Source organism: Scyliorhinus canicula, chromosome 18, assembly GCF_902713615.1.
Source record: "Scyliorhinus canicula chromosome 18, sScyCan1.1, whole genome shotgun sequence".
Lineage (NCBI taxonomy): Eukaryota > Metazoa > Chordata > Chondrichthyes > Carcharhiniformes > Scyliorhinidae > Scyliorhinus > Scyliorhinus canicula.
This window is the reverse complement of record NC_052163.1, coordinates 118512878-119034165: the sequence shown is the minus strand read 5'-3', so window position 1 is coordinate 119034165 and position 521288 is coordinate 118512878. Positions and strand designations below refer to the sequence as shown.

General features: G+C 46.2%; 4 protein-coding genes and 1 long non-coding RNA gene across 31 annotated transcripts; 4 read left to right on the top strand and 1 right to left on the bottom strand.

Moving 5' to 3' along the window:
• The first annotated feature begins 6988 nt into the window (after positions 1–6988).
• On the top strand, positions 6989–52993 carry LOC119952833 (small glutamine-rich tetratricopeptide repeat-containing protein alpha-like). 2 transcript variants are annotated; one of them, XM_038776347.1, is made up of 12 exons: positions 6989–7099; positions 27614–27753; positions 28387–28490; positions 30990–31074; positions 32386–32485; positions 34657–34761; positions 39699–39837; positions 43255–43317; positions 44132–44169; positions 44265–44363; positions 45840–45962; positions 47487–52993. In XM_038776347.1, exons 2-11 carry the CDS (start codon positions 27654–27656, stop codon positions 45949–45951), a joined length of 945 nt encoding a protein of 314 aa, XP_038632275.1. In that variant the 5' UTR covers positions 6989–7099; positions 27614–27653; the 3' UTR covers positions 45952–45962; positions 47487–52993. The 2 variants fall into 2 exon arrangements, with proteins under 2 accessions (XP_038632275.1, XP_038632276.1); XM_038776348.1 differs by lacking the exon at positions 43255–43317.
• Positions 52994–60743: 7750 nt separating this feature from the next.
• Positions 60744–76342, top strand: LOC119953759 (zinc transporter ZIP3-like). Of its 5 annotated transcripts, none has more exons than XM_038778348.1 (3): positions 60744–60816; positions 65768–66162; positions 75014–75754. In XM_038778348.1, exons 2-3 carry the CDS (start codon positions 65956–65958, stop codon positions 75752–75754), a joined length of 948 nt encoding a protein of 315 aa, XP_038634276.1. In that variant the 5' UTR covers positions 60744–60816; positions 65768–65955. The 5 variants fall into 5 exon arrangements, with proteins under 5 accessions (XP_038634276.1, XP_038634277.1, XP_038634278.1 ...); XM_038778349.1 differs by lacking the exon at positions 60744–60816 and adding an exon at positions 60954–61041; XM_038778350.1 differs by lacking the exon at positions 60744–60816 and adding an exon at positions 61130–61178.
• Positions 76343–104892: 28550 nt separating this feature from the next.
• Positions 104893–117909, top strand: LOC119953760 (GTP-binding protein Di-Ras2-like). Of its 8 annotated transcripts, XM_038778356.1 has the most exons (5): positions 104893–105310; positions 106322–106506; positions 106633–106685; positions 107513–107587; positions 114698–117909. In XM_038778356.1, exon 5 carries the CDS (start codon positions 114717–114719, stop codon positions 115311–115313), a length of 597 nt encoding a protein of 198 aa, XP_038634284.1. In that variant the 5' UTR covers positions 104893–105310; positions 106322–106506; positions 106633–106685; positions 107513–107587; positions 114698–114716; the 3' UTR covers positions 115314–117909. The 8 variants fall into 8 exon arrangements, with proteins under 8 accessions (XP_038634284.1, XP_038634287.1, XP_038634285.1 ...); XM_038778352.1 differs by lacking the exon at positions 107513–107587 and having other exon boundaries at positions 104900–105310; XM_038778354.1 differs by lacking the exons at positions 104893–105310; positions 107513–107587 and adding an exon at positions 105796–105994.
• Positions 117910–134465: 16556 nt separating this feature from the next.
• LOC119953764 lies at positions 134466–281525 on the bottom strand. The gene is made up of 3 exons (XR_005458095.1): positions 281443–281525; positions 164337–164480; positions 134466–134689 (listed from the first exon to the last, which is right to left on the bottom strand). It is a non-coding gene; the product is annotated as an uncharacterized LOC119953764 (long non-coding RNA).
• LOC119953761 (guanine nucleotide-binding protein G(I)/G(S)/G(O) subunit gamma-7-like) lies at positions 226963–483685 on the top strand. 15 transcript variants are annotated; one of them, XM_038778362.1, is made up of 7 exons: positions 226963–227049; positions 227880–227938; positions 271066–271129; positions 394477–394630; positions 418356–418482; positions 455177–455297; positions 480080–483685. In XM_038778362.1, the coding sequence occupies exons 6-7, from the start codon at positions 455217–455219 to the stop codon at positions 480203–480205; spliced, it is 207 nt and encodes a 68-aa protein (XP_038634290.1). In that variant the 5' UTR covers positions 226963–227049; positions 227880–227938; positions 271066–271129; positions 394477–394630; positions 418356–418482; positions 455177–455216; the 3' UTR covers positions 480206–483685. The 15 variants fall into 15 exon arrangements, with proteins under 15 accessions (XP_038634290.1, XP_038634289.1, XP_038634299.1 ...); XM_038778361.1 differs by having other exon boundaries at positions 394474–394630; XM_038778369.1 differs by lacking the exon at positions 226963–227049 and adding an exon at positions 227306–227497.
• Positions 483686–521288: the final 37603 nt, after the last annotated feature.

The window sequence follows — 521288 nt, the reverse complement described above, 5'->3', positions numbered from 1 at the left end:
GGAGAGAAACAGAGATGGAGCAGTTTTGGGAAGGAGTTCAACAACTTAAGGTTGAAACGGTTCAAGTAAGGACCGCCAAGGATGGAGTCATTAAAAACGGGGAGGTGCAAGAAATGAAATGAAAATCGCTTATTATCACAAGTAGGCTTCAAATGAAGTTACTGTGAAAAGACCCTAGTCGCCACATTCCGGCGCCTGTTCAGGGAGGCTGGTACGGGAACATTGAGGCCAGAATTAGAGGAATGTGGAATAATTCTGGCCAAAGAGGCCAGAACGAGGGGAATGTGGAGACCTCAGAGGGTTGTAGTGCTGGAGGAGGTTTCAGAGGTGAGGAGGAATGAGGGTCAAGGAGGGATTTCAAAATAAGGATGAAAGTTTTAAATTGAAGGACATTTCTTAACTGGGGCAGTGAGCATACAGGCAATGGATAACAGGACTTGCTGCAAGTAGAACACGGGAAGCAGAGTTTATAATATTAATCTTTATTAGTGTCACAAGTAGGCTTACATTAACACTGCAATGAAGTTACTGTGAAAATCCCTAGTCGCCACACTCTGGCGCCAGTTCGGGTACAGTGAGGGAGAATTCAGAATGTCCAATTCACTTAACAAGCATGTCTTTCGGGACTTGAGGGAGGAAACTGGAGCAGCCAGAGGAAATACTTGCAGACACGAGGAGAACGTGCAGACTCCGCACAGACAGTGACCCAAGCCGGCAATTGAACCCAGGTCACTGACGCTGTAAAACAACAATGCTAACCACTGTGCTGCCGTGCCGCTGGTCTCAAGTTTGTGGAGGGTAGAACATGGGACAACAGCCAAAGATGCATCACAAAGTCAAGTCACAGATAATTAAGACACCTGTGAAAGTTTGAGCAGTTGATGAGTTGAGAAAGGGGCAGAGAATTTCCATCAACATCTGTAACCTTTCTTATGCCCTCCGTCACTTTAACAGTATCCAATTCTCAGGTCCTAACTTTCTCCTAGTCACTCTGGACGTCCAATCTCGCTACACCTCTATCTCGAATGACGCGTCTTCGCTGAACAGAGGCCCAACCAGTATCTATCCACCACCAGCCACCTCTGTCTGGCTGAATTTGTTTTCACATTGAACAACTTATCCTTTAAATCCACTCATCTCTTCCAAATAACAGGTGTTACTATTGGCCGGGGGGGGGGGGGGGGGGGGGGGGCGTCCTAGTTAAGTCTCCCTTTCTGTGGGAAATGTGGAACATTTTTGTTCAGATCCTACCAGGCCCCCCTGCCTCACCTTTTGTTCTGGTATATTGGTGACTATGTCTGGATCATTCATATTACCCTTTCATTTGCTCCCATTTCTAACTTTTCCCAGTTCTGATTAAAGGTCATCAACCATTGGATCTAGACAGGCGAAGACACAACCAGTATTAGGAAAGGATAGGAAATAGAGGTTAGAATGAGAGGAAGGCAGAGTTTTTGTGGAAGGTTATGAAGGTAGGAAGGGCATGAATTTGCAAATTGAAACGTTGCTGGACTAATAAATGTACAGAGAAATGAAGAGTGTATGTTTCCCTCTCTACAACTGCTGCCTGACCGATTGAGCATTCCCTACATTTTCTGTTTTGAGTATTACACCTATTAGGACTGCGGACTCTTATGTCTCGAAAGGCAATGAAAGACTGAAGGGTGACCTGATAATGTCTTTAAGATTGTGAAATGTCTTTAAGATTGTGAAAGGGGTTGACAGAGTACACATAAAGACATTTCCACTTGTGGGACAGACCAGAACTCATGGCCATAAATATAAGATAGGCACTATTAAATCCCGAAGAAACCTCTTTACACAGACCACCTTTAGAAAGTGGAACTTACTTCTATAGGAGTAGCTGGAGCGAATAGTTTGGATGCTTTTAAGGGTAAATTAGAGAAATATATGAGGGCAAAAGGAATAAAATAATCTGTTGATGGGGTTATTTGAAGAAGTGTGGGAGGAGAGTTGGATGCAGCAGAAATACTACACCCCTTCCAGATGAAACAGCAATTTACATGTACTTCTTTCAATTTAGTATACTGTATCCGCTGCTCACAATGCGGACTGCTCGACACTGGGGAGGCCAAACGCTGATTAGGTGATCACTTTACGGAACTCAGTCCACAGGTGTCTCCACCATGTAGCTCAACATATACTTGCCAAGGGCAGCACAGTGGCACAGTGGTTAGCATTTCTGCCTATGGCGCTGAGGACCCGGGTTCGAATCCCGATCCTGGATCACTGTCCGTGTGGAGTTTGCACATTCTCCCCATGTTTGCGAGGGTTTCACCCCCACAACCCAAAAGATGTGCAGGGTAGGTGGATTGGCCATGCTGAATTGCCCCTTAATTGGAAAAAATAATTGGGTACTCTAAATTTATTTTTTTAATAACATATACTTGCCAAATATCACCTCATCTTTCGATTGGGCACTTTGCAGCCTTCTGGACTCACATTTGAGTTAAACAACTTAATCTCTGCTTCTGTTTAATTTTCTTCCTCTTTTGCAGGTTTTGATTTTACTCTTATTTTTGCTTTTGGATGATAGCACTTCTTCAATCACTGCTTGACCTCCAGACAGATCTTTGTTTTCATTGCTTGACCCATTGCCACTCTCTTTGGCTCTGCACTACCTACCCTTGTCATTTCATCTCACCTGTCTTCCACCCTATCACACACCTTTTCTTGTGCTCCTCCCCCCCTCCCCCGCAACCTTTCTCTTGCTCCTGTTTCTAACTTTTCCCGGTTCTGAGAAAGGTTGTTGACCTTTGGGTCCGGACAGCTGAAGACACAGTCACCAATATTAAGATGAAGGATTTAGGTGATGCACAAATTAAGGAGGTCAGGATTAGAGGAAATCAGAATTTTTGTAGGATCATAGAATCATTGAATCCCTACAGGGCAGAAGGAGGCCACTCAACCCATCTAGTCTGCACCGAAACTCCGAAAGAGTGCTCTACCCAAGTCCACTCCCTTGACAACACCACTGTATCCCTGTAACTCTACCTGCACATGCTTGGACTCTAAGCGGCAATTTAGCATGGCCAATCCACCTACCACAAGGTTACAAGGTATGTGGCAACAATTTGAAAATTGCCGCGATGGTGGACGAATAAAATTCAGAGAAATAAAGGTCACAGACCTGATACAGTAATTTGGTTTCTCTCTCCACAGATACTGCCTGACCTAGTCTGCCCTACAGGTGACTCCATATCCACAGTAACATGGTTGTCTCTTAACTGCCCCGTCAAAAGCAATTAGGGATGGGCAATAAATGCTGGCCCAGCCTGCAATGCCCACGCCTCACGAACGAATTTTTTAAAAAATCACACATCCTCCCTTTTATACAAATGTCACTAACCAATTTACTCAGTCCTAAATTCCAACGATACAATACGCACATAAGTTGAGCAAACAGAAATCAAGTTTTTGAGGGTTTCTTGTGGAGTGGTGTAATTCTGTAGACTGAGATGCTGCCACAGGATCAAGGTTAATAGGAACTACGATACCTCTTCTGGCACAGGCAGTCCATTACCACTTGCTTCCACAGAAACTTTAGTTATGTCAAATAACATATCAGGTATTTTGGCGGGTACGGGTTTGAAAATATTTCTTGATGGCAACACTGATTTCTAGAGCCTCTCACTACTCCTCAAGTGGTCCACCCTCCACTTGGTATGAAAGGGGTCCGGTCTAAGACAATAATTCCTGGGGTTCAACTTGGTCCACTACCGAAGTTTCTCACATGTAGGGCATGATCCAATGGCCACACTGCGTCGGAAAAGCAGCTCGTCGCAACACAGCATGGCCAGTAAAAGCCGGGACACCCTGCTCCCAGGAACTACTTGATTCACCAGGCCTCACGAGATCCAATGTGATCACGCAAGACTTTGAGATGTAAATCCCGGGATCACGTATTGGCAAATCTGCATAACAGAGCAAGGCCTCACTCCAAAATGCAGATTCCCGAGGCACCTGAGGCTTTGGGATTCAAGCCCTTTGCCTCAGAGACTTCTGGCACGCACCGTTCAGCACTGGTCCCCACAAACAGGGACCAGATGGAACGGTACTCGTGGGGGTGTACCAGGGGATTGGAGGCCTCAGCTGCATGCCCTTTGGGCAGGGTGATGCCCTGGCACTGCTAGTGCCACCTGGGCACCCTGGCAGTGCCACCTATGTACCAGCCTGGCACTGACCAGGTGGCACAGCCAGCTGGAAGGGGCACTGCCAGGGTGCCAGGTTGGCACTGCCAAGGTGCCAAGGTGTCATTTTTTGTGTGCCTGATTGGGCCTGGGGTGCCCAGTGTGAGAGGTGCGGGTATGCCAGGGGGGACCCTGACCCTCCCATAGTGCATTCGGACTGGGGGAGGGGGGGGGAGGTCACGGATCATTTTGGGGATCATTTCGGGGCCTGGGAGATCAGGACGCCATTTAAAAATGGTGTCCCAACCTTTAGCTACACTGGTGGATGGAATGGTGGATTTGTTTATTGTCACGTGTACCGAGGTACAGTGAAAAGTATTTTTCTGCAAGCAGCTCAACAGATCATTCAGTACACGGGAAGAAAAGGGAATTAAACAAAATTCAAGAAAATACATAATAGGGCAACACAAGATATACAATGTAACTACATAAGCATTGGCATCGGGTGAAGCATACAGGGTGTAGTGTTAATGAGGTCAGTCAATAAGAGGGTCATTTAGGAGTCTGGTAACAGCGGGGAAGAAGCTGTTTTTGAGTCTGTTCGTGCGTGTTCTCAGACTTCTGTATCTCCTGCCCGATGGAAGAAGTTGGAAAAGTGAGTAAGCCGGGTGGGAGGGATCCTTGATTATGCTGCCCGCTTTCTCCAGGCAGCGGGAGGTGTAGATGGAGTCAATGGACTGGGCAGTATTCATGACTCTCTGAAGTTCCTTGCGGTCCTGGGCTGAGCAGTTGCCATACCAGGCTGTCCAGGTCTTGCTGCGTTTGGACATGGACAGCTTCATTATCTGAGGAATCGCCAATGGTGCTGAACATTGTGCAGTCATCCAGAAACATCCCAACTTCTGACCTTATGATGGAAGGACATCATTGATGAAGCAGCTGAAGATGGTTGTGCCTAGGACATTCCCCTGAGGAACTCCTGGAGTGATGTCCTGGAGCTGCGATGATTGACCTCCAACCACTACAACCATCTTCCTTTGTGCCAGGTATGGATCCAACCAGCGGAGAGTTTTCCACGATTCCCATTGACTCCAGTTTAGCTAGGGCTTCCTGATGCTATACTTGGTCAAGTGCTGCCTTGATGTCAAGGGCAGTCACTCTCACCTCACCTCTGGTATTCATCTATTTTGTCCATGTTTGAACCAAGGCTGCAATGAGGTTAGGAACTGATGACTCTAGCAGAACCCAAGCTGTGCGCCCGTGAGCAGGTTATTGCTGAGTAACTGCCGCTTGATAGCACTGTTGGTGATTCATTCCATCACTTTACTAATGATGGAGAGTATACTGATAGGGTGGTAATTGCCTGGTTTGGATTTGTCCTCTTTCTTGTGTACAGGACACACCTGGGCAAATTTCCACATTGCCGGGTAGATGCAAGCACTGTAGCTGTACTGGAACAGCTTGGATAGGGTGCGGCCAGTTCTGAAGCACAAGTCTTCGTGCTATTGGCAGGGCCCATAGCCTTTGTGGTATCCAGTGCCTTCAGCCGTTTCTTGATATCACGTGGAGTGAATCATAGGCATTGGGCCAGAGACAAGCCAGGATCATTTATCCTTGTCACTAGATGTAATTATATACTTTCAGAGGTTCTTTAGTAGAACAGAAAGAGATTTGTTTACAAGACAGTTACATGAGCTGCACGCTGGCAGTGATTCCAAAATATGTCTACCCAGGAGAACTTCTCTCTCTCTCTCTCGAGATTCCCGTGCTGGTCTTGATTGGTTGTTCAGACCACATGATCTTTACTCGTTGCTCTTAAAGGGACAATCACCGCAGTTAGATAAACAATTAAGGTCAAAAGGAAAAAAGAATATGTTGATGGGGTTAGATGAAAAATGAGGAGGCTCAGGTGGAGCATTAAGGGTGGCACGGTGACACAGTGGTTAGCACTGCTGCCTCACAGCGCCAGGGACCCAGGTTTAATTCCGACTTTAGGTGACTGTCTGTGTGGGGTTTGCACTTTCTCCCAGTGTCTGCGTGGGTTTCCTCCGAGTGCTCCAGTTTCCTCCCACAGTCCAAAGATGTGCAGGTTAGGTGGATTGGCTCAGGTTAGGTGGGGTTACTGGGTTACAGGGATAAATTGCCCTTAGGTTAGGTGGGGTTACGAGGTGTGGGCTTGGGTAGGGTGCTCTTTCCATGAGCTGGTGCAGACTCAATGGGCTGAATGGCCTCCTTTTGCACTGTAGATTCTATGATTCTATGTTGGATAGAATGATCTGTTTCTGTGTTTTATCTCTGATCTCAGAAGTTGACTCTTAAATAGAATTATTAAACCTAACAAGATGTATCTATAATAAATTGTGCATCTTTGTGATGGTTGTCAGTTTTACAAGTTAACGCATTCAACTAATTTATAAACAGTAAGCATGACAATGTTTTTTAACATCAAACTAGCTCCCGATCTTTAAACAACGGCGGGGGGGGGGGGCAACAGTGGCGCAGTGGTTAGCACTGGTGCCTCATGGCGCTGAGGACCCGGGTTCAATCCTGGCCCCGGATTACTGTCCGTGTGGAGTTTGCATATTCTCCCTGAACGTCTGCGTGAGCCTCACCCCCCAGAACCCAGAGACGTGCAGGGTAGGTGGATTGCCCCTTAACTGGGAAAAGAATTGGGGACTCTAAGGTCATTTATAAAAAAGCAACATGACTCCCATGTGACAGCAAAAAGTAACACGTGGAGAAACGCATGCGCAGTGCAATACGATCCGGCCGTGGCCCCCGGCAGGCGCACGCGCAGCTCCGGGCCCCTGGCTGCAGGACGGCGCATGCGCTCTGTGAGTCATTCCGGGAGGGCGCATGCGCAGTGCGAGCCGGCCGTGACCACCTGGACAGCGCGCGTGCGCGCGGCGAAGTACCCGAGTTGTGGTGTAGGTGACCGTATTTTACCGGTGAGTTTAAAGGGAATATTTCCTCATGGCGGGTGGGGGGGGGCGTTGTGTGGAGGGAGGCCAGGGAATCGGCAGGCACTTCCCCGGTTACTGACAAGGGGCCGTTTCAGTTGAGGCCCTGTAAGTTGGCTGATTTGCCTGACGGCTAAGTGTGAGTGAGGAGGCGCTGAGGGATGCTAGGCCCGAGCTGGAATGTTCCGTCCTTGGCTTGTGTTTCCTCTGTGTGACTGCTTCAGCTGGTGGCACATTCCTTGCAGCGATCATTGCACAACTCTGCTGCTGCACACTGACGTGTCTCCCGAGAATAGTGGAAAAAAAGTGATAGTTCAGTCGGTTTAATGGTGTACTGGGACCAATATGGTATGAGGACACTTAATCCTCAACGAGTTAACAGCTCTTTCTTCGCTCTTCTACTGTTCCTTCAAGTTACATTTGCTGGCCAGAATAGATTATCAATACTTCCGCATGAAATGTTCCCTTCAAGTCCAATCCAACTTTGAAGGGACTGAATTGGCCTGCTAGTCCTTCATAATTCAACTGGTCATGGTATCAACACTTACTGATGGCACGTTTTTTTGTTAATTGGCATATTAAAGGTATGTGTGTGTTGGGGACATGTCCTCCTTCCCTAGCCTAAGGTTTCTACAGTCATTTGAAACAGACAAAATAGCACAGTGTCTTCCTTTAAACAAACTTGTTAGAGATCAATATTCCAAAATTTATTTTTGCAATTGTACAGGATTTTTTCATTAGGGTGGCTTGTTAGCACAGTGGTTAGCACTTGCTTCACTGCTCCAAGGTCCCTGCTTCTATTCCTGGCTTGGATCACTGTCTGTGTGGAGTCTGCATGTTCTCCCTGTGTCTGCATGGGTTTCCTCCAGGTGCTCTGGTTTCCTCCCACAGTCCAAAGATGTGCAGGTTGGCCATGTTAAATTGCCTTTAGTGTCCATAAAAGCTTAGGTGGGGCTACTGGGATAGGTTGGAGGTGTGGGCTTAAGTGGGGTGCTCATTCTAAGGGCTGGTGCAGTTTCGATGGGCCGAATGACCTCCTGCACTGTAAATTCTATGTTCTATGTACAAGATATACATTTATTGTGCATAACTTCTTAGCTGTTTGTGATTTTTCTTAATTTTCTCTTTTCCAAACCCTTTTATTTCCCTTATTCCACAAATTGATTTTTATTTTCTGCTGCCTCCTTTGTTAAAACCTGGTTTGTCTATTGTTTAAATAATGCTTACTGGCTTCTCTTGAATTTGTCAATAGACTTGCTGAGAAGCAGAGCTGACTCTTGTCTCATTTTTTTTACCCCTTCTCCCCAATCTTAATTCTACCCCTAGTCAGGGAAATTAACTGTTATTGCAGTAGTGGAGGAAGGGATAATCTTATCTCACAGCACACTCCTGATTTTTCATTGCAGGGACTGAGAAAACAGTGGGAGATAGATAAGGAAATTTGGGTGGGCATCACTATTTCATGCTCATGTATGGTCCAGATGCAAACTGATTCCAAACTCAACAGATCTTTGGCATTTGGTAGCTCTATACTCACTTCCCACACTTGTACAGTTAGTGTAGTTGCTGTAATAATTCAAGCTTTATACATTTACATAACCATTTATGAAATCCATTTTAAAAAATTATTTTTATCCAGTTATGGGGCGATTTAGTGTGACCAATCCACTTAACCTGCACAGCTTTGGGTTCTCTGGGGGTGAAACCCACCCAGACACTGGGAGATGTGCAAACTCCACACAGACGTTACCCAGGGCCGGGATCGAACCTGTGCTGTAGGCAGCAGCGCTAACCACTGCACCACCGACTCCCAATGAAATCCATTATAATTATGCTTTTCTCTGATTAAAAAGCTCTCATCTTTATATATTTCGTGATGCATTTTCATATTTGATTTTGGTGATGTTTCTGAATCAGAGTACTGTGTAGTATTGATAAGAAATTTAGAATATCAAACCAGCAATTGCTGTATTTATCCTTTGTGATATCCAACTTATTTTAAGTTGTTAAACACACCTCATCAAACAGTTATAAAATGTTAGGTACTTTTGAGATGATAAACTAGCAGATACATTGCAGCTTGCAATGTTCCCCATCCAAGTCACCATTAAATTCACCACAGGTTCTGTTGACTTATAGAAATTAGACTTTTAAGATTTTTTTGGATGACCTGCCAGTTTAAACATGGCTTCAGCTTAGAAGAACAATATACTGTGCATTGCGCATATTTTGCTCTTGTTGTGAAAGCACATATTAACTTTTTTTTCAGCAAAACTGGAGGAGATCTGATGCATAGTAAAACATGGAGACCAGTTCCACTAATGAAAGAAACTAATACAGATCACTGGTTTGATTAGTTAATTAATCTTTGCAAAATTAGTGGAGAAAGTGTAAAAGTGTAAATTTTGGATGAGGAAAGGATCCATCTAAGATGTGATGTCCTCAAAAGTCAAATAGCCTGCAGCACTCAGTTCCTCTGTGCATATGTAAAGAATGATTTCTTGAAAAGATACGCAGGATGAATGCAGCATCACAAGAAATAGGAGCAGGTGTATACCATTCACTATCCAGCCTTCTCTGTCATTCAATAAGATCATGGCTGATTTCATTGTGGCCCTTGCTCCATTTTTCTGCAAGATCTTCACAACCCTCAATTCCCTTGTCAGTCAAACACTTGTATATCTCAACCTTGAATCTATCCAATGATCCAGTCTCCGCTGCTCTCAGTGGAAGAGAATTCCAAAGATTAATTAATGACCCTCTGAGGGAAGGAATTCCTGAGGGAACAATTGTTCCAATAATTAATACTACTACTGAGCAGAACTTCCCATTGCCAGTATTTGCTGTGGCTCAGTTGGTAGCAATCTCACCTCTGGAGTCAGAAGATTATGGGTTGAAATCCATTCCATCACAGAAATCAAAGTTGACATTCCAGTGGAGTACTTAGTGCTGTACTGTTGGAGACTCCATCCACCTAACCTGCACATCTTTGGGTTCTGGGGATGAGACCCACGCAGACTTGTGGAGAATGTGCAATCTCCACATGGACAGTGGCCCGGGAAACGGGGTCGAACTCGGGTCCTTGGCGCCGTGAGGCAGCAGTGCTAACCACCATGCCACCCTGTTGTCACAATTATTGGTACAGAATTGTATTGAGCCTCAAAATATCTTTTATATTGCTCAATAGAACAGCCTTCCTGACTGTTGATCACATTTTGTTCACATTTACTCTGTCCATTGTTAATTTATCCCAGTATTTGTTTCAATCCATCTTTATCTCTCGGTCTTTCTGGACTAGCTCAGCAGAGAGATGTAAGATGGATAGAGGGAAAGACCTGGAGCCATTGATGCAGAGCAATGAGAAGTGGATTCCTTGGCATGAAGATGCATTCCTCATGTTGCCTTTGGTTGCAAAATATCTGCTTTAATTTTTTTTGGACTGGGCAACCTTTCCATAGACAGTTCATCTACTGCAGATCTTCGCCCATGTTACTGTGACTAGTTTCAAGAAGTTGCAAACTCTGCTTACCTGCCTGCAAGTGTGCTGCTCTTCTTCCCCAAACCTTCCGATGTGGAAAAATATTGCTGTGTGCCTGTCCTACCACTCTATACCAAACACAGCTTCAGTGTGTTTCAATATTGTCACTGATCTTCCTCATATCCTTTTTATCAATGTAGTCATACAGTGATTTAAGATTGTTGCTATGGCAATGAATGGCGCTTACAAAATCAGGGAAAAAAACTTTCATAATTCATCCATGCATGTAGTTGGATGGCAGGTAATGGGATCAAATTGAATTGCATCCTCTGGAGAAGTCCTCAGCCTCAGGGAGGGAATGCAATGGGAATAGTGATCTGAATCTCAATCCCAATATTAGATCAGAATAGCGAGACTGCTCAGATTTCAAAGGTTTTTAGTTAACAACAAAAATCTTTCAAATCTAATAAAAAATAATATTTCAAAATTTAGAGTACTCAATTTTTTTTCAATTAAGGGGCTATTTAGCGTGGTCAGTCCACGTACCCTGCATATCTTTGGATTGTGGGGGTGAAATCCATGCAGACACGGGGAGAATGTGCAAACTCCACACTGACAGTGACCCAGGGCTGGGATCGAACCCGGGTCCTCAGTGCCATGATGCAGCAGTGCTAGCCACTGTGCCACACCCCCCCCAAAATCTAATAAATAACTCCATCACTGTGTGAAATTCATGTGTGCCACCTCGTATATCTGTCAATTGTTAACAGACATTGGTGAAGGCAATTTCTTGCACAAATCTAATGGAGAAAATAAAATATGAATTGACTGTTTGGCTTGTACTGCAAAACTGCATCAGCCCAACTCCTTTCCCATGAATCAACAGAAAATACCTGTAATAAAAATAAGAAAATATCAAGAGGTAATAAGCATGTCAATCAACATCTCTTTGGAAAACAAAGTTTAGAATATTTTGGATATGTGTCCCTTCTCTAGGTAGGGCAAGGTTACAGGTCTCACAGTTTATTCTTCTTTGCTTCTTTTTTTTTCTTTAAAAAAAAATTTAGAGTACCCAATTCATTTTTTCTAATTAAGGGGCAATTTAGCGTGTTTAATCCACCTACTTTGCACATCTTTGGGTTGTGGGGGTGAAACCCACGCAAACACGGGGCGAATGTGCAAACTCCACACGGACAGTGACCCAGAGCCAGGATCGAACCTGGCACCTCGGCTCTGTGAGACTGCAGTGCTACCACTGCGCCACCGTGCTGCCCTTCTTCTTTGCTTCTAACGATGGACCTTGTGGGATGGCACAGTGGTGCAGTGATTAGCACTGTTGCCTCACAGCGCCAGGTTCAATTCTTGGATGACTGTCTGTGTGGAGTTTGCACTTTCTCCCCGTGTCTGCATGGGTTTCCTCCGGTTTCCTGCCACAACGATGTGTAGTTTAGGTGGGGTTATGGGGATAGTGTGGGGAAGCCGGCCTGGGTAGGGTGCAATTCAGAGGGTCGATGCAGACTCAATGGGCTGAATGGCCTCTGCACTGTAGGAATTCTATGATTCTATATAAAACAGTCATGTTGGTAAAGGGCTTATCTTGTACTTAAAGCTTTAGTGGTCAATATGGCAATAAACGTATCTTTTTAGAGCCAACTTATTTTAAAATGAAACTGCCTCAGTCTCTCTAGATGTGTCCTAGACATTTAATTATTTTAAATCCTAGTGGGGAAGCAAATTAATCTGAGTTCTACTGATATTTGTAGACCAGCCGAACTTTAAACCTACTGTTCAATTAAAGGGAAATGTGGAGCTTGCTGCCAAAAGGAGGGGTTGGGGTGAATAGCATAATACATTTAAGGTAAAGCTAGGGAAACACATGAAGGTGAAAACAATAGATGGTTATGAGGATAAAGCTTGATGAATAAGGGTATGAAGAGGTTCACATGGAAGTTAACACTGGCATGAACCAGTTGGGTCGAATGGCCTGTTTCTTTAATGTAACCGTCTGAACCTCTTCATTTAAATTACTTGCTAGTCTCATTCTGTAGTATCTAACTACAGGGTAAGGTTACAGTTTATTCTTCTTTGCTTCTAATCATTGGATCTTGTGGGATGACACGGCAGTGCAGTGGTTAGCATTGCTGCCTCATGGCACCGAGGACCCAGGTTTGATCCCGGCCCTGGGTCACTGTCTGTGTGAAGTTTGCACATTCTCCCCATGTCTGCATGGGTCTTACCCCCACAACACAAGCGATGTGCAGGGTAGGTGGATTGGCCGTGCTAAATTGCCCCTTAATTGGAAAAGTAAAACAAATAGAAACAGAACATTCTGGAAATACTCAGCAGGCCAGAAAGCATAAGTGGAGAGAGAAAGCTTACATTGCACTAACCTGAAATATTAACTCTGTTTCTCTCTCCACAGATCCAGCTGGCCTTCTGAGTATTTCCAGCATTTTCTGTTTAATATTTCAAGTTTCTAGCACCCATGTTATTTTGCCTTTATACATTTTTGTATGAGTACAGCTTACAATTCATTGATGTGATGCCCATTACCACAGTAAGTGGATATTTTAGTAGCTGAAAATAAAAACAGGATTTTAATTGTTAAACTGAGCAGTTGGCAGAAGTATGAAGCTTTCCTTGCAATAAATTTGTAACGACAGGCTCCATTTATTGGCATATTCCTTTGCTAAGAAAGGCATTGGAAATTTATAACACAGTTGGAGGCCTTTCAGCCCACTGTCACTTTTTTAACTAGAACGATTCGCAACTAATCCTACTGTTCTTTCTTCAAATAGCGGAGGTTTTAAAACCAGCATTTGCCAGGGATCAAATGTGCATAATGTGTAGGAAGGTGGACTATTTTCCCCCACTTTTCCCAAAGGCCCTGAGCATTCCATTTCTAAAGTAGTGTGAACATGATGGATTTGACGAGAGACCCACATATGTTTCCTTGTCAACATCCCTAAATCCCTTACCCGATGGATCACCAAACAAATGTTACGCTACCTACTGTTATGAGTCATCTAGCTAGTGTAAGTCTTCTACATGTATTTATATATGTAAAACTTTGAGCAAAATTTCTGATGTGTCTTGGAGAGATGTTTTCCAAGTGAGCAGAGTGAAGTGAGCGCTTATTGCTATGCAATCTGTCAGTCACACTCCCACATACTTCTGTGTGACTAAATATAATGGTTTAATCTATGACTTCATGTTAGAATTTAAGCTCTAGCCTTCCCTAAAATTTTGAATAAGCAAAAGACAGAAATTGAAATCAAAATGTCATCAGGTTTCACTAGGCAAGAAACAAGACATTTTAATCCTCGAGTGCTTTGGAAATGTATTTATTTAGCGAATGCTGGATCCCTAAGCCAAGCAATTTCTTCCGGTCCAGCTGTGTTGAGTGCAGATAGGCCTCAGCTGAGTCTGTGAATTGGATATTCTGGGGTTTGCTCTCTCCCACTGGCACATAGGGGGCTGGCACTAATGTCTCAACTGTGGAGGTTGGACAAGCAGGGTCTGTGGTCAGTTGAGGATGGACCACTCTTTCCTTGGAAGGTTGAAACTTGAAACCAGGCAGCTGTTGCCTTGGTTTTGAGATCAGGTTCTTGTTTGTCATGTCCAATGATTCCCATACATCTGTCCAGGCAGAATTTGCGTTGAAGTCCTGTGTGGGAGGGTTTTTCCAGATCTGCCTCCTTGATGGGAAATACCTTGGGAAATATCTGGAAATAATCTAATAGCAGTGCTTTGAATTCAAAGGACTAAAGCCGGGGCTGAGCTTCCAATTAATTTTTAGTAACAACAACTTATGACCGTGACCGTAAAACAACCCAAGAGTTTTCACAGGGAGTGTTATAAAGAGACAAATAGCGAGAAATATAGGGGCGGCATGGTGGTGCAGTGGTTAGCTGAGGACCCGGGTTCGATCCCGGCTCTGGGCCACTGTCCGTGTGGAGTTTGCACATTCTCCCCGTGTCTGTGAGGGTCTCGCCCACAACCCACAGATGTGCAAGCTAGGTGGATTGGCCACGCTAAATTGCCCCTTAATTGGGGAAAAAAAAATTGGATACTCTAAATTTATTTTCAAAAAGCAAGAAATATTTTTAAATTATATTTCAATCAATTAATTTTCATTTCATCCATTAATCTGGTTTTCCCGAACCATCTTTCTCCCTTTCCCCAGTCCACTTGAGCCATCTGTTTCTGTTCCCAGTTGCCTTTGACACACCGCTCACCTTTGTTATGCTATTCACAGATTCTAATCTCTTTTTAAAAAATAAATTTAGATTATCCAATTCATTTTTTCCAATTAAGGGCAATTTAGCGTGGTCAATCCACCGAGCCTGCACATCTTTGGGTTGTGAGGGCGAAACACAGGGAAAATGTGCAAACTCCACACGGACAGTGACCCAGAGCCGGGATCGAACCTGAGACCTCAGCACCGTGAGGCAGCAGTGCTACTCACTGCGCGACCGTGCTGCCCATATTTTTAAATTATAAACCAACACAGTGGTTAGCACTGCTGCATCACAGCGCCATGGCCCCGGGTTCAAAGTGGAACTTTCACTTTCTCCCTGTGTCTGCGTGGTGCATGGGGGCCATTCACCCGATTGTTCCGGGACTTGTTTGTGGCCAACAAACAAGGAGAAGAATAGCCAGGTAGTCAGGAACCAGGTGAAAGCAGCCAAAGCATGAGAGGGTGAGATCGAATGGGAGGGGGGGTACGACGACACCTCATTCTAAGGGGAAGGAAAGGCAAACCACGGGGGGGGGGGGGGGGGGGGGGGGGGATCCAACCGGGAAAAGCGAGGGGTAACACCGACATCAGACCCACTCAAGGATTGCCCTATGGAAGTGCCTCGTCGGCACAAACAGATGCCTACTTACGTGTATATAGATATATCATATCCTGTGCACATAACGGTGAAATATACTCCTTAATAAACATATGCTTTGAGAATAACATTCCATAGACTACCTACTGAGCAGAAGGGGGCCATTCACCTTGCACCAACCCAGGCCCCTATTCAAGTAACCCTGCACATTGATCATTGCCAATCCAACTAACATGTCGAGTGAAAGGTAACATCAGGAGACGTTAAACGGTGAGGAAAATTAAACGGTGAAGATGTCTGAACACAAGGCAAAGGAAGTAGTAATGATAGTATTAAAGACACAAAATATTGGTCCAGAGTAGGTGTTAATGGCAGGATAAAGGTCAGCACTGTCTGAAAGCAAAAATCTGAGAACGAGAATCAGAATGGCACCTGGGGGATACAATTTAAAATGGAGATCATAGTTCATGGTCTGAAGTTGTTGAACTCAATGTTGAGTCCAGCAGGATATATGTAAAGTGCCTAATTGGAAGATTAGGTGCTGTTCCTTCACCTCGTGTTGGGATTCACTAGAACATTGCAACAAGCTGAGGACAGAAATATGAGCATGAGAGCAAGATTGAAATGGTAAGCGACTGGAAGGTCAGGGTCATGCTTGTGGACTGAGTGCAGGTGTCCTACAGAGCGGTCACCCAGTCTATGCTTGGTCTCCCCATTGTAGAGGAGGTCTCATTGTGAGCAGCGAATATAGCAGACCAAATTCACGGTGGAAGACACCAGTTCTGGGGAAACTGAAAGGTTTGAAGGTGGATAAGTCACCTGGACCGGATGGACTACACTCCAGGGTCCTAAAAGAGATATCAGAGGAAACTGGAGGCATTGGTGATGATCTTTCAGGAATCACTGGAGGCAGGAAGGGTCCCAGAGGACTGGAAAGTGGCTAATGTAATACCACTGTTTAAGAAGGGAGGGGGGGGGGGCCAGAAGACGGGAAATTATAGGCCGGTTAGCCTGATTTCGGTCATTGGTAAGATTTTAGAGTCTGTTATTAAAGACGAGATCGCAAAGTACTTGGAAGTACATGGTAAAATAGGACTGAGTCAGCACGGCTTTGTCAAAGGGAGGTCGTGTCTGACAAATCTGTTAGAGTTCTTTGAGGAGGTAACAAGGAAGTTAGACAAAGAATCAGTGGACGTGATTTATTTAGATTTCCAAAAGGCCTTTGACAAGGTGCCGCATAGGAGATTGTTAAATAAGTTAAAAGCCCATGGTGTTAAGGGTAAGATCCTAGTATGGATAGAGGATTGGCTGACTGGCAGAAGGCAGAGATTGGGGCTAAAGGAGTCTTTTTCAGGATGGCAGCTGGTGACTAGTGGTGTGCCTCAGGGGTCTGTGCTGGGCCCACAACTTTTCACAATATACATTAATGATCTGGAAGAAGGAAATGAAGGCACTGTTGCTAAGTTTGCAGATGATACAAAGATCTGTAGAGAGACAGGTAGTATTGAGGAAGCAAGGGGGCTGCAGAAGGACTTGGACAAGCTAGGAGAGTGGGCAATGAAGGGTACAAATGAAATACAATGTGGAAAAGTGTGAGGTTCTGAACTTTGGAAGGAGGAATTTAGGCATAGACTATTTTCTAAATGGGGAACTGCTTAGGAAATCAGAAGCACAAAGGGACTTGGGAGTCCTTGTTCACGATTCTCTTAAGGTTAGTGTGCAGGTTCAGTTGGCAGTTAAGAAGGCAAATGCAATGTTAGCATTCGTGTCAAGAGGGCTCGAATACAAGACCAGCGATGTACATCTGAGGCTGTATGTGGCTCTGGTCAGACCCCATTTGGAGTATTGTGAGCAGTTTTGGGCCCCGTATCTATGGAAGGATGTGCTGGCCTTGGAAAGGGTCCAAAGGAGGTTCACAAGAATGATGCCTGGAATGAAGAACTTGTCGTATGTGGAACAGTTGAGGACTCTGGGTCTGTACTCGTTGGAGTTTAGAAGGATGAGGGGGGATCCTATTGAAACTTACAGGATACTGCGAGGCCTGGATAGAGTGGACGTGGAGAGGATGTTTCCACTTGTAGAAAAAACTAGAACCAGAGGACACCATCTCAGACTAAAGGGACAATCCTTTAAAACAGAGATGAGGAAGAATTTCTACAGCCAGAGGGTGGTGAATCTGTCAAACTCTTTGCCGCAGAAAGCTGCGGAGGCCAAATCACTGAGTGTCTTTAAGACAGAGATAGATAGGTTCTTGATTAATAAGGGGATCAAAGGTTATAGGGAGAAGGCAGGAGAATAGGGATGAGAAAAAGCCATGATTGAATGGCGGAGCAGACTCGATGGGCCGAGTGGCATAATTCTGCTCCTATGTCTTATGGTCTTATGAACGAAGTACAAGTAAATTACTGCTTCACCTGGAAGGAGTGTTTTGGACCTTGGACATTGGGAAGGGCGTTGAGATGTTGGGCGTGATGGAGTGGATCAGGGTGTCATGGAGGGATTGGTCCTTTGGGAATGCTGATGGGAAGCAAGGGGAAAATGTGTTTGGTGGCATCATGCTGGTGTTAGTGGAACTGGAGGGTAAACCTTTGAATATGTCGGCTGGTGGGGTGGAAAATGTGGACAAGAGTAACCCTACTTTGGTTCTGGGAGGGAGGGGCTGGGGTAAGGGCAGAAGTGTGAGAAATGGGCCAGACATGGTTGAGGGCCTGGTCTCAACTTCAGGGGAACATCCTCAGCTAAGGGAAAAAATAAAACGTGTTAGAAGCACCGTTGTGGATGGTAGCACCATCAGACCAGATATGAAAGAGAAACTGGGAGAATGATATTGAGCCCATACAGAATCAGAGTGTGAGGTGGTGCAGTTAAAGTTGTTGTGGAAGTCAGTGGCTTTGCCTTTAATATTAGTAGACAGTATCTGCAGAAACGGTCAGCCAGCGTGGGTCACGAAGGCCGGTCGGATGGTAAAAAGTTTGAAAAGCACTGTTGTAATCTATCCATGACCTTCTCTTTCGCTCCACCTGCGCACCCCACCCCCCAACAGCATGAAGCCATCACTTTTCTACGTCTCTTCAGTTCTGAAGAGTTAGATTGAACCTAAAACATTAATGAACGAAGAACGGTACAGCACAGGAACAGGTCCTTCGGCCCTTCACGCCTGTGCCGATCATAATGCCCTAACTAGGAAAAAAAAACTCCTCCTCTTACTCTGTCTGAATCCCTCTATTTCCTCCCTATTCATGGGGAGATGCCTCTGAAACGTTGCTGATGCGCCTGTTTCCAACACATCCTCTGGCAGCGTGTTCCAGGCACCCACCACTCTCTGTGTGAAAACCATACCCTGCAAATCTCCCTTAAACTTTCCCCCCTCTCACCTTGAATCTGTGCCCCCTTGTAATTGACACTCCACCTTTGGAAAAAGCCCCTGACTATCCAGTCGATCTATGCCTCTCATAATTTTGTAGACTTCTATCTGGTCTCCCCTCCGCCTCCGTCTTAGCGCCATTCCGCTACTTTTCCCCCAGAGCCCCTGCACACTGGGCAAATTTCCTCTGCTCCTATCTCCACAGATGCTGCCAGAACAGCTGAGTTTTTTCCAGCACATCTGTTTTTATTTCAAATCGGCAGTATTTTACTTTTATTCCCAGCCTTTTCTCTTTGCACTTGAAAAGTGTTGCATGTTATTAAAATTTTTGCTTTTAAGGCACTTTTTCTGATATATTTTGGGATAGGCCCTTGGAGATGTGTATTTGACTCCTTATGGATAAACTTGAAAGAGGGATTTATATCACTGTTATCCTATTCCCCAAAATGCATCAAAGTGGAATTATTTTGTAGATTTGCCCAGCAGCCATATTTTGGAAATTAGTGGGCGTGATTCTCTGAAATGGAGATAAAGTCCCGACGCCGGAGTGAAAACTGGAGTGTTTCACTCCGGCGTCGGAGCCCGCTCCCAGCCCCCTATTCTACCGCCCCCAGGTAGCTAGGAGCGGCGCTGCGTGAAAAGCGGCACCGCGTAAATGAAGTCACCCGCGCAAGGACGGGAGGTTGCCGTCCTCCCCGAGGCCGCCCCACAAGAAGATGGCGGATGGAGCTTGGGGGTGGCGGAGGAAAGGAGGTCCTCCTTTAGAGAGGTCGGCCCGCTGATCAGTGGGCCCCGTTCGCGGGCCAGACCCCATCGAAGGCCCCCTGGTGCAAGAACCCCCCCCCCCCCCCACAGGCTGCCCACCCCGTGCAGCGTTCCCGCGGGGTTCCCGCCGGCAGCGATCATGTGTGGATGGTGCCAGTGGGAACCTGTCGTGTTGGGCCAGCCGCTCGGCCCATTCGGGCCGGAGAATCGCCGCTCGCCGTTTGCAAAAGGCGCGGGGCCCCGGCGATTCTCCCACCCGGCATTGGGGGGGGGGAGAATTGCGCCCAGAGTCTCAGTTAGCAGAATGCACCTTTGTCCCAATCGCCTGGGCTGGATTTGAATTGTGTTCAGAAGTGAAAAGCTAGTGCCTCATTACTGTGTCATACAGTCCAGCAGATGTTTGTTCACTGTTAATTTACCAACCAACCACACAGCTGAGCTGAAATTTAAGGGCCTGTGGGAATCACCTAAAACTATATTTGGTGCCCATTAGTTTTGGTTCCAGAGCACTGATATTAGTGCACCAACCTTTGATGTTGCGCCTGGCTGCACTATTCATATGGTAGCCCAATTGGGTTAGGGATGATTTTTAACCGTGAAAATTATAGGAGCTATCATACTTTTTCGTAGAATCAGCTAACACAAGGCAGGCTTACACACACATTTACACCAATAGCACAGGACTTGTAAAGCTTTAGTTGTTCATGTCATCTGCTATTGTTAAATTTTGATTTCTTTAACAAAGCACCTAAATCATTTTGTGTTAAACATTAAGCTATTTGAATGGACAGTGCTTGACTATTCTATCAATGTGACTAAATCATAAAAGCAGGAGACTAATTGAATATTGGTGTCTTGTGATACATATGATCATTACTAACCAAATGTTATTTTAGATATAGTTTATTGGTAAAATGCTCTTTGTAAAACCCATCATGTCCTTCGCCTGGTGAATACATTGCGATGAGGCAAGGTCTTATACTTTTTGATTTATGTCAGAGTGTGTAAGATTAATTATTGGCAATAATGAATCGATTTCTTTCTACCCTTCGCCAAAGTAAATGTATAATATCTCCGGAGAAATCTGAATTCCCCAGCTACTGATTTTTCTCTAATCTTCCTACTGTCAAATAATTTAATATTACTAATTTGTGTGATAAGCTTGTGTGATGAGCCTTTATTCTACTATTCTGAACTCGGAGATCATATGCACGTCAGAAATATCTTTCTTTGGTAACTGTGTTTATTTTTAAGAGGATAATAACTAGGAGAAATTTTGGGGGCGTTAACAGTTCTTGTTTCAGTGACGTTGGGAATTTGGTATTGCAGCTTTTAATGCATCATTGAGAGCCTTTGCGTATTATTACGAAACCCATGATCTTTATTCTAAATTTAAAAATCAAGCTTTATTATTTACACTTTAAAAAAATAAATTTAAAGTACCCAATTCTTTTTTTTTTCCAAGTAAGGTGCCATTTAGCGTGGCCAATTCACCTACCCTTCACATCTTTGGGTTGTGCGGGTGCGACACACGCAGACACGGGGCGAATGTACAAACTCCTCGCGGAGAGTGACCCGGGGCTGGGATCGAACCCGGGTCCTCGGCAGCATGAGGCAGCAGTGCTAATCACTGTGCCACCTTGCCGCCCAGCTTTACTATTTAAACTGAGGAAAATTGATAAGAATAAATTATGCAACCAAAAGGCTATGATTTATTCTTCTGCATACTTCCGGAACGTCCTAATAAATCAAACAAGAAATTGAGAGGGGCTCTGCATTTGGACTTGCTGTATTGAGTCTGTCCTCCTTTCTATTCTAGCATCGTTATACTTAAAAGATGTAGCAATTGATGAACTCTCTCAACAAAGATCATTCAAAGGAGAGCCAAAGTAAATTTTTGTTCCCATGTGGAACTACTTAAAACCTAACCTCAGGAATATAGGGCACATCTGAGTTGATTGAAGGGTAGATCTGGCACATCAAACTGGTAATGGGTCTAGTTTTCCTTCTGTAGCTACATTTTATGGAATATTGACTTTCTGCAATATATGAATAGGTCATTTTTCGAAAGTTGAAAATTTAGACTTGAATTTGCATTCAATTGTACCTGCTACTGGATCACTGTCCGTGTGGAGTTTGCACATTCTCCCCGTGTCTGCGTGGGTTTCGCCCCCACAACCCAAAAATGTGCAGAATGGGTGGATTGGCCACGCTAAATTGCCCCTTAATTGGAAAAAATAATTGGGTAATCTAAATTTTTTTTAAAAATTGTACCTGCTAATTCATCTTTTATTAAATAAATTTGACGGATGAAGTCAGCATTTTTAGGTGTCCTTTTGTTGGTGTATCGGAGTTCTGAATAAGAGGGCCATTGGCGCGTAACGCTGAAGTTTGTTCTCATATTTTGTCTGTAGAAACTTGGGTGCACATTACCATGGGCAATGATTCTCTTAAAGAACCTAATGGAGTAAAGAAATGTCCGGTGTAATGTTGAGTTGCACAGATCCGAAATTCTCAGATTCTATTCTATTCCACTGAGTGAGTGACACTCTAACCTCTCCCTCTTTATCTTCTACATTTCTCCTGGTCAAACTCAACGCATGTCCTGTCGTCTGTGTGCCGTCATCTTTCTAAGCCTTCATGAATGAGCATCAGCATAGTACCTTTACCAGTGATTACTTTTATCCACACCTACAGATGTGGCATGAATCCATTCACATTTGTCGGACGGCCATTGATCTTTATGGGGAATCTTTCATATGGAAACAACTCTGACGGAGGATCCTGCTCCCAGCTGACTTATGATATCCAGCTCTGCTGACATGGCTTCTCTCAATTCCTTCACTGCCTTGTCAGACTGCGTGTCCAACATCCAGTTGAGAGAAATTAAGACACATCCATTGTAAATCTGTATCCCTTCCTATCAGGCCCATCCCCCTTCTGGGCTGAGCTGCCTCACTGAATCAGACTGCTTGAGCCTTGGGCCCTGTTTGATCCCGATATTGACATTCCAAGCAGCTGTCCGGTCCATTACAAAAGGTAGTCAAGTTCCAATTCTGTAAAATCTCCCACCTCTGCCTATCTGCAACTAAAATCCCTCTTGCTTGCGTATGTCACCTTCAGACTCGGGTATTTTGGTACTCTTGGTCATCTTCTCATCTTCCATACGTCAACTGGTCAATAACTCTGCTATCTATCCAGTCTGAAGTACTCATGATCTCATCCTCGTTAACTCATAGGCCACCAATGCCTATTTTCCATCTCCACCAATCTGCAACTAAAAACCCTGTTGCGTGCATATGTGTTAGGAAAACAAAAGTAATCTTTTAAAAAAAATTTAGAGTACCCAATTATTATTTTTTTCTAATTAAAGGGCAATCTAGCGTGGCCAATCCATTTAACGTACACATCTTTGGGTTGTGGTGGTGAAACCCACGCGGACACGGGGAGAATGTGCAAACTCCACGCAGACAGTGACCCAGGTCCAGGATTTGAACCCAGATCTTCAGCGCCGTAGGCAGCAGTGCTAACCACTGTGTCACGTGCCACCCACAACAAAAGTAGTTTTAAGGGAATTAGATTTGTATTGGTAAACATTAGAAATATGGTACAGTTTTAAGTGGGTTTAATTTAATGTTTATGTGTCTGGTAGGGTAAAACCTATAGTTAGACTCATGCAGGGCAAAGGTGGTTGTATGTGTGGGGGTTGGTTAATTTCCAACTGTGTTTCTATTGTGCTTAGAGAGGACTATGGTGTGAACAATAAATAAAAGGCATAAGCATGTGGTTGTTGCTTAGCAACTGGGTCTAGATATGTCTTAATTTCTCTATGTGACTCAACTGGAAGTTGGACAAGCAGTCTATGACAATGCAGTTGAGGAATTGAGAGAAGCCATGTAGACAGAGCTGTATAGGTAGAGAAGTGATACTTTTTCATTTTAGCTAATTTGTTAGCAGGTGGAGATAGGTAGTGAGAGAGAAGGCAGCTCTTCTCAAAACAGTTGATTTTGAAGGCTAGAGAAGCAGCACCCCGCTCGGCCTGGCGCCGGCACCCCCCTCGGCCTGGCGGCAGCACCCTTCTCGTGAGAAGAAAATCCATTCTATGGAGTAATGGTTAAGAAAATAAGTGCAGAGATCTGAAGAGCCGCTAGTTAAGCAAACTAGGGAAATGAAAGAAGTCTGACTTTAAAGATACTAGAACTGAGCCCTGTTTAGTAAAAACTCACCAACCTGAGAAGAAGGCTGAGATTACAGAAAGATCTGAAGTGACTTTCAGGTACGGGAGATTTTATTATAGCCTGTTGAACGTCTAAATCGCTGGTTGGAACTTAGAGTTTGTAAGGGATGATGTAAAGTCATGGACTGGATTCGCTGTTAAAAGTGGAGCGGATGTTTTGTTCAAAAGTGTCATTTAGAAAACCTGCTCTAGGTTTCATAATGCAGATCATCAAGCAAGAGCATTATTATGAGATAAGATTTTAACATGTGTATTTGGGAGTGGAATTTAGAAACTCTCGTGACAATTATCTGGGGGGGGGGTGTTTGGAGGAGACAGCCACAGACACTAACTACCCTGTTTGACCCTGGATCCTACCACCCTCGACACCGTCCTCACTATGCCCTTCCAAAATTCCTCCAGCGTTGGGCATGCCCAGAACATATGGGTATGCTTTGCTGGGCTCCCTGAGCACCAACACCTGTCCTCACCCCCAAAAAACCAACTCATCCTGGCCCCGGTAATGTGTGCTCTATGCAGGACCTTAAACTGTGCTGAGCCTCACGCACAAAGAGGAAGAGTTCACCCTCCTGAGGGCCTCTGCCCATGTCCCCTCCTCGATTTCCTCCCCCAACTCCTCCTTCCACTTATCTTTCAGCTTCTCCACCGAGGCCTCCTCCTCCTCCTGCATCACCTGGTATGTTGCCGAAATCTTCCCCTCTCTGACCCATACCCCCGAGAGCACCCTGTCCTGTACCATGCGTGGCGGCAGCAGCAAGAATTCCACCACTTGCCGCCTGGCAAACGCCCTTACCTGTAGATACCTAAAGGTATTTCCCGGGGGGAACCTGTACTTCTCCTCCAGCTCGCCCAGGCTCGCGAACGTCCCATCCACAAACAGGTCCCCCGGCCTTCTTATCCCTGCCCTGTGCCACCCCGCAAACCCTCCATCCATTCTCCCCGGGACAAACCGGTGGTTCCCCCGTATCAGGGTCCACACCGAGGCCCCCACTTCCCCCCTGTGCCACCTCCATTGCCCCCAAATTTTGAGGGTAGCCGCCACCACCGGGCTCGTGGTATACCTCGTTGAAGGTACCGGCAGCGACGCCGTTGCCAGCGCCTCCAGACTTGTACCCCCACAAGACGCCGTCTCCAGCCTCTTCCATGCCGCCCCCTCTCCCTCCATCATCCACTTGTGCACCGTCGCCGCATTAGCGGCCCAGTAACCCACAGAGGTTGGGCAGCGCCAGCCCGCCCCCCCATCCCTGCTCCGCTCCAGGAAAACCCTTCTCACTCTCGGGGTTCCTCGCGCCCATAATGCTCCTGTTGACCCGCCTAAAGAAGGCCTTCGGGATAAGAATGGGGAGGCACTGGAACAGGAATAAAAACCTTGGGAGCACCGGCATCTTGACTGACTGCACCCTACCCGCCAGGTACAGCGGCAATGCATCCCACCTCTTAAACTCCTCCTCCATCTGCTCCACCAACCTCATGAAATTAAGTCTATGCAGGGCCCCCCCCAGCTCCTGGCCACCTGGACCCCCAAGTATCTGAAGCTCCTCTCCGCCCTTTTTAGTGGGAGCTTGCCAATCCCCCTCTCCTGGTCCCCTGGGTGAACCACGAACAACTCGCTCTTCCCCATGTTGAGCTTGTACCCTGAGAAATCCCCAAACTCCCTGAGGGTCCTCATTACCTCCGGCATCCCCCCCACCAGGTCCGCCACATATAGCAGCAAGTCGTCCGCATAGAGCGACACCTTATTGTCCTCCCCACCCCGCACCAGCCCCCTCCATTTTCTCGACTCCCTCAGTGCCATAGCCAGGGGTTCAATCGCCAATGCAAAGAGCAGGGGGGACAAGGGACACCCCTGCCTCGTCCCTCGATGCAGCCGAAAGTACTCAGGCCTCCTCTTGTTTGTGGCCACACTCGCCATCGGGGTCTCGTACAACAGCCTAACCCACCTGATGCACCCCATCCCAAACCCGAACCTCTTCAGCACCTCCCACAAGTACCCCCACTCTACCCTATCGAAGGCCTTCTCAGTGTCCATCGCCGCCACTATCTCAGCCTCCCCCTCCCTCGCCGGCATCATAATAGCGTTGAGAAGCCTCCGCACATTCGCATTCAACTGCCTCCCCTTCACGAACCCCATCTGGTCCTCATGGATGACCTGCAGCACACAATCCTCAATTCTCATGGCTAAGACCTTCGCCAGCACTTTGGCATCTACATTTAACAGTGAGATCGGCCTGTATGACCCACACTGCAGGAGATCCTTGTCCCGCTTCAAGATCAAGGAGCTCGGTGCCCGGGACATGGTCAGGGGCAAAACACCCCCCGCCTCATTGAAGGTCCTAACCAGCAACGGGCCCAACAGGTCCACATATGTTTTGTAAAACTCGACCGGGAAACCGTCCGGCCCCGGCGCCTTCCCCGCCTGTATACTCCTTATCCCTTTGACCAGCTCCTCCAGCACAATCGGGGCCCCTAATCCCACCACCAGTCCCTCCTCCACCTTCGGGAACCTCAGTTGGTCCAGAAAGCGGCCCATCCCTCCCTCCTCCACCGGGGGCTCGGACCGATTCAGTTCCTCATAAAAGTCCCTGAAGACCCCATTGATGCCAACCCCACTCCGCACCACACTCCCTCCCCTATCCTTAACTCCCCCGATCTCCCTAGCTGCGTCCCGCTTCCGAAGCTGATGCGTCAGCATCCGGCTTGCCTTTTCCCCGTATTCATAAATCGCACCCTGGGCCTTCCTGCACTGCGCCTCCGCCTTCCTGGTGGTCAACGGGTTGAATTTGGCCTGGAGGCTGCGTCTCTCCCTCAACAGTCCCTCCTCCGGCACCTCCGCGTATCTCCTTAGAATAGAAGCCTTCATCGGCTCCAGCAGGTCCGCTTTAAGCTCCCGAAAGCAGCGCTGGAGAGCCTCCTGCTGCTCCTGCGCCCACTGCATCCACGCTGCCTGGTCTCCGTCCGCCGCCATCTTGCTTTTCTTCCCTCGCACTTTCTTTGGCTTCACCACCACTTTTTTAGTCGCCCCGCTCCTGGTCCAAGCCATACAATGTCGGGGGAATGTTGCAGTCTCCTTCCCACACTGGGAAATGTCGTAAAAATGCCATTGGGGGCCCTGAAAAGAGCCCAAAAGTCCGTTCCTAGAAGGAGCTGCCGAACGTGCGACTTAGCTCTGCATAGCCGCAACCGGAAGTGGTCTAACTTTTACTGTTTCTATTTCATGTCAGATCTCCAGGTCTTTCTAGTGTCAATCATATATATTTTTTTATGTAGTGCCAGCATAACACAGTACAATTGCTTACTTTTCCAATTAATTCAACACCGCCCCTCCCCCACCCCATCATCTCAAATTTGACTACACAAATATAGAGAAAAGAAAAAGAGAAAAAATACCATTGACCATTATTGATCTGACTTTGTTCTTCTAAGTCTTTGTCTCGTTGTGATGAGTTAAACAATTTAAGCCATTCCTGCTTCTCTGAACAGTTTGCAAGTCATTCAACCCATTGGTGGAGTATCTGTGATGCATTTCTAATTATTTTGCTTTTTATTTGATTTCCATCCCTTGAATTCTTTTCTTTATTTCTCTTACATATTGGTTCAAGATCCTTGAAACTTAGATCTGCCAGTAGTATGAGGCAAGATGAAAACTAGAGATCACATATTTAATTGCCAAAATCAGAGTAGGGTGCTGTGTTTATAGGAATGGTGTTTGTTGCAATTCCTTTGAGGATGTACCTCGTGACAGTTACACATTAACTCAACTTGTATGGTTTTGAAACCCTTGAATGACTAAGGTAATTGACGCATTTGTGTTTTTTTTTAGTGCTTTGTGCTGACCTTAGATTTAGCCGAGAAACTCAATAATGACGGACAATAAACGGCTCGCATATTCTATCATTCAGTTTTTACGTGACCAACTCCAGTCTGGGGACCTGACTTCAGATGCTCAAGAGAGCTTAGAGGGTGAGTAACAAATTTCTGTTGAGGGAGGAAGGTGAGAATTAAAATTGTACACTACAGCCCAATACCAGAGAACAATGATTTGTATTTTTAAAAAACTTTTGTGCGATTATTTTAGGATCAGAAAATATCCATTTCATTATTCCAGTCGGTCGTGGAGTGTGTACTGAGGTACCAATAGGGTAGCTTCCATACATTGTCCTGCACTGAATAGAGGTCGTCCCCCATAGAGACAGGCCGAAAATAAGCTGATGCATCAGTAACCTGAATCGCAACTGCTGTTGTGATTTTATTTTTGGAGCAGCATTGGTGAAGAACTAAAATTGGGTCCTTAAATAAGTAATAATATGGGGACACAGAGCTGAAATATAGTAGACCTGAAAATGGGGAAGAAAGCAATTTCTAAAATAGTCTCCAAAATTAAGAAAAGTAACTTGTTTGGGTTGCTATATTCTTGTTAAATACACAAGCAAATTTAAAACCGTTCGGGTACCAAATAAATGAAGTGTAACTTGGTGGAAAATGTAAGATTTTTTAAATAATCAAAGATTTGGTTTCAAGTTGAAAAAACTGTGGACTAAAATGCTAGGTTAATCAAATGGTGGTTTTAATGGTGGTCTGTGATCTTGTCCCCAGTTGCGGTCCAGTGTTTAGAGACCGCATTTAGCATCTCCGTGGATAATGAGGATCTTGCTGTGTCTCGGACACTCCCAGATATTTTCACGTCTGCTGTTGGTGAGGTAAGAGCTGAATTTGAGAGAAAAATATATCCACAAGTGCACAACTTTTCTACTTTGGCATTTACCTCTTTGATTATGTGGGCTTTCATTCCAAACAAATTGTGTTTCTCTTCTTTTTGTCAAAGACTTTTTTTTCCCTTTTAAAACATTCATCCATGTTTTGTCTCTATGGGAAAATAAATGGGATTGAAGGCGGAAAAATCTCCAGCGTCTGATAATCTTCATCCCAGAGTACTTACGTAAGTGGCCCTAGAAATAGTAGATCCATTGGTGGTCATTTTCCAAAATTCTTCGGACTCTGAAATGATTCAACAGATTGGAGGGTAGCTAATATAACCCCGCTATTCAAAAAGGGAGGTAGAGAACTATAGACCAGTGAGCCTAGCGTCGGTAGTAGGGAAGCTGCTCGACTCCATTATTGAGGATTTCATAGCACAGCATTTGGAAAGCATTGGTATATTCAGACAAAGTCAGCCCGGATTTACTTTTTAAATTAAAAAAAAATATTTAGAGTACCCAATTATTTTTTTCCAATTAAGGAGCAATTTAGCGTGTCCAATCCACCCAGCCTGCACATCTTTGGGTTGTGAGGGTGTGACCCATGCAAACACTGGAAGAATGTGCAAACTCCACATGGAAAGTGACCCGGGGCCGGGATCGAACCCGTTCCTCAGCGCCATGAGGCAGCAGTGCTAACCACTATGCCAATGTGCAGCCCCCTAGCATGGATTTACGATCGGGAAATCATGCTGAACAAATCTCCTAGAATTCTTTGAAGATATAACAATGCAGATTTTACATTACCCTCTTCAAGATGTATAAGTTGATTCCCCACTTCCTGATGTCTGAACATTATACCATCAACTGGAATCTAGTACTGTACAGACTCAGCACTAGGTGTAGGAGATTGGGAATATAAGTACTATGGTGCTGACAATTCGAACATAGGATCCCTACAATGGAGAAGGAAGCCACTCGGTCCATTGAGTCTGCACAGACCCTCTGAAAGAGCACCCTACTTAGGCGCACTACCCCGTCCATCCCCATAACCACCTTATCTGCACATCTTTGGACATTAAGGGGCAATTTATAATCATCTTTATTATAAAAACAATCTCTATTAGTGTCGCAAGTAAACTTACATTAACACTGCAATGAAGTTACTGTAAAAGTCCGTGTCACAAGTAGGCTTATATTACAGTACAACGAAGTTGCTGTGAAAATCCTGAATCGACACTCTGGCGCCTGTTCGGGTACACTGAATTCAGACTGTCCAATTTACCTAACAGGCACGACCTTCACGACTTTTGGGAGGAAACCAAAGCGCCCGGAGGAAACCCACACAAACACTGGGAGAATGTGCAAACTCCGCACAGACAGTGACCGAAGCCGGGAATTGAACCTGGTCCCTGGTGCTGTGAAGCAACAGTGCTAACCACTGTTCTACCGTGCCGCCCATAAAGCATGGTTAATCCACCTAACTTGCACATCTTTAGAAGGAAGGAAACCCACACAGACACGGGGAGCTTGGGAGTTGTGTTAAATCTGGCAATGACAGCATCTGACTGAGCCACGTGCACTAGGAAAGTCCTCTCTGCTATTAGATGGTCCGGTCTAAGTTAGCTGAAACCATACCAGAGTAGTCTTCAGCATTCCTCTGAGTTAGAGGGAAAAATAATCAGTGTGCTCCTGCTTTTAATACACCAAGGAGCTAGGGCAGTTAGTCCAGTTAGTCAATATTTTGGGTAATGTAAAATCTGTGTCCACTGCCACTTACTGCCAATGCAATTGTAGCTGTGTAACTATAAAATCAAAGAGGAAGGCAAAAATTGGAAGATAAAGCATGTTTTCAAAGATAGCCTTAGTCATTTAACCAATTTAATTCGTTGGCAGTTTTAACCTTTTAGAATTAGTAGCTGTTTATCATACTATGTTTTAATATATTAGTCATTTAATTAACATGGTACAACTCTCTCTAAACACTAATTATTGCAGTTGGATGACCTTTTAATAATAAACAATATTCTAATTTTACACATCTCCCTGCATTTCTCCCCTCCTTCATGTCCGGGGTAAACTTTTATTTGGTTCACAAGCTAAATGCATCAGTGAAATAGAGGTTACTTGAAACCAAATGAAACATATGTTTCTGTGTTTATTTCTTGATCAGGTGCCCTTCTGTTCAACCATGTTATATTGAAAGTGCAGTTGTGTTTGAATAAAACTTGGGTTTCCTCCAACATAATCGCAGATCCAACATCAAAACTGCATTGCTAAGCTTGAAATTTGTCGTCTTTCACCTGTCATTCTCCCCATGTCTACGTGGGCCTCATCCCCACAACCCAAAGATGTGCAGGGTAGGTGGATTGGCCATGCTAAATTGCCCCTTAATTGAAAAAAAAAATTGGGCAGTCTAAATTTGTTTTAAAATTCCTTGACCTTTGATATTAAGTTCTGAATTTTGAGATGTGTGACACTTTTTTCCATATTTGTTTACAGGAGATACCTGATGTGATTGTGGACTCTGTGCCTACTTCTCCAACAGTTGAAGATATCTCAAAAGCTGAGCAGCTGAAAACTGAAGGTCAAAATAATTGCTTGCAATGAATATTTGTCATCATGTGAAATGAAATGAAAATCGCTTATTGTCACAAGTAGGCTTCAAATGAAGTTACTGTGAAAAGCCCCTAGTCGCCACATTCCGGTGCCTGTTCGGGGAGGCTGTTACGGGAATTGAACCGTGCTGCTGGCTAGCCGTGGTCTGCTTTCAAAGCCAGCGATTTAGCCCTGTGCTAAACAGCATCTACTTAATGTGTGTGTGTGTGCGTTTCATTGTCCATGCCTAATTTATTTACTAGATTAAACAATGACTTCTTGTCAAGAACTTTTAAAAATAATTTTGCTGAAGTATTGTTTGGGCTAGTAAATTTGCTAGATTGGCAGATTAAAATGTTTACTCCACAGCTAGCAATCAGCAGACTTGTGACTTATCAATGCACACAATCTTCGTTGTAAATCTCTTTTGATTGACAGAAATTACGGCATGCTTCAGTATGAACGTTCAGAAAAAAATGTTGCAAAGCATTGGGGAAGATCAAGGGAGTGAGGTTAATTGGGTACTACAGAACTGGTACAGGCAGGCCTCTCCCTGATATCCGACGGCAAGAGGAGGCCCGGAAAAAGTGGCAGCAGAAGGAATACCAGTGATCTAGAGTCCAAGGACCGATCCCACCTCCCAGAAACACAGTGTGCGGTGGAAGATACTGGGATTGGGCACATCAGCAGCGCAAAGACCCACAGAACCTGTGACCAGCAACACGAGGTTTCTTAAAGGTGGATAAGAATGCTCGTTAGCGAGTGATCGCCGAAGATGAAGATTATTCTGTAATAAGCTTGCTGCTTCCAGTTGTTGAACATGACTCTGGCGGTAGCTCACTGTGCGACCAGTTGCCAGTTGAATTGTTGAACTTTGCGTACGTGCAAATATTTGGAAGAAAGATTTTTCATCTTTGGATATAGATGACCTGCAATCTCAGTTTTGCCCTTCAGATTTATTAGCATTTAATATTTACTTTAAACACCCTGGTTCAGCCATCTTTCCTTTTATCTCAATATTCAATCTTGAGGTTTACATGGTCACATTTTAAAAATAATATTGGAGCCATTCCCAGTTTTCCAAAATGTTCTGATGCTTCTGAGTAACTGAAAAGTTGAGAGTTACAAGCTGTATGAAGAAGAGGAGGAGGGGGCAGAAAGCGGTTTGGAAAAGGCAGTGGGCTCATATTACTAGTGTATTCACAACTTTAAAAGCTGTTTCTTTGGTTACACCCAGAAAGGATACCCCGGCTTCCTTGGGACGCACGTAATTGATTGTGATTCTCTTTTCATCATTTAGGAAATGAGCAAATGAAAGTAGAAAATTACCAGAGCGCTGTAGATTACTACTCAAAAGCCATTGAATTGAACCCAAGCAATGCTGTTTATTACTGCAACAGGTATGATGGATATTAGTTTTATTTCCTTCTATTCTGTATGAACCTTTTGGATACATGCTCCCCTTATAGAACATAGAACAGTACAGCACAGAACAGGCCCTTCGGCCCTCAATGTTGTGCCGAGCCATGATCACCCTACTCAACCCACGTATCCACCCTATACCCGTAACCCAACAACCCCCCCCCCCCCACCTTAACCTTACTTTTATTAGGACACTACGGGCAATTTAGCATGGCCAATCCACCTAACCCGCACATCTTTGGACTGTGGGAGGAAACCGGAGCACCCGGAGGAAACCCACGCACACAGGGGGAGGACGTGCAGACTCCACACAGACAGTGACCCAGTCGGGAATCGAACCTGGGACCCTGGAGCTGTGAAGCATTTATGCTAACCACCATGCTACCCTGTTGCCTATATTTTATATATTTTATAGAAACTTTGATCTTTAGAAGAAAGATTACTTCAGGGGTGAGCGATTTAGGAATTCACAAGTTGGGTGACATTTGTTATTTTGCCCCACAACGTTTGGCTTTCTGGTATTATTTGCCAACCAGTCAAGAGCAGTCATATCTACAGCTCTGATGGAACCAAAGTTTTGCACTTGACTCAACCAGTCCAAGGAGAGAAAAGCTGAATGAGGCAAAATACTTACATAGAATAACTTGTTGCTGTAAGTCTGCTGAGACGTTCCACAAACCGCGTTTAAACATGTGCTATCTTGTATTGTTGTAAGCTGTATGCCAATGTGAATTATTTGGTTTAATACTAATTGAAAGATAAATGTGTATATATGGAGTCTTGCCTGTCAGCTGAATGATTCACTTGGGCCATTGAGATCTGCCATGCCACCCAGTGACCAAAAGCAAAAAATGATAAAAGCACCCTTACAGATGTTATATTTCAACAAAGCTAAATTTTGTTTTGATGCTTAGAAGAACATTCCCAAGCACCTTCTAATGTCACCTGAATTATTTGACCAGATAGCAGCTGTACAATCCCTCACAAACATTCTTCTTGCTCTATCTAATTATTAGCTGTTTAAAATAGAGGCCAAGAATAGATTCTGTTCCTCCCTACTGTGCCTGATTTGCAGCTACCTATGGTAATGCAGTTTAGATGCCTCCCCAATTTGTAATCCTGATATTTTCTTCTCTTCCTCCGCATCACTCCAGAGTTTAAACTTTATCTACCTTTGGTAGCATGTTAAGGCATTGCAGCATATCTTTTTCAAAAACAGGTTTATACGAGGACAGGACAATGGACTGAGTAAGTATGCAGAGCACTGGTACAGGAGCAGTGGACCGAATAGTTTCTTCTGCAGTGTAAAATTTTTAAGAATATTAAATGGAAGAAGGTAAATTGAAAACAGACTTCAAGCTTAAGTATAACGGGAGGAGAGTGGTCACAGGTTCAAATTAGTGACTGAAGAAAAATTGAAACGAGAAAGAACTTAGCTTCATAATCATAATTATGTTACATCCACGGGCATCCCACAACTCTTTAATTGTTTCTTTAGACTTGAGCTGCGCGCATGGTTATGTAGATAAATATGGCAGGGAGTCCGTCAGCTGAAGACTGATCATTATGCACAGTGAATTGTGATCTGAGATGTACTGCCTGAAAGGATTGTGGAAACAGATTCAATAACAACATTCAAAAGCGAATTGGATAAATATTGGAAGGGGAAAGATTTACAGGGCTATGGGGAAAGATCAGCATGGTGGGACTAATCGGATGGCTGTACCAAAGAGCTGGCACAGATGGGGCTAATTTCCCCCTTCCTGTGCCGGCAACATTCTGTGGAATGGGAATGGAATGTGAATGTTGCAGCATTAAAAATGGAGGGAAATTATATTCATATTCAGGCCTGAGGTGCAGATTAGTGGTAAAGAGAAGATTTTCTGAAAACATTTAGTTAACAGTGATTATAAGAGAGAAAGGGAAATAAATGATTTAGAAAGCCAGGCTCACAGTTGGATTGAGATGTATGAAGGCTGCAGCATTTAAATGCAATGGCTGAGCAACCCATATTTTTTCTAACTGCATGGGTATGAAGTGGTTCAAATCTCCCTAACCTCAATTACAGTAGAATCCAATACTATGATTTTTCAAGCTCTTCGGATGTAAGATGACCTTGTATTATTGATCACCATTTTGTGTTTTGTAGGGCAGCAGCGTTGAGTAAATTAGGAAACTATACTGGAGCAGTGCAAGACTGTGAAAAAGCAATCGCTTTTGACCCAAGCTACAGTAAAGCTTACGGCAGAATGGGGTGAATAAAATTTTTCTCTTTTCTAACATATTTATCTCCTATCCACTCCTGAATGTGCTGGTTCTAAGGAGGAGAATTCTGATCACCTACTACTCAAATAGACTCTCTTAATTTACCAGTGTCCTTCCTGGATGTCTGCATGTTCACACGAGATTACTGGCAAGGAAACAGTAACAGAAATCCTGGACTTCCCCTCACTAAGTCAGAATATTGAGGCAGTTGTGGCCAAAGTAATTGACGTAACTAAATTGGTACAGGCCATGGATGAATCCTGGTCTGTGTATTTGTTCACCAGTTCAGCCTTTCGAGATGCTGTTTAGAATGTGTGACACCTACTATATATATTGGAGATTGAGAGGTAATCTTATTGAAACATAAGATCCTGAGGGTGCTTGACAGAGTGAATGCTGTAAGGATGTTTCCCACCGTGGGAGAGACCTGAACTAACCTGGAGTTCCTGCAAGGGTTCTAGCCTTGGTGCCATAGTAGCTGCATTGCTGCCTTTCTCTCTGGTAAGGTTTTCCCTGAATTCCCTGAGCCCAGCCTGAGAATCGCTTTAGACAAGTACCGCTTTAGATAAGCATCTTTTTTTACCTGTGGGTTTAGACTCTTATGTTTAGGTCATGGGAAGGGGTGGGCTTGGAGAGATTTGGGTATCTGTTTGTGGAAGGAAGGTTTGCCAGCTTTAAGGAGCTGTCAGAGAAATTTCAACTCCCTGGTTCCAGTCTCTTAAGATACTTTCAGGTTTGCGATTTTTCGCCTCTTTCCACTTGGCACCCCCCTCCCTTTTGAAGAGGATTTTGTCTTTGGCCGGGTCTGGTGGGGGGAACTATTTCATGCATATACGGCGAGATCCTATCAGGGGAGTCGGCTGCGTTGAATGAGGTGAAGGTGAAATGGGAGGGTGAGTTGGGTCCAATTCTGGATGATGATGTATGGAGCGAGGTCCTTCACAGGATCAACTTCACATCCTCATGCTTAGTCTGATCCAATTCAAGGTGGTGCACAGAGCGCATCTGACAAAAGAGAGGATGTGGTTTCTTCTCTGGGGTGGAGGACAGGTGTGAACTGTTTTCTCGGGGGCTGGCCAACCACATTTGTATGTTCTGGCCTTGCCCCAGGTTAGTAAGCTTTTTCTTCAACACCATGTCAGAGATACTCAGTGTTGAGTTGGAGCCATGACCGCTGATTTGGGGTGTCAGACTCGCTGCTGCTCCTGGCGCCTTTGCCTCATTAGCCCAAAGGTGAGTTCTGCTTGGTGAGGTGACCTCCGATCCTCACCGAGGTGTGAACTGTCAACTTCCACCTCTATCATCACCTTGCCTCCAACCTTATCAGCCCACTCGCCACTGAAGCCATTATGCCTTTGACTGGGCCAGCATTTATAGCCCATCCCCAATTGCCCTTGAATTCAGTGGCTTACTTGGAAATTTCAGAGGGCAGTTAAGAGTCAACAACATTGCTGTGAACCTGGAGTCACATGTAGGCCAGCCCAGGTAAGGATGGCAGATTTCCTTCCTTGAAGGACATTAATGAGCCAGATCGGTTATCTTGACAGTCAACAATGGCTTCACTAGACCTTTGATTCCAGATTTGTATTGAATTCAAACTTCACTATCTGCCATGGTGGGATTCGTCCCCTGACCATTACCCTGGGTCTCTGGATTACTAGTCCAATGTTGACTACGCCACCGCCTCCCCCATCACCTCTGCCCTCACTGACCTATTTGAAACACCAACAGCACCTCATTGAAAATTATTTTTCTTGTGTCTAAATTGTCTGCGATTTACCCCATCCCTGTAAGTCCTCTCCGCCCTCTGCTTTTATTGTTCCATATGTCTTTCTGGAGCATCTTAGGATAATTTTCAACATTTAAGTATACTATATAAATGCTCCTTCTCCTTTTTCATTCAAGTAAGCAACGGATAAGATACTTCATTAGAACATAGAACAGTACAGCACAGAACAGGCCCTCCGGCCCTCGATGTTGTGCCGAGCCATGATCACCCTACTCAAACCCACGTATCCACCCTATACCCGTAACCCAACAACCCCCCCCCCCCCCTTAACCTTACTTTTTAGGACACTACGGGCAATTTAGCATGGCCAATCCACCTAACCTGCACATCTTTGGACTGTGGGAGGAAACCGGAGCACCCGGAGGAAACCCACGCACACACGTGGAGGACGTGCAGACTCCGCACAGACAGTGTCCCAGCCGGGAATCGAACCTGGGACCCTGGAGCTGTGAAGCATTTATGCTAACCACATGCTACCGTGCTGCCCCCATGCTACCGTGCTGCCCAAACATTGCAGTGTTAACGTAAACCTACTTGTGACAATAATAAAGATTATTACTATTATTAGTCTGTGAAATTTAGCAGCTCTCCCAGAATAGCTCCAACAATGAACTGGGTTAAAATCCTATTGCTTCTACGAATAACTAAGGCTTTCAAAACCATAGGGAAAACAATAATCTATAATCATTATTAATGTCACAAGTAGGCTTATATTAACACTGCAATGAAGGGGCAGCATGGTGGCGCAGTGGGTTAGCCCTGTTGCCTCACGTCGCCGAGGTCCCAGGTTCGATCCCAGCTCTGGGTCATTGTCTGTGTGGAGTTTGCACATTCTTCCCGTGTTTGCGTGGGTTTCGCCCCCACAACCCAAAGATGTGCAGGCTAGGTGGATTGGCCACGCTTAAATTGCCCCTTAATTAGATAAAATGAATTGGGCACTCTAAATTTAAAAAAAACACTGCAGTGAAGTTACTGTGAAAATCCCCTAGTCGCCACACTCCGGCATCTGTTCGGGTACACAGGGAGAATTCAATGCCCAAATTACCTAACAGCACGTCTTTTGGGACTTGTGGGAGGAAACCGGAGCACCCGGAGGAAACTCGCGCAGTCATGGGGAGAATGTGCAGACGCCGCACAGACAGTGACCCAAGTCGGGAATCGAACCTGGGACCGTGGCGCTGTGAAGCAACATTGCTAACCACTGTGCTAACTCTCAATCTTACATGTGTGATTTGTATCCGGATTAAAACTCCCACATGTTTATCAAAAGTATCTTGGAATCATGATTTTGGCCAGAAAACATGATTTTGGGTTGATAACTTTGATAACTTTATTTCAAAAGTTTGTTAATTACACTACACTTTGTTTGCTGTTTGACATAAATCACTTAAACTATGATCTCAAAACACGCTAATATTATTCATAAAAAAGTAACAGTGACCAAAATTAATTACTTAAGCGTCCTTGTGATTCTGTTGTAAAATTCCAGACAAGGTTAATTCCGCAGAAAGGTAAATCTTAACAAACGTAGCCCAAAAGAACGGTAACACAAATATACGTTAAACAAACGAAACACACAGATTCTCACTGCTTATAAATTTCAAACAGTTAATCATCAGCCTTCTCTCACAGCTACAGATTTTTAAGGAGACAGAGCACGACAAGCTCATACTCTCTTGGTTAAAATAATTAACAAGATCCTCCATTCTCCTTCATTATCAAATGTAAATTATTTATTTAATTTTTTTGGGCTCCATTTAAGCCAATTTCCAACAACAAATTTCATAGGCATCACCTATTCTTTGTTAAATTCAAATCTCAAGCATTCTCGCCCAAACACACAGAAAACCGTTCTTCTCTAATGGGGTGGTGTGATAGCACAATACAATTCTCACGTTTGTTCCAAATTCATCCAGAGTACGCTTAAGATTTCCACTTTCAGTCCCAATAAATCCACAATTAAACCTTATTTCAAGTAATTTAGAGACATATAATCATAGACTCTCAAGTTTCTGGGCAATTTAAAAACAATTGCCTGTTGAAATAGTTAACTTTTCTGATCAAAATCTTTTTCCTATGTCCTTTTTTCCCCTTCAAACCGATTTCAATGTTGTCACTTAACCAAGTTTGAAAGAAATTTTTTTTTTAACTCAAATGTTTGAAAAGTTCAAATTGGATTGCTGCAAAACTGCAAACCTATATCTGACCTTGACCCAGAACTGAATTCAAGAATTGATTAATGCAAACTTTTATTTTATTTACATACACTTGGTTTCCTCCTACAGTCTAAAGATGTGCAGGTTAGGTGGATTAGCCATGCTAAATTGCCCCATGGCCACATCGGCAATCCTAAATATTGTAGAGCCCTGTCCGCTGGTAGCTATATTTGGGGTGTCGAACCAGCCGGAGCTGAGGACATATGCGGATGCCCTGGCGTTCACCTTGTTGATTGCACGGAGGTGAATTCTGCTGAGCTGGAGACGGGCAACACCACCTCGTGCCTCGGCGTGGCTACTAGACATGGAAGTTTTTGCACCTCGAGAAGGTTACGTTCACAGTGAGGGGGTCGATCAAAGGGTTCCACTGTAGCTGCCGGTCTTTCACATTGCACTTTAAGGAATTGGTCATTGTTAGTTGTTAGTGGGGGACGGGACCAGTGGTTGGGGGGGGGGGGGGGGGGGGGCATTGTTTGGGTTGTATTCCTGTTACTGGGGTTAATGTTACTGTTGTAATTTTCAATACATGGGTTGGTTTTGTTTTGTGAAATTTTGATACAAAATGTCAAAAGTGGCTTTTGGGCAAGGAAAAAGGATGTTGTACCTTTCGCTCCCCATTCAGTCACAAACTTAAGTTCTGCTTTGTCAGCTTTCGCCTTCCCTCTCAGCTTTTCACGCGGTCCACAGTTCACATTGGATGTGAAGGGCTTGGCTGTGATAAATAAATGCCTTATAAATGCAAGCATTCTCTTTCCCCCCCCCCCCCCCCCCCCCCCCCCAACTTTTTAAAATCCTGTCATGCCCATCCTGAAATTTGAACAGTTCAGAATTTCTACATGGTTCTGCAGCGATATTGCATTTTCTAAGGATACAGAATGCTTTTCCACCTGGATAAAAGTTAATCGATTTGATTCATTTCAGGTTGGCCCTGGTTAGTCTGAACAAATATAGTGAGGCAGTTGATTACTACAAGAAGGCCCTGGAGCTGGACCCTGAAAACGAATCATACAAAGCAAACCTCAGTATAGCAGAACAGAAGATCAAGGATGCGCCAAGTCCAGTAAGTGCTGGAAAATGAAATAAGGATCTGCTCCTATTATTGTGTAATCCTGTGAGCATGCAAGATTTTAAATTTGCATGAAAGCTAGATACTGTCTGAAATCCATTTGAGGGCCTTTATCTGCAGTAACGCGAGTGCAATTTTATTTCTGCAGTTCTGTGAAGTGAGGAGAGAGTACTTTCAAGTCCAAGTAGTCCTTCATTCTATATTCTCAATTTCTCTGACTTTTTAAGTCTTTGAATGTTTTTAAAAGTCAAATCTAAATGTCATATCTTTTCCTGAATGGAGGTACCCAGATAAAGAAATAGGCATTTGCTACTAACCACTTCAGAGCAACTCTGTAGAATGAAATGCCTATTCCAGATTGGCCTGGGAGCCACTTCTCTTTAGGACAGAATTCACTCAACTGGCAGTGCAAAGCAAACATTCTGCCACTTTTAGCATACAACACAGTTTTATGTGTCTATTTTTTTTAGAAATAGCTGTTCGAATTATTCAGAAATGCGCTTTATAGATGCTGTATGATTATGTGCATGATTTAGAATCTACAACGGAATTTTAGAAGTATGACCACTTGAGTTGTGCTTGCTGCATGCAGAACAGAAATAAAGTAGAGCTGGTCTTCATGACAAATTCAGAAGCAAGGTACTTCAGACTGACTCGACAGAAAAATCCTCTGTCCAGTGTAGCATTGAGTAACTAGCAAATTCCCAGGTTTGACTCCCTTCCTTGTCTGTGCTGAGGTAGTAAGGATGTTCAATGACACAATTATTCAGTGGTTGAGAGGAACAATTCAGCACTTGTTGAGCTGTATATAAGGCACATCTGAACCTATTTTTATCCTGCTAGAAGGTTGGTTCTGGTAAGAGGTCTAAAAGACACCATGAAAAGTGAGAAACTAAATGGGGTAGAGGAAATAAGTATGCAAAATATAGATCCATAAAGAACTAAACTGTGTTTGCGTGGGTCTCATCCCCACAACCCAAAAAGATGAGCAGGATAGGTGCATTGGCCATGCTAAATTGCCCCTTAATTGGAAAAAAAAGAATTGGATCCTAATAAATTTTTAAAAACGTAAAGAACTAAAAGCACCAATGCAAGATGATGCCATAACACTTGCAAACTATTTACTTGGGTTCGTTTCTGGAGGAACAGACTACAAAAGTAGGGAGATAACATCTTGTTAGTCCACAATTGAAGTGTGGTCTCCACACCAGTGAAAGGATATTGAAGAAAAAAAGCAAATTACTGCGGAAGCTGGAATCTGAAACCAAAAAGACAATGCTGCAAAATCTCAGCAGGTCTGGCAGCATCAGTAGGGAGAGGAAAGAGCTAACATTTCAAGTCCAGATGACCCTTTGTCAAAGCTTGACAAGCTTTGACAAAGGGTCTTCTGGACTCGAAACATTAGCTCTTTTCTCTCCCTCCAGATGCTGCCAGACCTGCTTAGATTTTGCAGCATTGTCTTTTTGGAAAGGAAATGAAAGGACTGGAGGAAGTGCAAAAAAAAATGCACAAGGATGTTTCTATATATGTTACTATTCTGGATTAGAGGTGACATGATAGTGATGATTTGTAACCATGAAGGGGTTTGATGGGATGGATTTGGAGAAGCTATTTCCAGTTGTGGATGAGTCCATGATGAGGACAGATATATATATATATATATATATAAGATGGTCACTAACAGATCTAAAATAATTTCTGAACAATTTTTTTCCACTGGGCATGGTAAGAATAGTTGAAGCAGAGATTCTTCATGGGAGGCTTGATGTTTATATGAGGGACAAACAAACATTGGAACAAAAACAGAAAATACTGGACAATCTCAGCAGGTCTGACAGCATCTGTGGCGAGAGAAGGGAGCTAACGTTTCGAGTCTGGATGACTCTGTCAAAGCTAGAGAGAACTGGAAATAGGATCAGACTTATACTGTTGTGGGGATGGGGTTGGTGTGGAGCACTGGGACTGGATAGAAATATTGGATACATGGTCAGGCTAATAGGTAATTAGAGTGGGAGAAGTCTCCTGTGGCATGTACCCTGCATTGTGGGTTCTGTATAATCCTTTTCATATGAACTCAAAATCTACACTTAACATGCAAAGTATTAAATAACACAACATTTTTTTTGAATAAATTTAGAGTGCACAATTTTATTTTTACGAATTATGGGGAAATTTAGTGTGGCCAACCCACCTACCCTGCACATCTTTGGGTTGTGGGTGTGAAACCCACGCAAACACGGGGATAATGTGCAAACTCCACACGGACAGTGACCCAGAGCCGGGATCGAACCTGGGACCTCGGCGCCATGATGCAGCTGTGCTAACCACTGCGCCACCGTGCTGCCCAAAATAACACCAACATTTCACAAGTATTTTGAAATTACGTGAGTGCCATTGGGGATCTGAGCAAATGTGACTCACCCAATCATGTTAGAAGTAGATTCTCTTTCACCAACTAGTCATTTTTGCGTGCCATTCAAGACTCCTAGGTTAAACTCCTAGGCTACTCCCCTGGAACATTCTGCCCAAAACTCTCCGCAGCTGCTTTTGGCTCAAAACCAGACTCGTTATTCAAGCCTTTGGTCACCTCTCCTGATCCTTTATCCCTTTTAATCTCTTTTGTTGTCCTTTTCTTTTACTCCTCCCTCCCAAACCTGTTTTGGGCATTTGCTATTTGAAAGGAGTTATATAACTGCAAGCTGTTGTTCAGTAGTGGAATGAATCCTGAAATCTACAAGTGTAGTGATAGAGGAGTCTGCTTTTTTCTGTCATTCCAGTACGGGCTTAAACACGCTGCCACTTTGTGCTCATTACTTTGCAAACAACCTCACTCTAATTTTCTTTTGTCATGTGCGGCCTGTTTATTTTAATGTGGTGGGGACACTTTAATTTTTTTGTGTATACCAGCAGATGCTTAATGGGGCCAACTTAGGAACACAGGAACAGGAGTAGGCTATTCAACCACCCGTGTATTTGGTTGCTGCGTAGCTATGCCAACTTAAAGGGAATAGCGTCTGCAACTCACTTTTTTTTTTGTTGATGGGAAAATGTTATACTTGATATTCTTTCAGCTGGGAGCAACAGAGAGGGGGAGAATATGGGAACAGCAGAGGGGATTGATAAAGTTCAAGTATCTTGCACCTCGTTGAACAGGAGTTGGACGCTGTTTTTTTTCTCCTATCCAAAATGGGATGGTTCTATTTGAGAATAGTAGAGAAAAATTCACTATTGCATTTCAAGCTTGGCAGCTGACTTGGCAATTGAATTGGGAGATGGTTTCACCATACGGTTGAGTGGAAGTGTCCTCCAGGGTGTGTTTGCCCTCGACTTGATGTCAGTCCTCCCTCCCCATTCCACACAAAAACATGACCTCTCACTTTAGCTCACAGAGTATTTTTCTTTTTCCCCCAGACAGGAGGCAGCGGTGGGTTCGATCTGGCAAGTTTACTGAATAACCCGGGCTTCATGAATATGGTAATTTTGCTGCTTGGTTTCTCTTTTTACCTGCTCCTTTTTATGATTTTATGTTTATATTTTCCTGGACAATTGCCCCTTTACAAGACCACTTGCCCCCAAGTAACATTGCCCCGTTGGGTGAAGAAATTCCGTGCCATTAATACATCCCACTACTGCTCTCTGGCCAGCATTTTGGCTGTTTTCCATTTGGCTGAGATGGACAATTTGCCTGATTACTTGCCAGTCTCGCAGAGGGATCATTTCTTTCCTGGTATTCCTCCAACAGGCCTTGGTGGGAGATGTTGTCTCTAGGATTTCTGTCCGGAGCAAGTGTGAAATCTTTCTGCTGTGTCCACTTGTACTTTCTGATGCTGTCACCGCTTGATTCCATTTTTTTTTTACTTCCAATTTTGGGTTGCAACTGGGGTTGAGTAGTAGTGCCAAACCACAATAGGGTGAAGTCCGGGTGTACACATGTTGGTGGATAATTGGGAGCAGATCATGGTGGTGAATTGAACATATTGCCAACACTAAGCACGTGTTCCAATAATGCATTGGTAGCCAGTATAGCCAAGTAACAATACATCATCTCAGCAATGTAACAAGGAGGCAGACTCAGCGTTCTAAGCTTCAAATTAGATTGGAAGACCAGCCCTACAAATAGGAGAGTATCACATCAAGTAACAAGCTCTTCACTTTAAATGTAATTTGCATCTTGTAAAACGCAAAACTTGATCTGCAAAAAAGTTATTTAATTATGTAAAAATAAAACACAGATACAAGAAATAATTTTAGTTGACTTAAATGATGTCTGAATGATTTCCTCTTTTAGGCATCAAATCTAATGCAGAATTCGCAAGTACAACAATTGTAAGTTTCTCGTTTAATAGTTTATTTCTTAGTTACTGTTAATTCTGACGTTTGTGTATTCATTTAATGAGTTGTTTTCAAATTCTGTTGGACAGAATGTCTGGAATGATGTCTGGGTCCTATGGTCCAGTAGGAGGTGGCGGAGCAGGACCTGCTGCAGGAGGAGGCAATGATATTGCAGGCCTCATCCAAGCGTGAGTTTGCTTTTCATTCTTGCCCCTCCTGCCTTTACAAGTTAAACAACTCTTGTAATAAGCTTGCAACTAAAGGTCAACTGTCCATCTCTCTGCACATGAAGTTCCACTTGCTGCTTTTATTTCCATCCTTGAAGGATTCCAAAGATTTACTGATCACCTTTCATCTCCTTCCACTTTATTGTTGCTCTTTTAAAAAATCCATATTGTCCCTTCCTGTCTATTGCCAATTTTATCCACATGTATGCACATAGGACAGCCTGTGAGAGTAATTGTTTTTCTTCTTTCTATCCTGTCAACTCCTTTAAGTGCCATAAACACATCAATTAGATCACCCTCAATCTTTTGTACTTGGATGCAGCAGAGAACCATCCACTGTATAATTGGACCATCATGCTTATGACAAGCTTTTTTGTAACTATCCCATTAATACCCCACTCCCTTTTCCTGATAGCCTTGCAAATATTTTTCTTTAGATCATTTGTCCAGTTCACTTTTGAATGTTACTATTGAAACCAGTTCCACCACCCTTTCAGGCAGTACATTCTAGGTCACAGTAACTTGCTGTGTATTTCTTTGAGAAGGCTGTCTCCTACCCCCTCTTGTTCTTTTGCCAGTCAACTTAAATCTGTGGTGTCTGATTGCCAGCCCTTTCGGCTTTCATTTAATGCGAATGTCTGTGGACCCAGCTGACGTAAAAGAACCTATGTAACTAGAAACTGCTTCTTTGCTTGTAGGCTCTCCTGTGTTATTAATTTGAAACCGTGTTGAATTGCAAGATGAATACCTGTGGTGACCATCTACTCTCATGGTTTTGTTTGGGTCACTTACTATCTCCAGATACCTTGCGCTGCCATGCAAGATTACCTGTTTCAAAAAATGCCATCTCAGCTCAAAAGTTCAAAAGCTGTCATGTTTAGGGGCAGCACGGTAGCATATTGGTTAGCACTGTGGCTTCACGGTGCCAGATTCCCAGGTTCGATTCCCTGCTCAATCACTGTCTGTGCGGAGTCTGCATGTTCTCCCCATGGGTTTCCTCTGGGTGCTCCGGTTTCCTCCCACAGTCCAAAGACGTGCAGGTTAGGTGGATTGGACATTCTAAAGTGCCCTTAGTGTCCAAAAAGTTTAGGAGGCGTTATTGGGTTACGGGGATAGGGTGGAAGTGAGGACTTAAGTGGGTCGGTGCAGACTCGATGGGCCAAATGGCCTCCTTCTGCACTGTATGTTCTGTGTTGACTGCCTCTGGACTTGCACACAAAATTGTAATACCCTCTGAGCAAGTCAGGTAAAATTTTATGGGATATTGATCTATATCAGATTGCTTAGTCCCCAGCTGTTGTCAGTGTTATTTTCAGATGTCCGATGGGAAGTATGTTGGGGTGGTGGGGGGAAGGGAGTAGGGAGTGACAAACAGTCCACAAATATCATGTCACATTTCTAATGTGAGTAGCTTCTTTATTTTTTCCTTGAATCCAGAGGACAGCAGTTTGCACAGCAGATGCAGCAGCAGAATCCAGAGCTAATTGAACAGTTACGGAGCCAAATCCGGAGCCGAACCCCCAGTGCCAGCAATGAGGAACAGTCCTAACAGGAGACAACGTGAGTGCTGTTTGTCAGTGAGTTGGAGATGTAGGTAAATGCAGAAGCTGACTTCAGGAATGTGAGAAAACAGCATTGTCAGCCAGGAAGCCTGATTCAAAGTTTCATTGATTTTTTAAAAAATTAAAACGGTTGTAAGGGGTACATTTTTAGTCAGTTTGCAGTTGGCAAAAAGCCAGTGTGAATACAAAGTACTTGAGTTGCAGAGAGTCAAATGTGCAAAAGTCACTATAATTGTAGGGTTTATAAGATGAAACAAAGATCAAACTAAGGTAGAAGCTTCTTATTTCTCCTATCTGGAGCTCTGCATAACCCCTTGGCCCCTTTATTTCTTCCTACATTTTAAAAACCTGCTGAAAATCTCTATGACCAAGTATTTAGTTGCCTTTTAACCCTTCCACAGGGCTTTTTGTTCCTCTTCAAAACAGCAAAGGATATTTTATCTTCAAAATGTTGCATCATTGTAAGCTGTTGACAGATGAACTTGCACAAAACAGTTTAACTGAAGAGATGAGGCAGGGCCTTATCTGGGACCTTATTCTTATTCTTCAGTGTCTTAACAAATCCATTAGCATCATCTTGTTTAGTGTCTTGCCTGAATACATAGAACATACAGTGCAAAAGGAGGCCATTTGGCTCATCGAGTCTGCACCGACCCACTTAAGCCCTCACTTCCACCCTATCCCTGTAACCCAATAACCCCTTCCTAACGTTTTTTGTCACTAAGGGCAATTTATCATGGCCAATACACCTAAACTGCATGTCTTTGGACTGTGGGAGGAAACCGGAGCACCCGGAGGAAACCCACGCAGACAGGGGGAGAACGTGCAGACTCCTCACAGGTAGTGACCCAGCGGGGAATCGAACCTGGGACCCTGGCACTGTGAAGCCACAGTGCTAGCCACTTGTGCTACCTTGCTGCCCCACGGTAAATTTACTTTTAAAAGTAAATGTGTAGTACAAAGACAGCATGTCTAATCTTCAAACACACTGGAAAAACAGGAGAGAAAGAAAAAAAAGCAACATTAGAATTTAAGGGAGTGATAGATTGAAAACCCTGAGAAGCCATAGGTCATTCAGCGTCTTAGAATTGGAAATGTTAAGGCTTTCAATTATTGCTCACCTATGCATTTTCACATTTTACTGGCTCATGCCTGAACTGACTTAACTAGTCGCAGTCATGATAATGGTAGTGGTCTGTCCTTGTCCAAGTATCCTGCTTCCAATTAATTCCACTCAGAGCTGGAAAGTAGGTGTGCATGGCCGACATATGAGCACAAGTTGGGCATGGTTGTGAGGCCCTCCATAATTAAATAGTCTGCAGACTCTTGCTAATGAAGGAATGGCCTGTAACACAGCATGAAAGAAGGTGACTTGCCAGTGTAGCTGCATCATCAGGAAGGTGGGGGAAAATAATGCCTTTTTAAAAAACATCAATAAGGTGGCCTGTTTGTTACTGGAAACCTGAAGTTCTTCAAATAAAATTTTGTGCGTGAATTAATTTTTGGATGTTAATCTTTACAGGAGATGAGCGTCAGTCCAACCCTTGAGGGTTTGAGGTCGTTTGTTCTTCACTTTGGCCATCAGGAACTTGAAGTAATGATTTGTACTGTCACTTGCATGTTCAGGCGGATCCTTAAAGCGGAGAGCTGACAACTTTAAATACAGAATTAAAAAAAACTGGGTTTCAAGCTTGCAAAAACCACTAATTGACCGTTTTGTGGAATTTATGTATTGAGCTTTCTGTGATTCTAAGTTTTTTGTTCACGGAGGAACACCTAGCTGCTCGATAGCTTCTCCAGAAAGTCTGTGATCGTGTACGATTCTACTGTTCTTCTTAAAAACAACAGAAGCTAACAGCAATGGCTCCATATCTCGCCTTCTCAACACTGACATTTCCCATAAGAATTTTTTTTTTGTCTGAAACATTTTTTTTTCCCAGCATTTTGTCTGTGGAGGAGACTGGAACAGCAGAAGCCATATGTATAAATACAGACTAATTCAGCTTACAGTGTGACCAACATCACTTGTGTTTTTCATCCATGTAGGCTTTTTAACGTCGCAGAAGATGTTATGAAAATAATAGCAGAAGAATTTGTGCGTAGTCTCTTTAAACGTAACTGTTTGAAAAAGAGAAACGGTGAACATGAATCTTAAATTGGCCCCGGGAGTGAAATGGTGCAACTTTTCTCAGTGGCAGTTGTTTGAGAAGTTACTAATGTTACCAGCTCGACTGAACTGAGGTCAACTTCTGGTTTGTAGCTGATGTATTTTAGGGCGTGCTTTTGCAGGGTGGACTCCAGAAGCAGCGTGCATGCATGCGGGGCAGGGAAAAGAATCCAAATATTACTCAAAATCTAATTGACTACTTATGATTGATGAAGCGTGCTAGTATGGTAGTGTCAGCTGTTTGGGACAGCAGCAACTGTTTCCAGCACAACCAAAACCTCACATTTTCTGAGGATTGAGCATGTAATATGCATTGTTCTAGCTATAGGAATAAAAGGCCTTCATTAGCAGCCAGTGTTTGTAGCCAATAATTGCTCATGAAAGGGGAGAACAAATAGAATGGGAAAATTTCTACTTCAATCACTCAAGACGTTGAGCTTAAATTTCCATAGTCATTTGGTAGTACAGAACTTGAGTATTGTTGAAAAAAAGAGGCATGCTGTCAAAGCTTTTCATCTTGCACTCATCAGGACAGAATCACAAGAATACCACATCTTAAAGAGACAACACTTTATCCTGCATGAGAAGGGGTGCTGATTGGTTGGCAAGTGGATTCTGGTAGAAGCATTACCATGGAGAATGTACCAAGGAACAGTTAACTGCCAAGCTTTTAGGGGCAGCACAGAGGCGCAGTGGGGAGCACTGCTGCTTCGCGGCGCCGAGGACCCGGTTTGATCCGGGCCCTGGGTCACTGTCCGCCTGCAATTTGCACATTTACCTGTCTGCTTGAGTCTCACCCCCACAACCCAAAAAAGATGTGCATGTAGATGGATTGGCCATGCTAAATTGTTCCTTAATTGGAGAAAAAAAAAATTGGGTACTCTAAATTTATTTAAGGAAAACTGCTTTAGTTTAAGTTCACACCAGGCAAGTTGACTTTAGTCAAGGCATTGCCATGTGGAATGGACGAGGGAATGGTTAGGCCCAGGTTTTTGTTCGGGTGAAAAGGGTCCACTGTGTGAACAAGTTCTTTCTGTCCACAAAGGAACAGGCTCTATTTGTGAATATATGTAACTTCTGGCATGCATAAGTCAGTGCTGTTGCGAGTCCAACTGATGATCTGAAGTTGCTAGTATAATTCTTAGCTTAAATGGGATTGTTTAGTAAGTGTTGTCCAATTGTGGAATCACATCTAATGTTGGACACTGTTCTGAAGTTTTGCAAACACGGGCTGATTGACTACAGCCAGTAGTTTGCCTCTTGTGAACAACTGAAGTGACGTGCTGTTTGTTACAATCCAGCGGTCATACCTGGCATCACACTGGCACTGAAATTCATGTGCCACATTTGTGTGGTCAGCAAAATGCTCTTACCACTTGTGTTGCTACTGCACAGCAGCATCTTGAAATAGACAGCGTCACTCTGTTGCCCAGGTCTACCTCGTATTACCCTGGGACAGGTGGGTATCTCCAACATTGGACAAGACAAAGCTTTGACAGCATATTTCTTTTTTTTTTCGGGTAATACTTATATTTCTGCACAACTATGAAATCTACTTTTAATATGCATACGGTATTCATGGAAGTGTTTTGGTGTCCTTTTTGTGCACATATATTTAACCTGTGCCACATAGCCAACTTCGCTTGTTTGCACTTTTGATGGAAAAATAAATGATGCAAACCCAAAATGTCAATAAAAGTCCCTGTACATAAATTTGATTATCCAGTCAATAGTTAACTAATGGCTCCAATTAATTCATTCTAAACTTATTGGATCTCAGAATGCAATCAGTAATATCTTGGTTTGAAAAGGGAGCCTGGAATGCCCTGTCATAACAATTGAATTTGACTTATTCGGTCACCATACCAGCTGATTTTGCGAGTAAGATCTGTTCTAAGGCCTGGGTGTCCCAAATATTTGTCATCTTAGGAGTCTCTGAAGGGCCATGAGTGAAGTCCATGGTCTCATTTATTTACATCTCCATAAGTTTTAAATACTAACCGATCCTGATGTTCTGGCCTAGGTATATCTAGCAAAGGAACACAGTGCTACAAATAGCCTTTTCTAAACTATCTGGCTCTGAACATGCAAACAGGACAGACCAGCAAAGAAAAAATATCAAAATGTGGTTAAGATAGAGTTTCTGGGCAGCACGGTGGCGCAGTGGGTTAGCCCTGCTGCCTCACGGCGCCGAGGTCCCAGGTTCGATCCCGGCTCTGAGTCACTGTCCGTGTGGAGTTTGCACATTCTCCCCGTGTTTGCGTGGGTTTCGCCCCCACAACCTAAAGATGTACAGGGTAGGTGGATTGGCCATGCTAAATTGCCCCTTAATTGGAAAAAAATTATTGGTAACTCTAAATTTTAAAAAAAAGTTTCCTGGGGTTTCTGAGTAACATCTTCTTGGTCCACAATACTTTAATATCCTAAGAATTGATGAATTGTAAACGTTTGTTATTTTTCTCGTTTAACAAAAACGCTTATTCTTGGCAACTGAATCCACATAAGTGCAACTTCTCAAGTTCCTTGATAACATTTTGTGTAATTAGCAGTTAAGTGCAACCACCCAAAGTGAATATTTAAGCAGACTTTCAGCCCATTAATGGTAGATAGTTTTCCATTTGTAGATATGCAAGTTAATAATTTATCGTAAATATACTGCTACCCCAGAGTAACCTTCCTTGATAGATTTGTATTATTTTTAAAGAAAAATGTTGGGTGGAGTGGTGCAATGTTTGTTTCATCCACACAAGAGTCCAAAATATAACATATCAGACTATTGTTCATGAGTCAGAACCTCATTATGTAAAACAGTGATGTCCTAACTGTTGACAAACATCTGATATTTTATATTTTGGACTCATTATGTAAAATGGTGAGAGGTCGATTATCTGAGTTGGCTGGACAGCTGGTTCGTGATGCGGAGCGATGCCAACAGTGTGGGTTCAATTCTTGTACTGGCTGAGGTTACCATGAAGGCCCCTCCTTCTCAACCTTGTCCCTCGCCTGAGGTGTGCCAACCCTCGGGTTAAATCACCACCAGTCTGCTCCCTCTTTCAAAGGGGAGTGCAGCCTATGGTCCTCTGGAACTATGGCGACTTTAATGTCATGTGAAACAGTAACGAGTATAATTCTGTACTGCAGTTCAGTTTGTTGTGGCATTTGTGTTTAGAAAACTGTTCCATTTTGTTTGGAATGTGGCTTTGAAACCTGGCGCCCCTCTCACGTTTTCCCCTCCAATTTTCTTACCTTTGCCAAGGCTGCAATGCAATAAAACGCAGCTAACGGATCCACAAACACCGGGTTGCCCAGGAGCATCCAACTCCGATTGTCATTCTCCAGATCCCAATCCTACTTTGCTTGGAACCGATATGTACGTTTTTCAGGGCAACACGGTGGTCGAGTGATTAGCACAGCTGCCTCACGGCGCTGAGGTCCCAGGTTCGATCCCGGCTCTGGGTCACTGTCCATGTGGAGTTTGCACATTCTTCTCGTGTCTGCGTGGATTTTGCCCCCACAACCCAAAGACGGGCAGAGTAGGTGGATTGGCCAGGCTAAATTGCCCCTTAATTGAAAAAAATAGTTGGGTAATCTAAATTTTTTTAAAAATGTACGTTTTCCAGTGAGGCTCATTAGATCCTGAGCAAGAACCCTGGCTGCTGTTGCTTCCTTTCCTTTGTACTAAGGCTAATGAAGGTATTGGAATTCAAACGTGAGTAAGTGACACTACAGTTGTTCAGAGCTCGGGCCCCATCTGGGTACTCTGTCCAGTTTTCGGCACTGCGTCTCGAGATGAATATGTGGTCCTTAGAAGAGGTATCCTATCGATTCACCACAATAATGCCATTGGGTTCCTATAGACTATTGTATAGCACGTATAGAAAGAGATCAGTCAGCCCAATTCAATTATAAGATCAAGTGGCACAATTGTCTTGTATTCCGTTAATGTTAGACAATTGAAGGGTGATTTAATCAGGTACTTAAAATGATTTAGAGATTTGATAGTTTAGAAACAAATAATTTCCTCCAGTGGAGGAGTCCAGAATCAGAGAGCATTATCATAAAATTATAGATAAAATATTTAGGTGTAAAATCGGGAAGCATTTGTTCCCACACCAAAAATTCATAGAAATCTGGAATTCTCTTTCATCCCTCCAAAAAGATTTATGGATGCTGGATTAATTAATATTTTCAAGGTGACGCCTTTATTTTGTTAAATATTTGGACATTTGGAACGCAGGCAGATAAATTATGGGGAAGTATGGATGAGCCATGATCGAATTAAATGGAGGAACAGTCCAAGGGCTGTGTGGCCTATTCCTGTTCCTATACTGTAAGTGCCACAACTGCAACCCCAAGTCGGGATCAGCTAAACAAGCACAGATTGGGAAGTCAATACTTTACTGGCCTGCCTGGTTTAGCATCATTTTGGAGAGCACATCTATCCAACGTCCAATGGGCTGGCTGCTCTAATGGCTTTTAGTGGTTACCGCAAAATAATCAGTCATGGGTGAGTCCCGTGGTATTGAAATACAATGCAGCCTGTTCCGACAACTGATAAATCACACACTCAACCTGCAGCAGCTCAATCAGCCACTTGAGGGAGAAGTCAATGCTAAAGGGATGGACCTTTCATCAGAAACTCCATCCACCACAACTGCCATTTAAAGCTCTTCAAATCAATAAGCAGAAGACTCCTTTTACTGTGGTTGATGAGTTTGTTTTTTAAAAAAAATACTGAAATGTTCTACTTTGAGCCGTGAAGTTTGTGCTAAATCAGTGTTTTTAATCAAAGGAGGAGTAGCTGTGTCACTGTTAAACTGAGAATTTTGATGCCTGCATTAAAATGCGAACTTGTGAAGAAACATCTTCTGTTCTTGTGTTTTGAAAAAAATCGTACAGGAATTTAAACATTGGAAAAGCTCGTTATCAGCTGACTAGTATCTGATTGTTGGGCCCATTGGTTTTATCTAAAGCTCTAACATGTGTACTGCATGTCTGAAAACGGAGTCTAGGGTCAGTAAGAACGTTTGACTATTGTGCAATATTTCTCAGCAAAAAATTAAAAATGCTGGAACGAGGCAGCACGCTATTGATGACCAGAAACATGAATTTAAATCCCATCAGAGCAGCTAGAGAATAAAAAGCTAGAATCAATAATGTTTATCATACAAAAGCTCTCGATTTGTCGTTAAAAGCCCAACTAATTTGCTAATGTCCTTGAGGGGGAAAAATCTGTTGTCCCTACCTGGACTGGCATTTTTGTGACTCTAGACCCACGCCATCATAGTCAAGAATTTAGATTAATAACACATTCTCTTTTTTTTTAAATTTAGAGTAGCCAATTATTTTTCTTTTCAAATTAAGGTGCAATCTAGCGTGGCCAATCCACCTACCCTGCACATCTTTGGGGTGTGGGTGAAACCCACGTAGACATGGGGAGAATGTGCAAACTTCACACGGACAGTGACCCAGGGCCGGGATTCGAACCCAGGTCCTCAGCGCCGTAGGGCAGAAATGCTAACCACTGTGCCACATGCCGTCCTGGTAACACATTCTCAATGGGTAAGCAAGGGTGGACAATTCTGGCTTTAAATTAGGAGGAAGAAACGTGACCAAAGAGGTTGAGTATCTACTTATAAATCCTTCCAACATACATCAACAGCAGGCTGTAAGAGTGGCTGAGATTCTGGGGCAGCACGGTGGCCTAGTTTCACCCCCACAACCCAAAAAAATGTGCAGAGTAGGTGGATTGGCCACGCTAAATTGACCCTTAATTGGAAGAAAAAATTGGGTAATCTAAATTTTAAAAAAAAGAGTGGCTGAGATTCCTGGTCAGTCTGTGATGGAAAAAAATTGGAGCCTTTCCCATCACTATTCAGCACTCCAGGCTACAACATGAATAAAAATGTGTATGTTGTCACATCAACTCAGACTCCTTGAGGGGGCTGGTTGGTCAGTTAGATGAAGAGCCAGTGTGGGTCAGATTGGTGTCAACTGCATTTGGCTTGATACCCGTTCCAGCTGGGCTGGGTTTGAGACCTGTCTACTTGCCCTGCACATGGTGAAGATTGCAGGAAAAAAACGAAAATACTGGATGAACTCAGCAGGTCCGGCAGAGTTTGTAGTGAGAAACAGAATCGGCGTTTTGAGTCCATATAAAACTCGTACAGACCTGAAGATTGCAGCAGTGTGTCAGACCTGCCTTTGTGCAGAGAACTCAATAAGAACCACTACCAGGGATAGGCAGAGATCTCTGAGGGCAGTATGCTGGAGGAGGCTACAGAGGGAGGAACGAAGCAGCAAGAAATTTGATGACGAGGATGAGAACTTTAAAACCACCATTCATGTCCAAACTTGTCTTTCTGTGTGGGTGCAAGACCTTGTTATTTTTACTCAGCCAAGCAGTTTTGCTGGATGCTCTGGCAGTTAACACTCTTTCTAACCACAGGGTGCTGCTATTGCTTGACTTCACATTGGTTGGACTGATACATTTTCAAGTGCAGGCAGCTTTCAATTGTGACCTTTCTCCTCCATCTTAAATCCCTGTATTGCCTCAATGCAAATATACACCCCACCATCACCAATGTTAATTGAATTGAGATTCAACCTGCACCCAACTGGACTGCATCCAGAAATAAGAAAGCTCAAGGGGATGGGATTACTTGTAGTGTCTTGAAATGGATAAAATGCTGGTTAGCAGGCAGCAAGCAAAAGGTTGGAATAAATGGGTCTTTTTCTGATTGGCAGGCAGTGACCAGTGGGGTACCGCGGGGATCTGTGTTGGGACTCTAACTGTTCACAATATATATTAATGATTTGGACGAGAAACTAAATGTATTCTCTGCAAATTTACAGATGATACAAAATTGGGTGGGAGGGTGAGCTGCGAGGAAGATGCAGAGATGCTTCAGCTGGATTTGGACAGGCTGAGTGAGTGGGTATATAGAATTTACAGTGCAGAAGGAGGCCATTTGGCCCATCGAGTCTGCACCAGTTCTTGGAAAGAGCACCCTACCCCCATAACCCAGTAACCCCACACAACACTAAGGATTATTTTGGACACTAAGGGTAATTTAGCATAGCCAATCCACCTAACCTGCATATCTTTGGACTGTGGGAGGAACCCGGAGGAAACCCACGCAGACACGGGGAGAACGTGCAGACTGCACACAGACAGTGACCCAAGCCTGGAATCGAACCTGGGACCCTGGAGCTGTGAAACAATTGTGCTAACCACTATGCTACCGTGCATGGCAGATGCAGTATAATGTGGTAAATGTGAGATTATCTGCTTTGGTAGCAAAAATAGGCAGATTATTATTTGAATAGGTGTCAATTGAGAGGTGGATACACAACGAGATCTTGTCCTCGTGCATCAGTCGCTGAAAGTAAGGATGCAGGTACAGCAGGCAATAAAGAAGGCAAATGGCCTTCATAGGGAGAAAATTTGAATATAGGAATAGAGATGTTTTACTGCAATTGTATAGGGCATTAGTGAGGCCACACCTGGCGTATTGTGTGCAGTTTTGGTGTCCTTATCTGAGGAAGGATGTTCTTGCTATGGAGGGAGTGCAGCAAAGGTTTACCAGGCTGATTCCTGGGATGGCAGGACTGTCATATGAGGAGAGACTAAATCGGTTAGGATTATAGTCATTGGAGTTTAGAAGTGTGGGAAGGGTCTCATAGAAGCGTACAAAATTCTGACAGGATGAGACAGAGTAGTTTCAGAAAGAATGTTCCTGACGGTGGGGGAGTCCAGAACTAGGGGTCATAGTTTAAGGATAAGGGTGAGGAGAAATTTCTTCACGCAGAGAGTGGTGAATCTGTCGAATTTGCTACCACAGAAAGTAGTTGAGGCCAAAAGATTGTGTAATTTCAAGAAGGGCAGCACGGTGGCACAGTGGTTAGCACTGCTGCCACACGCCTCCAGGGCCTGGGTTCAATTCTGGCCTTGGGTGTCTGTCTGTGCGGCGTCTGCACTTTCTCCCTGTGTCTGTGTGCATTTCCTCTGGGTGCTCCAGTTTCCTCCCACAGTCCAAAGATCTGCAGGTGAGGTGGATTGGCCATGATAAATTGCCTCTTAGTGTCCAAAAGGTTAGGTGGGGTTAGAGGGATAGGGTGGAGCCGTGGGCTTAAGTTGGCAGACTCGGTGGGCCGAATGGCCTCCTTCTGCACTGTAAATTCTTTGAAATAGATATAGCTCTTGGGGCTAAAGGGATCATGGGATATGGGGGGAAGACGGGATGAGGGTATTGAACTTGATGATCAACCATGATTGTAATGCATGACACAGCAAGCTCGAGAGGCCTCCACCTGCTTCTATTTTCTATGTTTAATAAATCCATCCTGGAACAAGATGGGGGCATAGTGGTTAGCACTGCTGTCTCACAGCGCCGAGGACCTGGGGGTCATTGTCCGCGTGAAATTTGCACATTCTCACCGTGTCTGCATAAGTCTCGCCCCCACAACCCAAAGATTTTTTAAAAATAATAATTTAGTGTACCCAATTCATTTTTTCCAATTACGGGGCAATTGTGTGGCCAATCCACCTACCCTGCACAGCTTTGGGTTGTGGGGGTGAAATCCACGCAAACACGGGGAGAATGTGCAAACTCCACACGGGCAGTGACCCAGAGCCGGGATCGAACCTGGGACCTCGGCGCCGTGAGGCAGCAGGGCTAACCCACTGCTCCCACAACCCAAAGATGTGCAGTGTAGGTAGATTGGCCATGCTAAATTGCCCCTTAATTGGGAAAAAAAAATTGGGTACTCTAAATTTATGAAACAAAAATCCATCCTTTTTTAAATAATTTGAGTACCCAATTATTTTTTCCTCCAACTGGGGCAATTAGCGTGGCCAATCCACCCAACCTGTACATCTCTGGGTTGTGGGGGTGAGACCCATGCAGAATATGCAAACCCTACACAGTCAGTAACCCAGGCCCAGGAGCGAACCCGGGTTCTCGGCGCTGTAGGCAGCAGTGCTAACCACTGCGCCACCGTGCCGCTCTTAATAAATCCTTCCTTGACCATTGCAGTGAATCCTTTTTAAAGAAAGGTTTAAAGACATGGCTGTCATCTCAGGTTTGAGATTAATAAAAATATAGATGCGTGATCTATTAGGTTAATAGAATTGAGTTTTATGTTGAAAATAAAATAAATGGGGTAATCAAAGTATAATATTTGAACAGATGGATGTTTGACACGGAATTCCAGGAATTTTTTTTTAAAAATTTAGATTACCCAATTATTTTTTCCAATTAAGGGGCAATTTAGCGTGGCCAATCCACCTACTCTGCACATTTTTGGGTTTTGGGGGCGAAACCCATGCAGACATGGGGAGAATGTGCAAACTCCACACGGACAGTGACCCAGAGCCGGGATCGAACCTGGGACCTCAGTGCCGTGAGGCGGTTGTGCTAACCACTAGGCCACCGTGCTGCCCGCGGAATTCCAGGAATATGCAGCAGATCCTTCAGTGTCTACGAAAAATACTGGGCCAGCATTTTCTCAGCCTTTTCTCAGTTGATACTCTTGCCTCTGATTCAGAAGGTCGTAGCTTCAAGTACCACCTGAGATCTGAGTGCATATGATCTTGGCTCATATTTTAGTGAGGACGTGAAGAATGCTACACTGTCGGAGGTGCCATCTTTCATTTGAGATGTTGAACCAAGATCCTGTGTGCTTAATTTGCTGACGATGGCACAATGTTTGGTACCATGTGCGACTCCGGAGGTACATCAGCAGTCTGTGTCCATACGTACTGAAAGAGAAAATGCTGGAAAATCGCAGCAGGTCTGGCAGCATCTGTAGGGAGAGAAAAGAGCTAACATTTCGAGTCCACTGACTATTTGTCAAAGCTCGAGCTTTGACAAAGGGTCAGCTGGACTCGAAACGTTAGCTCTTTTCTCTCCCTACAGGTGCTGCCAGACCTGCTGAGGTTTTCCAGCATTTTCTCTTTCGTTTCAGATTCTAGCATCCGCAGTAATTTGCTTTTATCCTGTGTCCAGATGTATCTGGACTTGGACAACATTCAGACTTGGGTTGATAAGTGGCAAATAACAGTTATGCTGCACAGTGGGGAGGGGGAGGAGGGGAATTACCATTGACCAGAAACTGAACTGGAACGGCCATATAAATACTGTGGCTGGAGAATCAAAAACTCCCTCAGCCTCTCTACACATGGGAGTGGCCTGATCAGCCATGGGTGGGACTACACGGGGATTTTGCCAGACCTTTTATGGGTTCCCCGTTTTTGATCCTGGTAGATGCACACTCCAAACAGGGATACACATGAGCGCCACTATCTCCCACCCTGCAATCATTATATTACGACAGTTTCTGCATGCACAGAATACCAGAATCCTGGTTTCCAATGACGGCACTGCCTTCACCAGTACTGAGTTCCAAACCTTCATGCTATCCAATGGCATCAGAACGGCATCTTGAAACTCACATGAAGAAACAACCTGTGGCATACGTAGAGACTAAATTGGTACGGTTTTTATTCGACTATGGGACCACTCCTCAAACAACAGCAGGAATTGCCCCAGCGCCAATGGGAGGCGGCTTTGTACATGACTAAGCCAACTATTCCCAAACCTGGCTGGGAGGGCAGAGTCTCAACAAGAGAAGCAGAAAAGTAATTACGACTTAAGAACAGAAAGAACTTGCGAAACAGGCGATCGGGTTTGCATATGGAACTTTGGAGATGGCCCCAGCGTGGTCCCTGAGATTATAATGAAAATAACGGGACCAGTGCCGTACAAAATGTAGGTGTAGGGTAAGGTCGTAAAGAAACACCTGAACCACTTCATGAGCAGGACGTTCGCCCTGAGCAAGCCTCGCTACCAGCCATGGAGGTGACCGGCGACAGTACCGTGACAGTACCATGAGCAGGACGTTCGCCCTGAGCAAGCCTCGCTACCAGCCATGGAGGTGACCGGCGACAGTACCGTGACGGTACCATGAGCAGGACGTTCGCCCTGAGCAAGCCTCGCTACCAGCCATGGAGGTGACCGGCGACAGTACAGGCAACATCTTGAAGCCAACCCAGTGCCCGTTCCTCCGGATAACAGGGACACGGATCCTGAGATGGAAGCTGGTGCCACGATCAAAGAAGACCCCAAAGAGGAATTTGTGTCAGTAAGTCTGCAGCGCTCCCTCCGGAAACAAAGATCCTAAATTCAGTTCTCACCACCAAATCCGGTCCCACCCTCGACTGACCTTAGACTGATCGGCAAGCAGCAGAAGAGGCTTTCTCACAGCGGCTGGAGGAGAGATGGACATGTGGGGGGGTGGTGGTGGAGGTGATGTTATGGTGGCCACGAAGTATATGAGCAACCATCAATAATCAGTAGATCTCCCTTGGGCTTTGTTGGGGGGGGTGGGTGGGGGTGGCATGGGAATGCAGTGGTTAGCACTGTTGCTTCACAGCGCCAGGGTCCTGGGTTTGATTCCTGGCTTGGGTCGCTGTCCATGCAGAGTCTGCACATTCTCTCCGTCTCTGCATGGGTTTCCTCCGGGTGCTCCGGTTTCCTCCCACAAGTCCCGGAAGATGTGCTGTTCGGTAATTTGGACATTCTGAATTCTCCCTCTGTGTACACGAACAGGCGCCGGAATGTGGCGACTGGGGGATTTTCACAGTAACTTAATTGCAGTGTTAATGTAAGCCTACTTGTGACACAAACAATTATTATTATTGTGGGGTATGAGCTTCCCTAATGAGTGAGCGGGATCTTTCCCAATGGGAAGCAAGCAGCAGGATTTTAAAACCCGCTGCTTCAACCCAGGCCAGTAGTCTGTAGGTTCCCAGGCTTGAATTTGTGCACTGTGAGCCGCGACCTTTTCCATTATGTAAGGGTATGTTGTTGGACTGGCCTTGGCGAGATTGTTATAGCAGTAAAACAGGGAGATAGGAATACTGGTCAAACTGTTTTCTTTTCTTCTGGGTAGCTGTGCCCAAAATGCCAGCTGGCATAGCACCTCCAACAAGATTTCCCATCAGGGAGACGGTAATGTCACTCGACTTGTAATCCAGGTGTCCAGGCGAATGCTCTAGGGACATGAAATGGAAAAAAAATGAAATGAAAATTGCTTGTCACAAGTAGGCTTCAAATGAAGTTACTGTGAAAACCCTCTAGTCGCCACATTCCGGCACCTGTTCGGGGAGGCTGGTACGGGAATTGAACCCACGCTGCTGGTCTGCTTTAAAAACCAGCTATTTAGCCCTGTGCTAAACCAGCCCCGTGAGTTCAAAACCATGGAATTTAAGTCCAATTACTGAATCTGGAATTGAAGATTAGTCTGATGAGTATGAAAATACCTTTGGTTGTCATAAAGCACACCTGGTTGACCAGGATATCTGCCATCCTCAGGTCTACAGGTGACTCCAGACCCACAGCAATGTGGGTGACTCTTTACTGTTCTCTGAAAATGCCCAGCCGGCCACTCAATTCGAGGGCAATAAATGCTGCTGCCCTTCTCAGCGATGCACACACCCCATGAATATATTTAATGAAAAATCCCCCCTTTAAATAGCAGCCAGGGCTGAGCTTTGTAATCTCCCTCCACCCCATTGGGGGTAAAGGAATTGGGAGCGGAACCATTTTCCATTCCTTTTGTTCCTCGGTCGGAAACATTTTACTGTCACCAGGCGCTTAGGAACATTCCCGACCCGGGCAGGGTGAGGATTAATTTGACTTTTCACAGCTGAAACCTTCGCCCTTGTTGTTTTTAAATGTTCCGATTCGAGAAACTGAGATCCACCACCGCCCCCCATTAATTAATTTAAAGCCGGGGAGGACGGGAACGAATAGCGCGCGGGTGGGGCTGGATGAGAGGGCGGGGCGGTCTCTGTGACTGACGGGCGCGCGGACCTATCGGCTGTGAGAGCTGGCTTCTGGTGCCGGTGAGTGTCCAATCAGAGCGCATGGTCGGGGACGGCGGGGGCGTGGAGGGGCGTGGCTGGCGAGGGGCGGGCCGGCCCCTTTGACTGACTGACGGGCGCGCGGACCTATCGGCTACGAGAGCTGGCTTCCGGTGCCGGTGAGTGTCGAATCAGAGCGCACGGTCGGGGACGGCGGGGTGGGGCTGGCTTGGCTGGGAGAGGGGGCGGGCCGGTACGTTTGACTGACGGGCGCACGGACCTATCGGCTGCGAGAGCTGGCTTCCGGTGCTGGTGAGTGTCCAATCAGAGCGCACGGTCGGGGACTCTGCGGGGGCGGGGCGGTTAGTGCGGGGCTGCGGGCTGTTTGACTGTGGGAGGCATCACTGCGGAGGGAGCTACCTGAGTGTAAAAGGTATTGAATGTAGATGGCCGGCTCCTTTTAATCATGTTTGATTCAGTCACAGAAAAAGTTAACAGGCAGGCGCAGCAAGCAATTCGAAAATAGAATGGTTCTGTCGGCCTGGATGGGGCAACTGGAGTAGGAGAGTCCCACAAATACAATAAACCTCAGCTACACCATAGCTGGAAGCATTTAAAACATTGGCGACCTCCCATTCAGCAGATGAGGACAATGTTATTCCTCTCAGAGGCTAGTTAAGCCTGTGGAATTCTCTACCCCAGAGAGCAGTGGGGTCATTGGATATATTCAAGACTGAGCTGGACAGATTTATGATCGATGAGGGAGTGAAAGGTGGACGAAGGGGCAGACAGGAAGGTGGAGTTTAAACCACACTCCAATCAACCATCTCCTTTTTAAAAAGTAGTTAAGAGTACCCAATTCATTCCCCCCCCCCCCGATTAGGGGGCAATTTAGCCTGGCCAATCCACCTAACCTGCCTACACATCTTTGGGTTGTCGGGGAGAATGTACAAACTCCACCCGGACAATGACCTGGGGCTGGGATCGAACCCGGGTCCTCGGTGCCGTGAGGCTGCAGTGCTAACCACTGCGTCATATGTCGCCCATCAGCCATGATCTCACTGAATGGTGGAGCAGACTGGAAGGGCTCAATGAGCTACTTCTGCTTCTAACTTTTGTATTGTTGGGCTCCTTTCCGAAAAAATATGTACTTTCCTGATAAGAAATGCAATGAAGCTTCACTAGACCAGTTCCTGAGATGAGGAGATTATCCTATGAGGAGAGTTTGACTAGCCTATGCCGATGCTTCCCTGAAGTCAAGATGAGGTGCTCTAAATAAAATATATAAAATTCTTAATGGGCCTGGGAGGATATCTCAGGATAAAGGATTAGGACTGAGTTGTAATCCCTTCTAAAATGGTTGTGAATCTTTGGAAATTTCAATCCCAGACTGAGTATATTAAGACAGAGATTGATGGATTTTTAATACTGGGGAATTAAGGGACAGTGAGATAAGATGAAGCTGAGGTAGCAGATCAGCTATGAACGTATTGATTCTTGGAGCACATTTGAAGGGCAATATGTCCTCGTCCTACTATTTTTCTTGTTCATTGGATAGTTTAGGTACAAGGATTGCTGATGTATGAATGGACATGGAGAAGGGGCTTCCTCAGTGTAAATCATCAATGGAATTTTTTGAGCAATGGCAGGCACCTCAGTTAAGTGTTAGAACGATCTGTTTTCATTGGCATTTCCATATCTGAATGAGACAATAAGCCAGTTCGTACATTCTAATTTTCTCCACTTTCCTGCACTTCTGTTGTTGATGACATTTCAACCCATGATTATTATCTAGCTTCCAGTGGCTGTACTTAATGTGTGTGAGCCTGGAGAGTAAGTATTGGACAGACTAGAATGTACATATGCTTGCATCCCAGAGGAATCCATAAATAGCAATTGGCAGCTCTAACCCCAGAATGTTTCACAATCTGTAACCTGTAGTGTTGAGACCCAAAGTCAAAATCAGGACCGTACTAAATTATTCTGCACTGAACAATGCATTCACTAACTTGAACAGCATGGAGATCCCTGTAATAATTTCCTTTGCAAAAAGATTGTCATCATTAACTTATCATGTACGATTTGGGTAAATCGGGGATGGCACTGTGGCGCAGTGGTTAGCCCTGCTGCCTCACGGCACTGAGGACCCAGGTTTGATCCCGGCTCTGGGTCACTGTCCGTGTGGAATTTGCACATTCTCCCTTTGTCTGCGTGAGTCTCACCCCCACAACCCAAAGATGTGCAGGGTAGATGGATTGGCCAGGCTAAATTGCCCCTTAATTTAAAAAAATTAAACAAATGTTTTGGAAAGATTTGGGTAAATCACACTGTTAATGTTGATGCACGGTTTTAATTGTATTTTTAGTATGAAAAATGATATAGCAGTTAACAAACGGTTAAAAGGGTGGCGCACCGGCACAGTGGTTAGCACTGCTGCTTCACAGCACCAAGGAGCCAGATTCAATTCTGACCTTAAGAGATTCTCTGTGTGGAGTTTGCACTTTCTCCCCGTGTGTGCGTGGGTTTCCTCCGGGTGCTCGGGTTTCCTCACACAGTCCAAAGATATGCAGGTTAGGTGGATTGGGCATGTTAAATTACCCCTTAGTGTCCAAAGATGTGCAGGTTAGGGGGATAGGGTTGGTGCAGACATGAAATGAAATGAATGAAAATCGCTTATTGTCACAAGTAGGCTTCAAATGAAGTTACTGTGAAAAGCTCCTTGTCGCCACATTCCGGCGCCTGTTCGGGGAGGCTGGTACGGGCCGAATGACCTCCTAGGAATTCTATGGTTCTAAAATACAGTACAACTTCAATACTGAATATTGCAGATAGTCCAAAAATCCTGTTTCTCTGCTATTACTTATTTTTATTGAAAGGCTGATAGTATTTTTTTTATTCGTTCATGGGACGTGGGTGCCGCAGGCAGTGCCAGCATTATTGCCCATTCCTCTGGGACAGTTAAGAGTCAACCACATTGCTGTGGGTCTGGAGTCACATTGGGTCAAACAAGGTAAGGCCGACAGATTTCCTTCCCTGAAGGACATTAGTGAACCAGATGGGTTTTTGCAACAAGCGACAATGGTTTCATGGTCACCTTTAGACTTTTTATTCCAGATTTTTATTGAATTGAAATTGCACCATCTGCAGCGGCGGGATTTGAACCTGGGTCCCCGGAGCATTACTCTGAGTCTCTGGTTTACAATGACAGTACCGCTATGCCACTGCCTCCCCCCCCCCCCACCCCCTGCTTCCCTCCGTGCCCCTGGCATTTGAATTCTATGCATTCTGAATGGAAAGTGATCTCCCAGGGTTTCCATTTCTGACCATTATCCAGCAGTTACAGCTAGAAATCTGCTGATATCAGGTCCTGTGTATACTGAAGTGGAATAACACATTGATGGGGGCTCGGGAGAAATTGTCACTTTGCTTGAAGATTAGATGACACTAGTGGAATTAAATGTCACTTTTAGTAACCGTTATTTTTTTGATCCATGTTGGTATGGTGTTTAATAAATAATTTGCAGACTGGGCATCAGTTTTCTCCAGCTTGTAGGGAGTGTCATCTTTTTCTTATTCCTCTACTAACTGACTGGTAGTATAGTTACTGGACTAGTAAACAGAGACCAGGAGAAGGGTGGCACAGTCACACTGTGGTTAGCACTGCTGTCTCACAGCGCCGGAGACCCAGGTTTGAATCAAACCTTGGGTCACTGTCTGTGCAGAGTCTGCACGTTCTCCCCGTGTCTGCGTGGGATTCCTCCGGGTGCTCCGGTTTCCTACCACAGTCCAAAGATGTGCAGGTTAGGTGGATTGGCCATGATAAATTGCCACTGAGTGTCCAGGAGGTTAGGTGGGTTACGGGGATAGGGGTGGGGAAGTGGGCCTAGGTAGGGTGCTCTTTAAAAGGATCGGTGCAGACTTGCTGAGCCGGTTTGTCTCCTTCTGCACTGTAGGGATTCCATAAGTCATCTGAAGACACAACTTCAAATCATCCTGTGGCAGCTGAGGAACATAAATTCAGTTGATTTGGGCAGCACGGCGGCGCAGTGGTTAGCACTGCTGCCTCGCGGCGCTGAGGACCCAGGTTCGATCCCGGCTCTGGGTCACTGCCCGCGTGGAGTTTGCACATTCTCCCCATGTCTACGCGTGGGTCTCACCCCCACAACCCAAAGATGTGCAGGTTAGGTGGATCGGCCACGCTAAATTGCCCCTTAATTGGAAAAAATGAATTAGGTACTCTAAATTTATTTTTAATAAAAGAAACAAATTCAGTTGATTAAATAAATCTGGAAGAAAAAGCTAGAATCAGTAATGGCGACCATGAAACTGCCACTTGGTTGGTTTAAAAAAACACGCACATCACCATTGCCCATTTAGGGAAGAAAATCTGCCCTCCTGATTCAGTCTGTGTACAGACCCACGACAAACTGCTCTGTGAAGCGGCAGGGAAAGCCTGTCAATTGTCAAGGAGGCTGCACACCGCCACTTCCTAGAAGACTGTTAAAGGTGGACAATAAACCAGCAACACCCAAATCTCTGACTGAATCTATACTAAACCCATCAGAATATACGTTTAAATTCCAATGCAATCATCGTGTGCAATTGACATGACTGCAATCAGTTCAGTCATCCCATGTGCTACACTCCTCTGCCTCGCACCAGGCGCCAGTGGCTAATGTGTTAAACAGAAACTCGCGTGACCCAACATAAGTGAACATTGCAATGAAGAAAAGAAACTGATGTTGTCACTACTTGTTTCTCTCCTTAGGTACAATTAATTTGGAGGGATTCACAGGTCATCAGAGAGGTTCACTGGAACTGTTCTGCCCTTTTCTTGGAGAGCAAAAATGAGAGAGGACAGAAGTCGATGGTGTAATTGAAAGTTGAGCACTTTAATCTCTTGCGTCCTTGAATCCAGACTCCTAAAAGGCGATCCCACATAACTCTGATTTGAAGATGAATATTTTGGTGACTAAATTCCTCTGCATGGCTGGGGTCTTCATACTGATGATGTTGGGCACCCTGTTACCCGTTCGACTGATCCAAATTGACTATGAGAAAGCACACAAGTCCAAGAAGGTGCTCTCACTTTGCAGCGCGTTTGGTGGTGGAGTATTTCTGGCTACCTGCTTCAATGCTTTGTTGCCAATTGTAAGGGAAAAGGTGAGGACTGCTAATTGTCTTTGATGGCGGAATCCTTTGCAGGTCAAAATCCATTGAGTTAAACTTTAAGGAATAGCCTGATTCAGCTTTGACAAAGAGTCATCCAGACTTGAAGTCTTAACTCCCTTCTCTCTCCACAGCTGCCATCAGACCTGCTGAGAATATCCAGCATTTTCTGTTTTTGTTTCAGATTCCAGCATCCGCAGCAATTTGCTTTTATTTTATGTCTGCTATTAGAAAGCTTGCTGGAACATTATGGCTCACCTGTAAAACTGAGGGAACCTAATAGTTGGACGGGTACAATATCAGCAATTCAAAACTGTTTTCTTTACACATGTTTGGCGTTCTCCAGTGCATGTGTTTGTGATGTGAAATTCCAATTTGAGCCTAAATAGATGAGCAATAAATGCATTTTTAAAACCATATAATGCTTACAGCATGGAAGCAGGCTGTTTAGCCCCTTCGACTACTCACTCTCAGCAGCTTTGACTCTCCCACTCTCCTGCCTGTCCTTTTACTGTAGCACTTCAACTTTTTTTTTTCTAAAGTTGCTTATTCAGTTCTCATTCAAAGCCAAGATTGAATTTACTTCACTGCACTCTCAGGCAAATAACAATTTGCAGTGTATCTAAATAAATATTTTGCTTATATGGCAATTACCATAGAACCATGGAATCCCTGCAGTGCAGAAGGAGGCCATTTGGCTCATCGGGTCTGCACCGACCCTCCAAAAGAGCACCCTACCTAGATCCACTCCCCCACCCTATCCCCCTAACCCTGTAACCCCATCTAACCTGCACATCTTTGGACACTAAGGGAGAATTTAACAAGGCCAATCCACCTAACCTGCACATCTTTGGACTTGTGGGAGGAAACCGGAGCACCCGGAGGAAACCCACACAGACATGGGGAGAACGTGCACAAACACCATACAGAGAGTCACCCAAGGCCAGAATTGTACCTGGGCTGTGAGGCAGCAGTGCTACCCACTGTGCCGCCCTGTTCGTTCTTTTACTATTCACTTTCCATCAGTGTCCTTTCATTCTCGATCTTTCTGACAGTGGGAACAGTTTGTCTCCATCCAGACCCATCTTAATTTTGAACACCTTTATCAAATCTACTCTTAATCTTCTTATCTTTAAGGAGAACAGCCCTAGCTTCTCTAATCTGTCCACTGAAATCCCTCCTCCCTGGAACTGTTTCAATAATTTTTTCTGCATCCTATCTCAAATGTTTGCATCCTTCCTAATGTGGTGCCCAGGGTGCTCCAGTTAAGGCCAAACCAAAATGTTATGAAGGTTCACCATAACTTCCTTGCTTTTGTACTCTATGCTGCTACTAATAAAGTTCAGGATCCATATCCTTTATGAACCACTTTCTCATCCCACTCTGCACCTTGCAACAATTTGTGCACATTTATCCTCGGGAACCTCTGTTCCTGCACACTCTTTATTTTCTATTGCCTCACCTCATTCTTCATACGTTTGCATGCCTCATGCCATCTCTTAAAACAAAATACGCATTCTTGTTTTCAAACCCCTCCATGGACTCACCACTCCCTATCTCTGTGATCTTCTCCAACCTTACTACAATCCATAGTGTTTTTACATAGAACATACAGTGCAGAAGGAGGCCATTTGGCCCATCGCGTCTGCACCAACCCACTTTAAGCCCTCGCTTCCACCCTACCCCCGTAACCCAATAACCCTCCTAACCTTTTTGGACACTAAGGGCAATTTAGCATGGCCAGTCCACCTAACCTGCACGTCTTTGGACTGTGGGAGGAAACCGGAGCAGCCGGTGGAAACCCACGCAGATGCGGGGAGAACGTGCAGACTCTGCACAGACAGTGACCCAGCAGGGAATCGAACCTGGGACCCTGGCGCTGTTAAGCCACAGTGCTAATCACTGTGCTACCGTGCTGCCCCACTCTGCTATCGTGCTGCCCTTTCTGATTTTAATCGCTTCACCATTGGCAATCATTCCTCAGCTGTCTGGTCCCTAAGCTTTGGAATCCCCTTTGTGCCATCCTACATCTCTCTTCTCCATTAAGGCGCTCCTCAATATCTACCCCTTTGACCAGTTTTGGCAATCTGCCCTGATGTTACCTTATGTGGTACAGACTTTGTTTGCAAACGCTCCCATGAAGTGCCTTGGAATGTATTACTATATTAAAGGTGCTATATAAATGCAAGTTGATATTGCACAATGTTTCAGCTCAGTTATTCCGAAAATGTGCAGGCTCCACAATGGCCAGTGCATTGGTCGATCCATTAAACAAAGCTGCAAAGAGAAATTACATCCAGCCTTAAAGGCCGACACAGCTGCATTCAGTTTTTGCATGGCATACGTTTTCTTGCCATTGTTTTCTGACAATCTCAAAGTTTGTCTGATAGCACTTATGTGTAGCTCCTTGTTATTTATTTATTTTTTAAAATAAATTTAGGTTACCCAATTATTTTTTCCAATTAAGGGGCAATTTAGCGTGGCCAATCCACCTACTCTGCACATTTTTTTTTTTGGGTTGTGGGGGCGAAACCCACGCAAACACGGGGAGAATGTGCAAACTCCATACGGACGGTGACCCAGAGCCGGGATCGAACCTGGGACCTCAGCGCCGTGAGACGGTTGTGCTAACCACTAGGCCACCGTGCTGCCCGCTCCTTGTTATTTTAACAGTGTTGCATAAATGTAACTTGAATGAATGAAAATCGCTTATTGTCACAAGTAGGCTTCAATGAGGTTACTGTGAAAATCCCCTAGTCGCCACATTCCAGCGCCTGTTCGGGGAGGCTGGTACGGGAATTGAACCGTACTGCTGGCCTGCCTTGGTCTGCTTTCAAAGCCAGCGATTTAGCCCAGTGTGCTAAACCAGCCCAGCCTTTTGCTAAATTGCTAAATTCTCCAGCTACTGGTGAATTTGAGTTGATTTGTTAAAAGGCCGTATTTGTATAACGAGGAAGTTGATCAAGCACTTAGCAGGTAAATTAACTGAGGAATGTTAACAGTGACCTGTGTATTCTGTGAAGATGGTCAGATGGATTGAAATCCATCTTTTCCACTCTTGCCTAATGGTGCATTCTCCATGCTATAAATAGTGCCTTCTATTATGACAGACCTAAATGAAGCGAGATTGTAACACCCTTTGAGGTTGTACGTGCTTGGAAGTAGAGGATACCATGCGCTTTTTCAATGTATATTTTGAGCGTTCCTGGGACATAAGATAGAAAGACGATAACTCAAATTCCAAACCTCTAACACCATGAAAGACGAGGACAGCGGGCTCATGGGAACAACACCAGCTGCGGGTTCCTCTCCAGGTCTTGCAGCATCCAGGCTTGGAACTATAACACTGTCCCTTCACCATCACTGGGCCAAAATCCTGGAACTCACTACCTAATGGCACTGCAGCAGCACCTTCAACACACTGACTTCAGCCATTCAAGAAGGCAGTTCGCTACCATCTTCTCAAGGGCATTTTGGGACGGGCACTAAATGATGGCCTTACCAGCAATGCCCACATTTCATGAGTGTAAACCTGATTAAAAACATGCTTTAATGCCTGGACTGCTTTTATCGCCAGTCGATCCTTTTGGTTTCTCTGAGTGAGGCTGACCGTGTGGTAACAGTCTGAAGCACTGATGTGGTCTAGAATAGTTAAAATGTGCAACTTGCTACCACAAGGAGCAGTTGCGGTGAATACATAGAAGCTAAATAAACAAATGAGGGGAAAGGAATTGAAGGATATACTGGGATTGGATTGGATTATTGTCACGTGTTTCGAGGTACAGTGAAAAGTATTTTTCAGCGAGCAGCTCAACAGATCATTAAGTACATGGGAAGAAAAGGGAATAAAAGAAAATGCATAATAGGGCAACACAAGATATACAATGTAACTACATAAGCACTGGCATCGGATGAAGCATACAGGGTGTAGTGTTAATGAGGTCAGTCCATAAAAGGGTCATTTAGGAGTCTGGTGACAGTGGGGAAGAAGCTGTTTTTGAGTCTGTTCGTGCGTGTTCTGTATCTGGATCTTCTGTATCTCCTGTATCGCACCTGTATCTGCACGTTCTGTATCTCCTGCCTGATGGAAGAAGTTGGAAGAGTGAGTAAGCCGTGTGGGAGGGATCCTTGATTATGATAGGGTTAGGCGAAGAAAGCATATGAAGATGACTTGGATGTAGGGATAGAAGGTACTACAGCCAAATTTGCAGGTGACACTAAAATAGGTGGGATAGTAAGTTGCATATGAGGAAATAAGACATTTACAAATGGATCTTTTAAAAAAAATTTAGATTACCCAATTATTTTTTCCAATTAAGGGGCAATTTAGCATGGCCAATCCACCTACTCTGCACATTTTTGGGTTGTGGGGGCGAAACCCACGCAGACACAAATGGATCTTGATAGGTTAGGTGAGTGGGTCAAAATTTGGCAGATGGAGTTTAATGTGAATAAGTGTGAGGTTATCCATTTTGGATGGAAAGGCAACTTATTATCTAAATGGAGAGAAACGTTAGAGTGCTTTAGTGTAAGGGGATCTGAGTGTCCTCGTGCATGAATTGCAGAAATTTGTGGGCAGCCCAGTTGCTTCACAGCTCCAGGGTCCCAGGTTCGATTCCCGGGTCACTGTCTGTGCGCAGTCTGCACGTTGTCCCCGTGTCTGTGGGTTTCCTCCGGGTGTTCTGGTTTCCTCCCACAATCCAAAGATGTACAGGTTAGGTGGATTGGCCATGCTAAATTGTCCTTCGAGTCCAAAAAGGTTCGGTGGAGTTACTGTGTTATGGGGATAGGGTGGAGGGTGCCCTTTCCAAGGTGCAGACTCGAAGGGCCGAATGGCCTCCTTCTGCACTGTAAATTCTATGACTCTATGTTCCCGCAATTGTACCGCCTCTGCGATACTGTGTATAGTTTTGGACCCTTTGTTTGAGGATAGATGCAGTTGTATTAGAGGCAGTTCAGAGGAGGTTCACCAGATTGATTCCACAGATGAGGGTTTGTTTTATGAAGAGAGATTGAGCAATTTAGGCTGATACTCTCTAGAGTTTAGAAGAATGAGAGGCGATCTTAATTGAGGTATACATAGAAAAATTCAGCACAGAACAGGCCCTTCGGCCCACGATGTTGTGCCGAACCTTTATCCTAGATTAATCATAGATTATCATAGAATTTATAGTGCAGAAGGAGGCCATTCGGCCCATCGAGTCGGCACCTGCTCTTGGAAAGAGCACCCTACCCAAGGTCAACACCTCCACCCTCTCCCCATAACCCAGTAACCCCATCCAACACTAAGAGCAATTTTGGACACTGAGGGCAATTTATCATGGCCAATCCACCTAACCTGCAGATCTTTGAACTGTGGGAGGAAACCGGAGCACCCAGAGGAAACCCACGCACACACGGGGAGGATGTGCAGACTCCGCTCAGACAGTGACCCAAGCCGGAATCGAACCCGAGACCCTGGAGCTGTGAAGCAATTGTGCTATCCACAATGCTACCGTGCTGCCCTTAAGAACAAATGAATCAACACTCCATTATTCTACCGTAATCCATGTACCTATCCAATAGCCGCTTGAAGGTCCCTAATGTTTCCGATTCAACTACTTCCACAGGCAGTGCATTCCATGCCCCCACTACCCTCTGGGTAAAGAACCTACCTCTGACATTCCCCCTATATCTTCCACCATTCACCTTAAATTTATGTTCCCTTGTAATGGTTTGTTCCACCCGGGGAAAAAGTCTCTGACTGTCTACTCTATCTATTCCCCTGATCATCTTATAAACCTCTATCAAGTCACCCCTCATCCTTCTCCGTTCTAATGAGAAAAGGCCTAGCACCCTCAACCTTTCCTCGTAAGACCCACTCTCCATTCCAGGCAACATCCTGGTAAATCTCCTTTGCACCTTTTCCAAAGCTTCCACATCCTTCCTAAAATGAGGCGACCAGAACTGCACACAGTGCTCCAAATGTGGCCGTACCAAGGTTTTGTACAAGATGCTAACAGGTATTGACAAAGTAGACATGAAGTGGATGCTTCCTCTTCTGGGGCAATCTAGAACGATAGGCCATAGTTTAAGGATAAGGGATAGCAGATTTAAAACAGAGATGAGGAGAAGTTACTTCTCTCAAAGGGTTGTGAATCTGTGGAATTCACTACCACAGCGTGCCCGGACTGAGTAAATATAAAGAGCAGATAGACAGATTTTTAGATTAGTAATAGGTTGAAGGGGTATGGAGAACGGGCAGGACGGCGGAGTTGAGGCCAAGAGGAGATCAACTCTGATCGTATTGAATGATGGAGCAGGCTCGAGGGGCTGAATTGGCCACTCCTGCTCCTCGTTCTGTTCTTATAAAGCAGGAAGATGAAGTTGAGGTCGCTGATTAGCCATGATCTAATTGAATGGAGGAGCAGGCTTGCCAGGCCGAATAGCCTGCTCCTGCTCCTATGTTCCTAAGGACTGGAGAAAGTTCATGTGGAGCGTAGTGCCATCAGGCCGAATGGCCTGTTTCTGTGCAGTAAATCTGATGGAAGTCCAATTGGGCACTGTGAATTTGCAGCAAGTTGGACAGATTTGAGCTTATGTAAACTTGTTCGCTTATTTCTCCCGTTCACCTCTGGAGAATAAAAATTGTATTCCATTGATTGGGGCTGGATTGATAGTCAAGGCACAGCACCAACCAGTCTCCCAGTCCCCATGGTCAGCTGAGGTTCAGCTGGTAACAGTCTCTCTACTTGGCCACAAAGCTGTGGGTCCAAGATCCACACTGGGGCTTGAATGTGTAAATCTACGCTGATACCCCAGTGCAGTACTGAGGGAATGCTGCTGTGTCGGAGGTGCCATCTTTTGGATATGAGATTAAACCGAGAACCCCGTCTGCCCTTGGGTGATGTAAAAGATCCCATGGCACTGATTCACAGAAGAGCAGGGGATTTCTCCTTGGCGTTTTGTCCAATGTTTATCCCTCCGTCAATATCACAATCACATGATCGGCTCCTACATTACAATAGCGACTGCCCTTCGGAAAGGTGTTTAACATCTGTAAAGGCGCCATACAAATGCAAATCTTTTCTTTTCATGATGACAATGATGATTGTTGAACTTTGCTGTGTGGAAATTGACTACCCCCTATCATACATTATAACAGAGACTGCACAACGTACCCTCTAACTTGTTTACCGGCGCTGGACTCTATAAGTGTGTAGTCCCTTTAAACTTTCCTTGGCACATCCATACATGCAGTAATTTAACAATGCCAGTTTGTGCATGGGGTCTTTTGGGTTTCTGTGCAGTTTAGAGGTAACATTGTTACACTTCAAAACGTACCATTAGCTGTGACATGTTCTGTGAAGAGTGCTGTATATATGCAGACAGATACAGCTGTGAAGGAGTGCAGACCTTGTATTGATCTCATCTTCTATAAATGTGCATTGTTATCACTTTAGGCTGTTATTTCTGGAGGGAAACGCCAGTGTCATTTATGCCACATTTATTCACAGAGGCATGATTGCTTGGAAAAAGTAACAAAACCTTTTGGGATCTGTTGCTGAATGCCCTCACTTAGTCATTCTGTGTTCCTCCGCATACTAAAAGAATTGACACACGAGCACAGAAACCAATAGAGTGCAAAATACTCAGTATTTGTGCTGACTTAAGAAAAGCTAATTACTGCGGATGCTGGAATCTGAAACGAAAGGGAAAATGCTGGAAAATCTCATCAAGTCTGGCAGCATCTGTAGGGAGAGCTTTAACAAAGAGTCATCGGACTCGAAACGTTAGCTCGTTTCTCTCCCTACAGATGCTGCCAGATTTGCTGAGATTTTCCAGCATTTTCCCTTTCATTTGTGCTGATTTACTGGGGTCCGCACAGTAAGAAGTCTTACAACACCAGGTTAAAGTCCAACATGTTTGTTTCAAGCAATAGCTTTCAGAGTCCTTCATCAGGTGAATTCACCTGAGGAAGGAGCAGTGCTCCGAAAGCTAGTGATTTGAAATAAACCTATTGGGCTTTAACCTGGTGTTGTAAGACTTCTTACTGTGCTCACCCCAGTCCAACGCCGGCATCTCCACATCATTACTGGGGTACAGTTAACCTGTCCTAACTGCCTTGCAGTGTCGCACCCTGGGGACTGTTATTGATGTGTATGTGCAGGGAATTCGACACTGGGTTCATTGAATGCCAGTGAGCAATAGGGATCTTTTGAAAACAAACTTATACCATTGCACTACAACCATGTGCCAGAGAGCGTTCCCTCCCCCCCCCATCCCACCTTCCCCCCCATCCCACCTTCCCCCACCCCGTCCCACCCTCCCCCTCCCCTTCCCACCTCCCACCTCCCCCTCCCCCTTCCCACCTTCCCCCCATCCCACCTTCACCCCGCATCCCACCTTCACCCTGACCCACCTCCCCCCCCCCCCCCCCCCCCCCCATCCCACCTCCCCCAGTGCAATGTCAATTTCAGCTGGAGTTCACCATTTCGAAAACTAGAAACCAGAAGGGTGAAAACTGGATTATTTTTAATTTCCTTTTTCCCCATCCAGGGGCATAAAAACAAATTGGATCCGCTTTCCCGTCACGAGCTGAGATTAGCAAAGTCAACTCCCTCGTTGAATTACACTCTGAATTTGCCGAGTAAATCACCAAGAGGCCTCAGTTCCTATTTTTTTTAAACCTAGAAGCGAAGGAGTTTCCCACTAGATAATTTTTCCAAAAACGGTCACCGTAAATATTAGTTACAATGTGCGAAATGAGCCACCTTGTGGAGAAATGTTTACTAGTCTTATTCATCATTCTGTTCACTGCTCAATTTAAAACTTTGTCCCACCGATTGTTAACTTCCTGTTGCAGGTTCAAGAGGTACTTAAAAGTGGAAACATATCGACTGACTATCCGCTGGGTGAGACAATGATGATGGTGGGATTCTTTCTGACGATTTTTATCGAGCAATTAATTCTGACGTTTCGAAAGGAGAAGCCATCTTTCATTGACTTGGAGACATTCAATGCAGGGTCAGAGGGCGGCAGTGATTCAGAGTACGAGAGCCCCTTCATTTCACCGGGGCGAGGTCAAAGCAGTCTGTACAGCCGCAGCTCCCACTCGCACAGCCATTCCTTGAACATGTCTGATGTGCCCCGCTCCAACCCTTTGCGCTTGCTCAGCCTGGTGTTTGCCTTGTCTGCCCACTCTGTGTTCGAGGGCTTGGCCTTGGGCTTGCAGGAGGAAGGAGCAAAGGTCGTCAATCTGTTCATCGGAGTGGCAGTTCATGAGACGCTGGCCGCTGTGGCGCTGGGGGTAAGCATGGCCAAAGGAGGCCTACTGATGAAAGACGCCCTGAAACTGGCGCTGATGGTCAGTGCAATGATACCAGCTGGGATAGGCATTGGGATGGGCATCCAGAGTGCTGACAGCTTTGGCAGTCACATCGCATCAGTCCTGCTGCAGGGCTTTGCGGCTGGCACCTTCCTGTTTGTCACTTTCTTTGAAATTCTGGTGAAAGAGTTTGAAGACAAGCACGACCGCCTTCTGAAAGTGCTTTCTCTGATCCTGGGCTATGCACTGCTGGCTGGGTTTGTATTTCTAAAATGGTAACATTTTGTCTTGGTTCAACTTTCACTACAACTAAGGCACATGATCAGGGTGTTTGATTACTATCTCAGATCACAGTTTTAGTATTTTCTAATCTCTTACGTTTGTGGGACATAGTACAATAACCAGGGTCACTGTAAATAGCTACCTGGATTTATGTTTGCTTCAAGTATGCTGCACAGGCTTGACATTGGGTTTATTGAATGCCAGTGAGCAATAGGGATTTTTATAAAACAAACTTAAACCATTGCACTATAACAGTGTGCCAGTATATCTCGTGTTATTCTTAATTAACCTGAAATTACGTCCATCAGTATGTCAACCTAGTGTTACCCAGTGGTTTCTGCGGAAATGAGTGATCACTGCTGACTGTTACAACTGTTGGTTCACATGCCCATCATAGTTTACAGAGATCCTAGTAACAATACTGCTGAATATGTCTATGTATGTGACTACCATATAAGGTTTAAATTATTGCTGAGTTTTTCAAAGCGTATGCATTGAATTCCCTCCTGACTGCAGTGGCTTTTAGGCAGAAAATGTATTTGTAAGCATTAAACAAACTTCTGCAGGGTTGTGTTTTTGATAGAATTGGGTCTTGTGATCTGGTGTGTTTCTCTATTGCTCCTTCGTACTAAAATGGAGTGCCAGTGTCAAAATTAAGAAAATTTACAGGAATGATATATTTTCCATATTGTGTCACGAGCAGGAGAATCCCGTCTTTTTGTATTGAGTTTGCAGATATCAGCAGCGCAGTGGGTTAACCCTGCAGCCTCACGGCGCCGAGGTCCCAGGTTCGATCCTGGCTCTGGGTCACTGCCCGTGTGGAGTTTGCACATTCTCCCTGTGTTTGCGTGGGTTTCGCCCCCACAACCCAAAAGATGTGCAGGGTAGGTGGATTGGCCACGCTAAATTGCCCCTTAATTGGAAAAAAAATGAATTGGGTAATCTAAATTTATAAAGAAAAGAGTTTGCAGATGTCAGACAGTCTGGGGGTTAAAGTCATAACTCGTGGCCCGAACTAAGGAGGGGAAAACGTCACCACGATTCCAACTACCTATGTTGATCGCCTATTAAAAACACAACATATAGGGCAGCATGGTGGCACAGTGGTTGGCATTGCTGCCTCACGGCGCCGAGGTCCCTGGTTCAATCCTGGCTCTGGGTCACTGTCCGTGTGGAGTTTGCACATTCTCCCCGTGTTTGCGTGGGTTTCACCCCCACAACCCAAAGATGTGCAGGCTCGGTGGATTGGCCACGTTAAATTGCCCCTTAATTGGAAAAAATAATTGGTTACCCTACATTTATTTTTTAAAAACACGACATATTGTGGGAGTTGTGCGAGGACTCTGATTTTTCATCCCCATCCTCTCCGGTTCGCAGCCTGCTGACACTGAATAACCCTCGATGAGGTACACTTTTGCGGTGACTGCAAAATTATGCCATGGTGTTTAAATGGAGAAAAGTCAGCAGGTTAGGCTTGGTGAAAGCAGAGAGGACATAATTTCCTATTTTTATCATGGCTCTGTTTGAGCACTGTTACTCAGTCAGTATCTTCACTGAGGAAAGTTTGAATGGAAGGCGACACCGAATCTAGCAGTGTGAAAGAATTAACTTTCGGCGCCTAGATGAATGTGCTTCTGTTAAATCAACCCTCCGTGTGTGCTGTAGTTACAAACCTTGCTGAGCATCAGAGTCAGTTCTGCTTGTTAATGCAGCTCGATCGTTTTGTTGGACTGTGTTACTGTGCTGTGTTAACTATTCTCCCACAGCCTGGGGCCTGTAATTAGTTTCTGTGCGACAGGACTGAGGTGAGGAAAATCAGCACAAACCTGATCAGCAAACCTTGCTCCTGGTGACATTCTAGTGACCCCTACTGAGACTCCCTGCGTCAGATGGGGACAGAATCGAACTCTGCTGTACTGTGATGACACCACCAAGAGATAGTATAGCACACCGTGTTGGCACTTAAACAAAGGACAACCTTATCAGGGTACGGTACTGGAGAGAATCCAGTGCCGGTGAAAACATGCACTAGCAGCCCACAAAATAAAGTGTTGCCTGTACTTTATTTCTTACAAGATAACTGCTGTTGGTTTTTCCTTTTATAAGCAGTAAGAGATGTACAGGAAATAGTCCTGTCATACATGCCAGCAATTCCATGCGTGCTTTGAAAAGCTCAGGAAGGACACTGTTTCCTATGGATGGGATTGGCAGATGATTTGTGGAGTGCAATTGCCCTCTTGGCGTAAAGGTTGTTGCCTGAGTAACAACACGTCGTGGCAAATAGGAGCAGTTTGTTGTTGTTTGTGAATTCCTGAGACATCTCCCTCAGGGATCTATAAATGTCTCCAATTCTTCCAGCCTTGTGAGCCTATTTCCTCCTATTTCTTTCCTGAAGGCACTGACTCTTGCAGGGGTACAGTTCCCCCAGGCCATGCAGATTTATACCTCATTCAAGTGAATTGACTTCCTTTGTGAATCTAGATAGTATGTGCACTTAGGCAATTCTACCGCAGGGACTGGATGAGAAAATTATACACTGCTTGCAATCACCTGAGTCTCACCCAAGTAAAAGTGAGGCTTTTAGACATTGAAGATTGCTAGAATGATATTACTGTAAACATATGAATTTTGCTGAATAGCTCCTTTTGTGAACGCATATTTTACAATTATGGCAAACTAGTCAAATTTTAAGTGATGTGCACTAACTGCAGTAGTATGAGGTGGAAATGTGGAGCATCGAGTTGCTTCATTAGTAATGTTCACTGAATCAATTCAATTTGAGAAGCCATTTTTCTCAAGCTGCTGCAGAAATGCTAACCGAAGGGCGGCATGGTGGCGTAATGGTTAGCACTGCTGCATCACGGCGCTGAGGACCCAGGTTTGATCCCGGCTCTGGGTCACAGTCCGTGTGGAGTTTGCACATTCTCCCCATGTCTGCGTGGGTCTCACCCCCACAACCCAAAAAGTTGTGCAGGGTAGGCGGATTGTTCATGTAAAATTTCCCCTTAGTTGGGAAAAAAAGAATTGGGTACTCTAAATTAATTTTTTTTAAATGGTAACTTATCCTTCAAACAATATAAAATATGTTTGCAAGACGGCCTTGAAGTAAATCGTACATGAAGCACTTGAGGCATTTAATAAGGTGTGTACCAATGCAAGATTTTTTCAATGCATTACCCTCAGGGGAGCACTTATTGTAACCTGTTTGATTTTGATAGATTTAAATTGTGCATCTTTTTCTATTGGTTTTACAGCACCTTTGCATCTAAAGAATTATAATATTGTGTTATTTATTTGTGTTAAGTTCAATTGTCTAATTGTTGTATGAAAACTGATATTTATTTAGTATATGATATAATGCTGTGTTTTGGGCTTGTGGTTGTACTTTAGCTCAGGTGCACCTTTTGTGTGATGGCACCAGCTGCTGGTGGTTGTAAAACCTCAGCTTTATTTCAGAGATTTGGATCATAATGTGGATTGGAAATGCAGCTGCCTTTATTCCTTTTGGCAGGCAGTAGGTCTAACGCTGATTAAATGCATATTTAACTAGACTGAGTATGCCAGCAATGCCACCAGGTATAGAATAATTCTGCCTGCTTTCCTGATCGTTTAATGGGTAAATAATAATAATCGTTATTATTGTCACAAGTAGGCTTACATTAACACTGCAATGAAGTTACTGTGAAAAACCCCTCTTCGCCACATTCCGGTGCCTGTTCGGGTACACAGAGGGAGAGTTCAGAATGTCCAATTCACCTAACAAGCACATCTTTCGGGACTTGTGGGAGGAAACTTATGCAGACAGGGGGAGAACGTGCAGACTCTGTACAGACAGCGACCCAAGCGGGACTCACACCTGGGACCCTGGCGCTGTGAAGCAACAGCGCTACCGTGACCCTGATCACTATAGAGTAGGCTGGTCCTGGATTCGATCCCCATTTCTGCTGAATTAAAAATAATTATTCAAGACAAGGAAAGCCCTTAATCCATTTCCTTGCTTGCTCCAAAAATCACATCAAATTCAAATTGAATCCAATTCATGGTCCCCACAACAGGGACAAACTAGATCCAAGCTGACAGGAACAGGCACCACACCTGATCTCCGGCTTGATCGTATGCGGATCTTAGCCAAAAGGTTGGGAAGTTTTGTGGATCACTAACGGAGCCACAAAACCCCCAAAAGCTGGAAGGCTAAAGAGTAATTCCGACTCCAGCTGCCCACTTCCTGCTGTTAATGCAAGTAGCAAGTTATGGTGGGGGAGGACAGACACCCAACCACTTCCAGGTAGCAGGTTACCAATTTAACTATTACAATGAGACAGCATGCCTCCTGTTTAACCACCAGGAAAACCAACATCCCTCCCCAGAACCCTCCAACCTTCCGCAGCCTCTGATCCGACACCTCTGCTCTTTGTTGCAGCTGGGAAACAGACAAAAACACCAACTGTGTCTGCCGTTAAATTCAGCAGACCTGATAAAAACAAATTTCTTCCACATCTCCTGGGCTCTGCCCCCTACCTCTGCTTAAAACGGTTGTGGAATTTGTACCCTGGGCACTATTTTAGCAAACAGGTTAACAGTTGCACTAAAATTAATATAGAGGGGAAAAGATCAAACTCCTGGGGTGGGATTCTCCGATTTTGAGACTTAAGTGCTGACGCCAGCGTGGGAACAGTGGTGTTTTATGACAGGAAAGATGGCGCAGAAGCTGCACCGATTCTCTGTCTGGTGGGGGGCTTGCAGGCACACAGCGTAAAGGCCCCGGCTCTGGCTGCGGATAAGGCTGGAGAAGTACCAGGTCCAGCGGCCGCGTCGTGCACGATGCCGCTGGCCAACCATGGACCCCGCCTGCCAAATAGTGCCCCCCTTTGGCCAGGCTCGCCACCCCTGGACCAACCCCCCCACCAGTGCCCCCAGCCCCCAACAAAGCCACCCTTAGTCCATGGATCGGCTGCCCCCTGACTGTGGCGGCGCTGGACTCAGTTCGCAGCCGTCACGCTGGGTTCCTGAAAAAAAAAAGCATGAGTGACTCACGCTGTCGGGAACTCAGCCCGTCAAGGGAGGGCCTCGGGTAAAGTCCTGAGGCCGTCCATAAGACCGGCGTAAATGCTGTTTTCGAGGGGGCGGAGCATCACAAAAGCGCGCCGCCCCCGATTTCAACGCCGACAGGAATTGTCCGACCGATCGCCGAATGCAATTTCGGCATCGATGACCGTAAAATCCCGCCCAGGGTTTCGTTCAACTGAGCTTTTACTTTTAAATAAACGTGCTTTGTTCTTTCCCTCTACTTTTTTTCCTTTTGTGCTGCTCTCCACTTGAGTGCTACCAATTCAGTGCACTAGCGCAGCACCTGGTTACCCTCCAGTGGGAGTCGTACACCAGGTCTGCCTGTTATCTGTACTGTCCTGTCCTCCATTTCATCAGGTCGCAACCAGCCTTCCAGATGGCCGTAATATAAGAGAAAATGCTGGAAATACTCAGGAGGAGGCTTGGTGTCATCTGTTGAGAGAGAAACATAGTTGACTTTCAGTTCCATAATCTTTCATTCGAACTGAGTCACAGACCTGAAACGCTCCACAGCGTTTCTCTCTCCACAGATTCTGCTGAGTATTTCCTGTATTTGTTACAGGTTTCCAGCATCCACAGTATTTTGTGATTGTTCCAGATGGTCTTGCCACACTCCTTTCCAGGTGGTGTTGTCACTGGGTTTACTTTGATGCCAAAAACTGCAGGAAAAATCGCATAATATGTTTTAGTGATGTGCCAGTAGCTTTCTCATGGGATATTCTTGATCAATCCCCTTTACCCCACCGCCATCAGTAACCTACCTGCAATCACCAGCCCTGCTGCCTTTTCAGTGTCATGCATCAGTGAAAATTCTGTAGCCTTTGCCCAACGTTGAAGACTAAATCAACAATTTCACAGTTTAAGTGGATTCAGTCTGAAACTTTTGTGCATCTGTTATTATGCTTTACTGAAATCCAAGTGGTAAGCATGTTACTTCGCCACTTCATCCAACCTGAATTGTCAGTTTTTAGCAGACACAAATATAGCATCAATCTAAAGTCCACCACTCCACTTCTGGATGAGGGGAGACCTATTAAGAGAACTTTAGGTTGAAGACGATGCAGGCTAAATGCTAACTTAAACAGAAGCAGCTTCACACTTCCATAAAATAAAACTACTAACTGGTGCACTGAATACTTGCAAAATAAATTGCGATTGTTATCTGAACAATATGGGTCTGAGGTAGGAATGAGATGGACAAAATGACCAGTCCTAGTCCCTAAACAAGATGTATGATTAGAGGCAGCACGGTGGCGCAGTGGGTTAGCCCTGCTGCCTCACAGCGCCGAGGTCCCAGGTTCAATCCCGACTCTGGGTCACTGTCCGTGTGGAGTTTGCACATTCTCCCCGTGTTTGTGTGGGTTTCGCCCCCACAACCCAAAAGATGTGCAGACTAGGTGGATTGGCCACACTAAATTGCCCCTTAATTGGAAAACATGAAGTGGGAACTCTAAAATTTTTTTAAAAAGAAAACAAAAGATATATGACTAGTTGTCATAATACAACTTGAGGATGACAGGCAACCCTCTGTGTGGACTGACTCAGACCATGGTCCAGTGCCTGGGATATGGGTGCAGCAGAGAATAAAGTGCAGGTATCCTTTCACAAATCATTGAGTGGTCTTTGTGCAGGTTTTTACTTTGAATGATGATTCTCAACAAACTGGAGTGCATCTGATCTAAGGGATGTGGAATACTTTGAATGATTGTAAGGCTTTTAAAAAAAAATTCAGGTAAATGATCCTTTAGCTTTTTTTTTAAATGCTTGGAGAATTGGGCAAGGGGGCATGGGAGGTGGCGAGACGTCCCCTACCCTGGGATAAAGCTACTATTATGCATCTCCTGTTTGTCAGTCCAAGACTTCATCTAAAAAGCGGCACTTGACAGCACTTGAAAATAGAACGAAAGAGATCCATCGTTGCAACAGGCCTTGTATGAGAAAGCATGCACCTCTTTGTGTATTGTATCCTGAATGTATTATATCACATAATATATTGTTTTGTAGAAATACTAACATTTAACATCAAGAACTGTGGAGTATATTACAAAATAAAACTAAAAATTCCAGGTATCATTGTAAGTTAATGATTTCAAATTTGTTTTAATTTTTTAATGTATTTAGGGGAGTTCCCACTAAGGGCTCAAACATATTTAGTATTCCAATCTTCTCTATGGTAGAAAATCAATGCGCCAGTAATGATTGTCTTTTTGCTTGCAGGTTTTTTTTTTGTTTCCCTTTTTATTCATTTATGGGATGCGATTGTTGCTGGATAGGGCAGCATTTGTTGCCCATCATTAATTGCCTGTTAGACGGTGGTGATGAGCTGCTACCTTGAATGGCTTCCATCCGCCTGGTAAAGGTGCATCCACAGTGCTGCCAGGAAGGGAGTCCAGGATTTTGATCCCACAGCAGTGAAGGAACGGCATTGTAGTTTCAAAGCAGGATGGTGTGTGGCTTGGTGGGGAACTTGCAGGTGGTGAGGTTCCCCTGCATCTGCTGCCCTTGTCCTTCGAGGTGGTAAAGGTCACGGGTTTGGAAGGTGCTGTCGAAGAAGCCTTGATGAGTTGCTGCTGTGCACCTTCTGGATGGTAGACACAGCTGCTACTGTGCACAGGTGGTGAGGGAGTGAATGTTTAAGGTAGCGATTGTGTGGGCTCTTTTGTTCCACAAGGTGTCAAGCCACTTGAATGTTTTGGAGTCTCGCTTATTCAGGCAAATGGAGAGTATTCCATCAAACTCCTGACTTGTGCCTTGTAGATGCTGGACTGGCTTCAGGGATTCTCATCTCTTGAATCATAGAATTTACAGCCCAGAAGGAGGCCATTCGGCCCATCAACTGACTCCAATTCCACAGGTGCTGGCCTCCTCTGATCTCCGGTTGAATCTCTTGTGCAAGCTTTGGTAGTAAGTGCTGACAAACTATTCAACCATGCCATGTATCATAGCCAAGTCTGTTGCTTCCCTCAGCTGATTGCAGGACAGATACAGATGAAGGAGACTATTCGACTATTTTGTCCACTTGTTGGCTTATCCATCCATAAAAGAGTCTGAGTTTTCCAGAAGAAATATTTGGATCTGAAATGAAAATTCTGCCTCACCCTTTTGTTGCCCGCTTGCTAGGTGGGAGTCAACTGTAATGCAGTTCCTGCAGACTTTGGCTAACCGAACCTTGGCCTTTCTGGAGTGGAGGACTCGGTGCCACTCTGGGCATTCCAGCCAATCTATCGTGCCAACTAAATTTCTTGATATTCATCTACAAAGAGCTGAGGGACACAATATAATATATGGGGGGGGGGGGGGGGGGGGGAAGTTGCTTCTTAGATGTATTCTTGAAGGGGCCTTATCCCAACTGATGTTTCCAAACTGATGGTCAAAGTCCAAAAGAGGCAATATCTTCTTCAACCTTTTCAATTAAATTATTATTTAATTCTTTTTAGGTTGTTGAATGTCAATGTCCAAGAGGAAAGGCGGGAATAGTTGTCTTCCATGCCTTGTCTGGAGGATCCTACACAGTGGGTATGCCAGGGTGACCCCATTTGATTATTTGAACCCATCTCTTGCTTTGAAGCCCCAAATATTAAATAGCTTAAATTCAGAAAATGGAAGGAATGTACTGTAAGTTTGTCCGTATCTGTAAAAGCCAATGAGACTGATTATCATTTAAGTGCAGAACTATTGTAACTAGATAGCAGGTTCCTGTCCCACATGAACTGAAATTCCCTCCGATTAAATAGTGGGGAGAGCAATGCCATTGTTTTTGGATCCTGTCACAAACGTCTTTCGCCATCAATTCCATCCTCCTCCCCAGCTACTCTCTCCAGCTACACCTGACTTTACATAACCTCTTTGGCCCTCAGCTGAACTTCTGACACATTTTTCAGATGGTACTTCAAAACTGAGATTCTGTTTGCCCTCCAAGGTGAACATAAAAGATCCTATGGAACTATTCAAGGAAGAGCAGAGGAGATATTGCTAATGGCCTCCCCATTATTTATCCCTTAAGCAGCATCGTTAAAACCAATTTAGAAGAAAGGTATCATGAATGCTGGAAATTTGAAATAAATTAGACATACTCGGCATATGAGGAAGCATTTGCACCAAGGGAGACAGAGTTGCAACATTCACATTAATGATCTTTTGACTTTTATGTCCACCTGGGAGTGACAGGTGGGGCTTCCGTTTAATGTTTAATTCCAACTTGCTTATTATTGTTCTGGATTTTCAACATAGATTTTAGATGCCAGATTCTGGAGTGGGACTTGAACCCACAACCTCTTGACTTAGAAACAAGAGAGCGACACACTGAGGCATGGCTGGCATGCTGTTAAAACATTCAGTTTCTAAAAACCTTTCCCTAATGACTGGTAGCAATGCTCATTGATAATTATAACACTGATAGTGGTGAGCTTAAGAATTTACAACCTCCAGGTTGCCAGTGACATCATTGACAAGGCCATGAACCAAGATATGATGTACTAACCATTTTAACGTAATCCTTCAGAACTAAAAATGAATAATTACAGTTCACTTTTTATATATTAACTACAGAGCACCCCCTCCCAATCTAATTATTTTGAAGTGATGTGCAGCCTCTGATTAAACATAGGGATGCATGTTTTTGGCTGTAATGAGCTATTGCAGATGTTAATTGCTGTGTTTAAGAATGAGTCAGTGGTTCTGCTTGTGGTGACCTGCAGGAATCTCATGGGAAGCTATTCTCTTCTCTCCCCAACTGCACCATGGTATTTGGTGATGCTGTCTGTAATTGCAGATTGTTTATAATCGTCTGCAAGGTAGTACCACCGGAATTGTGGGAGGTACGTTCGCTCCATCCCTATCCTGTTAAGTTCTCTGGTTCCCTTCTGTCACAGTGAGTAAATGTCAAGCAGACACCTGGCACCTTGATCATAGCAAGGGTGGTTTAAAAAAAAAGAAGTGGTAACCATTCTGCTACTGATGCCACCTGATGCAGTGAAACAACAGGATATTCTGAGCAATAGACTGCACCGAAAATAAATGAACTAACTGGAACTGTGCCATGGGATCTCAGTGAACAAGGGTGAAATAATTTCCAAAATTTCCCCCATCCGCTATTTCAATAGAGCTGCCAAGTAGAGTGACCAACCTCCAAATCTGGACACTGCTGGATGCAATTCAACAGAAAGAATATCATCGCTGCAGTAAGGAAACTGCAATGTTTGTTTGTTTTTTAAAAAGGTTTATGCTTTTTACAAAAGTATTGGAGATGGGGAAAATTGGCTGTTTGTCGGTCAGGAATCTGGTACAGCAGAATCTATTCACTTTCCAATTGGTGTGGGAAGTCAGGGCTATGTGAGGATGGAAGTGCCTGGTGACCAACGGCGGGAGATTGGGGGGGGAGGGGGGAGGGGGGGGGAGGGGGGAGGGGGGGGGGGGGCACTTCAGCTGGAGGCAGTAGAGCAAGGCTTCCCAAATTTGTCACAAGCCAAAAGTTTGGGATGGAAAGCTCTGAAACACCAATGGCTGAAGCTGAATCTCAGACTGCCCTTTAAATCCTTGCTGTTTTTTCCATTGGTAGGTGTAGCCTTACAATCTGATCCTTTGAGGCCTGAATGCTGCTGCTGCAAAAAAAAAACTTCTGTGGAAAGGTAGACTGCAATTTAAACACTTCCCACCACACACAACTTCCCTTCTACCCTACTCTCCACTCAGCAGCTGAAGCTCAGCCCCCTGCTCAGAAAATGAAGCCCCCTCCCAAACATTTGCTCAGCAGCTGAAATGGCCCCCACTGCCCTTGCTCAGTAGATAAAGTCCAGCCCCCCTCTCCCACTCAATAACCCTCATCCCCCAAATGGGGCACATTGGGGAAATGTTTGTGAGCACTGCATTAGACCAGATTAAGAAATCTGCAACTGAAGTTGGCAACCCAAGTGGTAAGTGGGTTAATTCTTTCACCAAAATAATCTTGAGTAGAATTTCCAAATAAAATGTGTAGTACTTGGAAAACTGCTGTCCCATCATATAATTTTAATATTTATTGGTGTTGCACATCATTCAAGAGAAAGATTTATGTTTTAAAAATTTAAAGTGCCCAATTCTTTTTTTCCAATTAAGGGGCAATTTAGCGTGGCCAATCCATCTAACCAGCACATCTTTGGGTTGTGGGGGTGAGACCCACGCAGATACAGGGAGAATGTGCAAACTCCACGCGGACAGTGACCTGGGACCGGGATTGAATCTGGGTCCTCAGCACCGTGAGGCAACTGTGCTAACCACTGCGCCACCGTGCCGCCCTCATTCAATATAAAGATTGATTGTCATCTCACTCTCCCCTGTAATTTTGAATGTCTGTGTCCATCAACTAGCAGCAGCTTTGTATCCAATGTAAAAACGAAATAGCAGCAAGAAGCCTATCTGCTATCTCTTCCTGGTCTTGAGGTGTGTGAGCCTGGTTTGTGAACACAGCATATAGCCTGATTTATCCTTCAGAACGGTCAACCGATATCTGAAGTCTAATATACGTCTAATCCTGCCTGGCAAAAGTCTCCCCAACAACCAGAAAGAGTTCAGTTATTGGGTTTTACATCTCCTGGTTTTACGAATGTTTTCAGCTGATCACATCTGACAAGCAGTACCTGATCTTCAGAAAGAAAAATTGCAGGACTTGCATCATTCTCGCGTGTGGAAGTTGAAGGGGCTGGTTTAGCTCACTGGGCTAAATCGGTGGCTTTTAAAGCAGACCAAGCAGGCCAGCAGCATGGTTCGATTCCCGTACCAGCCTCCCCGGACAGGCACCGGAATGTGGCGACTAGGGGCTTTTCACAGTAACTTCATTGAAGCCTACTCGTGACAATAAGCGATTTTCATTTCATTTCATTTTTCATCCTTCATTATTCTCTATGGATTCAAAACTGTCCAACTCATTCTTAGTTTTCTCCCATTATTGAGCAATTCTTAAAAATTTGTGTAACCACTATTTCATAGCATAGTGGTTAGCACTATGGCTTCACAGCACCAGGGACCCAGGTACGATTTCCAGCCTAGGTTACTGTCTGTGCGGAGTCTGCACATTCTCCCCGTGTCTGCGTAGGTTTCCTCCGGGTGCTGCAGTTTTCTCCCACAAGTCCCGAAAGACGTGCTTGTTAGGTAAATTGGACATTCTGAATTCTCCCTCTTTCTACCTGAATAGGCGCCGGAGTGTGGTGACTAGGGGATTTTCGCAGTAACTTCATTGCAGTGTTAATGTAAGCCTACTTGTGACACTAATAAAGATTATTATTATTATAGCCTTAAAGATTTAACTTGCTGAAACTTCCATATGTTATGTTCGAATATATTCGATTCCAGTTACCCAAAACCCTTCCATTTTGTATTTCTCAACTGTGCTGATCATCCCAACCCAACTTGCCACCATTGGCCTTTAGCTCTCTGTGCCTAAGCTCTTGAATTTCTTTCCCAAGCATCTCTACCTCTCTCTCCTCCCTTGGGTTGCTCCTCAAAACTCAACCTTCTTGGCCGAGCTTTATGTGGCCCAGTGTCAAAGTTTTCTTTGACCCTGGGCAGCACGGTAGCATTGTGGTTAGCACAATTACTTCACAGCTCCAGGGTCCCAGGTTCAATTCCGGCTTGGGTCACTGTCTGTGCGGAGTCTGCACATCCTCCCCGTGTGTGCGTGGGTTTCTTCCGGGTGTTCCGGTTTCCTCCCACAGTCCAAAGATGTGCGGGTTAGGTGGATTGGCCATGATAAATTGCCCTTAGTGTCCAAAATTGCCCTTAGTATTGGGTGGGGTTACTGGGTTATTGGGATAGGGTGGAGGTGTTGACCTTGGGTAGGGTGCTCTTTCCAAGAGCCGGTGCAGCCTCGATGGGCCGAATGGCCTCCTGCACTGTAAATTCTATGATAATTCTTGTAAATCAACATGGAATATTTTTACTGTGTTACAAACACTGTGCGATTCTACTGAAACCTTTTGTCGAATTCCTGAGAACCATTAAGCTTTCTTTTAAACTGAAGGGACTGAAGGTGAATGTTCCGACTGCAGCCCAGATGTCAAGACTACAGCTAAGAGGTGTTAATCAAGAAGGGATTAAGTTCTTCAATGGCACCTGCCAAACCCATGAGCTCTACCAGGACCATGGAGATAAATCATGGAACTTAGTACTTCTCTTTCTGAGATCCTTTTTTCATCCTGTTCATCTTCCTTCCCCCTTCTTCTTCCCCCCCCCCCCCCCCTCCCCCCCCTCTCCCCATTCGTTATGGGGGCAGGGGACATCTAAACAATGTATAGTTGTGTGGTATATAAAGCCGGCTAGTTTGGCACCAGCAAGGGAGGCCCAGTTGGGATTTATATGATAGTTATTGTAAATAAACTAAGTTTCTTTGAATTACTAGGTGTGGAGGCCTTTGTGGCCTTATAAAACATGATAATCGCCTAATTATATGCAGCATGGGCTATTAATATTAAGAGCAGCAACAATATAATTCAGTGTTTGCTTGTCTGCTTCCTATAGATGATCCCACCGTGACTATTAAGCAAGCTAGGGAGTAACAGCATCTTGCAATATTGTTAATTTGACAAGTAAATATCCCATTAGGTGTTTAAAACACAGTGCAAACGATAACACTGATTTTGGTGACTTCCTCAGCTCTCATTACCATGTTCTGCATGTTACACCATTGCACAGTGACAGTAAGTTCATATTTGGGGGAAAGATTCAACACTTCAACCCAGATAAACTGCACCAGATCTTCTCTATTTTGTAGAAGAATTGGAAGACTTTCTCCTGCCTGGGTGCATGATAATCTAATTATTTCATAGAAAGGGTGTAATTGGATTCTGCTTTATCAGTAATCTCACAGGGTAGAAAGATCAAATAACTCCTAAGCAACAAAATGGAATGATTGAGCAACACAGCCTTTCACTGACAATGAGAAGCATTTGAGCCCTCAGATCTCTCTGTGCGACTCAACTTTATAAGAGGCCAGAAAATAAATACAGGTTCACAATTTATTTTATTGATTCGCAACAGTTGTTTTCACTGTAGTATATTTTCAATGTCGACTATGCTACATAACTTTATCGTGAGAAAAGAAAAACACCAAGATAGAGTGAGATAATAGATAAATAGACAAAAGGACCAGACTGAAGTCAATGGAAAAGACTCTTGAGAATCAAGTGCAGTGCAATGCAGGTTACAGATTCACGATGAACATATTACGCACTCCTGTTCTGGCAATTTCAACCCATAAAGTCTGTTCTTAGTGAACTTGCATTAGCAGCAAAATAAACAGAACGCCAGACATGATTCCATCCTCTGTTTGCAAGATAATTATGGATGATAAGGGCCTTCAAACCCAACTCATATCATCCATCCAGAATGCCATACAAATGCATAGTATCGTGCACCCAAGTATTGAGAGCAGGAGTAAACCATTAGCTATTTCCAGCATTCTCCACCATTTGATAACATTGCCTACATTACAGTGATTATAACTCAAAAGTATTTAATTGGCTGTAATTTAAAACAAAAAAAATTTATGAGTACCCAATTCATTTTTTCCAATTAAGGGACAATTTAGCGTGGCCAATCCACCTACCCTGCACATCTTTGGGTTGTGGGGGCGAAACCCACGCAAACATTAATTCATAGAATTTACAGTGCAGAAGGAGGCCATTAGGCCCATTGTGTCTGCACCAGCTCTTGGAAAGAGCACCCAGTAACCCCACCCAACACTAAGGGCAATTTAGCTTGGCCAATCCACCTAACCTGCACATCTTTGGACTGTGGGGGGAAACCGGAGCACCCGGAGGAAACCCACGCACACACGGGGAGAACGTGCAGACTCTGCACAGACAGCGACCCAAGCCGGGAATTGAACCTGGGACCCTGGAGCGGTGAAGCAATTGTGCTAACCACTATGCTACCATGCTGCCTTAGTGGAGAGAATGTGCAAACTCCACCCGGCAGTGACCAAGAGCCGGGATCGAATCTGATACCTCGGTGCCGTGAGGCAGCTGTGCTAACCACCAAGCCACCCTGCTGTCCTTAGTTGGCTGTAATTTGAGACATCGTGAAAGGCATTGTATAAATGCCGGTGTTGTCTTTCTTTCATTCCACCTTCATGCAATCGGCAGAGTGACCTGTAGAAATTGAAAAATTTATCATCGAATTTGCAGTGCAGAAGGAGGCCATTCAGCCCATCATGTCTGCACCAGCTCTTGGAAAGAGCACCCCACTTAAGCCCACACCTCCACCCTATCCCCATAGCTCTGTAACCTCACGTAATCTAAGGACTATTTAGCATTGGCCAATCCACCTAACCCTGCACATCCTTGGACTGTGGGAGGAAACCGGAGCTACTGGAGGAAACCCACGCAGACACGGGGAGAACGTGCAGACTGCGCACAGACAGTGACCCAAGCCAGGAATCGAACCTGGGACCCTGGAGCTGTGAAACAACAGTACTAACCACTGTGCTGCCGTGGTGGCCCAATGCTGATTTTCCAGGGATAATTCATCACAGAGCAATCAACTGTCCGTGTAAAGTTTGCACATTCTCCCCGTGTCAGCGTGGTTCTCACCCCCACAGCCCAAAAAGATGTGCAGGATAGTTGCGTTGGCCACGCTAAATTGTCCCTTAATTGGAAAAAAATAATTGGGTACTCTAAATTTATTTATTTTTAAATCAGAACCGGCAGGCTGACCATTGTAATTTTAAAAAGCAGTCTTTCGGGTGCCTGATTTGGGACTATATCGCTGACCTTTTACTCCCTCCCTAAAAGCACCTTGGGTATGCCAATAACCACATATCAAAACGCTCACTGCAATCTTCTGAATAAATGTTGGCTGTGCCAGTGACACTCCACATTCCGTGCATGAATGATATAAAAGTGGCATCAAGCCTTTACAAGCCTTGGTTGCGAAGGAAGGAAAGACAGTAAGAGTGAGGAAATACACAATTTGAATGATCTGGAAAGGTTTAGCAGAGGGAGATATTTTTATATGTTGTTCAAATGTGGGCAACACTGGCACAGCTACATTTGTTTCCTATGACCAATTTCCCTCTATACGAGGTCGTGATTTTCATCCTCGAACCACTGCAGTCTTTCTGGTGATGATGCTTTCATGGTGGTGTCACATAGTGAGTGCCAGATATTTGACCCAGTGACATACAATCACAGACTAGTGGACACAGAAAGGGGCCATTCAGCCCATTAAGCCTGTTCTGGCTCTTTCAAAGAGCAACCAGTAAGTCCCACTTCCATTTTCATACCCAAGCACATTAACATAGTTGATTTGTAAGTGCGTGTTTCTGGCACTCCTTACCTCATTGGTTTATCATCACCATGAACTACCCTGTGTGCCATGTTGCCAGTCCAGAACAGGGGCTGTTTAGCTCTGGGCTAAATCGCTGGCTTTGAAAGCAGACCAAGCAGGCCAGCAGCACGGTTCAATTCCCGTAGCAGCCTCCCCGAACAGGCGCCGGAATGTGGCGACTAAGGACTTTTCACAGTAACTTCATTGAAGCCTACTCGTGACAATAAGCCATTTTCATTTCATTTCATTCATGTTGCCCTTTTATCTATCTTGTCAACTGGCACTTTAAAAATTACTTTAATATCTAGTGACATTGAACCCTAATCCGCTGTCCTTAATTAAACACAGAAAATAAACCAGCTGAAATTGAAACTAATCCATGTGCTCTGTGCACCCTTTGCACAAAAAGGATAACACCACAATTAACAACTATTACCCGAAGCGCAATCTAATTTATCAACCTCAACTCCATCTAGGTCAGAAGTATGCAGCTAATTTAATCGTCACATCAAAGGCTTTCATCACATTTCTTCTGTGGTGTTCAGCAAAATACGGCAGCCCCTCTGCCTCTGGAGGAGTCCCTCTGCCGTTTGAAGCAAGTTAGACTACATAAGCTTTCTTTCTGAAATTCAATCCTCAAATGCCTGAGCTGGGAAATTAAATTGTTGGAAGTGCCAAGCTCTCTTCCTTTCTCAGTTTCCACTGAATCTCACCCTTTCAGACCCTTCCTGTGAGATTGGACGCTTGCAAAGTATGAATAAATAAATAAAGGTGGGTTCCCCTTTATGAATTTCTGTCTCATTTTTCTGGACTCTCACAGCAGCCCCTCTGTGTTTGACCATGTTGTAATTATGGTAACCACAAGAACAGGTTTATCAACTGATATAATCAGTAATAGACTGCCTTTCGCATCAGGACAGGATGAGAACATACAGCCTGGTCATTCTAGAAAGAAAACCATGGGTTCTTCTTCAGGAAGCTCAAGGTTTTCTCTATTAAGTAAAGATCCCATGGCACTATTTTGAAGAAAATCTGGGGCGTTCTCCCCAATATTTGGTAACTATTTATCCCTCAACAACACTTTAAGAAGATTACTGGGGAGGGGGGGTGACGTGATCTGAGTGTGGGAGCTGCTTTGTTTTTGTGAGCTCTGGCTCTACTTGTCTTTTATTCCTTTTTATTATCCTGATACACATCCCATAATTACTTGCTTTTGGGGTGTATGTCTTGTGCCAAGTCCCTGAAAGGTCCTGGCTGGATTTTGGGGACGAGGAGCCGAGATAAATCAAAATAATCCTCGTTTGATTAAGGATGAGACCCAGCTTGCAGCTGTGTTTTGTTGGTGATCAGGCCTGGTGTCAGCATCAAGATGGTGGCTGCCATTGCAATGATGATGTGGACGATGATCGCGAGGTGCAGGTTATTGGTGCTCACTTTGATGAGCTGCAAAATATCCTTGAGAGAATGGTGGAAGCAGAGAAGAGAATTCTGTTCCTCGATGGGGTAATTTCCCCGGTGGGGTCTCGCCTTCAGTCCTTGGAAATCCTGTTGCGTGGTATGTCATTTATCCTGACAGACTGGCGAAGCTGGGGCTGGACGGGGAGTGTTTGTGTGCTCAGTCTCTTGACGGGGTGGGGACAAATTCCTGGCCGAATTTGAGAGTTGGCTGCCATGCTTTTGCAATCTCGAACTGAAGGCTGGGCGCTTCAAGTTCAATGGAGCATATTGTATCCAGTCTTTGAGGCCTGGGATCAATTGGAGACCCCAGCCTCTGGTCTTAGTTGCCTTGTCCTCAATGCTCGTTGTGAGGAGTTGGAGATGGATGGACACTTTGGGTCATTGCCTCCTGCCAGGGCCTAGGTTTTTTACTGTCTGGGGCAATGCGTGGCGGAGGTGAAGGCTCCTTGTTTGATGGAACTTTGGAGGGGCCTTGAACCCTGCTCAATGATCCTGCCCTGGCTTTGGCCTTCCCAAACTTCATAGATGGTGTCATTATCCTGCGGTACATCCATAACCCTGAACTTTATTCCCTTGTGATTATGTGGGAGGCAATGGCACAGTGGTATTATCATTGTATTAGTAATCCAGATACCCAGGTAGGGCTCTCAGGACCCAGGATCAAATCCCGCCATGGCAGATGGTGAAATTTGAATTCAATAAAGTCTAATGATGGCCATTGCCGATTGTCATAAAAACCCATATGGAGGAAATCTCCTGTCCTTACCTGGTCTGGTCTACACATTTGACTCCACAGCAATGTAAATGCCATTCAGTTCAATTTGAGATGGGCTATAAGTGCACATCCCATGGAAAATAATATATGAATGTAAGTTTTTCTTGTTGAGACATGAGTTTTAAATGTAGCTTTTTTCTTTAATTAAAAACCAAGACAATCTATGATGCTTCTGGCCAAATTATGTGCAACTCGCTAACCTATTTGGCAAAATTTGTTAATTATTTGTTCTGTATAAAAAGTGAGTCATATCTCAAAACCCAAGAGATTGTACAAACTGCAGCCACGAAACCCATCCACAGCCTTGAAGCCGAGTTTTGAGAATGAACTGCAAACCTGGGTTTTATAAGCCTCGAAAGAAGGGACCAGTAACTAAATAGGGATAGTAAGCAATATTGAATATGTAAATCCGGAACATTATTTCAAATTAAATTCTGGCAGCATGGCAGCGAGTCACAAGTTCAAAGTAAGAGAATGCAAATTTTAGACGGATGTCTGAGAATTCTTCGCACAAAGTGTATTTCAACAGATGGGATGGGGGAATAGTGATGGTAAAAATAATGAAGTATTTAAAGAAAAAGTTTGATGCTGTAATGGGTGGGGCTGCAGTTTGTTAGATTGTAGTTTCTAGATGGATAGACTAGGAATGAGCCAAATCTCCATTTGGCAATCTGTCAGCTTTCAAGTGTCAACTTTGTTCAGTCTCTCCAAGATCTTGAGAAATAATCAGTACTGACATTCCAATGAAATGCTGCATTATTAGACCCACCGTCTATTGCATGAAATGTTTAACTGAGGACTTGATTATCTGTTCAAATGCATATAAAAGATCACATTACTCCATTTGAAGAAGACCAGGAAACTCTCCTAATTTTCTAGCCATTAATATGATAAAACTCAGTAGATGGCCATTCAGCCTTTGTCCCTACACTGGCTCTTTGAAAGACCTAGCTGTACTGCTCTTTCCCCATAGCCCTGTACAAATGTTCCCCTTCAAGTATTTATCCCATTCTCTGTTGAAATTTCTTATTGAATGTGATTCCACCATCCTTTCAGGCAGTGAATTCCAGATTGTGACGATTCACTGCATTAAAAACAAATCCTACTGTCACCTCCAGTTCTTGTAGGGGTCGCCTTAAATTTGAGTCCCCTAGTAACTGACCTTTCATTGGAAATAAATTCTCTTTATTTTCTCCATCAAAGTTGTGGACATTTCTATCAAATGCCTCTTTAATCTGCTCAGCTGGCAGGAGATCAACTCTGGGAACTCATCTCTGGGAATATTCCAGGTAAATCTTTTCTACATCTTGACCAAGACCTTGACATCCTTCATAAAATATTGTGCTCAGAATTGGCTGCAATATTCCAGCTGGGACCTAAACAGTAGGAAAACTTTTAGCCAAACTTCCTTACTCTTATACTCCAGGCCTCTGTTTTTAAACCATAGACCTTTCTACTCGCTTTTCAACTTATCCCATAACTTCACAGACTTGTTTCTAAGCATCTTTAGATCTCTCTGTTCCTGCACCCCCTTAAAACCCACTAAAAATAGATAATTTATCTCATTTTCTGTATACCAGATCGTACTATAGACAAACTAGCTGCTCTATAACAATGGACTGAACTTAACATAAAGCATTACCTTAGGTTGTCTTAAGAATATGAATGATCAGGGCAGCACGGTGGCGCAGTGGTTTACATTGCTGCCTCACGGCGCCGAGGTCCCAGGTTTGATCCCAGCTCTGGGTCACTGTCCGTGAGGAGTTTGCACATTCTTCCCGAGTTTGCATGGGTTTAGCCCCCACAACCCAAAGATGTGCAGGGTAGGTAGATTGGCCACGCTAAATTGCTCCTTAATTGGGAAAAAATAATTGGGTACTCTAAAATTTATTTAAAAATAAGAAGAATATGAAGGATCCAATGAGAATACAACTTCTTTCTATTAGAATCATAGAATCACTAGTGCAGAAGGGGGTCATTTGGCCCATCGAGTCTGCACTGACCCTCCGAAAGAGCACCCCATGCTATCCCTATAATCCAAACTAACCTTTGGACACTAATGGGCAATTTAGCATGGACAATCCACCTAACCTGCACATCTTTGGACTGTGGGAGGTAACCGGAGCACCCGGAGGACACGGGGAGAAAGTGCAAACTGCACACAGACTGTCACCCGAGGTTGGAATCAGGCTTGGGTCCCAGCCGCTGTGAGACAGCAGTGCTAACCACTGTGCTGCCCTGTTCTATCTTGTGCTCTTGGGATATCAGTATCATTTGCAGCCTAGGGTGATCCGAGGAGGGGTGCAGGGCTAGGCCTTGAACGTTTCTTAGAGCTCTACATTTTGTGTCACTTCATTCATGTTATCTGCCAGTTTGCAGCTTAAACTATTCATGCTCTGCCTCTCGTTTATATCTCTGTACTTTTCATTCCGTCGTGCCTGGAGTAGGATGCTCCATTTACAGCAAGCACCTTTAAACTTGGAGATTTGGGTTAAAATCCAATGCAGGCTGCTAGACTGAAAGTCTTGTATCTCTAATTCTTCTAAATTAAATGGGTTTGACCGTCTTAATTATGTTTCTGAGAGGGTGTAATAACTGCATACATTTTAGCTCTAATTGCCACTGAATTGTCAACTTCAATCAAAGAAAGTTTGACAGAAAGAACAGTGCCTTCTTTCTCATCATTTTTTGACTGCTAGTATGCTCCCATATTAAGATTGGACCAAATCTGAAGAAAGCATTATTAGCACAAATGGGGGGTAACTTAGGGCACCCCTTCAGTTTTAACTCCACCGGCTGGGGGGCCAGGAATATCTGAGTGGTGCATTATCCTGTGAAGGTCGTTATGGATGCTTACCGTAAATTGTAAGAAGAATCACAAAACAGCCACCTACAACCACAAGAACTCCCCTTCATCGGGGAAGTAGCAACAGGGACCCAGCAATAGTGGGTCCAGCACCAAATTCCAGTTTGTCCACCCAGCAGTGAACCATGTTCTCCTTCCCTCGGCCCAAGCACTTCTGGCCCATAGTCTTAAAAATCACACTGTGGGGTACTGGTCTGCAAACACAGAATTAGCTCTTCAGAAATTCATTCCTCTGCTGTTAGGATGCCACAGTGGTTAGTATTGTTGCTTCACAGTTCCAGGGTCCCAGGTTGGATTCCCAATCTGTGCAGAGTCTGAACGTTCTCCCCGTGTCTGCGTGAGTTTCCTCCGGGTGCTCCGGTTTCCTCCCACAAGTCCAAAGATTTGCAGGTTATGTGGACTGGCCATGATAAATTGCCCTCAGTGTTCGAAAAGGTTAAATGGGATTACTGGGTTGCGGGGTTAGGGTGGAGGTATGGGTTTGGTTGGGGTGCTCTTTCCAAGAGCTGGTGCAGACTCAATGGGCCGAATGGCCTCTTTCTGCACTGTAAATTCTATCATTCACCTCTACCCTAAATAACAGAATATAGAAGACACTTTTATAATTGTAGCCAATTTAAGTTTTATTCACTGATAGGAATTTTTCTTATGAATTCAGTACAAGGAACAAAGTCCGAACTAAATTTTACTTCCTCCACTTATAAATTTGACAGTAAAAGTGGAAAATTCTGGGAATACTCGCTGGTTGGGCAGCATCTGTGGAGAGAGAAAAACTGTTTCAGACTTTTCATCAGAACGGAGAAAAGATAAAAACGCACAGTAATAGGTTTTGAGCAAATGAAAAAGGGAGGGATATAAAAAATATCGAAAAGGGAAGGTCTGTGATAGAGTGGACAACAGGAGAATTGGAATAACGGAAGGGGTTATGGTGCCCTAGGTCACGGAAGGGGGTGACAATGAGACAAGGAAAGTTAACTCTGTTTCACTCTCCACAAATGTTGTCAGATCTGCTGTGTACTTCCATTATGGGCATCACGGTAGCACAAGTGGATAGCACTGTGGCTTCACAGCGCCAGGGTCCCAAGTTCGATTCCCCGCTGGGTCACTGTGCGGAGTCTGCACGTTCTCCCTGTGTCTGCGTGGGTTTCCTCCGGGTGCTTCGGTTTCCTCCCACAGTCCAAAGATGTGCAGGTTAGGTGGATTGGCCATGATAAATTGCCCTTAGTGACCAGAATGGTTAGGAGGGGTTATTAGGTTACGGGGATAGGGTGGAAGTGAGGGCTTAAATGGGTCGGTGCAGACTCGATGGGCCGAATGGCCTCCTTCTGCACTGTATGTTCTATTTTCTGCCTTCATTTCACATTTCCAGCATCCTGCTAAAACGCAACATACTATGGATGCTGGGAATCTGATACCCAAACAGAAAATGCTGCAAAACGCTCAACAGTCCCGGCAACATCTGTGGGTAGTGGACTGACAGGGTTAATGGTTCAATTCTGAGATGGAGAGTCATATAGACAGGAAATATTAACTTTGTTTTTCCCTCTACACCGATGCTGTCAGACCAGTTGAGCTTTCCCAGCATTTTATTTCAGCCTCTGTTTAAGTTTGGCAAGACTGATTTTGAAACTGTACTCACTCTTTTCATAGAATTCCACAGTATTTTCAGAATAGAAACAGACTGTTCAGCCGAATTGATCTACGCTGCTGTTTATGCCTCATGCCAACCACCTCTCGCTCCATTCCATCAAACTCTTATCAACATAACCTATCACCTTTTTCTCCCTCATGTGTTTACTCAGCCTCCCCTTAAATGCATCTGTACTATTTGCCTGAAGTAATGGTCAAGGGCTTAAATTCTCTACTAATCCTGATGAGTCTTACAGTAGCTCAATGAATTCTCTAAAGCCTTTTCTAATAAACTCAAAAGGAAGCATGTTTGAGGCCAATGAAACAAAGAGAGTGGGAATAGATCTATTTATATAAGAGCTTTGAGAGTCTGTATCACACTCCAAGCATTACACACACACACACCAGATGTCACACATTCTCTAAAACACAACTGAACAAACATAAACAGCTACTTCTTGCTGTTTTTCCTCCGTTCTTGAGATAACCTGAAAATGGTGAGATAATAAAGTGAGGAGCTTAGCAGCTGCCAGTCTAGACAGCCTAGCAACGACCCTCAACAACATCCTTCTCCTCGAAGATGGATCACTTCCCTAAACGGAGCTCTGAATAGTGGCATTAAAGACACAAAGAACAGTACAGGTACAGGCCCTTTGGCCCTTCAAGCCTGCACCGATCATGAAGCCTGTCTAAACTAAAGCCTTCTGCACTACCAGAGTCCGTACCCCTTTATTCCCATCCTATTCATGTATTCGTCAAGTTGCCTCTTAAACGCTGCTATCATACTTTTTCCACCACCTCCCCAGGCAGCGAGTTGCAGGCACTCAACACCCTGTGTGTAAAAAATTGCCTTGCACATCTCCTCTAAACTTCCCCCTTGCACCTTAAACCTATGTTCCTGAGTAATTAACTTTTACACGCTGGGAAAAAGCATCTGACTGACCACTCATATTCTTGTAAACCTCTATCAGGTCCCCCCTGAACCTCCTTCATTCCAGTGAAAACAATCCGAGTTTATTCAACCTCTCTTCATTGCTAACACCCTCCAGACCTGGAAGCATCCTGGTAAACCTCTTCTGTACCCTCCCCAAAGCATCCACATCCTTCTAGTGGTGTGGCAACCAAAATTGTGCGCAATATTCCAAATGTGGCCTAACTAAGGTTCTGTACAGCTGCAGCATGACTTGCCAATTTTTATACTCAGCGCCCGACAGATGAAGGCAAGCATGCTATATGCCGCCTTGACTATCTTCTCCGGCTGCGTTGCCACTCTCAGTAATCTGTGGATATGTACGCCTAGATCTCTCTGCCTGTCAATACTCCTTAGGATTCTGCCATTTACTGTATAATTTCCACCTGCATTAGACCTTTCAAAATACAATACCTCACATTTATCTGGATTAAACTCCATCTGCCCAAGTCTCCAACCGATCTATATCCTGCTGTATCCTCTGACAATCTTCTTCACTATCCGCAACTCCACCAAGCTTTGTGTCGTCCGCAAACTTACTAATCAGATCAGCTACATTTGCCTCTAAATTATTTATATATAGTGTGAACAACAAAGATCCCAGCACTGATCCCTACGGAACACCACGAGTCACAGCCTTAATTCAGAAAAACACCCTTCCACTGCTACCCTCTGTCTTCTATGACCAAGCCAGTTCTGAATCCATCTTGCCAGCTCACCTCTGATCCCGTGTGACTTGACCTTTTTGCAAACTGGGAAAGGCGATGCCTGCTTCCTCACAGAGTCCCGGACCTGTAAGTATTTGAACCCACTCCCACTGGGCAGTTCATATTCGTCCTACAAGTCCTCTGAACTCGCAAAGCTGCCCCCCACAAACAGGTCATGAAGCCTGTCGAATACCCCATTTACCCCCACCGGATCCAGTACCATTCTCACCCTCCCATCCTTCACCCTTCCAATCTCCCTCGTCAACTCCTGCTTCCTGAATCAGTGGGTCAGCATCGTACTAGCCTTCTCCCCGTTCACCACCCCTCTGACCTTTCGCAATTGCCCTACTGCCTTCCCAGTGGCCACCAACCCGAACTCCATCTGGAGTTTCTCCCGCTCCTTCAACAAACCCGCCTCCGGTGCCACTGAATACCTCCTGTTCACCTGCAGAATCACATCTACCAACCTTGACATCTCTGCTCGTTACACCTTTTCCTTATACGCCCAGATCGATAAGAACTCCCCCTTAACCACTGCCTTGAGCGCCTCCCATAGTGTATCTCACGTGTATCATTCAGTTCCACATACCTCTGAATGGCAGCCCTCACCCGCTCGCAAACCTCCTCATCTGCTACCAACCTAGTCTCCACTGCGGGAACTGCCCCCCACCCCCCACTCCCACCCCAGTCCACTTGCATGTCCACCCAACGTGGCGTGTGGCCTGAAACCATGATCGCCGAATACCCCGAGTTGATGACCACCGCCAGCAGCAATTTGCCCACCACGAAAAAATCAATCCGGGAGTACACCCTGTGCACATGGGAGAAGTACAAGAACTCCTTCGCCCTCAGCCTCCCAAACCTCCACAGATCCACCGCCCCCCACCCATGCGCTCCACGAAACCCATCAGTCCTTCGCCACCACCGACACCCTACCCGACCTAGGACTAGACTGGTCCAAACCTGGTTCACTGACCGTGTTAAAATCTTCACCCTGCATGATCAACCAATGCGAGTCCAGACCCGGGACCTTCCCCAGCACCCGCCTCATAAACTCCACATCATCCCAGTTTGGGGCATAGACATTTATCAAAATCACCGACATCACCTCCAGCTTTCCACTCATCATCACGAACCTCCCTCCCGAATCTGCCATAATGTTCCTCACCTCAAACACCGCCCATTTATTTACCAACAACGCCACACCCCCTTGCATCTTCATGTCTAGTCCCGAATGCAAGACTTGCCCTATCCACCCTTTACTCAGCCTAGTCTGATCCCCCATCTTCAGGTGTGATTCTTGCAAAAAGGCCACATCCGCCTTCAAGCTCCTCAGGTGTGCAAACACACGTGATCATTTGACTGGCCCATTCCGCCCTCTCACGTCCCATGTGACCAACCTCGTCAGGGAGCAACCCTCCCCCTCTCTCCCCCTCCCTCCCCTACCCCCCCTCCCCACCCCACCCCCTCCCCTGCTGGTCAACCATATCCTTTCTCGGGCCAGCCCTCGGCCCATGTCACACAACCCTCCAGGCCCACCCTCGGATGCCCACCGTCACCACTCCTTTTCTTGCTCCGCCACTGCACCTGCACCTTTGTCAGCAGCACCCCTCCCCCCCCGAACAAAACAACAATCTCATCCCCCTCTACTACACATACCCACCTAGCCACCCCCCCACTGTGCTTCTGTTAACTAGCTCACCCAGCTAGCCTGGCAGTCCACGCCCAAGGCGTCTGAGCCTTCCATCCCCCACTGATTCCCCTTCCCCCCCACTCGCATACCTCCATAACAAATAACAATGGAGGCTGGTTTAGCTCACTTAGCTAAATCGCTGGCTTTTAAAGCAGACCAAGCAGGCCAGCAGCACGGTTCGATTCCCGTACCAGCCTCCCCAGACAGGTGCCGGAATGTGGCGACTAGGGGCTTTTCACAGTAACTTCATTGAAGCCTACTCGTGACAATAAGCGATTTTCATTTCAAAGAAGTGGTGCACTCAAGCTCGATGCTCCCCAAACATCCCACCACCTAACCCAACAAAATATCTCAAAGGAGAGAAGTTCTCCAACAACCAACAAACAAAAAGAAAAGAAAAGACAGAAAAAGCAAACATCACCTCACTCCTCCACAGTTCAATGTCCTCCGTCTCCTGCCAGTCCATTATCTCTTAAAAACTCCATCGTCTCCTGTGGTGTCCCAAAAGAATGTTCTCGGCTGTTAAAAATCACCAGAGGTGAGCTGGGTGCAGAATTTCGAACTTCACCCTCTTTTTGAAGAGGCCAGGCTTCACTTCACCTGATTGAACCCGGCCCTCCTCTTCGCCAGTACCGAGCACACATCCTGATACAAGTGCTTTGGCATCTCATGAAAAATGCTAAATAAATGCAGGAATTCGACATCTGGTGGTGGCCATGGAGTGAGTGGTGGCACATTTGGCAGCTCCCGCTCAAGGTGGCTTTTGTTGACCTTCTCGCCACTTGCCTTCCCAGGTGCACCTCCTCATTCGCCTTGCCTACCTCAACATCTTCTCCTTATCCAGGAATCGGTGGAGATGCACCACCATCACCTTTGGTGGCTTGTCCGCCTGCGGCTTCCTCATCAGTGCCCTGTGCGCCCGGTCGACCTCCAGGGGCCAGTCCATGGCCCCCTTCTCCAACAGCTTCTCCAGGCTGACCCTTTACCCTCCGCAATCTTGACCTGTGACGCATGACAATTCTCCTGCTCCAGCTGCTCCCTTCTTCTCGACCCACTTCTGGTCCGTGGATCCATCCACCAGCCCCACCAGTGGAGCTTAGCTTTCCTCAGTCACCCCTCCACCTTTTTTCACCAAAATGTCCACCCAGCAAGTGGGGAAAAGGTCAACAAAAGCCACCTTGAGCGGGAGCTGCCTAATGTGCCACCACTCACTCCATGGCTGCCACCAGATGTTGAAGTCCTGCATTTATTTAGCATCTTTCATGATATCTCAAAGCACTTTACAGCTGATGAAGTATTTCTGAAGTGTAGTGACTGTTATGGAAAAGGTAGCACCAATTTCCACATTGTAAATGTCGGCACACAAGAGTGTGACTGTGATCAGATTACCTGTTTTTGTGATATTGATTGAGGGATAAATATCAGATAGGTCATTGAGGCTGACCCTTTGAAATAGTGCCTTGGAATCTTTTATCTCCATCTGGGAGGGCAGACAGGTCCTCAGTTGAGAATGTCAATGGAAAGACAGCACCTCTGACAGTGCAATACCCCCTCAGTGCTGCACAGGTGTATAATCTTTGATCTGAAATCCTGGAGTGGGATTTGAATCCACAACCTACCTACACAGAGGTGAGAATGCTACCAATTGAGCCAGCACTGACACCATGCATAGATAGCCAGATGCTATTTGTAATGCTACATTTCTTTCTGCCCCTCTGGGCATCCCAGATCCTTCTGTTATTGTGCTGCCTTAGGGGCAAGGCCCAATTGCAGACTTAGAGACTCTTAACCTGAAATGTGTCATAATTGCCCCTTCCATGGCAGTAAGTCAACATTTAAGAAGCTCTTAGATGAGCACTTGAAATGCCACAGCGTACAAGGCTATGGACCAAGTGCTGGAAAATGGGATTACCATTACTATGAAAATAGAAATTACAGTGCAGAAGGAGGCCATTCGGCCCATCGAGTCTGCACCGGCACTTGGAAAGAGCACCCCACCCAAGCCCACACCCCCACCCTATCCCCGTGATCAGTAACCACACTTAACCTTTTTTTGGACACTAAGGATAATTTAGCATGGCCAATCCACCTAACCTGCTCATCTTTGGACTGTGGGAGGAAACCAGAGCACCCGGAGGAAACCCACGCAGACACGGGGAGAATGTGCAGACTCCGCACAGACAGTGAGCCAAGCCGGGAATCGAACCCGGGGCCCTGGAGCTGTGAAGCAACTGTGCTAACCACTAAGCTACCAAGCTGCCCCATTGGAAGAGACAGGTGCTTGATGGCCGGCGCAGACATGATGGTCTGAAGGCCTCTTACTGTGCTGTAAAACTCTATGTCCTTGAGTTGGACTTGAACCGTGGGCTTCAGGCTCAGAAGCAGAGCCACTATCTACTGAACACAGCAAGATCCCACAAAGTGCAATGTGATAATGGCTAGGTAATTGTTTTTTTGTGTGTGATGTTTTTTGAAGGATAAATTTTAGCCAGGCCAGCTCCCCTGTTCTTCAAATAGGCTCATGGGATTTTTATGTCAACATGAAAGGTATGTGTGTGTAGCGGGGGGCTGTAACGTCTCATCATCTCTGACAGTGAAGACATTCTGATGACAGCTCACAGACCTGGAACGTCAACTCAGTTTCTCTCTCCTTGGAGATGCTGCCCGACCTGCTGAGTATTTCCAGCATTTTCTCTTTTTTACATCACTACCTGCCTTCCCCATGTATCATAATGTGTCCACTGTGAATAGAATGGATATTGTGTTAGAATCAAAATGCGATTACAGGGAAGCTTTGTTTTCACATTGTGTTGCATCCAAATTCGCAATAAGGCATGTTGTAACCTTCACTGAGAAAGTGGCCTTGGCAATTTATGAATCAGGTGGTCATGAAATAGCAATAAAATGAGAACCCAAAGGTAACTTATTCGTGGCGAATTGTCAAGTGACCTGAACCCAGCCATTAGATCACACCCCCACGTAGCCATCCTTCTACATATAATTTCGGAACCGCTTTATGAACACTTGCACTGCACGTGTTCCAGAAGGAAAGGACAAGCACTCGACTCATTGATGTTGGATCTGCAAGAGGTAATTCTATTTCGAGTGGAGTTGGAGAATGTGATTAGTGGAGCCACGAGAAGGTTACAAATAGACTTCCTTTTAGTGTAAAAACTGTTTAATTTGAGGTAAAGAAAAGTAATGTGATCTGGACAGTGTGCCTGTCTGGATACAGAGAAATGTTGAAGGGAGCTTCAATCTGTTTAAAATAATGGGTCGAGGAATTGAAGCGATGTGCTGGCATCAAACGGTGTCACTTCGATCGAGGCTAAATTTGGATGGGAGAAAATTATGCATGTGGGGGCTTAAAAATGGGCAAATTGGAACAAATTGCTACAGAGGCGGTTTTTATTTGGAAGTGGGGAGTCATTGGGAGTTATCGGGGAGTCACTATTGGGAGTTTAGAGGCCAGCGAAGTTCCTCGGAGGGAAAGGAGACAGTGTTGCGAGGTTTACAGTGACATTTTGGGCGGGATCTGTGTTGCCAGGCGAAATGTCCCAGAAACTGATAAAGCGTTCGATTGGCATTGAGTTACTGAAACGCGTTCCCCATTCACCCCAGGACCTGACTCGATCAAATGAGACAGAATCTGCAGTCGGTCAGAGCTACACATTTCTCTCTCTCTCTCTTGGCCTTCCCTTTTATTGCAGGGACAAGATGATCTTAGTCCCCCCGGGAGGGGATGGACGGGAGAGGAAGGGGAAACAAAAAGAAGTGGGTGCTCTGTGTATGCAGCCCAGTTGATTTTTTTTTACTGGGAAGCATCCGCGTCTAATGCGATAAAATTCATGGATGAATGGAGACTGGTGTGTGTGGGGAGGGGTGGGTGGGAGAGAGAACTGACCGTCTTACATTCATGAGGCAGCTGTAAGTATCAGCACTTTCCTGTTTCACTGTAGAATTGTTACAGAATTATTACAAACTAGGATCTGACACACGGTAAGCTAAATATACTGGGCGCTGTGATTGTGAGGGGTTTCTGTTTATATAAATATATATATGTGTGCGTGTGTATGTGTACAAATATATAAATAACTTCAGTTCCAGGAGGTTGGAGGAATGTGCTGAGCCCGGGAGCTGTCCGCGCTGATGTGGTGCTGAAAGAAGCCAGCGAGAATGTGAAGGAGACTCACTCATTCACTCACACACACCAGACAATAGACTGACTGGATCTGGGAAACATCGCCGCGCTGCACCCCACCCACCCCCACCCCTCTACACTGAAGGTAGTTATCATTGTGTTGATGTGCAGATGCACTTTCTCCTTCTATATGTCTTGCTGCTGACACTGACAATTTCCCAACTGTGTGTGCAATGCATTCATAAGGAATTGTGTGTGTTTGCTCAACCAGCTTCTGCAGAACGAGGGTGGGAGGCCACAGTTTTTTTCCAGGAACCTGGAAAGGTAGGATTTAAACAACATTGGATCATTATGAGTTAATGTTCCAGGTGCAGAGGAGGCAAAAACGTGGTGTGGGGGGGGGGGGGGGGGGTGTGCATCTCCATCGCTGAAAATGCATGTACACGTTTGTGCAAATGAATGATTTAATCCATGAATGCGCGTGGAGCTGTCAGTCTTTCACTACACGCAAGTGGTAGTAGCAAAATTGTGTCTAATAGTGGGTGTGTAAGCATGCAAGGGACAACGTTGGATAGTGGTGTGTTCAGATCACAATGTGCAAATGTGTAATTAACCGCGTGTATGCGTGTGTGTGTGCCAGGAATAGCGAGCAAGTGTGCAAGGATTTTGTGTGTGTGTAAAAGTGAGAAGGATGCCTGCAAGTCACTGGTGTCTTCAGATTCAAAGGCCGAAAAAAGTGAATTCAGGTAGTTCTGGCAATCTCCAGCTTGACAGTTCAACCAGTTTTCGATTGCTTAAGAATTGAAACCAAAGTTTTCATTGATCTTCTAATAACGAGGTGATAATTGAAGTGATCCGGCCCCACGGGCATCATGATTTTTTTTTACAGTGAGATTTTAAGACCATCTGGGAAATAGAAAAAAAATATGTATTACATACATATAAAGACAATCAATTTCGCCCCTAACACATTGTGCCGACCGACCGGAGGAGAGATAGCATGGTCTGTTGTACCTGGGTGATTTCAAATGAGTTGGATATTAGATAAACTGAATAATCAAATGGTGCCGCGGGTGGAAATTACACTCAATGCAGTTATTGAGTGCGTTGAATGCTCAAATAGTTATTTCGAATGATGTTCATTTTTCCAGGGACAGGGAAATTTGAGGGGATGAATGTAGCCCGCAGGGTTGAGTTGAATCCTAAGCACTTACAACAGCCAGAAGGTAAAATAGGAAACCGCAATTAAGCACTTCTTGAATCTTTGGTAGCTTTAAAAAAACGTTTTAATGAATCAGCCAGTCTACATTCCTTTTGCACAGGAGATGGGTGTGTAACGGGGGATTCTAACATCCATTCTTTATTCCAGGGGACCAAGAGAATTTATCAGTTTATTAGCGACCGAATAAAAGATAACGAAAGGGACAAACATTATGGCCTAAGGGATTTATTATATTTGCCAGTTAAAACAGAGGAATTCCGTTGTTTTTGATCCGAAAACCGCATTGGAACCAGAGTTCATACTTGTGCACTGCGTTGTGAGGGACAGTGAGACTCTGGTCAACAGTAACTTTAGATCCCTCTAAACTCTCTTGTAGGTTAGATGTGTCCTCGCCTCGCACACTTGCAGCACCTGCACGCTGTAATCCTTGGCCCGTGACAATGACACACGTCAGGTGGTGTAAAAGTTTAATCACAGAATATGAAACTTCTTTTTTAATCTTATTACATATAGGAACAGTTCTCTAATAGGATGCTAATAAGTTCAAAAATCAGTACATTACTATATAGGTGCCATGTAAGGATATGAAATGAAAAAATGAAAATCGCTTATTGTCACCAGTAGGCTTCAATGAAGTTACTGTGAAAAGCCCCTAGTCGCCCATTCCGGCACCTGTTCAGGGAGGCTGGTAATGGAATCGAACCCTGCTGCTGGCCTGCTTGGTCTGCTTTAAAAGCCAGCGATTTAGCCCAGTGTGCTAGAGTCGAAATGCCCCAGTCGAAAAAGCATATAGAAAAACAATTTGTTGTGAATTTCAAAGTTGTACATTTACGTGTGCATTGTCAGTTTTTCCCAATTTTTAGGAACATGTGCTATAAAAACTTTTCTTCCCCTATTTTTAGCAAGAATTTGAACATTCATGCTTATGAAAATAAGAAATATTAGCAGATGTGTACTTATTAGTATCATGCTGCTCTGGGGAATGTAATATTCTTCCATTTTCGTCTTTCAGAACCGGCACCGCACACTTTAACATCAAGCAGATGAAGTACAGGGCAGCACGGTGGCCTAGTGGTTCGCACAACCGCCTCACGGCGCCGAGGTCCCAGGTTCGATCCCGGCTCTGGGTCACTGTCCGTGTGGAGTTTGCACATTCTCCCCGTGTCTGCGTGGGTTTCGCCCCCACAACCCAAAATGTGCACAGTAGGTGGATTGGCCATGCTAAATTGCCCCTTAATTGGAAAAAATAATTGGGTAATCTAAATTTATAAAAAAAAAGCAGATGAAGTACATAAACAATCTTTCTATACTCCTCTCAAAATCCTGGGTATTCAATTCTTTAGGTCAAGATTTTCTCATCTCTGTTTACAGCTGAGCAAAGTTGTCTCTTTAATTCCCCTTTGTGGGTAGGTTTGGGCTCTGGATGATTAGGAAGTGGGTTGAGATTGTCCAATTCCACAGTGAAAGAAATACTTTCATTTCATGAGTCTATCCTTCACCTCTCTCCCACTTCAGCCCATAACAACGGAGAGAGAGAGAGAGAGACAATGGGATGGTCAGTTCAGGAACAAATCTCTCCAGAAAACCATCTTCGTTATTTCAAATTGGACAAGGTTGGAGAGGCTCTGAAATTAAGGGGTAAACTATTTTCTAATGAGGATGCACTTCAGGGCTGTAAATGTATCAGTGTTTGCAGATTGTGTTATAGATATCTGCATGCAGCGCTGATGTGTGGTTCAGTCTGTTTTGTAACCTTCAAATTCTTTGCTCGCACACTGTACTTTGCTAAATGTTGCTTTTTAAAATATAAATTTAGAGTATCCAATTCATTTTTTCCAATTAAGGGGAAATTTAGCATGGCCAATCCACCTACACTGCACATCTTTGAGTTGTGGGGGCAAAACCCACGCAGTCATGGGGAGAATGTGCAAACTCCACACATACAGTGACCCAGAGCCTGGATCGAACCTGGGACCTCGGCACCGTGATGTAGCAGTGCTAACCACTGTGCCACCATGCTGACCATTGTTCCTAGTCTGATTCGTTAATCTATTTTAGTCAACAAAGATAACAATAGATAGTTGATCTGTCAAAATGAAGATTCTTTGAGACAGATCTTACTCCATTGGGTTCTCTCTCCTGTAATATTGAATGTGATCAATTTTATTTCTAATATGATTTAGTTTCCTTTCAAGTGTTGAACTACACTAGTTTCATTATTTTTCTTCCTCAAATGCTGGAAAGGTGAGAATTTGTGTGGCTAGCACGTTAAAAAATGCTTTCCTCGAAGCATATGAATGAATCAACTATACTCTCTTGGTTACAACTGTAAATTGCCATTCAAATACCTCCTTTGGAAAGTTATTGGGAAGCAACTTCATCTTCAGATGAAAGATAAAACGCCAGTTCAACTGAACAATGGCTCTTTTGAGGACCACAATTTGGAGCACTCTTCATTTCCAAATTCCAATCCTTAAATATACACTGAGTGCACATAGCTACCTGCATATTGAAGCGCAGATTTAAAGAAACATTGGTATTTCCCAATGGCATTATGTGTCTTGGTTAGAATGCAACCACACAAAAGTTCTTTGTAGCAATTCACACATAAAGTACTGTTTAATCACTGACATATGAATGTTCCCCCTCCGAAGTTACTGTCAGTGAATATTGTAATAGTGATAAAGAAACAGCTTAAAGCTCCAAGCTGTCATGTTGCAACGTGAGCGAGTGGCTTTAGATATAGACAAGACTACTTGAATTTATATTCTACTTTATTTTCCTAATGGGAGACTTTATTTCCGAGCATTGACAACCAGTTCTTTTTTAAAGATATCCATGGAAAAATGTTCAGATTCCTGGTAATACCTAATATGATTCTTGTAAAAGTGGGGCAGCACAGTGGCACAGTGGTTAACACTGCTGCCTCATAGCACCAGAGACCCGGGTTCAATTCCAACCTTGGGTGATTGTCCGTATGGAGTTTGCACATTCTCCCTGTGTCTGCATGTGTCAAGAATATTTGAGGATGTGTTAATTTGACCACGACAAGAGTAAGATGGTAATAATAAGAGATCTGTGAGATATATTTAGCTGGGAAACAAAGCCCAGCCCACACCATAGAGTCAGGTTCAAAGTGATATCACTAAGCCACAAGCGTTTTGGACAATTGAACAAAAGAAACTGTAACATGTTACATGGAAGCACTAACAATTTCATTGAAGAATGCGGTCAAAACTAATTGTGTCTTGGTGGAATGACTACACTCATCGTGAAAATGTTGTTCAATTGAAGGCATTAAATTCTAGATGCCCAAGACAGGACCAAGTAAATTCTAAAATGATTAAATGAGGACAAGTGAGGGCAGCACGGTGGCGCAGTGGTTAGCATCGTTGTCTCATGGCGCAGAGGTCCTAGGTTCAGTCCCGACTCTGGGTCACTGTCTGTGTGGAGTTTGCACATCCTCCCCATGTCTGCATGGGTTTCGCCCCCACAACCCAAAGATGTGCAGGGTAGGTGGATTGGCCACGCTAAATTGCCCCATAATTGGAAAAAATGAATTGGGTACTCTAAATTTATAACAAAAAAAATGAGGACGAATGAAAATAAATAAATCCTTATATTACCTTTATATTTAGGATAAACTGATGGTCTATTCAATTAAGAAAATTAGGACATCTAAGTCAAGACACAGAGCTTATTATGATTTTCTGTAGAGAAACTACAAATTCAGAAGTGATAGTTATTGACATTGGAAGTGATAAATTCTGTAAAATAATCTGATAAAGAACTTTTTTTCCTATCTATGTAATGAGAGCAAATGTCTGTGTAGGTCCTGATTGAAAGACTGAAGAGATAGGATTAGAATGGAGTCAGTTGCTGAGATTGTAATTTAGAGAGGAGATTGGTTCTCAACTTTATTTTTTAATATAAATTTAAGAGTGCACAATTATTATTTTTTCCTAATGAAGGGACAATTTAGCGTGGCCAATCCACCTACTCTGCACATGTTTGGGTTGTAGGGGTGAGACCCATGCAGACACGGGGAGAATGTGCAAACTCCACATGGACAGTGACCCGGGGCTGGGATCGAACCCAGATCCTCGGCGCTGTGAAGCAACCGTGCTAACCACTGCACCACCATGTCGCCCAGGTTCTCAAATTTAAGTAGCTTGGCAAACATCTACTTCGAGAAGTAGGGTTAGAAAGAAGGAAAAGCTTGTATTTGTATTACACTTTTTAGTACAACTGGATTTGTCAAAGCACTTGACAGCCAATGAACCCCTTTTTTTGAAGTGTAGTCATTGTAAAGATCTAGGGATAGAATCACTGCAGACGGCAGATAAACTATCTTTTACAAAGACTGATTGAAGGGGAACATTGTTTCTAAGTGTGGCTGGTCATAATGATAAGGTACAACTACAGCAACTACACCAAGAACATGTGTGAAATAAATCAATCCTGCTGGTTATTGAGAGAAAACAGAAACCATGGAAATCATTGTGGGCACCAGCAGTCAACCAAACCCTTCGCATGGTAGAAATGCAACTTCTAATTTGTTGACGAATCCATTTCTTACAATTACGGAGAGTTTAGAAATGGAAAGAATGGTACAAAGGTAATACAGCCAACCTGGTGAAAGTACAGATAGAGAAATTGGCAGGAGCTGGAAGCCTGAGGAAAGTCAGCAGGCGTTTCTGACACATTGGCCTTTCTACTGCCAGGGAATTGAATCTGCAAAGGACTCCAGGACAGGTTTGCCAGCTTACACCGCAGCTACTGATGTAAAACTGGCAGCTACAGTTTAGGTTTTGGTCACACAGAACTACCTTCACGTTACTTGGTGCCGTGTCTCTCTGGTATTCTTATATCCTGCCTAGGAAAGAGACCTGTGCAGGCCTGGTAGAGCTCTGTATAACTTGCAAGAAATGTAAATGTTTAGAGTGCAGGGAGAGGAGAATCCTTAAATATTTAAATTGAGATCAGTTAAGCCCACAAATGTCTAGAGGCCTCTGTGAAGTCAGTATACTGCACATGACACAACTCTGGATTTACACTCAGACAATTATGAGATGACGGCCTCAGCTACGTACCCTATAAAAATGTATTTTCAAATATATGTTCACTTTCTTTTTAAAAGTTAATATGGATTCTTCCTCCACTACAGTTTGTGATATCATGGCCTACCAACTCTTAATATAATTAAAATACTTGCATTTATGTAGCACCTTTTTAAGGCCTCAGGTTATCCCAAAGCACTTTACAATGAAGGAAGTATTTTTGGAGAGTCAATGTTGTAATTTGGCAAATGCATCAGTCAATTTTAAGGTAGCAACGTTTCACAGGCAGTACCCCAATAATGTCCAGATAATCTTTCTTAATTATGTTGGATAAAAGATAAATGTTGGCAGTTCACCGAGGAGTATATTTTCAGAGCAGTCTGATGACCCCTCCCTCAGTACTGCCTGAGAGAGTCAGCCTAGATTGTTTGCTGAAATCTTTGAACAAAGAAAGAAGAAAGGACAAAGAACAATACAGCACAGGAACAGGCCCTTAGGCTTCCCAAGCCTGTACCGGTTATGATACCACCTTTGGCCAATACCCTTAACACTTACTTGTGCCGTATCCCTCTATACCCATCCTATGCATGTGTTTGTCAAGATACCTTTTGAACGCCATTAAAGCATGCGCTCACAACCTCCCCTGGCAACGCATTCCAGGCACTCACCACCCTCTACTTATAAAACCTGTCTCGCACACCTCCTCTAAACTTTGCCCCACGGACCTCAAACCTATTCCCCCTGGTGACTGACCCCTCCACTCTGGGAAAGAGTGCCTGCCCATCCACTCGATCCATGCCCCTCATAATCTTGTGGACCTCTATCAGATCACCCCTCAACCTCCGTCGTTCTAATGAAAACAGTCGGAGTCTTTTCAGCCTCTCCGCCCAGCTAACACCCTCCAGACCAGGCAACAACCTGGTAAACCACCTCTGCACCCTTCCCAAAGCCTCCACATCCTTTTGGTAGTGTGCTGACCAAAATTGTGCGCAATATTCCAAGTGCGGCCTTACCAAGGTTTGATGCAACTGTTTTTGCAACTTGCCTGTTTTTATACTCGATGCTCCTTCCAATGAAAACAAGCATTCCGTATGCGTTCTTGACTACCTTGTCCACTTGTGTTGCCACTTTCAAAGACCTGTGGACCTGCGCGCCCAGATTTCTCTGACTTTCTATATTCCTAAGAGTATTGCCATTTACGGTATATTTCCCCTCTATGTCAGACCTACCAAAATGTATTACCTCACATTTGTCTGGATTAAGCTCCACTTGCCATTTCTCTGCCCAGGTTTGAAGTGGAGCTTGAACCCACAACCTTCTGACTCAGAGATGTGGATGTACCACTGAGCTGGAACCCATCCACTCCCTTCATTCTTTTGCCGATGCTCTTCAAATTTATATCCTCTGGTTACCAATTGACTTACCAGTAAAGATTAACCTCCTGTTCCAGTTAAAAGACTCTCATAACAAAATGGAACAAAATCGACTCCACCTAGAATAATTTTTCTTTCGAAAGTTATTTTAGCATCGAATATGTTACCATGGATGGTTTGGACATGAATGGGTTGCATCGATGCTAACAGGTGGGATTTTTCTGGCTTGCATGTCAGAAACAGAACTCCTGTGCTCATTACTGCAACTTACCTGTGTGTTAAAAGTTCTCTTTGATAACCAAAAGAGGTTGCCTTTAAAAAAAAAATTTAGAGTACCCAATTATTTATTTTCCAATTAAGGGGCAAGTTAGCTTGGCCAATCCACCTAACCTGTATATTTTTGGATTGAGGGGGTGGAACCCACTCAGACACAGGAGAATGTGCAAACTCCACACGGACTGTGACCCAGGGCCGGGATCAAATCCGAGTTCTCAGCGCCTTTGTTAGCAGTGCTAACCACTACGCCACAGTGACACCTTAGATGTTGCCTTTAATATGATGTAATTAAACTGAAGCAGATGACTAAATCATTGAGAAATTTTGTGATGATCCATATCTTTCATTAAAATTGGCTATTGGTAATATCTGTTGAATTATTGTTTTATTATTATTTATCTGCAGGTAATAAGACCCCGAGAAAATGCCTGAACAGAGTAATGATTATAATGTGGTGGTGTTTGGGGCTGGAGGTGTTGGAAAAAGCTCCCTGGTGCTACGTTTTGTCAAGGGGACATTTCGTGAGACTTACATTCCCACTATTGAAGACACCTACAGGCAGGTAATCAGCTGTGATAAAAGTGTCTGCACTCTTCAGATCACTGACACCACAGGGTCCCACCAATTCCCAGCCATGCAGCGCCTCTCCATTTCCAAAGGACATGCTTTCATCTTGGTCTACTCAATCTGCAGCCGGCAGTCCCTGGAGGAGCTGAAACCCATCTATCAACAGATTCTTCAGATCAAAGGCAATATCGAGAACATCCCAGTCATGTTGGTGGGGAACAAGTGTGACGAAACAGTCAAGGAGGTGGACAGCAAGGTAGGGGAAGCCTTGGCTAAGGAATGGAAGTGCGCCTTCATGGAAACCTCAGCCAAGCTGAATTATAACGTCAAGGAGCTTTTCCAGGAACTGCTTAATTTGGAAAAGCGCAGATCCATGAGCCTGAATATTGATGGGAAGAAGTCCAAACAGCAGAAGAGAACAGAGAAATTAAAGGGAAAATGCAGCATCATGTAGACACTACTCTTCAGTCAAATGGATGGCGTTGCTTATTTGAGTAAGACTATTAGAACAACTCTAAGCAAGGCCATCCTCGTGTTGCTTACCAATGCTACATTCTGTCCTCTATAAGCTTACTGGAAATCTGTACCTCACCAATATCAGATTTCATTTGTTTCATGTATTGCACTTTCTAGTTATTTACAGTTAAGGCAATAAAACTTCTTAAACATTCTGTGCATATACATTAATCAAAGGCAAAGGCATGTGACTCAGACACAAGCAGATGAACCTTAGCAGGTCACCACTGGAATCATTCCTCAATGGTCTTGATATTGGGATTCTTTTGCATTCTTCCCCCGGCATTGTGAAGTTCTAGATAGGATGGTGGTTGCATATATGACCCTGGTAGGTATGTTAGTTTATGTATTCTGGGTCTCTGTGGCTATCCAACCATGCCCCTTCATTATAATGTAATTTACTGAATGTATTAACTTTTTAAACTTAAATATTTAAAAAGCACACACTCTAATCTCAAAATAGACTTTGTGGCCTGTGGTATAAATTGCCACCAACAAGTATAATAACTGTAACCATTCAATAGTAGTTACATAATTGTCATGGTATCCAGTTTAGAAGTTAAGTATATCCAACCTCATTAAGTAAATTGTTAGTTACTCTTCACATCAAATCTAATTGTGGTAACTGGCCGTTACTGGGATAAGAACAAGCAATGACAATAAAAGCACAATATTGGGAAGACGGGAACAAGCCAAGCAACATGCAAACCCTGCACCAAATACCCCACAGATCTAAAGCATGGTACAAGTGCCTATTGAGGGGCAGAGGTAGTGGGAAAAGAGCTTTTACTATTCAACCCACCAAAGTTTTGCACTAGACACCCTAGTTTGGTTTGACTTCCTGTCAGTCCCACATAACTCTGTGTATGGTTGAGAATTAAGCACTTGTCTGCTCAGACGTTTGTGGAGTCAGTAGAATGTACTGGGGCACAATTCCCAGTACAGATCAAAGCTCTTTTAACAAGTCACTGTTTGCTTGATTAAAAAAGATCATCAGTTACAATGTAAATTAGGATAGAAAAAAGGCTAAGAAAAGATGTAGCATCTTAATACTTTTTTTTGATAATGCATCATTTACTGTCCTATATTTAAGCATAACCTTGTGCTATAAAGCAAAAAAAAAACATATAACAACATGCATATAGCTTGCCTGAATATGCTCTAACTATTGCAGAAAAGTTGTTTTAACGGTAAATTTTGCTGAATTTTCAGTACCTTAAGCAGTGCTATTATTGGAGCTCTAAGAATTTCCCGATATGCATTGTACAAAATGTTTATATCTATTCACACGGTGCTCATGTACTTGATTTTTTTGGTGTTTGCGTTGAATTATTATTGTGTGTACCACCATAAATGTCTTTCCGATTTTCCTGAATGGATCAGTAAATCACTTGGCATCTTGATAGCAGTATTTTGTCACCAGATATTCTCACACTTGGCATTGTGCCCTGACGGTGTAACCTCAGCACATACATCAAAACACAGCAATTTTTCGGATCAGAAGGCATTCATTCCCCACACACTCAGTCCCAGGTTTCAGCAGAGCCGAGGCTGTCAAATCAAAGACAACGTTGTACAATTACATTGGGCCCAATGGAGGAATTGTACTTAGATTGTCAAAAGTCATCCTGAAGGACTCCATTATATGGAGAACATCATGACCTAGATTTTCAAATTCCCATTGCAAAGTTGGAATGCTAAAACTAAATATCATTTACTCATTGATATTTTGAGAATTTCCTGTCTACTCCTGGTTGGCTCCGGAACATTTATTGATTCACATGCTATTATCAGCAAACGTTCTCCCAGTTTTCCACCTTTCACTCATTCAAGCAGACTGCTCGACTCCTCCTGTTTGATAATCATTTGCCCTGTGGAATCATGCATGGAAAATCTACAGAGAATTTCAGTTTTAAGAGTACGTAACAACTTTTCATAATACTGTGAGCCAGTTAACTTACAAAACATAGTTCAACACCTTGGTTAATGCATTAGTGAACTATAAGACCAGAAGACATAGGAGCAGAATTAGGCCACGCGGCCCATCAAGTCTGCTCCACCATTCAATCATGGCTGATATTTTTCTCATCCCCATTCTCCTGCCTTTTCCCCATAACCCATTAATCAAGAACCTATCTATATCTATCTTAAACACATTCAGTAATTTGCCCTCCACAGCCTTCTGTGGCAAAGAGTTCCACAAAGGCTTCACTTGGAGATGCATGTGAAATTGGAATGCCAACCAGACTGAAGTTTGCAAGGCTGACCAGTTATCTGCATTACCTGCAGTGCAATAGAGTTTAGGCCATGGGTACCAAAGTCAATGTTTGCATCATAACATCTATTTACTCCAATGCATGAAGGGACATCAGTTGACAATGCAGCTTCAATGGTCAGAATTATACAGGATACTTTTTTGAAACTTACCATCTATTGTAGAAGATAGTCTTCCTTCAACATATAAACTGCCATGTCTCCCTCTCTGTAACATGTTTGCTGAATGTGTTTTTATGAATAAAATGCTGGCAATATGACTGCTGTTGTTTTGTGGAAGTAGGAGACAGTTAAACTGTACAACACACCGTGATTAAATATGTTGAACCAAGGAGCTCTGCCTTGAATGGAAATGACCCACAACAGAGCTGAGGTCCCAGGGATTTAGGCATTGCCTTCTTCAGAGCTGGCTTATTTCAGCTGGCAAGGCAACGGGATGTTACATTTAACCTCAGATTCGACCGCCTGTTTCTAACCTCTGACCCTTGCTGAAAAGTGCAAAGAAATAAAGAACATGCACATCATTAGGATGTCCCAAAAAATTGCAAACAGTGCCAGAGGATAGTTTACATCCACCTGAGGGAGCAGATGAGGCTTTGCTTTAATGTCTCATCCAAGATACAGCACCTCTATCTCTATCAGAGCAGTGTTCCTTTCGTACTGCACTGGGAGTGTCAGTTTAGATTATATATGCAAATCTTGCTGTGGGACTTGAACCCACAATCTTCTGACTCAGAATCAAGAGTCTTAAAAACTGTACCACAGTTTAAGGGAGGCATTATCCCTCATGTCCCAGGCAATATTTATCTATCAATCAGCATCACAAAAACTGATGTCTGCTCGTTATCACATTACTGTTTGTTTGAGCTTGCTGTGCTCAAATTGGCTGCTGCATTTCTGGTATTACAACAGTACCTATACTTCAAAAAGTACTTAAAACATACAAACATTTATGGTGTAGAAAGAGTCCATTCGGCCCATTAGCTGTTTTGAGGTTGTTAAAGCTACCTTATAATTGTAAATCTTTTTATATTCTTTTGAAGAACTTTAAGCCACTGAATTGCTTTTCAAGTGCAGTCACTGGTGGCTTGTAGGCAATGATGGCAGCCACTTTTGTGCACAGCAAGATCTCAAAATTATCACATTAATTACATCATCAATTAACTTGTTTTTGTGGAGTTGGTTGAGGGAAAATTTTCATTCGTGGCACAAGGGGTTGCCCCTTCATCCCGCCCCTCCCCACACACAGACACACACCTCTGATGCCCCACACATACACTCTTCTTTGAATAGTCCATAGCGTCCATTAATGACAGAATGGGACACGATTGTGATTCCCACAAGGGATTGAATAGTTCACGAGATGCTCACTCATTCAGCAACATTTGGAAGGTCAGTGCCACTGGAACCATAGCCCAGCTTGCTCAGGGGAAAGGATAGAAAACTGGGGTGAAAACTGAATATTTCACTGAGTTGTGTTACTGGTATTGAAATATAGGGGCAGAATTCCCAAGACAAAATTCAGATACGAATATTCACTCACAACACATTCCTGTAGGTGTTCTTTTCAGATCTAACAAACGTGCACAGAGGAAGATTAAGCAAATGTCCCCGAGAATCATTGATCAGAAGATCAACCCTGTGTTGCATTAGCTGCAATGTCCATGCCGGGATACTTCAGTGTTGTGTAGAAAGTCAAGCCAGCTTCTAAAGTTCCAAACCAAAGAGTGTCTTGGACTCATGCACACCTTCACAACACAGCCAGTAACATCTGTTTTATCCCTTACACCCAGCTATAAGGTACTAGTAAATAAAACATGCGTTGAAAAATTCAGGCCGACTGCTAATGCGGGGAGAGCATGTCACAGCTGAAAGAAGGGTTCAACTTATGCACCAAGTATGTGCAAAAAAACATGATTTCTTGGGGGCAACTTCTACTTTAAAAAAATATATTTTTATTCTCCTTTTCACATTTTCTTCAAAATTTACACCCCACCAACAAACAGTAAACGGTAACAAATACAATGTCAATCCCCTTATGAACAACAATGATCCCATCCTCCCACCAACCCCCAAACAACGGCCCGCCTGACAATATAAGCATCAAATAAAAATAAACCTCCCAAGAAGAAAAAGGAGAAAGGAATCAGGCTCGCCCATGGTCACCATTGGCATATATAGTCCACCCCCCCCAACACCCCCTCTCTAATATTCAATGCCATCCAATCCGCGAAAGTGTACTGTGAATGACATCCATGAATTGTAGACATCCTCCGCACAGATTCCTCCCCTCCACTTCCTCTTGTAAACTCCTCCACCCAGCATCGGTTCCTTCCCCCAACGTTTCACCTCGGCTAGACTCATCGAAACCTGCTCTACCAGGCTCCGATGGCCGCAGCCCCTCCCCCCACCTCACTCCCGTTCACTAGCCGGCTTAAACCGGACAGCATGGAGGCCCCCGCCCAGGTCCCCTTCCCCCTTGCCCGGTCCCAGGCAAACAAAGAAATCCCCTTTAACACACAGCCTCCGCATTAACACCCAAGCCCCAAAGAACCATCATTGCAAATGAAAGTCCCAACTCTTCCCTTGTCCAAATATACAGCTTTGACTCATTTACTACATACACCAACACACAGTGAAAAAATAAAGTTACATGAGGCTACATCAGTACAACACCAGCTCTCAGTCCCATTTCTCAATTCTGCCACAGTCCTTCTGCCTTTTCAAACCCCTCCGCTGCTTCCGCCGTCCCAAAATAAAAGTCCTTGGATTTGTAGGTCACCCTAAACTTAGCTGGATATACTATGCCGCACTGCACCTTGCTGATGTACAGTGCCTTCTTCATCCGGCCGAAGGCCGCCCGCCTCCTCGCCAACTCCACCGTAAAGTCCTGGTGTATGTGTATACCAGCTCCAGCCCATTGCATCACCTGCTTCTGCTTGGCCCAGGACAGGACCTTCTCCTTCACGCTGTACCTACAGAAACACAGAGTTACTACCCTTGGAGGCTCACTCGCCTTTGGTACAGGCCTCCACGACTGATGAGCCCGATCCAGTTCATATCGGGAGGGATCATCCCTCTCCCCCAATAGCTTCGCCAGCATCGCAGCAAAATACTCCGTCAGCCTCGAGCCTTCCATCCCTTCGTGCAGACCCACGAACCTCAGATTCTGCCGTCTGGTTCTTCCAGGTCTTCCATTTTGGCTCGCAGACCCTTGTTGGTCTCTATAGCCCCCCGCAACTCCTTTCCCATCGAGGTGAGTTGATCACTGTGCTGCGATAATACTTCTTCCACTTCCTTCAGTGTCTCCCTTGCTCCCACACCTCCGCCACTGCGCTCGCCACCGCCGTCCTCACCGGGGCAATCGCCTCCTCCACCAGCACTTAGGGGCTGGTTTAGCTCACTGGGCTAAATCGCTGGCTTTTAAAGCAGACCAAGCAGGCCAACAGCACGGTTCAATTCCAGTATCAGCCTCCCCGGACAGGCGCCGGAATGTGGCGACTAGGGGCTTTTCACAGTAACTTCATTGAAGCCTACTCGTGACAATAAGCGATTTTCATTTCATTTTTTCACTTCACTTTCAATACCGCCCCCATCTCCTTCTTCATCGCTTCCATGTGCTTTGTGAACTGTTTTTCAAGTTCCACAGCCATCACCTTGGTCATTCCTTCTGCCGTGAGAAATGCAGCCACCTCTGGCTTCCCAGCCTCCGCTTTCCTTACAGTTCCTGACTTTTCCACTCACCGGCGGACTTTAATTGGCCCCCTTTTTCACGGCCGTTTTTTCGAAAACTTGGACATTTCTCCTAACTATGTCTTCCTACAATTTTTTCAGCATCCGTTGCCCCCGGGACCGGGCGTTAAAACCCCAAAAATTCAATTCCCGAGCGGGAGCCCTTCAACGTGCGGCTGCCTCCCTCCCGCCATCACCGGAAGCCAAGCCAGTCACAACTTATACTTGATGTAGACTTATATGCCACAATTTATGGTGGGTATGATCTATTCTCATTCTTTCAAAGTAAGAATATCCCTTTATTTTTATTGCATGAATATAATCTCAATGACTTTAAAAAAATTTAAAGTACCCAATTCTTTTCTTTCCAATTAAGGGGCAATTTAGCGTGACCAATCCACCGACGCTGCACATCTTTGGGTTGTGCGGGTGAGACCCAAGCAGACACGGGTGACCCAGAGCCGGGATCGAACCCGAGGCTGGGATCAAACACGGGTCCTCGGCACCGTGAGGCAACGGTGCTAACCACTGCACCACCACGTCATCCCCTACGATCTCAAAGATAATAGCGGTCAAATTCATGAAATAATTTTATGTCTTGCCTTGTCAAGCAGTTTGTCCAATTAATGGTTTTATTGTAGGGGGGGGCACGCGGTACGGTGGCGCAGTGTTTAGCACTGCTGCCTCATGGCGCCGAAGACCCGGGTTCGATCCGGCCCCGGGTCACTGTCCATGTGGAGTTTGAACATTCTCCCCGTGTCTTCGTGGGTCTCACCCCCACAAACCCTAAAGCTGTGCAGCGTAGGTGGATTGGCCACGTTAATTGCCCCTTGATTGGAAAAAAACAAGAATTGGGCACTTCAAATTTATTTTTTTTAATGGTTTTTTTGGGGGGAGAGGGTGGACGTTTTTGAATGAAGAATCTGAAGGTTAACATCATTTCTCAAGGTGCAAATAGAGGAGCACATTAATTGCCACCGCACAAACCTCCACCACACACAACCTCCAGTTCAGGAACCTCCATCACATGTACCGCCAGCAACAATTAACCTCCAGCATAGGTTAATGCAGCTTTCAAACAGCACAGATCAGCTTCACCTCCACATTAAACTGATGCGAGATAAAGCAGGTGAACTGACAGTAAAGTGAAGCAGGGTGATGCTCCCAGAGTTGGCCTAATGGGTAGGTGAGGCGAGGGGTGGGGGCGGAGGAGGGGGGTGAGGTGTGAAGAGCAGGATGGCAGAGTGGGAAATCCTGAACTAATGGTCAGTTGAATCAGTAATGATTTCTCCACACCAGTCATAAGCATCAGTTTGAGCAGGAACTTGTTGTGCAATCAGATCAAGCAGAACCGCCTTGCCCCCCCCCCCCCCCCCACTCCGATCATTCAATATTGAGATCCAAGAGTTTGCTTTGATTGACAACCACATTGTGGGGGGGGGGGGGGGGTGGGGTGAGGGGGGAATCAATGTGCGCTCCCATCGGGAATGTGGATCGGACAAGTAAGTGAAAAGGCAGCAGCTGGAGGAGGGCTTTGTGCGAGTGAAGGCGGGAGCTGAGTGTGGTAGCCACATGGGCAGTCCTGCCTCACCTCGGAGGAGCACTGAGAGTGGTACCAAGAGGTAGACCGACAGTCACCAAGACTAGTGCTGCACACCAGGTTAGTTCAGGCAGGTTTCCAAATACAGCAATAAATGTAACATAAGCAAATGAACCTCTGTGTTTATTGCACTGACCTTTACTCAACCTTGTTCAAGAGGGGAATGAATGTTATGAAATATTTTAAGTATTTAACTAATTGGGAATCAGTCCTTCATTTATTGTCAGTCTTAGATGAAATTTGTCTCGAGATGCAAATCTATGGAAATCATAGAAGAATCGTAGAATTCCCGCAGTGCAGAAGGAGGCCATTCGGCCCGTCGAATCTGCACCGACCCTCTGAAAGATCACCCTACTCCCCCGCCCTATCCTGTAACCCCAAAATCCCACCTTACCTGCACATCTTTGGACTGTGGGTGGAAACCGGAGCACCCGGAGGAAACCTACGCAGACACGGAGAGAAAGTGCAAATTCCACACAGACAGTGACCCAAGCTGGGAATCGAACACGGGTCCCTGGCACTGTAAGTGTACCACCGTGCCAACCACGGTGATTTTGGAGGCTAAAGGGGTTAGACTTCTTCGTGCTAATAATACCACATACAAAACTCAAAGAAATGGTATCAAATTGGATGCTCTCTTCCAAACACTTGCCATCTAGAAGGACAAGGGCAGCAGACACACAGGAACACCACCACCTGCAAGTTCCCCTCAAAGGCATACGCCATCCTGACTTAGAAATATATTGGCTGTTCCTTCTCTATTGCTGGGTCAAAAGCCTCCCTAATGATACTGTGGGTGTACCAACACCACATCACAGTAACTTCATTGCAGTGTTAATGTAACCTACTTGTGACAATGGAGATTATTATATTAAGTACTGCAGCAGCTCAAGAGGGCAGCTCACCACAACCTTCTCAAAAACATTGCAGGATGGGCAATAAATGCTGGCCTAGCCAATATCACCCACATCCCATGAAGGAATAAAAAAGTGTTGAGTAAACAAATGAGGGGGAAGGGAATAGAAGGATGCTTTGATGGTGACAGGTCAAGGATTGGGGGAGCATTGTGTGGAATATAAACAGTATCATGGACCAGTTGGGCCGAATGGCCTGTTTCGGTGCTGTGAATATTACATAACTATGTAAACACGGAAGATGCAAAATGGTAACGCATTTGTTTATGCAATCTGTCATTTGTGAAGCAAACAGCACTTGATTCATGTAAACAATTTCCTGTAATTTAAAAAAAATACATAGATTTTTATAAACTCCTTGCACAAGTTCAATTACGCTCTGTTAATTCAGATTTTCAACTGTTCAAAAGTGCTTGCGTAAGCAGAACTGGCTCTCTTGGGATTGATAAGACTGCAGTTTTTTTGCAGCATTTTCCATCTTGAACTTTCCCATCTCAAAATGCATTTTCTCTCCGGAAAATTCTTCAAGAGTTGTAGTTTTTTAATCACAGAACTGTTCATTTAAAAAACATATCTAATAGCATCAACCCCCCTCCTCTCCTGAGAGGTAATTATACAAAAGCAAAATTACGACGAGTGCTGGAAATCTGAAATAGAAATGATGGATTTACTCAGCAGGGTTGGCAGGGTCTGTGGAGAGAGAAACGGGGTTAATATTTCAGGCCGATGATTTCTCAATGCTCTATCACCCCGATTTACCCTAATGAACAAAGTCAACATGACCCTCAGCATTGACTTGTGGGATTGTACAATGGCATTCCGAGCCTTGTTGCTCTCTGGTCTATGCTTTGTGAGCTGATCTTGCAGGGGTGGGGGGGGGGGGGGGGGGGGGGGGGGGGGGGCAGTTCTACGTGCAGCAGTATGATTGTCCTCTGTACTAAAAGGTTCAAGAGGGGCAGAACCCTGTCAAGGTTCTGAGTCACAGAATCCCTACAGTGCAGAAGAAGGCCACTCAACCCATCGAATCTGTACCGACCCTTCGAAAGACCACCCTGCCTCGGCCCAATAACCCCCCCCCCCCCCCCCCCCCCACCCTATTCCTGCAACTCGACTCTAAGGGGCAATTTAGCATGGCCAATCCACCTAACCTGCACACCTTTGTACTGCGGGAGGAAACCGGAGCACCCGGAGGAATCCCACGCAGAAACGGGGAGAACGTGCAGACTCCGCACAGTCACCTGAGGTTGGAATTGAACCCGGGTCCCTAACACTATGAGGCAGCAGTGCTAACCACTCATGCCACCATCCCTCGAGTATGCAGATGGCAGGCTATGGTGGGCACAGCATGCCCAGCCTGGGCAAAATAACCGATAGGCAGAGAGGGAGGGGGAGCTTCTGGCTGGCTCGCAGGGAAACCGTGTCCAAGGACAGTTTGGGGAGACTGAAAGAGAATTATAAATCGAAAGAAAAATCGCTAAAGGTGATGAATAGCAATAAACATCTTGGGTAGTGAATGCAGTATATTTTATTTCTGTCCGTCCAGGACAACAAACAAGAACAAGGGCTCTCAGCTTTATTTAATGCATTGCTAATAGGCTGTAAAACACAATCGGGAAGGTCATTAATTATCCCATTGATTAATTATCCAGGAATCTCAGCCATCAAGCTCAGAGAGAGAGGAACGCCAAGCCAATAATGCTTTTTAAAGCTGTTCAGAAGGAGAAATGGAGTATTTGCTACATTCATATAATGATTTGTCAACAGCCTGTTTAAAATGCTGCTGGGTGCACAGCACCTTTGTTTAATCTAATGGAAATGATTAAGAAGTGCAGATGCAGGGATTTTTTTTGTGCGCCTCGCTTGACTGATTCTCTCTGAATGCTAATATTGATGTGGGCGTGATGGAGTCTCACAAATGGAATGCGATGAAAAGATACTCAGCAGAATACGATTATAAATTGCGAATTCTCCTTGGGGGGGATTTGGGAGCATGGTAAATGCGTCATTGCTGCGTTGCCCTGGCAACCATCTGCACCTTTGATATTTTAAGCTCTCGGCTGTTGCCTTGGGAGAGGGGCTGAGAAGGACAGGGCTGGAATGCACAATGGGATAGGAGGTTTTCTCAGCTTGATGCTGACTGAGTTCACCCCTTGCTTACACACACACAGAACTGACCCTTTCACTGCCGAACTCCCTTCGCCCCACTTCAATTCACACACACACACTGGCTGCAAACCCTTTCTCTCTTAAAGTGCTGGGTTCTCCCCCCCCCCCCCCCCCGTTGGACCAGTTGTGCCAAATGGGACCCCACCCATTCCAGTGCTTCGACCGGATATTAAAGATCCCACGGCATCTTTTGTTTTAAAAAAAAGACTTGCTTGACATAACGGGCTGGATTCTCTGATTTTTAGGCTATGTCCTGATGCAGCATGGGAATGATGGCGTTTCACGACTGAATATTTGGCACAAAACCCCTACCGATCCACTGGAGGCTAGCATGCAGGCAGGCAGTGTAGAGCACCCGGCTCTAGCACCGATACGGCCAGAGAATTGGCCAGTCTGTGGCCGTGCATGTGCAGGGCGGCGGCCTGTAGCAGCCGCGCTGGGCAACATGGCACCGGCCCCGTGCGGACCCGGCCTACCAAATAGTGCCCCCCCCTTTGGCCGGCGTGCGACCGCCGGGCCACCCCCCCCAACAGTGCCCCCAGCCCCTGCCAAAGTCCCCCCTGCCCGCGGATCGGCTCTCCGCCGACTGTGACGACGCTGGACTCAGTCCGCAGCTTCCACGCCGAGTTTCCGACAAGTAATATCATGAGAGATCCACGGAGCATCGCGGGGTGGGGACAACTCAGGCAACGTCCTGAGGCCGTCGATACGGCATGCGGCGTACTTCTCGAGTACGCCAGCTTTGGAGTGGGCGGAGCATTGCGAAAGCGAAACACAGCCCCCCCCGATTTCGGCGCGTACTTTGATTCTCCGACCGATTGCCGCACGCGATTTCGGCAGCGCCTACTGGAGAATCCCGGCCAACATCTTTCCTGACCCCAGGATGCCCAAAGCGGCCTCACAACTAACTGAGCACTTTTGAAGAGCACTCTCTGATAAAGTGTCGGAAACACAGCAGCTACTTTACACACAGCAAGCTCCCAAAGCAGCAATGTGATCATGGCCATCGTGTTTCGGTTTATTTTCAAGTGGATGATAGTTGAGGGATAAATATGTGGGCCAGGAACTTTGAATAGTACCATGGGATCTTCTACGTCCATCTGAAACAATATAGATGGGCTGGGCAGGCAAGTGGTAAATGGATTTTAACCCTGAAAAGTGTGAGGCGAGGCATTTTGTGAGGATTAACAAAGTAAGGGACAACACAATGAACGGTAGGACTCGAGGTAGTACAGAGGACCAGAGGGACCTCGTGCATGTCCATAGATCCCTGAAGGCAGCAGGACAGGTAGATAAGGTGTTTAAGAAGGTATATGGGATACTTGCCTTTATTAGTCAAGGTATTGAATATACGAGCAGGGAGGTTTTGATGGAGCTGTATAAAACGCTGGTTAGGCCATACTGGAGCATTGCGTGCAGTTCTGGCCGCCACACTATTGCAAGAATGTGATTGCACTGGGAAGAGTGTAGAGGAGATTCACCAGGATGTTGCCTGGGCTGGAGCATTTCAGCTATGGAGAGAGACTGGTTAGGCTGGGGTTGTTTTCCTTGGAGCAGAGAAGGCTGAGGGGAGATCTCGTACAGATGTACAAAATTATGAAGGACATAGAAACGTTAGAGACAAAGAAACTTTTCCCCTTAGTTGAGCGGTCAATAACCAGAGGTATAGATTTAAGGTAAGGGGCAGGAGATTTAGAGGGGATTTGAGGAAAAACCTTTTCACCCACAGGGTGGTGGGAATCTGGAACTCGCTGCATGAAAGGGTGGTAGAGGCGAGAACCCGCACAACATTTAAGAAACATTTAGATGAACAATTGAAGCACAATAAGATGAAAAGCTATGGACCAAGGGATTAGAATAGATAGATGCTTGATGGCCAGTGAGACATGGTGAATGGCCCCTCTCTCTGCTGTAAAGCTCGATGACTCTATGAGAGACGGAGGAGACCCTAGCTTGAGGTCTCAACTGAAGGATGCCACCTCTGACAGTGCAGAACTTCCTCCGTACTGATCTGCAATATCAGATCACATTATGGGCTCAAGCCTTTGGCGTGGGGCTTAAGGTCACAGCCTTCTGACTTGGAGCCAAGAATGCTACCCACTGAGCAACAGCTGACAATGGAAACCATGTTATCCTCACCAACACATACCTTGGGAAAGATAGATTACTGCGCCACTGCCTGCTTCAGATGTAAGATGTTGCAGGTGCAGAATGGCTATTGGAGACAAGAAATGGCAGTGCATTTCAAAACAACTCATTATGTGTGGAGACTTCTGAGAAATGCAGCAAGGCGCTATATAAATGTACGGTGTCATTTTTGGATTTGTGAAGGGTGGGGAGGACCCTGCTACAGAGGCAGAGGCAGCAGGGGGGGGGGGGAGGGGGGGGGGGGTTGGTGTTGCCGAAACTGCTTCATTATTATTGTAAGAAGTTTTACAACATCAGGTTATTATCCACATCATTATTATTGGGTGGCGAATGTGGCGAAGGTGCGGCGGTGGTGGGAAGGAGAAGGGGTAGAGTGGATTAGGACGGAGGATGAATCTTGTAAGGGGTCTAGTTTGAGGGCAATGGTAACGGCAGCATTGCCAATGGCTCCGAGTATTCAGGGAGCCCGGTGATGTAGTGCACAGTGAAGATATGGAATCAGTTGAGGAGGCATTTTAGGATGCAAGGGATGTGGATGCTAACGTTGCTGTGCGAGAATCATGGTTTTCAGCTGGGGGGGGGATGGATAGTGTATACAGGAGGTGGAGGGAATTGGGCTGGTCAAGGTGAGGGATCTGTATTTGGAGGAAGGATTCGCCAGTCTGGAAGAGCTAAGGGAGAGGGTAGGGCTGGTCAAGGTGAGGGATCTGTATTTGGAGGAAGGATTTGCCAGTCTGGAAGAGATAAGGGAGAGGGTAGGGCTGGTCAAGGTGAGGGATCTGTATTTGGAGGAAGGGTTCGCCAGTCTGTAAGAGCTAAGGGAGAGGGTAGGGCTGGTCAAGGTGAGGGATCTGTATTTGGAGGAAGGGTTCGCCAGTCTGGAAGAGCTAAGGGAGAGGGTAGAGCTGCTGAGGGGGAGTGAGTTCAGGGGCGGGATTCTCCGACCCCCCCCCCGCCGGGTCGGAGAATCGCCAGAGGGTGGTGTGAGTCCCGCCCCCGCCCCGCCGTTCCTGCCTCCGACTGGCACGATTCCTGCCTCCGCCGAATCTCCGGTGCCGGAGAATTCAGCGGAGGCAGGAATCGTGCCGGTCGGCGGCAGCTCGTAGCGGCCCGAAGTCCTGCTGGTTCTTTGCCAGTCCCGCCGGCGAAGATCAGACTAGGTCCCTTACCGGCGGCACCTGGCGGCGTGGGCGGGCTCCGGGGTCCTGGGGGGGCGTGGGGCGATTTGGCCCCGGGGGCTGCCCCCACGGTGGCCTGGCCTGCGATCGGGGCCCACCGATCCGCGGGCAGGCCTGTGCCGTGGGGCACTCTTTTCCAACACGTCGGCCGTGTCAGCCTCCGCGATGGCCGACGCGTAGGTGAACCCCCCTGCGCATGCACGGGGATGACGTCAGCAGCCGCTGACGCTCCCGCGCATGCGTGGACTCGTGCCGGCCGGCGGAGTCCCTTCGGCCCCGGCTGGCGTGGCGCCAAAGGCCTTCAACACTAGCCGGTGGGGCGCAAACCACTCCACGCCAGCCTAGCCCCTGAAGGTGCGGAGGATTCTGCACCTTTGGGGCGGGCCGACGCCGGAGTGGTTCCACGCCACTCCGTCCTGCTGGGACCCCCCCGCCCCGCCGGGTACAGGAGAATCCCGCCCCAGGTATCTACAGGTTAGGGACTTTGCGGGAAAAGTCTGGAGGGGGTTCCCTAGATTGCCAGATATACCCTGCTGGAGCGACTGCTGCGTCCGGATGTGGAAGGGGAGAGAAGAATTGGAGATATATTTAAGTGGCTGGGGGGGGGGGGGGGGGGGGGGGGGGGGGGGGGGGTAGGGAGGCGAGCGGGTGGTGAAGATCAAAGAGAAATGGGAAGCGGAGGTGGGAATGGAGAACAATTGGGGAGCATGGAGTGAGACACTGCATAGGGTAAACAGGACCTCCTCATGTGCAAGGAAGAGCCTGATACAGTTTAAGGTGATGCACAGGGCGCATATGACTCGGGCGAGAATGAGTAGGTTCTTTCAGGGGGTAGCAGATGAGTGTGAGAGTTGTGGGCAGGGGTCAGTGAATCATGCGCACATGTTTTGGGGTGGAGAAAAATTGGGAAGATTCTGGGCGGGAGTGTTTGTGATCTTAGCCACGATAGTGGAGGAGGAGGTGGACCCGGACCCTTTGGTGGCGATATTTGGGGTTTCAGAGAAGCCGGAGCTCTGATTGCATGGCGGTGAAAAAGGAGGAAGATTTGTACAGACTGTATAGTTGATTGCTGGGAAGTATCTTTCCCGGAGTGTTTATCTGTTGTAACCTGTTTTGATAGATGTTTGTAATAAAATACATTAAAAAAAAGAGTCAATGTGGGCTTGCTGGATTTCCTTAGTTTCCTGAGAAAGTATAGGCGTTGTTGTGCTATCTTGGTCATAGTGGCGACATGGGTGGACCAGGACAGAGCGTTGGTGATGTGCACATCTAGGAATTTGAAGCTGCCAACCATCTTCACCGTGACACCATTGATGCAGATAATGGTGAGTACAATACTTTGCTTCCTGAAGTCATTGACCAGCTCTTTAGTTTTGCTGATGTTGAGGGGCATTGTTGTCGATGCACCACTCCACTAGGTTCTCTATCTCCCTCCTGTATTCTGACTCATCGTTGTTCGAACGTTTGTCTGGTAGAATTGTTTTGGAATCACCTTGTTTGTCTCGGAGGGGTAGGGGATGGGGCGGCAGGGGGGCAGTGAGGCCAGTTGTAACCAACATTTAGTAAGAACCAAAATAATTTCTGCAAAATACTGCAGATGCTGTAATCTGAGGTAGAAACAAAAAATGATTGAAAAACTCAGCAGGTCTGGGTGCATCTATGGAGAGGAAAAATAGAGGGCAAAATTCTCCGACCCCCACGACGGGTCGGAGAATAGCGGGAGGGCCTTCCCGACATTTTTCCCGCCCTCCCGCTATTCTCCCCCACCCCCCGCCCAACTCCCGACCCGAATCGCTGCCGCCGTTTTTTTACGACCGGCAGCGATTCACAGCTGTTCGATGGGCCGAAGTCCCAGCCCTTTACGCCGTTTTTACGAACGGCAAACACACCTGGTCTGGCCGTTCGTAAAAACGGCGTCACAAACTCGCTTTTCATAACCATGGCACCGATTGGCACGGCAGTACCACGGCCGTGCCAAGGGTGCCATGGGCCCGCGATCGGTGGGCACCGATTGCGGGCAGCGGGCCCGATGCCCGCGCACTCTTTCTCCTTCCGCCGCCCCGCAGTATCCATTCGAGGGGCGGCTGAGGGGCAACCCGGCCCGCACATGCGCGGGTTTCGCGCAAATATGCGATGACGTCATCCGCGCATGCGCGGGTTGGAGTCTTCCAATCCGCGCATGCGCGGCTGACGTCATATGACGCGTCAGCCGGCGCTAACTCCGGCAAGCGGGCTTAACGATATTTGTTAAGCCCGTCATGCCGGAGCCTACGGCGTCGGGCTGCTAGCCCCGACCGGGGACCAGAATCGGTTCCCGGTCGGGAAGGGGCGCGGGCGGGTTTGACGCCAGCTTTACGATTTCTCCCGTTTTGGGAGAATCGCGCCCAGAGTTAATGTTTCGAGTCTGTGTGAATCTTCTTCAGTGCCGAGTTAAAACTGTGTCTCATGCGACTCACAGAGCTCTGAAGAAGATTCACACAGACTCGAAACATTAACTCTATTCTTTCTCTCCAGAGATGCAGCCAGACTTGCTGAGTCTTTCCAGCTTTTATGTTTTTGATTTAGTAAAAAGCCACGTAATCTGCTTTACTAAGTCCCAAACCCTGTGTGTTCCGTTTAAAAAAAGGGCTTTGCTTCCCCCAGAGTGTTGTTCAAATTCTCACTCCCTTACTGATTAAGTGATGAGCTGATTCCCTCACCTGTCCTGTGCTGCTCACCATCCCAAAGCCATGTAAAGTACAGTGAAAGATTAACCACGGAGGATTAACTGCGGAAGATTAACCGCAGAAGGGGCAAAATAAAGGAGGATTAGTAACAAAGGAGGTTGAAAAGTAGGATGAATGCAAAAACAAAAGTGGGGGTAAAAGGCGAGGCAAGGGCAAAAGAGGAGAGACATGGGAGGAAGTAAACAGAGAAATAAAGTATAATTGAGTGAGAAGGTACAAGAAAGAGCAATAGAGAGCAAGAGTAGACAGACAGACACGAAGGAAGAGAGAGATACTTTTTTTGCACATTTACCGCGGTTGGTGTTCTTACTAGATGAAATTGATAGACTTTAGTTGAGTTGAGAGTGACAGCCCTTGACATCAAGGCAGCATTTGACCCAATATGCCGTCAAGGAGCCCGAACTACACTGGAGTCAATGGAAATCAAGGGGAAACCTCTCTGCTTGTTGGAGGCATGTCTGGCACAAAGGAAGATGGTTGTGGTGGTTGGAGGTCAATCATCTCAGCTCCAGGATATCACTGCAGGAGTTCCTCAGGGTAGTGTCCTAGGCCCAACCATCTTCAGCTGTTTCATCAATGACCTCCCTTCCATCATAAGGTCAGAAGTGGGGATGTTTGCAGATGAATGCACAATGTTCAGCACCATTTGCAACTCCTCAGATAATGAAGCAGTCCATGTCCAAATGCAGCAAGTACCGGACAATATCCAGGCTTGGGCTGACAAGTGGCAAGTTACATTCGCGCCACACAAGTGCCAGACAATGACTATCTCCTCCAAGAGAGGATCTAACCACCGCCCCTTGACATTCAATGGCATGACCATCGCTGAATCCCCCACAATCAACATCCTGGGGGTTACCACTGATCAGAAACTGAACTGAAGTGGCCACATTAATACAAAAATAAGGGCTGGGCATGCATGTGGATCCTGTATTACATGGGTCAACCATGTATGTATGTGAACTCCAATGTACCATCATTGTGCCAGTATTTGTACATATGTGCACCTATGTTAAGAATGCAATAAATACCATATGCCCTTGATACAAAAACGTTTATTGTTGTTTAGGAATCAGAGGAATTATTTAGATGTTTTGTTGGTTTCCGCTGTTTCCTCTCCTTTTCCTTTTTCCCTTCAGCTACGAATTCTTCTTGATGTTTGAATCTCTGGATATTGACAATTCAGAACCTCTTGGAATATTGCCCACAATTCTGGTCACCACATTACCAGAAGGATGTGGAGGCACTGGGAAGGGTGCAGAGGAGGTTTACCAGGATGCTGCCTGGCATGGAAGGTGTAGCTGTGCGGAGAGCCTGAATAGACTCAAGCGGTTTTCTTTAGAATGACGGAGGTTGAGGGGTGACCTTATTGAGGTCTACAAGATTATGAGGGGCATGGATAGAGTGGATGGGCAGACACTCTTTCCCAGGGTGGAGGGGTCAGTCACCACGTGGCATAGGTTTAAGGTCCATGTGGCAAAGTTTAGAGGAGATGTGCGAGACTGGTTTCTTACACTGAGTCGGAAACTTTAGGGACCTTCAAGCGGCTATTGGGTAGGTACAGGGATTACGGTAGAATGATGGGGTGTAGATTAATTTGTTCTTAATCTAGGACAAAAGTTCGGCACAACATCGTGGGCCGAAGGGCCTGTTCTGTGCTGTATTTTTCTATGTTCTAAGTTCTACACAGAGGGTGGTGAGTGCCTGGAACGCTTTGACAGGGGAGGTTGTGGAAGCAGATACATTAACGGCGTTCAAAAGGCATCTCAACATGCACATGGATAGGATGGGTGTATGGATGCAGCACTAGGAAGTGCTGAGGGTTTTGGCCAAGGTTGGTATCATGACCGGTACAGGTTTGGAGGGCTGAAGGGCCTGCTCCTGTGCTGTATTGTTCTTTGTTCTGTAAACCTCTCCAAGTCTTTCTTGTTTTCCATGTTCTTCAGAACTGTTAGCTCCTGAGCCACCAGTGGAGATAGTATATATTGGTTTAGCTGTCAGCTGTGACTCAGTAGATAACCTTTTCACCGCACCATGCCAAAAGACTTGATCACTAAATCAAGGCTAACACTGCATGAATTCTCCACTGTCAGAAGTGATGTCTGTCAGTGAGATGCTAAACCAAGACAGAGTCTGCTGTCTCAGGTGAATGTCAACAACTCCAAGGTGTCATTTCAAAGAAGATCAGGGAGTTCTCCCTTAAGTCCTGACCAATGTTTAACCCAAAATCAATATTCATTAGAAAACCAGATTATCTGGTCATTATCTCATTGCTGTTTACAGGATCTTGTGTGTACAAATTGGCTACTCTATTTCCAACGTTAAAGTAGTACACACATTTCAAAAGCCCTTTGTTTATTGTAATGTGCTTTGAGGTGTCTTTGGGTTACAAAATGTGCTTTACAAATGCAAGTTCTTTCTTTTAATACAGCTGATTAAAAAAAAATAAGCAATGCAAGAAGGTGTGACAAGAGTGGAGATGGCATCTGCTGCACTGTAAATTCACCACGGAAGTCATTATCGGAGCTCAGTGGTAGAGTTTTCACACGTTGTTTCTGACTGTTCAGCACCATCAACTGCGTTTGAAACAGCAATTTGAATTTTCACACAGCGAAATAACAAACCTGTGGACTCTTATTTTAAAAAGCAACAGCTCACTCATCTACCATTACTAATTAAGGTAAAAAGTGAACCCACGATCATTTTGAATTAATTTATAAACAGCAATATACATCTGTATCATATGCTTCTAGTTCACAAACCTTTTCTCTTGCTGCCATTTTCTTGACCAAAATTCTGTGCCAATATATACCATTACAAATGACCAATTAAGTCAACATTGTCGATTTATTACAGACAGGAGAGAGTTTAATTTAAACAGCCCACCTACCACCCATCTGTAAACATAAAGGTGTTTTGATTTTGATTTGCCCTTGATAAAGGGTGGTGTATTTTCCAACCCCTCAGATTTGGTGTGATCAAATTTTTAGTATTTGCCCCACAGAAAGCTCGACATAGAATTAACTCAAAGGGTTAGTTAAATTGCACACACTCAAATGCAGGAGTAGGGTAGCAACTTTGCCTCCTTTGCAGCATACAATAAAAGCGGGATAGAGAAAATAACGATTTACAGGGAAACGACCACAGAGAAATAATTATTGTTTCATATGAACCCAGAGTCCAGAATAAAAGTCCAATGAGATATCCCTTCATGGAGTCTGCAGGTTGAAAACCGATGCTGTATCATTTACTTTTCTATTACTTCAAATGAGGAGATAGGCATGCAGAGGTGGATCAGATGGTACAGAGGTTCTAGCAGAAACAATGTAGATGTGACAAGGTAATCAATCTGGGAAGAGCCCCTTTTCTGTGCCGCTGCTTGTAGATGGTAAAATGACAAAGCGAGTTTTCAATACAGCAAGGCAATATAACTGGTTTCACCAACTACAGGTTCCGGTCACATGAGTCCAATTTCTCCACTCTGTCTTTGACAAAGGAAATGCATCCCTTTGTCTGGGTTTCTAATAGTGTTAAATGTTCTAACTATTAAGATGTGATAGGAAAGTTGTGGGATCTTTTGTCTTAGCAGAAGAGTTACCTCTATTACCTCTGAAGAGACTCTAATGACCCCTGTGGGCTGCAGAGACCAATTCAAAGAGAATTATACAAAGGCAATTTGTATTTCATAACATAGGCTTGGCCAGCCAGTCTCTTCAGAGGCAACAAGGTGCAAGTTTCTGTGATACTTTCAAGATAGCACCTTTTGTTCAAACTCACAGACAGACTTGGTTCAGCCATTTTAAGGTTTGGTCCAGGTTTTAAAACTTAAAAAATTAGCTATGAGGACATATAGTATATATGGCACAGCATTACCTCCAACTCACTGCGAGCAATGCCATGGGAGATCGCCTAGCATTTGTATCTATAAAAATCTTCTAACCATTGCAAATCTACCATAATTCATGTGCCCTTCTTAAAACCTGTCAAATGGTATAATGAAAAAAACATATTTAGTTTTCGACCTTAAGAACATAAGAACATAAGAACTAGGAGCAGGAGTAGGCCATCTGGCCCCTCGAGCCTGCTCCGCCATTCAATGAGATCATGGCTGATCTTTTGTGGACTCAGCTCCACTTTCCGGCCCGAACACCATAACCCTTAATCCCTTTATTCTTCAGTCTGCTTTCCTTCAACAGCAGAATTTATAAACAATTAACCTCACAATGGCCTCAGACTGTTGCTATTTGGACAACCTCATCTCTAGGACCTGATTCCAAGTCCAGATTGATGGATAAAGTTACTGGCCAGGAGGGCCCAATGTGGGCCTACAAACCCAACCACCGCCCCCCTGCCCTCCCCCCCCCCAACCCCAAACAATTTATCCATACTTAGCAATGCGCGTGGAGTACTCCGCAGTCACGCCGATTCTCGGGTCCTGGAGAATCGCTGGACCAGTGCCAGGCCTGATTTTGGCGCGGAAGTTGATTCTCCGTCCAACGCGCTAAACGCGATTTCACCGCGGGGCTGCGGAGAATCCAGCCCCTCATTCTTGAAAGCTCCAATTGGAAAAGCACCCACAGCCTTTTGAGAAGAGAGCTCCAGATTGTTCCTACGCTCTGTGTGAAAAAAGTTTCCTGATTTCACTTTTGAATAATCTGTCTCTAATTTTTTTTTTTTAAATTTAGATTAGCCAATTATTTTTTCCAATTAAGGGACAATTTAGCATGGCCAATCCACCTACTCTGCACATTTTTGGGTTGTGGGGCGAAACCCACGCAGACACGGGGAGAACGTGCAAACTCCACACGGACAGTGACCCAGAGCCGGGATTGAACCTGGGACCTCAGCGCCGTGAGGCGGTTGTGCTAACCACTAGGCCACCGTGCTGCCCTTTCTGTCTCTAATTTAAAGTTTTGTCTGGATTCCCCCACCAGAGGAAATGATTTATCTTTATCTACCCGACCTTGTGTCATCTCAAACACCTGATTATACCATCCCTCAGTCTTCTATAATCAAGGGATTACAAGTTTTGTTTATATAATATGGTCTTGTGATTTTTAAAAAAAATTTAGAGTACCCAATTCATTTTTTTCCAATTAAGGGGCAATTTAGCGTGGTCAATCCACCTAACCTGCACATCTTTGGGCTGTGGGGGTGAAACCCACGCAGACACGGGGAGAATGTGCAAACTCCACACGGACAGTGACCCAGAGCCGGGATTGAACCTGGGACCTCGGCGCCGTGAGGCTGCAGTGCTAACCACTGCGCCACCGTGCCGCCCCCTTGGTCTCGTGATTTAATCCCTTTATCCTGGTATAATTGTTGTGAATTTGTTTTGCACCCCCAATCCAGGGCCAATATAACCTTCCTGAGCTACAACGTCTAGAACTATATGCATTGTCCCAGATGGGTTCTAACAGAGGCTATATACAACTGAAGCCAAACCTCTTCCACAAGACCAAATTAAAAAGAATGTTACGTGAGCAACTAAACTTGACTACCATTGAAGAATCCCACAGAAGATCATAAAGTTCATATTAAGCATCAGGTACAAGTTCGCTGATAATTATGTTTTATTCTTGAAGCAATTTCCTTATATACCCTTCTATGAATCAATTATTATTCTCGCCTCCTATATATTTTTTCCTCAATTCTCTTGCCTTTGTCTCCCTCCTCATGCATGGGTACAGGCACTTTGGCACAGACCGTTCCCTGGTATAAACCCAGATCACTATGCTTTATAACATAACCAAGTAAGTGTTGACAGGGTATTTAATTCTGGTAGGGACTGGGAACGAACCCTCATCCAAAACCCACACATTCTTTCTTGGAGGGGAAACCTCAGACTTTTCTCCTCCCTCACTCAGGAACACTGATGTTAATTGTAAGCTCTCACCAATCATCGAAACCAAGAATAGCACATGCCAGAAACCAGACCTTGCACCTTCCTGGACTCAGTAGTACATCAATTGATGCGCTGATCTATCAGTAAGGATTCATTTCATGTAATTTCAGCTCAAACTTTGAACTGTTTCCATTGTACAGTGTTCAAGGCAACATGTCACATTGGGAGATTCATGTATCAGCTCACTTATGTGCCTTCCATTCCAACCGACTCTTTGAACAGAAAACAATAATTTAATTAGCAATTTGAGTGATACTTTACAATATGAACATTTTGGTCGACTCAGTCAGCATGGTTTGATGGTGCTATAGACCACACAAGGCTGGGAAGGTAAACAGAAAATGCTTAGACCCAGCAGGTCATCCAGCTTCTATCGAGAGACAAGAAAAACAGTGAATGATTCAAGTTATTACCCTCCTCTGGGAAACGGAAAGTGTTTCAGTTGTGGTAGGGTGGAAGTCAGGAGTGGTTAAATGACACCAAGGGACAGTGATGACAGTGATGACATAAAAGATGACAGGAGGGCAGCACCTGGGATCCGATAAAATGGGAGCAGCGGTTGGGATGTGAAATTGCTGAACTTGATGTTGAGTCTGGAAGGTTATGCAGTGCCTCCAGGAAAGTTTCTGCTTTGATCTTGGCAAGCATTGGTTGATGTCAGCAGGAGCAATGCTGCAATTAACACCAGTACCCCAGGCCAGGGAGGGGAACGTCAGACAGGATTCCTACTCTCCATCATCCAGCAGTGCACATGCGCTCGAATGAGGAGAGGATTGAACTTGGCTGTGATGAAATCACGAAGGAATACAAAGGGGAGGATGATAAATCCAACCATACAAAGCTGGTGAATAACCACTTGGCAATAGACTTGCTAAAGACTGATCACTGAGCTGAGGAACTGCAACAATGTCAGCAACCACTCTACTATGTCTGAGAGGCGAATTAATACTTTCAGAAGCGAAACACAACCCAATGCTGGGAGTCGTGCACTGCTTTACCAGCTCCTGTGATAATTATCCTTGCCATTTATTAATGATATGTTAATTATATTATCATTGTTAAAGGATCCACAGGTGATGGGCATTGATTAACTACTTTAGCACATATAAAATAAATTTGTGCTTCTTTAAAGGGCTTTCAATTAATTGGTTTTATTTGTAAATTAGTTTATTGGTTTTAAAATATTTATATAAAATTCTGTTGGAATTCTTTGAAGATGTAACCAGTAGAGTTGACAAGGGGGAGCCAGTCGATGTGGTGTATTTGGACTTTCAGAAGGCGTTTGACAAAGTCCCGCATAAGAGATTATTGTGCAAGATTAAAGTGCATGGGATTGGGGGATGTTTATAGAGGTGGATAGAAAACTGGTTGGCAGAGAGGAAGCAAAGAGTAGTAATTAATGGGTCCTTTTTTCAAATTGGCAGGCAGTAACTAGTGATGTGCCTCTGGGATCGGTGTTGGGACCCCGGCTATTCACAATATATATTAATGATTTGGATGAGGGAACAAAATGTACCATCTCAAAGTTTGCAGATGAAACCAAGTTGGGTGGGAGGCTGAACTGTGACAAGGCTGCAGAGATCCTACAGCATGATCTGGACAGGTTGGGCAAGTGGGCAAATCAATGGCAGATGCAGTATAATTTGGATAAGTGTGAGGTTATTCACTTTGAAAGCAAAACAGGAAGGCAGATTACTACCTGAATGGTTGCAAATTGGGAGAGGGGAGTGTGCAGTGGAACCTGGGCATCCTTGTGCGCCAATCGCTGAAGGTAAGCATGCAGGTGCAGCAGGCGGTAAAGAAGGCTAATGGTATGTTGGCCTTCATTGCGAGAGATTTTGAGTACAGAAGCAGGGATGTGTTTCTGCAATTATACAGGGCCTTGGTGAGGCCACACCTAGAATATTGTGTGCAGTTTTGGTCTCCTTTTCTGAGGAAGGATGTTCTTGCTCTTGAGGGAGTGCAGCGAAGGTTTACCAGGCTGATTCTGGGGATGGCGGGACTGTCATAGGAGAAGAGATTGACTAGGTTGGGATTGTTCTCGCTGAAATTCAGAAGAATGAGGGGGCATCTCAGAGACTTATAAAATTCTGACAGGACTAGACAGGGTCGATGCAGGGAAGATGTTCCCAATGGTGGGTGTGTCCAGAACCAGGGGTCACAGTTTGAGGATACATGGTAAACCATTTCAGACAGAGATGAGGAGATATTTCTTCACCCAAGGAGTGGCGATACTGTGGAATTAATTACCACAGGAAGTAGTTGATGTTAAAACATTGAATATATTCAAGAGGCAGCGAGATATAGCACTTGGGGAGAATGGGATCAAAGGCTATGGGGAGAAAGCAGGATTAGGCTATTGAGTTGGATGATCAGCCATGATTGTTATGAATGGCAGAGCAGGCTCGAAGGGCCAAAAGGCCTCCTCCTACTCCTATCTTCTATTTATTTACATAAAAGAAAGATTTACTCAAAAGAGTGTAATAGGAGGACTTGTGTGGCATTGCGTGTTGGTGAGTAAGAAGCAGATATATGTAATGCTGCGTTCTGTAAATAAACGACTATCAAGAAAAGGATTTTCATCTAGATTCATACTTCGCCATCTGAGCTGGGAACCAATTAACACAATTATGCTCAGCAATCCCTGAAAAAGCATTTGCTGAATGTATTCTTCAGGTGTATGAATGTACTTGATTTAACAGAGATTTCAACACAGTTCATCAACTGGGACAATCACAATTTTCTGCTCATTCTAATCATTAAATTCAGTGTTAAATAAACAATATGATTAACAGTTAGATTCCAATCTGCTCTTGCAATTAACTTTAATACTTTTCAGCTAAACCTTTTTATTCCTTGACTTCTCCAAAGACGGTTTTGTGTTCTGTGTTGAATTGGATCAGGACGAAAAAGGGAGGCTTATAGCAAATATAGAGGGGTTAAAAAGGTGGATGCCTTAGAGGAGTATAGAAAGTGCAGGGGGTACTTAAAAAATAAATCAGGAGAGTGAAGAGGAAGCATGAAAAACACGGGCAGGGAAACTAAAGGAGAATCCCAAAGTGTTTTATAAATATACTAAAGGCAAGAGAGTAACCAGGGAAAGAATAGGGCTTATCAGGGATTAATGTAGCACTTATGTGTGGAATGGAAAGATGTAGCTAAGGTATTAAATGAATATTTTGTGTCCTGGCGTCTTCAAGGTCCAATGTAGGATAACGGATTGGCTCTTGGGGGAACAAGGGGTATCTGCTGAGGACCTAGCTGATACCCTCAGTGCGGAGGCCTGAGACCGAGGCGGAGACCCGATATTAAGAGACCCATGCTGCCATCCATGCTGTCATTGAGCAATGCATCGGACTGCTCAAAGTGCAGTTCCAATGCCTGGTCTGCTCTGGTGGTGCCCTGAAGTACACCCCTCGGGGGGTTTCCCACTTCGTGGTGGCCTGCTGCGTCCTCCACAACCTGGCACAGCAGGTATAGGTTGGGTGGAGTGACGGAGATGGAATGGGTCTTGATGGGGGGGGGTCTTTCGGAGGGTCAGTGCAGACTCAAAGGGCCGAATGTGCATCTTCTGCACTGTAGGGATTCTATGGATGCTGGAGGAGGAGGTATATGTGGCCTTGTCTAAGGAGGAGGAGGAGGTGGACCAGGAGGGACTGGAGGGCGAGTCCAGAGTGGAGGGCCCGGAGGATGGACGACAGGTGGTGGCGAGGGTCTGACATGCCCGGAGGTCCAGGGAGGCCCTCATCCTCATCAGATTCATAGAGGACAAAGTTATGTCTGTCAACTCAACGCCACCCGCCATTCTCTCCTCCCCCCCCATCACCTCTCCCCCATTTCCCTTCTTCACCCCCAGTCACCCCTCCCTCGCATTTCCCTCCACCCCATGCCATCCTCCCCATTTCCCTCCTTTACCTACCAGAGCCCCCCCAATTCCCCCCTCCCCATCACACTGTCCCCATCCCAAACACTCTGTTCCACTCTCTAAGAGTCTATGTAACATCACTCCAGGGTGATGGGTCTGTGCTGGCACTGTCAATAGGTCAAGGCTGATAACTCGCTGTGAGGGAAGCTCTGGTGCTGCTCAGTTTATGCTATAGACTCAATGGGATCTGCATTGGGGGGGCGTTTGATCGTAGACCACTGTGCCCAGGAGGTGGGGGCGAGGGGTGGAGGGAGCGGAGGACAACAGGAGGTGGGGGTGCAGGCAAGCCCACTGTGAAGATTAACATGACAGAGGCTTCACATGTATAATGTGTTATATATTTTAATAGTGAATATATTCTCCTAGCTAAAGATAGTGGCCTTTTAAAAAATAAATTTAGAGTACCCAATTCATTTTTATTTTCCAGTAAAGGGGCAATTTAGCATGGCCAATCCACCTACTCTGCACATCTTTGGGTTGCGGGGGCGAAACCCACGCAAACACGGGGACAATGTGCAAACTCCACACGGACAGTGACCCAGAGCTGGGATCGAACCTGGGACCTCGGTGCCATGAGGCAACAGGGCTAACCCACTGCGCCCTCTGGAGGACCTTGAGCCAGAGGGCCCCAGCCAACTTACTGGTGCCACCCTGATTAGCCCACTGCCCTTGAGATGCGCCGGTGGGGGATTCGGAATAACTGGAGACCACCTTGGTAGAAGGCCCTGGGTTGGCCGCCAGCATTTGGTGAAGGTGCCCATAGGGCTCTGGGGATCTCCATGGGACAGAGGAACAGCTGGAGTGAGCTCCTGAGGCCTCAGAGTCATTTGGCTCTGCCAGTCCTGGCGGCTCCCTAACGTCTGCACCAATGCTGCTGGCGCCCACAGTAATGGTGCACAGTGACTGGGACATGCTCTGCAGTGCCTCGCCCATGTCCATCCGCGTCTGGGACATGTCCCTCAGTGACTGGGACATGCTCTGCAGTGCCTCGCCCATGTCCATCCACGTCTGGGACATGTCCCTCAGTGACTGGGACATGCTCTGCAGTGCCTCGGCAATGTTCACCTGCATCTGGGACATGTCCCTCAGCCAATGGGACATGCATTGAGGCCCTCAGCATGGTGGTCTGCATCACACAGGAGTAAGGAATATGGTGTGAAATCACCACAACATTTGTACTCAGTGTCTATGTCTTGCAAGCCTGTAAGTTCTATCATCAAGAAGAACACCACCACCTGCAAGGTCTCCTCCAAGCCACATTCCTTCCTTACTTGGAAATATATCACCTTCCTTCACCTGTCGCCGGGTCAAAATCCTGAAATTCCGGCTACAACAGGACTCTGGATGTATGTATTCCACATGGATTGCAGCGGTTTAAGAAGGTTTTACAAATAGCGCTCTATAGGGCATCTCTGATTACTTAACTTTTACCTTGACCTCACTATTTCCTGACCCATAGACCACAATCAGTAAGAATAATCAACAGCACCTCCTCCATGATACTCCTCAATAACGGGGCCCCGCAAGGCTGCGTACTTAGCCCAATACTATCCTCCCTACACACACACGACTGTGTGGCAAAATTTGGCTCCAACTCCATCTCCAAGTTTGCTGACGACACGACCGTAGTGGGCCGGATCTCGAACAACGATGAGTGAGAATACAGGAGGGAGATAGAGAACCTAGTGGAGTGGTGTAACGACAACAATCTCTCCCTCAATGTCAGCGAAACTAAAGAGCTGGTCATTGACTTCAGGAAGCAAAGTACTGTACACACCCTGTCAGCTTCAACGATGATGAAGTGGAGATGGTTAACAGCTTCAAATTCCTAGGAGTGCACATCACCAAAAATCTGTCCTGGTCCACCCATGTCGACGGTCCCACCAAGAAAGCAGAACAGCGCCGATACTTCCTCAAGAAACTAAGGAAATTCGGCATGTCCACACTGACTCTTAGCAACTTTTACAGATGCACTATAGAGAGCATCCTCTCGGGCTGCATCACAGCCTGGGTATAGCAACTGCTCAGCCCAGGACCGCAAGAAACTACAGAGAGTCGTGAACACCGCCCAGTCCATCACACAAACTCGCCTCCAATCCATTGACTCTGTTTACACCTCCCGCTGCCTGGGGAAAGCGGGCAGCATAATCAAAGACCCCTCCCACCCAGCTTACTCACTCTCCCAACTTCTTCCATCAGGCAGGAGATACAAAAGTCTGAGAACACGCACAAACAGACTCAAAAACAGCTTCTTCCCCACTGTCACCAGACTCCTAAACGACCCTCTTATGGACTGATGGACTTATGGACTGATCTGATCTCTTCACACATCTTCACCCGATGCCTGTGCCTATGTATTTACATTGTGTATTTCATTGTTTGCCCTATTATGTATTTTCTTTTCATGTGCGGAATGACCTGTTTGAGCTGCACGCTAAACAATACTTCTCACTGTACCTCGGTACACGTGACAATAAACAAATCCAATCCAATAAACTAATCCAATAATAAAACATCAGCAGAACAGCAATAGCATCTGGAATAAATCCAAAATCATGTAATTAAAAACAGAAAAATGCTGGAAAAACACATGAGTTTACTCCGTAATTCAATTAGATCATGGCTAATCTGTACCTTAACTCCGTTTACCAACCTTTGACTCCTGTCCTTAATTTTTCCTTAAGCATGTCTTCACACGCACATTTTTTTCCCTTTGGGAAATAGAGAGGAAATGGTGGGAAGGATCCCGAGCTGGTTAACAGTCCATTGAACTGCGTTATTAATGCCCCTTCCATGACCAACAAGCTCTGGCGTTGGACTCGAACCTGGTGCATCTAATCCAGAGGTAGAGACACTACTTACCGTGCTGCAAGACCTCCTTTTTCCTTCATATCCTAACTTAACAAAAACCTGTCAATCTCAGTCTTCTACGTTCCAATTGTCTGAGTATCTACAGTCTTTTGAGGGAGAGATTGCCAGATCTGTATTACCCTTTGCAACAAAAAGTGCTTCCTAATTTCCCTCCTCCATGACATAACCCGAATTTTAAGAGCAGGTCACCTTGTTGGTGATACCCCATCTGAGGAAATAATTTCTCTGTACACACCCTATAAATGCTTTTAACATTTTTTGAAGAAAACATTTTATTGAAGCATTTATAATTTTCACAGTTTAACAAATTAACATTCTAAACAGCCTAGCAGCCCGGCACATACAACAATATTACACTAACATAACCAACTACCCCCCTCCCAAGCTCCTAACTACCCATATATTAGGTGCCCTGTCACTTATTTTACACTGCCATGCCTCTCATCCCCCCCCCCTTTCCCCCCTTTCTCTTTCTGCCGCGTTCAGTTTTCCTTAAAAATGTCGATGAACGGCTGCCACCTCTGAGCAAACCCTGAATTTATCCTCTCAAGCCGAACTTAATCTTTTCCAGACTGAGAAACCTGCCATGTCACTGACCCACACTCCTGACTTTGGAGGCTCCCAGTCCCTCCATCCCAGCAAAATCCATCTCCAGGCCACCAGGGAGGCAAAGGCCAAAACATCAGCTTCTCTCCCCCCCCCCCCCCCCCCCCCCCCCCCCCCCCCCCACCATTGACATTTCTGGACTCAGAGTCACCCTCTCTTCTAGGACCTCTTGACATGATGTCCGCAAATCCCTGCTAGAATCCCTTCAATTTTGGACATGCCTAGAACATGTGTACATGTGGGCTACCCCCACACTGCCCGCACCTATCCTTCACTTCCTCAAAAAAACCTACTCATCCGGGTCACAGTCATATGAGCCCTATGAGCCACCATGAACTGGATCAGGCTCAGCCTGGCACACAACGATATGAATTGACTCTCTTCAAGGCCTTTTCCCACTTCCCCTTCACCTCCCCAATAGGGACCCCTTCCCACTCCATCAACTCCTTGTATATCTCCAAAACCTTCCCCTCCCCAACACGTGTTTTAGACCACCTTATCCTGTAGTCTCCTTAGGGGGAGGCGAGGAAAGCTTGGAACTTGCCTCTGGACAAAATCCCGTACCCGCAGGTACTGAAACCCATTCCCACCCGGTAACTCAAATGCCTCCTCAAATGCCTCCGGCTCAGGAAGCCCTCCTCAATGAAGAGATACCGAATCTTTCAATCCCTGGCCGCTGCCACCTCCTAAAGCCCTGTCCAGTCCCCCCACAACAAACCGGTGATTATCACAGAATGGAGACCACACTGATGCCCCCTCCAATCTCATGTGCTGTCTCCATTGTCCCCACACCCTCAGGGCTGCCACCACTGGGCTTGTGGAGTACCAAGCCGGCGAGAACGGCAGGGGCACCATTAGTAAAGCCTCCAAACTCGTACCCTTGCAAGATGCTGCCTCCCACACTGACCCCCTCCCCCACTCCCCACCCACTCCCTGATCATCGATATGTTGGCGGCCCAGTAATAGTTAATAAAATTCGGACGGGCCGACTCCCCTCCAAAAGTACCTTCTTCACCCTCGGGGTCTTACCAGCCCATACAAAACCCGCAAATGCTGCGTTCATCTTCCTGAAAAAAGCCTTAGGGATAAAAATTGGAAGGCATTGAAAAACAAACAGTAACCTCGGGAGGACCGTCATCTTCACAGTCTGTACCCTCCCCGCCAATGACAGCGGGAGCATGTCCCACCTACGGAAGTCTCCTTTCATTTGCTCGACCACCCTGGCCAGATTTAACTTATGGAGCTGACCCCAGTCCCTAACCACCTGATTCCCCAGGTACCTAAAACTCTTCCCCGCTTTTAACATTTCAAACACCCCTTTCAGATCACTCCCTCAATATTCTATGCTCATGAGTTTGTTGTGTTTGTGACATTATGTAGAATGTCTAGAATATAAAGGGTTAATGTAATATCATAATTGACCACTAGATGGGGTTAGATGCAGAACTATATAAAGTACTGGTTCTCAGGCTTCTGGGAGAGGGCTGGAGCGAGTGCAGAGTGGAGTTATAGATAGAGTGTAGAGACTAGTGTTAATAGATTGTACATTGTAGATTACTAGATTATTGCTTGCTATAAGAGTAAGTGGTCAAGCTTTAATTAGTAGTATAATAAATGTTAGCTTTGTTATTGAACTTAACTTCTGTGGCCTTTGTGAACACTACGACATCCATCCTGATAACAAGAATCACAAAGAACACCACAGTGTTTGTATAAATAACAGTGATGACACTTCATGAATAATTAATTGTCTGTGAAAATGCTCTAAGGATATGAAGGACATTATATAAACTCAAGGGCTTTTTAGCAACCAGTGAGGTGAGCTTTGAGCACATTATTGACTATAATCAGGTGGTAACAGAATTACTAATGCTTTGCGACAATGATTAAATAAAGAATCATACAGAAGTCAAGATCGCAGACCATCATTAAGTTAGTTGTCTGAAAGTTGCAGTGTGATGTTATGTATAGTAGATCTTAGGGCAGCACGGTGGCCTAGTGGTTAGCACAACCGCCTCACGGCGCTGAGGTCCCAGGTTCGATCCCGGCTCTGGGTCACTGTCCGTGTGGAGTTTGCACATTCTCCCCGTGTCTGCGTGGGTTTCGCCCCCACAACCCAAAAATGTGCAGAGTAGGTGGATTGGCCACGCTAAATTGCCCCTTAATTGGAAAAAATAATTGGCTAATCTAAATTTAAAAAAAAAAAAAAAAAATGTATAGTAGATCTTGCTTTTAAAAGATTTTAGACTTTATTACTTTGATAAAAAAATCTAAATAGCCTGTGTGACAGGCACTAACCATTTCTAACAAACGGGAATCTGACCATCTTTCCTTGAAGGTCAATGTACCATCGCTGAAACCCCACCATCAACACCCTGGGGCTTGTCAATGATCAGAAACTTAACTGGAGCAGTCCTGTAAATATTGTGACTTTAAGATCAGCTCAGAGGCTGGGAATTCTGCAGCAAGTAACTTTCCACCGCCCACTGCTTAACCAGGGACAATTGTAGTGTCACATCTGGCTGAGATTAACTCATCAAAGGGATCAAACTAGATGCATTCCTGATGTATCACAGACCATGGTCGGAATTCTCCCATTTTGAGACTAAATGAGGAAGCGGGCGACCCCAATGCCACCTGTCCCTCTGGCCAGAATGGCATGTCCTGCTCCAGATCAGCACTTGGCACCTCATTATGTATGCCCTCCACCTCTCCTGACGGGCTGACATCTGATTCATCCGCCTGCCCTCTGCTGGCGGGTTTGAAGGTCCGGGCATCATATTTACACAACAGCCCAACACACCCATGTCACTCTCTCTAGCCCACCTGTCTTCACCAGACCAAGCAGGATGTTCGCAAGCCAGAGGCAAAAGGATAGCAGCCTCAATAGGAAGCCTGTTTCTCGATGCAATCACCCTCCCCCTGACCCTATCACCTGCGATGTTCCTATGCCCCACCTTTACCCACAGCATGTGGAGTCTTCATACATCCCCTTCTGGTGAGCTGCGTGGTATACCTCTGACCCCCACCCCCTTGTTTGTGAACTTTTCAAGCAACCTTGTCGGGGTCCGGCTTCCCTCCCCTCGGCCTCTTCTCTGCTTTCCATTGTTTGCCCTCTTCATCCGCCTCCTTGCCCCTCTGCCTGCCATCATGAACCCTCACACTTACCCTCCTTCCATGTTGCGCTCCCTCACTTGTCTTTGTCAGGCCGCCAGAAACTGCCCCCTCCTCGCACTCCACCCCAGCTGAACCTTCGACCTTAGTTGCGATGGCTGCAGGAGTTACACAGCGCAGAACTGTCCAGATAGACACTGGCATGAGACACCAATGATATCAAGAAACGGCTGAAGGCCCTGGGCCCTGACAACATTCCGGCAATAGTATTGAAGTCTTGTGCTCCAGAACTTGCCGTGCCCCTTGCTGAGCTGTTCCAGTACAGCTACAACACTGGCATTTACCCGACAATGTGGAAGATTGCCCAGATCAGACGAACAGATTCAAAAACAGCTTCTTCCCCACTGTTACCAGACTCCTAAATGACCCTCTTATGGACTGCCCTGATTAATACTACACTCCTGTATGCTTCACCCGATGCCGGTGTCTATGTTTACATTATGGACCTTGTGTTGCCCTATTATGCATTTTCTTTTCTTTCTTGTACTAAATGATCTGTTTGAGCTGCTCGCAGAAAAATACTTTTTACTGTACCTCGGCACATGTAACAATAAACAAACAAATACAAAAATAGGTGTGCCCTGGACACAAGAAACAAGACAAATCCAACCCAGCAAATTACTGCCCTATCAGACTACTCTGCATCATCAGCAAAATGATAGAAGGAGTCAACAGTGCTATCAAGCGGCACTTACTCAGGAATAACCTGCTCACTGACACTCAGTTTGGGTACCGTCAGGGTCACTCAGCTCCTAACCTCATTACAGCCTTAGTTCAAACATGGACAAAAGAGCTGAATGCCAGAGGTGAGGTGAGTGACTGTCCTTGACATCAAGGCAGCATTTGACCGAGTATGGCATCAAGGAGCCCCAGCTAAACTGGAGTCAATGGGAATCAGGGGGAAAGCTCTCCTGGTCGGAGTCATACCTGGCACAAAGAAAGATGGTTGTGGTGGTTGGAGGTTAATCATCTCAGCTCCAGGACATCACTGCAAGAGTTCCTCAGGGTGGTGTCCTAGGCCCAACCACCTTCAGCTGCTTCATCAATGACCTTCCTTCCATCATGAGATCAGAAGTGGGGATGTTAGCAGATGATTGCACAATGTTCATCACCATTCACAATTTCTCAGATAATGAAGCAGTCCATATCCAAATGCAACAAGACCTGGACAAAATCCAGACTTGGGCTGACAAGTGGCAAGTTACATTTACACCACACAAGTGCCAGGTAATGACCATCTCCCACAAGAGAGGATGTAATTGTTGCCCCTTGATAATCATGATCATAATAAATGGCAGAGCAGGCTCAAAGGCCAAATAGCTTCCTCCTGCTTCTATTTTCTATGTTTCTATCATCAGTGGCATTACCATCGCTGAATCTCCCACAATCAACATCTTGGGGGCTACCATTGATCAGAAACTGAACTGGACTAGCCATATTAATACTATGGCTACCAGGGCAGGTCAAAAGCTAAAAGTCCTAAGGCGAGTAACTCACTTTTTGACCCCCCGAAAACCTGTCCACCATCTACAAGGCACAAGTCAGGAGTTGATGGAATATGATCCATTGCCTGGATGAGTTCAGCTCCAACAACACTCAAGAAGCCCAACACCATTCACGCCAAAGCAGCTGTTTGATTGTAATCCCTACCGCAAACATTCAATCCCTCCATCACTGATGCAGAGTGGCAGCCTTGTGTACTATTTACAAGATGCACTGCAGGAACTCACTCACCAAGTTTCCTGAGACAGCACCATCCAGACCCACGACCACTACCGTCTAGAAGGACAAGTGCACCAGATACCTGGGAACCCCACCACCTGGGAGTTTCCCATTTTAGTCACTCACCACCCAGGCTTGGAAATATATTGGCCGTTCCTTCATTGTCGCTGGGCCAAAAACCTGGAACTCCCTCCCTTTTAGCACAGTGGGTGGACCTACAGCTCAGAGACTACAGCGGTTCAAGAAGGCAACTCACCACCACCTTCTGAAGAGCAACTAGGGATGGGCAATAAATTTTGGCCTAACCAGCAACACTCACATCCTGTAAATGCATTTTTTAAAGAACAGGGGAGATGGGGGTGGGGGGTGGTTTAGGAAACCCCATGCACAGTACTGAATTGAGACAATGGCATAGGAGGGTCCGTGGGTCCAGCAACAAGGTGAAGACCAGCTTGGCCTGGGGATGGAGGGCAGGAACCACTCTGCCCCGGCAGTCCATCAGGATCACCGACACACAATAGCAGTATTACACTCACCTCACAGTCTCTGGTAAACTCAGGGCTATCTTGTGCACACTAGCCTTTACCAATCAGGTTAGACACTGATTGGAAAGCATGGCAGAATACCAGCAAGCAGCAGTTTTATTGAGTAGTCATCAGATGCAACTGGAATTGACACCAGCGACCCGCCATTAGGAGAATTGCGACAGTATTTTACGTCGGAGGATTTCTGACTTTTTGGCTCCCGTCAGATTCTTGAAGCCGCCCTCCGCCAACGCCGCTGAGGGTGAGTTGGGAGAATTCTGCCCTGTGCTTTTAGTCACATGGAAGTTGGTGGAGCATTTGTGACAAAGTATCATTGGCAGCTTTATCTGCTGATGGCAGCAGCAATGGTGACACGATGCCTGAGTGGCCCCATCTGAAAGTGAAGAAAGTTATTGTAGAAAGTCCAGAAACTGAAGTGTTCAGAGTGCCCGCCGTGATACTGCGTGCACTCTGGTAGAGTGCTTGGACCAAGAATTCAGTGAGATGACAGGTGTAAATAGTAACTTATTAGGATGAGAGATTAAATTGGGATGTAATTATCTTAATTACACAAAGATATGTCATAACATAAGAACATAAGAACATAATAACAAAGCATTTGAGGAAAGCAACCTAGGAATCAAATGAACGAGACAAGGATAATTTTGGAGGGACGATGTACAACTGGGAATGAAAACGGATGGCCAAACCGATGGCACACATTACAAAAGAGTTTGAGTCTGAGAATAGGTTGCATAAACTTTCCCTGGATTTAGAACGTCGAGGGGCGATATAATTAAAGAATTTTAAATGAATCAGGGACTTCATAAGATAGATACCAAGAAATAATTTCCTTTGTTGGAGTATCCAGTACAGGAGGGGATAATTGTAAATTTGAGCTGGGTCATTTCGAAGTGAAAGAAGGAAATTCTATGACACACTAAGGCTGGGGAAAATTCCAACGCCTCCCCTCCCCCTGACCTTTTCGCTTGGTTCTGTCTCTCCTTATAAGCTGCACATCTGCAACATTTTTCAGTTCTGATGAAAGCTTTTATTCCACTGATTTGCACCCCTTGGCTGCAAGAGGTTTATGAAACCAGATGTCACTTTAAGTTACCGTCCATTTCAAGGATTAAGCATTCTCCTAATACCGTTGCTGAATTCTGCCACTTAATGAAAGTGATGTCATTCACATATACTGTTAATGGTATTTCCAATTTCACCTCGAGGGTGGTGACCGGAATCTTCAGGCAGCTGTTAGTATGAATGTTGAGCTTGTGCAATTGCATTGTTTGCTCTTACGAATGGTCCAGAATAATGGGGAATAGCCTAAAAGTACTCTGAAGTTCAGGAAGTAGAGATGAACAGTTTTGTAAGAGCTCAGGCAACATTAACCTTGTCTGGAGACAACACGGGGAATCCAACTTGCACGCTTTAATGGCTTCAGGTTTGATATCCAGTTGGTCATCATCATGTATATTAATAGCACAAGGCTCAATCTGTTCAGATAATTATGAACCGTCTCATCTAAAACCTTTGATTAGGCAAAAAAAAGAATCAGGGTCTCTTAAAAGCATGTTTCAGACCCCTTTGGCATTCTGTTATAGAACCATCTGCCTTCTTAATCATTTGTAGTTTCCATTCAATGAATCTATTTAACTTCCTTCTTTAGACGTGATATAAAACGAAGCAATCTTCTCCACTGCCAGTTCAGGTGGAATGTTAAAGATACGGTGGAAATTGTTACTAAAGTGCAAAGAGTTCTCGCAGTGCTCCTGTCTCAGCCAACACCATCAAAATAAATCACAGATTAACTGATCATTTATTCATCGGTGTTTGTGGGAGATGCCTGTATTTAAATTGTTTTTTCTGCAACCTGCAGTAGCGAAAGCACATTGCAGCAATGAGATACCTTTGTGAAGATTTATCACGGCGGAGTTTAGGAATTGCAGCAGCCAATTTGCGCACAGCAACATCCCGTAAGCACCAGTGCAATAATGATCACTTCAGTTGTTTAATTGGTTCATGGATGAATATTAGACATGGGGCGTGATTCTCCGAGCCCCGCGCCAGGACAGAGAATCGCCGCAAGTGCACCATGCCGCCCCGATGCCGGCGCAAGCTGCCGGCGGGAACTCTGCATGAAGGGTCGGGGGCGGCCTGTGGGGGAGGGGGAAGGGGGAGGGCGGCTCCGTCCCCGGGGGGGGGGGGGGGGGGGGGGCTGATGGGGCCTGGCCCGCGATCGGGGCCCACTGATTGGCGGGCCAGCCTCTTCCCCCACCTCTCGGGCCTACTTTGTTGCGTGGCCAGCCCCTGAACCCCCATGCCATGTTGCAGCACGGTAGCATGGTGGATAGCACAATCGCTTCACAGCTCCAGGGTCCCAGGTTCGATTCCGGTTTGGGTCACTGCCTGTGCGGAGTCTGCACATCCTCCCCGTGTGTGCGTGGGTTTCCTCCGGGTGCTCCGGTTTCATCCCACAGTCCAAAGATGTGCAGGTTAGGTGGATTGGCCATGATAAATTGCCCTTAGTGTCAAAAATTGCCCTTAGTGTTGGGTGGGGTTACTGGGTTATGGGGATAGGGTGGAGGTGTTAACCTTGGGTAGGGTGCTCTTTCCAGGAGCCGGTGCAGACTCGATGGGCCGAATGGCCTCCTTCTGCACTGTAAATTCTATGTGAAAAAAAATGTAAAAATTCTATGTTGCGTAGGGGTTGGCACGCTGAAGAATCCCTCCACGCATGGGCGGGTTAGCGCGGCCCAACTGCGCATGCACGGGTTGGCACGGCGCCCATTTGGCGCCGGGAAGGAAGACTGGAGCGGCGTCGTGCTGGCCCCCTGTGGGGCCTGAATCAGTTGTCCCTGCGCTCGTTTCGCGCCATCGTGAAACGCGACGGTGTTCACGACGGCGCGAACACTTAGTCTCCATTTCGGAGAATCGCACCCAGGGTACCAGGAAGAACTCTCCAGCTCTTCTATGAAATAGTGCCACAGGATCTTTTATTCCACCCAAGCGCTCTTCGAACACTCCCTCAGTACACCAGAGTGTCAGCCACAATTTTTGCACTGACATCTCTGGAGTGAGACTTGAACTCACAACTCTGGCTGAGGAATAAAAATGCGACCCACTAAGCCTCAACTGACACAATAATCTATTTGTTAGTTGAAGGTTAAATATTGGCCTGCCGTATGGCAGGGGTTGGTCAGACATCTTCTAAACAGTACCTTGGGATCTTTTAGATTCACCCGAGATAGATAGACAGGGCTTAGGTTTATCATCCCTTCTGAAGGATAATAATTCAGCACTCCCTCATTACTGCACTGGAGCATCAGCCCGGAATTTGTACTTAAATCTCTCATAACACGTTAAGTTTCTGGGGGTCACCATCACCAACAGCCTGTCCTGGTCCACTCATGTTGATGCAACAGTCAAGAAAGCCCAACAACGTCTCCACTTCCTCCGGAAGCTAAAGAAAGTTGGCATGTCTGCATCAGCTCTCACAATCTTCTACGGATGTGCCAGAGAGGGCATCCTATCCGGCTGCATCACAGCATGGTATGGCAACTGCTGGGCCCAAGTTCGCAGGAAACTGAAGAGTGTGGTTAACTCAGCCCAACACATCACACAAGCTTGCCACCCCCACATTGATTCTGTCTACACCTCCCTCTGCCTCAGGAAGGCAGACAGCATTATCAGCAACCCCTCACATCCAGGCTTTGTCCTCTTCTAGACCTTTGCATCAGGCAGAAGGTACAGAAGTCTGAAGACCCGCACATCCAGACATAGGAACAGCTTCTTCCCCACAGCTACTAGACTCCTCAACGACCCTCCCTCGGACTGACCTGTTCCCTGTAAGAACAATATTCACAACGCCCTATGCTGCTCTTGCTCATGTATTTGCTTTGTTTGATCCTTGTTCCACATTGTAACCAATCACTATTTGTCGATGTACCATTTGTCAAAGTACTTTGTCGACTATTCTTTTTGTCTACTGTGTGCGTACTGTGTACGTTCCCTCCCCTTTGGCCACAGAAAAATGCTTTTCACTGTACTTCAATCAATCAATCTATCAATCAAATGGAATTTTAAGTGGGCCTCCTCAAATCTTGTCCACCATCTGCAAAGCACAAAACAAGTGTGATGAGATACTCTCCACTTGCCTGGATGAGTGCAGCTCCAACTACGCTCAAGAAGCTGGATGCCATCTCGGTCAAAGCAGCCCGCTTGATTGGCACCCCATCCACTACCCCAAACATTCACTCCCCCCGTCACCAATGGTAGCAATGAGTACCATCTACAAGGTGCATTGTAGGTACCTTCAACAACACCTTCCAAATCTGCAGCCTCTACCACCTCGAAGGACAAGGGCAGCAGACACATGGGAATGCCACCACTGGCGAGTTCCCCTCCAAATCACTCACCACCCTGACTTGGAAATATATCGGCCGTTCCTTCACGGTCACTGAGTCAGAATCCCGGAACTCCCTCCTAACAGCACTGTGGGTGTACCTACACCATATAGGCTGCAGCGGTTCAGGAAGGCAGGTCGCCAATGCCTTCCCGAGGGTAATTAGAGATGGGCAACAAAAACGCTGACCTGGCCCGAGACGCTCACATCCCATGAAACAATAAAAATAAGTTAATAAAATAAATGTACAATCCTCTGATCTTACGACCCACTGAGCTACGACTGTAACAATGTGGAAATTTACCGATGCGGAGTTGCTGCTTTGTTTGTCCAAACAATAGTCACTGCACGTCACTTCACACAGATACATATAGAAAACGTAAGGCCCAGAAGGGAAGCCATTCAGTCCCTCATGTCTGTACTGGCAGCGAAATAACTATTCGGCCTAATTGCACATTCCAACTCGTGGTACAGACCCACTTAGGTAATGGCAACGCAAGTGCCTATCCAAGAATTTCTTAAACATGATAAGTTTTAGCCATATGATCTCTTATTAACCTTTAAAATCGTCAATGTTTTCAAATCCGTCCTTATCATTTTGATACAACCTTTAATATCTCTTCACCTGAACCAGTTATATCAAAGTGCCGGACATTCACACTAAGACCGAAATGAGGCACTGCCAGTATCTATGGCTACAAACAAACACTTCAATCGGACCAATCAGCTACTGAAAAAGGCAAGGGAGTCGGGAGACCCTGTTCAACATCGACTTACACTGTGAGCATCCGTATGAAACTACAAATGTTTGGAAAATGGTGTGAGTTTATTAAATATCTTATTGATGGCAAGGAGTAAGTGAGAAGAGGGGAGTGCAGTAGAAAAAGAACAGCAAGGAGCTGATTGACAAAAAATCAGAGGAATTGAAACCAAGCTTCCACAGATGCAGTGAATGGAGCAATAACGGTGCAGTGCCAGGCTATGCATCAAGTCACACTATCAGCTGTCAGTGCCTCTCTTCCCCTGGGCTTTACATGAAGGGCTGGCATCGGACCAAGATGCTTAGTATTCCGAACAGAGATGGAAAAGGACAGAAGTGTTCTGACATTCTGATTTTTAACCAATTGCGATGGGCAGATATTCAATTTGCATTGCTGTCCACTTCAATTGAACTATTAATTATTATGCAAATATCAGTGGTTAACTTGTTTTGCTTTTTGCAGATTTTGCAGTGTGCCCATTACCTGTGATATTGTGCATCAGATCTGAGTCTCCTCCCAGATTCCATCACTTTCCCCTCTACCCAGGATATTAAAGTCCGTACATTTTTTTTCTGGATTTAAAAGTCTAACGATGAACATGAAACCATTGTCAATTGTCATAAAAACCCATCTTGTTCACAAATGTCCTTCAGGGAAGGAAATCAGTCTTCCCCATTTGGTCTGGCCGACATGTGACTCCAGACCCAATGTAGTTGGCTTTTAAAATTTTTTTCCAATTAAGGGGCAGTTTAACTTGGCCGATCGACCTACCCTGCACATTTTTGGATTGTGCGGATGATCCCCACGCAAACAGGGGGAGAATGTGCGAACTCCACACAGACAGTAATGCGGGGCCAGGTCCTCGACGGCGTGAGGCAGCAGCGCTAACCACTGTGCCACCGTGCCACCCTAATGTTTATGACTCTTAAATGCACTTGGGGATTGGCAATACATGCTGGCCCCACTAGCGACGCCCACATCCCACATGAACAAGTTTTTAAAAAATACATCCCAAGTACAATAAGAACATTAGGAATTGTTTTTAACAAAGGGAAAACAGACGGGGTACATTGAGAGTAATATTGAAATTACCAGACAGTATAAACCACAACATTCCATGTCACCAAATGGGCATTTCAGAAATGTGGTGCTCAGCAAGATATTTGAAGCATCCATGGCCAGTATGAAATGCACCCAAATAAATCTGTGAGATGTCGAGCTGAATAAACAACTCCAGAAGCAACACGTGAAGAGCTTGATTTGGAGTGGATGTGAGGATGTGGCCTGACGGAAAGCGGAGAGCAACTTGGTAAATATCTTTTAAATGTGGGTTCAGAGGAGAATGGAAAGGATCTGCTGGACAGTGAAAGTAACAAATGATGAAGTGCTGAGGGGAGTGAATGCACAATGACATTTTTTTTTTTTTTTTATAAATTTAGATTACCCAATTATTTTTTCCATTTAAGGGGCAATTTAGTGTGGCCAATCCACCTACTCTGCACATTTTTGGGTTGTGGGGGCGAAACCCACGCAGACACAGGGAGAATGTGCAAACTCCACACGGACAGTGACCCAGAGCCGGGATCGAACCTGGGACCTCAGCGCCGTGAGGCGGTTGTGCTAACCACTAGGCCACCGTGCTGCCCTCGCACAATGACATTTGATGAATGTAGAACAGTACAGCACAGAACAGGCCCTTCGGCCCTCAATGTTGTGCCGAGCCATGATCACCCTACTCAAATCCACATATCCGCCCTATACCCATAACCCAACAACCACCCCCCCCTTAACCTTACTTTTTTATTAGGACACTACGGGCAATTTAGCATGGCCAATCCACCTAACCCGCACATCTTTGGACTGTGGGAGGAAACCGGAGCACCCGGAGGAAACCCACGCACACAGGGGGAGGACGTGCAGACTCCACACAGACAGTGACCCAGCCGGGAATCGAACCTGGGACCCTGGATCTGTGAAGCATTTATGCTAACCACCATGCTACCCTGCTGCCCCTGTGTTTAGGAATGTAATTAGGAAAAGGCAGAGAGACTGGGTGGCTCCCATCTTAAGAGGAAACGGCCTTGCGTGAGGCGTCATGAAGGGAAGATTTCAAAGAAAAAGGGGAAGAATTTGGGCAGCACGGTAGCATGGTGGTTAGCATAAATGCTTCACAGCTCCAGGGTCCCAGGTTCGATTCCCGGCTGGGTCACTGTCTGTGCGGAGTCTGCACGTCCTCCCCGTGTGTGCGTGGGTTTCCTCCAGGTGCTCCGGTTTCCTCCCACAGTCCAAAGATGTGCAGGTTAGGTGGATTGGCCATGATAAATTGCCCGTAGTGTCCTAAAAAGTAAGGTTAAGGGGGGGGTTGTTGGGTTACGGGTATAGGGTGGATACGTGGGTTTGAGTAGGGTGATCATTGCTCGGCACAACATCGAGGGCCGAAGGGCCTGTTCTGTGCTGTACTGTTCTATGTTCTATGAAGAGAAACGCGATTCTCCGGCCGCATTGTGCTCTTGCTTGAGCAAGCTTCCTGACAGGCTTCTCGCCTCCCGGGATTCCCTGAAGTCCCGCAAGACGTCGGAGTCGGAACCCCGTCCCAAATGGCCGGACCGAATGATGCTTGCAAAGTAAACCTACCTACGACCTACTTGCGCGGGATCCAATGGCCTCCATTAATTGTCCGGCCACAAACAGTGAACCAGGCAGAACAGCACCCGGTGGGTCGCCCCGGCCATCGGAGACTCCTGGCGGTCAGGGTAAGTGCGGGATAGCCCCCTTGCCCTCCCCCTGGAATGTGGGCACCTTGGCACTGCCCAGCTGGTACCTTGACACTACCACCCTGACACACTGGCAGTGCCAAGGAGCCCAGGTGGCACTGTCAAGCCAGCAGGAGCACTGCCTGGGTGCCAAGTGGCAGTGCAAGGGTGCCCAGGTGTCAGGGTGGCACTGCCACGGGCCAGGGATGGCCCCCATGCCCATGAAATGAGGGTGGAGCGGGGTTTCAAGGGTGGAGGAGTGCAGGACAGGTAAGTATGGACCTCCGGGAGGTTGAGTGAGGGTCCTAGAAGAGAGGGGGTGCAGTAAGGGGGCTTGGGGCTCCTGAAGACGGGGGACCCCATAATGGGGTGTCCTCACTTGGGGGTGTGGGGTAGTGTCCGTGTGTGTGGGGGGTGACATTGCCCAGGGGTGGGGGCTGTGAGGGACCCATATGCTCATTTAGAGACTGAGGCATCCTTTGAAAATGGCGGCTCGATCTCAGAGTTCAGCTCCCCGGGGCAAAAAAAAATTCTAAGTATGGTCTAAAGCGGTGAGAAACTCCGCAGGGCCCAAAATAGTGACTAATGGTCAGTGAATAGTGGTGGGGCACTTGCTGGCAGAGCCAGCGGGAAGCTCCCTGGAAAACCCGACACAAATTAACTTAGAACTCTTTTGGGAGGATCGCACCCGTGTTGGATGACTTGAAAATTGGCAAATGAAGAGAATGGCACAGGATGGATAGCGAGGTATGGAAAGATTACTATTAGCCGAGGACCTGTCAACAGGCACGGTGGCATAGTGGTTAGCACTGCTGCCTCACAGTGCCAGGGACCCGGGTTCAATTCCAGCCTCGGGTGATTTTCTGTATGGAGTTTGTACGTTTATCCCGTGTCTGCGTGGGTTTCCTCCGGATGCTCCGGTTTCCTCCCACCGTCAAAGATGTGCAGGTTCGGAGGATTGGCCAATATTAAATTGCCCAAAAGGATAGGTAGGGTTATTAGGTCAGGGGGATAGGGTGGAGGCATTGGCCTAGTAGGATGCTCTTTCCAAGGGTCAGTGCAAACTTGATGGGCCGAATGACCTCCTTCTGCACTGTAGTGATTCTATGATAATGATGAGCTTCTGACTAAAACGAAACAGGAATAGGCCATTCAGCCCGGCCCCTGTCTTGCCATTCAATTAGATTGAGGCCAATCAACATCTGAAGTTCATTTACCAGTCTTGCTTTCTTTTCCAATCACTTGATAATGCAGAATTTCTGGGCCCCCTAGCTGGAGGGTCTAGACGAAGGGGTCACAGTCTCAGGATACACGGTCGGCCATTTCGGACTGAGAAGAGAAGAAATTTCTACACTCAAGCGGGTGGTGAACCTGTGGAATTCTTTACCACAGACGGCTATGGAGTGTATAAAAGCTCAGGAGACTGGAGAACGTAAATCCAAATGGCAATTTATTCCTAGTCAAAAGAAAAGGCCACAACGCGGCACAGAACAAAAAAGTCCCAACTGGCACTACCGATCATGCCGGTCCCAATCCAGGCCGGCTTTCAAGGATTGAATTTCTGAGTCCCAACTAATGGGCCTCTGCCCAGTAACGGGGAAGCTTGTATCCTATGAGACCTGCGGGGAGATCAATCAGATTGTCCCGTTGGATCTCGTGAGGGTTATTTCAGTCCCCTTCCTCCTGCCCCCCGAGGTTCCTAGGTCTCTATCGCTGGATGCTGATATGTTCTCCTTTGCTGCTTTTCCATGGTCATGCTTCTGACAGCTGTGGGACTGGGTCGGGGAGTTTGTAATGTGTCAAAGAGTGTTGCGGAGAACCCAGAGGAAACCCACACAGACACGGGGACCTCTGGTCAATGACTACATAGGAGATTGGCCCCGTTTTCTCAACTATGGTCCCCGGTATCCATTGAGTGCCATCCCCAAGATTCCAGACGTCTACCATGTTCCCTCGTTTGAATCCTCTGTCCAGCTTCTAATGGTCAAGATATCTCTTCTGGAGGATGTATTTCTTTTCCACCTTCCCACCAAGGTTGGGAAATGTCAAATATAGATGAGTCCGGAGCCGTTAATCTATCAGTAGCTCCTCTAGTGTTAGCCCGGTTGTGGCATGGTTCCATAATTAAATTAAAGAAGGGCCAATTTTGTTTCAACTGACCTCAAGGTTTGTTTTTTCTTGCCCCCTTGAAGGTTTACGCTGCCCACCTGTCCAGACCATCCAAAGAGGTGTGATATGGGGCGGTTTGAATATGCTTCACCCCATTAGTTTGCATAGACCTCTGAAACTTGTGAAAGGGGTACTGTTATCATTGACCTCTGGAATACAGTGGGTGCTGAAAGATTGGTGTAGCTTCTCTATGGTGACTCATGGAAGGCATCTGGCCCTTAATTGGAAAAAATGAATCGGGTACTCTAAATTTATTTTTAAAATGGAAAGGCTGAGTAAGGGTTTGTGGTCCGTGATGTCCATCAATGTATAGATGAAACTTTTTCTTGCAAAAATCACTGCCGGTCCTTCCTTTTCAAATTGCCTCAGTCAGGTCTTAATGCGAAGGCTATTGGCCGCTCTGTCCCATCATCCCTCTGATATAATGCATCAGTAGTCTGGAGGATAGTAGTTGCCGTTTTACTCTAGTAAATGCTTCTTCTTGTGGCGACATCCATGCCCATATTTGGAGTTTCTTTAGCCAGATTCTGAATAAAGTTTCCATAAGGCAGCACGGTAGCATTGTGGATAGCGCAATTTCTTCACAGCTCCATGGTCCCAGGTTCGATTCCGGCTTGGGTCACTGCCTGTGCGGAGTCTGCACATCCTCCCCGTGTGTGCGTGGGTTTCCTCCGGGTGCTCCGGTCAAAGATGTGCAGGTTAGGTGGATTAGCCATGATAAATTGTCCTTAGTGTCCAAAATAGCCCTTAGTGTTGGGTGGGGTTACTGGGTTATGGGGATAGGGTGGAGGTGTGGGTTTAAGTAGGGTGCTCTTTCCAAGAGCTGGTGCAGACTCGATGGGCCAAATGGCCTCCTTCTGCACTGTAAATTCTATGAAATCTATGAAATAATAGTTGATGAGCCATCAGGATGACCTCAACTCTGTCATGTTCTCAGGTGTCAGGGCACGCTTGACAGCTCAGACTTTTTCCTCTACCGGGTGTAACCCCTTTATCCCTGGTATATAACTTACTTTGTCTGGCACAGCCACCTGCTTCTGAGAATCGCTACGGTCTTCTTCTAGATTGTCCAGGTGCTCCTTCTCGGTGGCTCCTGTAATGAATACATCATTCAGGTAGCCAGCCACCCTGGGGAGCCCTCGAAGAATGCCTCCCAAATCCTAATGGGAGCCGGATATACTCATACAATCCCCTGTGGGTGTTAATGGTGACGCATTTTCTGGACCGGGTTAACTCCAGCTGGAGGCATGTGTGGCTCATATCCAGCTTCGTGAAAGAGTGACCCCCCCCCCGTGGCATGGGGCACCGTACAAGCGGGAAGCCTTGTTGATTGTCATTTTATCGTCACCACATAACCGGATGGACTGTCGGGCTTCAGCACCGGAGCCACTGGTGCTGCCCACTCTGCGAATAAGATCGGGCATATAATCCACAAGTGCTCCAGCTGGTCCAGCTCCTCATCCACCTTCAATAGCAGGGCGTATGGGACTCGACGAGCCCTAAAATATTTGGATTGAGCACCTAGGTCAACGTAAAATTTGGTCGTGGCCCTCTTTACCTTCCTAGGCTTTCCTGGAAGACATCCGACTATTTTTCCCGGACTTCATACATTCCGCCGATACCCATTTGAAAGATCTATTGCCAATCCAGTCAGAGTTTCTGTAACCAGTCGCGGCCTAGAGGCTGGTTCCAGGCACCAACGTCAGTGATAGATGGATACCATGGGTAACCGGGGTCATCGTAGTCCCAATAATTGTCAATGGTTCCTCAGTGTAGGTCACCAGCTGGGCCTTCGAGACCTTTAGACCCAGATGCTGGATCCCCAAATGGAGTTTCCGGACTGTATGTTGTCCAATGACTGAGACAGCAGCCCCTGTATCGATTTCCATGTCACCTGGAGGGTTATTTTAATTGGAGCTACTTTAGGTACTGTATTGAAATTTAGTTGCACTCAGTTGTCCTCATTGGGCTGGGCCATAGGGTGTCACTAGGGTGGAAGTGTTACCCGCCCAGGGCGACAAGTTCACTGTTGATTCGGGTAACCTGGACCGCCATGGTTCATGCGACTGCACGTTCAGCATCGCCATGAGTCCTCTTCCTTGTCCTCAGGGGGGATGTCTCATTGTGCTGTGTTGATTCTTGGCCAGCGGGACTGATGTTGCTCCAGTGGCGACTGGTTCCGTAGGCCCTACTCTTAGACGGGTGGGGGGGGGGGCGCATCACTCGTTGAAATGGGGGGAGGCGGCCAATGCATGTATATCTAGTCCATGGACCTTTGGAGTCCCTGGAGTCCCTTTACCGTGTTTTCAAGGGAAAATTACAGTTTTCTGGCCTTTTTTATCCAGACCCGGTTCTGCCGACAGTTTCCATTGGGTCACCGTGTTATCAATGCCACACACTAGGCGATCTCTCAACATCTCAATTAAAAGTCCCCAAACATATTTCAGTTTGAAACAGACAGAAGGTTTCACTAAAACACAGGGGCAGATGTTGAACAGCTGTTAGGATCTGGATACTTGGTAAACACACAGAAGGGCAGGACAGTGACACAGTGGTTAGCACTGCTGCCTCACAGTGCGAGGGACCCGGGTTCAATCCTGCCCTTGGGTGACTAAAACCGCTAGGGCAACAAAGGACCATGGCCGGGATTCTCCAAAAACGTGGCTAAATGTTGACGCCGGCATAAGCACCGGAGTGTTTCACGCCGGCGTCAATGGGCCTCTTGGCCCAGCGATTCCATGGCCCACAGGGGCCCAGCACGGCACCGGAGTGCTGCGCTGCTGCAGCCACCGATACACGGCCCTGCACTGCTGGTCGCATGCGCGCAGCGGCCGCTTCTGCGCAACGCGACATGGCGGACCCATACAGCGGGCCTGCGAGGAAGAAGGTAGGCCCCCCCCCAGACCTCACACACCCGCTGATCGGTGGCCGCTGATAGCGGGCCTGGCCGTCGTGGAGGCCCCTTCGGATTCCCCCCCCCCCCAGCCCCCCCACCAGGGTGGCCACAGCAGCCGAGACGCTGAGCCCCCGTTGGGTGGAACCATACATGAAACCCCGCCGGCGGGAACTCGGCTGGTCGTGCGGAGAATCGCCCTGGGGGCCTCTTTCAATGGCTCCCGATAAATGCTGCGTTGACCGCACACGACTGCCGCCGATTCTCCAGTCGCCGGAGGGTTACGTCCCGGCGTTGGACCCCATTCTCCGCCTCCAAGCCGAGCGTGATTTCAGAGCGGAGGCTCGGAGAATCCTGGATCAAGTACCAGGGGCATCGGGGTAGGTGAACCTTTTGATAATATTCTATGTGGCGCCTCCACAAGATATTAGTAGGATGACTGTCTCCAATTATGCCATTTGTTCGAAAAAAGTATTGCGTACGCCCCGCGTATTGGACCCAGTCATCCGTACCTGCCTCGAACGGTTCCAGTTTCCCAATATGTGACATGTCTGCTGGCTGAAAATCGACCTCCTGAGGCCTTTGAAAAGTGGTCCGAGTTTTTCGAAATTGGCGCCGTCGGCTGTTCCACTTGATCCTCATCGCCAGTGTTGGATCTGAGCAGAGTGAATACATGGAAACAATTGATAGGAGGCATAAACAAAGGTTTCATAAAACACATAATTATTCTACTTCACTCCCTGAAGGATTCTCTCTCTCCTACCTTCACTTTGGCCAGGGTTTTTATACTAAACAGACTCTCATTGTAAAGGGGAAGCCCCGACCTGTTAACGGGGACGTTTGTACTCTGCAAAGGTCATGGGGAACCTGATAGTCCCGACCCAGTAACCTCCGTCAGGGTTGTAACACTGCCAATCTCGGCTGTATGACTATGGGACTGAGAAGAGGCCCAAAGGCATGCATTCTGACCCAGTCTTCTGGCTCTCAAATGCAAATTGGTTAAGCACAAGAAGAGGAACAAAACATTGCGGGGAAAGGGTGAGCAGCAGAGTTGCTACTGCAGAGAGCTAGCACCCACCGCAACTGGGCTAAATGGCCTCCTTTTGCACTGTATTCATTCTATGATTCAAAGTTACTTATTATGAGGTGGTGGAGCTGAACTGATGGCTGCAAAATATAACGAGGCAGTGGTTTTTCACTGATGTGAGAGGCTATAACATTTTAAAATGTAATCTCAATCATTGTATGATTTAAAAAAGTGTCACTTCAATGCTCCCATAAATATTAGTTTGGAAATACATATGCCTTCAAAAAAAACAACTGTGTGGGAGATTAGGTAGGACATGAATTATTCATCATTACTACATCAAAGTGAGGCGAAATCCCATCATATTTCTGTTGTCAGTATCTTCCTCACCTGCTTGGAATCAGCTCTGACAGAGTGCTCAGACCGACAGGGCATACACGGCGCTTTGATCTGCTCTGGAATTAGCAAGTGTTCCATGGCAGGAGTCCACAGAAGTGATTGTTATCTCTATGTTTTTAGGACATGGTGTTCTTGCCAACAGGTATTATGAGAGCCTGGGATTTAGTAAAAAATCATCTCTTCTTCCAAATTCTTTTTACTGCAATTTGCCCCTTCCTCTCCTGAAGTCACATTCTGCTGGGGCACATCTCCAAGGACACCAGACACCCACTGTTGTCTGGTCATTTAGTGAGTGGCAGCCAAGTCCCATCCGACACCTACACATGTACTTCCAATAGGTGTCAGTAGATCATGGACAGGAACAGTTCAGCACTCTCTAATCCAGTGTTTTTCAAACTTCTTTTCCGGGGACCCATTTTTACCAACCGGCCAACCTCGCGACCCACGCCGTCCTTCGGGACCCAACCTGGCCGACCTTCGCGACCCACGTCGGCCGACCTGCGCGACCCACGCCGGCCGACCTTCAGGACCCAACCCGGCCGACCTTCGGGACCCACACCGGCCGACCTTCGGGACCCAACCCGGCCGACCTTCGGGACCCAACCCGGCCGACCTTCGGGACCCAACCCGGCCGACCTTCGGGACCCAACCCGGCCGACCTTCGGGACTCAACCCGGCTGACCTTCGCGACCCAACCCGGCCGACCTTCGCGACCCAACCCGGCCGACCTGCGCGACCCAACCCGGCCGACCTGCGCGACCCACGCCAGCCGACCTGCGTGACCCACGCCGGCTGACCTTCGGGACCCAACCCGACCGACCTTCGCGACCCACGCCGGCCGACCTGCGCGACCCACCATTTTCTCTTACCTTGTTTGTTGCTGAAAAAAATGGAGGAAATGGTTTTGGGTCCCTTTGTCCCTTTGGTCCCTTTGGCCCCCCGAACTTGAAAATAATGCGGCCCCACTGTTTATCTGTTCCTGGCCATTTTGAAGGCCGCTCGCAGCCGGCGTTAATAACGGCTCCACGACCCTCCCAACACCTGCCCACGACCCGCCCGCGAGGTCCCCCCCCCCCCCCCCCCCCGTTTGACAATGCCTGCTCTAATCCAGGGTCACTGTGTACTTCCAATAGGTGTTCATTGAGCTGGAACATAGGCCAGCTCTCACCCCTCTCTAACTCAACAACCACTGAGGTCAGGTATCCAGACCATTACCTTTCCTGAGGTTAACTAACAATGCGACAATGGATTGCCTGGGGTTGGACCAATCTATAAGTCTCAGTGCTAAACCAGGTGCTCCATTTTCAAATAATAAGTATCCCTTTTTTCCCATCTCCAATATTGTTATAGTTAATAAATGAACATATGCTAGAGAAAATGAACAAATTCTTCATTTTGCTCCTTTTTTTATTTGACCTGTGGTGTTTCTTGTGTTACCCCAACCTGGGCAAGCGCACAATCAATTCCAGCCCCAGGAGCCCCGGGGCACAAGTGAATTATTATCAAATAATTCTGATCAAAATCCCTGAAATCTTTGACCCTCAGCTGCCCAATAATTGCAGTCACCAGGTTTGTAATTGGAAAAAAAACAATTACTGTTTATTTATAACCAGAGCAAATATGAAAGGTACAGTAAACATAGCTGCTTGATGCGTTAATACCTTTACCTGCTCGACCCTCTACCCGCACACACAAGACAGACAAACACAGAAGGGGGAGAAGGTGAAAAAATACTAAGTATTGAGGTGAAAGGTAAGAGTCCTTGCTTCAGATGATGAGTTCTTTGGTGCACTTCCTTCACAGCATGAGTGTGGATTAAAGTCTCTGGAATACAGCACGTAATGATCTTCTGTGTAGCTCAGCAGTATATCTTACTCCCAGTTTTTCCCAGGAGAGGTCTGTGGCTTCACATCAGTCTGTTCGTAGAGAGTTATCAGATTCTGGTCTCTGCTTCACATCTGCCTTTTTTGGAGAGGGAGAGAACTCTGACACAGGATATGTCGAGGGAATTCATCAAATCATTGCGAGAGAGAGTTAGCTCTCCTCGATCCAGGCTTCAGACTCAAAGTGAAACTATCTCCAGCCTTGTGACACTTAGAAACATGCCCGTGGGACCAGAACCAATCACCGCTGACCATCGGGCAGGGCACAGACATTTGGGCCAATTCATTGGCCACCTGTCACATTAATCAATCCGAGTCATCACTGACGTCAGTCTAAAACAGCACAGCCTTCTAGAATCTTTTTGTTTGAATTAAATATACAGGGCATTGCTTCTGCCTGAGTTAAAGACTTTTGAATATTGGAATTGTTAACATTTAGTGACAAGATTTATACACAAGAGACAGAGCCATTGGCAAGAACACAGAAGAAGTCAAGCAACAGCAACCTAATAAACCTTTTTACAACAGGTTGTCACTTTCCCTGTGACCCAGGTTACCACCCTCGCATTCTTTTATGTATATTTATATTTACAATCAATACTTTATTTACTCTCGATTTAATTGGGGGTGGGGAATGTCCTTTTCCCCCATTGAGTTTTGGAGGGAGGTTTGGAAGGTCCGACTCTTCAATTTTCCCTGTGTGGGAGGGGTCTGTGTCCCCTCTGGCAAGTGGCCTTCTCCCCATCTCTCATTTGCTGTACACAGGCTCCCTTTCATTACGGCGGTTGCCCCCCCCACCCCCGCCCCGGTGCCCTCCAAACCCCCATTCCACCCGCCACTTTCTATCTGCTCCCCTCCACCCTCATTCCCCCCACCCCCACCCCCCAGTAAGTTGCTGACCATGAACAGGTCCTCAAAGAGGTTTGTGAACTTCTCCCATGTATCGTGGAATCTCTCCTCAAGGCCCTTTTGGAGTTGGAGCTTCTCCGAGAGTTCCCCCAGGGCGCCAGTCTACCATCCACGTACATATCCTTTACTCTCAATGTCCCTCTGTCCTACCCCCATGCCCAAATGTGGCATTTATCTTCGCTGGTGTGAACCAATGGTTGCTGCAGATGGAGGGGGGGGGCCTCTATAAACATACCACCAAGCTTGAAATGGCGCCTGAACTGGTTCCAGGTCTTTAGTGTGGCCACTACCACTGGGCTCCTGGAGCGTGTGACCAGCGCTAGGAGGGATGTCCCGGGAATTTTATCTTCTCTAGTCTCAGGAGCTTGGCCAGGGCTGAGAGCCACTCTGAGGCCTTGGGGGGGGGGGGGGGGGGGGGGGGGGGCGGTGCCTAATTCCAACCGAGCAGAAGTCTCTGCCTAGCGATCACTGAGGCAAAGGTCAGGGCTTCCGAACCCCTCCTTGTGTAGAGCTCTGAATGTTCTGACACACCGAAGACTGCCACAGATGGACACGGTCCATCTCCACCTCCACAACCCTGGACATGGCCTCAAAAAAGGCCGTCCAGAACTCCCGGAGTCTGGGGCAGGATGAAAGCATGCGGGCGTGATTGGCCGAGCACCCCTGACATCGCTCGCCCTTATCCTCCGCCTCCGAGAAGAACCCGCTCATGTGTGGCTTAGTAAGGTGCGCCCTGTGCACCACCTTGAGCTGGATCAGGCTTAGCCTGGCACAGGAGAAGGTGGCATTGATCCTGTACAGCACCTTGCTTCAGAGTCCACCTCTGTCTCCATGCCCAGCTTCTTCCCCCATTTCCATCTGGTCTCATCCAGTGGGGTCCTGACCTTTTCCCTGAGTTGTCCGTAAATTGTTGTAAGTGTCATCCCCAAACCAGTCCAGCTCTACCATTCATACTAAAAGTGTGTGTCCGGATCTTTGGAATGTTTTTGTCTCCTTGCCGAGAAAGTCACGCAGCTGCAGGTAATTGAACTTGTTCCCTTTCGGAGTTGGAGCTTCTCCGAGAGTTCCCCCAGGGCACCAGTCTACCATCCATGTACATGTCCTTTACTCTCAATGTCCCTCTGTCCTACCCCCATGCCCAAATGTGGCATCTATCTTCGCTGGTGTGAATCAATGGTTGGTGCAGATGGGGGGTGGGGGGGGGGGGGGGGGGGGGGGGGGGCTCTATAAACATACCACAAGCTTGAAATGGCGCCTGAACTGGTTCCAGGTCTTTAGAGTGGCCACTACCACTGGGCTCCTGGAGCGTGTGGGCAAATGGGCCAGGAGTGGCATGGTGACCAGCGCTAGGAGGGATGTCCTCATACAGGAGGCTTCCTCCATGTGGACCCAGTCTGCCTCGGTTCCCTCAGCCACCCCCTCACCCTTTCTGTGTTTGCCACCCAGTGGTAGAATTGCAACTTCGTTAAGGCCGGGTTTCCGATGTGTTGCCCTAGCTGCAAGATGATCTTACGTATCCGAGGGACTTTTCTCCCTCCACACAAGGCCATGATTAGACTGGTGAAGAAGGATTTGGGGATGAAGATGGGGAGTGATCTGAGTATGAAGAAGAACCGAGGCAGCAAGTTCATTTTGACCGTCTGTACCCTTCCCGTTAGCGAAAGAGGGAGTGAGGTCCATCTTTGCAGGTCCCTTTTTACCTCCTCCACCAGGCTGGAGAGGTTCCACTTGTGGAGCCTTGGGCCAGTTGTGGGCTGCTTACATCCCCAGGTACCTGAACTTGGTTTGGGTTACTCTACCAACTCAGCTCCTCTCTCTCAGGGGTTCACTGGGAAGATCTTACTCTTCCCCAGGTTGAGTTTGTAACCTGAGATTGCACCAAACTCCCTAAAGAGTCCTCTTATCTTTGCTGGCCACAGACAGCATGGTGGCACAGTGGGTTAGCCCTGCTGCCTCATGGCACCGAGGTCCCAGGTTCGATCCCAGCCCGGGTCACTGTCCGTGTGGAGTTTGCACATTCTCCCCATGTTTGCGTGGGTTTCGCCCCCCACAACCCAAAGATGTGCAGGGTAGGTGGATTGGCCAGGCTAAATTGCCCCTTAATTGGAAAAAAATGAATTGGGTACTCTAAATTTATAAAAAAATCTTTGCTGGCCAGGGGATTTGATACGTAGAGGAGCAGGTCATCTGCTTAGAGCGAAAATCTGTGCTCCCTGCCCCTTCTCTGAATGCCCGTCCACCATTCTGAGTGCGATGGCCAGTGGCTCGATTTCCAGTGCAAGCATGAGTGGGGATAATGTTCCCCTGCCTCATTCTCCTATACAGCTGAAAGCACTCAGAGCTGGTGCTGTTCATCCATACGCTCGCCAAAGGAGCACTGTACAGGAGCTTCACCCACACGGTGAACCCTGCTCCAAACCATTCAAACATTTTCATAAGGTACCTCCATTCTTCTCGATTGAAGGTCCAGGAAGATGATCACCTCTGGTGTCTTCTCTTGGGGCTTTTCACAGTAACTTCATTGAAGCCTACTCGTGACAATAAGCGATTTTCATTTCATTCATTTTCATTTTCATTTCTCCCCAGATGGGGCATTATTGCATTCAGCAACGTCTGATGTTCGCTATTGGCTCTCTGCCCTTAACAAGCCCAGTCCGATCTTCCACGAGCACTTTTGGCAGGCAGCTTTCCAGGTGCCTCACCAGAGCTTTCGCTGGACTTTTGCATCAGTATTTAAGAAAGAGATGGGTTTGTGTGTTCCACACTCTGTCGGGTCTTTGTCCTTTTTTGGGGATCAATGAGATCAAGGTCTTAGCCAGCGTGAGTAACAGGGCACCCATGGACAGTGAGTCGTTGAACATCGCCTGCAAGTACGTGGCCAATACTGCTGCAAAATATTCGTGAAATTTTCCCTGGAACCCATCCAGTCCCGGAGCTTTCCTTGCATTCATGGAATGAATGCATTCCACGATAGCGCCCAGCCCTAGCGGTGCTTCCAGCCCTTGTATCTTCTCCTCCCCCAACACTGGTATATCCAGTCTGTTGAGGAACTGCTTCATCTCGGAGTTCCCCCTCCACAAGAACGCTGAGCCAGAGTTCAGACTTGTGGAGAAGGTACTTCCACAATGCTGTTAGATAGGGAATTCTGGATATTCCATCAAAGATATGGGATGGGGTAGGTTACACACAAGTCAGATGGTATGTGATTTGGAAAGTGACTTTGAGTTAATGGTGTTCCAATGGCACTGATGTCCTTGCCCTTATATTTGGTGGGGGTCACTGGGGAGGGAGATGCTGTTAAAGTCACATTGGTGAGTTGCAGCAATGTATTATGTCCATCATACATTCTGCAGTCACAGTGCAGAAATGGTAAAGGGCATTTATCCAGTCAGCCAACGCGTGGAGGGTGAAGCAGAGGGCGAAAAATTAAAGCAAACAAGCCAGGCAAGCAGAATGTGACACCAAAAGCTTTAGCTTTTTATGCAAGTAAACAAAGTCACACTGAAGAGAGGTGACATTCAAATAGGCCCTCGGCGATCTGATCTGTCCAACGAGAGGCAGCCTGAGCAATATGTTAACTCCGGGCGTGATTTAACAGGACAAAAACAGAGTCCCGTTTTGGATGGGTTTAGCGGGGCGTTTCTTGGCGCCTACAGTGCTGAGAATGACATAGATATTTAACGGGACTTTGCTCCCTTTTAGCCCGAGTGAGGAACGTTCTGCCGAGGCCGTGCGTACCTTCATTTCCTGAGCTCAGCTCGCCAGTGCAGGAAGAGGATTTATGGATCCGGGCCCATTTCTAAATGCCGTCCTGATCTTTTGAGGCCACATCGGCCTCTGGACCCCCCCACCCACTGCACCCAACCTCGGATCCCCTTCAACCCTTAAGGGCATAACACCCACAGGCCCGACCCCTGGCATGGGCAACCTGGCACCTGTGGCATCCTGGCAGTTCCTTTGACACCTTGGCAGTGCCAAGGCGCCCAGGTGTCAGCAGGAGTGTGAGGGTACCACCATGCCCAGAACTCGACCATGGGGGGGTCTCCAATGGCCTGTGAAAACCCCCCAGGTGCCGCTACATCTGGTCCACATTTACGTGGCGCAGTGTTCAACGGCGCCATGGCGCGGTCTCCCAGGCGAGGCCGTTGGTTCCCGGGTTCCGGGGGAATACAGCACAGACATTAGGGGCAGCACGGTAGCATGGTGGTTAGCATAAATGCTTCACAGCTCCAGGGTCCCAGGTTCGATTCCCGGCTGGGTCACTGTCTGTGTGGAGTCTGCACGTCCTCCCTGTGTGTGCGTGGGTTTCCTCCGGGTGCTCCGGTTTCCTCCCACAGTCCAAAGATGTGCGGGTTAGGTGGATTGGCCATGCTAAATTGCCCGTAGTGTCCTAAAAAGTAAGGTTAAGGGGGGGGGGTTGTTGGGTTACGGGTATAGGGTGGATACGTGGGTTTGAGTAGGGTGATCATTGCTCGGCACAACATCGAGGGCCGAAGGGCCTGTTCTGTGCTGTACTGTTCTGTGTTCTGTGTTCTGTGACATATTTAAATGGATTGAATGGCTCATTTAAATATGTATATCCGGGTGAGATCCAGATCACAATGTCTCACGAGATCTCATTAAATCTCGTGAAGTGTTTCGAGCATCATGCATCCAGCGAGAGGCTTCTTGTAAGATTCAATGGCCTCATCACGTCACCAAGTCGGGCATAACAAGACTATTATATCGCACCCTCTTTTTTCTACGCAGATGCTGCCTCACAGTATTTCCATAATTTTAGTTTTTCTACTCTTACTGACGTCAGTCTTCAATTGGGTTTTCACTAGATTGACCTTACATTCCATTGCCATGGCTCACCATGCACTAGTGCTCTGGATTTTGCTCCTGCCTTCTGCCAAAATGGCCCACGGTTTCTTTACAGAGGGTTAAAAAAATTCTATCTATGAAAGGTGAGGACCAAGCAGAAAGCAAGAAAGATTTAGGGGAGTTGGCCAAACTCATGAACAAAGAAATAGGCTCTGAGGTGGAGAGAGAGAGAACAAGGCAGGGGCATTAAAGGGAGAAACTCACACTGGAGGGTGCAATGGAGAAAGGCCATGTCACTGATGATAGAATGGTGTGGTCAGGTACGCAGTATGGCAGTCAGACGAATAAAGGTTGCAAGCCAGCCAGCTGTATCAAATAGTGTATCACCTTGGTAAGACAACTAGGGATGTGCATTAAATATGGGACAGCCACAAGCTTGGTCAAAGAGGTAGGTTTTAAGGAGTGTTTTACAGGAGGAATGAGGGGTGGAGAGATTTAGGAAGATGTTAAATTACCTTTGGTGGTAGTATGTCATTGTTTTTTGCCTTTTGATCCAGAATAGTCCGTTGAGTTGATGACAAAGAAACCACCAATCATTAGAATGAAACAAAACTAATTTATTGCCTAACGATTAATTAAATGAAGTTCACATGCTACTGAAATATAATTAGTAATAAAGTAATATTAAATCTGTCCAGCAGTAATCAATAATCTAGAAGTCACTAATGATATCCTCGCGTTAACTCTCTCTAATCTAAGCTACTCCTGATACTGTTCCCAGTCTTCCTCCTTTGCTAACACTACCCAGCATTCCCTGATGTCTGATATTTATACTGAGAACTGGTGGTGCCCTCTAGTGTTTGAATTACACTGAGATGTAATAATTAACCCTTCACTTGCTTGTCTATCTACACTTTGTAGAAGGCACTTTTGGGAGGGTGGGGGGCACGGTAGCACACGTGGTTAGCACAGTTGCTTCACAGCTCCAGGGTCCCAGATTCGATTCCCAGCTTGGGCCGCTGTCTGTGTGGAGTCTGTACGTTATCCCCGTGTCTCCGGTTTCTTCCCACAGTCCAAACATGTGCAGGTTAGGTGGATTGGCCATGATAAATTGCCCTTTGTGTCCAAAATTGCCCTTAGTGTTGGGTGGGGCCACTGGGTTATGAGGATAGGGTGGAGATGTAGGCTTGGGCAGGGTGCTCTTTCCAAGGGCCAGTGCAGACTCGATGGGCCGAATGGCCTCCTCCTGCACTGTAAATTCTATGAATTCTATGGACAGGTATATAAGAAGGTCACCCATTTCTCCAAGTCATACATTATTCTGACTTGGAAATACATCATTGTTCCTTCAGTGTCTCTGGGTTAAAGTCCTCAAACCTCCTACCTAACAACACTTTGGGTGTACTACACCACATGGACTACAGCAGTTCAAGAAGGCAGCTCAGTGGGCTCACCAACACCTTCTCAAGGGCAATTAGGATTGGGCCCTTAAGAGGGCAGCACGGTGGCACAGTGGGTTAGCACTGCGGCCTCACGACACTGAGGCCCCAGGTTCGATTCTGGGTCACTGTCCGTGTGGAGTTTGCACATTTTCCTGGTGTTTGCGTGGGTTTCGCCCCCACAACCCAAAAATGTGTAGGCTAGGTAGATTAGCCACACTAAATTGCCTCTTAATTGGAAAGAATGAATTGGGTACGCTAAAATTTTTTTAAAAAGGATTGGGCCCTTATCTTTTATTTTAAAAATGGACTGAATGGTTTACTTTACATCATGAACCTTGTGACTTCTCTGCATCATTATAAAACTGCTCTATGTATGTGATATCTTAAGCTCATCACAGTGCGTTTTTAAACTTTTTTTAATTTAAGGGGCAATTTAGCGTGGCCAATCCACCTAACCTGCACATCTTTGGGTTGTGGGGGTAAAACCCATGCAAACACGGGGAGAATGACTGTTTTTTTCCACATTGCCAACTCCAACCTCCCTTGATTGTCTAGGTTGACAAAATCAATGCGTAGCTGTGCTGCACAGAACTGGAGCCTTCACTTTCCGGCTGGACATTTGGACCATGTTTGTTGTGTTATTGTTAGGCATACAGTTTGTGAAATTAATTTATTTTAAGGGAACAAAAGAAACCCTACATCCTCCCCCAGCTATGACTGTTGACAGTCTCCAGAAGGAACCCTGTTCGAGTAATGAGTGTAATAAGTGATTAGAATTGACCATACTTGAGGGACAGTTCCCCACTTTCAAGCGTTACACTGCAATGTGAACAGAAAACACTACAGCTTGGGATAAGTGTGTAATATATAATTAGAAAAGTGAGTGACATTTGTCAATCAGTTACAGCAGGAACTGCTCATTCCCTATACACAGACCACAGGAGGCTCGCTCTAAAGAGGTTCTTTAATCCCATCGCTTTTATCTGCTTAAAAAACCTTTTTCATTGCCAGGTGCCTAAATAGTTCTATGAGAAATTATGAATCCTTTCTAGTACATTTTGCACACACTATGACCAGAGGGAATCTTTGTTACACAGTTGGGGGAAGCAAGGGAACCAAGCGTCTTTAGAAATCTCAGCTCATGATGTTCAAATTGTAGCTCAGATCAGGCACTGTGAAGAAGCGTTATTATTTTGCATTGGAAGGCATTTTTTGATGATGGGGAGGAATAGAATGACATTCTGCACACATCCTCAACATAGCTCTTTTTAAGTATAGTTTGTATTTCTTCTTTTATTTTTAATCCCACCCAGCCCTCCCAGCTATTCCCCTCTCCTGACTGGGCTACAATTACAAATGATGTGGAGATGCCGGCGTTGGACTGGGGTGAGCACAGTAAGAAGTCTTACAACACCAGGTTAAAGTCCAACAGGTTTGTTTCAAACACGAGCTTTCGGAGCACTGCTCCTTCCTCAGGTGAATGGCAAGGTATCTCGCGAGAAAGCTCGTGTTTGAAACAAACCTGTTGGACTTTAACCTGGTGTTGTAAGACTTCTTACTGTACAATTACAAAGGCATTCACTGTCCGGGCTGGTGCAGGAATATTAGATGCCTTAGGTGAACCTGCAGCCCTGCCACCCTTCTGATTAAAGCAATACACATTTGAATATGTAGTAGATCTCACGTGATGTAATGCAGTCTGTTTCTGCAACAGTTTACTGTAATGACTCCTCCAGACTAGGCTTCATACAAACTCGAGTTTATTTGAACAACGAAAAAGAGCTGCAGCCACAATGCACAATGGCCTGGGACCATTGGGAATGCAGGTTTTAAACTCCCTCCAAGCAGTTACTATAATTTTAATCTTTATTAGTGTTACAAGTAGGCTTACATTAACACTGCAATGACGTTATTTTGAAAATCCCCTATTGGGCGACCCACAGCCCACTCAATAGGGGAACTTATATTATTTGAAACCCACGGGGAGATCTATCGACGATCCCCCGTGGCTTTCATGGTCATGATATCATCGCTGCCCCCTTATGTCTACTTCACCCTTGCTGAGGTCCCAGGTTCGATCACGGCTCTGGGTCACTGTCCACGTGGAGTTTGCATATTCTCCCCGTGTTTGCGTGGGTTTTGCCCCCACAATAGATGTGCAGGTTAGGTGGAATGGCCACGCCGAATTGCCCCTTAATTGGAAAAAATGAATTGGGTGCTCTAAATTTAAAAAAATGTCTACTTCACTCTCGATGCTGCCACAGCGAGGGGGTCGCCTCCGCTTCTTCGCACTCGACCTCGAGTTTGTGGTAGGTGGAGCCAGAACGGGAGGTCTGAAACGGATCGGCGATCTTCACTTTCACAGAGAGTGCCAAAGGGTCAACAACGTCGGTTATTCTTTGGTATTGGCCATCGGGGGAACCCACAATTCCACGGCAATATGGGCAGTAATCCTATGCCAGCGATGGCCACCACCGGGGTCAGAGGCAAGGCCTCAATGGGGGCAGGCTCCCTACTTATGGTTGTCCAGGTGCTTCCTCAGAACTTTGTCTTGGACTTTGCCTCACAGGATACAGGCCCCGCTTTTTATAATATGACTCCAGAGATCTAAACTATGAAGTTCCGAATGTAAACTGTGCCACCAGTCTTAAACATTCTCTCAGATCTTAGGGCATTGTGATTCCTGCTTTGATTTTCCTGTTAGACCCCACCCTCCCTGCCAAATGCAGAAATAACAGCTCAACCTGGTGCAAAGCTGTCGTCCCATCAGTTGTAAGGCAGCACGGTAGCACAAGTGGATAGCGCCAGGGTCCCAGGTTCAATTCCCCGCTGGGTCACTGTCTGTGCGGAGTCTGCACGTTCTCCCCATGTCTGCGTGGATTTCCTCCGGGTGCTCCGGTTTCCTCCTACAGTCCAAAGACATACAGGTTAGGTGCATTGGCAATGATAAATTGCCCTTAGTGACCAAAAAGGTTAGGAGGGGTTATTGGGTTATGGGATAGGGTGGAAGTGAGGGTTTAAGTGGGTCGGTGCAGACTTGATGGGCCGAATGGCCTCCTTCTGCACTCTATGTTCTATGTTCTATGATCTATGTTCTAGTTCAGCCGGGCACATTCTACCCGTGTCTGCATGGGTCTCAACCCAGGGTAGGTGGATTGGCCACGCTAAATTGCCCCTTCATTGGAAACATTTTTTAATGAAGATTTTAAAAACAGCAGTTCCGCCGGGGTGTGGTTCTTTAATTAAATAAGAACTGTGCTGACCTTGTTTCTATAGATGCAGTCGGCTACTTCTTCATACCATTTTTGAAGGTCTGTACTGCTCACTCTTCAAACCATTGGGCGCTGGATGGTATGGCGCTGTCTCAATGTGCTGGATGCCATTTGATTCCATGAGAGCCTGGAGCTCCCTATTAGTGATGGCTGTGCCATTGTCAGAGACTAAGTGCTGGATTCCTGCACCCCACCCGCTGCAAGAACGCCATGGGCGAACACACGTAGAAGGAAAAATCCATTGACCTTGGGCGGGATTCTCTGGTTGCCAGGCGGACACGGCCGGAGAATCCCGCCCTAAAACCTTCGGAATGTAGACAAAACTCTGTTGAAGTTTCTCAAGCATGGCATGGGAAGTTGCTGAGGCCATGTGATGTGCCTCCATCCACTTGGAATGTGCATCTACCAAGATCGGGAACATAGAATCCAAGAAAGACCCACCGAAGTCTACATGCGCCCGCATCATGGCTTGTTTGGACACTCTCATGGGTGTAGGGAGGCCGAACAGGGAGTTTCTGGTTTTCCTGGTATAAGTTACATTGTTTTACCAAGTTCGCGATGTCCATGTCGAGCCTGGGCCACCAAACACAGCTCCAGGCAAGCGGCGTGGGGCCCCCGCAAAGACCGAGAGCACGTGGCCCCCCAAAGTGTAAGTCCACCTTGGACCGTTATGCAGCTCCATTAAAATTGGGCGCCACCCTGGTTGGGGAACAAGGACCCGGGATCTTCTCAGGATGATACCATCCTCGACACTGAGCTCTTGTTGCTCAGTGAGATATGGCTTTATGTCATCAGAGAGTTGTCCTCAGATCCCGCCGCTCATGTGTTTTAGTTTTGATAACGTCAGGTCTTTTTGAGTCCAAGCCTTGATTTGCTTCACTAATAACGGTAGGCTTTCTCAGAAATTCAAGGTCATCGTGACCTCTTTTAAAACATTTCTTTGCCCCAAATGTGACCGTTAAGCCTTCCTTCTCAATCTACAATTGCACCGCTCTGTGTCTGAAAGAGTTATTGATGCCGAGGCAATAGGTCTTTCTATGAAATTTTCCAACGATGCAAGTGTACTGCCCCGACTCCATAAGGAGAAGCATCACACGTCCTTATCAGCCCCTTCTTGGGATCATAATGAGCCAATAAATTAGGCGATAGTGCCTCCCAAGACCATTTCTGGTATTTCTTCAATAGCAGATGTTATGGCGACAGCAAGGAGGCGATGTTCGGGATGAACTTTTCTCAATAATTGACTAGTCCCAGGAAAAGTTTAAATTCTGTGGCATTTTGCGCTTCCCTATTGGCTTTGGCTTTGTCTTCCAAGTGGTTTTGGCCTTTTTTGTCTACCCGGTAGCCTAGATAGAGGGCAGGATTCCATGCAGCCACGCACCGAGATCGCGTTTGGCACAGGGGCAAAGAACCAATGTTTACGCAGGAATCGTGCCCGGCGCCGCTCCCTGTCCTGTCCCTGGAGAATGGCTAGCGCACGGATTACGCGGCAGGGGGCCATTGACAGAGGCCCCCCTCAGTGATTCTCCGGGCAAACCTTGCCGAGTTTCCGATGACGTGGTTCTAACCATTTAATGCCGGTCGGGAACCTCGGGTGGCGGCTGCGGACTCAGTCCGTGGCTACCCTGGTGGGGGTGGGGGGATCGAGCACCGGGGGGAGCCTCATGGACGGCCGGGACAGCGATCGGGCGGCTCAGATCCGTGGGCACGTGCCATCTCAGGGGGGCCTATATTGTCGCTGTCGGTCCGCGGTCCGAGTCCACCATGGCACATGGCACAGTCGCTGCAGGCAGCCGCCATGCGCATGCACGGACTCCCCACCGGAAGTGCGGGGGTCTGTATCCGCAGCCAGAGCTGCGAGAACCACTCCGGTGCCCTGCTAGACCCCTACAGGTAAGTGAATCGCTCTTGACTTCTTTAAGGAAAGTCAAGAGTAAAATGTCAGCGTTTTTAATGCTGGCGTGGGGACATAGCCCCAGTTTTGGAGAATCCAGCCCATGTTATTTCACTCTCCTGGAAAACATACTTTTCTCTTTTAAGGTCGACCCTTGTTTTTGAAAATTGCTGCAAAACATCATTTAGGTTTGCTAGGGGCTCCTGCTCTGTAATCAGGACGTCTTCCAGGTACACTGCCACCTTGGGTAACCCCTGGAGTATATTCTCCATGACCCGCTGAAATATGGCACAACCCGACGAGAACCCAAAGAGTGGGCAAGCGCTCACACAGAGGCCCTTCTGGGTGTTAATCGTGACATATTTACGTGAGGTTTCATCTAGTTCGATCTGGAAGTAGGCGTGGCTCATGTCTAATTTTGTGAAAATCTGGCCACATGTTAGTTCGGGATATAAGTCCCTCATATGTGACATAGGGTACCTGTCCAATTTTGAGACCCGGTTGTCTGTGAGTTTATAATCCCCACAGAGGCGGATTAATTTATCGGGTTTAAGGATGGGACTGATGGATGACGCCCACTCTGCGAATTAAGATAAAGTCGCCATAGTACCAGATGACCATACGTTGCGGGAGAGCTGGGTGATTTAACCTGAGGATCACCACAGCTCAGGCGAGGGCGAGGTTGAGGAGGCGGGGCATTCATTAATAACCTCAGCCGGTACGGGAATTGAACCTGTGCTGCTGACCTCACTCTGCATCACAAACCAGCTGTCCAGCCAACTGAGCTAACCTGGCCCTCCACTCTACGAATTGCATGGGTTTTATTATCCCTAAAGCCTCCAGATGCCCAAACCCATTCCCTATTTTCTCAAGCAGCGCATATAGAACCAGTCGGGCCCTGAAGTATTACGGCACGACCTTGGGGTCGACATAGATTCTGGCTCTGACTCTGGATCCTTTCATTTTTCCAAGCCACTTTTGGAAAACCTCAGGGTATTTACTGATAATTTTGTAAAGTCCTCCAATGCCCAAACTGAACATTTTCAGCCAATCGAGTCTGATCTGCTGGAGCCAATCCCTGCCCAGAAGACAAGGTCCCTGTCCTCACGCCAAACTGACTGGTAGTCGGGCTGACCGTTGTCTGTAGGTCACTGGGGTCATCGTGATTTCTATAATCCAGAAAGGTTCCCCTGTTCTCCAATGACAGAGACAGCAGCCGTTGTATCCACCTCCATTTCTCACGGACGACCATTCATGAGTAGCCTTACCATTACTGGAGCAACCTTAGTTGTATTGATACTGTTTAATTGCATCGTCTCATTGCCTAGAAGTGGACATACTTGCACGATAAGAGGCTCTGCTGACCTTGGCTTCTTGTCTGGGTAATACGCGTATTGCCGAGACTGGCAGCATTGCCTTGGTTGTGCCCTTCTGCAGTGCTTACACTAGTCCATCAGCTGCCACCTGCAACCCTCTGGTATACTTGGGGTTATTGACTGCCAGGGAAACCCTGCAGAGTCCTGGTTAGGCAATGGCGACTCCAATAGACGCCTTCATCTAAGGCATTTGCTTTCTTGTGCGAGGCCCCTCCGCCAATCCAAGGATGCTACTGTCCGGTATGCCTTGTAGTTCTTGAGCCCCGTTCCTCTGCATTCTCCAGGGACAGTGCTATCTCAGTGGCCCTTTTCAGGTCTGGATTAGGCTCTGCCAGTAATGTCTCCGTTCCTGAGACCTAGTGTTAGCATCGGGGCAGAATTTGTGGACTTTCGTGACAAGGAAAACAGGCGCCGAAGCTGCAGCTGCACACACAGATTACACTCCCCACACACACTCATCCCAGCCAACAAGATGGCACTGGTTGTGCTGGAGCGGGCCTATCCAGCTGATGGATCGGCTGGGGCCAGAAGGCAGCTATGGGTGGACTGGGGGGACACCCATATGACCCATGGCCCTAAGCTCACAGTGAGCAGTGGACAGCGTGTGCAGCTGCATGGCTGCCATGCCGGCTGCGGTAATGGTGTTCCGTGCCCATCCACCCAATCCCACAGCCCACCTCCTGGCCACCCCCTGCTACTCCCCCGGTCCTGGTAGAAGCCCCCTGGCCAGCGGCACAACTGTCAGAAAACAATGGCCATGTTGGAGACTTTCCGTACCCCCTCTCTCTCCCTCAGCAGCCACAACGCCAGTTTCATGATTTTTAAACGCGCAAGTGAACCGCGCAGGCGGGAACTCGGCCCATCGGAGGCGGAGCATCGCGGAGGCCACGACAATACCGGGTCGGTCCCGCTAATGATATGCAAACAGTGTTTACTGTACGTGCGTTCCGGCTCGTCAATAGTTTGTGGGTAGGTTAGGCTTTTTATTATGTTGAATGTTGGGGCCCCTCAACCTGTTTAGTGTTTGTGTGAACCATCGCTAATATCTCACACTAACACACATCCACCCTAGAATCTGCCATCTGCGTGCATCCCCTTTCAGTAATACATGTACTAGGCCTTAGACGCCCTTGTTTATCTGCATGTCATGCAGCCTTGTCGGGGTCCAGCTTCCATCTCTTCAGTCTTCCCTCTGCCTTCCATTGTTCATCCTCTTCATCCACCTCGTTGCCCTGCCTGCCATCGTGAGCCCTTGCCCTTCCTGCACCCCACTCCTTGCATAGCCCTCCTTACACATTGTTCCCCTTGTCCTTGTCGGCCCACCCCCAGCCTCACCTCCCAACCCACCCCCGATCAAACTCTGACCTTTGCTGCGGTGGCTGCATGAGACCCAGAGTACAGTGCTGTCCGGATGGACCCTGGTGTGTGGAACCGGGGGGGAAGGAAACCCCTGTACTCCCCAGCCCCAGGTGCAGTACTGATCTAAGATGGTGGCACAGAACAGTCCGTGGGTCCTGCAGCACGGTGCTGTCCATGAGGACTGACTCGGCATGGAGATGGAGGGCAGGAACTGGTGTGCCTTGGTAGGCTGGAGTACAGCACATCAGGAGCAGCACAGCACTACGACAGGTAACCTTTGCATGTTGCATTCACCTTGAAATCTCTGGTGAACTGAGAGCTGCTTTGAGCATGCCAGCCTTTATCAATTACTAATAATACTGATAATAATCATTACTAGTGTCACAAGTAGACTTACATTAACACTGCAACGACACGTCCGGTGACGGCGGGCGAGAGGCAGCCGCACAATGGAGGGCTCCCGTTCGGGAATGGCATTTTCGGGGCTTTAAGCCCGGTTCCAGGGTCCACGGAGGTGGCAAAAGCAGGGAGAAGGCACAGAGGAGGCACAGTGAAGGAAAATGTCGAGGGTGAGCAAAAAAACGACCGTAAAAAAAACAGCTGAAGGTCCGTCGGGGAGTGGAAAGGTCACCGCGGGGTCACCAAGGAAAATGGAGGCTGGAGCACCGGGGGGCCGCATTGCTTATGGCTGAAGAAATTACTAAGGTGATGGCTGCGGAATTCGAAAGGCAGTTTACAAAATACATGGAGACAATGAGGAAGGAGATGAGGGAGGTTTTGAGTGTGCTGGTGGAGGAGGCGATTTCCCCGGTGACGACGGCGGTGGCGAGCGCAGTGGCGGAGGTGCGGGAGCAAGGGGAGGCGCTGAAGGAAGTGGAGGAGACATTATTGCAGCACGGTGATCAACTTACCTCGATGGGGAAGGAGATGCGGAAGGTGATGGAGGTGAACAAGGAACTGGGAGGAAAAATGGAAGACCTGGAAAACAGATCCAGGCGACAGAATTTGAGGATTGTGGGGCTGCCCGAAGGAGTTGAAGGGTCGAGGCCGACTGAGTATTTTGCTGCGATGCTGGCAAAACTATTGGGGGAGGGGAGGATCCCTCCCGATATGAACTGGATCGGGCTCATCGGTCGTGGAGGCCTGTACCAAAGGCGAGTAAGCCACCCAGTGTAGTGACTCTGTGCTTCCGTAGGTACAGTGTGAAGGAGAAGGTCCTGTGCTGGGCCAAGCAGAAGTGGGTGGTGCAGTGGGCTGGAGCTGGTATATGTGTATACCAGGACTTTACAGTGGAGCTGGCGAGGAGGCGGGCTGCCTTCAACCAGATGAAGAGGGCACTGTACATTAGCATGGTGCAGTGCGGCATTGTATATCCAGCGAAGCTGAGGGTGACTTACAAGCTCAAGGACTTTGATTTTGGAACGGCGGAAGCAGCGGAGGAGTTTGCAAAAGCAGAAGGACTGTGGCAGAACTGAAAAATTGAGAAATGGCCATGTGCCTATGTAACCTCAGGACTGTATTTTCTTCTTTTTTGTTTCATTGTGTGCAGGTGTACGGGCTAAAGGAACCGATGTTGTATATATTTGGACAAGTGATGAGACTTTCACTCGAAGTGAGGGCTCTTTGGGGTGTAGGTGGATATGCGGGGTTTGTGCGCTAAAAGGGGGATTTATGGGCTTTCCTAGGGCCGGGCAAGGGGGAAAGGGACCCGGGCGGGGGCCTCCACGCTGGCCGGTCTAAGCCGGCCAGTGAACGGGAGTGAGGTGGGGGGAGGGGCTGCGGCCATCGGAGCCTGGCAGAACAGGGTCCGAGTGGTCTAGCCGGGGTGGAAAGTTGGGGGGAAGGAACCGAGGTTGGAGGCAGGAGTTTTACAAGAGGCAGTGGGCAGGAGGAGTTGGGAAGGAGTGGGTTGGGGGGGGGGGGGGGGGGGGGGGGGGGGGGGTGTTTACAACTCTTGGGTATCATGTACGATACTCTTTCAGAGGTTGGATGGCATTGAGTGTAGGGGTGGGGGGGGGAGTGGACTCTATAGGTTAATGGTGACCATGGGCGGTCCTGGACTCCTTTTTCTTTTTCTCCTTTGTTTCTACCATGGGAGGGTTTGTTTTATTGGATGCATATATTGACAGGTGGGCCGTTGTTTGGGGTGGAGGGAGGATGGGATCTTGGTTATTGTTAAGGGGATTGATTTTGTATTTGTTACCGTTTACTGTCTGTGGGTGGGGTGTAAATTCTGAAGGAAAATGTGAAAATGGAGAATAAAAACATTAAAAAAAAACACTGCACTAACATTACTGTGAATTTGACAGCGGTGTGATTTCCCGCTGGCATGACGCAAGATTGGAAAGCCTGATGGATTCCGGTGGCCAGTTGTTTTAATGATCATTCATGAGATGCAAATGAATGCAAAAGGTATTTGCACCACCTGCCAGTGGGAAGAGCGACCCACCATTAGCCGGCCATTGGGAGAATTGCAATGGGATTTTACTCTGTGGGTTTCCAGCCTTTCTTTTTGCCAGATTCACTGTGCCCAACCACCCACCACCATTCCGCCCTATGATTCTAAATCACCTGCCCAACACAGGCGAAGGAGCAGGAATTTCTCCCACAGGCCCACAGGCTGCAATTGGCTAGAGTTGGGCTCCACACCAGAGAAGTTTGTTCCTATCAACCATGAGTTTCCTACTTTGGAATTATTATCTCACATATATACCGTAAGGGGAGCGATCTACCCGAATGGGAACAGAGTCCCAAAGCACGGACCGAGAAACACCACGCTATCAAACGGCCATTCGGTTAGATCGGGGGTCTCGGCGGGGAACGTGTGGCTGAGGCCGTACTTAGTCCCGTTTTCTGCAGTGAGAAGCTCCGCTCACCGGAACCCCTCAATGCACGGAGAGATCGGGGTGGCATTTATAAAGGGTGACCTGATCTCTTGCCCCCCCCCCCCCCCACCCCCATGACTCAACCCCCGAACTTCCCCCAAGCCCCAATTCATCAATAAGGGGATCCTCAGGCCTCCCCACACCCACACAGGGCACCCTCAGGCCCAATCCACAGCACAGGGAAAATGCCAGCCTTCTACCCTGGCCGTGCCACTCCCAGTGCCACCTGGGTGCCTTGGCAGCGCCAGACTAGCACCCAGTTAGCATTGCCAGGGTGTGAGGTTGGCACTGCCTAACAGACAGTGCCAAGGCACTCAAGTGGCACCAGCAATGCCAGGGTGCCACTTTGCCCAGAGGGACCTCCGATCCCTTGGGAGGCCCCACAAGTGCCCTTGGGTCTGGTTCCCGTTTGTGGAGACCAGTACTGAACAGCGCTCGCCCGAGATCTCCAAGGTGAGGGGGGTTAGATCCCACATCTTGGTTAGATCTCAAAAATGCACATTAGAGTGAGATTAGCTGTCTCACTCTGGCGCAGATTTGCTAAAAGGTGTTCCTGCCCACAATGGTCGGGATTCACATCGTGACGTATCGTGAGATCGTCTTAGAACTCGTGAGGCATGGGTAGAGCTGGGTAGATCCCAAGAGGGTTCACCGTTGCATCTACTGGCCCCGTTGCTCCGCGCCGCACTGCCTTTCTCGCTCAAGAATTGGACATTCTGAATTCTCCCTCCGTGTACCCGAACAGGCACCTGAGTGTGACGACTAGGGGAGTTTCACAGCAACTTCATTGCAGTGTTACTGTAAGCCTACTTGTGACACTAATAAAGATTATTATAAAATGTTTTGTGTAATCTGAGGAATTTTGACCAATTTGTTTTTTGCTGTGTGTACATTATGACTTTCGAGCCTGATAACGATTGCATAACAGGATTAAAAATGTAATGTCATCGACGCCAGTCCATTAAAATAATATACTTCAATAGATTCCTGGAGAATAAATCTTTGCTGACTCCATATCATTTCCACTTTCTGGTTATCAAATTATCTGTCTTTGCATTGTTCTGTTTTTCCTCTTCCTGCATCTCCGCCGTCTCTGTTACCCGTTCCAAACTGAGCTGCACGATTCTCAGTTAAGCAGCGCCTTGATTTTAAAATCCTTATCCTGGTATCCATGGGTTCGTCCCTCGCTTTCTCTGTAATTTCTTCCATCTCTACAACCTTCCAAGATACCTGTGTTCCTCCAATTCTGGCCTTTGAGCATCTCAGATTTTAATTGCTCCACTGTTGGCGGCCGTGTCTTCAATTGGTTAGGTGTGAAGTTCTGGAATTCCCTTCCTAAACCCCTCTATCCCTCTTTGCTCCTTGAAGAGAGTCCTTAAAATCTACCTCTCTGACCAAGCTGTTGGACATCTGCCCTAATGTCACAGTTTAGGAGAATGGTCCAAGAAGTGGCTGATGAAATTCAACGTGGGCAAGTGCGAGGTCTTGCACTTTGGAAAAAAGAATAGAGGCATGGACTATTTTCTAAACGGTGACAAAATTCATAATGCTAAAGTGCAAAGGGACTTGGGAGTCCTAGTCCAGGATTCTCTAAAGGTAAACTTGCAGGTTGAGTCCGTAATTAAGAAAGCAAATGTAATGTTGTCATTTATCTCAAGAGGCTTGGAATATAAAAGCAGGGATGTACTTCTGAGGCTTTATAAAGCACTAGTTAGGCCCCATTTAGAATACTGTGAGCAATTTTGGGCCCCACACCTCAGGAAGGACATACTGGCACTGGAGCGGGTCCAGCGGAGATTCACACGGATGATCCCAGGAATGGTAGGCCTAACATACGATGAACGTCTGAGGATCGTGGGATTATATTCATTGGAGTTTAGGAGGTTGAGGGGAGATCTAATAGAAACTTACAAGATAATGAATGGCTTGGATAGGATGGACGTAGGGAAGTTGTTTCCATTAGCAGGGGAGACTAGGACGCGGGGGCACAGCCTTAGAATAAAAGGGAGTCACTTTAGAACAGAGATGAGGAGAAATTTCTTCAGCCAGAGAGTGGTAGGTCTGTGGAATTCATTGCCACAGAGGGCGGTGGAGGCCGGGACGTTGAGTGTCTTTAAGACAGAAATTGATAAATTCTTGATTTCTCGAGGAATTAAGGGCTATGGGGAGAGAGCGGGTAAATGGAGTTGAAATCAACCATGATTGAATGGTGGAGTGGACTCGATGGGCCGAATGGCCTTACTTCCGCTCCTATGTCTTATGGTCTTTTGTAACTCGGCCCCAAGTTTTTCCTTTATCATTCCTGTGAAGTGCGCGGGAACATCGATTATAGTAAAGGTACTATATAAATACAAGTTGTTGTTGTTGTTCCCCAGTCTCTTTCTATGTCCCCGTCTCTCTCTTGGCACACTGTCATAAATACATTTTTTTTTAAAATAAGTTTAGAATACCCAATTATTTTTTTTCCAATTTGAGCAATTATTTCATGGTGCAGCCTGCTTGCTGCAATGTTAACACTTATGTTCAGCTTCTTATTCTAAAGATGGATGATTAATATCTACTGCCTAGTACTTTCCAGCCGACTGCATCTGTTCAGATTAAAATGGGCTGATGCACTGACTGAAGTCCTTTTTTTGCAGGATTTCAGGTCTCTTGAGGAGAGCTCAGTGCATTAATAAAATTAAACAACACAAGGTGAATAAAATAGCCCATAAATCTTTTTCTTTTACACCCCCTGCCAATATTCTTTAAATAATCTATTTTTTATTTCAGGAAGATCTCCTTGGCATTCTTTTGTTGAACTATCCGTGAACGGGCTTGTTAGTCGAGATAGCTGGGGTTGATTTTGGTAATGTGGACAGTGGGTAACCAGTAACGGGGGCAGTAGTGTGGAGGCCTGGCTGATTAACAGGCTGGGCTTCATGTCACTCATTGAATCTCACCCAAAATGGAGACCCATTTTCACAAAAAGGATGTTGGGGATCTGGAACTTGCTCCCCATAAAAGGTTGTGAATGCTGGGCGTCAATTTAAATTTTCAAGAGTGAGTTTGATAGATTTATTTTGTGTAAGTCATCAAAATATATGAAAGAAAGGCAGGTAAATGAAGATGCGGCACGGTAGCAAAGTGGTTAGCACTGTTGCTTCACAGCTCCAGGCTCCCAGGTTCAATTCCCGGCTTGGATCACTGTCTGTGCGGAGTCTGCACATCCTCCCCGTGTCTGCGTGGGTTTCTCTGGGTGCTCTGGTTTTCTCCCACAAGTCCCGAAAAACATGCTGTTAGGTGAATTGGACATTCTGAATTCTCGCTCCGTGTACCCGAACAGGCGCTGGAATGTGGCGACTAGGGACTTTTCACAGTAACTTCATTGCAATGGTAATGTCAGCCTACTTATGACAATAAAGATTATTATTATTAAAGATGGGTTATGATCTGACTGAACAATGGAAAAGGCTTGAGAGGAGGTGAGGAGTGGATTGCTGTCAGTGAAGGGGGCAGGGGAGCAATGTGGCCTGCTGGTATGGATTTGTTCTGGGTGATAACCACTTGATTGTTGTGATGTTTCAGTGTTTCCTCCCTCACAACCTTGCAGGGGCACTTTAAGAGACCGATCATGTGATGTCACAGCATTTGCGCGAGCAAACAGGCAGTCTAACATTGTGCCTGTAGTGCCAACATCTTCAAATAAAGCTCTTTGTTTGTTTGAACCTCTGGGCCTGCAGACTTAATTTTAAAACAACTACATAAAAAAATGGCGACGAGGTGGGTGAACAGCATTTGTAGGCACCTGAAAAAAAAGTCGAACAACGTTTGTAGGCACCCAAAAAGAAAAATAAATCATTAAAGTTGTTGTTACATGAAAGCTGGTCAAGGGAGAGCCAAACAACTTTGGAAAGAAGCTTGCCTTGTGCCCAAAGTGAACCATAACAAAGCATCGTGTTGAGCAAGTAACCTGCAACAACAAATTTAGAGTTGGGGGTCTTGTAAAACACAAAAGGAACAGGCTGGGCTCAGATTTGCCTTGTTTTGGGGAAGAAGGAAGCAAGGCAGTGCTGAAGATTCACGGCACATCATGCAGACACAGGTCATTCCATTGTGAAAAAAGGCACCATTGGACTGTTTGACGAGAATACAGAGCAACAGAGTTTATATGAAATGAAATGAAAATCGCTTATTGTCACGAGTAGGCATCAATGAAGTTACTGTGAAAAGCCCCTAGTCGCCACATTCCGGCGCCTGTCCGGGGAGGCTGGTACGGGAATCGAACCGTGCTGTTGGCCTGCTTTAAAAGCCAGCGATTTAGCCGAGTGAGCTAAACCAGCCCCATAACTTTCCTGCGCATAATGGGAGGGAAAACATTTAACATCCAGAGAAGTCTGGTATAGCCGGAAAAGTCAGGCATGAAAATCTACGATAAAATAGTGGAAATATTGCAGGGCCACTATTCACCAAAACCGTTAGTCATCGCAGAAAGGTTTAGGTTTCATAAGCGCAACCAAGAAGCAGGTGAATCAATCCACAGTTTGTAGCTTCTCTGAAAAGACTGGCTGAACACTGCAAGTTTGGGATGTGTTGAAAGATTCCATCAGTGATCGATTGGTCTGTGGTTGAAGGAGCAAAGCTATTCAAAAGCAGTTCTTAACCAAAGACAACCTGATCTTAAAGAAAGCTTTTGAAGTTGCTTTATTCATGGAATTAGCAGCCATCGAATCTCAACAATTGAGTTGGAGCACAAAATTCACAAGATGTTGGCTGAAACTTGCACTTGCCATCAATGTGCAAAAGCCGGGCACTCAGCAACAAAGGCATCATGACCAGGAAATGTAGACGAAAGGACCACATTGAGCGCACTTGTTGGAAAAAGAAACTAGCTCCAGGCAGAAGTTGCAAAATGCAAGAGTCAAATAAATCAAATGGGAAACTGAAAAAAGGAAAAAGTGTCCAAGTGGTACAGGAAGGACGCGAGACGAAACTCAATTCACACTCCGAAGATGAACTGTCATTCACAGTATTGGTGAAACAAACAGTTACTGGGTCACTCAGCTGGTGAAGGTGGAGATGGACACTGAGGCAGCCATCTCGTTGGTGCCAGAAACTGTTTATCAAGAAAAGCTCTGACACATTTCTTCCAAACCCTCGAAGCTAGTGTTAAAAATCTAGACTGGGAGAAGTAGTTCCGTTGAGGGGCCGCATTGATGTATCAGTTTAATTAAATGGACAGATGGCAGATGGTCAAAGGAAATTATCAGGCACTAATGGGAAGAACTTGGCTGGAAAAGATCAGGTTAAACTGGGTTGGGCCCCTCTCAACGCCCACCATGGAGATTGGACACAACGTTGTTGACAGACTAAGGATTTTGCAAGTGCATATCCTCTGCCATTGGGGAGTACATTAACAAGAGTGAATCTATCATACCTTCTATGCTGTGGGATCCACTTAAGGCAGTCATTAAGGAGGAGAAATTTCCTACAAGTCCACAAGGAGAGGATTGGGAGGGTGGAGCGGCAGAGGCTGCTGGATTTTATCTTTGAAGTGGACCACCAGAACTTGCCTGCCCATGCACCAGAGTTGCTGGCAAGTAGGCAAAAGGTAGCGATGCAATTTGAGCTACTCTCAATGGGTAAGGTGGTAAGCCCATGTGACTCTCTAGAGGGCATTCCATGAACAGTGGGAGAAAGCCTTTTAGTGCACTAGCTGAGGCAGCAGGCTGTCTCCCGGGCGATTGTGCAGATAAGGGACTTAGGTGGCTGGTTGATTTCCGCCACATCGAAGGTTAGATTAGAATTAGATTTAGATTTATTGTCACATGTACTGAGGTACACTGGAAAGTATTGTTCTGTGTACAGTCCAGGAGCATTGTTCCATACATGAAAAACATAGGACATATGGGGGGGCGATTCTCCGATATGGCGGCCAAATGTTCGCGCCATCGTGAACGGCATCGCGTTTCACAACGGCGCGAACAGGGCCCGGGCAGGACCTATCTAGCCCCCACAGGGGGCCAGCACAACGCTGGAGCGGTTCACACCCCTCTAGCCTCCGTATGCGGCGCCAAATGGGCGCCACGCCAACCCGCGCATGCGCAGCTCAATCCTGCGAAAGCGCAATTGGGCCGCGCCATCCTGCGCATGCGCGGGGAACTTCTTACGCGCGCGGCCCCGACCCAACATGGGGGCATTATTCAGGGGCCGGCCGTGGCGGAAAGTAGGCCCGGGGGGGAGATGCCGGCTTGCTGATCGGTGGGCCCCAATCGCGGGCCAGACCCCTTCAGAGGACCCCCCCTGTGTAAACTCTACACGGACAGTGACTCGGGGTCGGAATCGATCCCGGGTCGGCGGCGGCGTGAGGCAGCAGTGCTAAGCAGTGTGGCATTGTGCCTACCCTGATGTCCTCACCTCTGCCTCGGAGGCAAGTACTGCAGGGGTGGCGATCTTCTACTCCACGCATTGTCAAACTCGGGGGCTCGACCCGCGGGTGGGTCGTGGGCTGGAGTCGGGAGGGTCGCGGAGCCGTCCGTCGCAGCGCTCTCGATCGCGCAAATCTGCACACAACAGCCGCAGCTGTTAATAACGCCGGCTATAAGCGGCCTTCAAAATGGCTGCAAACATGTAAAATAAATTCGGCCGCACTGCGCATGCGTGCCAGATCATCGGCGCAGTGCGGCCACTTTATTTTTACATGTCCGCAGCTTTTGGTTTTACAAGTTCAGGGAGGTTTTACTCATTTATTTTATTCATTTAATTTTTTTTTCATTTATTTTATTCATTTTGTTTTTATTTTTTTTTAACAAGTTTGGGAGGGTTTTATTTGATAAAATTTTACAGGAAAAAAAGGCAGAACTTTGGACAGATGGAGACTCCATACTTTCCGACACCGGAAGGCCTCACGTTCATCCAACAGGTTCCATTGGAGGAGCGAGTACGAGGGCCAAAGGGACCCAAAACCATTTCCTCCATTTTCGTCAGCAGCAAACAAGGTAAGAGAAAATGGTGGGTCGCGCAGGTCGACCGGCGTGGGTCGCACAGGTCGGCCGGCGTGGGTCGCGCAGGTCGGCCGGCGTGGGTCGCGTGGGTCGCGCAGGTCGGCCGGCGTGGGTCGCGAAGGTCGACCGGGTTGGATCCCGAAGGTTGGCCGGTTTGTAAAAATGGGTCCCAGGAAAAAAAGTTTGAAGAACACTGTTCTACTCTGCCCATTGCTTCTGCCTGGTTGGGTGACCTAATGGACTTCCTATATCTAGAGAACGTCACGGATACCATTAGAAGGTCAGTAGCAGGGTTCTACTGGAGATGGCAGCCATTCATTTCCTTTAACAGAGAGTTAGTCACCGTTATCAGTTTGGGGGGTTTATTTTTTAGTTTCATGTTGAAGGGTTGGATTTAATGGGGTTGTTAATTATTGTTTGTGCTATTCATGCATTGTACCTTTAGGTATTTATTGTTTAGTGTGGCATTACGTTGTTATAATAAAGCATTTCTTCAATGAAAATGTTTTAAATTAGATTAAATTGGGCCATGGTAAATCTCGTGACAGATTCCAAATTAGGCCGACCCAAAATCTAGAAGAAACATGCCATTGTCTTTAATGGTGAGCTGGGAAGCATGAAGGATATCTGTACACGTTTGTGGCGATTTTAAAGTTGCCATTAATGCTGTACTGTGTGTAGAGCAGTACCCTCTGCCCTTGATTGATGACTTATTTGCTGGGTTTGCTGGAGGCCAACACTTCAGTAAAATTGATCTCAATCAAGCATATCTTCAAATGAACGTGGCTCCAGATTCACAGCAGCTCTGGACAATTGTGACACACACAGGGCTATTTAGATATAAAAGACTACCATTTGGCATCACATCCGCAGGAGCGATGTTTCAACGAGCTATGGACCGCGTTTTAAGCAGATTAGACAGAGTCCTACGTTACTTAGATGACGGGTGAGATCCAAAGACCTCATTGTTTCATAGAATTTACAGTGCAGAAGGAGGCCATTCGGCCCGTCGAATCTGCACTGGCCTTGGAAAGAGCACCTACCTAAGCCTCCACCCTATCCCGTAGCCCAGTAACCCCCACTAACGTTTTGGACACTAAGGGCAATTTAGCATGGCCAATCCACCTAACCTGCGCATCTTTGGACTGTGGGAGGAAACCGGAGCACCCGGAGGTAACCCACACAGACACGGGAAGAACGTGCAAACTCCACACAGACAGTGACCCAAGCCAGGAATTGAACCTGGGACCCTGGAGCTGTGAAGCAGCAGTGCTAACCACTGTGTTACCGTGCCGCCGAACTTGGTGTCGGGACGTGACCGTCGGATTCGCGACGCTTGAAACGTCTCGTGAGACTTAGCAGAGTCTCGCGAGACTTTGCGAGCAGGACCATGCAATCACCAGGTGAGATCCAGATATGCCTATTTAAATTAGACATTAAGCTCATTTAAATATGCATTCGCCGGATTCACCGGATTCTCCCAGAGCCCAGGATTCACCGGCAGCGTCTGAGAGACCTAGCCAGCGTTCCGTTTAATACTGGTCCACACAAAAGTGGACCAGCCGTACGGGCACCTGGATGGACCACCCAGGCCTTTGAAGCCCCCCAGCTGAATTGGGCCGGGTGCTACCCTGCACTCTCACTGGCACCTGTGCACCTTTGCACTACGATGGTTTTAAAGTTAAATCGGCAGGCCTCAGAGGTTCAAACAAACCATGAGCTTTATTAGAAGATGTTAACACGACAGCCTTCTATGTTACACTGCTCAGGCTGGCAGTGCCAAGGTGACCGGGTGCCAGGTTGCCCATGCCAGGGGTCAGGCCTGGGGGTGCCTTGCTCATAAGAGGTGGGGTAAGGAGAGCCTCGAGGACCCCGGAAGAGGTAAGCTGGGTGCAGTAGGGACTCCAGAGGCCAGGGTGGGGTAGCTGAGGGGGGGGGGGTTGAATTATCCACCCCGATCCACAAATAGTCTTGACGTAATGGCACAGAGCATTCCTCACTGATCCAAAAGAAAACAGCAGAGTGCCGTTGGATAGCGTCTCTGGGGGGTTGGGGGGGGGGGGGGGGCATTGGTGTTGACTCACTCAGGCTGCCCGGTGTAGGTCATTGATCTTTTTCCGTCACTGGAGGCCAGTCCTCCTTGTCACACTCCTGGCGCTCATAGCCGCTGCCACCACATCCCGGGCAGCACTGGCTGCCCTGTGACTGACCCCCTGGGATCTTGGGGGGAACAGGTCATCCCTCCTGCCCTCACTGTGTCTTGAACCTGGCCAGATCTGCATCGCTGAATCTTGGGTCGGTTTCCTGGGCGCCATTGTTGCGAGCTGGCTGGAGTTGTCTGTGAAAGAGCTATTAAGTGCTGCTCAACCTTGTTCGCAGGGGGCTGGCAAGCGAGGTGCCAGCGAATTGACTGGCGAGCCTTCATTTGCAGTGAGAAGCCCATGGAGCTTGTTAAGTGGACCAATTAATGTTGAATAGCATTGCCGGCCTCGCTGGGCTGAGTGTCGGTAAGCTCACAGTTTCTGTTCTCTACCACACAGAAGCCTTTCCAGAGAATCCTGCCCCAAGTTACTGTCTCTGGAGTTCTTCCTCAGATTCCACCCAGATGGTTGTCACATGAGGGTTTCTGAACTCCACTCCCAACAAAACATGCTTTAAAACCTTCTCTCGTAATAAGGCTTTCCATTCGCAAGTTGCATTCCAAAATCCACTCCATGTTTTCCAAATGACTCTTTTGAACAAGACTTCTGCTCAACTTCTACCAGTGAATCCACTCCCAGTTTTACACCAACCCCTTTTAGAATTTATTTGTCTTGACTGCTTTTACACACCTGGGGCGGGATTCTCCGCTGGCGGGTTGCTCCGTGCTGCCGGCGCCCGGAGGGTTCCCGATGGCATGGGGCTGCCCCACAATGGGAAACCCCATTGACCGGCCAGGATAACAGAGAATCCCATCAGCGGGTCGAGGCAGAAATGGCAGGGCAGAAAATCCAGCCCTTGAGGTCCAGCCATCAATTCCCACAGATATTTCAATTCACATTCCACAGGCTTTAGTAAAACCTCACAAACCTGAAACTGACTTCAGATGTCTTTCTGGCATCTCATCCTTCCTCTGAGCTCGGTCTGCCTTTACTGAACAGTCCTCTGATCTCGTACTTTTAACCTCAGATCACCTGGAAACTTCTTTTCATTTTTCTAGTTTCCTTAACTAGCTACTCTTTAGATAACCATTACTCCATTATATGTTTTTTCTTATGGCAAAGCTTACTAAAACCACTTCTTTCAGCAGAGTTGTGGGAGCGGTTCCCTCTCTAGCCCTCTTATCTACAAACTGCTGTAGCTTTCAACAAAAATTAAAGAAGAAAGAAAGTTATTTTTTCCCTTACTAGGGCCTCTCGTTGCCAAGCAACAATATTTACTCTTCACGCCATAGCTCCCTCTATCACTAAAGAGTCCCAGTTGAAACCTACCCCCATATACACAAACTACCTTTGTCCAGCAGGGATCTAACCATCGGTCCCTTTCAGGCACAGAAACGTGAAATTAAACCACCTAAAACTATACCTTATTTCTAATGTTTATCAATACAAATATAAATCCCTTAAAACTACCTTTGGTTTCCTGACGCAGGAAAGTGCCGAATCTGCCGCAGTCCCATTCATCTGTACACCAGAAGAGGCCTGGCGATGGATTATGCCAGACTGTTTGAAGGGTGTATGTTTCGCATTCTAGTCGATGCTCAAGCGAAATGACCTGAAGTTCACACCATGAAGACAAGGTCATCGGAGAAAACAGCTGAGAGATTGGGTGAAATCTTCAGAAGATTTGGTTACGCTGAGCAACTCGTGAGTGATAATGGGTTGCAGTTCACTGTGCGAGAATTCGAACACGACTTTAAGGGGAACAGAACTCAACCCATCCAATCGCCCCTTAACACCCGGCCACAAACAATCTCTCCTTATCACCCGGCCACAAACAATCACTCCTTATCACCCGGCCACAAACAATCACTCCTTATCACCCGGCCACAAACAATCACTCCTTACCACCCGGCCACAAACAATCACTCCTTACCACCCGGCCACAAACAATCACTCCTTATCACCCGGCCACAAACAATCGCTCCTTATCACCCGGCCACAAACAATCGCTCCTTACCACCCGGCCACAAACAATCACTCCTTACCACCCGGCCACAAACAATCACTCCTTATCACCCGGCCACAAACAATCTCTCCTTATCACCCAGCCACAAACAATCACTCCTTACCACCCGGCCACAAACAATCACTCCTTATCACCCGGCCACAAACAATCACTCCTTATCACCCAGCCACAAACAATCACTCCTTACCACCCGGCCACAAACAATCTCTCCTTATCACCCAGCCACAAACAATCACTCCTTACCACCCGGCCACAAACAATCGCTCCTTATCACCCGGCCACAAATGGGCTGGCAGAACGTTTTTTTTTACAGACAATGAAACATTCGTTGACGGTAACCAGAGAACAGGGTTCATTGTCTAAACGCTGGAGCCAATTCCTGCTCCTATACAGGAATACTGCACACTAAACAACCAACGTTTCTCCAGCTTTGCTAATAGTTAGACATCAACAGCATTCGATTTGCTAAAACCACCCAAGCCAAAATAAATTGTTGAGAAAAAGCAGCAGAATCAGGTCATGCAGCAAGAGGACAAAGTGAAACATCATGGAGTTCAGGCAAGGAATAATACCACAAGTGAAAAGTGGATATCGAGCACCATTTTAGTACAGACAGGACTGGTCCCCGACACCAGACAAACAGGAGACAATATGATATTGAGGTGACACGCGGATCAACTCTTGGGGGCAAGAACCAATCTGCCAGAGACAGAACAAGCAGAGAATCCAAATCAAGCTGTGCCAAGAGACAACCAATTAGGGAAAGCAGTACCTCAGCTGAGAACCAGACACTGTGTTTCCTCACGAGCAGCCTTGAAGTGGAACAGGGCACTTTAAGAGATTGATCACGGGGCATAATCTGATGGCCAATGGCGGGGGAAGATGGGCAGTGTAACATGAAATGAAATAGGGCAGCCTGTAGTGTTAACGTCTTCTAATAAAGCTCTTTGTTTGTTTGAACCTCTGAGTCCTCACATTTGAAAATTATCACACTGACCTTGATGGTTTGCCTTCACCACAAAATAACTACTGACCAAAGTACTCAATTGGGCTCATAAGATGGACTTTGGCTTCCGATACTGATCCTGTTGACTTTAATTTTAAGTCTTTTCCAAGCACAACACAAAATTGTTGGTCCTTTTCTGCCCAAGTCTTCCCTCCCTCTCTCCCTGGCAAAATAAAACTAATCATCAGTCTTGAAAATTTCCATCGGTCCAGCATTCATCGGCATTTTGAGGGAGCTCGTTCCAGATCTCCACTATCATTCGTAAGAAACTGACTTTCCATATTTTACCACCAAATAACCTGTTTTTAATTCGAGGATTATGTCCTTTTGCTCTGGATTCACCCGCCAGAGGAAATAACTTCTTTCTATCTGTGGTGAATGTAACTTAGTAATTCACACTGTATTTACCAATGCCATTGTAAGCGCAGTAGCGTTATCCGACCACTAGGGGGGGAGTAGCTCTGGGACTGCTCAGGGGTTTGTACAGGGCTCCACCCTTGGCTTCGCCCACAACTCCTCCCCCTGGACTGCTGTATAAATACCCTTGTCCAGGGCCAGCCTGCAGTTCATCGAGAGTTCAACGGGTAACAGGCTGGCTCTGTAGTAAGTAGATTAAAACCACTGTTCATATCTTAAAGCACGTGTCTAGTGAATTGATGGTTCCATCACTATCTACCCCACCAAACCCCTTGACAATTTAAACCACTTCTTAGACCACCCAGATAGTTTCTAAACTCTGGGAGATACAAACCAAGTTTATGCAACGTGTCCTCATAATTCAACCCTTTCAACCCCAGTTGGCACGATTTTGATGAACCTGGAGATCGGGCAAATATTTTTGGAGAACATAGGGCTGGATTCTCCGATTGTCGATGCCGAAGTCGCATTTGTCGATTGGCCGGAGAGTCCATTCTGACGGTGAAATCTGGGGCGGTGCCTTTTTTCGGTGCTCCGCCCCCCTCTAAAACAGCATCATCGGTGAGTATGCCGCACACCTTTGGGAGAGCCTCAGGATGTCACCTAGAGGCCTTCCCCGGTGCTCCGCCCCCGATTGGCCAACTTCCTGACGGTGAGCGACGCGTGTGCTCTGAGGTTTCGTCAACCGCGCGTGGCAGCTGTGGACTGTGTCCAGCACCGCCACAGTTGGGGGGATGGCTGTTCCACTGGCCGGGGGGGGGGGCTTCAGTGGGGGCTGGGGGGACTGGTGGGGGGGGGTGGCCCGGGGGTGGCGAGGGGTCTTACCGGGGGGCAGGCCCTATCTGGCAGGCCAGGTCTGCGCACGGTCGGTGCCATGGACCTGGCAATTCTCTGTCCATATCTGCAGGTAAAGCTAGGGGGCTTTATGTGGCGCAGCTGCTAGCCCCCCATTGGGCGGAGCATCGATGTGGGGGCGCCGCTGACTTTTTGGTCGTAAGACTAGACACATGCTCCGGACATAGCCTCAAAATCAGAGAATCCAGCCCATAGTTTTTTTATTTTTGTTGTGGAATCTCAATCCCCCTGCTTTCCAGGCCAGAATTTCCACTTGTGTTGACAACAGTTTAGAATTTCCCTTCGTGTTTAAGACTGCCTTTACTATTTAAAAACAAAACAAATACAATATTTCCTCAGTTCATTAGGCACACTAGCTCAAGTGTGTCAGGAATGGGCCATCAGAGGGCAGCACGGTGGCCTAGTGGTTAGCACAGCTGCCTCACGGCACTGAGGTCCCAGGTTCAATCCCAGCTCTGGGTCACTGTCCATGTGGAGTTTGCACATTCTCCCCATGTTTGCATGGGTTTCGCCCCCACAACCCAAAAATGTGCAAAGTAGGTGGATTGGCCATGCTAAATTGCCCCTCAATTGGAAAAAATAATTGGGTAATCTAAATTTATTTAAAAAAAGGAATGGGCCATCAGGAACAGAAACATTGACGATGCAGCACTGCACCCATATGTTACAATGTGCTATTTGTTTTTGCGAATTAAAATCTGAATGCATTGAAACTTGAACTTTGGGAGTGCCAGACGAGGAGGAGGAAGGAAGATTAATGTTGGAGGAGTTAGTAAACAGTAATATCTCACATCCAAGATTATGGATGGAAACTTTTGGTCTTGGCAATGCTTAGTTTTGGCTACGCCTCTGAGTGGATATAAGTGTACATTCATTTCCTCTGGATTGTGAACTTGTTCGTACTGCTGGGAGATTGGGAAATGGAAATGGAAATAACAATGGAAGAGGGAGGAGTTTTCATTTTACTGATGTTGCACTTGAGTTCTCCTATCAAGATAATTTACGGATAGCTCTACATTGTATCTATCCCACGGGTTTGGGTTACCCACCAGTGCTTTCATAGTGTGCAAAATGTTTGATTATTTCCACATTGGACATTCCTTACCTTGATGAATAAAATACTGTGCACAAAGATAGACTGATGTGCAATTCCACAAATAGTCCGCACTAATATCCAGTCCCACAAATGCAACCATATTGACGTACATATCTATGAACACATCCATGCTGATATTCACACCCGAACAGCACCGTGGGAGTACCTACACCACAAGGACCACAGTGGATCAAGAAGATAACTCACCACCACCTCCTCAAGGGCAATTAAGGATTAGCAATAAATGTCAGCATTTCTAAGGCTGCCCACATCGCATGAATGAATAAAAGAGACATAAAGGTCTCCACACTGATTTACGTGGCTGCAAATACACCAAGTTGATATACATGCCCAGGAATACATTCAAACCGATTCGTTGCTGACCTCCTGACCTTTTTAGTCAGGACACCAGCAAGAGGACAGGGTGGTGATGTCCAACAATTAAAATCTGCCAAGCTTCATTTCTGCTCCTACGGCTGGCCGACTGTCCGCTGTCCTGTTGTCCATCAGATATAAACAACCTTCAATTGTTATGTTGTTGTATCTGATAAATATTTTGATTGAAAAGGAATATAAACTAAGGAAACAGATTGAAAGGCTGACTGCAATGTTCCACCTCAGGCACCGTATAAAATACTTTCCGAACAGCTTGCTTTGCAGACACTTGAGTTCACATCATTGAAGTAGCTGGAAATGTATGGCCCAGAGGGACGATCAGCTGTCATTCTCTTAGATCTTGGTTTTGCTTGTTCTCTCGCTCCCTTTAACTCTTTCCCTTTATTTTCTGTCATTCTCACTCTGCTCTACTCTTCTTCAGTCCTCTCTCCCTTTGGCCCACGCCCTCTTCATTCACCCCTTCTTTTTCTCTCTCATTTACCCTGTCCTCTCTCTCTCTCTCACACTCTTTATTTGCCATTCATTTTTGCCATTAGCATTCTCTTTCTTCTTTCTACCTTTCCGTTTGCGTATTCATTTCCCTTTCCCTCTCACTCCTTCCATTAGTCTGATTTTTTCTCTCCTAGCCAAGCTTTTTTGCACATTTTTATTATTTTCTTTTCAATTTCTGAGTGTAGATATGGGTAAGTGAGTGTGTCTTAGAGATTTATTCATTATCTTTCTCCCTCTGCTACTTTACCCCATTTACGCAACCGAATGTAATAGACAAAATGGAAAAGGTAGGCCCAAAGAAAATGACATGAGATTATGAAAAAGGGGTGCAGGTTCAAACAAGTAAACTATAAATTTAGAACTGATGCCGGGTAGGTTTTTTCAGAAAGAGTGCTTGGCCCATTCAATGGTGGTGCAAAATAGTAACAGTAACAACAGCTTGCATTTATATAGCATCTTTATCATCATGAAACATTCTTAGGTGCTTAAAAGCAGTGTTATCGGGCAGGATTTGATATTGAACTGCACAATCACGTTTTAGGACAGGTGACCAAAAGTTTGTTTAAAGAGTTAAAGTTTGTTTTAAGGTGCTCCATGAATGTGGAAAAAGAGATGAAGAGCTTTAGGGAGGAAATGCCGGAGCTTAGGTCTTCTGCAACCATATAAATTGATGGGGTACATTTCCTAAAGGGGCGCAGCAGCAGCGGGACCTGGGTGTATCTGTGCATAGTTCATCAAAGTTGGAAGAACAGGTGGAGAGAGCAGTTAATAAAGCCTATAGTATTCTGGATAGGGGCATTTATTAATAGGGGCATAGAGGACATAGCTGAACTTATACAAGACCCTAGTTAGATCTCAGCTGGAATATTGTGAACAGTTTTGGGAGCCACACTGTAGGAAGGATGTGAACACATTGGAGAGAGTGCAGAAGAGGTTCACAAGAATGAGAAACTTCAGTTCTGAGGATAGATTGGAGAGGTTGGGACTGTTCTCCTTGGAGAGAAGCTGAGAGGAGATTTGACAGCGATGTTCAAAATCATGCAGGGGCTGGGCAGAGTAGACGAGGAGAAACTGTTCCCACTCGTAAAAGGATCGAGGATGAGAGAGCACAGATTTGCAAATGAAGCAAATGTGATGTGAGAAAAACAAACCTTTTCACACAATGAATGGCTCGGGTCTGGAATGCACTGCCTTAAAGTGTGCTGGAGGGAGGTTCAATCGAGGCATTCAAGAGGGCATCAGATGATTATTGGAATAGAAACAATGTGCAGGGGTACAGGGAAAAAGGCAGGGGATTGGCACAGTCATTATGCTTGTTTGGCGAGCCGGTACAGCTACAAAGGGCCAAATGGCCTCCTTCTGCACCACAACAATTCTGACGTTCTGTCATTCTGTGGGCTGAAAACACAGCCAAGAGGCAATGGTAATTAGGGATGCACAAGAATGGTAATTAGCGATAGACAATGGAGGCAAATATCTCAGAGTGTTAGGCTGGAGAAGGTTACAGAGATGGGGAAGGGCAAGGCCATGCAAGGATTTGAACACAAGGATCAGAACTTTCAATCTGAAACGAGGGCAGCACGGTAGCACAAGTGGATAGCACTGTGGCTTCACAGTGCCAGGGTCCCAGGTTCGATTCCCCGCTGGGTTACTGTCTGTGCGGAGTCTGCACGTTCTCCCCGTGTCTGTGTGGGTTTCCTCTGGGAGCTCCGGTTTCCTCCCACAGTCCAAAGACGTGCAGGTTAAGTAGATTGGCCTTGATAAATTTCCCTTAGTGACCACAAAGGTTATTGGGTTACGGAGATAGGGTGAAAGTGAGGGCTTAAGTGGTGCAGACACAATGGGCCGAATGGCCTCCTTCTGCACTGTATATTCTATGTTCTATTGCTGGACTGGGAGCTATTGTAGGTCAGTGAGTAGAGGGGTGATGGCTGAATACGACTATCTATGAGCCAGGATACCGGGCAGCAGTAGTTTGGTTGAGCTCAAGTTTATGGTGGGCGAAAGGTAGAAGACCAACAGAAGGTTTCAGCAGCAGCTGGGCAGAGGCAAGGACGGAGATAGTATGGGGGGAGTGGGGGGTTGCTGTTGTGTGCAAACAACTGAAAGCTTATGGTCATGCTTGAGAATTGAGTGGAGGTGCTCCCCAGAGCAGTTACCTAATCTGTATCGTTTTCTCCAGTGTAGTAAAGACCACATTGTGAGCTGTGGATACAGTAGAATGCATTGAAATAAGTACAAGTAAATCACTGCTTCACCTGGAAGGGGTGTTTAGGGCTTTGGACGGTGAGGAGAGAGGGTTAAAGTGGCAGGTGTTACACCTCCTGAGATTGCATGGGAAGGTACCATGAGAAGGAGAGGTATTGGCCATGATAAAGGAGTAAACCTGGGCGTGACTTCTTAATATGTCTCCCTTGTTAATTTATTCAGCAAAGCTGAGTTCATGTGCCTGGATGGAAAATTACTCGTGCACAATGGATTGACTAGAGACAGGAAACCCTCACAAAATCCCTGCGAGGTTGCATTCAATTCAGGTCATCCTGATACACAATGAATGCAATCTCTTCAGGGCATCTAGCGTGAATGGAAATATTTGTTCCTCTTTTATTCTCTTTTCCTGTCTCTTTCTTTCATTTTAAACTCTGAGTACTAAAGCAGCATTTTTATTACCAGCAGCACATCTTACACTTAAAATATGTTCATCTCATCTCCTTTGTCTCGAAGGAGCAGGGAAAAAGCACAATGGGAACCCTTTGACAATGACAGTTTTTTGTGCTTAAGGGTCTTAGATTATAAAAGCTTCCTTGACACAAAAGCTTCACTGCTGGAGCAGAAATTAATACTTAGAAATTGGACATTCCAGATAAACATCTACTTAGCTTATCAATATGAAATGACAGACTAAACTGGCAGGTTTTCTATCATGGGACCTCTTTCTTTAAATTAGAGAATGCTTGGGCATGGATGCCACTGGTGGCAGATGGATAATGTGCAATCCCTAAGCTCCAAACAGTCTATACCTGAAGCCATAAAATGTGGGAATATAATTAGGCCATTAGCTCATCGAGTCTGCTCCGCCATTCAATCATGGCTAATATGTTTCTCATCCCCATTCTCCTGCCTTCTCCACTAACACCGGATCCCCTTATTAATCAAGAACCTATTTATCCCTGTCTTAAGGACACTCAGTGACTTGGCCTCCACAGCCTTAGCTCAGTCCTAATTGTACTCATTTGTGGTTTGTACAGATCATGGCCATCTCCGGTAGAGTGATTAAACTCGAAGATGTGCAAGAGGCCAGAATTGGAGGGTCGCAGAGATCTTAGAGCACTGTAGGGCTGGAGAAGGTTACAGGTATAAGGAGGGCCAAATCCATATGGAGGGATTTGAAAACAAAGATGAGAATTTTGTCAGACCAGTCGCCAGGAGTGAAGGGTGAATGATATTGATGACCAATTAGGACAAGTCCTCGTGGGTGTACTAAGAAGATATTTAGAACATAGAACATACAGTGCAGAAGGAGGCAATTCGGCCCATCGAGTCTCCACCAACCCACTTAAGCCAGCACTTCCACCCCATCCCCATTAGCCAATAACCCCTCCTCCCTTTTTGGTCACTAAGGGCATTTAGCACGGCCAATCCACATAACCTGCACGTCTTTGGACTGTGGGAGGAAACCAGAGCACCCGGAGGAAACCCACGCAGACACGGGGAGAATGTGCAGACTCCGGGAACGTGAGGGAATCGAACCTGGGACCCTGGCGCTTTGAAGCCACAGTGCTATCTACTTGTGCTACCATGCTGCCCATTATAATCGCTTATTGTCACAAGTAGGCTTCAGTGAAGTTACTGTGAAAAGCCCCTAGTCACCACATTGTGGCATCTGTTCGGGGAGGCCGGTACGGGAATTGAACCCGCGCTGCTGGCCTTGTTCTGCACTACAAGCCAGCTGTTTAGCCCACTGTGCTAAATTACCAATCACTGTGCTAAATTACCAATATCTACTTTTCCTTTTTAGACGGGGAAATTAAAGTTGTGCTACAGCATGGCAATTGTTTCATGGAAAGCCCCCTAAATTTAAATATTAAATATTGAACCTTATGAGCATGCCCTAGTACCCTCCACGTTGGCCACTCTCACTGGAATGTGTTGGCACCTGAGGCACCTTGCAGGACTCAGGTTTTCCTGCAGGTTTGTTCAGGGGATGGGTGCCAATCCCACTCAATGATTTTGGAAAACTCCCTCCAACAGTCCCTTGTTGTCCCAGTTCCAATGTACAGAGCAATTTTGAACAAGGCAACAGTGGGCTGCTAGTTCCTATGAAATGAATCCTGAGCACCACAAAGCAAGAAGGAAGGAAATAGGTGGAAATTTGCAACAGTGTTTATCCTGGCATGGCTGACCATTTCGCTACTCGCAGGATTAGTTTTCCAATTGGTATGGTTTGTCCGAGGCCCAAATATTTTCAGTTGCTTCATCAATGACCTCCCCCTTCCATGAGCATGGGGACAAGGCCAGCCCCTTCTGGCCCACCAGTTGAGGAAACAGGTGGCCGCACGAGATGTAGCGCAATGTGGTTGATACTTAAATGCCCTCATGACCAGCGAGAAGGGGGAACTCGGGAAGACAGGGGGTAGATGGGGAAGGGGGGAAGCCTGGGGAGGGGGAGAGAGACTGGGGTGGGTGCGGGGGGCAGCAGTCACACTACCAAAATATAATAGTGTTTCACTACAACTGTTGCACCGATGCCCATGAGCTATTTCACTGTTATGTTGTTCTGCAACTTGTTGAATATAAATATCTATATTTTTTTAAAAATCAATGACCTCCCTTCCATCAAGATCAGAAATGGGAGGCTCATTGATGACTGCACAATCTTCAGCACCATCTGTGGCTCCACAGATAATGAAGAAGCCCATGCCCAAATGCAGCAAGACCTGGACAACATCCAGACTTGTGCTTACAAGTTGCAATTAACATTTAAACCACACAAGTGCCAAACAATGACCATCTACAACAAGAGAGGATCTAATCATTGCCCCTTGACATTCAGTGGCATTACCATCACCGAATCAATACTACAAAAACCTAGGGGTTATCATTGACCAGAAACTTAACTGGACTAGCCGGAGAACTACTGCGGCTACCAGAGAAGGTCAGAGACTGGGAAATCTGCGGCGAGTAACTCACCTCCTGACTCGCCAAAGCTTGACCTTCACCTACAAGGCACAAATCAGGAGTGTGATGGAATACTCTCCACTTGCCTGGATCAGTGCAGCTCCAACAACACTCAAGAAGCTTGACACTACCCAGGATAAAGCAGCCTATTGATTGGTTCCCCTTCCACAAGCATTCACTCCCTCCACCACCGACAAACAGTATCAGCCGTGTGTACCATCTACACGGTGCACTGCAGGAACTCACCAAGGCTCCTTAGACAGCACCTTCCAAACCCACAACCACTACCATCAAGAAGGACAAGAGCAGCAGGTATCTGGAAACACCCCCACATGGAGGTTCCCCTCCAAGTCACTCACCACCCCGACTTGGAAATATATCACCATTCTTTCACTGTGGCTCAGGAAAAAACCTGGAACTCCCTCCCTAACAACGCTGTGGATTCACCTATCCTCAGGGACTGCAGCGGTTCAAGAAGGCAGCTCACCATCACTTTCTCAAAGGCAACTAGGGATGGGCAATAAATGCTGGACTAGCCAGCGACACCACATCCCCGTAAATGAATTGTTAAAAAAACCATTCAGGTCTGATCACTGAGTTTGCACAGTCCCAGTGACCCTGCCTTCGCCTCCTCTTGTCTCCTCATCACAAGGCCAGATCATTCAGCAAAGACTATGGGTGGGATTTTCCTCCACCAGGGCAGCAGCGGCAGCTTGCTATTGGCTGCCGGTGGGACCTTCTGGTCCTGCCGATGTATACGGCATTTTGAGTGGCTCACCCATCGTATCACCAGGGAACTTGCCACAGGGAGTCACCTTTGGAGGAATTGGTAGATCCCATCGGTGGGAAGCGTGGGAAAATCCCGCCCTATGGATTGTAATTGAAACCATCCTGGTTATGAAATACATTGCGCAGATGAGGTAAATGCTACATTCTGGGATTTCTAGCTTCTTCCTCCCTCAGGTACCAGGCCCCAAGGTGGCATTGGTGATCATAGACTTCCATTGGATTGGCCCAAGATTATGCATGGCAAAGTACTGCAATATGGCTGAACAGGAAATTCTTCCACACCTACCATCAGGCATTATGTAATGATTTAAAGGCTGATAACCAAACTGTTTGGTCACATTATGCACACACCTTCATGGCCATCAGGGGCTTGAACCCAGAGATTGTGGGCCAGAGGAACGGCCGCTGCCACAAGATATCCCTTTCAGTCCTGGTTTAGATTTTATTTTATGGATCGAGGGTGAGAAGAGCTGAATCAGCTGGGATTGTTCACACCATGATTGTAACTTTCAGCTAACTCAAATTGATTGGATCAATAGCTGCAGTAACGAGAATGTCATTCGCAGAAGATGCACCTCTGTGCAACATTTGAACAAACAAGTAAAAGGAACATTGCTGAAGAATACAAAATCATTCCAGTAGGAGGGTCGGTGACCAGATTTTTTTTAATATGCCAGGAGTTGTATGATCTGACTGTCCTGTCTTTCAGTGTGGTGGAAGCAGTTTCCACTGTAACATTCGAGCCAGATCATCGACAGGGGTACCACCATTGCACGTGAGAACACCACCCACCAGGTACTTGGTACATACTCGTGCAACTCGGCCAACGTTGTCTACTTCATACGCTGCAGGAAAGGATGTCCCGAAGCATGGTACATTGGTAATACCATGCAGATACTGCGACAATGGACGATCGGACATCGCACGGCAATCACCAGGCAGGAATGTTCCCTTCCAGTCGGACACTTCAGCAGTCATGGGAATTCAGCCTCTGATCTTTGGGTAAGCGTTCTCCAAGGTGGCCTTCAGGACGCTCGACAACGCAGAATCGCCGAGCAGAAACTTATAGCCAAGTTCCGCACACATGAGTACGGCCTCAACTGGGACCTTGGATTCATGTCGCATTACATTCACCCCCCCACCATCTGACCTGGGCTTGCGAAATCCTATCAACTGTCCTGTCTTGAGACAATTCACACCTCTTTAACGTGTGATTATCCCTCTCTCCAGTCGCACCGTCTGGACCTGGAAAGACTTAATTACCTGCAAAGAATTGCATTCAAAGTATGTCTTGCATCATTGACTTTGTCTATATATATGTTTCTGGAACCCACCCCTTCATTCACCTGAGGAAGGAGCTGTGCTCTGAAAGCTAGTGATTCGAAACAAACCTGTTGGACTTTAACCTGGTGTTGTAAGACTTCTTACTGTGCTCACCCCAGTCCAACGCCGGCATCTCCACATCATGTAACATCCAACAGGGAATTGCACATATACTTGAAAAGGATTTTTAAAAAAGGTTTTGGGGAAAGAGTGAGACTCTTTCAAAGAACCAGCATAGGTACAATGAACCAAATGACCTCCTTCTGAGCTGTACATTTCTATTTGTGTTGGAAACTTAGATGTTTGTTGGAAACTGAAGGAGCTCCCCATGGTGTCCAAGGTGGGTTCTTAAGGTTAGAAGGACTAAAGGATCTGGGTTGGAGATAAAAAACATTACTGAGGTAGTGGTGCATAAGTCAATGTACTAGATATGTGCATCATCATCCCTTTTATGTCCTTTACATCATCAGAACAAAACCCATCTTCACTGTATTGCCTTCTATTCAAGTATATCCTTCTCCAAAAATGCACACAGTATTCCAGATTAGTCGCACCAAAGCTCTGTATAATTGGAGCAAGACATCTTTCCAATTCCCTTACAATTGAAGCCAACATGCCATTTGTGTTCCGAATTGTTTGGTGCACCTGCATGCAAATTTCTTTTTTTTTTTTAAATAATTTTTATTGAATTTTTCAAAATACAAACATTTTAACCCCCCCTACATTCACATTTAAGTTATACCAAAACAAAGTCAAACCCCCCTACTTAACAAGAAAAAGAAAAAAAAGTCTCCCCCCCCCCACCCGCGCGTCCCCCCCACCCCCCACCCCCCCCCCCCCCCGCCGGTGAACCGACAGTCAGACCAACTTATCATTTCTAGCAGCGTCCTCGGGCAGGCCTTGCCCGTGCCACCACCGCTACCGTACTTCCTTCGTCTTTGTCCCCCCTCCCCCCCCCCCCCCCCCCCCCCCCCCCCCCCCCTCCCTCCCGCCCTCCCCTCCCGGGTTGCTGCTGTCACGGCCTCAGTCTCTATCTCTGATCCAAGAGGTCTAGGAAGGGTTGCCATCGCCTGGAAAACCCCTGCACCGACCCTCTCAGGGCGAATTTGATCCTTTCCAATTGGATGAAGTTTGCCATGTCGTTTAACCAGGTGTTAACACTCGGAGGCCTTTCGTCCCTCCACTGAATCAGGATCCTCCTCCGAGCCACCAAGGACGCAAAGGCTAATATTCCAGCCTCCCTCGCCTCCTGTACCCCCGGTTCCACCCCAACCCCGAAGATCGCAAGTCCCCATCCTGGCTTGACCCTGGACCCCACCACTCTCGACACTGTCCCTGCCACCCCCTTCCAGAACTCCTCCAGTGCCGGACATGCCCAAAACATATGTGCATGATTCGCAGGGCTTCCCGAACATCTAATACACCTGTCTTCACCCCCGAAAAACCGACTCATCCTTGTCCCCGTCATGTGGGCTCTATGCAGTACCTTAAATTGAATGAGACTTAGTCTCGCACATGACGACGACGAGTTGACCCTCTCCAGGGCGTCTGCCCATGTCCCGTCCTCTATCTGTTCCCCCAGCTCTAACTCCCACTTATCTTTCAGCTCCTCTACTGGTACCTCCTCCACCTCCTGCATAATCTTATAGATGTCCGAGATCTTCCCCTCCCCGACCCAGACCCCTGATAGCACCCTATCACTCACCCCCCTGTCGGGGAGCGCGGGGAACCCCGCTACCTGTCGTCTGGCAAATGCCTTCACTTGGAGGTACCTGAACGTGTTCCCCGGGGGGAGCCCAAATTTCTCCTCCAGCTCTCCCAGGCTCGCAAACCTCCCCTCTATAAACAGGTCCCTCAGTTGTCTAATACCCGCCCTCTGCCAGCTCTGGAATCCCCCTCCTGTGTTTCCCGGCGCAAATCTGTGGTTCCCTCTTAGTGGTGCCCCTATCAGACCTCCCACTTCCCCCCTGTGTCGCCTCCACTGCCCCCAGATCTTGAGGGTGGCCGCCACCACCGGGCTCGTGGTATACCTCGTGGGAGGGAGCGGCCATGGTGCCGTTACCAGTGCCCCTAAGCTTATGTTGCCGCAGGACGCCCTCTCCATGCGCTTCCAGGCTGCCCCCTCCTCTTCCATCATCCACTTTCGTACCATCGATGTATTTGCCGCCCAGTAATATCCTGAAAGGTTGGGTAACGCCAGCCCTCCACTATCCCTACTCCGCTCCAAAAAGACCCTTCTAACTCTCGGGGTGCCATGTGCCCACACATACCCCATGATACTCCTCGTTACCTTCTTGAAAAAGGCCCTGGGGAGGAAGATGGGCAGACACTGGAACAAAAACAAGAACCTCGGGAGGACCGTCATTTTAACTGACTGCACCCTCCCTGCCAGCGACAGCGGCACCATGTCCCACCTCTTAAACTCCTCCTCCATCTGTTCCACCAGTCTGGAAAAGTTCAACTTGTGGAGGGTCCCCCAGTTCTTTGCCACCTGCACCCCCAAATACCTAAAACTTTTAACTGCTCTTTTGAAGGGGAGCCTCCCAATTCCCTCCCCTTGATCTCCCGGGTGTATTACAAAGACCTCACTTTTCCCCAGATTTAATTTATATCCCGAAAAGTCCCCGAACTCCGCTAGTATCCCCATTACCTCCGGCATTCCCCCCTCCGGGTCTGCCACATACAACAACAAATCATCCGCATAGAGCGAGACCCGATGTTCCTCCCCTCCCCTTGTCAGTCCTCTCCACCCCCCTGAACCCCTCAGTGCCATCGCCAAAGGCTCAATCGCTAATGCAAAGAGTAAGGGAGATAGGGGACATCCCTGCCTAGTACCTCGATGGAGCCCAAAATATTCTGACCTCCTCCCGTTTGTTACCACACTTGCCGTCGGAGCTGAATAGAGCAGTTTTACCCACTTGATAAATCCCTCCCCAAACCCAAACCTTTCCAACGTCTCCCACAAGTATTCCCACTCCACCCTGTCAAATGCCTTCTCCGCGTCCAGCGCTACCACTATCTCCGCCTCCCCTTCCACTGCTGGCATCATAATCACATTTAACAATCTCCGGACATTTGTGTTAAGTTGGCGTCCCTTCACGAACCCCGTCTGGTCTTCATGGACTACCCCTGGCACACAGTCCTCTATCCTGGTTGCCAGGACCTTTGCTAACAGCTTGGCGTCAACATTCAGGAGGGAGATGGGCCTGTAGGACCCGCACTGGACCGGGTCCTTGTCCCGCTTCAAAATCAAGGAGATCAGGGCCTGCGACATTGTTGGGGGCAGTACCCCCCCCCTCGCGCGCCTCATTGAAGGCTCGCACCAGCACTGGACCCACCAAGTCCACAAATTTCCTGTAAAACTCCACCGGGAACCCATCCGGCCCCGGCGCCTTCCCCGCCTGCATCTGGCCTATCCCTTTAATTAGCTCCTGCAGCTCTATCGGCGCCCCCAACCCTTCCACCAGCTCCTCCTGTACCTTTGGGAACCCCAATTTGTCGAGAAAGTTCTTCATTCCCCCTCTCCTCTTCGGCGGTTCAGACCTATACAATTCCCTATAGAAGTCCCTAAAGACCCTATTCACCTCTTGCCCCTTCTGCACTACGTCCCCACCCCTCTCTCTCACTCCCCCAATCTTTCTGGCTGCATCTCGCTTACGAAGCTGGTGTGCCAGCATCCTGCTCGCCTTTTCCCCGTACTCATACGCCACACCCTGCGCCCTTCTCCACTGCATTTCCGCCTTCCTAGTGGTCAGTAGGTCGAACCTGGCCTGCAAGCTACGCCGCTCCCTTAATAGCCCCTCCTCTGGCGCCGCCGCATATTTCCTATCTACTTCTAGGAGCTCCCCCACCAGCCTCTCCCTTTCCTGCCTCTCCTTCCTCTCTCTGTGTGCCCTTATGGAGATCAGCTCTCCTCTAATCACTGCTTTCAAGGCCTCCCAGACAGTCCCCACCTGCACCTCACCTGTGTCATTCGTACCCAGATAGTTCTCAATGCCCGTTCTCACCCTTCTGCACACCTCTTCGTCCGCCAACAGCCCTACATCCAGGCGCCACAACGGGCGTTGGTCCCGCGCCTCCCCCATGTCCACGTCCACCCAATGTGGTGCATGGTCCGATATCGCAATGGCCGAGTACTCCGTGTCCTGCACTCTCGGTATCAGCCCCCTGTTCAATACGAAAAAATCGATCCTAGAGTACACTCTGTGGACGTGGGAGAAAAAAGAATACTCCCTCGCCCTAGGCCTACCAAATCTCCATGGGTCTACCCCTCCCATCTGCTCCATGAACCCCCTTAACACCTCTGCCGCTGCCGGCCTCCTATTCGTCCTGGAACTCGATCTATCCAGCCCAGGGTCTAACACCGTATTAAAGTCCCCTCCCATGATCAGGCCCCCTGCCTCCAGTCCCGGGATGAGGCCCAGCAGGCGCCTCATAAAACCCGCGTCGTCCCAGTTCGGGGCATACACATTTACCAGTACCACATTCTCTCCCTGCAGCCTACCCCTCACCATCACGTACCTGCCTTCCTTGTCTGCCACCACCTCTGCCGCCACAAACGACACCCTCTTTCCCACCAAAATCGCCACCCCCCGGTTCTTGATATCCAAGCCTGAGTGGAACACCTGTCCCACCCACCCCCTTCTCAGGCGGACCTGATCTGCTACCCTCAAATGAGTCTCCTGCAGCATTGCTACATCAGCCTTCAGTCCCTTCAGGTGTGAGAAGACCCTTGATCTTTTGACCGGCCCATTCAGCCCCCTTACGTTCCACGTGATCAATCGGGTCGCAGAGCGACCCGTCCCTACTCCCTGTCGATTAGCCATGTCTTGTCCCTTGCTCGCCCCGGGTCATCCCTTCTTTTCTGACCCGCTTCCCATAGCGATGGCCCCCCCCCCCCCCGGCTCTCCCCTTCTCGTCCCTGGTCTTTCCAGCAGCAACCCGGTGTCCCCCCCCAGCCCCCCCCCCCCTTTCCCCCCCCCCCCTCCCCCCCCCCCCCCCCCCCTGGCTAGGACCCCTCCTAGCCGCGATGTACCCCACATCGTACTCCCGAGAGTCAGCTGGTGCATGCAAATTTCTTGTGTTCTTTACACAAACAGAACAAAATCTCCTTGAACTCAATGGGCAGAATTCTCCGCTCCTCACGAGGCATGGGAGAATCGTGGGAGGGCCTCCCGACATTTTTTATGCCCCCCCTGGCGCCCCTGCGATTCTGTCTTGGGTCACTGTCAGTGCGGAGTCTGCACGTTCTCCCTGTGTCTACGTGGGTTTCCTCCGGGTGCTCTGGTTTCCTTGTTAGGTGAATTGGATATTCTGAATTCTCCCTCAGTGTACCCGAACAGGTACCGGAATGTGGCGACTATGGGCTTTTCACAGTAATTTCATTGCAGTGTTTTTTTTTATAAATGTTTTTTATTGAGTTTTCATACTTTATATATGACAAATTACAAATTATTAGAGAGAGAGAAAAAAAAAGGAAAACACAAAAATTTAACATGAATATTTACAGGTAAGCATCTTCATACCAACAATTGTGGCCGCCCCCTTTAGCCAGCATACATATTCTACATTCCCCAATATGGCCGAGGCACATGTTTATAGGCATTTATTTATAGTTTGGTTTTGGGCCTTGGCTTGCCATCAAACCCCCATACCGAGCCCGTAACCCCCCCCCCCCCCCCCGGCTACCTTCCCCCGATTCCCGTCCATTTTCCCCTGGTTCTTGGCCACCCGACTATTCTTCCTCATGTACGTTGGCCACAAACCTGTCCCGGAACAGTTGCATGAATGGCTCCCACGTTCTGTGGAAGCCGTCGTCCGACCCTCGGATGGCAAATTTGATTTTCTCCATTTGGAGAGATTCCGAGAGGTCGGACAGCCAGTCTGCAGCTCTGGGTGGTGCTGCTGACCGCCAGCCAAACAGGATTCTACGGCGGGCAATCAGGGAGGCAAAGGCAAGGGCATCCGCCCTCCTCCCCAGGAATAGATCTGGCTGGTCTGAAACCCCGAAGACCGCCACTATCGGGCATGGCTCCAACCTCACCCCCACCACTTTGGACATAACCTCGAAGAAGGCTGTCCAGTACTCCACAAGTCTGGGGCAAGACCAGAACATGTGGGCGTGGTTGGCCGGGCCTCTTTGGCACCGCTCGCATCTGTCCTCCACCTCCGGGAAGAACCTACTCATACGGTTTCTCGTTAAGTGGGCTCTATGTACCACTTTTAGTTGCGTCAGGCTGAGCCTTGCGCACGTGGAGGTGGAGTTGACCCGATGCAGTGCTTCGCTCCAAAGTCTCCACCCTATCTCCATCCCCAGGTCGTCCTCCCATTTCCTTCTTGTTGCGTCCAGTACGGTGTCGTCCCTATCTACCAGTCGGTCATACATGTTTCATTGCAGTGTTAATGTCTATTTTTAAACAAAATTAATAATGTTGCTTTGCCTTTACCGGAGATGATAATCTGTCTTTGGGTGCATTTAGGAGCACCTTGTCTGGAAATGTAGGGAAGGGCTCCATTGTCTTTTGGTGAAACACCCTGCAGCTATTCCTATCAGTGACTCCCTGTATATTCTCAGCCATCTTCAGGGTTCGTGCCCATTTTAAAGTATACAACTCTGGGGTGCAATTTTCCCATCGGGAGTCTAAGTCCCGACGCCGGAGTAAAAACCGGAGTGTTTCACTCCGTTGTCGGAGGCCGCTCCCTTCCCCCTATTCTCCCACCCCCGGGGGGCTAGGAGCAGCGCCGCGTCATTAACGCGCGCCGGGCCTTGGCGCCACGTAAAAGTGGCGCCGCGTACATTACGCGGCCGGCACTGCGTAAATGACGTCACCCGCGCATGCACAGGTTGGCCGACGCCAACACGCGCATGCGCGGCTGCCGTCCTCCCCACAGCCGCTCCGCAAGAAATGTCGGATGGATCTTGCGGGGCGGCGGAGGAAAGGAGTTCTTCCTTCAGAGAGGCTGGCCCGCCGATCGATGGGCACCGATCGCGGGCCAGACCCCTTTTGAGGCCTCCCCCAGTGCTGGATTCCCGCCCCCCTCCCCCCACAGGCCACCCCTCCAGCGTTCCTGACTGTTCCCACCGGCAGCGATCAGGTGTGGACGGAGCCGGCGGGTACCTGCAATGTTGGGTCGGCCGCTCGGCCCATCCGGGCCGGAGAATCGCCGTTCGCCCAATACAAACGGCGAGCGGCGATTCTCCCAGCGGCCAGCCGTGATTCTCGCCGCGCCAGTTTGGGGGGGGGTGGGAGAATCGCGTGTGGGTGCCGGGGCGGCGTGGCGGGACTCGCTCGGCGCCCCAGCGATTCTCCCACCCGGCATGGGGGGGTGGGGGGGAGAATTCCGCCGCTGGTCTTTTTAAAATCCAATATTTCTATTTATAATTCCATGGATCTTTTACCATCATCATAACAAAAGATTTACCATAACTTCCTTTCTGAACATGTGAAAACAGAGAGTTGCATGGTCACCAGTTTCTCCTTTGGGATTAGCAAGAAGAAACAATGGGCGCGATTCTCCCAAAACAGGAGAAATCGTAAGGCTGGCGTCAAACCCGGGCGGGTTTGACGCCAGCGCGCCCCTTCCCGACCGGGAACCGATTCTGGTCCCCGGTCGGGGCTAGCAGCCCGACGCCGCAAGCTCCGGCATCACGGGCTTAACGAATTTCGTTAAGCCCGCTTGCCCGAGTTAGCGCCGGCTGATGCGTCATATGACGTCAGCCGCGCATGCGCGGATTGGAAGACTCCAACCCGCGCATGCGCGGATGACGTCATCGCGTATTTGCGCGAAACCCGCGCATGCGCGGGCCGGGATGCCCTCAGCCGCCCCGCGAATGGATACTGCGGGGCGGCGGAAGGACAAATAGTGCGCGGGCATCGGTGCCCACCGATCGCGGGCCCATGGCACCCTTGGCACGGCCGTGGTACTGCCGTGCCAATCGGTGCCATGGTTATAAAAAGCGAGTTGTTCCCGCCGTTTTTACGAACGACCAGACCAGGTCTATTTGCCGTTCGTAAAAACAGCGTAAAGGGCTGGGACTTCGGCCCATCGAACAGCTGTGAATCGCTGCCGGCCGTAAAAAAACGGCGGCAGCGATTCGTGTCGGGAGTTGGGTGGTGGGGGGGGAGAGAATAGCGGGATGGCGGGAAAAATGTCGGGAAGGCCCTCCCGCTATTCTCCGACCCGTCGTGGGGGTCGGAGAATTTCGCCCAATAGACCTGAGGATTGGGAACAGTTTCAAATTCAGCCAAGGTGGACCAAGGGACTGATTAAGAAAGGGAAAATACAATATGAAAGTAAGCTAGTGGTGAACATAAAAATTGATTGTAAAAGCTTCTATAGGATTTAATAAACTTACTATACTCTCTACTGGGTAGCACGGTGGCGCAGTGGTTAGCACTGGGACTACGCGTTGAGGACCGTAAATTCAGTCAGACTCGGAATAACATCTGAAACATCTAGACTGTTTGATTCAGTTATATATTGCCTTTACCAGCTGATCTACTGTAGAAGCTTAAGCAACAAAAAGCTGTTAACGAATTTTTCCGTACTGTCCCTTTAAATATTTCATAGTCTTAAGCTTGGGTTCTGTTTTACAATCTCCTGATGTACCAGTCAACTGCTAATATGATCCAGGGGAATAGTCATTTAAAAGAGATTTTATAGGTTATTAGCTTTGGAAGCTTTATGCTGCGAGTATCTGACTTGTAACTTTTATGAACCATAGACAAATTGAGAAAATAGCACAATTATAATTTTAATAATTTCTGTCAGTATTTTTCCAAAAGCAGCATAGGAGTTAATATAACTCACTGTCTTGGATATTGTTTCCATCACATTCAACACTGCATTTGCAAGATAATATGTATTAAAACCCAGATGGTTTTCAAAGAGAGAGAATATTTCCAACAACCACTGCCCCCACACTCCATGCCTTTTCCCCCCCGCCCCCTAGCATTCTGAACTCTCTGTTATTCTGACTGCCCTTTCATACAGTCCCCATTTGTGGCCGTGCTGACAGATGTGTGGACCACATGTGCTGGAATTCGCAATGCTGATCCCTCCATCTTGGCACCTGTCCATCTTCTTTTAACGTTTTCATTAAAACCCAAGCTTTTGGTCACCCATCCTTCTATTGCTTTGTTTGCTTCAGCACCCATTATTGTCTGACTACGCCTCAGTGAAGCACATTGGGACACTTTTATATGTGAGAGGTGCCACATATATGCAAGTTGATTGTTGCTTGTTTTCTCATCTCTTCTGATCCCCGCAAAATATGCCATTGCTTAGTCAAGAAAGTAGACAAGTAATTGCTCCCAGGGCCTCCTGATCTGAAAAGCACAGCCATATATTGGATGGTGCACTGGAGATAACCTCACACCAGATCTTGATGGAGCCTCGAAGCGATCTGTAACAGAGATTTGTGGTAACTTGTCCAGTGATATTTTTACTTCTGGGTGAAGTATTGTTCTAAGTCACATTTGATGGGATGGCTGAGGTTCAATTGTATCCTGTGAACTATGTGTCCTTTCTTTCCCCTACTCTACTGCCCTGGAAAACCATTTTACCCTTAAACTCTGGAACTCTCCTCAAGTTCTTCGGCTTCACTACATTACCTCACCATGTTCACGTGCTGCCTTATAAATGCTTCTTCGATTGTGCCTTCAGACACCTTCCCTCATTTCCCTCTTAGTCCCTGTCAGATCTGACTCCTGACGATAAAGCTGCTGAGGATGGTTTGCAATATTAAAAGTGCTATTTAAATAATGTCTATAAAATAATGAGGAGCATAGATAAGGTAAATAGTCAGCAGCTTTTCCCAAAGGTAGAGGAGTCTAGAACTAGAGGGCATAGGTTTAAGGTGAGAGGAGAGAGATACAAAAGAGACCAGAGAGGAAATGTCTTCACACAGAGGGTGGTGAGCATCTGGAACAGGCTGTTAGAGGCAGTGGTAGAGGCGAGGATGATTTTGTCTTTTAAAAAGCAGTTAGACAGTTCCCTGGGCAGGGTGGGTATAGAAGGATATGGGCCAAATGTGGGCAAGTGGGACTAACCCACTGGGCGGCATGGACAAGCTGGGCCGAAGGGCCTGTTTCCATGCTGTAAACATCTATGACTCTAACTGCAAGTTGTTGTTATGTGCAGAATGTCAGGTGATGAGCTTGTGTCCTAGCTACAACGTAGTTAACAGCCTTGAGTGACAAATATGCCACAGCACCATTTCATCCAGCTTTATGATATTTTAATAGACAGAAGTTTCTGAAATAATCTTTTCCTGTGACAGTTATGACAGGAAGGACTTGATACTTGGGAGAAATGTAACCACATATACAGAATTATTCTGTATAATACACAGCTCTTGATATATTTAATTTGCCTCATTACTTCTCTCTCCTCTGTAAGGTGTTTCTTAAACCTTTCTCTGTGATCAAGCTTGTGGTCACCTGTCCTAATTTCTCCTTCGGAGGATCATGGCAAATATTGTTTGATAATTTTCCTGTGCACCTTGGGGTGACTTACTGTGTTAAAAGCCCTATATAAATATAAGTTAATGCTACTGTTATTGTCTGCATTTAAAATAATGCAAATGGAATTTTGTATGCGCATGTAAATATTTACAAAAGAACAATACAACTCACAATTCCCACTCATTAGGCTTTTTTCTTTATCATCACAGAGGAGTCCGGTAAGCGAATTAAACAAAAGGGTTTATTGTCAGAGTAAACTATGTTCAAGCACAATTGGAGTCCCAGTCGGGACTGCACACAACAGCACGGCTCCTAAAGAGTGAACATTTTCCGTTTAATGGCTGGGGAGGGAAGCCAATCTGGAGGTATTGCCTTTTCTCCTTGCCAGAGGTAGCTTCCGGTATCTGGGTATCCAGATGGTCCATGATTAGCCTGGCTTCATAAATTAAATTGTACATGCCTGGTGGGTAGGATGAGGTGCGATTTGCAGAGGTGCGATAATCTCCCACTGTCCCTGGCAGGTAGAGTCCAGACAATCAATATGAATATTCTGCCAAGGGACATATTTCTGTTTCAATGCCTCCCTGTTTTCCTTGCTAAACCATTCTTTTTTATTTCTTTTTTTAAATATAAATTTAGAATACCCAATTCATTTTTTCCAATTAAGGGGCAATTTAGCGTGTTCAATCCACCTACCTTGCACATCTTTGGGTTGTGGGGGCGAAACCCACGCAAACACGGGGAGAATGTGCAACCTTGCTAAATCATTCATTGCGAGGGTGAACGCGCTAGTGAATTCTTTCATATGGACAATAAGGCATCAAGAATACATCGAGTGTACCTTCAGAGGGACCAGCAGTCTGGAGGCTTGGTGTTACCCAACTTTCTCCTGTATTATTGAGTGGCCAATGTGGAGCGGCTGCTGGGTTGGTATAGGGAGCCGGATATAATATGGGGAGGATGGAGGAAAGTTGGTGTAAGGGGTTAAGCTTATGGGCTCTGGCGATGGTCCCATTCCCATTCTCCCCAATGAAGTATACCTCAAACCCGGTGATGATTTCTACTTTGAAGATATGGAGCAGTTCAGGCAGCATTAAAAGCTGAGTGCCGTGTCATTGTTGACCCCTGTGTGCGGTAACCATTTGTTTGCACCATCGGGGTGTGGATGTGACTTTCAAGGTATGGGAAGGGGTGAGAGTGCTTCAGGGACCTGTTTATGGATGGGCTGTTTGCCAGCTGGGAGGGGTTTTCGGCAAAATTTTAATTATCAGGGGCACACCTGTTCTGATACTTTCAGTTGTGCGACTCGGTTCATGGAGCTTACTCTACTTTTCCCGTAGCACCGTAACCCTCCCTGCTTGGGGGGGGAGGGGGGAATCTTATTGTCGGGAAGGTCTGGAGAAGGGAGCATCTCAAATATTTATGGGTGGATCATTTCAGTGGAATCTGCAGCACTGCATCAGGTGAGGGCAAAATGGGAAGAGGAGTTGGCCCATTCTAGATGAGGAAAGGAATGAGGCCCTTTGTTTTTTTAAAAATGTTTTTAAATTCAAGTTTTAACATATTATATAAAATTACAAAAAAATACAACCAATAACCCTTAACCAAACCCAAATACCCCAAAAATCACCTTTCAATACAAGAAACAAACCCCCTCGACTTACCCACCCATTCCCCGTTCATACATTCCCTCACCGGCATATCTCGGCAAGATTTTCACCTTAACCAATTGGACCTGGCCTGCCAAAGATAATGGGAGTTTCTCCCATCACAGTCGGCCCACTTTAACTCTACTCACCAAGCTTGCATAGGTCAACCCCCGGAGTCACGCCCAATCCTCAGCCACTTTGACACCGAAGTAACGAAAACTATTAGAATGAGGCCTTTTGTTGGGTGAATTCCACCTCCTCCTGTGTACAGCTCAGCCTGATCCAGCTTAATGTGGGACACAAGACTCACCTAACTAAAACTAGGATGAGCAGGTTTTCTGCTGAAGTGGAGGACAGGTGTGAGGGGTGCTCTTGTGGGCTCACTAATCATATCCACATGTTCTGGTCCTGTCCAAAGATGGTAAGCTTTTGGGTCTCCTTCATTAGCACCATGCCAGTGATTCTTAACATTGATCTGGAGCCTTGTCCGTTGGCCATTTTGGGTTATCGGACTCGCCGGGGCAGCAGACCGGGGTGACGGCAGATGCTCTTTCCTTTGCCTCGTGATAGCCCGTGCATGTGCTGCTGGGATGGAAAGTCTCCGCTCCGCCTAGTGCCTCAGCCTGGTTGGGTGACCTTATTGAGTTCTAATACCTGGAAAAGGTCAAATAAACTATTAGGGGATCGGTGGAGGGGCTCGACCTGAGATGGCAGCCATTTATCTCATTACCCTCAGCTGTTGGAGGGGTTGGGTAGGGTACAGTTATGGGACTAGGGGGGGGTTATAAGGGTGGTTGAATGTGGGTTTCTTTTTGTGTTAATAGCACAACAAATGTACCATGTATGAGCTGTTTTCTGGGTTATGTTCAATTTGAGATTGTGTTTGTTATCTATGAAAAATCTTCAATAAAATATATTTTTTAAAATCAGCACGGCTCCTACCTGGGCCAACTTTTATGTCCTAAGGCTAATATCCGGCTGATGGTTCCCTGCCCTTCAGCAGGAGAGCTCGTGCTCCACGGACGGGATTCTGCCGTAATCGGCGGGGCGGGCAACTCTGGCGGGTAGGAGTGGCGTGAACCACACCGGCGTCAGGCCGCCCCAAAGGTGCGGAATCCTCCACACCTTTCAGGGGCTCGGCCGGCCCTGGAATGGTTTGTGCCGTGCCGGCCGGCACCACGTGCCGGCTTGGCGCCACGGCAACCAGCGCCGAAGGGCCTCCGCCGGCCGGCGCGAGATGGCGCATGCACAGGAGCGCCAGTGTGTGCTGGCGTCATCCCAGCGCATATGCAGAGGGCTTTGTCTCCGCACCGGCAATAGCGGACCGCTACAGCCACCGGTGCGGAAGAATAGAGTGCCCCCATGGCACAGGCCCACCCGCGGATCGGTGGGCCCTGATCGCGGGCCAGGCCACCGTGGGGGCACCTCCCAGGGCCAGATCCCCCCCACGACAACCGAGAGCCCCAGAGGCCGCCCGCGCCGCCAGGTCCCACCGGTAAGGACCTACTCTAATTTATGCTGGCGGGACCGGCAAAAAGCGGGCGGCTACTTGGCCCATCGCGGGCCGGAGAATCGCCGGGGGGGGGGCCGCTGCCAGGTGCTGCCGACCGGAGGGGGGGTCGGAGAATCCCGCCCCACGAGGCTCACAGGGTGTTTAATCGGTTCGTCCCCATGGATCTTGTGCGATTTATAACAATCAATAAACTTTTAGGCCTGACTTTAAATGTTGCCATTTGTTCCTCTGGAAATGTTGCTAAATCGTACATCATACTTTGCTGATGGATATGAAGTATGGCTCTGCAGATTTGCTTTATATCATAGAATCATAGAATCCCAACAGTGCAAATGGAGGCCATTCGGCCCATCAAATCTGAAAGAGCACCCTATCCAGGCCCATTCGTCCACCCCATCCCAGTAACCCCCTTTGGCCAGTGCAATTTTGCTTGGCCAATCCACCTAACCTGCACATCTTGGACAGTGGGAGGAAACCGGAGTACCTGTAGGAAACCCACGCACACACGGGGAGAATGTGTAGACTACACGGGGACAATGTGATAATATATATAATATATGTGTTTGTGTATAATTATATATATGTATACACACACATATATTATATACATATATATTATACACACGCATATATTATATACATATATATTATGCACACACATATATTTTATATACATATATATTATATTTATTATATATATATTATATATGTGTGTGTGTGTATATTATATATATATATATATACTGTATATATATACTTGGTTTAGTTGGTAGGATTCATGTGTCCTGAGTCAGAAGATAATGGGTTCCAGTTGTACGACAGAATTTGATCATAAAATCTGGAATGGAACCCAGTGTAGCACAAAGGGAATGCTATACATTGTTGGATGAAATGTTAAACCTACCTATCCTGATAATTCTTTTTTTTTAAATAATATTTTATTAAGATATTTGAAAATTTTTATATCAGAAACATAAACAATGACATCAACATGGTAAAATAAACATTTCTCCCCCTCCCCCAGCCCAATCTTCTCACACCTCAACCATACAACAACAATCCACCCCCCACACCCCCTTGGAATACTGCAAAGGGGCTGGTTTAGCACACTGGGCTAAATCACTGGCTTTGAAAACAGACCAAGGCAGGCCAGCAGCATGGTTCAATTCCCGTACCAGCCTCCTTGAACAGGCGCCGGAATGTGGCGACTAGGGCCTTTTCACAGTAACATCATTGAAGCCTACTCGTGACAATAAGCGATTTTCATTTCATCTGCTGACATTGTAATTTTCCCCGAGAAAGTCGACGAACGGCTGCCACCTCCGAGAGAACCCTAACATTGACCCTCTTAAGGCAAATTTTATTTTCTCGACACTGAGAAACCCAGCCATGTCACTAACCCAGGTCTCTACACTCGGGGGCTTCGAGTCCCTCCACATTAACAAGATCCGTCTCCGGGCTACCAGAGAGGCAAAGGCCAAGACGTCGGCTTCTTTCGCCCCCTGAACTCCGGATCTTTCGACACTCCAAAGATCGCTACCTCCGGACTTGGCACCACCCGTGTTTTTAGCACCGTGGACATTGCCTTAGCAAAACCGTGCTAAAACCCTCTCAGCTTCGGGCATGCCCAAAACATGTGGACATGATTTGCTGGGCTACCGCGCACCTCGCATACCTATCCTCAACCCCGAAAAACCTGCTCATCCTAGCCACTGTCATGTGTGCCCGGTGAACTACCTTAAATTGTATCAGGCTAAGCCTGGCACATGATGAGGAGGTATTAACCCTGCTTAGGGCATCTGCCCATAGCCCCGCCTCTATCTCTCCTCCTAGCTCGTCCTCCCACTTGTCCTTAAGCTTCTCCACCGGAGTTGGGTCCCGAAGGTTGGCCGGTTGGTAAAAATGGATCCCCAGAATTTTTTTTCAAAAACACTGATTTACATGACGCTGCCTCCATCTGCTCCCATGCCAACCCCTCCCCCATTACCCACTTTCTAATCGTGGCTATATTAGCTGCCCAGTAGTAATTGCAGAAGTTCGGCAGCGCCAATCCACCCTCCCCCCCGACTGCGCTCCAGCAACACTTTCTTCACTCGCGGGGTTTTACCCGACCACACAAATCCCGAAATAACCTTATTCACCCGCTTGAAAAAGGCCTTGAGGATGAAGATGGGGAGGTACTGAAAGATAAACAGAAATCTGGGGAGGACCGTCATTTTCACAGTCTGTACCCTCCCTGCCAGTGATAGCAGGAGCATGTCCCATCTCTTAATGTCCCCTTCTGTTTGTTCTACCAACCGGGATAGGTTTAACTTGTGTCATACTTCTCATTCCCGGGCCACCTGGATTCCCAGATAGCGAAAGCTCTTCCTTACCAATCTAAACGGCAGCTCTCCCAGTCTTTTCTCCTGCCCTCTTGCCTGGATCGCAAACACCTCGCTTTTCCCCATGTTCAATTTATACCCCAGAAAATTGCCAAATGTGCGTTCTGTCCAATTCCAGTGGCCGAGGGAACGCCCCAGCCCCCATCAACTTCTCCAACATGTCCGACACATAGGCCCTCGCATCCGATCCCTCACTGCCTTCAGGAAGGCCAACAATTCTGAGATTCTGCCTCCTGGACCTATTCTCCAGGTCTTCCAGCTTCTTCTGCATTCTTTTTTGGCGGTCGTTCATCACCCCACCTTGCTTTCCAAAGTTATATACTCCTCATGCTCGGACAACTTTTGTTCGACCTCCTGGATCGTTCTCCCGTGGGTTTCCTGATTCTGAACCACTTGATCAATCGGAGCCTTAATCGGGTCCAGCGTGTCCTTCTTCAGCTTGGTGAAGCAATCCTTGAAAACTTCACCAGCTACTCCGTCGACCACTGTGCCATCTTCCCGCGGCACTTGCTCTCCACCATGCTGTCCTATGTTACCAGCTCTGCTTGCATCTCCCTTATAGGACTTTGTCTTCTCACACGGCCACTTCTGGTCCAATTCTCCATACAACGGAGGGGGATTTCTCCTTACTGTCTCACTCTTCACTGATTTATCCCATAAAATCCAAAAAAAACAGGGGAAAAAGGTCCAAAAGTCCATTACAGGCGGGAGCTATCAAATGTGCAACCTACCCCTCCATGGCCGCCCACCGGAAGTCCTATCCTGATAATTCAACAGGGTGTTAAAGATCCAACAGCAGTGTCTGAAAAGCAAGGAATTTTTTCAGTTTCCGCCTTTCCTCCTTCAATAAAAACCATCAAAAAAGTTTAACTAAATAGCTGCAATATTTGCCCACGTAAAGCGTTGCGATCTCACCAGGATTGTAGACACATAGGAACAGGAGTACATCATTCAGGCTCTTGGGCCTGCTCTGCCATTCAATTAGATGAAGGCTGACCTGGGCCTCTTCCTTTTACCCACCATAGCTCCATATCCCTTTGTTCCCCTTACCAAACAAAAATATATCATTCTCAGTCTTGAAAGGCGCAATTGTCACAGCATCCATGGCCTTTTGGGGAGGTTGGCGGTCATGTGACTAACCCTCCAGGAATACATCCAAGCAGAGTTGGCAGCCCTGCCTATGTAACAACAGTCAAGTTTATTTATTATGGGGCGCTTTCATGTTTCTGAGACGGGGGCAGCACAGTGGCGCATTGGGTTAGCACTGTGGTCTCATGGTGCCGAGGTCCCAGGTCTCTGTTCGTGTGGAGTTTGCACATTCTCCCCGTGTTTGCGTGGGTTTCGCCTAAACAACCTAAAGATGTGCAGGGTAGGTGGATTGACCACGCTAAATTGCCCCTTAATTGGAAAACATGAATTGGGTAATCTAAATTTTAAAAAAATGTTTCTGAGACAGGAGATGTGAGATGTTATATAAATTCAAGTTTCTCTTTTATCGCAGCAGACAATCAAATGTCAATTGAATCACCTGAGGAAGGAGCTGTGCTCCGAAAGCTAGTGATTCAAACCAAACCTGTTGGACTTTAACCTGGTGTTGTAAGACTTATTAATATAAATGCAAGTTCTTGATTTCTTACCATCTATCTAGTTTCAAATGGTGTTTATACCAATCTCTTTACCAATGATTTGCAAAACATGTCAAAAGGACATCCAGGTGACATTCTGCCTCAGAAGCAAGTATGGTGCAGAGGGACATTGGGGAAGGTGTAATAAATGACACAAGGATGGCCAGAAATGCAAGGTTTTTCTTATCAGAAAAGGATGAACAGGTTGGATCACTGTTCTCTTGAAAAGAGAAGGCTGAAGGGTGACCTAATAGAGGTCTTTAAAGTGTGAAAGGTTTTGACAGTGTGGACACAAAAAATGTGTTTCCAAATAGGAACATAAGAATTAGGAGCAGGAGTAGACTATTCAACCCTTTGAACCTGCTCCACCATTCAATTACACCACAGCAAATCCGTGTCTACGCTATCAAAACCTTTCATACGTGAAAGACCTCTATTAGGTGACATCAGTCACTTCAATCTTCACCCTAGTTTCTTCTAATGTATCCCTTCTAGCTACCACACTTTTTGACTTTTTGTGTACATACTCTATCCATATTCTAAACTTCCAATTCGGCACTTTGCAGCCTTATGGGCTTAAATTGGGCGGTGCATTAGCATAGTGGTTAGCACTGTTGCTTCATAGCACCAGGGTCCCAGGTTCGATTCCCGGCTTGGGTCACTGTCTGAGTCGAGTCTGCACATTCTCTCCGTGACTGCGTAGGTTTCCTCCGGGTGTTCCGATTTCTTCCCACAACTCCCAAAAGACGTGCTTGTTAGGTGAATTGGACATTCTGAATTCTCCTTCAGTGTACCCGAACAGGCGCCGGAATGTGGTGACTTGGGGATTTTCACAGTAACTTCATTGCAGTATCAATGGAAGCCTACTTGTGACTCTAATAAAGATTATTATAAATTGTATCCTGGATTCTCAAACTAACATTGAGTTCAACAACTTCAGACCATGAACTTTATCCTCCACGTTGCTCCCCTTTTAAAATCCCACTTCTTGTCCCTCAAGGAGCTGCGCTCCGAAAGCTCGTGTTTGAAACAAACCTGTTGGACTTTAACCTGGTGTTGTAAGACTTCTTACTGTGCTATGGTAAACGCAGTGGAAGACCCAGCTTACCCAATACATCAATGTCTATTGGGGAAAGGAGAAACACACATTCCTTCCAAGTTGTGTAGCCCTTACAATGTTATGACGATTATGATGATATGATCATTATATATATATATAATTATGTATATATATGTGATATTATTATGATCATGGAGAAATCTGCTTGAAAGCTCCGAACGCATGCGCCAGAGAAACAATTGAAGTTCCCGCCTCACCCCTGCTTTGATTTGTCCCTTCGTCACACAGGCAACCGCACGGCCCGAATCTGGATTGGCTAACGCCCGTGTCAATCAATCGACAAGCGCGGAGAGGAAAAAAAATCTCTGGGGGTTGGCGAGGCCCGTGACGTCACGGTCTATGACTCAGCCGAACCTTGAGCCCCGCCTTCCGGCCGCGCGGCGATTGGCCACCGCCGCCGCGGGGGGGGTTTTGCGATTGGACGGCCCGCACGTCCATCAGGGCGGGAGGGCGTTGGAAGATTGGCCGATTCTGGCTCTTGGTTGGGTCTCGTGCGGGCCTTTAAACCCAAGGGGTAAGTGCACGCGGGGGAAGTGGCGGTTGGCGAGGCGCCGGGAGGGGGTGGCGGTGGTGACCGTTATCGGGCGGGAAAAGCGGGGGGGGGGCAAGGGCTGCTGTGCAACGAGGTGTCAGTGACAGGGAGCTCAAAAAAAGGTGTCCATTGACCGAGACGGAGACGGAGGGGGAGGAGGAGGAGGAGGAGGAGGAGGGGGGTGACACGAAGGATACCCTGGGGGGTTAGTTATTTTTCAATTGGATTATTCACCTCCTGAGGGAAATGAGGTGTGAAATGGCGGGTGGTGGGCGAAGGAGAGGTGCCATTTACAGGCTGGGGAGGGGGGTTATAATGGCTGCTGGGGTGGTCGCAATTCTGAGTCCTGTCAGAGCCCAGGCGATGCTTATTCCCCCCCGCGGATCCGAATCCAGTCCACTTGTGTGAAGGCAGAAACGGGGCCGAGCTAGTAAGAAATCCGCAGAACTGTCTTAATGTTCAAGAAAGTGTTATTTAATGTGTTCCTGCAGGGTGCTACGTTAATTTAGCTGCAATATCTCAAAACACTTCAATTGGCGCTCACCATCAAAGTGCACTGCCAAGCAGAGAGAGAGGCACACACGAAACATGCTTCAACCATGAATTATTAATAGTGGAGTTAAAGCTAGGTGTTAATCAAATAGCGCGGTAAGACGACAACTGTGTGTGGATTTTATTTCTTTTAAAAAATATCATGTATTGGAAATTTGACTGCAGCTGCTGACAGGAGTAGAAACTTGGAGTTGGTTGAAATTAAGCCTAGAAATTAAGTTGTGAGTTGTAACTCTAACCTGCGTAATTGTGTGATTCAGTTTCAGGTTCCCACTGACTGTATCCTGTCTGTATGATGCTTGTTTAATTTAAAAACAAGGTAAATCACTGCCATTTGAATATATTGCGCTTTTAAGGGACATGTCACTAAATGTGTTATGAACTTGGCCCCACAACAGATGTTATCTTGTGTGCAATCAGTAAGCAGTTTCCTCTGTCATCTGTAACAAATTACTTTCTGATAATTTGCCAGATTGAAACGATGGAAGAGTATAATGGACTTCTATGAACATCCAGGGGCTTTCTGCTAAGACTGGAAAAAATGAGCACTGTAATTTCAAAAAAAAATTGTAAAGCTGTAGAGTTCCCTTGGATGATCATCAATGACTTCCATTTATGTAGCACCTCGATGTAGTAAGTATGATGTCCTAATGTGCTTCCCAGAGTAGCAGTAAAACAGGTTTAATTCTTGATTTGTACTGAATTAGCTTCTCAGTTGGATTCAATTATTAGCCACTGATGTGGGCTCGAGGAGAAGGAATGATCAGCCACTTTCCTGTTCTGGATTGCAGTCTGTGAATTTATTTTGGGCATGTGTGTAGCCATTGTGTGCAATGGAAAACTTGCCAACATCGGAACAACAATAATTTGGGTGAGGTACTAATGAGCTACTGGAGTCTACCTTGAGGACTGAGGATAAACAGATATATAAAATTATGACTGTAACCTAATCTTGGAGCTCAAATGCACTATGGAAACCACAGGAGGTCCATGTAACTGTTTGTTAGATAATATTCAATATTAAACTTCAGCCTTTAATTTGCTCCCTGGTCTGACCATTTTACATTAAAGACACGTTTTCCTGTGTTCTGGACAACATAAATGTACTTGTCGTGGGCCTGTTGTCATCAGCATTAAAAAAAAAATTAGAGCACCCAATTTTTTTTTTCCAATTTAGCATGGCCAGTCCACCTAATCTGCACATCTTTGGGCTGTGGGGGTGAAACCCACACAGACATGGGGAGAATGTGCAAACTCCACACGGACTGTGACCCAGGGCCAGGATTTGAACCCGGGTCCTTAGTGCTGGAGGCAGCAATGCTAACCATTGTGCCATGTGCCGTGCTTTTGTTGCCATCAGCATTGATATGCTAGCTAGACATTGATGTCTTTTACTGGAGTGCTGCAGATATAATTTCTCAATTGAAATGACTTGAACTGACATTAGCAAACTGGTTGAGCTCTAGTGGTTTTGATCCTGTTCTTCTACGTAACGCAGGTGCATTAATATTTATATGGTCTTTGTATATTGTGTCATTTATAACAGGTGATAGGAACTAAACTGAAGGGTAAAACAGTAAAATTGAGACAGCTATGTGTTTTTAATTACTTCATTTGCACAACATTCATTTTATATTTGTATGGGTTTAATCTGTAATCTAATTGACAATATGAAGTGAGTGTTGAATTATTGCTGATTAATACAAGCTATCCAGGAGTGAATAAATGGGAGATTCTTGTTTTTTAGCACTTGGAAACTGTAGCAGAGTATAATGTCTGGTAGGTGACTGTTCAATACAGATGAGGCAGTTGAATCCTTGCAGCAAAAGATGACCTTTTTCTTATTCTTGCCTTTAAAAACTTTAAATGTTTTCTCCATCTTCAAATATTAAGAGAATCCCTTGCTTGTTAGTAAGCGCTGAAGTAACTTTGTAATTGTTCCCTGAACAACTGCTGAAGACTCCAACTCATGTGCTGTACTGGTCAGCTTATCTGTTATGCTTCCTAGCTGGTCCTTAATTGTGCTTCTCCTCAAAAGCCTTGCATTGTGCCATGAACTACTTGTGAGCAAAACCAGAGGAAATGAGCTAGTAGTTCTGTAAATCAAGTGAAAGAAATTGACTTGTGCAAGCTTAATTTTTAGAAATATTTGTTTGCTTTAATTTTGGAATGAATTGAGCATCAGAATGATTAATCCTATTCCTGCATTCTTAACAATGCTGCTGTTACTGGACAATAGTGGTATTGTGTATATATTACATCTAAAAAGATAAAAAAACCTTACTGGCCATATTTTTCAAAAAACATCATCCTCAGTTATGAAATTGGTGTAAAATTGTCTATCTTGTGCTCCATCAGCTTAAGATTTGTACAGAATTCTCTGAAGCCCAATCTATTGTTCAATGTCTTGATTTAAACAAAATTATGCTTGCAATTAAGCACCTTCTAATGAAATGAAAGATTCCAACATGCTTCACAGGAGCATTATAAAACAAAATGTAGCACAGAGCCTCATGTGATAATGGGTCAGAAAAGCTTTTAAAAGCTTGGTCAAAGAGGTGACTTTTAAGGATTGTCTCAAGGAAGGAAAGTGAGATAGAGAGCTTGGTGCTTAGGCAACTGAAGGTGCAATCACCAGTGGTGGGGGAATTATCATTGGGAATGCACAAGAGGTCGTGATTGGAGGAGTGCAGATATGAGAGCTATGGAATTGGAAGAAATTGGAGATGGGCAGAGAGAAATGCAAGGAGGTATTTGAAAACTACGATGAGAATTTTTGAATCCAGATGTTGCTTGGCAACATGTAGATCACCGAGCACTGGGGTGATAGGGGAATAGGAAAATTAAGACATGGAGAGGGGTTTAGAATGGCATCAAGATTACAGAGGGTGGAATGTGGGAGGCCAGCTAGGAATGCTTTCAAATAATTTGTGTCCAGTGGTAACAAAGGCATGGATAGGTAAAGCAGATAAGCTGAGACGGGTAAACATGGAGCAATGTTACTGAGGTGGAAATGTGAGTTCTTTGTGATCCCATGAACAGGAGGTTAGAAACTCCTCCTCCCCTCCAAATCAAATGTGATACCAAGGTTTTAAAAAAAAAGATAGTTTATTAGAGGTATTTCCAATGTGTGCAGAGACAAAAACACACGCCGTAACAAACAAATCGTGATGTAATAACATGGCAATCCCAACGTATATATAATCTCATTTTATCTCCTCTTCACCCCCCCCATAGAATTAATTATCCAATGTAACACTCGACCCTCTCCTTCCCCTAAAGAAAAGGGACATTTCCCCCCACAACTTGTGTATTACTATGCCTTGAAGTCAGTTAATAGCTTCCACCTTGTCCATCCCTCCTAATGGCGAACTTAATCTTTTCCAAGTGGAGGAATTCAGCTAGGTCCTGCACCCATGTCCCAACCCTTTGTGGCTCCGAGTCCTGCCAACTCAGCAAGATCTTCCTCGGGGCTAGGAGGGAGGCAAATGCCATTGCGTCAGCTTCTTTCTCCACCAGAGCACCCGGATCATCAGACACTCCGAAAATTGATACCCACTGGATGGTGTTACCTTAATTTCCAAAATTCTTGACAGTAAATCGGCAACCCCCCTCCAGAACCCCACTAGTTTCGGACAATCCCAGAACATGTGGACTGGTTCGCCAGGGACCCAGCACACCACACACATTGGTCGTCTACTCCGAGAAGAATCTGCTCATCCTGGCTGTTGTCATATGCGCTTTATGCACCAGTTTGAATTGGAGTAGACTTCGTCTGGCGCATGACGAGGAAGCATTAATCCTACACTGTACCTCGTCCAAATTCCCACCCTGCCTAGTTACTCCTCCCATTTTAGCCAAATATCCTTCATTGATGCTGTCCTTTTTTTGTCAGCTCTGCATGGATATCAGAGACCTTGCCTTTCCCAATCTTGTCCTGGTAAGAGCCTATCCTGTAGTCCTGGGGGCAGCAACATTGGGAATGAACCCACCTCCTTTCTCAATTCCTTATCTGAACCCATTTCCATTTGGTAACTGGTAAACCTACGCCAGCTCTGACGAGTCTGCAAATTACCGCCCCCCCCGGTCTATCTCTCTCCAGGAAAGCTCTCGTGGTTCAAGGAATCTTCCTTCGCACAAAGCCCTTCTTAAAGAGTAATTTGGGCAAGAAAATTGGGAGACTCTGGAATACAATCATAATTTCAACAGAACCACAATTTTTACAGTCCGAGCTCTTCTTCCCCCCCCCCCAAAATTCCCATATCCGGAGAGCCATTGCCAATGGCTCAATCGCAAAACAAAAGAGGGATGGAGTGAGCAGGGTACCCTTGTTTTGTTCCACACTATAAAGTAAAGTACTTGCAGCTGACTCCATTTGTCAGGGTGCTCCTCAACCCTCCTTGTAGGCATCATGATCACATCCAATAGCCTCCATGCATTTGGCGATAATTAAAAAAAAAAAGTTCCCAATTAATTTTTCCCAATTAACGGGCAATTTAGCATGGCCAATCCACCTACCCTGCACATCTTTGGGTTGTGTGGGCGAAACCCATGCAAACATGGGGAGAATGTGCCAACTCCACACGGACATTGACCCACAGCCGGGATCGAACCTGGGACCTTGGTGCCGTGAGGCCACAGGACTAACCTACTGCGCCACTGCATTTGGCGATAATTGCCTACCCTTAAGAAATCCTGTCTGGTCTTCCCAGCTACATTCGGCACACAACCCTCAATTTGTGTAGCTACAATCTTTGCCAGAAGTTTCAATAGTGAGATCGGCCGGTAAGACCCACCTGGGTCTTGTCCTTTAGGATGAGTGAGAAAGATGCCTGTGACAATGTGGGGTGGCGCTTGCCTTCCTACAGTGCTTTGTTATACATCTGCACCAACAATGGACCCAGCAGCGACCCAAACCGCTTATAGAATTGTATTTATATACCACTGCCTTTTTGGTAGAAACCAGTCTAAACTCAATTTGGAGCCTCTGTCGCTCCTTAAGTAGCACCTCCTCTGGCAACTGAGTATTTACAATCAACTGTCAAAATTGCTTCCCATCAGTCTTGACTGCTCAGCCTGCTCCACCTCAGCCTTTGCGCACCGATCGAGATGAGCTTTCCACAATTCACAGCTTTCAATGCCCCCCACAACATACTGGCGGAAACCTTACCAATGTCGTTCTGTTCCATGTAATTTTGACTAGCCCCTCTAGCCTCTCTCAAATCCCTTTATCAGAAAGAAGTCCTATGTCCATCTTCCACTGGGGCCTTTGGTGGTATGACCTCTCTGCCTGCCGATCCACCCAGTGCGGTGCATGATCAGACATCACATTCTCCCAGTATTCTGTGCCAGCCATTCATCATCAATGTCTTGTACATAACAAACAAAATCTATCATAGAATAGCCCTTGTGGACATGCGAGAAAAAGGAGAATTCACTTCCTCTAGGGGTCTCAAGTGCCATGGATCCACCCCACCCATAAGCTGCATAAACCCCGCCAGCTCCCTCACCATTGCTGACAGCTTTCTGGCTCTAGAGCATGAATATCTACTCCATAACTTTTGAGATTGTCTTCACTGGTCTTAACATCAGGATCAGCTTTGATTGCAAGCTCAAAGTAACAAACAAAATTACCTTTCTTGTTAACTGCATGAAGCAACTGAAATTATTTTATAGAGCATATTTTATATAGGCTATAGAGCATCACAATGTTTGATTTTTATTAAAGTTAAATCATTTTAGTGGCAACAGCAGAACTTATTTAAAATCCAATAATGCATTTTAATCATGGTAAATCAGTGTCCCTGATATGTTGTCAATTACATTGCATAGACCTGTTGTACAACATTATGACTCGCTGTCAAAAACTCCGTGTCTGTTTCTTCTGAGTGTTGAAGCATGGTTAGAGCATTCTCTGATTCTGCAACTGATTCTCTCAATTTGTTCAGCTGTGCTCTTTTTATATTAAAAAAAAAAAATCCCCAAAACAGTTCCTAGAACTTGCATTATTGAATAGCTATGACATTCAAAAGTACATAATATAAACAGAAAATGTTGGAAATACAGGGGTCTGGCGGCATCTGAGGAGAGAAACAATTAATGTTTCGGGTTGTTGACCTTTCTTCCAGAATTGTCCCGATGAATGAAAGGTCACGGACCTGAAACATTAACTCACTCCAAAGGTGCTGCCAGTCTTTCAGCATATTTCCAGCAGTGTATTTCATATCAGTATTGAAAAATACGTTTCTGTCACTAATATCGCTAAAAGCTTGTCTCCTTGTTCAGCTTTATGGTCTGCTAAACTTAAAATATTTTATTAAGCTGAGGTTTATACCATTATAGCTAAAGTTTATTTCAAAAGCTCTATTGTGATTAGCTTTAAAGGCGCTGTAGCCAAGGAAAAACTAGCCATATAAAAATATTTCCATCATTGAGTGCCCTGACTTAGTGACTTTTCTTGTGAATTTAGACTGAATGTTGGTATACTATTCGGCTATGGGTAAAATTGTTCAGTTTGTTCTCAAATGATGCTCCTGTACACTTTCCCAGCAGGAATTGCAAATTACACTTATTCCCCCCTGTCCTTTCATGTGGTGGTAAAAGTGCAATGTTTTTAAATTGTGAATTGACTTGGGATGAAGTAGTTTGATGTCTTTTTGTTTTATTTTGCCTTTGTGCAATTAAAGTAGGTAGCCAATGCAGACTGTCTTTCAATTCCAGTCTTACAGTTCCGAAAGATGTGCTGTTAGGTGAATTGGACATTCTGAATTCTCCATCTGTGTACCTGAACAGGCGCCGGAGTGTGGCGACTAGAGGCTTTTCACAGCAACTTCATTGCAGTGTTAATGTAAGCCTACCTTTGACAATAAAGATTATTATTACATTATTCGAGTGTAAAACACTCGTATGTAGATGGATTTCATTTGTTCCTGAGTGAGAATGTTAGATGTTGCTTCGTAAGGGAAGAAAAAGCCTAAATCCGACTGAGTCTGATGCTTAAAAGCATTGACCAAACTTCACAGCATATAGGCAACAGCCATGATAACTCTGGATCAAGGCCATATAAATTCAGAGTAAATTAGGAGTAAATGTTTCGTATGGCAATGAATCATACTGACCACAAACGGTGGCACAGTGATTAGCACAGTTGCTTCACAGATCCAGAGTCCCAGGTTTGATTCCTGGCTGGGTCACTGTGTGTGCGGAGTCTGCACAGTGCGGAGTTCTCCCCGTGTCTGCGTGGGTTTCCTCCGGTTCCCCCCCACAGTCCAAAGATGTGCGGGTTAGGTGGATTGGCAATGCTAAATTGCCGTTAGTGCCCAAAAAGGGTAAGTGGGGGTTACTGGGTTACGGGTAGATACGTGGGCTTGAGTAGGGTTCTCTTTGAAAGGGCCAGTGCAGACTCAATGGGCCGAATGGCCTCCTTCTGCACTGTAAATTCTTTGATTCTATGATTCTTAAGGGCAGGTGAGTGGGCAGCAGACAACTTGGTAATTTCTTCTTTCTTATCACACCGGCTTGGTTAAGAGATTCCAACCTTACTGTGGAGTGAAACTGTCTGTTTCTAGTCTGTCAAGAGACCCCAGGTTTAATTAATTCCATGAATGGCAGGACATTTAGGATCTGAAGAACAGAGGGTTCTTGAGGTGCTTGTCCACAGATCCCTGAAGGCAGCAGGACAGGCTAATTGGGTAGTTAAGGCATACAAGACAATTGCCGTTTTCAGTTATGACATAGATTTATAAAAGTAGGGAGATTTATAAAAGTAGGGAGGTTATGTTGGAGCTGCTTGTTTTCTTTCGAGCAGAGAAGGTTGAAGGGGGGGGACCTGATTTGAGATGAACAAGATTGAGAGGTATGGAAAGGGTGGATAGGAAACAGCTGTCCCTAATTTGAAGTCCCAATAAGGCTAAGACATAAATCTTAAGGTGGAGGTAGTTGGTTTAGGGGGGATTTGAGGAACAAGTTTTTAAAAAAAATAAATGATTGCCCTTTAATTAGGAAAAAAGAATTGGGTAATTTAGCGTGACCAATTCACCTACCCTGCACATTTCTTTGGGTTGTGGGGGTGAGACCCATGCAGGCACAAGGAGAATGTGCGAACTCCACACGGCCAGTGACCTGGGATTGAACCCGGATCGTCGGCACTGTAAGGCAGCAGTGCTAGCTACTGCGGCACCCGAGGAAAAGCTTTTTAACCCACAGGGTGATGGAAGTCTGGAATGCACTGTCCGGTAGGGGAGTAGAGACGGGAAACCGCACCATCTTTAAAAAAAAAATACATGGATGAGCATTTGAAATGTCATCACATTCAAGGCTATGGGATTACTGTTGTTTTGATAGTGCAGGGCCTCATCTGTAACTGACTGACCTCATTTTACTCCTTTTTAAAATGTTCACTATAACCTACCTCTTTGACCGGCTTGTGGCACCTGTCGTCTTTTTAAAAAAATCATTTGGTTGCAAAATGTGGGTTTCACTGGTAAGACCAGTGCTTATTGCCCATTTTTAATTAAGATGGTGATGAACCGATTTGAATCGCTACAGTCCATGTGGTGAGTGCTCCCACAGTGATGTAAATGGTAATGATGAATTAGTGGTAATATATTTACAATACAGGATGGTGTGTGAATTGGGCATGGTGGTGTTTCTATATGCCTGCAGCCCTTGTCCTTTCAGCTCGTAGAGTTGGGAGGTGCTGCCTAAGAAGGCTTGGTAATCTGCTGCAGTAAAACTGAACACCTGCAGCTGCACACCCCAAGCCTGAATGTTATATCAGAAGTGGTGCCCTCTACTGTGGCTTAATTTTTTTTATTTGTTCATGAGATGCGAGAATCCTTGGCTAGGTCAGCATTTTATTGCCCAGCCATAATTGCCCTAGAAGGCGGTGGTGTGTTGCAGTGAACCATTACAGTCCATATGCTGTAGGAACACCCACAGTGCTGTTGGGGAGAATTTTCCAGGTTTTTTAACCAGTGGCAGTGAACTGCCAGCAATAGATTGTTCAAAGTCAGGATGCAGGGTAGTCTGTGACTAGGAGGGTGACTTGCAGGTGGTGGCCTCGTGCATTTACTGTTCTTGACCTTTTAGAGGTGTCAGTGTATGAGCAATTGTGACCTTTGACAACTACATTGTTACAACAATATTAAAGATCAGTGATGAGCATTGACTCGACTATAAACGGATACAGCCGGAACAGTTTGGTGTGATGAACAGAAAGAGGCTGTCAGGTGACAGAATAAATTTAAAGTAAAATGCAAGTTCAGATTTACTCCTTCACCATATACTATTAATGGATTTAAAGAGGTAACAGCTTTAGAAGGTACTGTAAAAGAGCCTTGGTGAGCTGCTGCAGTGCATCTTGTCAATGGTACACTGTGGTGGGAGAGGGAGGGAATGTTTAAGGTGATGGATGGGGTGCCAATCAAGTGGGTTGCTTTGTCCTGGATCGTGTCAGACTTCTTGAGTATTGTTAGAGCTGTACTCAAGTGGAGTGTATTCCATCACACCCTGACTTGTGCCTAAATAGTGGACAGACTTTGGAGAGTCTGAGGTGAGATGTGTGCTGTGTAATTCCCACCTTCTGACCTCCTTTTGTTGCCACAGTACTTACTTGGCTGGTCCGGTTCAGAATGTTGATAGTGGCGGGAATGTCTCTGTAATGGCTATCAAATTGTACTTATTTATTTCTACTTGCACTAATAGTTCATCTAATTTGTTTCAAATGCTACATGCATTAGTTTTGTCCTTTTATTATTTTTGTAACTTCTACACTTATCTGCTGATTTACTCTTGATTCTACTGTCCCTTCCTGTCACGGTCTAGTTATCATTTGCCCTATTAGTCCATTTATCTCTATTCTGGTTGGATACATAATTTATATATGAAGAAAAACTTTGAAATAAACGTATCCTGCTCAGTTGTACACATGTGATTTGTACATCTCCCAATCTGCGCTTGACGCTCTCTTGCAGCTTCCTGTCATACATGACTTAAGTGAATAACTCTCAACGTGAACTTGCAACGGCCATAGACCACTTGGCAAGCAGAAGTACATCTGGTAAGGATGAAATTCCAACTGAACTACTCAAACATGGAAAGTTTCATGTGTTGCCGCACCTTTTATGACCACCAGCTTCTCTACTGGAAAGTAGGATCCATTCCACAGGAGATGTGTGATGCAAAACTCATCACGCTATGCAAAAAAACAAGGTGACGGAGGAGATTGCATCTCATTGCATCTCAAGGCAGCTATTTGCCTGTGGCATACCTAAAAGATTCCATCTACTTGGCCGATTATGGCTACCTGTAATCACACTGCAGATTTGGTGTCAGCAGATGTACTGAGGACATGGATCTTCTTCACATGCCAGTTACAAGAGAAGAGTAGGGAATTGGGTGTATTTCTTTACCTTATTTTGATAAGTCTCACTAAGTTATTCAACACCAAAACAGGGTTCTGAAGATTTTTGGAGAAAATTGGTTGTCCTTCAAAGCTACTCTGATCTCATCTTTCCATGACCGCATACATAACACTGCAGTTTCATGGCCCCACTCACAATAGTTTGTGAAGAATGGAGTGAAATAGGGCTGTGTCACAGCCCTCACCATTTGGCTTTTTTTTCCTGTTTACCTTCCTGCTGATATGGAAGGAACTTGCAGTCGGTCAGACAACAAACTATAACCTATCAAGACTGAAAGGGAAGACGAGCACCTTGTACCCTGACCATAGAATTCCTTTACACTGAGTCACCCATATAGAAACTAAGCAACAAATTTAGGAATCTCACCTGTACCTGTCCCTGATTCTCCATGACCATAAGCATCAAGAAAACCATAGGCATTGCATCTCCACCTCTGATCACACAAAACACCCCATTGGAAATGGTTAGCAAATTCTGCTATCTCTAGTCCAATAGAACATAGAACATTACAGCGCAGTACAGGCCCTTCGGCCCTCGATGTTGCGCCGTCCTGTGAAACCCCTCTAAAGTCCCTCTACACTATTACCTTATCGTCCATATGCCTATCCAATGACCATTTGAATGCGTTTAGTGTTGGCGAGCACTACTGTTGCAGGCAGGGCATTCCATGCCTTTACTACTCTCTGAGTAAAGAACCTACCTCTGACATCTGTCCTATATCTATCTCCCCTCAATTTAAAGCTATGTCCCCTCGTGCTGGACATCACCATCCGAGGAAAAAGGCTCTCGATGTCCACCCTATCTAATCCTCTGATCATCTTGTATGCCTCAATTAAGTCCCCTCTTAACCTTCTCTCTAACGAAAACAGCCTCAAGTCCTTCAGCCTTTCCTCATATGATCTTCCCTCCATACCAGGCAACATCCTTGTAAATCTCCTCTGTACCCTTTCCAATGCTTCCACATCCTTCCTATAATGTGGCGACCAGAACTGCACACAATACTCCAAATGCGGCAGCACCAGAGTTTTGTACAACTGCAACATGACCGCATGGCTCCGAAACTCAATTCCTCTACCAATAAAAGCTAACACACCGTACGCCGCCTTAACAACCCTCTCAACCTGGGTGGCAACTTTCAAGGATCTATGGACATGGACACCAAGATCTCTCTGCTCGTCCACACTACCAAGAATCTTACCATTAGCCCAGTACTCTGCCTTTCTGTTATTCCTTCCAAAATTAATCACCTCACACTTTTCTGCATTAAACTCCATTTGCCACCTGTCAGCCCAGTTCTGCAGCTTATCTATGTCCCTTTGTAACTTGTAACATCCTTCTGCACTGTCCACAACTCCACCGACTTTAGTGTCATCTGCAAATGTACTCACCCATCCTTCTACGCCCTCCTCCAGGTCATTTATAAAAATAACAAACAGCAACGGCCCCAAAACAGATCCTTGTGGCACACCACTAGTAACTGGACACCAGTCAGAGCATTTCCCATCAACCACCACTCTTTGTCTTCTATCAGCTAGCCAATTTCTGATCCAAACTGCTAAATCACCCTGAATCCCATGCCTCTGTATTTTCTGCAATAGCCTACCGTGGGGAACCTTATCAAACGCTTTACTGAAATCCATATACACCACATCAACTACTTTACCCTCATCCACCTGTTTGGTCACTTGATACAAAGGGATCTTTGAATCTCTCATTTCATGAAGTTCATAAGACCCGTATTATCAGTATCTTGTTGCATGGCTGTGAAGGTGGATGATTTACAACTACCAAGAAAAGACATTCAAAATGTCCATCTTTGCTATATGTGGTGCATTATGGTATTTCCTGTTGAGACCAAACCACACCTGCAGCAGTCCTCGAATAGGCAGAGCTCTTAAGATTTTTAGCACTCAAACAGAGGTGGCTTTGTTGACTTGGTACATCTGCAGTATGAAAGACAGCCTTATTCCCAAGGACTTTCTGGATGGGGTGGATCTGGAGCGAGATGAATAATAGGACACCCTGTGCTCTGCTTCAAGGATACCTGACAGGAAGGCAATTACGATCAATTATCACACCTTGGAGTCGCTGCCCGATGGCAGGAAAATGGCGACACCTCCTGTGGGCTATTGTGCATCACCACCATGTCTGGCTATAACAGCTTGGCAGCAGATGCCAATGCTGAAAACAACTTGGAAGCTTCAAGCCCTGCCTTTGTGCCAGAGCCTACCTGAGGAATGACTTCTTCAGCGATCACCAAAGCAATGCCAGGTGAAGTCACTTCATCTAAAATGGATTGGTTTTCCTGCATGTCCATCTTTTGCTGGTGGGCGGATCCTGATGATAGAAAGCTTGTCATACCCAATAAATTACTGGTATAACTGGTATTTGAGATAGTGGTATGTTGCTAGGCTACAATTAGTTGACAAGCAAACTTCATGAACATGATTTTTAAAATTAGATGTGTCTTATGTGTGGATTTAATGTGTTATGGTGGAGGGGCTCACAAGATGTTATCCCATCTAACTAATACTATCTTGACCTGAGAAATATGGCATTACTCCTGCAATATCTTGGATGGAATGAGTGCCTATTCTTTAAAAATAAAATTTCTAAAGGGGTGAGGTGGAAACAAAGTGTACATCAAGGAGACAGATCCAGAATGGATTTCAGATCGGCCTTTCTGCTTACCGAAGTATGAAATGATCTTCAACTACAATGAAATGATCTTCAACTACAAAGTATTTATATAAAAACTGCATCTTTTGGTACTTGAGCAACCATGTAAAGAGATGGAAATAAAATTCAGGTGGTACAGCATTTAGAATACATACAGTGCTAAAGAAGGCCATTTGACCCATCGAGTCTACACCAACCCTCTGAAAGAGCACGTCACCTAGGCTCACTTCCCCAACCCATCCCTGTAACCTCATAATCCACCTAACCTTCCAGGGACAATTTAGCATAGCCAATCCACCTAACCTGCACATGTTTGGACTGTCTGAGGAAACTGCAACATTTGCAGAAACCCATGCAGACGTAGCGAATTTGCAAACTCCACACAGTCATCCAAGGTTGGAACTGAACCCAGGTCCCTGGCGCTGTGAGGCAGCAATGCTAACCACTCACCGTGCTGCCCTTATTTCTGACAGTAAGAAGTCTTACAACACCAGGTTAAAGTCCAACAGGTTTGGACTTTAACCTGGTGTTGTAAGACTTCCTACTGTGCTCACCCCAGTCCAACGCCGGCATCTCCACATTATTTCTGACAGCTGACCACCAAAAAGCTGCAAAGGGTTTTCTCATAAAATAGCCTTGCTTTCCTCTTAAGAACTACTGAATTAATACCCTATTCAGATTTCTGTTTAATGTATTAATCCTGTTGATACATCATTTTATTTCTGTTTTGGCCTGTACATTGATATATCAGTATCTCCCTCTAGTGGTGGAAACTAAGTACTGCATCTCATAGTGTGGAGCTAAAAGTCATACTAAAATTCATGTTTCTACCAACGGGATCACACTTCCCATATTTCACCTTTTTCTTTCTTTGTTTAAAAAGTTGGAATTTGCCTGTGATTGGGATACATGAAACAATGCAGTCTAGAATAAAGCCTATGCCTCAATGACTACTGTCCGGTGGCCCTGACATCAATGGTAATGAAGTGCTTTGAACGCTTAATCATGAAGTGCATCAACTCCATACTCCCAGAACGCCTAGATCCACTGCAATTCGCATACCGCCGCAATTGGTCCACAGCAGACGGAATCTCCCTGTCCCTACACTCATTGCTAGAGCATTGCGACAATAAGGACTCCAAAATCAGACTTGTATTTATTGACTACAGCTCCGCCTTCAGTACCAGGGCCCCGCAAGGCTGCGTACTTAGCCCCCTAATATACTCCATCTACATCTACAGGTTTGCTGACGACACGACCATAGTGGGTCGGATCTCGAATAACGACGAGTCAGAATACAGAAGGGCGATAGAGAACCTAGTGGAGTGGTGCAACGACAACAATCTCGCCCTCAATGCCAGCAAAACCTAAAGAGCTAGTCATTGACTTCGGAAAGCAAAGTAATGTACTCACCCTTGTCTGCATCAACGGAGCCGAGGTTGGGGATGGTTAACACCTTGAAATTTCTAAGCAGTGAATAACACCAAAAATTGTCCTGGTCCGGTCCACCCACGTTGACGCTACGACTAAGAAAGCAGAACAGAGCCTATACTTCCTCAGGAAAATTAAGTAAATTGGCATGTCCACACTGACTCTCCCCAACTTTTACAGATGCACCGTAGAAAGCATCCTATATGGCTGCATCACAGCCTGGTATGGCAACTGCTCGGCCCAAGACCGCAAGAAACTTCAGAGAGTCGTGAACACAACCCAGTCTGTCTCACAAACTTGTTTCCCATCCATTGACTCTATCTACACCTCCCGCTGCTTGGGGAAAGCGGGCAGCACAATGAAAGATCCCTCCCACCCAGCTTACTCGCTCTTCCAACTTCTTCCATTGGGCAGGAGATACAAAAGTCTGAGAAAACACACTACTGGATTAAAAAACAGCTTCTTCCCTGCTGTTACCACACTCCTAAACGACCCTCTTATGGACTAACCTGATTAATACTACACTCCTGTATGCTTCACCTGATGCCGGTGACTATGTATTTACATTGTTGCCTGTTTATATCCTTTGATGTATTTTCTTTTCATTTTATTTTCTTTCTTGTACTAAATGATCTGTTTGAGCTACACGCAGAAAAAGACTTTTCACTGTACCTCGGTACACATGACAATAAACAAACAAATCCAATCTGGTGTGACAGCACCATCTGTTGGAAGAAATAGCTTCTTGTTGAAGATTTGACTTTTTTAAAGCAGTAGTTAAGTATGTTCTTGAGCTAATTTCTCTTTGCTCCACATTTTGATGATTCACCTATGTTTTTCTTAACAGTAGGATTGTTTGCGCAGGAAATTTTATATTTAATTCTCATTCTGAAGGCAAGGTATGTTGGACTACTGAACAGGAAATTGAAGCAACTTGTTCGCTTGTACTCCAAACCTTAATTGCTCTTTTCTATTCCTGCAGTCACTGTTGAATCCCAATTTTATTTCCTATATGGAACAGCTTGCCTTTCTTTTGTCCATCCCATTTACGATTCATTATTTTGAAGTGTCAGCAACTGCATTAGTAAGATCTAAAATAGTAGGTTAGATGAAAGATCAATGAACTGTTTTGGTGTTGTGAAAGAGAGGGCAATTTCCCATTATAATAATGCTGCAAGATCTCCTACGTCTGTCAATAAGATATCTTGTTTTTGTTTTATCGACCTACAACCGAAACATTTTGGACTCTTATCATAGATTATCATAGCATTTACAGTGCAGAAGGAGGCCATTCGGCCCATCGAGCCTGCACCGGCTCTTGGAAAGAGCCCCCTACCCAAGGTCTACGCCTCCACCCCATCCCCACAACCCAGCAACCCCACCCAACACTAAGGGCAATTTTGGACACGAAGGGCAATTTATCATGGCCAATCCACCTAACCTGCACATCTTTGGACTGTGGGAGGAAATCGGAGCACCCGGAGGAAACCCACGCACACACTGGGAGGATGTGCAGACTCCGCACAGACAGTGACCCAAGCGGGAATCGAACCTGGGACCCTGGAGCTGTGAAGCAATTGTGCTATCCACGATGCTACCATGCTGCCCATGTGATGAAATAATTTTTAGTGGGTAAAACTAAGTTTAAATCTTTAACAAAAATCCTGCTTTGAGATTTTATACCAGTAATTATGCATGTTGTCAATGTTGCTCCTTGTCCAATAAAGGAGTTGGGCCATTGCAACTATTAGGCAAAATGGGTAGTCACCTAGCGGCAAAATCTGGGGATATGCTAAAAAACTGAAACTGCTTGGGTAATCAAACAGGCTTCAGCAGTGGGAATGAAAGATCTAGATCTACTGATAACATATGCTGACATAGAACATAGAACAGTACAGCACAGAACAGGCCCTTCAGCCCTCGATGTTGTGCCGAGCAATGATCACCCTACTCAAACCCACGTATTCACCCCATACCCGTAACTCAACAGCCCCCCCCCCCCCCACCTTACTTTTTAGCACACTACGGGCAATTTAGCATGGCCAATCCACCTAACCCGCACATCTTTGGACTGTGGGAGGAAACCGGAGCACCCGGAGGAAACCCACGCACACACGGGGAGGACGTGCAGACTCCGCACAGACAGTGACCCAGCCGGGAATTGAACCTGGGACCCTGGAGCTGTGAAGCATTTATGCTAACCACCATGCTACCGTGCTGCCTACATGCATATAGATTTTCATGTATTTACACTGCAGGTTTTCACAATTTCACATTGTATTCTTAATTCTGTAGCAGTTTTACAAATTTGTATATCTACATGACTATTTCAACATTTATTATCAAATAATTTAATCTAGCCCACTGTATTATAGTAATTATTGTGTAAATTGCACATAAAATAATTTAGTAGCTACAGAAACAGTTACATATAAGCTATATTATAGATAATGTATTCCGCATATACAGTACATTCTCATTACTCTACACTTTTTGCAATCTGTGGCATCCTCCTTTTTCATTTAAATTTAAAAAAATTTAATGCAGAACTTTTGTTCCTACTAATATCCAAATTTTTGAGGTAAGGGGGTCGGGTGCAAGGCTGGAGGTTTGTCTAGGGCGCTTATTAGCTTTACACTGACTTGAAACAGAGTGCAAGTGATGTAAAGCCCAGAAAAATAATAAAAATTATGAAGATAAATCTGAATTCCCCAACGTCTGGATGCCGAAGTGACTACTTCCAACAATAAAATTGTAAACATTGGTACGGTACCTACTAGCCGGGACAACAGACCAATAGGTGTCTGTGATAACCTGCCTGATTACTACTGGCTGGGGACGAATGGCAATCCCACAATCCTTAGTGATTGCGCTTCCCCAATGAGGGGCACGGAGAAATCATTAGCAGAGTCACCTGCATAAATAGAGCTGGCCAGTGTGGAACCAGCTTGAGAGAGGAGTGTGGAGTACTGCTGCTGTTGTATATATGTAATTGTAAATTTATTTCTTTGTTTCTACAAACTTGCTGGATTCTTCGTGGCCCTCACAAAACTGGCAATGAGGGTTAAAGGGGATAGCTGTTTATGCAGCTAAAGCCACCTCTCTGGATTTTTGTGGATACAGGTTGGAAATTCTTTTCTGTTGCACCGTGCCTCTGTATGGACATTTGGATGTCTTTGATGCTGCGTTGGAAAGTTGGAACCAGCAGGCACAATGGATGTGTTACTATTTTTGGGCGAATAAAATCACCGAAAACCAGCGGCAGGTGGTCATTTTGCTCACCGCTTGTGGCCCACATACGTTTTGGAGTGATTAGAAGCCTTGCGTACCCAACTGCGCCGGACACCAAGATGTTTGATGAACTTGTGACCTTGGTGAGGCAAAATTTTAACCCAACCCTGTCCACGATAGTCCAGCGTTATCTGTTTAATACTGCAGAGAGGACTCTAGGAGAATCCCTTGCTGAGTTTCTATCCAGGCTGCGCAGCATGGCAGAGTATACTATGACTATGGTGAGACTGTCAAAAACGTTGTGCGACCGTTTGGCTTGCGATATTAATAACGCGGCCACCCAGAGAAAGTTGTTGGCCGAGCCGGCATTGACTTTTCAACAGGCCATTCAGATAGCATTGTCCCAAGAGAGTGCAGAACGGAGAGTGCAGGAGCTACAGGGAATGGAGGTGCATGCCTTGGGGCGCAACCCCTTCGTCCAAAAGTGCCTCCCTGCACCCCTGCTGTACCTTGGGCGGGATGACGTCTGGATCGGTGCCAGTGGCTGCCGGACGTTCCTCCCCATAAGGAGCCTTCTCCAGAATCGATGGGTGAAGAGCCATGTCACTGTCGGACCTGTGGGTGCCAACCCCGTCGAGGATGCCGGTCCTGGGGGCGCCAGAGGCGCCGTCGTTCCAGCAGAAGCTGGGGCCAGCCCAGGGGCCGTACTTTCCATTTGGATGACCCTGGAGTGACTACTCCCGAGGATGTGGAGACGGAGGACAACTGGCAGCTCCCCGTGTGGCCCACATTAAGGTGACGGTACGGGTCAATGAAAAATGAAATGAAAATCGCTTATTGCCATGAGTAGGCTTGAATGCAGTTACTGTGAAAAGCCCCTAGTCGCCACATTCCGGCGCCTGTCCGGGGAGGCTGGTATGGGAATCGAACCGTGCTGCTGGCCTGCTTGGTCTGCTTTAAAAGCCAGCGATTTCGCCTGGTGAGCTAAACCAGCCCCTGGTCACCTACTCGAGATAGAGTTGGATCCTGGAGCAGCGGTCTCAGTGATTGCCCAGAGGACATTCAACCACATCAATCGGGGTATATAGGCCCTTACATTAACCGATACATAGGCCAGGTTGGCCACCTGTAGGGGGGAAACCATTGGAGATTACTGGAACTACGATGATCCCTGTTGCTTATGGATGCCAGGAGGGGTGTTTCCCGCTTATCATGGTGCGTGGCCACGGGCCCAGCCTGTTGGGTCGGTAATCTTTGTGCCATTTGCGGCTGCAGTGGCAGCACATTCTTCAAACAGGTTCTGGAGGGTTGACAGAGGTACTAGGACGGTACCCATGTGTATTTCAGCCCAGTCTAGGGAAGATAAAAGGGGCCGTAGCCCGTATCCAGGTTGAACCAGGAGCCATGCGTGCTATTTCCGGGCACGCCCGGTGCCTTGCTCGAAGGTAAAAGTGGAGCTCACGGGTTTGGAGCCCTTTGGTATTGGGCCCGTTCATTTAGCCGACTGGGCAGCGGCAATTATACCGGTAATTAAGCCAGATGCCACGGTTTGCTTGTGTGGTGACTATAAACTTGGTGAATATGGCTTCCCGGCTCTACTGGCAGTGGGGGATCATCCTCACGATCTTCCTCCGGCGCCACACTCCAAGCCTGCACAGATTGTTGCAGAACTGCGTGGAGATAGGGATGCCGAGATGACGGAGGCTTTGGACTCCGACTCTGAGATGGAGACATGGGACCGTGGACTTGACGTCCGCAAACCACTGCCAGAACCTCCTTAGCTTTGGACATATCCAAAACATGTGGACATGGTTTGCTGGCCGCCTTGCACACCTATCTTCTACCCCAAAGAACCTGCTCATCCAGGCCACTGTCATGTGAGCCCGGTGAAGAACCTTAAACTGTATCAGGCTGAGCCTGGCGCATGTTGTGGACGTGTTGACTCTACTCAACGCCTCCGCCCAGAGACCATCCTCTATCTCCCCTCCTATCTCCTCCTCCCACTTGCGCTTCTAGGTGGAAGGAGCGGGAAGGTTGAGACCTGTCTACGTAGGAAGTCCCGCACCTGCAGGTACCTTTAGATATAGAAGGATATATAGATATAGAACAGTACAGGCCCTTCGGCCCTCGATGTTGTGCCGAGCAATGATCACCATACTCAAACCCACGTATCCACCCTATACCCGTAACCGCTTCCGCTCCCGCACCACTTGGATGCCTAGATACCTAAAACTTCCCCAACCACTCTAAATGGCAGTTCCCCCAATCATCTCTCCTGTCACCTTGCCTGGTTTGCAAACATCTCTCTTTTCCCCACATTTAGTTTGTACCCTGAAAAGTGGCCAAATTCCCCCAGAATCCTCATGATTTCTTTCATCCCCTCTGCTGGGTCCGATAACATACAGGAGCAGGTGGTCAGCGTAAAGTGAGACTGTGTTCCAGAACCCCCTACCCCCGGACCAATCCCTTCCAGCCCCTTGAGGCTCTTAGCGCAATTGCCAGCGGCTCTAGCCAGCCGTGAACAACAGTGGGGAGAGGGGCACCCCTGTCCCGTCTCCCGGTGTAGCCTAAAATAGTCCGATGTCATCCTATTCGTCCGTGCACTCGCCACAGGAGCCTGATACAGCAACCTGACCCAGTCAATAAAGCCCCGCCCAATTGGGGCAGCATGGTAGCATGGTGGTTAGCATAAATGCTTCACAGCTCCAGGGTCCCAGGTTCAGTTCCCGGCTGGGTCACTGTCTGTGCGGAGTCTGCACGTCCTCCCCGTGTGTGCGTGGGTTTCCTCCGGGTGCTCCGGTTTCCTCCCACAGTCCAAAGATGTGCGGGTTAGGTGGATTGGCCATGCTAAATTGCCCGTAGTGTCCTAAAAAAGTAAGGTTAGGGGAGGTTGTTGGGTTACGGGTATAGGGTGGATACGTGGGTTTGAGTAGGGTGATCATTGCTCGGCACAACATCGAGGGCTGAAGGGCCTGTTCTGTGCTGTACTGTTCTATGTTCTATCTCTTCTATCCCGATCGGGGCCCCAGGCCCTTCTGAAGCTCCCCGTCCACCTTCGGGAAATTCAGCCCCCTGAGGAAGTGCCTAATCCCCTCTGGCCCCGGTAGAGTTCTGACCCATACAGCCTACCACACTCCTTAAATGCCTTATTCACCCCTGCTGTGTCTCCCACCAGGTTCACATCCATCCTTTACTTTCCAGATATCCCTGGTTGCCTCCCTCTGTCTAAGCTGCTGCGCAAGCATTCTGCTGGCCTTCTCTCCATGGTCATAAATCGTCCCCTTCGCCTTTCTCAGCTGCTCCACCGCCCTCCCTGTGGTTAACAAGCCAAACTCCACCTGTAGCCTCCGCCGTTCCCTTAAAAGCCCTGCCTCAAGGGTCTCTGTATACCTCCTGTCGACCTGTAGTATCTCCTTTTACCAGTCCGTCTTGTCTCTGCCCTGTCCACCTTCTCCCTCTGGGCCCGTATCGAGATCAGCTCCCCTCTAACCACCGCCTTCAGTGCTTCCCAGACCACCGCTGCCGGAATATCCCCCGTGTCGTTGACTTCCAGGTAATTCTGAATAAGTTTCCTCAACCGCCGGCACACCTAACCTCCAGTGCGGCGCTGATTACTGTCTTTACTAACCTATAGGTCAACCCAGTGTGGAGCATGGTCTGTGATTGTGATCGCCGAGTACCCTGTGTCCACTACCTCCCGTCAGTAGAGCCCTGCTCAAAATAAAGAAATAGATCCGGGAGAACACTTTACGCACGTGTGAGTAGGAGAACTCCTTTACTCTTGGCTGCCCAAATCTCCATGGGTCGCGCCCCCCCCCCCACCACCAAACAAAAATCTGCTCCCACGAACCCTTTAGCACCTTGGCCATTGCTGGCACCCTGCCCGTTTTTGAGCTTGACCGGTCTAAACCAGGGTCAATAGCTGTGTTAAAGTCCCCTCCCATGACCAGTTTATGCGAATCCAGGTCCGGCATCTGCCCCAACATCCTCTTTATAAACTCCACATCGTCCAGTCCTGAATGGAAAACCTGTCCGACCCAAACTTTCCGTAACCTAATCTGGTCATCTGGCTACTCTAAGGTGCGTCTCCTGCAGCATTACCACGTTTGCTTTCAGGCCTCTGAAATGCGCGAGCACGTATGCCCTCTTGACCGGCCCATTGAGCCTCTTGCTGTCCAGGCGATTTCCCCCCCCCCCCCCCCAACAGAGAACAACACCTCCCACCCCCCCCCCCGCTCATATATACATATTCAAATGAAAAACAATCCCAACACAATTGCCCAACAGAGATATTTTAAAAAAACAAGTTGAATACATAATAAAACAAAAGGATCATGCGAAAGATCCAGCATCTGAACAAACACACCTCCAGCCCCCAATAGTGCAAATGCAACCTTTATCTTACTCAGCTCTGCAGCTGGCCCCAGATCCATGCAGCAGGCATGACAAATAACATCCGAAAAAGCAAGCAACCAGAAACTTAAAAAGAAACCCCATAAACACTACAGCAAAGTTCTCAGTCCGACACCAGTCCTTTCCTTTTTGCGAAGTTCAGTGCTTCCTCAGGCAATTCGAAATAGAAATGTTGCTCCTTGTGTGTGACCCAGAGGTGGGCCAGATGCAACGGCCTGAACTTCACCACCTTTTTCTTGAAAAGGGTCGACGTGATCTGGTTAAACCCCGCTCTTCTCCTGGCCACCTCCGCACTCGGGTCTTGATAAATCCGCAGGATACTGTTGTCCCATTTGCAGCTCTGTGTCTGCTTGGCCCACTGTAAAACGCGCTCCTTATCCTGCTATCTGTGGATCTCGCCACCATTGCCTCAGGGGTGGGGGTTGGGGTGGGGGGGGGGGGGGAAGAGAGGGGGGATGGGGGTCTCCCATTCGCGGCTTCCTCGCAAGCACTGTCAGCCCTGTCCACCTCCAAAGGTTGGGGGAATGACCCAGCCCCAGCAGCTTCTCGAACGTGGTCGCTATGTATGCCCCAGCGTCTGCTCCTTCAGACCCCTCCGGGAGCCCAACGATCCTTGAGCTTTGCCGATGGGATCTATTCTCTCGGTCCTCCACCTTCTCCAGGAGCCTTTTCTGCTGGTTTCTTAGCATCCCCACCTTCATCTCCACCACTGTTTGATGTTCCTCCTGGTCAGCCAGTGCCTTCTCTACTTTCTGGATCGCCCGTTCTTGGGCATCCAATCTAAGTTCCAGCCGCGAAATTGTCTCTTTACTCTGGTCCAAGCAGTCCTGCTTCTGCTTGGCGAAGCCCTCCTGGATCACTTGCATCAACTGCTGCGTTGACTGCTGGGTCGACAAGCCAGAAGTTTGGTCCTCTGCCATGCTTCTTCCCAGTGCTGCTTCAGCTCAAGCCTTCTCTGTCCTTCGGTTTCTGCCTTTTGCGAGCCCTTCTAGTCCTCCTCTCCATGCGTCGATGTGGGAATTTAGTTCACAATTGCCTCTGGCATCAATTTTTCAACTCTAGTCCGGAAAAAAATCAGGGGGGAAAAGGTCCAAAAGTCCGACCTGAGCGGGAGCCACCAAATGTGTGACTTACTCCTTCATAACCACCACCGGAAGTCAATAAAAGTTATTTCTTTCGATTCTACAAACTCATGCTGGATTCTTCGTGGCCCTCACAAAAGAGTCTGAATGATGCATATTGTTCTACAAATCAGCCAGTAGGAAGAAATAAGTGACTTGCGAATTGCCACAAGTTATTGGCCAATATGTGCCACTGTACCATTTAACTTTACCTAAACTGCATCCATGTGTTTTTTTTAACATCCCATTTTTTGACATGTTCTGTTGTTGAATTGCACAGACATGTAGAGCTCCAGCCAGTGTGACCAACTAGTGCTTTGCACAATTGTCTCGGAATATGCATTGGTGTGCCCTGTCCCCCTCGGCAGTTGCAGGGGTGCCGCAGCCCCAGTTGTAAGGTGTGCATGGAGGTCTAAGGTGTGCATGGAGGTCTGGAGGCTATGTGGAGGCATGAGGTGCTGGCAAATCTGGCAGTGTGACAGTTCTGCCAGGGCATAAGGGGCGATATAGAAATGCTTCTTCACAAGGCTCCAGTAAGATGAGAAATAAATATAATGTGGTCCTGGGCTCATGGTGTCACTTTCAACATTTTCCTCATTAGTGGAAAGTCGCCAAGGATCTCTTTCATAACCACTACAAATCCAGCCTAGTCAGTTAGCACTCTTTTTAGTCTGATCAATCATCAGCAACATAAAGGAAGGTGTTGTCTACTGTACTATTAAGCTGCGTTACTCACCAATAACTTGCTCAATTTGGGTTCTACCCAACTAGGGCAAGAGCGGGCTTTAAATTTAGTAGGATAGAGGAATCAAGTAATGGGAAATTACAGTAAATTAAAGGGCAAGGACCGGGCAGAAATATGAGGTAGCAATTTGGGTAACTCCGTCTACAAGTTTGCTGTGACACTAGCATAGTGGGTCGGATCTCAAACAATGATGAGTCAGAGTGCAGTAGGGAAATAAAGAAGCTAGGTGCAATGACATCAATCTCTCCCTCAATGTCAGCAAAGGACTTTGTGGACTTCAGGAAGCAAAATGTCGTACACACCCCTGTCTGCATCAGCTGTGGTGGAGATGGTTGACAGCTTCAGATTCCAAGGTGTAAGCATCACCAACAATCTGACATGGTCCACTCGCGTCGACGCTACGACTAAGAAAGCACAACAGTACCTATACTTACTCGGGAAATTAAAGTTCAGCAGAAAGCATCCTATTTGATATGGCAGCTGCTTGGTTCAAGACCATAAGAAACTACAGAAAGTCGTGAACACAGCCCAGTCCATCATGCAAAACCGCCTCCCATCCATTGACGCTGTCTACACCTTCTGCTGCCTTGGAAAAGTGAGCAGCATTATCAGAGACTCCTTCCAGTCGTGCTATTTCTCTCTTCCAACGGGCCGAAGATATAAAAGTCTGAGAACTCTGACCAACAGATTCGAAAACAGCTTCTTCCCTGCTGTTACCAGACTCCTGAAAGGCCCTCTTGTATGATCTCTCTGTACATCTTCTCTACAGTTGCAGCACTACATTCTGTATGCTTCACCTGATGTCTGTATTATTGTATGTCCTATGTTTTTCATGTATGGAGTGATCTGCTTGGATTGCACACCAAGACTAAGTAGTTCTAATGATCAATATGCAAAATCAATGTGTAGAAGTAAGAAATAGCAAACATAAATCAACAGCTATACTGTAGGATGGCGTATACAGGAAGAAATAAAACGGAACCAGTGGATGTACTGTACTTAGATTTCCAAAGGCATTTGATAAGGTGCCACATCAAAGTTTATTGCGGAAAGAAAAATCTCATGGGTTGGGGGGAACATTGGCATGGATAGAAGGTTGGCTAGCTCACATGAAAGAGTAGGCAGAAATTAATACTTTTGTGATTGGCAGGATGCAAGAGTGGTGTGCCATACCATTCGCCAACATCTTCAAGCAAGGAGACAAAGCGGATTGTGGAGACTACAGAGGAATCTCTCTACTACCTGTCGCCCAAATCCTCCCCAGCTGCCTTCTCCTCGTCTCTGAAGAAATCCTTCCAGAAAGCTAGTGTAGCATCCGACCATAAAACGGACATGGTTTTCACTGCTCAGCAACTTCAAGAGATGTCAGAAGCAACATCAACCATTCTAGATGGCCGTAATCTATCTGACCAACGCTCTTGACTTTGTCAATCAGGAAGTGCTATGGAAGGCCCTGCCGAAAGCTGGCTGTCCAGAGAAATTCATCAACATCCTCTGACTGCTCCATGACAAGATTCTGGCGACAGTCCTCACCGAGACAGAAACCTTTTGAGGTTAAGATTAGTCAAGTAGGAATGTGTCATCATCCCCACCTTTTTCTCTACCTTCATCGCCACCATCTTCGCCTTGTCAAGAACCAGCTTGTCAATGGAGTGGGCATTGTTAACAGGTCGAATGGAAAACGTTTCAACTTCAACTGGTTGAAATCCAAGAAGAAAACAACACTGACATGGCTCATGGAGCCTCAATATGTGGATGATATTGCCATCTCCACTCTCGCCGAAGACAATCTTCAAATCATGCTTGGCACCTTTGCGGAAGGATATCAAGGAATTGGTCTCTGTCTCCACCTTGAAGACTCGAGTCTTTTACAAACCTGCCTAGGGCAAAGATCCAGTCTCTCCCTCCATCAAGATCAATGGAGAAACTCTCCCAAATGTGGAACATTTCCCATACCAGAGACGCCATCGCTCCTCTATTGACATTGATGCAGAGATCCAACATTGTATCTAATCTGCGAGTGCCTCCTTCAGACACCCAAGGGAGAGAGTCTTTGATGAGCAAGTCATCTGTGCTGACACACAGATCCTCGTGTACAATGCAATCATCCTCCCAACTCGTATGCAATTCTGAAACTTGTACTACGTACAGACATGAACTTGACCCTGGAGAGGTACCATCAACACTGTCTGAGACTGATTCTCCACATCAGCTGAGAGGTCAAGCTTACTAACATTTTCCTTTTGAAGGAGCCAATCGTACCAACGTAGAGGTCATGATCATCCAAAACCAACTCCACTGGGCTGACCATGTGCTTCGGATGCCGTAGTCCCGGCTGCCAAAATAAATCCTCCTTGCCCAGCTCCAGGTAAGCTCCCGAACAAGAGGAGGACAAAGGAAGCACTTCAAAGACACCCTGACTCAACACCTGGGAGACACTTGCTCCGAAGAGACCTATTTGAAGGAATCTCCTGATTAAAAGGGCACAATTATTTGCGGACACCTGACAAGAGGAGGCCCGGAAAATAATCCTGAGAAAGGGATACCAGTCACCTAGAGTCAAAGGCTCGATTCCCACCCCACAGAACCCATGACCAGTAACATTGAGTTTCTTAGCTGGACAATCATACTTGTTGGCGAAGAAGACAATAACTCTGTAGGATGGCATATACAAGAAGAAATAAAAAGGGAGCCAGTGGATGTCTGTTCTTAGATTTCCAGATGGCATTTAATTAGGTGCCACATCAAAGGTTACGGCAGAAAATAAAGATCGAGACTGATGTTTGCTAAATTTGCTGATGACTCAAATATAGGTAGGAAAGTAAGTTGTGGCTACAAAGGGACATAAGGTTAAATGAGTGGGCAAAGATGTGGCATATGGAGCATAATGTGGGCAAATGTGAAACTGCCTATTATGGCAGGAAGAATTTTTTAAAAGCAGTATATTATCTAAGTGCTGAGAGATTGCAGAGGGATCTGGGTGCAGGAACAACAACTGTAGCCAACTTCCTTCCTTAAATACAACTCCAACCAGTGGAGAGTTCCCCCGATCATCACTTTGTAGAGGACCAACATTCACTTTAGTTTCTCTTTTTCTAAATATTTGTAAAATCTTGCTATCTTATTTTATAGTTTGAGCTCGCTTTCTCTCATACAGTACTCTACTTCCTCCCTCAAATGTAATTATTCCTTGCTGTTTTTTAAATTCCATCCAATCTTTTTTCTTTCTTAAATTTAGAGTACCCAATTCATTTTTTCCAATTTAAGGGGCGAGTCTACCAGTACAGAAGTAATTAGGAAAACTAATAGCATGTTTATTGTGAAGGGTATTGAATACAAAAGCAGAGCACTGGTGAGACCACATTTGGAGTACTGTGTACAGTATTGGTCTCATTTTTAAGAATGGGTGTAAATGCGTTAGCAGTTCAAGGACGGTTTACCAGACTAATACCTGGAATGGTGTAGATTTGTGTTACCTTGGCCAGCATGTATTGCTCACCCCTATTGCCCTTGGAAAGGTGGTAAGCTCCCTTCTTGAACCTCTGCAGTTCCTACAGTGTAGGTACACCCACATTGCTAAGAGGATGTTACAGGATTTTGACGCGGCAACAGTGACGGAACAGCGATATGTTTCTACTCAGGATATGAGCGACTTGGAAGGGAACCTCCAAGTCGTGGTGTTCCCAGGCATCTTCTGCTCTTGTCCTTCTGGATGGTAGTGGTTGAGGATTTGGAAGGTGTCTAAGGAACCTTGGTGAGATACTGCAGTGCATCTTGTAAATGGTGCACACGGCTGCCACTGTTCGTTGGTGTGAAGGGATTGAATGTTTGTGGAAGGGATGCTAATCAAGTGAGCTACTTTGGCCTGGATGATACCAAGCTTCTTGAGTGTTGTTGGAGCTGCACTCGTCCAGACAAGTGGAGAATATTTCATTGCAAGCTGACTTGTGCGAGGTAGATAGTGGATAGACTTTGGGGAATTAGGAAGTGTGTTGCTCGCCATAGGATTTCTCGCCTAATTTTGCAGCAAACTTATTTATATGGCTAATCCAGTTCAGTTTCTGGCCAATGATAACCCACAGGATGTTGTTAGTGGAGGATTCGGTGATGTTAATGCCATATCGAGGAGCGATTGGTTGGATTATCTCTTGTTGGAGACGTTGTCAATCTCGGGAGTTCAGCTTCCCAGTGCTTTAAAAAAAACCTAAAGTGTGGGCTAAACCGGTGAGAAACTCCCTGAAAAACCCGCCACAAATGAACATAGAATTTTTTGGGGAGATTTGTGCCTATGGCATTTTGTTTCCTCATCTAAATCATTTGTGAATAGCTGGGGTCTTAGCGCCAATCCCTGCGGTACCACACGAGTGACTGCCTGCCAATTTGTTGAGCGTGATTTTGGATCCTGCCACTATTTTCTAAGTGCTCTGCTATAAAATCTTTGGATTCTATGGATCTATGGATTGTAGAATTCTCCCCACCACCGACATCAGACGTACTGGTCTATAATTCCCTGTTTTCCCCCTACCTCCCTTTTTAAATAGTGGAGTTACATTAGCTACGCTCTAATCGGCAGGAACTGTTCTAGAGGCTATAGAATCCTGAAAAATGACCCCCAATGCATCCACAATTTCGAGAGCCACTTCCTTAAGAACTCTGGGATGTAGATTATCAGGCCTTGGGATTTATCAGCCTTCATCCCATCAATTTCTCCAACATCATTTCTCATGGCGTCGAGGTCCCAGGTTCAATCCCGGCTCTGGGTCACTGTCCGTGTGGAGTTTGCACATTCTCCCCATGGTTGCATTGGGTTTTGCCCCCACAACCCAAAGATGTGCAGGTTAGGTGGATTGGTCACGCTAAATTGCCCCTTAAATTGGAAAAAATGAATTGGGTACTCTAAATTTAAAAAGAAAAAAGATTGGATGGAATTTAAAAAACAGCAAGGAATAATTACATTTGAGGGAGGAAGTAGAGTACTGTATGAGAGAAAGCGAGCTCAAACTATAAAATAAGATAGCAAGATTTTACAAATATTTAGAAAAAGAGAAACTAAAGTGAATGTTGGTCCTCTACAAAGTGATGATCGGGGAAACTCTCCACTGGTTGGAGTTGTATTTAAGGAAGGAAGTTGGCTACAGTTGTTGGTGGCTGATCATCTCGGCCCCAAGATACCACTAAATGTGTTCCTCAGGATAGTGTCCTATGCCCAAGCATCTTCAGCTGCATCAGTGTTGGACCTTGCTATAATCATAAGGTCATAAGTAGGAATGTTTACTGATTAGTATTCTGTTTAATTTGCAGTTGTTTAGATGATGGTCTGTGTCGCATTTGTATTTCAGGCGTGGGCTACTGAATGGCAAGTATTAATGTTACACAATTACTGTTCCAATAAGAGGGAGTCTAACTACCTCCGATTGATGTTCAACAGCATTATCATTGCTGAATCCTCCACCAGTCAGAATCCCAGGAGTCACTGTTGACCAGAAACTGAACTGGACCAGTCGTAAATACTGGTACCCAAGAACTCGTCTGCCAAGCTCTCAACCCGAGGTCTGCCAAGCTCCTTTTAGATATCCTCCCTCAGCTTCCACAGAGAAAAATCCTCCTCCATCTCATTTTCCCCCTTTTCTCCACCTCTCTCAATTCTCCACTTTTGTCAAAGGTTGGATATTCTGCAAGAAATCACTCCTGACTTGTGCTTTGTGGGAAGTGAGAGGGGTTTTGGGGAAATCGGGGTGGGAGTGCCAATCATACTCGAAGTTCATCACCATCCAGGATGAAGCAGCTTGATTGGCTCCCCATGCCACCGTAAGCATTTACTCTCTCCACCAGCAAATTGGCATCTGAAGATGGGGGAGAGATCGTAAGGCAGAGTTGTTTCAGAGGATTGAACGAAAGACTGTGCAGGGCTCAGGATGTAGCAGTTAGTAGTGAACAGACAGTAAACTAGAGGTTGTGAAATTAAATTTGTATGCTGGGGCGTATGGGTGGTTATGGCTAGAAAAGATGGATGGGATTGAAAATTATTGTACTGACGTTCAGGGAGATGATTTGGGATGTGGAATAGAATGAGTGCTGGATGTCTGGAATAAACTATCTATTTCGTATAGGTAGGGCTGAGGATGCCAATGGCGTATTAGGGATTATAGCATGAGTGGAAGTGTTGGCAGCAATGAAGCAATAGTTGCAGTGCTGTGCAGATAAATAATAGTGTTGGTAACAGATTAGACATGGGGTTAAACATACTTTGTCGTGGTGTCAAGAAAAGCAGCGTACAGCTATTTACCAGAAATGGGGATAGAATTAACACTTTTGGAAACATGTTTCTAGTCTAGACAGAATCGGATAGCCTCCATCTTGCTGGTGTTCTAGAAAAAGTTTTTGGGCTTCCGCAAAAATTGATCTGATAGCTTGAGGTCAAGAATATTGAGAGAGAAAAGGCTGTGTTTTATTTCATGGAAGCTGACTGTGCGCGGTGTCATTGAATGATGTAATGGCAATAAGCATTTTCAACTGGGGATTTAATGGGAATATAGCTGGAAATAAGAGTTGCATTACGTTATGTAAGTGTTCATGGTCTATTGGAATGTATAGTAATAAATTTACTATGCACATTGACCCCTGAGATATTCTGATCCATCAAATGTTAGGTTCCATTTGTAGATACCTTGACATTAATACTTCTAATAATCAAATATTCGGGAGCAGCTATAGCTGATTTTTGTTCTTTTTGCCAAAAAAAAATAGTTTGCTAACCAACAATGATAGGATCCAAAGGATGAAGCATGTTGCAAGTGAATTCTGCAAGAGTTTCTATAATTAATAATAATATATACTACTTTACTTTCATTGCTGCAATGATGCCTCCTGAATTGCTAATTTATTTTGTACCTCCAACCACGGTGTGTTAGATGCTGAATCATTTTAAGAACTCAATTTATGTAGCTACAGGAAGCTTTATATGTCTTCATAATGAATTGGCAACTTTTGGCAGATTCCTAGAAGCTAGTTACAATAATGTAGAATATTCTGTTGTGGTAAATTTAGCTGATAATCCCAGAACTGGGGCTTGTATTTGGACCTTTACTTTACCCAGAAGTACCAGCTATATGAAAGTGCAATTTATTGATTAGCTTTGACATTTCCGAGAAGCTGTGGTGCTCAAGTTGTTATTTTTCCTTCACTTCTTGCTTTCATTAACTTTGGTTGTAATTGGGTTGTTGCACAAAAGAAGGGGAAGCTTGGTGAATATTTAATTAAAAGAAACATTGTGACAGAGTTTCTTTAAAATGTATCAAATGCTATTAGAACATTACTGGATGCAAATTACATTTTTAAGCACTGAAGCTTTGCACTCTCCCTTGATTATATACATAGATTTCATACTTTATGCATTTTTCTCTCTCTTAATAGAATACGGTGAAATCGGGGCTTTAAATTTAATTTTATTTAATTAAATTTTAAATTTAAATAAAAGGCACGGAGAAGGCGCAGAGGAGGCACAGCAGAAGATGATGTCCAGGATCAGCAAGGAAATGGCCGTTAAAGAAGCCGATGAGGGCCCGTCGGGGTGTGGAGAGGTCACCACGGGGTCACCAAGGAAAAAGGCTGGAGCACCAGGGGAGGCCGCATTGAATACGGCTGAAGAAATAACCAAGGTTATGGCTGCGGAATTCAAAAGGCAGTTTACAAAACACTTGGAGGCGATGTGGAAGGAGATGAGGGAGGTTTTGAGTGTGCTAGTGGAGGAGGCGATTCCCCCGGTGACGACGGCTGTGGCGGGTGCAGTGGCAGAGATGCGGGCGCAAGGGGAGGCGCTGAAGGGAAGTGTAGGAGACGGTGTTGCAGCACGGTGATCAACTTACCTTGATGGGGAAGGAGATGCGGAAGGTGATGGAGGTGAACAAGGATCTGCGAGGAAAAATGGAAAACCTGGAAAACCGATCCAGGCGACAGAATTTGAGGATTGTGGGGCTGCCCGAAGGAGTTGAAGGGCCGAGGCTGACGGAGTATTTTGCCGCTATGCTGGCAAAACTATTGGGGGAGGGGGAGGACCCTCCCGATATGAACTGGATCGGGCTAAGCGGTCGTGAAGGCCTGTACCAAAGGCGAGTGACCCGCCAAGGGTAGTGACTCTGTGCTTCCGTAGGAGAAGGTCCTGTGCTGGGCCAAGCAGAAGTGGGTGGTGCAGTGGGCTGGAGCTGGTATACGTGTATACCAGGACTTTACGGTGGAGCTGGCAAGGAGACGGACTGCTTTCAACCGGGTGAAGAGGGGACTGAACATTAGCATGGTGCAGTATGGCATTGTATATCCAGCGAAGCTGAGGGTGACTTATAAGGTCAAGGACTTATTATGGAACGCGGAAACAGCGGAGGAGTTTGCGAAGGCAGAAGGACTGTGGCAGAATTGAGAAATGGTCATGTGTTGATGTAACCTCAGGACTGTATTTTCTTTTGTTCTTTTTTGTTTCACTGTGTGTGGGTATATGGGCTAAAGGAGCCAATGTTGTATATATTTGGACAAGTGATGGGATTTGCACTCGAAGTGAGGGCTCTTTGGGGTGTAGGTGGATATGTGTGCTAAAAGGGGATTTCTGGGCTTCCCTAGGGCTGGGCAAGGGGGAAAGGGACCCAGACACAGGCCTCCATGCTGGCCGGTTTAAACATGGCAGTGAACGGGAGTGAGGTGGGGGGAGGGGCTGCGGCCATTGGAACCTGGCAGAACAGGGTCCGAGTGGTCTAGCCGGGGTGGAAAGTTAGGGGGGGGGAGTTTTACAAGAGGCAGTGGGCAGGAGGAGTTGGATTGGAGGGAAGGGGAGGCGGGGGGGGGGGGTTAATAATTCTTGGGTATCACGTATGGTGCTCTTTCAGCGGTTGGGCAGCGTGGGGGGGGGGGGGGGGGGGGGGGGGGGGGGGTGGGGGGGGAAAGAGGAGAGGAAAGAGGGTGGACTCTATGGTGACCATGGGCGGTCCCGGACTCCTTTTTCTCCTTTGTTTTTTTGTTTCCACCTTGGGAGGGTTTGTTTTATTGGATGCATATATTGACAGGTGGGCTGTTGTTTGGGATAGCGGGAGGATGGGATTGTTGTTATTGTTAAGGAGAGTGATTTTGTTTGTTATCGTTTACTGTTTGTGGGTGGGGTGTAAATTTTGGAGGAAAATATGAAAATGGAGAATGAGAACATTTTAAAAAAAAATGTTTTTATTGGCGTTTTTCAATTTTACAGTATGATTGTAAAAAAAAAAAAAATATATATATATATATAAGTACCCAATTTTTCCTCTTTTTCCAATTAAGGGGCAATTTAGCGTGTCCAGTCCACCTACCCTGCACATCTTAAGGTTGTGGGGGTGAAACCCACGCAGACACGGGGAGAATTTGTAAACTCCACATGGATAGTGACTCAGGGCCAGGATTCAAACCTGGATCCTCAGCGCTGTAGGCAGCAGCATTAACCACTGTGCCACGTGCTGCCCCTACGGTGTGATACTTTTAACGGATTATTTACATGTTGTACAATTTCTTATTACATATTTCTTTTTTTTTAATAAACAATTTTATTGAGGTCGTTTTTGGCTTTGTAAACAGTTACAGACATCAACAGAAAGAAAGCAAAAAAGGCAGAAATGTGCAAACATGCGCAAAGAAGTCAATAAATGGTTGCCACCTCCGGGCGAACCCCTGTACAGATCCCCTCAAGGCGAACTTAATTTTTTCCATACCCAGGAAACCCGACATGTCCGCAAGCCACAACTCAGTCTTCGGGGGCTTTGAGTCCCTCCACGCCAATAGCATTCGTCGCCGGGCTATCAGGGACGCAAAGGCCAAAACATCGGCCTCTTTCTCCCCCTGGGCTCGCGGGTCTTCCGAAACCCCAAAAAGTGCCACCCCTGGACCCATCGCCACCCTTGTTTTTAGCACCCGGGACATGACGTCCGCAAATCCCTCCCAGTACCCCCTCAGCTTAGGGCATGCCCAAAACATGTGAACGTGGTTCGCTGGTCCTCCCGCGCACCTAGCGCATTTGTCCTCTATCCCAAAGAATTTGCTCATCCGAGCCACCGTCATATGGGCCCGGTGAACGACCTTAAGTTGAATCAGCCCGAGCCTGGCACATGTCGCGGTCGAATTTACCCTACTCAGGGCCTCTGCCCACAGCCCGTCCTCCATTTCCCCGCCTAGCTCCTCCTCCCATTTAAGTTTCAGTTCCTCCGTCTGGGACCCTTCCTCCCTCATGAGCACCGTATAAATACCCGAGACTCTACCCTCCCCTTCTTCCCCCCTAGAGACTATTCTGTCTAGGATCCCCATTGGCGGGAGGCGTGGGAAAGATGGGACCTGTCTACGAACAAAGTCCCTCAACTGTAGGTACCTAAAATCATTTCCCCTTACCAGCCGAAATTTCTCCTCCAAGCTCCTCAAACTCGCAAAGCTCCCTTCCAGGAACATATCGCCCACTCTTCCCACCCCCGCCCGCCGCCATACTCTAAACCCCCCATCCATACTCGCGGGGGCAAACCGATGGTTGTCGCAGATTGGCGCCCAAACCGATGCCCCCGTCTCCCCTACATGCCTCCTCCACTGGCCCCATATCCGCAGGGTCGCCACCACTACCGGGCTGGTGGAGTACTTGGCCGGCGGCAGCGGTAGAGGAGCCGTGACCAGGGCTGCCAAGCTGGAGCCCCTGCACATAGCCGCCTCCACCCGCTCCCAGATAGACCCCGTACCCACCATCCACTTCCTTATCATAGCGATGTTGGCCGCCCAGTAATAATTAATCAGACTCGACAAAGCCAGCCCTCCCTCGCTGCGGTTCCTCTCCAACATCGCCCTCACCCGCGGGGATTTTCCCGCCCAGACAAAGCTCATGATCATCCTGTTAACTCTTTTGAAGAAGGACTGTGGAACAAAGATCGGGAGGCACTGAAAAACAAACAGAAATCTAGGGAGGATTGTCATCTTTACAGTCTGCACCCTCCCTGCCAGCGACAGCGGGAGTGCATCCCATCTCCGAAACTCTCCCTTCATTTGCTCCACCACCCTGGCCAAATTTAACCTGTGCAGCCTGCCCCAGTCTCGTGCGACCTGGATTCCCAAATACCGGAAATTTTCCTCAACCAGCCTAAACGGTAGCCCTCTCCTGACCCCTTGCCTGTACCACAAACATTTCACTCTTGGCCATATTTAATTTGTATTTTAATTTCATCAACATTCCCAGTATACTTCCCATCCCGGCCACTGGGTCCGACACGTACAGGAGCAGGTCATCTGCGTAAAGAGAGACCCTATGTTCTACCCCGCCCCTCACCATCCCCTTCCATCCCTCTGCGGCTCTCAGCGCAATCGCCAGCGGCTCTATGGCCAGCGCAAACAGCAGCGCGGAGAGCGGGCAGCCCTGTCTGGACCCTCGGTACAACCAAAAGTACTCCGACACTTCTCTGTTCGTCCTGACGCTGGCCCTCGGGGCCTGATATAATAATTTGATCCAATCCCTCCCCGAACCCAAACCGTCCAAGCACCTCCCATAGATAGTCCCACTCCACCCGGTCAAAGGCCTTCTCGGCGTCCATCGCCACCACTACCTCCACCTCCCTGCCCGCCGGGGGCATCATTATCACATTAAGTAATCTTCTCAGGTTGGCTGCCAGCTGCCTACCTTTCACGAACCCAGTTTGGTCCTCCCCAATCACCTCCGGTACACAGTCCTCCATTCTAACCGCCAGTACCTTTGGCGTCAACATTAATCAGGGAGGGGGCAGCACGGTGGCACAGTGGTTAGTATTGCTGCCTACGGCGCTGAGGACCCGGGTTCGAATCCCGGCCCTGGGTCACTGTCCGTGTGGAGTTTGCACATTCTCCCCGTGTCTGCGTGGGTTTCACCCCCACAACCCAAAGATGTGCAGGATAGGTAGATTGGCTATTCTAAATTGCCCCCTTAATTGGAAAAAATAATTGGGTACTCTAAAATTAAAAAAAAAACATTAATCAGGGAGATTGGCCTGTAGGACCCGCACGCCTCCGAGTCTTTACCCCGCTTCAATATCAGTGATATAGTGGCTTGCGACATTGTTGGCGGCAGGGTCCCTCTGTCCCTTGCCTCATTGAAAACCCTCGCCAAGACCGGGCCCACCAGCTCAGAAAACTTCCTATAGAACTCTACTGGGTATCCATCCGGCCCCGGGGACTTCCCCGACTGCATGGCCTTTAGGCCCCCCAATACCTCCTCCACTCTAATCGGGGCCCCCAGCTCATCCACTCCCCCCCCCCCCCCACCTACTGTTGGGAAGGTTAACCCGTCCAGAAACCTTTTCATCTCCTCCGGTCCTTCCGGCGGCTCCGAAGTATACAGCTTGCGATAGAAGTCCCGGAATACCTTATTCAATCCTGCCGGGTCCTCCACTTTGCGCCCCTCCCCATCCCTCACTCTACCTATTTCCCTGGCCGCCTCCCTCCTCCTGAGTTGCTGCGCTAATAGTCTGCTAGCCTTTTCCCCATGCTCGTACACCACTCCCTTCGCCTTCCTAAGCTGTTCCACGGCCCTACCCGTGGATAGTGTCCCCAGTTCCGCTTGTAGTCTCTGCCTCTCCCTGAGTAAAACCTCCCCCGGGGACTCAGCGTGCTCTTCATCTATCCGACCCATTTCCCTGACCAATCTATCCATCTCTGCCCTGTCTGCCTTGGCCCTGTGGGCCCCAATTGAAATCAGCTCCCCCCCGCACTACTGCCTTTAGCGCCTCCCACAGGGTCGCTGCTGAGACCTCCCCCGTGTCATTCACCTGCAAGTAATTTTGCATACACCTCTGAAGCCTCTCGCAGATCCCCTCCTCCGACAGCAGTCCCACGTCTAGCCTCCACTGCGGGTGTTGGTAGCTCGCTCCCCCGATCTGCAGGTCTACCCAGTGCGGGGCATGGTCTGAGATAGTAATTGCCGAATATTCCGTGTTCTTTACCTCCGCTATACAATCCCTACTTAGTACGAAGAAATCTATCCTAGAATATACTTTATGGACGTGCGAGTAAAACGAGTAGCCCCTTCCTGTCGGCTGTCTATCTCTCCAGGGGTCCACTGCCCCCATTTGCTCCATAAACCCTTTTAGCTCCCTTGCCATTGCTGGGGGTCTACCCGTTCTGGGACACGACCGATCCAAGGACCATGTTAAAGTCTCCCCCCCCCCCCCCATTATTAGCCTGTGAGAGTCCAGGTCCGGGATCTTCCCCAGCACTTTTTTAATGAAGTCCACGTCATCCCAGTTCGGGGCATATATATTCACCAGCACCACTCTTCTCCCCTCCAGTCTGCCCCGTACCATCAGGTATCTGCCCCCCTGTCTGCGGCTATGCCCTCCGCCTCAAATTGCACCCGCTTGTTGATCATGATTGCCACCCCCCTGGACTTCAAGTCCAAGTCCGAGTGGAAGACCTGGCTAATCCAGCCCTTCCTTAGCCTGGTCTGGTCAGACACTTTCAGATGTGTCTCCTGCAACATAATTACGTCCGCCCTCAGAGCCCACAAGTGTGCGAACACACGCGCCCTCATAACCGGCCCATTCAGTCCTTTGACATTCCAGGTGATCAGCCTGGTCGGGGGACACAACCCACCCCCCCCCACCACGCCGGTCAGCCATAGCCTTTCTCGGGCCGGCTCCGGCCCGTGCGTCGCGCCATTCCTGGCCAGCCCGTTGGCTGCCTCCACCCTCGACCTCCTTTCAAGTGCCTATTTCAAGTCCCTCCCACGTCAGCAGAACAACCCCCCCCCCACACTCTTGAGCAGTCCACCCTCACTCCCCACAACCTTGGGCATCACCACAAAGAAGGCTGTCCAGAACCCTCTGGGGCAAGCCCAGATGTGATTGGACGGGCTCCCTGGCACTGTTCACATTTATCCTCTACCTCCGGGACAAATCTGTTCATTCGGATTCTGGTTAGGTGCACTTTGTGCACTACTTTAAACTGCACGAGGCTGAGCCTTGTGCAGGAAGAGGTGGAGTTTGCCCTGTTCAGTGCTTTGCTCCAGAGTCTCCAACCCACTTCTGTCCCCAGTTCGTCCTCCAATTTTCGTCTAGCTTTGTCCAGTGGTAGTCTTGCCCTGCCCAGTAACTGTCCATAGATGTTCTCACAGTTTTCCTCCCCACCCTTATTACTGTACGTAGATATCAGTTCCTCTAGTGTGTCTCTCGGGACCCTGTGGTATCCTGCCGTCTCCTTGCAGAGAACGTGTTTGATATGGAGGTGTCCGAGTTCCTGTCCTGTCCTGTCTCCATTTTTAAAGATGGTGGAAATTTGTGGTTTCTGCAGCTGGGGGTCATGGAGGACATCTTGGTTGGACCGAAATGTTGCCCCATCTAGTTCCATGTCTGTAGTGTGGTTACCACCACTGGGCAGGATGTGTATTTTGTCAGGAGGGGATGGAAGCGCTGCTGTGGAGAGGGCCCGGAGGTTCGTTCTCTTGTAGGAAGACTCCTCCATCCTCACCCACTCCATATTGGGTTCACGTATCCATCCGCTCACTCTCTCTGCCTCAGCTGCCCAGTCATAGTATTGTAGATTTGGCATGATCAGACCACTCATATTTTGCCGCCCCCACACGCACGCACAAAATCCATGATAATTTTGTCTATCTTGTGGAAGAGGCCTTGGGGATGAAGATTGGTATGGACCTGAACAGGAGAAGGAATCTCGGCAGTGCATTCATTTTGATAGTCTGCACTCCCCCTGCCAGGGAGAGCTGTATGTCCACCTTGACTTCCTCCGCCAGACTGATCCAGTTCATCGAGGAACCATTTATTCCCTGCGCCCCCGTTGGGGAGCTCGAAGGTGTACAGCCCTTGGTAGAAGGTCTCAAACACCCAATTGACCTCTTCTGGCTCAGTTCCAGTCTGCCTCTGCTTTTAGAAGGTCCCACGTGTCTGGCGGAGTTGGTGTACTGCTTTCCTGGTGGATAGCAGGTTAAAGTCCATTTACAGCTTTTTCCTCTCCGCCAGAAGCTCTTAAGGTTGGGGCCTCTGAGTACTCCCTGTCAACCTCCAGGATGGAATCAATCAGTTGTTGCCTCTCTTCCCTGTCTTTTCAAGTCTTGTAGGCTATAATTTCTCCCCTGATCACAGCCTTCAGAGCCTCCCAGAACGCGGAAGGTGAGACTTCCCCATTCTGGTTTTTAATAATGTACTCGCCTATGACCTAAAGATGGTTGTCTTTATAAAATCTCTGTCGTCCCAGTTGGGTGTGTACACGTTTACCAGTGCCACGTCAGGACATTGCTGACAATGACGTATCATCCCCCTGGGTTCATAACTGTCCTCGTCTCAGTGAACCTCGTCCTCTTGCGAATCAATATGGCTTCTCCCCTAGCCCTCGTCCCGTAGAATCATCTCCGCGATCACGTACCTGGCCTTCCACAACGACTTCTGGCAAGCAACTCGCCAGTCATTTTACCAGAAATTTCACAAGGACTTTTTACGCCAAGTGTCGGGAGTGCGATGGGTTTGTATGACCCACACTCTGCTGGGTCTTTGTCTTTCTTTCTTTGGGATTAGTGAGATCAAGACCTGTGCCAGTGTGGGTGGCAGGGCCCCCTCGACAGCGAATTGTTGAACATCTCCCACAGGTGCGGGGCCAATACTGACGCACACTTTTTGTAGAAGTCGCCCGGGAACCCATTAGACCCTAGGCCTTCCTGGATTGCTTGGTGTTTATGCACTCCATGGCCCCCTTGAGATCCCCCTCAACAGTGATTCCAGTCCCTGCCCCTTTTTCTCCACCGTTGGGAATACCAGCCCGTCTAGTAACTGCTTAAAAGCAAATTACTGCGGATTCTGGAATCTGAAACCAAAAGAGAAAATGCTGGAAAACCTCAGCAGGTCTAGCAACATCTGTAAGGAGAGAAAAGAGCTGACGTTTAGAGTCCAAATGACCCTTTGTCAGAGCTAAAGGTATAGAAAGTGGGAGATATTTATTCTGTAGGGTGAGGGAATGAAAGATGATTCATAGCCACAGAAACCAAGGGAAAAGAGTGCTTATGGCAGTTTCTCTTCCCCCCCCCCCCCCCCCCCCCCCCTCCACTCTGCGTTACTCCTGTTAACGACATTGCTCGCTAGGATGGGCTCTCCACCCTTTTCGCTACTTAATATCACTAAGTTTGGGCTGTTGAAGGGGCTGCTTCCAAGGAGGAGTGCCAAACCCCTCCTTGCCCCATTGGCCTGGCCCCGCTGTGTAACCCTAACCCCTAGTATCCACAAGCTCTAATATAGTTCCCTATGCCAATAAATGTGTTGATTCTCCACTAGACAATTGCGGAAAGACACATTTGAAGTTTACCCGCCAGCTGGAGCTAAAACAGCAAAGAAGAACAAGAAAAAAACGGACCAAAGGATTTAAAAAAGCATCCACAGACAATGTATATACCCCCCAATCATTCATAGAGGTCCATGATTTTGCGCTTTTCCGCTCAGTTCTTACCCAGTCCGTTCCTTTGCACAAAAGCATTTGTCTCCTCCGGCGTGTTGAAGAAGTGGTGCTGGTCCTTGTCCTTGTATGTGAACCAGAGTCTCGCTGGGTATAGCATGCCTTGCTTTTGAAAAGTGGTACTTTGGCTCAATTGAACTGCGCTTGACCAAGTCAGCCCCAGTGTCCTGTTGGACGCTGGCCTATCCTTCCCATTTGCAAGACTGCATGTTCCTTGCCCAACTCTGGATATGTTCTTTTGTAGTCTGATGATTACTGCCTGCGGGCGTTCCCCCAGTCGTGGCTTCTGGCACAGCAACCTGTGGGCCCAATCTACCTCTGGGGGTTTGGTGAGGCCCTCCTCCCTGACCAGCTTCCCGAGCATCCTTGACATGAACTCATTTGGGCCCTCTGGCCCTCTTGAACCTTCTGTGCCATCTGGTAGCCTGGCGATCCGGAGCTTTGACGTTGCAATCTGTTGCTATCCATTGGTCATCTATCTTGGTCTTCAGCGTCTTTTGGGTCGCTGCCAACCTTGGTTTTTCGGCCTCGAGCGAGGTGACGATTCATTCATCTTGCTCGGTGACCACCTTCTCCACTTCCAGATCAACACCGACACTCCAGCTGTTGCTCCACCCTGCCCATCGATACATGTATGGGGGCAGCATGCCTTGATTTGCTGTCTTATTGCTGCCATTAGGTGGTCCTCTTACTGCCTCCATGTGCTTTTAGATTTCTATTGACGTGAACTCCATCAGCGTCTCTGTCGATGTCTGGGATGGTGTTGGCGACTCTACTGGGTCCGCCATGTTCTGATTTGCGTTGCCAAGTGGGCCGGCTCCAATGTTTGTTCCCCTTCCGACCTGTTTGGTGGTTTGCCGATATCCCAAACCGGTCGAGTTGTTGATGGTGTCCGAATAATTTAGGCTTTTTACAATTTTGGTGCCTGTTCCTCGGGTCAAAAAGGTCCAAGACGTGCGACTGCTCAGCTCATGGCCACCACCAGAAGTCGTAGGTTACAGTTGCATGGAGAGGATTCAAGGTTGGAAGCTCAATTATGGGGCAAAAGATGTGAGTGTTCAACCCATGGTCCGGGAAAACGAGACAAATTTAAGTTTGTGACCGAGCTAATAATGGCTTGGTATTTTCAATATGTTAACTACATTCTTAGAATAAACCTTGTTTGGATTACGGTGTCTAGGAAGTCTTGATGAATCACACCTGAAGTGAAGGCTTTTTGTGCTCCATCGTAACCAAATTCAGCATAAAGGCCATAGGTCAAGTGAACTGGATTTTCTACGCCCTGGCACATAACAAGGGTCATCTGTTCCCTATTCCAAGTTCCAAGCACTTTGAGACACTTGCCTCTGTTCTGCCTTTTCCTTTATTATAATAATCTTTATTATTGTCACAAGTAGTCTTGCATTATCACTACATTGAAGTTACTGTGAAAATCCCCTTGTCGCCACACTCCGGGTACATGGAGGGAGAATTCAGAATGTTCAATTCACCTAACGGCACGTCTTTCCAGACTTGTGGGAGGAAACCGGAGCACCCAGAGGAAACCCACGCAGACACGGAGAGAATGTGCTGACTCCACACAGACAGTGACCTAAGCCAGGAATCAAACCTGGGACTCTGGCAGTGCTAACCCCACTCTGATCTCTTAATGTGCCACTATCAGCACCCCTCTTGGTCACTGTCACCACCATTTACATTCCCTTTGTCTTTTTGTCCATGACGTCTTTTCAATCTCCACCTATCGCTTGCCCTATATCCAGACTCTGCTCCAACAATGTGTATCTCATCCCATTTCTGGTTCTCTATCTTTGACAAAGTTATCGTATAAATAGCTCTGTTCTCTCTCCACGGATGCTGTCAGATCTGCTGAGATTGTCCAGTATTTTCTGTTTTTGTTTAACAAATTACGCATGTGCTTGATATGTGAGAGAGAGAAAAATGTAAAAAAGTGCAAAAGTTGTGTCAGTGAGTGCAATGCATATTCTTGTCTCATGGTGGCGATAAATCTCTTTGCACTACATACCAGATGCAAGTTACAAATGGTTACCTTTGTAAACCCTTCTGACAAAACTGGCAAATTCTGCAGTTGCTTGTAAGTCGATTTGTTGATCTAATAAAAAAAATAATCTTTTGTAGTTGGATTCATTAGTGGGTAAAAAAAGTCACTTCAGACAGCCTTCGTTTAATTCATTCACTGTGCTGATTTAGCTGGCCTTTCCGAAGGGAGCATTTTCAGAGATTGCAATTGAACTCTGTACTGTTAAACTAGAAAATGGAAGTTCCGTGTAATCACTATAGTGCAGAAGGAGGCCATTCAACCCATCAAGTCTGCATCCTTTCCCTGTAACCCCATCTAACCTTTGGACACAAAGCATGGTCAATCCACCTAATTTTGGACTGTGGGAGGAAATTCCGGGAGAATGTGCAAACTCTATATACCCTGGCGCTAACCACTGTGCTGTCCCAGGTTATTTGGCTTGGTGTCAATTTTGAATGATTACTTTCTGTGAAGCACTTTGGGATGATTACATAGCATTCATTAAAAAGTATAAATAAATAGTTGTATGATTGCAATTCTTAAAGTCCTGTTGCAAAATTTGTGTATACGGTTGTGAGTTTGACCTAATTATGTGGCTCTGTGGCATTATTTAATATTACAGCTCACAATTGGCGAGTTATCACCAAGCATGTATAATCTCACCTGAGGCAGTAAGCAAGTAGATGATCTGGTATGAATTTGCCCATTGGTTTTCGGCTTGAGTTCCTGCTCCTGATGACTATACAGTGACTCCTGCACATGGACACCATGCAATCTATGTTTGTGTAAATATGGTGATACAATGAAACTCAACATATTAGTTTTTTATACATTTAATATGCTTCAAATGTTTTTAAAATAGCTATACAGAAATGTTTTATTTGTTTTTGCCGTTTCCAGGAAGTGAACGTTTTCTGTTGGAGTATTAAGTGTAGAATCAGTTCCAGTTGGATCAGCTAATAAGGTCAGCATTTTAAGTTATTCGAGCAACAATCTTTTGAAGTGTCTTAAAATTATATTCTTAGTTGTAAGAGAAATTACTAACTGTTGTAGCTGTTGTTCCATTGGGCATGACTAGCAATTCCTATGCTTATTTTACCAGTGATGCCAGCACAGACCAAGGTGGAGCTAATCCACTTTTCTAGCTACCATTATGACAATGGAAAACCTCCTTCAATAAACATAACTAGAAGAGGGTTCACTACATCTGTGCAATTCCGAAATCTTGAATACCGTTGTTTTTCAGATTCTGTTTGAAGTTTGCCTTTTGCATCATATATGAAGTCACCTTGATATCTGAGAGTTGCTGAGCTATTTAGATAAAGGAAGTTCCTGGATTTGATCACTTTAGCTGGTTGCTGTATTTATTCGTAATACCTCTGGTTAGGAAGAAAATTGGCTGGACTTCTGGTTTGATCTTTGTCCAGCAATCCTTAATTACGCTGTGTGCTGTGTCAATAAGCTTTGTTGTAATGCATGAAGTATAAACTGCTGAAACCTATTATTAAGGTCATGTACGAAGTCCAGCTTCTTTGGCAAAGCACCAAATTATGTAGAACTGTGCCGAGCAAGGAGTTGGTTCTTTCTGAGTAGGGAAAAGATTAAATTGACGGGCAGGAAAAAAAAATTACCGTTGTTGCTTCAGCAATGCTACTGCCTGCTGAAGCAGGAAATAGTGAGTGACTATATTGCATCTTTGGCTGTTGTATACTTTCAATCTTGAGGCACCATGCCAAAAGAGGGACACCATTAACTCTTGCTGCCCAAAGTACCTGCTTGAAAATGTAAGGTAGGCAATTGAAGCCTGGATTGGATTCAATTGCTATACCCTGCAGTAGCAAATACTGTCTCTCTATCTCAACCTATGGACAATATTTCCGACAACCGTGTACGCTTAGAAGATGTTGAAATAATTCAATAACTTTGAAACCGTGACCTGCAATCTAGGCACAAGCCAACCAAGAAGTTTCAAACCTCAATAGTCAAGAGCTACTCATGTAACGAGCATATCCATGTTTCTTATTTGTATGTCTACCTCACCGAACTCACCAAGTCCCCATATTTAAGTCTGGGCATGTTCTAATGAGATTGGAAAGTGTAGCGATTGGAAGATTTTAAGAAAGTTGGATTATAAATGTTGGGATAAATTTTGAGTTAAAAGCCTGAGGGTATAGTGTGTGGCTGCAGTGATCATGGCTTTAAAAAGGATTTTCTTTTGCTTCGAGGGAATAGCAGGTGAAATTGACAAAGGAATGTGTTTTTCAGTCTAGCCCAGTGGACTGTAGTTTGACTGGGGAGGTCCCAAGGACGTTAATGCGCTTTTGCAGCCTGCAGAGATGATTTATGTTTCTTCTAGCCTGTCCAACACTACCTGTCCCTCTACATATCTTTATATAATCTGCAAATTTATCAACAATGCCCTCCGTTCCTCCCAAATCGTGAATAGTTGTGACCCCAACACTGATTCCTGCGTACACCAGCTGCCATTCTGAAAAAGACGCCTGTTTCCCCATCCTCTGCCGTCAGCCAATCCTCGACCCATGCTAGTGCGTTGCCCATAACACCATGGGCTCTAAATCTTACTTAGCAGCCTGCTGTACTTGTCAAAGACCTTCTGTAAATCCAAACACATCACGTCCACTGGTTCTCTCGTTAAGTCATCAAAGAATTCAAACAGATATGACCTCCCCTTGACAAAGCTGTGTTGACGTAACCGTATTTTGCAGTGTACTTCTTAGTATTCTGCAATCTCACCCTTGATAATGGACTCATCTTGCTAACAACTGAAGCCAGGCTAATTGACCTGTAATTTCCTGTCTGTTGCCTCCCTCCCTCCCTTCTTAAACAGGTGTTACATTTGCCATTTTCCAATCCTCTTCGACCCTCCCTCCCACCAGTGATCACCACCTGCCATATCCTTGTTTACGTATTACTACTTCTCCAATCTCATTTTACAGTAATAATAATCTTTATTAGTGTCACAATTAGTCTTACATTAACACTGCATCAAGGTTACTGTGAAAATCCCATTAGTCACCATACTCTGCCACCTGTTCGAGTACACTGAGGGAGAATTCAGAATGACCAATTCACAAGCACATCTTTCAGGACTTGTGGGAGGAAACCGGAACACCCGGAGGAAACTAAGGCAGACACGGGAAGAATGTGCAACCTTCGCACAGGCAGTGACCCAAGCCCTGGTCACTGGTGCTGTGAAGCACCAGAAGGGGCTGTTTAGCACAGGGCTAAATCGCTGGCTTCGAAAGCAGACCAAGCAGGCCAGCAGCACGGTTCGATTCCTGTACCAGCCTCCCGAACAGGCACCGGAATGTGGCGACTAGGGGCTTTTCACAGTAACTTCATTTGAAGCCCACTCGTGACAATAAGCGAGTTTCATTTTTCATTTTCAAGCAACAGTGCTAACCACTATTGATGGTCCAATGTCCATAAACTGACCACAGCACCGTGGTACATGGCATCATTCAAGTGGGGGAGGAGAGAAAAGTAATGTTGTCTTAATTGGGGTAGTATCGTTGGGGGCATATAGACACTGTGATCGGGGTCGAGGATCCCAAAGGTAGTGTTGCCTACCTAGTGCTCGTGTTCTGGATATCTCATCTGGGCTGCAGAGGAACTTGAGTCTGAGCCAAGCAGGGAAGCTGGTGGAACAGCAATGCCAAGAGAAGTTTTGGGGGGTTATTCGGGAGGCACACCAGAAATTCATCCCAAGGAGGAGGAAACGTGCTAAGGCATCCATGGCAGACAAGGGAAGTCGGGGACAGCATAATAGCACAGGAAAAAGCAGACAATGTAGCGAGGATTAGGGGGAAGCTAGAGGATTGCATAGCCTTTTAAAAGCAATCAAGAGGACTGCCTTTTTATATATTAAAAAAAAACTCTTGCAATCATCTTTTATATTACTAGCCAGCTTACAGTCTTTCATCTTCTCACCCCTAATGGCTTTTTAGTTGTCCTCTGATTGCTTCTCTCTCTCTCTCTCTCTCTCTCTCTCTCTCTCTCTTTCCCCCCCCCCCCCCCCCCCCCCACCTTGCGCATCTGCCTGTTCTTTTGATAAGACACATCCTTGAATATTTAGTTTCCAGCCCTGATCCCCTTGTAGCTACGTCTGTGATGCCCACATCGTACCCGCCAATTTCTATGTTTGCTACAAACTCATTTACCTTGTTTTGTATACTGTGTACATTCAGGTGCAACACCCTCAGTCCTGCGTTGACTGCCCCCCTTCTTATAGTTGTCCCCTTATCTGCTGTGCCTGAAGTTGGATTCCTGCTGCTTTCCATACTCTGTTCTGTTACTTATTCTGGAAACTTTACTAACCTCTCCTGAGCCATTCACCCCTTTAACTAGTTTGAAGTTCTCATCATTAATCTGCACTCCTACCTTCTCTTTTTAACTTAATTGAGGTGAAGACAGTCCCATCGGGACAGCTCCCTCCTTCCCCAGTACTGTGTCAATGTCCCAGCAATTGAATCTATTTCTCCTACACCAACCTTTTGAACCACATATTTACATCTTTAGCCTTATTGGCCCTGTGCCAATTAGCTCGTGGCCCAGGTAGTAATCCGGAACTTCTAACCTATTTGGTTTTGCCCCTAGTTGCTCCTATTCCTTCAGCAGAACCTCTATCCTTGTTCTACCGACGTAGTGGTACCTACATGAAGCACTGCCCTCCCACTCGAGTCCCTCTGCAGCCCAGATGAGATATCCTGAACACTCAAACACACCTCACCTCGCACTCTTGCGCACCTCACACACCACATCTCTCTCTCACACACACTCGTCTAAATATCACTCGCACTACTCACACTCGTCACACCCTCCTGTCCCTAACCACTGGTCGAATTCAAGGTAGTTAATCTAAGAGGTGTAACTACCTCTTGAAACACGGCGTTCAGATAACTCTTTTCCCCCTCCCTCCCTGATGTGTCACAGCATCTGAAGCTCCGACTTCAGCTCATTAACTCTGAGCCGAAGTTCTTCAAGCAACCAACATTTCTACAGATTGTTTTACTAAAAACCACAGTGGGGTCCACCAGCTCCCTTCTCCTGCAGGTACAACACATCACCTGGCCCTGCATCTCTATTTTATTTATTTCATTTTTAATTGTTTTTTTAAAATTCCAGCTGATTTTTAGATTTGCTAATCTGTAAAATATTTCGCTTTTTACCTCTAATCTGAAGCAATTTAGAATATAGGTAATGCAAATTAGCAATTACGAGCCAGCCAATGAACTTGCTGTTTTGCTATGACGCCTCTCCTGGATTGTTTTTCAAATTTAGCCCGTTGACGAGGTGTCCCCCTCGGCTTGAATGTTCTTTTCTTTTTCGAAAATATTTTATTGAGGCATTTATAATTTTAACCATCAGATATCAAAAGGAACAAAACAACACACAACCCCATAACAAACAGGACCTCCTTTCTCAGTCTCCCTTTCCACTGGTCTTCCTAACCGTACTCGTGTCTCCCCCCTACTGACAGCTTAATTTTTCTCTAAGAAATCAATGAACGGTTGCCACCACTGGGCAAACCCCTGCAGCGATCCCCTCAAGGCGAACTTGATTTTCCCGAGTCTGAGAAACCCTGCCATGTTGTTAACCCATGCCCCCGACCTGGGGGGCACAGAGTCCCTCCACCCTCGTAGGATCCATCTCCGAGCACCAGGGAGGAAAAGACCTCTCTCGCCCCCGGGGCTCCCATATCTTCCAACACGCCAAAGATCGTTACCTCTGGACCACACTCACCGTTCTGACATGATGTCAGCAAACCCTTGCCAGAAACCCCTCTGCTTCGGACATGCCAAAACATATGGACATGGTTCGCAGGTCCCCCCACACACCACCAACAACTATCCTCCACCCTCTCAAAGAACCTGCTCATCCGGGCCACTGTCATATGCGCCCTGTGGACCACCTTGAATTGTATCAGGCTAAGCCTGGCACATGACGAGGATGCATTGATTCGCCTCAGGGACTCCTCCCAAAATCTGGCCGACAACTCCCTACCCAGCTCTTCTTCCCACTTTTGCTTCACCTCCCCTATCGGTGCTCCCTCCCACTCCATCAGTCTTTGTAGATTTATGAAACCTTCCCCTCCCCTACTATTACTCTCGACACCACCTTATCCTGTAGGCCCTGGGGCGGCAGATGCGGGAAGGTCAAACTTTGCCTCCACACAAAGCCCCTCACCTGCAGATACCGAACCCATTCCCACCTGACAGCTCAAACTCCTCCTCTAACTCCTCCAAACTCGGGAAGCCCTGATTGATAAAGAGTTCACCAAATCTTTCGATCCCTGCCCATTGCCACCAAGGAGCCCCCCCCCCCCTGGAGTGAACCGGTGATTATCACATCAGTGCCCATACCGATGCCCCCTCCAGCCCCATGTGCTGCTACCACTGTCCCCACACCCTCAGGGCAGCCACGACTACTGGGCTTGTGGAATACCTGGCCGAGAATGGCAGAGGTGCCGTTAACAGTGCCCCTAAACTTGTGCCCCTATATGAGGCCACCCCCACCTGCTCCCATACCGTCCCCTCCCACACTACCCACTTCCTGACCATCGCTATATTTGCCACCCAATAATAATTTATAAAGTTCGGAATGGCTTGAGACGTTCTCAAGTGCCATCGCCAATGGCTCTAGAGCCAGGGCAAACAGCAGTGGGGAAAGTGGGCACCCCAGTCTTGTCCCCTGGCGCAGCCTGAAATAGTCTGAACTAATGTGGCAGGGGGATGGGAACCAGATTAGGAAGTTAGAGGTCAGTAAAGAAGCAGCAACTAAAGCCAGTAAGGTGCGAGACAATAAACTCAATGTGACTAAGAGGAAGAGTAGACAGGGAAGAGATGATGAACGCAAAGGGACAGGTGGTCTGAGGTGCATTTGTTTTAATGCGAGAAGTGCAGCAGGTAAGGCAGATGAACTTGGGGCTTGGATCAGTACCTGGGAATATGATGTTATTGGTATTACTGAGACATGGTTGAGGGAAGGGCAGGACTGGCAACTGAATATCCCAGGGTATAAATGCTTCAGAAAGGATAGAGAGGGAGGTAGAAGGGGTGGAGGAGTTGCATTACTCGTCAGAGATGATATCACAGCTGTGATTAAGGAGGGCACGATGGAGGATTCGAGCACTGAGGCAATATGGGTGGAGCTGAGAAATAGGAAGGGTGCAGTAACATTGTTGGGACTTTACTACAGACCTCCCAAAAGCGAGCATGAAGTAGAGGTACAAATATGCAGACAGATTATAGAAAAATGTAGGAGCAATAGGGTGGTTGTGATGGGAGATTTTAACTTCCCCAACATTGAATGGGATTTGTGTAGTGTTGGAGGCGTAGATGGAGCAGAGTTTGTAAGGAGCATCCAGGAGAGTTTTTTAGAGCAGTATGTAAATAGTCCAACTCGGGAAGGGGCCATACTGGACCTGGTATTGGGGAATGATCCCGGCCAGGTGGTTGATGTTTCAGTAGGTGATTACTTTGGGAATAGCGATCACAATTCCGTAAGTTTTAGAATACTCATGGACAAGGACAAGAGTGGTCCGAAAGGAAGGGTACTAAATTGGGGAAAGGCAGAGTATAACAAAATTCGGCAGAAACTAGGGAATGTGGATTGGGAGCAGCTCTTTAAGGGTAAATCCACATTTGAAATGTGGGAGTCTTTTAAGGAAAGGTTGATTAGAGTGCAGGACAGACATGTTCCTGTGAAAATGAAAGATAGAAATGGCAAGATTAGGGAACCATGGATGACGGGTGAAATTGTGAGACTAGCTAAAATGAAAAAGGAAGCATACATAGGGTCGAGGCAGCTCAAAACTGATGAAGCTTTGGAGGAATATCGGGAAAGTAGGACGAATCTCAAACGCGCAATAAAGAGGGCTAAAAGGGGTCATGAAATATCCTTGGCTAACAGGGTTAAGGAAAATCCCAAAGCCTTTTATTCGTATGCAAGGAGCAAGAGGGTAACTAGAGAAAGGATTGGCCCACTCAAAGACAAAAGAGGGAATTTATGCGTGGACTCAGAGGAAATGGGTTAGATTCTTAATGAGTACTTTGCATCGGTATTCACAAAGGAGAGGGACAAGACGGATGTTGAGGCTAGGGATGGATGTTTAAATACTCTAGGTCAAGTTGTCATACGGAAGGGGGAAGATTTGGGTATTCTAAAAGACATTAAGGTGGACAAGTCCCCAGGACCGGATGGGATCTATCCCAGGTTACTGAGGGAAGCGAGGGACGAAATAGCTGGGGCCTTAACAGATATCTTTGCAGCATCCTTGAGCACGGGTGAGGTCCCGGAGGACTGCAGAATTGCTAATGTTGTCCCTTTGTTTCAGAAGGGTAACAGGGATAATCCAGGGAATTATTGACCTGTGAGCTTGACATCAGTGGTAGGCAAACTGTTGGAGAAGATACTGAGGGATAGGATCTATTCACATCTGGAAGAAAATAGACTTATCAGTGATAGGCAGCATGGTTTTGTGCAGGGACGGCCATGTCTTACAAACCTAATAGAATTCTTTGAGGAAGTGACAAAGTTAATTGATGAGGGAAGGGCTGTAGATGTCATATACATGGACTTTAGTAAGGCGTTTGATAAGGTTTCCCATGGCAGGTTGATGGAAAAAGTGAAGTTGTATGGGGGTCAGGGTGTACTAGCTGAATGGATAAAGAACTGGCTAGGCAACAGGAGACAGAGAGTAGTGGTGGAAGGGAGTGTCTCAAAATGGAGAAGGGTGACTAGTGGTGTTCCACAGGGATCTGTGCTCGGACCACTGCTGTTTGTGATCTACATAAATGACCTGGAGGATGGTATAGGTGGTCTGATGAGCAAGTTTGCAGTTGATACTAAGATTGGTGGAGTTGCAGATAGCGAGGAGGACTGTCAGAGAATACAACAAAATATAGATAGATTGGAGAGTTAGACAGAGAAATGGCAGATGGAGTTCAATCCAGGCAAATGCGAGGTGATGCATTTTGGAAGATCAAATTCAAGAGCGGACTATATGGTCAATGGAAGGGTCTTGGGGAAAATTGATGTACAGAGAGATCTGGGAGTTCAGGTCCATTGTACCCTGAAGGTGGCAACGCAGGTTGATAGAGTGGTCAAGAAGGCATACAGCATGCTTGCCTTCATCAGACGGGGTATTGAGTACAAAGTTGGCAGGTCATGTTACAGTTGTATAGGACTTTGGTTCGGCCACATTTGGAATACTGCGTGCAGTTCTGGTTGCCACATTACCAGAAGGATGTGGATGCTTTAGAGAGAGTGCAGAGGAGGTTCACCAGGATGTTGCATGGTATGGAGGGTGCTAGCTATGAAGAAAGGTTGAGTAGATTAGGATTGTTTTCGTTGGAAAGACGGAGGTTGAGGGGGGACCTGATTGAGGTCTACAAAATTGAGAGGTATGGACAGGGTGGATAGCAACAAGCTTTTCCCAAGAGTGGGGGTGTCAATTACAACGGGTCACGATTTCAAGGTGAGAGGGGGAAAGTTTAAGGGAGATGTGCGTGGAACGTTTTTTATGCAGAGGGTGGTGGGTGCCTGGAACGCTTTACCAGCGGAGGTGGTAGAGGTGGGCACGATAGCATCATTTAAGAGGCATCTAGACAGGTATATGAACGGGCGGGAATAGAGCGACGTAGACCTTGGAAAATCGGAGACAGGTTTAGATAAAGGATCTGGATCGGCGCAGGCTGGGAGGGCCGAAGGGCCTGTTCCTGTGCTGTAATTTTCTTTGTTTTTGTTCACCCGGTTTGCCGCACACTAGCCACCGGTGCCTGATATAGCAACCGGACCCAGTCCACAAAGCCCTACCCAAACCCAAACCTCCCTCGGACCTCCCACAGATATTCACTCCCACAGATACTCCACTCAATCGAAGGCCTTCTCTGCGTCCATGATGACCACCACCTCTACCTCTCGGCCCCCTGGAGGCATCATGATCACATTAAGTAACCTCCTGATGTTGGTTGCGAGTGGCTTGAATGTTCTTAAAATAGTCATGTGTTGTCACTGTTGCAGCTAACCAGTAGTCATTATAAAAATAGGCTTATCTGACTTAAATTATTCATTTCAACAGGTATAAATCGGTTTACAAATAAGACTTTGCACTTGGCTGTACTTACTGATTACCTAGTGAATATTTTTTTACTGAGCTAATGTTTAAAATTGTACTGTACAGGGCTGCTGTGAATTTAGTGGCATGGCAGCCTTAGGAAATATTGTTAATCAATTGGGACATTTTGTAAAGATTTAGATGATCTTTTGTGCATGTTCTATAATTAGCACAGTATAATATGTCCTGTAGATAAACAATAGAATAACCCACTGACACACATTGTCGAACTGCTGCTTTGGAAAGTAGTTTATTTTGTTTGCTATATAGATGAGCTTCTACTTGTCCGTTGCATTAGTCTTCACTGAACTTTAAAAGCATTTCGAGAAGAGTTGCTCTTTCTACACACCTACTGCTTGTGGTGGTAGTGTCAGCGCGTGGAAGAGAGAAGAGGTGTAAAGGGAGGGGGGGGGGATAAATGTTGCTTTCTTGAACCATGTGTTATATTGTATATGAGAATTATTCCACCATTCAATTGAGGCAGCAAGTGCTTGAATGTAATTTTGAAAGTCCATTAGATATTCCTCGGGTATTCATTGCATGAGTGTAGTGTCTTAAAATATTGTCAGTTTGTATATCGTGTCATGACTCCTATCATGATTGCTTTGTGCATATAACTAATCACTCAGATTTATTGAAATTTGTTGCACTGATGATCAATTCACACAGTATATTGTATGTTTATGCTGCTTTGATATTATACACAGATTCATGCTAATGTCGTAAGCTCCTGAGGTTTCTACGCATGCAATTCAAAAGTAAACTCTCTTGTCACCATCAGACTATTCTTTAGTTCCTCCAAATTACCCTTGCAGTTACCTTCCATTCGTCATAAACTCCAACTTCTCCCAAAATGCTGCTGCTCATATCATCGGGAATGTGTAAACAGTGAACATCCCCTGTCCCTCCTTTCCTAACAAGCCTTGTTCATCTATATTTGGCTCCCCATTCCATGCCTCTTTGTCTTTTTTCATTCCCCAACGCTTTCAAGTAAAGATGAATTTACTGAGCTAAGGAGGCCAAATACGTGAATAGATAGATATCTTGAATGCTGCTGCAAACATTATGGGGTTAATAAAGTGGTTACAGATAATTGTTGTGTATTGAATATAGGTTCTAGTACAGTAAAAATGACCTACCCGAGAGCTGGAAGCACTGATGGGCACCTCTAATCTTTCCATAAGTCAAAATTTGCTGCGTCAGTGTCAAATGGTATTGGTCACGTGGCAGGAGGGAAGCTATTGCATCACCAGCAGATCATGCTTTTCTTCCTGGAAATAGAACCTAGAGTGGTTAGACCTGCTGGCTGAAATTACAGTAAACCCTGGTCATGAGATTTTGGGTGTTTAAATCATGCCCATTAGTAATTTATTAATTGATAAAAATATTTTACCAGGACTTTAATGGTAGTTGAGAATGCATATTTACACTGGACATTCACTATGGGAGGGGCTAGTAGAGGAGAAAAAAGGTGAATTAATTGAATTCCCTATGAATAGAACAAATAACTCCATGAATGCAGAACATATCTGTAATGAGCATGTTCTTTACCCTGAATGTGAATACAATATGAGTCAAGGTGATGGATAATGTGCATGTTTTAAAAGCTTAAAAATAATTCAGCCAGTTGCCAGTTTACTTGGCTGAAAAAAAAATCTAATTACTTCCTAAGAATAACTGTCATTTTACATCGGAACACTTTAAGCTTGGAGAAAGAGAACCAAGGTCATGATTGCTGACTCATCAAAGTTCTGATGTGTTTTTGGGCATATTAATAATGCGAGTTGACTTGCTGGAATCTGAGATTTTCATTTTCTAGTGAGCATAAGGAAACCAAAGCCAAGACAAATTGACTTGGATTGTATCATGGTCATACTTTCTCAGTTCCAGTATGCTTGTCTGTTCACTTCAATATGTTTCCACATAAGTAGCAGCAGCCGTATATTCATTTGTTTAAAATTATCCTGTGGTGTCTTCAATTTCTTTTCTCAATTGGTGTCTCTGGCTCTAGCATGGCAAACTGAAAGGCTGCTCTTTCCTTTACATTTGGAAAATTCTTGAGAGGGATTGAACCTTGTATCATTCCATTGATGTAGTGCATTTTACTGTTCTTTGTACGACCAGGCCTTCAATCTTTAAATATATTTTGGATTTCCATTCTCTATCTGCTGCAATGGCAAGTGTTCTCCCCACCCAGATGGAATAATTCTTTAAAAATTCTGGTTGCAAAATGGAGGGCAGATGAATTTTGTTGTGATGAACAATGCATATTTGCGTTGGGGTTTTTGTCAATTGGTAAATCAAGTATAGATTCAATAATTTATCCAGTTCAAGTTGAATTTGAGGTAAACAGGTTGTGATTGGGTATGGATGTCTTCTGAGAGGGCCCTTCAATCTTGGCTTAAAAGATATTTCAATAATGGCATTCTCTATCTGAAAACTTGTCATAAATGTGTAGAAAATGATCGGTATCTGAATCTTTTGAAGCAAACACTAGAAATTGAAACTCAATACTGGAAATGCACAAGTGAAATGTCTGAGCTTAAACCACCACTTTTTTTTCACAGCCTCCATGTCTTTTGGTTTCCATATTTGTTTAAGATAATCTGGTTTATCTCCATATTGTGAAATAATAATAATCTTTATTAGTGTCACAAGTAGGCTTGCATTTGAAGTTACTGTGACAATCTCATAGTCGCCGCACTCCAGCGCCTGTTTGGGTACACCAGAGGGAGAATTCAGAATGTCCAATTCACCTAACAAGTGTGTCTTTTGGGACTTGTGGGAGGAAACTGGAGCACACTGAGGAAACCCACGCATACATAGGGAGAACGTGAAGACTCCGCACAGACAGTAACCAAAGCCAAGAATCAAACCTGGGACCCTGGCGCTGTGAAGCAACAGGGTTAATCACTGTGCTACCGTGCTGCCCATACACAATGCATGTGATAACTTATGCTGAAGGGAGTCTTCTGTACTTGATTTAAATATTTTAAAAATGCATTTTTGAGTATTTTTTCTAAATTCAATAAACTTCCCTTGTGTGTTAATCAATTGCCTGTTAATATCAAGGTGTCAGCTTTGATTCTCCTGATTTTCAAAGCATGCTTCAGTTGGCCTGGGTACTCCTTTGGTTAAATCTACCAAGGTTGCTATTCCTGATTGCTACTTATGATCCTTACTGAGGAAAATGCAAATGTCATTCCTTACTGGGAAAATGCAAATGTAATTATGTGGTGAAAACAATGAGAATGGGCTGCTATTCCTTCTGTAGTTAAACAATTTGTCAATGTTATGGGTACAGAATCGAGGACTTGAGGTCAACCAGTGTGTGGAATCTTGCCATGAACGTTTGCATTTTGAGAGGACGGGGAAAAAAACTAACTGGAAAATATCTGCAACTGAGGAGTGCCTACTCGGTCTGCATGATTTAAATTTTGTGAGTGTGCCATGTGATTTAGGAAATGGCATCCAAATATAACATGGCATTTTCAGGAAAACAAAAGAAACAAATTACTTGGCACTAGATGTACATGGCTTGCCAGTTTCAATTTTAATTGAAAGACCGACATTTGAGCAAAACAATGTTAAATGGGGACTTACACTAAGTGAATTTTCTAATTGAAAATGATGAGTAGAACGCTGGAAATGAGGAATAAAAAGTGTAAGAAAATGGGCACTGGTTTTATTTCAGGAGTGGTTAAAAATATATATTTTTATTTAAGATGTTCCATTTAAAAACTAACACAAAGACAGATGATATACAATGCAATATAGACAAGACCCAATTAACCATATGAGTCCCATCCAAAAGAACCTCCCACCCACAGTAAACTAAACTTAAACCTAATAACGGATTGTGATCAACTCTTTAAAGAAGGAAATAAATGGCTGCCATCTCGGGTAGAACCCCTCAACTGACCCCCTGACAGTGTAGTTTACCTTCTCCAGATGTAGAAATTCCATAAGATCACTCAACCACACTGAGGCACTGGGTGGAATAAGGGACCTCCACCACAGCAGAACTCTCCCATGATATTAACAAGGCAAAGACGAGAACATCCGCCTTCAACCCACCTGCAGCCCCGGAGACTCCAACACCCCAAAATATGTCATCAAAGGCTCGGGCTCCAGATCGATGTTAAGAATCGCTGACATGATGTTAAAAAAGGAGACCCAAAAGCCTACCAGCTTGGGACATGACCAGGACATATGGGTGTGATTAGCGGCCCCCGAGAACACCGCTCACACTTATCTTGGAAACCATTCATCCTGGCCTTGGGTGAGCCCTAAATTGAATCAGACAGAGCAGTGCACAGGAGGACATGGAGATTACAAGGTCCATATAGCAATCAGTTTATGTGTTGACTTTCAGTGCTCTTACAGACAGCCAGTATCGATTCCAGCAGGGCATCATGTGTGCGCCCCCCCCCGCCCAAACCACACATCAGATTCTCCTTCAGCAGGGATGACAGCGGTGCCATAGGAAATGACTAGGCCACTCATGCAAAATTACGAATCTGGAGGTATCTGAACAAATCTGTTTTTAGAGAGTCTCCACTTTTTCAGCAGATCCTCCAGACCTGCAAATGGTCCCTCCACTAATAAATCCCCAAATCTCTCCGGACCCGTCTCCTCTCACAAACTACAAGTCGAGTCTAAGCTCAACAGCACAAATAGCTGGTTAGCATAGATAGGGGTCAATGACGACATGCTGCCTAAATTGCTTCTGCAACCACTCGGTTCGAAGAATATCTTGCTGGAGAAAATGGCAGGGAGGCTGTTACCAGTGAACCTAGCTCCTCAGTAGCTTCATAATTTCATCAAGTAGAGTCTGGATCTGTAATATAAAGCAGCAGATCGTCGGCATATAAAGACACCATATGTGGGTCAGTGACTTGAGTCCACCCGCCCTCCATCATCATGCCAAACATCTGTGACAAATAGGCAGTGGGAGCCGGGCCTACCATATTAGAACGGAGAAGGATGAAGGGCAACTTGATAGAGGTTTATAAGATGATCAGGGGAATAGATAGAGTACATGGTCAGAGACTTTTTCCCCAGGTGGAACAAACCATTACAAGGGGACATAAATTTAAGGTGAAGGGTGGAAGATATAGGAGGGGGATGTCAGAGGTAGGTTCTTTACCCAGAGAGTAGTGGGAGCATGGAATGCACTGCCTGTGGAAATAGTTGAGTCGGAAACATTAGGGACCTTCAAGCGGCTATTTGATAGGTACATGGATTACGGCAGAATGATGGGATGTAGATTAATTTGTTCTTAATCTAGGACAAAAGTTCTGCATAACATCGTAGCCGAAGGGCCTGTTCTGTGCTGTACCTTTCTATGTTCTATACCCTCCAGCAACCCCATGACTGAGATTCTGCCTCCTGCAGTCCTCAAGATCATTGACTTTGCCCTCAGCAACAAAGCTGGTTTAGCTCAGTGGGCTAGACAGCTGGTTTGTGATGCAGAACAAGGCCAGCAGCGCTGGTTCAATTCCCGTACCAGCTGAGAATTCTGAATTCTCTTTCTGTGTACCCGAACAGGCGCCAGAATGTAGCGACTAGGGCTTTTCACAGCAGTGTTAATGTAAGCCTACTATTGCAATAAAAAGATTATTGCCAGTTTCAATGGGACCTCAGCCTCCAACGAGTCAATTTAGTCACTGCCTCGGAAGTCTTCTCCACCCCCTCTAACACCTTGCTGTGCTCCTTCACCGTCTTGAGGTCTTTTCCAATTTCTATCTTTCTGACGCAGGGCCCCTCGATCGACTCCGAGGCCCTCGGGCATTGCGCTCCACTACTTTTCAGACTGCTTATTGAACTTCGTTGATAGCACGCCAGCAAGCATGTCCGCTGGTATTGGAGCAGCCACAGACACTGGAGCAGTCTCCATAATTTTTCCCACAGAGTCACACAAAGCCTTCTGTCCGCTGGTTTCTTACCCCGCCAGCCTTTCTTGACATCTTTCTGATGCGGGCATCATGTGTCAAGTGGATAGGATTTTTCACCAAAATTATCCCTGAAACTGAGCAGAGAGGGCCAAAAAAAAGTGTCCTGATGGGAGCTACTTTGTGCACAACTACTTGCATGCCGCCACTGGAAATCCCCCTGGAGTGGTATTGTATTCTACATGAACATTTCTGCCAAGAGGGGATGAGAGAATTTAAACATCTCCCATGACATTCAACGGCATTACCATCCCTGAATCCCCCAGTATCAACATTCTGGGGGGTTGCCAGAATGGGAAGATTGCCCATCACCACCACCTCGAGAGTAATTGGGGATGGGCAACAAATGTTAGCGAACGAATAGAGGGCAAATTGCAGATTCATTCCGCTGTAAGATAATTTACTGGTAGGGTGAGATTCTTCATTGTGGAGATACCTGAACTCAATTCTGCTAAGATTCTGAAACATCTGCCAAATTAAATATAAATTTTAATTTATATTTCAGTAGACATAGCTGTCACTACTGGAGAAGACAATTCCTGCTGAGAACTTCCATTCTGTCTCTTCTGAATAATGTGCCGGAATAGTAAAAGAGCTGACACCTTCCTGACAGCACGCTCATTATCACAGTGCTGATAAATAACCTCCCCCTCTTATGCTCTTCAAACTGTTTATTATTCTGGATTCCATTGAATTGCCGAGAGCAGTTTGTTTGAGCTGAATCTCAGCAACAATCTTTGAATCACGTCAGTTAAAGTAATGCGTGCAAACTCCAACACACTAATTTTGAAGGCACAAACTTGCATAGGGGATGAGATCTATTAGCCTTCCATCCTATTAATGGTGGCTTGCTTGTATATTATGAATAACATTTTTCATTCAATTATTGTTAAGCTCCCTTTGGTAGTAATTCTCAATTTAAATTGATGTTCACCTGTTTACCCTATCTAGTAAAGTTTGTTCATCAGTTCATAAGATATGTTCGTAAGATATAGGAGCAGAATTAGGCCATTCAGTCTGCTCCACCATTCTGTCATGGCTGATATGTTCCTCATCTTTTAACTACAGACCAAGAGCTGGATTGGGAAATCAACCAGAGCATCACCTCCCTAGAACACATGACCGAGGAGAGGGAGTAGGCAACTTAGCCTTCAGAGCCTAACACCCTCCATGTGATAATAGCTGATCCCTTCCTGGCCTCAACTCCACTGTCCTGCCTGTTATCAATAACCCTTCAACCCGTTACCAATTAAAAATCTGCCTAACACCACCGCAGTCTGGGGTAGCGAATTCCACAGATTCACAACCCTTTGGGAGAAGTAGTTTTTCCTCTAATCTGTTTTAAATTTGCTACCTCTTATTCTAAGATTATGACCTCTTGTTATAGAATGCCCACAAGAGGAAGCATCAGCTCCACACCTAATTTATCCATACCTTCTGTCATCATTTGTCTTTCTTTTTTCAATTTAGAGTACCCAATTAATTTTTTCCAATTAAGGGGAAATTTAGCGTGGCCAATCCACCTACCCTACACATCTTTGGGTTGTGGGGGTGAAACCCACGCAAATACAGAGAGAATGTGCAAACTCCACACTGACAGTGACCCAGGGTCGGGATCATATGTGGGACCTCGGCGCTGTGAGGCAGCAATGCTAACCACTGCGCCACCGTGCCCTCAACCTTTTATCATCTTGTATACCTCAATTAGATCTCCCCTCATTCTTCTAAACTCTGGAGTATAGGCCTAAACTGTTCAATCTCTCCTCATACGACAAACCCCATATCTCAATCAATCTAATGAACCTCCTCAGAACTGCCTCCAATGCCACTACATCTTTCCTCAAATAAGCGGACCAAAAGACCAAAACTACACGATACTCCAGGTGCGGTCTTACCAATGCGTTGTACAATTGCAACAACACTTCCATACCTTTATACTCTATTCATTTCGCTAGAAATGCCAACATTCCATTTGCTTTCCTTATTTGCTGCACCTGCATGCTCATTTTCTGTGACTCATGCATGAGGGCACCCAGATACCTCTGCATTGGAGCACCCCAAAGTGTCTCCCCATTTAGATAAGTTACCTTTCAATTTTTTTCACCAAAATGCATGACCTCACACTTTTATTATTTATTTTTAAAAAATTAGAGTACCCAATTATTTTCTTTTCCAATTAAGGGGCAATTTTAGCATGGCCAATCCACCTAACCTGCACATCTTTGGGTTGTGAGGGTGAAACCCATGTAGACATGGGGAGAATGTGCAAACTCCACACGGACAGTGACCCAGGGCTGGGATTCGAACCCGGGTCCTCAGTGCTGCAGTCCCAGTGCAACCACTGCACCACATGCCGCCCTCTGCATGACCTCACACTTAAATACATTAAACTCCATCTGCCACTCTCCTGACCCATCTATATCCATTTCTAAGGTTCTTATTTCCTCATTGCAACTTACTGTCCCACCTATTTCTGTGCCATCTGCAAATTTGGCTACAGAACCTTCTTGAACAACCTTTTCACAGTGACTTTGCAGTGTTAATGTAAGCCTACGTGTGACAATAATAAAGATTATTATTATTCTATCCCTGTATCCAACTCATTAACATAGATTTAAATTGCTGGGGTCCAAGGACCGAACCCTGTGGCACCCCACTAGTTTCATCTTGCCACCCAGAAAAAGGCCCATTTATCCCAATTCTGTCTCCTGTCCGCCAGCCAGTCTTCTATCCAAGATAATAAGTTACCCCTAATCCCATCTGATCTCACCTTGTGAATCAACCTTCTTTGCAGCACCTTCTCAAACACTTTCCGGAAATCCAGATATACTACCATCTACAGGAAATTTGGGTAGAGTTTGATGCCAAAGTTCATTTTTAGCCCTCACCCCTGTATTTTTCTCCCGTCTGCTCTAAAGAGAATGACTGATTGTTGTTGGGGGGGAAAGGTTTTGTAGGTGCAGATGGCCTCCCAGCATGCTGTTGCTCTTCCTGTTTAAATCTAGATGATGCACTTAATGCACAGTTTGTGGGGATGCTAGCCCCTAAACTGGTCTCTAATAAAGTTACCACAAAAGTGATTGTACCCTTTTTTTCCTTTTCCATCCTCCGAGCTTTTCTGCCAATTATCTTCAGTTGCTGATCTGATTCTGGTCAGCTAATTAAGTACCTGCTCACTGGTGCTCAGTTTGGGCTCTGCTCGGCCACTCTGCTCCTGATCCTCATTTCAATCCTGATCTAAACAGGGACAGAAGAGCTGAACTTTTATAAAAATATATATTTTTATTCTCCTTTTTCACATTTTCTCCCAAATTTGCACCCACCAACAGGAAACAATAAGCAGTAATGAATATAATGTCAATCCCCATGTCAACAACAACAATCCCATCCCATCCTCCCACCAACCTGCAAACAACTGCCCGCATGTTAACATAAACAAGTAACAAAAATAAATCAGGCATCACCCATAGTCACCATTAATACCGCCTATTAATTGTAGAACCCCTCCATCCTTCCCCTGAGTTCAAACTTAACCCTCTCAAAGAGTCACGAATTCCAACAGGTCTCCCCGCCACGCCAGGGCACAGGATGGAGAGGCTGCTCTCCATTCCAACAGTATCTGCCTTCGAGCGATCAACGAGGCGAAGGCTACAACATCTGCCTCTGCACCCGTTTCCAACTGCTGGTCCTACACCCCGAATATGGCATCCCGATGGCCCGGGTCCAGTTTCACATGCACCACTTTAGAGATTCCCCTAAAAACCTCCTTCCAGTAATTCTCCAGCTTTGGACAGGACCAAAACATATGAATGTGATTTGCGGGTCCCCCCACAAAGTTCACACACATCCTCTGCCCCCTCAAAGAGCCGGCTGATCCTCGCCCTTATGAGATGTGCTCTATATACCACCTTCAGCTGTATCAGCCCCAACCGTGTGCAGGTGGTGGAGTTGTTCACCCTCCGGAGCACCTCAAACGAGAACCCCTCCTCCATACCCTCTCCGAACTCTTCCTCCCGCTTTGCTTTGATCCCTTCAAGTGGTGCCTTCTCCTCTTCCAAAATAGCCCTGTAAACCTCCGACACTATTCCCTTCTCCAGTCGTTCTGTCATCAGCACCTCCAGCAATGTGGAGGCCTGCTCCACCGGGAAGCTCTGTATCTCCTTCCTGGCAAAATCTCAAACCTGCAAGTATCTCAACATTTCCCCTTGCTCCAGCTCCTTCAATCCTGCAAACTGACCCCCAAGAAAAAAATCTATTAGTGTCTTAATCCCCATTTCCGAAAATTTCCGTCGCACTTCCCTGGCTCAAATCTGTGGTTCCCCCGAATTTGGCATTTCCCTTGACCCTGCCCCCAACCCGAAGTGTTGGCGAAACTGCCTTCAAATTCTCAACGAAGCTATTATTACCGGACTCCCTGAGTATTTCCCGGGGGCCATCGGGAGCGGCGCTGTTGCTAGCGCCTTCAATATAGACTCCCTACACAAACTCTCCTCCATTCTGACCCACTGGGAATTAACTTCTCTGACCCAGCTCCGCATCTTCACCACATTTGCTGCCCAGTAATAATACATCAGGTTCGGAAGACCAAAACCCCCTGCCTGCCTTCCCCTCTGTAGCGGCACCTTTCTAACTCCTGGCCACCTTCCCTCCCCGTATGAACGAGGTAATCTTTCCTTCAATCTCTCTTTAAAAAAAAAAAAAATGCCATTGGCAGGAAAACCGGCAGGCATTGGAAAATGAAGCGAAATCGCGGTAACACATTCATTTTAACCGCCTGTACCCGACCCGTCAGTAGACGAGCTGAACTTGAAGGGGAGGTGTGTGTTTGCCCTGACATTAAGGTACCATTTGACTGAGTGGACCATCACTGAGCCCTGGCAAAAGTAAATTGAGGGGAAACTGTCCCCTGGTTGGAATCATACCTAGCACAAAGTGGTTTGAGGACAATCATCTGCGTCTCGGGACATCCCTACAGAAGTTCCTCAGGCTTATCTTGGTCAAGTCATCTCATCTGCTTCATCACTAACCTTCCTTTCATCGTAAGGTCAGAAGTGGGGATGTTTGCTAATGTTCAGCACCATTTGCAGTGACTCGGGAACTGCAGCAGTCCATGTCCAAATGCAGCAAGGCCTGAAAAATATCCAGGCCCGGGTTGACAAGTGGCAAGTAATATTTGTGCCACACATATGCCAGGCAATGGCCATCACCAGCAAGAGAGAATCTAGCCAACCCTGATATTTAATGACCTTGTTTTGGATGCTGATGGGGGAATTATCAGGGGGAAGCAACAGCAGCCAGAACAGTGAAACCATATCTGGCTCTTGCTCAGCAGGGGAGGGCAAAGTGTAGGAGAGTGATAGTTATCGGGGTTCTATAGTAAGGGGCACAGAAAGGCGCTTCAGTGGACATGAAAGAGACTCCAGGATGGTATGTTGCCTCCCTGGTGCCGGGGTCAAGGATGTCTCTGAATGAACATAGGACATCCTGAAGGGGAAGGTTGAACAGCCGGAGGTTGTAGCACACATGGGTACTAACGACATAGGCAGGAAGAGCAACGAGGACCTGCAGAAGGAGTTCAGGGAGTCAGGCAATAAGCTAAAGAGCAGGACCTCTAGGGTTCTAATCTCAGGATTACTCCCTGTGCCACATGCCAGTGAGGCTAGACATTGGGAGGATAGTGCAACTAAATACGTGGCTAAACTGGTGGTGTGGGAAGGAGGATTTCAGATTTCTGGACCATCAGGCAGGTGGGATCTGTTCAAGGATGAGTTGCAGCTAAACTGGAGGGGCACCAATATTCTGACTGGAGGTTTGCTAGAGTCAGTAGGAAGGATTTAAACTAGTATGGCAGGGGGTGGAAACCAGAGCATTAGCTTAGAAGGTGTAATAACTGAAGGGAAAATAGAGAACAAAAGTAAGAGAACAACAACATCACACTGTCTGCTCAAACTACGCAAACTCAAATTTTGCTATACTTGGCCTTTCCCCAATTTAGCACTCTTCCTTTAGGACCTCTCGTGTCTTTGCCCATGAGTATTCTAAAACTTACGGAATTGTGATCGCTATTCCCAAAGTAATCATCGACTGAAACTTCAACCACCTGGCGGGGTCATTCCCCAATACCAGGTCCAGTATGGCCCCTTCCCGAGTTGGACTATTTACATACTGCTCTAAAAAACTCTCCTGGATGCTCTTTACAAATTTTGCTCCATCTACACCTCCAACCTACATGAGTCCCATTCAGTGTTGGGGAAGTTAAAATTTCCCATCGCGACCACCCTATTGCTCCTACATTTTTCTATAATCTGTCGACATATTTGTACCTCTACTTCACACACGCTTTTGGGAGGCCTGGAGTAAAGTCCCAATAATGTTACTGCACCCTTCCTATTGCCCATACCCATATTGCCTCAGTGCTCAAATCCTCCATAGTGCCCTCCTTAATCACAGCTGTGATATCACTTCTGACCAGTAATGCAATTCCTCCACCCCTTTTACCTCCCTCTCTATCCCTCCTGAAGCATTTATACCCTGGGATATTTAGTTGCCAATCTTGCCCTTCCCTCAACCAAGTCTCAGTAATACCAATAACATCATATTCCCAGGTACTAATCCAAGCCCTAAATTCATCTGCCTTACCTGCTACACTTCTCGCATTAAAACAAATGCACCTCCGACCACCTGTCCCTTTGCGTTCATCATCTCTTCCCTGTCTACTCTTCCCCTTAGTCACAATGAGTTTATTATCGAGTACCTTACTGGCTTTAGTTGCTGCCTCTTTACTGACCTCTAACTTCCTAATCTGGTTCCCATCCCCCTGGGGGAGAGATTTTGGATAGGTGCAAAAGTAACAGGGTTGTTGTGGTATGGGATTTTAACTTTCCCTTTATTGACTGGGACTCACTTAGTGCTTGGGGCTTGGATGGGGCAGAGTTTGTAAGGTGTATCCAGGAAGGCTTCTTGATGCAATGTGTAGAGAGTCCAACTAGGGACGGGGCAGTACTGGACCTAGTATTGGGGAATGAGCCTGGACAGGTGGTTGAGGTTTCAGTAGGGGAATATTTTGGGAGAAGTGACCACAATTCCGTAGGTTTTAAGGTACTTTTGGATAGGGATGAGGGTAAGGTGCTAAACTGGGGGAAGGCAAATTACGATAATGTTCGACAGGAATTGAAGAATTTGGATTAGGTGCGGCTGTTGGAGAGTAAATCAGCATTGGACATGTGGGAGTCTTTCAAGTGACAGTTGATTAGGATTTTGGAAAGTCACGTTCCTGAGAGAACGAGGGGTAAAAATGGGAAGTTTAGGGAGCCTTTGATAACGAGGGATATTGTGAACCTTGTCAAAAAGAAAAAGGAGGCTTTTGTACGGTATAGAAAGGTGGGGACAGTCAAAACCCTTGAGGAATATAAAGAAAGTACAAATGTACTAAAGCGGAAATTAGGAAGGACCACGAAACGTCCTTGGCAAATAGGATTAAGATGAATCCCAAAGCTTTTTATTTGTATGTATAAAGCAAGCCAGTGGCCAGGGAATGGATTGGACCACTTAAGGACAGTGTGGGGATGGGAAGGTGTTAAGCCAGAGGAAGTGGGCGAAGCACTAAATGAGTACTTTGCATCAGTGTTCACCAAAGAAAAAGACTTTGGAAGATGATTCTTGGGTAGGGTGTGTGGATAGTCTGGGTCATGTTGACATCAAAAAGGAGGAGGTATTGAGTTTTTAAAAACATTAAGGTAGTTAAGTCTCCTGGGCCAGATGGGATTTACCCCAGAATACTGAGGGAAGCAAGGGAGGAAATTGCTGGGGCCTTGACTGACATCTTTGTATCCTCACTGGCTGCAGGTGATTTCCCAGAGGACTGGAGAATAGTTGATGTTGTGCCACTGTTTAAGAAAGGTAGCAGGTATAACCCAGGAAACTGTAGGCTAGTGATCCTCACGTTGGTAGTAGGTAAATTATTGGAGAGAATTATCAGGGACACGATTTATGCCCATTTGGAAACAAATGGACTCATCAGTGATGGCTTTGTGAAGAGGAGGTCGTGCCTCACTAACTTGATCGAGTTTTTTGAGGAGGTGACAAAAATGATGAGGGGAGGGCGGTGGATGTTGTTTACATGAACTTGTGTAAAACCTTTGACAAGGTGTCTCAAGGCAGACTGGTGCAAAAGGTGAGGTCACACGGGATCAGGTGAGGTGGCAAGATGGATACAGAACTGCCTCGGTCACAAGGCAAAGGGTAACAGTAGAAGGGTGCTTTTCTGAATGGAAGGTTGTGACTAGTGGTGTTCCATAGGGATTGGTGCGAGGGCCTCTGTTGTTTGTAGTATACATAAGCCATTTGGAGGAAAATGTAGCTGGTCTGATTAGTAAGTTCACAGATGGCACCAAGGTTGGTGGAGTGACAGATAGTGTTGAGGATTGTCCGAGGATACAGCAGGACATAGGTTGGAGACTTGGGCAGAAAAATGGCAAATTAAGTTTAATCTGGACAATTGAGGTAATGCATTTTGGTAGGTCTAACATGGAGAGTAAATATATGGTAAATGGCAAAACTCTTATGAATATAGAAAGTCAGAGATCGGGGAGTACTGGTCCATAATCTTCGAAAGTGGCAACACAAATGGACAAGGTAGTCAAGAAAGCATATAAGAACATAAGAACTAGGAGCAGGAGTAGGCCATCTGGCCCCTCGAGCCTGCTCCGCCATTCAATTAGATCATGGCTGATCTTTTGTGGATTCAGCTCCACTTTCCGGCCCGAACACCATAACCCTTAATCCCTTTATTCTTCAAAAAACTATCTATCTTTACCTTAAAAACATGTAATGAAGGAGCCTCAACTGCTTCACTAGGCAAGGAATTCCATAGATTCACAACCCTTTGGGTGAAGAAGTTCCTCCTAAACTCAGTCCTAAATCTACTTCCCCTTATTTTGAGGCTATGTCCCCTAGTTCTGCTGTCACCCGCCAGTGGAAACAACCTGCCCGCATCTATCCTATCTATTCCCTTCATAATTTTAAATGTTTCTATAAGATCCCCCCCTCATCCTTCTAAATTCCAACGAGTACAGTCCCAGTCAACTCAACCTCTCCTCATAATTCAACCCCTTCAGCTCTGGGATTAACCTAGTGAATCTCCTCTGCACACCCTCCAGCGCCAGTACGTCCTTTCTCAAGTAAGGAGACCAAAACTGAACACAATACTCCAGGTGTGGCCGCACTAACACCTTATACATTGCAACATAACCTCCCTAGTCTTAAACTCCATCCCTCTAGCAATGAAGGACAAAATTCCATTTGCCTTCTTAATCACCTGTTGCACTTGTAAACCAACCTTCTGTGACTCATGCACTAGCACACCCAAGTCTCTCTGAACAGCGGCATGCTTTAATATTTTATCGTTTAAATAATAATCCCGTTTGCTGTTATTCCTACCAAAATGGATAACCTCACATTTGTCAACATTGTATTCCATCTGCCAGACCCTAGCCCATTCACTTAACCTATCCAAATCCCTCTGCAGACTTCCAGTATCCTCTGCACTTTTCGCTTAACCACTCATCTTAGTGTCATCTGCAAACTTGGACACATTGCCCTTGGTCCCCAACTCCAAATCATCTGTGTCAATTGTGGGCCCAACACGGATCCCTGAGGGACACCACTAGCTACTGATTGCCAACCAGAGAAACACCCATTTATCCCAACTCTTTGCTTTCTATTAATTAACCAATCCTCTATCCATGCTACTACTTTACCCTTAATGCCATGCATCTTTATCTTATGCAGCAACCTTTTGTGTGGCACCTTGTCAAAGGCTTTCTGGAAATCCAGATATACCACATCCATCGGCTCCCTGTTATCTACTGCACTGGTAATGTCCTCAAAAAATTCCACTAAATTAGTTAGGCATGACCTGCCCTTTACGAACCCGTGCTGCGTCTGCCCAATGGGACAATTTCTATCCAGTTGCCTCGCAATTTCTTCCTTGATGATAGATTCCAGCATCTTCCCTACTACCGAAGTTATGCTCACTGGCCTATAATTTCCTGCTTTCTGCCTACCTCCTTTTTTAAACAGTGGCGTCACGTTTGCTAATTTCCAATCCACCGGGACCACCCCAGAGTCTAGGGAATTTCGGTAAATTATCACTAGCGCATCTGCAATTTCCCTAGCCATCTTTTTTAGCACTCTGGGATGCATTCCATCAGGGCCAGGAGACTTGTCTACCTTTAGCCCCATTAGCTTGCCCATCACTCCCTCCTTAGTGATAACAATCCTCTCAAGGTCCTCACCTGTCATAGCCTCATTTCTATCAGTCGCTGGCATGTTATTTGTGTCTTCCACTGTGAAGACCTACCCAAAAAACCTGTTCAGTTCCTCAGCCATTTCCTCATTTCCCATTATTAAAACTCCCTTCTCATCCTCTAAAGGACCAATATTTACCTTAGCCACTCTTTCTTGTCTTATATATTTGTAAAAATTTTTACTGTCTGTTTTTATATTCTGAGCAAGTTTACTCTCATACTCTATCTTACTCTTCTTTATAGCTTTTTTAGTAGCTTTCTGTTGCCCCCTAAAGATTTCCCAGTCCTCTAATCTCCCAGCAATCTTTGCCACTTTATATGCTTTTTCCTTCAATTTGATACTCTCCCTTATTTCCTTAGATATCCACGGTTAATTTTCCCTCTTTCTTCCGTCCTTCCTTTTTGTTGGTATAAACCTTTGCTGAGCACTGTGAAAAATCGCTTGGAAGGTTCTCCACTGTTCCTCAACTGTTCCACCATAAAGTCTTAGTTCCCAGTCTACCTTAGCTAGTTCTTCTCTCATCCCCTTGTAATCTCCTTTATTTAAACACAAAACACTAGTATTTGATTTTACTTTCTCACCCTCCATCTGTATTTTAAATTCCACCATATTGTGATCGCTCCTTCCGAGAGGATCCCTAACTATGAGATCATGAATCAATCCTGTCTCATTACACCGGGCAAGATCTAAGACCGCTTGTTCCCTCGTAGGTTCCATTACATACTGTTCTAGGAAACTATCGCGGATACATTCTATAAACTCCTCCTCAAGGTTGCCTTGACCGACCTGGTTAAACCAATCGACATGTAGATTAAAATCCCCCATGATAACTGCTGTACCATTTCTACATGCATCAGTTATTTCTTTGTTTATTGCCTGCCCCACCATATCGTTACTATTTGGTGGCCGATAGACTACTCCTATCAGTGACTTTTTCGCCTTACTATTCCTGATTTCCACCCAAATGGATTCAACCTTATCCTCCATAGCACCGATGTCATCCCTTACTATTGCCCGGATGTCATCCTTAAATAACAGAGCAACACCACCTCCCTTACCATCCGCTCTGTCCTTCCGAATAGTTTGATACCCTCGGATAGTTAACTCCCAGTCGTGACCACCCTTTAACCATGTTTCAGTAATGGCCACTAAATCATAGTCATTTACGATGATTTGTGCCATCAACTCATTTACTTTATTCCGAATACTACGAGCATTCAGGTAAAGTACACTTATGTTGGTTTTTTTACCTCTGTTTTGAATCTTAACATCTCCAGTTTTATTCCTTTTGTTATTATTGGGCCTATTCACTGAGCTCCCCTCAGTCACTGTACCTTGTACTGTCGCCCTTTTAGATTTTTGACTATGTCTTCTCTGCCTTGCACTTTTCCCCTTACTTCCTTTTGCTTCTGTCCCTGTTTTACTACCTTCCAACTTCCTGCATCGGTTCCCATCCCCCTGCCACATTAGTTTAAACCCTCCCCAACAGCTCTAGAAAACACCCCCCCCAGGACATCGGTTCCAGTCCTGCCCAGGTGCAGACCGTCCAGTTTGTACTGGTCCCACCTCCCCCAGAACCGGTCCCAATGCCCCAGGAATTTGAATCCCTCCCTCTTGCACCATCTCTCGAGCCACGCATTCATCCTGTCTATCCTGACATTCCTACTCTGACTAGCTCGTGGCACTGGTAGCAATCCTGAGATTACTACCTTTGAGGTCCTACTTTTTAGTTTAACTCCTAACTCCCTGAATTCCGCTTGTAGGACCTCATCCCGTTTTTTACCTATATCGTTGGTGCCTATGTGCACCACGACAGCTGGCTGTTCACCCCCCCCCCCCCCCCCCCCCCCCCCCAGAATGTCCTGCAGCCGCTCCGAGACATCCTTGACCCTTGCACCAGGGAGGCAACATACCATCCTGGAGTCTCGATTGCGTCCACAGAACCGCCTGTCTATTCCCCTTACGATCGAGTCCCCTATCACTATAGCCCTGCCATTTTTCTTCCTGCCCTGCTGTGCAGCAGAGCCAGCCACGGTGCCATGAACCTGGCTGCTGCTGCCTTCCCCTGGTGAGCCATCTCCCTCAACAGTATCCAAAGCGGTATATCTGTTTTGCAGGGAGATGACCGCAGGGGACACCTGCACTGCCTTCCTACTCTTGCTCTTTCTTTTGGTCACCCATTTTCTATCTCCCTCAGTAACCTTCACCAGCGGTGTGACCAACTCGCTAAACGTGCTATCCATGACCTCCTCAGCATCGCGGATGCTCCAAAGTGAGTCCATCCGCAGCTCCAGAGCCGTCAAACGGTCTAACAAGAGCTGCAACTGAACACACTTCTTGCACGTGAAGGAGCCAGGGACAGTGGACGTGTCCCTGAGCTACCATATCGCACACGAGGAGAATGACACGGGTCTGGGATCTCCTGCCATGTCTTAAACCCTTGGTAAACTTAAACAACTAGAATTTCAAAATAAAAAATAAATAAATTAGACAATGAAAAGAAAAAGAGAGACTACTTACCAGTCACTTACCAGGGTTAAAAAGCACCTCCTCACACTCTGCACCGATTTACCTCACTGCACCAAATTACCAAGTTTCAATCCCCACTCTGGATGAGTCTCACTCCGGATGTGTCTCCTGGAAAAGTGCTAGCTTCTATGGAATGCTTGCCTTCATTGGATGGGGTATCGAATATAAAAACTGGCAATTCGTGCTACAGTCGTGTCGAACCTTGGTAAGGCCCCACTTGGAATATTGAGCACAATTCTAGTCGCCACATTACCGGAAGGATGTCAAGGCTTTAGAGAGGGCACAAAGGAGGTTTACCAGGATATTGCCTGGTCTGGAGGGTGTTAGTTAAGCGGAGAGGCTGAATATACTCTGACTGCTTTCATTAGAATGACAGAGGTTATGGGGTGACCTGATAGAGATCCACAAGATGATGAGGGGCATGGATAGAGTGGATGGGCAGGCACTCTTTCCCAGGGTGGAGGGGTCAGTCACTAGGGGGCATAGGGAGCAAAGTTTAGAGGAGATGTGCGAGGCAGTTTTTTTACGCAGAGGGTGATGAGAGCTGCCAGGGAAGGTTGTGGAAGGAGATACATTAACGGTGTTCAAAAGGCAACTCAACAAATACATGGATAGGATCGGTATAGAGGGATACGGGACTAGGAAGTGCTGAAGGTGTTGGCCAAGGGTGGTATGACTGGTACAGGTTTGGAGGGCCGAAGGGCCTGTTCCTGTGCTGTACCGTTCCTTGTTCTATTACCGTTGCTGGATTCCCCCATTAACAACATATTTGGTGTTGCTGTTGACCAGAAACTGAACTGGACCAGCCATATAGGTACTGTGTTTACAAAAGCAGGTCAGAGGCTGGTAATTCTGCGGCGAGTAATCTCCCCCTGACTCCCCAATGCCTGTCCACCATCTACAAGGCGTAAGTCAGCAGTGTGATGAAATATTCTCCACTGGCCTGGATGAGTGCAGCTCCAACAACACCGGAAACTTGACACCACGCAGGATAAAGTAGCCCACTTGACTAGCACCCCTTATAATTCACACACTCCAACACCGATGCATAGTGGCTGCAATGTGTGCCATCTACAAGATGCACTACAGCAACTCGCCAAAGCTCCTCTGACAGCATCTTCCAAACGTGTTATCTTTACCACCTACAAGGACAAGTGCAGCAAATACATGAGAACATCATCACCACTGCAAATTCCAAATCCTAGCCACGCACTTTGCTGACTTGTAACTATATTGCTATTCCTTCCCTATGGGAATAAAATCCTGGAGCTCTTTCCAGAAGCATTGTGGCTGTATATCTGTACCAGGTGGACTGCAGAGATTTAAGAAGGTGGCTGTGGCAGAGGGTAATCTGAGATTGGTGATAAATGCTGGCCTTTCCAGTGATGGCACATCCCATGGAAGAATAATATTGAATATGGGCCATCCTGTCTACATATAAAGTTCACTGCTTTCTCATGGTGCACTTCATTACTGAGCTATTGAGTGAACCCCAAGTTGGAACTAAAGTGTTGATTTAAAAAAAAAACATACCATATAAAGTTGTCGCTCTTGTCGGTTTATTTTGGCTAGACCTCATTTTAGCCAACTTGCTGAGCTTGAAGTCTTTGATATGGGCTAAACCCAACTATTTCACTCTGGGCAGAGAGTTCTGCTCCAGACAAACTCTGGGTTGTCCCAGTTTGGGGCATATTATTTACCAAAACTAGAGGGCGCTTTCAGGGTCCCTCTTACCGTCACATATCGTTCCCTGGGGTTTGTCACCGTTCTTGTTGCTGTGAGTGCTACATTTTTGTGAACCAGTTTGGCCACCCCCTTGCCTGTATTGTAACACACCTGATACGTTTGTCCCATCCAGCTTTTCCTTGCCCTCAGTTGGTCCCTCTCTCTCAGGTGCTTCTCTTGTAGGAAGACCACGTTCACCCTCCATTTTTGAGATGGGCAACTGTGCTGTATCTTTTCACCGGCTTGTTGAGGCCGCTTGCGTTCAAGGTGCGGATCTTGACTTGGAGGTCTGTGTGTTCCCTCCTGCCCTTTCCTGTGGGGTCAGCTATACTCACACTGTGGGCACGGCCGTGCTTGTTCTTGGGTCATTTAAAATGGGCGCTATCTCCATACTCTTCCACCGCCTCCACGTGCGACCTGTTGTAACCAGCACTCTCCCATGTGTTTTCCTCCTCCCTTTCCCTCATTCCTCCTTTTTCTCCTTTCCCCTTCCCTTCCTTCACCTATCGCCCCTTGTTCTCATCCATCCATCTATCTTCTCCCCCCCCCCCCCCCCCCCCCCCCCCCCCCCCCCCAACGACTCCTGCCTGGCACTCCCTCCCGGGAGGTGCGCAGTCGTTTCCCCCTTCATTTTACTTCTCCACACCAGCTTGTCCACTCGTGTAGCGACTCCTTCCAATGATTGAGTTCTATTTTTGCAGCCCCATGTATGGTTTCCCCTATCCCCCTCTGAATGTTATTTCCACATTCAGACAGTTTTCTTTTGCTGATTGAACAGACTTATCGGCCTCTTCCGGTGTGCTGAATAAACATTCCCCAGCCTGGCGGGATGGAACATGCCAAAACAGCACCTTGCTCTTGAACAGTGCGGATTTGGTGCTATTAAATTTCTGCCTGGTATTTGACCAGATCTGGTCCAATATACTGATACAAGTGGATGATGTGTCCTTCCCACTTGCGTGCCTTCATGTTTTTTTGCCGACTTCCGGATCTCCTCCTTATCTGGAACCTATGGAGCCTCGCTATCATCACTCTTGGTTGTTCCATGGCCTTGGGCTGCTGCCGGAGCGCTCTGTGGGTGCGGTCCATCTCTGGGGGCTTTGCGAAGCCTTCCTCCCCGATCAGCTTTCCGAGCATCGCCGCCGCTACTTACTCTGTGGGGTTCCCCCCTCCATGCCCTTCCTAGCTCTACAGTCCGCAGGTTCTGCTTGCGGGACCAGCTTTCTTGGTCATCAACATTTTCTTTTAAAACCTGTGTCTTGACCACCCTTGTTGCCTTAGCCTGGAGCGCAGTGATCCGGTCTCCCTAGTCCATAGCGGATTTTTCTAGGTCCTGCATTATTGACCCGTGGGCCTCTCTAGCCTCTGCTCCATATTGCCCATTGCTTCCTTTATGGGGGTCATCACGGTCTCTACTGACCCACTGCCACCAAGCGGTCCTCCTTCATCGCTACCCTGTGCTTCTGGAGTTCGGTAGTAATTAACTCCATCTTTTGCATTGTTACCTGGGTCTGCGCTGGTGATTCTGAGGTCGGCCATGGCTGGTTCTGTGCCACCATGCGGGTTTCCCTGCCTCGAGGTTGTTTCTCTCTCCCTGCTTTTCCTGCCATTACACTTGGATTACTGGTTTTATGGCGTTTTAGCTGGCACTGCAGTGGGTAGGTGGTTAGCTTGGGAACTTTTCACCCTTTTGATGCCTGTTTTGTGGGGTTGAAAGGCCTAAATTGAAGTTCCTCGATGAGAGACACGTTTTTGAGACTGCTCAGAACACAGCCGCCGTAAAAAAACTAGTTGCTACTTATAAACCCAAGACTGAGTGCCATCCATGTCTTGCTGCACATGGACATGGACTGCTTCAGTATCTAAGGAGTTGTGAATGTCGTGTAACATTACAATAGAACATTCCCACTTTTGACCTTATGATGGAGGGAAGACCATTGAAGCATTGATGAAGATGATGAGACCTAATAACTCCTGCAGGGTTGTCCTAGAACGGAGATAATTGACCTCCAACAACCGCAACCATCTTCTATTGTGCTAGGCATTTCTCCAACCAGTGGAGAATTTCCCCCTGATTCTCATGGCCTCTAGTTTTGCTTGGGCTCCTTGATGCCAGACTTGCAAATGCTGCCTTGATGTCAAGGACAGTCACTGTCGGCTTACCTAGAGTTCAGTTCTTTTGTCCATGACTGGAGCTGTGAGCTTACAGACAAATAATCACTTATGGGCAGCACGGTGGCACAGTGGTTAGCACTGCTGCCTCACGGCGTCGAGGTCCCAGGTATGATCCCGACCCTGGGCTATTGTCCGTGTGTAGTTTGCACATTCTCCCTGTGTCTGCATGGGTCTCACCCCCAAAACCCAAAAGATGTGCAGGGTAGGGTAGGTATTTTTATTAAAACAGTAAAAAATATATACACGGCCAGACGGTACAAACACTAATTTTGTGTTGGAGAAACAGGGAACCCTCCCCTCAGTACCAACGTAGGGGAGTAGGATACTCTGGTTATTAAAACAGTTCACAACACAGTTGTACTAAAGAAAACGGTACACGCACTAGATACCCTCACCTCTGTACCAACAGAAGGGGAAGGAAGGGGTGGTGGGGAGAAAGGGGAAAGGAGGGTGGTGGGGTAGGGAGGGATTCGGGGTGTTGGTGGAGGGGAGGGCAATAGGACACTGTCTGAATCCTCTACGGAGGCAGAAAAACAAAAAAAACCTTCAATTAAGATGTGCCAGATTAAAATTACCCCTTAATTGGGAAAAAATAATTGGATACCCTAAATTTTAAAAAAAGACAAATAACCACGTAACCATTTGTGATGGGAAGAAATTTAAAACAAGGCATATCCAACCATTTGTGTTGGGAAGAAATGTATCCATCAAGCCACTGAAACATGAGTAGAAAAATTTGTTTTAATCAAATAGTGCCATGGGATCTATCGTGTATTCAGATTATCACTTTACACATCCTGTCCAATACTCGTTTCTTCAGGAAGAGCCAATGGCTTGAAGTGTTGACTGATCTTTTTTCATAGATGTTGACTGGCCCAATTTTTGTGTTTCCAGTTTTTTTCCTATACTAATTATCTGCCTTTTTGTTCCCATTACTTTCTAAATTTTTTGGAGTACCCAATTCATTTTTCCAATTTTGCGTGGCCAATCCACCTACCCTGCACATGTTTTGGGTTGTGGGGTGAAACCCACACAAACACTGGGAGAATGTGCAAACTCCAGACAGATGGTGATCCAGAGCTGGGATTGAACCTGGGACCTCAGCGGCGTGAGGCAGCAGTGCTAACCACTGCGCCGCGTGCTGCCCCAACTTTCTCAATTTTAATGTACTGCGATCCCTCATTTAATTTTCCTAATATGCTCCTAACAATGAGATACTAAACAAAAATAATTTTCCCATATGAAACAATGTAGATTGCATTCCTGACCTCTAATTTTATTTTTATATATTGATGTATTTTATAGAGAGCACTTGCACACCATTACTAAAGGTACAATTTTCACCAAATAAGTGGAAGCACAATCTTCCACAAAACGATGTTTAGTGGTGGTGTTACAGAATGCCTTTGCTTATGCGCAGTGATAACTTACCCTCAACTTTTTGATGTATGCACGTGCAGTGATCGGGCTAAAGTGAAACTGGAGGTCATGGCTGGCGGTGCTACTTGGCTAATTTCAAAGCTGCTTTAAAATAAAAATGGGTTATTACAACTGAGCAGGGAATATCTGTAACTAAATTAATTATATTTTTTCCTTTATAACCATCAGAGGGTGCTATTGCTTCATGTTGCAGAGAAAAAATATTAGAACGTTTAAATATGAATGAAATTTTGTAAATACTTTAATTTCCATATGCAAAATTAAAACTCTAAAATATATTGGGGTAGATAAATTTAACAGGTCCTGAAAACAACTTAAGGTGCCTACTTATTGTAAGTTTTATTTCAATTGTGGTATCTTTAATGCATCTTGCCAGTTTGGTGTCTCCTACCATGTTCACCGTTTTGTAACTGAGATGCTTGGGGATGCAAGTTTCTCTAATGACTTTTGGCTTCTGTGATTTTGTGTATGCCATCTAGTCCAGCAGCTCTAACTTGGGGCAGAGTGGGGTGGAAATCTAAGCAGCAATCCACTGTTCCATTCCTTCATGTGCAAACTTAAATAAATTGTGCTAACATTGCCATAGCTGGGTTCCACACAATAACTATTAACTAATAGTTTTAAAGCACTTAGCTAGAACATAGATTATTGCAGTCATTTGTAGTGATTTAAAGTTTTTCCTGCCTCGGTAATGTTTTTGGCATGAAATGCACATGAATTTGACGCAGTTTTAGCGTAAGATTTTTGAATTTGATGCAATTTTAATATAAAGTTTATTTGAATTTGTAAAGCCAACTAAGGGTAAGTAGGTCAGAGCATCAGCCAACCACAACCAATCTCAAAACTATTTTATCAAATGCTTTTCTGATATTGCAATCTGAGAACATAAAACATTACAGCGCATTCGGCCCTCGATGTTACGCCGACCTGTGAAATCAATCTAAAGCTCATCTACACTATTCCCTTATCATCCGTATGTTTATCCAATGACCATTTAAATGCCCTTAATGTTGGCGAGTCCACTACTGTTGCAGGCGGGGCATTCCACGCCGTACTACTCTCTGAGTAAACAACCTACCTCTGACATCTGTCTTATATCTATCTCCCCTCAATTTAAAGCTCTGTTCCCTCGTGCTAGCCATCACCATCCGAGGAAAAAGGCTCTCACAGTCCACCCTATCTAATCCTCTGATCATCTTGTATGCCTCAATTAAGTCACCTCTTAACCTGCTCTCTAACGAAAACAGCCTCAAGTCCCTCAGCCTTTCCTCATAAGATCTTCCCTCCATACCAGGCAACATCCTGGTAAATCTCCTCTGCACCCTTTCCAATGCTTCCACATCCTTCCTATAATGCGGCGACCAGAACTGCACGCAATACTCCAAATGCGGCCGCACCAGAGTTTTGTACAGCTGCAATATGACCTCATGGCTCTGAAACTCAATCCCTCTGCCAATAAAAGCTAACACACCGTACGCCTTCTTAACAACCCTCTCAACCTGGGTGGCAACTTTCAGGGATCTATGTACATGGACACCGAGATCTCTCTGCTCATCTACACTACCAAGAATCTTACCATTAGCCCAGTACTCTGTATTCCTGTTACTCCTTCCAAAATGAATCACCTCACACTTTTATGCATTAAAGTCCAATTACCACCTCTCAGCGCAGCTCTGCAGCTTATCTATGTCCCTCTGTAACCTGCAACATCCTTCCGCACTGTCCACAACTCCACCGACTTTAGTGTAATCTGCAAATTTACTCACCCATCCTTCTACGCCCTCCTCCAGGTCATTTATAAAAATGGCAAACAGCAGTGGCCCAAAAACAGATCCTTGTGGTACACCACAAGTAACTGAACTCCAGGCTGAACATTTCCCATCAACCACCACCCTCTGTCTTCTTACAGCTAGCCAATTTCTGATCCAACTGCTAAATCACCCTGAATCCCATGCCTCCGTATTTTCTGCAATAGCCTACCGTGGGAAACCTTATCAAATGCTTTACTGAAATCCATATACACCACATCAACTGCTTTACCCTCGTCCACCTGTTTGGTCACCTTCTCAAAGAACTCGACAAGGTTTGTGAGGCATGACCTACCCTTCACAAAACTGTGTTGACTATCCCTAATCAAATTATTCCTTTCTAGATTATTATAAATCCTATCTCTTATGAACCTTTCCAAGACTTTGCCCACAACAGAAGTAAGGCTCACTGGTCTATAGTTACCGGGGTTGTCTCTACTCCCCTTCTTGAACAAGGGGACAACATTTGCTATCCTCCAGTCTTCTGGCACTATTCCTGTAGACAATGACGACATAAAGATCAAAGGCAAAGGGTCAGTAATCTCCTCCCTAGTTTTCCAGAGAATCATAGGATAATTCCATCCGGCCCAGGGGACTTATCTATTTTCACACTTTCCAGAACTGCTAACACCTCCTCCTTATGAACCTCAAGCCCTTCTAATCTAGTAGCCTGTATCTCAGTATTCTCATCGACAACATTGTCTTTTTCCTGTGTGAATGCTGATGAAAAATATTCATTTAGCACCTCTCCTATCTCCTCGGACTCCACACACAGCTTCCCACTACTGTCCTTGACTGGCCCTACTCTTACCCTAGTCATTCTTTTATTCCTGACATACCTATAGAAAGCTTTAGGGTTATTCTTGATCCTACCTGCCAAAAACTTCTCATGTCCCCTCCTGGCTCCTCTTAGCTCTCTCTTTAGGTCCTTCCTAGCTAACATGTAACTCTCGAGCGCCCTAACTGAACCTTCACATCTCATCTTTACATAAGCCTCCTTCTTCCTCTTGACAAGTGATTCAACTACTTTAGTAAACCACAGTTCCCTCGCTCGACCACTTCCTGCCTACCTGACAGGTACATACTTATCAAGGACACGCTCTACATTTCAATTGTGCCCATCCCCTGCAGTTTCCTTCCCCATTTTATGCATCCTAAGTCTTGCCTCATCGCATCATAATTGCCTTTCCCCCAGCTATAACTCTTGCCCTGGGGTATATACCTATCCCTTTCCATCACTAAAGTAAACGTAACCAAATTGTGGTCACTATCACCAAAGTGCTTACCTACCTCCAAATCTAACACCTATCCTGGTTCATTACCCAGTACCAAATCCAATGTGGCCTTGCCTCTTGTTGGCCTACCTACATACTGTGTCAGGAAACCCTCCTGCACACATTGGACAAAAACGGACCCATCTAAAGTACTCGAACTATAGCATTTCCAGTCAATATTTGGAAAGTTAAAGTCCCCCATAACAACTACCCTGTTACTTTCGCTCCTATCCAGAATCATCTTTGCAATCCTTTCCTCTACATCTCTGGAACTTTTCAGAGGCCTATAGAAAATTCCCAACAGGGTGACCTCTCCTTTCCTGTTTCTAACCTCAGCCCATACTACCTCAGTAGACGAGTCCTCATCAAATATCCTTTCTGCCACCGTAATACTGTCCTTGACTAGCAATGCCACCCTTCCCCCTCTTTTACCACCTTGCCTGAGCTTACTGAAATATCTAAACCCCAGAACCTGCAACAACCATTCCTGTCCCTGCTCTATCCATGTCTCCGAAATGGCCACAACATTGAAATCTTAACACTTTTCTCAAGTGCTACTTTATAAATCAAGAGGATCTTGATGACAGATAAATGCGGGGGTGACCATTGCTGATTCAGTGTGCCCTTTCTCTCCCCCACGCATGTGTACACCCTGGCATAACATAACCTTTTAACTATGGTTTTACTTGAGTTATTACATTTTTTTAAATAGCAAAGCAGCTAGCAGTGATGTTTTAACATTACATTGTTCCAGTTTTGCCTGAACTGGAGAATTACATATATTTAAATATAACTATTTAATATTAAAGAAATGGAAAGCGATATTCTTCATTCCCTTTTTGGGCTTTTGAAAATTAACTTGAGCTGATGGGTCAACAGATAAGAGGCTGTGAATTAATTCCCACTCCAGAACTTGAGCATTAAAGTGTAGGCTGTTCAATACCATGGGGTTGTTGCAATGTCAGAGTGGCCATCTTTTGGATGAGTTGTTAAAGCAGTTGTCTGCTCCCAACGAATGTAAAAGATCCCATGGTACTATTTTAAAAAGTAGGAAAGTTGTAACCAATCAACATCACAAAAACAAATTATCTTGTCATTATCATATTGCTGTTTGTGCAAATTGGTGACTGCATTTCCTATCGCACTTCAAAAGTACTTCAGTGATTGTAAAGCATTTTTGGATGTCCAGAAGTCATGAAAGACATGTGGCTGGATTCTCAGTTCCTGAGACGCCAGATCAGGATTCCATAACAGCAAAACTGATGCCGCACCGGAATCCATTCAGCAACTATTAAGGGGCTAGCACCGACCTAAGTGGAATACAATTGATTCCAATGAGAAACTGTCCCGGATTTGCGATTGACACCCAGGATGCTGATAAGCTGCAGCCACAAATACAGACTTCACTCCCCATACACACTTCACACATACCATCCCAGTGAACATGATGGCAGCAAGACGGGCGGCCCAACGTTTCATGGAGACCCTCCTGGACGCAGTGGAGGAGAGGAGGGCCACCCTGTACCCTGGCCCGGAAAGGAGGCCACCGTTTGCCATGCCTGGGTGCAGCTGGCAGAGGCGGTGATTGCCACCAGTAACACTGTCCAAACAGGCCTGCAGTACACGGAAAAGCTGCATGACCACGTCAGGGCAGCCAGGATGAGTAGGCAGCCCTGTGCCGCTGGCCCCAACTCCCATCTCATATACACCCGTAGACCCCCGCCCCCAACCCACCCACCACCAGGAGGAAGGCTGAACCCCCACTCTGTACCACATACCGGGTAGATGTAGGCCACGAGTGAGCATGTCAGCTCCCGCTTAGTTGAGGTTCCCTGTAGCACGTGTCAACCCCCTCCCAACACCGGCTGCGGTCTAATCATGCACCTTGTCTTGTATCTTGCAGGACCTGCTGGTGATGGGGCGGGTACATCTGGTGTCCCCTGCCCGCAACCTGAGCTTGCCCACCCCCCCACACGGAGGGGAGCCATATGCCTGAGACCGAAGGCACCCAGACCTCAAGTCCAGGGATGGCACTGATTTCCTGTCAGAGCTGTCTCCAACATCTTCTGCCATCCCAGAGACACTCAACTCGGTTGGGCACTTTAGTGAAGAGTCTCCTGGGACATCCTCTGGTACGCACCACAGAACTGCTCCGGCACATCAGATGGAGGTAGGAACTCCTGAGGGGCGGACAATCGGAGGATGGGCCAACCCCAGGGACTAGCTGCCATCCAGATTGATTGCGGCTTCTGTAACAGATAGTCGCATCTATAGTGGAGATGCAGTCGCAGAGCTAGGGATTACATGAAGGGTTACATTTTGGGCAGCACGGTAGCATGGTGGTTAGCATAAATGCTTCACAGCTCCAGGGTCCCAGGTTCGGTTCCCGGCTGGGTCACTGTCTGTGCGGAGTCTGCACGTCCTCCCCGTGTGTACGTGGGTTTCCTCCGGGTGCTCCGGTTTCCTCCCACAGTCCAAAGATGTGCGGGTTAGGTGGATTGATAATGCTAAATTGCCCGTAGTGTCCTAAAAGTAATGTTTGGGGGGGGGGGGGGGGGGGGGGGGGTTGGGTATAGGGTGGATACGTGGGTTTGAGTAGGGTGATCATTGCTTGGCACAAACATTGAGGGCCGAAGGGCCTGTTCTGTGCTGTACTGTTCTATGGTTGTCGACTAGCATCCAGCATGTCACCTAGGCCAACACCCCAGGGGTGACATCTGAGGTGGAGGCCTTGGGGGCATGTCCAAGGCCTGGGGCACTCTGTGCAAGTGTTGGCTGAGGCCCAGGATAGGGCTGCCCCCTCACAGGCTGCCATGTTCCAGAGCCACTTGGACATTGCAGCGGTGCTACTGAGCGTGGCCCAGTCACAACGGACCATGGCTGAGAACATCGGCGGCATTGCCCAGGCGCTGGCTGACATGGCACAGACCCAGAGGGAGGTGGCCCAGTCCCAGAAGAAGATGATGCTGTCACTGCCTGATGTGGCACAGACCCAGAAAGTGGTGGCAAAGTCACAGTGTGATGTGGCGCTGTCCCAGACAGGGATGGTCCATTCCCTGTGCTCCATGACCGCGAGCTTGCAAACCCTGGTCGATACGAAAGCGGGCCTCCAGGACTGGAAGCGGCAAGTGGCGGGGTGCCTCAGGGGATAGTACAGCTTCACCCCTGTCCAATGGAGCATTCCGGGGGCCACGGGCACCCCAAGGGAGGAGGTGGTAATCAGGCCCGTCCCGGTGACTCCATCTGGTGGGCAGTGGCTGCAGGACATGGTATAGAGATAGGGGTTAGGACACGTATATGTATATATTTGTTCACATTGAACACTTGTTCACACTGTTGCAATCTGCCTCGGTGCTCTGTCAGATGGGTGTGAGGGGTGGGCTGGTCTTGGCTGGCCAGAGGGTGGGAGAAGGGAAGAGAAATGGGTGGACGTTGTGGCTGATCTGCTCCCCCCCTCCCCCCCCCAAAAGAAATCCGACGTTGTTATGTGATGCGGCGCACCAGAGCTCAGACAAGTGTGGGTTGTCATCATCCTCCATCCCATGGACCAGACCTGCTGTTCTTGCCAACCCAGGGCCCGCACCGACTTCCGGGGGCGGGGTTGTGTGGAATGCAGTGGCCCTGACCCCCCCCCCCCAACCCCCGGCGTGGTTGGGCAACAGTGCCAACCACTGTTACCATGCCACCCGCCAGAACATCCCACGCATGTTGGCCCTGGTCCACACGTGATGCAGCCTCCCATTCCTGCCTGGGGCCCATGTACTGCCCACCCTCTCCCTCTCCTGCATCCTCCTCGTCGGACAAGGCCTGGCATTCACCCTTCTCCAGTACGTCACCCCTCTGCTGTGCGATGTTGTGGAGGATGCAGCAGGCCACCACGATGCGGGCGACTCTCAGCATCATACTGGAGAGCCCCTCCACTGCGGTTCAGGCACCTGAACCACTTCTTCACAGATGCTGGCCATCGTTGTTGCAGGTCTCTGAGTTGGTATGTGGCCATCGGATAGGCATCACCAGCCACTACCACAGCGGATCGAAAACCCTTGTCACCCAGGTGCCAAGCCCCCCAGCTGGATGCGCAACTGATGGTCATATATTAGCTGTACGTTCATTGAGTGGAATCCTTTTCGATTTATGTAGAGGGGTCTGTCATCAGCCGGTGCTCATAATGCGACGTGCATCCCGTCGATCACCCCCTGGACCTTGGGGCATGGCGGTGAACCCTGCTGCCTAGGCATTCTGGTGGCCTCGGTCCACATTGAAATGGGTGTATTGTGCCAACTGGGCATATAGGGCCTCCGTGATCCCTGAGATCCTGGACAGGTCCCCACTCAAGTGCCTGGAAGCAACCCGTGGCGTAAAGGTTCAGCACGACCGTCATCTTGACGGACACCTGAAGCCGGGCACCCTCCCCCATTCCCCCGTGGTGCACCATGATCTGACAGATATGTCACACTGTCCCCTTTCGCAGCTGGAACCTTTGGTATGCCCGATCTGACAGTCCTTGAATGACTGGTGCTGTCGGTACATGTGAAGCCTCATGCGGAGCGTCCTTTGCATATGGACATGGCAGAATCTTCCCCAAAGATTGACCTCTTTAGCTGTCAGCAGCTGAGCGCCATATGAAAACACCCCTTCTGAAATGGATTATTTGCTGCATGTCCATCTTTTGTGGTTGGATGATTCAATGCTATGGTTGTACAAATGCTGGATGCAGTTTAACATCTCAACCACCCAATTGTGCCTTGCTCCAGCTTGGATGGTGAATCTTGGCAAGCTAATCCACTCCCAAGCTCAATTTAATCTTCACCTAATATCCACTGGAGCATCTATCACATGGTGAGGGCATCACTAAATAGCCAACAGCAACAGAAATGCATTTTGACTCTTAATCAGGTGAAAGTTCACCAACCTAAAACGTTAACACTATTTCTTTCAGATAGTCTATTGCCACAGATGCTGTATTTTTAGCATTTGTTTATAGTTCTGATTTCCAACATCTGCAGTATTTTGCTTTTGTCCCAGTAACAGTGCCTCTTTGGTAGTATACCAGGTAGGACGATAGAAAATTGCATGCATACCTTAAAAGCTTTGGATAATTGTTACGCAATGTTTCATCACAGGCTGCCTTTACCGTGATTGTTAACATACATCTCAAGATTTATGGAAAGCACAACTTTATTCCATTGTTAATCATTAATCAACAACACACATTATTGCCTAATTAATTGAAAATATTCTTCTAGCTGCAATGGAACAGCCACTGAACATCAGTAAAGCTGGCAGTGGTCTGTGAAAAATTTGTAAGTGATCTTGAGCCCCTTTTGAATGTAATAAGCAGTTGTGCTTGCATGTTAATTTCCTGCCTAATTAACAATTTTCATACAGGTGACCAAGCAGGAAAAATTCTTGTGTTGGAGATACCAAGCAACCTAGAACAACTTTGACCCTGTTGCCTTTAGAAATAAAAATGACAGGGCGGCATCTGGAGCAGTGATTAGCACTGGGACTGCGGCACTGAGGACCCGGGTTCGAATCCCGGCCCTGGGTCACTGTCCGTGTGGAGTTTTCACATTCTCCCCATGTCTGCATGGGTTTCACCCCCACAACCCAAAGATGTGCAGGTTAGGTGGATTGGCCATGCTAAATTGCCCCTTAATTGGAAAAAAATTAATTGGTTACTCTAAATTTATTATATTTTTTTAAAAATGACTGAGATGCACTATTATACCATTGTTGATGAGTGATTGCACCCCTCAAAGGAAAATGCACGTTGTAAAAGTAGAGCAGGCTGGACTACACTGCAGTACTTGTTAACATGTATTTACCTAATTTGTATTTGCTAAAAAGCTGATATTTATCAGAATGAGTGAGTAAGTTGCTGACATTTGCAAGATGCTTGCTGGAAATGGTGGAGAGTGTGAGGAATGAGTGGATAGGATATTCAAGGTTCTCACTGTTGATGTACTAATGATTTTTGAATTGGGGTATTTATCACAGGGCAGAGAAGGAAAGTTGCACATGTGACTCATGATTCTTGTAATAAAGACAGAAACTGGCAAGACAAGTACTGTTTTTACACTTTTTCATGGTTTTGAGATTGTGATCAATTGGGTCCAGTGACCCAAAATTATTTCCATTCTCTGAGATTTGCCAAGTTGCACTAAATTATCAGCTCTTTGCCAAGAGTTAAAAGATTGTACAAAAGCAAAACACTGTGGATGTTCAGTTCAGATGAGAGGTCATCAATCAAAAACATAATTCTGTTTCTCTCTCCACAGATGCTAGCAGATTTGCTGAGATTTTCTTTCATTTTGTTTTTATTTCATAAGATTGTACTTGATCAGTTTGCAAAAGGAAAACACTCTATCCTGTAAATTCCGATTTTGTTTTTTTTACACAGCTTTGAGTAATATTGTAGCATTCCATGATTTTAAAACTTTGCATTTATGCAGCTCCTTTCACAAATGCGTTCATTCCAACATTCCAAAGTGTTTAATAACCAATGGTTTCGGGATGGGGCATGATGATTTCACTAGGCTGCATGGTAGCACAATGGTTAGCACAGTTGCTTCACAGCTCCAGGGCCCCAGGTTCGATTCCCGGCTTGGGTCATTGTCTGCACATTCTCCTTGTGGGTTTCGTGATGGTGCTCGGGTTTCCTCCCAAAGTCCAAAGATGTGCAGGTTAGGTGGATTGGCCATGCGAAATAGCCCATACTGTCCAAAAAAGTTTAGATGGGGTTACTGGGTTATGGGGATGGGGTGGAGGTGTGGGCTTAATTAGGATGCCCTCTCCAAGGGCCAGTGCAGACTCGATGGGCCAAATGGCCTCCTTCTGCACTGTAAGTTCAATGGTACTATAATCAGAGGCTAATGTTCTAGGATCAAGAGTTCAAATTCCAGTGCAGCTGGTGGAATTTGTAATATGGGAAACTCAGAAAACCACTTTATACACAGGCTCCTGCAAAGAGCAATATGAGAATGACCAGAATATTTGTTTGACGCTGATTGAGAGATGAATATTGCCCAGGCAGTGGCATTGAATTCCCTTACAATTTCGAAGGAAAGTATCTTTATCATCCACTTGAGAGGACCAATGGAGCTTTGGATAACATCTTCATACAAAGGAAACATTTCTGACAGTGCAGCACTCCCTGCATTAGGAGTGTCAGTCCAGATTTTTGCGCTGAAGTATCTAGAATGGGTCTTGAACCCACACCTACTGATTAAGGTGCATGCTCTACCAATTGAACCATGACTGCCATTTCTCTGAACCGACCTTCGAGAATGGAAATCTGTTCTGACCCAAAAATATTTTCTCATTATTTTGTCACTGTTATCTTTGTCCTGCATGCCCAGGTTTATCTAATGTATTATATTCCAGGCATTAAACCCAGGCTGTTCAATTTCTAGATTCTAATAAATGTACACACTGCTTTCATCCAAAACTAGGACTGCGTCCGAGGCTCACTAGCTTTTGCTGCTTTATCAGTAACATCCATCGTCGGGTCAGAAGTGGATCTATTTGTTGATTGTGCAGTGTTCTGTTCCATTTTCAGTTTGTCTGATAATGAAGCAGTCCATACTCATATGCAGGAAAAAATGAACTTGGCCAAATGGCAAATCCATTTCTGCCCCATGATGAGCAATGAAAGAGAAACTTTCCCATGAAATTAAGTAGCATACCATCACCAAGTTCCCTATCATCAACATCCCGAGTGGTCACCTTGACCACATTAATGTTGTGGTTAGTAGAGTACATCAGAGGTTGAATTTTCTATGCCATGTGACTCATGATTCCTGGCTTGGGTCACTGTCTATGCGGAGTTTGCACTTTCTTCCTGTGTCTGCGTGGGTATGCTTCGGTGCTCTGGTTTCCTCCCACATATCCTGAAAGACGGGCTGTTAGGTAATTTGGACATTCTGAATTCTCCCTCTGTACCCGAACAGGTGCCAGAATGTAGCAACTAGGGGCTTTACACAGTAACTTAATTGCAGTGTTAATGTAAGCCTACTTGTGATAATAAAAATTATTACTATGATCTGACTTTCCAAATCCTCTTCTTTCCCCTAAGGGCAGTGTGGTGTATTACTATCCACTACTCTGTATGCAGGCAGCCAGAGCAGCATTCTAAGCTCAAGGTCATTAGGACAAGGCGATTTGGCGCAGTGGTTAGCACTCGGGCTCGATCCTGCCGCCGGGTCACTGTCTGTGTTGAGTTTGCACATAATAAATAATACTCTTCATTAAGTGTCACAAGTATTCTCCCCATATCTGTGTGGGTCTCACATCTACAACCCAAAGATGTGTAGGGTACGTAGTTTAGCCACCCTAAATTGCCCCTTAATTGGAAAAATAAAAAAGCTAATTAAGACAAAGCCATATGTTTGATTCATCCTTATCAACTAGCCTAAAAACCCACCCTTTCATCTCTGGTTTTCTCTAGTCACAGTGTGTAATATAGCAACTTGTAAAACCATCTTCAGCAATAAATTCCAAACCCATCGCTTTGCCACCAAAAGTCTCTTAAAGCCCAGTTCCATCAGTTATGGGATTTTGCCACCAAAAGGTCATGGGTCTTCATTGTCACTTGGTTAAATCCTGGAAATTATAACATAACAGTGGTTATGCCTTCTACATTACACTAATTGCAGCAGCTGAAGAAAGCAGCTCACCATTGCCATTTTAAAAAAAAAGAATTTAATGTACCCAATTCATTTTTTCCAATTAAGGGGCAATTTAGCTTGGCCAATCCACCTACCCTGCACATCTTTGTGTTGTGGGGCAAAACCCACGCAGACATTGACAGTGACCCAGAGCCGGGATTGAACCTGGGACCTTGGCGCCATGAGACAGCAGTGCTAACCACTGCGCCACTGTGCTGCCCTTAACCATCACCATCTTGCAGATTAAATGTTAGTAATACTCACATCCCTAAAATTAATCTTTTAATTTGCAAAATGTAGTCAGTGGTTAAGGGACAGTTACACAGTCAGGCTAGGGAGAGGTGAAAATTGATCCTAATTTCTAATAATCACAATCTGGTAGCTTCGGGAAAGTAGAGGTACATGTGTGGGCATAGAATGAGGACAGAAATTGGCGTGGTGGTTTTTATTCACACCGCCGTCTATTTTCGCACAGTCCCTGCCTGGGTGCACCTATGAAGATTAGCCCTTGTGTGCCTGCTAGAATGTACCAACCTGATGCCTGTTTTGTGTGGAACAATATTTCAGGAGAAATCAATGTCTTCAAAGGAGGAGTAGGGGAGATGAACAGTTGGAGAAATGCAAATTTTCAACATGTCAAAATATAAAGGATACTTCGTGGCAAGGACTCTGGAAAGTAATTTCTGTTAAAAAAAATAAGAATTTGCAATTATACAGGGATTTTCACAGCACAAGGGCTTTCCAAAGCATTTCACAGCCAATTAAATGCTTTTGAAGTGTTAACACAATGTAGTTAAGTGTTACAGTAAATTGGAACACAACAAGCACACCTGTCTTTTGAAAATCATTTGTCCTAAACTTTGTTTCTTTTAATAATAGAACGTTGTGGACTTGATATATAATAATCTTTATTAGTATCACAAGTAGGCTTGCATTAACACTGCAATGAAGTTACTGTGAAAATCCCCTAGTCACCACACTACGGCGAATTGTTAGATGAATTCGACATTCTGAATTCTCCCTCCATGTACCTGAACAGGCGCCGTGGTGTGGCGACTAGGGGATTTTCACACAATTTCATTGCAGTGTTAATGTAAGCCTACTTGTGACACTATTATTATTGTGATTATTATTATAATATATTGAAGATAAATAAAATCCCATAACTGATGGAACTGGGCTATAAGATGGGAGTAAAACCAGTTAGCTGAGCTTTGGAAACAAATTTGTATTTGTGCTTTGTAGTAACGAGGCAACATTAAACTAGATTCTTATCTGAGGAAAGCCGGCTGAGCCAGTTGTAACCTTTCTACACCATAAAGCAACTTGGGTAGGTTGCAGTATCGCACAGTATCTGATGTTTTTAATCTGTGGTTTGTAGGAGGCAGCTTGAGCCAGCTCTCTACAGAATTCAAAACTTTCTCTGACCTTGACCCAGTAACCCAAGAGAGGCTCCTCAAAGCAGCATGTGACCTGCTGCAGGTGATGTGGAGCCAGACGATAGAGAAACTGCCACACTACAGGAAGTGAGCACGGTTATACATTTCCCAACAATAACGCAAGGTTATTATTTATAGCTGTCTGGACTTCAGTGCACTTTTAATCAAATCTACTCCACCTCTTTCCCGCCCTCTACTGCCGCCAACGTAACTGCTGAAGTTCTTTTGTCTGCATAAGGTGTATGCACAATTAATTGGAAGAAAACTGTTTTCTACTTGTTTGAAGAAACAAACCTCCATCGTTTTGACACCATTTACGTGATTAAAAATCTGTTCATCTCCTTGAAGATTAATGAAACTTGTAACACTTCACTGATTTTTCTTGACTCCATTAAATGGCTGTTATTCGTTCGTAAACCTTGTAGGCTACTGGATTACAGCTGAACCCAGTCTCTACCTTTGCAAGTAGCACTACTATTGAAAGCGCCAGAGCAGGACTCCTGAGCAGTTTCCTTCCTAATCCGGAATGTAGAGGTCAATTTAGTGGTTCTATTTTCTTACAAACTAAGATCAGCTAAAGTAGAGCAGCAGTTGAACCAGAGATCTTGCAAGTCTACTGTATATGATGCCATGCTCTCAAGACATGACAATTTATCCATTGGGTAGTCATGACAATATATTTTGCCAATTTGAATGCCTGCCACAAGCAAAACACATATAGACTTGCATAAGGTTTGAGTTTTTGAGACCAAATCTTTAGGCAAAAAAAGTAGGTGGTCGACTTGTAAGGGAATATTATTTTGAAGGGGTCATTTTGTTTTAGCATCACGGATATAAGACCATATGTACTTAATGTTGGGACTTAGTCCATAAGACCAGAAGACATAGGATCAGAATTAGGCCACTCGGCCCATTAAGTCTGCTCCGCCATTCAATCATGGCTGATAATTTTCTCGTCCCCATTCTCCTGCCATCTCCCCATAATCGCTGATCCCCTTATTAATCAAGAACCTATCTATCTCTGTCTAAAAGGCACTAGTGATTTGGCCTCCACAACCTTCTGCGGCAAAGAGTTCTACGGATTCACCACCCTCTGGCTGAAGAAATTCCTCCTCATCTCTGTTTTAATGAATCGTCCCATCAGTCTCAGGCTTTGCTCTCTGGTTCTAGTTTTACTTACCTAGTGAAAACATCCTCTCCACGTTCATTCTATCCAGATCTCTCCGTATCCTGTAAGCATCAATAAGGTCCACCCGCCCTAACAAGTACAGACCCACAGACCTCAACCACTCTTCATATGACAAGCTCCGGGATCATTCTTGGGAACCTCCACTGGACCCTCTCCAAGGCCAGCACATCCATCCTTAGATATGGGACCCAAAACTGCTCACAGTATTCCAAATGGGGTCTGACAAGAGCCGTATACAGCCTCAGAAGTACATCCCTGCTCTTGTACTCTAGCCCACTCAAAATGAATGCTAACATTGCATTTGCCTTCCTAACTGCCCGCATGTTAACCGTGGGAATCCTGAACTAGGACTCTTGGGTCCCTTTATGCTCTTGATTTCCGAAGCCTTTCCTATTTAGAAAATACTCTTATGCCTCCATTTTTCCTTCTGAAGTGCATAACGTTGCACTCTTCCACACTGTATTCCATCTGCCACTTCTTTGTCCACTCTCCTAGCATATCCAAGTCCTTCTGCAGCCCCCCCGCTTCCTCAATATTACCTGTCCCTCTGTATAGCTTTCTATCATCTCCAAACTTACCGACAGTGCCCTCGGTTCCTTCTTCACTTCCAATGATGTCATGTGAAAGCAAGTGCATGAAAGGTGACTCGTGGCAGGGTCTTTGTTTTTGATCCCTTTACCTGTTTTTTTCAGGGGAGTTTGGTGTCCAAACCCAGTTAATTGATTTAGAGAACTTTTTCCTGACGGAGGCATGTTGAAAATGTCAACAAAGAAACTCAATGTGAAGAAAGCCCAGGAGGGTAGCCCGTCGGAAGAACATGAATGAGGGAGCATGGCTGCTATGACCATTACATTAGACACGCTGGCTATGGTGATGGTGCAGGAGCTGGAAAAATTCAGCAAGCAGATGGGCAGACAATTCGAGCATCAGGGCAAGGAGATAAAGGAATCATTCAAAGCCACTGTTGAGGAGGCATGGGCCCGATTCTCAAACAGCTAGGAAAGATCTCTAATGCGGTGAAAGTGCAAGATGAGACATTGAAGGGTGTATCAGGCGCTCCGGCAGAAGCCACGGTCGAATGAACCACCACGGGCAGTGATTAATCAACAAAGTGAAGGCGATGTTTTATAGTAAAGGAGTGCAATTTGGAATGGTGTATCCTGTGTGACTGCGAGTCATAATAGAGTCAAAAGATTATTTCTTTGACACACCGGAGCTGGCGGAAACCTTCATCAGAGAGAATAAGCTGGGACCGACATGAGGAGGACTGTTGGGACTCTGTGTATGAAGGAGAGTGTTTGTTCAGTATATTTATGCTCTTTGTCATGTTTTCGTGTTCTTGGAGGTTGGGGCAGTAAGGACTTTGGGATTGACATGTTGCTTGGAGGAGAGAGAAACTTGCTAACTTTGCTGGGCGGGAGCAGGTCAGGAGGAATTGGGTGGTTGTTGTGTTTAGGGGGGCACAGTAAGAAGTCTTACAACACCAGCTTAAAGCCTAACAGGTTTGTTTGGAATCACTAGCTTTTGGAGCACAGCTCCTTCATCAGGTGATTCATTCACGATGAAGGAGCTGCGCTCCGAAAGCTAGTGATTCCAACAAACCTGTTGGACTTTAACCTGGTGTTGTAAGACTTCTTACTGTGCCCACCCTAGTCCAACACTGTCATCTCCACATCATGGTTTTTAGGACGGGTATTGGAGGGGGGACCCTTGGTGGGGGCCAAGTGAAGTGGGGGGGGGGGGGGTCTGCGACTTGCAGTGTCGGGCACAATCTCGCTTGTTTGTTTGGTGGGGGAATGGGGTTGGTTGAGGTAGCAGGTAATCGGTGAGCCTGGAATGGGAAGGAGGAGACGTGGGTGGGGGAAATGGGCGAAGGGAGAACTAAGTGACATGGGGATTCTCTTTGTCTCAGACTTGAAGTGGGGCTGGAAGCCATCTATAGGTAGGCCTTTTACTAAGAAATTTGTGTAGGAGTATTGCCCCATGGTGCAGGTGGCTGACTTGAGGAGCAGGGAGGTGAGACCTTCCCGACCAGGTTGGTCACTTGGAACGTGCGGGGCCTGAGGGGAGGCCTGTGAAGAGGGCAAGGGTTTTCTCCCACTTAAAGGATTTGGAGGCCGATGTGGTGTTCCTACAAGAAACTCACCAACGGGTGCCGGACCACACCAGACTGCGGAAAACCTGGGTGAGCCAAGTTTGCCATTCAGGGTTTGATGGAGCCTGGGGGTGGCTATTCTGGTCAGCAAAAGGGTCTGTTTTCAGGAGAGGACAGCTCTGATTGATCAGGGGCTGTTACGTGATGGTTACAGGTGTCCTGGAGGGGAAGGCTGTGATGTTGATGAACGTATATGCCCCGAATTGGGATGATGTCAAGCTTATGGGACTATTGCTGGTTGGAATACCAGTTAGACACAGAGTTTTGCGGGAAGATCTCTAAAACCATAAAATAATGGATTTGAATGAGAATGAGATGGTCTCACCCTCTACTTTGTGAAAGACATTAAAGGCGGTGGTGATTTGGAGGGAGATCAACTCCTCTTGTAAGGCATACATGGATAGGAAGGCCAGGAAGGAGTGTCAGGAGCTAGTGGATGAGATTCTGGGTATGGTCTGGGAGTATGTAAGTGCCCCAACGCTGGAGTTATGGGCATGCAGGAAGAAACTGCATATGCAGTTCAACCTGTTGTCCACAGGCCAGGCAGTGCCCCCCCCCCCCCCCCCCCCCCCACGCACACGCACACGCACGCACACACACACACACACACACACACACACACACACACACACACACACACGCACGTACACACGTGGGGGAGGAACTAGAAGCACCATTGTGGCTTGAGGAGGTTCGACTAGCTTTAGGAAAGATGCAGATAGGGAAGGCGCCGGGACCAGATGCGTTCCCGGTAGAACTTTATAAGAAGTTTGTTGATCAGTTGCCCATTGGTGTTGGGATATTTAATGATACACTGACGTGGGGTACTCTCCCGAAGATTTTGGAGCAAGCGCCCATCTCCCTCCTCCTGAAGAAGGATAGGGACCCCATTATTGCGGATCATACAGCCAATTTCGCTGTTCAATGTAGATGCAAAGCTTTTGGTTAAGGTCTTAGCATTGACTTTGGAACCCTGTCCCCTGGAGATAGTGGGAGAAGATCAGACAGATTTTGTGAAGGCAGAAAACTTGTCGTTCAACGTGAGGTGGCTATTCAATGTAGTTCTCACTAGCGGCGGGGCCAGAGCCGGAGATCATTGTGTCAGTGGATGCAGAACAAGCGTTTGATCGGTTAAGTGGAGCTATCTTTTTCTGGCTCTGGAGTGGTTTGGGCTGGGCCCTGGATTTGTGTCATGGGTGTGGCTGTTGTATGAAGCTCCATCTGCCAGCGTGCATTCTAACACCGCAAGCTTGGGGTTAATTTGGCTGCATAGGGAGACAAGGCAAGGGTGTCTATTGTTTTCTCTCTTGTTTGCATTGGCGTTCGCGCCATTGGCTATTGCTCCAAGAACCAAGGGCTTCGAGCAAGTGGAGAGGAATTGCGAAGAGGAGGGTAGAACACTGGGTGTCCTTCTGTCCCTGTATGCGGATGATGTTTTGCTCTACTTAAGGAATCCGGGGCCAGTTATGCGGGATATTGTGGGCATATTGAAGAGGTTTGGCTTCTTCTCAGGATACAAGTTAAATTTTGGGAAGAGCGAGCATTTTGTAGTTAGGGGTAGAGGTCCTACTCCATGAATGTTCAGGTGGTCTGTGACCACCAAATGAAGATCCTGCACATCTGCGCCTGGTACCCGGGCAGTGTACATGACTCGTTTATCCTGCCGCAATCATTCATCCCCGGCATGTTTGAAGGACACCCCCTCCCCGGCTGCGGGGCTGGTTGCTGGGCGACAGGGGTTACCCGTTGCGGTCTTGCCTATGACGTCTATACGGACGCCACATACCGACGCAGAAAACCGCTATAGTGAGGCCAATTTTGTGATCAGGGTTGTGGTCGAGAGGTGCTTTGGGGTGCTGAAGATGCGCTTCAGGTGCCTGGACCTCTCTGGAGGAATCCTCCAGTACGACTTGAGGAGGGTCGGCTGTATCATTGTGGTCTGCTGCGTCCTCCACAATATAGCCAGCAGAGGGGCAATGTGCTGGAGGAGGGGGAGGGAGAGGATCATGAGGAAGAGCATGTCTCTCAAGATGAGATGGGGGGACAATGTACGGGACATGGGGGCTGGACATGGACGGGAGGCTGCACTATGCCACCGGCAGGGCCAGTGAGCATGGGACAGGTTAATTGCCACAAGTTTCACCAACCTGGGGGGAGGTTTGCTGAGCAGGGTTACGGACACCACAGTACGTCATCACCTTACCACCCACCACCCTCCCCTCCCACAACACCAATGAGGCTCACCTCCCCCACCACCGACCAACCTTAGCTCCCACACCACCGCATCAACAGCATGCATACCACCCCTCCATTACACATCCACCTGCGGCACAACGGGCTGGGCTCACATGATTGCTAGTGAAAGCTGGTCTGGTCCATGCCCTGGGGGATGATAACAGCCCGCTCTGCGATGAGCTCTGAGCTCCACATCATTAGTCAATGTCTGGCTCATGGCCACAGTAACACCCTCCACCAGTGTGTTTAATTACAAACGTTATATTTGTGTGCCCTGGGGCAGCACGGTGGCACAGTGGTTAGCATTGTTGCCTACGGCGCTGAGGACCCGGGTTCGAATCCCGCCCTGGGTCACTGTCCGTGTGGAGTTTGCACATTCTCCCCGTGTCTGCGTGGGTTTCGCCCCCACATTCCAAAAGATGTGCAGGATAGGTGGATTGGTCACGCTAAATTGCCCCCTTAATTGGAAAAAATAATTGGGTACTCTAAATTTAAAAAAAAAAAAAAAAAAAATATTTGTGTGCCCTAGCCCCTATAACTAAGCTGTGCCCTGCACTCATGCCAACTTACTAGGTGTCTAACTTTCTGGCCTTCCAGGCTCTAGCTCAACGTCTCGGTGGTTCCCCAGACGGTACCGCAGAAATGGAGGTGGACTGCTGAGACTCCTGCCCTGCGACTAGCTGCTCCTCGGGTGTCCCGGCTGGCGTGGTGCCACCCTGTCCTGCCCACTGCCTGCCAGATGCACCAGGGACGGTTGTGGGGGAAGTCCGAGGTGCCAGAGTGTTCCGTGACTTCCCTGCAGGAGTCACTGGCACGGACCCCAGCACCACCTCCTCCCTCGGGGTGCCCGATGGCCCTGGGATTCTCCACGGGACTTGGGTGCGAGCGGAGCCATTCCCCAAGGCACCCCGACACCTGGTGCTGCCAGTCCTGGAGGCCCGCTCTGGTATTGACCAGGGTCTGTACGTTAGCGGCCATGGAGCTCAGGGATTGGGCCATCCCTGTCTGGGACTGCGCCATCTCCCTCTGGGTCTGGGCAATGCTGCCGATGCTGGTTTAGCACAGGTCTAAAGAGCTGGCTTTTAAAGCAGACCAAGGCAGGCCAGCAGCATGGTTCAATTCTCGTACCAGCCTCCCCGAACGGGTGCCGGAATGTGGCGACTCGGGGCTTTTCACAGTAACTTCATTTGGAGCCTATTTGTGACACTAAGCAATGTTAATTTCATTTCATTTCATTTTTCATTTCATTTCTCAGTGATGGCCTGCTGAGACTGGGCCACAGTGAAGAGCGCCGCTGCGCTCAGCAGCTGGTTCTGGCTCATGGCTGCCTGTGAGTGGGCAGCCCTGTCCTAGGCCACAGACGCTGCCTGCGCACAAAGCCCCAGGCCTTGCATAACCTGTCTGACACTGTCGCCCCCATTGTCTCCACCACCAACGCCACCCGTGCGGTTTCGGCCTGGGTGACGAGCATGACTGGCACCACTCCCTGCTCCTGGAGGCGGATGCACTCCTCCACCTGCGTCTGCAGGTGCTGGAAGCCAGCCGTCCTGTCATCCCCTTCTCTCGTCCCTGGGTCCCTGACTGCATCGGGTCTATGTGGGTGTGGACATTACAGGAATCCGGGATCTGTCTGGGCAGCAGCTGGTTGCTGGGGCCAGGCTGCCCTCCGACCGCCTGGCCTCTCGGCTTCTCCTACCTCCACCTGCTGTACTGGAATGGCTGTGTGGTGCTCACCAGTAGGTGTCCCAGAGTTATCTGTGATAGTGGAGGGTGTAGGAGATAGCAGTGACGGAAAGTCCAAGTCCTCATCAGAGCCAAAGTCCAGGATCTCCTGTGTTGTTTCGTGTTGCGTTCCTGATCCCTGTGTCACCGCCCCTTGTGTTCCTGTCCCCTGTGTGTCCGTCCCCTGTGTGTCCGCCCCCTGGCTCATGTCGGGCTCAGGGCTGCCCTCCCCGTCGGTACTTGTGTCCCTGGGGGCCACCGGCCCTGGCCGTGGCTGGGGGTGGACATCGTCGCCTGGTCCTATAAGACACCAGACAGCATGTATGGTAAGACAGGTGGATGGGGGTGGGGTGGGGGTTGGGTGCGGGGACCCAGCCAGGCAGGGGAGTCTCACTTAGTGGCGCGCCTCCGATCTGGGCATCGGCAACCTCCCGGTCCTCGGGTCCGCCAGTGAGGACCAGTGCCCTCTACTTGTGCACGGCGAGGTGGTGCAATTCAGATGCACCCCCTCCGGTGTTCTCCCGCTCCCTGTGGTTATGGGCGTTCTTCTTCTGGGGGTGGGCACACAGACATCAACAGTGTTAGGCGGTCTGACACATGCAGCCCAGCGGTCGGGTCTATGATTGCATAGGTGCACAGGGCACCCGGCCAATGTGGCTGGCATGGGTGGGTGCAGCCATGTGGGTCATAGCGGAGGTGGGGGGTAGGGGGAATTGGTGCCAGGGGCACAATGCTGGGTACTCAGCCTGGCTGCCCCGAGTAGGTCGTGGAACTTTTCTCGGCACTGCTCTCTTGTCCTGGCACCCGGCTCGGCGGCGCTGATGGCCTCGCCCACCTCCCTCCACAGACGCTGAATGGTGGTGCCTTGGGTCCTGCAGCCGGGTCCGGGGTACAGAGCCCCCCACCTCTGCTCCACGACATCCAGGAACTTGTCCAAATCGCCATCCCGGAACCTTGGCGCAGCACAGCGGGCGGCCATGTTCCCTACGACAGCTGTGTGTGGGGGATGTTGATCGTAGGCCACTCCTCCGGGTACAACTCGTGGTGCCCGTGCTGGCCCCTTGTGGGCCGCTGAATCGGTGGACTATGAGGCCCGTTGACGCCTTCGTAAAACGCACCAGTATTTACGACAGCATCAACACTTAGCCCCATTATTGGAGAATCCCACCCAGGATGCTTCAATCAGTGACGGGAATAGATAGTTGGAGTCTCAGACAACCATAAAATAAGTTCCTTCTATATTGCTGTAGCCTTGTCAGGAGATTGATGTTTTACAAGCCTCTGTAAGCTGTGCTTCACTCATTTGTGCTTTCCATAAACTGACAAGAAGTGGAGTTCCTGATTTTGGTGGGAATTGACAAGACCCAACAAAAAGTTTATCTGCACTGTCAATGAACGGCATAAGTCAGATCTATGTTTCAAAACGTGGTCTAGTATGAGAGGATTTTGTCAGTTGCACTTGTGCTTTGTTAAAATACCTAGAGGGACATTGGAAGCAGATTTGTTGCATTAGGCATGAACCACAGACTCCAGAAAGAAAAAAAAATGAATCTTGATTTTAGCAATTAAAGTTGTTTGAGTTCTGTTATACTTTCTGCAAGTGCAAACCCCAACTTCATGGTTGCAATATTTCTAACACACTTTTCTATTGAGTTACAGTTATTTCTTCATTTACCTGTCTCCTAGTTTGAAGATTGCTCTCCGGCCCATAGCTGCCTGTTGCATCTCCAATGGCAGCAATTTTCCCTCCCCTCGACTAACTCACTGCTAAGGAAATAATGTATACAATCCGAGAACATCTCTGGGACCCAGTTGGGGAAGCTAATTTTCTGAAACGTAAAGGGAATTTCATTCTCCATCACTCTAAATGCAAATGCCATCTACCTTTCCACAGAAAATTCTTGAGCCTTTTTTGTCACTATCTCCTTTCAGTTGTTTGCTACCATTAAGTCCATCTCTTAGTTCTTGCAACCCTTTTTTTGGCTCTCTCAGAACGCAATCACAATCCTAACATGGTATGCTACATTCCCTGCCATAGTTGCACACAATTCTTATATCAGTGCCCCTTGTGCATCAACTGACTTACTGTAACCAATCCCGTTCTTCTAATGCAAGATAATACAAAAACAAATGCTGAATTATTTGGCTGTCTGGCAGCATCTATGAAGAGAGAAATAGTTGACATTTCAGATCTAGGCTGACCTTTCATCAGAACTGGGAAAAGTTAGAAATAGGTTTTTAACAAGTGAAATGTGAGAAGGATGAAAGATTTAGGCCTGTGATGGGTTTGAGGGCAGTAGAATATGTGCAGGCCAAGGACAGAATAGCAGAGAATCCAAATGTCAGATTATTGGAAGATTATATCCAGTCAAGAGAGAGGTTGCACAAAGCGGTCAGATTTTCCTTCAACCTAATACTGACCTTCCCTTTTTTCGTTCTTCTCACCCTCCATCTTTCACTTACTTAAAACGTATTACATTTATTTTTCTAGGTCTGATGAAAGGTCATTGACCTGTAATGTTACCTCTCTTTTGTCTCTACTGATGCTGCCTGATCTGAGTGTTTCCAGCATTTTCTGTTTTTATTTCAGATTTCCAGCAAAGCAGTATTTTGCTTGAGTATAGAAAACCAAGTAATGCTGGTGGGGGGCGGGGTTGGCATGGGTGCGTATGGAGGTGGCTTCTTGCAAGGGCACAAGTTTGGGGGAGCTGGTAACTGCGCCTCTGCCGTTCCCACCGGCATGGTACTCCACCGGCCCCGTGGTGGTAGCGGCCTTGAGAGTCTGGAGGCAATGGAGGAGATATGTGGCAGCAGTGGGACCATCGGTCTGGTCCCCAATCTGCGATAATCACCGGTTTGCCCCGGGGAAGATGGACGGGGGGGTTCCGAATATGGCGGAGAGCGGGGATTGAGAGGATGAGGGACTTGTTTATAGAGGGGAACTTTCTGAGTATGAGGACGCTGGAGGAGAAGTTTGCAATGGCGGGGGGAAACAAATTTCAATATCTGCAGGTGTGGGACCTTCCCACTCCTGTTGCTAAGGGGGATTCAAGACAGGGTAGTTTCCAGAGGATGGATAGGAGAGGGGAGCGTTTCAGACATTTATAAGGAACTTATAGGATCAGAGGAGACGCAGACCGAGGAGCTGAAGCGAAAGTGCAGAGAGGAGCTGGGGGAGATGTAGAGGAGAGGAAATGATGGAAAATCTCAGCAAGTCTGGCAGCATCTGTAGGGAGAGAAAAGAGCTAACGTTTTGAGTCCGATGACGCTTTGACAAAGAGTCATCGGACTTGAAACGTTAGCTCTTTTCTCTCCCTACAGATGCTGCCAGACTTGCTGAGATTTTCCAGCATTTTCCCTTTTGTTTCAGATTCCAGCATCCGCAGTAATTTGCTTTTATCCAGAGATATAGAGGAGGGCCTTTGGGCGGATTCGTTGAATAGAGTCAATGCAACCGCAACTTGTGCCAGACTCAGCCTGATTCAATTCAAGGTTGTTCACCGGGCCCACATTACAGTGGTCCGGATGAGCAGATTCTTTGGGGTGGAAGGCAGGAGTGCAAAGTGTGCGGGAGGGCCAGCAAACCATGTCCATATGTTCTGGGCATGTCCAAAGCTGAGGTGATTCTGGCAGGGGTTTGCTGACTTCATGTCCAAGGTATAAAAAACAAGGGTGTCATCGAGTCCAAAGGTGGCGATTTTCGGGGTGTCGTAGGATCCGGGAATCCAGGAGGAGAAAGAGACAGACGTTCTGGACTTTGCTTTCCTGGTAGCCCGGAGGCGGATATTAGCATGGAGGGACTCAAAGCCCCCAAAGTCGGAGACCTGGCTATCGGACATTGCTAGCTTTCTCTGTCTGGAGAAAATTAAGTTCGCCATGAGAGGGTCACTGTTAGGGTTCGCCCGGAGGTGGCAACCGTTCGTCGACTTCTTCGCGGAAAATTAATTGTCAGCAGGGTTAGGTTAGCGTAGATTAGGGGGTTAATTAATGGTGGGACCTATTGGGGAGGGAGGTGATATTTGCACTATATGTTTATATTTTAATGTACATTGTTTATATTGCTGCTGTTACAATGCCAAAACAAACCTCAATAAAACGTTTATTTAAAAAAAAACAATTTATTTGCCATCCACTTGAGCTGAATGGTATAATTGTACATGGAATTTCATAAATCCAATATTTCTCTCAAATGTTTCTGCAGTTTTCAGAGGTACAACATTATCCGAACTCCCATGATTGTGCAGACTTTTGCAATGGACAGTTTGGAATAAGAAATAGTGTATAACTAGCAAAATGTTTTGGACATTGACTGTTATAGCACACCACTAGAATTAAATTTTATATGTTGGAATAACTAAAAAGAACAAGCTGGCATTTGTATATCTGCAGAACACTGAGACGTCAGTGAATTACTTACAAGTATTGGCCATTTTGTCTGCAAACATAGCAACAAATTACCAACAGCAAATGTGGTGATTAGCTAGATAACTTTTTGCTGTTTGCTGATAAATGTTGTTCATGGCACAGAACATTTTCACCTTTTTTGAATACACAACTTTTTTTTGCACTCCTACTCACAGATGAATCAGACCTTTTGTTCTATTTATCATCAAAAAATAGCATTCTCCAAGGGATGCTGGATTATGTGCTCATACTGGAATCTGATCTTAAATTCAGCCTAATTCAGAGGTCGGAGTGCTGGTCAGTGATCCAGGATTGATATGGATATTCATACTGATATTGATATTCATTTATTTTCTGTATTTTCATGTACTTATTTATCATTGTTTCCTGTTGGGTCACTTTGTGACTTTGTTTCACTTAGCATAGAGAAGGTGCAGGAATATGAGATCGCCAGAGTATTACTACTTCTTCCTTCCCTGGTTTTGAGTAGCATTCTATTCCACAGTGTTCTATTAGTGACCCATTTAGTATCCAATAAGAATATACTTTGGTTTCCATATCAGGTTTTTTGTACAGTTTCAATATCTGAATTTTCAGCGGAAATTTATCCACGCAGCAGTTTTCAATTATTCGCTGTAGAGGGTGGGTCAATATTAGACAATACATCTCAACACAATTAAGATTTGTTATAACTAAACATTCTCCTTAACTCCTCCCATTTTCCACTTTTTCTCCCCTATGTACGTGTGGAGTGATTGTGGTATTGGCCATTTATCACAGCACCGAAGGACCTGGATTTGATCCCGCCCGGATCACTGTTCTTGTGGAGTTTGCACATTCTTCCCATGTCTGCATGGGCCTCACCCCCTCAACACAAAAAAATGTGCAGGGTAGATGGATTGGCCAGCCCCTTAATTGGGTGCTCTAAATTAAAAAAAAAAGGTATTGGCCATTTATGAGAAAATTGAATATTTGAAGTTGAGGAAGATACTTGTGTCACTAATAAAGATTATTATTATTATTATTACAGGACTATGAGTGAAAGGCAACGGGAATCATTTTTGGTTGCTTTAGTCACTATAGACGGGTAGCATGGTGGTTAGCATAAATGCTTCACAGCTCCAGGGTCCCAGGTTCGGTTCCCGGCTGGGTCACTGTCTGTGCGGAGTCTGCACGTCCTCCCCGTGTGTGCGTGGGTTTCCTCCGGGTGCTCCGGTTTCCTCCCACAGTCCAAAGATGTGCGGGTTAGGTGGATTGGCCATGGTAAATTGCCCGTAGTGTCCTAAAAAGTAAGGTTGGGGGGGGGGGGGGGGCGTTGTTGGGTTACGGGTATTGGGTGGGGTGGGGGTTTGAGTAGGGTGATCATTGCTCGGCACAACATTGAGGGCCGAAGGGCCTGTTCTGTGCTGTACTGTTCTATGTTCTATGTTCTAGATGCAGTGGGTTGAATGGCCTTTTTTAATTGTAAATTGCTACGGGTTTATGCCTTTTACAACCAAATTCTAGTTGGATAAATTAATTTTTTTTTAGAATTAGAATTAGAACAGTACAGCACAGAACAGGCCCTTCGGCCCTCGATGTTGTGCCGAGCAATGATCACCCTACTCCAGCCCACGTATCCACCCTATACCAGTAACCCAACAACCCCCATTAACCTTATTTTTTTTTTAGGACACTATGGGCAATTTAGCCTGGCCAATCCACCTAACCCGCACATCTTTGGACTGTGGGAGGAAACCGGAGCACCCGGAGGAAACCCATGCACACACGGGGAGGACGTGCAGACTCCGCACAGACAGTGACCCAGCCGGGAATCGAACCTGGGACCCTGGAGCTGTGAAGCATTGATGCTAACCACCATGCTACCGTGCTGCCCCCTTCAAACATTTATCCTTTTTTGATTTTCTCATTTTTGGGGTGAATTAATACTTGGGTTTAACTCATATGTTTGAGATCATCTTGCATGTCTTTCATTCCATTTCTGTTGGTGACTTGTGAAACCCTTTGGATTGGATTGGATTTTGTTTATTGTCACATGTACCAAGGTACAGTGAAAAGTATTATTCTGCGAGGAGCGCAACAAATCATTAAGTACATGAAAAGGAAATAAAAGAAAATACATAAAAGAGCAACAGAAGGTACACAATGTAACTACATAAGAGGGACGTTTAGAAGTCTGGTAAAAGCGGGGAAGAAGCTGTTTTTGAGTCTGTTCGTGCATGTTCTCAGACTTTTGTATCTCCTGTTTGAGAAAAATGTACGCAGCTACAAAGGGTAACCGTAATGTCAGAACCCTTGAAATTACTGTAAAGTCTGTGTGCTTCTCCTGGTAGATGTATGAATCATTAACCAACTATCTTTTTATTTATAATTTATAGTTTCGAAATGATCATGTTGTAATGGACTGGTGAGGTTTTGACCTGTAAAATAGTTCATAAGAGAGTTTTTTTTTATAAATTTAGATTACCCAATTATTTTTTCCAATTAAGGGGCAATTTAGCGTGGCCAATCCACCTACTCTGCACATTTTTGGGTTGTGGGGGCGAAACCCACGCAGATATGGGGAGAATGTGCAAACTCCACACGGACAGTGACCCAGAGCCGGGATCGAACCTGGGACCTCAGCGCCGTGAGGCGGTTGTGCTAACCACTAGGCCACCATGCTGCCCGGTCATAGGAGAGTTGAGGCATATTTTACACAAACAGAAACTCTTAATGTTGCCTTTTCCAAGAAAGGATTCAGAATTAGTTTAACTTGACCATCGAATACCAGTTGATTGTGAGAGAATAGGTGGGGAAACTCAGACTGATGGTTTCGAATTAATTCACTGAAATGATTTCCGTAAGCATTTTTGAATATGTTTGCATAGATGGGAACATGTGAATGTATCAAATCACTCCTTTATGGCACCACACTCCCAGAATGCATGTTTAACCTGACCTGTTCTTATGCCTCTAAGATTTTCACTAACTTAAAAGGAGCTGGTAGGTGGATTGGCCACACTAAATTGCCCCTTAATTGGAAATAAAATTGGGTACTCTAAATTATAAAAAAAACTTAATAGGAGCTTGGGAGCATAAATGCAGACCAGACTTGATTTCCTAAAATTACATTTCAGCTTGTCACTTAGTTTTCCTACTTTAGATTCCCACAGTAGTATTAGGAAATAAATCTTGTAGATTCTGGTTGGCCCTTTTATTTAAAAAAAAAGCTTTAGCCTCCTTTTTTGCTCTTCAGTGGATTCCTGAAATTTAGTTAGTGTTTAGTGGCTATGATCCTTTTTCCCTCTTGAGAGGAACTGTTGGTGATTGTGGCCTCCTGCACAATTGTCCTAGATTCTTCTCTATGCTATAAGCAAATTACTGCCCGTGCTGGAATCTGAAATAAGAACTGAAAATACTGGACAATCTCAGCAGGTCTGACAGCATCTGTAGAGAAAGAAAGGAGTTAACATTTCAAGACTGAATGTCCTCCACTGATGCTGTCAGGATGAGATTGTCCAGTATTTTCTGTTTTTGCTTCTCTATGCTAACTGTGGAGGATGTTTGCTTCTGCATGCTATCTTTTCTTCCCTGTAAGCGAGGTCACCCATCAGAGGCCTTCCTTAAAAGCTAGTTAAATTAACCAACTGAAAATCACATTATGCAAACAGAATTCTATTCAACTTGTTATATCAATCAAACCAGATTTCGCAAAACTTTGTTTTTTTTAAAAAAACTGTTCACTAGCGCGGGAGTGACCAAGCTTTTCAGTTTCGCAGACCACTTGGATTTGATTTATTGTCATGTGTGCCGAGGTACAGTGAAAAGTATTGTTCTGCGTACAGTCCAGACAGATTGATCCATACATGAAAAAAAAATAGGACATTCATAAACACACAATGTAAATACTCAGACGCAGGCATTGGGTGAAGCATATGAGTGTAGTACTACTCAATAGAGAGGATGCTTGGAGAGATCAGTTCAGTCCATACAAGGTTCATTCAGGAGTCTGGTAACAGTGGGGAAGATGCTGTTTTTGAATCTTTTAGTACTTGTTCTCAGACTTTTGTATCTCTTGCCCGATAGCAGAGGTTGGAAGAGAGATAACCCGGGTGGGAGGGGTCTTTGTTATGCTGCCCACTTTTCCAAGTCAGAGTGAGGTGTAGACAGATTCAATGTATGAGAGGCGGTATCGCATGATGGACTGGGCTGTATTCACGACTGGCATGGAACCTTTTGGCTCGCATTTAATTGTAACTCTATTAAACCAATTTGCAATCTCAAATGCAGATCTAAATGCATTTAGTGTTCTAATTTATTATTGAACTATCAATCATTCAATGCTGAGAACTTTCTAAATTTCGAAGCTGACAAAATTTAAGTAGGACAAAATAAGAAATATAATTACAAACTGAACAGAATTGTATTGGTTTCTTTGGCTAAATTCTCGGAGTTTGTGTGCTGTTGTATCCATACTTCCTGCAATGATGCTGTGTGTGTGTGTATATGTGTGTGTGTGTGTGTGTGTGTGTGTGTGTGTGTTACCTTAACCACTACTCAAAAGCTTACAGCATCGGCAGTTCTGTCTACTATTCATCGGCCTTACGTTTTATGTTGATGCTATCTGCAGTTTTCTGGCTGGTCATATTATCAGCATACAGGTAGTGAAATAGATATGCTCCTTGATTATGGGAGTGGTGACAGATTTTGCAGGATTGCAAATGATATACACCATTAATCAAAAAAAAATAAGGGACAGGGATGAACCACATATTAACTGACCTTTAATGACAACTGTTGCGGATAAAATTAATTCTCACTGGGAGAAATAGAAACCATTGTTTTTTATTTTAAAATATTTACAATTGAGGGGCAATTTAGCGTGGCCAATCCACCTCGCCTGCACATCTTTGGGTTGTGGGGATGAGACCCACGCAGACACGGGGAGAATGTGCAACTCCATGGAGAAAGTGACCCGGGGCCGGGATTGAACCCGAAATAGAAACCATTGTTTTTTTTTTTAATAAACATTTTATTGAGGTATTTTTTGATATAACAACAATACAATAAACAATGTACATTAAACTATAAACATAGTGCAAAAGCCGTCTCCCTTCCTTACAGGTCCCATCTTTATTAACCCCCTACTCTAAGCTAAACCAACCCCCGCTGACGATTAATTTTCCGCGAAGAAGTCGCCACCTCCGGGCGAACCCTAACGGTGACCCTCTCAAGGCGAACTTGATTTTCTCGAAACAGAGAAAGCTAGCCATGTCCGATAGCCAGGTCTCCGACCTTGGGGGCTTTGAGTCCCTCCAAGCTAATAATATCCGTCTCTGGGCTACCAGGATGCCAAGGCCAGAACGTCTGCCTCTTTCTCCTCTTGGATTCCCGGGTCTTCCGACACCCTGAAAATCGCCACGACTGGGCTCAGCACTACCCTTGCTTTTAACACCGTGGACATGACATCTGGAAACCCCTGCCAGAAACACCTAAGCTTCGGACATGCCCAGAACATGTGGACATGATTCGCTGGTCCACCCGAAAATTTTGCACACCTGTCACCCACCCCAAAGAATCTGCTCATACGGGCCACAGTCATGTGAGCCCGGTGAACGACCTAAAATTGTATCAGGTTGAGCCTGGCACGTGTCGTGGAAGAGTTGACTCTACTCAATACGTCCGCCCATAGACCATCCTCTATCTCACCTCCCACTTGCGCTTCAGCTCCTCGGTCTGCGTCTCCTCTGACCCCATAAGTTCCTTGTAAATGTCAGAGACGCTCCCTTCTCCCACCCACCCTCTGGAAACTACCCTGTCCTGAATCCCCTTAGCGGTAGGAGCGGGAAGGTTGACACCTGTTTACGTAGGAAGTCCCACACCTGCAGATACCTGAATTCGTTTCCCCTCGCCAACCCAAACTTCTCCTCCAACGCCCTCATAGGGGCCTCACGGTAGCATGGTGGTTAGCATCAATGCTTCACAGCTCCAGGGTCCCAGGTTCGATTCTCGGCTGGGTCACTGTCTGTGTGGAGTCTGCACGTCCTCCCCGTGTGTGCGTGGGTTTCCTCCGGGTGCTCCGGTTTCCTCCCACAGTCCAAAGATGTGCGGGTCAGGTGGATTGGCCATGCTAAATTGCCCGTAGTGTAAGGTTAATGGGGGGATTGTTGGGTTATGGGTATACGGGTTACGTGGGTTTAAGTAGGGTGATCATTGTTCGGCACAACATCGAGGGCCGAAGGGCCTGTTCTGTGCTGTATTGTTCTATGTTCTATACTCGGAAAGCTCCCCTCTATAAACATATCCCCCACATCCTCTCAATCCCTGTTCTCCACCATATCCGGAACCACCCCCATCCATACTTCCCGGGGCAAACCCGTGATTATTACAGATTGGGGACCAGACCGATGCTCCCTCTGCTCCCACATGTCTCCTCCATTGCCCCCAGACTCTCGGGGCCGCCACCACCACGGGACTGGTGGAGTACCGTGCCGGCGGGAACGGCAGAGGTGCAGTTACTAACGCCCCCAGACTTGTGCCCTTGCATGAAGCCGCCTTCATACGCTTCCATGCCGACCCCTCCCCCACCATCCACTTCCTGATCATGGCTATATTCGCCGCCCAGTAATAGTTACTAAAATATGGCAGCGCCAGCCTGCCCTCTCCCGGACTCTCCTCGAGCATTACCTTCCTTACCTTCAGCGGGTCTTGCCCGCTGAAACAAAGCCAGAGATCACTTTGTTGACCCGTTTAAAAAAGGACCGCGGAATAAAGATGGGGAAACATTGAAACACAAACAGGAATCTCAGGAGGACCGTCATCTTCACCGTCTACACCCTCTCAGCTAATGACAACGGGAGCGCGTCCCAACTCCGAAATCATCCTTCATTTGGTCTACTAGCCGGGCCAGATTTAATTTATGCAGCCAATCCCATTCCCGCGCCACTTGGATGCCTAGGTACCTAAAGCTTCCCCTACTAATCTAAATGGCAGCTCCCCCAATCGCATCGCCTGTCCCCTCACCTGGACCGCAAACATCTCACTTTTTCCCATATTTAGCTTATACCCCGAAAACCGACGAAATTCCCGGGGGAGGGAGCCGGTGCAGTCTAAAATAGTCCGATGTCCTAGTCGTCCGTACACTTGCCACAGGAGCCTAATACAGCAACCTGACCCAGTCGATAAAGCCCCACCTAAATCTGAACAGCGCCAGTACCTCCCTCAGATAATCCCATTCTACCCGATCAAAAGCCGTTGCATCCATTGCGATCACTACCTCCACCTCCCTACCTTCTGGGGGCATCATGATCACATTTAACAACCTTCTTACGTTGGCCACCAACTGCCTACCCTTAACAAAATGGTCTGGTCCACCCCAATAACATCCGGAACACAATCCTAAATCCTGGAGGCCAACATTTTGGCCAGCAGTATGGCGTCGACATTCAACAAGGATATTGGCCTGTAGGACCCACGCAGCTCCGGGTTCTTGTCCCGCTTCAGAATCGGCGAAATCGTGGCCTGTGACATCATCGGGGGCAGCACGCCTCTTTCCCATGCCTCATTGAACATCTTCATCAACACCGGCCCTAATATCCCAGAGAACATTTTATAAAACTCCACTGTGTACCCGTCCGGCCATGGGGCTTTACCTGCCTGCATGGCCTTCAGACCCTCGACTATCTCTTCCAACCCGATCAGGGCCCCCAGGCCTTCTACCAGCTCCCCGTCCACCTTTGGGAAATTCAGCCCCCTCCCCAAGAAGTGCCTCATCCCCTCCGGCCCCGTAGTTCCCTTAACAGCCCTGCCTCTGGGGTCTCCACATACCTCCTATCGATCTGTAGTATCTCCTTAACCAATCGGTCCGTCTCTGCCCTGTCCACCTTCTCCCTATGGCCCGTGTCGAGATCAGCTCCCCTCTGACCACCACCTTCAGTGTTTCCCAGACCATTGCTGCTGAAATTTCTCCCATGTCGTTGACCTGCAGGTAGTTCTGAATACATTTCCTCAGCTGCTCGCAGATCCCTTCGTCAGCCAAAAGTCCCACATCTAACCACCAGTGCGGGCGCTGGTTACTGTCTTTACTAACCTGCAGGTCAACCCCATGTGGAGCATGGTATGAGATTGTGATCGCCGAGTACCCCGTGTCCACCACCACTGCCATTAAGGCCCTGCTCAAAATGAAGAAATCGATCTGGGAGTACACTTTATGCATGTATGAGTAGAAGGAGAACTCTTTCACCCTCGGCAGCCCAAATCTCCATGGATCCACACCCCCTATCTGCTCCATGAACCCTTTTAGTTCCTTTGTCATTGCCGGCACCCTGCCCGTTTTCGAGCTTGACCGGTCCAAGCCTGGGTCAATAACTGTGTTGAAGTCCCCCTCCATGACCGACCTGTGCGAGTCCAAGTCCAGTATCTTCCCCAGCTCCTCTTTATAAACTCCACATCATCCCAATTTGGCGCATACACATTTACTAATACCACCTGCGCCACTCCAGTTTCCCACTGACCATAATGTACCAACCTCCCACATCTGAAACTATTCTACCATTCTACCTGCCTCAAACACCAGCAGCTTATTGATCAGGATCGCAACCCCTCTAGTCTTTGAATCCAGTCCCGAGTAGAAGACCTGACTGACCCAGCCTTTCCTCAATCTAATCTGGTCAGTTACTCTAAGGTTCGTCTCCTCCAACGTTACCATGTCCGCCTTCAGTCCCCTAAGATGCGCAAACACAAGTGCCCTCTTGACCGGCCCATTTAACCCTCGAACATTCCAGGTGATCAGCCTAGTTGGGGGGCTCGTTGCCCCCCACCCCCCTTCGCCGATCAGCCAATCAGCCATCCCCTTTTTTGGGCCCGCCTCCAGCCCATGCTCTGCGCCCCCACAGGCCTGCCCCCAGGCAGCCTCCGCCCCCAACCTCCTCTCTGTCCCTTGGCCCAAGTCCCTCCCTCATCAACAGAACATTCCTCTCCCCGCCCCCCCCCCCCCCTCCCCACTCTGTAACCCAACCCCTTTGATAAACCGAACATATGCACACATCCTCCCTGCGCTTCTGTGAGCTTGCCCGCCCAGCTGGCTTGGTGGCCCCCATCCTGGTGCTGGATAGTCTCCCACCTGTTGCCCACCTATTGTCGTCGTGCCCCACTCATACAAACATTCTCCAACATCAAAGAATCCCCACACAATTGCCAGATAGAAAAACACCAAAATCTAAACAAGCACACCTCCATCCCCCAATAGTGCAAATGAAAACTTTAACTCACTCTGTTCTGCCACTGGTCCCAAATGAATACAGAAGGCATTGCAAACAGCTTCCACAAAACGCAAAACGAGAAACTTTTTTCAAGGAAAAGAGAAGAGAAACAAAAAGAAAAAAAATACATGAACTTTGCAGCAAAGTTCAAAATTTCTCAGTCCACCACCAGTCCTTTCCTTCTCACGAAGTCCAGCGCATCCTCAGGCAACTCGAAATAAAAGTGCTGTTCCTCGTATGTGACCCAGAGACGGGCCGGGTACAACAGTCTGAACTTCACCTTTTACTTAAAAAGGATTGACCTAATCTGGTTGAAGCCTGCTCTTCTCCTGGCCACCTTCACACTCAGGTCTTGGTAGACCCGCAGGATACTATTGTCCCACTTACAGCTCCACTTGCTTGGCCCACTGTAGAATGCACTCCTTATCCAAGTACCTGTGGAATCTCACCACCTTTGCCCTCGGGGGGGGTCTCCCGTTCGCAGTTTCCTCACGAGTGCTCTGTGAGCCCTGTCCACCTCCAAGGATTGGGAGAATGCCCCATCCCCCAGCAGCTTCTCAAACATAGCTACGATGTATGCCCCAGCGTCCGCTCCTTTGGACCCCTCCGGGAGCCCAACGATCCTCAAGTTCTGCCGGCGGGAACTATTCTCTAGGCCCTCCACCTTCTCCAGGAGCTTCTTCTGCTTGTCTCTCAGCATCTCCACCTCCAACTCCACTGCAGTTTGATGTTCCTCCTGCTCAGCCAGTACCTTCTCCACCTTCTGGATCGCCCGATCTTGTGCGTCCAATCTAAGCTCATACCGCTCAATCGACTCTTATCGGGTCCAAGCAGTCCCGTTTCTGCTTCGCAAACCTTCCTAAATAACTTGCATCAGCTGCTTCGTTGACCGCTGGGTCGACAAACCAGAGGTCCGGTCCTCCGCCATGCTGTCTCCCACTGCAGCTTGAGCCCAAGCCTTCTCTGTCTTTCTGTTTCTGCCTTTACAAGCACTTCTAGTCCTCTTCATGCACTGAATTCAGTAGACAATTGTCTCTGTCTTCAGTTTTACAGTTCAAGTCCGGTAGAAAATCGGGGGAAAAGGTCCAAAAGTCCGAACCGAGCGGGAGCCACCAAATGTGCGACTTACTCCTTCATAGCCGCCACTGGAAGTCAATAAAAACCATTGTTGAGGGTAACATTAATTCTAGCTAGGAGAATGTAAATTAATAATGGACGACTTGCACAGATTTAATAAAGACAAAAGCAAAATACTGCAGATAATTGGAAATCTGAAATTATAACCAGAACGGATGAAAAGTAATTGACCTGAATTGTTAACTGTTTCCATTTCTACAGATATTCCCTGGCCTGCTAGTATCTCGACCATTTTCTGTTCTTAATAAATAAAGACAAATTGACTGATTTAATCTTAGCTTTTTTGATGAAATGGAGACGTTGATGAGGGTAGTGCAAGAAATTATGCATATATGGACTTGAAATATATATAATATATAAAAATATCTCACAATGGACCTATTCGGAAATTAGAAGCAGATAAGACAGGAGCAGAATTTGGCCATTCGGCCCAATGCGCCTGCTCTGCCATTCAATCATGGCTGATACGTTTCCCATTCTCCTGCCTTCTCCCCATAACCCCTGATCCTCTTATTAAACAAGAACCTATCTATCTCTGTCTTAAAGACGCTGTGACTTGCTCTCCACAGCTTTCTGTGGCTATGGGTTCCACAGATTCACCACTCTCTGGCTGAAAAACTTCCTCCTCATCGCTATTTTAATGGATCTTCCCTTCAGTCTGAGGCTGTGCCCCCTGGTTCTAGTATCTCCTTCTAGTGGAAACATCCTCTGGACGTTCACTCTTCCTCGGCCTGTCGGTGTTCTGTAAGATCCCCTATGGGATCTCTTCCCCCCCCCCCCCCCCCCCCCCCCCCCCATATCCTTCTAAACTCCAATGCGTACAGACCCAGAGTCCTCAACTGCTCCTCACAAGTCCTTCATTCTGGGGATCATTCTTGTGAACCTCTTCTGGACCCTCTCCAAGGCCAGTATGTCCTTCCTTAGATATGGGACCTAAGACTGCTCACAATATTCTTCTCCTGTGCGGCACCTTGTCAAAGGCCTCTTGGAAATCCAAGTTGATCACGTCCACTGGTTCTCCTTTGTCTAACTTCCTTGTTGCCTCCTCAAAAGAATTCTAACAGATTTGTTTTTTAAAAATAAATTTAAAGTACCCAATTTTAAAGTACCCAATACTGGGGCTGTTTAGCACAGGGCTAAATCGCTGGCTTTGAAAGCGGACCAAGGCAGGCCAGCAGCATGGTTCAATTCCCGTGATAGCCTCCCTGAACAGGCGTCGGAATGTGGCGACTAGGAGCTTTTCACAGTAACTTCATTTGAAGCCTACTTGTGACAAGAAGCGATTTTCATTTTCATTTCATTCATTCATTCATTCATTCATTCATTCATTCATTCATTCATTCATTCTCATTTTTTCCAATTAAGGGGCAATTTAAAGTAGCCATTCCACCTATCCTGCACATCTTGTTGGTGAGGGCAAAACCCACTCAAGCACAGGGAGATTGTGTCAACAAGTATTTTTAATTTTTCAAAATAAATTTAGAGTACCCAATACTTTTTTCTCAATTAAGGGACAACTTAGCATGGCCAATTCACCTAGCCTGCACATCTTTTCGCGTTGTGGGGGTAAGACCCATGTGGACACGGGGAAATGGGATCTTCATTATTTAAGGATATTTATTTACATCTTTTTGAGTAGATTTCAGATTTTTTCCAGCATTTCAACACCATCTTCCAGCATTTCAACACCATCTTCCAGCATTTCAACACCAATATTGCATTGTCTGAAATGCCTTTTACCAGATGTTGTTAAACTAAAGTCCATCTGACTAAAATCCATTTAACTGTCCAAGATTTTCCTTTAACCGACATTATCAAAAGCTAACCAGCTGATTGTTCATCTTATTTGCTGCTTGTGAGACATTTCTGTGCAAAATAGCTCCCATGTTTGCTTAAATGTGTGACACCTACTTTGTAAATGTGTAACATTTAATTCCTGAACCACTTTGAACTCCAAAAAAAATTTACATCCTTGAAATTATTTCAGTATTTACAGATCCAAGAATAGGACCCAGAGAGATTCCTGCGTGATCACATAGAATCCCTACATTGTAGAAGGCGGGGAGGCCATTTGGCCCATCAAGTCTGCACTGACCTTCTGAAAGAGCACCCTACTTCCCCGCTCTATCTCCATAATCATTTGGACACGAAGGGGAAATTTAGCATGGTCACTCCGCCTAACCTGCGCATATTTGGAAACTTTGAGGACGATCAAGGACTTATATAAACAATCACTTTCTGTTTATCTTTTACATATCCATCTCTCTGCACATGCAGTTTGTACTTGCGTCAGATGCCAAAATACTGTTGTCTGTGAAACTGAACTAAAAAAGACCACATCTCAAGAGGGATGTGGAGAAAATTGGGGAAATGCACGTAACATTTAGAAGCTGCATCTGATCAATTGTCTTTGTCAATGTTGTGGGCGCTTGCAGAATGCAGAGGTGTGAAATATGTAGGGGGAGACTGTTGGGCATTCTGTTCGGATGAAGTCTGTATGTAAAGCAGGTAGGTGGGAGAAAGTCCATCACGTAAGCATTTTCAACTGTAACCAAGTGGCTGTTACAACCCTGCTTGCTATCAAGTAGGGTAGAAACCCTGTAGGTTTTTAAAGAATCACATGATATTATTTGTGCTGGGATGACCATCATAACCAAAACCTGCATATGGTTTTCTCTCGGCTTAACGTACCAAATTTTTCTTTCAGAAAGCACAAATGTCAGTTTTTTTTCATAAATTTAGAGTACCCAATAATTTTTTCCAATTAAGGGGCAATTTAGCATGGCCAATCCACCTATCCTGCACATCTTTGGGTTGTGTGGGAGAAACCCACACAGACACGGGGAGAACGTGCAAACTCCATATGGACAGTGACCCAGGGCCGGGATTTGAACCCAGGTCCTCAGCGCCATAGGCAGCAATGCTAACCACTGTGCTGCCCCACAAATGTCAGGTTGATTAAATTGGTTGCACCTCACCATTGAGTCAGAAGGTTGTGAGTTAAAGCTAATTTACAATTTGAATCCATATGATCTCGGCTGATAGCTGGTGTAATACGGCAAATGTGTTGGAGCTGATTAGGCATATTCGGCGGAGTCCCCATATGCTAGTTCATACAAACTAAATATTCCATAGCTCATCGATTTTGAGGAAGGGTGGGTGGGGCAAGTGCTCCATTTGAGTTTTGACATGAAGATGAAGGGAACTGTGGTGTTTATCAATAAGAGCATGGCCTTCTAGGCCATAATGGTGGATCCGAAGGGGAAGATATGTGATGGTGAGTGGGAGGTTGGAGGGGACTCATGTGGTTTTGGTGAATGTATATGCACCGAATTGGGAGGATACGGAGTTTATCAAGAGAGTGCTGGCGATTTTCCTAGATTTGGTTTCTCATCGTATGATTGTTTGGGGGGGTGAGGTGAGGATTTCAATTGTGTGATTGATCCCAGACTAGACATGCCATATCCCAAATCCCTCAAAACATTGGGGTGGGTAAGGGGCTGCTTGGGTTCATGGAGCAGGTGGAACGTAGAAACCAGGGCTGGGATTCAAACACGGGTCCTCAGTGCCATAGGCAGCAGTGCTAACCACTGTGCCGCGTGCCGTCCCATTTGAGATAAGTCTTAGCACATGGAGAAAAAAAATGTCAGCTGCCCACAGGTCCAAATTCAAAGAATGGGATGAATACTCGGGGCTCAAAGCTCAACGTTTGGTTCCATACCGTCCATTCCCCTACCAGCCTCCCCGAACAGGCGCCTGAATGTGGCGACTCGGGGCTTTTCACAGTAACTTCATTGAAGCCTACTTGTGACAATAAGTGATTATTAATATTAATATTATGGGATCTACAGGTGCTGGGCTTGCTTATACGCTGAACCCCTAAAGCCTGAGGATCCAATAGGCCCCAAGGTGGACATCAATGTCCAATTGAGCCTGCCCATTAGGGATGCGCGAGCATATAGGCCTTAGGGGCCCTTTTGGCCTCGGTGCCCCTCTCTGCCTCGGGCCTGTCTCCCCTCTCTGGCCATGCAGGAGACCAGAGGTGTGCAGTACAGGTACAGGGCCCAGTGGCTGCACCAGTCGTGCAGGAGCAGAAGGAGACAGAGGGTGTACAAGAACGGAATGTCCTTCATTGAGTTGTCGGCAGGAGACTCCTCCTCACCACAGAGACTGTGTGGTCCCTTTGCCACATCCATTTTAAAATAAATTAAGAGTACCCAATTCATTTTTTCCAATTAAAGGGCAATCTAGCATGGCCAATTCACCTACCTGCACATCTTTTGGGGTGTGGGGGCGAAACCCACACAAACAGGGGGAGAATGTGCAAATTCCACACGGACAGTGACCCAGAGCCGGTATCGAACCTGGGACCTTGCTGCCGTGAGGCACCAGCACTAACCACTGCACCACCATGCTGCCCTCCTGTGCCACATCCTTGCAGACTTGGCGCCATGTCGCAGCAGAGGACATTCGCTCCCTCTTTCAGGTATCTGCTGCCAAGTGCATCCATGAGGTAACGGATACACTCTGTGCAAGGGCTTTGGACTTTCATTCGTTTCGACATGGACCAGGCCCAGCAAGATGTGAGGGTTTACGGGATTCAGCACAATTGCTGGTATGCGACAGGTGCAGTGGATTGTCTACTGCACCCATGTTGCTTTACGTGTCCAGTGGCATCTGGGAGTGCTCTTCATAAACAGGAAGGGGTTCCACTCCATCAATGTACAGCTGTTGGATGACCACCACATGTAGATCATCACGTGTGTGCGCAGTGATATGGTGGTCATCCAACAGCTGTACATTGATGGAGTGGAACCCCTTCCTGTTTATGAAGAGCACTCCCAGATGCAGTTACATCCTTGGGCAGTCGCAGATCCGACATTTTTGTGATGAGAAGTGCTGGGGGTGGGTGTTTTTGAGGATACTGGTGCGGTCAGGTACAGGGGCCCTACGAGGTGGCAGCATGTCAGATCAAAGTGACATTTTGGGGGGATGACTGAGGGTGGAGTGCAGAGAGGAGAAAGGGACCACTTACCCTGGCTGATTGGAACAGGTCGTTCATTTTGTTTTCTACATTGCACACCCATCCTCTTGGTCAGGTTTCCAGCACTAACCAGTGCTGCGACCGTCTCCCAGATGGGATTTGTCACCCTGCTGGAAGGTCTCTTGCCAGATTGTCCTTCGCCTGCCTCTCCTCCAGCAAACAGCCGAGGGTCCCCTCTGGGAATAGATGTGCAGATTTCCTCACTGCCACCCTCCTGGCTTGAATGGGAGCAAGTGCTGTGAAACCGTTTGAATGAAGCTCTCCCTTTATTTAATTGCTCAGATGACTTGTGGGGTGGGCGAATCAGATGTTTTGTACCTTAGCGTGATGTTTTTCATGTAAGGGAAGACATTTTTTTTAATAAGAGCCTGAAAATTGCAGAGAAGTACCAGTTGTGCTGGCAGGAATCTCACCGAGTATCTCGGCAAAAATGGCACTCTGACATTTTTTTGTGACAATTATGGCCATTGTTTTTAAGCCACTTCAAATTGTTCTTGCATAATTCAAACATTATACCTAATTGTGAGAATATGGGTGTGTGCGCATGTGTGTTATGGAATGGTTGGGAGGAAGGGGATGGCATATGGGTGACATGGGAGGAGTGTGAGCAGATGGCATTGGAGGGGAAGATGAGGTCATTAAATTGGTTAAATATACCACATTTTGCGAGTCTCTGTCAGTTTTTGTAATTTTATTCTTAACGTGCCAATCACTTCTAATTTAAAAGTAAAATGATCATGCTATGAAACTTTCTATCGAGATTTGCATCAAAAGTTAGTTATGATGATGACGCCTGGTTTATAGTAGCTGTATACAGGTATCAGTTTACGGTGAATAGGGCCCAGTTTCTGCAGTTAGAAACTGTGCTCTCTCTTGCTAACATTGAATAAATCTATGTATGAGCTTCTGCAATCCCCATGGCTAGAATTTTGATTGTCTTGAGAGAGGATTCCCTTCCAGGCCCAGAAGTGTGGTGCCACACAAGTGAAAAAAGGCAATTGTGGGCATGGCTTACTATCACAAACAATATAAAGGATGCACCTGCTGTTTGAAAAAAAAGGCTGTGAGAAATCTGATTTGGTAGACCTTGATTTTTACAAAAGTAAATGCTCGTATCAGATAAATCGTCCTGTAAGACTAAGTTTCCTGTTTGGGGGGAAAAAAACAATCAATTTTAACTTTCAAAATATCCTTTCTGGATTGGGCCTCTTCATTAAGTATTCCTCATTAAGTATTCACAAATTGAGAGGAGTCTTGTTATGTCCAGAAACTCAGATCTCAAATTTTAAAGTGTATTTAATTCATAATTAGTAGGCAGTTAGCCCAAATTCATGCTGGCTCCATTGTTTTCTCTCGCTGCAGTGTGAATGTGCATATCCCAGAAGTTGTGCACCCTCTCTGGCATCCTGTTGCACTGAATTCATAATTAGTGGACAATTAGGCCAAATTCCATTGGTTTTGCGCGCTCCAGTGTGAATGTGCATACCCCAGAAATTGTGCACTCTCGCTAGCATCCTGTTGCATTGAACGCATTGCCATTACTGACATTGCAAAATCTGGGCTCCTGATTTAGTATCAGGACTTTCTAATCGTGACGCACGTTGTTCACTGTCAATGAACTCAAAAGCAGCTCAGTTAGTACAATGAATGTTTGAAAGCAGTATCGTGCACAGCGTTAAGCACAGTGATAATGTCAAGCTGATGGTTTCCCCCAAGGAGAAAGCCTTGGCAGTACTCTGGCGTGGTTGTTTTCGACCTTTAGCATCTAAAATATCACCAATCTGTGAGAAATAAAGTTGTTTATGCTTATGTTACAGTATTTTTTTTAAAAACTCATTTTATTCAAACTTGTATCAAAGTAGTTACAGCAAATAAACACCCCGGGAAACATTCTTCCCAACAATCAACTACACAGTTTGTACAGATTTTCCTCCTTTTTCACCTCCCCTCCTTTTTCAACCCCCCCCCCCTCCTTTTTCACCCCCCCGCCCCCCCCCCTCCTTTTTCACCCCTGCCACCCACCCACGACGAACAGCTCCTCAAACACGGTCACAAACATCCCTCACCTTTCCTCAATCTCCCCTGCTGAGTCTCTTAATTCATACTTTATCTTCTCTAACACCAGGAAGTCGTACAGGTCACACCCAACCATGCTGCTACCCCCGGTGACGATGCCGACCGCCACTACAGTAAAGTTCGTCACCGTGCAATCAGAGAGATGAAGGCCAAGACAGCGGCCTTCCTCCTCTCCATGAGCTCCGGCTTCTCTGAAGCCTCAAATATCGCCACCAAAGGGTCCGGGTCCACCTCCTCCTCCACTGTCCTGGCTAAAACCGCGAACACTCCTGCCCAGAATCGTCACAACTTTTCACAACCCCAAAACGTGTGCATGATTTGCTGGCCCCCACCCACACATCTCGCACTCATCTGCTACCCCCTGAAAGAATCCACTCATTCTCGCCCGAGTCGTATGCACCAAACTGTATCAGGCTCATCCTTGCACAAGAGGAGGTCCCGTTTACCCTACACAGTGCCTCACTCCATACTCCCCAATTGATCTCCATTCCCAACTCCGCTTCCCATTTCTCCTTGATCTTCACCACCCTCTCGCCTCCCTGCTCCCCAGCCACTTATTTGTATCCCCAATTCTTCCCTCCCCTTCCACATCCGGAAGCAGCAGTCACTCCAGCAGGGTGTATCGTGGCAATCTAGTGAACCCCTTCCAGACCTTACATGCAAAGTCCCTAACATGTAGATACCTGAACTCTCTACCCGTTGGCAGCTCTACCCTCCCCCTTAGCTCCTCCAGACTGGCGAACCTTTCCCCCAAATAAAAATCCCTCACCTTGACCAACCCCACTTCCCTCCACCTCCTGTATACACTATCCAACCCCCCCGGCTCAAACCCCTGATTCTCGCACAGCAGCGTTAGCACCAACATCCCTTCCACCCTAAAATGCCGCCTCCAGCTGATTCCATATCTTCACGTGGACTGCACCACTGGGCTCCCTGAATGCCTACTCTGAGCCATTGGCAATGCTGCCATCACCATAGCCCTCAAACAAGACCCCTCACAAGATTCCTCCTCCATCCTAACCCACTCTACCCCTTCTCCTTCCCACCACCGCCGCACCTTGCCCACATTCACCACCCAATAATAATGGAGCAGGTTTGGTAACGCCAACCCCCCCTGCTGCCTCTGCCTCTGTAGCAGGGTCCTCCCCACCCTCGGCACCTTCCCTGCCCATACAAAGTCAGAAATGATTGTGTACACTTTCCGAAAAAAGGCCTTTGGTATAAAGATCAGGAGAGCCTCAAAGATAAACAAGAACTCGGCAGAATATTCACTTTCACCACTTGGACTCTCCCCGCCAGCGTTAAGTGCAGTGTATCCCACCTCTTAAGATCCCCCGTGGCCTCCTCCACCAGGTTCCACTTAAGTTCCACTTATGGAGCCCCGTCCATTCTTGTTGAATGTGGTGATGAATCTGTCGAGAACTCTGGTACCGGAGGTGGTGGTGTCTATGGACGCGAAGAAAGCATTTGACCGGGTGGAGTGGCGGTACTAGTTTGAAGTTTTGGGAAGGTTTGGGTTTGCGCCGAGATTTGTGGCATGGGTGCGGTTGCTGTATGCGGCGCCAAGAGCGAGGGTGAGGACGAATGATATGAGCTCACGAAGCTTTGACTTACACAGGGGTACGAGGCAGGGGTGCCCGCTGTCGGCGTTGCTGTTCGCGCTGGCCATAGAGCCATTGGCGGTGGCTCTCATGGGGTTGGCAGAGTGGCAGGGGATAATGAGGGGACAGAGGGAGCATCGGGTGTCGCTGTATGCCGATGACCTCTTGCTGTATGTTTCAGATCCGTTGGAGAGTATGGGAAGGATTATGGGCCTGTTGGGGAAGTTTGGAAGGTTCTCGGGATACAAGCTGAATGTAGGGAAAAGCGAGGTATTCCCGGTGAATGAGCTGGCACAGCGGGCTAATTTGGGGGGGTGCCATTTACGGTAGCGAGGGATAGGTTTAGGTACTTGGGGATTCATGTTACAGTACTTAGTAAGGTGGTAAACTGTGCAGTTCACAGCTTTACTTATTTTTGCAACTTAAAAAAAATGTATTTTGCTGCCAATTGAACACTGCTCCTGTTTCTGCGAATGCCACAGTTCATAACAGAATGTTCAAGAGCTATAGTTCCAATGAATTCTTCAACAGGAACACTGTTTCAGAAGGGATCAGTTGTAATGAGTACCACACTTTTGATTTCTTTTGCACAAAACAGAGTTGCTCATTTGAAGTCCTGTTGAATATATTTGTGCAGTAATTCACCTTGTGAGCGAACTTAAATTAAAATAAAACTTTGCAGAAATGCTGTTCTCAGTAGTAGGTAAAAATAATTGACTAATTGCATCAGTTGCGAGTATCTTGGAAGCTGATAATGTACTCTGTTCATAATTGCACGTGAGAACAGAAGAGGGAGACCATGACAATTCAAGGTGCAATGTTTTTAGCACATTTGATGGGTGTGTGTGTCTTACAGGCAAACAACTCTAACAGGAATTTCTATTTGCATTATAATTTTAAAGCAAAATTCCAGAAACTCAATTTTATAGTTCCTTTTTTATTAGCCTTGTTTCCAATTCAAATTCCAGCAGATCTAGTCAACGTCTAGTTTGCACTGCAACATTTGACTCCTTATCCCAGTGTTAAACTTGTACACCCAATTTTTGGTTTTGTTACATCAAATTAAAATAGTGCCACTATACATGCAACATTAGTGAGGTAGAACCTCTTGGGACACAGAATTTCCCCAGTTCACACACATTTGTTGTGTATTGTGTATGGTTGCTCACTTCCCACTTAGCCCTCCTGTATTGTTATGCACAATACTAATGGTCTATTCATTGTTTCCTGGAGTGTCGCAGCATTTTCACTGTTAACCGTGTGCTTGAAATAACTTTTTTGTTCGTTTTCAAAATAAATTTAGTGTACCCAATTATTTTTTTTCCAATTAAGGGGCAATTTAGCGTGGCCAATCTACCTACCCAGCACATTTTTGGGTTGTGGGGGCAAAACCCACACAAACACGGGGAGAATGTGCAAACTCCACACGGACAGTTACCCAGAGCCGGGATCGAACCTGGGACCTCGGTGCCGTGAGACAGCAATGCTTGCCACTGTGCTGCCCTGCTTTCTGAAATTACAACAAACCTGAAAATAAATGTGTTCACTAACATTCCTGTTTTTAACAAGTTATGAAACAACTGCTGTGGACAGATCAGAAGATAATGAAAGTCTATTCCTCAAAATCCCCATCCCATCATCCAACCCTGAATTTTGTTCTTTTGGAATTGATGCAGTGTTTGGGTGAGGGCATTGCAGATAACCCCAGTCATATTCTTACCCGACAGCCTTGCATGCACTTTCCAGTAAAAACCCCGAGATATTGTTCCTGCTCCAATTATTTTGTTTCCTCTCCCTAATCCACCATTACTGTGTCAGTTGGAGAACTCTGCTGCTATATCGGCAGAGATAAACCAACTCAATATGGTAATCAAGCTATGGGACATTATAGCACAATAGCATAAGGTAGCTTTGAGTAGGGGTTGAAGAGAGGAATGTAAGTTGTTTATAACTTTTTTGAAATTTTAATATTTTGGCTTTGTGGTCAAATTCATTAATGTCTATGAAATTATAGCACAAAATATCATTAGATATTATTTCCTAAACAAGAAACAAAAATACTACATTAAAGGAACAGCCCTCGGCCCACCAAGCCTGCGACAATCCAGATTCCTTATTTAGACATACTACTTATTGCCCAAACGGTCTGTAACCCTCCATTCCCTGCCCGTTGATGTGTCTATCACCATTTTAAACATTGCTATCATGCCTGCCTCCACCACCTCAACTGGCAATGCGTTCCAGGCACCCACCACCCTTTGTGAAAAATATTCCCCACACATCTCCCCTAAACCTTTCCCCTCTCACCTTGAACCTGTGCCCCCTTGTAATTTGTGTATACCACCCTATGAAAAAGCTTCTGACTATTCACCCTATCTATACCTCTCATAATTTTGTGGACTTCACACTCTGCAGTTGAATGTGGCGACATTTAGGGCACTAATACAAAAATACGAATTGGGAACAGGAGTAGACCACCCGGCCCTTTTTAGCCTGCGCTACCATTTAATAAGATCATGACTGATCTGCTTGGAACCTCAACTCCACGCTCCCAACTACCCTGAGACCTTTCACCTGCTTGTTAATCAAAAATTACCTCTGCCTTAAAAATATTCAAAGTCTGTTCCCACCATCTTTTGAGGAAGAGGGCAGCACGGTGGCGCAGTGGGTTAGCCCTGCTGCCTCACGGCGCCGAGGTCCCAGGTTCGATCCCAGCTCTGGGTCACTGTCCGTGTGGAGTTTGCACATTCTCCCCGTGTTTGCGTGGGTTTCGCCCCCACAACCCAAAGATGTGCAGGGTAGGTGGATTGGCCACGCTAAATTGCCCCTTAATTGGAAAAAATGAATTGGGTAATCTAAATTTAAGAAAAAAAAAATCTTTTGAGGAAGAGAGTTCCAAAGACACTCAAACCCTCGAGAAAAGAAGTGATCCTCTTCCCTGTCTTATTTTTCAAGTTATTTTTTCCACTCCTGATACTGACCAGTGATTCTTGCTGGAAAGTGCATCTGTTTAGATGGAGATTAAGAATAGAGTTAGGCACACACATGTGTAAAATAGCTGAGAAACATGCTCCACCAGGTGAAGAAACACTATAGAACTATCATGGATTATAGAATTTACAGTGCAGAAGGAGGGCATTTGGCCCATCGGGTCTGCACCGGCTCTTGGAAAGAGCACCCCACTTAAGCCCTCACCTCCACCCTATCCCCGTAAACCAGTAACCCCACTTAACCTAAGCACAGTTTAACAATCCACCGAACCTGCACATCTTTGGACTGTGGGAGGAAACCGGATCACCCGGAGGAAACCCACGCAGACACGGGGAGAACTATGCGACACTCGAAACCCGTTCCTTCAAGTGAATAGAAGAAAGTGAAGAAAAGGCACTCTGCCACTCAAGGGTCACTTCTCTTTCTAGCCAGTTGGCTACAAATAGCAGAACAATACCGTGAGGACTTGTTGCCAGTTTTGCTAAGCATGTAAAATAATATTGTCACTTGAAAATATTATTTCATGCTAATGTCATCTCATGCATTGCACTCTGCCTTTTCAGTTTTTCACATTCCTCTCCCATTTGAAAGCTGTAATCCTTCCTGGTAATGATCCCAAAGGTGTTGTGACTTGCTTTGCCCAAGTGCCAATAATTTATATAAATGCATGACATTGACTGTTGAGAGAGTTGTATCCATGTCCTTGCACATAAGGTTGTAAAATTGGGATTAGATCTCCATTTGATCCAAGCTTTGACTAGTGAGCTTTATTGGCTCAATGTAAACAATGTTCCCTCTAACCTCTTTACTGTGAGCAGTGAGCTTGTTGTACCCTTCAACTACACGTGACTACACATGCATGCATCTTAAAGGAACGTTGTCTCTGTGCTGCATGTTGGTTCCCTGTGTGACAAGATCTTGACTTTACAAACAACCTCGCAGCTTAGAGGCAACATTGGTAAACATCAGTCAAGGACTTCACCTTGACAGCATCACAGTTCTGTATTGCTAAAGAAGTTGCAATGTGGAGAATTTATCTCATATTTTTGAAGCCTCCTCAGTATTTTGCTTTTGCATTAGTGAAATGCAAATAAACAAAATGATTAAACAGAACAGAGCATCTGGTGTACAGTAGCCCACACAATCGTTTTTAGAAGCGTAATAACACATTAGTAATAGAATTGGATAGCCTAACTCTTGTTGGAAAGAACATTTACCTGGATGTCGGCTCAATGTCCAGCTTAAATGTGATGCTGTCTTTGACGGACGATGTTCACTGTTGAGGCTACAACTTGAAAAATAGCTGCTCGGATAACATACTGGAGGCAGCTGATGACTGTGAAACTGTGGATTTAGTCAGCACTTATGAAACAGGAGGGAAAGTTGAGTGGAAAATTGTGCTCACAAAATTGAAAACTTTTTTAAAAAATGAATACTGGCAGAGCGAGTTATATTTTATTTCCAGCATTTAAATTGTCAATGGACACACGATGTTTAATTTCAGTTGTTGAAATTCTCCAGTGACTGACTGATCATCAGGCTAAATGTGCAATGGAACAGAAACTGTGTGGTTGGAACGTGCTGACGTAACCTTGTGGGGATTACCTTGTGGGCAGTGGAGGCGTGTCTGTGGAGTGGGAACCTCTTTGTTTGGGCATGCGTAGTTCATGTTGTGCGTAGTGCATGTTGTGTACGTGTGTGTATTTCCTTTGGTTGAGCTTAGTGTCATAGCTTAGTGGAAGGAGAAAAAGTTATCAGATATCAATTATAGAACTTGATTAGAAGGCCAAGTACTGTATTCATTTCTCTTTAATGTGTGCACTTTGCTGCTATCACTTGTTAATATGATAGATGACATTTTATGAGTGATAGTTTAAGATGTGAGCTTTGTTTTTTTATAAATTTAAAGTACCCAATTCATATTTCCAATTAAGGGACAATTTAGTGTGGCCAATCCACCTGGCCTGCACATCTTTGGGTTTTTGGGGCGAAACCCACGCAAACACGGGGCGAATGTGCAAACTCCACACAGACAGTGACCCAGAGCCGGGATTGAACCTGGGACCTCTGCGCCGTGAGGCAGCAGGGCTAACCCACTGCGCCACCGTGCTAGATGTGAGCGTTTTTAATATTGTCCTTGAGTTGGAACATTAGGATTTCTGCTAAAGTGATACTTTTTTAATGTTTAATTTCCTTGCTTGGGGCACCATTAACAGGGTCTTATTTGGGGTTAATTACTTTCAGTGAACCATATCCTTCTGCTTCCTGCCTCATTTTGATTACCTTTTAATTTGGCTTGGAACCAATTTGTTCTTTTTAAGTTTCGAATAGAGTTTGGATTTTGTGAGTGGAATAATTTATCCTGGTGTTTGGTCAGATCATTACTGACCACAGCAAATTGTGCTTTTAAGGGAAAATGTAGGCAAATGTCTAGTTATGAGGCAGACAAAAGTAAATGCATCCTCAATTAAATTTTTCTTGATAATTTCAGTAAGATTGATGTGCATTAACAAAAACTGCACTGTACCGTTAAACCTTAATTTAGAGGAACTGACACACATTAAATGGACAAAGAGATCCTCCTTGACCTGCCTACTTTAGTGCTTTATTAGGATGAGTACATCTGGGCTAAGAACTGGTTAAAATGTCCTAAAATGCCAATTTGTGATTCATGACATCAGTTTTGATTTTTTTGTTACAGTGGAAGGCACATGAACAGCCAGTACTGAGCTGTCATTTCGCCAGCAGAGTACAATGTCACTGACCAATTTAAAAAATCAATAATTTCTTAAATTTTATTTGCGGGTAGTTCAGAATCTGATTTAAATGGTTGGTCTTTGTCTAGTTGCTGAGATAGACAATGAATGTTTCCAGCCCTTTCAACCTTCAGGGTTATTGCTAGATAATGTTTTTACCTGGTGCCAGACTTTCAGAATTTACATAATGGATCAGGAGCTATGTTGAGTTACCTGATTTCAGGTCACATTGTTGGATAGGGACAAAATATATACTTTAGGTATTTTTGATAAATTTACTGTGAATTTAAATCAAATTAACAGCACAGAATATCTTTGCTACTTTGCTACTCCCAGTTTCATATGTAAAATAAGACAACCATACTTTCCCGTTTTCCAAGAACTGTCGACTGTTCATCTGGAGATCCCCCAAATGAGGTACTGTTTACCTGGTCAAATAGTGTCCGTAGAAGAGTGACTCTAGTTGCAAGTCTTAGCTTTTATTTCTCCTGTTGGGGTGCATAAGTAAAGCACAGTACAGAGTATTTAGTGTAAATGTCTACGAAGCAAATACATTAGAGAGAAATGTCCAGAATGTTGTTATTGGCTAGTGTCATAGGTACAGGAAGTCCTTGCTTAACATAGTTTAATTGGTTCCTGGAAAATGTGACATTATGAGAAACAATGTAGTACAATACAGCCCGCTGAGGCTCTTAACCCCTCCCAAGATTGCCTGCTCCTTAACTTAACCTGAGACCCAGCTCTGAGGTACACAGCTCAAGGAGGCTGTGACATTGTAAAATTGTAGCAATACCAAGCAAATACATGATTCTATTTGGACGGAACATTTATTTATTTTTAAAAGTACCCAATTAATTTTTTCCAATTAAGAGGTAATTTAGCGTGGCCAATTCACCTACCCTACCCATCTTTGGGTTGTGGGGGTGAAACCCATGCAAACATGGGTAGAACGTGGAGGGCAACATTTATGTGAAACATTTTGCAGGATGCTGTTAAGCAAGGCGACCACTATTGCAGTTGCCATAGCTGCGGTACTGAGTGAAATTGCAATCAAATTGTTGCTTTATCAACCCACTTCAAAATTATTTTCCATTTTTAAGAACAACTGGAAGAGATGCATCCTGTATTATGTCCAATGTGCCAGTCAATATTTTCCATTTTGAATGGAGGCAAAAATCAATTAAAGATCAATTAGATGTACCCACTAAACAAAAATTATAGCTAGTTCTGTTGTCATTTGTTTTAATTCTCTTGCAAAGTTGTGCCAACACAGGCTGTACCATATAGACAGTGATTATTGAAAACAATCCTGTCTGACCAGTGCTATTTATTATTTACGAACTGTCCGAATCTACTTCAACAGTGAGACATCAAATCCATGGTAATGTATACATTTGTTTTGCATTTGTGTATATATACCAACAAAATACAGGCTGCTTAAATTTGCCTTGTTATATTGCATACCAATATTTTCTGCCTGGCTACTTTTGCTATGGTCCCATCCTGTGTATCCCTGCGTTTGATTTGGAAAGTTTTGTCACTCTTAACATTAAAATCTGTTATAAAACAAATATTTTTGTGTAAATATTTATTGCAACCATCTGAGGGTTAATAATACAGTGCAGTTCCGTGCTTCCTCTATATCATTTGACGTGTATGTGAATCTGCTCTTCTGTAAAGACGTTGTGAAGAATCCCCAGACCTTAACCTTTCTTGTGCAAAGGCTTGATTTTTTTTTTCATTGTGTGATTCACTGCTGTCTTTTCACTTGGGCTGCATTCAAGCCAGCTACTATACACCATGTGCCAGTACAACTAGAGCTTAGATGTACGTTGATTAGCATCTCATTGTGTAGGTGGTGTGAAACTGTGTGGGAGGGATTCCTCTGCTTAAAGGCCGGATCTCTGATGCAGCGACTGCGTCATTTCATTTACATAACGTGCTCGTCATGGGAGGTGGAGTGACGGTGCCTTCACTAATGTCTTGGAAACCTTTTTTATAGAAAGAAGCACTACCCACAGACACATTTGAAAATACAACATCAATCAGAAAAATGGAGAGTGACCAATGATACAGACATTTTCATTACGACATATTATGGACATTACTACTGTAGTAAACGTAGCTCAGGCCAAATAGAAGCTAACTGTTGCTATGATTTCAATATTGTGCACATCAAGAATGTTAGTCTGGTAGCTAGGTAGCATAAATGACAAATATAAATATTGTTTTCCAGTATTTATCGTTTAATTCCGAACCTATGTTTTTTTTTAATAAACAATTTTATTGAGGTAGTTTTTGGCTTTATAAACAGTTACAGACATCATCAGAAAGGAAGCAAAAATGTGCAAACATCCACGTACTTTCAATACTTCCACCGTAACATATTGCACAAGCCCGCTCCCCTCCCACCGGTACTACCCGCCATATTTTCCCTCCTACTCTACTCTACCCCCCCCCACCCCCCACCCCCCAACCCCCCTGCTGACGCTCACTCTCCCGCAAAGAAGTCAATAAATGGTTGCCACCTCCGGGTGAACCCCTGCACAGAACCCCTCAAGGCGAACTTAATTTTTTCCATCCCCAGGAAACTCGACATGTCCGCAAGCCACCACTCAGTCTTCGGGGGCTTTGAGTCCCTCCACGCCAATAATATTCGTCGCCGGGCTATCAGGGAAGCAAAGGCCAACACATCGGCCTCTTTCTCCCCCTGGACGCCCGGTCTTCCGAAACCCCAAAAATTGCCACCCCTGAGCTCATCACCACCCTTGTTTTTAGCACCTGGGACATGACCCCCGCAAATCCCTCCCAGTACCCCCTCAGCTCAGGGCATGCCCAGAACATGTGAACATGGTTCGCTGGTCCTCCCGCGCACCTAGCGCATTTGTCCTCTATCCCGAAAAATTTGCTCATCCGAGCCACCGTCATATGGGCCCGGTGAACGACCTTAAATTGGATCAGCCCGAGCCTAGCACATGTCGCGGTCGAGTTTACCCTACTCAGGGCCTCTGCCCACAGCCCAACCTCCATTTCCCCGCCTATCTCCTTCTCCCATTTAAGTTTCAGTTCCTCTGTCTGGGACCCTTCCTCCCTCATGAGCACCTTATAAATACCCGAGACTCTACCCTCCCCTTCATCCCTCCCAGAGACTATTCTGTCTAGGATCCCCATTGGCGGGAGGCGCGGGAAAGATGGGACCTGTCTACGAACAAAGTCCCGCAACTGTAGGTATCTAAAATCATTTCCCCTTACCAACCCAAATTTCTCCTCCAAGCTCCTCAAACTCACGAAGCTCCCTTCCAGGAACATATCACCCACCCTTCCCGCCCCTGCTCGCCGCCATACTCTGAACCCCCCATCCATTCTGCCGGGGGCAAACCGATGGTTGTCGCAGATTGGCGCCCAGACAGACGCCCCCATCTCCCCCACATGCCTCCTCCACTGGCCCCATATCCGCAGGGTCGCCACCTATACCGGGCTGGTGGTGTACTTGGCCGGCGGCAGCGGTAGAGGAGCCGTGACCAGGGCTTCCAAACTGGAGCCCCTGCACGAAGCCGCCTCCACCCGCTCCCAAATAGACCCCGTACCCACCATCCACTTCCTTATCATAGCGATGTTGGCCGCCCAGTAATAATTGACCAGACTCGGCAAAGCCAGCCCTCCCTCGCTGCGGTTCCTCTCCAACATCGCCTTCTTCACCCGCGGAGACTTTCCCGCCCAGACAAAGCTCATGATCAGCCCGTTAACTCTTTTGAAGAAGGACTGTGGGATAAAGATCGGGAGGGTACTGAAAAATAAACAAAAATCGAGGGAGGATTGTCATCTTTACAGTCTGCACCCTCCCTGCCAGCGACAGCGGGAGTGCATCCCATCTCCGAAACTCTCCCTTCATTTGCTCCACCACCCTGGCCAAATTTAACTTATGCAGCCTGCCCCAGTCTCGTGCCACCTGGATTCCCAAATACCGGAAATTTTCCTCAACCAGCCTAAACGGTAGCCCTCTCAATCTGTTCTCCTGGCCCCTTGCCTGGACCACAAACATTTCACTCTTGACCGTATTTAATTTGTATCCTGAGAACTGGCCGAACTCCCTCAGCATTCCCAGTATAGTTCCCATCCCGGCCACTGGGTCCGACGCGTACAGGAGCAGGTCGTCTGCATAAAGAGAAACCCTGTGTTCAACCCCGCCCCTCACCATCCCCTTCCAACCCTCTGCGGCTCTTAGCGCCATCGCCAGCGGCTCTATTTCCAGCGCAAACAGCAGCGGGGAGAGCGGGCAGCCCTGCCTGGTCCCTCGGTATAACCTAAAGTGCTCCGACACTTCTCTGTTGGTCCTGACGCTGGCCCTCGGGGCCTGATATAATAATTTGATCCAATCCACCAATCCCTCCCCGAACCCAAACCGTCCGAGCACCTCCCATAGATAGTCCCACTCCACCCGGTCAAAGGCCTTCTCGGCGTCCGTTGCCACCACTACCTCCAGCTCTCTACCCGCCGGGGGCATCATTATCACGTTGAGCAATCTCCTCAGATTGGCCGCCCGCTGCCGACCTTTCACGAACCCCGTTTGATCCTCCCCAATCACCTCCGGTACACAGTCCTCCATTCTACCCGCCAGTACCTTTGCCAGGAGCTTGGCGTCTACATTAATCAGGGAGATTGGCCTGTAGGACCCGCACACCTCCGGGTCTTCAATATCAGAGATATGGTGGCTTGTGACATTGTCGGCGGCAGGGTCCCTCTGTCCCTTGCCTCATTGAAAACCCTCGCCAAGACCGGGCCCACCAGCTCAGAGAACTTCCTATAAAACTCTACTGGGTATCCATCCGGCCCCGGGGACTTCCCCGACTGCATGGCCTTTAGGCCCCCCAATACCTCCTCTACTCTAATCAGGGCGCCCAGCTCTTCCACGCCCCCCCCCCCCCCCCCCCCCCCCCCCCCCAACTGTTGGGAATGTTAACCCGTCCAGAACCTTTTCATCCCCTCCGGTTCTTCCGGCGGCTCCGAAGTATACAGTTTACGATAGAAGTCCCGGAATACCCTATTCAATTCTGCCGGATCCTCCACTTTGCGCCCCCCCCCTCGTCCCTCACTCTACCTATTTCCCTGTCCGCCTCCCTCCTCCTGAGTTGCTGCGCTAACAGTCTGCTAGCCTTTTCCCCATACTCGTACACCACTCCCTTCGCCTTCCTAAGCTGTTCCACGGCCCTGCTCGTGGATAGTGCCCCCAGTTCCGCCTGTAGCCTCCGCCTCTCCCTGAGTAAAACCTCCCCCGGGGCGAACCTATGTTTTTATAACAATTGTTGTTAAAAATTTTACCGAAGTGGTGAGAAGGCCTGAGAGGGAAAAGTGCTATGGCAGGAAGAATTTAAAGAAGCAGGGCTGAATCTTGGTGCAGAGCAGACTGCCTGCATTTGAAGAAAATGAAAATGCAACAGGAAGGAAGGTAATTGATTGGTGATTATTTCTTCTCTTTTCCTCTCTCTAAACAATGATTTTCTGTCAAATTAGGAGCTTGGAGATTAAAAGCATTTGAAACCTAATTAATAAAATGAAACATTAAGAATGGCAGAGCAGGTGATGTGTTGCAGTTGTCGTACAAGCGAACATAACATACAAGGAGCAGGAGTAGGGCACTTGGCCCATCTAGCCTGCTCTGCCATTCTTTTTTTTTTGTTTAATTTCGAGTACCCAATTCATTTTTTCCAATTAAGGGGCAATTTAGCATGGCCAATCCACCTACCCTGCATATCTTTGGGGGCGAAAACCACACAGACACGGGGAGAATGTGCAAACTCCACACGGACAGTGACCCGGAGCCGGGATCGAACCTGGGACCTCAGCGCTGTGAGGAGGAGTGCTAACCATTGCTCTATCGTGCTGCCCTTCTGCTCTGCCATTCAATAAGATAATGGCTGATTTGATTTGTAATCTCAACTCTACATCCTGCCTACCCTGATAACCTTTCACTGCCGTGCTCATCGATCTCTATCTCTACCTTAAAAAAATTTTTTAAAGACTCTGCTTCCAATGCCTCTTGAGGCAGAGTGTTCCAATGACTCATGTCCCTCTGAAAATATTTCTTCTTAACTCTGTTTTAAATGGGTATGGGAGCTGGTTACTACTAGTGTGATCTGCGCAACGACATTTGGAATAAGTTTCTTCAACTTGAAGAACTTAAGCAATTTGAGTTGGAGTCTGAGCTCGGGGCACTGCGATGCATCAGGGACGGGGAAAGGTATCTGGACGCTTGCCAATCACACCCTTAGACTGTGTTCTTTGGATTTGGTATGTAGTCAGGGACAGATTAGTGTGACTGAGTGAGGTGGTATGGGGGCCGAGAAGGTAGAAGTGGAAGAGTCTCAGCCCTTGCAGTTGCCTAACAGGTTTGAGGTTCTTGGAGCATATGTGGGTGAGAGCAGTGAATGCAAGCTGGGTGAGGGAACTAATTGTGGCACTGTGGTGCAGGGAACTATTCAAGTGGGTGAGGTAAAATGAATGTATTAATAGTTATATAGGACAGTTTGGCTAAAAATGTTTTAAAAATTTTGAGTACCCAATTAAGGGGCAATTTAGCATGACCAATCCACCTAAACTGCACATCTTTGGGTTGTGGGGGTGAAATCCACGCAGACACGGGGAGAATGTGCAAACTCCATACGGTCCTCAGTGCTGTGAGGCAACAATGCTAACCACTGCGCCACCACGATGCACACAGTTCAGATAAAATTATAGGTAATGTTTTCTGAAGACTGTCTTGCCTACCAGCTGTCCGGTTTTGAAACATCTGCTGAGGGCAGAAGAGGAACTTGCAGTGGAAAGGATCCAGTTGTTGTGGTTCACAAAGGTACCCATGACATAGGTCGGACTAGAAAATTGGGGATTATGAGTTAGACCACAAGATGTATGAGCAGAAGTAGGCCATTGGGTCTACACCGCCATTCAAAGAGATCATGACTGATCTGATCAAATAATCCTTAACTCAACTTTTCCTGGCTTATGCCCATAATGCTTGATTCCCTTATTGATTAAAAATCAGTAAGCTGGGAGTTAAATTAGAAAGCAGAACCACAGAGGTAATAATCTATGGTTTACTAACAGCAAATTAGTCTCGGGTAACAAAATCTGAGGGGCCCCAAAGACTGTGTGGGAGAAATTATTTGTGATTCACAGCACAGGCACCAGTACTCGGGTGGGTGGGGGGGGGGGGGGGGGGGGGGGGGGGGGGGGGGGGGGGGGGGGGGGGGGGGGAAGGGAGCTGTACAATTGCAACAGTCTTCAACAAGTCTTGAAACCCCACTGGGACCAGTGTCCTGGCGAATCATGCACTAATTAGAAAGGAAGGTGGGTTGGGAGTGAAGGAGAGATAATCACGTGGGCATAAATTGCTAAGTTGAAGAGAAAGAACAAGGAAATAGAGCAGGGTACCAATGATAACCACAATGTGGCAGGAAGGGACAGAGCGTACGTAGTTAAGAGTGCACCAGCAGATAATGTCCAGAGTGGAAGAACCGTAAACAGGCATAATTATAAGGCTCTGTAACTGAATGCGAGCTGCTGCCATAACAAAAACGGATGAATTGTAGCACAAGTAGAAATAGTAAGTATGATCTAATAACCATTGCAGAGATGTGGTTGCAAGACAGGTTGGGCCCTGATATTCAAGGATATTGACATTTCGGAAGGCCAGAAGAAAGGAAAAGGGGTCAAGTTATTAAATGATAAGGGGCAAAATTCGCCTGGGGCCGCCGAAAATCCGCCCCCCGCCGTGGCAGAGATTCTCCGCACACCCGGGAGAGTGGCGTTTGCGGGAATCTCGCCACTCCGATCGGAGAGGCCCCTGCGGTGATTCTCCGGCCCGAATGGTCCCGATAGTCCCGCCGCCTGGGATGGCCTCTCCCGCCGCAGAGGTTTTGAACCACCTCTGGAACGGGCGGTGGGATCAGCGGCGTCGCGAGCGGGGTCCTGGGGGGGGGGGGGGGAGGCGATCGAACCCGGGGGGGTGCCCCACGGTGGCCTGGCCCGCGATCGGGGCCCCCCGCTCAGACTCCGGGCCAGTGCCCTAGGGTGCATTATTTTCCTCCCGCGGCCCGCCACGGCCTTCGCCATGGGCGGACGCGGAAGAGAACCGCACATCGCGCATGCCGGTGGTGCCCGGCAGTGACGTCAGCGGCCAGCTGCCCGCTGACGTCACTGCCGGTGCAGTTGCCCCGACCGGCAAAAGCCAGTAGTCCTTCTGGTGCAAACCGCTCCGGCGGCGGGGGCTGGCCCCAAAGGTGGGGAGAATTCCCGACCCCTGAGTGTGGTTGCCGCTACTCCACATATGTCTTGGCGCTACTCCCCTGAAAGATAGACCGCCCAAGATCGTATCAGTAGTGTGAAATATCTTGGTCCCAAGAGAACAAGGGGCACGATCTAAACGGCTGGCCGCGCTGTGCTGGAAAGGAGTTCGCTGCGGCTCAGCATGGCCGATGAAAGCCGGGAGACCCCGCTCCAGGATCTATCTTGTGAGAAGTTGCGCACATTATCCAGCCCACAGTGGACGGGGTCACTTTTGGCAAATCTGGTATATAGAGCGAGACAGCTTGTCTCACTCTAGTGCAGATTCCAGAGGCTTTGGAATTCCTTTTTTAATAAATTTAAAATACCCAATTATTATTTTTTTCAATTAAGAGGCAATTTAGCGTGGCCAATCCATCTAACCACATCTTTGGGTTGTGGGAGTGAAACCCACAAAGACGCAGGGGCGAATGTGCAAACTCCACAAAGGCAGTGGGCTGGGATCGAACCCGGATCCTCAGCAGTGCTAACTACTGCAGTAACTGTTGTCGCCCCAAGGCTTTGGGATTCAACCCCTTCGCCTCAGAGATCTCGGGTGAGCGCCATTCAGCACTGATCCCCACCAGGGGCGCCCTGGCTTGGGTGTTTGTGGGGGGTGGTGCGTAGGGAACTGGGGACCTTCCCATAGTGCTTTTGGAGTGGGGGGCCTTGGAGATGGGGACAACCATTTTTTAAATAGCTTCCCATCTCTGGCTACACTGCGGAGTTCCAGCGGGCGGAGCTCCCCAGTGTACAAAACAGGGCTATGTGCGCCCTTGGACGCATGTTCCCCGTTCAAGCCGCTATACAATGCAAGTCGTGTTGAATGCGCCATGTGTTTCTCAACACTGCTCGCTCGGGGGACTTTGTTCCCTTCGGGAGAATTGCAGCCAAGATAGTAGATTCAGTTTGTGTGGGGATAAGAAAGCGCAAAAGGAAAAAGGCACTTGTAGGAGAGGTTTATCGGTCCAAAACAGTAGCGACACTGTAGGACAGTGTATGCATGAAGAAATTACCGGGGACTTGAGAAATGTACTGTAATAATCGTGGCTGATTTAAATCTTCATAGATTGGACAATCGAAAGATAAAATTCAACATCAGAGGATCGGAGGAACATAGAAGAAATTTGCCAACCTGTTTGAGGACCTGTTTGTGACCAATAACCAATAAGGGAGGGGGGGGGACAAACAGGCACATGATGAAGACAAGGGAGAGGGTGGCGGGGCGGGACAGGGGGGGAAATACACCCTGAGCACATAGGAAGCAGGGCATGGGATTGAAGGTGGGGGGGGGGGGGGGGGGCAACCACAGCAACAACAAGAGGGCGCACCTGGGTGACCTCGAAAGAGCACCTGCTCATTCCAGTATCTAGGTCCCAGTATCAAATTGAAAGAAAAACATGTACAATATTGCAAAGATTAATGGTAGGTCGGAAGATTGGGCACATTTTGTTAAACAGCAAAGAATTACTTCAAAATTGTGAGAAATCAGACTAAGATGGAAAACTAGCTACTGTATTAATATAGAAAACAATGAGTTTTTACATGTATATAAAAACGGAAAGAGTAGCTCAAGTGAGCCCTGATCCCTTAGAGGGTGGGATTGGGGATTTGATGGGGAAACGAGAAAATGTTGGAAGCATTACAAGTATTTAGTATCAGATTTCATAATAGACGATACAGCAGCCCACGCTGAGTTAAAATTGAGGGAAAAGAAAGGGAGAAACCTAAAACAATTGCTGTCACTAGAGAAACAGCAATGGAAAACTAATAAGACTAAAGGCTGACTAGCCACTGCACCTGATGGCCTGCATCCCCAGGACTTAAGAAATGGCTGCAGAAATAGTGGGTCACTGTTTGGAAATTTCTAAAATTCCTTGGAATCTGAAAAGGTCCCAGCGGTTTGCAAAACTGCAAAATGTAACACTTATAATTAAAAAAGGAGAAACCAGTAAACTTATAGGCCAGTTAGCCTGATATCTGTTATTGGAAAATGCTTGAATCCATTATCATGAGGTAAAGCAGGACATTGAGAAAATAATAGTAGAATAAGGCAGAGTCAACACACTTTTGTGAAGGAGAAATTACGTTTGATGTAAGGGGCTGTTTAGCTCACTGGGCTAAATCGCTGGCTTTGAAAGCAGACCAAGGCAAGCCAGCAGCACGGTTCAATTCCCGTAACAGCCTCCCCAAACAGGCGCCGGAATGTGGCGACTAGGGCTTTTCACGGTAACTTAATTTGAAGCCTACCCGTGACAATAAGCGATTTCATTTTCATTTCATTTCATTTATTCAAATTCTTTAAGGAAGTCATGCAGGGTGGATAATGGGAACCAGTAGATGTAGTGGGCGGGATTCTCCGGTCGCTGGCGCCGAAATTGGTGCTTTCAGTGATCAGCCGGAGTAAGCCCGTTTCCGACCAAATTGGGGGGTGGCGCCACTTTCGCAATGTTCCGCCCCCTCCAAAGCGGCGCCCCAACAGGCCAAGTTCCTGACTGCATCGGTCATGTATGCGGGAACTCGGCGTGGCGGCTGCGGACTCAGTCCAGCGCCTCCACAGTCAGGGGAGGGCCAATCCACGGGCAGGGGGGACTTTATCAGGGGCTGGGGGCATTGTTGGGGGGTGGTCCGGGGCTGGCCAAAGGGGGGCACTATTTTGCATGCCAGATCCCTGAGTATCCGGTGCCATGTTGCACGGCGCCGCCGCCATGCACATGCGCAGCCACGGACCTGGAAATTCTCCGGACAATATCAGCAGAGCCGGGTGCTCTATGCTGCTCGGCTACTAGCCTCCAGCCAAACGGAGAATCAGTGGCCGTGTTACGCCGAATATTCGGTCTTAAAATGCCACCTTTCCCATGCCGGCGTGGGGACATAGCCTCAGAACTGGAGAATCCAGCCCAGTGTTTTGGGATTTCCAAAAGGCATTTGATAAGGTTGCCACATAAAAGATTACTACACAAGATATAACTCATGGCATTGGAAAACAAACTAGTGGGTGTGCCACAAGAATGAATGTTGGGGCATCGGCTTAGATGAAAGGACGAAGTGAATGGTAGCTAACTTTGCCTATGGCACAATGCCCACATCCTGCAAAATAATTTTTTAAAAATTAGTGGAAATGGGATCATTCAATATATTCACGAATGAGTTTTAGGACTGATTGTTGATTGAAAAGGGGAATCTAGGGTTATGGTAAGCAGGGCAGAAAAATGGAATTAAAGCCATAATGAAATCAGCATGATCTCATTGAATGACGGAGTAGGTTTGAGGGCCTGAATGGCCTACACTTGATTCTATTTTGTCTGATCTTAAGGGAGAAAGTACGCCTTCCTGCATAACATTTTGTGATAGTTTCCTCAAATGTCTTTCCTGCTTTCAAACATGAGGAAGCATGGGATAGGCACTGTCTAATATCTCATTGAAATATAAATTGTTCAAGTGTTATTGAGCTCATCAATTATCGTGCTATCACAGCTGATCCAAATCTTGACCTTGGCTGATGAGTAGTTTTCAACATGTATAGGAAATCTGGGCAATTAATTTTTCCTCATAAAACTTAATATTAGATGTAATGGCCCTGTGGCCTCTTGCCAGTTCATCTGAGCTTGTGTTGCGCTGAGATACAGTAGCCAAACATAGTGTTTCAATGGAATGTAAATTTGTGCAATTTCTCACAATTACATAGAACATTTTTATAAATGACCTAGAGGAGGGCGCAGAAGGATGGGGTGAGTAAATTTGCAGACGACACTAAAGTCGGTGGAGTTGTAGACAGTGCGGAAGGATGTCGCAGGTTACAGAGGGACATAGATAAGCTGCAGAGCTGGGCTGAGAGGTGGCAAATGGAGTTTAATGTGGAGAAGTGTGAGGTGATTCACTTTGGAAAGAATAACAGAAATGCGGAATATTTGGCTAATGGGTAAAATTCTTGGTAGTGTGGATGAGCAGAGGGATCTCGGTGTCCCATGTACATAGATCCCTGAAAGTTGCCACCCAGGTTGATAGGGTTGTGAAGAAGGCCTATGGTGTGTTGGCCTTTATTGGTAGAGGGGATTGAGTTCCGGAGCCATGAGGTCATGTTGCAGTTGTACAAAACTCTAGTACGGCCGCATTTGGAGTATTGCGTACAGTTCTGGTCGCCTCATTATAGGAAGGACTGGAAGCTTGGAACGGGTGCAGAGGAGATTTACCAGGATGTTGCCTGGTATGGAGGGAAAATCTTATGAGGAAAGGCTGATGGACTTGAGGTTGTTTTCGTTGGAGAGAAGAAGGTTAAGAGGTGACTTAATAGAGGCATACAAAATGATCAGAGGGTTAGATAGGGTGGACAGCGAGAGCCTTCTCCCTCGGATGGAGGTGGCTAGCACGAGGGGACATAGCCTTAAATTAGGGGTAATAGATATAGGACAGAGATCAGAGGTGGGTTTTTACGCAAAGAGTGGTGAGGCCGTGGAATGCCCTACCTGCAACAGTAGTGAACACGCCACATTGAGGGCATTTAAAAATTTATTGGATAGCATATGGATGATAAGGGCATAGTGTAGGTTAGATGGCCTTTAGATTTTTTTCCATGTCGGTGCAACATCGAGGGCCGAAGGGCCTGTACTGCGCTGTATCGTTCTATAGAACAGTACAGCACAGAACAGGCCCTTCGGCCCTCGATGTTGTGCGGAGCAATGATCACCCCTACTCAAACCCACGTATCCACCCTATACCCGTAACCCAACAACCCCCCCCCTTAACCTTACTTTTAGGACACTACGGGAAATTTAGCATGGCCATCCACCTAACCTGCACATCTTTGGACTGTGGGAGGAAACCGGAGCACCCGGAGGAACCCACGGCCACACGGGGAGGGACGTGCAGACAGTGACCCAGCCGGGAATCGAACCTGGGACCCTGGAGCTGTGAAGCATTTATGCTAACCACTATGCTACCGTGCTGGGGAACTCTCATTATCAATCCCTCGTTAATACTTGTGTGTGGCAGCAAACTTGTCGAATGTGAGTTGTCAGAGTAGATCTGATTTGGTACCACAAAGAGCCGGTCAAATTTTAATCTGTCAGAACTCCAGAGGTGAAAGATTTTATTGAGCTTCAGGTATCACAGGTGGTGGGTTAGGACAGCGTTTGTTTTTCAAACTTTTTTCCCCCAGATACACATTTGCCAACCGGATAACCTTCGCGACACACGCCATGTTTGCTTACCTTTAATGCGAAATGGGAACCTACTTGGTCTTCATGATCTCACTCCAACCAAGTTCACAGGAGACAGCAATGTGCTAATCAGTGCAGAATTCAGCCAGTTCCTTTCTGCATCTTCAGCGTTGTGAGAATGGAAAATCCAGTCTCTCATATAGGTCGTTGTGAAGGGTAAAGCAACAGAATGCTTGTCTCACTCAGCACTGGATACTCCTGGGAGATGCTACTACCAGAATGCCAACAGCCTAATGGACTTTTGACTTTGTTTTTAATGTTCTGTCACAAGTCAGGTGCAGCAGTGTCATCTTTAATTTAGAGTCAGATGTAAATGGATAACTGACTCTGGGGTCTCAACCTCAAAGGAGTTTTTCCACCCACTATTTCTCTTTCAAATTTGAAAACTTCTTGCATTTTGCCAGTATTTCCTTTCAGTTAACACACATGGGGCTGGATTCTCCGTCGGCAGCCTGGGGGTTTCCTGACGGCGTGGAGCTGCCCCACAATGGGAAACCCCATTGACCAGCCGGCGGGGTGGAGAATCCAGCCCTTGGGCTTTGCATTCTTATTTGCATTGGTACAATTAACAAAAATCAATCTAAAGAACTCGTGATTATATTGTTTTGTTCCCGAGTTAAGTTTCTTCTGTGTAGGCTGTTCACCAACAGCCCTGGAGTACTGCTCTGTCCTGCAAAGGATTCTTCTGAGCACTGGCCAGTAGGTACACTGCCTATTAGTATCCTGGCCGTCTCTTCCTTGTATTATGGGCCTGGGTTTATAGAACACCAAAGCATTTCATGGAGTTCACCTGGCCCACACTTGAATAGATTTTGGTTATGGGGAGCACAAGAGCCCACTTTACAGGTGTGATGCAACAGAGATCTGAAGTATTTTATAAACAAACAATATTTATTCTATGAATTCAGTTAACATTTATAAACATACAGTAAACATCTACTACTGACACTGATACCTCCCCCACCACCCCGCCAATGATACAGTACTCTATAGGTAACCCTTAGTAACTTTCCTAACAACATCCATAAGCCAAAGACCCGTTTTAGCAAAGACAGTAAGGTTGCATTTCTTATAGAAACAGGTATTACTTTGAAATCATCAAGTGATCTGGAAACATTCTTTAGCATGCAGAGAGAGAGAGAGACCAAAATACCCTCTTTGGTTTGAATGTAGTTCTCCAACTGAAAACGAAACTAAAACTCAGAGCCAAAAACGAAAGTAAAAAGCAGAGCCCGAGCCCAGCTCCACCCACACAATGACTTCACTGCGGCCATTTGAGAAGACAAACATTTCTTAAAGTGACATTCCCATGACACTTGTAACAAAATTATCTATCTTATCGGTTCTCTTGCTTTGCTTGCTAGCAGCTAGGGTGCACAGTAGCACAGTGGTTAGCACTGTTGCTTCACAGCACCAGGGACCCATGTTCGATTCCAGACTTGGATCACTGTCTGTGCGGAGTCTGCACGTTCTCCCATGTCTGCGTGGGTTTCCTTTGGTTGTTCCAGTTTCCTCCCACGAGTCCCGAAGACATGCTTGTTAGGTCAATTGGACATTCTGAATTCTCCCTCTTGTACCAGAGCAGGGGCCGGAATGTGGCGACTGGGGGATTTTCACAGTAACTTCATTACAGTGTTAATGTAAGCCTACTTGTGAAGGGCAGCACAGTGACACAGTGGTTAGTAACAGCTGCCTCACGGCACTGGGGCAGCACGGTGGCATAGTGGTCAGCACAGCTGCCTCATGGCGCTGGGGTCCCAGGTTCGATCCCGGCTTCTGCGTCACTGTCCATGTGGAGTTTGCACATTCACCTCGTGTTTGCGTGGGTTTCGTCCCCACAACCCAAAAGATCTGCAGGGTAGGTGGATTGGCCACGCTAAATTGGTCCTTATTTGGAAAAAAAATAACTGGGTACTCTAAATTTATAAAACGAAAAAAAAAGGACAAAATAAAGCCTACTTGTGACACTAATATGCTCTCCTCTGCGATTTGCTGCCAAAAACACATACAGAGCACTTGATGGCAAGTATTCGTGCTGGCTGCGTGACCCGCTCATTGTTGCTATTTTTGGCTGGAAGACTTTACACAACTTTGTTTCATTCTCATTTAAATGCAGCAGTTGGGTACTTCTCCTGTGATCAGGACCACCGTGGGAGCGCCACGACCCTCCTGACACCAGGAAAAACCCTGTTTAGGATACCTTGGGGAAATGTATACCACAAGTTTCATGCACAGCCTGTAATCAATAACCAGTCTCTGACTTCTAACATTTCTGTTGAAGAATAAAATTCCTCATTCCCTGATTAATCCTGAACTTTCAGTAGTTTTTTTATATAATCTTTATTATTGTCACAGGTAGGCTTACATTAACACTGTATTAGGTTACTGTGAAATCCCCTAGTCCCCACACTCCGGCTCCTGCTTGGGTACACTGAGGGAGAAATCAGAATGTCCAATTTACCTAACAGCACGTCTTTCAGGACTTGTGATAAGAAACCGGAGCGTGGGAGGAAACCCACGCAGATACGGCTTTTCTTTAGTACATAGGCCTAGATCTTTGTTTGATCATATTAACCAAGGAAGTTGACTAACGCTGGAATCAAGATCAGACAATCTAGGCCAAATTGCATATCAACGTTTTTGAGTAAACCACGAATACAATGATGTGGAGATGCCAGCGTTGGACTGGGGTGAGCACGGTGACGTGTTGAAGGCTGCGAAGAAGATGTTGTAGTTTCTCTGCTCCGGGCAGTACTGACGACGAAGGGTGCTCTGTCGGGTACTCCCGAGTGGAGAAAACTATAACACCTTCTTTGCAGCCTTTAACACGTCATCAATGAAGAGGAACAAGATGCCAAGGTCATCCCCACATCCCCACTACTGGCCTTTAAACAACTGCACAACCTCAAAGAAATCAGTGTTTGCAGCAAATTACCCAGCCTTCAGAACAGCGGCCACGGCACCACACAACCCTGCCATGGCAATCTCTGCAAGACATGCCAGATCATCAACATGGGTACCACCATCAACGTGGCCTGAAGCGTGGTACATTGTGAGACCACGCAGACACTGCGACAACGGATGAACGGACATTGCGCGACAATCGCCAGCAGGAATGTTCCCTTCCAGTCGGGGAACACTTCAGCAAACAAGGACATTCAGCCTCTGATCTTCGGGTAAGCTTTCTCCAAGGCGGCCTTCAGGACGTGCGACAACGCAGAATCGCCGAGCAGACATTTATTGCCAAGTTCCGCACACATGAGTACGGCCTCAACCGGGACCTTGGACTCATGTCGCCTTACATTCACCCCCCACCATCTGGCCTGAGCTTGCGAAATCCTACCAACTGTCCTGGCTTGAGACAATTCACACCTCTTTAACCTGTGAAATCCCCTCTCCAGTTGCTCTGTCTGGACCTGTGGACTTAATTACCTACAAAGATTTGAATTCAAAGTATCGTATTGCATCTTTGACTCTGTCTATATATATATATATGTTCTGGAACCCACCTTTTCATTCACCTGAGGAAGGAGCAGTGTTCCGGAAGCTAGTGATTCGAACAAACCTGTTGGACTTCAACTTGGTGTTGTAAGACTTCTTACTGCACAAATACAATGACATGCAAATTTCTAAATTTATCTATTAGTATTATGTTGCAGCTACAAGGAGAGGCGTAAACTACCACCTCAAAACGTGGCCATTTGTCTACACCAAAAGAGGGCAACAGTGTTTGCGGCAAATGGAGTTTCCACAAGTGCCATACTACCACTTTCTCCTCGTGGTTTTCCAAAATCACAACTTTTCTATTTACGGATTTAGTGTGGCCAATCCACCTAACCTGCACATCTTTGAATTGTGGGGTGAAACCCACGCAGACATGGGGAGAATGTGCAAACTCCACACCAACAGTGACCCAGGGCCAGGATTCAAACCCGGGTCCTCAGCTCCGCAGTCCCAGTGCTCACCACTGCGCCACATGCTGCGCTGGATGCTGCAAAATTAGAGTTGCTTTTCTTTATTCATTCATGGGAAATGGACGTCGCTGGCTAGGCCAGCATTTATTACTCATCCCTAATTGCCCTTGAAGAGGCAGTTAAGAGTCCACCACATTGCTGTGGGTCTGGAGTCACATGTAGGCCAGACCAGGTAAAGATGGCAGATTTCCTTCCCTAAAGGACATTAGTGGACCAGATGGGTTTTATACCAGTGTTTTCCCCAGGATCCACTTTTATTCCGCCGTCCGGCGTGGCCCCCTCAACAGATGAGCCTGCTTTGCCATTCAATTATATGTTTCTGCAAAGGACTTCAGCTGATGATTTAAGTTCTCACTGCATCCTTTGAACAAAAATCAAGAGGTTTCTTCTCGAACTTGTCGTGCTTAGTCTTCAAATGCCTTCAACGTTTTGAGGGTTTTAAACTTTAATTTGCCTGTACTTTGCTGCATATAACAAACATGGACTTTGGATCCTGATTTGCATTGGCACAATTAAAGCCATGCCACAAGAAATTATCTTTATATTGCTTTGTTCCAGATTTCAGTTTCTTACTAGGTTGTTCACCAGAAGCCCTGGAGCGCTCTATTCAGTCCACGCCAGCATTGCTTTGTCCTGCCGTGGACTCTTCTACGAAGCTCTCCAGCAGATTCAGTTGGGAGATTCTGGCCTTTTTGTGTCTCTCTGGCCCTCTCATCCTTATTACAAAATAATCCACCTTCAGTTCTTCACACCATCCTGTTTCTTGCTGGCAGCCACAATATGGAGGAATCTACTCTGTAATTTCTCTCTGATGCCTCTTTTGGCAGGAAGATTGTCGTTTATATATTAAAGGCTGGTCGCGGCCGGCATTCTCACTTTAGAAACCAGTCAAGGCTGATATTCTTTTTTTTGTTAATTTGAAACTTGGTTTCCAATACCTGAGTCGGGATTCTCTGAAAACGTGACTAAGTGTTGACGCCGGCCTAAACACCAGAGTGTTTCACGCCAGCGTCAATGGGTCCAGCGATTCTGTTCCCACAGTGGACCAGCACGCCGCTGGAGTACTCTGCACTGCTCCAGCTGCCGTACGCAGCCCTGCACTGCTCGCCGCGGGTCCGCGCATGCGCGCCAGGGCCACGCAACATGGTGGAGCCACACAGAGAACTAGCGTGGATCTAGCCAATCTGTGGTGCTCGATCGCGCCCCCCCCCCCCCCCCCCCCCCCCCCCCCCCCAAGCAGGATGACCATCGCAGCCACAGGTCCAAGCTCCCACCTTGGCGGAACTCAGCCTGTCTACCGCGGGGGCCTCTTTCAATGGCCCCTGACCGGCGCCACATCGACCGCGCGCACGTGTGGCTGGCGGTGATTCTCCTGTCGCCGGAGAATCGTTTCCCGACGTCGGACCAGAGTCGCAGGCTGTCTTGGTGTCATTGCTGATTCTTCGAGCCGGCGCGGGCTTGGAGAATCCCGGCCCTGAGTTTCCCAAGTTATGACGTTTTACTCATGAAAATTAAAGCAATTTTAGTTGAACATGCGCATCCTTACAGTTACACTTTGTTTTTAATATATTCCCATTTCTTTGGAAATTTAAAAAGTATCGAGAAAAGTATAATCTTGATCTTACTTTACAAACTGACTTTAAGCGAGATGAAGTAACTTGTCAAGCATACACAATATCACTTTCTTACTGGTCCCACTGCATTGCACTATCCAAACATCCAAGGCATCTCCTTCCCCGTTCTCACCAAAAGCACTTACTTCCTGGTTTCCAGAGTGGTGACGCAGTGATGACTATGTATTCCAGAGTTGTCATGTGTCAGTTGTATTGACTGTCCTCATTTGATCAGTATTCCTCATTGACAAACCTGGCCTGGCTTACTTCTCTTTGTCCAATAGCTGTTACTGTCTTCAGATGTATCCACCCGAATCTCTGACTGCTGACCACATCCCGACCCGTACTTCACGACATGGGAGTGCAAGCAGCCATTGTGCAGCTTGACCACGGTGCCACACATATATTGTCAATGGCTCGTAGGAGACCAGCCGAGCTTCGCGCAGAGGGCGAACACCACTGGGGCCACCACCATTAGCATCGCACAACCACCTGGCCACCCATTGGTCTGTCTCCCCGCCCCATGCTGGGTGATCAGCACACAGCCTAGCCTACCGTCACCCCACCCCCTCGAACACAGCAGCCAATCAGGGACTGCCCGCGGCCGGCATTCTTAAAAGCCGGCCACGGCAGTTGGGTACTTCTTCCCGCGACCATGAATGCTGCATCCATGTACCTCCCAACACACGCCATTGACACACCCCTGAGTTTTAAAAACCCTGGGTATCCCATATAAAAAGTACTACACAAGCATGTTTTTCTCTGGTGCGCTATGCACTTATTTACATACGTTCATTTTAAGAATGTGAAATTAGGCGATGATTGATTAAATGTGGTTTTAAAAAAATGTTTCTGTCAAGTTCATATTCCAATGTATGATGTAACAGCATAACAACATGGGTCTGTGTAAAATTTTGAATCTCATTTCTCATTCTCATTTCCAAGTCTTTTATTTCTAGCATATTGTAAGATGGAAATAATGTGGTTTGAAGTTAGGAGGAAGAGGTATCTGGAGTTATCAAAAGCTGTAAGAACTGAAAGAAGAGCTCTTGAAGGAAAATATGCATGCAAAAATAGAACAATTGTCTTGGAAGGGAGGGGATGGCAGCATGGAGGAACGGAAGTATTGAACAGCAAACATTGAGCGAGTCACTTAATGGATTTGTTTGAAGAGAATATTCTTGCAAAGCTCCTGCAAGACCCATTTTTTAAAAAAAAAAAAGCGCAGCAAATACGCAAGATGTAGGTAGAATGTTAATTACTGTTTCCATCAATGTGCCATTGTCATTTATGGATCAGCATTGTGAAACAAATTTCTTTCCTTCGTTTTATTCAAGTTATTTTATTATGATGATTGTATAGTTTTATTTTTCCTCATTTGTACTATTTTTAGAAACTTGTGTAAGGATTTCAAAATTAATAATCAGGAGCATTACTTATGGAATGAACCAAGCTTATTGTAAAGGTTTACAATTTGGTATATCACTAAACAATACAGAAGAAAAGGTTTGAATCAAAATCGCTGCTGAATTTGCGAACAGCAGTTGTGGCAGCAGTTGAGTGCTGCAGTTTGTCAGGAGAAAAATAAATATGGGCTTGTTGTTTAATGAGCTATACTGAAAGTATGTGCATATTTTCTAGATGAAGATATGATGGGAATTAACAGTGATGCCCTCTATTGTCTAGCTAAAACAATGACTTTGAGCAAGGAGCCACACTAACCAACTATACCCAGTAACAATCCACATCATCAAAACCAGAGTGGAGAAATAAAAACTGATTTGTTGATGGACAGTTTTATACCAATTTACAAACTGATATCAATTAATCAGTTCTACAAATTTGTTGTCGCCTGTGGGGAATTTTAAATTTTATGGCCAACAGTCTTGAAGCAAGGCTCAGTCATGCGAGCATTTCCAGGTGCTGAGTGACAAAATCTCTTGAACTTTCCAACTCCTATATGTGAACATATTTATCTCTTGATTTCTGTGCAAAAGGCTGGCTATATTAGAAGCAAATTAGCCCAAAAAGTGCTATTTCCTAGTATTCAAAAGAGGTACATCAGCAAAAAGTAATTGCGTTATAATTGTGTTATTTATCGTACACTAATTTAATTGCAATGATCGAGGCACACTGTTCCAAGTTGTGCTTTAACCTTGCATGGCATTTATATGAAGAACTATTCCGAAAACACGAACTCAGTTTAAATGTTATGTATCCACCGGACTTGTCAGGTTCCGTTTATGGATCCTTGTCCAGTCATGAGATATTTAGACCCTCGGGTAGTGGAATTTGGTCTGAGCCAGTTTAAACGGCCCTCCAGCTCTACCCCACCCTCCTCTGGGTTCACCGAGAAGATTTTGCTTTTATTCAGGTTAAGCTCACTGCTTGAGAAGGCTCCAAACTCCTTTTGGAGTTTCATTATCTTTCCGTGTTAGTCCTGGGGTTCGAGATGTAGAGAAGCAGGTCATCTGCATAGTGAGCCTGTATGCTCTCCTGTCTCCCCTTTGGTTACCTCTCCACCCCTTCGCCACTCTGAGGGCGAACGCCAGTGGCCCAATTGCCAGGGCAAACAAAAGTAGGGACAGTGGGCGGCATCCCTGCCTCTTGCCTCTGTGCAGCCGGAGGTATCTCGATCTGGTGGTGTTTGTTCGTACACTCATCATGGGAGCACGTACATGTTTCACCTAGGAGGTGAATCCTGGCCCAAATCCAAACTGTTTCAGTACCTCTAGGTACTTCCATTCGACCCTGTTGAAGGCCTTTCTGCGCCCAGGGAGATGATCACTTCTGCCGTTCTCATCCCTGAATGGCATCATTATCACATTCAGCAGTTGCCTGATAGATGCTATCTGCCTGCCCTCGACAAAGCCTGTCTGGTCCTCTGTGACTATAAGACCATAAGACATAGGAGTGGAAGTAAGGCCATTCGGCCCATCGAGTCCACTCCACCATTCAATCATGGTTGATTTCAACTCCATTTACCCGCTCTCTCCCCATAGCCCTTAATTCCTCGAGAAATCAAGAATTTATCAATTTCTGTCTTAAAGACACTCAATGTCCCGGCCTCCACCGCCCTCTGTGGCAATGAATTCCACAGACCTACCACTCTCTGGCTGAAGAAATTTCTCCTCATCTCTGTTCTAAAGTGACTCCCTTTATTCTAAGGCTGTGCCCCGCGTCCTAGTCTCCCCTGCTAATGGAAACAACTTCCCCACGTCCATCCTATCCAAGCCATTCATTATCTTGTACGTTTCTATTAGATCTCCCCTCAACCTCCTAAACTCCAATGAATATAATCCCACAATCCTCAGACGTTCATCGTATGTTAGGCCTACCATTCCTGGGATCATCCGTGTGAATCTCCGCTGGACCCGCTCCAGTGCCAGTATGTCCTTCCTGAGGTATGGGGCCCAAAATTGCTCACAGTATTCTAAATGGGGCCTAACTAGTGCTTTATAAAGCCTCAGAAGTACATCCCTGCTTTTATATTCCAAGCCTCTTGAGATAAATGACATCATTACATTTGCTTTCTTAATTACGGACTCAACCTGCAAGTTTACCTTTAGAGAATCCTGGACTAGGACTCCCAAGTCCCTTTGCACTTTAGCATTATGAATTTTGTCACCGTTTAGAAAATAGTCCATGCCTCTATTCTTTTTTCCAAAGTGCAAGACCTCGCACTTGCCCACGTTGAATTTCATCAGCCACTTCTTGGACCATTCTCCTAAACTGTCTAAATCTTTCTGCAGCCTCCCCACCTCCTCAATACTACCTGCCCCTCCACCTATCTTTGTATCATCGGCAAACTTGGCCAGAATGCCCCCAGTCCCGTCATCTAGATCGTTAATATATAAAGAGAACAGCTGTGGCCCCAACACTGAACCCTGCGGGACACCACTTGTCACCGGTTGCCATTCCGAAAAAGAACCTTTATCCCAACTCTCTGCCTTCTGTCTGACAGCCAATCGTCAATCCATGTTAGTACCTTGCCTCGAATACCATGGGCCCTTATTTTACTCAGCAATCTCCCGTGAGGCACCTTGTCAAAGGCCTTTTGGAAGTCAAGATAGATAACATCCATTGGCTCTCCTTGGTCTAACCTATTTGTTATCTCTTCAAAGAACTCTAACAGGTTTGTCAGGCACGACCTCCCCTTACTAAATCCATGCTGACTTGTCCTAATCCGACCCTGCACTTCCAAGAATTTAGAAATCTCATCCTTAACGATGGATTCTAGAATTTTGCCAACAACCGAGGTTAGGCTAATTGGCCTATAATTTTCCATCTTTTTTCTTGTTCCCTTCTTGAACAGGGGGGTTACAACAGCGATTTTCCAATCCTCTGGGACTTTCCCTGATTCCAGTGACTTTTGAAAGATCATAACTAACGCCTCCACTATTTCTTCAGCTATCTCCTTTAGAACTCTAGGATGTAGCCCATCTGGCCCGGAGATTTATCAATTTTCAGACCTTTTAGTTTCTCTAGCACCTTCTCCTTTGTGATGGCAACCATATTCAACTCTGCCCCCTGACTTTCCTGAATTGTTGGGATATTACTCATGTCTTCTACTGTGAAGACTGACGCAAAGTACTTATTACGTTCCTCAGCTATTTCCTTGTCTCCCATCACTAGATTACCAGCGTCATTTTGTAGCGGCCCAATGTCTACTTTTGCCTCCCGTTTGTTTTTAATGTATTTAAAGAAACTTTTACTATCATTCCTAATGTTACTGGCTAGCCTACCTTCATATTTGATCCTCTCCTTCCTTATTTCTCTCTTTGTTATCCTCTGTTTGTTTTTGTAGCCTTCCCAATCTTCTGACTTCCCACTACTCTTTGCCACATTATAGGCTCTCTCTTTTGCCTTGATGCCTCTGGCATACAGCTCTCTAGCCGCCTCGCCAGAATCTTTGCATCTGTGTTAAAGAGTGAGATGGGCCTGTGGGGCCGCACTGTGGCGGGTCTTTGACATTTTTGAGTATCAGCAATATTGAGTCAGTGTGTCCCATACTAGCGAGTCTTCGAATCTCTCCTATAGGCGTGGGGCCAGCGCTGACGCAAATTTTTTGTAGAAGTCTGCCAGGAATCGGGCAGGTGTGCAGCCCTCGGTAGAAGGTAGTGACGGGTTTGTTGATCTTTTCTGATGCAGTGACTAGCCTGCTGCTTCTGTGGGAACTGAGCTATTTCCCTTGTGGCTGCTTGCTTTCTCAGCTGATGAGCCAGCAGGCGACCGGCTTTGTCTCCACACTCATAAAAGGTCCCCCGTGTCTGGCGGAGCTGGTTGACTGCTTCCTGGAGGATAGCACGTCGAAGTCCATTTGCAACTTTTTCCACTCCGCTCCGCCAACAGTTCCACTGTTGAGGCAATGGAATACTGCCGGTCCACCTCCAGTATGGAGTCGATCAGCTGTTGTCTGGTTGCCCTCTCCTCCCTGTCTTTGCGTGCCTTGAATGCAATAATTTCCCCCCTTATCACTGCCTTCAGCCCCTCCCAGAATGTGGTGGATGAGACCTCCCCATTCTTGTTGTTGGTTGCGTACCCACCTGTGGCCTGTGATACAATTGCAAAAAGTTTTGTCGGCAAGGAGGGCCATGTCCACCCTCCATTCGGGGGTGGGGAGTGGGGATGGAGCCTGGCCTGTCTCCAATCTCACATCGCCCATATAGTGTGGAGCATAGTCAGAGATTACAATTGTGGAGTATTCTGCTCCCACTAATAATAATAATATTCGGGCAGCACGGTGGCACAGTGGTTAGCATTGCTGCCTACGGCGCTGAGGACCCAGGTTTGAATCCCGGCCCTGGGTCACTGTCCGTGTGGAGTTTGCACATTCTCCCAGTATTTGCGTGGGTTTCACCCCCACAACCCAAAGATGTGCAGGATAGGTGGGTTGGCCACGCTAAATTGCCCCTTAATTGGAAAAAATGATTTGGGCACTCTAAATTTAAAAAAATAATAATAATAATAATATTCGCTTATTGTCACAAATAGGCTTCAATTAAGTTACTGTGAAAAGCCTCTAGTCGCCACATTTTGGCGCCTGTTCGGTGAGGCTGGAACAGGAACTGAACCCACGCTGCTGTCTTGTTCTGCATTACAAGCCAACTGTCTTAGCCCATTGTGCTAAGCCAGCCCCTGGAAGCACCGATTTCCCCGCTACGAAGAGGTCGATCCTCGAGTAGACCCTGTGAACCTGGGAGATGAAGAAAAATTCTGTTCTCCTGGGCGCATGAACCTCCATGGGCCACTGCCCCCATCTGCTCATTGGAGGTGTTCAGCTCCTTTGCCATGTTCATTAATTTTCCCGATTTGGGGCTGGATCTGTCCATCTGTGGGACCTGTACTCAGTAAAATTGTCCCCCCCGTGTCCGTTACGGTTTTCGTCGCCGTGAATGGTGTCCTCCTGTTCAGTAGCATGACTACCCACCTTGCCCTTGTCCCATAACATGATTGGTACATCTGATCTGACCCACCCATCTCTTCCTTACCCGCAGTCGGACCTTCCCCTTCAGGTGTGTCACCTGGAGGAAGATAACATCGACCCTCAGACTTTTCAGATGGGTGAAGATTCTGGATTTTCTCACCAGACTGCTAACTCCCCTAATGTTCCAGGTGACTATTCTGATGGAGGGGGGGGGGGGGGTTCTCTTTCCCAACCCCCTGCGGGATCAATCATACTTATCTTTTGGATGTGCCCCTGCACTTCAGGGGCCATCCAAGATGGCTGTCCTTGCTCGCCCCCTCTCTCTCTTGCTCGCCCCCTCTCTCTCTTGCTCGCCCCCTCTCTCTCTTGCTCGCCTCCTCTCTCTTGCTCGCCCCCGCTCTCTCTTCTTCGCCCCCTCTGTTTCGCCACCTCTCTTGCCTCCTCTCTCTCGCCCCCACCCCCTCTCTCTTTCACCCCCTCTCTCGCACCCTCTCTCTCTCTCTCTCGCCCTCACTCTCTCTCTCTCTTATCTCTCTCTTGCCCTTCTCTCTCTCTTAGCTCTTTTTATCTCTCTCGCTCTTTCTCCCCCTTGCCAGGAACTAACTACCTGTCGGGAGCTGTGCTAGTGTGGTGCCACTCCCCCCAGGAGCAATCCCAGTCTTCCCCCACCTATTGTGTTCTCCCCACCCTCTTCCCCCTCCACCTGTTTCTGCATCTCTCCACTCTCACCCCCTCCTTCCTGGTACTTACAGCTAGGTCGAAAGCGAGGCAGTTCTGCTTCAGGTTTTGGCTGGAGTGAGCTGTGAGCTCTGTTTATCTCCATGGGTTTGGGGAGTCTCTCCCTTCCAACCAGGTTACCTAGCATCTAGCCCACATATTCTGTGGGGTTTCTGCCCTTGATGCCCTCTGGTAGGGCCCACGATTTAGTCCCCTTGCATTGCCACCGACCTTGCCACTTCTGTTTCCAGGGAGGCAATTTGTTCACTCAGTTCAGGTGTCGCTTTTTCTAGGTCACTGATTGTTGCTTCCTGTGCTACCAATCAGCGCACTGTTTTCTCCAACGCCACCTTGAAGCGGGCCAGGGCATCCACGACTGCCTTAATTTCCAACTTGATGGCATATGTGTTCTGGAGCTCCTGAGTAGGGAAGTCCATCTACTTTCTCTGGTGTGACTGGCTTCGACTCACTCCTCATGCCTACCATCGTCCCATTCCTCCTCTCCAGGCTTTGGCTGATTCTGCCAACCCTTCGAGTCCTGGACTTCGGTGGCTGCGGTTGTCTTGTTCGGTGGGGGGGGGGGGAAGGCTTGCCTGCATGTTTGATAGACTATTTTCACGTTAAAAATGATGTTTTTCTGTAATCCTGGAGGAAAGCCACCTTCCCCACATCCACTCAGCACATCCCCTTCGCCAGAAGTCCTGCTCTGTTGTTTCTAAGACACAGACGATTATCTAACAGCCTCTGTCTCTTTTGGTTTGAGGAGGAGGGAGGGATGGAAACACTACAGCGATGTAATGTTCGAGGCTCCGTTCTTCGACAATGGTTTCTGTGCGATCCCTTTCTCAGTTGTGGGGAGTGAGCCGACTTCACCCAGCATCCACCTGGTCACTTTTCACTGCTGCTCTCTGTTAGATAGAACATAGAATATACAGTGCAGAAGGAGGCCATTTGGCCCATCGACTCTGCACCGACCCACTTAAGCCCTCACTTCCACCCTATCCCCGTAACCCAATAACCCCTCCTAACTTTTTGATTTGGTCACTAAGAGCAATTTATCATGGCCAATACACCTAACCTGCACGTCTTTGGACTGTGGGAAGAAACTGGTGGAAACCCCCGCAGACATGGGGAGAACGTGCAGACTCCGCACAGACAGTGACCCAGCAGGGAATCGAACCTGGTGCCCTGCCGCTGTGAAGCCACATTTGCTACCGTGCTGCCCCTCATCTCACACAATCTTAATTGGATCAACTGCCAAATTGACTGTTAGGTTTTCTCCTGCCACATATATGAAAGAGTTTTTTTCCTGCTATGTAATATTAAAAAAAAAGGCATATAACATGAGCAAAAGGTAACGAGGTTAGTTAGTTTAAAACTTGAAGTAGAATTATGCACCAAGTCTATCAATATAATAGCTGAACCCCTCAAACCAGGAGGGAATTTACGTATCAAACTGAGTAAGCTGGCCTCTACCATGATGGCTCCAGAGGCTCAATAAGTAGAAGTCAGTTAGTGTTTCTGCTCTTGTTCACTGGAATCCCTGCTAAAGGTTCACCTGTGTTGTTATTTGAAATTCAATTTGTTTGGAACCCCCCGATCAAATAGCTTATATCACACAGTCAATATGGTGGCTGAGGGTTGCTTTAACTGCAACAAGGAATCTATATCTTCAGAATGGGAGGGGAGAAATTGGTCTGGGTGGGAATAGGTCCCCCCCCCCCCCCATACTTCTGCAGCTGCTGGACGTCTATGCATCACAGATCTAAGGTTGCAGCAGTATTCCAGTAACTTGTGAATAGTCATTCTTCACCCATGTGAGGAATTACAGTTGAGCTCAAACCTACTCATCTTAAGTCTGGATATGCAAACTTCTGAGCATGGTTTACTGAATAATGATCAGGCTCAAAATCCCTCTGAACTGTCTATTCGAAGCCCAAATGTGGCGCCAGCTGAGATCAGTTAACTCATTACAGAGAATCAAGCCACTTCAAGTTAAGAAATAGGAGTAGACTACTCGGCCGCTCAAGCTTTTTCCCTCAGTCAATAAGATCATGTCTGATCTGATGTAACCGTAACTCCACGTAAGTGTCCGTCCCCTTTAACCTTTGACAAAGGAGTCGATCAAAAATATACCATTGTCCTTGACATTCAATGGCATTACCATCACTGAATCCCCACAATCAACATTCTGGGAGTTACCATTGATCAGAAACTGAACTGGACTAGCCATATTAATACAGTGGCTACCTGGACAGTCAAAGGCTAGGAGTCCTACGGCGAGAAACGCACCGCCTGACAATCCCCCCCCCCCCCCCCCCCCCCCCCCCCCCCCCCCCAACAAAAGCCTGTCCACCATCTTCAAGGCACAAATCGGAATGTAATGCAATACTCTACTTGCCTGGATGAGTGCAGCTCCAACAACACTCAAGAAGCTCGACACCATCCAGGACAAAGCAGCCCACATGATTGCTCCCCCTTCCTCAAACATTCAAACCCTCCTCCACCGATGAACAGTGGCAGTCATGTGTACCATCTACAAGATGAACTGCAGTAACTCACCAAGGTTCCTCAGGCAGCACCTTCCAAACCCACTAAAATCTAAAAGGACAAGAGCAGCAGATGCCTGGTAACCCCAACACCTGGAGGTGCCCCTCCAAGTCAATCACCACCCTGATTTGGAACTGTATCACCGCTCCTTCACTGTCGCTGGGGCAACATCCTGGAACTCCCTAACAGCACAGTGGCTGTACCTGCATCTCGAGGACTGCCACGGTTCAAGAAGGCGACTCACCACCAACCTCTGAAGGGCAACTAGGAAGGAGCAATGAATGCTCGCCTAACCAGCAACACCCTCATCCTGTAAATGAATTTTTAAAAATCTATCTAACTTTAATGACACAGCCTGCACTACGTGCTGTGTGAGAGAATTCCAAACACTAAAAGATCCTCAGAAATTCCTCCCCATCAACATCTTGAATGTGAACTCTGAAAATTGGTTTGTTTATCTGTACAATATGGAGAGGTGGTGGCATAGTGGTATTGTCACTGGGCGAGTAACCCAGAGACCCAGGATAATGTTCTGGTGACCCAGTTCAAATCTCACCATAGCAGATGGGTGAAATTTGAATTCAATAAAAATCTGGAATTAAAAGCCTAATGATGACCACAAAACCATTGTCGATTTATTGTAAAAACCCATGTGGTTCACTAATGTCCTTTAGGGAAGAGAAACTACCTTCCTGGCCTACATATGACTCCAAAACCACAGTTATGTGGTTGATTCTTAAATACCCTCTGAAATGGCCAAGCCAGCCACTTAATTCAAGGGCAATTAGGAATGGGCAATATGTGCTGGTCCAATCAGCGCCATCCACATCACATGAATTTTTAAAACACAATCAATCAATCATGCAATCTTTAACATGATGTTACATGAACAAGTATTATTTTAGCCAGATCTAGACCAGCACGGTGGTGCAATGGTTAGCATTGGTGCCTCACGACGCCGAGGTCCCAAGTCGATCCAGGCTCTGGGTCACTGTCCGTGTGGAGTTTGCACATTCTCCCTGTGTTTGCATGGGTTTCGTCTCTACAACCCAAAGGATGTGCAGGGTAGGTGGATTGACCACGTTAAAATTGCCCCTTAATTGGGAAAAAATGAATTGGGCTCTCTAAAATTTAAAAAAAAGATTTTTTGCCAGATCTCATTATCATAATTTACTGCAATAGTTTTTCTTTACAAAAGTACACACTTTGAGAACACATTTTGCAGAACATTATACATTTTGCCGAATTTTAGTTTTGGAAGAGGGTAGAGAGATCTGTGGGATCTCTTATTTATCTTCCAAATAAGAGTCAACAATTCGTTTGCTAGATATTCACTTTAGTACACTTGCATAAGAACTGAATCAAAACTTAGATCAAAATAATACATAAACTCGTCAAGAATGGTGAAAAGCATTAAATCATGAACATAAGAAAAATAAAGAAATTATTTTAAAACAAAAGTAATTTAGCAGATGCTTCAAGAATTCTGGAAAACAAGAATTCAGATAGACAATTGACCATACAAACTTATCCTTAAGGAAATCCGTATCTATAGTTTAGTCCCTTGTTGATTTTTCATTGGTTCTAGTTCTCAGCTGAGACTTGTGATTAGTTAATTAAACATTATCATTTACTCAAGATTAATTAGTATTTCCTTGGCACAATCTAACTTCTCAAGCGCTTTCTCACGGCTTGAGTCTTTGCGTCGTGGCTAGCCATTAATTTCGCTATAGTCACTTGTTGCAATTTGTTAAATGGCTTCAATACAATGGCCTATCCATATTATGTTTCTTAAGGTAGAACTTACATGGAACATTCATTGAAACAATGTTAGTATCTTGCAGACATGACCTTAAAGTTCAAGAGTTCACGCATTATCTAGAACAGTAATTGTATTTTGTAGACTAGGTATTTTCTCTAAAAATAATTCTATTTCCCAGTCGTATACAAGTTGATTTATTTTTTTTTAAATAATTTTTATTGAAATTTTTTTACAAAGTATATAACAACAAACAGTAAAAAAACAACAATAAAATAACATAATAAGCATAACACCCCCAAGACCGTAATAACGCATATATCGAGCCCCCCCACCTCCCAAACCCGGTAAACAACAAGAGAACTTGAAAATAAATAAAATAAAATAAACATAGTCAACACCCCCCCCCCCCCCACCTTCCTCTCCCCCCCCCCCCCTCCCCCCCCCCCCCCCCCCACCTTCCTTCCTCCCCCAGGTTGCTACTGCTGCTGACCTAGTTCCCTAGCGTTGAGCCAGAAAGTTGAGGAAAGGCTGCCACCGCCTAAAGAACCCTTGTACCAATCCCCTCGGGGCGAATTTGACCTTCTCCAGCTTAATAAAACCCGCCATGTCATTGATCCAGGTCTCCAAGCTTGGGGGTCTCGCATCCTTCCACTGTAGCAAGATCCTCCGCCGGGCTACTAGGGACGCAAAGGCCAAAACACCGGCCTCTCTCGCCTCCTGCACTCCCGGCTCCACCGCAACCCCAAAAATTGCGAGTCCCCAGCTTGGCTTGACCCTGGATCCTACCACCCTCGACACCATCCTCGCCACCCCCTTCCAGAACTCCTCCAGTGCCGGGCATGCCCAGAACATATGGGCATGGTTCGCTGGACTCCCCGAACACCTGACACACCTGTCTTCGCCCCCAAAGAACCTACTCATCCTAGTCCCGGACATATAGGCCCGGTGCAGCACCTTGAATTGGATGAGGCTAAGCCGCGCACATGAGGAGGAAGAGTTAACCCTCTCCAGGGCATCCGCCCATGTCCATCCTCAATCTGCTCCGCCAGCTCCCCCTCCCACTTAGCCTTTAGCTCCTCTACTGACGCCTCCTCCACCTCCTGCATTACCGTGTAGATATCAGATACCTTCCCATCCCCGACCCAGACCCCCGAAGGCACCCTGTCCCTCACCCCCTCGCGGCCAGCAAAGGGAATCCCTCCACCTGCCGCCTAGCAAACGCCTTTACCTGCAGGTACCTGAATATGTTCCCCGAGGGGAGCTCAAATTTCTCCTCCAACTCTCCCAGGCTCCCAAACCTCGCGTCAATGAACAGGTCCCTCAGCTTTCTGATGCCCGCCCTGTGCCACCCCAGGAACCCCCGTCAATGTTCCCCGGGATGAACCGATGGTTCCCCCTTAGCGGAGCCTCCATCGAGCCCCCCATTTCCCCCCCATGTCGCCTCCACTGCCCCCAAATCTTGAGGGTAGCCGCCACCACCAGGCTCGTGGTATACCTCGTAGGAGGGAGCGGCAACGGCGCCGTTACCAGGGCCCCCAGGCTTGTGCCTCCACAGGACGCCATCTCCAACCTTTTCCATGCTGCCCCCGCCCCCTCCATCACCCACTTGCGCACCATCGGCACATTGGCCGCCCAATAATACCCCGAGAGGTTGGGTAACACCAGCCCCCCACCATCTCTGCCCCGCTCCAAGAAGACCCTCTTCACTCTCTGGGTCCCATGCGCCCAAACAAAGCTCACGATGCTGCTAGTCACCCTCCTAAAAAAGGCCCTAGGGATAAGGACGGGCAGGCACTGAAACAGGAACAAGAACCTCGGGAGCACCATCATTTTGACGGACTGCACTCTACCCGCCAGCGACAGCGGCACCATGTCCCACCTTTTAAATTCCTCCTCCATCTGCTCCACAAGCCTGGTAAAATTAAGCTTGTGGAGAGTCCCCCAACTCCTGGCCACCTGCACCCCCAGGTACATAAAACTCTTCACTGCCCTCTTAAATGGGAGCCTACCAATTCCCTCCTCCTGATCACCCGGGTGCACTACAAACACCTCGCTCTTACCCAGATTCAGCTTATAGCCCGAGAAACCCCCAAACTCAGCCAACAGCTCCATCACCCCCGGCATTCCCCCCACTGGGTCCGCCGCATACAGCAGCAGATCGTCCGCATACAGCGATACCCGATGTTTCTCCCCACCCCGCACCAGACCCCTCCACCTCCCCGACTCCCTCAACGCCATAGCCAGCGGTTCAATTGCCAGTGCAAAAAGCAAGGGGGACAGGGGGCACCCCTGCCTGGTCCCACGGTAGAGCCTGAAGTACTCTGACCTCCTTCCGTTAATAGCTACACTCGCCATCGGGGCCTCATAAAGCAACCTCACCCATTTGATGAACCCCTCCTCAAATCCAAACCTCTCCAGCACCTCCCACAGGTACCCCCACTCAACTCTATCAATGGCCTTCTCTGCATCTAGCGCCACCACTATCTCCGCCTCCCCTTCAACCGCCGGCATCATAATAACATTTAACAACCTCCGCACATTCGTGTTAAGCTGTCTTCCCTTGACAAATCCTGTCTGATCCTCATGTATCACCCCTGGCACACAGTCCTCTATCCTGGTGGCCAGGATCTTCGCCAGCAACTTAGCGTCCACATTGAGGAGCGAGATTGGCTTGTATGATCCACACTGCAGGGGGTCCTTATCCCGCTTCAGGATCAAAGAAATCAGCGCCCGTGACATCGTCGGGGGCAAAGCCCCCCCTCTCCCATGCCTAATTGAAGGCCCGCACCAACAGGGGGCCCACATACTTTTTATAAAATTCCACCGGGAACCCATCCGGCCCCGGCACCTTCCCTGACTGCATTTGACCAATCCCCCTGACTAGCTCCTCCAACTCAGTCGGCGCCCCCAGCCCCTCCACCAGCTCCTCCTGCACCTTTGGGAAACGTAGCCTGTTCAGAAAGCTCTCCATTCCCCCCCCCCCCCCCCCCCCCCCCCCCCACCGGTGGCTCCGACCGGTACAGTTCCCCGTAAAAGTCCCTAAAGACCCCGTTCACCTGTGCCCCCTTCCGCACCACATTCCCACCCTTATCCATCACTCCACCAATTTCCCTAGCCACATCCTGCCTGCAGAGCTGATGCGCCTTACAAGTTGATTTCTTGAAGACCCCAACCAATTAATGAATCTACCATTTCCCTTTTTACTCAATAGAATAAATCAATACAAATTAGTAATGATAAAATAATAAAATAAAGAAAAAGAGATATAAGCCTAGAATAAAATGAATTACGATTTAACAAAAAATTAGTTAAAAGTGGAAAATGCCAAGCTTTAACTTGAAGGAGCAGAACTTCTGAATCAGAATCGTGAGTTTAAAAAATAGAATACCAGTGAAACATCTAACCTGGGGGGAACGTATTTTTAATAGAACATCTATTTCCATAGTAACAGTAAAGCAGAGAAGTGCAACCTGTCTAAAATTTCCACTAAACTGCCAAATGCCTAGCAAACAATGTAGCATTCTTCACATTCCTGAAATGTTACTTGCTGTGAATAATTGTTATCCAGACGGAGTTCAAAGGGCAGCAACAGTTAAACATTATAATGCACCACGTTGTTTGACATTTGAATAGGATAGGAGATGCAGAGGATTGTTATGCTGCATGTATATTATATGCAGCCCTCGACACAACTGCAAACGAAATAACATTCCAATCCAGATGAACATCTGAGGGCAAAGTTTGGCTTAATGAAACTGAATATGTTTCATATTTCAAATATTCAAGTCAATGCCAGCATAACCCCACCACTGCCCCAACAGATGTAAAGAGCTGCTTTAACATCTGATTGTCAGTACAGTGATTAATTTTTAAAAATAGGCTTTCTGCAAGAGCTGATTATTTATTATAATTGTGAATTATAATTTTTGTTGAATTTTTTTGCTCCAATTTTCCTCGAGGTGTTAACTCATGCAAACTTGATACCAGCTCCCTTTTGGTACCTTGCCACGTGTTTATTCTTTTGAGGCTAAATTTTGTGTTGGCATGCTGTCTCATGGAGGATATTACAGCAGTGGATAACGAGTGAGAACCTAGCTACTTTTTAACTTTCTCTGTCTAAAGATGTGCAGGTCATGTGGATTGGCCATGCTAAATTGCCCTGAGTGTCCAAAGGGGTTGGGTGGGGTTGCTGGGTTATGGGTATGGGGGTGAAGGTGTGGGCTTAAGTAGAGTGCTCTTTCCAAGGGCCGGTGTAAACTCAATGGGCCGAATGGTCTCCATCTGTACTGCAAATTCTATGTCTATACCTCGCACTGAGACCAATTGTTCCCCAACTGCAGTTTTGAATTAAATAAAATGGTGCAGAGCAATAATCAAACCCAGGGCATCATGGGCCGTCATGGTACTACTTACTGTACACTGGACAATGACTAAACTTGAGCAGCCATTGCACATAAACTATGGCTTATGACAAAATGCCTTGATGTGTTGCATTCATGTTACACAATCCCAAATAAGTAACATTAAATATGAGCTACAGTATATTTAAAACTGCTGTTGACAGCTAATTTCACTTGTCTGTCTAGGATTTCCAGAATGTACTGTGTGTAGCAAAATTAATCTTTTTTAAAAACACAGCTGTTAGTGTTTTTTGTAGAGCTCTTCCATTATATCTAAGGAAATGTAAGGCCCCACTGTCTTATAACCACTTTATTGTGCTGAGTTCATTTGATTTTACACAGCTGAAGCAAACATAAATCTTGTGTCAGCCTGAGGCCAGGGTTTGCAATGGAAGTATGTTGAATTGTGAATTTAACAAGGATTTTTGCTACTAAAATAATCCAATTGCTGGTAAACATAACCTGCAAATCAGAGTTCTTCAGATCTAGAATTTTCAGTTTCAAAGTTTTAAACAAATCTGCTGAAAATCAATTGGTTCTTCCTGTGAGTACTTAATTAAGTTACAAAGCATTACAGTGTTGATAGTCCTATGGAGAGCAAGAACAACCAAGCCTGTATGGTGTATGGCAAAAGCGCAGTCTCTTGAAGTTAGGTCAACTGCTCTTCTTTCATGTGGAGGTAATATGGAATAAAATACAGTACTACATTGCAATTAACTTGTGTATAATAACAAATCAATTTATTTGTGTAGCAACACTAGAGGGAACCCTGGTGGGCGGGGGCACCAAAGTTGGCATTATAATGATCTCAGACCAAGACCAGACCCCAACAGTGGTTAGGATAATAGATTAGTTTATTTTTAAGACCGTGGAAAGAATGATTCGCTCCAGGAGTGATTGCATGAAGAAATTGGGCTTTTGTATCTTTAAAATGAAGCTTTATTATGAATGCACTATTAAACTCTTTACGCCACACTCAAAAAGAACAGCTTACAATGACACCTTAAATACCACTACTAAAATTCCTATTAAACAATAGGAATCATACAGCTCTCCATCTGTCTTAATATGGGAGAATTGTGGACTCAGCATCAGACAGACCAGAATTCAACTCTTTCCAATGATTTCTCAAAAAAACTGCCCCTCTAAAGCTTTTCTCTATTCCTTGAGTCCACCCAGTAACGACTTAATCTCCCCAAGCTAAAGAAAGCTATCTCTCTGCAGGCTACAAAGCACTTCAACCCCCCAGGGACTTTCCCAGTCAAACCACAGTCTATTAGCCCAGACTGAAAAGCACTGACATTGTCAGTTTCACCTTCTGGCTTCTAAAAGCACCCAGGCCCTGCAAAGCAGAATTATTTGTCCTTAAATTACCCAATACTTAGAATCCAATATTCCTAAAATCTTCCAGTCATCACACCTCCCCCCTTAAAAAAAGAACCAGCAATGTAAAAAGATTCATTTTTCTGAAACCCTTTGAACTTTAAACACTTCTTAAGATTACATACAAGAAGGCTGCTTAGCTCAGTGGGCTATACAGCTGGTTTGTAATGCAGAACAAGGCCAGCACGGGTTCAATTCCGTACCAGCTGAGAATTCTGAATTCCCCCATGTGTACCCGAACAGGCGCCAGAATGTGGCGACTAGGGGCTTTTCACAGTAACTTCATTGCAGTGTTAATGTAAGTCTACTTGTGACGATAAAAAGATTATTATTATATTAGAAAGTTATTATAACTTTCTAGTCTATACGATATATCATTTTACATTTTTAAATAGGTAAACATAAACATGAATATAGCCCATTTTAGTCTTCTCACATGTTACTGTTGTGATAAAGCATCAGTAATCAGTTTATTGGGGCACCACTGTGGTGCAGTGGTTAGCACTGCTGCCTCATGGTGCCGAGGACCAGGGTTCGATCCAAGCCCCGGGTCACTATCCATATGGAGTTTGAACATTCTCCCTGTGTCTGCGTGGGTCTCGCCTCACAACCCAAAAAGATGTGCAGGATAGGTCAATTGGCCACACTAAATTGTTCCTTATTTTTGAAAAGCAATCACATTCTCCTTTTTTTAATTTTAGAGTACCCAATTCTTTTTTTTTCCCAGCCTTGGAGATGGACGGACGGATGGAATGTTATAAATGCATGAAACAGAGCCCTTTAAAGTCATATTTAAAATAGTTATCATAAATTCACATGCTTCAGAAATCGAGATATTCTGGGAAATCAAAAAGTGATGTAATATAAATTGTTGAGGAAGGGGTAGCAGTAATAATGAGAATCTTATTGTTCAAGAAGGAAATTGGCATTGATTGCTAATCCTGAGCATTTGTGTATCTGCTTTGAAGCAGAGGATGGTTCCGCAGCATTACTGTACGGAGGAGTCACTTGTGTCCTTGTTGTACAGGTTGAAACTCCCTTTTCCAAACTGCTTTGGGGGGGCTGAGTGTATATCAGATTTTGGAATTTTTCGGATCTTGGAATATACTGGGCATGAGTTGCATGTATATTGGGAACTGTGCAAAGCCCAGGCTCCTTGTGGGATTGATTTCCCACTCATGATGTCACGGTGCTTCAAAATAAAGTGCAGATTTTCGAATTGTTCGGTGTTCAGAATTTCAGATAAGGGATGCTCAACCTGTATATGGTTGCAACATAGTCTTAATGTGGAGAAATCCAATATCTGTATACATGTTATCTTCGTTCAGCAATTGTGGAACAATAGTCTGAATTTCAATCTGCCAGTGAACACATGCATCATCTGCAGGATTGGAGAGATTTCAGTAAGCGAGCGAATAGGCACAGCAATAGCATCTCATGAATACTCTACTGCTTCTTTGAGATCCAAATTCAAAGATGCAGCTATAATGACACTTCATTCACAAATGATAATGGCAACTGTGAGGGTGAGCCCTCTAATCTCCTGGTACTCAAGTAGAATGCATTTTGAGGGCAGCACAGTGGTGCAGTGGTTGGCACTACTGCCTCACTGCGCCAAGGACCCAGGTTTGATCCCGGCCCCAGGTCACTGTCCATGTGAGGTTTGCACATTCTCCCCATGCCTGCGTGGATCTCACCCCAACACCCCAAGGATGTACAGGGTAGGTGGATTGGTCACGTTAAATTGCCCCTTAATTGGAAAAAAGAATTGGGTACTTAAATTATTTTTTAAAAGTACAATCCAACAGTGGTGGCATAGAACAACTGATTATCATTTATATGCACTGTAGATGTAGGGCAGCATAATGCTTTTTGTTTTTTCTAGGTACCCACTTTTACCAACCAGCCAACCTTTGCGACACATTATCTTTAATGCAACAGATGAGCCTGCTTGGTCCTCACGATCTCACTTGCTTTGTCATTCAATGTTACATTTCTGCTGAGGACTTCAGTTGGTTTTGAGACCTTGCTCCATGCACCCTCTGATAACCTCAAACTCGCCATGCTTCAAATACCTTTGAAGTTTTGAGGGTTTTTAACTCTCATTTGCCAGTACCTCCCTACATATAACACATATAATCCTGATTTGCATTGGCACAATTAACAAAGGCACACCTCAATAAAACATCTTTATACTGCTTTTGTTCCCGATTTCAGTTTTTTCTTTGGCTGTTCACCAGAGACCTTGGAACTCTGTATAGAGCTCACACTGGCACTGCTCTGCCTGCCGTGGGCTGTCCTGAGCAGCTCTCTCCTGATTCAACTGGGAGTTCCAGGCCAGAAGCTGTTTGTGTCTCTGGCCCTCGCTTCCTTATACCATCTTCAGTTCTTCACAATTTCTTGCCTTGCTCCCTTGCAACTAGAAAATGGAAGAACCTCTCCTCTGTGATTTTGCGGCAAAAGTAAGGACGTACAGGAAGTGAGACATCAGTGTATGAGCCATATGTGTGACCAGCTCTCTGCCGCCACTTCTGGCTGGAAGACTGTATTGTTCCATTTAAAAGCCGGTCTCGGCCGGCATTCTTAATTTAAAAGCTGGTCGCGGCAATTGGTTGCTTCTCCTGTGATCGGGAACGGCGCAACCGATTGCTCTGTGACCCACCCACAACCTGCACTTTGAAAAACCCTGCTCTACACAAGTGTGTAGTTATTAAAGCAAAGGAAATCCAGACACTAGTGATGCATCAAGTGATGCAGCCTTCTGGTTCCCCTAAAGGTAGCCATGACCTTCCACTGATACTGATAATATAGTGTAAATAGCTGACTGTAATGGCAAGTTTATATGGGCCAGTTACCATTCCCCACTGATTGCCAGCTCACGTGAACTGTTCCTCCAAGATGTCTAGGCAGCTGATTCTTGCAGTGTACCACTGCTTACGAGAATATCTTGTTTGTCGAAAACCTATGCTGAAGCAGCCCTTCCGTCTCTCCCACCACTTGTGCTGTGAGTTTCTGTCAATAGCTGCAACGTAGATAACACAAAGTGCTTCAGCATACTGTTTCCTTTATTACTGCCGTGCTGCTGTCACATATTCCTGTTCATCAAACTCATTGACTTCAACTGGAAAAAAGCTGCATGTGGTTTTAACAAAGGTTCATTAGTCTTGTTAGCCAGTCGTCTTTTTTTTCCTTTTGTGTTTTGCTGATGTGTGTTAACTTATTTTGGGAAAGGTAAGAATATTAAGAGCAATAATAGACCCAAATGGATAGATCAGTGTTTTTTTAAATTTCCTATCTGCCATCTTTTCCTTGCATCTACTTTTTGGTTAAAATACTGGAATGCTGTCCCTCTCACGTCTAAATGCTGAAGAAAGAGTTAGTACAACACAAATGATATACATTTCCTTTCCTAATGTCAGAAAATACTGCACGTGATGTGTGGTACAACATGTTTCTATTTATGGGAATGACGTTCAAACAATAATGTCTGTCACTGGTCTTAAGAGTATTGTAAAGAGTAACTTCAATACAATGCTTTGAATTGCTGTACAGCTGGATTCCAAAAGAATACTTAATTGGCAGAGGCAGACAATGAAGTGAAATCATGTCTATGGTGTGTTTTCTTTCCTTAGATCAGATACAGAAGGGAAGTGTAGGAGTTTTGTGGGACACGGGGACTCACATGCTGATTAGTCATGCCTTTCACAGACAGCAGAGCAATGCTGAGAAACAAATATGAGTTGAGTCACATGAGTTATAGTGAATTTGCAATGTATTTGCAAATTGAGTTTTGTGGAACAGAGGGAATTTTTTTACCTTTTCAAGTTTGGGAAGGTCAACTTTTTCTCCATGTACAATAGTATCATCAGTGGTTGAAAAGTTACTAACCATGACTCTACTCATTTTTCTCGCTTTCTCTCTCTCTCTCTCTAGCAGACCTTCCATGATAAATCATTGGGGCAAATAGAAGAGGCAGATCCCAAGAACTATTTCAGCTGGTTCAGGGACTGAACCTGTGCCATTGGTGTTATTAAGCGCCACACTTTAACCATCTGAGCTAATCCGCCCTGAAGCTGAACTTTACTGGAAGGTATAAAGACGAAAAGTTATTTTTATTATTGATCATGAGACTTGGGCATCGCAGGCAAGACCTGCCTTTATTGCCTGTTCCTAACTATATTTAAGATGGTGCTGGCGAGCTGGCACCTTAAACTTGCAGTCCGTGTGGTGAGACTACTCCCCCATTGCTGTTAGAGAGGGAGTAATAGGATTTTGACCCAGCATTGCAAAAGGAATGGCAATATATTTCCAGGACAGGATGAGGAGCTTGGAGGTGATAGTATTCCCAAACGGACATCACCCTGTTCTTTGTGGTAGAGATTGTGGGTTTGGGAACTGCTGTCAAAGAAACTTTGGCAAGTTGCTGCAATGTATTTTGCAGATGGTATTCTGATGGTGGAGGGAGTGAATTCTTAAGGATAGGGTGAGAGTCAAGCGGGCTGATTTGTTTTGGGTAGTATTCAGCTTCAAGTGCAGGGGCTGCACGTATCCAGGCAAATGATGAGTAATCCATCGTGCTCCTCATAAATATTGAAAGAAAATTCAGAGGCGGTTACATCCTTTCTTGTTAGAGATGGTCATTGCCCGACAGTCGAGTGGCACAAATGTTACTTACCGATTACCAGCCCAAGCTTGAATGTTGTCCAGGCCTTGCTGCAGAAATGCAACATGCACTACTTCAGTATCTCATTCATCAGCATACATACCCACTTCTGACTTTATGATAATGGGTGAAACAGGAGAAGTTGGTTGTGCCTTGGACACTGCCCTGAGGAACTCATTCAGCCATGTTCTGGGCTGACATAATTGACCTCCATTTCCTTTATGCTTGGTATGTCTCCAACCAGTGGAGTTTTCCTCATAATAATAATCTTTATTAGTGTCACAAGTAGGCTTGCATTAATACTACAACAAAGTTACTATGAAAATCCCAGAGTCACCTCACTCTAGTGCCTGTTTGGGTACACGAGAATTCAGAATGTCCAATTCACCTAACAAGCACGTTTTCAGGACTTGTGGGAGGAAACCAGAGCACTCGGAGGAAACCCACGCAGACATAGGGAGAACGTGCAGAGTCCGCACAGTGATCCAAGCCGGGAATTGAACCCAGGCCCCTGGTGCATGAAGCAATAGTGCTAATTACTGTGCTACTATCACAGATCAAAAACATTGTAATTTATGCCAGTGTAGCATGTGGCTTACTGTTCCCTTTTCTTACAAGGCAAGCATATGCCTAAGCACCAGTTAACTTGCCTTCACTCCAGCATGGATAATTTTCCAAATATTATCAATTTCTATCTTTGCTAAGTAAATTGAGTTTTGAAATATCCTTTTCAGATTGAGCTTCCAAATGTATCTCATTAATTTTCTAACTGGGGGGGGGGGGGGCAGCACAGTGGTTAGTATTGCTGCCCACGGTGCTGAGGACCTGGGTTCGAATCCCGGCCCTGGGTCACTGTCCGTGTGGAGTTTGCACATTCTCCCCGTGTCTGCGTGGGTTTCACCCCCACAACCCAAAGATGTGCAGGATAGGTAGATTGGCCACTCTAAATTGCCCTTAATTGGAAAAAATAATTGGGTACTCTAAAATTTAAAAAAAAAAAATTCTATCTGAGGTGTATACACTCCTGAGAGGCTTCAAGCACGACACAAATTCTAATGGTTTGTTCTCAATACCAGAATCATCCCAAAAGTTCTGGCTGTAATAGAATTCTCATTTGCACAAGATACCACATATATACAAACATGGGTAATAATGGTCCACTGAAGAGATTGGATAACAGAACCAAGCTGCTATGACACTTGTGGTTCTCGATTAGCTACTGAGATGTTGCTTCCCGACACCAACCCCAAGCTGACACCACCCAGCCCCAATACTGAATGATGTTACTAATCTATTGGTATTGATGACCATGCAAGACCTATCAATTTTACAATGCACCAAAAGTTTAATAGCATCTACCACCATGTTGTCTTCAACACTCTCATTCTATCAAGGGTGGGAATGAAGGTGGATAAGGGGCCTGAAAGTGCAGTAGATAGTCATGTTCACCGGGGCAGGTGAAGGGAGGGATAGTGATTCCACTCAATAAATTAAGGAATTGCAGAGATCATTGAGGACTTGTTAATGATGCGAGGGAAGGTGTTGAGATTTTCACCGGGGTAAATAGGATGCATGCACTGTCAGGTGAGTGTACATTGGGAAGCCAGTTGAGGCATAAAAGGGCGAACATCGTAGAGGAGGGCAGCAATTGTGGAGCAGGTATTTCTGGTGTAATATAGCAGCTGGCAGGGAGCGTGGGCACAATGCTTGAAATGGGCATTATAAGGGGCATTCCACCCCCAAGCATCGTGCAGACAGAAGAGTGGGGAACAAAACTGCCACGGACATTTGGGAGGGGCCACCTGAGCACAAAGAAGGTTGCATCTGGCAAGAGGGACCTGACTCTGGTTTTGGAGAAAGTGCCAATGAGGAGCAGCACTCTCTGCCAGAAGGGAAGAGCCGCGGAGTCGAGAGGGAGGAATCAGACAGGAAGGAGACGGAGAATCTCAACATAGAATCTACCACTGAAGATAGAGCCACCTTGATATGAGTGAGAACCAGTATCACAGGAGACTGAGTGACCAGATTATAATAAGGCCATATTCTGGACATTTCGCCACAAAGAGGACTCCATTGGAGTCTGCTTTCCCTGCTCTTTCCTTGACAGTCACACCCTTCAAGGGATTTGTGCCCTTCCTGACCCTGGCGTTGAAATCTCCAAGGAGTATCACTTTGCCACCTTCTGGGACTCGGGCAAGGGATTGCTCAAAGTTGGTGTAGAATATCTCTTTGGCCTTGTCTGTTACCTGAAGTGTAGGGACATCAGCACTGATGACAGTGAAGAGATGATTCCTTGTTAGAGTGAACTGGGCAGTCATGAGGTGCTCGTTTATCCTGTAGACGGGAGTGGCTGAGGCACCACATAAGCTAATTTCTGATAGCAAAGCCAATCCTGTAGAAATATTGTTTTTCTTCTGGAATGCCTTCAGGGTGTCTGGATTCCTGAGCTATGATGATAGCGCTACACTCTGTTCTGTCCTGTTGGGATTGTCCATGAGGCTCCTGATATTCCAGGACCCCAACTTCAATTTGGCAAGCGAAGATGCTTGTGTATGATTTCTGTTTTAAGTGGAGTGGTCGCCTTATGCAGTGTACCATCTCCATCACATTGGCCCCAAACAATAAAGACGACCTAAGCAATGCCACAAGAAAACTAACATCAATGGCCTCAAATATCCCACTAAGGCAACTCTCTGGGTCAACGCCTCACTGCCAACGTCTCAATTTCCAGCCACTAGGAGCTACATTGTGCCTAGGCAACCTAGCACCTGCTAAGAGGGCTTTGGAAATCCAACTACCCGCAAACACCAATGACGTGTGGTTTCTTCAGCACTGTCCAGACGGTCCATGTCCCAAGCAATCCACTGAGAGTCGCGCATGAAGGAGAGCTCATCAAGGACAGGGAGGTAGTCAGTGTTCATTGGAGAGAACATTTTGAAGAATTCCTCAATCAAGACACTGTACCTGACTTGAATGCCCTAGACTTCATTCCTCAATATCTTTTCTCAATCCCTTTGATGCCACTCTGGTTCAGAGTGAAGACAAAAAAGCCATTTGGCAGCTGAAAAGGAACAAAGCCTCGGGAACAGGTAGAATCCCTGTCGAATCTCAGAAACATGGTGAAGATTCACTCTACATGACTTTTTAAGACCTCTGGAAAGCCTCTGTCAAATAAGAAGGCTTATGGAGTATCCTCATCAAATTTGTCTGACGTTGGAAATTTGTCATCATCCTCACTCTACTCCATGATGACACACACAACATGATTACCCCAATGGAACCACAACAGACCCTATCACAGTGAAGACTTGAGGTCAAGCAAGGCTATGTCATTGCATAAGCCATTTTCTCCAACTTCCTTGCTGCAGTAGTGCATCTCACCACCAGGAAACTAATCAGGCATGCAGAAAATTTCCTGAAGAGGGGAAAGGAATTTCCGTGACCCAAGTTTCCTTAACTCTGTTTCACTCTCTCAAGGTGTTGTCAAACCAACAGGCAGGATGGTGGCGCAGTGGGTTAGCCCTGCTGCCTCACGGCGCTAAGATCTCAGGTTCGATCCCAGCTCTGGGTCACTGTCCGTGTGGAGTTTGCACATTCTCCCAGTGTTTGCGTGGGTTTCACCCCCACAACCCAAAAATGTGCAGGCTAGGTGGATTGGCCACACAATTGCCCCTTAATTGGAAAAAATAATTGGGTACTGTAAATTTATAAAACAAAAGATGTTGCCAAGCCTGCTGAATATTCCACATGTTTTATACAATCCCTACAGTGCAGAAGGGGGCCATTCAGTCCATCAAGTCTGCATCTGCCCTTGGAAAGAGCACCCTATTTAAGCCAATGTCTCCACAACCGAGAAACCCTACCTAACCTTTTGGATACTAAGGGGCAATTTAGTATGACCAATCCACCTAACCTGCACATCTTTGGACTGTGGGCGGAAACCGAAGCACCCGGAGTAAACCCATGCAGACACTGCGAGAAAGTGCAAACTCCACACAGACGGAGGCTGGAATTGAACCCGGGTCCCCGGAGCTGTGAGGCAGCAGTGCTAACCACAGTGCCGTTCCTAACATGTTCTGTTTTTATTTTTTTCCAATCTATACTGCCTTCAATGAAAGAAAGTAACTCCTCTCTGCCATTGGGCTCCAGTATACAAATGATGCTTGTGTGCGCTCACTCGGAAACAAGCTCCGGGTTATTGTTGACAGCTCCTCCTAAGCATATGAGAAAATGGAACTTTCACTAAACACCCAGTAAACTAAGATCCTTTTGAACCAAGTCCCACAACTCAGCATCTCTCCTATCAATTACGATCAACACTAGATCCTGAAAAATGTGGACCATTCCTATATCTTGGGAGCTTCCACTCGATGAAGGCAGACAAAATTTATAGTTTCCTTCAGCCATCTGCGGAAAATAGTATTTGAAGATCAGGAAAACCCACTGTCATGGTGTACTAGGAGCAGTGATGCCTGCAGTTCTACATGCTTCAGAGACTTGGACAACCTACAACAGACCCCTCAAATAACTGCAGAAATATCACCAGCGAAAGCTTCACAAGGTCCTTCAAATCCAGTGACGAGAAAGGCAGTCCAACAGCAGCCTTCTCTCCCAAGTCCACATGCCCAGCATTGAGCCGGTAATCACTCAGTCAGCACCATTGGATAGGACATGTCAGTCATATCCCTGACACCAGAATCTCTAAGCAACTACTCTACCCTGAACTCCCTCACAACAGGAGACTTTCGGGAGGATGGTGGAAATGCTTCTTGTGACATCCTCAAAAGCAACCCTGAAGGGACCAAACATCCCTGACGATTCACTGTCATCCCTGGCCTATGAATAACTAAAACAGAGAAGGTTCATTTGGAACACGTTGATTGCAACAAGACTTCTAGTAGCAGTCATGAGATGTACAGTCGCGAACGGAAATCCCATTTGGAGACTTGGGGCGGGATTCTCCGGAACCCCCGATGGCCCAACACCGGTGTACAAAAATGGCGCAAATCACTCCAGCGTCGGGCCAACTGGAAGTTGCGGAATCCTCCGCACTTCCGGGGGTTAGGCCAGCACTGGAGAGGTTGACACCATGCAAACTGGCGCGAGTTAGCGCATGCGCAGACCGGCCGGCGTATTCTTGCGCAGGGGGGTGTCTTCTCCACGCCAGCCATGTCGGAGCCCGACAGAGGCCAGCGCGGAAGGAAGGAGTGCCCCCACGGCACAGGCCCACCCGCAGATTGGTGGGCCCCGATTGCGTACCAGGCCACCGTGGAGGCCGGCCCCCCAGGGCCAGATCCCCCCGCGCCCCTCCGAGGACCGCACCAGCCAGGTCCCGCAATGTGGGACCACGTTCATTTCATGCTAGTGGGACTGGCCAGAAACCGACAGCCGCTTGGTCCATCGGGGCCCGGAGAATTGCCGCGGAGGGGTGCTGCCAACAGCCGCCGACCGGCATGGTGTGATCCCCGCCCCCGCCTGAAAACAGGCGCTGGAGAATACGGCATCTGGCGAAGGAGCGGCGGGGCGGGATTCAGGATTTAGGTTTTTGGCCCTTCATACAACACTCCCCTCCCAAATCTTTTATCGTTAGGGTGGACAAGTTAATTTTGGTCTTTGTGTGGCCGGGTAAAACTCCCAGGACTCAAAGAGCATTCCTGCAAGGGGACACCGTTTGGGAGGGCTGGCTTTGCCAAATCTAATGTTCTATTACGGGGCGGCAAACATTGAGACGGTGCACAGGTGGTTTGGGGAGTTTGGGTCAGAGTGGGTGCAGTTGGAGGAGGCCTCCTGCGTAGGGTTGTGTCTACGGGCGCTGGTTACTGCCTCTCTTCCGTTTTCTCCAGCCAGTTTCACAATGAGCCCGGTAGTGGTGGCGTCACAATGAGGCCGGTAGTGGTGGAACCAATTCTGGCAGCATTTTAGATTGGGGGGCAAGTCATTATTGCCGGCAATTTGTGGGAACCATAGGTTTGCTTTGTCAGGGATGGATGCAACGTCGGAGAGTGTCGAGAGGTTCAACGATCTGTGGAAGATCGGTTCGTGGGACTGGAGGAGCGCGTTTAGGTATCTGCAAGTGCGGGACTTTGTTTGCAAAGAACTCTCTTCATTCCCTCACCTACTGAGACCTATACTGATGGACAGGATGCTATCTCGTGATGAGTTGGGAGAAAGGAAGATATCTGGAGCGGGATTCTGCAGTCCGCAAGCCTTATTTTCTGGCGTGGTGTGCCCCCACCAGCAGCAGGATTCTCAGTTCCCACAGCTGGTAAATGGGCTTTCCCATTGTGGCCACCTCACGACATTGGGAAACCGGTGGGAGTGGGTGCACTGCCGATGGACCGGAGGATCCCGCTGACGGAGAATTCCGCTGCTGGTATATAGGTGGTTGCTGGACACCGGTTGGAAGACTTAGCAGATTTTCAAAAATTTGAAATGATTAAGTATGCCATCACTGGTTGGAGGAAGAGTTTTATTCCAGATGGAATCCGTTCATCGCCTTTTTCGAGGACCTTTTTGTGGCCAGCAGCGAGGAGGGGTGGGGAACTAGTTAATTGAAACACTCCAGGACAGAATGGAGTGCAGACATGATGCCTTCCATTGTAATGAGCAGGGAAATTAGTTCATGCATTTGTGGTGTTAAAATGTTTCTCCTTTGAATGTGAGATGGAATTTCATTGAGAGGCAGAGTTGAATGTAAATTATTTCTGCTGATCGTGCCCTTAGTGGGAAGGTGAATACTATCTATCTTCTGCACATATGTCAATGTTAGTAAGGGGACTGTAAGCTTTCAAGTCCTGTTTGCATAGTAATGTATGGTTACTTTACCCATTTATGTTTCTTCCATTATTGGCAATAATCTGTGTTCTGTGTAATCAGAGTCTTACAGCACAGAAAGAGGTCCTTTGGCCCATTGTGTCTGTGCCTCTGCATAGTGAGTAAATACGCATAGGTTGGTTATATGTTTTGTGTATATCTATCTATCTCTGTACCTATAAGTAGTGAAAATAAATATTAGGTCATTTGTCACCAGTTGTCAATCATAATTGAACCTATTAATGTCCTCATGTGACATCCGTACTAGCTTAAAATCAGCACGGTTGCTGTATTATCAGCAACCTTGCCTGCCACCTACCACCCCTATAACTCCGTCCCGTTTTCTTTGGGACCTGCAGAGTTAAGAGGCAAATTGAACAAAATCTGAAATGAAAACTGAGAACACAGACAATACATGAAACATCTATCAGCAACAAGAAAAACAAAGCTCGTACAATGTTTGGGTGGAGATCTGGTGAATGACCTTGAATCTTAACTAATTATTTTCCAAATGCCGACCCTGTTGTATGTTTCCAGCATTTTGTTCCTATTTCTTCTTTCCATATATCCAGTTTCCACAGGTCAGAGCATAACCTGTATTTCTCTAAATAGGATTCTGAATTATCAATGTGAACTGACTAGAGCCTTTCTATCCTCCAAACTGGTCTCAGCACAACACACTTTAAAAAGTAGTTTTTATGCTGAGACCAATTTCTTTCATGATCAAATTTAAGATCTGCTGAAATCAGCATGTATATGAGGGGATTAACATGTGCTCACTCAAATTAGACAATTTATCAACTTTAATGCTCCAAGTTTCATGCTGTGCCTTGATTACAACAGCAGTCTTTTGTATAAGGTTTCCTGATCAAGCAGGCATTGCACCCTTTTGGATCACCTTGCCTCTAGTTACTGGAAGTATGTAGGAGCCAGCATTCTAACTCGCCTTTGTTTGGCTCCAATGTAATGCATGCTTAGCAGCGTAAATGGCAATGCTGCCTGTGTGGGGCAACAGGAAGAATTTTCAAACGCTTTGTGCTGACATTATTCTTGTGGCATTCTGAATGATGTAATTGCTGTTCACTCAGATTTTAAATGGTACAGTGAAGTTCATTGTAAAACAGCAGCTGTTACTCTGTGCCTGGCAATGTCAGTCACACGTTGGCAGTAATCTTCAGATCATTATTGCATTGGTGGGGTGTGGAGGTTCTATATTTTTATACATTATAACTTGGATTTAGCAGTGTGATTTTTTTGGAGAGTGTTGGTAGATTGTCAACCAATTTAAGAGGAAAATTCCAGGCATTTGTTTGAAACAGACTGAAGTACCTGGCAACACAGATGCAATGGCTTTTGTGTATTACAGCATTTTAAAGGTTGCTAAGGATTGCACACACTTAGATCATCCCATCACACATCCAAACACTTGACTCCTTTTTTAACTGTTAACATGGAAATTAATAATTACATTTCTGTTGTATAGCTGACTAAATGAACTGCTGTCAAGGTTGCAGGAAAAAAAGTTGTGCTTTGATAAATTTGTGCATGTTTTGTTCTATGTCAACTAATGAAAGCATCTTCCAGCACTTTTTGACTACTATGCATGTAAAGTCTGTTATTTACACCATGGCCATTGTTTATTAGCTTCATTCAGTGGTAACATTTTAACTCTTGGGGCAGCAAACTTTTTAAAAATAATTATTCTGTTCTTAAAGTTACAAAGCCAATGCAAAGAGTGGACAGGGCTTAATCCATCTCGTTGCTTGCTCCAAAAACAATTCAAATTCAATCCAATTCAATTTTCACAAGTCTTCACAAGAGAGACATACAAGATCCAAGATGACAAGAAAAGGCATTGCACCTCATCTTGGGCTTGATCTAACGCTTGATCTGAGACAAAAGGGCAAGTTGTAGGTTCAGAAGACTTAAGAAATACATTGCAGTTCTAATGAAGTGCTGTATTTTTGAATGAGGTGCCCCTTCAGGTAAATGTAAATGTCCCCATGGCACGTTTTTTGAAAATATGCAGGGAGTTTTCCAGTGTTTGCCAACATTTATCTTTCAACCAACACTATAAAAATAGATTAATTTGTGCAAAAGCAAAATCTGAAGTAAAAATGGAAAATGATAGAAATATTCAACAGGCCTGGCAGCATTTGTGGAATTGATCATTTATCCCGTTGCAATTTGCAGCCTCTTACTCTGTGAAAATTGGTAGCTAGGTTTGCTACATAATGGTGGCCATGCTCAATTCATTGGTCATAAATCATTTGAATTATTCTGAGAATATGAAAGGAATATTGAAATGCAACTTATTTTTTTCTCAATCAAACTTTTTTCTCTTTCCTACACTGGTTATTTTCATAGTTTATAATTCAGCAGTCATATCACAGAATTGTTACTGTGCAGAAGGATGCCCATCGTGCCTGTACCGGCTTCCGAATGCGCAACTCACCTTGTACCATTCCCTCGCTTTCTCTCTATAAACCTGCACATTCTTCCTTTTTCAATAAAAGTCAAATTCCCTTTTGAATGCTTCAGTTGAAACTGATACTCGGGCGGTGCATTCCAAACCCTCACCACATATTGTGTAAAAAGGTTTCTCCTATCACTTTTACTTCTTTTACTGATTACTTTAAATCTGTTCCCCTCGCCTTCTTGATCCTTTCATGAATGGGAAATAGTTTCTCAATGGTAGCATTGTGGATAGCACAAATGCTTCACAGCTCTAGTGTCCCAGGTTCGATTCCGGGTTGGTTCACTGTGCGGAGTCTGCACATCCTCCCCGTGTGTGCGTGGGTTTCCTCCGGGTGCTCCGGTTTCCTCCCACAGTCCAAAGATGTGCAGGTTAGGTGGATTGGCCATGATAAATTGCCCTTAGTGTCCAAAATTGCCCTTAGTGTTGGGTGGGGTTACTGGGTTATGGGGATAGGATGGAGGTGTTGATCTTGGGTGGGGTGCTCTTTCCAAGAGCCTGTGCAGACTCGATGGGCCGAATGGCCTCCTGCACTGTAAATAAAAAAATTCTATGTAACCTTTTCTCAAAGGAAAACAGTCCAAATTTTCCGATCCATTGTCATAACAATTCCTCGTCCCTGGAACCATTCTCATGAATCTTTTCTGCATCCTCTACAATGCCTTCACATCCTTCAAAAGTACAACTTCCAGATTGTGACACAATACTCTACCTGAGGCTGAACTAGTGACTTATACAAATTCAACATAACCTGACATTAATAAAGTCAGGATACTGTATGCTTTATTAATTTCTCAACCTGTGCTTCCACCTTTAATGATTTATGCACATACACATCCTCTGTTCCTGCTCCCCTTTAAAGTTGTCCCTTTAATTTTATATTGTCTCTCCATGTTCTGCCGCCTTGTCTGCCCATTCCACCAAATTGTCTATGTCGGTTTGAAATTTTACACTATCCTCCTCACAACTCACAGTGCTACCAAGTTTTGTTGAAATTATGCCCTTAATATCAGGGTATTAATGTATATCAGGAGAAGCAAGGGTCCCAATACTGACCCCTGTGTAACTCCACTACAAACCTTCCTCCACCATGAAAAATGGCCATTACGGTCTGTTTCCTGTTGCTCAGCCAATTCCGTATCCATGTTGCTACTGTCCCTTTTATTCCATGAACTATAAGTTTGCTCACAAGTCTGTTGTGCGGTGCTGGAACAAATGCTTTGGAAGTCCCATTTATACCAACTATATCTGCAACATTGCCCTCATCAACACTCTCAGTTATCTCATTAAAAAAATTCTAGTTAGTTAATCATGATAGTTCCTTAAGATGCTGGCTTTCCTTAATGAATCTGCATTTCTCCATGTAACTATTAATTTTGTCCCACATTATTGTTTCTAAAAATTTCCCCACCACCAAAATTAAACTGAGTGGCCTATAGTTGCTGGACTTACCTGACACCTCTTTCTGAACAAAGGTGTGTAAATGTTTGCAATTCTCCTGTCCTTCAGGACCAGCCCAAGTCTAAGGAAGATTTATGTGGCCAGTGTCTCTGTAATTTCCACTCTCCCTTCCCTCGGTATCCTTGGATGCATCTCATCCAGTCCTGATGCCTCGTCATCTTTAAGTATAGATAACCTATCCAATACCACCACCGTGTCAACTTTAAACCATCTAGTGTCTGAATTACCTCCTCTTTACCATGGCCTGATTTGCATGTACTCCCTTTGTGAAAACAGATGCAAGATCTTCATTTAGTACCTCAGCTATAACCTCTACCCCCATTTATAAATCCCCTTTTTGGACCCAAATTGGTCCTGCTCCTCCTCCTCTTATCACCCCTTTACCTATTTATATGCCAATGGAACAAGCTGAGATTCCCTCTTATGCTAGCTGCCAATCTCTTTAAGTTTTTTAATTCATTTTTTAGGAATGTGGGCTTCACTGGCTAGGCCAACATTTGTTGTCCATCTCTAATTGCCCTTGAGAAGGTGATGGAGCTGCATTCTTGAACTTCTGCAGTCCTTGAGGTGTAGATATACCCACTGTGCTATTAGGGAGGAAGTTCCAGGATTTTGACCGAGCGACAGTGAAGGAATGGCAAGATATTACCAAATCAGGATGGTAAGTGACTTGGAGGGGAATTTCCAAGTGGTGGCATTCTCATGTATCTGCTGCTCTTGTCCTTCTAGATAGTGGGTTTGAAAGGTGCTGCCTTAAGAGCTAGTGAGTTCCTACAGTGCATCTTGTACATATTGCTGCTACTTTGCATTTGTGATGGAGGGAGTGAATGTTTGTGGAAGGGGTGCAAATCAAGCCGGTTGCTTTGTCATGGATGGTATCAAGCTTCTTGAGCATTGTTGGAGCCGCACTCATCCAGGCATGTAGAAAGAATTCCATCACACTCCTGACTTGTGCTTTGTAGATGGTGGACAGGCTATGGGGAGTCGGGGTGAGTTACTGACAGTAGAATTCCTAGCCCCTGACCTGCTCTTGTAGCCGCAGTATTAGTTCAATTTATGATCAATGGTACCCCCTCTAGACTTCTTTTATTTTGCTTATTCACTTCTCCTATTTTATACCTGATACCTGTCACGAGTACACATTTTCTCCTTTATCTTAATTTTTAACTCCTTTTGTCATCCAGGGAGCTCTGGATTTGTTTGCCCAGCCCACTCTTCTGAGGAAATATACCTTTACTGTTCCCAAATCACCTCTTCTTTGAAGGTCGCCCATTGTTCGTCTATCATTTTTCATGTCAACCTTTCACTCCAATTTATTGTGCCCAGATCCATTCTTGCCTCATTGAAGTTGGCTATCCCCAAATTAATTCTTCTTGCTCTGGATTGTTCTTTGTCCATCTGGATTTGATTTTTAAAAAACAGTTTGAGTACCCAATTAAAAGGTGCAATCTTAATGTGGCCAATCCACCCAGCCTGCACATCTTTGGGTTGTGGGGGCGAAACCCACGCAAACACGGAGAATGTGCAAACTCTACATGGACAGTGACCCAAGCCTGGATCGAACCTGAGACCTCAGCGCAGTAAGACAGCAATGCTAACGAGCAGCATGCAGCACAGTGGTTAGCACTGCTGCCTACTGCGCTGAGGACCCGGGTTCGAATCCCGTCCCTGGTCACTGTCCGTGTGGAGTTTGCACATTCTCCCTGTGTCTGCGTGGGTTTCAACTCCACAACTCAAAGATGTACAGGTTAGGTGGATTGGCCACGCTAAATTGCCCCTTAATTGGTGGGGAAAAAAAATTGGGTACTCTAAATTTTTAAAAAAGCAATGCTAACCACTGCGCCACTGTGTTGCCCACAAGATTTCGATTTGATTGATTGTCATGTGTACGTAGATACAGTGAAAAGTATTGTTCTCCGTACAGTCTTGACAGATCGTTCCATACGTTTAAAAAACGTAGGACATACGATAAATACATAATGTCAATACATAGACACAGAGATCGAGTGAAGCACACGGAGTGTAGTACTACTCAGTAGAGAAGATGTGTGGAGAGATCAGTTCAGTCCATAAGGGGGTCACTCAGGAGTCTGGTAATAGCGGGGAGGAAGCTGTTTTTGAACCTGTTGGTGCGTGTTCTCAGACTTTTGTATCTCCTGCCCGATGGAAGAGGTTGGAAAAGAGAATAACCCGGGCGGGAGGGAGTCTTTGATTATGCTGCCCACTTTCCCAAGGCAATGGGAGGTGTAGACAGAGTCATTGGATGGGAGGTGGTTTCAAAATTGGTAAGAGTCAATGTGAACATGCTGAATTTCCTTAGTTTCTTGAAGAAGTATAGGTGCTGTTGTACTTTTTTTAAATTTAGAGTGTGGTGATGTGCCTGGTGATATGCCTATGAGCCACATCATAGCGTCGGCGTGGGTGGATGAGGACAGATTGTTAATGTGCACACCTAGAAATCTGAAGCTGTCAACTATCTTCACCTCGGCACCATAATAATAATAATAATCTTTATTGTCAGGCTTTCAATTAACACTGCAATGAAGTTACTGTGAAAAGCCCTCAGTCGCCACATTCCGACGCCTGTTCAGGTACACACACAGGGAGAATTCAGAATGTCCAAATTACCTAACGGCACATCTTTCGGGACTTGTGGGAGGAAACCGGGGCACTCGGACAGACAGTGACCACAGACAGTGACCCAAGCCGGGAATCGAACCTGGGACCTTGGCACTGTGAAGCCATAGTGCTAACCATTATGCTACCATGCTTCCCATTGATCTAGACGGGTGTGTCTGATACTTCGCTTTCTGAATCGATAACGTCATAGTTAAGGGAGAGATTGTTGTCATTACACCACACCACTAGGTTCTCTATCTCCATATTCAAATGTATGATGCAATGATCACTCCCCTAAATGTTCGCCAATTGTCACTGTGCAAATTATTTTCTCCCCATTGCATTGTAACAAAAAAGCTTCCATTTCCAATCCAACTATAAGCAATTCAGCAAATTAGATTGTAGGAAAATGAATTGACACATCCTTGACCACCTGCATTATACAAATTTTCAACTTAGCCTTGCTTTGGCTAACCTATGCCCTGGTTTGGCTAACCTATGCCCTGGTTTGGCTAACCTATGCCCTGGTGCAAGGAAAATAACACTCTCTGAAGATCCCGAATGCACTCAAATTGTTGTGGCATCCACCTCACCAACAATGGGCTAATAAGAATATCAGTTCTTTGGTATCACCCTTCCCAAACCTCTTGGAATACCTGCCTGCTCATCATGGATTTCTCTATTCTGGACTATTTCCCATGTTCAGGTCTGGCCTTTATTCTGTTTCCCAAGTTCTAAGCCCATCCATCCCTTTGTCCAAGGCCTGGCTCCCACTCGGCTTCCTGGTCATGGGAGTAACCTCTGCTCCACTCCCTCGATATTGGTCCATTCTGTGCTCTGTTCCTCAGGCTGGCCTGTGCTGACATTCCACAAGTTTGCATTTATAATGCAATCATTATTCAGATAACCATTTACTAATGTGTAATATATTTTATTTCATGAGGTTAAATTCTTCGCATGTAGCATGTATCGGTCTGTCAAATGTTAAATCTATACTTTTAAATTTTTGCCACGCCACAAGTGTTTATAAGTCAAATATCATATACATGAAAACTTACCTAATCACACACCCTATTTCACTGAACTATGTTAATTTGTTCAAGTAAGACATTCATTAATGAAATAAGAACAAAAGCCAGAAGTTAGTGAGGTACACAAATGGACTAAAACCTCTAAAGTCTACTGTTATGGCATGTAAATTTAATTTTACAAATCTAAAGGTTGTATTGCTTAGTTTCAGTAATATGTATTATTTAGCTAGTGGCATTATCTTAGCAAATTTAGTTTGTGTTAATCATTTGTCAATTAATTTAATACTAGCTATGTAGTTATCAGGATCGTTCCAATAGTTCTGCCTCACTGTTCTGGGTCCTTGGCTTCTTTGCTCTTCTTGGGGACAGAATTGGAAACAATATTTAGAAGGGTGACAAGACGGAGAACTAAAAGGACAGATAGAAATCAAAGACATACATGGAAGGAGCTGAAAATTATGACGTGGTACACAATTAGAGTAGAGATAATCGTAAGAGGGATACAACATCTTGGTTGAGGTATCATTAGTAATCAAATACTGTTTGAGATTTACAGCTTGCAAATTTTATTGTCCTTACACTTTCTCTCAACATGGTATTTGTTAACATACCAAAAGGATAGGCCTCTGCCAATGACATTCCATGGCTATCTAAGTCCCTCCTGATTTCTCCTCTATGATGACATTGACCTGTTACTTCATTCTTTGAACACACCTTCATTGGAAACTCCAATCCAGTTTCTGCCACTTCATATTGCTGAACTGCCAAAAGACGGTTTATCATTTTTTTATTTACCTGAAGAATTCAACAATTTTGTTTGGTTGCATGCAATCCTCCAGTTCTTCTGTACAATAACCAGTGCTGTAAGCTTGTAGGTTTCTTTGAAGTTGTGTTCTTAAACTGTTAATGGTTGCCTTTGTGAGCTGCTATTGATGTGGTCATTTGATTGATGTGGTGTGTTGCGGAATGGAATCTATTTTTAGCTTTTAAAACCCTTTTCAATCAGGATTATGATTTTATTTCTTCAGTGAATTAGTCACTACTTTTACATGTTGTCAACAAAAAATGTTTTGCATTTAATGATTCAATATCAACTGTTAAACAGTAAGTAAACTTTTCTTGACATGAATGCAAACATTCTTAGTTCACCAAATATAGTTATATACCAAAAAACTGAGTGACCAATGCTGTCATCCTTTACTCGTTTCTGTACAATTCAGTTCAAATTGCTGTGGATGCCAAATTGAATAGCTTATTCAGCTATTCAGTAACTTGGATAGATCTAAAAATGGAGCAAGTGCTTTGCCCTAGGACAGTAAAAAAGAAAGGAAATGGAAGCCATATCTGCAGTAGTTTCGCTCAGCAACTCTTGCCAACATTTTCCGGGTATAATTGCTGACTGATCAAATGGAATCATGGTAAATGTGAAAAAAAAGATTGTTTACGTGTTTAGGATTTTCAAGAACAATACTTTGGCTGAATACATGATGCTGTGCTTATGACTTTCTGCTTATAAGAGGTATTTTCTCATCTCTATTGCCAGATCTGACTCTCGTTGCCTGCAGCTCTCGACACCACCTCTAAGCAGCTTTTTTTCATGTTTGAATCCCAAACATTAGATATTGATAGTCCAATAAATTGTGTACCACATCACTGCTGAGTTTGGTCCTATTTTCACTTAACATCAACATGCAAACTTTTTTAAAATCTCGTATCACTGTGTCGTATTCACGGGTGAAAACCTGGCTGATGTTCCTGTGCCCCACATGACTGTTGAGTCCAATTGCAGTCCAACTGCTGACCTGGCTGACAGCCAACTGAGAAAACTTGGGATCAAATTTTGGACTTTCTGGTCCAGATGTTTTGATATAAGAGCATAAGAAGAGTAGATCATTCATCCCATCAAGCATGTTCCACCATTCAATTAAACCATGGTTGATTTGTACCTCAATTCCTTTTGCCTTAATTCCCTTACTTATTATAAATCTGTTGCTCTGTATTGAAAATTTCAATTGATCCATCCTCTGCAGCCGTTTGGACAGGCAGAATACCAGGTTTCCACTATCCTTTTTGTGAAAAGTGCTTCCTGATGCAGTTCCTGAATGACCCAATTCTAATTTTGAGCTCATGCTTCCCTTTCACCCCTTTCCTGTTCTGGATTCCATAACCAGAGAAAAGTATTCTCTTGATAGCTACGCTGTCAAATCCTTTTTATTGTTTTAAATACCTCAATTAGATCACTCATCAAATTTCTAACCTTAAGGGAGTTCAAGCCAAATTTATGCAACCTGCCATAATTTAAACTTTTAAATTCACTGTTCATACACAAACTAAACAGGGAACATTTCCTAGTGAATTGCGCTGCAGTGTGCCGGTGAACCAGTGCCGAAGAATTCTAGTATTGTCCCTTCTACCTCACTGCACGTTTTGCACCCCAGTTGTGCCATCCATGCAGACACAGAGCAGAGAGGTGCTTCCTTCCTCACACAGAAAAAGAGAACATTCAGGGTTGCTTTAGAGAATGCCCAGCAGCCTGCATTCTCATGGAAATATCAATGACTTTGAAGAAATGTGAAGAAAAAGAAAATTATGATTTGAATTTCAGTAAACTTGGGTGGTGCAGTGGTTAGCACTGCTGCCTCACGGCTCCGAGGACCTGGGTTCGATCCCGGCTCCAGGTCACTGCCTGTGTGGAATTTGCACATATTCCGTGTCTGCACCTCCACAACCCAAAAGATGTGCAGGGTAGGTGGATTGGCCACGTGAAATTGCCCCTTAATTAGGAAAAAAAAAGGAGTACTTTAAATTTAAAAATAATTTCAATAAACTGAACATTTTTAATTTGATATAAATTACTACTTCATTGTTGATAATTAAAGCTGTGCTTGACATGCATTTATAACTCTGAAGAATTCTTGAAAATTAGTTACTCTGCTTTTCTTCTTATTAATCTTGAACTTTGCTATATTATCTTAAATTGCATTGAAATTTGGCAAAATATCAAAAATTAAGCTTTAAATTAGATGTTGTGAAAAGGCAAGTGCGAACCTTTTGCAGATTTTGCTTCCTATTTTCTGGTTATATGCCACTAAGAATGTTAAGACTGTTGCAATGGAATGCAAGAGTGAATAGATTATTGATGTAGTTACTGTATTGAAGAATGTAGAGCTGCCTCTGAAGCTTGCAAAAGGAATGAATGGAGTATCGATGGGTCTTGTCACACTCCAGCAATTGCCAGTGCAGTCCTGATTATTCAGAACTAGGTTAAAACAGTGCTTAAAAATAAATTGTGGGGCGGCATGTGGCGCAGTGGCTAGCACTGAGACTGCGGCGCTGAGGACCCAAGTTCGATCCTGGCCCCGGGTCACTGTCCGTGTGGCGTTTGCACATTCTCCCCAGGTCTGCATTGGTTTCACCCCCACAACCCAAAGATGTGCAGGGTAGGTGGATTGGCCACGCTAAATTGCCCCTTAATTGGAAAAAATAATTAGGTACTCTTAAGTTTTTTTAAGGTGATGCAGTAGCCCCAACACAAATAAATCTTTTTATAACATTTTTCACCTCTGGATATCCCAAAGTGCTTTTATTCCAGTGCAGTACTCTGTATTCTTGAAGTGCAGTCATTGTCGTAATGTAGAGAAATGCAGCAGAAAATTTGCAAAGAGCAATGTTCTAGGTGCAATACTAAAATAACTGACCATGTAATCTGTTTGAGTGATGTTTTTGAGGGCCAAATGGTGGCCATAACATCAGGACAACTCCCCTGTCATACTTTGAATACTTTTGAGACTCTTTTGGGTTCAACTAAGGGGGAATTTCTTCTGAAATGTCGCAGTTTATGAACCCCAAGTTTCTAGTAAAACTCAAGGGTGGGATATACCAAGAAATCCGCCACATGTTTTCAGCGATGGAGGCGGCCTGCCAACTGGCTTTTCGGATCCTGCTGTTGTGTTTTTTAATTTTTCCAATTAAGGGGCAATTTAGCGTGGCCAATCCATCCAATCTGCACACCTTTGGGTTGTGGGGGTGAAACTCATGTAGAAACTGGAAGAATGTGCAAACTCCACACGGACAGTGGGCCAGGGTTGAACCCGGGACCTCGGCGTCGTGAGGCAGCAGCGCTCACCACTACAGCACTGTGCCGCCCCGGTCCTGCCGTTGTCAATGGGATTTCCTGCTGAATGCACCCCTCGTTGCCAGGAAACCCAAGGCGGAGGTGCACCGTCAGTGGGACCAGAATATCCTGCTGGTGTGAACAGCGGTAAATTCCACTCTAAATCCACAACCTTCTGAATGAACAAAGCCACTTTCATACCATGTTATGTGTAGCTAACACACAGTAAATGTGAACTTTCTGTTCCAAAGCTGGTGACTGTTTATTAGAGTGCAGTTGTCATGCCTGTGTGGCCAATATTCCAATGTAAATCCAAATAAAATGTGGTGGAATATTTAATCTCATCCATCAGTCTCCTCAAACCCTAATGCTATCCCGCCTTTGATTTTCCACATGAATGTATCTTCCAGCCAGGGTCTTTTGACATAGAAACTTTAACTACTTTACAAACAAGCCTACAAAATATAGTAGTTGAGGTCAGATAGCTCAACCTAGAGTAGGACTAAACCTTGGCATTTCTCATAATATCCAGTAACACATTGTTAAGTACGGAGCCACATAGCCAGTTCCATGTGTATGTCAGATTTACAAAAGATTGATTTCTCTGTAGTCGTAATTGGTTGAGAGGGTCTCCATGCTGGACAAGAGGACATATTTTGCAAAGTGTGAGTAACATGTGTACATTTAAACTTATTGGGAAATTAATCAGTGGCATTTAATAGTATAAATGAATTTGAATTGCTAATGTTGTCCCTTTGTTTAAGAGAATTGCTAATGTTGTCCCTTTGTTTAAGAAGGGTAGCAGGGATAATCCAGGGAATTATAGACCTGTGAGCTTGACGTCAGTGGTAGGCAAACTGTTGGAGAAGATACTGAGGGGTAGGATCTATTCACATTTGGAAGAAAATAGACTTATCAGTGACAGGCAGCACGGTTTTGTGCAGGGAAGGTCATGTCTTACAAACCTAATAGAATTCTTTGAGGAAGTGACAAAGTTAATTGATGAGGGAAGGGCTGTAGATGTCATATACATGGACTTCAGTAAAGCATTTGATAAAGTTTCCCATGACAGGTTGATGGAAAAAGTGAAGTCGTATGGGGTTCAGGGTGTACTAGCTAGATGGATAAAGAACTGGCTGGGCAACAGGAGACAGAGAGTAGTGGTGGAAGGGAGTGTCCCAAAATGGAGAAAGGTGACTAGTGGTGTTCCACAGGGATCCGTGCTCGGACCACTGTTGTTTGTGATATACATAAATGATCTGGACGACGATATAAGTGGTCTGATGAGCAAGTTTGCAGATGATACTAAGATTGGTGGAGTTGCAGAAAGCGAGGCGGACTGTCAGAGAATACTGCAAAATGTAGATAGATTGGAGAGTTGGGTAGAGAAATGGCAGATGGAGTTCAATCCAGGCAAATGCGAGGTGATGCATTTTGGAAGATCTAACTCAAGAGCAGACTATACAGTCAATGGAAGAGTCCTGGGGAAAATTGATGTACAGAGAGATCTGGGAGTTCAGGTCCATTGGACCCTGAAGGTGGCAATGCAGGTCGATAGAGTGGTCAAGAAGGCATACAGCATGCTTGCCTTCATCGGACGGGGTATTGAGTACAAGAGTCGGCAGGTCATGTTACAGTCGGGCTTTGGTTAGGCCACATTTGGAATACTGCGTGCAGTTCTGGTCGCCACATTACCAGAAGGATGTGGATGCTTTAGAGAGAGTGCAGAGGAGGTTCACCAGGATGTTGCATGGTATGGAGGGTGCTAGCTATGAAGAAAGGTTGAGTAGATTAGGATTGTTTTCATTGGAAAGACGGAGGTTGAGGGGAGACCTGATTGAGGTCTACAAAATTATGAGAGGTATGGACAGGGTGGATAGCAACAAGCTTTTTCCTAGAGTGGGGGTGTCAATTACAAGGGGGTCACGATTTCAAGGTGAGAGGGGGAAAGTTTAAGGAAGATGTGCGCGGAAAGTTTTTTACGCAGAGGGTTGTGGGTGCCTGGAATGCTTTGCCAGCGGAGGTGGTAGAGGCGGGCACGATAGCATCATTTAAGATGCATCTAGACAGATATATGAACAGGTGGGGAACAGAGAAAAGTAGACCTTGGAAAATAGGCAACAGGTTTAGATAAAGGATCTGGATCAGCGCAGGTTGGAGGGCCGAAGGGCATGTTCCTGTGCTGTAATTTTCTTTGTTCTTTGTAAATGCAAAATCAGATTCACTGAGCCAGGATAGTTCAGGTTTATTCAACTGGCCTTTTTCAAAGCACCAGACAAACTAATCATGGTGTTCGTTGGGGGGGGAGGGGGAGGGGGGGAGGGGAGGGGGGGGGAGAGAGAGAGAAAGAATGCTAGGATCCCAAAGAAGGTCTTACAATAAACTAAATCAAGGGAGGGCTAGCCCTCCCAACCCTACAATTCTAACACTGGGCGGCGATGGCCGAGCGAATAAGGGGATGGATCAAGGAACCAGAAGCCGAGTGGGTGTGCGCGGAAGAGGCCTCCTGCAAGGGGACCTCCCTCCGGGCCCTCGCCACAGCGGCACTCCCATCCCCACCCAAAAAACACTCCAGCAGCCCGGTGGTGATAGCCACCCTCCAGTCCTGGAACCAACTACGGCAGCAATCTGGCCTGACCAAAATGTCGGACAAAGCTCCCATCTGCAACAACCATAGGTTCACACCAGCGCTGACTGGCGCCACCTTTAAAAAGTGGGGACAGGATGGAGGGTCACTGACAGTCAGGGACCTATACACTGACGCCAGGGAGGCAACACTGGACGAATTGACAGAGAAATTCCAGCTAGCCAGGGGGAACGAGCTAAGGTACCTGCAACTCAAAAACTTCCTACGAAAGGAGACGAGGACGTACCCACAACCGCCACGACAGACATTACTGGACACAAGCATACTAGAGAAAGGAAACTTTAGTGACATGTATGACCGACTGGTAGAAGGGCCGACACCGTGTACTGGACGCAACGTGAATGAAATGGGAGGAGGACCTGGGGAATCAGGAGCGAAGCACTGCATAGGGTCAACTCCACCTCCACGTGTGCAAGGCTCAGCCTGACGCAACTAAAAGTGGTACATAGAACCCACTTAACAAGAACCCGTATGAGTAGGTTCTTCCCGGAAGTGGAGGATAGATGTAACGGTGCCAAGGAGGCCCGGCCAACCACACCCACATGTTCTGGTCTTGCCCCAGACTTGTGGAGTATTGGACAGCCTTCTTCCAGGAAATGTCCAAAGTGGTGGGGTTGAGAGTGTAGCCATGCCCGAAAGTGCACTTACGTGTGTGAATAATTTTGCCAAGTGTACAGAGTTGCTGAGTTGGGCGGTTGCATAATACCCTACCAGTTACATTATTTGATTTTGTACCTCTCGTGGTGTTACTGTTTTTTTCTTTTTCCCTCTCCCTTTGTGATTTATGTGTGTGTGCCCTTCTCTTCTATATAATATATCGTATCCAGTGTACATATGACAAATATACTTTGTTCAAAAATCCAATAAAAAGCATTTATTAAAAAAAAAAGACCTCTCAATCATATGGGCTTCTGCTCCATGTAGCTTTCTTGACCTGTATCATATTTCTTGACCTTAGTAAGCTATCATGTCTTATATCTTGTTCCGGACTTTTACTGCGTGATCCCCCGTTCCGGTTATGTTCTTTCAACAGTTCTTGATCTCTTCCTCTGGGCATGTTCACTGCCAGACTTATTGTCCGAACTGAAACCATTTCTGTGCTCTCCATTTTTGTACTTCATGTTCCCAATCCATGGTCCTAACCTCGTCTTTATTTTGTACATCCAAACAATTTTTATATTTCCCAGTGGTCTTTTGTGCTCTGCCAATGATAGTTGCAACCTTCTACTGATTGGCCCCTTCTGGGAAGTGCCAACCTGGCATTTGTCCAGGACAGCACAGTGGTACAGTGGTTAGCACTGCTGCCTCACGGCGCTGAGATCCCAGGTTCAATCCTGGCCTTGGGTTACTGTCCGTGTGGAATTTGCACATTCTCCCAGTGTTTGCGTGGGTTTTGCCCCCACATCCATAAAATGTGCAGGGTAGGTGAATTGGCCACGCTAAATTGCCCCTTAATTGGAAAACTGAATTGGGTAATCTAAATTTATTTTTTTTAAACTGGCATTTGTCCTTTGGGACAAATAGTTTCATCTGGTTAATCAGAATGACTATGTCTCTTCAGATGCCCTGTCAATTTCTGCGATTTGGCCCTCCTAGAGAGATGCAAGGTGTTTTCCTCATAGAATCCCTACAGTGCAGAAGAAGGCCATTCCGCCCATCAAGTCTGTGCCGACACTTTGAAAAACCACCCTACCTAGCCCCAACCCCCTGTCCTATTCCTGCATAGGCATTCCACTTAACCTGCACATTTTGGACTGGTGGAGGGAACCGGAACACCCGGAGGAAACCCACGCAGACGGGGGTGAATGTGCAAATTCCACACAGACAGTTACCTGAGGTTGGAGAAGTAGAACCCAGGCCCCTGGCCCTGTGAGGCAGCAGTGCCAACCACTGTGCCGCCCAGTGATAATACTGCAAAAATTTTTATCTTTCTGAAGACAGGTGGGCAAATTGTCGATCCAATTTAACACAATCAACTTTTTGTTTTCTAGACTCCTGGGGCAGGATTCTCCGATTGCCGGCGCTGAAATTGCATTTGGCGGAGAATCCCTTTTGACTCTGAAATCGAGGACAGTGCCTGTTTTCGGGTGCACTGCCCCCTCCAAAACAGCGTCATCGGTGAGTACTCTGCACGCCGTTGGGATGGCCTCAGGACATCACCTGAAGGCCCTCCCCAGATACTCCGCCCCCGGTGGGCCGTCACCCCGACGGCATGGATTACTTGTGGTCTGAGGTTTTGTCAACCTCTCATGGCGGCTGCTGACTGTGAGCAGCGCCACCACAGTCGGGTGGGGGAGCTGTTCTGCTGGCTGATTGGGGGGGGGGGGCGGGGCTTCAGCGGGGGCTGTGGTGGACTAACGAGGGGGTTACAGGGGGGTCAGGTCCGCATGTGGCCAATGCCATGTTGCACATGCGCAGCCACGGACCCGGCAATTCTCCCGGTTTCTGTCAGGAACACCGGAGGTTTTACGTGGCGCGGTTGCTATCCCCCCACAGGACGGAGCATTGGTGCGGGGGCAGCGCCAACTTTTTTGTCAAACAACTAGACACATGCTCCGGACACAGTCTCAAAATCGGAGAATCCAGCCCCTGTTCTCTGATGCTAACAGTACTACCTTAATTTCTTTACAAGAAAAATTTGGATTTATTAACAGGAACAAGAAGTCATAGTCTCAGGATAAGGGGTAGCAAATTTAAAACCGAGATGGGGAGAAACTACTTCTCCCAAAGGGAGAATTCGTTATCCAAGAGAGCGGTGGATGCTGAGACAGTGAGTAAATTTAAGGAGGAGTTAGACAGATGTTAATTAATAATGGGTTGAAGGGTTACTGAGAACAGGCAGGACGATGGAGTTGAGGCCATGATGAGATCAGCCACGATTGTATTGAACGATGGAGCAGGCTCGAGCGGTTAAATTGTCTGCTTCTGCTCCTAGTTCTTAAGTTCTAAGAAAGAACTAGTCTGTCTGATTCCACCTTCCAGCTTTTGGTCTGTAGCCCTGTAGGTAACAGCACCTCAAGCACAAATCTGGTGTTCTTGATTAATAAGGGTAGTTCTTGATTAATAAAGGGGATATGGGGTTATTGGAATGAGGAACATATCAGCCAAGATCGAATGGCGGAGCAGACTCGATGGCCCAAGTGGCCTAATTCTGAACAAAGAACAAAGAAAAGCACAGGTACAGGCCCTTCGGCCCTCCAAGCCTGTGCCAACCATGCTGCCCGTCTAAACTAAAATCTTCTACACTTCCTGGGTCCGTATCCCTCTATTCCCATCCTTTATGTATCCCTCATGTATTTGTCAAGATGCCCCTTAAATGTCATTATCGTCCTGCTTCCACCACCTCCTCTGGCAGCGAGTTCCAGGCACCCACTACCTTTTGTGTAAAAAAAAACTTGCCTCATACATCTCCTCTAAACCTTGCCCTTGCACCTTAAATCTATGCCCCCTAGTAATTGACACCTCTACCCTGGGGAAAAAGCCTCTGACTATCCACTCTATCTATGCCCCTCATAATTTTGCAGACCTCTATCAGGTCGTCCCTCAACCTCCGTTGTTCCAGTGAGAACAAACCGAGTTTATTCAACCGCTCCTCAGAGCTAATGCCCTCCATACCAAGCAATGTCCTGGTAAATCTCTTCTGCACCCTCTCTAAAGCCTCCACATCCTTCTGGTAGTGTGGCGACCAGAATTGAACACTATACTCCAAGTGTGGCCTAACTAAGGTTCTATACAGCTGCAACATGACTTGCCAATTCTTATACTCAATGCCCCGGCCAATGAAGGCAAGCATGCCGTATCCCTTCTTGACCACCTTCTCCACCTGTGTTGCCCCTTTCAGCGACCTATGGACCTGTACATTCACTGTATATTCCCTACCTTCATTAGACCTTCCAAAATGCATTACCTCACATTTGTCCGGATTAAATCTATCTGCCATCTCTCCGCCCAAGTGTCCAAACAATCTAAATCCTGCTGTATCCTCTGACAGTCCTCATCGCGATCCGCAGTTCCACCAAACTTTGTATCATCTGCAAACTTACTGATCAGACCAGTTACATTTTCCTCCAAATCATTTATATATGCTATGAACAGCAAAGGTCCCAGCACTGATCCCTGCGGAACACCACTAGTCACAGCCCTCCAATCAGAAAAGCACCCTTCCATTGCTACTCTACCTTCTATGACCTAGCCAGTTCTGTATCCATATTGCCAGCTCACCCGTGATCCCGTGTGACTTCACCTTTTGTACCAATCTGCCATGAGGGATCTTGTCAAAGGCCTCACTGAAGTCCATTTATACAACATGCCCTACCTGCATCAATCATCTTTGTGACCTCTTCAAAAAATTCTATAAAGTTAGTGAGACACGACCTCCCCTTCACAAAACATGCTGCATCTCGCTAATATGTCCATTTGCTTCCAAATGGGAGTAGATCCTGTCTCGAAGAATTCTCTCCAGTAATTTCCCTACCACAGACATAAGGCTCACCGGCCTGTAGTTCCCTGGATTATCCTTGCTACCCTTCTGAAACAAAGGAACAACATCACCTGAAGACCGTGAGGATCCAAAGATTTCTTTCAAGGCCTCAGCAATTCCTCTCTAGCCTCCTTCAGTATTCTGGGGTAGATCCCATCAGGCCCTGGGGACTTATCTACCTTAATATTTTTCAAGACGCCCAACACCTCGTCTTTTTGGGACTCAATGTGGCCCAGGCTATCTACACACCCTTCTCCTGACTCAACATCCACCAACTCCTCTTTGGTGAATACTGATGCAAAGTATTCATTTAGTAACTCGCCCATTTCCTCTGGCTCCACACATAGATTCCCTTGCCTATTCTTCAGTGGGCCAGCCCTTTCCCTGGCTACCCTCTTGCTTTTTACATACGTGTAAAAAGCCTTGGGATTTTCCTTAACTCGATTTGCCAATGATTTTTCATGACCCCTTTTCCCCCTCCTGACTCCTTGCTTAAGTTCCTTCCTACTTTCCTTATATTCCACACAGGCTTCGCCTGTTCCCAGCCTCCTAGCCCTGGCAAATGCCTCCTTTTTCTTTTTGACGAAGTCTACAATATCTCTCATTATCCAAGGTTCCTGAAATTTGCCGTATCTGTCCTTCTTCCGCACAGGAACATGCCAGTCCTAATTCCTTTCAACTGACATTTGAAAGTCTCCCACATGTCAGATGTTGATTTACCCTCAAACATCCGCCCCCAATCTAGGTTCTTCAGTTCCTGCCTAATATTGTTATAATTAGCCTTCCCCCAATTTAGCACCTTCATCCTCGGACCACTCTTATCCTTGTCCACCAGCACTTTAAAACTAACTGAATTGTGGTCACTGTTCCCGAAATGCTCCCCTACTGAAACTTCTACCACCTGGCCGGGCTCATTCCCCAATACCAGGTCCAGTACAGCCCCTTCCCTAGTTGGACTATCTACATATTGTTTTAATAAGCCCTCCTGGATGCTCCTTACAAACTCTGCCCCGTCCAAGCCCCTAGAACTAGAAGTGAGTCCCAGTCAATATTGGGGACGTTGTCTCCCATCACAACAACCCTGTTGTTTTTACTCCTTTCCAAAATCTGTCTACCTATCTTCTACTCTATCACCCGCTGGATGTTGGGAGACCTGTAGTAAACCCCCAATATTGTGACTGCACCCTTATTATTCCTGATCTCTACCGATATATCCTCGCTGCCCTCTGAGGTGTCCTCCCGTAGTGCAGCTGTGATATTCTCCCTAACCAATAGCGCAACTCCTCCACCCCTTTTACATCCCCCTCTGTCCCGCCTGAAACATCTAAATCCTGGAATATTTAGCTGCCAATCCTGTCCTTCCCTCAACCAAGTCTCTGTAATGGCAACAACATCATAGTTCCAAGTACTAATCCAAGCTCTAAGTTAGTGCTCTTTGGGGGGGTTTAAACTAATTCAGCAGGGGCATGGGAACCTGGATTGTAGTTTTGGGGTACGGGAGATTGAGAGTATAGAGGTCAGGAGCACAGATTTGACTTCACAGGAGGGTGCCAGTGTTCGGGTAGGTGGTTTGAAGTGTGTCTACTTCAATGCCAGGAGTATACGAAATAAGGTAGGGGAACTGGCAGCATGGGTTGGTACCTGGGACTTCGATGTTGTGGCCATTTCAGAGACATGGATAGAGCAGGGACAGGAATGGTTGTTGCAGGTTCCGGGGTTTAGGTGTTTTAGTAAGCTCAGAGAAGGGGGCAAAAGAGGGGGAGGTGTGGCGCTGCTAGTCAAGGACAGTATTACGGTGGCGGAAAGGATGCTAGATGGGGACTCTTCTTCCGAGGTAGTATGGGCTGAGGTTAGAAACAGGAAAGGAGAGGTCACCCTGTTGGGAGTTTTCTATAGGCCCCCTAATAGTTCTAGGGATGTAGAGGAAAGGATGGCAAAGATGATTCTGGAAAAGAGCGAAAGTAACAGGGTAGTTGTTATGGGAGACTTTAACTTTCCAAATATTGACTGGAAAATATATAGTTCGAGTACATTCGATGAGTCGTTCTTTGTACAATGTGTGCAGGAGGGTTTCCTGACACAATATGTTGACAGGCCAACAAGAGGCGAGGCCACATTGGATTTGGTTTTGGGTAATGAACCAGGCCAGGTGTTGGATCTGGAGGTAGGTGAGCACTTTGGAAACAGTGACCACAATTCGGTGACCTTTACGTTAGTGATGGAAAGGGATAAGTATACCCCGCAGGGCAAGAGTTATAGCTGGGGGAAGGGCAATTATGATGCCATTAGACATGACTTAGGATGTGTAGGTTGGAGAAGTAAGCTGCAAGGGTTGGGCACACTGGATATGTGGAGCTTGTTCAAGGAACAGCTATTGCGTGTTCTTGATAAGTACGTACCAGTCAGGCAGGGAGGAAGGGGTAGAGCGAGGGAACCGTGGGTTACCAAAGAAGTGGAATCTCTTGTTGAGGAAGAAGGAGGCCTATGTGAAGATGAGGCGTGAAGTTTCAGTTGGGGCGCTTGATAGTTACAAGGAAGCGAGGAAGGATCTAAAGAGAGAGCTAAGACGAGCAAGGAGGGGACATGAGAAGTCTTTGGCAGGTAGGATCAAGGAAAACCCAAAAGCTTTCTATAGGTATGTCAGGAATAAAAGAATGACTAGGGTAAGAGTAGGGCCAGTCAAGGACAGTGGTGGGAAGTTGTGTGTGGAGGCTGAGGAGATAAGCGAGATACTAAATGAATACTTTTCGTCAGTATTCACTCAGGAAAAAGATAATGTTGTGGAGGAGAATGCTGAGACCCAGGCTATTAGAATAGATGGCATTGAGGTGCGTAGGGAAGAAGTGTTGGCAATTCTGGACAAGGTGAAAATAGATAAGTCCCAGGGGCCTGATGGGATTTATCCTAGGATTCTCTGGGAAGCCAGGGAAGAGATTGCTGAGCCTTTGGCTTTAATTTTTATGTCATCATTGGCTACAGGAATAGTGCCAGAGGACTGGAGGGTAGCAAATGTGGTCCCTTTGTTCAAGAAGGGGAGTAGAGATAACCCCGGTAACTATAGGCCGGTGAGCCTCACGTCTGTTGTGGGTAAAGTCTTGGAGAGGATTATAAGAGATACGATTTATAATCATCTAGATAGGAATAATATGATTAGGGATAGTCAGCATGGTTTTGTGAAGGGTAGGTCATGCCTCACAAACCTTATCGAGTTCTTTGAGAAGGTGACTGAACGGGTAGACGAGGGTAGAGCAGTTGATGTGGTGTATATGGATTTCAGTAAAGCGTTTGATAAGGTTCCCCACGGTCGGCTATTGCAGAAAATACGGAGGCTGGGAATTGAGGGTGATTTAGAGATGTGGATCAGAAATTGGCTAGTTGAAAGAAGACAGAGGGTGGTGGTTGATGGCAAATGTTCAGAATGGAGTTCAGTTACGAGTGGCGTACCACAAGGATCTGTTCTGGGGCCGTTGCTGTTTGTCATTTTTATAAATGACCTAGAGGAGGGCACAGAAGGTTGGGTGAGTAAATTTGCAGACGACACTAAAGTCGGTGGAGTTGTAGACAGTGTGGAAGGATGTTGCAGGTTACAGAGGGACATAGATAAGCTGCAGAGCTGGGCTGAGAGGTGGCAAATGGAGTTTAATGTAGAGAAGTGTGAGGTGATTCACTTTGGAAAGAAAAACAGGAATGCGGAATATTTGGCTAATGGTAAAATTCTTGGCAGTGTGGATGAACAGAGGGATCTCGGTGTCCATGTACATAGATCCCTGAAAGTTGCCACCCAGGTTGATAGGGTTGTGAAGAAGGCCTATGGTGTGTTGGCCTTTATTGGTAGAGGGATTGAGTTCCGGAGCCATGAGGTCATGTTGCAGCTATACAAAACTCTGGTACGGCCGCATTTGGAGTATTGCGTACAGTTCTGGTCGCCTCATTATAGGAAGGACGTGGAAGCTTTGGAACGGGTGCAGAGGAGATTTACCAGGATGTTGCCTGGTATGGAGGGAAATTCTTATGAGGAAAGGCTGATGGACTTGAGGTTGTTCTCGTTAGAGAGAAGAAGGTTAAGAGGTGACTTAATAGAGGCATACAAAATGATCAGAGGGTTAGATAGGGTGGACAGTGAGAGCCTTCTCCCGCGGATGGAGGTGGCTAGCACGAGGGGACATAGCCTTAAATTGAGGGGTAATAGATATAGGACAGACGTCAGAGGTAGGTTTTTAACGCAAAGAGTGGTGAGGCCGTGGAATGCCCTACCTGCAACAGTAGTGAACTCGCCAACATTGAGGGCATTTAAAAGTTTATTGGATAAGCATATGGATGATAATGGCATAGTGTAGGTTAGATGGCCTTTAGTTTTTGACTTCCCATGTCGGTGCAACATCGTGGGCCGAAGGGCCTGTACTGCGCTGTATCGTTCTATGTTCCTTACCCGTAATACTACTTGCATTAAAACATGTGCACTTCAGGCCACCAGACCCGCTGTTTTCAGCAACATCTCCCCGTCTGCTCTTCCTCCGAGCCAGACTGGCCCTATTCCCTAGTTCTCCATCAATGCTTTCACCTACTAACCTATTGATCCGGTACTAGCCCCCCCCCCCCCCGGCCACACTAGTTTAAACCCTCCCGCCGTGTGACACTAGCAAACCTCGCGGCCAGGTTATTTATGTCTCTACAGTTTAGATGCAACCCGTCCTTCTTATGCAGTTCACACCTGCCCTGGAAGAGCTCCCAGTGGTCCAGAAAACGGAATACCTCCCTCCTACACCAGCTGTTTAGCCACGTGTTTAGCTGCTCTATCTTCCTATTTATAGCCTTACTGACACGTGACCCAGAGAGTAATCCCGAGATTACAACCCTAGAGGTCCTGTCTTTTTACTTTCTGCATAGCTCCCTGAACTCCTGCTGCAGGACTTCATGCCCCTTCCTGCCTATGGTCGTTAGTACCAATATGTACAATGATCTCTGCCTGTTTGCCCTCCCCCTTCAGGATGCCTGCTACCCGTTCTGAGACATCCTGAACCCTGGCACCAGGGAGGAAACATACCACCCTGGAGTCTCTTTCACATCCACAGAAGCGCCTATCTGTGCCCCTGACTGTAGAGTCCCCTATGACTATTGCCCTTCTGCGCCTTGACCCTCCCTGCCTGCACCTTGGGTGTGACCACATTTACATAACTTCTAGATATGACGCTTTCCGCCACCTGCATGCTCCTAAGTGCATCCAACTGCTGCTCCAACCGAACCATGCAGTCTGTGAAGAGCTCTGCTTATATCTTATGGTCTTATGGATACGATAGTGTCCAGACTGTGTAAATTGGAAGTCTACAGTTTTTCCAAATATGATGGCCCTATCGTTTCAGGTGTACTTTCTTCATCGATGGTCTGCTAAATAATAAAGGTATTTCCCTGGATATGATATGGGTCCTAGTAAAAATTATTCCTTCTGGCGATTTTATAAGGAATCACTACTTTTTTCATCCCAAATCTGAGCATTTTCATCCCCAAATCTGAAATTCGCGGAACTTCCAAATTCCCCTTTTTTAATATAAATTTAGAGTACCCAATTCCTTTTTCCCCAATTAAGGGGCCATTCACCTATCCTGAACATTTTTTTGGGTTGTGGGGGTGACACCCTCGCTGAAACGGGGAGAATATGCAAACTCCACAGGGACATTGACCCAGGGCCAGGATTGAAATCGGGTCCTCAGCTCCGTGAGGCAGCAATGCTAACCACTGCACCACCAGGCTGCCGTTGGAACTTCCAAATTCATTAACCTTGTTCCGATCTTTCTCACTTAATCTAAGTAACATGTCTATTCCACATACTGTAGATGTACATCTGCTGTCTAATATGGCACATTTAAAGGACCCTGTAGCCAGCACCTTCATCTCCGCATTGAAACGTCTCGTTACTAAGACAATGGGCGTGATCCAATGGCACGCTGCACCAGAAAAGGAGCTCGCCACGGTGCAGAGTGACCGAGAAAGGGATCTCCCGGCTCGCAACCACTCGCGTGATCACTTTTTGGCAAATCTGCATATTAGAGTGAGAAAGTACGTCTCACTCTAATGTGCAGATTCCCGAGGTACCTGAGACTTTGGGATTCTTCCCCTTCACCTTGGAAACCTCAGGCGAGTGCTGTTCAGCACTGGTCCCCTTCAACGGGGACCAGATGGAAAAGCACTTGTGAGGGTCTACAGGGGATCAGAGGCCCCCAGCTGCAAAACCTTTGGTACCACAATAGTAATCTTTATTAGTGTCACAAGAAGGCTTATATTAACACTGTAATGAAGTTACTGTGAAAATCCCCTATTGGCCACAGCCTGTTCACGTACACAGAGGTAGAATTCAGAATGTCCAATTCACCTTACAAGCGCATCTCTTGGGACTTGTGGGAGGAACTCCGGAGCGCCTGGAGGAAACCAACGCAGACACGGGGAGAAAATGCAGACTCCGCACAGACAGTGAGCTAAGCCGGGAATCGAACCTGGTTCCCTGGCGCTGTGAAGTAACAGTGCTAACCACTGCTACTGTGCTGTCCATGGTACTGGTGCCACCTGGGCACACTGGCACCAGGCAGTGCCATCATGCCCCTGCCAAACTAGCATTTTTTGCATGCGATCAGACTGGGGTGCCTTGCATAGGGGGACCCTCCCTTAGTGGATTCGGGCTGGGTGGGCGGGGGCCTCGGAGACCGGGACGTGATTTTAAAATGGAGTTCAGATCTCTCACTGCACTGGAGAGTTCCGGTGAGCGGAGCTCCCAATTGTACAAATCGGGGCATTCCCCAATGAGGTCCCTTGTATAACGCGAGTCGCGTTGAATAGCTAATGTGTTTCTCGGTGCTGCGAGCACCGAGAGACGCACAACTAAATACATTCGCTATGGGACTTTGGTCTCGATTTGTCTTCTCTTTGGTTGAAATCTTCTGCTTCGGTGTCTTCTGTCTCCTGTGCGGTTTCAAACACCCTAACACCAAAAGACGCTTAGGATAGTTTTTTGCATAATGGAATTTTGAATCAACACCAATTGACCACACCCTGGGTATTGCTGGGGTTAATTTTTCTGTTGAAATCTCCCAATTCATTCCTCCTGCTATATTTGTACTTGTTATTTGTAGTTCTAAACCTTCTTTCCTGGTGATGCTTGCAGCCTGTTTCTGGATCATATTGCCATCTTATTAACACAGTGTCTTCCATTAGCCTGTCTTATTGCCAATTGGCTCATTTGTGTCATGAATGCTGCCAGGAAGGAATGTCTGCCTTGGAATTTTTTTTCAGAGCCTCTGACATTTGTTCTGCAGGGTGTGTCTTTCTGCAAATTTAATTCCCGTCAAAACCAGAAGACATTCCATATTTGTAACTTTAGCGCCGTCCAATAGTTTGAACACCGGTCTGATTGAGGAATAGCTAGGTGCCATGGTCCCTGGTTCAATCCCGGTTCTGGTCACTTTCCGTGTGGAGTTTGCACATTCTCCTTGTGTTTGCGTGGGTTTCACCCCCACAACCCAAAGCTGTACAGGCTAAGTGAATTGGCCATGCTAAATTGCCCCTTAATTAGAAAAAATGAACTGGGTACTCTAAATTTATTTTTTAAAAACAGTGACACACTACACTTGGAGTCAACCACTTGTTTTCCAAGTTACTCTAAATCACTCTTCAAGGTTAGAATTCAGAATACAGGGCGCAAACTGCCAACTGCATCGATGGCGGGGAAAGCCTCCCACTGGCTTCCCAGTAGACAGTACACCTTGCAAAATCTGGATCCCGCTCATAATAGGTGTGACCAAACCGTGCTCGCTTAAGTGGGTTTTAAACCTACTAAGGCCTACTCACCCAGGATCTACCGGCTTCCCGGCATACGGGAGGCCCTAGCTGGGCTCAGTTCAGTACTGGTCATCACATACGTGGACCAGGCGGAAGGGCACCCAAAAGGTGTTCTCAGGCCATTGGAGGCCTCTGGGCGGTCAGGGACAGAACAGGGTGGCCATTTGACCCTCTCCCTGCAACATGGGCACCTTGGCACTCCCAGGCTGGCACCTTTGTACTGCCACCCTGGCACTGCCATGGTGCCTGGGTGGTACTGCCAAGCTGGCAGAAGCACTGCCAGGGTGACAGTGCACGGGTCAGGGCCTGAGGGGGAGTCATGCCCATGAAAGGAGGGTGGAGGGTGGTATGAGGGGAGGCAGGGCATGTAAGAACAGGCCTCTAGGAGGTTGAGAGGTGATGTGTGGGTGTCCTGGAAGGGGGAGCCTGTAAGGGAGCATGGGGAGGGGGGGGAGCTGTAGAGGGGGAGCCCCAGGGACCACATAGCGGGGTGTCCTCACTTTGAGGGGGGGGGGGGGGGGGGGGGGGGAGGCCTGATCTGAGGAGCCAGTTTGGCCAGAAAGCCCAGTGATGAAAATAATTCTTTTTTTAAAAATATATTTAGAGTACCCAATTATTTTTTCCAATTTTTTAGGGGCAATGTAGTGTGGCCAATCCACCTATCCTGCACATCTTTTGGGTTGTGGGGGCAAAACCCACGCAGACACGGGGAGAATGTGCAAACTCCACATGGACAGTGACCCAGGGCCGGGATTGGAACCCGGGTCCTCAGCGCCGTAGGCAGCAATACTAACCACTGTGCCACCGTGCTGCCCGATGAAAATAATTCTAACTGTGGGCTACACTGGTGAGAAACTACCTAGGGCCCAAAAAGTGACTTAAGTGTGGTTAGATAGCAGTGGGGAACTCAGCCGGAAAATCCTTGTAAAACCCGCCACAAATGAGACTTCTCAACCTTTCCATTAGATTGTGCCCACAGTTTTTCGGTCAAAGAAATCTTAGTTTTCAATCGTTTTTACTCACAAGCTAATCATCCTCTGTTACCGTTATTAAGCTGCAATGGTAACTCTATAATAAGAACTTGAAAGCAGGCCCTGATTCTTTGACTTCAAGTTTGTGATCAGCAATCACTTCTCCAACACCACAATACCACCTGTATCTCCTTTATATTTGGTGCAGTCTATTAAACAATAAGTGTAGTTTATTAAACAATTAAAACCCCAATTCCAACTTGAGCACTAGGGAACATTAACACTTTCCTAACAATAAATGTTGGTCAGGGAGAAGGGCATTGAGGTAGCAGTTGTTAAAAGACTGCTGCATGCCAGTAAAGGGCATTGACGTTTTGCTGTGTGTTAGCATTTTCTAGAAAATAGTGGGTTGAAGCAAATGTCCAAGAAGTTCATTTATTAGGAGGAGTGCAATGGTGTACGTTTCTTTTCAGAATTCTTAACCTGATGCACACTCTAGAAGGTTAGCACCTTGTATGAGCACCTTGTTTGTCTTTCTTTCTGTTCTTCCTGTTCTGCTGAAGTCTGATTAAATACTTTAACTATAACTGGTTTTCTGGTGAGCAAATAGACAATAGTTGACCATTTTAGATGAAAGTGCAGAACTTGGGTATTTGCTGCAGAAAAGAGACATGCTGTCAAAGATTTTCATCTTGCACTCATCAGGAAAGAAGAATGCCAATTGTAAAGGGAACAATTAGAACATAGAACAGTACAGCACAGAACAGGCCCTTCGGCCCTCGATGTTGTGCCGAGCAATGATCACCCTACTCAAACCCACGTATCCACCCTATACCCGTAACTCAACAACCCCCCCCTCTTAATCTTACTTTTTTGGACACCACGGGCAATTTAGCATGGCCAATCCACCTAATCCGCACATCTTTGGACCGCACAACTAATTGATGATTAGTTGGCAAGTGGATTGGTAGAGGTGTTGCATTTTAGATTTTAGCAAACGGTGTACTTTTAAGAGAACTTTTTGTTGTGATTTTGTTTTTTTAAAGAAAGTCTTGTATTACAAATGTGCTGCAACATTTTTTTAAATGAAAACTTCAGATGGGCACAGGGAATATCCATCTCAATTCTCACCTGAGCAATTGGAAAGTCATGTTAAACATAATTAAAATACATTATAATTAAATAAGCTATGGCTGGTCTTATTTTTGGGGCCAGCACTGGGCTTGTCTGAAACAGCTGCCAGAAAAGTATGCTTCATTGCAAAGTGACCAGACCCATCCATATGTATTCAGCATAGTTTTCCAGCCCATCTTCCATGCCTTCCATAAGAGTAAATTTTATCCCAGCATATATTGTTGCACCCTTAGGGTTGAAGGAAAATATATATACATTTTTTAAAAATAACTTTAGAGCACCCAATTCATTTTTTCCAATTAAGGGGCAATTTAGCGTGGCCAGTCCACCTACCCTACACATCTTTGTGTTGTGGGAGCGAAGCCCACACAAACACGGAGAGAATGTGCAATCTCCACATGGACAGTGACCCAGAGCTGGGATCAAACCTGGGACCTTGGTGCCGTGAGACAGCAATGCTAACCACTGTGCCACCGTGCTTCCCGAAGGAAAATATTTGAGTGAGAAATGAGAAAAACAAGCAAATAGCGACCGCACTCTTATCTACCTTCCCAACCTCCTTTACCAGGTAGAAGCAAATTCAAAAGAAAAACTAAATTATATATTCAGTGTTAATCATTTACATTGTAATTAATTTCAATGTTGCACCCACTGCAAAAAAATCCTGTTCTCCCTTAAACTTGTAAGCTGTTCGGATGGTGACTCATGAAAGTTGGTAAGTATTAGTTGCAGAAACCTCATTGAGGTGAAAGCTGGAATGTGAACCGAAAGACAATCGCGTGCCTGAGAGAGATTTTAGATAGGCAGTGACTAGCTTTATTTTCATTCCACAATCATCTCTGCCCTCCAGGTATTTTGACTGTATAATAATATGCCTATTTATTGAATTTATAGATAAGTCCCAACTTATTTCCCGGTAAAATGAATATTCAGTTCTTTTTGATGAGGAACCAAACAATGCAACACAAAACATAAATACTTAGAAGTTTAGGACAGTAAGTAGGACTGTGCTTATTCTGCACAATAATACCTGTGATGGCTAAAATATTGTGGGTTTGCATTTGCACTTAACATGCTTTCTGCTGAAAGCTGTGTTTCCTACTAAGTAAAAGTACCATCTTGGCAGGAAGAAACCTTACAGCCTCTAAGGCCCGGGATTCAGTATCTGTTCCATTTTACATGACCTGAGCAGTTGGACTGGCACAAATGGCCTCAATAGCCCTGTACTGACCCCCTACTCGAAAATCTGATGCCTCATGATTAATATCCAGTTCATGTTTACTTTTGAAGATTTTCCAGAGGGTAAATGGCATTTTCTTTTTGCATGATGGCTGTTTTCAACACTGTGAAGAAATCGATGCTTTCCAAAGGTCATCGAACGTTTGGTAATTGTGAGTGCAAAGCTAAAACTACTACATGTTCCCCAAAATGCTACGACACATCGAAGAAAACCATGTTAGTAAGGGAACTGTCAATGGACTGGCAAGCCTTATTCAATCACATCTGGTTGCGTTGATCAACAGTTTTTGTCGCTACTTTCCAGAGGAGATGTTTCAGATTTTGGGAGAAGAGGTGAGTTTGAGACCCCAGAATCAATTATTACCATGCAGATTACTCCAAGTGAAGAAACTGAACTTCTGCGGCTGTCAGTGTTCTGGAGCAGCATCTCCAAGGAATATCCGGAGGTGAGTAAAATGAGCGTTTTGTTGCATTTGCCCTTCACAACAACCTACATGTGCAAGTTGGATTTTCTGACCTCACAAAGATGAAGTCAGCGCAAAGGAACTGGCTGAACTCCGCACCCAATATGTGCATTCCCCTTTCCTCCTGTGAACCCGATTGGAGTGAGATCATGAGGACTAAGCTGGCTAACCTGCCACATTAAAGGTAACAGAAAATGGTGGGTCCCGAAGGTCGGCCGGCGTGGGTCGTGAAGGTCAGCAGCGTGGGTCCTGAAGGATGGCCGGTTGATAAAGTTCGGTCCTGGGCAAAAAAATCAAATTACATGAGCCTAGAGGATGAGTGTTGGCAGAGGGATAGTGGAGAGTTGTCACCTGTGGAGTCATATTCTGGAGAATGTTACTGCTTTCAGAGGAAATAGGTTTCTATATTTCTAGGTCAAATATCAATTGCTTTACGTGTTTCTGGGCCATCAAAATTGTACAGTGTTTCATCTAATATAGCATAATATTAATTCTGTGACCATCTCTCAGTGGGAAACTACAAATCATAGTAATCAGCTAAGATGAACGTCACAAAAGCTAGAAAGCAAAAATAGAAGTAAAAAACTTTAGAAACACAATGTTGATCAGAATTTGAAAGAGAGTACTTAATGTTCAGAACCTGCTGCATGCCATTTAAAAGATACTAATTATCCTGCTATTGATTTCCAACATTCTTGTTCTATGTTATATTCATTAAAGTTACATTGATAGGATTTTGACATACGTTCTTGCTTTCCTCATTGTTTTTTTTAAATTTTTTATTGAAATTTTTGAAAAATGTATAACAACAGAACAATAATAACAATAATAAACACCCCCCGGACCCGTAACAACGCATATCACGAACCCCCCACCACCCCCCAAACCCAATGAACAACAAAATAAATTAAATTAACATAAACAATGCCCACCCCTGAACCCCCCCGGTTGCTGCTGCTGCTGACCTAGTTCCCTATCGTTGAGCCAGAAAGTCGAGGAAATGCTGCCACCGCCTAAAGAACCCTTGTACCGACCCCCTCAGGGCGAATTTGACCTTCTCCAGTTTAATGAATCCCGCCATGTCATTGATCCAAGTCTCCACGCTTGGGGGTCTCTCATCTTTCCATTGCAACAAGATCCTCCGCCGGGCTACTAGGGTCGCAAAGGCCAAAACACCGGCCTCTTTCGCCTCCTGCACTCCCGGCTCCACCCCAACCCCAATATCGCGAATCCCCAGCTTGGCTTGACCCTGGACCCTACCACCCTCGACACCGTCCTCGCCACCCCCTGCCAGAATTCCCCCAGTGCCGGGCATGCCCAAAACATATGGGCATGGTTCTCTGGGCTCCCCGAACACCTAATGCACCTGTCCTCACCCCCAAAAAATCTGCTCATCCTCGTCCCGGACATATGAGCCCTGTGCAGTACTTTGAACTGGATGAGGCTAAGCCTCGCACATGAAGAGGAGGAGTTCACCCTCTCCAGGGCGTTCGCCCATGTCCCCTCCTCAATCTGCTCCCCCAGCTCCACTTCCCACTTAGCCTTCAGCTCCTCTACCGACACCTCCTCCACCTCCTGCATCACCTGGTAGATGTCAGACACCTTCACATCCGCGACCCACACCCCCGAAAGCACCCTATCCCTTACCCCCCGCGGGGGCAGCAAAGGGAACCCCTCCACCTGCCGCCTGGCAAACGCCTTGACCTGAAGGTACCTGAACATATTCCCTGGGGGGAACTCAAACTTCTCCTCCAGCTCACCCAGGCTCGCAAACCTCCCGTCAATGAACAGGTCTCCCAACTTCGTTATGCCCACCCTGTGCCACACCAGGAACCCGCCATCAATGTTCCCTGGGACAAACCGGTGTTTCCCCCGCAGCGGGGCCTCCACCGAGCCCCCCACTTCCCCCATGTGTCGCCTCCACTGCCCCCAAATCTTGAGGGTAGCCGCCACCACCGGACTCGTAGTGTACCTCGTTGGAGGGAGCGGCAACGGCGCCGTTACCAGTGACTTCAGGCTCGTGCCTCCACAGGATGCCATCTCCACCCGTTTCCATGCTGTCCCCTCCCCATCCATTACCCACTTGCGTACCATCGAGACATTAGCCACCCAATAATACCCAGAGAGGTTGGGCAGCGCCAGCTCCCCTCTATCCCTGCCCCGCTCCAAAAAGACCCTCCTCACCCTCGGAGTCCCGTGCGCCCAAACAAATCCCATGATGCTGCTGTTCACCCCCCTAAAAAAGGCCCTCGGAATAAAAATGGGGAGGCACTGGAACAAAAACAAAAACCTCGGGAGCACCGTCATTTTAACGGACTGTACTCTACCCGCCAGCGGCAGCATGTCCCACCTTTTAAACTCCTCCTCCATCTGCTCCAACAACCTAGTAAAATTAAGCATATGCAAAGTCCCCCAATTCCTAGCCACCTGAACCCCCAGGTACCTAAAACTCCTCACTGCCCTTTTTAGCGGGAGCCTACCAATCTCCTCCTCCTGATCACCCGGGTGTACAACAAACAGCTCGCTCTTACCCAGGTTCAACTTGTAGCCCGAGAAACTCCTAAACTCAGCAAGAATCTCCATCACCTCCGGCATTCCCCCCACCGGGTCTGCTACATACAGCAACAAGTCATCTGCATAAAGTGACACTCGGTGCTCCTCCCCACCCCGCACCAGACCTCTCCACCTCCCCGACTCCCTTAGCGCCATGGCCAGAGGCTCAATTGCCAACGCAAAAAGCAAGGGGGACAGGGGGCACCCCTGCCTCGTCCCACGGTAGAGCCTGAAGTACTCGGACCTCCTCCCATTTGTCGCTACACTCGCCATCGGGGCCTCGTACAACAACCTCACCCATTTAATAAACCCCTCCCCAAACCCAAACCTCTCTAACACCTCCCACAAGTACCCCCACTCAACCCGATCAAAGGCCTTCTCCGCATCTAATGCCACCACAATCTCCGCACCTCCTTCTGCCGCCGGCATCATTATCACATGCCCTTCCTCATTGTTGATGCAAATATGCTCCCTTTTCCCTTCCCTTGCCAAGACATTTGACTCCCTGTTCCTTGCACCAGTGTTTTCCAATTCCTTGCCTAAATAACTGTCCTTCATGTTACTATTTCAACTGGCTTTTACTCCGGAATCAATAAAAGGTGCAGTGTGATTGTGTTTATAGTCATTGTCTGGAGTTAACATACAAATGTGTGCATCTATAGTGAGTCTGATATTATGGAATAAATTTTTAGTTTTTACATTCTTGGTGCGGAGCATCATCCTTCAGAAGCTGTGTTGGGAAATGTTTGCTGTCTGTGATTTGCCACCTATTTAAGATTCTCTGGCCTCCCTGCAGCATGTTTCCCGGGGGCGGGAGGCGACCTGCCATTGGTCGGCATCGTGATCTTCTCATCTCGCCGCTGTTAAAGGGATTTCCCATTGATATCCATCCCATGCTGCCACAAAGCCTACGTGGGGGTGCACCGCCGGTGGGACCGGAAAGACCCTGCCCATGTGAATAGCCAGATCTTGCCCAAAGTTTCAATCTGACTACGTTTCAAACCACTACAGAATCAGTGAAGTACTTTTGGAGTGCAGTTACTGTTGTAATGGTGGAAAATATTGAAATGAATAAAAAATGTTGCAGTGCATGCAATTTCCCTTGTATGCTCTGGCTGGCAAGGCTATGCAATGGAAGTGTACAAGTAGAACATTAATTTTTGTCCAAATTCTAACATTTTATTGGAACTTTTTCCCATCCCTTCTGAAGTCTTTGACTGCCAAATGGATTATTTAGCCATTATCTGTCCTTCACCACCTCTCCAAGCAGTCATAACCCATTTGTGTGTCATGGTGGTGAATGTTGGTGTTAGGGCTGACCCCAGTTTGGTTTTCATGCAATGTCCAGCCAAGCACACATCCAACAAGTAATACTGAACAGACGGTGAGAACATAAGCACCATTAGTTTTCCTCAAGATGCACTAATGCCATTATTGTGCCAAATTAGCAAGTACTGCTGTTTTAAATTTGGAACTTAATGATTTATACAACTCGAACTGTTTTCCTTTTGTTCAGTTGACAAAACTGCAGACCCCACACCGCAAACAGCCGTATCATGATGCAACACCATGAGTCTATCGATGTGTGCTAACTGGCATTTATTTCACATGTATTCTGTGCATGTCAGAAGCAGCCCTTTACAATGCAGCAAAGACTAGCTGCACATTAGAAAGCAACCAGTTTACTTTAAGGTCACAATACAAATGAGGCTTCAGTGAATCACTTGATAAGCTCATTGAGCCACTGGGGATGTCTGTTCTTCTTAATCATGTTATTACTGCAACAAAGAAGGGTATCAAATTGTTTAGATGATATTCATTTTCAGGCGACTTTAGTTGTAGTTCAGATACTAAATTGTATTTAATTCTCATGTTATTTTGTAAAGTCAAGGGGCAGTGCATGTAATCCAGGTGGAGACTGGCGCTATAGCTGTGCCATTGAGATATTTTGACTTTAATTTCAATATTAGAATTCAAATTAGTCGACCTATAATTTGGGTTTGCCATTCCTTTGAGGGAATTGTGTCATCAGAGTGCAAGCTCTAAATTCATTTATAATGACGTATCTGCTCTGTAAAATACCACAAGAACTTATTGTTTTACTGACCCCGTTAACGAAAAATTGAACCATATTTTCAGCTAAGGTCTGCACTTCAAAAATCTCCACCCATGTGAAACTCAATTGATTCATTATGTCCTAATAAATTTCTTTTTATTATTTTCAAATTTCTTCCTGTCTTTGTTCCAACCTATGTAAAGGATTTTCTCTATTTGAACATTCACTCCAATTCTCTGGCACCACCTTATTCCATGCTGTCTTCTGTCTGTCATTGTTGACTGCTCTTTTAATTGTGATACTCTGTCTAATCTCTGGAACACACTGCACATTTACTTCCACTTTCCCATGCACTGCTTTCGATCTTGCTTTCACTCACTGCCCTGCGAGCCCAGTCATTCTGTCTCCCTTTCAGCTTGATGTTCAATTTTTCTTCTGTTTTGGAAGAGATTCTAAGAAAGAAAGACTTCCATTTATATCATGCTTTTTAACACAACCAAAAGTCTCAAAGTGCTTTAAAGCCATTGAAGTACTTTTTGCAATGTAGTCACTGTAATTAATATTGGTACTAATTTGTAATTAGTAAAGTAATTTCTAGCTTGAACTCGGCACACTCCCAGAAAACAGTAATGATCAGAAAATTTATTTGTGATGTTGATCGAGGGATAAATATTAGCCAGGACATTAGAATTAACTCCCCTACTCTTCAAGATAATACCATGGAACCTTTCACAACCTCAGATGGGTCCGTGGTTAAACATCTCATCACAGTGCACCTCCAAGAGTGCAGCACTCCCTCAGTCTTACAGTTGAATGTCAGCCTTGATTCTTGAACTTAAGCCCCGGAGTGAAACTTCAACCTGGAACATTGTGATTCCGGGGAAGAGTGTTCATGACAACTAAGATCTCTTTGTGTAAATGAAGGCCAATACAAAATGTCAATGCTGTTTGCATAGTCATTTGTGCCACATTGAACAGTTTTTTGTTTGATAAATTAATGAAGATAATGAAGACTAGAATTAATCTGCTTTGACACTAGAGCTACCTCTTATTTAGCAAATGATTCTACAAGGTATGCTCTTCAGATTTCTGACTATAAACGCCCCAATGACTCATTTAGTAAAGTGTGTAATTGAAGCATGGAGACCAGAAGTTTTCAGGTCCAAATCTTGATTTAAGTTTTATTAACTGTTTATAACCATGAACAGCAGTGGGGGTTCCAGCACTGTTGGCTTAAGGAAGGGAAAGTGGTAAGGATGCCCGGCTGGAAGTAAATATGTGTGGGCAGCATGGTGGTGCAGTGGTTAGCACTGCTGCCTCACAGCACCGAGGACCCAGGTTTGATCCCAGCCCCGCATCACAGTCCATGTGGAGTTTGCACATTCTCCCCGTGTCTGTGGGTCTCAGCTCGACAACCCAAAAAGATGTGCAAGGTAGGGGAATTGCCCATGCTAAATTGCCCCTTAATGTCTATTCTAATTACTCAAGTTTGTTTTCCCCTTGATAAACTCTTCACCCCCAAAAGTATCATTCTTCTGCACTTGTGGGAAAAACTTAGGTAATGTAACTTTGTGCATTTTCACACAAGTCTCCCTGCACTCCTTTCCCCAGCTAATTTTCCAGTATTTCTACAAAGTGTATTCGCAGAAGTTTTGAAGACTGCAGAAATTGTGCAGCAAATGTCTTGTTTACTGCTGCGAGCATGCAGTCTGCTGTCTACATCTGGAACCACTAACTACTAGTCTTTTGGAAATGGAGTTTGTGGTTTGGTCCCCAACAGTTAACCCTTGCAATTCTCAAAAGTCCTTCAAACTTCCATTTGCTATCTTTTATTATTTTATGTTTTTTTAAAAACAAATTTTCAAAGCTGTTGATCAGTTCAGGGTAGAACATTAGCACTTCACATTACCGAATTGACCTTTGAGGGGAGGAATCGAGAGAACAAAATGTTTATGTAAACTGTTCGAGTGAAGTTCTTTTGGAGGTAAAGTGTTCGTAATTGTTCTAGATACAAAGCTAGTTAACTGTATATCGGGGACTGGTTCATGCATCATGGTTTCTATTCCCTCATCTTATTTTGGAGATTATTTTAATCATTGTGCTCTTTCCGCCCAGTTCTTTTCTTTGTTTTTTTCTAGTGTACACTAGTTATCATCCCTGTTTCCATAGCTCCAAACCACAGTAGCATTGAAACTGATCTGTATTATTTACACACATATAATTTAGAGGAGTTTATTTTTTAAAATAAATTTAGAGGACCCAATTCTTTTTTTTCCCAATTAAGGGGCAATTTAGTGTGGCCAATCCACCTACCCTGCAGATCTTTCGGTTGTAGGGGTGAGACCCACGCAGACACAGGGAGAATCTGCAAACTCCACACAGACTATAACCCGGGGCCGGGATCGAACCCGGGTCCTCAGCACCGTGAGGCAGCAGTGCTAACCATTGTGCCATCGTGCCGCCCGATTCAGACGAGTTTATAATTATTTTTAATGTCTTTTTTTTTTGCTTTGTTTCATTCTGTCTGCTTTATTGCTATATGCGGAAGTATAATGTAGGGAATGTCAGATTTGACTTTGCTTTTTGGCACTTTTGGTGATTGGCAGTTGACATTTGTAAAATTATAAATGCTGAGAATGGAGCATAGATAATACCATCGAAAGGAGACCACTCCCCAGTACCAAGAACCCTTTGTTTAGTTTAGCTCAGATTAAATATAATTTGCTTTTTCTTTCTATTAATTTATGGATGTGAGCATCGCTGGCTCTTTGCCCTTGAACTGAGTGGCTTGCTAGGCCATTTAAGAGGGTATTCAGAGTCAACCACATTGCTGTGGGTCTGGAGTCATTTAGGCCAGACCAGGTAAGGACAGCAGGTTCTTAAATTATTTTAGTCATCATTCAATTTTTAATTCCAGATTTTTATTAAATTTAACTACACTATCTTGTGTGGTGGGATTCATACCCTGGGTCCAGGATTCTGTGAAATCCCACCAAGGGTTGACGCCGGCGTCGACGCCGGCGTCAAAACCGGCGCGATCAACGCCGGCGTCAATGGGCCTCCAGGCCCTGGCATTCACCCCTTCCTAGGGGGCTAGAAAGGCGCCAGAGTGCTGTCTGCTGCTCCGGCGCCAAAAGACGGCGCGCCACAGCCGTCTCCGCCCTGGGCAATATGGCGGAACCCTGCAGGGGCCCGGCACCCCCATCCCCACCCCCGGAATGAGCCTGCCCGCCGATCTGTTGCCCCTGATCGCGAGCCTGGCCACCGTGGAGGTCCCCCCCGGAGTCGGCTCCCCCTACTCCCCCATCAGGGTGGCCCCGCAGCCAGAACACCGAGGTCCTGCCCACCGGGTAGCACCATACGCAAACGACGTCAGCGGGCACTCGGTCCGTCAAGCGTGGAGAATCGCCTTGGGGGCCGCTTTCAAAGGCTCCCGACTGGCGCTGCGGCGACCGTGCCGGCGTGATTGCCGCTGATTTTCCGGTTGCCAGAGAATCGGCGGCCCGGCATCGGAGCGGCGTGACGGGATTTGCGCACCCTCCCGGCATTCTCCGACCCAGAGCGGGATCAGAGAATCCCGGCCTGGGTCTCTGGAGTACTAGTCCAATGACAATACCACTAAATTATTGCATCGCCTTGTTTCCTACACGTTTCAGGAATCTTTCCTGTTCATTTTAATTTTTTTTACCTTCTGAATTCCTTGAAGACAGCAATAAAGAACTATTTCAAGCAATCATATGTACCTTGAAGACAATTGAGCTCTTTGTCATGTCTGTGGTGTGCTTAATGACTGAAACATTGAATATATCATAACTGCTCTTAAGGAAAAAAAATACTTGCACTTGTTTTAACTTGATGTACAATCCCCGGAAAAAGAAAAACACATTCCAGCATGGTGATTATATACCGTCCGTGTCTCAATAGTGTACAAAAAAGAGAACCATTCTTTATTTTGGTGCAAAATCTATTCGCACTCGACATGAAATCTATTTTTGTGATTGAATGTTTCTAAATGTATTTTTCCTCTCGTCAATTTTCTTCTCTATTGTCTTCTGAAAGAGTTTGCTTCTGGGAGGTGACCTTCCAGTATCTTGACCAAGTCGGCTTTTCGGCTTTCTTTGTCAGTGAGACCAATGAATGATCATTTAATTCCACCGTAGAGGACGTCACCGAGCCTTGATTTGGCAATATTTTCCACATTTCAGCGCTATGAACAAGCGTCGTTAGATAATGCGTAAGCACCATAGCTGATTATTTTTCAAATCCTTTGCACCCAAAGCATTTCCAAGCTGAGACCAGCTGGTCCAGCACAGACTAAGAGTCGAACTGAGATCTTCTGGTACTTGGTGGCACAGTTAACACTGGAGTGCGGGATTACGAACTGCACCATTGAGACAACTAACTGCAATTTATTTTTAAGGTTAGTTGATCTGCCTGGAAATATTTTGTCCAGTACAACTGTCCTCGAATGTGTAGCAATTGTCAAATGTGGTTCTTACCCCACCTGCTAGGCCCCATCTAGATGTGACTGTATCCTTAGACTCTGAAAATGCATTCAACAGAGTAGAATGGAGATTCCACTTTGCGGATTTGGAGAGGTTCGAGTTGGGACCAAGGTTCGGGATGTGGGTGCGTTTGTTGTATAAGGCTCCCTCGGATCGTGTTCACACCAACACCATGAGCTCAGGGTACTTTCAGTTAAACAGGGGAACGAGACAGGGGTGTCTGATGTCTCTCCCCCACCCTCCTATTCGTATTGGCTATTGAGCCTTTGCCCATCGCTTAGAGAACTTCAGGTGAATGGAAGGGGATAATTGGGTAGGAGTGGAGCGTAGGGTGTGCCTGTATGCTGACAACCTTTTGCTTTACGTGACGGACCCATTCCCCACTATGGGTGATATAATGGAGCCAGTGAAGAGCTTGGGCTCTGTTTCAGGATATAAATTAAATCTGGAAAAGAGTGAGTATTTTCCAGTAAACCCCCCCCGGAGAGGGAAGTTAACCTGGGGGTGCTTCCTTTTCATCTAGCCAGATTTAGCTTTGGGTATTTGGGGCTCGAGATTGGGCCCGACTTCATAAGCTGAATTATACTAGTCTGGTGAGTAAGGTGAAGACTGACCTGCAAAGGTGGGATAACCTTCCCCTATCCTTGGCAGACAGGATCCAGTCAATTAAGATGGACATTCTTCCAGGGCTTTTGTTCCTTTTCCAGTGTCTTCCTGTTTTCCTCTCTTAGTCTTTTTTTGGGAAGGTCGATGAGATAATATCATCCTTTACATTGGCGGGCGAGATTCCAAGGATTCATGGGGTAGTCCTTCAAAGAGACAGACAGTCGGGGGGGCTGGCATTGCTTAACTTTCTGTTTTATTATTGGGCAGGTAGGTGCAGAGCAGGTGTTAGGTTGGTGTTGTGACCCAGGGTCCACTTGGGTGCAGATAGAGGTGAGGTCTTGTAGGGGATCTGGTTTGAGGACACGAGTGACGGCTTTGCTCCCGTTCTCGCCGACAAAATACTCTTCAAGTCCAGTGGTTGTTTCCACTCTGAAAATACGGAGACAGCATTTTAAACTTGGGTCAGTATCGAAGCTGGTTTCCATCTGTGCTAACCATGTGTTTGAGCCAGTGAGATTGGGTGCCACATTTGAGGTGTGGGGATGGGGGAGGCTGGAGAGATTGGGAGACCTGTTTCTGGAGGGGTGGTTTGCCAGCTTAGATGAATTGGTGGTGAAGTTTGGGCTCTCAGGCTCGGACGCGTTCAGATATCTCCAGGTTCAGAATTTTATACGACAGACCTTCCCGACATACCCCGTGTAACCGCCAGTATCTCTGCTGAAGAGGGTCCTTTCGCTTGCTGGGTCAGAGGTGGGCACAGCATTTATGGGTAGATTTTGGTCGAAGATTTGGTTTCAGTGGAAAGGATAAAGGGAAGGTGGAAGAGGAATTGGGGCCCATATAGCTTAAGTGGTGTTTAGCGCCAAGTCCTGAATGAGTCGTTTCTTCTCGGAGGTAGATGACAGATGCAAGCGCTATTCTGGGGGACCGGCCAACCACGTGCACATGTTCTGGTCTTGTCTTAAGCTTGTGAGCTTTTGGCTGTCTTTCTTTAGCACCATGTCGGCGATTTTGAATATATATATTTTTTAATTTAGACTACCCAATTCATTTTTTCCAAGTAAGAGGAAATTTAGAGTGGCCAATCCACCTAGCCTGCACATCTTTGGGTTGTGGAGGGCAAAACCCACGCAGACGGGGAGAACGTGCAAACTCCACACGGACAGTGACCCAGAGCCAGGATCGAACCTGGGACCTCAACGCCTGAGGCAGCAGTGCTAACCACTGTACCGCGTGCTGCCCTGCGATTTTGAATATTGAACTGGAGCCCCGCCTGTTTTGCCACATTTGGGGAGTCGGACTCGCTGAGGCTGAAGGCGAGTGCTGGAGCAGATGTTCTTGCCTTCACCCCATTTATTACCCGGAGGTGGGTCCTGCTGGGTTGGAGGTCTGTATCTCCACCCAGCGCGTCAAGAGTTTTTGTACTTAGAGAAGGTCAGCGAGGCAAGGGCAAGGGGTTTTAGTTCAAACGGGCAGCATGGTCGGTACAGGCTTGGAGGGCCAAAAGGCCTGTTCCTGTGCTGTAATTTTCTTTGTTCTTTAAGTACATCATGAGGGGTTCGTTTGGTTGAGGGATTCTACTGGAGGTGGCAACCTTTCATAGTTTATTTTAAGGAACTGATCACCGTCATTTGGGTTGGGGGTTGTGTTAATGTTACTTTTAATGTCTTTTTTCTGTAAATTGTATTTGGTTTGTATAGATTCATTCATTTTGTAATTTATAAAATGAAAAAATGTTTTTAAAATATTTTGAAAAGATATTTTGTACAGAACAAGTTGTGCAAAAAATATGTTCTTGTAACTGCACTTTTCCAGTCAAAAAAATTGCACTTAAAAGCAAAACTTGTTATGAGGTAACTAAACAATAAGAATGTAATGGCTCTCAACCACGAGTATGTATGAGTTTTCTTAACAAGGTATGCCAGACACGTGGGTGAGCTCCAATTAACTACCCTAATATAAAGTTTGTAAAATATATGCTGAGCAAACCAAATATTGTTCGGGCTGAACCATTGGTGCCTTCAGGTTGTCTTGGCCCCATGCTCTGGAATGCCACCTCTCCTCTTCTTCGATCAAGCTTTTTGTCATCTGACATAGAACAGTACAGCACAGAACAGGCCCTTCGGCCCTCGATGTTGTGCCGAGCAATGATCACCCTACTCAAACCCACGTATCCACCCTATACCCGTAACCCAACAATCGCCCCCTTAACCTTACTTTTTAGGACACTACGGGCAATTTAGCATGGCCAATCCACCTAACCCGCACATCTTTGGACTGTGGGAGGAAACCGGAGCACCCGGAGGAAACCCACGCGCACACGGGGAGGACGTGCAGACTCCGCACAGACAGTGACCCAAGCCGGGAATCGAACCTGGGACCCTGGAGCTGTGAAGCATTTATGCTAACCACCATGCTACCATGCTGCCCACTATGACCTCATATTTCCTTTGTGACTCAAGTGTCATACTTCATTTTACATGCTCCCATGAAGCACCTTGGGATGTTTGATTAAATTAAAGGTACCCAATAAATATAAGCTGTTATAAGTATGCACACATTTCATCGGCTTTTTTCGCAGTGGGTACTGCACTTGCCAGGCCTAAATATGCAGCTTTCGGCGTTCTTTTGGCACACACTTTCTGGTCTGTGGGAATGAAAGCAATGTGGTTTCTTCAACCTCAGCGTATTGGTAGCACTCTTATCTCTGAGTCAGAGGACTGGGGATTAAACTAAGGCCCAGCACGTGATCTTTAACTGAATTAGTTCTAAATGTAGTAGCGAACGGGAAATGCAGGGAGTTTCCCCAACAGCCAACCCAGCGAGGCCGCCCCATTAATCTAATGTTAATTGGTCCATTAAGGAGGCCCCACGGCTTCATGCCGTAAATTGCTGATTTGCCGGTACCGCGTCCAGCAGCTTCCTGCTAATGTGGGGGAACCGATCCCGCAGAGCAAACCCTGGATAGCACGCATGCGTGCCACCAAGGAGAACGGCTCCAAGATTCGGGAGATGCTGACCTGGCCAGACTGTTGACGCAGTGGAGTCCAGACGGGATGCCTTGTTCCCCCGAGGGGCTCGGAGGGTCAGCCACAGGACTGCCAGTGCTAACTAGGAAGAAGTGGCAGTGGCAGTGTCCATCAGCGTGGGGGAAGTGTGACCAGGAGGACCACCACCCACTGCCACGAGAAGGCTCAACTACTTCCACTTGGCCGCACAGGTGAGTTGGCATTGGCCCCCTGGTACCGGTCCCACCTGCCAAACACCCCACTAACCATATACCTGGCACCACCCCCGCCAATACCATACTGTGCCCTAGCCCACCCATGACCAATGGTGCCCACACCTGACGCCCTCGCTCCCACACCCAAGCAATGCATGAAGCTTGCAGCTCACGATGCCCTCGGTTTCCCCGCAGGAGAAGTTGACCAACAACAGATGAGAGAGGGTCCAGACGGTCGGCAGGGTGCCAGCCATCATTGTCTTTGCCCCCTACGAGGAACAAGCCCTGTAGGTCGCAGGGGTTGCCAAGGTCAGATCGGTCCCCAACATCAAAATTGGCCTGCGACACAGAGGTGAGTATCCACCAGCTCCCACCCAGATGACCTGTCATGTGAGTTGTTCATGCCAGAATAATGATCCTTCCTTCTCACTGACCTCATGTCCATTCTCCTGCAGGATCACCATTGTACGGTGCCAGCCCATCTGGGGTGATCGCCTGCCTCCTATGGGAACACCTCAGAGGAGAGCTCAGAGAATGCTACCATAAGGCTGTCATCCCCACCCTCCACCAGCACAGAGACACACCTTGGTGGCGAAAGTAGTGGACAGGCTTCTGGGGTAAAATCTGGTGAGCACGACACAGTTGCAGATGCACATCAGATGGATACAGGACGTCGAGGCAAGACAGCAGTCTGAGGTCTGCAGGATCCCAGGACTTCGCTGAGTCCCAGTCAGATGCTGAGCCTCAGGACTTGGTTTACCTGGAGCTGATGCAGTTGATAGGGTGCGGCCGTGAGATTCAAAGGGGGCTGTCAGTGACACTCTAGCAGGTCCACATTCGATTAGATGAGTCCCAAAGGTAGGAGATAGAGCTGACAATACATGGCACCGAGGCCAACACTGCTAGGGCTCGTTTAGCACAGTGGGCTAAACAGCTGGCTTGTAATGCAGAACAATGCCAGCAGCGCGGGCTCAATTCCCGTACCAGCCCCCCCCCCGAACAGGCGCCGGAATGTGGCAATTAGGGGCTTTTCACAGTAACTTAATTGAAGTCTACTTGTGACAATAAGCGATTATTATTATTATACATTGCAACCGCAATATCGAGCCTCAAGTTCGACGTCAGCACCATGAGTGGCGGTGCCCAAGGCGTGGCTCAGTCAGTTACAGCCATGGCTATAACTGCCTCAGCAACGTGTCCGAGTCACTGGGGGAGCATGTCCTTTTCTCAGGTAGACCTTTCCGAAACGCTGCGGAGAATGCCCTGTTCTCAGGTGGGCATTGCCGAGGCGCTGTGGAGCATGTCCTAGATGCTGAGGAATGTGACCCAGTCTCAGGCAGACCTTATGTAATTTGGACATTCTGAATTCTCCTTCTGTGTACCCAAACAGGCGCCAGACTGGGGCTTTTCACAGTAACTTTGTTGCAGTGTTGATGTAAGCCTACTTGTGAAAATAATATAGATTGTTCTAAGATTATTATTATACCTTGTCAGGGTGCTGCAGAGCATGTCCCAGTCACAGGTGGGCATGACTGAGGTGCTCCAGAGCAATTCCTAATCATTGAGGACCATGTCCCGGACTCAGCTGGACATTGGAGGGCCACTACAGAGCATTGCCGAGAAGCATCGACACCATGGTGCAGACATTGGGGAGCCCCTTGTCCCAGCCCCCCGGGCACTGTGGTCCTGGATTCACACGCCCCAAGGGATACCACGCGCAAGTGATGGGTGTGAGCGAGCACTTAGCAGAGAGACAGGAGTCACACAAGAGTGAGGAGCACCAGTGCTCAGCTCACAATGGGTTATCATCACCTGACCATGCTTACACAGGCCCATCGCCCTGGAGTGATGTAACACAAACCCTGGAAGGGCGGAACAGGGCGTTTGGGGGAGAAATGGGTGGGGGTGGTGAGGTGAGCTCACTGCCTGGGATCGATGATGGCTACTTACCTCCTCGGGTCCCCACAGCAGCTATTCCACCAGCTTCACGTCTTAAGAAGGTATACTAAACTGTGCCCGCATGACCACTTGCCAGGGATGTGTTTAGAATACAGAAGGCCTTAAGATAGGGGGCTGTTCCCGTTAATGGTATGGAGATTGGCTTGAATTGGTGATTATTGGTTTCTTGCCACACTGCAGCAGGATCTTTATCTCACCAACGGGAGCAGGCCAGTAAGATTGCAAACTGATCAATGCCCAAGCGGTTCCCAATTTTGGCCTTTTCCTCTATCTAACGGCCATATCTCGTTCTAGCGCAACATGTCCATAAAATCGAGCCCCCAATCTATCCACTCAGATGGATGTTCTGACACTGCTGTATGTGAAATCTTGTGCATAAATTGGCTGATGTATTTTCCCTATGTTATATACTTGCAAAGCATTTCATTTGCTACATATAAAATATTTTGGAAAGTCATGAGGTTGGATGGGGAATACTAAAAAGGCAAGTTCTTCTCCAGTAAATTGTAATAAGTAAGCATTATTCACCAACAGGCTAGAGCTTAAGGAATCTCTTCAACACAACTTGGCTCTTCCTCATATGTAAGACAAGGTATTGAGAATAAATAACTGTTTAACTGAGATGATGGAGGGCAGCACATGGTACAGTAGATAGCACTGCTGCCTCATGATGTCGAGATCCCAGGTTCGATCCCGGCTCTGGATCACTGTCCATGTTGCACATTCTCCCCGTGTTTGCATGGGTTTCGCCCCCACATCCCAAATATGTGCAGGGGAGGTGGATTGGCCACTCTAAATTGCCCCTTAATTGGAAAACTGAGTTGGACACTCTAAATTTAAAAAGAAAACTGAGATGACAGAGAGGAACATCTGTCTTCAGCTTGATTTTGATATAATCTGATGTCCATGCAAGCACGCTTTCTGGGATCACTCATTATGAGGAATGGGGCCATCGCTCATTTTCCTGACAGAACCATGCAAAGTAGAGTTGTTGTCAAAGGAGAGATTAGTGTGTCTTATAACTGCCTCGGGTGGAGGTTAGCTAATACCTGTTCTCTTTCAAACGAAAGTGTAAAGTGGGGCGGCACAGTGGTTAGCACTGCTGCCTCACGGCGCTGTACCCGGGTTCCATCCCGGACCCGGGTCACTGTCCATGTGGAGTTTGCACAATCTCCTTGTGTATGGATAGGTCTCACCCCCACAACACAAAAAGATGTGCAGGGCAGGTGAGTTGGCCACGTTAATTTCCCCTTAATCGTAAAAAAAAAGAATTGGCTACTCTAAATTTTAAAAAATGAAAATGTAATAAAAACACCTTTGGGACTTTGGGGGGGAAAAAACCATGGGCGGAATTCTCCGCAAGGCCCGACGCCGTTGTGAAACCCGGAGAGGTTCACAACGGCATCGGAGGCCGCTCCTGGCCCCCTATTCTCCCCACCACCCACCGGGGGGGGGGGGGCGCGGAGGGCCGTGCCGTAAATCACGGCCGCCGGGCCTTGTCACTGGCATCAAGGCCCAGCGCGCCTAATGATGTCAGCAGCGCATGCGCAGGTTGGCCAGCGCCAACCCGCACATGCGCGGTTGCCGTCTTCCCCTCCGCTGCCCCACAAGACGCGGCGGCTTGATCTTGTGGGGCGGCGGAGGGGACAGAGTGTGTCCCTTTGAGACGCCGGCCCGACGATCGGTGGGCACCGATCGCGGGCCAGTCCCCTCCCGAGCACGGTCGTGGTGCTCACTCCCCTCGCCGCCCCCCCCCCCCCCCCCCCCCCCCACACAAGCCACAAACCAGGTATTGCCGCCATGTTCACGCCGGTAGCAACCAAGTGTGGTTGCCACCGGCGTGAACCGGTCGGAAACAGCAGGCTGTTCGACCCATCCGGGTCGGAGAATCGCGGGCCGCCATGAAAAACGGCAGCCCGCGATTTTCCAAGCGGCGTGTCCCAAAACGCGACACGTCATTTTGGGGGGGGGGGGGGGGGGGGTGGGAGAATCGCGGGGGGTGCCAGAGCGGCCCGCCCGCGATTCTCGGTGTAGGAGCGGAGAATCGAGCCCCATGTTTACAGAAATACTAAAATATCACGAAACACGTTTATATGCTGACCTGGATTGGTGTGTTACATTTTGCTAAGTCGCATGAATTTGTTTTTTTTTGGCATGAGTTATTCCATAACACTTTTGGACATTGATATCTATCCATAGAATTAATAAATGTGGAGATGAAAGTATTAACAAGCAGCTGCAGCTTCTGTTCTCAGAAATCTAGACAGGTGCTTTTTTATGTAACTTGTTTTTTAAAACAAGTCACTTCCAAAATCTGGCATATCATCCCATTAGTTCACAAATAAATTGTTAAACATTATAGTTAACATTAAATAACATTAATGTTAGTTGAACTAACATTTACTTAAACTAAAAACACCTTTCACACACTTAATTTGTGCAACGGTTGAGACAAAGAATCTGTATCTCGGGCAGGTAATAATTTAATTTAACTGATCTCAAATGTGGTAGAGTACATGTGGGGCAGAACTTTCCACTCTTCCAGCACCAGGAATCCTGGCAGGCAGGGTACTTAATTTGACAGGAAACAAAAAATCTGTTTGCTGATGGTGGGATAAACGGTTAAAATTTTGTTCTCCTGACTTTCAAGACAGGTGAAAGGTATCATCCTGACTAAAAATGTTGGGAACTTTCATTTGCATGTATTAGCATCTCATGCATTTCATTAAGAGGTCACCGCGCTGGAATTAAGTTTGTCCTCCAAATTAAGTTGTTTTTTTTTTTAATTTAGATTACCCAATTATTTTTTCCAATTAAGGGGCAATTTAGCGTGGCCAATCCACCTACTCTGCACATTTTTGGGTTGTGGAGGCGAAACCCACGCAGACACAGGGAGAATGTGCAAACTCCACACGGACAGTGACCCAGAGCGAACCTGGGACCTCAGCGCCGTGAGGCGGTTGTGCTAACCACTAGGCCACCGTGCTGCCCTTCCTCCAAATTAAGTTGACGGCCAGCAGGAAATTAGGAAGTTCAATTTTATGACTCTATAAAAGTGGCGTACACCTGCCGAACTTCATCTTTTCCACAACTGTGAGGAACATAGGTGTTGCATTTTCCTTCTTGGGGACCTTGTATAACTTCACTTTGAGTGCTGTTAACAACCGCCGCTCCAAGGCTGGACAAGGGAGATTGACAAAGGCTGAAAAGACACGGGGTGCGTAGGGTGGAGCGAAGGTTAGACCGGGCTTACAGGAGAATGCTGGGATTTGTGTCTACGGAAGGGGAGTTAATGATAGGAGTTGGGGAGGAAAGAATGAGGGTATGTCTGGGAAGGGGGAGGGAAGAGTGCTCGAGGGTGGGTGAGGAGGTGTGCTAGAAGGTGGGACCAGTGGTGTGAGAACAAGTGTGGAGGTGAAAGTATTAACAGGTGGGGGCGGCATGTGGCGCAGTGGTTAGCACTGGGACTGCGGCGCTGAGGACCCGTGTTCGAATCCCGGCCCTGGGTCACTGGCCATGTGGAGTTTACACATTCACCCCATGTCTGCGTGCGTTTCACCCCCCCCCACAACCCAAAGAAGTGCAGGTTAGGTGGATTAGCCATGCTAAATTGCCCCTTAATTGGAGAAAAAATAATTGGGTATTAATAGGTAATTGAATCTTTTTTCTTCTTATGGCGAGCTCCGAGGGGGAGAACTCTGGGTACTGTTGATAGGAGGGAACAGTCAGTCAGCGGGGGCAATGGAATGCAAAAGGGTGGTTGATCCAGGGTGAGAGGCTGGTAGGTGAAGGTCTTATTGCAGGAGTCATGGAGGGGGACAAGACAAGTGGCTCAGATAACAACAGGCAGGTTCAGGATGAGCATGGGTACAGTAAAAGGTCTCAGCTTGGAGGGGAGGAAAGGCATGTGGAGGTGGATTGTGATAGTGTCCAGCATAACAGGAAGGGCCAAGGGTGCCTCGGTAAGTGGGGAGATTCAAGGGTGGCGGGGGGAGAAGAATGGTGATATTGGATCTGCCTTTGTTGATGGAAGGGGGAAGTTGGTGCGCGGCAGGGGAAGGGTAGAATGTGGTAAATTTGATAGGTGACGTACACTATTTTTCCAAGCTGACCCTTTACCACACAGTTAGTCGGCGAGATCCCTCATTATTTTGACTTCTAAGCCAGGAAACCTGTGTAAAAATCAAACTTATTTGAACAGGAACACATTAAAGTCGATCAAGTGCTACACTGCACCAATTTAATTGCATACATTTAATTTCTTTGTATATGAAGCCTCGTGAAGCGATGTCTCATTACAATCTGAAGTCTTGAATTGATTCCCCAACCCATTTTGGCTTCCTCAGGCTCCACACTGACTGTTGTCAAGCATGCTGATAATCGTCTGCACCTCTATAATGCTGCTGTAAATTTACTTCCAGGAAGGCACAGGAGCCCAAGGATAATCAAGCCTCTTTATTTCCCCCTTTTCCACAACGGTGCCCCTATATTATGGGTTCAGCAGAGTTGGAAAATTGCCACTGCATGGCACTCCATTATCAACACATTGTGATATCACACCAACCCTTGAAAATCCCTATTACTTTATCCCACTGCCCTGGAACCCCCTTGTAGGTGAGTTGGGCCAGGAGGGGGTTCGGAGATTGCATCAGGGGTCGAGAGATCGGGACAGCATTTAAAAATGGTCCCGATCTCTCCCTGCACTGAAGAATTCCAGCGAGCAGAGCTCCTGTCATGTGAGAGTACCTTTAAGAAATGGGTGTTTATAAAATAGCTGTAGTGGATGTATCTTTAAGAAATGGGTGTTTACCAGTGATGTCAGAGTGTGGGTCGAGCTGGGCTGTCTGTCTGCTTTTACTTTCGCTTTGGGCTGTCTGCTACAGGGTGTGTTTTAGTTTCATTTTGAGAGCTGGATAGCTGCAATCACAGCAAGAAGGTGTATTAGTCTCTCTCTCTGCAATCTAAAGACTGTCTCCAGATCCTTTGGTGATTTAAAAATAACACCTGTTTCTGTGCGAAGTTAAACCTGATGTCTTTTTGTAAAAAGGTTTTTTTTTGTCTTATAGATGTTGCAAGGAAAGATTAAGAGTTACTTATAGAGTACTATATTCTTTGGGGGATTTATTGGTGTTGATAGTTGTTAAGATGTTTACTGTGGCTTTATAAAGTGTTAACTGATTTCATAAATAAACATTGTTTTAATTTAAAAGTACTTTAACTCTCTGTTGCACTACACCTGTAAGGTGGGCCCGTGTGCTCCCCATAACCCCAATCTATTAAAGTTGTGGGTCAGGTGAACTCCATGATACACTTTGGGGTTCTCTAAACCCTGGCTCTAACACCCTCAATGCAGAAAATGGCTGTACGTTCCCCATTGAGGCCCCCAAATGGCAGTTCAATAGCGTGGTCTTTGTCGGCGCTCTGAGCGCCAGAAACACCCAGCTAACACACGCACTATGGGACTCTGTTCCCATTCTGGTTCATCGCTCCCAGGGTGTTCATTAAATGCTTTCAACATTGGCATTACTTTATTTGGCTCACTTTTTCATTAAAGTGGGAGACAAGCTGACCCATGAAAACTGGCTCTACCAGCTTGCTGTAGGAAAGAGAGAACTGGATTTATCAGTGCAAACATCAAGCGCTGACTCACAATTACGCATTCCATGGAATCTGTATTACAATAGAACCAGTATAAAGGCAGGTACTTTGTCAACATTTTGCATTAAAAACCATGCAAGTAAATATTGGTTGATTTACAAGCATTTTGATTACTCCATAGTTGCAAGCTATCAAGATTATGGGCGAGATCTTCCAGCTGATCATACCAGCGGGATCGTCCATTCCTGTTGACGAGGCACCCCCACTGTGGGTTTCCCGGCGACATGGGTTGGATTCAATGGGGAATTCCCATTGACAGCGGCAGGACCAGAAGATGATCCTGCCAGTCGCGGGCTGCCTCCCACTGTTGAGAAACACGACGTGGGGAAGCCAGAGAATCTCTCACTTTATGACTGCTTTTTGATCATTTCTGATTCGAAAGTGGAATGAAAAGTATTCAGATACTTTTGTTGGTTCATGGCATATTCCAAATGAAGTATAAAAAAAAACTGGATTCTTTAACACCATCATTAGGTACAGAAATGTTTGGCTGGCCCAATAGATTAGATTTTACGATGAGGTGATCGTGAGCTGCTACATTTAAATCCAATGTTAACACAGACCTCGCAAGTTCTTTTGTTCAGTCGGCCCTTAACCTGGCAAAAGCATTGTCTCATGTTTTTATCATTACAGGGATTTGTATTTATTGTCACGTGTACCAAGGTACAGTGAAAAGTATTGTTCTGCATACAGTCTAGATAGATCGTTCCATACATGAAAAACATAGGACATATGGTAAATACACAATGTAAATACATAGACATAGGGGAGGCCAAGGGTGAGATAAAATGGGATAAACAAATACTTTATCATGGGTCAAAAAGAAGAATGGGATTTGTTTGCCTTCCTGACCATCTTGAGCTGTTTTGGCTGTATCTGAGGCCTTGTCCAGCATGGCGTCCTGGAAACATAAGATGTCGGTTGGAATTTTACCAGTCCTTTGGCAATGGGCTGAGAAGCAGGAACGTTGGAAGAATGGCGGTTCAAATGGGGACCATCTCAGTGTCTTCCCCTCCATTTTGCCAATGGTGGGAAAGTTGGCGAATTGGTTTCTTGCCCAGCGACCCACTGCCATGGAGAGACTGTTCAGTGAAACCTGACAGACCCTTATTAGGCTCTGGGACGGGACAGAGTCCTCCTTTGTGGGCATCTCCAGTCTATACACCCACCTCCCATTTCCCTCAAGTAGGGTACTCTTTCCAAGGGCTGGTGCAGACTTGATGGGCTGAATGACCTCCTGTCTGTAGATTCTATGATTCCCAAAAGCAAAGACCACCCGTGTGACAATGGTGCCGCCTACGTGGCATGATTCCTCCCGCCACGCTGCACCCCGATCACCGGGGTTATCCTCTTCCAGCCATTGAGTTGCCCTCTCCCTGGTGTTTCAAGAAAATTACTGCTGAACTGCTGGCCCTCTGGACACTTGGTGGCAAGCCATCATCCTTAATTTGATGCAGTAACTAGGGCAGCACGGTGGCACAGTGGTTAGCATTGCTGCCTACGGCGCTGAGGACCTGGGTTCGAATCCCGGCCCTGGGTCACTGTCCGTGTGGAGTTTGCACATTCTCCCCGTGTCTGCGTGGGTTTCGCCCCCACAACCCAAAAGATGTGCAGGTTAGGTGAATTGGCCACGCTAAATTGCCCCTTAATTGGAAAAAATAATTGGGTACTCTAAATTTAAAAAAAAAAAAAAATTTGATGCAGTAACTTAATTGGCCACCATCACGAATATGCCTCCCTGGAGGTCTCCGCCAACCGAAGTGAAATCACCTCCTGCTTTCCGCTCCAGCGGTAGAATGTCTGCCTGCGCTAAATTCAGCCTGTTGTGTTGTGTTGATCGAAGTAAACCTGCATGCAGGACTTCACAGCAGCTTGAATAGCACTGCACAGAAAGATTTTTAGTAAACATGATCGGCCATAAAGAACTAAAGAGGAATTATTCAGGATCATAATGTCCTCTGTTGAATCAAAATAATTATTAAACTACTGCAACTCTGATATTTTGACAATTTTTCGATATGGGTAATTCTTTCAAAAAAAGGGCAATGGGACTGAAAATGGAAATTGCAAACATTGGAAATTGCGGTGGTTTAAGACTGCGAGGAAAATCTGACTTGCTTTTGTTTCTCTCCAACAGCATCCGTGGTGTGGCCTTGGCCTAGAATAGATGGCAAACAATGTCAACAAATAACAATATAGCACAAGCACGGAAACTGGTGGAACAGCTGAGGATTGAAGCAGGCATTGAGAGAATCAAGGTGAGATGGTTTTAGGAGAGCATGAAGGATCTGTTGAATGGCTTAGGTCATGTTAAAAGAATCAAGATGCAATTCATTTGAGCAAGATAAGTAAAAGAAAATAGAGGGCAGCAGGGTGGCGCAGTGTTTAGCACTGGGACTATGACGCTGAGGACCCGGGTTCGAATCCCGGCCCTGTGTCACTGCCCGTGTGGAGTTTGCACATTCTCCCTGTGACTGCGTGGGTTTCATCCCCACAACCCAAAGATGTGCAGGTTAGGTGGATTGGCCACACTAAATTGCCACTTAATTGGAAAAAAGTAATGATTGGGTATTCTAAATTTATTTTTTAAAAAAGAAAAGAAAATTAATCTCAGGAAATACTCAACAGGTTAAGCAGCATCTGTGTAAAAACAGTGTTAGCCTTTCAGGTTGATCACCCTTCATCAGATCTATGACCCTTTCTCAGGTCATAAACCTGAAACATGGGGCGGGATTCTGCGGGAATTGGTGGGGCGGGCAACTCCGGCGTGAAGGCATAGAGTGAACCACTCTGGCGTCGGGCCGCCCCGAGGGTGCGGAATCCTCCACACCTTCAGGGGCTAGGCTGGCGCCGGAGTGGTTTGCGCCGCGCCGGCCGGCGCAGAAGGGGCTTGGCGCCACGCCAACCGGCGCTGAAGGGCATCCGCCGGCCGACGCGAGTTGGCGCATGTGCAGGGGCGCCAGCATGTGCTGGCGTCCTCCCAACGCTTGCGCGGGGGGGGGCTTCATCTCCACGTCAGCCATCGCGGACTATTACGGCGGCCGATGCCGAGGAATAGAGTGCCTCCGTGGCACAGGCCCGCCCGCGGATCGGTGGGCCCCGACCGTGGGCCAGGCCACCATGGGTACAGCCCCCCGGGGCCAGATCCCCCTGCGCCCCCTCCCCGTGAGGGCCCCGGAGGCCGCCCGCAGAGCCAGGTCCTGCTGGTAAGTACCTACTCTAATTTACGCTGGCGGGACCGGCCGATTCCCACCCCCGCCAAATCCCCGGCAGCCGGCGGGGGCGGGATTCACGCCACCCCCTAGCGATTCTCCGACCCGGCGGGTTTGGAGAATCCCGCCCATGAACATTCGACTGAGTATTTCCAGCACATTTGTTTCCCATTTCCGGTATTCACAATACTTTCTTGTAGGAGAAGAAAATTTGTCTTTATCCACAATTTTTGCTCCTTGGGCATAACTCTATCTCTTTGGGATGTCAGAGGTAGGTTCTTTACCCAGAGAGTAGTGGGGGCATGGAATGCACTGCCTGCAGTTGAGTCGGAAACATTAGGGACCTTCAAGCGGCTATTGGATAGGTACATGGATTACGCTAGAATAATGGAGTGTAGATTAATTTGTTCTTAAGGGCAGCACGGTAGCATTGTGGATAGCATAATTGCTTCACAGCTCCAGGGTCCCAGATTCAAATCCGGCTTGGGTCACTTTCTGAGCGGAGTCTGCGCATCCTCCCCATGTGTGCGTGGGTTTCCTCCGGGTGCACCGGTTTCCTCCCACAGTCCAAAGATGTGCAGGTTAGGTGGATTGGCCATGATAAATTGCCCTTAGTGTCCAAAATTGCCCTTTGTGTTGGGTGGGGTTACTGGGTTATGGGGATAAGGTGAAGGTGTTGATCTTGGGTTGGGTGCTCTTTCCAAGAGTCGGTGCAGACTCAATGGGCCGAATGGCCTCCTTCTGCACTGTAAATTCTATGATTATCTATGATGATAACTCAGCTGGAATGCTGCTTTTTATGCATGCGCTGTTAGTATTTGCACAGTGGCCACTTTTCAAATGCCCAGGTTGACAATAGCAGAGAATTCAACTATTGCGAACATCTTAGCTGAGATGTAGTCAAGTTCTCCTGCGATCAACTGCGATCTCCTACTTTGCATCAGTATTCATCAAAGAGAAGGAATTGGTGGATGATGAGTCTGGGGAAGGGTGTGTAGATAGCCTGGATCACATTGAGATTCAGGTGGATAAGTCCCCAGGGCCTGATGGGATATATCCCAGAATACTGAAGGAGGCAAGAGAGGAAATTGCTGAGGCCTTGACAGAAATCTTTGGCTCCTCACTGTCTTCAGGTGAGGTCCCGGTGGACTGGAGAATAGCCAATGTTGTTCCTTTGTTTTAGAAGGGGAGCAAGGATAATCCAGGGAACTACAGGCTGGTGAGTCTTACGTCAGTGGTAGGGAAATTACTGGAGAGAATTACTGGAGAGAATTCTTCGAAACAGAATCTACTCCCATTTGGAAGCAAATGGACGTATTAGCGAGAGGCAGCACGGTTTTGTGAAGAGGAGGTCGTGTCTTGATAGAGTTTTTTGAAGAGGTCACAAAGATGATTGATGCAGGTAAGGCAGTGGATGCTGTCTATATGGACTTCAGTAGGGCCTTTGACAAGGTCCCTCATGATAGACTGGTACAAAAGGTGAAGTCACACATCAGAGGTGAGCTGGTAAGAATCTAAAAACATACGAACTAGGAGCAGGAGTAGGCCATCTGGCCCCTCGAGCCTCCTCCGCCATTCAATGAGATCATGGCTGATCTTTTGTGGACTCAGCTCCACTTTCCGGCCCGAACACCATAACCTTAATCCCTTTATTCTTCAAAAAACTATCTATCTTTATGTTAAAAAACATTTAATGAAGGAGCCTCTACTGCTTCACTGGGCAAGGAATTCCATAGATTCACAACCCTTTGGGGGAAGAAGTTCCTCCTAAACAAAATCCTAAATCTACTTCCCCTTATTTTGAGGCTATGCCCCCTAGTTCCGCTTTCACCCGCCAGTGGAAACAACCTGCCCGCATCTATCCTATCTATTCCCTTCATAATTTTATATGTTTCTATAAGATCCCCCCTCATCCTTCTAAATTACAACGAGTACAGTCCCAGTCTACTCAACCTCTCCTCATAATCCAACCCCTTCAGCTCTGGGATTAACCTAGTGAATCTCCTCTGCACGCCCTCCAGTGCCAGTACGTCCTTTCTCAAGTAAGGAGACCAAAACTGAACACAATACTCCAGGTGTGGCCTCACTAACACCTTATACAATTGCAGCATAACCTCCCTAGTCTTAAACTCCATCCCTCTAGCAATGAAGGACAAAATTCCATTTGCCTTCTTAATCACCTGTTGCACCTGTAAACCAACTTTTTGCGACACATGCACTAGCACACCCAGGCCTCTCTGCACAGCAGCATGTTTTAATATTTTATCATTTAAATAATAATCCTGTTTGCTGTTATTCCTACCAAAATGGATAACCTCACATTTGTCAACATTGTGTTCCATCTACCAGACCCTAGCCCATTCACTTAACCTATCCAAATCCCTCTGCAGACTTCCACTTTTCGCTTCACCACTCAACTTAGTGTCGTCTGCAAACTTGGACACATTGCCCTTGGTCCCCAACTCCAAATCATCTATGTAAATTGTGAACAATTGTGGGGCCAACACTGATCCCTGAGGGACACCACTAGCTACTGATTGCCAACCAGAGAAACACCTAAGATGGATACAGAACTGGCTAGGCCATAGTAGGCAGAAAGTAGCAATGGAAGGGTGCTTTTCTGATTGGAGTCTGTGACTAGTGGTGTTGTGCAGGGATCAGTGCTGGGACCTTTGCTGCTCGTAGTATATATAAATGATTTGGAGGAAAATGTAACTGGTCTGATTAGTAAGTTTGCGGATGACACAAAGGTTGGTGGAATTGCGGATAGCGATGAGGACTGTCAAAGGATACAGCAGGATTTAGATTGTTTGGAGACTTGGGCGGCGAGATGACAGATGGAGCTTAATCCGGACAAATGTGAGGTAATGCATTTTGGAAGGTCTAATACAGGTAGGGAATATACAGTGAATGGTAGAACCCTCAAGAGTATTGACAGTCAGAGAGATCTTGGTGTACAGGTCCACAGGTCACAGAAAGGGGCAATACAGGTGGAGAAGGTAGTCAAGAAGGCATATGGCATGCTTGCCTTCATTGGACGGGGCATTGAGTATAAAAATTGGCAAGTCATGTTGCAGCTGTATAGAACCTTAGATAGGCCACACTTGGAGTATAGTTTTCAATTCTGGTCGCCACACTACCAGAAGGATGTGAGGCTTTAGAGAGGGTGCGGAAGAGATTTTCCAGGATGTTGTTTGGTATGGAGGGCATTAGCTATGCGGAGACGTTGAATAAACTTGGTTTGTTCTCACTGGAATGAAGGAGGTTGAGAGGCGACCTGATAGAGGTCTACAAGATTATGAGGGGCATAGACAGAGTGGATAATCAGAGACTTTTTCCCAGGGTAGAGGGGTCAATTACTAGGAGGCATAGTTTAAGGTGCCGAGGGACAAGGTTTAGAGGCGATGTACGAGGTAAGTTTTTTTTATATACAGAGGATAGTGGGTGCCTGGAACTTGCTGCCGGAGGAGGTGGTGAAAGCAGGGACGATCGTGACATTTAAGGGGCATCTTGACAAATGCATGAATAGGATGGGAATAGAGGGATACGGACCCTGGAAGTGTAGAAGATTTTAGTTTAGACGGTCAGCATGGTCGGCGCAGGATGGGAGGGCCGAAGGGCCTGTTCCTGTGCTGTACTTTTCTTTGTTCGTTGATCTACACGCCGCTTCCAATTAAGAGGCACTGGATAATCAAAGAGGAATCCAGGTTGATTTTCATTATTATTTTGTCAAATTAAAGGTCAGTTGAAGAGCCTCAGCCACCCCTGATTGAGATCAGCTAATTCACAGAGGAGAAGGATCAACCTGGCAGCCTTTCTGGTTTATGTGGTTCAGATCCTCATTGGATGAACGTGTAGAATTTTCTAAAATATAAATTTATAATTTTTTTTCTAATTAAGGGGCAATTTAGTGTGGCCAATCCACCTACCCTGCACAAACACTGGGAGAATGTACAAACTCCACACGGGCAGTGACCCAGAGCTGGGATCGAACCTGGGACCAGAGCTGTGAGGCAGCAGTGCTACCCACTGCGCCAATGTGCTGCCCTGAACGTGTAGAATTTTAATGGAGGCTACTGCTTAAGCATTTTGTTTTGAAATGAGTGATTATTGTACTCGCACTCTTCGTTCTTTTCTCCCTAAAATCCTTGCTTCCTCCTTTAATGGCACCAACGTGAGCTGATGAATGGTTCAGGAGTGGAATTTGGTTAGAGGATGGAACATGGAACCTCCCTTGTCTGTTTAGCTCAGTTCTTCAGTTTGCATTGCACCGTCAGCTAAACCACTGGGGAAACTCATTTGGCCAAATCTTCCGGGAAGTGGCAATGACTGTCAGATTACCACTCTGCTCCTGCTCAGGATGGCATGGTAGCACCGTGTTTAGCACTGTTGCTTCACAGCACCAGGGGCCCAGGTTCGATTCCCGGCTTGGGTCACTGTCAGTGGAGAGTCTGCACGTTCTCCCCGTGTCTATGTGGGTTTCCTCCAGGCGCTTCCGGTTTCCTCCCACAAGCCCTGAAAGATGTGCTGTTGGGTAAATTGGACATTGTGAATTCTCCCTCAAGTGTACCCGAACAGGCACCACAGTGTAGTGACTAGGGGATTTTCACAGTAACTAGTTGTGACACTAATAAAGATTATTATTATTACTTTGCACCGGAGCTCCACATTCCACACCCAGACTTCTGAATCAGGCCTTCTGAGAAATGTGCAGAAACATCAGAGTAGCCAAGCCATGGCCCTTTTTAAGGCACTAAATACTGTATACCATGGACAGGATTCTCCGTTTGGGGGATTATGTTCAATTCAGCCTCCCCGTTCCCTGAACCTCCCCACCATATAGGGGTAACCTTCCCTATATCCCCCACTGCCCCAGAGAGATCACCTAGATAAAGAGAACCCCCCTCCTCCACAAGCCCCCTAAATTAAGCAACTCCCCACTCTCGGGGTCTGCGGGGGGGGGGGGGGGGGGGGATCCCTTTAATTAAGGCATATCGGGTAGGGGTGAGGTGGACAGGTCTTGCATTGTGGGGGGAGGGTGGCCCTCTGATGGACTTTGGAGGCATGTCCCTTGGTGTTACCCCTTGGAGTTACCCCCTTGTCCGAACGCGAGGCCCAGTGTCAAATACACACTTTTCAGGACCACCTCCAATTCTCACCCACGCGATTTCGATTTCCAGCCCAGAGGACCGGAGAATCACGAGAGGCCGGAGAATATATGAACCGGCTCGTTAATAGGATGAAAATTGATCTTAATGCCCTGCTGGCGCGGGGCCCGAACCTTGATCCCAACATCAGTAGGGTGCCAGAGCATCAGAAACGGATTGGCGCCCGGGTACCGATCCAGTTTTCTCCCAAATGCTGGATTCTCTGCCGCATCGGGAACTCTGTTACTGGCAGCGCAAGGTTGATAATCCAGCCCCATATGTTTAAATGTCCCAAAGCCATCTTGAGAAACTACATAGAGGCAGTTAATCATCATCATCGTCATCGATTGGGACAAAGATGTTGTGCTCCTCCAGTAGCGAGGCGAAGCTCTTGCTGATCTGAGTGCCCATGCACAGAAACGGGATGATCACAACAAAGACTTTCATGAGGCCAAAGGAAGTCTTGACGGGCCTCGGTAAAATGGCTCCCGATCTCGTCACCACCAGCTGGGGGTGATGATGGACTGGCTGGTGGGGGCATTTGTGGTGGATGGAAGGATGATGCTGGTTACCCGATGGAGGGGAGGGGATAGTCAAAGACAGGAGGATATTCAAGTGGTTAGCCAGGGGGTTGAATGGGATAGTTAGGGGTTGGTGTTGTGGGTGTAGCTAGTAGAAGGGTGGGGCAAGTTAGTGGTTGGGTGGGTTCGTGGGAAGATTGGGGTGGTAGTCAGGGGTTTATTGGTAGCCATGGAGATCGGGCAGTTGGAAGCATCAAGTGGGTGGTCAGGATTAGTCAGGGCGGGGAGGAGGCGGGCGAGCTTGCTCATGTGGCCAGGTGGGTGTAGTCAGCAGGCCCAGTGGAGAGTCAGGGGTCACTGGTATAGTTACACAGGAGTTAGAACTGGTTTTAAACTTTCTAACCTTTCCTGGGTAATTATTTTACTTATGTGAGACCGAACCATCCAAAGTTTCCAACACTAACTCGGTGTTTCTGTGGGTTCCAAATACAGGGTAATTTCCCACGGCGATTCGTGTGGAGTCTTTGGGTTGGAAATTCTGAGCAATCTTCAAATGCATCTTCTGGGAACTTCTAGGGTACGACCATCTGGAAACCGAAGATCTGAGCCATAGGATTTTTTTGTGTGCAAACTAAATTTCAGTTTTGATGCAAACCTTTTTGTTCACCCACTGAATATCAGTTTCTGCAATATTCTGCTTCTTCACATAGGTTGAGTTCCACACTAATGCATACTTAATTTCTTCATGGACTCAATATCTACTCATGCTTGCAATAAGAGCATCCAGATGCATGGGCACAAATTGAATCCTGACTTGGAATCATGAAAACATAGAGCACTGGAAGGGCCACTTGGCCCATCATGCCTGTGCAGGCTCTTTAAAAGAGGTATCCAATTAGTTTTACTTCCCTGCTCTTTATCCCGTGGCCTTGCAACATCTTTCATTTTCAACTATACAGTGCTTTTTGAAAGTTACTACAGTATTAATCACCTTTTAGACAGTGTACTTTGATTGCAAGCTGTATTTTTGCACAATCAAGTATTGCATTTCTGCTTCAGCTGAAGCCCAGCTTTCATGTACACTGCATTTCTTCAAATGCAATCTTATATTTTCTGCAGCTTTTATATGAAGGAATCTTTGTTTCTTTGCTTGGGTCAGTGCCAATCACAAGAGATTAATGTTTACCCCAGTTACCAGAAATGCTCTTCTGAGTAATATTTTTAGCTATCATCGGGCAATGTTTTTTTTATTTTAGCTTCTGTTTTTTTACATTTATTCAAACCTATTGCCTGACTCCTGAGGTTCTGTACTTTAATTTGCCTACTTAAATCAAAGCCCTGCAGGCGTATGCACATAACAGTCTGGAGTCTGGAGCCAGTTAATGACTTGTAGCTCTCAAACTCTGAGCAGTGTGTGTTCTGAACTAGACAGTAGATCCCACCCATTGAATCATGCAAATTATTTCAAATTTAACTTCATCCGTCTCTGCAAAAGATTATTCTTATAAATGTGCTTCTTTAAATCTTAATTATGGGTATTTTCCAAGAAGGGAAAAAAGGAGACTGGATTCTGGGAATCCTCTAGTTTTACTGCAATTTTAACTGCAGAATTTTGCACGTTTTAACTCTTTAGGTTTTCTTTTGGTGTGGACCTAACATTTACATGCAGCGAGAGTCCCAGTGACATAAGGAAGTCATTGCATATTCAATCACGTTCCTTAACATTAATCCGTTTAAATTGAAATAGAAAGTTCATACTTTGCTGAGGACTTAGTTGGTTATATGGATTTTAAAATCCCACTGCATTTTTCACAAAGCAGGGCAGTTCTCCCAATTGCTCATTAACCAAGATCACGAAAAACCAAATCATTTATTTCATTGCTTTTTGTGGGAGTTTGCTATGTGCAAATTGGTGCTGCAATTTCCTACATTATAACAAACTGAATTGCCTTAATTGGCTGAAAAATACTTCAGAACATCTTGAAACCAGGAAAGGTGCTTTATAATTGATAATCCGTCTGCCTTTTAAGTACTTATGCAATGCTAACCAGGTTCACTCATTGCTCTGCTATTAGCTGATCTCAACTGGGGAAGAAATAGGGATGGTTTAATTGGAATAGGGAGTGTACAATGAAGTGACTGCTCCTGATTATCTAATGTCCTCTGCTTGAAGATTATATGTGGAGACATTCAATAGCCAGCTACGTTCACTGTCTTGGCTCACATACAGAGAGTGACCTCTTGGACAAGGAGTCAGAATTCTACTAGTGACCATGGAGGTAACCTAGCATTGGTTAACACCTTCAGGGGAAAAAACACTTCACAATAAACACAGCAGGCGACTTTCACAAGCGAAGCACAATTGGGATCCAGAAGAATTTTTTTATTTTTATTTGTTTTTATTCAAAATTTTACAAACCACTACAGAAAGAAAACAACAACAAAAATAATAGTAATAATAAAGAAAAACAAATTTAAAACTTAACAAAGCAAGGTTGGGTATCTGCCCTTTACAAGTAAAATCAATCCACCACCCATACCTTGCCCTCCCCCCCTTTCTGGTTTGCTGCTGCTGCTGACCTCGAGGAACAGCTGCCACCGCCTGGAGAACCCCTGCAAGGACCCTCTTAAGGCAAACTTTATCCTTTCCAAACTTAGAAACCCAGCCATGTCACTGACCCAAATCTCCACACTTGGGGGTTTCGTGTCCCTCCACATTAACAAGAGCCGTCTCCGGGCTACCAAGGAGGCAAAGGCCAAGACCTCGGCCTCTTTCGACTCCTGCACTCCCGGATCTTCTGACACCCCAAATATCGCTATCCCCCAGCTCGGCTTTACCCGAGTGTCCAAGACCCTGGACATAGCCTTTGTAAAGTCTCTTCTGTAAGTGCGGCATGCCCAAAACATATGGACATGGTTTGCTGGGCTCCCTGAACACCTCTGTAATTCTGTAAGTGCCAGGCATGCCCAAAACATATGGACATGGTTTGCTGGGCTCCCTGAACACCTCGCACACCTGTCCTCCTGCCCAAAGAACTTGCTCATTCTCGCCACTGTCATATGCGCCCGGTGCACCATCTTAAACAGAACCAGGCTAAGCCTGGCAAGATGAGGAGGAATTGACGCTTCCCAGGGTGTCTGCCCATAGGCCCTCATCCAGCTCCTCCCCCAGCTCCTCCTCCCACCTGCCCTTCAGCTCTTCCACCAAGGCCTCCTCCGCCTCCTGCAGCTCCTGGTATATGTCCGATACCTTTCCGTCCCCTACCCACATGCCTGAGACCACCCTGTCCTGTATCCTCCGGGCCGGCAGCAGCGGAAATTCCCCCACCTGCTTCCTCACGAAAGCCCAGACCTGCAGGTACCTAAAGGTATTCCCTGGGGGCAACCCAAATTTCTCTTCCAGTGCCCTCAGGCTAGCAAAAGTCCCATCAATAAACAAGTCCCCCATCCTTTTGATACTCGCTCTGTGCCAGCTTAGGAACCTACTGTCTATTCTACCTGGAACGAACCTGTGATTGTTCCGTATCGGAGTCCAAACTGAAGCCCCTACCTCCCCCCTCTGCCTTCTCCACTGATCCCAGATCCTCGATGCTGCCATCACCACCGGGCTCGTGGTGTACCGTGTCGGCAGCAGCGGTGCCGTTATCAATGCCCCCAGGCTAGTATCCCTGCAAGACGCCTCCTCCAACCGCTTCCACGCCGCCCCACCCCCCCCACCCCTCTACTACCCATTTCCGAATCGTGGATATATTCATAAAAGTCCTTGAAGATCTCGTTGATCCTTGCCGAACTCAGCACCGTGTTAACCCCCCGTCCCTAATTTCCCCAATTTCCCTGGACGCCTCTCTCTTCCGTAGTTGGTGTGCCAACATCTTGCTTGCCTTTTCCCGATACTCGTACACCACTCCTTGTACCTTCCTCCACTGAGCCTCTGCCTTCCCTGTGGTAAGCAAGTCAAACTCCACCTGCAGACTCCGGCGCTCTTTTAACAACCCCTCTTCAGGGGATTCCGCATACCTCCTGTCCACCCTAAGTATCTCCCCCAGCAACCTCTCCCTCTCCATCCTATCCCTCTTCTCTCTGTGGGCCCTGAAATTAGCTCCCCCCTGATAACTGCCTTCAGCGCCTCCCAGACCATACTCACTGAAACCTCCCCAGTATCGTTGGTCGCCACATAGCTTTGGATACTCCTACGAATCCGCCCACAGACCTCCTCATCCACCAATAGTCCTATGTCCAGTCTCCACAGAGGGCGTTGGCCTCTCTCCTCCCCCAGCCCAACTCCACCCAGTGCAGGGCATGGTCCAAAATCGCAATGGCTGAGTACTCTTACCCCCTCCATTCTCGGGATTAGCGCCCTCCTCACCACGAAAAAGTGAATCCACGAGTACGCTTTGTGAACATGGGAGAAGAAAGAAAACTCCTTCGCCCTTGGCCTAGCGAATCTCGACGGGTCCACTCCCCTCATTTGGTCCATGAACCCCCTCAGGACCTTGGCCGCTGCCGGCCTCTTACCCGATCTAGACTTAGACCGATCCAGTGCCGGGTCCAAGACTGTGTTGAAGTCCCCCCCCCCCCATTACCAGACTGCTTGACTCCAAATCTGGAATTCTACTCGACATCCGCTTCATGAACCCCGCATCGTCCCAGTTCGGAGCATACACATTCACTAACCCCCCTTAAGTGCGAAAACACACAGGCCCTCTTGAGCAGCCCATTCAGGCCCCTCACGTTCCACGTGATCAGCCTATCCGGGGGATTAATTACCCCCCCCCCCCCCCCACCGACTAGCCATCTCCTTTTTTCGGCCAGCCACATGTCCGTGCCTCCCGCACACTCCAGCCCCTCAGCCGGAGGCTCCCCGTCCCGACTCTCTCCTTTACTCCGAAAATTGATTCCCCTCCAGTCAGCAAAACAGCATCCCAGACGCCCCTCTCAACCTCCCCCACCCTAGTCAAGCGTTCGCTTAACCCCCCCCCCCATTGCACTCCCGCAAGTCAGCTGTCTCATGCTGACCCCGGCCGCTCCCGTCTCTACCTCCAATGCCCCTGTTGGCTCCCTCTACGTCTCTCCAACCCCCCCCCCCCCCCCCCCCCCCTCAACTAAGTGAGGTAGAGAGAGTCCTCCCCCAACATCCCGTGTGTACAGAGAAAAAAAAAAGCACAACTCTCTCGAACAAACAAACTTCGGGTACTACCCCCAACGTTGAGCGAATAAAGTGCTCTCACTGTCTGACCCGACCCTATCACCTGTGACGCAGCTCTTCCTAACTGCGACCCAACCCAGAACCCCGAGGGCCCAGAGCACAGGGAGCAACAAAAACAAAAGAGAACACGGGGAGAAAACCCAACATAACACCGCCCCCCACCGCCCCACCAGCATGCCTCAACAACAGACAGCAGGCAATTAGTTTGAGTCCAGCTTCTCGTTCTTTATAAAAGTCCACGCCTTATCCAGCGTATCGAAATAGTGGTGCCGATCCTGATATGTAACCCACAGCCTCACCGGTTGTAACAGGCCGAACTTCACCCCTTTGCTATGGAGGACCGCTTTGGCCCGGTTGAATCCCGCACGCCTCTTGGCCAGCTCTGCACCCCAGTCCTGGTAAATACGGATCTCATAGTTCTCCCACCTGCTACTTCGCTCCTTCTTCGCCCATCGCAGGACACACTCCTTATCGGTGAAGCGGTGGAATCTTACCACCATAGCTCTCAGTGGCTCGTTCACCCTAGGCCTCCTTTCTAGGACTCTGTGCGCCCCATCCAGCTCCAGGGGCCGCGGGAAAGCCCCCGCGCCCATCAGCGTTCCTAGCATTGTGGTCACATACGCACCAGTATCCGACCCCTCCAAGCCTTCAGGGAGACCCAGAATCCACAGGTTCTGCCTCCTTGAACTGTTTTCAAGGTCTTCCAGCCTCTCCTGCCATCTTTTGTGCAGCGCCTCGTGCGTCTCCATTCTAACCGCCAGGCCCAAAATCTCATCCTCGTTATTAGAGGCCTTCTGCTGCACCTCTTTGATCGCCGTCCCCTGCATCTTCTGGGTCTCCACCAACCTTTCAACAGAAGCCTTCATAGGGGCTAACATCTCCGCCTTTAACTCGGCGAAGCAGCTTCTGAGACTCCTGCTGCTCCCGTGACCACTGGTTGCCTGATCCCCGCTGGCCGCCATCTTGTTTTTTCGCGCCTTTCTCCTCTCTTCTCCAAAGCCGCTTTTTTTGATCGCCCCTCTCCTGGTCTACTCCATACAGCGCTGGGAGACCCTCACTGTTTCCTTCCCACACCGGGATTCGTCGTCCAAGTGCCGCTGGAGCTCTGTAAAAGGGCCCAAAAGTCCGTTATCGGCGGGAGCTGCCGACTGTGGGACCTACCTAGGCATAGCCGCAACCGGAAGCTCCCCAAGACCCGGAAGAATTATGATTACTACTGAAATGCTAGTTGGAGATGGACTTAGCAAATATTATATTTGAATTGTGCTGGGTTATGCCACGTAGAGGTGTAAAATTAAGCTACGGCATCCCCTTCTGCTACCCCAAAAACAGCACCAAACTGCTGTTGCCAATTTAATGGAATAGTATCCCACCAGCATCACCAATAATGTTGCCAATCGGAATACTATAATAATGTTGCTCTTTAGAGTCGCCAATATGATACTGAGGCTCTTTTTATTATATTATGTTATGTCCCAACTGCGTCGCCAATACTGTGGGTGTTTCTATTTCTCTTACTGAACCACAAGGCTTTCCCGTATATTGGTCAAATGACTACACAACCAGTTAGTCAGTTCAAGTTCAACGGTCGTTTATTTACACACAAGGGTTACTTCAAGTTAAACTAACCTATCAAATAAGTCCAAAGATGTGCAGGTTAGGTGGATTGGCCATGCTAAATTGCCCTTAGTGTCCAAAGTTGCCCTTAGTGTTGGGTGGGGTTACTGGGTTATGGGGATAGGGTGGCGGTTTGACCTTGGGTAGGGTGCTCTTTCCAAGAGCCGGTGCAGACTCGATGGTCCGAATGGTCTCCTTCTGCACTATAAATTCTATGAATCAACTACAATAACCTATACTTAACTTCAGGCAACCGGCACTGTGCAAGTGGGTAAGGCCTTTATCTTGATCACATGGCTGGTTTGAAGAAGTGGCTCTGTCTCTGCTGGCAATCATCAGATAGCGATCGTTAGTCTTGAACTTGGCTGTCTTGTCGTTATGCTGCAGTTGGGCTGGCACAGGCCGGATTCAAAGGAAGCTGGCACAGGCCGGGTCGAAAAGAGACAGAACACATGGCTGCATCTCTTTTTATCCCTCTGGGATTTCGCGCTTTTTGGGGCAGTCCTTAACTTTGGACCCAATAGTTCAACAGGGCTCTGATCACTACCTTCGATTTTGGCCAATAAAGGGGTGGGTGCCTTGGTGGCTGGGCGGGTCCTTAGCGGTCATTGACCTTGGCGGTTGGGCTCTCTGAGTAAAGGGAGTGGCGCCGATCAGTCTGGGGCTGTATCTGTTTCTTGACTGCAGTCCTATTGTTCGAGGGAAATGGGCCATTAGAATGCAAACAAGCGGGGGTTTCGATCAGGCCTAGCTATCTGGGTTGCAAATACACACAAGCTCTGTATCTGTCTGAGTCCTGGGTTGGCCATAATTCCCATGGTCCTTTGCAGGTGGCTATCTCAGATGGCTACAGTGCATGCCTCCTACCCATCTTGATTTTTCAAGACTGGCTGTGAGAGATAGCAGAAAGTGTGCAGTTCTTGCGTTTGGAATGCTAACTGGGCCAGGCACATACTACCATAACAAAATGTGGTGTGATGTTTGAATGCCATGGAATTAATGGGCAGGATTTTCCAGCTCCTATGGCTAGTGGGATCTCCTGATTGCGCCAAAGTCGATGGTTCACCTGTGGCAGGGCAGGCAAGCCATCCAAAACCCGTAGACTTTGGCAGATCAGGGTGATTCTACCAGCCGCCAATGGCTCGCTGCATCGATGATGGGAAAACCCGCCCGGAGGGGGGGGATGCTGCATCATCAATATAAAAGTTGTTTGAGGGCAGCACGGTGGCCTAGTGGTTAGCACAACCGTCTCACGGCGCTGAGGTCCCAGGTTCGATCCCGGCTCTGGGTCACTGTCCGTGTGGAGTTTGCACATTCTCCCCGTGTCTGCGTGGGTTTCGCCCCCACAACCCAAAAATGTGCAGAGTAGGTGGATTGGCCACGCTAAATTGCCCCTTAATTAGAAAAAATAATTGGCTAATCTAAATTTATAAAAAAAAAAAAAATAAAAGTTGTTTGAAGTTATAACTCTCAACTGTTTTCCAGAAGGAAAATTCTCAAACCCCAGTTTTCAAGTAATAGTGACACCAGTAATACTGAAGTTTCATTTTAAGGTGTACAAGACCAGTGTTCAGACAAGTTTTACTGGTACCCGTCATTTCCAAGTTTTACTGTTTTTTTCCCTTTTAGGTTGTTTTCAGTTGCATGGGAGCATGGAGTGTGGGAGGCAGTTTGGTGCAGTGTTTGTTGTGATGTGGCTCTCAGCTATTACAGAGGTTACAGTGAGCTAATATTTTCACTTCAGACAATATTAATTATGATTTACAGGACTGAAAATATCACCACCACCAAACATCACTAGCACGTACAGGATGTTATTGATTTATTGTGACTGCTTGTTTCAAGTGGGTCAGAGGATTTAAATGCATGTACTAGCAGGTGTGGTTATAATCGACAACAAGCAGCTGATCTTGTTTGGAACATAGTACTCTTCCTGTTATGCACTGAATCCAGTCTTAGTTTCATGGTTTGTTTTTATGTTAGAAAATGTTTTTTCAGGATTGATTTTGGAAATTTCAATGCCAATGAAAAACTGGGAAGAAGCAAGTTTAAAATTTCAGATCAAGCCTTAAAAATAATTATACTCGCTGACTGTAATCTCTGCAATTATCAATATTTAAGAGCACAGAGTGCTATCGAATGGCCACTGTGCACCTGAAAAGCAGCATGCCGTGGCACAACGTGGCCAATAGCCAGGAGACCCCGCTCCGGGATTTACCCGGCTTGCAATGCCTCTCAAGATCTAACGCGATTTCGCGAGATGTTGCGATGTCAATTCTGCCCTTAGTGGGCGGGATCATATTTTCGCAAATCTGCATAGTAGACTGGCACTAATCTAATATGCAGTTTCCCGAAGCGCCCAAGACGTTGGGATCTATCCCGTTCACCTCGAAGACCTTGGGTGAGTGCCGTTCAGTACTCGTCTCCACAAAGGGGACCAGATGGGGCTGGAGTCCAAATTCCAGAGCGCCTAAGCCCAGCACCAGCCACTTTCATGGGGTTAGGGGATCAGGGACTGGTTGTTTGCATATCTGTGGTTTACAGGGCAGCACGGTGGTGCAGTGGTTAGCATTGCTGCCTACGGCGCTGAGGACCCGGGTTCAAATCCTCCCCTCCCCCCCCCCCCCTCCCCCTCCCCCTCCCCCTCCCCCTCCCCCCTCCCCCCTCCCCCTCCCCCCTCCCCCCTCAAAGAACAATACAGCTCAGGAACAGGCACTTCGGCCTTCCAAGCCTGTATCGGTTATGATACCACCTTTGGCCAAAACCTTCAGCACTTCCGAGTGTCGTGTCCCTCTATCCCCATCCCACCCATGTATTTGTCGAGATGCCTTTTGAACGCCATTAATGTATCTGCTTCCACAATCTCCCCTGGCAACACGTTCCAAGCTCTCAACACCCTCTGTGTAAACAAAAAACCTGCCTCGTACGTCTCCTCTAAACTTTGCCCCACAGACCTTAAACCTATGCCCCCTGATGACTGACCCCTCCAGCCTGCGAAAGAGTGCCTGCCCCCTCCAGCCTGCGAAAGAGTGCCTGCCCGTCCACTCTACCATACCCCTCAGAATCTTGTAGACCTCTATCAGGTCACCCCTCAAACTCTGTCTTTCTAATGAAAACAGTCCGAGTCTATTCGACCTCTCCGCATAGCTAACACCCTCCAGACCAGGCAACATCCGGGTAAACCTCCTTTGCGCCCTCCTCAAACCCTCCGCATCCTTCTGGTAGTGTGGCGAGGTTCTATACACCTTGACTGGCATGACTTGCCCATTTTTATATTTTACGTCTAATGAAGGCAAGCATTCTGTATGCTTCCTTGACTACCTTGTGCACTTGTGTTGCCACTTTCAAAGATCTGTGGACCTGCACACCCAGATCTCTGACTTTCTATATTCCGAAGTATTTTGCCATTTACTGTATATTTCCCCTCTGTTAGACTTACCAAAATGCATCACTTCACATTTGTCTGGATTAAACTCCATTTGCCATTTCTCTGCCCAAGTCTCCAACCTATCTATGTATGCTGTATCCCCTGACAATCCTCAGCACTATCAGTCACTCCACCAACCTTGGTGTCATCTGTGAACTTACTAATCAGACCAGCTACATTTTCCTCCAAATCGTTTGTGTGTACTACAAAAGGGCAGCACGGTGGCGCAGTGGGTTAGCCCTGCAGCCTCACGGCGCGAGGTCCCAGGTTCGATCTCGGCTCTGGGTTACTGTCCGTGTGGAGTTTTCACATTCTCCCCATGTTTGTGTGGGTTTCGCCCCCACAACCCAAGAATGTGCAGGCTAGGTGGATTGGCCACACTAAATTGGCCCTTTATTGGAAAAAAAAATGAATTGGCTCCACTAAATTTATTTAAAAAAAGATGTATACTACAAACAACAGAGGCCCCAGCACAGACCCCTGTGGAATACGCGAGTCACAACCTTCCATTCATAAAACACCCTTCTACTGCAAATCTTTGCCTTCTGTGACCGAGCCAGTTCTGTATCCATCTTGCCACTTCACCTCTGATCCTGTGTGATTTCACCTTTTGTACCAGTCTGCCATGAGGCACCTTGTCAAAGACTTTACTGAAGTCCATGTAAACAACATCCACTCATCTTTGCCATCTCCTCAAAAACTCGATCAAGTTAGTGAGGCGCGACCTTCCCTTCCCAAAACCATGCTATCGCTAATAAGTCCATTTGTGGGGCAGCACGGTGGCGCAGTGGATAACATTGTTGCCTCACGGCGCTGACGTCCCAGGTTCGACCCTGGCTCTGGGTCACTGTGTGGAGTATGCATATTCTCCCGTGTTTGCGTGAGTTTTGCCCTCACAAACCAAAAATGTGCAGGCTAGGTGGATTGGTCACACTAAATTGCCCCTTAATTCGAAAAAATGAATTGGGTACTCTAAATTTTTTTTTTTAATGAGTCCATTTGTTTCCAAATGGGTATATTTCCTGTCCCTAAGAATTTTCTACAACATCGCTTCTCGGCCTTTTGGCTAAGATCGAGCGTAGATTGAGCCTTTTAGCTCAGATCTGACATGTCTCTCTTGTGGAGACCATGAATTGGATTCAATTTGAATTGGTTTTTGGAGCAGGCAAGGAGCTGGATTAGGAATTCGTCTCTGATCCACACTCTGAGCCCTGGCTTTGTAACTCAAATAAAGTAATAAAAAATAAAGAATTTTATACAATAATTTACCTTCTAAGGCTCACTGGCCTGTGGTTTCCTGGATTACCCCTGCTACCTTCCTTAAACAGCGGTACCACATTAGCTATTCTCCAGTCCTCTGGGATCTCGCCTGTAGCCAGTGAGGATACAAATATGTCAGTCAAGGCCTCAGCAATTTCCTCCCTTGCTTCCCTCAGTATTCTGGGGTAAATCCCATCTGGCCTAGGAGATTTATCTACCTAAATGTCTTTTAAACTTCCCAATACCACCTTTTTGATGTCAACATGACCAGACTGTGTCCGCACACCCTACACAATAATCATCTTCCCCAAAGTCCTTTTGTTTGGTGAACACTAATGCAAAGTACTCATTTAGTACCTTGCCCATTTCCTCTGGCTCAACACCCCCCCCACCCCCCCCTCCCCCTTGCCCTTAAGTGGTCCAATCCTTTCCCAGACCACCCTCTTGCTTTTTATTAAAAAGCTTTGGGATTCATCTTAATCCTACTTGCCCAGGACTTTTCATGACCCCTTCCTACTTTCTTTATAGTCCCCAAGGGTTTAGACTGTCCCTACCCTTCTAGACTGTACAAAAGCCTCTTTTTTCTTCTTGATGAGGTTGGCCTCCTTCTGCACTGTAAATTCTATGGTAACAATATCCCTCGTTATCCAAGGCTTCTCATAAATATCCTTCGTTCTGTCAGGAACATGACTTTCCTGAATCCTAATTACCTGTCGCTTGAAAGACTCCCACATAACCGATGTTGATTTCCCCTCCAACAGCTCCAAATTCTTCAATTCCTATCTAATGTTACTGTAATTTGCCTTTCCCCAGTTTAGCACCTCTATCCAAAAGTACTTTAAAAATTATGGAATTGTGGTCACTGCTCCCAAAATGTTCCCCTACTGATACCTCAACCACCTGTCCAGGCTCATTCCCCAATACTAGGTCCAATACTGCCCCGCCCCTAGTTGGACACTCTACACATTGCATCAAGAAGCCTTCCTGGATACACCTTACAAACTCTGCCCCATCCAAGCCCCGAGCACTAAGGGAGTCCCAGTCAATATAGGGAAAGTTAAAATCCCAGACCACAACAAACCTGTTACTTTTGCACCCATCCAAAATCTCTCTACGTATCTGTTCCTCTATCTCCCGCTGGCAGTTGGGGTCCTGTAAAAACCCCCAGCATTGTGATGTGATTGCCCCATTCCTGTTCCTGAGCTCTACCCAGATTGCCTCATTGTATGAGCCCTCTGAGGTGTCCTCCCGCATTATGGCTATAATATTTTCCTTAACCAGTAATGCTACTCCCCACCACTTTTACATCCCCCTCTATCTCTCCTGAAGCATCTATATCCTCCAACATTCAGCTGCCAATCCTGCCCTTCCTTTAACACGTTTCTGTGATAGTCACAACATCATAGTTCCAAGTACTAATAAATGCTCTAAGTTCATCTGCCTTACCTGCATGATGGATACTGGGTAAGTTGGCATGGAGGTGTAAGGGAAAAGGGTGGTGCATGGGTTGGCATTGAGTTGGCATAGGGACTATAAAATGCAATGGGATGGGGAGGTACTGCATAGGTAGGCACTGAGGGTAAGAGGAACTATGAGGGGTTTGGTGGAGGGCATGAAGTGACATGGGCTGGCATGGATGAGGAATGGGAGTGTGAGACGTGAAGGGGTGCAAGGGCCTAAGGGCTATTTTTTGTTTTTCAGACCTAGAGAGCAACGTGAAGCACCTGCCTTTGCATTAAGTTAATGGCCTTACCCCACCCCACATCCTGACTTGCCGTTTCCTGAGGTAATGTTCCACTGCCAATGCCCCCAGTACCACATAAAGTGTCCGCAGATCTGCCCTCCTCAGCCAAGCTTCCTGACCTCCTTCCACTCAGCGGCAACCTTTCCCAACCCACCACGTGGTCAGCTATGGCTCTTCCTTACCACCAACTGCTCAGTGGCAATTCTTCCCAACCCACCACCAGGTCAGCTCTGGGCCTTCCTGACTACAGGCTGCTCAGCAGCGGCCCTTCCTGACCATCTCCTGCATGTCGGCAGCCCTTGCCGACCACCACCTACTCAACAGCGGCCCTTCCTCATCCACTCCCCACTGAAGGACAAGGCCTCTTGGACCTCCTTCCACTTGACGTCTCCATCCAAAGCCCTTGAGAGAGGGAAACCGAGCAGGAGGATATTGTAACGCTTGGTCATTAAACATGGGACCAACAAGGGCTTCAATTCTAGAATCTCACTGACTGCCAAATGTGATCAGGATGTTTACAATCATAGAATCTCTACAGTGTAGAAGGAGGCCATTTGGCCCATTGAGCCTGCACTGACTTTCCAAAAGAGCACCCTACCTATGCCCACTCCCAACCTTGTTCATGTTACCCAGTTACCCCACCTAACCTTTAGGCACTAAGGGGCAATTTATTATTTATTTTTTTAGATTTAGAGTACCCAATTATTTTTTTCCAATTAAGGGGCAAGTTAGCGTGGCCTATCCACCTAACCTGCACATCTTTGGACTGTGTGAGGAAACCGGAGCACCCGGAGGAAACCTACGCAGATATGGGAGAACGTACAAAATCCTCAGTCCCCTAAGTTCAGAATTGAACCCGGGTCCCTGGCGCTGTGAGGCAGCAGTGATAGCCACTGCGCCACCTTGCTGCCTGGCACTTGCAAAAGACCACAATGGGAGGATGGACCATTGATTATCTATGGGCCAGCTTGATATATATTCTCCTGGATCATTGAGAGGAAAACCATGCTGCAAATATTGCAGAGGTTTTCATGTGCAAAAATATTTCTGGTTAGGACAGAAAATCTGCATTTGAGACGAGAACCATGATATAGTAATTTTCAGAATATACTGCTTATAACATGAGGTGATATTTTGTTTTTGTGACAGCACCCAGTGGCAACAAAATCACAAAATGGTTTCTTTAAGCTGCTCAAGTCAGGAAACCTTTTTTGACTTAAGTCATTCCAGTTGGCTTCAATTGGTACAGTTTCCAGTTCAAGAATTAGAACAGCTACATTTCAATTGGCTGCACTTAATTGAGGGGGGGAGCGTTAAGGGTGGGGGTGGAAGATGGCAGGGAAATGGAAGGCAGAGCGGGCGGGAGGTGGGGGGCATGATTACTCTCTCTGGCCCTGGTTGTAAAATGCAAGTATAAATGTTAGGTGGAGGTGAGTTCGCCTTTGACTGCAGGATCATCCACAGTTAAATAACCTATTGATGCTCATTGTCTATTGCAACATTTAAAAATGTTATCAGCCATAGCTCAGTTGGTTGCACACCATCTAGATTCAACGGTTGTGGATTCAAGTCCCACACTGCTGTGCAGTACTTAGATAGTGTTGTGCTGTTGGAGGTGTGCTATCTTTTCGATGAGACATCAAATCACAGCCCTGTCTAAACACCAGATGGGTATTTTAAAAATCCCATGGTACTCTTTTGAAGAAGTGCAAGGGTGTACTCTCCAATGTCCTGGTCAATATTTATCCCTCAATCATCATCACTTTTTTAAAAATTATCTGGTCATTATCACATTGCTGTTTACGAGACCTTGCTGTGCACAAAAGTAGCTGCTGCATTTCCTATATTACATCAGTATTTCAAAAATATTAAGTGCTTTGAGACATCCAAAAATCATGAAAGATGCTGGGGCTTTTCACGGTAACTTCATTTGAAGCCTACTTGTGACAATAAGCGATTTTCATATACGTGCAAGTCTGTTTTTCTGCACCCTAGCAAGATGTGAGCTGCTGAACAGGAATGGAAAAAGTAAGTAGACATGACAAACTAAAAAAGTTGAAGTAGATTGTATGTTTTACAGCGCTGTTCCTATTTCCAGCAATCTTGGAGGACAGTATTAATTAATGTCATCTTGTTGCCATTATTCATTATTTCAAATATAACCCCTCTATCACTTTGCCTTTTTAAAAATCGATACTTGAGGTTTGATTTGAGACGGATATGGTATTTTTCAGGGGTTTCCCAGACTAGAAACGTATCAGTGTAGCCAGCCTGGTTGGTAGACAAATCAATATTTCCTTTTCATTTGCAACTTGTTACAGACACTATGACCACCCACTCCAGTACATTCCATACATTCATGAGATCCTACATCAAGCAAAAATTACTTGGACTATCATATCGGCAAATTAATTGTACAAGTGAATCATCATTGCCAGAGAAATTTAGAGTCTGGCAGACATGTTTACTACTAAGATTCTTTTCTGTCTAGTTGAAGAACAATTCAGAACACCCTGTGGTGATATGTTCTGTCTTGTGCCTGGAGATACTGTTCAAACCTGTGAAGACAAAAAGCACTTTGAGAAACTATTCTAATCTGCAGATTTACAAAGGCAGAAAAAGCAAAATGCAACTAAAGAATAGATTTATATAGTCTTTCACATCCTCAGGAGGTTTCGAAGTGCTTCACAGCTCTTCACTTTCTCTGCTCAATAGTGATGTTCTACTTTTCAAATGCGACAATTGCATTTGAGCCTGTCTTCACCTGAGGCCCACACCTGTCCTACCAGCAAGGGATATTGCATAATAGTCAACAAGAGAAACACTGACTGATTTTTACACCAACACCTCCAACCACCCTCAAACAGGGCATTGTAAATGTTATCGTGTCTTTTACAGTTCTATCTGCATATACTGGATGCCAAAACTACGACCTTCTCCTTTGTATGGATCAATTATACTAATATTTGATAAGTATTTACAGCCTACTGTAAAAATATTTTAATTGTTAATACTAATAATTGGTACAAAACTATTATGCAAACACTTTTCAAATCTTTTTCTTGTGAATTCCTCCTACCCTCCTGTGAAGGCATTCCGTTCCTTCTAAGCTCCCCAGGTATAGTTACCTCTGTGCCAGTCACCAACCACCACCAGTGACCATTATTCATGTGTGATCAGGGCAGCACGTTGGCGCAATGGATAGCACTGCTGCCTCACGGCGCCACGGTCCCAGGTTCGATCCCGGCTCTGGGTCACTGTCTGTGTGGAGTTTGCACATTCTTCCCGTGTTTGTGGGGGTTTCACGTGGAACAGCGCTTGGGGGTGCGGAAGGGGGGTTCCAGGCAATCGGAGGCCTCCTGGTGGTCAGCCTCTGGGCAGGATGGAAACCTGGTACTGCTGCCACCTGGGCATCTTGGAACTGCCAGGCTGATAGGGGCACTGCCATGCTGCTAGGTAGGCTGGCAGTGCCAAGGTGGCATTTTGCTTGCACCGGGGATCAGGTCCGGGGTACTCTTATGAGATAAGGTGTGGGGGGCTCGAGGATTCCTCAACAGGTAAGTTGGGGTAGTGGGGGGTCTAGGGTCGCATTGTGGTATCGAGAGATCGGGTGCCATTTTTAAATGGCACTCCAATCTCTTCCTGTACTGATGGGCGGAGCTCCTCAGTGTAGGAAATGAAGATAAATGCGGCCCTGGCGGGGCCTACCCGCCAAACCCGAAAAAATAAGAGTCCTGTTCGATAGCCTGGTCATTCCTGCTAAACCCTCCCACAACAGGACTCTTTGTTTAAATCGCGCCCATCAAGTGCAACCACAGTGAAATATTTGCTCTGTACATATTAAGACATTGCAATTGCAACCATGAGTGCACATGACCACATTTCCCACGTGATTTGTTACCAATATAACCAAGGGCTGGTTTAGCTCACTCAGCTAAATCGCTGGCTTTTAAAGCAGACCAGCAGCACGGTTCGATTCCCGTACCAGCCTCCCCAGACAGGCGCCGGAATGTGGCGACTAGGGGCTTTTCACAGTAACTTCATTGAAGTGACAATAAGCGATTTTCATTTTTCGTGACAATAAGCGATTTTCATTTTTCATTTCATATATTGATGAACTCTGTATGCCTACAAATACATATGAAGAAAGGATGGTCACTTTGATCACACATTGTTTTCTCTTCTGCCGTTCTGGATAAATTGTCAACATGCAAATCTGAGTTAATCCATGTCTATTTGTTTAAATTGAGGCAGTCAAATAATTAATATATGAAGCAGGAATATCATTACTCAATACTTAGTGCTGAGTTAGGAGGCACAGATAGGGACGCTATATTTGATTCATGAGCCCCTGGATTAAGAGGGCAAATTATCTGGCGTTCCACTCTCTTTCTTAATACACCTGCAGGAAGTGATCAGTATGTTGAGCAAGAATTATGTCACTGAGAAGGAATAGGCACTTGCCATTTTCTGTTCTAGGTTCACACAGAAGAGAAGGTGACTGATGCCTATTGAATAGCATAGCTCGCTGACTTTCTTGCCTCCCCTGTGAACAAGGGTGGGTTCTCCGGTCCCCCAGCCGCTTGTTTCACGGCAGCACACTGTTCACTGGTAATAGGATTCTCTGATCTTGCCATTTGTCGATGGGATTTCCCATTGAAATTACCCCACACTACCAGGAAACCTGCCACGGGGATACACTGTCAGCGGGAAAAGAGAATCCCAATAGCTTGAAAATTGTGACCCAAATCACCAATGGCATCTGGTGTTTGTGAAGTTGTTCCCAGCATGAGGCAAGGAAGACAAGAAATTAGAAAGGGGAGAAGAATATGCAATCAATTACAATTTCTTATACCCAGAATAATTTGTTGAATGTTTTTTTAAAAAAATTATTCTTTTATAACAGGTATCCAAAGCTGCTGTAGACCTTATGAATTACTGCGAGCAGCATGCCCGGAGCGACCCGCTGATTCTTGGAGTACCGACGTCTGAGAATCCTTTCAAGGAAAAGAAACCCTGCATCATCCTATAGCTTTGCCCACAGATGGATGAAGCACAGTGCATTATACGCAATTAATGATTATCAACAACAATACTCAAATCAGTGAATACAGGTGTCTAATTAGGGATTGTATTTGTTTTTTTAAACTACAGTTGAACCAATTGTTGCAAATCTAGCAAAGGGGAATTCGAAATTTCAGCCAGTGGGAATTAACTTCAGATCAAGCAAGGGAGGGCTTTTAACGGGGTATGTTTTGTTATTGGTGTGCTTTCTAATTTGTCTAAGGTTTGACTGAATTATCAGTTGTTAAATTTGTTGTCCTTTTTTGGGGGATGTGGTGGAAGAGGAGGCTCTCAAATTATCTCAACCAGAAAACACAATTGAATGAAATTATACAGTGTGAATGCCATTTGGTATTAAGAAATTTTGGAATACTTACACAAAATAGAGAACCTAATTTAAATGTCTAAGTATTTCAAGTATGGAAGAAGGAGGAAACTGTTTCTATCCATTACTAATATCTAACGGGGTGTTGTAAATAAGGGCACTTTTAAATTACTCTGCTTATTCAGTTTATTCAATTTGATCAATAATAGGTGCTTTAGTTTTGTTAGTACTTTGATTAATTTTGGTTCATTGAGAGTTTTTAGTGAAATCATATTGCCTCCAGCATCTGCATCTGTTTCAATCAAGTATATGTCAGAAAATGTGTTTTAGAACATTGAACATTGTTAAATTAGTACTGTGTGTGTGCAGCAAGGTTTCCTAGAAGATAACTTTGTGCGCGTGGTAGATCAGAAACCATTTAACTCGAAGTGGTTTAACCATTTTTGGTTTAGGTTTTGTGGTATAAAATTTGTTGCAGTGTATCCTAACCTACGTGGACAACTGTTAATTTACATTGAACACTGCATATATTGACATCGGTATCAGTTAACAAAATTATATTCGCACAATACTATAGTGCATTTGGCAGTTTTTCAGAGGTGGAGAAAAACATAATAAATCATTACTGATGGCTAAAACTGGGTAGCGAACAATGCATTTTGCAGCTAACTTATTTTCGGCTTTCCTGTTGTGACCCTCAAATTGCTGAAATAGTGAAAATCATAAATGTAAACTTTTAAGTAGCATCGCTGTTTCTTGCTTATCTTTGGACATAGTAGGTGTTGTGCTTTTCAATTGGCTAAGATTTGACTGAATTATTGATTGGGAGAAATTATTAAATCCATCATTTTTATGGACTATGGAGCAAGCTGTTAAAATTTGGAAAGATACAATCTTCAAATGAAAGCCGCAAATATAACAATTGTATTTCAAAATAGATTTTTTTTTATACAGTAAAATTTTAAAATCCCTATTTCCAGTGGAAATCAGTTGGCCAACACAACAGTGCTTTCTTCCTGGTTGTTATGTGAGTTTGCAGAAAACTCCAGGAGTATAATCCCAATACATTTGTTTTGAGCGAGAATGCAAGTAGGTAAAGTGATTTATAACCTACACAGTAGAATATAAGAAGCTTGATTCTGCACACAATACCAAGTGAGGTAGGAAAGTACTAGGGCCAACTGGGATTTTACTCTGTACTATCCTCATTAACAGTCTATAAACGTTTTTTTCAATTTCTAATTTGGAAGTGTAATGTTTATGCAGTAGTAGTCGTTACATATGTTTGTAAGTTAGTTCTCTTGGATTTTTATGGAGAGTTTTCCTTCTAATCACAACTGCCAAATGTGAATCTAGCCAGATAGTGAATTTTCCAATGGGATAAAAATAACTACCTGGCGAAGCTGCATGATCTTAATATATCTTCAGGTCCTACCTCACACAACTGGGAACAGCCTTTGCCCTATCAATATTGGAAGGCTTCCACATCAAAGGAATGGACTGCAGTAGCAAGGGAAAATTGAAATGGAAATTCACTGTCGTGTGTGTGTATATAATATAAATAATAACCAACATCTTTGTGTACAGTACATGAATTTATAACAGTTAGTTCAGTTTCAGGGTTAAACTCATGCTCGAGTTTAAAGTTTGCAACGTCTTCTGACCATCCAGTCTGTATTACGCACAGGGTTTAATTAACTTCTTAATTAAGTGTCCATATTAGATTCACAACAAAATCAAACTTTCTCAACACTGAACATGTTGGAAGTTATAATTCCATCAACATGTTCAGATGGTGAATATGGCTCAGAAACACTAAGCTGAAATTATTGCATTATTTTAGCTCATAGCACTATTTATATTTTGCAGAATACATACGTGTACATATCTGGATGGTTCCATACTAACCAACAGGGCATTGCTACTTCTGGTGGCAGTCTGAGGGAATTTATTTTTACAGCTTCATTATTATGCCCATTCCTGCCTGTAGGAAGCACATAGCTTCAACTCAGTGCAATCTACAATCATTGCGGTTGTTTATGGTTTTGTGGTTTTTTTAATGTCATCACCTCTCTGCTGTCTAATATCAGTCAGCAAATCCTTCTTCCCTGGAAAGAAAGAGACTTGCATTTATATAACGCCTTAAAAATTCCTTGGTATGTCACAGAAACAGAGGACTTGAAGCAGGAGTAGGCCATTCTGCCTTTTCAGCCTGTTCACCATTCGACAATATCATGGCCGACCTGATTGAGGTCTCAACTCAGCTTTCCTCTCTGTATCCCCATCCGCCCACCCCACCAACCCTTGACTCCCTTGTCTATCAAAAATTCATCCATCTCAACCTTGAATAAATTCAATGACCTCGGTTCCAACACTTTATGGGAAAAATAATTCCACAGATTAACAACCATTTGAGAGAAAAAACCTTACCCCCGTGCTTATGGGCCCAACCTGTTCAACTTTGCTTCATAAGAAAAACCCTTCATCACAGGAATCAGTTGAGTAAACCTTTTATGAAATGTTTCTAACGCAATTATACCCTTCTTCAAATAAGGAGACCAGAACTGTACATAGTACTCCAAATGTAGTCTATACAACTACAGTAAAACTTCCCAACTTTTATATTCCATTCTCCTTGCAATAAACTTCAACATTCCATTTGCCTTCCCAATCAGTTGCTAACTATTTGTGATTCATGAATCAGGACAGTATTTTTCTAACTAATGAATCCCTTTGGATGTGCAGTCACCTTTGACAATAGTGCTGTGTCTTGTATTGCAAAGATGAAGCAGAGTGGCTAACAATGACTCCACTTCTAATGATCTGTTTCTTGGAAGTAGTCACCTACACGTTACCAAATTCTCTTTATAATGCCGGATAGCAACACACAAACAGTAGATTTTAGAAAGAAACAATTTCTTTATTTGTCTTCACTGCATCCTGGACAGAGTATGAAGAAAAATATTGAGCAAGAAAGATTATACACTAGGAACAGAGGTTGCATGAGTTTCCTTCCATTTAAATTAATGGTAGGAAAATTATGTGGTTTCTGTATCAAGCATGCAATCCTTCCCACCCTGTTTTTCCTTTGCTCACCTCTCAGGCAATGATTATACTGCCCAATTGATAAAGGATGAAAATACCCTGCAAAACTCTCTATATTACAAAAACGTTTATCTAAAATTATGACAGAGACATCTTCCCACCGAGTCTCCAGTAATTTCTTTTTTTTTAAAATAATTTTTATTGAAAGAGTTTTTCCATACAAACATTTACCCCTACTAATTTTTAAATTATTTACAACACAATCCCTCTAGGCAAATGTCCCTCCCTCGCCCGCCCTCTCGCGCGCACCAGTCCTTCCCCCCCCCCCCCCCCCAGGCAACCTTAACAAACAAGGCAGCCTACAGTTTCAGACATGAGCAGCGAGCAGACTTGCCCGCGTTACAGTCGTGCATGTCCCCCCACGACCCTTGCTGCCCCCCCCCCTCCCCTCCCCTCCCCTCCTCCCTCCCCCCCTCCCCCCCCCCCCACCCCCCGGGTTGCTGCTGCCACGACCCCGAACGTCTATCTCTGATCTAAAAAATCAAGGAAAGGTTGCCACCGCCTGGAGAATCCCTGTACCGACCCTCTCAGGGCAAATTTGATCCTTTCTAGCTGAATATAGCTAGCCATATCGTTAATCCAAGTTTCAACGTTTGGAGGCCTCGCGTCCTTCCATTGAATTAATATCCTTCGTCGAGCCACTAGGGACGCAAAGGCCAGTATTCCAGCCTCCCTAGCCTCCTGTACCCCCGGTTCTACCCCGACCCCAAAGATCGCAAGCCCCAATCCTGGTTTGACCCTGGACCCCACCACCTTCGACACCGTCCTTGCCACCCCCTTCCAGAACCCTTCCAGCACCGGACATGCCCAGAACATATGCACATGGTTCGCTGGGCTTCCCAGACATCTGACACACCTGTCCTCACCCCCAAAGAACCGGCTCATCCTTGTCCCCGTCATGTGAGCTCTATGCAGCACCTTAAATTGAATGAGGCTCAGCCTCGCACACGAGGAGGAAGAATTGACCTTCTCCAGTGCATCCGCCCAAGTCCCGTCTTCTATCTGCTCTCCCAGCTCCCCTTCCCACTTGGCTTTCAGCTCCTCCCCTGATGCTTCTTCCGCCTCCTGCATTATCTTGTAGATGTCTGATATCTTCCCCCCTCCGACCCAGACCCCCGAGAGCACCCTATCACTCGCCCCCTTACTGGGGAGCAGGGGAAACCCCTCCACCTGCCGCCTAGCAAATGCCTTCACTTGTAAATATCTGAACATGTTTCCCGGGGGGAGCTCAAACTTCTCCTCCAGCCCTCCCAGGCTCGCAAACCTCCCCTCTATAAACAGGTCCTTCAGCTGCCGTATGCCCACCCTGTACCAGCTCTGAAATCCCCCGTCGATGTTCCCCGGGATGAATCTATGGTTCCCTCTTATTGGCGCCGCCAACAGACCTCCCATTTCCCCCCTGTGTCGCCTCCACTGCCCCCATATCTTGAGGGTGGCCGCCACCACCGGGCTCGTGGTGTACCTCGTGGGGGGGAGCGGCCATGGTGCCGTTACTAGGGCCCCCAGGCTTGTGTTGCCACAGGACGCCCTCTCCATTCGTTTCCAAGCTGCCCCCTCCCCTTCCATCATCCACTTGCGCACCATTGACACATTTGCCGCCCAGTAGTACCCCGAGAGATTGGGCAGTGCCAGCCCTCCACTGTCCCTACTCCGCTCCAAAAAGACCCTCCTCACCCTTGGGGTGCCATGCGCCCACACGTAGCTCATGATGCTACTCGTCACCTTTTTGAAGAAGGCCCTAGGGAGGAAGATGGGCAAGCACTGAAATAAAAACAAGAACCTTGGGAGGACCGTCATTTTGATTGACTGCACCCTCCCCGCCAGCGACAACGGTACCATGTCCCACCTCTTAAATTCCTCCTCCATCTGTTCCACCAGCCTGGAAAAGTTCAACTTGTGGAGGGTCCCCCAGTTCCTTGCCACCTGCACCCCTAAGTACCTAAAGCTCTTTCCTGCTCGCTTGAAGGGGAGTCTCCCAATACCCTCTCCCTGGTCCCCCGGGTGTATCACAAAAACCTCGCTTTTGCCCAAATTTAGTTTGTACCCCGAAAAGTCCCCAAACTCTGCTAATAGTTCCATTATCTCCGGCATTCCCCCTTCTGGGTCTGCCACGTACAGCAGTAGATCATCCGCATACAGCGATACTCGATGTTCCTCCCCTCCCCTAGTCAGTCCTCTCCACCCCCCTGAACCCCTCAGTGCCATCGCCAACGGTTCAATCGCCAGTGCGAAAAGTAGGGGGGATAGGGGACATCCCTGCCTGGTCCCTCGGTGGAGCCCGAAATACTCCGACCTCCTCCCGTTTGTCACTACACTCGCCGTCGGGGCCGAGTAGAGCAACTTCACCCACTTAATAAACCCTTCCCCAAACCCAAACCGTTCCAACGTCTCCCACAGGTACTCCCACTCCACCCTATCGAATGCCTTCTCCGCGTCCAGCGCTACCACTATCTCAGCCTCCCCCTCCACTGCCGGCATCATAATTACATTCAGCAATCTCCGCACGTTCGTGTTGAGCTGCCGCCCCTTCACGAACCCCGTTTGGTCCTCATGGATTACCCCTGGCACACAATCCTCTATTCTAGCTGCCAGGATCTTTGCCAGCAACTTGGCATCCACGTTCAGAAGCGAGATAGGCCTGTAGGACCCGCACTGCACGGGGTCTTTATCCCGCTTCAATATCAGGGAGATCAGAGCCTGCGACATTGTCGGGGGCAGAACCCCCCCCTCTCGCGCCTCATTAAAGGCTCGTACCAGTACCGGTCCCACCAAGTCCACATTTTTCTTATAGAATTCCACCGGGAACCCATCTGGCCCCGGCGCCTTTCCCGCTTGCATCTGACCTATTCCCTTGACTAGCTCCTCTAGCCCTATTGGCGCCCCCAGCCCTTCTACCAGCCCCTCCTTGGGAACCTCAATTTGTTTAGGAAGTCCTCCATTCCCCCTCTCCTCGTCGGCGGCTCAGACCGATACAACTCCTTGTAAAAATCCCTGAAGACCCCGTTCACTTCTTGCCCCTTCTGCACTACCTTCCCGCCCCTCTCCTTCACTCCCCCAATCTCCCTAGCCGCATCTCGTTTGCGAAGCTGGTGTGCCAGCATCCTGCTCGCCTTTTAGTCTCCAGTAATTTCTAATAATGAATAGTAATTTTAATATATCTCTTTGTTCATTCTCTTATTTTCATCTTTCTTCAGGCTTTGTCAGGCCACGGGCATGATTCTCCACTCCCCACGCCGGGTGGGAGAATCGCGGGAGGGCCGGGCAACTCACGACACGCCGCCCTGGTACACCCTGCGATTCTCCCACCCCCAGCTCGGATGAATCGCCGCTCGCCGTTTTTCACGTCGACTGGCGAATCTCCGGCCCGGATGGGCCGAGCGGCCTGACGTTCCCGACCGGTTCACGACGGCGGCAACCACGCCTGGTCGCTGCCGTCGTGAACATGGCGTCAAATCTTTGTTTGTGGATTGTGGGGGGCAGAGAGTGGAGTGAGCACCACGGCCGTGCTTGGGAGGGGACTGGCCCACGATCGGTGCCCACCGATCGTCGGGCCGGCGTCTCCAAGAGACGCACTCTTTCCCCTCCGCAAGATCAAGCCGCCACGTCTTCGGGGCAGCGGAGGGGAAGACGGCAACTACACATGTGCGGGTTGGAGCCGGAAGCCGTCGTGACGTCAGCCGCGCATGCGCGGGTTGGAGCCGGCCAACCTGCGCATGCGCGGCTGACGCCACTTAGGCGCCGCCGTCACGTCATTCTCGGCGCGCCGCCTTGGCGCAAGCGTCAAGGCCCGACGGCCGAGATTTACGGAGTGCCGCTCCTAGCCCCCTTGGGGGGGGGGGGGGGTTGAATAGGGTGCAAGGAGCGGCCTCCGAGGCCATCGTGAAACTCGGCCGAGTTCACGACGGCCTTCCCGATGCCGCACGGGAGCGGAGAATTCTGCCCCTCTTGTTCACCGCAAGCAACTGCTTTCAAAAATTAAGTCCTATTGCTGTTACAAATCTCATCCTTTGGCACAAATGCAACACCTCTATTAATATTTTCCAGAGGTTTCCAGGCAAGTTATACAGTATTTTGTACATATATAAACAAAGGATTGAAAATCCTGAAATATTTGAATTTTTGCACTCCATTGTCCACATATGTTTTCACAATGGAGTAGACAAAATTGAATCAAAGGATTATGGGTGGCACAGCAGTTAGCACTGCTGCATCACAGCACCAGGGACCCAGATTCAATTCTGGCCCTGAGTGACTGTGTGGAGTTTGCACATTCCCCCCATGTCTGCATCCACCGGGCGCTCCGGTTTCCTCCCACAGTCCAAAGATGTGCAGGTTTGGAGGATTGGCCAAGCTAAATTGCCCCTTAGTGTACAAAAGTTACAAAGATGGGGTTAAGGGGATAGGACAGGGGAGGGAACATAGACCAGAGCATTCTTTCGGTGCAGACTTGATGTGCTAAATGGCCTCCTGCAATGTAATTCAGTGTCTACATCAAAGATTAAGGGCATGATTTAACGGAAATGAAATGTCCTGTGTCGAATGTGTTTGGCTGGGTTTTTCACGGCGCTGGCAACGGCAAGGTCAACTCTGCTATTAAACGGGACTCTACTTTATGGTGGTCCCAATCTCTAGACTCCCCTACTGCGGCTTCCAGAACCCCCCCCCACCCAATGCCCAACTCATCAATAAGGGGGTAATTGAGGCTCCCGCAATGAGCCTCAATTACCCCCATACCCGTATGGGCATGATACCACGTGGGCACTGCCAGCCTGGCACCTTGGCAGTGCCACCTGGGCACCTGATTTACACTGCCTGGGTGGCATTGGGGTGCCAGGGTACCACCCTGCCCAGAGTCCAAATACCCAAGGGCCCCTGATCGCCGCCTGGGAGAACCCCAAATGTTGGTATGCCAGGTCCACTATCGTGAATACTAAACATTGCTAAACAGTGCCCATTCTGGGTCTCCGAGGCAAAGCCTTTTGACCCCGAGCACTGGGTAGACATATTTAAGTGAGACCAACTACTCACTTGAATTTACAAAGCTGGGCCCCAACCTCAATGGGTGGGATCCAGATCGCAATGCTCATAAAATCTCATTAGATCCCTTGAGGCGTAACAAGGCCATTGAATTTCACGAGATTTACCGGCGTCATCATGTCCCAAGTCCAGTACCCAAGTTGGGTGCAACGAGATTCATAGATTGCCCCCTAGGTTTTATGTAAATGTTTCAAACAATTCTAATTTAACTAAAATGGTTAGGATTGAGACTTCAGCCTGTGGCAGATTGCATGTGTGAACTTTTATATTGGAACTGTAATGCAATTCATCATATTTTGCATCCTTGCATTTAATATTTACAACTTGAAGGACGGTTACTTGCTGGTGTAGTGTTAGCAGATATATGCTGGACTATAATTTATTTATAAACAGTAATGAAATACATTTATTTCAAGTTACTGTTAAAAGAACTCGTTAAATTGAAGTGTCAGCTGTGGTTCTGTTCGTATCTCACACCACTGAGTCAGAAGATTGCAGGTTCAAATCCCATTCAAGGATTTTCTAATCCAAAGCATTTGGGTATAAAAATCAAGGCTGATATTCCCAATGCAGTATTGTGGGAGTGCTGCACTGTTGGAAGTGCCTTCTGGATGAGCTATTAATCTGAGACTGTTTCAAGAAGACCAGGAGAGTTATCTCTCATGTTCTGGTCAATGTTTGTCTCTCAGTCAGCATCACAAAAATAGATTATCTCTTCTTTATTACATTTCTGTTTGGGGAGCTTGCTGTGCACAGATTAATGATTGAGTTTCCTATATTACAACAGGGACTACATTGTAAAAGTACTTCATTGCTGTCATCATGAAAGGCACCATATCAATGCAATTCTGTCTTTTTTTTTAAAACCTTGAATATTAATTTCCTTACAAAATATTACTTGAGTATGTATTTTTAAAAACTGAGTTGAGAGAGACTTGTTTCTCAATAAAATTATTTTTATATATATATAGTCAAAATCATGACCTTTAATGGTATTAATTAGCAACAGTAGAGGTAACACAACTTTAGTCCCAATAGAAGCACGAATGCTTAGATACTGCAAAGAATAACAAACAGCTTTCCTAATCAGTAAGCATAATTTTACCTTTCAGACCTTTAAGGATTTTACACTGTTATGCTTTGAAACCACTAAATACAAATGATGAATTGGAAATACTTAGTTTTCGAAAAAGAGGTGTTAATTTATTTCCCTCAATCCTCCAGTTGATTGGGAGTTTATCCAGTGAGTAGCTTGGGTTCCATCCAAATTCTGTGCTGAATTAGCTGTCATCAACCAGGATATTCAGTGGCAACATAATTGATCCTATTGTGCACTGAGTTTGAAAAGGGAAAATCATCCAGGGTCCCTACTTCTCATTGAAATCCAAGACCCCTACTAGAAATGCATTTTAGCTGAGAACATAGTTAGACATTGCCGTGGTGCCCATTGCTTAAATCACCTGTTGACATTGTGGGACACAATGCTATTAAATGGTCACCTAAGGGCAGCTGGTGCCTATAAAACCATATCCATTTAGCCATGAACAGCTGTTCAACTGATATGTTCCTGCCTTTTGGATTTCTTTGCCCTGATCTCTCACCCTTGCTACCCACACATTGTTCTCAAAATCTCTTCCTCTTCATTTGTTTCTTCAATTTTTTTCATCCTAACCACTCCAATTCACTCCCCTTACCACATCCCTTTCCGTAAAGCATATTCAAACATAATAATCGTTTATTGTCACAAGTAGGCTTCAATGAAGTTTCTGTGAAAAGCCACTAGTCACCACATTCCGGCAGCTGTTCGGGGAGGCCGGTACGGGAATTAAACCCGCGCTGCTGCCTTCTTCTGCATTACAAGCCAGCTATTTAGCCCAGTGAGCTAAACCAGTCCCTAATCATCTTTCACATGAGTGCTAAATAACTAAAAGTTGCTGAATCAGTGCCTTTCAGCGAAAATGAAGTTGGAGAAGGGGGTGGACACAGAAAAGATCCCAAAAGACTCAAAAATGGAAGTGCAGTTTCTTTTTTTTATATTCATATGTAAGAAGGTTATTTAAATTGCATCTTTCTGTACAACAGCCATGTCTAATGTTTGTCTTCAGGAGCTTCCTTATCAAGTTTAAATCCATGTTTCCATTAAATTGTATACATCTCAAGATTTGTGTACAACTTGATTTGGGATCTCTGAGATCGAATACCACTTTCAGAACCCAAGAATATTAACGGGACAAATGTTACAACTTTAAAAGAAACCCAATTGTGAATAGATTTTGTGGGCTTCGTGGGCCACGTTTTTTTTAAATTTAAGTATCCAATTTTTTTTTTCCAATTAAGGGACAATTTCGTGTGGCCAATCCCAGTGCTTACCACTGTGCCACCATGCTGCCCATGGGCTACTTTGATAGGGCTTGGAGACCACATGTGGTTCACCGGCCAATTTTGAATCCTTGTTCCAAAAAGGCACTATTGGAACAACCTGTATGTTCCCATTAGAATTGAAGATAGATAAGTCTAGGGCGGCATGTGGCGAAGTGGTTAGCATAGGGATTGCGACGCTGAGGACCCGGGTTTGAAACCCGGCCCTGGGTCACTGTCCGTGTGGAGTTTGCAAATTCTCACCATGTCTGCATGGGTTTCCACAACCCAAAAGATGTGCAGGTTAGGTTAGATTGGCCACACTAAATTGCCCCTCAATTGGAAAAAAATAATTGGGTACTATAAATTTATTTAAAAAAAGATAGATGTCTTAGTGACCCAAGTGTTTTTATTTAAATTTCTAATTTGAGAAGGAAACTTCCTCATTCTTCCCATCAGATATGGCAGCTCAAACATGTTTGTCTAGCTTATTTTACAACCATAGACAGTTTTGACATAATTATAACTAACTGGATAAGGTGCCAGTTAGAAAATGTTACTGGTTTATGTGTGTTTCAAAATAAAAGGAGAATAATAGATAAAATGTGAGTTTACACAGAAAGCATTCATTTATCCAGAGGTTACCACCTATACAGGCAGGACAAGAAATCTTTATATTAAAATGTATTCTGCATTGTTAATATTGGATTCAATTCTATTTGCTCAGCATATGTTTCATATGTTTACAAAAATATTAATTTATCATTGAGGCTTAAATTCTTGACAAATTCTCAAAAGATCCAAATCTGGGTGATAATTTCAGCAAGGGACAACATCATTTGTGTTTTCAAAAAAAAATATGGATTCAATCATTAATGCCAAAAATGATGTACCTCTTGAAGCAAGATATTCCAATTCCTACAGTACGTGTTTAATAATGTCATGGTGACCTTGATCACCATCATTCCTGGAGTGAATAATCGGGTTCAAAAACTCAGGCAGTTGTACTACAGGCAAAACAGACCCAACTAGGAGTTAACTCCTAAATTATGAGTTCAAGAATAGTACAAAGTTGCTACAATACTCTTGTACTTTTCTAAAGCAAAGAGAGTAATATGTGGGTATTAAGTAGCTTCTGTGCCCCTAGGTGTACTATTCTTAAATGAAAAAGGGTACCCTTCTCCCAAATCTCTAAAAATGCCACCTTCAACCAGAATCTGCAGGAGTCAGCTAGCTGGAATCTCAGGTTCTTTCCATCTGAGCAGACTGTGTCCATCTTCTCGTGCCATAGTTAACAATCAGTAAATCGTAAGATGGGGAAATACAGTAAAAATTGTATTGTACCTTGTTTCCTCCTGGTCTTCCCATTTTGTTTTTATCCCATTGAACATTATTGGCATTGATGAAAGGGGCTTTTTCATTTATTCAGTTCTCTATTCTAAATCAAAGTCTGTTCTAAGGATATTCCTATCAGTTATTCCCAGCATTCTGATCCAAGAAAATAATTCTAATGTACTGAGAATGAACTGCAATAAAGATACTACAGCTCTTCTGGAACAACCATTATCAATAAATCTTTAATCTCTCCGATTCCTAAAAGTTTTGAAGTTCATTTGAATTCATAGAATAGAATCCCGACACTGCAGAAGGAGGCTATTCAGCCCATCGTGTTTGCACTGACCCTCTGAAATAGCACTCTACCCAGGCTCTCTCCCCCTTGCTATCCCCGCAACCTAACCTACACATCCCTGGGCGCTAAGGGGCAATTTAGCGAGGCCAAGCCACCTAATTAGCACAATTGGACTGTATCGGATATTAAGGGGAAAATGTCAATAAATACATATTTTTTAAATCTTTGGACTATGGGGGGGAAACCGGAACACTCAAAGAAAACCCATACAGACACGGGGAGAATGTGCAAACTCCACACAGACCCATGGCTGGAATCAAACCCAGGTACCTGGCGTTTTGCAGTAGCAGTGCTAACCACTGTGCCACCCTAGATTTTGTGATTCTTTGTGATGATGAATTACAAAATTTGAGATTCACAATTTTATAATTAACAGAAATCAATTTTTGCTACCTAACAGCAGTGATTATAATGCATTTTTGTGGGTTTGTCAAAAGCACACCATCTTGATTAACTGTTTAAGCCCTCAGTAAATGTGTTTTCCCTCCAGAGTACAACGTGTCTCCTATTTTGAAACCATCATACCTAAGCAAGATTTTGGGGGTACAGACCTCGCCAGCTGTTCAAAGCATAAGCTGTAGACAAATTGGCTGGGGATTTAAGAATTGTTTTAGGCTCCCTTATATTTTGGATATTTAACGATACTTGATTTCTGTTTGCTGCAACATATACTGCAAAACTAATTGAGGAAAATAAAGTATAGGCAAGCAAGTAATTTTTCAGAAATCAATATGTTACTTATGAGATACAGGTAATGGAAAAAGTTTTGTTCTCAATTACGTTTTTAAAACAAACGATCGATCCCAGCATGTGCAATTTGAAGTAAGTACAATTATATGATCTGCAGCAATGCCTGTTCTGTTTAAAATTTGTATTATTTTACAGAGTAAATGAAATGAATTTTTTACTGAGAAACTAAGGTCCCAGGGCAGGATACCCAAGACTGAAAAGGGTAGGAAATAAATACTAAGGTAAGCTTGATTGTTGACCTTTAGATTATAGGAGAGGGTAGTTTTCAGAGGACTCTACGGCATTCAGATCCTTGCAAAGAGGCAATTAAAAGCATTAGGGTTTAGTTAGAGGAAACGGCTTTCAATGGCTAAAGGGTTGATGATGAAAAGACACAGATTTAGGACGATTGGTAAAAGAACCTGAGGTGACAAGGAAAAACATTTTAATGCAACGAGTGATTAGGATTTTTAATGCATTAGGGCAGCACGGTGGCCTAGTGGTTAGCACTGCTGCCTCATGGTGCCCAGGACCTGGGTTAGATCCCAGCCCTGGGTCACTGTTCATGTGGAGTTTGCACATTCTCCCCGTGTTTGCGTGAGTCTCACCCCCACAACCCAAAGATGTGCAGGCTAGATGGATTGGCCGTGCTAAAGTGGGGAAAAAATAATTGGGAATGCTTTTTTAAAAACAACTTTTACACATTTTTAATTTACGCATTGTCTGATTGGATGGTTGAAACAGATTCAGTAGTGTCCTTTCAGGAAATTTGACAAATACTGACTTCTATCACTTGGAAGAACAAAAGCAGCAGGTACATGAGAACATCATCACCTGCCAGTTCCCCTCCAAGTTACGCGTCATTCCAACTTGAAAATATGTTGGGCTGTATCTTCCAGCCTCCACAGCACTGGATTGGGGGGGGGGGGGGGGGGGGGTACTCTAAGTGCTGGGGAATCTCTCTTGAAATTTCCCAGGTAAGCATTTGCAGGGCAATTGCCCGGAAGCGTTAACCTCCGCTGGGGAATTGCGCTGCACTGTGAACAGTGAGCTAAATCACTAATAATAATAATAAAACTTCAGATGTATCTGCCAGGATTACACTAATAGGGCAGAATTTTCTCGTGTGCAGAGTGGCAAAACAGGCAGAAAATCCCCCACAGAGAAAGTCAGAAGAATTAAAACCTCTTCTAACTTTTGAGTAACTATTTTAAACACCCAGACCAATTTCCCCAGGCATGGGATTCTCTATCCCACAAACAGTCAGTGCCATGAATATCTTGGACTTTGACGCTGGGCTTCGGATCTCACTCGACCTAAGTTGAAAGGTCAAGTGAGACGGGCACAGAACAAATTTGGCACAGGTAAGTGGGTACGGAGTGGCAATCCAACACTGATTGCTACTGAGAGGCTGTTACGACTCATCGTCATTCCTTTGTCATTGCTGGCTCAAAATCCTGGAACACACTATCTACCTGTGCATGTATCTGCACTACATGAACTGCAATGATTCAAGAAGGCGGTTCACCATCACCTTCTCAAGAACAATTGGAGAAGGGCAATAAATGCTAGCCTTGTCAGAGATGTCCATATGCCAAAATATCGATTGCAATAAATCAATCTCTCAATAAAAACATAATTTGTACATACGCTGCACCAGGCTCTGTTCCTGCCTTAATCTTTAATGGAAACTATCCTGGTGTGCGTATGTGTACCTGCCCATTTGTATCGACATCTTGGGTGGTATTCTAGTTTTGTCCACAATTGGTTTGCCAAAATAAGAAGGCATATATAAATATTAAAGTAAAATCACTGCCAAAATTCTTAATTTAACATTTCTGTACATTTATTTACATGAATTCCTGAAATTATTTTTTCTAAAAATGAGTGAGCACACTAACTCAAACATGATGCTTCTTCTTTTCAGATTAGCATTTGTAGTTTATCCAAAAACTTCACGACTGTGAACCGCTCATTTAGTAAACCAAGAACTTCATAAAGAACCTGGTCAACATATATTTTCAGCACTATTTGCTTTAAATCCACAAATGTCACATGGGCACTAAACACCCAATGGCATCCTTCTGTCCTTTAACCCATTCTATTATTTTGTAATAAATCATCTGGATTGTATTTTGCATTGTTTCTTTACTGTGCGGCACCTTGTCAATGGCTTCTTTTGCTGTGCCTGAAGTTAGATTCCTGCTGCTTTCTATACTCTCCATTCTATTATGTATTAAATAACAAAGACAGGTACATCGCAGGAACAGGCGCTTCGGCCCTCCAAGCCTGCACCAACCATGGAAGATCGTCCGTACCCATCTATACCATCCTATTCATGCATTTGTCAGCCCCTTAAATGTCACTATTGTACCTGCTTCCACCACCTCCCGCAGCGAGTTCCAAACACCCACTGCCCTCTAAAAATACTTCCCTTGCACATTATGGGAAAGCTGGAGGCAATTGGAACTAGCTTAGTGGTAAAAACTGTACGGCATGGATAAATTGGGCCAAAAGGCTTGTTTTCATGTTGTAACCATCTATGACTATCTCTAAACTTTGCCCCTCACACCTTAAACCTGTGTCCCCAAATAATTTACTCTTCCACATTGGGGAAAACGCTTCTGACTCCACTCTGTCCATGCCCCTCATAATTTTGTAGACTTCTGTCAAGTCACCTCTCAACCTCTGTAGTTCCAATGAGAACAAATCGAGTTTATCCAACCTTTCCTCGTAGCTAATGCCCTCCATACCAGGCAACATCTTGGTAAACTTCACTGTACCCTCTCCAAAACTTCCACATGCTTCTGGTAGTGTGGCGACCAGAATTGAATACTACATTCCAAGTGTGGCCTAACTAAGGTTCTATAAGCATGACTTGCCAATTTTTATACTCAATGTCCGATGAAGGCAAGCATGCCGTATGCCTTCTTGACTACCTTCTCCACCTGCATTGCCACTTTCAGTGACTTGTGGACCTGTACACCAAGATCCCTCTGCATCTCAATACTCTTAAGGGCTCTGCCATTTACTGTGTATTTCCCACCTGTGTTAGACCTTCCAAAATGCATTAACTCACATTTGTGTTCTGGCAGCTTTACGAACCTCTCGTGAGCCCTCAGTCCCATTAACTCGTTTAAAGTCCTCATCATTAACCTCGCTCTTACCTTTTCCCCCCCACCCCCCAGCATTTCGTTTAAAGCCCTATTTACAGCCCTAGTTATATGATGAGCACGGTAGCATTGTGGATAGCACAATTGCTTCACAGCTCCAGGGTCCCAGGTTCGATTCCGTCTTGGGTCACTGTCTGTGCGGAGTCTGCATATCCTCCCCGTGTGTGCATGGGTTTCCTCCGGGTGCTCCGGTTTCCTCCCACAGTCCAAAGATGTACAGGTTAGGTGGATTGGCCATGTTAAATTGCCCTTAGTGTTCAAAATTGCCCTTAGTATTGGGTGGGGTTGCTGGGTTATGGGGATAGGGTGGAGGTGTGGACCTTGGGTGGGGTGCTCTTTCCAATAGCCGGTACAGACTCGATGGGCAGAATGGCCTCCTTCTGCACTAAATTCTATGTCTATTCCATGTCTATGTCTGATCCCCTGTCCTTTTTCAAATTATTGCAAATTTCCCAAGCAGGTTTTTGCAATAAGGGTAGACGCACAGTTAGGATCATTGAAATTATTTTCTGACCACGCCTCATTTTCCAATAGAATTGTTGAAACCACCTTGTGATATCACATCATCCAGGCTTAGTTGGCCTCATAATCAACTGAAAGATGTTTCATCTTTTTAAAGAACTGTACTTCTATTTGGAGGAACTGTAGCTGTTGCAGTAACATTTATGATGATGAGAATTGAAACACAGCTTTTATGTTCTTTATACTCTCGAAGCTGTACATTTTGACCAGGGTTCACATAAAGAATAAAGCAGTTTCATCCACCTTATAAATATCGCCTGAATCATAGTTCTGCAGAATTTTGTGGAGAAGTCTATCATTCATCAAGGTGAAACAAGTTAATACATTTGCCCTCACCATATTTTTATTGAACTCACTGCCATGCTAAACCTTAAAGCTATTAAACTGCACTTTATAGCCTGGGTCCAAACCCGAACTCAAGGTGGGGTGAGAGCCCTTGACATCAAGGCCATTTGAACAAGAGTGGCTTGCGAGAAATTTGAGCAAAACTAAAGTCAATGGGAATGGGGGGGATCTCTCCACTGATTCAAGTCATATCTAGCACAAAATAAGATGGTTGTGGTTGTTGCAAGTCAATCATCTCAATCCCAGAACATCACTCCAGACGTTCTTCAGGAGAGTGTCCTAGGCCCAACCATCTTCATCTCCTTCATCAATTACCTTCTCTTCATCATAAGGTCAGAAGTGGGATGTTCACTGAGTATTGCACTATGTTTAGCACCGTTTGTGACTTCTTAGATATTGAAGAGTCTATGGCCATGTGCATCAAGACCTTGACAGCATTCAGTCTTGGACTGATATGTGAATTGAATGTTACTTGCCACTTAAGTGTCAGGCAATGATCATCTCCAACAAATGAGAACCTAACCATCTCCTCTTGACATTGAATGGCATTACCATCATTGAATACCCCACTATCAATTTGGACCCGAAACTGAACTAGACCAGTCATATAAATACTGTGGCTACAAGAGCAGGCCAGAAGCCGCGATTCTGCGGTGAGTAACTCATCTCAACTTCCTAATGCCTGCCCATCATCTACAGGGTACAAGTCAGGAGTTTGATGGAATACTTTGCACTTGCCTGGATAAGTGCAGCTCCATCAAAACGCTCAACACCATCTAGGACAAAGCTGCATGCTTGATTGGCATCCTTCCCACCACCTTAAATATTGCCCCTCTCCACCAGCCACCACAGTGCAGTGGCAGCAGTGTGTACCATCTATAAGATGCACTGCAACAACTCATCAAGGCTTCTTCAACAACACCTTCCAAACTTGCAACCTCTACCACCTAGAAGGGCAACAGCAGCATGGGAACACCACCATCTGCAAGTTACCCTCCAAGCCCCACACCACCTTGATTTGAAACTAGCCATTCCTTCCCTGTCACTAGGTCAAAATCTTGGAACTCCCACCCTAATAGCAGATCGACTGCGGTTGTTCAAGATGACAGCTCACCACCTTCTCAAGGGAAATTAGGGATAGGCAATAAATACTGGTTTACGCTTAGCCAGTGGTATCCAAATCCCATGAGCAACTGAATAAAAAGAAATATAATAAAATAGCAAAATCTTTACTAGTATTGGATTTCCATGCCTTACTGTCCCCCAAAAGTTTGCACTTAATAAATGCCATAGTCTATTAAGTTTTTAACTTTGTTTTTATTCAAACAATGTAACAAGTACTATTTACAACACCTTTATATATAGCAGTTCTTTTTTTAATCTGCAAGAGGAATCAGTGCCGAGTCTAATCCTGTCTTCACCTAATTTCAAAGCATGTACAATTTTCCTAGAGTTGGAGCTCAATGGCAAGAATGCTGCTTGATTTTTGCTGGGTCTCTAGCTTTTCCACCTTGAGATCAGTTGTAGTGTACACTTGATGCCAGGATTGCAGATTAGCTTCCCCAGCACAATTTGCAGAATCATTCTGAACTTTACTGGCATCTATACATCAAAGGATTACTATCTAAGCAGTATTTAGACTTTTTGATGCTCCCATATCAGCCTCCCCGAACAGGCGCCGGAATGTGGCGAGGGGGCTTTTCACAGTAACTTAATTGAAGCCTACTTGTGACAATAAGCGATTAACATTATTATTAGTGCAGGAAAGAGCAAGGAGGCCGAGAAACCCAACTTGTAGGCATCTGATTTTAAAAAGTATTTCAAGCTAATTGGTTCCTGTGATGATTTTGGGATGGTGTGTGGAATTAATTAGTGATAAATCGGAATTGCCTGTACATCAAAGCCATTGCTTTAATTGTTACCTATCATAGTGTGATGAAACAAGGTAGCCTTACTTCCCATTCACAATATTAACAAAAGTATATTTTGTTTTGCTTTGCAGTATTGGTACACACTGCTCGATCAGCAGATTTCTTCCTTTATCTCTCCTAATGACTATTGATACGTTGTTAGGTTACAGGCTCAATTTCTGGGATCTCATAATAATCTTTTCTTGTCACAAGTATGAAGTTACTGTGAAAATCGCCTAGTCGCCACATTCAGGTAAGCCGGTACAGGAATTGAACCCGCACTGCTGGCCTTGTTCTGCATTACAAACCAGCTGTCTAGCCACTGAGCTAAACCGGCCCTATAATCCAATGATCATTAAAAGTGAAAGCAAACTACTCAGCAATTGAACGGTCCTGATCCTCTTAAATTTACCCAAAAACAACAAATATGTGTTTCTAGCAGAGTGAGCAAATGAAGTTACTGTACCTCCACAGGTAGCATTACAATATACATGGTAGCACATTTGCATACTAACTGGACGAATGTCATGCGCCTGAACAGATACACTAAACTGATTATTTCTTTCAGAAGAGGTTTTGGCAAGAGTCTAGTAATAATCCCTATTAATGTATGATCAGGAAATGTTCCTGAATTGTTCTAACAGGTGCGAGTTAATCTGACAGTATGAACATTAGCTGTGCGCAGTTTTCTTATCCCACTACTCTGAAAACTCTGCGCATCTCTTTGGGACCATCTTCCTCAGGCAAATTATTGAGACCTTCCTGAGAATTCAGATAAACTTTCATGATGACATATTGCCTATGGCTGGTTTAAATTGATGTATTTAGTGATTTTTCGTGTCTGTGGGGAAACTGAAATAAATTTTCATTAGTAACTCCTGAAATTAGACACATTTACTTGTCAACATTTAAAAAAAAAATTTTTTACTAATTGTGCATTCTTCGCTTGATCACCCCATGCTTTGTTCACGTATAGTTCATCCTATTTCAATGTGTTCTTATTATCAACACCTTGCTCCATTCTCTTCAGTTATGCAGGTGTTTTCAAATCCAATTGTTGGGGTAGGTTCTACCTATTCATAATCAATAGACAAAAAATCTACTCCTTACTACATGTAACCGACTAGTTACACGGGCAGCACGGTAGCATAGTGGTTAGCACAGTTGCTTCACAGCTTCAGGGTCTCCAGTTCGATTCCCGGCTTGGGACACTGTCTGTGTGGAGTCTGTACGTTCTCCCTGTGTGTGCTTGGGTTTCCTCTGGGTGCTCCTGTTTCCTACCACAATCCAAAGATGTGCAGGTTAGGTGGATTGGCCATTCTAAATTGCCCTTTGTGTCCAAAGAGGTTAGGTGGGGTTACAGGGATAAAGGGGATAGGCATGGGGCTTGACTGTGGTGCTCTTTCCAAGGTCCAGTGCAGACTCAATGGGCTAAATGGCCTCCTGCACTGGACATGCTATGAAATCTGAAACAGCCTATTTTTTGAAAAACTGTTTGCTTTGATCTATTTTCTCCCCTCCTGTTCGGACAATAGAAACTCGTCGTCCTACACAATTCCACTGTTCATTATCTCCATCAACGATCATTCTTCTTGTGTGAACTGAAATAAAGATTGTAAGCAAGCAATTCAAACTCTCACTCACTGAGACCATTTACTATCTGGCGTTGAGGAGGACAGATGTGAGCTGTGCCCTTTGCTAGGGAGCAAATTGGGTCTATTGTAACACCGTAATCCTTTTCTATCCAATCAAAATTGAAAGTTAATGTTTAAAAATTGATATCAAAATTTGCTTGCTACTAAGATCACATGTTGTATGAATGATGATTGTCAGACTGTGGGGTTTAAATGGAGGAAATACAAATCATTTTATTTTATACAGAAATCTACATTTCTCACCTCAGTCACTCTTTTGCAGATAATCTGAAGCTTTAGCAATTAATGTTAGCCAGTTTCGAGAAGCGCGTTTAAATAAAACACTAACATCTTTTAAGAATGTTTTTGTAGCAAAATTATTTGCCAAATTCTGATCTTGTTGCCAAACCTGTCTGAATTTCTTACTGCTGTATTAAGTGTATGAAGCATTCTTTCAGTCTAATTTAGCTTTAATCTTTATTTCTTCCAAATGTGCCATAGCCTACTTTGTTACAGTGTTTAATTTTTTTTGTGGAAATGTTACAAAATGGATTGATAACACAATAAAATATTCACATTTTCAATCTTCTATTCAAGTTTGGTATTCTTTACATGGCAATGGGTTTGCTGCACAGTGGGTTATGCCAATGGAAATGTTGTGGACTGCTACAAATGCCATTTTTTTCACTGTTGCTTGAGTCTGCAAGTTTTAAATGTTGGTTAATGGAGAAGGAGGAACCAGCTGTAAACTCACTGCAGCTTTTCACACACCAGCTGCTCATATTGAGCTTCCGGTAAGAGATTACAAAACGGCACAGTGCTAAACTGTAGTGGAATTCTCATTTTAGGTCTGTCAGTAAGGAGAAGCTCAAATTAGAAATCGTGTTGGTAAAATTGATCTTCAACAGAACTATAAAACAGGCAATAGCAAATCGGCAGCCTGCGTTACATTGCAATCTATATTTTCCTTGTCCAGGCCTTCTGTTTAATATTGGCGTAGAGAGGGAGGAATTGGAATGGATTATTCAACAGTTGGCCATCATTGACCTGATGAATCGAACGGTCGAATATACTGTGATTACTCAATAGATAGAGAAATACAGCACAGCACAGAACAGGCCCTTCGGCCCACGATGTTGCACCAAACTTTTGTCCTAGGTTAATCATAGAATTTTGGACAATTTTTCATGGCCAATCCACCCAACCTGCACATCTTTGGACTGTGGGAGGAAACCGGAGTACCCGGAGGAAATCCACGCACACACGTGGAGGATGTGCAGACTTCACACAGACAGTGACCCAAGTCGAAATCGAACTTGGGACCCTGGAGCTGTGAAGCAATTGTGCTATCCACAATGCTACCATGCTGCCCTTAAGAAGTTAACCTACACTCCATTATTCTACCCTAATCCATGTACCTATCCAATAGCCGCTTGAAGGTCCCTAACGTTTCCGACTCAACTACTTCCACAGGCAGTGCATTCTATGCCCCCACAACTCTCTGGGTAAAGAACCTACCTCTGACATCCCCTCTATATCTTCCACCATTTATCTTAAATTTATGTCCCCTTGTAATGGTGTGTTCCACCCGGGGAAAAAGTCTCTGACTGTCTACTCTATCTATTCCCCTAATCATCTTATAAACCTCTATCAAGTCGCCCCTCATCCTTCTCCGTTCTAATGAGAAAAGGCCTAGCACCCTCAACCTTTCCTCGTATGACCTACTCTCCATTCCAGGCAACATCCTGGTAAATCTCCTTTGCACCTTTTCCAAAGCTTCCGCATCCTTCCTAAAATGAGGCGACCAGAACTGCACACAGTACTCCAAATGTGGCCTGACCAAGGTTTTGTACAGCTGCATCATCACCTCACGGCTCTTAAATTCAATCCCTCTGCTAATGAACGCTAGCACACCATAGGCCTTCTTCACAGCTCTATCCACTTGAGTGGCAACTTTCAAAGATCTATGAACATAGACCCCAAGATCTCTCTGCTCCTCCACATTGCTAAGAACCCTACCGTTAACCCTGTATTCCGCATTCATATTTGTCCTTCCAAAATGGACAACCTCACACTTGTCAGGGTTAAACTCCATCTGCCACTTCTCAGCCCAGCTCTGCATCCTATTTTTGTCTCTTTGCAGCCGACAACAGCCCTCCTCACTATCCACAACTCCACCAATCTTCGTATCACCTGCAAATTTACTGACCCACCCTTCAACTCCCTCATCCAAGTCGTTAATGAAAATCACAAACAGCAGAGGACCTAGAACTGATCCCTGCGGTACGCCACTGATAACTGGGCTCCAGGCTGAATATTTGCCATCCACCACCACTCTGTCTTCTATCGGTTAGCCAGTTTGTTATCCAACTGGCCAAATTTCCCACTATCCCATGCCTCCTTACTTTCTGCACAAGCCTACAATGGGGAACCTTATCAAATGCCTTACTAAAATCCATGTACACTACATCCACTGCTTTACCTTCATCCACATTCTTGGTCACCTCCTCAAAGAAGTCAATAAGACTTGTAAGGCAAGACCTACCCCTCACACATCCGTGCTGACTATCCCTAATCAAGCAGTGCCTTTCCAGATGCTCAGAAATCCTATCCCTCAGTACCCTTTCCATTACTTTGCCTACCACCGAAGTAAGACTAACTGGCCTGTAATTCCCAGGGTTATTCCTATTCCCTTTTTTGAACAGGGGCACGACATTCGCCACTCTCCAATCCTCTGGTGCCACCCCTGTTGACAGCGAGGACGAAAAGATCATTGCCAACGGCTCAGCAATTTCATTTCTTGCTTCCCATAGAATCCTTGGATATATCCCGTCAGGCCATGGGGACTTGTCTATCCTCAAGTTTTTCAAAACGCGCAACACATCTTCCTTCCTGACAAGTGTCTCCTTGAGCTTATCAGTCTGTTTCACACTGTCCTCTCCAACAATATGGCCCCTCTCGTTAGTAAATACTGAAGAAAAATACTTGTTCAAGACCTCTCCTATCTCTTCAGACTCAATACACAATCTCCCGTTACTGTCCTTGATCGGACCTACCCCCGCTCTAGTCATTCTCATATTTCTCACATATGTGTAAAAGGCCTTGGGATTTTCCTTGATCCTACCTGCCAAAGATTTTTCATGCACTCTCTTAGCTCGCCTAATCCCTTTCTTCAGTTCCCTCCTGGCTATCTTGTATCCCTCCAAAGCCCTGTCTGAACCTTGTTTCTTCAGCCTTACATAAGTCTCCTTCTTCCTCTTAACAAGACATTCAACCTCTCTTGTCAACCATGGTTCCCTCACTCGACCATCTCTTCCCTGCCTGACAGGGACATACATATCAAAGACACACAGTACCTGTTCCTTGAACAAGTTCCACATTTCACTTGTGTCCTTCCCTGACAGCCTATGTTCCCAACTTCTGCACTTCAATTCTTGTCTGACAGCATTGTATTTACCCTTCCCCCAATTATAAACCTTGCCCTGTTGCACGCACCTATCCCTCTCCATAACTAAAGTGAAAGTCACAGAATTGTGGTCACTACCTCCAAAATGCTCCCCCACTAACAAATCTATCACCTGCCCTGGTTCATTACCAAGTACTAAATCCAATATGGCCTCCCCTCTGGTCGGACAATCTACATACTGTGTTAGAAAAGCTTCCTGGACACACTGCACAAACACTACCCCATCCAAACTATTTGATCTAAAGAGTTTCCACTCAATGTTTGGGAAGTTGAAGTCACCCATGACTACTACCCTGTGACTTCTGCACCTTTCCAAAATCTGTTTCCCAATCTGTTCCTCCACATCTCTGCTGCTATTGGGAGGCCTATAGAAAACTCCCAACAAGGTGACTGCTCCTTTCCTATTTCTGACTTCAACCCTATTACCTCAGTAGGCAGATCCCCCTCGAACTGCCTTTCTGCAGCTGTTATACTATCTCTAATTAACAATGCCCCCCCCCCCCCCCCCCTTTACCATCCTCCCTAATTTTGTTGAAACATCTATAACCAGGGACCTCCAACAACCATTTCTGCCCCTCTTCTATCCAAGTTTCCGTGATGGCCACCACATCGTAGTCCCAAGTACCGATCCATGCCTTAAGTTCACCCACCTTATTCCTGATGCTTCTTGCATTAAAGTATACACACTTCTCCTTGCCTGCAAGTACTTTCCTTTGTCAGTGTTACCTTCCCCACTGCATCACTACGTGCTTTGGCGTCCTGAATATCGGCTTCCTTAGTTGCTGGACTACAGATCCGGTTCCCATTCCCCTGCCAAATTAGTTTAAACCCTCCCGAAGAGTACTAGAAAACCTCCCCCCCAGGATATTGGTGCCCCTCTGGTTCAGATGCAACCCGTCCTGCTTGTACAGGTCCCACCTTCCCCAGAATGCGCTCCAATTATCCAAATACCTGAAGCCCTCCCTCCTACACCATTCCTGCAGCCACATGTTCAATTGCACTCTCTCCCTATTCCTAGCCTCGCTATCACGTGGCACCGGCAACAAACCAGAGATGACAACTCTGTCTGTCCTGGCCTTTAACTTCCAGCCTAACTCCCTAAACTTGTTTATTACCTCCACACCCTTTTTCCTACCTACGTCGTTGGTACCAATGTGCACCACGACTTCTGGCTGCTCACCCTCCCCCTTCAGGATCCTGAAGACACGATCCGAGACATCCCTGGCCCTGGCACCCGGGAGGCAACATACCTTTCGGGAGTCTCGCTCGCGACCACAGAATCTCCTATCTATTCCCCTAACCATTGAATCTCCTATTACTGTTGCTTTTCTATGCTCCCCCCTTCCCTCCTGAGCACCAGAGCCAGACTCAGTGCCAGAGACCTGGCCGCTGGGGCCTTCCCCCGGTAGGTCATCCCCCCCAACAGCATCCAAAACGGTATACTTGTTTTGAAGGGGAACGGCCACGAGGGATCCCTGCACTGTCTGCCTGTTCGTTTTCTTTCCCCTGACTGTAACCCAGCTACTCTTGTCCAGTACCTTTGGTGTGGCTACCTCCCTGTAACTCTTCTCGATAACCCCCTCTGCCTCCCGGATGATCCAAAGTTCATCCAGCCCCAGTTCCTTAACACGGTCTCTGAGGAGCTGGAGTTGGGTGCACTTCCCGCAGGTATAGTCAGCGGGGACACCAGTGGTATCCCTCACCACCCACATCCTACAGGAGGAGCATGCAACTGCCCTAGCCTCCATCCCCTCTTACTTTACAGAATTAGCTGCCCCGTGGACCAACTTGACCTCCGCCCTCCGACTCTGCTTCCAGTCAGCTGTACTCTAAACTCCTGGCTCCCTTCACGCTCTTTGATAAATATAGGAAATGAAATGTAAGGAGCACCTTACTCCCTCCTCAGCTAACTCCCTCAGTCACCAAACTCTCACTGTGGCACTCAAATGCAACAAGCTCAGTGCAAACCAAGTCTGCACTGTAACTAGCTCCAATTTATACTGTGACTAGCCTCTGAAAACTGGTCTAATCCAATTAACTAATTAACAAGCTCCAGCTGCAAGTAAGTACAAGTAGAACCTTGTTTAAAGCTGATTCAAAATTCACCTTCTTATAGACCAAACACCAACTTTTAAGTTAATTAACTAAATAAAAGAAATACTAGACTTTAAATAAAAATGAACCCTTATACTCCCTCAGTCACCAAACTCTCACTGTAGCACTCAAATGCCACAAGCTCAGCACTCCAGTGCAAACCTCTCTGTTTCATCAGAAATATGTCACCTCCAGCAATGCAACACTCCTCCTGGGGTGTCAGTCTATATTATGTGCTCAAGTCTCTGTAATGATGCTTAAATCTTCTGACTCTGAAGCAAGAGTGCTACCTACCATTAAACCATGGCTGATGAATATTTAAATAATCAGTATGAATAATTGTCAGTAAATGGCGAGATATATTGCTTATTTGATCACTTTATTTATGTCAAAAACAATGGGGCAATATTCAGCCTGCGTTGCTGTCAGCAAAAATGTCAACGCAGGTTCAAAATATGGTGAGAATCTAGAAACTGGATTCTCGCCAATTAGATTGTGGTTAGCGAACCCTCCCATCGGGACTTCCCTTTCTTCTCTCTACTACCACCCCCCCCCCCCCCCCCCCCCCCCCCCTCACTGAATATTCGTTGACATCACCCTGGCACAATTTATAACGGCTTTATAAAAACAAGAACCTGCAAACCTCATCTTTGTGGTGAATATCAAAGGTCTCAGGTCTCCATCGCCCTACAGGGTGCCAATTGCAGAGGCACCGGAGAGGACACGGGGGACCCAGATAAGAGCGACCCAGGGTTGGGGGGGGTTGTGGATTTCAATCTTGGGGGCTGCATGGGAAGAGTGGGGGGACTCTGACAAGGGGTGGTTCCCATCCTCATGAGGGCTGGAGACCCTCACACCAGGAGGACGTGTGCAGTCAGAATGAACTCCCACACTCTGGCTGCACTGTGAAGCCTCATGTGTCCGCTGTCTGGAAGTTCAAGGCCACTGGCTATGGAGACCAGGCTGTCGGGCATTGTACATGGGTGGCTGGCTGTACAAGTTGGAAGGCTCATTTAATCCACGGCCCATGAGAGCTGGGGGAATGAGGGTGCCATCTAAGGATGAAGTTGACTGAAAACTGGTCTTCACATGCATCAGGTGTGCATCACCTGCCACAAGGAGAATCCTGTTGCCAAACTGGCTCCCCGCCCCTTGGATGAGTCAATTGTGCCAATCTAGTCAGCATTGGAATGCATGGGTATGACTCTGATTGGTGCCCAATTCTGTGCAAGTGTTTGAGAGATTGTGACAATGTCTGGGAGAGGAATGACCAGTAACTCTTCCCGGGCCGGTCTGCAGTTCCCAGTGGACTGAGCGTGTGGGTGAAAGAGACCTGGGTGCTGTGCGCGAGTATCTGATGGCTGAAATCCTCGACCTGGCCAGCAACGCAGCCCAGGACAACCAGAAGACCCACATCATTCCAGACACCTGCAGCTGGCCATGCGCAAGACAGGGAGCTCAACAAGCTGCTGAGAGGGGTGCTGTCTAATATCCAGACCGTGCTGATGCCCAAGAAAACCAGCACTGCAACCACCAAGACCAAGTAAGTCAAGGAAACTTAAGTCTGTACACCAAGTCGAAGCCAAGCCTCCCTCGGTTTATTTTAGTTAGTTTACTTGGTTATTTATGCCAACTTAATAATTGGATGTCTAGCCACCAAGCATTGAACTCCAAGGCTACCACGTGTGTCTCCATAACAGAGGGGTAACACAGATATGCCCTCCAATACAATGCGGTATGATCAAGTCGCCCATCATTCATCCAGTTCAGGAGGTGACCGGTAGCAGTGTCTCATTTGCCCCGTGTGGTTAGAATGCAGGTCCATTGAATTCATTCAACTGCCCTCATTCCTCCCCCTCTGGAATGCACGTGGTGCGCTGAGGCACGGGTCAAAGTTTTTCATTCAGGTGGAATTGAGGGGGGGGGGGGCAACATGGGTAAGTGGCTATTTTGTGACGGGGAAAGAATAAGGTTCATTGAAACGGCCTTCACACAGAAAAAGCTCCGGGAGAAGGTGGAGAATCTCGAGACTAGGTCCCACCGGCAGAATTTGAGGATCGTTGGTCTCCTGGAGGGGTCCGAAGGAGCGGATGCAGGGGCATATATAGCAGGTATGCTCGAGAAGCTAATGGGGGATTGGATGTTCACCGACCCTTGGAGGTGGACAGAGCACTAGCAAAGAAGCCGCATGTAGGTGACCCCCCTCCCGAGGGTGATGGTGGTGAGATTGCACAGGTACCTGGATAAGGAGCATATTTTACGGTGGGCTAGGCAGACACGGAGCTGTAAGTGGGAGAACAGCATCCTGCGCATTTACCAAGACCTGAGCACGGACGTAGCCAGGAGAAGAGCAGGGTTCAACCAAGTAAAGTCGACCCTTTTCAAGAAGAAGGTGAAGTTTGGACTGCTGTATCCGGCCTATCTTTGGGTCACCTATGAGGAGCAACACTTCTATTTTGAATCGCCCGATGAAGTGATGGACTTCGCCAGAAGGAAAGGGCTGGCAGGGGACTGAGGTGTTTGAACTTTGCTGCAGTGTTCACGTTAAAAATATTTTGTTTTTGCACCATATTTGTAATGCCTTCTGTATCGACCCTAGAGCTGCTGCGTATTTTTTTTCCTGTAAGTTAAAATTCGCATTTGTACTGGTGGGGGATGGAGGTGTAAATTTTCAATGTCGGGTTTTTCTTTTCATATGTTTATTTTGGTTAACTGGGCTGGGAGTGCTTTCTCTTGAATATGTGTCTCCGAGCGGGGGTGGGGGTAACAATAGGTGGGAAAATATTTGGCGCCATGGGCGGGGGCTACCAAGCTAGCTGGGCAGGCTGGCTCACACAAGCGCAGTGGGCGGTGAGCAGATGTTATGCTTGTCGAAGGGGGCTGTTTTTACTGTGCTGTTATTGGGGGGGGGGGGGGGGGGATTTGCTCTGCTAACAGGGGAGGGACTGCAGGGCGCGAGCTGGAGACTGGCCTAAAAAGGTAATAGCTGATTGGCGGATGGAGGGGGCAAGAATCTCCCCGACCAGGCTGATCACGTGGAACGTTAGAGGGCTAAATGGGCCGGTTAAGAGGGCACACGTGCTCGCACATTTGAGGGGATTGAAGGCAGGCGTGGCAATGTTACAGGAGACACATCCTCCACCAGTACAAATGCAAACTTTAACTTACAAAAAAAAATACGCGGCAGCTCGAGGGTCGATACAGAAGGCATTACAAATATGGTGCAAAAACAAAAACATTTTTAACATGAACACTGCAGCAAAATTCAAACACCTCAGTCCCCTGCCAGCCCTTTCCTTCTGGCTAAGTCCATCGCTTCCTTGGGCGATTCAAAATGGAAGTGTTGTTCCTCGTAGGTGATCCAAAGATGGGCTGGATGCAGCAGTCCAAACTTCACCTTCTTGATCAGACTAGACCAGGGGTGGGCAAACTACGGCCCGCGGGCCACATGCGGCCCACCAAGATCAAGTCATAAAAAAATTTTTTTTTATAAGGTTAATGGGGGGGGGGGGGGGCTGTTGGGTTACTGGTATAGGGTGGATACGTTGACTTGAGTAGGGTGATCATTGCTCAGCACAGCATCGAGGGCCGAAGGGCCTGTTCTGTGCTGTCCTGTTCTATGTTCTATATGAGGCGCCCAGAATCATAACCGGGTGAAGCGCCATTTTTGAAAAGTAGAGAAAAAGAGGGCTAAAGGCAGGATGCCGCCGGGGGAAGCGCTGAGGTATCCGCACGCTAATTGGTTACAACCGGGACTATTAATTAATATACTATGCGGCCCTTTAAAATTGTGAATTTCTGAATGTGGCCCTTGCACGGAAAAGTTTGCCCACCCCTGGACTAGACTAAGGAAGGGATGGGTCGGGCAGGTATTTCATTCGGGGCTGGACTCTGGGTCGTGATCCTGATTAATAAGCAAGTGTCATTCGAGTCGGGAAGAATAGTTGTAGATTTGGGAGGTCGGTACATCATGATTAGTGGGAAGCTGGAAGTGCTGCCGATGGTACACGTGAATGTTTACGCGCCAAACTGGGATGATGTTGAGTTTATAAGGAAGATGTTGGGGAAGATCCCGGACCTGAACTCGCATAAGTTGGTCATGGGGGGGGATTTAAACAGTCATTGACCCAAGGCTAGACTGGTCAAGCTCAAGGATAGGCAGGGCGCCAGCAGTAGCAAAGGAGCTAAAGGGGTTTATGGAGCAGATGGAGGGAGTGGACCAATGGGGGTTTGGGTGGCCGAGAGTGAAGGAGTTCTCTTTCTACTCACACGTAGATAAAATGTACTCCCGGATCGACTTTCACCTTGAACAGGGCTTTACTGACAAGGGTATTGGACACTGAGTACTCAGTGATCACGGTCTTGGATCATGCCAGGTGGACTTACAGGTGAGCAAGGAGTCTGGCCAGCGCCCGCATTAGAGATTGGATGTTGGACTATTAGCAGATGAGGTGGTGTGCTGGTGTGTGAGGAAATGCATCCAGAACTATCTGGAAGTTAATGACATGGGGGAAGTCTCGGCAGCAATGGTCTGGGAGGCGCTGAAGGCGGTGGTCAGACGGGAGCTGATTTTGATACGGGCCCACAGGGAGAAGGTAGATAGAGCAGAGAGATCAACTGATAAGGGAAATACTTCAGGGCGACAGGAGATATGCAGAGACCCCAGAGGCAGGACTTTTAAGGGAACAACAGAGGCTACAGGCAGAGTTGGACTTGCTATCTACAGGGAAAGCAATGGAGCAGCTGAGGAAGGCGAGAGGGGCGATATATGAGTATGGAGAGAAGGCCAGCAGAATGCTTGTGCAGCAGCTCAGAAAGAGGGAGTAAGCCAGGGAGATTGGGAAAGTGAAGAACACGGATGGGAACCTGGTCGGAGATTCATTGAATCATAGAATTTACAGTGCAGAAGGAGGCCATTCGGCCCATCGAGTCTGCATCGGCCCTTGGAAAGAGCACCACCCCCACCCCATCCCAGTAACCCCACCCATCCCAACCTTTTCGGACACTTGAGGGCAATTTACCATGGCCAATCCACCTAACCGGTACATTTTTGGACTATGGGAGGAAACCGGAGCACCCAGAGGAAAGGCAGATATGGGGAGAAAGTGCAAACTCCGCACAGACAGTGACCCAAGCTGGGAATCGAACCTGGGACCCTGGAGCTGTGAAGCAACTGTGCTAACCACTATGCTACCGTGCCCCCCCCCCCCCCCCAGCAGGGGTTAACAGGGCATTCAAGAAGTTTTATAGCAGGCTGGGCCGGAAGGAATGAGGTAATTCCTCCGGGGGGCTGAGGTTCCCGAAGCTGGAGGAAGTGCTGGGGGTCCCGATAGGGATTGAAGAAATAGCAGAAGGGCTGAAAGCCATGCAGCTGGGTAAAGCCCCGGGACCGGACGGGTACCCAGTGGAGTTTTACAAAACGTTCTCTGGGATGCTGGGGCCGCTGCCGACGAGGACATTTAATGAAGCAAGGGAGCGATGGACGCTTCCGCCGACGATGTCACAGGCCACGATCTCGCTGATCTTGAAGCAGGAGAAGGACCCGGAGCTATGCGGGTCCTACAGACCGACCTTGTTAAATGTTGACGCCAAACTGTTGGCCAAAATCTTGTCCTCAAGGATCGAAGACTGCGTTCCGGATTGGGGAGGACCAGACAGGATTTATTAAGGGGAAGCAGTTGGCGGCCAATGTTAGAAGACTGTTGAATGTGATCATGATGCCCCCAGAGGGTAGGGACATAGAGGTAGTGGTCGCAATGGACGCAGAGAAGGCCTTTGATTGGGTGGAATGAAACCCATCTGTGGGAGGTGCTGGGGCGGTTTGGGTTTCAATGGGGCTTCATCGACTGGGTTAGGCTGCTGTATCAGGCGCCTGTGGAGAGTGTACGGACAAACAGGTTGACATTGGGCTATTTTCGGCTGCAGCGGGGGACGAGGGAGGGATGCCCCCTCCCCACTGCTGTTTGCGCTAGCCATTGTGCAACTGCTGGCAAATGCGCTGAGAGCCTCAAGGGGCTGGTTCGGGGAGGGGTGGAACACAGAATCTCGCTATACGCAGATGACCTATTCCTATGTGTTTCTGACCCACTAGAGGGGATGGGAGAAATTATGAGGATTTTGGGGGAATTTGGCCGGTTTTTGGGTTATAAATTGAACATGGGGAAAAGTGAGATGTTCGCGACCCGGGCAGGAGAGGCGACTGCGGGAGTTGCTGTTTACAGTGGTCGGGGGAAGCTTTCGGTATCTAGGCATCCAGGTGTCACGGAAATGGGAACGGCTACATAAGCTAAATTTGACCTGACTGGTGGACCAGGTGAAGGGAGACTTCCGAAGGTGGGACATGCTCCCGCTATCACTGGCTGGGAGGGTACAGACAAAAAATGACGGTTCTCCTGAGATTCCTGATTGTTTTTCAGTGTCTCCCCATCTTTATTCCACGGGCCTTTTTTAAACGGGTAAACAAGGTCATCGCTGGCTTTGTATGGGAGGGCAAAACCCCGTGAGTAAAAAAGGGGATGCTGAAGCGTAGCCCGGGTGGAGGGTGGGTTGGTGCTGCCGAACTTTAGCAATTACTATTGGGCGGCAAATATAGCCATGATTAGGAAGTGGGTGGTGAGGGGAGGGGGTCGGTTTGGGAGCGAGTAGAGGTGGCATCATGTAAGGGCACGAGTTTGGGGGCATTGGTAACGGCACCTCTGCCGTTCCCGCCGGCACGGTTCTCCACCAGCCCCCTGGTGGTGGCAGCCCTGAGAGTCTGGGGGCAATTGTAGGAAACATGTGGGAGCAGAGGGAGCATCGGTTTGGTTTCCAATCTGCAATAATCATCAGTTTGCCCTTGGGAGGCTGGATGGAGGGTTTTGGAGATGGCAAAGTGGAGGGATCGAGAGGATGGGAGATCTGTTCATTGAGGGGAGCTTTCCCAGCCTAAGGGAGTTGGAGGAAAAATTTGAATTGACGGGAGGGAACCTGCAGGCGCGGGATTTCCTATGCAGGCAGGTCTCAACCTTCCTGCTCGTACCACCAAGGGGGCTACAGGACAGGGTAGTTTCCAGAGTGTGGGTGGGAGAGGGGAGTGTTTCGGACATCTATAAAGAATTCATGGGGTCAGAGGAAATGCAGATCGAGGAGCTGAAAGGAGTTAGGAGGAGAGATAGAGGATGGTCTCTGGGCGGATACCTTGAGTAGAGTCAACGCGTCCACAACATGTGCCAGGCTCAGCCTGATACAATTTAAGGTTATTCACCGGGCTCACACGACAGTAGCCTGGATGAGCAGGGATAGAAGGCAGGTGTGCAAGGCGTGCGGGAGGACCAGCAAACCATGTTCTGGGCATGCCCGAAGCTTAGGGGATTCTGGCAGGAGTTTGTGGATGTCATGTCCAAGGTGTTAAAAACAAGGGTGGCAGTTCAGGACGGTGGCGCAGTGAGTTAGCCCTGATGCCTCACGGCGCTGAGGTCCCAGGTTCGATCCCGGCTCTGGGTCACTGTCCGTGTGGAGTTTGCACATTCTCCCCGTGTTTGCGTGGGTTTCGCCCCCACAACCCAAAGATGTCCAGGCTAGGTGGATTGGCCATGCTAAATTGTCCCTTAATTGGAAGAAATGATTTGGGTACTCTAAATTTTAAAAAAAACAAGGGTGGCACCGAGTCCAGAGGTGGTGATTTTCGGAGTGTCGGAGGATCCGGGAGTCCAGGAGGAGAAAGAGGCAGAAGTTCTGGCCTTTGCCTCCCTGGTAGCCCGGAGACGGATACTATTAGCTTGGAGGGACTCAAAGACTCGAATTGGGAGACCTGACTGTCTGTCAGGGCTAGCTTTCTCTGTCTGGAGAAAATCAAGTTCATCCTGAGAGGATCAATGTCAGTGTTCGTTCAGAGGTGGCAGCCATTCATCGACTTCTATAGAGAAAATTAACCATCAACAGAGAAGGGGAGGGGGCGAGGTTAGCTTCGATTAATGTGTAGGAAAGGTGGAACCTGTGAGGAAGACGGCCTTTGCACTATGTTTATATTTGTATGTACACTGTTTCTTCTGTTATTGTTACAAAATCACAAATACCTCATTAAAATGTGTTATATAAAAAAAAAGAAAAGGCCCTCACATTGGTGAATGCCAAAGATCCTGAGAGGGCTATAGGTCAGGGCATGGTCTGGATTCCTCATCGCTCACTTTGATCTCTTCCTATCAATTTTTGATTCAGGAGAATCATTGAGCCAGTAGAGCTGGCTACTGTTTTGATTGTTATCGAGCAGAGACATCGGCCTGCTGCACGCAGCCAGGACTAGTGTCCCGGGGGGTGAGGGGACCAGTTGATCTTCCGGGAGCAGGGCCACACAGACGATGGAGCCTCGCAGGAGACGGTACTGGCCACCTAGTACTTTTTACTTCCAGATGTCAGAGGTGCAGTACCGGCCAAGGCGAGACAACGTCTGTCCCCCGAAAGGGGGGGGGGGGGGGGTAAGAGAGAACACTGTGAAGGTATGATGGGTGCAACGGGAGACCTGAGGAGGCAGAGTCCCTAGCTGGTCGAAGAAGATCATTCATCTTCTTTCAGCATTGCAGCCCCATCCTCTTATGGAGAGAGCTGATACTATCACGGCCACAGCCTTTCAGGCTGGGTTGATGACCTTGCTTGCTGGACGTCAGCAGGCTAATCGCTGGTAGAGGATGTCATGTCCCTGCTCCACACCATCCAGATATTTGATGAGGACTCCCATTTGGCACACCCCCTCCTCCTATGGAGTGAGCTGCCACTCACTACCATGGCCACAGCCTCCAAGGCTGGGCTGGTGACCTTGCTTAATGACCGTCTGGCCGATCACGTGTATAGGATGAGATGCCTCTGCTGCACACCATCAAGAAGTTTGGTTAAGGCTCCCTCTATACAACATGGTGCTGTCTCCCTGGCAAGTACTGGGGGGAGGCATTTAAAAGGAGTGCCCCACTGATTACAGAGATTGACCGAGTGAATCAGAGGCAAGCCACCATGAGCGCTGTGTGAAACTGAGTGGAAATTATTTGTTTGAGGTTTGAATATGGGGCTGCACGGTGGCGCAGTGGTCAGCACCACGCCGAGAACCCTGGTTTGATCCTGACCCCGGGTCACTGTCCACGTGGGGTTTACACGTTCTCCCCATGTCTGCGTGGGTCTCACCCCCACAACCAAAAAGATTTGCAGGGCAGCACCGTGGCGCAGTGGGTTAGCACTGCAGTCTCACAGTGCCGAGGTCCCAGGTTCAATCCCGGCTCTGGGTCACTGGCCGTGTGGAGTTTGCACATTCTCCCTGTGTCTGCGTGGGTCTCACCCCCACAACACTAAGATGTGCAGGGTAGGTGGATTGGCTATGCTAAATGCTAAACAGTGGTTAGCACTGTTGCTTCACAGCACCAAGATCCCAGATTTGATTCCCGGCTTGGGTCACTGTCTGTGCAGAGTCTGCACGTTCTCCCCGTGTCTACACGGGTTTCTTCCAGTTGCACCAGTTTCCTCCCACAAGTCCCGAAAGACGTGCTTGTTGGGTGAATTGGACATTCTGAATTCTCCCTCTGTGTACCCGAACAGGCGTCGGAATGTGGCGACTAGGGGCTTTTCACAGTAACTTCATTGCAGTGTTAATGTAAGCCTACTTGGGACAATAATAAAGATTATTATTATTAAATTGCCCCTGAATTGGAAAAAAACAATTGGGTACTTTTTTTTTAAAACGAAGAGGCTGAATATACAGCAACTTCTCTGTATTTTTAAAAATAAATTTAGATTACCCAGTTCATTTTTTCCAATTAAGGGTCAATTTAGCGTGGTCAATCCACCGACCCTGCACATCTTTGGGTTGTGGGGGTGAGACCTATGCAGACACTGGGAGAATGTGCAAACTCCATACGGACAGTGAAACCTTTCCACATTCGACGGCAACTGGATACTCTCTGGTTTTCTCACCAGGACCAACTAAAAAAATATCAGAAAATGCCACCCGATGATTTGTGTACTTGGAGTACAATTTTCACAGCTGCCAGCCCCTTCTGGGGTTTATTATGCCTTGGGATACAAATACTAAGAATTATTCAAGATACACAAACTTGGTTTAATCAATAGTAAAAGCCCAACTATAAATTTTTATTTCCTATACATGTTGTTGCTTTCTCTTTGGAAATTCTTAAACTGAGAAACTGAGCCAAGAGGTTGTGAGGCCCAGTTCTGTGAATATGCGTGCTTTAATAGTTCTCAGTTAATGGGATTCCATAGTGTTCTGTACTTTAGGAAAGTCTGCCATTTTCTCACTCCACTTCCTCTCTGCCCTAGACAGGTATACACATTATTCACTTACCCTGCACAAGGAACAGTTTTGGTGGGATTTCTTTCCTAATTTTGTGCTTTATAATTTGGCAAGTGCCATTCAACTTACCAGCATTTCTTGCAAGTAAACAATTTTTCATAGGTGACTGAAGGCATTCCGTATCTATCCTTCATTAAATTGAATTCTGCAACAAATGGCATTTACAATTCTTGTGGGTGACACATTTAATCTTCTGTGCTGATAGCTACTCTCAGTAAGAATACTGAGTTCAGGAAAGTAAAGTCAGCGATAATTCTTACTCCTGATCCTCCCTCAGTAATGCCTGCTAACTGTTTCTATGCCAGCACAGATCTTAAGGAAGAACACCTTTGAGATTGGCTAGAATTTGTTCCATAGCTGAATAACCTGCTGCTCAGTCTTGTCTTCCCCATGAAGAATAATCACAAGGGTCACTGTTACCATCCATGGAATGGGTGGCATGGTGGTGCAGTGGTTAGCACTGCTACCTCACAGTGCCAGGGACCTGGGTTCAATTCCCATCTTAGGTGACTGTGTGGATTTTGCATTTTCTCCCCGTGTCTGCGTGGGTTTCCTCTGGGTGCTTCGGTTTCCTCCCACAGCCCAAAGATGTGCAGATTAGGTGGATTGGACATGCTAAATTGCCCCTTAGGGTGAGGTTACAGGCTGGGGATAGGGTCTAGGCTGGGTGGTCTTTCAACGGGTCGGTGGAAACTCGATGAGCCAAATGGCCTATTTCTGTACTGTAGGGATTCTATGGATGGTATTACAGCAAAAATTTTGTGCATCAAGGGGAGAAAATATGGGGCTGGATTCTCCAGTACCCCCATCCCCGTGTTTCTTTGCGACGCACCATTCCCTGGCGGTGTGATTCATTACTCTTGCCGCTTGTCAAAGGGATTTCCCATTGAAGCCAACGCACCCGCTGGGAAACCCCGGCGGGGACAGTGAATCGCACAACCGGAGAACTCTGGCCATGTTTATGCAATGAAAAGCTAGAAAATAACCTGAAGTAATGGAAGTATGTGTGTTTGCACTACTTTGGTTAAAAGCAGCAATACTGGTGAAAAATAATACACTTTTTTGTTTTTACTCAACCAGTGTAAAACTGCCGCCAATGCATGCGACTTGTCCCGTGTATTCTAAACAGGTAATGACTCGTTCCTAACAGGCTGCCAATAAGATGTCATCATTATTCCCCATGGGGCCTCTGTATTCATCAGTTCCCAGTAACTCTATTGGATGAGAATGAGACACAAAACTTCTTGAGCCGTAACTTGTACGCATCATACTAGCATCATTATCCTGACTGCCAGATTCTGAAGTGCACTGTCGGTCACATTACTTCAGAGAGGAGATTTTTTTTACCCCAACACACCCCCCTCCCCCACCTTAGAGCAATGCAGGGCCCAGTTCAATAAACAATTCACATTTAATTGCTATTATGTAATGAGCTAACTGCAGTAAAATAAGTAATCTCACTGATTATGCATAGTTGTTCAGAATATAGGTCGCCCAGTGGCATTCACAAGGATTATAGATTTATTTTTTCATGGGATATGACTGCCACTCACAAGGCCAGTGTGTGTTGCTAATCCCTGATTGCCCTTGAGATGATGGTGGGCCTTCTTGTACTGCTGCAGTCAATCTGATGTTGTAACACCCACAGTGCTGTTTAGAAGGAAGTTTCACGTTTTTCTTTATAGATTTTAAAGTACCCACTTAATTTTTCCAATAAAGGGGCAATTTAGCGCAGCCAATCCGCCTACCCTGCACATCTTTGGGTTGTGGGGGTGTAACCCACGCAGACACGGGGAGAATGTGCAAACTCCGCACGGACAGTGACCCAGGGCGGGATCGAAACTGGGACCTCGGCGCCGTGAGACAGCAATGCTAACCACTGCGCCACTGTGCTGCCCCAAGTTTCACGTTTTTGACTCCACAACCGTGAATGACCTGTGATATAGGGCTGGATTCTCCGTTTGGGAAGTGTTCTCCCACCGGAGCTGAACTGTACCAGTTTTACAACCCCCTTGTGATTGTAAAGCAGGATGCCATTCAGTGTTTCACACCATGCAAATTTATCCATGGTGTGGAATACAAGGGATTCCCAGGGAATCCTGCTGTCGGGCTGCCATCACTTCTAAATAAAGTTTTTTTTTATAAATTTAGATTACCCAATTATTTTTTCCAATTAAGGGGCAATTTAGCATGGCCAATCCACCTACTCTGCACATTTTTGGGTTGTGGGGGCGAAACCCACGCAGACACGGGGAGAATGTGCAAACTCCACACGGACAGTGACCCAGAGCCGGGATCGAACCTGGGACCTCAGCGCCGTGAGGCGGTTGCGCTAACCACTAGGCCACCGTGCTTCTTCTAAATAAAGTTAACAAACACAGGATTGCTTGCTATTCTCTGGATGGAAAGTTCTTTGAAAGACTGCTTGGAGAGAGAGAGAAGTCCTTTCAGTAAACAGCCTGCAGATACCTGTCTGTCAGATTAATGCTGCTGAGTACAAAAACTGTTGTTCAGCTCACAAATTCCAGGAAATAACTAAAACTGCCTGCTACATACCTGGCTCATTGGATTGGATTTTTTTATTGTCACGTGTACCGAGGTACAGTGAAAAGTATTTTTCTGCAAGCAGCTCAACAGATCATTCAGTACATGGAAGAAAAGGAAATTAAACAAAATTCAAGAAAATACAAGAAAATACATGAGAATACATGATAGGGCAACACAAGATATACCATGTAACTACATAAGCATCGGCATCAGATGAAGCATACAGGGTGTAGTGTTAATGAGGTCAGTCAATAAGAGTATCATTTAGGAGTCTGGTGACAGTGGGGAAGAAGCTGTTTTTGAGTCTGTTCGTGCGTGTTCTCAGACTTCTGTATCTCCTGCCTGATGGAAGAAGTTGGAAAAGTGAGTAAGCCGGGTGGGAGGGATCCTCGATTATGCTGCCCGCTTTCCCCCGGCAGCGGGAGGTGTAGATGGAATCAATGGATGGGACGTCCATTACTTATATCATCTTTATTCCACCAAAATCCCATGATCTGCTTCCTTATGTTGAAACACAATAGACACGATCTATCAGCCTCACCATGCCCAAGTCAGGACGCGAGGTTGATAAAGCACCAGCCTCATCACGCCTCGTGAGATCTAACGGGTAGTCGCGATCCCGCCCCTTGAGGTCATGACCCAGATTTGCATATTCAAGTGAGTAGTTAGTCTCATTTGAATATGTCTATGCTGGATCTACCCAACGCCTGAGATTGAACAGCCTCGACTTGGAGACCCCAAGTGGGAGCCTTTTCGCACTGGGATTCACAAACGTGGACTTGGCCTACCGGCACTTGGAGGATCTCCCAGCCAATCGAGGGTCCCTGGGTAGTCAGGCTCTGGACAGGTAGGTACCCCGGCATCCCTGATGCCAGCCAGCACCTTGGCCCTGGCACCCTGGCAATGCCAAGATGCCTCGGTAGCATCATGCCCGTACCATGGATCAGACCTGGGGGTCCTTATGAGGTGTGGTGCGAGGGTTTGATGACCCCCCTTATTGGTGAGTTGGGCTATTGGGGGGGGGGGGGGGGGGGGAGTCTGAAGGCCACGGTGAGGGGTCCTGAGATCGGAAATGGTGCCCTGATCTCTCCTTGCACTGGGGAGCGGAGCAGGAAATGGGACTAAATGTGGCCTGAGCAGGATGTTCCCCCCGGGGCCCAGAAATGAAGCAGACTCCCATTTAAAAGCACCCGGCTAAATGCGTTCGACATGGGACACTGTTTCGTTTTCTTCAAATTGCGCCCAATGTCTCTAATTATCTAGTCCCCAGAAAGCATAACAAAATCCCACTAGGCCTGACTCTGAGGGGGTGGAGGATGTGTGGGAGCATTCTGGGAGGAGCCTCGCAAACCATATTCACATATTTTGGTCCTGTCCGAAACTGGAGGGGTATTGGAGGGTGGTCTTTAAGGTACATGTGAGTTTTGAACTAGGGCCCCTAGAAGCCATATTCGGGGTGTCGGACCAGCCTGGGCTGGAGGCGGGTGCGAGGGGAGATGTCTTAGCCTTTGCCGATTGCCCAAAGGCGGGCCCTGTTGGTTGGAGGTCAGCTTCTCCACCCTGTGCCTCGGCTTGGCAGGGGGGGACCTGCTGGAATTTCTCACGCTCGAGGAGGGGAAGTTCGAGCTGAGGGGAAGGATGGAAGGGTTCCACAGTTCATGGGCAATGTTTATCATGCACTTTCAAGAATTGGGTGCCATCGAACATTTGGGGGTGTGAGTTTATTGTTTAGTATGTATGGGATGACCGTGGATTCTCTCTTTCTTTCTTGGTTTGTATTAGGGAT

What these genes read in the sequence shown, in the direction of transcription:
- LOC119952833 (XM_038776347.1), top strand. Translation starts at nt 27,654, where the DNA reads ATGACGGACAATAAACGGCTCGCATATTCTATCATTCAGTTTTTACGT. An exon ending in TGAGCAGCTGAAAACTGAAG is followed by an intron (nt 31,075 to 32,385) that starts GTCAAAATAATT and finishes TTCATCATTTAG; the next exon opens with GAAATGAGCAAATGAAAGTA. An exon ending in ACCCGGGCTTCATGAATATG is followed by an intron (nt 43,318 to 44,131) that starts GTAATTTTGCTG and finishes TTCCTCTTTTAG; the next exon opens with GCATCAAATCTAATGCAGAA.
- LOC119953759 (XM_038778351.1), top strand. Translation starts at nt 65,956, where the DNA reads ATGAATATTTTGGTGACTAAATTCCTCTGCATGGCTGGGGTCTTCATA. An exon ending in TGCCAATTGTAAGGGAAAAG is followed by an intron (nt 66,163 to 75,013) that starts GTGAGGACTGCT and finishes TTCCTGTTGCAG; the next exon opens with GTTCAAGAGGTACTTAAAAG.
- LOC119953760 (XM_038778359.1), top strand. Translation starts at nt 114,717, where the DNA reads ATGCCTGAACAGAGTAATGATTATAATGTGGTGGTGTTTGGGGCTGGA.
- LOC119953761 (XM_038778374.1), top strand. Translation starts at nt 455,217, where the DNA reads ATGTCAACAAATAACAATATAGCACAAGCACGGAAACTGGTGGAACAG. An exon ending in CAGGCATTGAGAGAATCAAG is followed by an intron (nt 455,298 to 480,079) that starts GTGAGATGGTTT and finishes CTTTTATAACAG; the next exon opens with GTATCCAAAGCTGCTGTAGA.